The 537,593-nt window shown below is 62.8% G+C and overlaps 15 protein-coding genes and 4 long non-coding RNA genes across 36 annotated transcripts in view; 11 read left to right on the top strand and 8 right to left on the bottom strand.

Moving 5' to 3' along the window:
• The first annotated feature begins 6,761 nt into the window (after positions 1-6,761).
• PABPN1L (PABPN1 like, cytoplasmic) lies at positions 6,762-9,690 on the top strand. The gene is made up of 7 exons (XM_043600999.1): positions 6,762-7,235; positions 7,561-7,699; positions 7,968-8,035; positions 8,465-8,571; positions 8,707-8,794; positions 9,305-9,447; positions 9,651-9,690. The coding sequence occupies exons 1-7, from the start codon at positions 6,987-6,989 to the stop codon at positions 9,688-9,690; spliced, it is 834 nt and encodes a 277-aa protein (XP_043456934.1). The 5' UTR covers positions 6,762-6,986.
• Positions 9,691-13,376: 3,686 nt separating this feature from the next.
• Positions 13,377-34,913, bottom strand: TRAPPC2L (trafficking protein particle complex subunit 2L). Of its 4 annotated transcripts, none has more exons than XM_043599881.1 (6): positions 34,807-34,913; positions 15,684-15,856; positions 14,592-14,679; positions 14,376-14,455; positions 14,151-14,273; positions 13,377-13,580 (listed from the first exon to the last, which is right to left on the bottom strand). In XM_043599881.1, exons 1-6 carry the CDS (start codon positions 34,909-34,911, stop codon positions 13,535-13,537), a joined length of 615 nt encoding a protein of 204 aa, XP_043455816.1. In that variant the 5' UTR covers positions 34,912-34,913; the 3' UTR covers positions 13,377-13,534. The 4 variants fall into 4 exon arrangements, with proteins under 4 accessions (XP_043455816.1, XP_043455817.1, XP_043455819.1 ...); XM_043599882.1 differs by lacking the exon at positions 34,807-34,913 and adding an exon at positions 17,307-17,403; XM_043599884.1 differs by lacking the exon at positions 34,807-34,913 and adding an exon at positions 17,307-17,395 and having other exon boundaries at positions 15,684-15,833.
• On the top strand, positions 17,468-41,691 carry GALNS (galactosamine (N-acetyl)-6-sulfatase). 2 transcript variants are annotated; one of them, XR_006300215.1, is made up of 14 exons: positions 17,468-17,617; positions 21,169-21,292; positions 21,579-21,653; positions 22,501-22,603; positions 25,187-25,330; positions 26,230-26,296; positions 26,385-26,512; positions 26,842-26,981; positions 28,702-28,805; positions 31,827-31,963; positions 32,637-32,739; positions 36,791-36,912; positions 37,325-37,495; positions 38,610-38,721. XR_006300215.1 is itself a non-coding variant. In XM_043599880.1 (14 exons), the coding sequence occupies exons 1-14, from the start codon at positions 17,468-17,470 to the stop codon at positions 40,957-40,959; spliced, it is 1,602 nt and encodes a 533-aa protein (XP_043455815.1). In that variant the 3' UTR covers positions 40,960-41,691. The 2 variants fall into 2 exon arrangements, 1 of the variants encoding a protein (XP_043455815.1); XM_043599880.1 differs by lacking the exon at positions 37,325-37,495 and adding an exon at positions 40,873-41,691 and having other exon boundaries at positions 38,610-38,727.
• Positions 41,692-41,779: 88 nt separating this feature from the next.
• On the top strand, positions 41,780-44,684 carry APRT (adenine phosphoribosyltransferase). Its single transcript, XM_043599886.1, has 5 exons — positions 41,780-42,275; positions 42,401-42,507; positions 43,602-43,735; positions 43,966-44,044; positions 44,302-44,684. The coding sequence occupies exons 1-5, from the start codon at positions 42,196-42,198 to the stop codon at positions 44,442-44,444; spliced, it is 543 nt and encodes a 180-aa protein (XP_043455821.1). The 5' UTR covers positions 41,780-42,195; the 3' UTR covers positions 44,445-44,684.
• Positions 44,685-45,108: 424 nt separating this feature from the next.
• Positions 45,109-49,617, bottom strand: CDT1 (chromatin licensing and DNA replication factor 1). The gene is made up of 10 exons (XM_043599879.1): positions 49,254-49,617; positions 48,601-48,696; positions 48,373-48,527; positions 47,653-47,850; positions 47,413-47,558; positions 47,147-47,247; positions 46,513-46,701; positions 46,131-46,271; positions 45,857-46,058; positions 45,109-45,443 (listed from the first exon to the last, which is right to left on the bottom strand). The coding sequence occupies exons 1-10, from the start codon at positions 49,482-49,484 to the stop codon at positions 45,280-45,282; spliced, it is 1,623 nt and encodes a 540-aa protein (XP_043455814.1). The 5' UTR covers positions 49,485-49,617; the 3' UTR covers positions 45,109-45,279.
• Positions 49,618-64,452: 14,835 nt separating this feature from the next.
• On the top strand, positions 64,453-118,144 carry PIEZO1 (piezo type mechanosensitive ion channel component 1). Its single transcript, XM_043599878.1, is given in 50 exon segments — positions 64,453-64,797; positions 90,581-90,676; positions 95,111-95,233; positions 96,122-96,164; positions 96,305-96,443; positions 99,063-99,231; positions 99,364-99,577; positions 99,688-99,859; positions 99,961-100,074; positions 100,158-100,251; positions 100,969-101,069; positions 101,353-101,613; positions 102,114-102,225; positions 102,369-102,547; positions 102,628-102,776; positions 102,861-103,043; positions 103,419-103,525; positions 103,627-103,787; positions 103,932-104,108; positions 104,310-104,435; positions 104,535-104,735; positions 105,177-105,381; positions 107,510-107,614; positions 108,165-108,318; positions 108,541-108,784; positions 108,871-108,967; positions 109,069-109,240; positions 109,654-109,743; positions 109,818-109,912; positions 110,186-110,257; positions 110,730-110,830; positions 111,342-111,438; positions 111,518-111,574; positions 111,663-111,835; positions 111,920-112,026; positions 112,177-112,368; positions 112,453-112,711; positions 112,783-112,971; positions 113,107-113,756; positions 113,843-113,990; positions 114,093-114,307; positions 114,400-114,558; positions 114,637-114,784; positions 116,141-116,329; positions 116,467-116,559; positions 116,644-116,816; positions 116,890-117,012; positions 117,184-117,263; positions 117,355-117,544; positions 117,635-118,144. Coding segments are annotated over 50 exon segments (7,812 nt in total). The 5' UTR covers positions 64,453-64,733; the 3' UTR covers positions 117,885-118,144.
• On the bottom strand, positions 115,047-125,776 carry CTU2 (cytosolic thiouridylase subunit 2). Of its 3 annotated transcripts, XM_043599869.1 has the most exons (15): positions 125,641-125,745; positions 124,947-125,030; positions 122,574-122,652; positions 122,334-122,393; positions 121,225-121,285; positions 120,610-120,719; positions 120,191-120,486; positions 119,987-120,122; positions 119,700-119,831; positions 119,140-119,231; positions 118,943-119,037; positions 118,724-118,859; positions 118,535-118,601; positions 118,379-118,437; positions 115,047-118,245 (listed from the first exon to the last, which is right to left on the bottom strand). In XM_043599869.1, exons 1-15 carry the CDS (start codon positions 125,703-125,705, stop codon positions 118,176-118,178), a joined length of 1,542 nt encoding a protein of 513 aa, XP_043455804.1. In that variant the 5' UTR covers positions 125,706-125,745; the 3' UTR covers positions 115,047-118,175. The 3 variants fall into 3 exon arrangements, with proteins under 3 accessions (XP_043455804.1, XP_043455803.1, XP_043455805.1); XM_043599868.1 differs by having other exon boundaries at positions 118,113-118,245; positions 120,191-120,719; positions 125,641-125,776; XM_043599870.1 differs by lacking the exons at positions 121,225-121,285; positions 122,334-122,393; positions 122,574-122,652; positions 124,947-125,030; positions 125,641-125,745 and adding an exon at positions 121,095-121,216 and having other exon boundaries at positions 118,113-118,245.
• A 35-nt stretch (positions 125,777-125,811) lies between these two features.
• Positions 125,812-135,545, top strand: RNF166 (ring finger protein 166). Of its 6 annotated transcripts, none has more exons than XM_043599874.1 (6): positions 125,812-126,131; positions 131,146-131,302; positions 132,674-132,786; positions 133,116-133,230; positions 133,316-133,423; positions 134,514-135,545. In XM_043599874.1, the coding sequence occupies exons 1-6, from the start codon at positions 125,977-125,979 to the stop codon at positions 134,577-134,579; spliced, it is 714 nt and encodes a 237-aa protein (XP_043455809.1). In that variant the 5' UTR covers positions 125,812-125,976; the 3' UTR covers positions 134,580-135,545. The 6 variants fall into 6 exon arrangements, with proteins under 6 accessions (XP_043455809.1, XP_043455808.1, XP_043455806.1 ...); XM_043599872.1 differs by lacking the exon at positions 125,812-126,131 and adding an exon at positions 129,919-130,965; XM_043599873.1 differs by having other exon boundaries at positions 125,903-126,131; positions 133,116-133,423.
• Positions 135,546-140,895: 5,350 nt separating this feature from the next.
• Positions 140,896-150,993, top strand: SNAI3 (snail family transcriptional repressor 3). Its single transcript, XM_043599867.1, has 3 exons — positions 140,896-141,021; positions 144,262-144,819; positions 146,836-150,993. Exons 1-3 carry the CDS (start codon positions 140,946-140,948, stop codon positions 147,015-147,017), a joined length of 816 nt encoding a protein of 271 aa, XP_043455802.1. The 5' UTR covers positions 140,896-140,945; the 3' UTR covers positions 147,018-150,993.
• Positions 150,994-158,037: 7,044 nt separating this feature from the next.
• Positions 158,038-168,175, bottom strand: LOC122494598. The gene is made up of 3 exons (XR_006300214.1): positions 168,072-168,175; positions 159,934-160,019; positions 158,038-159,751 (listed from the first exon to the last, which is right to left on the bottom strand). It is a non-coding gene; the product is annotated as an uncharacterized LOC122494598 (long non-coding RNA).
• MVD (mevalonate diphosphate decarboxylase) lies at positions 167,097-175,968 on the top strand. Of its 6 annotated transcripts, none has more exons than XM_043599859.1 (10): positions 167,097-167,207; positions 167,497-167,596; positions 170,784-170,854; positions 171,218-171,809; positions 172,518-172,717; positions 172,978-173,052; positions 173,158-173,376; positions 173,629-173,744; positions 174,635-174,743; positions 175,302-175,968. In XM_043599859.1, the coding sequence occupies exons 2-10, from the start codon at positions 167,560-167,562 to the stop codon at positions 175,380-175,382; spliced, it is 1,500 nt and encodes a 499-aa protein (XP_043455794.1). In that variant the 5' UTR covers positions 167,097-167,207; positions 167,497-167,559; the 3' UTR covers positions 175,383-175,968. The 6 variants fall into 6 exon arrangements, with proteins under 6 accessions (XP_043455794.1, XP_043455795.1, XP_043455797.1 ...); XM_043599860.1 differs by having other exon boundaries at positions 167,193-167,207; positions 167,502-167,596; XM_043599862.1 differs by lacking the exons at positions 167,097-167,207; positions 167,497-167,596 and adding an exon at positions 168,411-168,517 and having other exon boundaries at positions 171,218-171,332; positions 171,663-171,809.
• A 1,358-nt stretch (positions 175,969-177,326) lies between these two features.
• On the top strand, positions 177,327-186,059 carry LOC122494596 (cytochrome b-245 light chain). Its single transcript, XM_043599864.1, has 6 exons — positions 177,327-177,459; positions 182,467-182,536; positions 183,098-183,172; positions 183,370-183,453; positions 183,941-184,022; positions 185,788-186,059. The coding sequence occupies exons 1-6, from the start codon at positions 177,402-177,404 to the stop codon at positions 186,001-186,003; spliced, it is 585 nt and encodes a 194-aa protein (XP_043455799.1). The 5' UTR covers positions 177,327-177,401; the 3' UTR covers positions 186,004-186,059.
• A 1,314-nt stretch (positions 186,060-187,373) lies between these two features.
• On the bottom strand, positions 187,374-188,720 carry IL17C (interleukin 17C). Its single transcript, XM_043599865.1, has 2 exons — positions 188,300-188,720; positions 187,374-187,973 (listed from the first exon to the last, which is right to left on the bottom strand). The coding sequence occupies exons 1-2, from the start codon at positions 188,641-188,643 to the stop codon at positions 187,712-187,714; spliced, it is 606 nt and encodes a 201-aa protein (XP_043455800.1). The 5' UTR covers positions 188,644-188,720; the 3' UTR covers positions 187,374-187,711.
• A 4,694-nt stretch (positions 188,721-193,414) lies between these two features.
• ZC3H18 (zinc finger CCCH-type containing 18) lies at positions 193,415-253,238 on the bottom strand. 2 transcript variants are annotated; one of them, XM_043599855.1, is made up of 19 exons: positions 253,033-253,210; positions 244,790-245,349; positions 233,874-233,958; positions 233,121-233,192; positions 223,071-223,219; positions 222,655-222,747; positions 221,762-221,919; positions 216,963-217,080; positions 215,819-216,087; positions 203,334-203,525; positions 202,609-202,734; positions 200,039-200,143; positions 198,656-198,799; positions 198,235-198,294; positions 197,097-197,257; positions 196,657-196,853; positions 195,998-196,094; positions 194,957-195,053; positions 193,415-194,338 (listed from the first exon to the last, which is right to left on the bottom strand). In XM_043599855.1, the coding sequence occupies exons 2-19, from the start codon at positions 245,333-245,335 to the stop codon at positions 194,125-194,127; spliced, it is 2,883 nt and encodes a 960-aa protein (XP_043455790.1). In that variant the 5' UTR covers positions 245,336-245,349; positions 253,033-253,210; the 3' UTR covers positions 193,415-194,124. The 2 variants fall into 2 exon arrangements, with proteins under 2 accessions (XP_043455790.1, XP_043455791.1); XM_043599856.1 differs by lacking the exon at positions 233,121-233,192 and having other exon boundaries at positions 253,033-253,238.
• A 209-nt stretch (positions 253,239-253,447) lies between these two features.
• Positions 253,448-264,015, top strand: LOC122494593. Its single transcript, XR_006300213.1, has 2 exons — positions 253,448-253,665; positions 263,631-264,015. It is a non-coding gene; the product is annotated as an uncharacterized LOC122494593 (long non-coding RNA).
• Positions 264,016-292,453: 28,438 nt separating this feature from the next.
• ZFPM1 (zinc finger protein, FOG family member 1) lies at positions 292,454-358,275 on the bottom strand. Its single transcript, XM_043599854.1, is given in 11 exon segments — positions 292,454-294,189; positions 294,191-294,366; positions 294,563-294,709; positions 294,780-294,875; positions 295,167-295,397; positions 298,221-298,433; positions 300,016-300,118; positions 306,984-307,117; positions 328,485-328,607; positions 330,890-331,006; positions 357,861-358,275. Coding segments are annotated over 11 exon segments (2,988 nt in total). The 5' UTR covers positions 357,901-358,275; the 3' UTR covers positions 292,454-292,581.
• Positions 358,276-366,115: 7,840 nt separating this feature from the next.
• On the bottom strand, positions 366,116-412,354 carry ZNF469 (zinc finger protein 469). The gene is made up of 3 exons (XM_043599853.1): positions 412,014-412,354; positions 381,520-381,586; positions 366,116-378,935 (listed from the first exon to the last, which is right to left on the bottom strand). The coding sequence occupies exon 3, from the start codon at positions 378,850-378,852 to the stop codon at positions 367,498-367,500; it is 11,355 nt and encodes a 3,784-aa protein (XP_043455788.1). The 5' UTR covers positions 378,853-378,935; positions 381,520-381,586; positions 412,014-412,354; the 3' UTR covers positions 366,116-367,497.
• An 83,942-nt stretch (positions 412,355-496,296) lies between these two features.
• LOC122494589 lies at positions 496,297-500,069 on the top strand. The gene is made up of 3 exons (XR_006300212.1): positions 496,297-498,249; positions 499,551-499,823; positions 499,909-500,069. It is a non-coding gene; the product is annotated as an uncharacterized LOC122494589 (long non-coding RNA).
• A 30,594-nt stretch (positions 500,070-530,663) lies between these two features.
• LOC122494588 overlaps positions 530,664-537,593 on the top strand; it is an 11,851-nt gene continuing 4,921 nt past the window's right edge. Inside the window, exons 1-2 of the long non-coding RNA XR_006300211.1 lie at positions 530,664-534,032; positions 534,252-537,593. The exon at positions 534,252-537,593 is cut by the window's right edge and continues 4,921 nt beyond it. This is a non-coding gene — a long non-coding RNA (uncharacterized LOC122494588). The remainder of the gene's footprint in view (positions 534,033-534,251) is intronic.

Below are 537,593 nucleotides of genomic sequence, written 5' to 3'. Positions count from 1 at the left end.
GAAATCCAAAAAGGTTTTTGAAAAACAGGGAGGGAAGCGCACCTGTCAACTACCTTGCCAGCTAGCCAGCCAAGGACGCCGGACACACCTCTGCTCCAAAGGAAACCCAAAAAGCAAACACGAGACGTCAAAATCCAAAATGTTTTCGTCACTGCCAAAGTACCTTTCCCACGGTTTTACCCCACTCCTGGATTTGTTCATCTGTCGTCCCGTTCTCTCGCTCTGATTCCGTGTTTGGGGTGCGGGCACTCGGAGTCTGGAGGGCGTCGCCCGGCAAGAAGCAACGTGTCTCTTTTCCACGACGGCAGGGCCTCGGCTGGGCGCGCCGGCCCCGCGTGGCCACGCGGGCGGGGGACGCCCCCGTCTGTCCTCGCGCCCTCTGTGAATCTTCATCACGTTGCGTGTTTCCCACTTGTGAGAAAGCGCTCACGTGTCCTTCCCAGGAGAGAAGAGTTCCGAGACGAAACCGTGACAATCTCTCGGGTTGATTCTTGACTGCTTTTCGAAGCACCAGGAGACAGCGACTGGGCCTTCAGACTCCTGCTTCTCCGCGTCTCCTCCTCTACCTCTCCTCCCGCCCCACGAGGCCGTCGCCCCCACCCCGGCCCCGCCCCGGCCCCGCAGCCGCCGCACCTGCTCCCCTCTGTTCACACTGTCGCAGAAACAGGAGAAAAGCCGCAGACAGGAACGGTCTGCCCTCACCGCGCCTGCCGGACTCTCGGTCAGCTGTATATACCCCCGCGTCCCTGTCCAGCTGCTCCTTGGGGAGGTGGTCTCTCGGACCCCCCGGCCCTGCCCCCTCCCCCCACTCAGCCGCCCCGATGATCTCAAGGAGACAACGAAGGAGTGAGGAGAGCCTCACGTGTACTCCCCGGGAGTGAGAGAGCAGACGCGGCCCACGATCCGGCCTGCGTCGCCGTGAGGAATTCCCGGGACTGGAGGGCAGTGCGGGGCGTGAGCAGCTGCTGAAGCGGGGGTTCCTGGGCGCCCCGCCCAGAGGCAAGTCAGTGGTATGATGCGTTAATGTGAATGTACATAGTCCCCGCAGAGGTCCCGATGATGATGTTCGTGGCGACGGTAATTAAAAAGGGATGTTTGCCAAATAAAAAAGAGAAACCACGGAAGCATGTGAGGTTTAGGAAGTAGATTCTCAAAGAAACCGGAACCGTGTTCCTGCGGGGAGCAGTGGGCTTGTTCGCTGTTGTTTTTTTCAGAGTTGTAAGAATCCCTCGTGCGGTGCGCAGAGAAGGGGTTCCGCGCGGCTGCCTCGGACCGGGCGCCGCCCCAAGCCCCGCCTCACAGCGGAACCCAATTCTGAAAGTCGCGATAGACCCATCTCATCCTCCGGAAATTTCCCCAGGCTCCAGCCACGGGTCTGCGAACCTCTCAGAGGTTTGCTTTCGTGGGTTCCAGAAAAGCAAGGACCAGTTTAGGATTGGGGCTCTGGATGAGCCGGTGGAAGCCTGCCGTGGTGTTTCCAGGCCTCTGTCTCTCGCGCGCGGGTGTCGGACCTATTAAAATGGTGGTTTCGGCTGTGCCCCTTGGAGGACCGAGGTTGGGCTGGTGAGTGGCTGTGTCAGAAGCGCATCGGTCCCGGGTACGTGGGGGGTCTGGGTGGGCAGATCTAAGGCCCCGTTGACGCATGTCCCTGACATCAGGACTGGGGTGAGGTATGGAGGAGCCAGCCTGTTCCCCTTCCCCTCACGAGGTCGCCCTTTGGGGATCCGCAGACACATCAGAGAAAGTAGCATGTTGGCAGCCGGTGGTGTCCCAGCCACACCACAGGCTTGAGGGTCCGAGACGGGACTGCCCCTCCCACCCTCTCTGCTCTGGGAGCTGGTGTTCCTGTGGGTCACTGTGCTCAGGCCGCGTTCAGCCGAAGACCTCGTCGCGGAACCAAACACGGATGGCTGGCTTTGGGGAGGAGGAGGGCAGGCGGAGTTTCTGCATCGGGGGCCGGACTGGGACCAGGGCACGGCTGTGCCCCTGCCTCTCTTATGCCAAGAGGGGACCCGCACACGAGCAGGTCTAGCCTCCTGCTCTCTGCTCAGCGGCTGTCCTGCCCTGCCGCTTCCTGAGCTTACAAACCACGGGCCCGCAGCGCAGCGTGCGAGGGGCTCCTTCCCGCCAGCCACCGCCAGGGTTAGACACGACACGCGGGTGACCCAGAAGCTCAGGGAGATGCCGCTTCTCAAACAGCCTCCTTCCACCCAAATCAAACCAAAACGGCACCTCTGCTGTTCTGAGACCAAAGCTGCCACAGGAAGGCGGACTGAGGCGGGCGGGCAAGGTGGCAGCCAGGACTCCAGGCCATAGCACCGAGCCCCGTACGATAGACGGATGGGGGGGGGGGGGACAACAGAGTGGATGCTGGCACCCTAGACCCTCTCTGCCACCCCCCAGCGTGACCCCCCGACCTTTCCCACCCCCTCCTCCGTCTCCTTGTTTCCCATCCTAGGACATGTCACCGTCCCCAGGTGATGTCTGGGGGGTGACAGTGCCTCCTATCCCACGTGTAAGCGGGTGGGCACCCCTCCCCCAGGCTCCATCTGAATAGAGGGTCTGCATCCCCACAGCTCACCAGGACCGAAGGGAAGCCTCGGGGGTCCAGGAGGGTCAGGGCCGTAGGACAAGAGGAGCTAGACGCCCAGGCAAGGGGCTTCCCCGGGGCCCCCCAGGCGGGGCCCCTCGTCAGAGCCCCTAGAGGTTCAGTGGCAGAAGGAGACAAACAGGAGAGGGGCCGGGAGGGTTAGGGTTTGGTTTCATCCCAGTGACAGTGGTGGAAAGGGATCAGGACAGGCCCCGCCCTGCTCCTGTTCGCCAGCTTTCCCAGACGCATCCTCAAAATGACACCAAAGCTCCTTCACCGTTCCAGCCTGCTCTAGCCGGCATGTCTGGCCATCATTCCTCCCGTCCCCGCAGCCAACCATTCTTTTCTTTCCCCAGCTCGCTCTTCTGACCAATCCAGCCATCTGGCCCTCCGCCAACCCATCCATCCATCCATCCATCACCTATCCCTCTGCCCACCCCGCCACCCACCTCTCCGTCCACCCACCTATCCATCCTCCCTCCCTCCCTCCCTCCCTTCCATCCATCACCTCTCCCTCTGCCCACCCACCCGCCCACCTACCCGCCCATTCGCCTATCCATCCTTCCTCCCTTCATCTATCCATCCACCCACCCACCCACCCACCCATCTACCTGCCCATACACCTATCAAGCCATCCATCCATCCGTCCATCTCCCAACCCACGCGTCCACCCACCTACTCACCCGTTCAGCCAAATACCCGCCCATCCACGTGTCCATCCATTGCTGTGTCCCAGCTGTCACCCGATTCCACCCTCCCCCATTCCTACTTCCACCCGATCACCACCTGCCTCTCCACCAGTCCCCCCTATACACACCACACACGTCATCTGTCCGTTCTCCGATCTAACCCACACAGCCGTGCCTCAGTCCATCCGCCCTGTTCACCTCTCCATCCGCCGAACCCAGAGTAGCATCACCAAGTCCCTCGGTGTTCCAAAGCTACGAGGGCATTTTGGATTTCCCGTGACCTTAACTGCCCTGCAGGAATCTGCCCGTGGGCACGGCCGGCCTCCCCCAGCACCTCAACCATTGGTCCCGGCCTGCTGCAGCGACAGATAAGGCGGTACTGCGAGCATTGTGAGGAGATCGGACCAATGTCCCAGCGGTAGCTTTGGCCGGTCTGGGCCCGCCTGGCAAGTGTGGTGGCCGTGGGCCAGGAGTGCTCATTGGGAGGTGGCCCACACACCTGCTCAGGGGCCCTGTGACCAGGGCCACCGGTCAGGGTGAGCACATTCCCTGGCAGGACCCCGACATTGTGGGGCAGGCCGCCCTCTCCTGTCCTTGTCTCCGGGGGTCACTGCCTAGAGGAGGTGGCCTCAGGAAAGGAGAGGGTGGGGGAAGAGAGTGCCCAGCGCCCCTGCAGCTCTTCCCCTCCCCAGGTGCTCGAGGCTGGCTCTGCCCACGTCTCACTCCCGCCTCCCATCCCGGGGTGGCAGACTCTGCAGATTGGCCATTTAGAGCTCCGGGGAGATGGAGGAACAGACCCTGCCCAAGCTGAACTTGGCCGATGGCGGGGGGGGGGGGGGGGGGGGGGCGGGATTCTCCCGGACACTAGAGGCCCCCGTGCCACAAGGGGCGTTTTCCCAAACGGGGCTGGGACCGCAGGTGGTCCTGCTAGCAACTCTGCTGGAGAAGGAGCCAGGGAGCCAGGCCGGGGCACATCTACCCCTCCGCCCGTCCGGAGGAGGCCCGGGGAGGCCCGGGGAGGCCCGGCGTCTGCAACGGCACCTGTCTGCTCCCACGGTTCTGGAAGACTCCATCTTGCATGCTTTCTATTCCTTCTTCCGCTCGGCCGGCCCCTGGAGTACCACCCCAAGGACCCCCTTGTGGCAGCAAGGCAACATCTGGACTCAAAGTGGAGCCTGTTGTTTGCACGTCGCAACGGAGGCGGGGGCGCCTGTCCACCTGGACAGAGGAGCCCAGCCGGGCTGGTCTTCACGGGCCAGGGCAGGCCACCCACAGCCTCAGGGGGACTGGATGGATTTTCCTCTTCTTTTTCCAACTCCCCAAAAGGAGTTGGACCGAGCGTCGGTTCGTTTCCCTGTAGCGGGTTTTCCCCAGCACCGCAGGACCCGTGGCATGCCGTCCCCGTCGCGTGTCCCCTGACGTGCTTTGTCTGACCTGGGTGCTGTAAGACGTCACGATTCAGGTCACGTCCGTTATCCGTGTCTGTAATAAAGCCAACGTTTGCCATCACGGGCTGTGCCTCTCCTCGGTTCCAGGTGTTTATTCACCGGAGACGTCCTGGGGGCTCCCTGGGAGCCGTGTGCGAGCGGCAAGGCCCTGCCCTCTGGGGGTGGGCAAATGGGTGACCTGAGTTGGGGCTGAATGGGAATGGGCCTCCTGGCTGGGTTCACCCACAGCCTCCCGTGTGTTTGCACGTGGGGTGAACTTTCAAAGGCTGTGTCCGCTAGGTGATCTGGATGACCTTGGGCCCTCCCCCCCCCCCAAAGACCCTCAGGGTGGACACCGAGGAGAGGGACACCTTGACCCCGAGGAGCCAGGGTGTCACAGCCATGGTGTCCTGGCTCCCAGGTCAGGTCCTCACCAGAGTCGGATGCCCAGGACTCGGCACTCCCGGTTTGCTGGCAGCTTCTGGAAGGAAGGGGTGTTATTAATACTTGGGCCCAGGCTTGGAACATGATGTATTCTGAAAGGCGTCATTGGAAAGGCCAGCCTGGGGGCAAGCCTGTCTCCACGCCAGGCGGCTGGCGGGAACCCCAGCTGGGCCTGGTGTGTCAGCAACTTCAGCCGAGAGCAGGGTGACAGCGTTTTTTCCATTGCAGAGACCTGAGCTCAGAGGGAGGCTGGCCGGGGGCCCGGCCTGAGCCCAGCCGGCTCTTGGCTTGCACACGGCCACTGTGGTGTTCTGCCTCCCACGTGGAGGTGGAGGGACGGGCCCAGGCCAGAGGCCCTCCCCGGGGCCCCGGACCCGCAAGGAGGGAGAGGACCCGACTGCCTCGAGTTACGGGAGAGAGGCGGGCAGTGCCCACCCTTCCGTCCTCACCCAGCCGGCTTTGGGCGGAGGCCCCGTCCTCGGCACAGACATGGATACTGCCCTTCAGGCACTGTGGCCTGCCGGGGGAGACCCGGGGGTGTGTGACGTACAGACCGAGGGGGAGGCCTGGTGCCATGGCCGAGAGAGAAAGGAGGAATCAGGAAGGCTTCCTGGAAACAGCCGTGCAGTAGCGATGGGGCCCCCTGGAGTCTTGCCCCTGTAAGTGCATGTGGCTGTGTGCAGCCGGAAACAGAGGGGGTGTGGCGGGCAAGGTGCCCCCCGTGCATGCAGGACCACAGCAGGTCTCACGTGCCCCGGGCCTACAGACCCTACCCCGGAAGTGAGAGAGCAGAGTCAGGCGAGCGAGGGAAGGGGGCTGGGGCCCGGGAGGCGGGGGCCTGCTGCTTCCGAGGGCTACAGCCGCAGCCACCAGCGCTCCCACACCCCCGCCCAGCTGGGCAGAGAGGCCGTCCCGGCTCCGGGGCCGCACAGACCCGCTCCGTGTAAGCTGCGCCTCTCCCCCGGTTCCCACCTCCCCCGGGAAGAGACCCCAGTTTGCCCCGCGTGGACCTCCCAGCTAAGGCCTGGAGGGGGGCTCTGGGCTGGGCAAACGTGGCCAGAGGAGCCCCCCACAAACACGACACGAAGCTGGAAAACACGAACCAGGAGCTCCACAGGGCTGAGCCAGGCTGAGGCCAGAGGGGCCGCTCAGCGAGGACAGATGGAGAGCGGGGCACTTGGGGACAAAGGCCCACGGCCGCCCTCCAGGGGCGAGAACTGAGAAGCAGAAGCCTCACAGAAGGAAGACAAGCAGCCTTCGGGCCTCCAGCGTCCACCCCAGATCTGCCCAGGGTTCAGCCCTCCGGCCCTGTGGCCAGGACGGGACTCCGGCCTCCTGTGAGCGGCTCCCACCCACAAGCTGGCCCAGAGAGGGGTGCGAGAGGGGAGCGTCCGCGGGGAGTCGATGGAGGGTCAAGAGGAGGGGCCGGGCCCTGCCCTGTGGCACACACCCTGCCCTCCCTGCTCCAGGTCTTTGCTCACGCCGGGCCCCGCCCCACCATTCCCCTAGGCCGGCCCAAACACCGTCTCCTCCTCCCCTTCTCCTACGTGCCATCCTCCCTGTGGCCTGCTAGCCTGAGCAGGTGCAGTGAGCCTGGCAAGCCCTTGCAGGCGGAGCCCTCTTCTCTCCCCAGCGGGGGGCATCGGCCCGGGTGAGGGAGAAGGGGCTGGCCCAGAAGCGGGGGCTGGAAGTTCAGCCCTGCGGGAAGCCTTTTAAGCACTCTAGTGGAAGCAGCTGGCCTGGTGAGGGGCTTAAAACCCTGGGAGGGTGAGGGCAGGTGCTAGCGTGGAGGTGAGCGGCCAGGGAGGCCTCGTCCGCCTGCCCCTCGGCCCGCCCATGTGGCCCTTCGTCAGCCACGCTCTCTTCCCACCCCCGACCCAGGCCTGGCTGCAAAGGGCTTCCTCGGACCCTGAGGCCCAGGGCTGGGGGGCCTGGGGCAGGGCCGAGAAGCCCCCTCTGGAGCCAGGGAGTGGGGACAGGAAGGAGGGGGAGCCAGGGGAAGCGGAGAATGACCCCGAAGATGCAGGCTTCCCCCTGTCTCTCTTGGAGGGGGAGGAGCTGGCCGAGTACCCGGAACCTGACCAGGTAACACCCACGTGGAGCCCAGCGGAGGCTGGCCAGGACCTGGATTCAAGGGGACCCACGGCTGCAGCTCGGACCTTTCCCGGGCCACTGTCCCCCTGCCTAGAAGAGGGTAGGGGGGCTGCCCACCCCTGCAAGGCTGGGTAGGATGGCAGGGCCCGAGTCCACATGGCCTTCCCCCTCCCGTTCCAGGACTCCTCCCCCCCAGCCTGTCCCTGAGTAGCCAGGGACCCTGAGGACGGGCACGGTCAGGCCTGCTCCCCCCTCCCCCCAAGAGGAGCCCAGGGGCCACCCTGCCTCTGGGCTCAGTGTGGGGTCCTGCTGGCAGGAGCTGGAGGCCATCAAAGTGAAGCTGTGGGCCATGGAACAGGCCCAAGCACCGGAGCCGCCTGGGGCGCAGGGCCAGGCGGGACGGGAGGAGGGCGCTGGGGCCACACCGGCCAGGCAGCTGCTGAGCCCCGAGGCAGGTAGGAGCCAGGGGGCCGGGCCAGCCCCTCCCCTGGCGGTGGGCCACCAGTCATCGGGCACGCGGCTCTGAGCCCCTAGTGCCAGCTCACGGCGAGGGTCTGAGGGTCTCTGCGTCGGGCCGGGCAGCGGCCCTGCCGGAACGGTCCCAAGGGGTGACCCTCTTCCCACAAGCAGTGAGGAATGAGCCACAAATGTGAGGCGCCTGCCGGGAGCGCCCCCCTCTTGCCGGCAGGGAGACCCGCTGTCCTGAGGCCCCCCTCTCTGTAGGTTGCACCTGCCCTGGGCCCCCCACGGAGCAGCTGGAGTCCGACCACAGATCCGTCTATGTGGGGAATGTGAGTCAGGGACGGGGCAAGATGGGGCCTCTCGGGGTTTGCCACCTCCTCCTGGCCGTGGGGTTAAAGGAAGGGACACAGGTCCAGGAGGAGAGAAGCCAGAGGGCTGCCCCCCAGAGGGAACCTGGGCCCCGTGTCCTCACATCCTGCTTTCCCAGCATGACCTGGGAGTCAGGGTTTCCACCTGAAATCTCCACTCGGCCAATCATTGGCAACAGATTCCACTTTTAAAAGCCACGTGCTCTCTGGACAGGCCAAATAAACCTGGGGGTTCACGCAACACACGGGGGGGGGGGGGGCGTACGTCTTTGTCTCCGGTCCATCCCCAACAGGGGTGGGGGACAGAGACCTCTGCTACCAAGAAAACGTGCTGTGGGAGACCCCAGGAGGGTGAGGCCTCCCCACACCAGGGGCCCGTACCTGTGGCAGGTGGACTATGGGGGCACAGCTGAGGAGCTGGAAGCCTACTTCAGCTCCTGCGGGGAGGTTCACCGGGTCACCATCCTATGCGACAAGTTCTCTGGACATCCCAAGGGGTCAGTGCCAGGCAGGTCATGGGGGTGGGGGAGGGGGCTCAGGGAGGAGGCCCCCGGAGGGGCCGGGCGCCCTGGGGTCCTGGGGAGCCTGGGTACCTCGGGGTGGCCCTCACCCGCCATGCCCACCCACCCCAGCTACGCCTACGTAGAGTTTGCTGCCGAGAGCTCAGCCCAGGCCGCGGTGGCGTTGGACAAGAGCATCTTCCGAGGCCGAGTCATCAAGGTGCGTCCCCGAAAACTCTGCTGTGAGCTTCTTCACTTTAACCCGTTAATCCCCGAGGAACCAGGAAAACGCAAGCACAGGGAAGCCAAGACGACCCTTCTCCAACCCCCAAGTGTCTCTGGGCACATCGGCCGGGCCGCAGGGGCGGCGGTTGCCTCCGGACTGGATGTGGCATTGGGAGGCCCCCTTCCCCAGCTGGACCTCTTTGCGAGATGCTGGGCTGACAGGGGCACGTCACCTGACCACGTCTGCGGCTGGACAGTTGAGGCCTAAGTGGTGATTTTGAGAAGGTTGGCAGGGAACAGGTTAGCTGTGGGTTTGTAATTACCGCCGCAAGGGCTGGCGGGCGCTGGGGCCTGTGCACACCTGCCTGTGAGCCTCCAGCAGCGAAATCCGGGCTTTCCTGGAGGCAGCGTCAGCCCCGGGCTCTGGCCTGGGCTGGATTCAGGCTGCGCGGCGGAGAAGGGTCCAAGGACAGGGGTCTCAGAGGGACTCAGACTTTGGTTTCAGGTGCTGCCCAAAAGGACCAACTTGCCGGGGATCAGCTCTACCGACCGCGGGGGCTTCCGAGGACAGCCAGGCGCCAGAGGAGGACCGTTCCCCCGCAGCAGCCTCCAGGGCGGGGCCCGCTTCAGACCTCGGGGGCGGAACCGGTGGGCGGGGGCCGCGGGCGGGGGGCGGGGCCCGGGAGGGGCCCGTGGGCGAGGCGCGGCCGGCGGGCGGGGCCCGGGGAAGGGGACCTGTGGGCCGGACCGGGATGTGGTCAGTGGGCGGGGCCGAGAGGAGCCGGCGGGCGGGGCCTGGGAGGAGAAGCCGTGGCGGGGGGCCGAGCTCACCTCCGCTTCTCTCTATGCAGGGGCCGTGGACGGTTTTCACCTTGGTATTCACCGTATTGAAGGGAGGATCCGATTTTGAGAGTGGGGCTGGGGTGGGTCGAGAGTAAAGGGCCGTGCTCTGGGCGGGGCCGTTTATTCAGCGCAGAGTAACTGCTCTGTCCCCTTCACGGTCCACGGCCTCCCACCGCGGCCCAGACCCCGCAGCCGGAGCCAAAAACGTCTCTCGCATGAAGCAGGGCACGGGGGTGGGGGCTGCGGCTGGCGCGGAGGGCTACTCGGGGCTTTGGAAGGCGCTGGGCAAAGCCTCCGGCAGGCGGCGCTGAGTCAGCTCGGGGCTAAGTCGTTTTAAAGAAAAGTAGAAACGTGTCTTAATGGCAAAGAGTAAATTAAATTTGAATAATTTTTAAAAGCACACGACAGGCCTTGCCTTTATTCGCCTCCTCGGGCGCAGGTGCAGGTCTGACAGCCAAAGGCGGGGGATGGGTCCGAGGCCGGGCTCTATCCCACTTCACAGCCCCGTACCCAGCCCCGTGCCACCCGGGAGCTGGAGCCGGAGCCACCAGGCCCGGTGGCCTGCAGGGCGCGCCCCCCGCAGTAGGTGGCAGGCATCCGTAAGGCGCGGAGGGCGGGCGCGCACGTTGGATGCCGGGCACAGGCCCGGCCCTGGTCAGAGGCCGGGGAAGCCGAAGGGGTTTCCCACGCGGGGCGCTCTGACTGTGGCCCCTCTGTGCAGACACACCCCGCCCGCTCGGGAGGGCGCCGCATATTCTCTCTCCCTTTGCGGGGCTGGGAGACCAAACACACTTGGTTCTGCCGCTGCCAAAGAACCCCTCCCTGGGCTTTTCTAAAGGGACTCGGCCCCTTGCCGTGCTTGACCTATCAATCCCTTAGGCCAGGAACAGAGCTGCTCGGTGCTCGGCCCACAGTTGGGGGCGGGGCAGGCCCCCTCTCGGCTCTGCACCCACATTTGTCTCTGGCTGCCTTAGGCCAGGTTCGCACTACCCCTGTGATCTGGAGTCAAATCTGACCTTGAGTGGGGTGAATAACGTGCCCCTAAAAAAACGTGTCCACATCCTAATTTCCAGAACCTATGAACGTGGCCTCATTTGGAAAAAGGGTCATTGCAGGTGTGATTAAGTGAAAGCTGCCCGCGTCATTCTAGATCACCGGGGTGGGCCCTCGGTCCAAGGAGCCACACACAGACCCGGTGTGGAGACAGCGCAGAGGTTGGAGTGTGGTGCTGTACAAGCTGAGGACCCCCAGGAATCGCTGGTGGCCATCAGAAGCTGGAGGCATGGGCCAGACCCTCCCTCAGAACCTCCGGGAGGAATCGGCCCTGATGACACCAGATCGGACCCTGGCCTCTGGAACTGGGAGGGGGTACATTTCTCTGTTCTCTACCCCACCCCCACCCCCACCCCCACCCCCCGGCCCCTCCCCCATGAGAAGGTAGGTAGGAGGGGCTGAATGTCAGGCCAGGGCCACACTGGCCCTGGAGTCTGTGCGGCCTGGGCCACTTGCGGTCAGGAGGCATGCCCCCCCCCCCCCCGGTGCCCTGGGCAGAGAAGTTTACGTAGCAAGGGCAGATGACACCAGCCCCCACCTGCTGGGCACCCAGGGGCCGCCCCTCTCCTCGGCCAGGGGCATCTGCCGCCGTCCTGACGCGCTCCATCATGCACGCGGCGGTCTTCTAGCCACAGCTGATCCCTTCTGTGTGGCCACTCTGAGGAGAGAGCGGGCCTCAGAGCCCCTCGTTTCCCATGGGTTTTAGACCCAAGCAGACCATGGTGGAAGGAGGCGAGAGCACTCCTGTCGTGGCGGCGTAGGCAGCGAGGGCTCCAAGCAGTGAGCCACTGAGCAGACTTGCGTGGCTGTGCCCGGAGGACGCGGAGAGGCACAGGCTCCCTCTGCCCCCGTCTGGTCTGGGGCAGAAGGAAGGACAGAGACCAATCACCTGAACGGTGGCTACGGGCCGACTGGGAGCTGCACCTGATGGGGCCCAGCTCTAGGGCAGCGGGACAGGCAGGCAGGTGGCCCACAGGGAGGCTAGCCTCAAGGCACAGAGATGCAGAAGGACGGTATGAAACCGCCCCAGGACCGTTCTATTGGCAGCACAAGGGCTAACACGTTACTTCTGACCCTTGCTTTCCTCAGACTTCAAGGGGGGATGCTGCCTAACAACGTGCACAAAAACTCCTGAATGTAAAGTGGGTACAGGGGTTGGTCTGGCTGCACCTACCAAAAAACTCAAATAGCAGTAGCTTCAACAAGATCGTTTATTTTCCTCTACGAAATGCTGACTATAAGTAATCCAGGGCCATGTCAATACAGACCATGTTCCTTCTAGCTTTCTGCTCTCCATCTTTAGGAAATGCATCTTTTCTTCATGCTCTCAAGATGGCTGCCTTAGCTCCAGCCATCACATCCGAGTTCCAGGCAGGAAGAAGGGAAAGGATGAAGGAAGGGTACTCCATCTGCTAGCTGAATCCCCCTTCAAAGTATCCTTCCTGCAAGTCCCTCCCAACACCACCCACTCACATTCCACAACTACCTGTCCTGGAGTGCTACAGACAGTAGGAAATCTCTTCTGTCCGGTCAACTGTACCCAATAACACTGGGGCTTGGTTAGTAAGGAGGCAAGCCAGCTACCTGCAGGCTCTACCACAGCCGCTATGCAGGCACGAGCAATTACCTCCATAAGCTCAGCCAGCGGCTGCTTGTGGCTGCTTCTCCGGCCTCCTCCCCATCCCCTGGTTCCACCTGCAGCGGACGGTGCTGGCCTGGCACTTGTGTTTTCAATACGTACGCGTTGACTTTTTTCCCTCTACTTCTGTAATTTGAAAAACGAGTCCCGCGTTCCTCAGAAGGGAAGGCTCACCTCCGGGTCCCATCCCGGTGCTAACGGCCTCCACCATTCCCCAGGGGGTCTGGGTGGCCCTGCTCCCCGTCAGACCCCTTCTCCGGAGCGACTGAGGAGGGAGGGAGGAAGGGATCACGGCTGGCCCGGGGCACCCGGCTGGAAGCCAGGGCACTGACGACAGCACAGAGCAGACCGTGCGGTGGGGCTCAGACCCCGTGGGTCCTTGTTGCCAGATGACGAAGGGTGCCAGGGCCGGGGCCACCTGATCCCGGATGGCAATGTCCCCTCAGTCACAGTCAACTAGTGAGGACTGCCATCTGGACTTGACAGAGCAGGCTTCTGGGGGAGCACGTGGCAGAAATCCGATCACATCGGTTGCTCCTCAAGCATACCCCCTCCCCCCGGCTTGCTCAGGGGCCTGCGGAGGCAGCAGGAGACCAGGGGCTCCGCCAACCGTTAGGGACGGCCACACGCTCCCCCAGGGGGAGGCTCACGGACTCGCTCACTCGGTGCTCAGAAAGCAGGCGGCAGTTGACGAGCTGAGAGCAGCTCCCTCCTGAGGCCAGGCACGAGTCCAGAAAGATGAAGGCAGGGGAGGGTGTGTGGGCTCTCCGGGAGCCCCTCTAGAGCTGGCCCTGGGCACAGGAGGGCTGCCCCCACAGACCACCCCACCCGGTCAGCCACCGGAGGCCGGCCACGAGTCGCTCCCGTCTCTGCTGCCCCACAGCTGCAGCCCCCGCAGGGCCCCAAGGTCCGTGGGCTCCCTCACCCGCTCTCCCTGCCCCTTGTCCCGGCTCTGGTCCCTGACCTCTGCGCCAGCCTCAAAAGTGCCGCGCGACACGCTCTTCCGTCCGAGCCTCTGCTGACACAAGGAAAACACCAAACGTGATCTCAGAAGACCTTTAGTCTCCACGCACCGTGCCCGAGGCCTTGCCCCCAGCAGCAGGGACGCTCAGGAACAGGCACGGGATAATAAACATCCATCTGGACGACGGGCTTATATACACAGTGCTTGTCTTCAAGCAACGGCCGCTGAGTTCTGGCTCAACACACTTGTATCATCATAGACGTCACCATGCTGTCAAAGGCCCTGCAAAGAAACATAGACCGATTCGGAGAAGCGGACCGGGCTCTGCACCCCCGGACCGGAGGAGTCCTCCAAAGTCCAGGGAACGCGGCCTCGAGGCCAGGCGAGGAGAACCGAAGTCTCCCACCTCCTCCTGCCTCACGGCCCTGCCCTGGCTGGGGCTCCAGGAAGGGGTGCGGGGCTGCGGTGTGGGTTCACAGGGCCACGGTACAGCAAGGACAGCTAACGGCGGTCCCTGTCCCGCACAGCCCGCGAGACACAGTGTCGGGGCTGAGGGGAGGCACCACGGGAAGGGCCCGGCTTGGGTCTCTGCAGGGTCCTCTCGCCTCACGGCTACGAGGAGCCCCCCTAGGAACCGTGTCTAGGAACGCGGGGAATTCCCGGGGGCGGATCTGGAACGTGTGCGTGTGAATGCTTCTTTATAAAGCATCTTTGTGACGTGCTAATGTCGCATCTGCATCGACTTGAGACCTGTGTGGATCATACCTGCGACCCCATCTCCTAACCGTCCCAGTTTGACATCGAAGACCAAGTCTTTGGGTGTGGGTTCCGCAGAGGTGCCCCAGGGCTTACTGGGCATACTCGGGAAACCAAGAGGGCAGGGTCCGTGCCCTGGCCTGCTCCCCCATCCGCTTCTCACATGTCGGAATCCACGTGGTGATTACCGGAAAACCAGGTTCTGCTGCGTCAGAACCACTCCTCGGAGGAACAAGGCCCGTGGCTCAAATCGACCTTCCCTCCCTCACGTTCAGAATCGCAGCTTTTCGCAAGGCAGGGTCCACACGGCAGTCAGCTCACCTGGACTGAATGCGGTCCCCAGGGTTGTAGAAAGGGTTGCACATCACATCTGTATAGGAATTGTGCAGCTTCCGGAACATCTGAGAAGGAATCAGTGGTGTTAATTCACGTGCACACGCCGCGGCTGCCGAAATTCTGGCTTCTCGGCATTTGAAAACAAAGCGAAAGAGAGAAAACGCACGAGCCCAGGAACATCCTGAGACGCCGCGCACTTACACTGCGGATCTCGTTGTCTCGAAGCGCCGTGTTGGAGGAGTCCACCACCATGACGAACTTCACCTTGGAGTTGGTCACGTAGCCGTATCTGCACGGCGGGTTAGGGAACACTCTTTCAAGACAGAGACTCTGTGACGGCACGAAAGACGGCACCACCGTGGACGGCGTGTGAGCAGAGGGCCAGCTGTGCGCGTCCCTCGGCTCCGAAGCCACTTTGGCAAAATATCACAACCTTGCATCAAGAAGGACCCCGGACCGGACCTGCCCCACAACAGCGGGAAAGGACCACACGGACCATGCCGGGGGGACTGCACACTTCCCTGGGGCAGCTTCTGGTGTTTACAGGAGAAGGACGGGCAGCTAAGTCTTCTCCCGATCGGAGCTCCCGGGGGGGGGCCCCCTGCCCACACCCTGGGGCACCTCAACTTCGTTCTCCATCACTTCCTGGCCCAGCAGTGCTAACTGCCAGTGCAGAAGCCCAAGAACCAGGCAGACCCTGCCTAAGGCACCCTCACCGCGACGGGCCACTTCCCCTGGTGGGACGGTGGCTCCCGGGCAGATGTCACCGAGGGCAAGCTACAGCACTGCTCGTGGAACGACCTCTGAACTCCACGGATGTCATGCCGTTTGTCCCCAGGGACTGGTCAAAACTTTACGGTGACTCGTGGGGCTGGGCCTGGTGACAAGTCTAGAATTGCTGTCCTTGCTCAGGAGCACTGGCCCCACTGAGACGGCACGGGAGGCAGTCGTCACAGGCGCTAAGTAAGAGGGCTCCTGCTGCTTCTGCAAACCGGACAAAGGGCAGGTGCAGACTGCCACACAGTTCCAGGGAATCCATGCCCAGCTCTTCCCACGTTACGTGACCCTCCTAATTAACGTAAAAAAGGGTGTGAAGTCCCAATTAGCCTCAAGCTGCCCTAATTCTCTGCCGGTTGAGAGTTCTCGCTTTCTTTCCCAGCGATATTCCAAGATGCCTTTCGAGATCACCTGATCCCACAGTTACACCTGGAAGCCGGAGGCGGGATCTCTGGATGCGAAGCCCCCGTAGGGAGACCGCCCACGGGACCAGCCCCCGCCAGGTGTGAAGGATACACCTTGTAGTCCTCCGTGGGGTACAGCAGGCCCAGGTAGAGCTCCCTCTGGTCCACCAAGGCCTTCCCCATCGCGGAGATCTTCTCATCCACCACGTCCAGGGACGTGTGCACCATGTAGTGGAACTTCAGCTCATTCTCTGTGGGGGCGCTGCGGATGTAAAGAGGGTAATTCTGCAAGAAAGGATGTCGGCAACTGAGGTGACGAGGGTCCCCCCCGTGTGCACAGACGACGAGGACACGGCCACGGAGCACACGGACGACAAGAACCAAGGAGTCACAGGAACATACTCTCATTCTCTAAAACCCATCGCGCAACCCTCCAAGCTGCTGTGGGCACTGCCTTCAGGGAACCTGGGCTAATCTGAGGTTTCCCTGCTGCCTGCATGGGGCATCATCAGCGGGGGGCAGGGGCAGAAGAACTGGGTTTGAGCACAGCCCGACTACAAGCCCTGGCACCTGGAGAAGTCTCTGGCCTTCTGCGTGGGGCCCCGTCCTGGAGTGTGCTGTCCTCCCAGCCCACAATACTAGCTGTTTCCCGATTCGTCCTCACTGCTACCTCTCCACCTGGGCAGAGGCACTCAGACGCCCTCTTGCTAAACGCTGTCGAGGCTCAGCTCAAACCTCCCTTCATCTCTGCACGGCCAACTCTTACCATTCCAACCCCGGGGGTTAATCGGGTCTTCCACGGGCTCCCACGTGCCACAATTCACGGATTCTGTCCTGCTCTTGGTGCCGCACCGATAGAATAAACACGATGCTCTCTCTACCCTAACGGGACTAACATCTAGCGAGAAACAGTCAACAAACCCACCAGCAAATAACACGCTATGTGCTAAGACAAGGCTGCCCTTGAAAAGCTTCCCTAAGGATCACCTCCTAAGCCTGGTCTTCTGGAAACACAGAAGAATACAATATAAAACCACGTGGACGGCCGTTCAGCCGTCTGAGGATTCAGAAACAGCCTTCTGGAGGACAGCAGATCTAAGGTGACCAATGTACAAAGATGGCAGTGGGACAGAGGGAGGAGCGTTCCAAGTGCAAAGGCCCAGAGGTGAGAAAGCTGCAGGTGATTCCGTTGGGTCGGAGTGGTTCGGGGAGAGGGGCATGAGGCGACTAGATTATTCTGACGTTCTCGGAAGGCAACAAGCCGCCACTGGCGAGATTTCCGGCAGGGGCGTGACACGGTCCGGTTAGCTTTAAAACAGCACCGTGGCTGCAGTGTGGAGAGAAGGCTGCTGGCGGGCGGGCGGGCGAAGATGCGGCCGAGCGCGAGCGCCCCGCGCAGCAGGATGTGCAAGATGGGCAGCTAGGCTCGGGAGCGAGAGTCAACGGAGCCCGCGGACTGACGGGCGGACGGAAGCGGGGGTCCGGGGCCGCGCCCGCCCCGGGGCTGACACTCCAGCCGCCGCGGACGCGGGTCTGGGCGGCGCCTGTCCCCGCACCGCCCCCACCACACCGGGGCGCGGCGGAGCCCCCAGGCCCGTGCTCGCGGAGCCCTCTGGGCAGGGAGGGGGCGAGGGCGGGGGCCCGGGCAGGGGTCCCGCAGCCGCGTTCCCGCAGGCAGCCTGTCGGCGGGCGCCCGCCCGGGGCAGGAGCGGGACAGGCCCGCCCGCATACGCACCTCCTTGGCGATCACCGCCACGCACACCGCCATCTTGGAGGCCCGGTCGGGCGCGTCACGTGACCCGGCCGCCAGTCACGCGCTCTCCCTGGCCCCGCCCCGCCGCCCGGCCGGAAAAGCTGCCCGCGCGCCGGTCGGTTCCTGCCGCTGGCCCGGGCTCGATGGCGCCGGGCGCGGTTGCTATGGCGTCGGTTGCCGCGGCGACGACCTGGCGGCTGGTGCTGCTGCTGCTGCTGCTGCTGAGCATCGCGGGGCTCGGGGCCGCGGACGGCCCGCGGCCCCCCAACATCCTGCTCCTGCTTATGGACGACGTGAGTGCACCCGCCGATCAGGCTGCTCCGGGGGAGGACCCGGAGTGGGAGGGGCCGTGGGGGAGTTGGGGGGAGGGCCGTGGTGGCGAGAGACCGTGCGAGTGTCGTGGGGGAGGTGATGGGGGGGCCCTGAGGGAGAGAAGGGCCTTGGGGGAAAGGCCCGTGGGCTGGGGAGGGCCATAGGTGGGGGAGACCGAGGGGGAGTGTGGGGGGCCGGCCCTGCAGGGGTTCGCAGGATTTTTGGCAGCAGGCTGAGCTGTCGGTGCGTCCCCTTGTGACTTTGTCACCTTGCTCTATCTGCAGAAGCTGGGAGTGGAGACTCTGAACTTAGAGTGGGTTGTCAGGGAAAAGCGGGAGCACAGAGGGCAGGCCCAGGGTGCTCGACAGCGCTCAGGCCCCGTCCCTCTTGTGACTTGCGCTCCTCAAACCCTCGGAAGGACTCCGCTTCGGTGTGAGTCGGCCGGCAGCTGCGGCCCTTGGAGAGCTTCAGGATGGCCGCGGAGAGGCTGGTGAGGGGAGCGTTCAGCCTGTCCCTGACCTCCAGGGAAGGCCAGGGGGTGGAGCTTGAGTTCCATCCCTGACGACAGTGACTTAATCGGTCACGGCCTGTAGCGAACCCTCCGTGAAAACCCCGAGCAGCGGCAGCTGAGGGGTTCCAGGCGGGTACCTCCATGGAGGTGCCGGGAGGGTGGCCTGACCAGGGGGCAAGCAGGCTTCGGCCCACCCAGGCTCCCCTTGGGCTGTTCCGTCTGTCCCATCTGGTGTTCCCGAGTCACACCCTTTAGGACAAACTGGTGTCGGGAAATACGACGCGTTCCTGGGCTCTGTGAGACGTGGCAGCCGGTCCTCGGGTTCCGTCAGAAGTACAGAGGCCTGGAACACGCAGCTGGTGTCTGCGGTGGGGCCAGCCTGTGGCACTGAGCCCCTCACCTGTGGGGTCTGATGCCAGCTCCTGGGAGGTGGGGCAGAACTGGGTGGTTGGCACCCAGGAGCTGAAGAAGCAGTTGGTGTGGAGAACCCCCAGAGTTAGTGTCAGAAGTGTTGGAGTAGGGGCGCCCGGGGGGCTCAGTCGGTTGAGTGTCCAACTGGTGGTTTCGGCTCAGGTCATGATCTCAGTTCGTGAGTTTGAGCCCCGCGTCGGGCTCTGTGCTGACAGTGCAGAGCCTGCTTGGGATTCTCTCTCTCTGCCCCTCCCCTGTGCGTGCGTGCACCTTTTCTCTCTCTCTCGCTCTTTCTTTCAAATAAAATTGAAAAATAAAAAAGTTTTTCGAGTAAAAATTGGAGTTTCCCCAAAAGGCAGACAGAGACCCTCACGGGACCTTTGGACCAGGGCCACGGGCCTCACGCAGCTGCCAGGAAACATTCAGGTTTCAGAGATTTAGCTCAAGAAAATGAACGTAAAGTCTCTCAAAACTTTTCCTTATTAAAATCGTGATTTCTTTTTATATATTAAAAAAAAAAAAAAAGAGTTCTTCAGCAGTCCTGAAGAAAGATCCCAGACACTTCTGTGGTTCTGCTCTCCGGGGGACATTGAACGTGCTGGTCTTTAGTGTGTGAACTTGCTCAGGGGACGGCTGCTCCCGAAGCAGGTTGTGGCCTCACGGGAGACCCGGTCCCGATGGCTGTGACAGAAACTCCGCTTCCTGGGGAACAACAAGTCTTGCACACGCTCCCTCTGTGTCTCCCTGCGTGTGCCAGCCGCTCAGAGCTGGGCCCGCCGGAGGCTGGTGTGAGCAGGCCCCTTGGGCTGGCCACACTCTCCTGAAGGCTCACCCTTTCGGATTTCTGCCCTCCCCTTCTGTCCCCGGGCAGTACCCGCTCTCCTCGCCAGTGCCCGTAGCGTTTTATGTTGTAGTGTTTTGAAATGATCGTGTTTTGGGGACGCTGGGTCGAAATCCATTAACTTCTGTTTTGTCCTGCCTTTTCGAGGGGCTGCTGGAGGGCCCAGACGTGCACGGGTGACTGTGTTTTGTCGAAAGCGTGGCTTCAGGCCCAAGAGGTCCCAAATGGTGGTGCGTGACCGGCACCGCGGTGCTTTGGCTTGAGGGGACTACGTGGGGAGCCCCCCACCCCCCGGACACCCGCCATGGGGCAACAGGAAACCGTCACAGCCGGCCGGGAGAGTCAGGGCTGGGCCTCTCTCGTGCAGGTTCCTCCTTGTGGCCTTGGGGTTGCTTGGCAGCCAGAAGTCCTCCAGACTTCTGGTCCGCCAACGTGGGTTACTTGGGACCTGCTGATGATAATGACATGACACGCACTCAGAGTGACTCAGGCGACGATAGCAATTCCGTTTCTCCCAACCGGATAGGCCCAGCCGCTGTGGCTTCAGGCCAGCAGGACCCAGAAGCACGCCCCGTCCCCCCCCAGCCGCGTCCCCAGGCTGGGTTGCAGGGTGCGCTGCCTTGATGGCTCAGGTGGCTTGCCTGAGTCAGCCTCGCTGGGGAGGCCCAGTGCAGGGAGCGGGATGGGGGCAGGCGTGACGGGGCCTCCTCGGCTCTCCCGGGTGGCGCCCGGCAAGGACCACGGGGCCAGGACCACGGACGGACGGCTGTGTCGGTGTCCCTCAGCGTGTGCCTGCAAGCGGGCAGGTCCCGGGCGGGCGCGTGCCCCAGGAGTTTAGAAGATGTTGGGAACGACCACAGGGTCGGAGAGATCGAGCCCCGCGTGGGGCTCCATGCAAACACCGTGGAGCCTGCTCGGGAGCCTCTCTCTCCCCGTCGCTGTTCCTGCCCCAGTAGTGCCCATGTTTACGCGTGCGCACTCTTTCTCCCTCTGTGTCTCTAAGTAAGTAAATAAATAAAAAGAGTTATTCTTTCTGTCCGAGTCCTGGAGGCCAGAGGGAAATCGGGGTGGCGGCAGGACTGGCTCCCCCGAGCCTCGGGAGGAGCCTCTCCTGCCTGTCCTCTGGCTCCGGTGGCCCCTGGCCTTCCCGGCTTGTGGCCTCGGCCCTCAGTCTCTCTCCTCCCACGGCTTCCCCGTGTCTGCATCTCCTGCCTGGACAGGAGTCGTTGAGTTTGGGGCCCGTCTCCCCCCAGCGACCCCACATCTTAGCGGACGACACCCGCGTTTCCAAATAGGAGGCGTGCGCGGGGTCCCAGTGGACCTGACGTTCGACCCGGGACCGTGGGGGTGGGCCGCGTTCTGTACGTGCACCCGGCACGTGATAGGCTCTGGGGCCGTCGTGAATCGCGCCGCCGTGGCCGTTCGCGTCATTCGTGTGGTTGCGCGTGGCGCCGGCTGGCCGTTCCCCGGGTAGACCGGGAGTGGAACCGTGCGGGCGTGGGGCCACGCCGTGGCGGGCTTGGTGGGGAGCCTGGCCGCTTCCTCCTCGGCCTGGCTTTGCGCAGTAGGCTCGGGAGCTCTCGTTTCTCATTGCGCGTAGATGTGTGTTTCGAGCCGCTGGCCCCGCGAGCGGGAGGCCGCCGGGCGCTGGGGTGTGGTCGGTGAGCTCTGCGGCTCGTGGGGCGCTGCGACGGTGGCTCCGGCTTTCCCGTCGCGACTCCCCCGAGACGGAAGGAGGTGGTTCCACCTCTCCGTGCCGTCTCCTGCAGATGGGGTGGGGCGACCTGGGCGTGAACGGAGAACCTTCCAGAGAGACCCCAAATTTGGACCGGATGGCCGCAGAGGGGACGCTTTTCCCAAACTTCTACTCAGCCAACCCGCTGTGCTCGCCGTGTAAGTTGGGGCTGGGCTGCGGGCATGAGGAGGGGACGGGCACCCGGGCGGCCCTGACTCCGCCGCTCCCGCCTTTCTTCCGAGCGGAGCGCCACAAGGGCTGGCCCGGGCCCCGTGCCGTCACGGGGTTGGGAGGTAGAAGCCGCCCGTGGCCTCCTGGGACGGCCACTCGGGCTGCAGAGACGGCCTAACGTGCGGCCCCGGGAGGAGCAGGAGGGCCGGAGGGGCCGGCCGTGGGGCTCGCGTGGGACTCGGGCTCGCCACGGTTTCTGTTCTCCCCGCGCAGCCAGGGCGGCTCTGCTCACCGGACGCCTGCCCATCCGCAGCGGCTTCTACACCACCAACGGGAGGGCCAGAAACGGTACGCTACCCACCGACGGCGTCTGCGGGCGCGGGGGGCCCGGGGAGGAGGGCTGGGGCTGGTCACCGTGGTCACATGTGACCTTGCGTCTGCGGAGTGGTGCCCGTCACCTGGGCTCGGAGGTGCTGTTCAGGTTGTAGCACGTCGTTTGAAACAGACCGTTGTGGTGCTTCCGCTCAGGATAGTGCATTGGGGGCGCCTGGGGGACTCGGGCGGTTGAGCGTCCGACTTAGGCTCAGGTCACAGTCTCACAGTCCGTGAGTTCGGGCCCCACGTTGCGCTCTGTGCCGACAGATCGGAGCCTGGAGCCTGCTTCGGATTCTGTGTCTCCCTCTCTCTCTGCCCCTCCTTCGCTCTCTCTCTCTCAAAAATAAACACTAGCAAGAGAAATTTAAGACTGCATTTTTTTTGAGTTTACCTATTCATTCTGAGAGAGAGGGGGCGCACGCACATGCAAGTGGGGGAGGGGCAGAGAGGGAGGATCCCAAGCCGGCTCCGTGCTGTCAGCGCAGAGCCCAGCGCAGGGTTTGAACCCCCAAGCTGTGAGATCGTGACCTGAGCCGAAACCAAAAGTCGGATGCTTAACCGACTTGAGCCCCCCAGGCGCCCCCAAAACAGTGCGTTTGAAGAGGAAGGTGGGGGTCGGTGGGCGGTCTTCTCGGGGACTGGGTGGAGGGCCTGCCCGGTCTCCTTCCAGCGGCGGCTGTGATGGGGACGGCCGGGCCCAGCACCCCTCCCTGCTCTTGTACCCGGGCAACTTGGACGGTCGTGCTGCGGGGATCTCGGGGGGCCCTGGGGGAACAGGGGCATAGAGAGCCCGGGGAGCACACGCCGTATTGCCCTGCAGCCTACACGCCCCAGGAGATCGTGGGCGGCATCCCGGACGACGAGCTCCTCCTGCCCGAGCTGCTGAAGGGGGCCGGCTACGTCAGCAAGATTGTGGGCAAGTGGTGAGTCCTGACCCTGCTCTGGAGCGTGCCCCGCGCCAGGGATGCTGGCGAGACGCTTCCGGGAGGCGGGTCCTCGGGTGGGAGCGGGAGTCCGCCGTCCTGCTGCCGCGTCACCTTCCCGGCCGCACACCCTGCCCCCTGCTCGTCTCCCCGGGGTGCCTGTCAGTGCGGCTCGTCCGGCACGGGCGACACCGTGTCAGCAAGCACAGGTGCTCTGTGTGTGGGCAGCGTGAAGAGGCAGCGGGAGGTGCCGGGCAGCCCCTCGGTGTGGGATCGCCGGGACCCGGCGATGGGACCCCGGAGGCTCGCGTGGCTGTGCGTGTTCGTGCCAGAAGCAGGGTAAACGGCTTCTGACTGCCCGGGGTGCCCGGGCGCGCAGCCCTGGAGGGTAGGTGTGGAGGCCAGTTGTTCTCTCCTTCCTTTCCCGAGTTGCGGGGCTCTTGGAAAAGAGCAGGCCCGCTTCCTACCGGGAGCCTCTCCGGTTTTCCAGCCCTCGTGCCCCCCGCCCCCCGCCACTGCACCGGGGCCCCTCTGGCACTTGCTGGCACTGCTCTGCCCGGGACGGGCGCCTCGTCTGTGCCCCTCGGGGAGGGGGGTGCCGGGTGCACAACACGGTGGTCACGTCGACGGGGGGTCCACGGAAACCGGAAGAGTAAGGGTCAGAAACGCAGGAGCTCCAGAAGCTGCCTAACGAACGCGTTTTCGCTCCCGTGTCCGGCCGGGAGCAGAGCTCCCAGCAGGTGGCGGCGGCGGGGCAGAGCCGGTGGGGCCCCCGGTCGCCCACACCGCCCCTGGTGGTGCCCGGGGAGACTGGCAGAGGGCGGGAGCGAGGCCTGCGGGACCGAGTCTGGGCGGCGCCCGGCCCGGCAGCTCTACCCCGCGTCCCGCAGGCCTCCCGGGCGGGGGCCCGTCACAGGGCCATACTGGGTATTGGCGGTCGTGGCCGGACTTCCCTGACCTTCCTCCCGGCGCCCCTCGTCCAGAATTCCTCGGCTTGACCAAGTGCAGGGGTGGGTGCGGCCAGGACTGGAGCGAGAGGCTGCTTGGGCCGCCCTGGGCCCAGGGGGCCGTGAGCGCTGCCACTGCAGGCTGAGCGTGGTCGCCGGACGGCTCCGCGTCGGCAGGACCTCGGGCGGGTGTTGCCGTCAGGCAGAGGCCGCGCGAGCCGGCGCAGGCGGGCAGGCAGGGGTGTCGTGGGCGGCCGCTGTGGCCTCCTCCCCGCTGGGGCTGGAGGCCGCTGTTAAGTAACGGGGCGCTGTAGCGGTGCGCCCCGGGAGGACGGGAGGCGCCGGGAGGGAGCACGGAGACGGTGCTTAGGTTTCTGCCAACAGAGAGGTCCCGGCAGAGAGGCATGAGGTCGGCACCCGCCGTGTGGCGTTCCGGAGGCAGAGCGTTTTAGAGCTAGCCGTGGGAGCCGGGCCCCGAGACCCACGTTTCCTGGCATCTTCTTAGACTCCATTGCCGGGCACCTCGGCTCTGGCCCTGTGTGGCTGCCCTCCCCCAGCGCACCGCACCCTCCTCGAGCAGGTGACCGAGTCGTGTAGCGAGCTCACGGTGCCCTGGCATCCGCACGAGGCACCGCGGCCCTTCGGAGCAGGGGGAGGGCTCCCCGGGGGCAGCAGAGGAAGGACCCTCTGTTGTAGGGACGCTGTGCGCGAGCTCGCGTGGTCACGAGAGCATGTGTGACCCCCTTCCCCGGTGGGGTCGCCTTGCTCCCCAAGAGCACGGGGCCAGGGTGCACCACACGCGTCTAGCCGTGCTCAGGCACTGCCGGCCCCTCCGATGGGCACCTCCCGTTGGCAGGAGAGCCTCACATTCGGTGCCCCAAGAGGGAGGGTTGTCAGGGATGAGCGTGTGGGGCGGGGTCGCCTCCTCCTGATGCCTACAGTCCGGAGCCTGGTCTGGGGAGAAGCTCGGGCGTTGTCCCCCTGTGGGCACACCCACCCGCATTTGGGGCCAGGGCTCTGGCTCGGTGAGCAGCCCCGGCGGGTCCTGGCACTGCCCCAGTGTGTGATGAGGCCAGGTCCCAGCAGTCAGTTCACCCAGGGCCTGCCGGGCCACCTTTGGGGGCGTGATTATCGGTAATCGGGAGAAGAGGCTCTCGATCGATGACCGCATCCCGAGAGGTTGGTGATTACCTCACTGGGACACTGCCTTCCTCACACTCTCGGGGAGGCTGAACCTACAGACCTGTCCCGACAAGTAGGAAAAGGCTGGAAGAAGCTGGAGTGTGGAGGCGGGGCTGCGGTCGGAGTTCTGGGTGGTTCCGGGTGGATGTGAGGTATCCCACCCTGCGTCCTCCCAGAGCCCTTCCTGGCATCCTGGAGCCACGCGTGGGCACGCTGCTGTGCCTGGCACCCTCTGTGGCCAGTGCCTTCTGCCGTTGCCTGTTGTGGGGGGTGGGCCTGGCGCCCTCCTGGAGGAAGAGGTCCTGGTGTGTCTGGGGCTTAGCGCACATTGGGCACGGGAGCCGAACTTGTTTCCTGAAGTGTTCCGTGAAGGCAAGGAGTTGTCGTCGGTGGTCAGAACTCTGGGGCACCGCTGAGCAGGGGTCCCTGAAGCGTCCTGGGTTCCTGTTTCTAGGCATCTGGGCCACAGGCCTCAGTTCCACCCCCTGAAGCACGGATTCGACGAATGGTTTGGATCCCCCAACTGTCACTTTGGACCTTATGACAACAGGGCCAGGCCCAACATCCCTGTGTACAGGGACTGGGAGATGGTCGGCAGGTAACGAGTCCCTCCCCCCCGACCCTGAGGACGGTGGCGCCCGGCCCCTGCCCACCCCCCATGCTGCCATGGGGGCAGGACGGAGGTTCTGGGACCGGCCGCTTGCCAGCGTGCCCGGGCTCTGCTTTGTCAGCTGGTGGTTCTGCCCGGGGCTGAGGGACTCGGGGCCTGGGGTTGCTGCCTGAGCCACACCTGCAGGGGCTTAACCTGGAAAAGGTTAGAACCGTGACGGCGGCCGGAGCGCCTCCCCCCAGCAGGTGTGTTCGCACCGCAGCCGCATCGGTATCCGAGGCTTGGTTCGAGCCTGTCGGCCGCGCTGTTTGCCTGCCCCGGATTGGCCCGCGGCCGCGCGCCAGGGCACCGTGGGGCTCGGCCCTTCCCTGTGAGCCTGCCGGGGGCGCTCTGCTCCAGGAACCCCCGGTCTGGCCTGTCAGGCCCTGGTCTGTCTTGGGTTTCACGTGGCTTCATGTTCCTTCCTTTCTTATTCTGTCGTGTTTTGGGTGGAAATTCTCATTGCGTATCCTGGGCCAGAAAGCTAGGTCACGTCCTTGCCTCTTTAGTGGCCGTGTATCGAGACAGTCGCGTGGCTCAGAGCGCACAGCCCGGCGGTTTCCGGCACATTCTTGGTGTCGTGTAGACATGGCCCCCGTGAGCTGCCAGCGGCCCCGGGTGACCATTGACCCTCCTCTGCTGTCCTCTCCCCCTCCGACCTTCTCTCAGATGGGGGCTGCCAGGAGCCTCGTCCTCGAGCCGCCGTGGCCTCAGGAGCAGTGCCAGAATCCGCTCTCGTTAAACGCATCTTTGTTTTGAATGAGGCCCGTGACCACCCGTGAGGTCGTGGAGGAGGAGGCTTCCCTGGGCTGAAGTCTGGTTCTCGTCTGGGTCTGTGTCCTTGTCAGATACTATGAGGAGTTTCCAATTGACGTGAAGACCGGAGAAGCCAACCTCACCCAGGTGTATTTGCAGGTAATAAAAGCCCGGGCTGGGCAGGCTCCGGGGTTGGGGGCGGGCAGGCCGGCCTCCAGGGCACAGGAAGGTGGTGTGTTTTCCTCAGGAAGCCCTGGATTTCATCAAGAGGCAGCAGGCAGCTCAACGCCCCTTCTTCCTCTACTGGGCCATCGACGCCACTCACGCGCCCGTTTACGCTTCTAGGCCTTTCTTGGGCACCAGCCAGCGAGGGCGGTGAGTCCTTGGTCATAGAGACACAGACCCCCCCCCCCCCCCCGGCTGGAGGGTTCGTCTGTGCTTGATTACCTCCAGGGACGGGGCACCCGGTACCGTTGCATCTTTAATTAGCGTTCACAGAGACTGAAGCCCTGTGCTGCTTTGACGCTGTCCCTCGGCCCGGGTTTCGTGGAAGGAGGGTGGCACTGGTCTGGTTGGCTCTATCCTGGGCTGCCTCTGAGATCTGGGGTTCTCCTCACCCTCTTCTCTGAATTCCGCCAGGCTGTTGTGTTGTCCGTCCCGGAAGTCAGTGCCTCACTGCTTGCTGATGCCCTCTTTCTCCGTAGGTACGGGGATGCTGTCCGGGAGATCGACGACAGTGTCGGGAAAATCCTGGGGCTTCTCCAGAACCTGAGGATCGCGGAAAACACGTTTGTCTTCTTCACATCTGACAACGGTGCCGCCCTCATTTCCGCTCCTAAACAAGGTCAGTGTTCTCACACCGTCTCCCGCACGGCATGTCTGAGACTCTGTCAGGGACCCCTCCTGGGGGCCCTCGTCCAGTGGGAACCGACGGGACGAGGCCCGAGAGCCACACTTGGCCTGGGCCTAGTCACACAGGAGACCGGCAGGGGCCACCCGCCACGTCTCACGGCGCCCCCTCCGCCCCTGAAAGGCCGGGGCATCTCCAGGCCTCAGGGGAGGTGGTGTCTAGGAGGGCAGGGGTGACCCCCTGCCCCGGAGTGCAGGCTTGGCTCCGTGAGGGGGCCTCCTCAGGGCTGTGGCCCCTGGGGCTGCTCAGCGAGCTCTCGGCCTGCTCCGTCTCGTAGAGCAAGGATGTTCCACCCCGGTGTCCTGTAAGAGTCTCACCCCCCCCCCCCGCCCCCCATCGTGGCACGTCTCTTCGTCCCATTTTCCTTTAAAATACCGGAGCCTCAGCAGGGCCCTGAGTCACTCAGAGGGCTCTGGAAGGAAGGCTGCGGGGATCGGGAAGCCCTCCGCGGACAGGCCTGGGTGGGGAGGTGCTGAGGGACCCTGTAGCTGGTGTCCGTGGGGCGGACAGGTGCAGGCTGAGAAGGAATCGTGTTTCGGTGACGGCAGCGGTTGAGGGTCCGGCCTGGCCGGTCTGATGTGGTGTCCTCCGTGGCCCCTGCGGGGGCTGCATCCGTGGGCAGGCTCCCCTCGTACAACCGATGGTCCCAGAGGTGGGGGCGGGGTGCCAGCCCCCACCCGGCTCGGCACCCCGGAGAGCCTCCCTGCCGGCCGCCCTCGCCGTGACCACCAGCCTCCCGGGCCCATCTTTGTGCCTGACTTACGGAATGGTTCACGTGCACGCGATCCACGCGTGTATTCACACGAGCGCAAATCTTTGCTCCTCGCACAGCTTGAGGAGCAGGACTGGGTGAGCCGTGGACCCTCGTCGGCACTCTGAGCCCCGTGAGCCCCCCAGACACAGCACATCCCGTCTTCCTCGCCGTCCCGGGATTCGCACGCCTGTGCGCGCAGTGCCTGCCTTCCCTCCACAGCTCCTCTCCCCAGACCTGCCTGCACCGGCGGGGTGGGGTTCGGGTCCGGCGTAGGAGCAAGCCCCAGGGGTTACTGCCCCGTCTTACTTTCCCCCATCTCAGGGGGGACCAGGGTTGAGGGAGCCCCGGGCAGCTCGTGCTGGCAGCCGCGGTCCACCACGTGTCCTGCTGGGTCCTTCCTTTGTGCTCTGGGGCTGGCCGGCCGCTGACGCTTCCCACAGGTGCAATTCAGGGACCACCTGCTCGGAGGGGGACTTCTCAGATAAACACCCCACGGGACTCGGGGTGATGCGTCTTAACTAGACCCCAGCCCCACACACAGGGGTGCTAAGAAGCCCCACGCCTGGCAGGTGACCGTAAACCCCAGCACCCTGCTCTCGGGGAACACGTTTCGTGGCCCTTGCTCACAACACTGCTCACGTTCCGAATCCGAGCGGTCGCTCAGCACCGGGGACACGATGTTCCGCTTTGAGGCGTTCTGACCTCGAACTTGAGCTGTGAACCCTGCGCCGGTCCCTTGTGGAGGTGCCTGCGTGTTTCGGCAGCATCGCCCCGAGGGGCCGGGAGGATGGGGGAGGGGGCCGTGGCAAAGAGACGCCGCCTGAAGGCGAGCACCCAGCAGGCCGTGTGCCACCCTGGGTACCTGGGTGGCGTCTGACGGGCGACCCCCTGTCTCCCTAGGTGGTAGCAACGGCCCTTTCCTGTGCGGGAAGCAGACCACGTTTGAAGGTGGGGTGAGGGAGCCTGCGATCGCGTGGTGGCCCGGGCGGATCCCTGCCGGCCAGGTGAGTCAGAGCGGCCACCCCCCAGGCCTCCGCGGCAGTGAGACTCCGGCGCCTCCCAAGGCTGAGGTGGCTGGAGGAGGGCGGGCGGGGCGGGCGGGGCGGGCGGCGGCCGTCAGGTGCAGTGCGTGGCCAGCCTGAGTTACACCGAGCGAAGCAGACTTTATCAGAGCCTTAGCGTGCTAATGGGTGTCGCGCACACCTGGAGGGCTCAGGGCACACCGAGTTTCTAAGACCCTCATCTGGCCGCGGAAGCTTCTCCCCAGAGCGTGTCTCCCGGGCCACTGGTTCCGCAGGCCCTCCGAGAGACGGCAGCTACTGGGCAGTGTGTGCGGCGTGCAAGGGCAGACCGCAGCCTGGTGGCCCCTCGTGGCCGGGCCGGTGTGCGTCCTGCCGTCCCCGCTGGCAGCCTTTTATCCTCGGAGCACCCGCTCTGTTCCTTCTTCAGCTGAGAACCACGCGCAGCGTCCTCTGTCCCTGGGCGTTTCAGTTCAGACTCCTGGTCCCGGGGGCGTCCAGGCTGACCTGTGAAAGCACGCACGTCGCCCTGTCTTACCTGGCCTTCCTCCTCTTTTGACGAGCCCCATGCTGGTTTCGGGTCCGCCCTCACAGCAACACCACGAGGCCTCCCGTGACACCTGTGGCTTCTGTCACACCTGCCAGGCTTAGTGGCCTACACAACAGCCTCGTCCCTCGGGCGGGGGGTCGGGAGACCAGCACGGGCCTCGCAGGCTGGCATCGGTGTCGCGGGCCCCGTTTCCTTCTGGAGGCTCCCGGGAGGATCCGTTTCCTCAACTTTCCCGGCTTCTAGAGGCATCCACGGCCCCTCCCTCCGTCGCCCAAGCCAACAACGGCCCGTCGAGTGTCACCTCGTCACGTTGACTCTGGCCCTCCCGCCCCCGTCCACCGTTAGGACCCTGTGGTGACACTGGCCTTCCCTGGGGATCCAAGGTCAGCCCCTGTTTTCAGGTCGGCTGCTTGGCAGCCTTGGTTCCCCTCTGCCCCGTAAGGAAGCGTGTTCACAGGGTCCGGGGATTGGGGTGTGGACGTGGCGGGGGGTGAGTGGTGTCCTGCCTGTTCTCATCACCACCACTGCCACCGTCGTCGCCATCACCATCATCGTTACTGTCACCGTCGTCCTCATCACCACCACTCCCGTGCCACACCTTAGCACACCGTGGCCGAGAAGAGGAAGTCACTTGTCAGGATCTCCCGGCTAGGAGGTGGCAGGCAGAACTGGGAGCAGAGCCCTGGTGTGGGGCACGAAGCCCACCCTCCGTGGCTCCCCACAGCCACTCCTCCCTGGGACAGTGTCCACGGGGATCCCTGTCCCAAGGGGAGGCTCCAGCCTTTGGGATCACCCTCCACCCCTCGCGGGCCTGGCTTCTCACCCGTCTGGGCCCTGCTCCCGGAGAAGAGTGTACCTAACAGAGCCGTGTGGCCCTCCCTGCACTGGCCCGTGGCACGTGTTGGAATTGAACCGGACAGCTTGCGGGGACACCCTGTCATTTGTGCCCGCGGTTGCGGATGCTCGGCCCCCCTTTCGCATCTGGTAGCACGACTTGACGACTTACAGCCTTTTTTTCCGGAGTGAAGTCTCGGGAGTGCTGGGAGAAGCGTCCGTGACTTCCTGCCACGTGCCCGCAACAGACCTTCTGCGTTTTCCAGAGACGTTCTGTGCACTTGAGAGTTTCTGTTTTTCAAAAGAGCTTCTCTGTGTGCTCCCGGCTGTCCTGTGCTCCTGAGGACGTCAGACACCCCGTCTTTCCCATCGTGCCACCTGCACGGCACCCTCCTCCCCGTTTTCCGCAGACGGTTAAGAGATCTGGGTTTCTCTCTTTTCCTTTGTTGGGTCCTAAAAGAAGCGGCCAAGGAGAGAAGCCACGGGAACGAGATAAGGCCGGCGGCCGTCTCCTCCCTTCTGCAGGGAGGCTCACGGGCCACACACCAGACCTTCACAGGCTCGCGCCAAACGCTGACCGTCCTGCTCCCCCCGCACTGGGCAGCGGCGCCAGGGACGCGAGCAGCCGTGGCCTGTGTGCTCAGTTTCCACACGGAGTTGCTCGTGGCAATGTCACGTGATAGCCCTGAGGTGACAGTCCCCCGGGGCGTGGGAAGCGGTGGCTAAAGCCCCGCCAACAGCGTGTGCACGGGGGATGCCTGCCTCGCCAGACCTGCCAGCAGACCCCCCGGGTCTCCCCACGGACCCGGCCGTCACCCCCAGATCGGACTTGAGGAGACCAGGGGCCACCGATGGGAAAACCCCGGGAGACTCCAGAAGAGGCAGAGCCGCGTCCGTGGAGACCAGCAGGTGCCCCGACTCCGAGGCCGCACCTCTCCTCAGGCCCGTTCTGCTGCTTGTGTGGAGTTAGGCCGTTGGTTCAGGGCCAACGTAGTCTCTGCAAGAAAAGTCGCCGTCCTGTCCGCTCGCCCTCCTGTCAGCCCCGGCCAGGCGCCCTCCTCCCTGCTGCTCTGGGCCTCGGGGGTCTCTTTTCCACTTGTGCTCAGACCTGGTCTGGGAGGTTCCCAGGGGTTCAGTGTTGAGATAACGGTGATGGCCTCGAGAGGGCAGACGTCACCCTGCTGGACCTGCCGGCCTCTCCCCAGACCGTCTTTTCACTTCTGTCTGGTTCTCGTTCGAAGCTGCTGCAGCTGTGAGGGCTCGGGATGGGCCTGGAACAGGGCCGAGGCCCGCTCCAGGGTCACGTGGGCCAGCTTGAGCCCCCGTTGGGGCCTAATCTCCCAAAGCCACTCTCCCAACGAGAGGGCTCCTCCCTCCTTTGCAGGGTCCCCAGGGGCGAGAGTGTGGCAGCCACGCGTGAGCCCGCCCGACCCCCAAGGACGTGAGGGGTCCCGGGGGGGGCTGAAAAGGCGGGACCCGCGGCGAGGTGCTGGGCCGGGGCGTGTGGCCGTGCGAGTGCGCACCAGGCGTGGAAGGCCGCTGTCCGCGTGCCCCTTGCTGCCCCTGGCGCCGTCTGGTCGGGGCAGGGCATCCTGAGCACGCCTCCGCCACGTCCCTTTCAGGTGAGCCACCAGCTGGGCAGCGTCATGGACCTCTTCACCACCGGCCTGTCCCTCGCAGGCCTGGCACCGCCCAGCGACAGGGCGATCGACGGCCTGGACCTCCTCCCTGCCGTGCTGCGGGGCCGGCTCACAGACAGGTGGGTTCCAGCCGGGCGCTGCCCCCCAGCTCCAGGTGACGCACAAAGCAGGACTCCGTGCCTCGCTGGCTCTCAGCAGAGGGAGGATGTGAGGGTACCGGTGGGACTTCCTGTCTGGTGGACGGGATGCGTCCTGGCACGGGAGCCCCGGTCCTCCTGAGACTGTTCCTAGCACCCAGGGCCCCGCCCGGGGCATTTCCACGTCGGCTCTCGGGGCGGAGGGCCCTCGTTCCTGCCTGTGATGGCTGGCACTTGTGCCTCAGTCCGTGGGAGGGAGGAGAGACTGTTCTCCCCAAGTCTCCGGGCACCCGGACCCCTGGAGCCCGGTCCCGTCCTGCGCCCCACCTCTGTCGGGTCCTTCGTGTCCAGGCTCAGCTTCTCTGCAACGTGACACTGGCCCTAGAGCTCGCGTCTTGCTGGGGAGGGGGCCCCAGACGTCCTGGTCCCAGCAGGCTGTCAGCCCCAAGATGCGGGCCAGAGCCTCTCCCAGGGCCTGGAACGGAGGCGGCCGCCCTTGGGGGCTCACCCCCAGCAGCCTTGTGGACCTGCTCCCCCGCGTGCCCGGTTTGAGCTCAGCACGGTGGTTTCTGTAGAATTTCGATATAACTGCACACCCGCAAGTTTCTCGTGTCACCTGACCTCCTGTCCCCACCCCACCCCCCTCGCCAAACAGGCCGATATTCTATTACCGTGGCGACACGCTGATGGCGGTCACCCTCGGCCAGTACAAGGCCCACTTCTGGACCTGGACCAATTCCTGGGAGGAGTTCAGACAGGTGAGGGGGCTTAGGGCGGCCGTGGGCTCCGCTTCCCACACCGCCTTGTCCTTGGGAGGACTCCTCGGGACCAAGCGGGCCGGCTGGTGGCTGGCCCCAGAGGCCTCACCGTGGGCCCGCCGTTAGCAGGGCTGGTAGTGACACGGCGTAGCAACAAGGACAGCTCCTCGGGAGCCTGGACTCCCCTCCTTGGCCACCCTACCCTCTCTGAGGCCTCCCAGAGCCCGGGGGAAAGAGCCCTCAGAACAGGCTAAGGAAGCCTCAGGTCGGAGGGCTCGGACCCAGGTGAACCGGGTTGACTTCCCCCGGCACCCCCCCCAGCACTTCCTGTCTTGTCCCCTCCCCCCGCCTGTCCAGGGGCTCGGCGGCCCCCCTGAACGGGCCGCTGTAGCGTCTGTGTCCCCGCGTCTGCCCGGTCCTGCCCCTCCTGGGCCTCAGCCCCCACCTCTTCCAGGCATCACTCAGGGTGGTGCCCCCGCCCCCCGCTGAGCGTCTGGATCGCAGGCACAAGAGCGGCTCTCCTTTCGGAAGGAAAAGCCGCACGAGTTAGCGCCACACCCGAATACGAGGGCGCTGTGTGCGAGTCAGGGTGCGGCGGACGTAAGGGCTCTGGTGCCCGGCTGATGAGGCAGACGGCCGTGGCCGTGGGGCCGCCACGCGCAGCCAGACAGCCAGAGCCCAGGGCAGCGTGTGTCTCCTCCCGGGTGGCCCAGGGCCTGGCCAGAGTCCCTGACTGGCCTTCAGAAGCGAGGATCGGCACCAGGTGAGCTCAGCTGGACCGAGTGAGCCAGGGCTTCTCTTCTGGACTCTGACCCCGGGGGTGAGCCCAGAGGAGTGTCCTGCGGGCCTCTGGACTCACCGTGGTAGCAGAACGCTGTTGGCACAGGGCATGACAGAGCCCTGTGCCCTGGCTCGTGCTTTCAGCACCAGCTCCCCCAGCACGGGATCTCAGCACTGAGCCATTCAGCTCTCCCAGCTTGTGGCCGCCTCTCACCTCCTCTCCGTTCATCCAGGGTGCCTGCCCCTACTCTCCCTGCCCCCAGCTGAGCACCTGGCACCCTCCCCCCGCCGTCAGGCAGGGCTGTGTGTGGTTCACCCCTTAGCTGCTCAGAGTCTCAAAGGCCACAGGAGCACCCGAAAACCCAGAGCCTGGCCTCGTGGGGACCTTTGGGGTTAGCTGTGTGCTCTAACTTCTCCCTGCCCCCACCCCCGTGGCACACGTTGGCTTCCCAGGGCTTTCTAGGGCCCTGTTGCTGGTTGCTGGAGAGTCCAGGCGGTCCGGGAAACTGCCCCTCGGGCCTCCCTGTGGCTTCCTCCCTGGCCCTGCAGGCTCGGGGCACCTCTCGGGGCAGGGTCCAGTCCGCTCTGGCCCAAGTGAGACACGTTCCAGCTCCCGCCCAGGCCCAAACCCAGAAGGGCCGGGAGCTTCTTTCAGAAAGGGTGTTGGAAAAGTCCAGAAGGTCCTACAGGCAGAGCAGCCTGGGTGGCCTGTCCTGATTTGACCCCATTTACAGCGGGGTCAAAAGTGTCAGGAGAGGCCGCTTCGGCATAACCAGGTGGGGGCCCACCCTGCCGCTGTGTGAGTCACACGCCCCTCCCCCGTCCACAGTGTTCTGAGGGTTTTTGTAGAAGCTCCCGGTTGGTTTGGTTTGCACGGCTTCACGTTCTTTGGGAGACCAGGCTCACAAAATCCTCTTCCCCCTCCCTGTGCTGCACAGGGTAGTGGCAGTGGGTTCACCCATCGGGGCTGCCCAATGGCTGTTCTGATGGCCCTTGTCCCCGCAAGGGTCAGTGTGGCCCAGGGAGCGTGTGAGGGTGGAAAGGGCCCAAGAGGAAGGGGCCCCCTGCTGCCACCGGCTGCCCTCCCCGCTCCCCCCAGCACCAGGGGGACTTCAGCGGCCCACGCAGTAGGACAGCTTTGTTCAGAGGCCACGTGCCCGCCCTGCTGGGGCCGCACAGCCGGGCCTGGGCTCCCGGCCCGAGGGAGAGAGAGGCCTGGGGTAGCAGCCCAGCTGGGGCCTGCGGGTCTGTGGTCCCTGGGTTTGGGGGTCACGTGCATCCACTTACTGGCTTCCCAGCTGTACGCCCGGTCCTGGGGCTCGCGGCAGGCTTGGGGGGAGAAGGGTGGAGGTCTAGAGGGGGGCGGGGAGGAGAGGGAGAGGTGGGGAGCATCTTCCTAGTGCCAGACCAGGTGCCACTGTCCCTACAAGTGTATGACCTCCCCAGCATAGAGGTTGGCTGAGGCCCTGGGAAGAGCTGTGTGCAGGGAGGGCGCATGTGTGCACGTGACCTTCTGCACTTGCGGACTGCATCGCACACGGCTAGCCGAAGTGCACGGTTCCAAAGGGCAGGCCTGTAGAGGAGCGCGCCCTGCTCCCCGCTCTCTGCGCTGCGCTGGGCTCTGAGGAGGGAAGGGGCCCCCGGCTGCAGTGCCCCAAGGGGAAGGCCTCCCTCACGGAACAACTGTCACGAGAGAGATCCTATACTAATTAACGGGATCTTAATTAAATAGCTTATTTGATTTGCATCCAAATGATAAAGGGTGTTCTGTCTAGACTCGGTGCTTCCCCGACAGCTGCCCTGCATTTTCGAGCTGAGGGTGGCCCGTGGTTAAATCCGTGTCTGTTCCCCGTTACTTGTCCCAGAATCCAGAAGGCCAAGGAGCCACCCGCTCTGGAACCCACTTGGGTATCCGTGGATCCGTAATCGGTTGCCCTCGGCAACTTAGATTGCCCTTACTTTGCCAGCCACTGACTCAGGAGTCAGCTCGGTGCAGATGAGTGGAATTTCACGGGCTCCTGGCCTCTCTGCTTTATTGAAAAGCAGAGTGTTAAGGGCTCCACTGACAGCTGCCCGTTCCGGACACGGGCTCAGAGTGTGTGCCCGTCCACCGCGCTGGCGCCTGCAGAAAGCCTTCCGGCGGCTCACGGTTGAGAAGCGAGCTCACGTGTCTGTCCCCCAGCCCCTGGTTGTGGGGTTAGCGTGCACAGGTCATGGCCACGTCACGGCCACCTCTCCAGACCCTGTAAAACCGGTCCTGTGTTGGCCGAAGACCAGTGTCGAGCTACCTGCAGGACCCTGAGGTCACCAGTGCGTCAGGACGGTACAGCCGACATTTCCCGTCCCCAAGTCCAGGAGTCCCGAGAGGCAGCCTGTAAGCCTTGGGGACAGAGCTGCAGACTGGGCTGCAGCTTCTCAGGGGGGGCCCCAGGGCCATCCCAGGACGTGGACAGACTCCCATCACCCTGTGACATCCCCTTTCAGATGCACATCAGAAGCTGCCCCTGAGAAGGAGCTGTGAGGGCAGAGGTGGCCTAGGGAGGGTGTGGGGCCGGGCCCGTCTGGGGGGCCGTGGGCCACACGCCCGAGCTTTGACATACGCTGGCGGCCTTTTCCGGTGTGCTCGCGCGTGTCCGCTGTGGTCTGTTTCGGTCCCTGCCTGTCACCTGGGCATCTGGGCCACCACGGGCCTCGCGAGCGTTTCCTCCTGGCTTCTCCTGACGCTGACGAGGCAAAGGAATCTTGCAGGTGCTGAGTGCCGGGCACGGTGTCTGCCAGGCAGACAGGGTGGGGGAGCTTTGCCCCGGGAACCCGTGCCAGTCAAGATACGAGCCGGGCTGAAGTATTTTGTGTGTTTTTTAAGTGATAACGCTTTTTTTTTTTCCAAGATTTTGTTTTTTAACTAATCTCTAGACCCAACGTGGGGCTCAGACTCACGACCCCAATTTCAAGAGTCTCGTGTGCTACCAGTTGAGCGAGGCAGGAGCCCCTAAAGAGATTCACCTCCCGCCAGAAACGGGCCTGATTGCTCAGCAGCCCTGAGGCCCAGCGACGGGTGGAAAGGTGCCCCTACAGGACGGCCACCCTCCCGCGTGCTCGTCCCCTCAGCATCCCCTCGTGGGGCGTCCCGGGGTGCAGCACGCGGGTCACGGCTGCTGCCAGAGTGGGATGGACCGGCGGCCTTGGGCAGCTCGCGGCCACTGCCTTCCGGGCCCCCAGCGCGCGTGCAGGCGCACACAGCACTCCCCGCCCTCCCCGCCTCTCGTTTCAGGGCGTTGATTTCTGCCCCGGGCAGAACGTGTCAGGAGTCACCACCCACACGCAGGAGGAGCACACGAAGCTGCCCCTGATTTTCCACCTGGGACGAGACCCGGGGGAGAGGTACCCCCTCAGGTGAGCCAGGGGCAGAGGCCTTCGGGCTGCCGGGGCCCCGGGCCGGCAGGTGTAGGCACTGACCGGTGGGCCGCGCGCTCTGAGCTCTGCTCTTCCCCCCCCCCCCCGTGCTCCCATCCCCCTGCTGTCTGGCTCCCGCCCCCATGGTCCGCGTGGCCCCGTCACGGGACCCCCAACCCGAGCTGCCTTTGGGATGGCAACAGTGGGGGGCTGGGGGCCCGGGCACGGGAGGCGCCGGCCTGGGAAGATCCACCCCGGGCCCCTTCACCCTCCGGGCCGGGACCGCGCTCCTCCCAGTGAGACTCCAGGATGAGATGCTTCTTGGGACCTGGGTCCGGCTTAGAGGCCCGGGATCACGGGAAGGAAACAGATAGGCCGTGGGTGAAACCACGTGCCCCACGTCTACCTGCAGCAGAACCTCCTGCGTGGTCTTATTGGCAAGAGGGACTCTACAGAGGTGATCGTGGTGAGGGTCAAAATGAGATCACCCTGGATTAGGATGGCCCTAAATCCAGGGAGAGTATCCCTGGGAGACAGAACAGGATAGGGACACGGGAGAGGCCACGTGGAGATGAAAGCAGAGGTGAGGGGATACGGCCACAGCCAAGGGACACCCGGAGCCCCCGGGAGCTGGACGAGGCAGGAAGGGCCCTCCCCTGGAGCCTCCGAGGGGGCACGTCCCGCCTGTATCTCGGCCTCCAGCCCCCAGAACCGGGCGGGAAGAGATTTCTGTCGTCAAGCCCCCTTCCGCGGCCACCGGTTACTGTAGCTCCAGGACACTCACTGGTGGGAGCTGGGAGCCCCTCACGGCTGTCACACGCCAGGGAGGTCAGGAGCCCAGGGCCGTGTGCAGGTGGGGTCGAGGATCAGGCTCAACCAGGGGGAGGCTCGGAGCAAGCAGTCTGAGCCCCGCTCCTGACCCCGGAAGTAACTTCAGAGCCAAGACGCAGCAGGACCACGGGAGCAGGTGGCAGGGCCCAGCGTCGGGAAGAGCCGCCCACCGCACCTCTGCTCCGCCTGCAGCGGCCTTGACCGGCTCCCGGTCACCCGGAAGTTACGTGCGCCAGTGTGCACCATCCCCTCGGGCCCTTGTGCCCGTGCTCCCGACAAGGAGACCCAGACCCAGGGTGGGACACAGTTCTGGGAAGAAGAGCCTGGAGCCACCGCCCGGCCCAGAAGGGCTCACGGGCAGACTGAGGGGCCTCCCGGGCTTCCTGCGTGCGCTGGCACCACGGTGCCGAGTAACCTGACTAGTGAGCCTGCCGAACGTGGTTTAAGCCTATCCTTCTCAGTGCGTCTGGCCAGAATCGCGGAGACCTGCTTTGAGAAGCTTGTGGGTCTGCCCCCGCTACACGGATCTGGGCCAAAGGGACCAAGAAGGTGGGGAAGGTGCCAGGAGCCTGCCAGATCTGGGTCTGCTCGGAGGTGCCCGTGACCCTGGCGGTGCCCTCGGTGGTGCCGGCCAAGGCTCAGGCCCGGCGGAGTGGGGCAGGAGGCCTGGCTGCTGTACTGTCACCTGGCTGTGCCTGCGGCCTCGTTTGTAGGGAAGGTTCCCCGAGGTGCACGCCTGCCGCGGGCCAGTGGCTCCAGCAGGGACGGCTCCTTCAGTCCCCAGGCCCGTTCCTGGCCTACTTGGGTGGCCCGCCTCGGCCTGCCCGGGCCTCCCTGCTTCTGTGACCTGGCGCTCTCACCTCTAGCTTTGCCAGCGCGGAGTACCTGGATGCGCTTCGCGGGATCACCCCGGTCGTCCAGCAGCACCAGAAGGCCTTGGTCCCCGGACAGCCTCAGCTCAACGTGTGCAACCAGGCGGTCATGGTAAGTGGCTGGCAGGCCACGGGCCGCCGGTGCCGGGGGTGTCCCGAGGGCCCCGTGAGGTCTGCACCCCCCCAGGGCATCACCGTCCTCCCCCCACGGAGCCGTCTGGGGCCGCCGTGAGTTCCAGCAGCCGGGGTGACCCCTGGGCAGCGTGGCAGGACCCCGGCAGACCGCACGTCTCCAGAGGCTGCCGGAGCCCCCCTGTGGCTCCCGCTCAGGCCTCACAGGTGTGACCGTTGTGCACGACAGAGACGCCAGACCCGTGTGGGGCAGGGACATGCCGGGCTGATGACCTGGAGGTCCTGTCGGGGACAGACCTTGGCTCCTGCGGGACCCGCCTGCAAGTCCTGTCCCTGTGACGGAACGTGTCTGTGCGTGCCCTGCTCCACACAGATGGGCGATTCAAGTGTCCCAGTGTCGGCAGCACCCCGAAACCCACAGAGCACCGTCGGGGTGGCTTAGCCTGGCTTCCCAGGCTGTCAGCCCCTCCTCCCAAGCACCCCATTCCCCAGACCTACCACGTGATTTTGAGGAAGCTGTGGCCTGGAGCCCAGCAGGCTTGGGGGAGTCAAAGTGCAGGGTGGGGCCGACAGGGACAAAGCGTGCCGACCTTTCCTGGCGGCGAGAATGATCATAGTGCGGACAAGGCTGCCTCATCACCCGGGGTCAGTGCAGGGGTGGTTTTGTCGCTGTTGTCCCCGTCTGGGGCTGTGTGTCCTGAGGCTCCCCAAGGAAAGACACTCGGGGCAGGAGCCAGCAGGGCCGCCTCCTTCCCTCGAGGGCGCCAGGGGCTGTCCAGCTTCTGAAGTCACGGCAGTGGGGCAGGAAGGTCCCCGTCTCAGGACCACCACGGAGCCTTGGGTCCCAGGAGCCTGAGAGCCCCCCTCACGCCCCGCCCACGGAGGAGCCACGGTGCCCACTCCAAGCCCCGGCTTTAATCTTTCTGTGCAAGCCAGCTGCCCCCACCCACGACATGCTGTCCACTGGGGAATGCTGTGCAGACGCACACTGGGTCTTAGGGTGGCAGCGTCCTCTCCCACCGCCTGGGGGTGGAGGGACCCGGCTGGGGCACTGTCGCAGCTGGCCGCCCCTGCACTGGGGTGAGGGTGACCCTCTCAGCCCCACACACCCCACGAGTGAACCGAAGACAGACTGGAGCAGTGTGCAGTGGCCCCCAGACACCCAAGGGAGCACTGCTCCTGGAACACGGCACGGATCTACACGCCTGTGCAAAGCCCTCGGCCCTCGCCACACCCTGGACGGAGGGGAGGTCCTGCCTTCTGCCCTCAACCCCCAGCTCAGCCCTGCCTCCACTCTGTCAGGCCAGTGGGGACGAAGATTCGATGTGGTGTCCTTTGACAGGATCAGTCCTGTGCAGTCTATCACAGCCCTTGAGTAGAGCCTGCTGTCGTGGTACACATGAGACACCAAGGTGCCTTTAAGAATCATGGGTGCTGGCTCCTCCTGGCGCCCCAGACTGGCAGTCTGCACCCAGATTTTCCATTCTGCACACCCTGTCACTTTGCTCTGCCTCAAAGGTTGAGAAGAGCTGCTTTCTCCAAAGCTTGCCCTGTCCTGGTGGCTGGCCGCACCTGCATGGGCAACCAGGGGCCATGTGATGCCATCTGGGGCAGGAGGGGACTTCCCTGGGGTTCTCCCTGCCATCGAATCTCTGATTCAGTAACACCCTCTGGGGCCCCCTCTCAGAAGAGTGCCCCCAGCATGATTCTGAGTCTCCCTACCAAGGCACAGGAGCATCCCATGGGCAGTGGGAGGACACAGAAAAACAAGGGAGCCTCCCTCTCTGGCGGGTGTCTCTTGCTGGAGAACTATGGCCATAAAGAGAAAGTCTGGACGTGAATATGCATGGCCAAGTTGCCACATTGAGTCGTTGTGCTGAGACAGGCCAGCTCTTCCCCAGGTGACGGCTTTCTGTAGAAAACCTTAAGGCTGTAAGGAGTCTCCTCTGTTCCCCCTTCCTGAAATGTGGCGCTACGGCGGGGACAGGCGGCAACCTGGTCCGTGGCCACCCGTACCCTGGACCCTGAGGCCAAGGAGGAGATGGGGCAGGGCAGGAGTCTGGACACTACTGAGCCTAGAAGTGTTAAGAGTAACTCAATGTTCTCTCTTAATTCTCCTTGCCAGAATTGGGCGCCCCCAGGCTGTGAAAAGTTAGGGAAGTGCCTGACACCCCCGGAGTCCATCCCGGAGAAGTGCTTCTGGCCCCACTAGCACCTGCTCGTGTTCCAGCCAGGCCTGGGCTCTCCTACTGGCCCTGCAAATGCCTGCGGGGAGGAAGGCTCTGGCCTCAGGGCTCCTGAGCTGGAAGAGCCCCAACTGTTCTCTTCCCTGCCTGCGCCAGACAGACATTACCTACAGGTGACAGCAGGACCTGCACGTGCCCGCAGTCTCCCAGCCCTCCTCCTGGCCCACCCCAACTTGCCACGGCAGCCCACAGCCTTGGCCCAGCCCCAAAGCTGAATGCACTTGCTCAGGGCCCTGCCTCCATCCCGGGACCCAAAGGCGGAGCTGTCCCCTCCCATGTGTGAGTCCCACTGTCAAAGTTGGCCATGCCAATCCTGCTTGAGCCCTTGGCACCATCCTACTAGGAGGGAGTTGTGAATGTGGAAGGGGGTTTGGCAGCAGCCAAGGAAGGCCTCCCTGGTCCGGTGAGGACAGAGGGATGCTAGCACCTTCGTTTTAACACCTACCTTAGGGATGCTGTCCTGGTGCCCTGCATGGCGAGCGGGTGCCTCCCTTCCAGCCGCCCCGTTACCTGGTGTGGCACGGTGCGGAGAGACAGCGAGCGGGTGTGGACGCCAACCTTACCCGCCCCGAAGGCGTGTGGAGCCGCCTCCTAGTGGGGTTTTCACGTCTCTGCCGTTGTGATGCCCGAGCTGTACCGTTCTAAGACTTGGGAAATGATGGTGAAAAGTTCTAGAATAAAGTTAACAGGCCTTTTTCCTTTTTTTTTTTTTTTTTTTTTAATAAGGATTTGACCCTTTGCGGAAGTGGGCGGGGTGGGTTTCCCTCTGCCCCGCCCCGTCGCTGATGCCGGGGCTGGACTCTCGGGTGGCCCCGGCACTCCCAACTCCCGCGCGCTCCCGGAGGGTCTGGCGGAGCCGGCCCGTCCCCTCCAGGGCTCGGCACCCCCGCTGCCGTCCCCGTCCACCGGCGTACTCCTGCAGGGGACGCTCGGGCTGGGCACCGCGTGTTGGTGGCCGCGCGCGTCCGCCCCTCGTACCGCGCGGTAGGAGAGCGAGCGCGGCGGCGGCGGACGCGCCTGTTCAGGGCGCTAGAGCAACAACGCGGTACCCAAGATTCGGTGGAATACGGTAGTCCCTGCGGGCGACGGCGGCCCCGCCCACTGGCGCCTAGCGTAGGCGCCCCGCCCGCTCGCGCAGGCGCAGAGCCGCCGGGGCGCCCCTGCCGCTCGCGGACACGCGCTCACCCCGCGCTCACCCCGCGATGGCGGACTCCGACCTGCAGCTGGTGGCGCGGCGCATCCGTAGCTTCCCGGACTTCCCCGTGCCCGGCGTGCTGTTCAGGTGCGGGGGCGGGCGCGGGGCGGGGCGGGGGGGCGACCGCGCGGGGCCAGGCCAGCGAGCCCGCCGTCCCCGTGCGGGGCCCGGACCCGACCCCGGGGGTCACCAGGCCTGGCCTCGCGTGCCAGGGATATCTCGCCCGTCCTGAAGGACCCCGACTCCTTCCGCGCGTCCATCCGCCTCCTGACGAATCACCTGAAAGAGACCCACGGCGGCAAGATCGACTACATCGTGGGTAAGTGGAGGGGGCAGGGGCGGGTCCTCGAATCCCAGGTGGACCCTCCCCGGGCCTCCTGCCTGCCCCCGGCGCCGATGCTGTGCCCTGGGGTGTCTCGAGAGGCCCGGAGAGGTCTCCGGGTCTGTGCCAGGCTCCGCGAGGGTACCGTGGGCGTTCCTCCCCCCTGAGCCCTGAGCCGTGCGGACGGAGGGGCGACCCACGTTAGCTTAGGAGAGGCTTGGGGGGCGGCCGTCGGGGACACGCTGAACGTCGCACCGTGCTTGGCTGCCGACCCTCGAGTAGGCTGTAAGGATGAACCTGCTGAGCGGCACTTGGCCGCCTGAGGGTGGGCGCGTCTTTGCAGTGGCCGGCTGAGGGCAAGGTCACCCCATCGCCGTGCCCCTCCCTCTCGCCGACTTCCTGGTCCTCCGTTCTGGACTGGTGAGGCTACGGGCTGAGTATCCCCAGGGGTGTCTGACCAGAGTCCACTGGGCCAAGAACACTCTTGTTGCCCGTCTGTGTGTTGAGCTGTGGGCCAGGCCCTCTGCCCAGCACGGGGCTTCAGGGAGGACCCCAGCAGGCCAGGTCTCCGTGACAGCGCCATGCCCCGGCCCTCCCATGGCTCCCCGCTGCCCTGCGGGACCATGGCTTTTCACTTGACTGTGTCCTTCAGAGGGTTCCTTCCTCTGGAAGCCCTCCCTCGCGGCACCCCTAGGGGGTGGGGCCTGCGCTTCCCCGTGAGTGACCGCGGGAGATAGCAGGAGATAGCTCAGGGCCAGCCCCTCCAGGGCAGATGCTGTTGCAAGAATGACAGGAGCCGTCTGAGTCCGCTCCTTAGTTATCAGCAGCCCAGTGACAGGCTGGCGGCAGGGCTGTGGGGAGAAGGCAGGTAACTTCCCTGAGGCCACACAGTTATTTCCGCTTCTGGGTCCCCGGCTCCTGCCCTGCAGCACCCAGCAGGCTCTGTGCACAGAGGTGGGTGCTCAGTCAAGGACTTTTAGCTGGAGCCAACAAAGCCAGGGGCTTCTTGCCACTGTCCGGCACTGGCCCCTGGGGACCCTCGTGCTCCCGTGCCACACAGCCACCCCTGACACCCCACCTCTGACCAACAGGCCTAGACTCCCGAGGCTTTCTGTTCGGCCCCTCCCTGGCCCAGGAGCTTGGCTTGGGCTGCGTGCTCATCCGAAAGCGAGGGAAGCTGCCCGGCCCCACGGTGTCTGCCTCATACACGTTGGAATATGGGAAGGTGAGTGGGCTGGGCACCGCCACCCGTGACCCTTGGGCTTCCTGAGGATATCTCCTGGGTCGGGTGTAGCTGCCGTGGCTGATGCCAACTCTGCCCGAGATGCCAGCCGAGCTCACGCAGCCAGGTGGCAGCTGGGTGGGTTGGGCTCTCGTCGGCACCACCTCCCAGGCTCTGCACACCAGGGCCGCGTCTGGAGACGTGCAGACCGAGTGCCTGCTTCCCATCCGCAGGCTGAGTTGGAAATCCAGAGAGACGCCTTGGAGCCAGGGCAGAAGGTGGTTGTCGTGGACGATCTGCTGGCCACTGGGGGTGAGTGTCTCCCCCCCCCCCCCCCCCCCCCCCTCCCCCCGGCAAACAGGGCCTGGCGCTAGGACTGCTGGGGGTGCAGGAAAGTGGCTCAGCCCACGTGTGAGACCTGGGTTGGGGCCTCAGCACTGTACAGTTTACGCGTGAGCGGCAAGACCCTGTGTGGGCAGGTGGGAGCCTCGTCCCCACGCCACCTCCTCCCCCTCCCCGCCCCCCGGCTGGGTGGGGCCTCATTGCGTGCCCTCTGCCCACCCACTCAGGAACCATGCACGCGGCCTGTGAACTGCTGGGCCAGCTGCGGGCGGAGGTGCTGGAGTGCGTGAGCCTGGTGGAGCTGACCTCGCTGAAGGGCAGGGAGAAGCTGGGGGCCGTGCCGGTCTTCTCTCTTCTGCAGTACGACTGACCCACCCTCCCCGCTCTGGCGGAGAGTTCCTGCCTCGTGGCTGGCCGATGGCCGCCAGGGGGCGCTGGCCACCCGTCTGGACTTTCAACTTTTTTGCAGTTGCCTTTTTTTACCGCCTGGGGCCCTTCCTGCAGGTTCTGGAGGTGCCGAGGCCTGGAGCCGGTAGCTCAGGCCGGAGCCCCGGCCACTGCAGGGCCACCTAGAAACACTGAAAAGAGGTGAATAAAGTGCCTTGCTAGAGTGGCTGTTCTTTATCCGGGGCCAAGAGGTGCGGGAATCCCACTTGGCGGGTTGGGCGGGCCTGTGTCTGGCATTCTGTGGCTCTCTGCTCCCAGCTGCCTTTCAGGAGCCAGGTGCTGCCCAGACGGCCTCTCAGTTGCTGTGGTCAGTCACACCAGCAGGGTGGCTCACGACACTGTCAGTGGAGTGGGGCTGGCTCCTGAAGGTTCCAGGAAAAATCGGGCTCTGGGCCCCCCCTGCATCCCCCAGTCCTGCAGTCCGCCTCCCTCTTGTACGGGTCCAGCGGTGACACCGAGCTTACTGGGTCACCAGGGATTCCCATGTGGACATATCGGGGGCATTGTGCCAACCGCCTCACCCAAGCTTGCACAGGCTGCAAAGCCACCCCACTCTGCTATGCCCCCAAAGACACCAACGATGACAGTCACCAACAGAAAGCAGTTTAATGACAATATTCTGCAAGAGGGTGGGCCCACCACCCGCACTGGCCAGGGACCCTGGTGGGGAGTTAGGAGGGGAAGAAAAGTGCATTGTGTTCCTAAAGGGAATAAAAGAGACACGGCGGGCCAAGGACCTAAGCCCAGGCCCGCGAGGCTCACAGTGCCGCCTCGGCACGGGCAAGGTGGGCCAGCCGGGCGAGGACACCTGCCAGGTCAGCAGCCTTGTCCAGCTTGACATAGGTGTCGGTGCGGACGTGGTGGAGGCTGAGCCAGTCGGGAAGCAGCTCAGAGAGCAGCTGTACGTGCTTCTCCATCTCTCCTGCAGACAGACAGGATGTGAGCAGGGCCGTGCGCCTGGGAGGGGGTACTGACCCCTTATGGGGGGGTCCAGACCAGTCAGCGGGCCTGCCTTAGGACCAGTCCCCCCCCCCGCCCCGCCCCACAGGCCTGTCCAAGCCTCCAAGCAGCAGACCCAACGGTGGGAAGGTGGAAGGGCTCGGGCCAGGGCAGTGACAGACTGGCCTTGCTGAGGAGCTGACCCTCCCACTGAGCCCAACACCGGGCCTGGAGGGGGGAGGGCGGAGGTCGCCCTGCAGCCTGGAGGGAACCCACAGTCCCGTGGGGCCCGGCGCTGTCTGAGGGGATCTGAGGGGGTCTGGGGGCCGGGTGGGGGCTCGAGGACACCGTGCCCAGCCTCATCCTGAGCGGGGAACACAGGGAGGGGGCACACACCAGGGCTCAGGGCCGCGCGGTAGCTGCCCGCCATCCTGGCGCAGGCCACCTCCATGGTGAGGGCGGGCTTGCGCTCCGACACGAAGATGCCACGCAGCACGCGGGCCAGCTCGGGCAGCCGCTCCAGCCGCTGCAGCCGCCGCTCCTGCTCCGGCTGCCGCGTCATCTGCGCCAGCTGCTTCTGCGCCTGCTTGCAGCGGATCTGCGGTAGGCCCCGAGAACGGTCAGCGGAGAGCCGGTCCCACGGGCCCCTGCCAGGACCCCGGACACTCACCCGCTCCAGCAGGTCCTGAGACACCCCCTTCAGGGCGGCAGGCGGGGTGGCCGGCGGGGTGGCTGGCAGGGCAGGGCCGGGGGACCCGGGGCTGCCGGACTTGGCCGTACGCAGAGCCAGGTCGCTCAGGGCCTTTTGCATCTGAGGCAGTTCAGAGGGGAGAATCAGAAGGCGCCCCCACCCGGCCCGGCCACAGGGAGGTCGCGGTCTGCCGGCCTAGGCTCACCCTGAGCGTCACGGCAGGTGGCTGGTGCCCAGGGCGCAGCCTGCCAAGCAGGCAGCGCTCCGTAAGGGGGGAGGGCACATCCCACCACCCCGGAGGCGCATGGCCAAGGATGGAGCCTGTCGGGTGCCCGCCCCGCAAGCCCTAAGGCGGCCTCACCCTGGGTGACATCAGGCTGCGGGCACGGGCCAGCACCTCCTGGGCGGTGGCCAGCTTCTCCGTGGTGGGGGGCTGGGGCAGCTCAGCCGGCTCGATGTCAGGCACTTCGTCCACATTGAAGTGGGGGTGCCAACGTGTCAGCTGGTCCTCAGGCACCACCATGGGCGGGTTCAGGGAGGCGAGGAAGGCCTGTGTGAGGAGATGCGAGTGCCAGGTGAGCCCAGGCACATCTGCATTGGGCGGGGCCGGGGGGGGGGGGGGGGCAGGGCTGCTGTGTTCCTAGCCCGCCCAGTCGGGCCATCTTGGGCTCAGGTACTCAGCTGGGCCAAAGGGCACGACACCCGGCACAGAGCAGCACTGAGCCCATCACGCGCCCCCAGGGCCTGAGGCTGCAGCCCTGAGCTCCCGGCCCTCCACTGGGGAACCAGGAGCGGGGCTCTCGCCCAGCCCTGCACCCACCCCACGAGGCAGCCACGGAGACGGGTGAAGAGAACTCGAAGAGTCAGCCTCTCACGAGGGCCTGTCTCCTGCGGGGTAAGACGGAGCTATGACAGGGACGGTTTCGGGGCCCAGCCCAGGGCCTGCCGGGGAGGTGCTTCCTCCGAGGACGGAGCCGGTCACCCCCATCACTCACCCTGTGGTGCTCCCGGACGCGCTCCACCAGATTCTGGCCGAAGACCTGTCTGCGCCGCAGGAGGTGCGAGGCCGTGAGCTGGGGAGCCTTGCTGCCGGCCTCTGTGGGAAGACTTCAGGCCTGAGCCCCCCGCCCGGGCCCGCCCCGTCACCCAGGCCCCCAGACTGCTGGTCTCCGACGCCTCACGCCACGCCCAAAATCACGCAGTGTCACTGGCAGGGAGACCGAGGCTCGGACACGCGTGACCTCAGTCAGAGCGCGCTCACCCTGGTCTAGCAGCGGCTCAATGGTAAGCTGGTAATCGGACCTCTTGACGCCGTCCTTGAAGGTGGGGACGTTGCGCTCCTGGCGGAAGCGGTAAGAAGCGGGGTACACGGTTCTGATCTGGCCCACGTTGCGCTCCTCAAAGCGCCTGCGGGACAAGGTGCTGGGTCAGAGCGCGCCGGGAAGGGCACACTCAGACCGTACGGGCAGGGTGAGGCCCCCACCCTCTGCGGGCCACTCACTTGCGCATCATGTCCTGGACGCCCTGCTTAACCTTGGCAAAGGTCGCGGTCTCGGAGCGGTTGTAGAGCATGCCCACGATGGTGTCCATGCTGCGGAACATCTCGGCCAGCACCTGGTACTTGTAGGGCAGCACAAGCCCCGGGGGCCCCGGCTGGGCCAAGGCGTGGAAGCGCTGGTAGGCGGGTGCCTTCTGTCCGCTGCCAGGAGGGGAGCGAGGCCTCAGGAGAAGCACCAGACCCACACCCTCCAACACTGACGGCAGGCAGGCCAAATGGCCAGGGAGACCCCGGAGCCGGGGCCTGAAAAGCGTCCCTGTTCCCGTGACACACCACACACCAGTCCCAGAACCCCGGCGCTCCCAGTCTCCCGTCACCAGCACTAGGGCTGGAACCAGAAAAGCGTGGCCTCACATCTCGCCCGGTCACCTAGGGAAGTCCTGGCTCCTTATCTCTACAAGGCACATATGACCTCAGGAGCTGGGGAGGACAGACATGGGCGCAGGAGACAAATACCCAAGAAATGGCAGCTGTAGACGGCATTCCAAAGTCACAAGGGCCACTGAGGCAAGAACGGGCACCCTCTTATGGATGGAGACTGAGGTGCAGAGCAAGTGAGTGGCAGGGAGCGGAAGGGGAGCAGCCCCCCAGCCTTGTCCCGCCTGCCATCTTCCCACCAGCCTAGCCTTTCCCTGGGTGCCTGTCTGCCCACCCAGGACTCACCATGGCCCTGCTGGCTGCCCCTGGTCCTCCAGCACGCAGGGTTCCCCAGCATCCTTCCTCTGGGCACTTGCTTTCAGCTCCTGGGCCCGGGCCCCTAGCTCCCGTGCCCGCTGTAGGCACGACTTGAGTTCAGAAAGTGTGACTTTTGAGGAGGCCTGTGGACACAAGATGCCATCAGCTGGCCCGTCACCCCCACACCACTCTCCCTCCCCCCGGGGCCAGCCTCACCTTGTCCTCCTGGGCTGCCAAGCAGGGCAGCTGACCTGCTGAGAGAGTGGCCTCCTCTGGGGAGCCTGGGGCAGCCGGGGCACTGGGGCTCGAGACCTGGTGGACAGGACCGCAAAGGAGAACGAGTGAGGACACCCTGCGGTAAGAGAGGGTTTCCTACTTCCCTCAGCTGGCTACACACCAGCTGCTGGGGGCACCAATGACAGTTTCTGCTGGAGTCAAGTCAGAAGGGCCAGGCCTGACCCCTTGCCCAGCCTTGCTGGCAAGCTAGACACGCAGCCGCCACTGCGCTCGGGCCCTCCGGCCCTGCTAACTCCAGTGCCTTCTGTCCCCACCCCCACTGACGTGCTCTCCAGCAGGCCGGCCCACCTGCCGGGTCTCCAGTGACCCGGCCCCGCGCTTTCTCCACTGTCTCCCACAGCGGCTCCAGGCCCATTCTCCGAATGGTCGAGTTCTCCCTCTCGAGGCTGCGGTTTACCGTGTGCATGCAACCCCCTGGTCTGCGCCCTCCCTCCAGGGCAAGTCTTTTGGGGGGCCACAGCGCCCTGTTTCCCGGCTCTCCCCTACAAGTGTTTTCTCCCGTCGGTGCCCATCCACTCACCCCGCCCCCCGCCCCGGCCTCAGTTTCCCCCCTCTCCCCGCCGCGGCCTCACCGTGTCGGCCGGTAGCCGCAGCCGCCTGCGCGCGGGCGGCGCGGGGTGGTCGCGCGTGGGCTCGGCGGGCGGGCGGGCGCGCTTGCGGCTGCCTCCCGGGGTCCGGGCCGGGGTGGGGGGTGCCGGCTTGGCGGGGCTCGGGGTGCGCCAGGCCGGCTTGGCCCGCGGCGGCGCGGCGCGGGGCCCGGGGCGGCGGCGCGCGAAGAAGTCGGTGAGACGGGGCTGTGCCATGGCGGGACCCAGGGCCGGGGGCCGGGGACCCGGCGGGACCGAGACCGAGCTGAGTACAGTCCGGGGCCGGAAGTGGGGCCGCGCTCCGCGCCGATTTTCCCGCCGCGCGTGGCCCCGCCCCTCCGCGGGCGGAACCTTCGGCGCCAGGGCGGGATGCAGGGGAGGCCGGGAAATGGACTCGCCGGGGCGCATGCGCACTGGTGCTCTTTTGCCGGGCCGCAGCGCGCATGCGCCTTAGAGCCGGCCGCCTCCGCAGGGCTTGGGGATTTGACGACCCTCCCCGGCTGGCGGCGGTCGTCGAGCCAGTGCGGTCCCGGAGCAGAGAGACATGCTACGTACTTCCTGCTTGAATTGCAAGCGGTGCGCGTTGGACGACACTGGCCCTCCGCGGCGAGGCGCCTCGGGGCAGCCAGACCCCCGCACGAAGACCCCTGCGTCGGCTCTGGGTGCGAATCGTATGTCAGTCCCGCTGCCATGTTTGTAAAAGGAAGAGTGGCTTTCAGAACGGGATCAGTGGCAAGAAAAGGGGTGTTAGTCCCCAGAGCCTACGGCCGAGGTCGTCTGGAGTCCTGGAGACCCCGCTGCCCGGGAGGCGCGAGGGCGCAGCCGGCGGGGTGTCCTCCGAAGGCCTAGCGCGGCTTGGGGGCTTTGTTCCTCCGTCTTCTCCAGGCTTTCCGTAAGGAGCCGAGCGTTGGGAAAACAGAAACGACCGTTTCCTGTATGTCCCAGGTTCATACTTTGTGAACGGCCTGTAGCAAGTTATCGGCCACCCAGGGATCCGCGGACAGGGTTGCAACCAGCTTTTTTAAGGCTAAGTGCTGTTCCATTTCCGTTTTGCTATTTGTGCTCTAGGCCACCACCTAAAATATGTGTTGTTTTGTTTTGTTTTGTTTTGTTTTGTTTTGTTTGTTTTGTTTTTAAGACTATTTATTTTGAGAGAGAGAGAGAGCACCGAGCAGAGGAGAGGCAGGGGGAGAGAGAGTCCCAAGTGGATGCTAGGCTTGAATCCACAAAACCGAAACCGCGAGATCATGATCTGAGCCGAAACCATGAATTAGACGCTCAACTAACTGAGCCAGCCCGGTGGTCCTGTAAAATAGATTTCTTTTTTTTATTATTATTAAAAAAAATTTTTTTAAATGTTTATCTATTTTTGAGAGAGACAGACAGAGCTTGAGCAGGGGAGGGGCAGAGAGAGAGGGAGACACAGAATCCGAAGCAGGTGCCAGGCTCTGAGCTGTCAGCACAGAGCCGGATGTGGGGCTGGAACCCACGAACCACCAGATCATGACCTGAACCGAAGTTGGATGCTTAACCCACTGAGCCACCCAGGCGCCCTGGTGAAATAGATTTTGTAATCAAAACAGTGGTTGGGGGTTAGAGGTAAGAACTGACCTCAGTTGAGGGGCGCCTGGGTGGCTCAGTCAGTCAAGCATCCAACTCTTGGTATCGGCTCAGGTCACGATCTCAGGGTTTTGTGAGTTTGAGCCCCATGTCAGGCCCTGTGCTGACAGTGTGGAGCCTGCTTGGGATGCTGTGTCTCTGTCTCTCTGCCCCTCCCCGCTCACGCAGTCTCTCTGAAAATAAATAAACTTAAAAAAAAAAAAAAAAAAGAATTCAGTCAGAAGGGAACACTCCAAATGTAAGCTTGCTATGCGTTATAGAGGGAGAGCGTAGGATTCTGGGACTGTAATGGCATCACGAATTCTAGGCACAGCCTCTTCTTCAGACCAATGGTGATAAGGGGACTTTGTAAATATTTCTGCTCATAGCTGCTCATCAAGAGGGAGGGAGCTGTCTTCTCTCCCAGATACACTGTGGTTCTCTATGCTCTGTTTCACGTTTAGAAGATAAACAATCCTGGTCTTGGAGAGGTACAGGCAGCTGAATCTAACCGCAGTGACTCCGATATCTGGCTCCCAGCCAGCGGTTTGGCCCAGTCCCTGCCCTCCGTAGATAAGCTGAGAAGCAGGAGCCTTCCCAGAGCCTCCAAAATGCTTAGGAATTTCTGCCAGCATTTCATTTGTCTTGCACCTGCCTACCCACCGGCCTGGAACCACAGCGTGCTGGCTAGGCTCGTGCTTCCCAAGAGAGCTGTGTGAGGGGATGGGAGGCAGACCCTAGGGTCGCGACAAATCCGGGAACCCCCCCCCCCCCCATAAGAGAGCACTCCCTGCCTGCCTGGCCACCACATGGCTGCGTGACTCGGCCACGCACTCCCAGGCACATTCTCCTCAGGGGGACACTCCTGGGAGGGACATGCGTGGCCTTGCTGTGCTCTGGCCGGCTCCCTGGGGCACAAGCAGAGGCAGAAGCAGGCCGTGGGAGGCCTGAATGGCTCTGGGGATAGCTGCGTCCTAAAGGACCCTTCACAGGCTCTTGTGGGATCAGGAACGTGAATCTAAAATGTGTCTGCCCGTGTGAGGGGGGAGTCTGGGGACTGAACAGTGCTGTCTGCATGCACTGCCAGCAGCAAAGGGACACATGGTCTCCAAAGGCCAGCCAGCAGCCGGAGGGACACATGCCATACAGCAGGGGCCCGGGGACCACCTCCAGTGCTGTGGCCAGTGTCCATGCCATGGCGCTGCGTATGGCTATGCCTCTGTTACTTTTAATGTCATTACTGGAGACTAGGCCTTTTGGGGTGACTTAAGGCTCGGGGCAGCTCCTTCTTAAGAAATTGCCCACCCACCTACAATAATGGAGTCCACGGCCACCTCTGCCAGGTATGACCCCTACCTTTCGGTCACAGCTGATTGGACGAGAGGTGCACAGCTGAACCAATCAGATCCTCTCCTGGGACCCAAGACGCTGCGGGGAGAGCTCACCTTCTGTCCCCTCTGGTTGTGGGAAGTGAGATGGAGTAGGACGGCCACCGCCACCATGTGTGTGGTGACAGAGTGAGCAAGGGACCGTGTGGCCCAGGGACAGGCAGCCACACACAGCTAAATCAGATGGTTTGTAATGGTTTCCAATGTGCTCTCTTGGGAGACCCACTGCCCTTCGCGATGGCCCAGGTTTTTATGAAGCAGCCTGTAGCCCTTCCCGAACCTTTGCCTCTTTTGCTTAAAGTGCCTCTGCGTGGATTTCTGTTTCTTCCAACCCAAGGAGGCTTGACTAAAGCCTGGTCAAAAAGTTGATCCATATGAGGCTACGTTAATAAAAGCATAGAGTCTAGAATAAGGGAAGCGAAGGGCACGTGGGTGGCTCAGTCAAGTGTCTGACTCTTGATTTCAGCTCAGGTCGTGATCTCATGGTTTGTGAGATCGAGCCCCGCGTCGGGCTCTGCTGATGGTGCGGGGCCTGCTTGGGATTCTCTTTCTCCTCCTCTCTCTACCCCTCCCCTGCTGGCATTCTGTGTCTCAAAATAAATATTATTTAAAAAATAAAAGAAAAATAGAATAAGGGTAGTGAAAGCCCTTCTCTGCTGAGTTCTGCCCAGGCTCCACCTGAAATGTCACGTTGGTCTATAGGTATGGAATGCTAAGAGGTTATAGCCTGGCTAGAATGCCAAGAGACAGACCAGATAACAAGGGACTAGAACCCTTGTTTGTGGATGTTTACCCTGGAGAAACTGGGACATTGGCGCTATGCCTTCATTCATGCGATGAGCCAGTTTTTACTGAGTGCCGTCTGGGAGCCTGGCTGCTGAAAGCCCATTACAGGCTGGGCCGTGAGGGTCCACTATGTGCCAGGCTGAGACCAAGACTGATGAGGCCCCTGCTCTCAAGGAGCTCACATTCTAGTGGACAGAGACTAGTAGAGAAATTAGTCTTGTTAAAATAATTTCAGAGCCGCCTGGGTGGCTCAGTCGGTTGAGTGTCCAACTCTTGGTTTCAGCTCAGGCAGGTCATGATCTCACTGTTCGGTTCGTGAGTTCGAGCCCCACATCGGGCTCCCCACTGACTGTGGAGCCTGCTTGGGATTCTCCCGCGCGCGTTCTCTCTCTGTCTCTATCTCTATCTCTCTGTCCCTCTTCTGCTTGTGCTCTCTCTTTCTCTCTCAAATAAATAATAGTAGTTTCAGGTAAAGAATTTAAAACCCAGTCATGAGATTGAGTGGGGAGCCTCTTTAGATCTGAGGGTTTAGGGAAGCCTCTTGGAGATGACACCTGAATGGCAAGGAGTGACCACAGGAATATCTGATAAGAGAACAGAATTGAGAAGAGAGTCCAGAGGGCCACCACCGTCATCATTTTAACCACACTCCAAAAAATGATCAGAGTTGCGCTAAGTTCTGAGTTTGAGTTACAGCCACGGCTGACCACCTTTAACTTCCCTAGAGCCCATCCCACCCCCTGGTCTGTCACCACATCACACGCATGGCATGAATGGTGTCACCTCCGCTGCTCTGCCCCGGAGCCATTTGCACATTACAGCCACCACCAGGGGTGTGTGGTGCCTGACAGTTTTCAAAGCAGTGTCACCAAACAGGGAGAGCTGGACTCTGCTGTGTGCGGCGTGCAGGCCTTGTTCCCCATACCTGGAATAACCTATCTGTCTCACCCTCACGGCGAACCTACGAGCCACACCCCATCTTTGGGTGAAGAAACAGACTTTCAGGGCATAAAGCTGGGGCACCAAGGAGCCAGCTGCCCACGTCCTCCTCCGCCTCTCAACCGCCACTCCTCCCCAGGAGACCAGACGGGGCTGGAGAGTAATGGTGGAATTCAGGCTTTCGGTGATCCCCTGGACCCTGCAGAAAACCCTGCAAGGTTTTCATGGTCTTGGCTTATAATGCATCGTCCTTGACCAAGTCTGGAGGCAACTTCACCTTCCTTGAAGGCATTTGGGTCTCAGCCAGGATCAGCCTGCACTTGGCTCACTGTCCACCAGACAGCCAGCCTTGGAATCCGTGACGTGATCGGGCAAAGGGGACTGCTGCCCACTGGTCGAGTGACCTGGGAGGTCTCTGTCTCCCCTCCTCCCTGAGCCTCGCATGCCTCATCCTTATGCGGGGGACCTTATACAGAACGTGCTCTCGGCAGAGCCCTGGGAAAGCACACGTAGCTTCAAGCCCCCGTATGATAGTGACAGACACCAGCAACAGCACACCTGCTTTCAGAGGATGTCAGGGTGGGGATAGGGCACACTGTGTCCCGGTCCACATGTGAGCGTCCAGAGCAGCACGGCAAGCCGGAAAGGTAGCGGGAGGGGCGCCTGGGTGGCCCCGTGGGTTGAGCTTCCGACTCTTGATTTTGGCTGGGGTCGTGGCCCCAGGGTTGCGGGATCGAGCCCCATACTGGGCTCTGCACTGGGCAGGGAGCCTGCTTGGATTCTCTCCCCGCCCTTCCTCTCTCTCTCCGCTGCCCCTCGCTGGCACACGTGCTCGCTCTCTCTCCTCTCTCTAATAAAGAAATGTAGCAGGAGCCACAGGTGTCATTTTACATTTTCTAGTAGCTACGTGAAGAAAATAAAAAATCGGGTGACAGTAATTTAAAATTTTTGTGAATATATATTTTTTTGTTTTATCCATTATATCTCAAATGTTATCATTTTGACAGGTAACCAATGTAAACTTTTTCAAGGGGCTGGTTCTCAGTGTTCGCCACCATCAACATCGCAGTCAGCACTAAGTCCTAGTACTAAGCATACTAAGTGCAGTCCGTGTTTTACAGCTTACAGCACATCTCAACTTGGAACGCGCTCAATTTTCGTGGAAATACTTGATCTTTATTTAGATTTCATGAAATTCAGAGTTGGAAATGGGTTCACGTGCCCAAGTTGTTCTAAATAGACTCCAGTTTTCCAATTAGCGACCGGAGCGTCTGAAATTAACCAACAGCGAGGGCAGGGGGGAAGCTCAGGTCCCAGCGGCCCTGTCCCAATCCTCAGGGCAGCAGCGGCGAGCGGCGCGGGCAGGAGGCCGCAGGGCAGGGCAGAGCCGGTGCGTAGCCCCGCAGGGCGGGAAAGCGCGGAGCGGGACGCGGCGGAAGACCCCGGGCCCCCAGCCCCAGGCGGCGCGAGAACGCGCAACCGCGAGACTGGCCCGCAGGTGCAGCCCTGCGCTGTCAATCACGCGAGGGCGGGAGGCGGAGGTACGGGGCGGGGCCTCGCGCCAGAAGGGGCGGGGCTGGATGAAGGGGCGGGGCCGGAGGCGAGTCGGCCGGTGGCGCGTTTCCGGGGACCAGGTTAGGGGCGGGGCTCCAGAGCTGGGTGGGGCCGGGAGGGCAATTTGACAGCGGCGACGAGACTTCGGGACGTGGCTCACGGATGGGGCGTGGCCGGGAGGGAGTGGCGGGGCGGTGCCATCGGTGGGGCGGGGCTGGGTGGGGGCGGGGCCAGGACCGGGGCGCGCATAGCGATTTCCCACTCCACCGGCACGGGGCGGGGGGCTGGCCCCGCTGCGGCGCGGGCCCCTGGAGGCCGCCGGGGTCGCGTGGGTCACCTCAGCCCGAGGGTTCGGCAGGTCCCGTCCCTCCTGCCCTGAGCTGTGCTGCCCTGCCCTCCGTGGGAAGGCGACCCTCGTGAATAGAAGAGCCCCGGGGAGAATGCCTGGAACCGCACGAGGACCCTGCGGGACCGTCACAGGCCGCGCCTGAACCCTGGGGGGGTGGGGGGCTCGCTCCGCGGGGAAGGCCAGGCCCGCCCCCAGCAGGTGCCCACCTGGCCGAGCTCGCCGCGCCTCCCTGCTCCGGTGCAGAGACTGCCCTCGAGGGGCCTGTGTCACCTAACGATTTTGGGGGGCCCTGCCACAAGCCACTCCCGACCCAGGTGAGTTCCGTGTGTCCTGCGGGGAGCGCACAGCCCGGCCCCGACTAGGTGACCTCACGGGGGCCGGGGGGGGGGGCGGTGCACGGCCAGTGTCCACTGGGAAACCTCACAAGGGGAGTCGGGAGGTGGGCAGGGGGCGCTCTCACGGCCTGCCACCTGCAGACCCAACAGGAAGAGAGGGGCTCGCCCAGCACTTGGACGCTCCTCTGCTGCCCCAGCCTGAGGAAGGACCTTTCCCCACCCCTCCGGACAGCCGCGCCAGGGAGAAGCCGCACGTCCACCCCCAGCTTACCGCCACACATTTAGCTCGTCACAGCCCTTCCAGCTTACCCTTTTCTCTTTGAAACCGCCTGCCTTTCCTTTGTCCCCACACCTGCCTATGGTTTGGCCGCAGCATGTTTGTCCCGGACTGCAGTTCTACTTTATTCCTTGATGTGTCCATCTTTTGCTGGTGACATAGCTGGCACGCTCTGTTTCTAAGGTGAACATCCCACACTTCACCAGGTCTACAGACAGGTGTTGTCAACCACCTTCCCCTGCACCAGCCTCAGCTGGCAGAAGCCCCCTGGGGGGGGGGGGGTCGCTTCCTCTGGGACCTGAACTTGCACGGCAGCTCTCCTGGGCCGGTTCCGGCAGCCTGGCCGTGAGGGGGCGCCTGCAAGGTGGTTCTGGCCGCAGAGAGCACTTTGGGATTCTCTTAGGGCTACGGAAGTCTGCGCTCAGGAGAAGCAAGACCAGGTTTTGTATTTTGAAAGACTGTCCCAGGGGAGCCTTGGGTGGCTCAGTTGGTTAAGTGTCTGACTCTTGATTTCAGCTCAGGTCATGGGTTCAAGCCCTGAGTCCAGCTCTGCACTGACAGCACGGAGCCTGCTTAGGATTCCCTTTCTCTCTCTCTCTCTGTCTCCCTCTCTCTCTCTGCTCCTCCCCTGCTCTGCTCTCTCTCCCTCTCTCAAAATAAATAAGTAAAAATTGTTTTTAAAACATAAAAAACAAAGACTGTCCTAGCCGAGGCCGAAGCCTGAGAGGTGGGAAGCAGCCAGAGGCTGAGGCCATTACCTGGGCAGAGCCTATGACTCTGGGGGCGCCCAGCTGGCTCATTCGGCGAAGCGTGCAACTCTTGATCTCGGGGTAGTAAGTTCGAGCCCCACATTGGGTGCAGACATTACTTAAAAATAAAATCTTAAAAAAAAAAAGCCTATGACTTTGGATTGAAGGGGTGGACTCAGGCTCAGGTCAGATGCTGGCTTGTCCCCCGACCTGTGTGTGTGTGGCTGTGGGCACGTGGCCGCACTTGGCCGCCAGGGTCAGTGGCGCCTGTGCCTGCCTGGAGGGCCGCCCTCAAGGAGCAAGAACTGAATGGTCACAAGTAACAGCCACAGAGCAGGATGGACCCAAGCATGGAAGGCCCAGACCCGGGGCTTTGGGCCTTGATCAGAGGGTGGACAGGAGCACCGTGCGGCCAGACAGGAATGGTCAGCAGACCACCAAGGGGTTGTAATACCCCAGAGCGGGTTGAGCTTCCTCCTGAGGCTCACAGGAAGGGAAGCGGTGAGCACATCTGTGTTAACGGCCGTGGAGGACAGATGTGGGGCCAGAGGCCTGGAGGAGGCTGTGGTCTCTGCTGAGCGGAGAAAGAAGTGGGCAGGGAGGAAGGGCTGAGTGCAGCCCAGTGGGGCCGCCAGATGACCACGTGGGGCCTTGAGCAGCTCTGGCCTGGGGTGAGGGGACCCGATAGGACCCGATAGGACGGAAGGTCCTGAGCATTCAGACCCAAGAGGCAGGCTCGGGGAGCCTCCCCTCAGGGGCTTGGGTCACCCACAGGGTTTTTGGCACCCTGTCCCAGTGCCCCACTGCCTGTCCACCTGTGTGAAGCACACAGGCCTGCTCGGGTCCCCCAGATGCCTTGCTCTCTGTCACATCTCTGCTGGGAAGGCCATCTCCCCCACCCTGGCAAACCTCCCCTCGATCTTGTGGGACACCTGAGCAGCCCCCTCGCCTGCCAGCCCTTCCTGGCCGCCCAGGCGGTTAGCAAACTTGCTCCCGCTGCACCGGCCCCCCTGGGATGTAACTGCCTGTGACCACGAGCCTGGGGTCCCCAGGGCTCTGGCTCAGGTGACTCTGCACCCCCGAGATCGACACGTCGCCCGCACGTGGAGGGCCACAGAGCCCTCCGGACCGGGTGCAAGGTCGGTGCCTTTTTCGGATGCCGTTTTAAGGCGCTGACCACCAACCGTGGCCGCTGGCAGCCGGCTCGGTGTGGCCACAGACGACAGAATCACACAGGCCCCCAACCTTGATGGTGCCCCTCCCATGCCCACCCTCCACCCGGAGCTCTGACCCCTGACCCTGACCGTGTGCGCAATGCAGAAGGGGAGTGTAGCTGGCCTTTGACCCGTGGGTCTGAGTCCTCAGGACCTCCCGTCTCCTTTCTCTGGGCCCGCCAGAGCCCCGGGGTGGGAGAGGACACCATTGTGCCCGTTCTTCTTTGGTCATGCTCTGCTCTCAAACGCTGGGGCCCTGCTGCCCACCGTCTACTTGCTGGAGGCACGCGGAAGTTTCCTCCCTTCCCTGCACCTGAGCGAGCTGGCGGGTGACTTCCACCAGCAGGACCACAGCTGGGGGCCATAGGTCAATGCCAAACCAGTGACATTAAGGAAACCCAGTCACGCCGAAGGGCCAGCAGGCACCTGCAGGAGCCTGGAAAGCACTCAGGACGGACAGAGCGGGGCCTCCGTCAGTTAACCCTGCACCGGGGAGCTTCCTGCAAGCGAGGGAGGTGTGGCCTTGCCCCGCACCTGCTCCCCCCTCAGGCGGGCCCTGCCGTCCCCAGCCCAGAAGTGTAGGCAGGGAAAGGGCCCGGTCCAGGGCCAGCCAAGTCTGCGCACGGGCCAGGCACCCCTCCCCCACGCTCCTGGGAGAGCCAGGGGGCCCACGGGCGCAGGCGCGTGAGTCAGCAGGCCTGGAGGAGGCCGCGGAGCACCCAGGAGGGCTGGGGAACCGCGCCTTTGACTGGGGCCAGGACCTCCCCCTGCTCACGCAGCGAAACCCACCTTGGCCCGGCTTGGAAGGCGGACTGCTGAGCCTGCCCTGTCCGGACCGCCTGGGTTTTCTGTCCCTGGATTCCTTCAGGGTGTTGCTAGGGGCAAAGGTCTCAGAATCTCCCCCAGTGACCAGAGGGAAGCGGGGCACTTAGACGTGGGCCGGCCTCTTGGCCGTGAAGAAATACTTCCTCTCCTCTGTGCCTTGGCACCTGGCCGGTGCTCCCCTCGAAGGAACCACGCCCCTGCACAGAGCCACCCCGAGTCCTGGCAGCCACCCGGCCTCCCTGCCGCAGGGGCCCCCCCCGGGGACCCGCCAAGGGCGCGCCCTCGGCCGCGGGGTCCGGTACCACTCTCCGGGCTCCGTCCCCTAAAGTGTTAGAAACCCTCCAGTCTTAGTGCTTTTCTTGAAAACCATTGGTGCAGCGTCGATCCCCGGCCTCAGATCCCAGCCGACGAATGTGATGACCCGTCTCACCCAGTCTTCGCGGCCCCTCACGGCGCGTGCTGGGCACGGGCTCGGGCCGCGGGGTGGTCAGAGCCCGCCCGCCGTGCGGACGGCCCCGGGGGGGGCCTCTTGCTCTCGCCAGACAAGGGGTCTGTCCACGTTTGACCTGTTCCCTCTTCTCTCGTTCACCTGCTTTGTGCAGGTTTTGATTTTCCACAGCTCCCCCTCTCACCCCAAAAACTGGATGCTGGAAATGACCCCATTTCCCAGGGGGAGCCGTGCTCCCCGAGGTCAGGCGCCCTCTGCGACGCAGCCACCGGCCTCTGCTGCTCTGTGCCAGCCTCTCTCCCTCACCCTGTCCCCGCGGCTGCCGGGCACCCTCATCCTTCCTGCCTTCGTGGGCAGAGCGGGAAGGGCAGCAGGCACCGATGTGGGGCCGGCTGTGGAGGCCTGGCCAGAGCCCTCAGCCCCTTCCCTGGAGCCTCTCACCCCTGCTTGCCCCGTGGGCCTGTCAGCCGCGGGGACACCGGACACTGGTCCCACTCATTGCTGCGGGTCTGGGGAGTCCGCGGCTCGGGTCCGGGCCACCTGCTCCTCGCTCATCTCAGTCCCTCCCGCCGGCCCCCGCAGCTGCAGTCGCCTTTACTGCTGAGGTGGGGGGAGGGCGGGCGGGTGGGAAACGGCTGACAGACCGCTAAAAGCTGGGTTCACGTGGAAAATGCCGATTCCTCATCCGGTGACCTTCTCCACCAGCAGGTGTGGGTTTCGGGCCCCACTGGATTCCCGGTAGAAACGCACAAAGGGCCCCCGGCCACAGGCACCTGTGGGCACATTTGTGCGTCGTGTGCCCCGACTCCCACCCTTCCGACGCAGCCCGGGGGGCCAGCAGCCAGGTCCAGACCCGACTCGGTGCCGCCGCTGACTCTGGGCCAGTCACGTCCCCGGCCAGGACAAAGAGCCGCTCCTCCCCTGGATCGGCCCCTGTTCTCTGTTTCCAGGAAGCGGGAAACTGAATGGGGATGTTCTCAGAGAAACAAAAAGAAATCATAACTCCCCCAAAGTTCATCAAGTCCTTGGCCGGGAGTCAGGAAAACAATATTCAGAAGGAGGAGGGAAGGTGGCTGGCGCTGCTGGGGAGGCTCCCGGGGGGAGGACTTGGGGTGGGCTGCCCGGAAAGCATCCCGCCCCTGCCTGTGTTTCTTCGGTTGTTGATGGTGGTCAACACCCGTGAGATGAGACTCCTCACTGCAGCCCTTTTTAAAAAAATGTTTATTTATTTTTGAGACAGAGAGAGACAGAGCATGAGCAGGGAAGGGGCAGAGAGAGAGGGAGACACAGGAGAAACAGGTTCCAGGCTCCGACCTGTCAGCACAGAGCCCGACGCAGGGCTCGAACTCACGGACCGCGAGATCGTGACCTGAGCCGAAGTCGGACGCCCAACCCACCGAGCCACCCAGGCGCCCCTCACTGCAGCCCTTTGAAGTGGACGGATCCGGGGCAGCGAGTACATTCGCGGTGTTGTGCAATCGCCACAACTGTTTCCTGAACTTTCCCATCTTCCCAGACGGAAACTCTGTCCCCGTTAAATACCCACTGCCCGCTCCCTCCCTCCCTCGGCCCCCGGGAACCTCTCGTCTAGTTTCTGTGCCTACGAACTGGCCTCCTCTGGGTGTTTTACGCAAGTGGGATCGCGCAGTACGTCGCCCGTGTCTGACTTGTGTCCTGGGCACGCCGTGTGCATGGTGCGTCCGCACGGCCGCGCGCGGGGCTTCGTTCCTCCTCGCGGCTGGAAGGCGTCGGGTGTGCGGGCGGGCCGCCTGTGTTTATCCATTCATCTATCAAGGGACACTGGGGTTGTTTCCTCTTGAGATGAAATCTTTAGAGGCGCCTGGGTGGTTCAGTGGGTTGAGCGTCTAACTCTTGATTTCTGCTCAGGTCATGATCCCAGGGCCGTGTGACTGAGCCCTGTAGGGGGCTCTGCACTGATCATGGAGACTGCTTGGGATTCTCTCCCTCTTTCTCTCTCTCTCTCTCTCTCTGCCCCTCTCTCCCACTCGTGCACGGTCTCAACAGTGAGGGTAGCAGAGCTCTGAGCTGTGGGGTGGTAGGACCAAAATGGCTTTGGACTTGGAATGAGAAAGCTGGAATCAAGGCCCGGCTTGTTCGGTGGCAAATGGCCCTCCCACCCACACCCACGTGTCCTCAGCGGCAGAGGATGGGGACGCGTGTTCCCGAGACGCTCCCCTGCCGGCAAGCAGGCGGGCCGGGAAGCTCTTTTTCTGAGAATCTGTCCCCGCTGTGTTCAATTTAAATTTCTTTTGTGAAATGTGATACTGTATGTATACAGTAAGAAGTCTAAACGGCCCACAAGAGTATTTCAGTGGCCATTCTGTTTCCTTCCCGCCCTGATAGCGTGGCCTCGCCCCTATGCTCTCTCTGTGTGTCTCTGCATCTCTGTCTCGGTGAGTCTCTGGGCCTGGCTCCTCCTTGCGCCTTGCGTGCTCTCCAGGGATACAGTGTAGCCTGGGCTCCCCACCGCCGCCCCCCCCCCCCCCCCCCCCCCCCCCCCCCCCCCCCCCGCCGCCTTCCTCGGCTGTCACATTGTATCTGAGAGACGGGCCTGCGGAGGCAGAGGGGCTACTCTCCTGCAGGATACGCTGTAACCTACGGAGCGGAGCGTCTCCCGAGGGCGGATAGTTAGGTTCGGTCCAGTCTTTTGCAACCCGCCAGTCTGGCGCGCAGGCATTCTGTTCCATGCGGGGCACACCTGTCCCGCCAGTTCTGAGGCTTCCCCTTCTCCTCGGCGCTGCTGTTTCGGGAGCCAGCCGGGAGGGTCAGCGCTGGGAGCCAAGTCCCCCAAGCTGTGCGGGGGCTGTGGCCCTGCCCGCTCTGGGACCCCCCCCCCATCCTCGGTGTTCTCCTCACCCCACCTCACACCCTGCTCTTGCGGAAGGGTCTTAAAGCCCCGTATCCTAAGCCTTAGGAGGACTTACTGTAAAGGAGTAAACTTATTTCCCCTTGCGTTTAAACCCTTTATACAAACGAGGTTCCACTGACCCAACATACGAAACTGTGGGCTCCCACTGAAGCCCTGGGGTGGGGGTGGGGGCACGCTGGTCTTTCTACCCACGCACAGATTTCAAACCCACTGGTTTAAAGGGTTCCTTAGAGGGGCGCCTGGGTGACCCAGTCGGTGAAGCGTCCGACTTCAGCTCAGGTCACGATCTCGCGGTTCGGGGGTTCGAGCCCCGCGTCGGGCTCTGGGCTTAGAACCCTCTCGTGCCAGAGGAGAGAACCCTCAGATTATTGACCTCACTGCCTTTATTTGACTCTTGCGGGCAGAGCCCGGAGAAAGGCAGTGGTGGGCCAGGACTCACACGAGGCCGGGGCGCCTGCCCTCTGTGCTGCTACTTTCCGACACGTGGACACTTCACTAGAAGGGGGCACACTGGGGCAGGAATCCTCCCCGAGAAGGTGGGCGGAGCTCGGAGGCTGGGGCCGTGGCCAGTGGCCGTGGAGGCCATCCCTTCCACTGATGGAGGACATCAGTGTCCTCAGCGTGGAGCCCCGCCCCCATCTGCCCCCATCTGCCCCCGTGATCTCCCCAAGTGCTGGCCAGGCTGAGGAAAGGGCGAGGGAAGGTGTCACCCGCCCTTTGATTCTGCCCATTTGTCACTGCTGTCCATCTGCCCTCCCGTCCCCCGTCCACGACCCGGTGTAGGATGCCCGTGTGGGCTAGCCTTTTGGTCATCTCTATTGATCTCGATGCCTGCTCAGAGACCTTGGCCACACCCCCCATCATGGGGTGAGCCGAGGTGGCCAGATTCTGGCTGCCCTTGAAGGTGGCTCCAGCTGTCTCCACTAGAGGCTGGGACTAGCCAGCATCTGCAGGCCGGGCCTGGGACTCCCAAAGAGCTGGGCCCTATACCCCATACCTCCCCAGCCTCCTTGGGGCTCTGGCCTTGGGCAGGAACCCCAGGGCTCCAAATCTCACAGGGTTCTAGAAAAAGGCCAGGGTCAGACTCGAGGCCAGCAGGAATTGGGGCAGGAACAAGCGGGCAGAAGCGAGGCGGGGGACAAAACCAGGCAGCGATAAACAGCGGCCTTCCCAAAGTCGGGCTCCCTGGCTTTGGCAGAGTCGGAGCGGGCCAGTGCTGGCTGCAGGCTGTCTGGCTCCCGACCACACGCACGGGTCCCGCTCCCTCCGCCCACTCTGGGACTCAGGACCCGGGTCCAGCCACACTCATGTGGGCCCTTCTCCGCTCTCCTTTCCGAGCTCACCTCAGCGGCGGCAAAGGCCAAACTGACGTGGCCTGGCCGACGTGCCCCGCACGCCCTGGACTCAGACCCCGGCTTCTCCACCCGCGGGGGCCGCGGGACCAGGCGGCCGTCCCTGCGCCTTAGCACAGCGACCCGGTGGCGGCCCCGAGCCACCCCGCGGTCCCCAGGGGGCGCTGCGCGCTCCCGTCCCCGGGAGCAAAGCGAAAGTCGCTCCGGCCACGCGGGGCCCGGTGGCGCGTGGGGCGCCGCCCGGGGAGCCGCGCGCTGGGGGGCCCTTTCCCCCGCGCACCCCCCCCCCCCGCCCCGAGAGGCGACGCCGCGCTCTCGGGGCGCGGGCTCTTCCCGGGGCGCCTGCCCACGGGGGCGTCCGGGCCGCAGGGCTGGCGCGGCGCGCGGGCCGTCGGGGAAGCGCGGGGGCGGGCACGCCGCGGAGGGCGGGCGGCGGGCGGGGGCCGAGCTTATAAAGGCCCGGGGCGGGGAGGGAGCGCGCCGCCAAGCCGCCGTCCGGCCCTGCTCGGCCTCCGCCCGCCACCGCCGAGAGCCGCGCGCTGCGCTCCTCCGCGGGGCAGGGCTGGCACCGGAGCGGGCGCCGCGGGCCGCGGGCCGAGGACGCGGAGGAGGCGGAGGAGGCGGCGCTCGGGTCGCCCCCCCGGGGGTCCTGGCCGCGGCGCGCGGCACGTGCGCCTCCCCGCCCTGCGCGCCATGTCCCCCGCCTAGCGCCGCGGCGGCGGAGCGACCACCCCCGACCGGCCCCGCGGGCCCCCCGGGCATGGGGCGGCACGTGCTCGGCCCGGTCCTTTACTGGCTGCTGCTGCCCTTCGCGCTCCTGGCCGGTGAGTGCGCGCGGGGCGCGGGGGCTCCGGGCCGGACGAGGGCGCCGCGGGCCCGCTCCCCCTTCCCGGCGCGGACGCCCAGCGAGGAGATTCCCCGGGACGCGCGGCCCGCGGCGCCCGCATTCCAGACGCATGAGAGCGCCGGGGAGGGAGGGCGGCGGCGGGGTGGGGGGGGGTGGCACCCGGGAGCCGGGGGGGGGGTGGAGGGGAGGTGGCACCGGGGGGTCGGGGTAGGGGTGTGGGGGGGAGGTGGCACCGGGCGCCCGGGGTCGGCGGGTGGGGGCGGAGGTGGCGCCCGGGGGAGCCGGCCGGCGAGCGCGCGGGGGGCGGCTGGTGCCACCGCCGCGATGTGGGGAAGTTCCGGGCACCGGGGCGAGGGCGTGCTCACGAGGGAGGGCCGCAGCGCTGAGGAGGGGGCACCGATCTCTTTCCCTGTTTCGCGTTAAAAAAAAAAAAAACCAAAAAAAAAAACAAAAAACGCGCAAACTTGCATCACGACTTCCTGACCAATCTGGGAGAAGGCGGGCTTCCTGCCTGGAGCTGTTTAATCTGGAGGCTCCCGGAGCCCAGCTAACCTCCCGACGGTTCCCATCGCTCAGATCGGCTCCCTTTCCCCTTCCCGGCCCCACCCCCGCGGCCTGGGGCAGGCCTCTGCTTTGGGAAAGATAGTTTAAGTTTCTCCCTGCCCTTCCCGGCGCCCTGGCTTACTCTCCAGGGTCTGTCTAGGGCCGGAGGGGGAACACCCCCCCAGAAGGCTCCGGCCTTAGTATTAGAGCTGAGGGTCCCCCACCCTGGCGTCCGTGTCCCTTCCGGAAAGGTCACTGGGTTCTTGGTGCCCCTAAGGCCCCCCCTGCCTTCTCTGTGCCCAGGGCAGAGTGCCCAGGAACTGATTCCACCCTTCACTGGCCCGAGGCCCCTCCACATGAGGCCATCTTCACGGGTGTAAGCTGGAAAGCAGTCTGATTAAATTCGTTCTCGGAAACATGGAATGATGTGCATTGTGAAAGTCTGTCTGTTGGGTGGAAATCTGTCCGACCGTGGTGGGTGGGGTGTTTTGATTCTGAAAGTCCTTCCAGGGCCTCTTAAATCGCTCCAGGTAGGCCCCTGCCAACTTTTGTTCTAGGTAGGGGCGCGGATCCCCCGGGGCCGGGAATGTGCGGGAACTAGAGCCCGGCCGCCTGCACTGCACTCGGCCTCCCAAACAGACCGTGTTTTGATTTGTCGCAGAGGGAGACCGTGAAACAGGGGAATTTTGAGGACAGGAATCAATGGAAACCATTGAGGTCGGAGAGGAGAGCTTGAGTCAGCCCTGTGTGGACAGGGCAGCTCGGGGTCTGCTCAGGGGAGAGTTCAGGGTCACCTGGCCTATACACCATACTGGCTGGCTTCCCTCCTCTGCCTCTGGAAAGCCGGACGCACAAACAAACAGACCAGACCTAGCTAGAAGGGGTGAGGGGTGGGGTTGGGGGGGGGGGGGACAGGTAAGCTTCTCCGAGGACGGGTTTATCTCTGATCGCCCTGCAGCGCACCTGTGTCGTCCTCCGTCTGGCCTTGCCAGCTGGGAAAGGAACCCGTTAGGCCTGGGGGGGGGGGGGGCACTGTGGAGGTGGGGCCCCTTCCTGAAGGACACACCTCCCCCCAGCTGGTGAGCGTTCTGGTGCACGGTGGCAGACTGGTCCGGGAATGGGCCACAGAGTAAATATTTTCACATCATGAACTCTTCTGATATTTTTTCCACCCATTGAAACCTGTAAAAACCATTCCCAGGAGCCCGATTTCGGCCCACGGCCAGAGCCTGCTGGCCTGATAGTCAGGGCTCCCGGGTTGCCTGGCTCCTGGCTGTTCCCCGTGTGGGTGATGGATGCTGGCTGTGGCTCAGGGTTCCCACCTGGGCCGTACTGGAGTCACCTGGGGAGCTTGTCAACTACTGATGGTGAATTCACGGTGCCCTTTGCTCAGTTTCAAATAAAGTCTATTTAAGAAAAAAACCCTGACGCCCAAGCCGTGCCCCACGCCGATTCTGTGCCTGGGTGTAGGGCTTGGGCCTCAGTATTTTTTCTTGAGCTCTGGGGGAGGGTGTTGTGGAACCGACTGAGAGCCCTGCGGATGATACCTGAGACTCTGGAGGCTGGTCTCCTGTCCTGGGCGTGGGCAGCTCCCCGGGGACCCTCCTGCTGTCCCTCTGATGGCAAGACCGGCTGCCATTGGCTCTCCTGCTTTTCTGTGTGCCTCCTCGTCCTCTGCCAGGCTTTGGCTGGAAATGGTTGGTTCCGCGGTGTTCTGGAAGTGTGTGTGTGCGCGGATGCCGGGTGAGGCGTTTGGATGTTGGTCACGTGTGCCCCGTGCCGGCTCGGGCAACGGCCACGGTGAGGGCTCGGGCCATGCTGGGGTGCCCCTCCGTTACCCCACGCCACTCCCTGGACAGCCTGACTCTGCCCCTGCACCATGGCAGACGCTCCCCGGCTCTCAGCTCCTCTGCTGGCCCTGAAACCCTGGGGGGGGCGGGGAGGTCCCAGAGCTGGAAGCTTCTAGAGAGATGTCCGGGCAGGACATTTTGTGATTCCCGTAGGATAGGCCACGCCTTCTGGCCCGGGCCTACCGGGACAGCCAGAAACACACTTGGCCGTCTGCAGGGAAGGTGGCTACACCATGGTAACTCTTCACCAACTACGGGAAACCCACGTGGCACGGCAGCCTGGCCTTGCCTGTCGGCCTCCCCCTGCACCCGGCGTCACCTGCGCCACCCGGTCCCTGAGAAGCATTGCCGTTCAGAATGGGGACACTTCCTTCTTCTCACCGTCACTGTCCCGACACTCTCGTGACCAGGCAGGCAGGGACAGGGGTGGATTCGCAGTGAGTCATTGTGCTCAGAACCAGTGTGGAGCCTGGGGCCGTCCCGCTCCCAGGCCCGTGCTCCCTGCGGGTCCCGCTAGGGAGGGAAGCACCCGGAGCCGGGTGGCCGCGGAGCTGGGGTGGCCCTGGGAAGACTGAGTGAGTCAGCAGGATGGAGGAGGCTGGGTGACAGGACCCCGGGTGTGTGTGCGCACACGTGTTGGGGGAGCTGACCAGGGGTCACCTGCGCTCGTCCCCCTGGCGGCGGGATGCGGAGAGCCCCCCGCCGGCCAGGAAGGGTCCTGCAGAGGAAGTGTGTGCGCTGGGGGTGGGAGGAGTCCCCGGTCTCAGATCCCGGCCCCAGGGCTGCTTCCTGGGCGGTGTCTGCTCTTCTGACCCAGCACTAAATTTGCTTCTGGGGCTCGGAAGATGGAGGGGAGGAAGAGTGGGCCTTGGGGACTCTGCCCTGATGGGCCCCGGGGGCTCCGAGCGCAGCTGCGGGGGACTGCCCTCCGTGGTGCGGTGCTGACACAGGGCCAGCCCACCAGAGGGCCGGAGACACCCCTGCTGCCGCCGCCATCTTCGGGGCCCGGCGTGAGCTTCCTCTTACAGGAAGCCACCCTTGACCACTCTGGGCCTCAGGAGTCTCCTCTGACTTAGCAGTCAGCAGAACGCGGCGTTTTTCTTTGCTGCCTGTTTTATTTATTTATTTTTAAAATGTTTTTAATGTTTATTTATTTTTGAGACAGAGGCAGAGCATGAATGGGGGAGGGTCACAGAGAGAGGGAGACACAGAATGCAAAGCAGGCTCCAGGCTCCCAGCTGTCAGCACAGAGCCCGACGCGGGGCCTGAACCCATGGACCATGAGATCATGGCCTGAGCTGGAGTCGGCCGCTTAACCGGCTGGGCCACCCAGGCGCCCCTCTTTGCTACCTGTTTTAGAGACGCGTAGGCGTTGCTTACGTAGGGTTCTTCCGTAACGGAGACCTTTTTCCTTCTGGTTCCCAGGGCCCTTTCGTGCCTCCGCGTGGCGAGGGGCTCGAGCCCTACGCGAGCAGCTGGTAGGGCCGCACACGCCCGCCGTGCGGACCCACGCAGAATGTCTGCCTCCTGCCCCTGGAGGGGAGCAGCCGCGTGGCTGGAGCCTCCGGGAGAGGTGGGGCGGGGCGGGACCAGCTTCTCTCCCCTGAGCTCTGTCCCTACCCTCACCTTTGCCCTTCTCTGAGTTTTGGGTGGTTTCCGGATGAGGAACCTCAGGGTTGGGGAGCCTGATTTACTCACCTGAGGTCACGCAGGTAGGATGAAGCTTCTCCTGTCCTGGCCTGATGTTACCTGCCTGCAGGGGAACCAGGACGGAAAGTCTCTGGGACCGGGAGGGGAGGCCTGGCTGACTTCGCTGGGGCGGGGTGGGGCGGGGGGGCGGGAGGGGGCTATGTCCTGCTCTGAACTTGCCAGGCCCTCACCACTCTCTGGGCCTCAGTTTCCTCGCTTGTAAACCGGCTAATAAAAGTTGAAAGGCGGCACCCAGGTCTCTGGTCTCGGTGGTGTCTAGGAGCAGGGGCGGGGCAGGCCTCCCACACGGTCCTGGTGGGCCGGGAGCCCCAGAGCGCTTTTCCAGATGTGCGGCTCGCAGGCTGAGTGCTGGCGGTCAGCGGCCAGGTCGGGTGTCCGGGGAGCTGGGTGGGAGGGGCCACCGCCACTAGGGTCCCGTGCGCTCCAGGCTGCCGGCCAGCCACAGGCGGTGTCCGGGGAGGGGGCGGTGTGGTGTCCTGGGCGGGCTGAGGGACGGAGGGTGTCTGCAGCCTGGCCCCCGGCCACCGCGCACGACGCCCACCCGCGCAGATTCCGGAGTCTTTCCCAAATTCATTCAAACTTTCCCTCATCCAGCTCTCGTGGGACAGAGCTCTGGGCAGGAGCCTAAGTTCTGTTTTTGGGGCCAGTGGTGGGTGTGTGTGTGTGGGGGGGTTCGTTCTTCTCCCTTTCTGACCAGGCTTGCTTTCCTTGGCCGTGAAGGTCACCTGGGGCCCCCCCAGCGCCTGGCACTCTGGTCCGTAAGTGCCTTTGCTGGCTTTGTTCCTGTGGTGCCGGGCCGATCACAGATGGGGGGGAAATACAGTGCAACGGAGCCCCCAAATAACGCCTGTAGGACGCACCCCCCAGCAACACGGCACAGAGCCGAGGCTGGGCTGGGGGCTGAGCACCTGCTGGGGAGAGAAGTTGGCGGCCAGGCTGGGGAGGGGGCACCTGTCTGGAAGGAGCTGAGCCGCGGCCTGGAGGACGGGGGGGGGGGGGGGGGGGGGGGGGCGGGGGGCGGGGGGCGGGGGGGCGTCTTTTCTAGGCTCTAATCCCTTGATGGCGGCTGGTAGGAGGTGGGGGTGGAAACTGCGGAGTGCACGGTTGAGGTGGAGCCTCCCCGTTTTGATTTCCTGCTTCGTTTTCATTACACAAGTAATAGATGAATGCTTTCCCTGAAACGGTGAAATTTCAGTCAGATGAGGTAAAGTGCCCTTGGCGTCTGAGCCTGGGAAGCCACCAGGCAGTGTGCTGTCTGCTCTCATCCAAGCACGAGCAGATCCGCCGCGGGGGCCGCGCAGCACTGTGACTCAGTCTCCCCTTCCGTCCTTCCCCGTCAGGGAGTCCCTCAGTTACTGTGGCCCCTGCTCTGGGAGTCCGGGCTGCTCCCAGGTCTCCGGGACCACATCGGTGCTGTCCTCAGGTGTGAGGACAGAGGAGGGGATGGGGACCCAGGGGCTTCTGTTCGTCCCCCGGCAGATGAGGCCGAGGCCAGCCGCCCTGCGCCGTGGGGCAGCGCCCGGGCCAGCCCAGCCCGGCCCCTGGGTGACGCCAGGCCGGCCTCAGGCCGACGTGCATGGCCTCCTGCCTCCGTGCAGCCGTCTCGCGGGGACTCTGCTGAGTGGGGTGGGTCGATTTTTCTGGTGTGTTTTAATAACATAATTATAGGGAGTATTTTTAGGTTCCCTCCAACGGGCTAGCTGTTTACCAGGCTCGACCTGCACACTGGTTTTCTCCCCGAGTATATATAGCCAGGCCACTGCTCCTTCCTCGGGCTCAGGCTAAAGAGGGACCAGGCCGCCTCAGCCGCCTCCTGTGGTTTCCTCTGCCAGCGGAGCGGCGGCTGAGATGGCCCTAGAGCCAGCCGGCTCCGCAGGAGGGACAGGGGCCTCGTGGACGGCGGCGGGGGGGGGGGTGGGTGGGTGGGTACAGAGGGGCAGGGCAAGGGAGGGCCAGGCGGGGGGTCCCCAGTGGCCCCTGAGGAGGAGTCTTGATCTGTCATCCGCTGGAATCAGCAGGGCCCGTGACTGTCGGCTGAGCCCAGGGTCCAGTCCTGCCTCTGTGAGGGCGTTTCCACCCCCGCCCCGCTCACTGATTTCTGTTCATGGTTGAAACAGCGTCTAAAGCAACACCTCACCGGGTGCCTGCGGGGCTCAGTTGGCTGAGTGTCCGACTCTTGATTTCAGCTCAGGTCAGGATCTCACAGTTTGTGGGTTTGAGCCCCATCCCTGCTTGGGATTCTCTCTCTCTCTCTCCCTCCCTCTGCCCCCCCCCCCCGCTCTTCCTCTTTCAAAATAAATAAAGGAACGAGAAAGAATTCACCACTGTAACACCCTTAAAGGGGGTTTTAAGGGGAAACCACACGGTCCATCCCGGGGCCCCGCCGAGCTGGTCTCTGTCTCTCTCTGTTCTCCTTTCCTGCGTGCGGTGGCCGGGGGGGGGAGGGCACAACTCCCGAGGGCCGGTCTGTGGACCGAGGCAGGTCTGTCTCCCTTGGATGGGGGTGGGGGGGTCTTCTCACACTCCCCAAAGGAGCACGTTGCCCAGGCTGGCCGCGGTCACCCGCGCTGAGGTGCTGGGCTCCTCCTGGCAGGCTGGCACGTGTGGCCTTGTGACTTCCAGTCTAGGTGCAGCTGGGACGTGGCCTACAAGCCGCCCTCACGGGTGCAGACGTCACGGCCGGCAGCCCCGCCCCCTCCTGAACTGCCCCCTGGGCTGCAGACCTTGTTCCTTGGCCCCGACCCTGAGGCTGTGTGGCCGCCCCTCCCGCTGACCGGTCACTTGGGCACGGACCTCTGTGTCATCTCTCCGACTTCGGTGTTCACTCGTGACATGGGGCCCTGGGGGTGCCGCCGTGGAGGGAGAGTGGCCGTTGGCACAGGTCGGCCCGCCCTGGAGCCGCGACCCTCGGGCCCGTGCCTTCGGCCTGTTAGTGCATCACGCGTGTCTCCCCCGTTCCTGGGGCGGATCTCGCCCCAGGCCCCGCCCGTCCTTTCCTTTGGCCCCCACGTGCCTGTGGCTGCCCTTCCCCAGGGGCTTGGTCACTGCCACCATCTTTCGGTCTTTCACTCGGCAAGTATGTTTGGAGAGCCTGCTCCGTGGCCGGCTTCGCGGGTCCAGACGGGGCCCCAGCGGAGGACGGTCCTTGGTCCACGCCTGTGTTTTTCACTGAGGCGTCATGGGACCAAGGACGCGAGCTTAAGTGTCCGTCCGGTGCGTTTGACAGTTGAATACGGGTCACGCGAGCGCCCCCCCACCAAGCTGGTGCTTGTGCCAGAGGCACTTGGCGGTCACCCCCCACGACTGACCTCTGCCCCCCAGGTTACTTCTGCTTGCCTTCGGGGCTCACGTCGGCGGGACCGCCTGCGCTGTGCGAGTGCGGCCCGGCACCGGTCGTTGCTTCTGTCCGCTGGTCCCCGACGTGGACGCCCCCCACCCCACCGTCTTTCTGCTCCGGGTGGGTTACGGTCGCTCGCGCACACGGAGGTGGGATGGCGGGGCACGGGGCGGTGGGTGCCTCCGGGAAGCCGCCGCCGTCCCGGCGTTTCGTGGTGCCCATCCCGGGCCGGGCGCCCTCGCCAGCGCGTGCTGACCTCGGGCTGTCCCCGCTTCGAGGGCGTGACGTGGGTCCCGTGGCTTTGGACCGCGCCGCCCTGACACGACACGGTGCCCCTCACCTTCGAGGTCTCCGTTTGTGACGCGCGTCTGACAGTCACCTGCTTGAAAACGCTGGGTTGCGGGTCTTTTATGTTTGACTTGCGGCTGTTCTTTGCGGGCCTGGATTCTAAGGTCTTGGTCGGTTTCCCTGCCTCCGGTTGCCGACTCTAATCATGCCCCTGACGAGGTCTGTCGAAGAGCCGGCGTTTGTAATTCCAAGCCCTGGTAGCTCGCGCCGTGCTCTGTTTATGTGGTCAGCTTCCCACCTCCGTCGTGCGTGCTGTGGCCGCGGCCTGGGCGCCGGCCACGTGGCAGGCTTCTCGGCGTGTCCTGACCCGTGTCCTGACTCGTCTCCCGCTGCTCCTCGTGCACCTCCTGCTGTGCTCGCCCCTCGCGTGCCTGCCCAAGCCTCCCCCGGGGCCCCCGTGCCCGTCTCCAGGGGCCGCCTGCCGTGGCCGGGCCTCTCGCACTGCCCTGGCCGGCCTGTTGTGAAAGTGACGGTGAACGTGACTGTCCGGGCCTCCCGGCCCGCCGGCCCGTGTTCCCAGGATGCAGCGGACGCCTGCGTGCACTGCATGGTTTTCCTTCTCCCGACCGACTCCCCCCCCCAGGACGATCTCCCTGGCCTCACGGGTCGAGTCCGGGACAGGGCAGGAAGGCTCAGGGCCGTAAGTGTCGCACACAGCACGCCCTGTTTGGTCCTCCGGGGGCCCCGTGAGGTCCTCGCGCGTCTTCCCCGCAGACCGGCCACCCGGGAGTCCCTGCGGCCCCATGCCCTGGATCGACACGGTCCTGCGGGCAGACCTCACCAGCCCGGGGTGAGATGGTCAGGATGGTTAGGGGCAGGGGCTCGGGGTGGGGGGGGGGGCCCGTGGGCCCAGGACTGGCACCAGACGGGGTCCTCGGGACCGAACGGTTTCTTTCTTCGGCTGCGGGCCCTTGTTGCTCTGACCTCGGCAAGGACCCTCCTGCTCCAGGTCCCTTCCTGGCCGTGGACAGTGTGACCTCCCGTGGACAGAATGACTCCAGCCAGCACGGGAACAACGTGCAGGAGCCTCGTCTGGCTGGGGGCTGGCTCCACACAGAATCCTGGACGTTGGGGGCGGGGGGGGGGGTGAGCCACGGATCCCGTGTCTCTGTGTCCTGTGCCTGAGGAAACTGGGGGGACGCTGGGCCTTCCTCTTCCCGGCCCATCGGTCCTGCCCTCCGAGGCTGTGGGTGGAGACCCTACGGGGTAGGGGCTGTCCTCAGGCCTTCCAGAGTGAGGCCTCACGGGGAGGGGTCCGCACTCCATACACCAGACCCCTGCCACGCACTCCCCCCTCCCCGTCTCCCCCGAAATGGCCGGGCAGAGCGCTTGCCACATGGCTCCCTGCTCTCCGCTGTCAGAGGGCATGTTTGTCCACTCGGTCTGTACCCCTAGGTTCCCTGTGTGTCGAGCAAGGGACAAGAATTGGAAGCAGAGTCACGTGCATGTGCCAGAGGGGACGCGCTCCTCTGAAGGCTCGCTCTGAGTGGAGACCCCGGCCCCCCACGCGGATGGCGTGGAGATCGCTGTCTCCAGAGGAGGCCTGAGAAGCTTCTGGGCCAGGCCGGCCGCACCATGTTCTCCAGCCTGGGGGACACCCCAGGCGTCGCGAGGGTCAGGAGCCGCTGAGTCTCCCTTCGCGTCTCCAGGCGGTGTTGCCGGCACGTGGCAAGGCCCCGAGGTAGCGATGAGTCACCCTAGTGCAGGATTTTTTACCTCGGTCCCCGGGGTTCGTTGCCACCCGCCTCGAAGCATGAAGAGGTGGGCACAAGGTCAACGAGGCGCAGGCAGAATCAGGATGGAGGAACAGTGAGGAAGGGTCTCTACGGAGGGGGCGGTCGAAGGTGAGAGCCGGGACTGTAGGCGGGGGCCTTGACCTACAGGGTTCTGGTCGCCCCCCTCCCCTCGTTCCTTCTCGGGTCCCACCCCCATTGGCTCGATGGCCCGGATGCTGGGTTGTCCTCTCCGGTTGGCTCGATTCCATCGGGCGAGGGGCGGTCCGTGGCCACATCGTTCGTTCCCTGTGGGTCACACGTTTTACGTCCACTCCTTGTGCCTAGTCGGGTCTTTTGTCAGATTCCTGAGGGGACCTGAGGGGACTCCGTGCCGCCTGTCACATTCTTAAGAGGAACCCTACCCCCGAGGGGGTTTGCTGCGGTCAGACGCTCCCAGCAGTGTTCCAGGGTCTGCATTTTCGCCTCTCCCTCTCTGCCTGTTTTGTTTGGTCCTCTCTCTCCCTGTCACACTAGTGGCCGTGCGGGGACTGGGCCTCCCACCGGGACGACCCCGGGCAGCACCTGTTCGTACTTGCTCCTGGCACTTCCGTGAATCTGTGTCCTGTCTCCCCCCTGTTCTGTGTGCGGATGGAGAGCGGAGGGCCCCCTGGGGCTGCCTTGGGACCTCAGCTGCCCTCTGCCGGTCCTGAACACTGTCCCTGGGGCGCCCCCGGGTACAGCCGTGCTGGGGTTCAGGTCGAGTGTGTGTGTCCCGCAGCAAGAGTCCTCAGAACCACTGGTTTAGGGGCGCCCGGGGGGCTCAGTGGGTGAAGCGTCCGACTCTTGATTTCGGCTCAGGTCGGGGTCTCACGGCTCGTGGGATCGAGCCCCGCCTCGGGCTCTGTGCTGACAGCGTGGAGCCTGCTCGGGATTCTCTCTCCCCTCTTCCTTTCTCTGCCCGTCCCCCACTCGTGTGCGCACATGCTGTCTCCTCTCTCAAAAATAAATAAATATTAAGAAAGCCCCACTGGTTCATGAGGCCACACGTAGGTGCCTGTGGAACGGAGACCGTGGGAGGGGAAATGCCCGGCGAAGCTTCTCTGTGCTGGCCCCAAATCTGGCCCTGCTGCTGGGCGCCCTGGGACACGTCCCACAGCGTCTCTGAGCCTCAAGCTCCTCGCCTTGAGAAGCAGAGCAGACCTACCTGGTGTGTTGCAGGGAGGCCTTGTGGGGCTGCCCTGCCCTCCGGGGGCCTCCCTGTGCCCCAGTCGTAAGGTCAGCACCTGCCCGGCTCAGCCGGTGGCCCTTAGGGTGACTCACCGGGCGACGTGGGCCCCGGGACCTCGTTGAGCTGGCCGCCCCTCCCGAGCCCTCGCTGCCCCGGCACGGGTGGGGCGGGGCCTCTGAACCGCGGCTCCCTGAGCGGCCCACGCCCCACCACGTCCCGCGGGCCGTCCAGGGTGCAGCTGCGGGGGCCGAGCGCTCCGGCGAGGGACCTCTTCCCTGCAGCCCCGCAGGGCGCCTGTGCTCTCACCAGGGAGGAATGTGGGGCAGCTCGGGGACGTCCCGAAGCCGAGGCGGTGGCTGCTGGGGCTGCTGTCCCCTTGGGTGGGGACAGTGGAACCTGCTGGTCTGGCCGAGTCACGGGCTGGTGGGCGCTCCCCCAGGACAGCAGCGGGGACAACCTCGTGGCTGACTTCGTGGGCCGCCGGCAGGAGGGTCCTTCCCAGCTCGGGACGCGGCCCGGCCCGGGTCCGGGCAGGTGCGTCTCTGCCCCCGCGTGGAGCCCGTGCTGGGGGGCGGGGCGCCCATCCTGACAGTTCCTCCTCCGTCCCCTCAGAGCGCTGGCGGCCGGGGAGTTTTCTGGTGCCCTCCCAGAAGGAGGCTCCCTGGCCCCGGACGCTGGGGACCGGCACCAGCCTCGGCTGGAGCCCCGGGGCAGAGGGCCGGGCCCCCTGAGGCAGCTCCCCGCTCTGAGGGTGCGGTTCCAGGCTGGTGATGGACGAGCAAGTCGGCTGTGCCCTGCGTGGCCGCCGTGAACCCCAAGCCCCCCGTCCTCACGGACCCTCCGAGGCGTCAGCCAAAGAATCAGCCTGAAAGAGGATGAGCAGACTCCCGGTCCCACAGCTGGAAGCGATGGGAGCGGGAGGTCGGCTCTGGGGCCCTGTGGCCGGTCGGAGGGGCGCGGCGTGGGGCTGGCGTCAGGGCCCAGAGGACAGGTGTCAGGCTGGTCCCTGTGAGGGTGGAAATGTGTGCGCTTGGCTGGCGGTGGGAGCGGGGAGGGGCCCGGCCAGAGGAGATCATGTCTGCTTGTGAGCGGGGATGTCCTCGGCCTTGGGGACCTCCCCACGTGGTCCCCTCCCTGGATGAGGCGGGAAGAGTAGGTTTCCGCGGGCCTGCCGGGTGCCCCGTGAGTGCGGGAGGAGCCGGCAGGCCCGCCCGGCCCCGTATCGGGCTTCCCTGGGCCACCCGCTCGCTGGGCCTCCGAGGGGCAGTTGGGGGAGGCCCGCGGGGACGCACGTCCCTTCTGTGTGTGAGTGGGAACTCTGCGGCAGCCTGGGGTCGGGGCCGGCCCGTGCCCTGTAGACGTGTGCCTTCAGGCCCCCTGGAGCCAGCGTAGCCCAGAGGTTCAGCCCTGACCCTGAGGAGCTGGAGGGGCTTGGAAGGGCGGTCAGGTCGCTGTGGTGGGCAGCGGGAAGTAAGGCCCGGTCCCGGTTTTCGCGGCTTCGGGCAGGTGGCCGAGTCTCCCGTCAGTGTCCGGCTGGAGCCCGGGCCCCGATTGGGCGTCAGCAGGCACACGTCGTGTGAACCCAGCAGACGGTGCTAGTGAAGGGCCGGCCGCTTTACTCCGGGCGTCACGCAGGGCAGCCTCTCGTGGGTGGGGTTGGTGTCCCCCTCGAGCAGATGCGGACACTGAGGCTCAGGGGCCACACGGGCACAGACTTAGAGCCAAGGCTGTGGGGACTCCAAAGCCTCGGGCCCGAAGCCATCGGGCTGCCAGGTCGGGAGGAGGTCCCTGAAGGCTGTGGCATCTCTGGTACTGTCTGACCTGCGTGTCGTGGGCGGGAGCCCCACGGTGACATCTGTCTGCCCCAGGCAGCCTTCCTGCGACAGAGTCCGGCTGAGAAGGGGTGGAGGGGGGGGGGGGCGGGAGCCGGCCTGCTTCTTTCTCACTGCCAGGAAGGACCCGCCGTCCCCGGCCTCCCCCGGGGCGGGGGGATCTGACCCTCGGGAGTGGCGCTGGCAGAGGGCGGCCGTGCCCACCGCGCCGGGCCGCGGGCGCCCCTTCGCCGCGGCCTCCCGGGACCCCCTTGCATGTCCGCTGCCTGCTGCGCCGTTCGGAATTAGATTAGTTTCCATAAAAACAGGATGCCGTGGGTGAGCCGGCAGCGTGTCCCTCTTTTTCCAGGAACTGAACATATAGCTTCAGCCAGGCCTGCCCCGTCCCCACCCGCTGTGTCCCCCAGGGCATGGGGAGCTGCGCCGTCCGCTCTCAAAGTGGCCACTTAATCGTTTCTCCTCTCGTCTGGGGAGTGTACTCCGTCACCGGGAGTCGGTGCTGACCGCCATCCGAGGCTGGCGGGGCGGTGACACTGACCGGCCCCGGGCCCTGCCCCACGACCGCACGGAACTTCAGGCCTCGGTCTGGGGGCCCGTTGAACTGAGCTGGGGGCGGGGGGGCGGGAGCCGGGCCGGGGCTGAGGGCACAGCCGTCTCGTGTGTGGCGGGGGAGCTGGGCCCTGCCGGGCGGTCCGCAGCTAGGCCAGGAGGGCCCGGTCCCGCCTGCTGCTGTCACTCACTGTCTGAGGGGCCTTGGCTTGTGACTTCCCTCCCCCGGGAGCGGGCCGCAGTGGGGCCTCCCTCCACCAAGGGCTTGTGCGGGGAGGCCAGCCCTGCCTCGGCCGAGCTGCTGGCACACACCGTGCTTGGCGCTTGGCGGGGATCTGGCGTACGGATGGGGGAGGGGCAGGGGGTTCCAGGGACGCCCGTTGCTTTCCCCGGGGCCTCTGGCATCTGGCCCCTCGGGAGCTCGGGCCCCCGCCCCTCGGCCAGTGTGCTTTTGTTCTCTCCGGCCCCAGATGGCTGCAGGAATGTCCCCTTGGAAATGACCCTGATGGGATTCTGGAGCTCCAAAGTGGCTCTTTCTGGAAGGATATCCTGAATCCCAAGCGTGTTTTTGCTGGCGGAGGGAGAGGATCGCAGGGAAATGAGCCACGGGCCCCGTACTCCGCGCCGTCCACCCTGTGGACCCCGCGCTGGCGGGCGGCACGGACCTTGGGCGCTTCTCTGCGGACACACCTCACAATGCAGGCGACTCAAGGGAGTGTTTGCGGCCCGGGTTCCGGCCGGGGAGAGCCCCAGTGCTCGCGTCCTGTGCCTGGACGCTCGGGGCAGTGGGGGCTGGGTCCCTGCTCCGGAGGCTGGCTTCCTGGGGGTGGGGCCGGGCCGGTTGTTATGAGCGGACCGTGTTGATTTTTCCCTCGGTCATTTCACGAGCTTGTTGAATTTCCAGAGAGCTCCTGGGGCCCCGGCACCCTGTCCTCCCAAGCCTGCGGCCACCTGGGCCCGGACTGCAGAGACAGGTGCTGACCGTCAGTACCAGGTGGGTCCGTCAGAGGAACGGGACCAGTGGGACGCAGACGGATGCGACATCCCACAGGAGCACCGATGTGCCCGTGCGCAGACACGCGAGAGAGGAACCCGTTTGCTCCGGGAACTGGCTGGCGCGGCCGTGGGCACGCGGCCGGCTGGGACTTCGGGCAAGAGAGGAAGTGGCAATCCCCAGTCCGCGTTCCACAGGGCAGCCCTGGAGAGCGCCTTCTTTCCCAGGGGCCTGCTCTGTGCTCTTACGGCTTTCATCCGGTTGGCTCCAGTTGCCTCCCGGAGGGTCACCTGCTGCTCTTAGGGTTCAACGTGAGTCCTCAGAAGGCAAACCTTCCTGCAGCTTGGCCAGGCTGAGACGGAAACCCCCACACGCCCGGCCCCCAAGGCCCGGTCCCAACCCTCCCGACCGGGCACTCGACCGCGCAGGTGTGCTGCTTTGTGCACGGCGCGTGTGTGTCTCGTCACATCGCCAGGCGCCCTGACAGCTGGCACAGCCCCTGACCTCCCTGCCTGATCCAGGGCGCAGATAACATATCAGGGTCCCCGCGGGCCCGGCACTCGCTCACTAGGGTGGTGCCTTCTGGAGACGGGCCCCGAGCTGGGCAGGTGTCGGCTGGGGAGAAAGGTGGTCACGGCACAAATGCTCGTCGGTGCCCCATTTCACAAAGGGGACGCCGGGGGACAGAGCGGAGGGGGTGGAGCCAGGACCTGACACGGCCCCCTGCTGAAGTACACAGACGTGACAACAGCCCCCTTCCTCAGCCTCCGGTGCTGCTCCCTAAGTTCCCTCAGCCCCGGGGAGGGCCGGGCTCCGAAGGGCCTGCGTCCCCCGCCTCTCACCTGGCCAGCCACCCCGCCCCCCACCTGCCTGCCAACAGGAGGTGGCCAGAAGGCATTCCTCTCTCCTGCCGGGAAGGGCCCCCCTAGCAGGGCCAACCGGACTCTGCGGCCGTGCGCACGAGCCACGCCGGACAGGCTGAGACTCGGGGTGCCGTGGGCTGGCTGAGTCACGGGGTGGGGCTCTGAGTCAGTGCCCCAACCCTGGGTCCTGGGCCCAGAGCTGGGGAGGAGATGCGGGTACCTGGTCTGCCCAGGGTGGACCCCCACATCTGGAAAGGCTGGCGTGGCCTCCGGAAGGCGGTAAGCGGCCCAGAGACTCCTCCGAAGCCCGGGCTGTCCGTGGGCCTGGCTGCGGCGGCCGTCCGTGCAGTGGATGCCGTCCTGGGGTTTGTGGGGAGAAGGCACTCGCAGGAGAGAGGCCGGAGGCCAGAGGATAAGGGACCCCAGCATGCAGGGAGCAGAAGGTCATTGTCCTTGAAGGGTGGTCCCAGGTCACGCTGTGAGGTCGGGTGCTGCCTCAGAAGACAGGACGGCCGCCGGGTTGTGATGCAGTCACATTCCTGGGTTGGAGGAAGGACACCCTGGGTCCTTCAGTTCGCCAGGCAGTTTCTGGAGCGCGGGCCTTGGGTCTGCGGGGCGCGTCCCAGTCCCCAGAGACTCCGATCCAGCACCGACCGCGGGGCCTGGCCCCTCGTGACCTGGCGAGCTTGAGAACCTGCGCTGGGACCCCTACCTTAAGGACCCCCACTCTCTAGATGGGTTACGCTAAATGTTGGCCGGACAAGGACCTGATAGGAAAACACGGCCGCCTTGGTTGGGGCTGTGGGAGGACGCGGTCTCCTGGGGTGCTACGCTGCCCTCCTCTGGGTCTCCTGTGAGCGTGGTCACCTCAGGGCCTTTGCACTGGATCATCCTGTGTGGGATCTCCGGGCCCTGCCCCCAAGAGGAGGGCTTCCTGGAGGCCAGTCCCAGCAGCCCCTCCCTGCTGGCTCCCACCAGACTTGTTCTCATTGACTCATTCATTGTTCCTTTGTGTCCACCATTGTCCCCAGGAGACTGGGCCCCTGGAGGCGGCGCTCTGACCCCCGTGCCCTCCGCACGTCCCTGGGCTCATGACAGCCTGACACACGATGGGCCGGGTCGAGTGTATTTATTATTGGGGTCTGTGGCGGGTGTGGACCCTTGCCGCCCTGTCTCCTGGAGCTCCATGGTCCCCTCTGGCATCCGCACGGAGGACCGGACCTCAGCGGCTCCGGGGGGGGCTGTTGTCGAGACCGGGGGAGCGGCCCCCCATCTGGCAGTCTCTGCTGGGTGGTGAGTTCTGCCCGTGTGAGGCGCCGGGTGGCCCAGGGACAGGTGCACGGCTCGGGGTCCCCTGTGTGGTGTGGCCCTGGTGACGTCGGGCACTCCTGTAGGGGCAGGTCAGTCATCAACGAGCCCGGGATCCGGGGCGGTCGGGGGTGCGGCGCCCGCGGGGTCTCCGTTCGCCCGGAGCTCGCCATCAAACCCTGTCTGCCGTAGTCTGCTCAGCCCGAGAGGCCTCTGGACCCTGGGGTCAGCCAGCCGGAGGGCATCGGGACTTGTCCGAGACCCGGGGCCTCTCTGCGCACTCGGACAACCGGCGCCGCGACCGGGGGGCAGGACCCCCTCGGGTGTTAGGACTATGGTTCCTGCAGCCCCTCACCCTCAGGAGAGGTCCCACAGCTGACCCCCTCCCCCCACGCACCTCGTCAGACCCTCAGTCACGTGGAGGGCAGGGTCACAGCTGCGGCCCCCGCCCTCTGGGTGAAGTGCCAGCGGGTCACGGAGGAGCAGGTCCCGCCGGCCCGGGACCGCCCACCCCACGGGCCACATCCGCTCGGCACCCGAAGCCGGAGCTCCGGGTGTCACAGGTGTCACTCGCCCTGGCCTGAGCTGCCGGCCCGCTCTCTGCCCGGGTCCTGCGCCCGAGGGGCCGCCTGACCTGTGGGGTGTGAGTTGGCCGTCCAGGAAAGAGCCCGCGGGGCACAGGGAACCGCCAGGGCCGGGTCTCCACGTGGGCGCCGGGCGCAGGCCCCTGGCCACCTCGTCTGCCCTGCTCCGCGCAGAGCCCCTTTCCCTGTGGCTGGAGGATGTCCTGCTGGTCCCTGGGAAGTCTCGGCGGTGGGGACTCGGGAGGGTGGTGACCTGAGGACGTGCTGAGGGCCCTGGACGGGGCTGGCCCGTGCGGAGACCCACCCGGGGGGCTCTAGCCCGCCAGCCCCCACGCGTGCCAGCCGCCGGCTGGGGGACGTCGTGTTGTCAGCTCGCTCCTCCCTGGGGCCCCTTCCCGGGCCAGGCCCCTGAGCTCCGAGTGGCCCTGGTGGGGGTTGTTGCCAAACCCCGTCCTCGCAGAGGTGGGTGGGGGCGCCGCGTGGGGCCCGGTCCCTAAACTCCATTCCTGGGCGCCCCGCCCCCCGGCTGTTTACCTGCAGCCTGTGGCCTGTGCCTCCCGGGAGGTCCCTCCCTGTGGAATGCGGCCCCGCCCGTGCCTGGAGTCCGGCCTCCTCTCTGGAGGGTTCCTCTGGGCAGGGTGGCCGGCTGCTGACCCTTCACGGGAACAGAGCCCGCGACAAACACGACGTCTGAGGAAATGCAGGTCCTGCCCCTGGGTGGGGCCGCCTGAGTCTGACGTGAAGGGATGCTTTGCTGGTGGCAACGGGCACTCGGTGGGTGTCTGGGCAGCGTCCCGGGGAGAAGCACGGAAGAGCTGAGCCCCCTCCAGGCAGGGGAACGTGCTCCAGAGCTGGGGGCCAGGAGGTGGCCCCACTTGTGACACGTTGGGGTCAGAAGGCCTGTGAATGGTCGTAGAGGCCAGGCCACCCGCGCCGTGCACCCACCCCTGGCTTTGAGGTGCCTGCCGTGCACGGCGGGGGCTCTTGTGGTGTCTGTTGGGTCCCCAGGTCCCCGGACACCATGCAGGTCATACCCCCACCCATGCTGTCCCTCTGTGCCCTGCACTGTCCGCCTGGGGCTGCGTGTGGCTGGGAGGGCAGCTGGGCCGCGAGCCATCAGGCGCCCCCAACCTGAGGACTGTGTGTGAGGACGTGGCAGGTGTCCCTCCTGTGGGGTCCCTCTGTGTTTGGCTCTCAGTGGCCGCCAGGCCCTCCTCAGGCCAGCCTCACGGAGCTGGTGGTGGAGGGGGAGGGGCCTGGCCGTCAGGTGAGCCATAAAACCAGTGTCCGGACCCCACGCTAATTAAACCTCGGCCGGCGGCACGGGGCCCCGGGCTCTTGGCTGGGCTCCAAGTAGGTAACACGGCGTTCTTGGCCGTGGCCCGCGGGGACCCTCGCTGTGCCCTGTGTCTCCCCCCATGAGGCTGTGGGAGGCCCTCTGCGGACTTCAGGCCAGCCTTTTCCTGTGAGAGGAGAGGGTCCTCGGTGGGTCCCTGAGTTTCTTCACTTCGTAAACCATGAGGGGCTCCTGTGGCCGTTTCTCCCCCCACCCCACCCGTGGCTGGTGCCCCTGTCCCCGGGGCGGCGTCTGGCAGGTCCTACCCCAGGGCCGCGTGGCGCTCTGGGGGCCAGAGGCCCCAACGGCCGGCGTGTGGCCAGTGCTGGAGTTGCTAAGGGACAGAGTGCCAGGCCCCTCAGCAGAGCTCTCTGGGTGGGGTGCTGCGGGGCGTACTCTGGAAAGCATCTCTGGGGTGGCGGGGGGCAGGTGTTGGGGCGTCTGAGTGGAGCCTGGTCCCAGGAGGCCTGCGGGTGTGGCGGGCACAGCCCTCACTCCCCTCCCGCCCCTGTGCTCCGAGGTTCTGACCTCTAACCCTGCCTTCCTGGCCTTTCTGTGACCGCAGATCTTGTCTCTAGAGGGTACGGGATGCTTGGATGGGGCCAGCTCACTCCCGGGCCCTAGGCCCACCTCCCCACCTTCCTCTTCCAGAAAGATCCAAACCTTTGGTCACTTCGGGTCAGGGTCTGGTCCCAGCTTGGGGACATGCTGCAGCCGTGGAGGCCGGCGGGCCCTGCTACCCGGGCAGCTCCAGCAGAGGGCAAGGGACAGCCCTTATGCCACGTCTGTCCTCCTCCTCCTCCTCCTCCCCCCCCACCCGCCCGCCCCTGGCACAGGCCAGCAGGGTGTTACGGGCTTCTCCTCCAAGCCAAGTAAGGCAGGGTGAGCACAGCCTGGGGGACAGCAGGCAGGGGGAGGGTGGCGGGGCTGGGACCAGGACCCCCGCCCTGGGTTGGCGGCTGTCACCTGGGACTCTGACCTCCCGTCCCTGGGCTCCACCTGGCCTCCTAGGGGCTTGGCCCTGCTGGCCGCAGATGGCAGGCCTGGAGGTGTGGGCCCCGGGCCAGGAGCCCCGGGTCTAGTCCCGCCCGCTGCCACAGTGCCCTGGGGACTCAGGCGACTCAGGCCCTGCCCAGCGGCAGCCCCTGGCATGAAAGGAGAGCCCGGGTCACACGTCTGTCCCCTTCCACGCTGTTCCCGCCAGGCTTTTCTCTTTGGGGTCACTTCACTTGTGAGCAAGTCCAGGACATGTGAGAATGTTCTCCCTAAGAGGAGGGGGACTCCCAGGGCCAAGGACCCTCCTGCGCGGGCAAAGGCCAACAGCAACTGGGCATAGACCTTTCCGGGACTTTTTGTGCATCTACGAGCCCGAATCGGGTTTCTGTTTCTGTTTCTCTCAAGAGGAATCCTGTGCGTGGACGGCCGGCTGCCATGTCCCACGGTGCCCGGCCAGCCCCCTCCTGCCACGTGCTGGGCACCGTGCCCACTGCCTCGGTCCCCGGAGGGGCACAGCGGGATCCCTGCCACGTAGCAGCCGAGGACGCGGGCACAGGGAGGCCTGTCCCCCGTAGAGCTGGGCAGAGCCACCAGATTTCAGACCTGGCCCTTTGGGTCCCATTTTCACCAGGGGGGAGACCGAGGCCCAGAGTGGGGTGGGGACGAGTTTGCTTGTCCATGGCGCTCTTCCTCCCAGACCACTGGGCTGGCGGCCTCAGCCCTTCTCCCTGTGACCCAGCAGCCCAGCCGGGGTGCTCAGGGCCTCACCCCTGCAGGGCACAGCTCGCAGAGGAGGAAGTGCCCCTCCCTCTGCCGTCCCGGCCTCCCCTGCGCCCGCAGCTGCCCCCTCAGACCTGCTGGTCCCGCACTGGCCCCCACCCCCCACCCCCGGCCCTTCCTGACCTGCACCGAGGGTCACCTGGGCCTGCACCGTTTCCGAGTGGCAGGGTGTCAGCGCCGGTCCCCGGGAGCCCCTCAGCTTCCTCACCTGCAAAGTAGAGGCAGCCATCCTGCCCGTCGTAGGTGCCCGGGACAGTGCTGGCTGTGGCTCGTCCACCCCGCCCAGGCCCCTCGGCCTCTCCCTGGGACACTGTCCTTCCAGCTTGTGACACTGGTGTGGGCTGTGGCTGGAAGTCAGAGCCCCCGCCCCGTGTCAGCCGTGGCGCCCGTGAGCCCTGGTCCCCGTGCTCACGCCGGCCACCGCCTTCCCACCCTGCTCCGCTCTGCTTGTGTCGCCGGCCTGTGGCTCACTGCTCAGCCTGGCCATGTTTGTTTCCTCCCCGCCAGTGGTGCCGGCCACACCCCCCGCAGGGTCACTGAGGACCCTGCCGGCAGGTGAAGCGTCCGCCCGTCCCCCCGCCCCCACTTCGTGCAGACGTCTCGTCCACCCTGCTTTAGAGATGGGGAGGCTCGGAGCTCCGGCTCCCTCAGGAGGGAAGGGGTGGGGAAGGTCTGGGCAGTCTCCTGCCACCTGCCACCGGCCAGCCCCAGGGGACAAGGCCCAAGACCCGGGAGCCTGATCTGCAGCGTGGGCCCAGCGTGGGCCTCCAGGTGGCGTGAGCGGAGCAGTGTGTGATCGGCCCCGAACCTCCCCTCCCCTTCCTGACCTGCACCGGCCGAGACCCCACGTCCCTCATCCACAGGCCCAGCGTCTGGTGGACCGCTTGCTGGGTGGGACTTCAGGGCTGTGCGGGGCTGCGTGAGGGTCTGTAAAGGGTTAAGCATGCGCTGGCTCGTGGGTGAGGGGGCCTGGCAGGAGGGAGTCCTTTCCTGCCGGGCAGGGCTCTCTTCCCCCCACCCCCAACCTATTGTTCCTGGCTCAGGAAAAGGCATATTTCCCCCATGAGGTCACAGGCCAGCCAGAGCTGCTCTCTTGGGGAGGTGGGAGCTGCCTGGGCAGAGCGGGGGCCCTGTCCCTCCAGCCGGTTCTTCCTTCTCTGCTTCTCTGGGGCTGACGGGCACCTCCTCCACCCTTCCCCGAGTCTTGGCCGGCCTTCAAGGCCAAAAGAAATGCCACCTCCTCCAGGCCGCCTCCTCTGCGTGCACAGGCACAGTGAGGCCACGTTCACGGCACTCAGCCCGGCAGCCTCGATGGCCGCACGGAGGGGCCCAGAAGGCCCGGATGTGGAGCCAGGAGTCCAGAACTAAGCCCCGGTCGCCACCACCACGGAAGCCTTTCCTCTCTGAGGCCTGCGTCCTCCTCTGGACGGAGAGCATCGCGAGCGCTGGCCTGAGTTCCGCTGTCGAGGCCGGTTTGCCTGTGCTCCCTTGCTGGCCTCTTGCCCCGTCCCCGGTCCCCTGCTCCCAGGGGAGGGTGGCCGGCCCGGCCCGGACCCCGAGCCCCCTCTGCCACTCCGCCCACTGGAGGCAGCGGGCCCGGCTTTCCCCCGCTCACGTCCCCTGGGCCGGCGTCACCCGCCCGCCTGGTGCCAGCTTCGGCGGACGAGTGAGGGACGGCAGCCGGGCCTCTGCGAGCTGGCACCCTGCGGCGGGCGGCCGGCCGAGACCTCCCGGCACCCGGGAGCCTCGTCGGTGTGGCTGGAGACGCCGTCTCCCACCCGGCTGTCTGCGGAGCCCAGACCGGACCTTCTGCCGGGCAGATCGCGCGTGTTGAATTCCGGGGCCGCGGTGGGTCCCTCTCGGGGCCGGGCCACCCGGCAGTGCCCCACCGGCCGCGCCTCTGGCTCTCCATCTCCGATTTCCTGCTTCGGGCAGATAAGCTTCTCAGAGATTCTTTCCCTTCTGCTCAGCCTGGTGTGGGAGAGGCCGGGGCCGTTTCCCACACTCTCAGGCTCCGGCCCGCCTGGCCCTCAGGTTCTGGTTCCTGACATCCTTTGCTGAACTCAAATGTTTATTTTCTTATTTTGGTAAAAGACACAGAAGACAGGGGCGCCTGGCTGGTTCAGTCGGTAGAACATGCAACTTTTTTTTTTTTTTAAATGTTTATTTTTGAGAGAGAGAGAGAGAGACAGCACGAGCAGGGGAGGGGCAGAGAAAAAGGGAGACACAGAATCTGAAGCAGGCTCCACGTGAATTCAGGTCCCATGTCGGGTGTAGAGATGACTTAAAAAAAATTAGGGGTCCCTGGGGGGCTCAGTTGGCTCAGGTCACGGTCTCTCGGTTCATGGGTTCGAGCCCCATGTCGGGCTCTGCTGACAGCTGGGGGCCTGGAGCCTGTTGCGGATTCTGTGTCTCCCTCTCTCTGCCCCTCCCCCTCTTGTGCTCTCACTCACGCTCTCTTTCTCTCTCAAAAATAAATATTAAAAAAAAAAAAGACCCGGAACATGAAATTGATCATCTTAACTGTTTATTTTTTTTTTTTAACGTTTATTTATTATTGAGAGTGAGAGAGAGACACAGAGTATGAGCAGGGGAGGGGCAGAGAGAGGGGGAGACACAGAATCGGAAGCAGGCTCCAGGCTCTGAGCGGTCAGCACAGAGCCCGGCGCAGGGCTCGAACTCACAGACCGCGAGATCATGACCTGAGCTGAAGTCAGTCGCTCAACCCACTGAGCCACCCTGGCGCCCCTAACCGTTTTTAAGCGTGTGGTGCAGTGGTTCAGGTGCAGTCTCCGTGCTGTGCAGCCGTCCCCACCACCCAGCCTCAGAACTTTCCATCTTCCCCAAACTCCGCATCCAGGAAGCACCACCGTCGCCTCCGCCGTCCTGGCCTCAGGGTCCTGCTCCCCTAGAAACTGCTTCTGCCCCCGGGAGCCTCAACCCGCGGCCCCGTGCCCAGGGGCCGGAGCAGGGGAGCCTCTGGGAGGTCACGGGGCGCGTGGTGGGGGAGGGGCCGAGGACGGGTGCAGGTGGCCGGGGTGTCGGGACGACGGACGTGGCTTGGCTGGGACGAGGGAGTGCCACCCTCTCTGGGGAGCCGTGGCGGGTCGCCGTGGCTCAGAGAGAGAGAGAAACAACCTGGGGGCTGGGAAGTGCGGCCCTTGGGGCACAAAGAGGAACGTGAGGAGCCTTTGCCGTAAACGCAGTTCCCTCCTGCCTCTTGGGCCGGGTCGGATGGATTTTTTTTAACGAAAATGTGCGCTTGCTGTACAACGTCGTATTTCTGGTCGAGCCGGTGCCACGGCCAGTGTGTGATGGAGGGGGCGGTGCCCAGGCTTGGGGCGGCTCCGGGTGTGGAAGGTGACCTGGAGCGCCCCCCCCCGCCCGGGGTTCCTGGGGCCTCCGCGAGGCTGGGGTGATAGGAGGGGCTTAGTCAGCGGTGGGTGGGACAGACTCGAACCCCGGCCCTGCACCTGGTCCTCCGTTCAGTGTGGCCCTCGGATGACCCTTCAGGCAGGACGTGCGAACCCCGTCGCACAGACGTGGGAACAGAGGCCTGGAGCTGCCCACGGCTGCACGGTCAAGGGTCTGCCCCCCAGGCCGCGGCCCCTCCTGCCCTCCCCCGCAGCTTCTCTGCTTGCCCAAGGTCCTGGCCTGGGGACAAGGCGAGGACAGGGGACAGGCAGAGGTGTGCGCAGCCCCTGCTGGTGACCACAAGCCTGGGCGTGTCGGCAGGTTCCCCGGTGGCTGGCGTCTCAGCGGCCTGTGTTCTCTGGGAGCCCCTCCTTCGTCGCGGCCTCCAGGGGTAGGAGGAGGGGCTCCAGCTAAGGCCTGTCTGAACAGCAAGGGGGGCAGAACGGACCCCGGAGGAGACCTGTGCCCCCCCCCCCCCGCCCCTGCCCCAGGGAGGAGGGATCTCCGTCGCCACCTGGTGACCGGAAGGTGCAGACCTGGCCACGCCCCCAGGGGGCCCCCCTGCTCCAGACGAGGCTCAGGTCAGGTCAGTGGCCTCCCCCCCAGGCACTGTTATTCTAGCCTATCCTTTTCCCAGAGCAGATGCCACCCCTGCGCCCCCCCCCCCCGCCCTCCCCCAGGAGGCGGTCTATGCAGCCAGATGGGCAAGTTCAAGTCGGCTTGTTTGGGCTCTGGCTGTCCACACGGCTGCCACCTGGACGTCCGAGTCCTTGCGGGGTCGCGGCTCACGCTTGGGGGCCGGTGGGGGGGGGACAGAGAGTAGGTCCCGGGACAGCTTGTAAACTCTGCCTCTGGTGGGAAATAGAGCGGGCTCCGTCGGCTTAGCCACACGCGTCTGAGCCGCGAGGCCGGGTTGCTCAGGAGGGGACGGATTCGTGGTAGGTGCCAGTGCCCTCGCGGGCTGCGCTGTCCTCCCGAGCCGCTTGCCGCCGGAGGTGGTGGAGGAACGGGCGGCAGGGACGGCTCTGCCCCGGGGGCCCCTCCGGTGGTGCCCACCTGCCCTGCCAGCCCGCTCTCGGGCACCCCAGGAAAGGCTGAGTGGGCCCCCGATCCCTGGCGACGACACCCACATCAGGACGTCATCCCCTGACAGGCCTTGGTTCCCGGGGCCCGGCCCGGCCCCGGGTCCCCCGGCCCCCCGGCCGCCCTCGGTCAAGGTAGCGTCCAGCTGTGCCGGGTGGAGGGCGTGGGGTCGAGGGCAAAGGCGGGGACAGGCCGTGGGCACACGCGCGGCTCTCAGAGGCGGAGACAGGAGCCAGGCCGCCGGCTGGGAGCCCCACGATCCCGCTCACGGAGAAGTGGGGCCGAGAGGCCGTGGGGTGGCCGGCATGTCCCCGCGAGCACGCGAGTTAGGGCTCTGAGCGCTGACTGCGGAGGTCAGTTGTGCTGTGTGCACCTGAAACTGTGGAATTTGACAAAGGAACGAAAGTCAGCCACGTTGTCACTGTCCGCCCGTGGGGGGGAGGGCACCCCTCGGTGCCCCTGAGACACGGGCGGACAGGACGAGGCCCCAGCATCTGCGGGAGAGGATCGCAACGTGGGACGTTGGTAAAAAGAACTAGTTGTAGGAGGACACAGTGTGACATTGTGTGTGCTGAGTGACAGGTGACATGTGTGGGGACATGGCGTGACAGCGGACATGTGCTCTGACGGGTGACACGTGTGTTTGGGGACACAGCGTGACAGTGGACGTGTGCTCTGAGCGACAGGTGACGTGTGTGGTCTGGACACGGTGTGACAGCGTGAATCCTGAGCGATGGGTGACGTGCCACACGCTAAGTGAGGTTGCTCACACGTGGAAGGAGGCAGCCGGTCTCACACGGTGACAAGCAGGCAGCGTCTGGGGGGGATGCTCTGTGGGGGCCGTACCGAGGCCCGGGGTTAGAGCGATGCTTAATGGGGATGTCCAGTGGGCTGGGGGGGGGTGATGTTGGGGGCTTGATGTCGGGGGGATTATGTCCGGGTGATATTTAGGGGGTGAAGTTTGGGGTGACATCTGGGGGGCTGTGTCTGGGGGTGAAGTTTGGGGTGACATCTGGGGGGCTGTGTCTGGGGGTGAAGTTTGGGGTGACATCTGGGGGGCTGTGTCTGGGGGTGAAGTTTGGGGTGACATCTGGGGGGCTGTGTCTGGGGGTGAAGTTTGGGGTGACATCTGGGGGGCTGTGTCTGGGGGTGACGTCAAGGATGGTGTTTGAGGGGTGATGTTGGGAGGCACTCTACAGGGCGATCCTTGGGGGGCGGCGTCTGGGGGCGTCCGGGGCACGGGCTGGGCGCCCCGCGTGGCTGAGCTGACCGCCCTCTCCTCCCCTGCAGCCTGCCTGTGCCGTTTCAACGCCCTGTCTCTGGTCTACCTGCTGTTTCTGCTGCTGTTGCCCTGGTTCCCGGGCCCCTCTCCGCACAGCGTCCCAGGTAAGGGCTTGCAAAGTGGCTCCTGCTGGGGGGGGGTGTGGGGTGGGGGGACTCGTCCACAGGACCAGCCGGGCCTCCAGGGGCCGGGGTGCCGCGTGCTCCCCGGAGGCCCCGGGCAGTTCAACGGCCGGGTAAAGGAAGCGTGGTCCCAAGCTCCGTTGTTTTCCATTGTCGACCTTTGGCTAAGTTCACAGTCTTTTCTCTCGCTGTGTGTTCTGGGGTCTTGGACGAATCCCCCCTTGTCCCTGGGGCTTCCCGGGCACTGTGAGACGGGCCGTCTTCCTGCGGGCTCCCTCTCCTGTTCCCCGCGCCCCCCCCCCCTCCCCGAACCACTGTGCCCGTTGAGGCCGCGGCCAACCCCTTATATCCAGCCGCCCCTGCCCCCACCCCCCGAAGTCAGGCTCTTGCCATCTGCGCGAGCTCCGTGGGGTTCGGGTTATCACCAGGCACCCTGTCGTGTGGGTAGCTGGGCACTCGAGGCCCCGTCTGGGGTCCTGAGCCCCTGGAGGGTGGGCACGTAGTCTCCTGTGTCCACCAGGCACACAGACGTGGGGAACCCGGCAGGGGCTGTGCCCACAGGAGGGTCTGGAGGCGGGCTCACGGCGCGGAGCCATCCCAGAAGGCCGTCGCCCCGTCTCGGGAGCCCCGTGCGGGAGGGCAGGCAGGCCCGCTGTGAACAGGCGCGGACCTGCAGCCAGGTGACACGGGGACAGATGGAGTCCAAACTCTCACCCTGGGCTCCTGCCTCCTCTGTCCGCGTGCATCAGTGTCCATACCTGTCCCAGCTGTTCAGGGAGGGCAGCGCTCAGGGACCTGCCCCACAGGCTGCTCTGCCTCCCGTGGGTGGGAAGGTCCTCTCGGAGCTGGAGGGGGGACGGGCCCCCGGGCTTGAGTGAGGGTCCCCGGGAGAAGCGGGCTGTCAGCAGCATGATCGCCAGCGCCCGGCAGAGACGGGTGAAAAAGTAGCCCCAGCCGGGCCGAGGTCCGCGTTGGCCGTGACAGCTGAGGACCCGTGAAGGGAGGCAGGCCACAGGTGCCGCCTTCTGAGGCGCCGGGTGTAGCTGCTGGCTGCTTCCAGGCCTCGGAGGCGTCTGAGCCTCTTGTGGCCACTGGAGCACAGCCTTGTCCCTCAGGCGGGGGGTCGGGAGACCAGCACGGGCCTCGCGGGCCGGCATCAGTGTCACGGGCCCCGTTTCCTTCTGGAGGCTCCCGGGAGGATCCGTTTCCTCAACTTTCCCGGCTTCTAGAGGCATCCACGGCCCCTCCCTCCGTCGCCCAAGCCAGCAACGGCCCGTCGAGTGTCACCTCGTCACGTTGACTCTGGCCCTCCCGCCCCCCTCCACCGTTAGGACCCTGTGGTGACACTGGCCTTCCCTGGGGATCCAAGGTCAGCCCCTGTTTTCAGGTCGGCTGCTTGGCAGCCTTGGTTCCCCTCTGCCCCGTAAGGAAGCGTGTTCACAGGGTCCGGGGATTGGGGTGTGGACATCGAGGGAGGGGGCAGGTGTCATTCTGCCCCCTACAGGCTGGCTGGTCACCCCTCCCTAGCCTGTGACATCTGGTCCAGCTCAGGCCGCAGGGTCTATACCTCCCACAGGTCCTCCCCCGCCGGGCGCCCCCCTCTTCCTCCCATCCGTCCGTCAGGCCCACCATCCGTCCACCCGTGGAGCCAATGCCTGTATTCGCGGGCCGCCCGATGGGCAGTGGGGGGAGGGGTCCACTGGGGAAGGGGTAGGGAGCGCTGCGGAGACTTTCCTCCCTGACGTCCGTCTGTCCATCCGTCCACCCTCAGCGGCCCTTCAGGAGCAGGGAGGCTGCCTGGATTTTCCGAGTGGGAGAGAGGAAAGCAGGGAGGTGCCGGGGCGCCTGGCATCGGGTTAGGGCTGGCTCGGAGGCTGGACATCTGGCGGAAGGTCTGACGCCGCCTGGGCCCCGAGGGTGCTGACCCCTGGCCCCGTCCCCTGTCCCTGTGCCTGGGGGTCAGGGCCGGGCCATCTGCTTCACATTTAGGGACTTGACACCTGTCCCGCCTCAGGACAAAGCCCTCCCCGGGGCTGGCCCCGCCCTGCAGGTACTCCTGCCCTCTCCCTGGGGGTGGATGGCGGTGTGAGTCCCCAGGGACTCCTGTCACCCTCCTGCCGCCTCCTGTGAGAAGAACTTCCTTCCCAGGGCTCGGGGCTCAGGCTCGTGAGGTGCCCCCTGTCCTGTCTCCTTCCTACCCCCACCTCTCTGGAGCCTTCTGGGTGTGACTGCGGGCGCTCCTCCCCCAGCTTCTTAGCACACTTCCTGGAACATCCCCAGGAGCCGCTCCAAGGGTCCCCCCCCCACCCCAGCCCCGTGCACCCAGGGGCCGGGTCCCATCAGGAGAGGGGGCGTCTGCCAACAGCTGGCCCCAAGAGGGTGTGCGAGTGAGGCCTTTGGGGGTGCGGTCGGTGGGTGAGGAAGGAAGGCCCAGAGGGCTGAAGGGCGGCGGTCGACAAGGTACCCTCCCCGCTGAAGGCAGGGACGCCCCACAGTGTGGGGGATGGAGCCGCCGCTCTGAGGGCGGTTAGGGGGGCCGCCAGCCCGGGATTCATGCTGTGGGTCAGATTCTTTGTACAAACCCCCTCTGGGAAGCCCCTCCCGCTGCCTCTGCCCCCCGGGTCCACAGCCCGCCAGCCCCACTTCCTGGAGAGCCCGACCCCCTGGTCCTTTAGGGTGGGTGGTTTCTGCGCACCTCTCCCCTGCCGTGGACACGGTGGGGGTCGCGGCCTGTGTGTGCGGGCCTTGAATGGCCGGGCGAGTGGCGTTCGGGCCCCAGGACAGGAGCTGGCGGCCGGGCCCCCCGGCGCCCCTTCCCCGCCCGCTCCCAGCTCTCGGGGCCCAACCTCACAATCCTCAGGGGTTGTTCCTCTGCCCGCCCCACCCCCGGCGGGTTCAGGAGCCCCTCGCCCGCCCCCCACCCCTGCCCCGTCCTCCCGCCGCCCGAGCCGAGCTCAGGTGGGCAGTGTGGGAGATTGTCCAGGTTGGTCGGTGGTGTTGGCCGGATGCACCGGGCCTCCTGCCCCTCCCGCCCCTCCCCGCCCCTCCCACGTCTGGCTCAGCCAGCCCCCACCTGGCAGGGAGCTACAGCCCCACGGCCAGCGCCCTGGCCCCTTTGGCTTGGTGGTGGCCTGTGGTCTGGGACACGGCGCGCCCACCCGAGAAGTGAACTAGGTATGAGGCGGGGCGGATGACGAGGGGAGCGGTGACAGCTGGCGCTTTGCCAGAGGTCCAGGAGGGGCCGGACGGGACGACGGGCGGGGGCGGGGGCGCCCTCCCGCCCAGGGGTCTCGAGCCTTGGGCTCGCCCCTCTGTCGCCCGGGTTCTTGTGTGAGCGAGGAGCCCAGCAGCCTGGCTCTTGAGGCTTCGGCTCCCGTAGCGCCCGAGGCCAGCCTGGGCGTCCACGGGGGCGACCAGGTGCTCCCCCACTGCCTCCTGGTGGGACCTCCTAGGTGTGCAGGGGAGGGGCTGCCCGGGCGAGCGGGGCAGAGGGGAGTTGGCGTGCAGGGAAGCTCAGCCTTCTCAGCCCCTCGCCCCTGCAGGCTCCTGGCAGGGGGGCACAGCGGTGGCTCCCCGCAGGCTCCCGCACGGTGCCCACAGGTAGCCCGACCCCTCCTCCTGACGGGAGGCCCGTGGCCTCCCCCTGCTCTTGGCGGGGTGCTCTGAGCAGAGCCGGCCCGGCCAGGGCCGACCGCCAGACGTTCCGTTCATTTTCCATTTCTCCTTCCCAGTGCTCCGCGGCCCCACCCTGCCCTCCCCTCCGCTCACCCCTGCCCTACCGAGGGTCGGGGGCCGGGAGGGACCTAGAAACGAGTGTCAGCGAAGCTGTCCAAGTCCTGCCTGGGCCGCCCCCGGGAGCCCCTCGCGCCCTCTGAGTCTCAGCCAAGTGAGGTGGGGCAGAGCGTGGGCAAGGGCCGGCCCCGGCCTCCCCGGCGCGTGTGCTCACACGGGCACTCCAGGGGTCTCACCCGCTGGGCCACCCCTGGGCGAGGGGACACAATTGAGCAGGGGCTCCGAGCGTGCCAGCCTTGGGCAGGAGAGACGGACGCCTCTGTCCCCGAGCCAGGGGTCCGCTGGCGGCACAGTGAGGATCTGGGGCGAGCCGCGCACAGCCCGAGTCCTGAGACGGGGCTCGAGCTCCGCGTGTGGCCCTCACGGTCTCCGTTCCTTGCCCGGAGGGTGAGCTGCTCACCGCTCAGAGCAGGGTGACCCCAGGGCTCCACGAGTCCTCCCCGGGCGCAGGGTCCGGCCCCGGTCGTGGGGCCACGTCTCTCCACGGGGCGCTCGTGTGGGCCTGTCCCTGCCCGAGCTTGGGGTCTCCTGGCCCGGCTCCCAGACTCCGGTGGGATGTGGGTCCCCCAGGACGGGCGGAAGAAGGCCCTGTGCCAGCCTCGCCCCTGCCCTCTCTGCCCGCAGGTCACACTGGTCGCCTCCTCCGAGCCCTGCTGCTTTTCAGCCTCCTCTTCCTGGCAGCCCATCTGGCCTTCCAGATATGCCTGCACACCGTGCCCCGCCTGGACCAGCTCCTGGGGCCAAGCTGTGAGTTTCCACTGGGACCTGGGAAGGGGGTGCCCGGGACAGCTAGCTGGGGGCCAGGGGAGAGGGAGGGGATACCGCGGCCCCAGGAAAGGCCGGCCACCCCACCTCAGCAGGCTTTGCCTAATATGGGCCGGCCCCTGAGCCCATCCACGATTTCTGTTCAGCCCACGTGGCCCGTGTTAAGAGCCAGTGACACTTGGCCTGGGGCTGGGCCGAGTGAGGCATGGTGCTAATTCTGGACCCCGAAATCTGGCCCTCGGGGCAGCCTTGGCCTTCTAGATCCTTCTCTCTGTCAGCGTCTTCCTCTGGCACCTGGAAACGTGGCCGTGGGCACCAGGGGCCCTCACTGCCCTTCCCCACCTCCGCCCCTGACCCGGGCCCCTCATCCTGCGGGCAGTTTGCAGCCGACACCCACCCTCCTGGCTCCGGAAAGGAGTGGCCTCAGCGCCCTGGACTCCAGACATGTGAACCGCAGGCGCCCGGTCCCCACAGCTAGCGTTGCCTGGCTTGGCTCCCCCGCCCTGCCCGGGCTCCTGATTTCGGGCGACTGTGTCCACACCGCCGTCCAGAAGGGGGTGTGGAGCGGACTCCAGGGCCAGGTGGGCGCGCCGGTCCCGCTGCCTGGGAGACGGGCCTCCCACGCGGACCCCGAGGAGCCGTGGCCTCGGCTGGGCGTTTTGAGTGCCCAGCCTGGGCTCCTGGCTGCGAATCCCCACTCTGCAGACAGACCTCCGGGCCTTCGGCCCCCTGGCTTTGCCTGGCTGAGCCTCAGTTTCCCTGCTAGTAGAGGCAGCATTTTATGAGCAGCCCAGAGGCCAGGTGTTCGGTGATTCCTGGCAGGGCCGTGGGGCACCGCCTGACCCTGTCCCCCCGTGCCTCTCTCTGCAGGCAGCCCCTGGCAGATCCTGTCCCAGCACGTAGGGGTGACGAGGTAAGCCCTCTCCCTGCCTGGGGCCTCCAGGCCCTGGGGTCCCCCCTTCCCTTCCTGTCCCCACCCTCACCCCCCCACCCCCCCGCTGCCTGGCACCTGCCCTCCTGACCGATCGGTGGGCACTTCCTGCCCCTTCTCAGGCTGGACCTGAAGGACATCCCCAATGCCGTCCGGCTGGTGGCCCCTGACCTGGGTGTCCTGGTGGTCTCAGCCGTGTGCCTCGGCCTCTGTGGGCGCCTGGCACGGGAAGCCCGGCGGAGCCAGCCCGCCCAGGAGCAGGTGAGGGCCGTAGGTGGGCCGGGTGCCCACGTGCTGGGGGCGGGGCTTCTTGGTCCTTCCGGCCGTTTGAGGACTCTGCGACTGTTTCATTTTTATACAAACGTGCACTTTTTAGTTTAAGGGTCGGTGTGTCCATTGCGGAGAGCTGAGGCCTCAGGGGTGAGGGAAGGCGTGTGTCCCGTTCCCGGGCCGAGGGGCTACCCTGTGAGCCCCTCAGCCTGTGTGTTTGCCAGATCCGGTCCTAGGAGGGTTCCATCTCGGGGGAACTTGTGGGGATCCCACGCGTGTCTGTGCCTTAAGAAACCGTTCCTGGAGGCCACGGGGCAGTGGGGAGTCAGCAGTGCAGGGGGCCGACCTCCTGGCCGCCAGGGGGCACCGAGGGTGGGTGCCACTCCCGAGGGAGTGTCGATGGCCTCTAGGTGGGGGGTGGCGGAGGTCCTGATCTAGAGACTGTCCTTGGGGTGTCCTGCTCTGGGAGCTTTCCCTCAGCATCAGGCGTGAGGGTCAGGGCCCCTAATGTCCCCCACGGCTGAAGCCTGAGTGCCCTTCTGCCCCCCACGAGGGCTGTGGTCTCGAGCCCCACCTGGCCTCCCACACATGGCCTCAGCCTTGGAGCGGCAGGGCCCGGGCCCCGGGGCTCCGTGGGATCTGTGATTGTCCGGGACCCTGGCACAAGTGTCCCCTGCCAGGGAGGCCCCAGGGCCTGTAGGCTCCTCTCACCCACCTCTGCAGGTCAGGGGTGACCCAGGCTGCCCTGCCCCCACCCCACGGGGCCAGGCTAGGATCCCACTTTCAGAGGGTGTAACGGAAGCCTGGAGGTCAGGTCGCTTTTCCAGGCACTTGTGGCGGTCGAGCCAGGGTTGGGACCACCCTGCCGCCTGCCCTCGGGTCACCCTTCTCCTGGCGACCCCTCTCTACTCCCACAGGCACGTGGGCCCCAATGAGCCGCGGATGGGAGCCACTGTGTGGGCCCCAGGGACACTGTGTGGGCCCCAGGGAGCCACGGGTGGGAGCCACTGTGTGGGCCCCAGGGAGCCGTGGATGCCTCCGCTTTCCTCGTTGGCGGAGTCAGGGCTTCCTGGAGGGCTTCCTGGAGGCTTCAGACTCGATCCTGAAACCTGGGGTAGGACAGGAGGGGGCCAGCCACCCATGTTGCCTACACCCTCACAGCACAGCGCTGCCCTGGTCCCTCGGGGGGCCGGACTCCGGTCTGCCCAGCGACCGGGACAGGTCACCTTCCTGTGGGTGTCCTCGGTGGCACATGAGAGAGCCTGTGCCGTCTTGCTGGCCGGGATGGCCGGTGTAGACAGACCTCAGAGCGAGGGGCTGGGGGTACCCTCCGCAGGCGTGTCTTAAAGCCCAGAGCCACCCACACGTACGCGGGACAGCGTACGAGTGCGGCCGTGCATCCTGACACGATGTCACGTGCCTCTGCACGCACGCTCTGAGGGGGTGGCGCAGGGGGAGGGACAGAGAGAGGAAACTTGTGCTAAGCCTCCTGTGGCCGCCTGAGGGGCCTGCCGAGTCGGGGCTGGAGCCAGGGCTGGCCGGCTGGACGCCCCGAGCACCTGCCTGTCCCCCCAGCGGCTGCCGCCGTCCCCCCCTCGCAGATGTTGACTCCTCGGAGGCTGGCGGACACTTTCCCAGGGCCTCGGCCAGCTGTGCGCGGGTGGGAACGCAGGCCTGGCTGCTGTGCCTGCCCGCGAACGCCTCCCCCACCCCTCAGGGCCCTGCGCCCCCTGCTCTGAATTCTGGGGTCCCAGCTGTCCCGCGCCCCAGGTCCCCCTGGGATCACTGCTCAGGGACTCCTCCTTATGGCCTCCCCACTCCCTTCCTGCCCTGTAAGGGCAGCACCTATCTGATCCCACCCCCATCTGGCAGACGGGAAACAGACTCAGAGGTTAGGTGACTTACCCAAGGCCTCACAGCCAGGAGGCACGAGCTGGGACACGAGCAGGTCACCTGGCTCCTGTGTACTTAGTCTGGACGCCGAGGGCCACCCCCTGGGAGAGGCCCGGGCGTGGCATCCAACGTGCAGGTGGGACGTGGGGGGAGCGGGGCTGGGCGTCCAGGAAACGGCTCCGTTCTGGGAAACCTTTGAGTGGAACCGGGGATGGAGGCCCGGTCTCTGTGCGGCCTGGCGGTCCCGCCTGCCCCTGGCTCTCCAGGAGCCCCACAGGCAGCAGAAAGGGACCGGGGTCAAACCGGGTGCCCCTCACGGTCTCCTCCGTGCCCCCGTTTCTCTACCCACGAGGAAAGTGCTGCTTCAGCCACAGGACCACGAGGCACAGACGTGAAGGTGCTCCGTAAACTGTGAAGGGCGGTGACATGGTGTATTTTCCCTAAAAATCAGCAATCGGGCCTCTCAGGACCCAGGGGCTTCGAGGGCGTGTGCAGGAATCTGCGGGGCCTGCCCTGCCCTGGGGGTCCCCCTGATCTAGAAAGGGAGGTGAAGAGGCACTTGCGGGGTTCCGGAATAACCCGGGGCCAGCCGTCACCACGGGCCGGGCCCGGGCCCCACCTCCAGAAGAGCCTGTGAACTGGAGGGAGGCTTCCTCCCCGCTTGTGTGGCCCGAGTGCCGTGCACCTGACCTCTGCCCCTCCCCACAACCTCGGCAGGACGAGGAGAACAGGGAAGCGGACGCCGGCTCCCCGGCGGGGCCTCGCGGAGCCCCCGTGCCGGCCCCCAAGCAGAGGTCTCGGCTGGCCACCCGGTTCCAGGTCACGGCCCACTGGCTGCTGGTGGCCGCCGGACGGACGCTGGCCATCCTGCTGCTGGCGCTGGCAGGTACCCGCTGGGCAAGGGGCGGGGGCCCCGGCGCCAACCAGCACGCGGGGAGGGGTCTCGGCAGCCCGCCGGGCTCCCCACCGGCCGCCACGTGGCCCGGACCTGACGCCTCCGCCCCGTCCCGTCCCGCAGGCATCGCCCAGCCCTCGGCCTTCTCCGGCGTCTACTTCCTGGTCTTCCTGGCCACCTGCACCTGGTGGGCCTGCCACTTTCCCATCGGCCCCCTGGGTTCCAGCACGCTCTGCGTCATGGTGGGCTGCTTCAGCGCCGGCCACCTCATCTGCGTCTACTGCTACCAGACGCCCTTCGCCCAGGCCGTGCTGCCCCCAGCCGGCATCTGGGCCAGGTGAGGCCTGCCTGCGCCGGCCCCCTCCCCCCTGCCCTCCCCCCCTCCCCTCCCCTGGCCTGGCCCTGGCTTCCCGCGGCCCGGCTCAGCGGCTCGCCTTCTCTGGGCAGGGTGTTCGGCCTCAAGGCCTTGGTGGCCTACAGCAACTGCTCCGGTCCCAACGTGCTGGTCCTCGATACCAGCCACGACTGGCCCGTGTACGTGAGCCCCGGCGTCCTGCTGCTCCTCTACTACACCGTGACCTCACTCCTCAAGCTGTGCACACACCAGCCCCTGGACCAGGTGGGTTTCCTGGGCCAGCGCCCCCCCCCCCCCGGGTTCCCCCCCCCCGCTCCGGGCGGCTTGCTGGGGCCGGGGGCTGAGCTCCGTGCCGGTCCCCGCAGAGGAAGGAGGCGGCCGGGCGCGACGAGGAGCAGGAGGTGGAACTGACTCACGTGGATCAGTGGCCCCAGGGCCGGGCCGGGGCTGCGGCCACCAAGGAGGAGGGCGCCGCCCAGGTAAGGAGCCCGCGCCCAGCCGTGGTGCCGGAGCCTGCCCGCCCCCCGGGCTCGGCTCACCGGGGCTCGGCTTGCCTCTGCAGCGCGTGCCGCCCACGACCACGGGACCAGATTGGGAGACCGACAGCTGCACCGTGCACGACCTGACCGGCCACAGCCCCGTCCGGCAGCGCCCCCGTGAGTGCCACGCTGCCCGTGGCTGCCCGGGGACGCCACCTGCCGCAGGCACGCTGGTGCTGCCCCCTGGTGGCCGCCGGGTGGTCTTGCCCTGCTGACCTCTCCAGCAGTGCCGTCTGGGCCCCCCCGCCCCCGCCCGGGGCCAGGATGTGGGGTCAGGCCACTGTCTGAGACCTTGCCGGACCTCCTGGTGTCCCACCCCCTCCCCACTTGCCTCCCGGTTCCCAGAGGGCTGGACCGCGCCCCGTGTGCTGGCCCTGCGTCCAGGCGGCCAGCCGCCTCCTGGGTGGATGTGCCTTAGAGCCGTGTCCACAGCGGCCCCGTGGGGAGGGCGGGGCGCTTTTCTCTTTCTCCTGAGGCTCGATTTCCATTTTGCGCGAGGCAGGAGGCGAAATCGCCGGCCTCCACAGCTGGCTCCCCGGGGACTTGCCCCGCGCACAGAGCCGGACGGGAGTCGGGGCCATTTTGTCCGACCTGTCCTTTCACAGTCTTGGAAACAAGATGTGGAGTGGGGTGAGGACTGCCCCGGGTCCCGCGACACGCCGGGGACAGTGTCAGTCGGGAGTCCGGTCCTTTGCCGGCGTTTTCTGCCCCCGCTGGCCACCGGCAGAATTATTGGGCAGAGTCTCCTGTGGGTGAGGGGCTCCGGCCTGTTGATGTTGGAACTGCCCCGGCTGGGGTCTGGCCCTCTGGTGACCTCTGACCCCCACCCCTCAGTGCACCCCAGGCTGTCGGAGCCTAGAGACGTGTCTCCCCTGCACGGTCTGGGCCATCTCATCATGGACCAGAGCTATGTGTGTGCCCTCATCGCCATGATGGTAAGGAGCGGCTGGCCTGGGCAGGCCCGTCCGGGGGGGCCCTTGCTGCTGGTTCCCTCGTGATGTTCTGGGGGGGGCGGATGGCGGCCTGAGTTCCGCAGAACCTGGTGCCTTGTTGCCAGAAACGGAGCCGTGGCCTGCTGGGCCCAGAGCCACGCCATGGGTGCGTGTGTGAGCGTGCATATGGGTAGCGGGTGGGAACGTGCGCCCCGTCCCCGGGCCGGCGGGCGAATGGGCTGGGTGCTTGCCCCCGGCCCACCGGCCCCCCGGCCCCGCCGTCCAGGTGTGGAGTATCACCTACCACAGCTGGCTGACCTTCGTGCTGCTGCTCTGGGCCTGCCTCATCTGGACGGTGCGCAGTCGTCACCAGCTGGCCATGCTCTGTTCCCCCTTCATCCTGCTCTATGGGCTGGCGCTGTGCGGGCTCCGCTACGTGTGGGCCATGGACCTGCGTCCCGAGCTGCCCACCACCCTGGGCCCCGTCAGCCTGCGTCAGCTGGGGCTGGAGCACACCCGCTACCCTTGCCTGGACCTTGGCGCCATGGTGAGTGCGCGCGGGGCCTGCGCTTCCCGCACGAGCACCCGTGACGGCGCGGAGTCCGCTGTCCGGCTGTCAGCACGGGGTGCCCTCGGGCCGATCCATAGCGGTGACCAAACAAGTGTAGGGGGGACGAATGATGACCCTGTGTCATCGGGGGCGCTGTCCCTGGGTCCCTGACGCGGGTTCCCCTAATGTCATATGTCCCCCCGGCGTCTGGCCCCCGGTGCCCCGTCTGCGTCCCGCACACCAGAGTGTCACCGGGTCCGGACGTCTGTGCCGGGGCGTATGTCGTCCCGGGAGCTGTGTGCGTGCGCACGTACGCGTGCCCATGTCCACGCCCGTACGCGACAGGGTCCGACTGTGCCCCCGGGGAGGCAGGCACGGGCACCAAGGGGCTATCCCCTGGGCCTGGGTCTTCGCGGGCCGGCCCTTGGCTGCGGGCGGGGCGCCGGGCCGCCGGCCCTTGGTGACACCCCTGCCCCGCCCCGCCCCGCCCCGCCCAGCTGCTGTACAACCTGACCTTCTGGCTCCTGCTGCGCCAGTTCGTGAAGGAGAAGCTGCTAAGGAAGGCCAAGAGCGCTGCCGGCCTGCTGGGGGTCGCCGTGGCCGACCCAGGTGAGGGGCCGGCCGGGGGTCGCCGCGGGGGTCGCCGCGGCCCGCCGAGGTGAGGGGCGGGGGGCGGTCAGGGAACGGTGCCCCCCCCACCCGGCCCCGAAGCCATGCCCCGGCTGCCCCCCCACCCCCGGCCCGGCCCGCAGAGCCCACGCGGACACGGACGCTGCTCCGGAGCCTGGGCGAGCTGGTCACGGGCCTGTACGCCAAGTACTGGATCTACGTGTGCGCCGGCATGTTCGTCGTGGTCAGCTTTGCCGGCCGCCTCGTCGTCTACAAGATCGTGTACATGCTCCTCTTCCTGCTGTGCCTCACGCTCTTCCAGGTAGTGGGCGGGCGGGGCCGGGGGCGGCAGGGGCGGCGGGGGGCGCCCCAGGCCGGGCCTCACCGCACGCCGCCCGGCAGGTCTACTACAGCCTCTGGAGGAAGCTGCTCAAGGCGTTCTGGTGGCTCGTGGTGGCCTACACCATGCTGGTGCTCAGCGCCGTCTACACCTTCCAGTTCCAGGACTTCCCCACTTACTGGCGCAACCTGACCGGCCTCACGGACGAGCAGTGAGTCGGCGGGCGGGCGGGCGGGGGGCGCGTCCCGGCGTGGGGCCCTCCCCGGCCCCGTCTGACCGCCGCCCCTCGCGCCAGGCTGGCGGACCTGGGTCTGGAGCAGTTCAGCGTGTCCGAGCTCTTCTCCAGCATCCTGGTCCCCGGCTTCTTCCTGCTGGCCTGCATTCTGCAGCTGCATTATTTCCACCAGCCCTTCATGCGGCTCACCGACCTGGGGCGCGCGCCCCCCCCTGGCGCCCACCTCCCGCGCTGGGCTCGAAGGTGCGCCCGCCCTCCACGGCCGGCCCCTCTCCCTCCGCTGCCTCTGGGCGTGCGGACTCGGGTGCAGGCTCCCGGGGGCCCGGGGTCTGCAGCGTGAACCGCCCCCCCCCCCCCCCCACAGACACCCGCACAGGGAAGGGCCTCATCCCCCGGGAAGGGACGGAGGCTGCTGGGTTCGGACGGGAGGGCCCGGAGCAGGGCGACGGCCTCAGCAGCCCCCTCGGACACGGCAGGCCCACGGTGCCGGGTGTTCCTCCGGCCTTCGGGTCACGGGGGCAGCACATCGGCCGGGCCCCAGGGGAGGCCTTTGTCAGTCCCGGGGAGGGCGTGCCCCGGGGTCTGGGGCGAGGAGTGACGCCTTGGGGCCCACCCTAGGCAGGACGCGGTCAGCGGGACCCCGCTGCTGCAGGAGGAGGAGGAGGTGGCCAGGGAGGAGGGACTGAGCGAGGCCGGCCCCCAGCAGGCCGTGCAGGTCCCCGAAGGTGAGTCAGACCGGCAGGCGTGGGGTCCCTTCACCCAGACCCCTGCGAGCCCCAGGCCCGGGGACCCTGGTCCCCGAGCCCTCACGGCCCCTCTCCCACAGCCGCCGCCAGCAAGTGGGGCCTGGTGGCCGAGCGGCTGCTGGACCTGGCTGACCGCTTCTCCGAGGTCCTCACCCGCGTGCAGGTGTTGGTGCGACGCCTGCTGGAGCTGCACGTTCTCAAGCTGGTGGCCCTGTACACTGTGTGGGTGGCCCTGAAGGAGGTAAGGGAGGGACAGGGGCGTCTCCTTTTTCTGCAGTGGGGTCCCCTAGAGGCCGGGACCCTTGGGTGGCAGATCGCAGGGCCCCTGGGGAGGTGCCGCTCCATCTGCCCCCCCCCCCCCCCCCCCGGCCCCCCTGCCTTCCAGGTGTCGGTGATGAACCTGCTTCTGGTTGTGCTGTGGGCCTTCGCCCTGCCCTACCCCCGCTTCCGGCCCATGGCCTCTTGCCTGTCCACCGTGTGGACCTGTATCATCATCGTGTGCAAGATGCTGTATCAGCTGAAGGTCGTCAGCCCGCACGAATACTCCAGCAACTGCACCGAGGTGTGTGGGCGGCTGGGCCGCGTGGGGGAGCCCGCCAGGCCTCCTCTCTGTTCCCCTCCCCTCGCCCCTGCCCGTGGCCTCCTCGTCCCCTGACGCCCCGTCCCTGTCCCCACCAAGGTCGGTCAGAGCTGGTGCGGGAGGGTCCCTGGGGTGGGTGTCAGCTCCCAGGTGGGAACAGGTGCTGATTCTCCCCTCCCCCAGCCCCTCCCCAACAGCACCAACCTGCAGAAAACGGAGATCAAGCAGTCCCTGCTGTACCGGGGACCCGTCGACCCTGCCAACTGGTTTGGGGTCCGGAAGGGCTTCCCGAACCTGGGCTACATCCAGGTGAGTGCGGGGCTGCGGGGGGTGCGGCCTGCCCCAGGTGAGTGCGGGGCCGGGGGCCGCGGGGCGGGGGGTGCGGCCTGACCGTGCGCCCCTCCCCAGAACCACCTGCTGGTCCTGCTGCTGCTGGTGTTCGAGGCCATTGTTTACCGGCGCCAGGAGCACCACCGTCGGCAGCACCAGCCGGCCCCGCTGCCTGCCCAGGCCGTCTGTGCCGACGGCACCCGCCAGCGGCTGGACCAGGATCTTCTCAGCTGCGTCAAGTACTTTGTCAACTTCTTTTTCTACAAATTTGGGCTGGAGGTGAGGCCCGGCGTCAGCCCTCACCCCTTACCTGGGCAGGGCTGAGGGTCCGCGTCCCTCTCCGCGGGGCCTCTGCAACTCGCTGGCCCTCGGGGGCCACCCGGGGGGGCACAGAGCACACACCTCTGAGGGCCGGACCCCCCGGGCTCAGTTGGCGTGTCCTGGGAGAGTAAGCTCTGGGGCTGGTCCCTGACTGGAGACTGGGTCGGAGTCTCCACTGAGCCTTGGAACCTCCTGAGATGTGGTCCCCGCCCGCCCCCCCCCCCCCCCGTCCCCACACGGCGGACACGTGTCCAGCTCTCCCTGCCTCCACGACAGCAGTGTGGGCCGTGGTGAACTTGGGCTGCTGCCCCCACCGTGCTCTGGGCCCTCCAGGCTGGAGGTGGGACCCGGGAGGTCCCCCCAGCAGCTCACTGTGCACCCCGTCCCCGCCGCCCCCAGATCTGCTTCCTGATGGCCGTGAACGTGATCGGGCAGCGCATGAATTTCATGGTCATCCTGCACGGCTGCTGGCTGGTGGCCATTCTTACCCGCCGGCACCGCGGAGCCATCGCCCGCCTCTGGCCCAACTACTGTCTGTTCCTGGCACTGTTCTTCCTGTACCAGTACCTGCTGTGCCTGGGCATCCCCCCGGCCCTGTGCCTCGGTGAGCCGGCGGCCGTGGGCCAGCTGCGGGGGCGCTTCCCCCGCCCCCTGCCCAGGGCCTCCCCTGACCCCTTCCGCGGACCCCGACGGCTGCAGCATCCCTGGGGGGGGGGGGGCGCTGGTGGCTTTTGGGTCCGATACAGGACCCCACGTCCGCCCTCGGCTGGGCTGCGCTCTGCTCTCGCGCCCTCTGGTCTGGGCGAGGTTTCGGGAGGGGGGGCCGGTGGGCCGAAGCCGCGTTTGCCGGGCGGTGCCTGCTTTGGCAGGTGTGGCTGTGTCCTGTCCTGGGAGTGCACTTGTCCACGTGGCCCTTCCGTGTCTGCGGCCCACGTGCTGTCGCGTCCGCCCGCTCCGGAGTGCGCCGCGGGCGGGGCCCGTAGGACCGACGTTGTCGCTTGATCCCGGCGCGCTGGTCACGTGGCTTTCTCTCACGTGTTCCTCAGCCGACCGCGGGCCCCGGGACGTCTTCCACCGCCACGGCGGCTCCCAGTTGGCCCCCGGAGCCCCTGAAGCCGCTCTGAGGCTTGAGCCGTGGTTGTGTGGGTGGTAACGGTGGGGGAGGCCACAGGCCAAATCCTTGCCCTGCGCGGCCACCACCGACCTGACGGCTCCTGACTCTGGCTTTTCCAGAATGTCTTGGAAACCAACCACAGGGCGCGTTACCAAACGCATTCCAGGTTCTCGCCGTCCTCGTCTCCGCCTTGTCGCCTGTTTTGTGTGCTGGCTTCTGACTTTGGACGCAGACTTGCAAAAGTAGCTCCCTGACGTGAGCCTGACGCAACCCAGTGCGGGAGCTCAGGCGTGCGCGCTGGTGCGGCTCTGGCCGCGGCCCCGTGAGTGCGCCCGTGTGTCAGTGCCGGGCAGCTCCCCGCGTCTTCGCCTTTCAGCACCTTGGAACTTTTGAGGGGCGCTGGGCTGTGACCCTGTGGGGAGTCTGCTGTCCTTGTGAGACCAGGTGACGGGGCCCTCTGGCGGCTGGGACGTGTGGGTCTCTATGCCTCACACGGGGCCAGTGTCTCCTGTCCGGTGCCATTCTGTCACTCGGGTGCAGGGCTGGCTGTGGGGTGTCTCCCCCAAGACTCGGCACACGGCCTGTTTCTCCTGGACCTTTCCGGCTAACTGCAGCCTCCGCGGCAGGTCCTGCTGCGGGAATTTCTCTGGGTTTTCTAGTGGTGGCTTTCTGTGTCTCAGAGTTATGGGTGGACATCTTTCGTAAAGTTTTCCATCCCGCTGATTTGTTGAGCTGCGAATTTATATCCTTCTGGGCTCTGGACGCTGCTGTTTTCGGTTCCACTCGAGGCCTGGCGTCCTCTTCTCGCTGGTCCATGTGGGCACCGCATTGGCCCTGGGAGTCCCTGCCCCCAGCGTCCTCTCCCTGTTCCCGCCCCCCATCCTCTCCCCACCCTAGCTGTTCCCGCCCCCGGAGTCCTCTCCCCACCCCCAGCCTGTCCCCACCCCACAGAGTGCTCTCCCGGCGCCCCCCCCCCCCAGGCTTCTCCACCCTGCGGTCCTGCGGGCCCTTTGCAGTCCCGATGTCCGTCCCAATGCTGAACTAGGACCACACCCCATGTCGCCGGGGGCTGGCTTGTTTTGCTTGGCGAACGTGCTGGGTGTGGTGCTTCCTGGTCGTCTCTGCCCGCTGAGGACTGGCCGTGCCCTGCACGAGCCCATCTCCCCTCCAGCCCCTGGAAGGCAGCCGGTTTCTCACGTGGGGCTCTCTAGAGTAGCGGGGCCAGGAGCGGCAGGGTGCAGGGCTGTGTCTGGGCGTAGTTCTCACTTCGCGGAATTGACCGCACAGTGTGGTTCCGGTGTTCGTTCCCGCCGGTGATGCACGCGGGACCCCTTGTCGTCGCTGAGTTTGTCTGGGCCGTTCTGATAGGTGTGTGTGGGAGCCTCGCTCTGGGCCTTCTGGGTCTGCCGCCCCTGCAGGCCCGTTACTCCCGGGCTGGGGTTCACTTCTTCCCCTGGACCCGGGCCCGTCTGTGCCTGAGAAACGCATAGGTAGGAACACACTGGAATCTCGCTCCCGAGACTCCAAGAGACTGTGTGAACACGTGGGCGGGTGCAGGGATGAGGCCTGTGGGCGGGGATGGGACACCGGGGGCCTGATGTGCACCCTGCGCCCACAGACTACCCGTGGCGGTGGAGCCAGGCCATCCCCATGAACTCCGCGCTCATCAAGTGGCTGTACCTGCCCGACTTCTTCAGAACCCCCAACTCCACCAACCTCATCAGTGAGTGCCTGCGGCCGGGCCCCAGAGGGCGGGGAGGTTTTGCCGGGGGGACAGGCGCCGCTCAGGCGTAGGCCCGGCTCTGCCAGCGTGGGACAGGGTGTCCGGGCCTCACCGGCGGCCAGTCCCGTGGTTCCCCAGAGGGACCTGTCCCCACAGGGGCGCCCACTTCCCCAGGCCCGACTCTGTGCACACGCAGCCACGCAGACCTGCCTCTGCTCGCCGTGTGCGTGCAGGTGTGGGTGTGGGGGTGGAGGCAGGTGGGACACAGGTGGACAGAGGGATAGACATGGGCGTGCCTCCTGACATCTACGTGGTGTGTGGCTGGGTGCACATCGGCCACACTTCCTGACGTGTGAGGCACAGCTACACGCGGGCCTGTCTCCCGCTGCCCACGCTCGGCTGTGGCCCTTGGCCCGGTGCGGCCCCCGCAGGAGCACACTGGCGCTCCTCTGCGGCCTCGAGTACGGGACCGGTGCCGGGTGGGCCGCGCCCTGCACGGCTGGAAGCCCCCCGAGGCGCGGCGCAGCGGCCGACTCCCGTGTGCCCGCAGGTGACTTCCTCCTGCTGCTGTGCGCCTCCCAGCAGTGGCAGGTGTTCGCAGCTGAGCGCACGGAAGAGTGGCAGCACGTGGCCGGCACCAACACTGACCGCCTGGAGGTGCCGCAGGGCGAGCCCGACCCCGTGCCCAACTTCATTTACTGCAGGTGCGTCCCGGGCACGGCCGGCCCGCGGCCCGCTTGGGGCCGGGGCCGCACGGGCAGCGCGCCTGCAGGCCTGGCGGGCGCTGGCGGCGGGATCCCCTCTGCCGGGCCGAGGGGCGGGCGCCGACCTGGCAGCGGGGGCGCGCCTCACCGGCTCCCCTGGGCCGAGGCTGCCGGGAGGAGGTGGGGCCGCCCGGGCCCCGCAGTGACGCCCCCGTCTGGCAGGTCCTACCTCGACATGCTGAAGGTGGCCGTCTTCCGTTACCTCTTCTGGCTGGTGCTGGTGGTGGTGTTCGTCACGGGAGCCACCCGCATCAGTATCTTCGGGCTGGGCTACCTGCTGGCCTGCTTCTATCTGCTGCTCTTCGGCACCAGCCTGTTGCAGAAGCACACGCGTGCCCGCCTCCTGCTGTGGGACTGCCTCATTCTGTACAACGTCACCGTCATCATCTCCAAGAACATGCTTTCGGTGCGCCCGGCCGGCCTGGCCCCCCTCCCCCCCCCCCCCCGCCCTCCCCGGGCCCAGGCTGACCCTGACCCCCCTTCCTGCCCCAGCTCCTGTCCTGCGTTTTCGTGGAGCAAATGCAGAGCAGCTTCTGCTGGGTCATCCAGCTCTTCAGCCTCGTGTGCACTGTCAAAGGCTACTATGACCGTGAGTGAGCAGGGGACGCGCTGTGGGCGGGGCTCGGAGACACGCACCGCTTCCGGGGTTCCGCCCCCTGACCCTGACCCTGACCCTGCCGCGCACCGCAGCCAAGGAGATGCTGAGCCGGGACCGGGACTGCCTGCTGCCCGTGGAGGAGGCTGGCGTGCTCTGGGACAGCGTGTGCTTCCTGTTCCTGCTGCTCCAGCGCCGCGTGTTCCTCAGCCGCTACTTCCTGCACGTCAGTGCGGAGCTCCAGGCCACCGCCTTGCAGGCCTCCAGGTCAGGCCCCACCTCGGGTCCCCCGGGTGGCGCTGCACCGCCCGCCACGTTAACGTGTCACTCGGGCAACTTCCAAGGGCCTGACCCACCCCAGCTCTGCCCCTGGCCGGCAGTTCGGCCCGTTTTTGCCCCCACACTGGCCCGAGGGCGCACGGCCCCTGGGCGGCCTCCCTGCCTGGGCTGTCGAGCCGGGCATCTCCTGTCCCCCACGGATGGCTCTTTGGTGGCTTGTTTCCCGCCCCCCCCGCTGAGAGTCAGGAGGCAGCAGGAGGGGGCCCTCTCCCTCATCCCAGCTCACGACAAGGGGACAAGGGAGGCTGTGGAGCTGGAGGGACCTGGGTGGAGGCTGGGCCCGGGCCACAGGTCGGGGAGCCGTGCCCCTGGGGTGCCAGGGTGACGCCGCCTCCCCGCAGGGGCTTCGCGCTGTACAACGCGGCCAACCTCAAGAGCATCGAGCTCCATCGCAAGGCGGAGGAGAAATCCCTGGCCCAGCTGAAGAGACAGTAGGTGCCGTCTAGGTGGGGGGCCCCGGGCTCTCCTGCCCAGCTCGGTGCTCAGAGCCACCCCCACCCCCCAGGATGGAGCGCATCCGCGCCAAACAGGAGAAGCACAGGCAGAGCCGGGCCGGCCGCAGCCGCCCCCAGGAGCCCCAGGGCCCCCCCCAGGAGCCGGGTGAGTGTGAGGGGCTCGCAGGGCCCCGGGGTCCCGGCGTCCGTGTCGCTGGCGCCCGCTCCTGTCTGGTTTGTGCCGCGTGCGCCCGTCTGTCCTGTGCCATGTGCTCACCGTGTCCCTGTGGGCCGCGGGCCAGCCTGCCACCGTCCGCCTGCACTCGTGGACTGTCCTCTGCTCCCCACAGCACCGCGAGGCCCCCTCTGTCTGGGGGCGCTGCCCACGCCCTCCCCGCGCCTCGCCCCGCTGGCTCACGCTCGCCTCGCCCCTCCACAGGGCCTGGCAGTCCACGGGGCTCGTCCCCGCCACGGAGGCAGTGGTGGCGGCCCTGGCTGGACCACGCCACAGGTACCACCTCCTTGGGCCCACTGTGCCCGGGCCCCTCCTCTCTCAGCTGCTGTGCGCCCACCTGTGGCCATGCACCCCGGCCTTTCCCCGTGTGCCCTGTCAGCCGGCCCTCCGGCCCTACCCCGCCACGCAGTAATAACAGGCTGGGCCTCGGTTCAGCCAGGTCCCCACACAGGCTTTGTGCTCCCCTGTTGCTCAGACTCTCACGAGTCTGAGTGTTCATGCTGACGCCCGCCCTCGTGTTCTTCCTGTCCCGTCTGTGTCCCGTCACTGCTCTGACCTGGCCCCAGCCTCCAGCTCCCGTGGCTTTCCCCCGGGATGGTGGGAGGCCAAGGGAACCCATGCTGGGTGCCACGGCCCAGGGCATTCCTGGACCCGTCTGGCACTAGAGAGGACTTGAGTCTTGGGGAGGGGGGGTGTGGAGCCCGAGCCCCTGTCGGGGAGGACAGTTCTCAGCCCCACCTGCCTGCAGTTATCCACTCGGGGGACTACTTCCTGTTCGAGTCTGACAGTGAGGAGGAGGAGGAGACCCCACCCGAGGACCCCAGGCCTTCGGCACAGAGCGCTTTCCAGGTGAGGTGGGAGGGTCGCCTGCCTGCCTTCCCCTGTCCGTCGGGCGCGGGGGGAGGAGAGACTCTCTCTAGCCAGCCTGCCCCGATCCGTTCAGACCTCCAGAGCCCACAGGTCACAGGCACACACAGGCCGTGGGGCGCACAGGTCACAGGCGGCGGTTCCGTGGGCCTCCGTCCACGGTCTCCTGACGTCGCCGCTGAGCGTCCAGGACTTGAGAAGGGTTGTGCGTGTTTGCTGGAAAACGGTGGGGTCGCTCGCCTACCCCTGGGTCCTCAGTTTGCAGGAAGTGGCCCTGGCACCGAATGCCAACCACGCGTGCAGGGTGTGGCCACGTGCCCTGCCCCCACGGCACAGCCCCACGGGACCCGCTTCCCACCCACCCTGAAGCAGGGAGCTAGCCGAAGGCCCCCAGCCCGGCCTGGTCCCAAGCTCCCCGGGAGCTCTGAGGTGGGCTGAGCGGGACCCGACGTCCCGGGAGGCAGGGTGTTGACCCCGAGGACCCGGCCCACAGCTGGCGTACCAGGCATGGGTGACCAACGCGCAGACGGTGCTGAGGAAGCAGCGGGAGGAGCAGGCGAGGCAGGAGCAGGCAGGGCAGCCGCCCGCGGGTGAGTCTGGGGCGTGCGGGGCGGGCGCCGGGGGCCACGGGGCCGCAAGGCGCTGACCAGCACACACACCTGTGCCCAGGAGGCGGCCCGGGGGCGGAGGCGGAGCCGGCGGAGGGCCCAGACCAAGAGGCGGCTGGTGCGTGGGTGCGCCCAGAGACCGGGGGGGGCGGGGGGCCTCCCACCGGCAGCCTCTGCAGCGCCCCTCTCCCCTGCCCCCGCCGCAGGCCACAGCCACGTGATGCAGCGGGTGCTGAGCGCCGTGCAGTTTCTGTGGGTGCTGGGGCAGGCGCTGGTGGACGGGCTGACGGACTGGCTGCGCACCTTCACGCGGCACCACCGCGCCATGAGTGACGTGTTGCGCGCCGAGCGCTACCTGTACACGCAGGCGCTGCTCAGGGTGAGTGCGCGCGCCCACACCCCCGAGTCCCGGGCCGGCCCCTCGCTGGGGAACTGCCACCCTGAGCCTCTCGCTGCCCCGCAGGGCGAAGAGGTACACCGGGGCCTGCTGGACCAGCTGTATGCCAGGGGCGTGGAGGCCGCACCACCAGGCTCCTCGGGGGCCCGAGACGCACCCGGCGCGGCGGCAAGGTGGGTGTGGGCTGGCGGGGCTCAAGAGGCGGCCGGGACCCGGCGGACTCGGGCAGAGCCGCCCCGCTGTGGGCGCACGGACCAGGACCCAGAGCCAGGGCAGAGCAGAGGGCGGGGCTGCCTCTCTGTGACCGCCCTCGCCTCCCGTAGTGGGCCGGGGGCCCAGGAGCCACTGAGCGCCGCCACGGAGGCCACCGGCGGCCCCCTGAGCACGGGGTGCAACGCCCGCAGCAGCGGCGAGGATGTGACGGCCGAGCCCGGGGCTTCCCTGCACAGCTCCCGGGAGCTTTCCGCCGGTGCTTCCACCCGGACCCGCACCGCCAGCGAGCTGCTCCTCAACAGGTCGGTGCCCGGGGCGGCCGGTGGGGGGTGCCGGGGGGGCGACGGGCGCTGGTGCGAGAGGGCCTGGGCGCGGCCTCCCCGCAGGCACCTGCACATCCAGGAGCTGGAGGAGGCCCAGCAGTTCGAAGCGAGGCAGGGCCGGGCGCTGCGGCTGCTGCAGGCCGCCTACCAGTGCGTGGCCGCCCACTCGGAGCTGCTCTGCTATTTCGTCATCATCCTCAACCACATGGTCACCGCCTCGGCCACCTCCCTGGTGCTGCCCGTGCTCGTCTTCCTGTGGGCCATGCTGTCCATCCCGAGGCCCAGCAAGCGCTTCTGGATGACGGCCATCGTCTTCACCGAGGTGGGCCGCGGCCCAGGGGGGCGGGGGAGAGGGAGTTCTGGCCGTGCCATGCTGAGCCTCCTCCCCTGCAGGTGACCGTGGTCACCAAGTACCTGTTCCAGTTTGGCTTCTTCCCCTGGAACACCCACGCGGTGCTCCGGCGCTACGAGAACAAGCCGTACTTCCCGCCACGGATCCTGGGCCTGGAGAAGACCGACGGCTACGTCAAGTACGACCTAGTACAGCTCATGGCCCTGTTCTTCCACCGCTCCCAGCTGCTGGTGCGTCGCCGGGGGCGGCAGGCGGGCACCTCCCGGCGCACACCCCACCTGCCGGGAGGCAAGCCTGGATGTTGCGGGTCCCGGGGTACGGCCACGCCAGCCTCCTCACCTCTCTCCGCCCCCACCCCCCTGCAGTGCTACGGCCTCTGGGACCATGAAGGGGACCAACTCTCCAAGGACCACGACCGCGGCACTGGGAAGAAGGGGGTTGAGGAGGAGCCGACGTCACCAGGACCCCAGGGAGAACCAGGGGTGGCTGGGGCCCTCGCCCAGTACCACATGCAGGCGGAAGCAGGGGAGGGGCCCCCAGAGGCTCCCGTGGAGCCCAAGCCCCGAGACCCAAAGCCCATCAGCCTGCGTTTCAGGAAGAGGAGAAGGGAGAGCACAGAGCCTGTGGAGCCCACAGCCGTTGGTACGACGGCCCTGTCCCTCCACGGCCACTGTGGCCCAGCGGGTTCCCACCTGGAGCCGTGGCCCCCGCCGCGTTCCTGGCCTGCCCTGCGTGGCAGGTGACGCAGCCCCGGCTGGCCCACTGCCAGCGACCTGGGGACGTCTCTGTGTTCATCCCAGCCTGCTGGTCCGTCAAGCGGGGTGATCCAGCCCCCTGGGGGGTGGTCTCGGGGTGGCCGGGAGTCGGAGCTGGGCCCGGCACCCCCGGGGCTCCCGTCAGCAGTGGCTGCTCCCACAGAAGGCGTGGCGGCGGCCCCGGGGAGCGAGAGGTGGAGTCGCCCCCGGGAAAGGGCGAGAGCCCTGGGGCACCGACTGCAGAGCTGCTGCCTGGCCCTGTGAGTGACCGCGGCAGCCCCCGGGCCAGGGCGGGTGGGAGGGCGCAGCTGGGGGCGCCGCGCACTGAGCCCACCGCCGCCGGCAGGGCCCAGAGCGTGTACCGGCCCCTGCATTGCTTTTTCCACGACATCCTGCACACCCAGTACCGCGCGGCCACCGACGTCTACGCTCTCATGTTCCTGGCCGACGTCGTTGACTTCATCATCATCATCTTTGGCTTCTGGGCCTTTGGGGTGAGCACAGAGCCCAACCCCCACCCCCCTGCCACCACCCCACCCCTCCCGCCACCACCCCACTCCCCCCACCCCCCCCTGACCTCTGCTCTCCCGGCACAGAAACACTCGGCAGCCACAGACATCACGTCCTCACTGTCAGACGACCAGGTGCCCGAGGCCTTCCTGGTCATGCTGCTCATCCAGTTCAGCACCATGGTCATCGACCGCGCCCTCTACCTCCGCAAGACCGTGCTGGGCAAGCTGGCCTTCCAGGTGGTCCTGGTGCTGGCCATCCACCTCTGGATGTTCCTCATTCTGCCCGCGGTCACCGAGAGGTGGGTGTCTGGCCGGGCCGGCGCTGGGCCCGGAGACCTTGGGGCTCCGGCCTCGGGCAGGGCGCCCTGACCTGGCCTTCCTGCCCCTGCAGGATGTTCAGCCAGAACGCAGTGGCCCAGCTGTGGTACTTCGTCAAGTGCGTCTACTTCGCCCTGTCCGCCTACCAGATCCGCTGCGGCTACCCCACCCGCATCCTGGGCAACTTCCTCACCAAGAAGTACAACCACCTCAACCTCTTCCTCTTCCAGGGGTGAGTGTGGGCGGGCGCGGGGCGCCGGGAGCGGGGCGGTCTCCCGCGGGCTGTCCTGATGGTGCCCGCCCCCGGCAGTTTCCGGCTCGTGCCGTTCCTGGTGGAGTTGCGGGCCGTGATGGACTGGGTGTGGACGGACACCACGCTGTCCCTCTCCAGCTGGATGTGTGTGGAGGACATCTACGCCAACATTTTCATCATCAAGTGCAGCCGAGAGACCGAGAAGGTGCCCGGGCCTAAGGCGGGTAGTGAGGGACACTGGTCGCTCCCCACTGGGGCAGATGGGCCACACGACAACCAGGTGGTGCTGGTGGTCCCCCCCACCCCTCACCTGGGGGCTGCCAACCCACGACCACATGAGGCCAGAAGGTGCCTCTTACAGGGAATGGTGAACTTGACCCTGTTGGGAACAGGCAGCTGACCGCGGTCTGAGCAAATACCCAGAAGAGGCCTGGCCTCTGGTCTTGGGCACCAAGTATCAGCCGAGGTCCCGTTAGCAGCTTTACTGGGGGACAGTGGGCGCAGAACCTGCCCCATCCACCTGTACAACTCAGCGACGCATAGCACGGTCACCGAGCTGTGCCACTGTCCCCTCGGGTCTAAACCCGGCCCAGCGCTCCAGCAAGAACCCCTCGCTGCAGGGATTTGCCTGTTCCAGAAGGTTCGTGCACATGCAGTCACGTGCCCCATAGCCCGGTTCCGGCTTCTTTTGTTCTAGGGGGTTCAAAGCGCCGTCCACGTGGCCTGTGTCAGGACTTGGGGTTTTCGTGGCCGAGCAGCTTTTTATCACGTGACTGAGCCACCTTTCTTACGCCACCATTCCAAACTGTGAAGGAGGCTGGGCTTCTGTTTTGTTGATCGCAGCGAGTGTTGCTGTGGATGCCTCAGCCCCTCGGCCGCCCCGCTCCCCCCCTCTGCGGCGTGGGGGCTGCCGGTCTCCCCACGTCCTCGCCAGCACTTGTGACTGAGAGGTGACCGCCTCAGTGCAGTCTTGGTTCTGGTGGCCCTGATGGCTCGTGACGGTGACACTCTTCTCCCGTGCCTGTCGGTCGTCTGCTTTGCCCCTTGCGTCCCTGGGTTGTCTGTCGTCTTATCGTTGACTTACAAGAACTTCTGTTCTGGACGCTATAGCCCCTCTCAGGCAGGATTTGCCCCGAAGCCTCCCGTTCTGCGGGCTCTCTCTCCACGGTCTCTCCCCCTCCCCTGAAACACAGGAGTCTTTCTCTGACGTCCAGTTTTCTGCTGGTGCTCTTGTGAGGTCCGAGAATCTCTCACCAGATCCTGAGGAATGAAACTTTGCCCCTGGGAGTTTTACTGACCGTCCCATCTCTCTGGTGTGTCGGTGTCCGTTTGTCCCAGCACAACCGTTGACGAGCCTATCCTTTCCTCTGTCGGCGCGAGGGTCTGTTTCTGGGTTCTCGGCTGTACTTGGCCGGTGTCTGTGCACGCAGAGGCCACGCTAAGTGCTGTTCCAGGCTGTGGCCGCGTGAGGACGGCCCCCGGAGCAGCAGGGGGTGGGGGTCCGGGACGGGGCGGGGGGGGCAGGCAGAGCTGAGGCCCTGACCCACACCCCGCCCCCCAGAAATACCCGCAGCCCAAGGGGCAGAAGAAGAAGAAGGTGGTCAAGTACGGCATGGGCGGGCTCATCATCCTGTTCCTCGTGGCCATCATCTGGTTCCCTCTGCTCTTTATGTCCCTGGTGCGCTCCGTGGTCGGCGTCGTCAACCAGCCGATCGACGTCACCGTCACCCTCAAGCTGGGTGGCTACGAGGTGAGCCACCGGTCTGTCCCGGCCGGGGAGCAGGACGGTGGGCCAGTCCCACACCACTCGTCTTTAGAGTTCCACGCGGCGCTGGCGGCCGGGGGCCCAGGGGCTCCCTGCAGCGTCACACCGTCCCCCCACCGCAGCCCTTGTTCACCATGAGCGCGCAGCAGCCGTCCATCGTGCCCTTCACGCAACAGGCCTATGAGGAGCTGTCCCGACACTTCGACCCGAACCCTGTGAGTGGGCCCCGGGCTGCACCTGCGGGGGCGGGGGGCGGGGTGGAGGGGGCTGCCGCTCGCTCAAGTGCCCCCTGGGCCCAGCTGGCCATGCAGTTCATCAGCCAGTACAGCCCCGAGGACATCGTCACGGCGCAGATCGAGGGCAGCTCCGGGGCGCTGTGGCGCATCAGCCCACCCAGCCGGGCCCAGATGAAGCGGGAGCTGTACAACGGCACCGCCGACATCACCCTGCGCTTCACCTGGAACTTCCAGAGGTGCGGCCCGGGCTGGGGCAGGACCCGGGTGGGGTGCGGCCCGCCGTGGGTCACGCCGTGTCCTGGCCCGTAGGGACCTGGCCAAGGGCGGCACCGTGGAATACACCAACGAGAAGCACACCCTGGACCTGGCTGCCAATAGCAGCGAGCGGAGGCAGCTGGCCAGCCTGCTGGAGGGCACCTCGGACCAGTCGGTGTGAGTGGGGGAGAGCGCTGGGGGGCGGGGCCTGCCGGAGGGCACCTGGGACCTGTCGGTGTGAGTTGGGGAGGGGGCGCTGGGGGCCGGGCCTGCCCGAGGGCACCTGGTACCGTCGGTGTGAGTGGGGGAGGGGGCGCTGGGCCTGACTCCCGCCCCTTCTCCCCGCAGGGTCATCCCCAATCTCTTCCCAAAGTACATCCGTGCTCCCAACGGGCCCGAGGCCAACCCCGTGAAGCAGCTGCAGCCCAGTGAGTGTGTGACAGCGAGTGCATGCGAGTGGGGGGTTGGCGCCACCCCGGGCAAGGGTGGGGGCCCTGACGGAACCTGGCTCTGCCCCAGACGAGGAGACCGACTACCTCGGAGTGCGCATCCAGCTGCGGAGGGAGCGCGTGGGCTCGGGGGCCGCCGGCTTCCTGGAGTGGTGGGTCATCGAGCTGCAGGACTGCCAGGCTGAATGCAACCTGCTCCCCATGGTCATCTTCAGCGACAAGGTCAGCCCGCCCAGCCTCGGCTTCCTGGCCGGCTACGGGTGAGTGTGCTGCGCGCAAAGGCGGATGGGCGGCGGTGGCTGCAGCCTCCGTGGCCCAGGACTCAGCCCACCCCCGCCCCCGCCCGGCAGGATCATGGGGCTCTACGTGTCCATCGTGCTGGTCATCGGCAAGTTCGTGCGTGGCTTCTTCAGCGAGATCTCCCACTCCATCATGTTTGAGGAGCTGCCCTGCGTGGACCGCATCCTCAAGCTCTGCCAGGACATCTTCCTGGTGCGGGAGACGCGCGAGCTGGAGCTGGAGGAGGAGCTCTACGCCAAGCTCATCTTCCTGTACCGCTCGCCCGAGACCATGATCAAGTGGACCCGCGAGAAGGAGTAGGAGCCGGGGCCCCGCACCCAGGCAGGAAGGAGCCGCCCGGCAGACCGCCGGGCCCCGATGCTGCTGCCGGAACGAAGGAGAGAAGGAAGGAAGGAAGGAAGCTAGGAAGCTATGGCCCCTCCCCCGCCCGGCTCAGGGCGCCTCCTCCTCCCCGAGGGCCCCACGCGGCCGGCACGCTGGGCTGGGGCTGGAGCGTCCAGCCTTCCCCTCCCCACGAGTACTGTAGGGTTTTCTAATTAAAAGTATTTTTATTTATGCGATCCGCGCCCCCGGCTCTTGGCGGCCCCAGGCTCAGCTCTCGGCCGTGTGCGTCTCCCCAGCGCCGTTCTCCACCAGATACTCCTGGATCTCCTGCGAGGCCCTGGGGGAAGCCACACGCTGGGAACCTGCCGCCAGGTGCAGAGGCCCAGAAGGACCCTCCCCACCAGCCCCCCCGCAACACACACACACACACACACAAAGGGGGCTCCCCCAGCTGTGTGGCTAGCCAGTACCTTTGGCTGCGGAGCTGGGCCTCGGCCAAGATGTAGGGTGGCAGGAGGTCCAAGGAGGGCTGTGACAGAGAGCACCGCCGTGGGTGAGGGGCCGTGAGGCACAGAGCCCCGGGGGTGGACCTCTCCTGTCACCACCCGTGGGCGGGAACCACTCACCACATCCTTCATGTTCGCACGGCAGCCATAGCACAGCTGCTCGATGACGCGGGCTCGGGAGTCCTCCCTGCGGGAGCAGAGCTGTACGTGACCACCTCGCCCGGGCCCTGGAAGTGCCACCCCCCGCCCTGGACAGCTGCGTGGAGCTGCGTGGGGCCGGCCGTGGTGGCAGGACAGGGCGGGCCTTACCTCCCGCAGGGCCCAGCACCCTGGCAGCGGTTCTGGGCGCCGCCCACCTCTGTGGATGCTCCAGCCCCAGCCCGTGGGGTGGGGGGCTGCGTCTGGGAGAAACTGGAGGTCTGGGCCCCGAAAGCCGTGGCGCTGTCTGCAGGCAAAGAAAAGCTGAGAATCTGCTGGGGACCGGACCCCGCCTCCCACTTGCCGGGGCTCCTCCCCCTCCACACGGACCAGCAGCGTCGACGTCCAGCGTGCACATACAGAGCAGGCAGCGGGGGCCGGCGGCACAGCCATCGCGGGGGGCCTTGACCAGCTTCTCACTCGTCCTGAGGGTGTGGCAGACAGGGCGCGAGGCACCGTCAGGCTGGGGCTCCGCTCCCACAACCCGACCCCGGCACGGGGGTTCGTGCACACGCGCGCACACGCACCTGTACACGGTGCTGACGGTAGATGGGAACTGGGCTTGCAGCCGGAGCAGGAAGCCCTCCATCAGGCGGTGGACGCTGGCCTTTTCGGGGGCCTAAGGGGAATCAGATGAGGGCCGCAGGAGTGGCGCCCCAGGCCGGGCCGAGGGGCCACAGCTTCACGCTGGCAGCCCCCACGAGCGCCACGTCAGGGCTGGAGTCGGCCGGAGCACCCGCCTCTGAAGCGTCCCGGTTGCTGAACGCAGTGGCTCTCACAGATCGTGCCGTCAGATTTCTCCAAGATCAGTCCTGCCCGTCCTACACCTGCGAGCCCTTCCCAGAGACGCAGGCACCTGGGGGCCAGCCACCTACCGCCCCCCGGCACACCCCCTCTTCCTGGAGGACAGCAGTCCACCTCCGCACTGCGGGGGAGTGCCCTGCGTCTGCTCCCAGAATGCCGGGCACGCTGCTGTTAACACTGAGGTCTGAGAGCCAGTGTGGACACGGCTCAGGTCACCGAGGGGTGCCGGTGACCTCTGACCCCATGCCGAAGGGCGGGGGCCCGCCCAGGTCCCGCAGCTCACCTTGGTATCGATGGCGGGGGTGAAGACGGAGGGCACAGCAAACAGGCGGTTGTAGAAAGCGACCTCCTTCAGCGTGTGGTCGCGCATGGGCCGCACCACCACCACGTCACCGTGACGCTCATCTGAGAAGCCCTGCGGGGGGCGGGGGCACGTCCCTCACCACCCCCACCAGACGGGCTCGAGTCCCTCCTTCCCCGCTCCGCGAGGGAGACCCCGGGGCTGACTCTCGACACTACTTCCAAGTGACAGGGGCCAACAGGGTCCCTGAAAGGCCTGCACCCGCGTACCGTGTCCCAGGCGAGAAAGGCCCCTCTGCCCAGCGCCAGGCTGGTCATGAGCTTGATAGCCAAGCGGGTACAGCTGTCTCCTGTCATCACCTTGGAGTAGCCATGGGTCCGGGCCACGTGCAGGATCAGGTGCGTCCTGGAGAGCACAGGGTCTCAGGGTCCAGGTGAAGCCAGGCCGAGACCCCGGGCGGGCGGGGGGCTTACCGCAGGGTGTGCAGAAACTCTTCTTTGGCCGTCAGCGTCTTCACGGAGCCAAACAGTCGGGACAGAGCCTCGGTCTGGGCGGCTGGCGGTGGCCCCGCCGGGTCCTGGGACTCCTGGGTGCCAGGCGGGCTCAGCCGCTCCTCTCCCTGGGCGGGGCTGGGGCTGCCCCCTGCCCTCTCGGTCCCTAGCGTGTGCTGCTGCTGGAGGAAACTGTCCACAGCCACCTTGTAGGTCCCCACGGCCCCCACCGGCTCCTGGGCAGAGCAGCGCAGCACCGACGGCGACAGACCGAACACCTTCCGGGGCAGGGGGACAGCGTAAGGCCCAGCCCACCCCTGCGTGCCGCGACTCAACAGGCCCCTCGCGTACACCCCAGGAGCCCACCCTCCAGGGGCCTTATCAGACACAGGCCCGCCCACCTCCTCCAAGGCGACAAGGTGCCACGGGAAGCCGAGGGTCTGCAGGATCAGCTTCATTTCAGCCACAGTTTTCGCTCTGTCCTCCGGGCTCTGCCCACAAGCCGCTCCCTCTGAAAAACGGCAGGCGGGAAGGAGTCACGGCTACAGAAGAGCCGGAGACGGGACAGGGCCAATGCCGTGTGAGACATCCTATGCGGCTTTTCTGCAGGAACAACAGCCAACCTGTTCTCCTGGGGGAGCATTTTCAGAGCGGGCAGTGGGTTCACGGTCATGGCACAGGGAGGTGTGGGGAGGGGAGGCCTGACTGACCACAGTGCCAGAGATCCACCTGGGAGCCTATCTCAAGGGAGCAAGGCGGGGGGCAGGTTAGCGACTGGGCCCTGGGGAAGCGAACTCGCCCATCCCTCTCGGGGCCCCTCCGTCTCACTTGGGGCCCTTCCGGCCTGACTCTGATAAAGCGGATTGTGTTAAGACGACAACCGTGCCTTTCTGGCCGGACACGCGTGCTGTCTCCAAAAACTGCCCCCAGCAGGGCCTTGCTAAGGTCACAGCACCCGCTGTCTGAGTGGGGCTCATCCTGAGCAGCGGGGTAGGGGTGAGGGTGGCCACACGCACCATCCACGTAGATGACCCCCGGCACGAAACGCAGTCGTTTGGCAGAATCTCGACTCAGGCCCTGGAGAGAAAAGGGACAGGAGCTCAGCCCCCCAGTTAGAAAACACAGGACAGTTTCCCGGCACAGACCATTCTCTACCTCGACTGAAGCCCCCTGGGAAGTGGTGCTGACCCCCACGTGGGGTGGACAGGCCATTCAGAGGAGGTGCTGTCAGGCCCCACAGGGAGGCCACGTGGGTCAAGGTGGCCTGCCTGCGTATCTCACTGCCCCCGCACGACCTGCTCCTCACGAGTCAGTCCCTCCCTCCTGGCTACGCCCCGAGAAGTGGCCTACTCAAGCACCTCTGGCCACCGAGAGTGCGACGGAACAGCAGAAAATCCAGGCACTACCAGTCAGAGGGAAGGGGGCCACCAGGTGCCAGACAAAAGGCCAGGTTCAGTGGGCCGTGACGCGAGAGTGGAGCACCAACCAGACGCACCACACCGGGGGCCCTAGGACAGACCGCCCCCATGGCCGCAGCCCCTCTAGGGGAACGCACAGGGTCTGTGTGTCCCAGCCCCGGGCCAAGACCCCCGAGGCGGCCAGCATTCTGCGCAGGCCGCCGACCGCCTGGAGCCCAGCTCTGCACCCAGAGCACCTTCCTCACTCCGGCTCCCCACCCGACTTAGCCACCTGGGGGCCCCGCTGCTCACTCGGGTCTCTCCTTAAACTTCTCAAGGAGGCTGCCCATCCCCAGCCAGGCCGGACCCCTTTTGGGTTCCCCAAGGCACCTGCTCCTATGTCACAGTCTCGTCCTCCACCCAGGACCGGGGGGAAGCCCATGACCTGACAACACCCCAAGCGATGCTCCACCGTGCCGCGACACCGTTCTGGTGATAATGACTCTACACGGTCAGCAAAGTACTAAACCGAGGCAGAGCTGGGTCACTCCAGACGCAGCCCCAGCACGGGCACCTCTTGTACACACATCGAGGAACCCTCCGGTTGTCCCGGCTGCTGGCGGGCTGCTCCCACAAGCTCCAGGCAAGAGCCCCTCAGGGCAGGGCCCCCGACCCTGGAGCTTAGCCGGGCAGCAGCAAGGCCCCTGGAAGATGCTGGAGGGATGTACCTCAAGGACCTGCCAGACCATGGAGCTGGATGAAGGCCCCCCAGACCACGCCAGGAGCACCTAAGGGAGAAGGAACGTCGCTGGAGGGCACCGCGTCTCCAACAGGAGCGTGTCCACCGTCTCCCCCACCACCCGTGCACGACAGTAGGAAGGGACACGGGGATTGAGAGCCGGGGCCCAGGGGGGGGGGGCTGGGCTTTCCAACTGGGGACCCCACAGAGGGGTCACCCCACACGCTACCTTCTCTCCTGGAAAGATGAGCCGATTCTTCCCCAGCACGGCTCTGAACTTGTGGACGTAAAACGCCCTGAAGCAGTCCCTGCAACACAAGCAAGCAGCAGCTGCGGGGGCGCTGCCCGGGCGGCCCACCTCCTCGCCCAGACGGGGAGGCGGCCCGAGACTCTGCCTGGCGTGCCCCTTCTTTTACCAACTTCCGGCTTTGACCGGAAGCATCTTGACCAAGGCTCTGCCCAGCAACTGCCAAGGGAAGCCAAGCTTACGGGGCTCTCGCCAGCTGGGTCTGCCCCGCGATCAGCCCCACGCTGCGAGGGAGGCCTCCCTTGGTCCCCAGCAACCCTTACTCGTGTGAACTGATGCCCGAGGGGCTCGCAGCCCCGGTGCCACCCGCACCCCCAAACGCTCAGGAGGGCCCGGCTGGCAGAACAGACGGACACCGGAAAGTGCAGGGCAAGGCCAGCCCGACCCTCCCCTAAGCAGAGTTGAAGGTCCCTTCTGGGACCCCCATGGGGAGAAGTACTATCCCTCTGGGTGAAGGGGGAGCCCCGAACAGGCTGTGTGGTGGGGGCGTCCCAAAGCTCCACACTGGCCCAATGAGCTGATCCCACCTGGACCAGAAAGGCTGGGAAGCTCGTGCCAAGCGCACAGTCCTGGCTGCTTCTTCAAACCTACAGAATCAAAGCACTCAGAACCACAGGCCTTGGGAATCTGTGTTGATGATAAACCTCCCAGCTGGTTCTCATGTTCACTAGGTCAGAAGTGCTCAGCCTTGGCCACAGGTTAGAATCACTCAGGCCAAATACGGCAGAACGTGCCAGAGTGAGGCCCAGGCACTTGCATTTGAAAGCTCCCTGGCAAGCCCAGCAGGGAGTCAGGGTCAAAGACAGCACCCTGAAAAGAGGGAGCAAGGTGGCTCCGTTACAACCGCCCCACACCTGGGGCTGCACCCCTAAATCTACTTTCTTTTTCCCATTAAGACACATCAATGTCTACAGCAATCCCCACCCCCACCGCTGAACAGACACCACAAGGAGGGGTGACCCCGGGTCCTTTGTAACTCAACTCAGTGTTTAATAAAATGTTGGGACCCTAGGTGACCAGCCACGGGCAGTGACTCCCAAGAAAGTCACGCGTGGCAGACCCCCGAAACCAACAGATGCTTGACTCACTCCCCACTTCACGGGGCACAAAGAGAACCCTGTCGCTGCCCACAGGCAGGGGGAGCTCTCAGCCCAGAAGGAGCTGCTGTGGCCTCTTCTCTGTTTAGAACAATTATCACTTCTTAATATTTTTTCTTTTAAGAACTTATCTGAGAGAGAAGGACAGAACAAGCAGGGGAGGGGCAGAGAGAGAGGGGGGACGGAGGATCTAAAGCAGGCTCTGTGCTGACAGCAAAGAGCCCGATGTGAGGCTCAAACTCACAAACCGTGAGATCATGACCTGAGCTGAAGGTGAATGCTTAACCGACAGCCACCCAGGTGCCCTGGAACAATCGTCACTTTTTGATGTTCTAAGTGATCAAAGCTTGCCTTCTTTGCTTAAAATGTATATTCTAGTGGCACACACCAAGTCCACTGGGTTCCCAAAAGATGGCTGGGGAGGAGAAAGTTTTAGGGAAAAAAAGAAACAAAAAGCTCAGTCCCTTCAGTTTCCCTTTTGGAACATTCTGGAAAGTAGAGTCTAAGACTCTTGGAGACTAACTTTAAAAACATGAGCTGGTCACTCATTCAACAAAGGTTCGTCTCCCACCCAAAGCACGAAACGTCCGCAGCAATTAACACAGATAAACCAGGAGCCTGGTCCTGCCCTCATGGTGCTGTGAACCCAGGGGAAGCGAACAGGTGTTGGAGGAGCTCTGATTCACTGCTGACAAGTCAAGGGCCACAAGACGGCTTCAGAGAAAACAGAGCATGTTCATAACAAGGTCCTCTGGGAATCAGCCTCCTCTGCTCCCCTCCAAAGTCCCGCCCCCCCCCCCCCACCTCAGAGCTTGAAGAAAGCTGCAAACCTCCCTCCATCCCACACAAGTAAAGTGGCCCTCAGAGCAGCTGGCCAAGATCTCAGGATGCTCTAATCTGCCCCGAGATGCTCATCCTGCCCGTAACTCACCTCATCCTCACTGCCAACTGTCCCCTTAAGAGCCATCACATACCTTCCTGCCACTGAATCCAGAGCTGGATAATGGGAGAATTATGGGGTGCCCATGCAGCAAACCAATACCCCCACCCCCACTCACCAGAGTCACCGGGAGCGATGTTAGAAGTACAGTAAGGTGATTACATGCTCTTTAAAGCAAGAGGTCAAGACACAGAGATGGGGGCAATCCTGGCTGCCGAGTCACCCCGTGTCTGCCTCCCACCCACCTCCACGCCTCACCTGCAGAAGGCGTCTCCGGCTCGGATCACCACAACGGGTACGCCTTCCTTGCACTTCACACACTTCAGCTCGCGGCTTCGGAGGCTTGGGGGGAAGAAGGAGGCAAGAACACAGGTTGCAGACCTCCCTCCGGGCAGACTCTGAGGAGGCGGCGGCCCGTTTTCTCACCCCAACCTGGCGTATGAGGAGTTCTTCAGGGCAGCTGTACACACACCAGCCAAGGCTTGTGCCTTACCCTAACTACCAGTATGAAAAAAGACGACGGCCGTGGGGGTATCTTAGTCTGCTAAAGCCAGCTCAGGAAAGCACATAAAGGCCACCTGTCAATCTCGCCAAGGCAGGCATGACACACCACCGCTTGCCCCGTGTGGATCTGGAGGGGAGAAGTGGAACCAGTGCGTGGAAGCGACAGGGAGGCCGACCTCCTCTTCGACTACGGAAAGTTCGGTCAGCGCTGGAGCCGTCCGCACTGGCGGCCAGAATTACAAGTGCCAGCGGGCAGAGGGAGCCCCCTCCTGGGGTGTTCACCGCCGGCTACACGGGCACTCCCCGGGTGCCGCGGAACGAGGTGCAGCCCCCGCTTGGGACGCCAGGGCTTCCGGGCCCCCGGCCGTCTCCTGGCTTCCCGGAGCGCAGCTCCCCGGGCAGACGGCGCCGGGAAAGAGAGGGGCCGGTGCGGACGCCCGGCTCTCACCCAGGCCGCGGCGGCGGCGGTCCCTCGGGCGCCGGGTCCCCGTAGTCCTCGCCAACCTGGCACATGGCGGCGCTGGGTCCCACCGTAGTAAGCGGCGGCGACGAGGAGACGCGTCCTGATGACGTCACCGGGACGCCGTCCGGACTGCGCTCGGCCGGCTGGGGGCGGAGCGCGCGCTGACGGCGCCAGCACCGCGGCGCCGCGGTCTTGACGAGCGGGCCCGGGGCGGGGCGCTGCCCTGATGACGTCAGCGCGGCGCCGTCGCGGCCGTGACGCTCCGAGCTGGCCGGGCCGGGCCGGAACAGGGGCAGCGGCGGCGGCGGGCCTGGCCCCGGGATGGCGATGTTCCGCAGCCTGGTGGCTTCGGCTCAGCAGCGGCAGCCGCCGGGCGGGCCGGCGGGCGGTGACAGCGGCCTGGAGGCGCAGTACAGCTGCCCGATCTGCCTGGAGGTGTACCACCGGCCTGTGGCCATCGGCAGCTGCGGCCACACGTGAGTGCGCCGGCCTCCGGGAGGCCGCGGGGCCGGGACGCCGCTGCGGGGAGGGGATCCGCGCCCGCCCCGGAAGGGGCCCGAGGCCCGCGGCCGCCGGGCGCAGCCCGGGAGCCAGGCGCGCGGAGGGCTCGGGCGGGGGCGCGGGGCTCCCTGCGCAGCGCCGTCCGGGTTCGCCCCGGCCCAGCCTCCTGCTCGCCAGTCCCGGGCGACCCGACCATCCGGTCGGCGCGCTGGGCGACCTGCAGCCCTGCCCGGTCCCGGGGCCCCTGGGGTCTGCTGACGGCTCGCGCGGACCTATCTGGGTCCTCGGAGGACGGAGGGCGACCTCTGCGCCAGTCGCCTTCGATCCGGTCCACCGGAGACCGGGGTTGGCATTTGTAAATAAATGTCTTGTGGTTTCTGCTACCAACTCCTTTTCGGACCCGCTGTCTGCTTGTCTTGACTGCAGAGGACAGGACTCCCCTAAAGTTAGGAGAGGGGCTTGTTTGGACTCCTGCGATGTTTTCTTTTGTTTTGATGGAGAACTTGAATCTTAACCGTCATTGAGCAGCCAGGCCGTCCTGGGCGACCAGGGTTTCCGACTGCACCAGGGCCTACAGTGGCCTCCTGCAGGGTGTTTCAGCAACAGAAACCTGAGGAGGATGTGGCTCTCCTCCCAGCTGAGAGCTGCGCTCAAGTCTTCTCGGAGCTGCCAGCCTTGTTGGAAGGGAGCCGAGATCAGGGTCTACTCTGCGACTCTCTCCTGGCTGAATAGAACAGCTCTTGAGTGAAATTAGCAGGGCGGGGAGCGGGTCGGGAGGGCTTGGTTGGCAGCACTCGAGGCTACGGAGGAGGCGGGGCTTTCACCCCGGGGGGGTGCTGGGCGGAGGTGCACCGGGCTCGTAGGTTCCCCTGGAGTATTTTGTAACCAACGGTAGCCAACTTGGGAGGCTGCTGACACGAAGATGGAGCTGGAACTGCGGGGCACGTGTGTGCCTGCTCATCACCCTGGGACAGTGTGAGGATCCAGAAAGCCTTCACCATCCCCCCCCCCCCCCCCCCCCCCCCCCCCCCCCCCCCCCCCCCCCCCCCCCCCCGGCAGCATGGGCACCTGCCCGCACCAGGAGAGCACGGCCAACTTGGGGAGAAGGGCACCGGGCCTCACTTTCTCATGCCACTTGTGACATTTTGTCGGAGGCAGCCTCTGGACAGGACTCCTTTCTTGTAAGCACTGGTGGGTGTTTTAAGATGTGTTCTGCATTTTTTTAGTCCATGATTGAGAGAACGGTAAGGCTTCTCCTGGGACCAGCTTTAGAAAGCCTCTCCTGGTCTTTGGATTTCATCCCCCGGCACCAGCACTTACCCAGCCCTGGGCCACAGCATTCCAGTCTCCTGGTGGGCACAAATCTGTGTTCTCTCTCTTTTTGTCTAAGTAAGTCTTTTCTTAAAATGTGGTCTTTAGAATTCAGCCCTATACAGGATTGCTGTGGAAGCATCATCTCCTATAACCCCCTCCCCGACCCATGTTCTTCTTGGCAGAATCTGAGCTCTCTCTCCTATGTCTAAGGTGGTCCCGCCAGAGCCTCTTCTTACAGTTTCTTCGTAAAAGACTTCTTCCCTAGCTCTCCCCGCTGGCTTGTTTTCTTGGCTGTTCTGTCTCTGACTTTTCTTCAGCTGCTTCTCTGGTGTCGCGGAGGCACATGTGCAAATAAACCCAGGTTCAAAGGCTCACGCTTCACCTTAAAAAAGATCTGCTGGTCTGGTACAGTTAGCTACCTAACTGTAAACAGTCTGCCTCCGCAAAACAGGTTCTGATGGTGAGAGTGGCCGTGTGTGGGCAGCACCGGACAGAAGAGGAGAGGGCACGGTGGGGGGCTCATGGTCATGAGGCCCTCAGTGAGGCCTGTGGCAGAGCTCCCAAGAACTCCCCAGGAGCCCCAGAGGGAGCTGGTTATTTCTCATGCCCAGGGACATCCTGGGCAGTAAGTCACATCTGGAACCAGAAGCCTCGTGGCTGTTTATTACCCTCTGATGCCGTCCCCTGACAGCCTGTATCTGTTTGGGTAGCTCAGCCCCGGGCTCCCTCTGGCCTCTGGCCGCCTTTCATTCCCTTACCAGCGCTGTCCGTCGGTCCTTCCGCCTCAGTGTCCTCACCAGCAGCCCATGCGCACAGGTCTTAGAAAAAGCAAAACACTGACTCTTAAGGGTGGACACAGGGAATGATAGACTTGAGTACTCTGTGTGCCATGGCCTCTTGGGGTAGGTGCTGTCATTCTTTCTTTGGTACAAGAGACCGCGTTCCCAAGTGTCACGGCAAAGCCAGAGTTTGTGCCCAGGCGGTCAGGCCCAGGCTGGCCTCTTAGCCACGCCCCCTCCCCCAACCAGTGCTCTTACAGCAGTGACCTTAGAGACCCTGGGGACTGCTGAGCCTTACAGCCCCCTGCCCATCGGCACCCAGACCAGCGAGCAGGCTTCTCTGGGCAGAGTCCCGGAGTCCTTGCCTGGCTGTCAGCGAGCCTGCGCTTACCTGGGTCTGCACGTGGGGACCGCGACGTGAGCCATCGACACCATCCGAAAAGGCTGTGGAAGCTGGGCTCTGCCACTCAGGACAGCTCCGGGTGCCTGAGGGCCCGGCCTGCTTGCCTTCTTGGGCCCCTGAGACACTGGCCTATCCTGGCACACCAGTGCGTGCGGGAGGCTGGGGCGGAAGTGACACATCGCAGGTGCCGCTGGAGTCCATGTGCCGGCTGTGTGGCTTCTCCAGTTGGGCCCGCGGGTCTGGTGTGGGAGAGCAGACCCCTCGGCTGGCTCTGTCCGTGGACAAGCCCTTTGGCACCGGCCCCTTGGGCACGTGCGGGCAGAACCTCCTTGGAAGTGGCGGGCACTGCCTGTCGCCGCTCAGCACACCACAGTCAGTGTGGACACCTGGCCGCGGGCTGATCACAGAGAGCCGCCGGGTTCAGGCGGGGTCCACGTGCCTTCTCAAGACACCCGAGCTTCCCCGCCTCCTCCCGCTGGCAGAGGTGCCCTTCACACAGCCTGTGCATCTCTCGTCGGAGTCGTGGCCCTCAGGCCTGCCCTGGACCCTGCCTTCCGCTGACGACGTGGTCATGGCTCGTCCCGAGTGCTCCCGTGGCCTTGCCTTCTACGCGTGTTTTCACAGCTTTGTTGACATTCAGTCTCATGTGCACAGTTCAGGGCTGCCTGGAGTGTGCGGTGTTGAGCAGTCCTCCCCCGTCAGCCCTCGATCCCTGCTGTCTCCCCAGGAAGAAGCCTCACCCCTGTTAGCAACCAGACCCTGGTGCCCCCGCCCCAGAAACCACCAGTCTACCTTCTGCCTACGGGTGACGGGTGGGTCTGTTCTGGACTTTTCACGCAAACGGAATCATAGACCACACGTCCCGAGCGTGGTGATTCCGAGGCTCACCCCGGGGCGGCGTCCTCCAGTCCTTCACTCGTCCTGGGTTCCTTCGCCTTCACACGTCTGTGGTCTGTGTGTCCATCACCCACGGACAACATGGCTTGTTTCCACCTCGTGGCTCTCGTGGCGATGCTGCCATGGCCCCCACTGGGATGGGAGCTGGGCTCTCCTCCAGTGACTGGGTGGAGAGGGCGGCCTCCCTCGGCCATTAGGCTGAGCAGACCCTTGAGGCGGCGAGAGCGCCAGCTCTGGGCGGGTGGGTGCCTCGTTACACGCCTGCCAGGGGTGCCTGGGGAGCGCGCACCGGGTGAGGTAAGGGACGGGCGGGTGCTGTGGGGAAAAGGCTGCTGGGAATTTTCTTGGCCTCAGGCCGAGCCGGGCCTTCTCACGTACAGTGTGAGTGCAGATGCTGATGAGCTGGGGTGGGGGGTGGGGGGCGCCCCAGATGCCAGCGTGTGGGAGGATGGCCCAGCCCTGGGCAGCAGGAGTCCTCAGCTGCCTTTTCCTGGGAACGAGGTGGGAGAAGGCTGACCGCTTAGCTCGGCGGAGTGGTCTATACCCAGGGGAGCCCTCTCCTCCCGTGTCCCTCCCACCCCGCCTGCAGGGTGCACACAGGTGAGAGGACAGCTGGCCTCACCCTGATGCCCTGCAGTGTTTCTCGTGGGTATGGGCCTGGCCCCGTCTCGGGGCTGAGCGCTCACTCCCCTGGGGCTGTGGCGGCTCTGTGTCAGCATCTGCACATTCTAGGTCGGCATCACGGCTAAGCGGTCCCCATGGCGCTTCCTAAGAAGCTGGACTGACGTGGTCCTGGGATCGAGTTCCTTCTTGCTGCCCCCCTGGCTGTCTTCCAGCCCCGGCGTTCCCACTGCCTGGCTTTCCTCCTGCCTGAGTGACAGGCGGCACTGAGGGGGTGGGGGGCGCGAGGGCTTGCTGCCGTGGCCCAAGCACATCTGTGTCCCCTGGCTGTCCTCGTGATGTGGCATCTCCAGGACAGTGCCAGGAGCTCAGGGCTGCAAAGAGCCTCGGGTGCCTGAGTGCGAGCCCAGGGCCGTGAGGATCCCTGCTCAGCAGTCAAGAGCCTAAGCAAGGCCCCTCTGTCGCCACGCTCAGGCACCGTCCCACGGCTGGTGACACTCAACCTGGACAGCTTTGGCCCTGCCTCGTCCAATGAGTCTTGGCCCTTGGAGCCCTGCGGTTTCCTCTCCCAGAACTTTTCATGATCTCACTCTTGAGAATTTTGTGGGTGGAGTGTCTCCAGGGCCCTCTGCGCTGCCCCCGCGTCCCCAGAGCAGCTGAGGCGCTGTCACCACATGGCCGTGAGATGGGCAGGCTGAGCTCTCCCACCACGGCTGGGGCTTTTGCTGGGCGCGGTGCCGCGGGGGCCAGCACGGGTCCTGGGGAGCCACGGCCACTGCTGCACCGGCATCCTGGGTATGGCGGCGGGCCCCAGAAGCCCACAGCTGGGAGGGGACCTGGGCTCATTTTTTAGCCAGAGGGCAGCCGTCGGGTCAGTAGGATTTAGGAACAGAAGTGACCGCCGCCAGAAACGCGCCGCTGACGGCAGAGGGGAGCTGCCCTGCGCGCTCAGGCCGGTGTCCCCTGCCGCTGCAGGTTCTGCGGGGAGTGCCTCCAGCCTTGCCTGCAGGTCCCGTCCCCACTGTGCCCGCTGTGCCGCCTGCCGTTCGACCCCAAGAAGGTGGACAAGGCTGCCCACGTGGAGAAGCAGCTCTCATCCTACAAGGCGCCCTGCAGGGGCTGCAACAAGAAGGTACCCCCCTCCCAACCCCCCAGGGCCTTCCCGGGGCGATTGCGGGCTCTGGTTCCACTCTCCCACAGAGAGGAACTGGGCTGGACTGCTCCGCCCCTCCCCCACAGCACCACTCACTTCCGGCGGCCTGGCCACATTCCCCCCCCCCCCTCTCTCCCCACCCCCTGCTGCCTGGCCCCAGGTCTTCCGTGGTCGTGTGGCTGATTAGGGGAAGTGCAGGCCAGGGGGGCGGGGCCCCAGGCCTAATGGAAGGGAGCATCTCTAGTACTGAACGCCCCCAGCCCTTGGGGGCACTCGGTGGCCTTTGTCACCCACCCTGGCCTGCCTTTCCAGAGGCCCAACCCCAGGAACGGATTTTGACTTTAATCTCTCAGCTCGGCAGGTTGTACCAACTTACCACAACAAAAAGCAGCCCCTGGTTGCTTTGTTCTAAAGGTCAGGGTCTGGGCGCGCAGGGGCCACCCTGGGTTCTGCAGTGAGGCTCCTTGGCCTCTTCCCTGGCAGGTAGGCCTTCTCCCCCCCTCCGAGAGAGAGCAGGCAGGGCCCTCCCATCGTTTCCAGTGTGCAGTGGCCCTGCCCTTCGCCCCCGTGTTCTCAAATGTGTCCACACACGCAGGCCACGGTGGCGGCCCGAGCAGAGCTGGGAGCCAGGCTGCCTGCCGTTGGAGGCCCTTCTCCGGTTACCCTGGACAGCTGGGTGGGATGCTGGCCCAGGGGTGGGTGCTCACACCCTCCTCGCTGCTCCCTCGGTCCTGTGAGCGAGCTTTCCATTTGTGAAACCTTTCCTCCCGGCCTTTGGGCATTGACGACGGGTCACGATTGGCGGCTTTTACCGGCCGTGCTTATTCCTTTTCTGCGGTCATTCGCTCGATCCCCACCGAGGCCCCTTTTCCCTGCCCTGAGCCGGGTGTCCCCCATTGGCCAGAGTGTGTGACCTGGGCCTGGCTGAGGAGATTGTGCTGTGGCTGGGTTCGGTGCAGTCTGGTAAGGAGTTCTATCACATTTGTCTATGAGAGAACGCTGTTCATCAGTTTCCGTTATGAGGGCTGTTTTCCCCAAATAAATGCTCTTCCGGTTTCCTCAAGGACTGCCCCTGCCCCTCTGCAGCCCCCAAGGGATCCCAGCTGAGGTGTGTTCCTGACTGGTGGCTGGTGGCCGGATGGCTTGAAGCCGTGAGCGCCTGCTGGGGGGGTGTCCTGACTCTGTGTCTCTTCTCCAGCAGAGACACCAGGCCCCTAAATGAAGCCTCTCGCTGCTTACACAGCACTGCTGGGCCACGAGCATCGGGGGCAGGGACTGGCCTGCTTGCTCACTGTCCTCCCAGCCTCTGGAGCCTGACCCCGACCCTCTTCTCTGCCTCCCTCTTCCTAGGTGACGCTGGCCAAGATGAGGGTGCATGTTTCCTCCTGCATGAAGGTCCAGGAGCAAATGGCCAACTGCCCCAAATTCGTCCCCGTGGTGCCCACATCCCAGCCCATCCCCAGGTAAGCACCCTGCTCCAAGTGCTCAGAGCCCCTGTCCCTTGTGGGGGCAGCTCCCGGCCCATGTTGCTGTCCCTTGAGGAGGTAGAGGAGGCTGTTGTGTCCCCTCTGTGGAGGGGCCACGCAGGCTCACAAATCACCTCCCAGCAGGGGAATGCTGTCCCCAGAAAGGCCAGGGTTGGACAGATGCCCTCCCAGGGGCATAGCCACATTGAGCGAAGGGAGGGGACCCAGAGTCTGGGGAGGGGGGTGCCGGGTGAGGTGCCCAGGGGTGGGCAGGGCCCAGGAGGGCAGTGGGAGTGGCCCCCACTCACCTCCCCCCACCGCCCCAGCGCCGTCCCCAACAGGTCCACCTTCACTTGCCCCTACTGTGGCGCCCGAAACCTGGACCAGCAGGAGCTGCTGAAGCACTGTGTGGACAACCATCGCAGCGACCCCAACCGCGTGGTGGGTGGAACCCCGCCCCCACCCCGGACCCAGGGAGGGGGCTGCTCCCGCCCGAGCACTGCCTCAGTAGGGCCCTCTGTTCCAGGTGTGCCCCATCTGCTCGGCCATGCCCTGGGGGGACCCCAGCTACAAGAGCGCCAACTTCCTGCAGCACCTGCTACACCGGCACAAGTTCTCCTACGACACCTTTGTGGTAGGTGCCCAGCCCAGCTCTTGGCCCCTGCCCGCGGCCCCGCCCCATTCCAACCCAGCCCCGCCCCTGGCCCCTGCCCGCAGGCCCCCCCAGTTCTCACCCAGCTCCGCCCCTGGCCCCCTGCCCGCGGCCCCACCCCATTCTCACCCAGCCTCGCCCCTGGCCCCTGCCCGCGGCCCCGCCCCATTCTCACCCATCTCCGCCCCTAGCCCGCGACCCCGCCCCCTTCTCACCCAGCTCCGCCCCTGGCCCGCGACCCCGCCCCATTCGCACCCAGCCTTGCCCTGGCCCCTGCCCGCGGCCCCGCCCCATTCTCTCCCTGCCCCGCCCCGGCCCCCTGCCTGCATTCTTACCCAGCTCGCCGTGCCCCTGCCTGAGGCAGCAGCTTGAAGGAAGCTGGGCACGACTTCTGGGGGCGGGGGCCACCTATGTGTGGCCCCTGGAGGGCCTGGGAGCTCGAGCTGCATTGAGCAGTCCCGCCAGGGCCTCCTTTTGTTCTGCTTGGTCACCTCGCCCCCCACTGGGCCCATCAGCCCTCTTCTCAGGCTTTGCATGGTGGTGGGCTGGGGACTAAGAGTGCCTGTGGGAGGGGACAGGCTTCCCTTCTGGTGCCTGGAGAAGAGCTGCCGGGGGGAGGGGGGGGGCCTTGTCCCTCCCTCTCCCACCTGTGGCGTTTCAGAAACCTTGTCCCACTTCCCCCCCCAGCCCCCCCCCCCACGCGGCCTGCAGACCCTCCAGCACCCCAGCCGTTGGGGCTACTTGCTTTTAGCCCTGTCACCCCGTCCTAATTGCCAGGGGCCCCGGACATGCCCTGCCCCTCTGCTCAGTTCAGAACCCTGGTACCTGTGTCTGAGGAGGAGGAGCTCACACCTCCCACAGACCCGCCTGCGCCCAGTGTCCCAGCCAGGTGTCCGAGTCAGGTGTCCCTGTAAAGAACGTTGGGAAGCCAGATGTGGGTCCCATGCTGGGCAATACTTTGACATCCCTCGGGGCTGTCAGTAGAGTGACTCCGCGACTCTGGATGTGGCTGTCCCGTCTGGGGCCCCAAGAGGCCACTGCTGCACCCCCGTCTTCACTTCCTGTCTTGCAGGACTACAGCATCGATGAGGAAGCGGCCTTCCAGGCGGCCCTGGCCCTGTCTCTCTCCGAGAACTGAAGGCACAGCCCAGCCCCGGGACCTGAGCCCTCCCGCCTCGGGGGACGGGGCCGTGCGGGCTCCCTGAGGCCCAGCGCCTGCGTGAGAGTGGGAGTGCGCCTCGGGGACCAGGCGGGGCCTCCGTTGTCGCAGGAGGGGCGGCCCCCGAGCCCGCGGGCCCGCGTCCTCACGGGGCGGCCACCAGCGCTCCTGGCCGGGCATTGCTGGTTTCTTCGGTGCTTCGAGCTGAGCAGGTGGCCCTGGTAGGGCCGGCTCGTTGGGCCTGGGAGCAGTCGACTGTCTGTCTGTCTGTCTCAAAGCCATGATGCCCTCCCCGTACGCGCGGAGACCCGTCCTGCCCACGCCGCGTCCCGCAGGCCTGGCCGCCGCACGGGAAGCGCGGGAGGGGAGCCCTGGCCGGCATCTGGCAGTGCTTTCCCGCTGCGCGCACGGTACTGGCTTTTGTGATGCCTGGAGATTCTGGCCTTTTTCTACGTCACCCAGTGTGAGAACCTTTTCACATTTTATAGAACAGCTACTCTACAAACCACAATCCCGCGTTTGACCAGGGGCAATAGTATTTTTATGGAACATTTACAGAATTATATTTTTTAAAAAAAAGCAATCAAAAATAAACAGTGGTGGGGTCAGTGCAGGGGAGGGAAACAGGCGGGCAGACCTCGGAGCCCTGGCGCGGCCGCGGGGCTTTGCTGGGGTGCGCGCAGGACCGCGGTGGCCAGGGTCCCTTTCATAGTCGCCAGGAAGAAGCCCCCAGTGCCCCCCCCCCCGGCTGCTCACAGTGCAGGCCTCCTCCTGCCAGGGTCCTGGCCTCGGCCCCGCTGTCACCTTCCCAAGCGGACCACGGACCGTGTAGGCCACCCCGGGGGACGACAGGCGGGGCTGGAAGACGCCATCTCACTCTTTTCGGTTCACGGCATAAATTATTGCTCTTTTAAAAAAAAAACGTAAATAAAACGTTTCAAAGCATCTATAGCAACCTCGATCTGTGGGTTCATCTGGGAGCATTAACGGTGGGGTGGGGGCTGGTGTGCACCCTTGTTTAAGGTCTGCAGGGATGTGTGTGTCCCCACACAGCTCCGCTCAGGGCACCTGCTCCAGGCCCCTCCCCAGGCTTCCCTCACCCCAAGGCGCTCGCTCACCGGCCTGTCTCGGCCTGTCCCAGACACGTGCTCGTTCTTGAACCACGTCTGGTCCCCCGTGACAAACGTAGGCAACCCTGAGGCCGGCAGGCTGGTCTCATCGAGGCTATCTCTGAGGCCCGGACGTGGCCACAGCAGCCGGCACGGGGACTCTGGGAGGCCCTTGATCAGCAGCCACCGTCCCCACGGCTGGGTCCTGCCACTCGGTGGCTTCCCTGGTGTTGCCTGGTGCTCTCGGCCCCAGAGCTTCATTCGGTGACTAGAGGACAGAAGGAGCCGTTTAAATGTGAACCAGGGGTGCCTGGCTGGCTCGGTCAGTGGAGCACGTGACTCTTGATCTCAGGGTCATGAGTTCGAGCCCCATGTTGGGTGTAGAGATGATTTAAAAATAAAATCTTCAAATGTGAAATGTTCACCCAGAGACGGTGCTCAGGGCCACCATTGGTGCCACGGGCTCCTGCTGTCCCCCACGTCACTCGGGCCTTTGAAAGCCGACAAATATCACCTGCTGGCCAGTGTCCTGGCAGCTGGTGGTCGGTGTGCGGCCACACTCCTGCCTCCCTCTCCCTGGCTGTTTCCAGGCTGCCTCCCCAGGCAGGGCTGGGTTCTGGGTTGTTCTTCTAAGAAGGTGGGTCTCCCGAGCTTGGAGCCATAGCAGGGCCAGGCACACGAGCCTCCACAACGGTCACTCGGCAGGAGAGTGGTGACAGGCTGGCCACCCCCTAGCTCCTTTGTTAGGAGCCTCTAGCCCCACCCTTCCCTCTTTGACCCCGCTGGCCAAGGATGCCGGTTCCAGGGAGCAGGTGTGGTGACGAGTCCCTGCCTCCACCCGAGGACACCTGTGGAGCTGTGCCCCCTCCGCGCAGCCGCAGGAGCCACAGGACAGCGTCCACACGTGGCCTCTCAACCCCCTCCACCCCAGGCCCAGGCCACATGGGACCACAGAGAATACACCACCGACCAAGGGACTCATGTCCAGGATAGTCTGCCCAGGGGGGAGCATCAGAGTGAACCCTAACAGGGCACGCGGGACACAGGGACCCGTGTCAGCAGACCCCACGGTGTCGGGGAGGGGACGCTCCGGCTCAAGTCCACAGCACCATCGGCCTCCCTTGTACTTTGCGTGAATCCCACGTGCAGCGGGGCTGTCCCGCCAGGCCCCTGGGGCTTTCGCGCCACACACACGCTTCAGGCCGAGAGTTCCTGGAAGTCATGGTCTCCCTCCCACCCTGATCAGCGCAAGGGCCGACCGCCCCCGGAGTGTATCTCCACCACTGCCACACAGAGGGAGGCAGCCCCAGGCCCGGGGCGCCCCCGCGCCTTCATGGTGCACGTTCCCCAGTGCACCCCGTGGCCTAGAAAGCGTCTCTGGACCTACGACCTTCTCTGTCAGGAAGGCAGCCGGCGGGAAGGCACTCCCGGGAACTGGCGCACTTCTCATCCGGGCCTCGCGGGAGCCGATGGCCCAAGCACTGCGCCCACGGCGTCCGTCGGCCAGTCTCCAGTGCGGGCCCAGACAGGATGAGCACCGCCTGCACATGGCGGGGACTTGTAGCCCTGTCACTCTTCTCACGCCTGTCCTTGGCGGCCTCCCGGAGTTCCAGAAAGTGCCGTAGCCACCACCTGGTCCCAGGGTGCCGAGCACCCTGGAGAGCTGGGCCCCCTGCCCTGCCCTCGCCCAGAGAGGCGTCGTGCTGGACACAGCGGCCAGTGTGCGAGACCAGCAGAAGAAGGTGCTTCGGCCCCCAAAGACCCACTGCTGGCTCCTTCGGGCCGTGCCTGAAGTGACTCCAGGCCCTGCAGCTGTTGGCTTCCAGAAAGCCTGATCCAGGGAGCCTGGGACCTGGGACCCGGCAGGCTCCTCCGGACGCCCCCAGCATGTCCGGCCCGTGGGGCTTGGTGCCTTCGGTGCAAGTCGCAGTGAAGGTTTGAGCTGCCCGCAACGTCCCTCCTGAGGGCCTCCGAGGACAGGCCACCCTCACTGGCCTCTGCCCCTGGCAGCCTGCTGATGTGCGGATGCTTGGGGGGTGGGGGGCAGGGGTCCAGACCCTCCCTGCGACAGAGGACCGCCCGCGTCCCAACAACCTGCTGGAACGAGGGGCTGGATCCAGCCTGCGGACAGACAAGAACCTCAGAGAGGAGGTGGGGGGGGGGCAGAGCTGGGAACCCTGCTGAGGACCCCACGGACTGCTCCCCTTGAGGCTCTCGGCACCCTGCTGATGCCCGATGCCTGTGTCACACGGGAACAGCTCCTGGGGCCTCACAGACACGTGTGCACACACACGCATACACACGGGCTGTGAGGACACAGCCCAGCCCGCACGTGCACCCCTGCTCGGCCCCCCACTCATTTCCATCCTTCCGCCCCAGCCCCTAGGACCCCTCCCAGCACCCAATCCTCCGGCATGCCCCAAGGCGTCGAGGACTCTACTGCGTGTCCTATAAGCTGTGTGGGAAGGGACAGCATCCCCCCAGTGCCCTCATCTCACAGGGGATGTGTCCACTGGAACCCAGGTTAAGAACCACCACCAGCTTTCACAATCAGGCCTCAAAACTAGTTGTGAGTCCCCCTTCGCTGGTTCCATCGGTTGGTCACCGATCCAACCAGACGTTGGGATGTTGAGCGTTTGGTCTGAGTTTCCACAAGGCCATGAGCTTGGGTGGCTGTGAGGTTGCCCCAGGTCAGGATGTCCCAGCCACGCCCCCCCCCCCCCCCCCCCCCCCCGCAAAGAACGCTCCATGCACTGATGCAGGGGCTGGTGCTCCCAGGGCGAGGGGCCATCTGTCCCGAGCCCCAGCGGTGAGGTCCCGCCGCAAGCAGTGCTCCGAGAGTTTTGGTCCCTGGGGCTTGGGCTTCCTGCACCTGATGGCACCCGAGGGCACAGACGCTAACCCTCCTCCAACCCCCAGGGATGGGCGTGCCAGGGGCCGCACTGTTTGGGAGGTTCTCGGTTTTTTTCCATCTAGTCCAACAAGCGCCGCGGGACCCCACCGCGCACGTGCCACAGGCAGGCACTGTGCAGGAGCACGGGCTGGCTCCCACCTGGCCCCCCTCGCGGGGTGCGGTCTGACAGGGTGCGGGGCCCTCCGAACTGGGTCGTGAAACCAAATCAGCTACAACGTGGGCTCGCAATGGAGATACATACGTGGAGTCAAGCACTACTGAATTATTCTTTGGAAGGCAAAGAGTACAGAACACACGCATACAAGGACACTAAGTAGAATTATAAAATCTGTGGCCCTGGAAGTGCCTACCCTAATTGGAAGCTGCTGCTCAGGCAGGTGGGCGGGGCCGACAGCCTGGCTCTGGGCCAGCTGTCATCCCCAAGGTCCTAGGTGTCAAGGGAAGAGCACAGTGATTTCTTCAGGAAAGAGAGGGCTTTGGTCCTTGCAAGTCCTGCTCTGGTTGAAAGAGGGGCAGTTCTGGGAGGCCAGTGGGGAGTGCGTGGGTGGGTGGGCGGATGTGAGGCTTCCCTGGGAGGTAAGGCGGCCAGCATGAGGACAGAAGGACGGGAAGCAAGAATGGGTGGGGACAGCTGCGCCCCTCTCCAGCACTGCACAGGTGTGGACACTGAGGTCCTCCTCTGTGGGTCCTCCTCGGGTCCAGCCCAGACACAACACTGTGAGTCCCAGCCAGTGAGTGTGCATGACCCCAAGGAGGGCTGACAAGTGGGTGGGGTCACTTACTATTGCAACCCGTCCCCCAAAGCTGTTCCAAGGACCCTTGGGATCCCAGAGGCATTTCCGGGATGAGATTAGGAACACGCCAGTTTCCCTAAATAGTGTCAGTAGCTCTCTGGGGATGAGGGAGGGCATCTTGGCTGGTGGCCGCACAGTGGGTGACCCGGTGAGGAGGGACAGTGTGGGTGCAGGGCTGGCCCAGGTATCTGCAAGCCTTATCTATGCCTGGAAGGGGAAAGAAGGAAGAGAAGGTATAAATAGAAAGCTTGCGAGGCCACGGAACAGGTGAATAAGCAGAACGCAGCCACGTGTCCTCTGAAATCCACACACACAACAGCACGGTGCCAGGCTGTGGCCCACGGGAGAGACGCGTGCCTTCCGTCCGCACACCACCTGCCCTCCCATGCTCTCACCCCGCAGCAGACAGGGGGGCACACGTCTCGTGTGTGACTGGCAATGTGGGCCTGGGTCCCCATGCCCCCGCTTCCTAACTTCTCAGAGCCTCCATTTTCTCATCTGCAAAACTGTAGGGACCTAAGACACTGTGTGACACGGCCCTGTCCCCCCGCTTCTCCAGAGGTCCCCATCAACTTGACCTCGCCCAAGCCCACAGTCACAGGGCACCTGGACCTCAATGGCACTGCCAGGCAGGCAGGCCGGCCAGCACACAGCCATGGAAAGGCCCCGCAGCTGTCGGGGACAGGCTCGGTGCTGCATCCACTCGCCCAGGGAATGCCCTGTCTGACCCCTGAACTCCTGAAGCGTCCACACCGAAAGGGAGCGTACACTCGGACGTGGCTCGAACGCGTCATTGCCGCACAGGAGGGACATGGCTGCCCAGGGTCACAGACTGGGCAGAGCGCACGCACTTCCCCCTCTTTGACTAAACTTCCCATGACCGCGGGTCGGAACCCCTTGCAATCCCAGAATTCCACGCTGTGTCCTTTCTCCCCGCCAAATGAGCCTCCTGGAAGCTTGGGCCACCTCCTGGAGCGCTGTCCCGGGAGGGAAGGAGCCCTCCCCAGCCTTCTTCCCCTGGGAAAGGCCTCTCGCCCCCAGGCCGGCTGACCCCCGCCCCCGGCACCACTCTGGCCGGTCAGCTGGGTCGGCTGTGGAGTTCAGGGCTCGTGCTCACCAATCCTACCGTTGCGGGTTTGAGCAGGAGGTGGGGCGAGTGTAGCCAGCTGCGGCAAGGGCTCTGCGCGCGCCTCCACCGCCGTGTGGACTGGAGCCCGGCGCGGCTTCCACCCAGCCCTGACCTCCGCCCTTTAGTCCACGGCGAGTGGGTGCGCCAGGCCCCAGGGGTCGGTGTGACTCGCGGCGCGCGCCAGGGCAGTCCCGTGGGGAGGACACGGCGGCCACGCGCTCCCTCCCCCGCGGCCCGCGCACCTGTCCTGGGCGTGGCCCCGCAGCCCCGCCCCGCAGCCCCGCCCCGGCCGCGCCCCGCGCTGGTTGGCCCAGGCGGCGCGCTATGCTAATGAGCCAACCCTCCGGCCACCTGCCGGCTGCGCTGCCCGCGGGCGCCCGGCGGACGCGCAGGGGGACCATGCCGCGCTCCTTCCTGGTGAAAACGCACTCCAGCCACAGGGTCTCCAACTACAGGCAGCTGGAGACGCAGAGAGGTAGGGACTGCCGGGCTCCCCAGCCCCGCCCACGGCTCGCACTCCGGTCGCAGGCCGGGGGAGAGGAGTTACCTCGCCAGCCAGCGGAGCGGGGACGAGACCCCGGGTGGGTGGAGGCCTGCGAGCGCCTTGTCCACGTCGGGGGCCTCCGCCTCGCGTCGGGAAGAGCAGGCGGGGATTCCCTCCCCACTTAAGAGAAGTTTCCAGGCCCCCAGTCAGTCTGGGGGCTCTCCCCCTATGGCCTGGCGCACCCATCCCAGCTAAGGGAACCCTGGAGCCATCTTCCTGGTGCAGGAGGTGTGGGAGGGGTCCCAGGGATGGGTGGGGAGAGAGACGGAGGGAGGCTTGGGGCTGCTGTCCAACGGCTCCTCCAGAGCATCCAGAGGGAAACAGAAGAGACCCGCGGGCTGTGTGTGCCAAGGCCCAGCCCATGAGCCTTCCCCCAGGCCCCTCTGGTGCCTCCTCACCGCTCCGTCGGTCACCTTCCCCCCCTCACCCCTCACCCCAGTGGAGGTTGTTCAGGGCAGGCTGGGCTGAGGGGCTGCAATCCTCCCCCCTCCCCCCAGGTGGCCCAGGGAGACGCAGGTCCAGGGCTCAGGACTGCCCATGTCCTGGAGGCACGAGAAGGTCCCGGGACAAAGGCCTCTCGAGAGTGATCAGAGCCATCACCTCACAGCCCCTGAGATGAAGACCCCCCCCCCCCCCCCCGCGAACTGCTGGGTAGCTCAGGGGGAGAGGGGAGAAGGGACCCGGAGGAGGCCCAGGAGTGGAGGGCACCCCGCTGATCCTTTCCGAGGCCGCTGCCTCCAGGGGGTGCCTTCTAGGACTGGGGTCCCGAACTCTGCATTTTGAAAACAATTTCACAAAATGAAATAGAACGGAAGGCATCCGAATGCAGTGCTCGGGTAAAGGAAACTTTCATTTTAGACATATACGTGATGGGAAATGGGAGTTTATGTGAGCCTGGTTGTTAAAGCTTAACACCTGTTGTTTAGAGCCCAGTCACCGAGTGCACCCCCCACTTTACTCTCTGAACATGAGAGAGTGTCAGAGAGCAGCCCAGCCCTCCAGCACTCTCCGCTTCCTCCTCTCCTCTCCTCCCCCCTTCGGATGAGGGATGAGGCTTGAGGCTCCCGCTTGTTGAGGCTACCCAGGATGTTGCCCTAGGATAGACCCAGGTGCTGGGTCTGGGGCCCCTCCCTCTCCCTTTTCAAATAAGTGCCTTTTCAGGCCTCCCCCCAGGGAGCCCCTGAAGTGGAGGGGACTTGAAAGTCTCTTCTCCCAGGAATCTGAGTTACAACAGCCCCAGAGGGTGTGTGGACGCATCTGAAGGGCCAGCAGAAGCACTCGATCAGGGCCACAGGCACAGCCGGCCCTCCCCTGCCCTCCCTCTGGGGTGGCCCCCAGCCCCCAAGACCGGGTTTGGCTCTGGAGCCAGGGTGGTGGCTGAGTCTCAGAGACTTAAGAGAGGTGACTGTTTTTCCCAGTAGAAAGCCCCCAGTGAAGTGGGGTCCTAGGCTCTCTGGGTATCCCAAGCCTCTCTCTCCAGAACTTCCTTGGACTTTGTCTCTTAGCCTGACACTGCCCAGTCCCTCTTTCCAGGAGGACAGAAAGTTGGCATGCTGTTTTATAATTGGGGGGATTAGGTTAGGGGTGAGGTCAGGATAGAGCGGAAGGTGGGAAGTTTCCTTAAGTGTCCCCGCTCCTCTATATCGTCACCAACACTTGTAATTGGCTATTTGTAATTCTAGCCATCCTAGTGGGCACGAAGCAGTATCTCGCTATGGCTTTAATTGGCATTTCCTTGATGGTTAATGATGGCAAGCATCTTTTCTGTGCGTGTTGGCCATTTGTGTAGGTATATATATATATATATATATATATATATATATATATATATATTTTTTTTTTTTTTAAGTAATCTCTATGCCCAACGTGCGCTTGAACTTGAAACCCTGAGATCAAGAGTCACATGATCTACAGACTGAGCCAGCCAGGCATCCCGCCATTTGTAATTTGTATATCTTCTTTGGAGAAATGTGTATTCAGATACTTTGCCCATTTTAAAATTATATATACACACACACACACACATATGTATATGTATATATATATATATATATATATATATATATATGCATATACACATATATGTGTATATATATATACCGTTGAATTGCAAGAATTCTTTGTATATTCTGGATGCCATCGATTTAACAGATACATGATGTGCAAATATTTTCTCCCATTCTGTGGGTTCTTTCTTATCCAAAGCCTTGGCATGAAGGCAGAAATGGGACCAGAGATTTATTTCAACACATCTGGAGTAGGAAATGGGTTGGGGGCTGTTTGGAGATTTGGGGCTCGGGGAGAAGGCAGAGCGTAACTCCTACCTGCCAGACTGTTTACCCTGGGGCCCTGCCGCTCATCTGGTCAGGCACAGGCATGCTGGCCCACAAATCCGGGAGCCACAGCCTGGGGACAGGCTGCCTCTGGAGGCCGTGTGGCACCACCGGGGACAGCCATCCAGCCACCCGGGAGCGTTGGCACTCACATCACCATGGGCGGGGGGTGATGGGGGTGACTGGAGGCTAATCAGTTGTCTTCACGTGGCCCACCGCCAAATGTCTACTCTGAATTCGCGCCTGCGGGAGGCTGGTGAGGCTTTGCTGTGAGCTGGGCCTGAGGCGGGGCGGGGGTCAGGGAGGCCTGTCCTGCCGGGCCAATAGGGGGGCCTCCGTCAGCCGTGAGAGCTATTCGGGCCAATAGGGGGGCCTCCGTCAGCCGTGAGAGCTATTCTGGGATCCTGTAAGACATTTCCTTTGCTTTTAAAGAGGAACTGAGGGGGCGCCTGGGTGGCTCAGTTCGTTGGGCGTCCGACTCTTGATTTCGGCTCAGGGCAACTCAGGTTGCTGAGTTTGAGCCCCCCATCTGGCTCTCTGCTCTCAGCTTGGAGCCGCTTCAGATCCTCTGCCCCCCTCCCTCTGCCCCTCCCCCGCTTGCGCTGTCTCAAAAATAAACATTTAGAAACATCATAACAATAAAGAACTGAGGCCCCTCCTCTAGACCCTGTGGTCACTTCTCGCGCTGACACTGGCCTCGCCAGCCCTTCCCCTTCGTGCAGAACTGTTGATGACCTAGAACACAGGCTTGCGGCTGCACCAATAAGGGCAGGTCTGAGGACAGAGTGTGGGGGCTCATGTCCACTTTCACGCTCTCTCTCTCCCTCCTCCCTTCTAGAAATTAATGGCGCCTGTTCTGCCTGCAGGGGGCTGGCGGTGCCCCTCCTCCTCCCAGACAAGGCGGCCTCTTCCACCCCTGGTGACCCTCCCCTGCCGTGGGACCGCACCTCTGCCGTCTGCCCCATCTCCCTGCCCCTTCCGCGTACTGAGGAAGCTCGGGGGGCCTCCGGGCCAGACCCCCTGGAAGGCAGCCGGGCGGACCTCTGGACCGGCCGGGCCCCCAGCGAGCCCCTCAAAGACAGCCTGAACCACCTCAACCTGCCCCCGCTGCGGGTTCCGCCCACGCGGTGGCCCCCGATCGCGGGCCCGGACGGGGGCCAGGCTCCAGACAGACTCCAGGCGGCCCCGGGGGGCCTCGGGCGCCCGCACTGCCACAAGCCCTGCCACCTGCGGGCGCCCCGCTGCTTCACCTGCAGGTTCTGTGACAAGGAGTACGCCAGCCTGGGCGCCCTCAAGATGCACATCCGCACGCACACGCTGCCCTGCCTCTGCTCTGTGTGCGGCAAGGCCTTCTCCAGGCCCTGGCTGCTGCAGGGCCACATCCGGACCCACACAGGTGGGTCTGTGGGCAGGAGGGCCCCGGGCAGGGGTGAGGGCGGGACCTGGGGGTCAGGCAGGGAGGGAGGCCTTGTAAACAAGAGGAGGGACGGCCACACGGCTTCTGCTTCCCTGCGTGCTGGTTTCCAAAGTCCCACAAACCAGAGAGGCTCAAACATCAAAAATGCCCTCCGTCCCAGCTCCTGAGGCCGGAGTCTGAAATCCAGGTGTCGCAGGGCCACGCTCCCTCCAGAGGCGGCAGAGGACGGTCCTTCCTGCCCCGTCCACCTCCCGGGGGCTCCAGGCGTCCGTGCGCCTCTACCCCGTCCTCACACGGCCTCTCCTGTGTGTGTTTGTGTCCCAACCTCCCTCTGTTGTAAGGACACCAGTCCCACTGGACCGGGGCCCACGTGCTCCAGTGTGACCCCATCTTAACCTGATGACATGTAACCTTGATGACAAGACCCTATTTTCCAAGTGAGGTCACCCTCACAGGTACTGGGGATTAGGACGTGGACGGATCTTTTTTGAGAGACACAATTCAAGCCCCACCACCTGGCAAAGCGCAGGCTGCTCAGGGCCGCAGAGGGTCTGACTTCCCACATTGCGCGCCCTTCCTGAGCTCTGGAGCAGCAGGAGCGGCACAGGGAGAAAGGCCTGGCCTTTGGTGGCAACCACGGGGGTCACACGGACGAAGGGCACAGACGAGGACTGGGTCTTGACGGGGAGCTGGGACCCCAGGGGCAAACCCATCCCTGGTGAGAGCGCACCAGAGCCGTGAGCTCAGACCTGAAGGAGGCCTGGGGGCCTCAGCACGTGGTCCGTACATCAGCCACCGCTGCCCAAAGGAGCGGAGGGGGGCTGCCTGCCCCAGGGCAGCTGGGGGTTGAACCACACCTCGCCCCGGCCCGCCAGGAGAGGGACAGGTGGGCACAGAGAGGCCGAAGCCCAGGGATAAGGCTCACCGGGCTGAGGCCCACGGCTGAACACACGCCCCCGTCACTGGAGCCTCCCCAGCCCTGAGCCAGGGCTCTGTAAGTAGGACTGTTCTGAGTCACACCCGGGGGAGGCTGGAAAGAAGGGTTTTGCGGGAGCCTTTCTCCGGGCTGAAATTCCAGTCAGTTTTCCTCAGCTTCCCCCCCCCGCCCAGGGATGTCTCTGAGCATCCCACATCACACCGCCAGGGGCTCAGTGCTCCTGGTCTGGGGGCCCAGAGGGTGGGAGGCCCTGCAGGAGGCTGGCCGGGGGAGGGAATGTGCCTGGGCGTTGGGCAGCAGGGACGCTCTGGGCCCAGGGGGACTGCACGCTGGTGTTTCTCAGGATTCTATTGGGTGTACGACTGGAAGTCACTCCACGTGGGCGGAAGAGAACAGGTGACCTTTAAGGATCTTTTTACACTTGTTAAGGTTGTCCTGGGGGCCCAGCTCCCAACAGAAGGGCTTTGTCCAAATCCCTGGTCGCCCTGATTGGAGGTGGCCCAGAGGACACAAGGGTCTTAAGCTGTTCCGAAATGCCTGCCTCCATTCGTAAGGGCCGGGGCTCGCCTTCCCGGGAGAGTCTGCAGGGGCCCAGCCGCTTTCCACCACCGGCCTTCCGTGGGCAGGGACAGCTGAGGGCTCCCAGTGCTGCTCAGGACCAGATCTGGGCAAAGGGCCCCAGGAGGGCTCTGGCAGAAACAGAAAGATCTAGCAAAGACCCACGCTAGCTCTTTCCCCTTGGAGAGGGCTTTAGATGCTGCAGTCCTGCCCAGGGGTGACATCCCACCCTGTCCCCAGGCCGCTCTGAGCCTGACCGTGGATGTGGACCTCGTGGCCCTAGGGTTTCCTTCCTCCTGGGGCAGTGCCGGCCCCCTGGCACGCATCTCCTGGGGAAGGGTGAGGGAAGACCGAGGCGTCAGAACTGCCGTGAGCATGTGGAGGAGGCGGAGGGGCTTATACATCGATCAGCAGGGACGGCGGGGGGTTGGGGACGGGGGGCTCGGCCACCTCCTGGGGCGGACCAGACGGACACTCACCCGGCGCCCTCCCGCCCCCAGGTGAGAAGCCGTACACCTGCTCACACTGCGGCAGGGCCTTCGCCGACCGCTCCAATCTCCGGGCCCACCTGCAGACACACTCGGACACCAAGAAATACCAGTGCAACAGCTGCGCCAGGACCTTCTCCCGCATGTCGCTCCTGGCGCGGCACGAGGAGTCTGGCTGCCGCCGCGGCCCCTGACGGGTGCGGGCTCAGTGCCGGCGGGAGGGACAGGACCTCACCCCTCTCGGCACCTGTGATGCCCAGTGAGCCCGGCCCCACGCTCGCTCGGTTGGGTTCCTCCTCTCCCCGCCGGCCACCCACTTCCATCCAGGCCCAGAGCAGCCCGCAGTCTGTTAGGGCGACTGAGGGAAGACCGTCACGGCGGCATGAGCCACCATTCCCTGACTTGCCCTGGTTTCCGGTTCTCTTCTCCCAAGAGAAAAGGCGGCTGGGGGTGGCTGCCAGCTGGGCCAGCTCCTGCCACTCGGCCTTCGTGGGCACGGCCACCACAGGCTCACCTCCGCCTGCCTGCGCGCACGCACGCGGCACTGGGTGTCCCGACGCAGAGCCGGGGCCCCGTCCCCAAGCACAGGGCAGTGAGGAGCCTGGCACCCCTGCCTGTCACGTCCTCTGAGACCCCAGGTCCTGCCTGGTGCCCTGGGTCTGCGGAAGAGGCCGAGCCCGGAGTAATTACCCAGATTCCTGGGTAATTTGGGCCTCTGGCCACGGAGCAAGGGAGGCCAAGTGTAGGGACGGGGAGCAGGGAGGTGGGTGGCGACACTCCAAGCAGGTGAGCAGGGCCACCTTCTTTGGGAACAAGGAGACCGGAAATGGGGACAGCCTTATACGGGGAGGGAGAGCGGCCGTGGAGCGTAGATACGCTGGGGGTGAGGCTGTGAGGGCAGAGCTGGGGAGAGTGAGGCCCAGGGAAGAGGCCAGCCGGGGGCCGTGTGTGTCTGCGTCGGCAGGGTGCTCACAAGAGAACCCAGTCCTGGGTCTGCACACGTCTCCACCGAGACCACCGTGTCCACAACCGCCCGTGGCACCGTCGCCCCTTCTCTGCCTGCCCTCTCCCGAGGCCATAGGCGTCCACAGCGGAGGGAATGGGTGCTGCCTGAGACACATGCCTCCTGAACCGACTCAGATGCCAACAGGAGTCCCCTCCCCAGCATCCTGCCCCCGAGTGCGGCCTCTGCCCACCCCCAGACGCCCGGGATGTGACCTGCTGGGCTGGGCCTCGATCTTGCTAGCGTGTCTTAGCGTCTCCGGCCTGCCCCTGGAGGGCAGCCCGAGTCTAATGGGGACTGACTGAGTTCTTGATGCCCGGAGGGGACAGCCGCCCCACTTCTGGCCCAGGCTGAGGGACAAAATTAGGCTCCTGTTCCTGGCCCTGAGTGGGGGCCACAGGGCAAGCGGCAGAGGCCGCATGTCGGCCCTGGGCCTCGCAGACCCACTGAAGCACGTTCACCAGCCCACTGCTGGGCCACGCGGCACCTGTAGATCCTGCCCGAGGCTCCTCGGGGTGAAAGGGCCTGCGTGGCTGGTTTGATAATGGCCATCGGAGGGGTCTTGGGGACATCCCAGAGGAAACCTGACCGTGATGTGGGGCTTCTCTGGACCAAGGGTGACCTCGACGAAACTGGCCACCCAGGAGGGCCGCGGCTCCGGGATACAGCAGAACAGATCAGCGGGTGCAGTGAAGACATTTGCTGGGGAAGCCACGCTCACATTCCCAGGCCTGCACCTGGCCTCCCCTCCGCGGGGACCTGCCATCCCTCGAGGGACAGACAGTGTGAACCAGATGCTTAGCTGATAGGTCAGCGGGCTGTGACTCCCATAACAAAGCCCCATGCACCATGCGGCTTAAACCACAGAGATGTACTCCCACAGTCTGGGGGCCAGAAGTCAGGGCCCCAGGTGCCACAGGGCTGGTCCCCTTGGGGGCTGGCCTCTCTCTCTCTCTCTCTCTCTCTCTGTCTTGGCTCCTGCTGGTTTGTGGGCATCTTTGATGTTCCTTGGCTGGTGGACGCATCACACTTCTCTGCCTCCACCTCCCATGGCTTCTCCCTGCGTATGTGTCTGTCTCTGTGTCCAAATTTCCTCAGTTTGTGCGGACACCAGTCCTACGGGGTTAGGACCCCCCTTAATGGCCCCATCTTAACTCGACTACCTGAAAAAACCCTGATTCCAAATAGGGTCAGGATTTCAACATATGAACCCGCAGAGTGGAGGACACCACCCCCCCCCCCAACAGTTGATGTGAACACAGTTTGCCAAGAGATGCCCAGTGGGTCCCTGTGCTTGGGCTGAAGGATGAAGGACAGCAGAGTGGATTCCTCTGTCCCCTTGGTCCACAAAGGATCAAGGGGAGCGGTCAATTTTAACTGACGGGCCCACGGGCAAACACCTCCTGTGCCTGTTCCCACTTCCTGTCCATCATCCCAACCAGGGGCCCTGCCCTAGCAGGGTGGTCCTCCCTCCCATCAGTCTCCCAAAGAGCTGGGCTCCTCTGTTGAGTGGGTCAAGCCAGCATGCTGGCCCATATCCGGCCATCTCACAGGAGGGCTTTTTTTTTTTTTTTTTTTTTAAATAGCATCCAGATGCCCAAAGGAAGCTATATTGTAAATTGTGTTCTATTCCTGGGCCCTGATAGCTAAATGAGGCGATGCACCTGTTGGGTATGAAGGGAGGGAATTTCACGGCCCTAAAATAAAGTCAAATGCTTGCCCTTCTGTGCCGGCCCGTGGAAAATGCTCTTATATTTATATCTGGACTGGCAGAGGGCAGGGTGGTGGAGGCCAGGTTGGCAGAGAGGGCGAAGAAAGGCCGAGCACCTGCCAGGGAGCTGATGGAGAACGAATGGGGGAGACGGTCCACCAGGGGCGGGCGGCTGCAGTCAGACCCCAAGGAGGCCACCTGCCCAGCTGCCTGGCCGCTCGGGGCTCCCAGCTCCCCCCTCACCTTTTTCCATGCCATTTTGCCTGGTCATCAGAATTCACCGGGACGCCCATTTAGAAGCTGGCTTTCTGGAGCCCTCTCCCAACACCTACAGAACGGGAGTCGGCAGGAGGTCTATCCCTGGGTGAAGGCGGATGACTGGTTCTTTTCTCAGGGTGCTGCTATTTGGGTCCCTCCCACCTACAGGCCATCTTTTTTCCATCCAGACTGTACTGACCACATTTCTACTCTTCACCCTAAAGAAGGCCTTTCGGTCCTGGTCCAGCACATTGTTGGGTCCTCTCTCCAAGGTGGGAGGAGGGACCAGAGGTCCCGGGGCCCGAGGAGCTGGGAGCAGGTGCCACAGCTGCAGCCCGGTTATATCTAGTGAAGGCAGAAACCTAAGAGACGAGCGAGGACGCGGGACACGAGGAAAATCATGTAACCAGCCCTCCAAGGTTGAGGACCCCATCTTTTAGCACGACGGGTGCACCCGGATGGCGGTGTGAGGGCCACAGCAGGGTCAGCACCAGATACCCAGCAAGGAAAACCACCGTTTTCTGACTCAGATGCCAGCGCCCAGCCGCTGCGAGCTCAGGTCCTAGAAACAGGTGCAAGAGGGACGCTAGGTCTCCGGTGGCCCTGCCCTGGCCCCACTCCCAGCTGAAAGAAACCCCTCTCCTGAAAGCTACAGACACACTAAGGTTACACCCTCCCTTCCAAAAGCCCAGAGGGCTCCATAAATATCATTTTGGCGCAGAATATTCTGGGGAGGGGGGGGTTCTCTGGAAGTTTGAAAATAGCCCGCGTGTTACTATCTTTATTCAGAGAACCCACTCCTGGCCTCCACTCGGTGGCTAAGTATAGCTCCCTGGCAAAGTTCAATGGAACAAAAGTTTCCAGGCCTTCGTCACTTGCAGATGGCCTGACATTCAGGGACACAGCTCGGCCAAGACTCAGAGAGGCTCCGAGGAGGCTGGGAGGACGCCGGCTGCTGGCCGCACCTTCCTGCTCCCGAGTGGGGGAGTGTGCGGGACTCTCCAGCCATCGGGGCGGGGGGGGGGTCCTGGCCTGGTCCCGAAGGAGGGGTTCTGATCCCAGCTGAGTCAGTCCCACTAGAAAGCCTTGGCTTCCACTGCTTTAAAAAAAGGAATCCTGTTAAACTCTATTTCAGAATTCAGGGGAGTGCCAAATACACATTAAAAAAAAAAAAAGACACTTCGGATGCCTAAAATAAAATAGAATAGCTAACTTTAGAGAAACTCCCCACCTTTACCTCCTCTTAGAATCTGTGTGCACTTCCTGACCACCGAGTTCTGGCTCCAGTCTCCCCTCCCAGCTGCCCGCCCAGCCCACTGAGCCCCTGGGATCATCTCAGGGCCCAGGAGACGCTGGGCAGGGCTCAGGTACACAGTGGGGCCGAGGGCGGGAGGGCTGGGGGCAGAGGTTCAGGGTCCGTCTTGGCGGCTGGGTGCAGGTGTCTCTGGTATGTGCAAAACCTGGAGGCTGCCTTTCCACACGACCTCCGTCAGTGCTGCGCCCCCCACCCCCAGGCTGACTGGAGGGCATCCGTCCCCTCCCCCTCCCCACACCCCTGCCCCATGGGCCCCTCTTCCGTTCTCCTGCAAGGATGCACCCTCCCCGGGTCCTGAAGGAAGACGCGCAATCACTTGTTTTGCCTGCTGAGCTCACACACGCCAGCCCCTCTCCTTCCCTGGCCGTGGGCCTGGGCCCAGGACACATGTGACACACTGATTTCAGAAATGGGAGTCTCGGGGACCGCCTGGGGGGCTCAGTCGGTGGAGCGTCTGACTCTTGACTCCAGCTCAGGTCATGATCTCACAGTTCGTGGGTTTGAGCCCTACATCAGGCTCTGCGCGGACAGCTGGAACCCTACTTGGAACTGACTCTCTCTCTCTCTCTCTCTCTCTCTCTGTCTCTCCTCCACTCATAATCTCTCTCTCTCTCGAAAATAAGTAAATAAATATTTTTAAAAATTAACAAAAAAGAAATGAGAGTCTGTAAGGAGGGCGGTCCTGGAGCCACAGGTCCCTCTACCTGCACACGACCTTGGGAATGCCAGTGTCTTACGTCGGCCAAAGAGAGGCTGGGATCGAGGACTGTCCCAGGCCGGATCCCGCTGCCAGCCCCTTTGCTGGGTGTCGGATGAGCTGTGGCTCCCTGTCGCTATCTTGGTGACGGCTGTCTCCCTCCTGCTCTCGCAGAACATGCCCCTGTGCCAACAGTACATAAGTGCTCTGCAGACCTGCCCTCCGCGAGGCGCACGTGGGGCTGGCGTCACCGCCCCGGTGCCCGGGCACGTCACCTCCACCCGCTCACGGAAAACCCATACGGCTGAGCACCGGCCTGGGTCTTACTAAGTGCCAGCGTCCGGGTCCCTGTAACATTCTCAGTGAAGAAATGAGAAGTGTCCACAGAGCCCCTCGCTCCCACTGGGGCACGAAGGTCCCCTCTGGGGAGGGCGTGCTCACGGGACACCCACGGGGCCCCAGGCCAGGCACCTGCAGACGTCTTCTCCAAGCAGAACCTGGTGAGAGTGACGGTCCTTCTCGGCAATATTAACACGGTAATATTAACACTTTTAAGAGACGACGACAATTCTGGAAGCCTTTCATCTTTGGGCAGCTTTCCAAGATTGAAGCCTTTTCTGACGAGAACATCATTTTTTTACTTATACAATGAAACGCCAACATGTGGAAGTTCTGGATAAATCACCAAACCGGTATTTTCCCCATGACCTGTGAGGATGCTACACGGTCTGGCCTGGGCCGCAGGAGATGGTCTTGGTGGAACGGACGCGGGAAGCGTTCGCACGACGGTGGCCGTCACGTGCCAATCACAGCCACGCTGGAGGCAGAGCCATAGGCTGAGGTCTGGCGTGCCACCAGAGACGAGCCACGGGCGCTGTTCGGGCGCGTTTCCAGTGCTGTCCGGGGACGCGCACACCCCAAGCCACGCACCATGGCGGCGACAGGGACGGCCGGGAGACCAGACACCCAGATCTGCAAACACGCAGAGCAACACCACCCTCCCACAACTTTGTTTCAGGAGACAGTGGTTTTTCACCCAAATATGTTAGCACGTGACGGGCTTATCGACGATCTTAAATGAACGGACACCGCAAATCTTTAACGCACCACCAGTTTTAATCCCTAACATGCACCCCACACACGAACAGCCCGCGGGTGCTTTGCTGGTCTGGAGCGCAGAAGCGCTGGGACACGAGGCTGGAGAACACGCGCCGTGTGGCCTTCCGGGACAGACACAAACGGCCGGTGGCGCACACGCCCTGGACCGGGCGCGGTGAGAGCCTCTGCTCTGCTGCATGGGTAACATTCAGGGGCCATCTGGGGTAACTGAGACCACCTGTGTTTTCTGCCTTTGCCCACGGACTCCGGAAACAAATCCCTGCGGCCACGTGACTCCATCCCACGCGTGCAGAGTGAGAGATCGCCCCGGGTCCGCCCCGAGGGAGTCCTTGCTCCCTGGCCCCCTCCCCCACTCCCCTGCCACACCTTCCTCCAGCCTGGCCGGCTCCCACAACCTCAAGTTCAAGACCACGACCCTTGGCAGCGCGTGGGAAGCCACCTTCTCCCACAAGCGCCACCATGCGGGGGCGGCTCGGCGCCACGCATGGCTGGCCTGTATCTGATCACAACAGGTGCCTGACAATCTTCAAAGGAAGGAGGGGACAGACGGGGACAGCAGGGCGTGGCTCGTCTAAACCGGGCTTTGCTTCTTTTCATGAATTAATTTTTAATTTACATCCAAGCTAGTTAGCATATAGTGCGGTAATGATACAGGAGTAGAGCCAGTGATTCATCCCCTACGTGTGACGCCCAGTGCTCACCCCGAGCGCCCTCCTCAATGCCCCTTGCCCATTTAGCCCTCCCCCCTCCCCTCCAGCAACCCTGTCTGTTCTCCGTATTTAAGAGTCTCTGATGTTTCGTCCCCCTCCATTTTTATATTGTTTTTTTCTTCCCTTCCCTTATGTTCATCTGTTCTGTATCTTAAATTCCACGAGCGAAGTCATAGGATGTCTGTCTTTCTCTAATTTCGCTTAACATAGTACCCTCTAGGGGCGCCTGGGTGGCTCAGTCGGTTGGGCATCTGACTTCAGCTCAGGTCATGATCTCACAGGTCGTGGGTTCGAGACCCATGTCAGGCTCTGTGCTGTCGGCTCGGAGCCTGGAGCCTGCTTCTGATCCTGTGTCTCCCTGTTTCTCTGCCTCTACCCTGCTCACACTCTGTCACTGTCTCTCGAAATTAAATAAATGAAAAAAAAATAAAAAACAAAAACAAAACAAAAAAACATAGTACCCTCCAGTTCCACCCATGCAGTTGCAAACGGCAAGATTTCATTCTTTTCGATTGCCGAGTAATACTCCATTGTCTATATATACCACATGTCCTTTATCCATTCATCCATCGAGGGACATTTGGGCTCTTTTCATACTTTGGCTATTGTTGAAACTGCTGCTACAAACATGGGGGTGCACATGTCCCTTCGAAACAGCACACCTGTATCCCTTGGGTAAACGCCTAGTCGTGCAATTGCTGGGTCGTAGGGTAGTTCTATTTTTAATTTTTTGAGGAAACTCCACACTGTTTTCCAGAGCAGCTGCCCCAGTTTGCATTACCTCCAGCAGTGCAATAATCCAGGCTTTATTTACTGTTTTCTTCAGTCCATTTCTGGGGCTTATTTCACCATCGTGGCCTCTTCTCGACCCTGGAAAAGAACCCGCTGTCTTCAGCACAAACTTGACGACCGTGATCAGCCCCAGGCTGCTGTGCTCATCGGGCTGGCGGAGGCACAGGACAGTGCGGGAGGCTGGAAGCCAGGGAGGAGGCTGTGTGTCTCACTCACTGATTGAACCACGCAGACGCTTTCTTCTGAGCGGTGGCGGCACCCACATGAGCGGTTTGGGACTAATGATGACGACTGCTCACCGTGGACTGACATGGCCCTTCCAAGGGCTTTGTCCTCCACCAGGGAGCAGTCAGCTTACTCCTCTCCTACAAGCGAGGAAACGGAAGCCCAGAGAGGTTGCGCAGTGTGTCTCACGTCACACAGCATGTCGGTGGAAGGCTGGGATTTAAGTCCAGGCGCTCTGGCTTCACGGTCTGTGATCTTAAACCATATTGCTACTCAGTAAGAAATTCTGGGCTCTCCTCTCTTGGAAATCAGAAATAGGGTGGCAGATTAGGAGGGCAGAGGGTCTTTTACCCTGGGACACAGGCCTGGGTGAGATGGTCAGAGGGCCGGGAGGGTGTGCAGGAAGGGGAGCGCCTGGGGGTTCTGCGACCAGAGTGTGGGACCCCGGGTTCTCCTCACCCCTGCCGAGGGGAAGAGAAGGGGCGGCAAAGCCGTGTGAGGACAGCAGGACGCTCCGAATCTCAGCGGGCTGACCAGGCTTTGAGAAACAAGACGGAAAACACAGGAACAACACAGACGGGGGAAGCCGAAGGGCAGCGGCCGGGAAGTGACGAGTCCAAAGGCAGACTGGGAAAGGGTTTCTCCGGAGCCAGGTGTGACGTCGCCACCAACACTTGGACTTGGGGGCCGAACGGGTAGCAGGTAACCTGCCCAGCACGGCACCCAGGCCATGGCCCTCCACACTCTGGGGCTCACGGCTCTGGTCCTTCTGGTTTACGCTGAGAGACCTCACACTGTTCCGGCTGGAACCATAAACCTTTCAGGGAAAGACCGGCAGGCAGATGCCGGCAGGTGCGTGCAGGGGTGTGTGTGAGGTGGTGAGAGCCGTGACGGAGGCCCCTGCCAGAGCCTGCGGTGAAGGATGCGTGAATACCTGTGAGCGCCCCTTCCCGAGTATTTGGAGACTACAATGTGTCATAGCTCCTGAACAACTTGCTGGGGCCGCCATAACAAAGCCCCACAGGTGGGGGCTTAGAGCTCAGACACTTATTCTCTCCCAGTCCTGGGGCTACAGGCCCGCGATGAACATGTCCCTACTGAGGCCCCCGTGGCCTGCAGACAGGCATCGTCTCTCTGTGTCCTCATGTGGCCCTCCCTCAGAGCACATCTGTCCCTGATTTCCTTCTCTCCCTGAGTCAATGGATCAGGGTCCATCCTGCTGACCTCATTTTAACTGAATCGCCACTTCAAAGACCCTGTCTCCAAATAAAGTCACATCTCGAGGTCCTGGGAGTCAAGATGTCAACATACAAATTTTCAGAGGACAACTCAGCCCCCTTTTTAAAACGGTGTAATCTGATGTCAACAGTGGAACACAGATGTGGCCCCTTAGGTGCCCGTGTGCTGTGAGCGGCCTTCCCGGAGTCAGACCTTTGGGCTCTGAGGCTGGCGCTGTCCTAGCTCCGGTTCAGGGCAGGGGGCACAGGCACGGGAGGAGGACTCACCCGCTCGGGGGCCCCCGGCTGCAACACGGCGGGACCAGGACCTGAACCAGGCAGCCTCCCCCGGACCCCAGAACCCTCACGCTCCTATCTTGCTGGAGACCACAGCTCTCCTCGTGGGGATGGGTGGGGTACCGGTCGGGACAGCCCCTCAGTCTCCCCGACATCAGGACAGGCAGCCGCTGGCCTTCCCTGGACCGGGCTCAGAAATCCACGTCTGCCCCCTCCTCGTCCTCAGCACCACACCCCCGTCACCCTGCACCTCACGTAGCCCCAAGACAAACCTTAAGCAAAAACAAATAAAAAATGGATTAAAAGCCTGTAAATAGGGGCACCTGGATGACTCAGTCGGTTAAGCCTCTGACTCCCAGTTTTGGCTCAGGTCACGATCTCGTGGTTCGCGAGTTCGAGCCCTGTGTCGGGCTCTGTGCTGCCAGTGTGGAGCCTGCTTGGGATTCTCTCTCTCTCCTCTCTCTGCCCTCCCCGCCTCTCTCTCTCTCTCTCTCTCAAAATAAATACATAAACTTAAAAAGCCTGTAAGTAAAGTCCTGTTTTGTGCTCTCTCTGCTGACGGACGAGAGGAGACAGTAGGTACCTGCTCTGTGGCAGACACGGTGCCTCGAACAGGCCCCAAAGGAAGGGCCTGGTGGGAATGGAGCAGCCAGCGGCCAGGGGAGGGTGGAGATTCAAGCCTGATCTCTCTTCCTGTGTCGCGGCCGACACGGGTGTCTATGAGTGGGACCCCACGGTTCTGAGAAAACGCCGCTGATCTCAAGAGGAGGAGCTGGGACCACGCAGACGGGGCGGCGAAGGCGAAGGCGTGGGCAGAAGCCGTTCCCTCCCAGGTGCTCTGTTGGGGGGGCCGACCCCGTGGAAGGCCACGTGCACAGGGAGATGCCCTGCTGGGCTCGTCTCGAAATTCTGCCTACTTCTTGAACACGAGACCACACTTTCACCTTGCGTGCAGCCCCACAATGTCACTGCGGGTCCTGTGTCCGAGGAGAGGTAATAAGGACACAGGTAAACATAAGCCTCCGGACGGGCGGAGCCCGGCACCCACCGTTTCCATGGTGCATGTTCCTCCCTCCCCCAAAGTCACCTTCGCTGTGCCACCCTGTGCCGCCTTCGCCGGCATCTGACTCGGGGGTCAATGTGTCTAGGCCTGGTTCAAAGAGCGCATTTTGGTTCGGAAACCAAAGGGCGAATATTTTTAGATGAGCAGTTTGGCAAAGACAACATCCGACTGTCCTCTGACATCGGCAAGAACCCACTCAGGGCAGTAAGTCTACAGCAGACAGTGACCACACCCCTCAGTTCATAGCCCCCCACCTGGTGCTTCAGACGGAAAGCGGTGGTGTCACCAGGTGGCCGGACTGAGGCGTGACTGGCACACAGCCAACCGTCCAACGTTAAGTGCACGGGGAGATGTGCCGGGACACCTGTGCGCACCCGTGACACCATTGCCCACTCGAAGCAGCAGACATACGACCCGCCCAGCTTCCTCATGCCGCGGTCCGCCTACCCAGCCCTCGGCCTCATCCCAGGCAACCACGGGATGCCTTCTGTCAGACAGATCGGTTACTGGCACTTTCTAGAACGCTCAGGAGCGGAATTTGCCGTGATTGTTCACGTGTCTCGTCCCCCAGTCTCTACCTCCAGGCTTCAACACATGTCCTCTTTCTTCCTGCACACTTCCCAAGGCCTCAGATTCCTTTTACTGACCCTCCAATACTGGTCCAGAACTTCCATTATAGACACCATGGTCTGCGTCATAAGAGAAGACAGAAGTCACAGACCACACGGTATACAGACAGATGATACGAACTACTGCAGTCTACAGATGATACAACATCAGTCTACAGAGGACAGATGACACACTATATCACAGTCTACAATCTGATGACACAGACCATCACAGTTTGCCAATAAATGACAGATGATCCAGATGATCAGTCTATAGAGGATACAGACGATCACGTCTGCAGATAGTAGACGATACAGACTATCAGCGTCCACGGATGATACAAGCTCACGTTCAGTACGTGACAGATAGTACAGACTGTCATAGTCTGTAGCTGACAGATGGCATGGAATGTGGATGAACGTGGTATAGACCATCAGACTCTACACGTGACAGATGGTATATATTGTCATAGTCCACAGATGACAGATAGTGTAGACTATCATGGTGTATAGACGACAGATAGTATGGACTATCACACTCTGGAGATGACAGATGGTATCGACTGTCAGACTCTACATGTGACAGATGGTGTATATTGTCATAGTCCACAGATGACAGATAGTATAGACTATCATGGTCTACAGACGACAGACTGTATGGACTATCATACTCCATAGATGACAGATGGTGTGGACTCACATACTCTACACATGACAGATGGTCTAGACTGTCACACTCTGTAGATGGCAGATGGTAAAGACTATCATGGTCTATAGATGACAGATGGTATGGACTATCACACTATGTAGAAGACAGATGATATACTCTATCATACTCTGTAGATGACAGACGGTATACATTGTCATAGTCCATAGATGACAGACAGTATAGACTATCATGGTCTAGAGACGACAGATGGTATGGACTATCAGAGTCTCTAGATGACAGATGGTATAGTCTATCGTACTCTACAGTTGACTCTACAGATGATTAGACTATCCTACTCTATAGTTGACAGACGGTATCAACTATCACACTCCATAGATGACAGTCCGGAGTATCATACTCTACAGCTGACAGATGGTACAGACTATCATGGTCTATAGATGACAGACGGTACAGACTATGATACTCTATACATGATGGATGGTACCGACTATGAGACTCTATAGATGACAGTATGGACGATCAAACTCTATAGATGACAAATGGTATAGACTATTGTACTCTGTAGATGACAGATTATACGGACTATCGTACTCTACGGATGTACAGATTACCATACTCTATAGATGACGGACGGTACGGACTATCACACTCTGTATTTCACAGATGCTACGGACTATCACGGTCTACAGATGACAGTCAGCATGGACTATCATATCTGTAGATGGCAGACGGTACGGACTATCACCCTCCATAGATGACAGACGGTACGGGGTATCATAGTCTGTGGATATCAGGCAGTATGGACCATCATAGTGTACAGATGACAGACGGTATCGACTGTGACAGACTATAGACGACGGATGTCACAAACTACCACCGTGCAGGCTCAACAGACAAGAGTGGTCACAGACTACCATGATAACCTTAGGCGTCTCCCTGCTCCAATCCATCCATGTCAGCAAATATCTTTGCTCAAGATACAGTTACAACCATGTCATCTCCAGACCGAAAGCCGGACCTCTGTCCAGGTCTGTGGGACCTCGGTATTTACAGCATCTCCAGCAGCACGCCACTGTCTCTGCTGTGTCACTGTTTACTCGTTAGGAGTTACCTCATCTCCGCAGGTAGGCTGTCAATCTCCTGAGGATGGGGTCGCCTCCTACCTCCCCTGATAACTTAGAAGAAGATCCAATGGCTGTAGAGCCTCTGTTTTGTGATGATGAGAAGGTCACACAGCTACTTCCTGAGTGGGGACGGAACGAAAGGGTAACTTTGGAAGGTGTGAAAGTGTGGAGGCCGGGGGCACCCCTGTACCGGTCCTTAAGCCAAGGGTGGCCCAAGCCCCTTTCTCTGCCGGTCTGGAGCACGCCCACCCTTCAAACGCTCCTTTTCCCGTTTGTGCCCCCAACCCCGCTACCCTCTCACCTTCCTGGGATGTCAGCAGGTACTTGGCGGTTTCAGATGCTCAGCTGCAGCCAAGTTGGTGCTGGATCCGTGACACTGAATCTGTCCTGCAAGGAAGACAGTGCAGTCCTTAGAGACGGAAGCGTGTGTGCGAACAGCAAGGCTCAGAAGACCACAGCACCACAGGGACCGGGCCACAGGGACAGCAGGGCCACAGGGACAGGATCACTGGGACAGGGCCACAGGGACCGGGCCATATGACAGGGCCACAGGGACAAAAGGGCCACACGGACGGGGCCACAGGGCCAGGGCCACAGGGACCAGGACACAGGGACAGGGCCACAGGACAGGACTACAGGGAGAGGGCCACAGGGACAGAACCACAGGGACAGCAGGGCCACAGGGACCAGGCCATAGGACAGGACCACAGGGAGAGGACCACAGGGACAGGATCACAGGGACAGGGCCACAGGGACCGGGCCAGATGACAGGACCACAGGGACAGCAGGTCCACAGGGACTGGGCCACAGGGACAGGACCACAGGGACAGGATCACAGGGACTGGGCCACAGGACAGGACTACAGGGAGAGGGCCACAGGGACAGAACCACAGGGACAGCAGGGCCACAGGGACCGGGCCACAGGATAGGACCACAGGGAGGGGGCCACAGGGACCAGGCCACAGAGACAGCAGGGCCATAGGGACAGTGTCACAGGGACAGGGCCACAAGGACACCAGGGCCACAGGGACTGGGCCATGGATGACAGGGCCACCAGCGATAGGGACACAGGGACAGCACAGCCCACCCACCAACTGGCATTCTGGTGAGCAGACCCAGGAGGGATGGTGGTCAGAGGACTGGTTAGTGTCAAGTGAGTGGTGGTGGCTACGGGGCCATATTTTGATGCTTCAAATGACTGTATGATCTGTGTTCTTTATGTGCATCAAACATCTCTTAACAAACGGAAAAACTTTACAAAGAAACAGTGGCCCTGGGAGAAGAAAGAGACATCAGGAGGGGACGGGCAGTATCCCCCCCCGCAGTGATTACGGGGCGTGGTCCAGCTCTCCCTCCCCTCAGCAGGCAGCTCCCAAAGGTCCCGGGCCGGGAAACACTTGCCAGCCCCCAGCTCTGGGCCATCGGCCTCAGATCATTCTCTCCAGATGGGAATGCCTGGTGAGACTGGGCTGGTTCCCGGGGTAACTGAAGGACACCGAGCATGCCCCATTGAGCTGCCTTGGCAGCTGAAGACAGCGGTCTCTCGTGAGCATAAGTGAAATAATTCACAGAAGAACTTAGTCCCCGACACGCAGGCTGGGGCCACGTGGCCAGAGGTGGACGAGCTGGGCAGCTGAAGGCTCTGAGGATCACTGGGCGGGAGACCCGGGAACACCGAGCTCTGGTCCCGCTCTGGTCACTGGGCAGGAGGGAAAGGCAGCAGTGTCACAGCCCTGAGGCAAGGCCCCCCTTCCTGGGCCAGGACGTCGTCGCCTGCTTCAGCTCACCGCACTCCTGCACCTGCACTTTGCACACCATCGTGACACCGGGCGGGCCCGTGATCGGTGTTCACTGACCGGGCAGCGAGGCCCTTCTTGCTCTCCCGAAACTCCGAGGCACCAATGGCTGGAGGAAGGTCGGGCTCCAGAGCCTGCAGCCTGGAGGTGACCCGTGGTCCCTATGCCTCCATCTCGTCTACGTGCCTGATGACAGCACAGGGGGACGCCCCTCCTCCTTCTGCTTCAGGGATGGGCCAAGCAGCAGCTACTGAGGAAGGCTGTCATTTCTTCTGTGCTGGCGTCTGAGCCCTGCACTTGGCACTTCCAGGAGAGAGCAGGGCTCTCAGTTCACAGAGGAGGAGGCTGGGGTGGCTGCAGCTACATCCAGGTCTGCTTCACCCCGAGCCCACCTGCTTCCCCCCACCCATCTTTGCTGCTCACGGCATGGCCCTCGGCCAGCAGCTTCCACAATCGGCACGCCTGGTGCCTGCTGGAAACGCAGACTATCAGGACCCACCCCAGATCTCCTGAATCAGAATTCCCACACGCTGCCCTGGATGAATCATGTGCACACTCACACTACAGGAACACCACCCTGCACTCACTCTCGTCAGCACTGGGAGCTGATCTTAAAGGGAGACCTGGAACTTCACACCCATCAGGGTGGGTTGTTATTAAAACAAAGATGAAGGCGATCCCGATCAAAACAACACCAGCACTCTTCCCGGAGCTGGAACAGACAATCCTAAAATGTGTATGGAACCAGAAAAGACCCCGAATAGCCAAAGCGACCTTGAAAAAGAAAACCAAAGCAGGAGGCATCACAATCCCGGACTTCGAGCTGTATTACAAAGCTGTAATCAGCAAGACAATACGGTACTGGCACAAGCAGAGACACTCTGATCAACGGAGCAGAATAGAGAACCCAGAAATGGACCCACCAACGTATGGCCAACTAATCTTCGATGAAGCAGGAAAGAACATCCAATGGAATAAAGACAGTCTCTTCAGCAAGTGGTGCTGGGAAAACTGGACAGCGACATGCAGAAGAATGAATCTGGACCACTTTCTTACACCAGACACAAAAATAAACTCAAAACGGACGAAAGACCTCAATGTAAGACAGGAAGGCCATCACAATCCTCGAGGAGAAAACAGGCAAAAACCTCTTTGGCCTTGCCTGAAGCAACTTCTTGCTCAACACGCCTCCGGAGGCAAGAGAAACAAAAGCAGAAATGAACTACTGGGACCTCATCAAAATAAAAAGCTTCTGCACAGCGAAGGAAACAATCTGCAAAACTAAAAGGCAACCGACGGAATGGGAGAAGATATTTGCAAACGACCTATCAGATAAAGGGTTAGTATCCAAAATCTATAAAGAACTGATCAAGCTCAACACCCAAAAAACAAATAATCCGGTGAAGAAATGGGCAAAGACATGAATAGACACTTTTCCAAGAAAGACATCCAGATGGCCGACACATGAAAAAATGCTCAACCTCACTCATCATCAGGGAAATACAAATCGAAACCACAATGAGATATCCCCTCACCCCTGTCAGAATGGCTCACATTAACAACTCAGGCAACAACGGATGTTGGTGAGGATGCGGCGAAAGAGGAACTCTTTTGCATTGTTGGTGGGAATGCAAGCTGGTGCAGCCACTCTTGAAAACAGTATGGAGGTTCCTCAAAAAACTAAAACTAGAACTACCCTACCCCCCAGCAATTGCACGACTAGGCATTTATCCACGGGATACAGGTGTGCTGTTTCAAAGAGATATATACACCCCCGTGTTTATAGCAGCACTATCGACAATAGCCAAAGTATGGAAAGAGCCCAAATGTCCATTGATGGATGAATGGATAAAGATGTGGTATATACATACAAGGGAATATTAGTTGGTGATGAAAAAGAATGAAATCTTGCCATTTGCACGTACGTGGATGGAACTGGAGGGTATTATGCTAAGCAAAATAAGTCAGAGAAAGACAAATATATGATTTCACTCATCTGTGGAATGTAAGAAACAAAACAGAGGAACATAAGGTAAGGAAAGCAAAAATAAGATAAAAACAGAGAGGGAGACAAACCCTAGGAGACTCTTAAATACAGAGAAATGAGGGCTGCTGGAGGGGTTGTGGGTGGGGGGATGGGTAAAGGGTGAGACGCATTAAGGAGGACACTTGTTGGGGTGAGCACCGGGTGTTACAGGTAAGCGATGAGTCACTAAATTCTACTCCTGAAACTACTATTACACTCTATGTTAACTAACTTGGTTGTTTTTAATGTTTATTTCTGAGAGAGACAGAGAGAGACAGACAGACAGACAGAGTGAGAATGGGGGAGGGCAGAGAGAGAGGGAGACACAGAATCCGAAGCAGGCTCCAGGCTCTGAGCTGTCAGCACAGAGCCTGACATACGGCTCGAACCCATGAACCGAGGGATCACGACCTGAAGTCGGACACTCAACCGACTGAGCCACCCAGGCACCCCACGAACTTGGATTTAAATAAAAAAATAAATATTCCCTTTTAATATAAATACGTAAATAAATAACAAAGATGAGTTAGTAAGTGTTGGCGAGGACGTGGAGAAACGGGGACCCCGTGCACGGTCAGCGGGGGTGTGAAAGGTGCAGCTGCCGTGGAAAACGGCACGCCGGTTCCTCAAAGACTCAGCAATGGCCTCACCACGTGACCCAGCAACTCCATCCGGGGAGCAGACGCCCAAAAGAACTAAAAGGACGCGAACAGGTACGTGTGCACCTGTGCGCGCGGCAGCATCCCTCACAACAGCCGAGAGGTGGAAGCCAGCGAGGTGTCCCTCGGTGGATGAATCCACGAAACCGTGTGGGCCGTCCACGCGAGGGGGTGTTATTGAAGCTTAAGACGGGAAGGAAGTAGCGGCAGCTGGTGCCACACGGATGGACCCGGAGGACATCCTGCCAAGGGCAGGAAGCCGGTGACAACAGGACACTCTGAGGGTCCCACTCGTACGAGGTCCCCCGAAGAGTGGGATCCGTGGAGACGGGAGCCGGATGGGCGGTGCGGGCGCTCGGGCCAGGCCGGGGAGTTGGCTTCACGGGGACAAGGCTCTGGCTGGGGAAGGTGGCAGAGTTCGGTGAACGGCAGGGGGTGGTGACGTGTGCTTCCAGAGGGAACGGACCTAACATCCCTGCGCTGGCCAAAAAGTGGTGAAGGTGGTAAACTTTTGTTATGTATATTTTAGCACAATTTTTTTTTTAATTTTTTTAACGTTTATTTATTTTTGAGACAGAGAGAGACAGAGCACGACCGGGGGAGGGTCAGAGAGAGGGAGACACAGAATCTGAAACAGGCTCCAGGCTCTGAGCCGTCAGCCCAGAGCCCGACGCGGGGCTCGAACTCACGGACCGCGAGATCGTGACCTGAGCCGAAGTCGGCCGCCCAACCGACTGAGCCACAATTTTTAAACAATGCTTTAAAACAAAAAAGGAAACCTGAGGACCATCGTGGAAGATGCTTCCGGCTTGCAGGAGGGACCCCTACTCTTCACCCCTGCTAGTGAGCCTTGAGATGTCAAGCTTCGCTCCCTGTTCTGCACACACATCTTTGAAACACTTGAATGGAACAAATCAGAAAATCAGAATAACGTGACCTCTGGTTTACCATCCTCTCTGCGACCCAATAGGCATTAACCCCACAACTTACATGACAAACCCTGAGAGTAGGAGAAAAGCATTTATTTCATTCATTTGCCCAAGAGGCCCTACGATGAGTTAATTTCATGCATGTGGGTGGGTCCTGGGCTGAAGGTGCTGGTGTGGATGTGCATCCAGCCTGTGTACAGGCGTTGTTCATTCAAGGCTCTCCATTACATAAAGGGGCCTTTGCCCACGAGCACGCTGTCAGACGTTTGTGCCCACACAGGGAGCACGGGGCAGGAAGGGATGTGGTTGGAAGAGAATCCTTATTTCTATTCACTGGCAATCAATAGATTCTAAAACTGAAAAAAAAGAATAAAAAAAATCAGAAAAAGAAAGAGGGGCACCTGGGTGGCTCGGTCAGTTGAGCACCCCACTAGATTTTGGCTCAGGTTGTGATCTCATGGCTCCTGGGATACAGCCCCTCATTGGGCTCTGCACTGTCACTGCAGAGACTGCTTGGGATTCTCTCTCTCTGTCCCTCCCCTCCTCTCTCTCTCTCAAAATAAATACACTTAACAAAAAGAAAGAAATCAAGAAAGAAAGAATATAAGCAGGTTGTTTAGAAATACGGAAGAAAACAGGGGCGCCTGGGTGGCTCAGTTGAGCATCTCACTTAAAAAAATTTTTCTTAATGTTTACTTTTGAGACAGAGCCCAGACGGGGGAGGGGCAGAAAGAGAGGGAGACACAGAATCCGAAGTAGGCTCCAGGCTCTGAGCTGTCAGCACAGAGCCGGACACAGGGCTCGAACCCACAAACCTTGAGATCATGATCTGAGCTGAAGTCAGACGCTCAACCGACTGAGCCATCCAGGCGCCCTGAGCATCCAACTCTTGATTTCCACTCAGGTCATGATCCCTGGGTGGTGAGATTGAGCCCTGCGTTGGGCTCCTTGCTGAGTGTGGGGCCTGCTTGGGATTGTCTCTCTTGCCCTCTGGCCCTCTCCCTGATTCACGCTCTAAAATAAATAAATAAAATTATATATTAAAAAAAGAAATATGGAGGGAAATAAAGATTTGAAAGTGGTTGCCTTTGATGAACCAAACCTGGGGGTGGGTGAGTGGAGAAGTGGTCTGGTAACTGACTTTTAAAATCATGTATACACAGTACTATCTTAGTTCATCCAGGCTGCTAGGATGAAACCACCACAGGCTGGGGGGCTTACAAACACCCCCTGGTTTCTCACAGTCCTGGACGCTGGAGCTCCAAGACCAGGGCACAGACGGCCGTCTTCTTGCTGTGTCCCCGCGGGGCGCAAGGGGCAGGGGCGCCAATCCCATCACGAGGCTCCGCCCTCCTGACCTCATGGCCTCCCGACAGCATCACGCTGGGGGCTGGGTTCCACAGATGAATTTGGGGAAGGCGGTTCACTCTGTAGACTTAATAAATGTTGGTGCTGTCCTCTCCACCACTGCCTTGGCGAACAGAAGTCACCGAGACTCACAGGCACCCTCTCTTCAGAGAATATGCCAGGAACAAGCTACCACCAATCTTGTAAAACAAGTTTCAGCCGTTTTGCATGAAATGGAAACATGATTGCAAGAAAAACTAAAAAAAACAGCCATCTGGAATACAAATGCAAACAGCAGTAAGATTCGGTTTTTCACCTTAAGACCGATGGGCTGCGTGGAGAGGGTGAGCACGCTCCCACGCTTTGGGGACCGGCCTTCAACAACCGATTCAACTTCCTCCTGGGAACTTGCCAACAGCTACCTATACCTGACACGCTCTACTTGGCCAGGTGATTACAATTCCTGAAATTCCTCCTACAAGAATACTAACACTCACACAAAAAACAGCTTATACTATATAAAAAAAAAAAAATTGGTAACAACCTAATTGTGCACCAACATGGGGCGGGCTGGAAAGATTAAGGCACATGTGGACAGCAGAGCCAGGGAGCATTTTTGTTCGGAATTGGAATGATCTCCATAAAGCACCTAAGTGGAAAAAGGTCCCTGCATATCATCACACAGAAACTGTTCTCGGACAGACACTCAAGCACTGGGTCGCACTAACCCTTCTGGGAAGAGAGCCGGGTGGCTGGCCGAGGGTGGGACAGTTCACAGCACGTACTCAAACTCGACTGAAGAATGGGCCATTTTAAAGGTAAAAATGAACATTTATTGGGGGCGCCTGGGTGGTTCAGTCCGTTAAGCTTCTCACTTCAGCTCAGGTCATGATCTCACGATCCGTGAGTCCGAGCCCGGCGTCGGGCTCTGTGCTGACAGCTCGGAGTCTGGAGCCTGCTTCAGATTCTGTGCCTCCCTCTCTCTGCCCCAACCCACTCGCACTCTCTCTCTCAAAGATAAATAAAACATTAAAAAAACTTTTTAACTAAACATTTAGAAAGGGAAGAGGGAAACTGGGAGTTAGTGTTTAACGGCTGGACTTTCAGTTTAGGATAAAAAAGTTCTGCTGTTGTATGGTGGTGATGGCTGTAAACCGGGAATGTATTTAAATGCTACAGGACCGCACAACTGGGAATGGTTACAACGGTAAGTGTTACGTTATGAATATTTTACAATAGAAAAGTCCCTGTGCAGAGATCTGACAATCCGCCTTCACGGTGAAAAAAGGACCCCTGCTTATCTGGAGCTCAGAAAAAGGAGAGGTTTGAAGGAGCCTAGCTCTGAAGCAATTCATCCCTTAGCGCCCCCCAGCCCAGGGGCTCTGGCGAGTACCGGAGGTGGAGGGTGCGTCCCATGGGGACGCCAGATCTCGGGGACCTCGGGGGACGAGGCGTGGGGAGGACCTGTCCCGTGGCGCTGGGGACCCTGGGCGGGGAGGATCTGTCCTGGGAGCAGGGCGTGGGGAGGACTTGTCCCGGGGCGCCGGGGACTTGCCCTTCAGCCCCGGCGGCACCCCTGACGCCGTCACCCCGTCTTTCGTCTGGAGCTACTGAGGCGCCTGAGCCCCCGGACCCCCTGAGCCCAGCCTGGGCGGACAGTCCCTCAGGGTGCGGTCCCCTACCGCGTCCGCCCGCGGGAACTTTCCGGGTTCAGCTGGAGTCCAAGCCCGCTCTAGGGAAGTCCGACGCCACGCGCCTGCGCAGACCCCTGCGCCTGCGCAGTCCCAGCGCCTACGTAGACTGGGCGTCTGAGTGCACGGCGTCTGGGTTGATCCTTGCGCCTGCGCAAAGGAGGTGCGTGTCCGCCAGCCCACGGGGGCGGACCCAGAGTCAGCAGGCCATCGTCCGATTTCGCTCATTGGCTGAGAAGTGGAGCGGTGGCCGGGCCCACCGCTGATTGGACGGAGCGAGGACAGCTTCCCTGCCGGCGAATCGCGGGGCCGGTGAGGTGCCGGCCGGGCCGGCTGCAGGCTCAGCTCGCAGTGTTTCTGGGCCATGGCCTCCGAGGAGAAGCCGCTGGTGGTCGTGACCTGCACCGCGCCGGTCAACATCGCGGTCATCAAGTACTGTGAGTGCCTGGCCGAGGCGCGGGACACGGTCTACGGGGCCCGGACGGGGGACAGGGTCCACGCGGGAGGTCCACCCCTGGATGGAGGGACGGGGGACAGGATCCACGGGAGACGTCCACCTCTGGGATGGGGGACAGGGTCCACGAGGGACGTCCACCCCCGCGTGAAGAAGGGACGAGGGACAGGGCCCATGTGGGGGGGTTCACACCCCCCGGGGGGGGCGAGATGGGGGACAGGTGCACAAGGGAGGCCCACCTCCGGGACGGGGGACAGGGTCCACAGGGGACATCCGTCCCCCGGGGCTGGACGGGGTGGGGGGGGGCAGGGTCCACGGGGGATGTCCACTCCCCAGGGGGCCGGACGGGGGACAGGTCCACGCGGGAGGACCACCTCCAGGTGACGGAACAGGGGACAGGGTCCACGAGGGACGTCCACCCCCCCGGAGCAGGACGGGAGACAGTGTCCGAGGCAGTGGGGGCGTCCACTCCCCCGGGGGGCAGGATGGGGGACAGGTTCTGCTGGGGACATATCCCCCCAGGTGGAGGGACGAGGAACAGGGTCCACAGGGGGAGTTTTACCACCGCGGGGGCGGAGGACGTGTCCACTGGGACACCCACCCCCGGGGCTTGGCTCCCACAGTCCTGGAACCCGGCCACCTGGAGCCTGCTCTCCAAGTCCGTCATGTTCTCAAGACTGCTCAGTCCACGCGTTCCTTTCATGTGGAGCCTTGGGAGTGGCTCTCGTCCCTCGCCGTGAGTTGGAGATTCACCGGGGCGCTGGCTTGGGTCTTACTTGCTCCCTCAGCGCGGAGTCCTGTTCCCCGGCGGGGACACCCACGCTCTGCTTAGCCAGACACCCTTTGAAAGGTCGCTGTCCCAGCGTATCGTGGAGACAGCTGCTCTAAAGTTCGCGTGCAGGTGGCCGCGTGAACACAGGTTTTCATTCTTTGGGGATGAATGTCCAGGAGTGTCACTGCTGGGCCGTAGAGTAGTCGTGTTTCAGTTGTGTAAGGAAACTGTTGAACTTGACGTGCGGCTGCCACTTTCTGTTCCCACCAGCGACGCGTGGGCGACGCAGCTTTCTGGCCGCTGGTGTCCTCACTGGCTTTTGCTTCGGCCATTCTGATCGGTGGGTGACCTCTGACCGTGGGTTTGCTCCATGATTTTCTACCGGCCAGTGACACCGGACACCGTTTCCCGTGCTGTTTGTAACCTGTGCGTCCTCTTTGGTGAAACGCTTGCCCGCGTCTTATGTCCGTGTCCTAATTGGATTGTGTACTTTTTTACCGTCGAGTTTTGGGAGTTTGCTGTGTCCTCTGCGTCCTAATCCTTCGTCGGATGTTCGCAGATGTTTTCCGCCATCTGTGGCTTATCTTTCGACCGTCCTAACGGGGTCTTTCAAAGAGCCGTAGCGTTCAAAATCTGGGTGCGGCTCACGCGTTTGGGGTCAAGTCTGAGACTCACCTACCTGGCCCTCCAACCTGAAGATCTTCTGAAGGTTTTATGGTTTTCCATTTGAAGCTCAGGTCTCCGTTTTGAGTTGCTTTCTTGTGCAAGGTGTGAAACTTGGGTCCGTGCTTTGGGCCGTGGATGTGTAGTTGTTCTGGCGGCATTTGCCGGAAAGGCCGCACCTCTCTTTGCAACGGCTCTCGCGCCTTCGTCAAGTCCGTTGGGTGAATTGAAGTGGGTCTCTTTCTGGGCGCCCCGGGAGCCCCTGCCAGGGCTTGTCGTTAGCACCGCCGGTAACCGTCCGCTCTCCCGAGGCCCCACACAAGTGCAGCGCGACGTGGGTGCTTAACAGAGAGCCCTGCCACCGTCCACTCGTGGGAAGCTCCCTTTGCCGAGCCGGGGCGGGGGGAGGGGGCCGGTCTGAGCGTCTCCGGGGAGCAACAGCAGAGACTGGAACCAGGGCTCCCCTTGTTTGGGAGGCGAGAGCCTTACCCAGAGTGCTCGGGGCCTGGAAGGCCGCTCCGAGGGGCGGAAGATAAAACAAGCAATGAAACAGGGGATGGACCGGCCTCCAGCTCTGCTCTGGGACTGGGAGCCTGGTGAAGTGGGGAGAAATCCGGGAGGACTTCCTGAAGGCGAGGGCACAGGAGGAAGAGGACTTAACACTGTGCAGTGAGGCAGCAGGCTCTGGGCGGAGGGGAGAGAGCGGGCTGGCAGCGAGGGGAACTGGGGAGCACTGGTGGGGAGGAGCGAGGGCAGCGTGATGGTTTGCAGGGCTGGGCAATGGACCGGCCCGGCCTTGGGTTGTCTGTTCCAGGGGGGAAGCGCGATGAGGACCTGGTCCTGCCCATCAACTCCTCTCTGAGCGTCACCTTGCACCAAGACCAGGTTAGTACGAATGGGCACTGAACGCAACGTAAATATTTACCACGCTTTGGTTGAACTTTTGTTTAACAACTGTGGCAATAAACTCCCGGCCGGTGAACAGTTCCCCGGCCCCCTGTTAGGACTGCTCTTTGCACACAGGCCCCTGCTCCCAGCTCTCCTCCGGAGTCCAGGCCTGGTGCCAAGCCTGCCACCTGCCCTGGGGCCTCCTCACTGCCCGCCCGGCCTGCCTTGGCCTCAACGGCCCAGTTCTCTAGCAAGGCCGTCCCTACTCCTGAGCGGGAGACCCCGAAGGGCCATCCCCAGTGGAAAGGCGCGCTGACCCCTCACCCGTCCCTGCGGTGGCCCCTGTGTTTTCTCTCCCAGTTAAAAACCACCACCACGGCCGCCATCAGCAAGGATTTCACCGAGGACCGGATTTGGCTGAATGGCCGGGAGGAAGATGTGGGGCAGCCCCGCCTCCAGGCCTGCCTCAGGGAGAGTGAGTGGGATCCCGCGGGGGACGTGTGCGACACTGGGCCGAGCCCTTCCTTCCCCTCTGCCCCTTCTTCTGTCTGCAGGGTCAGAGTGCACAGAGGGTGCTGCTGGCTTCGCAGGCCCCCTGGGGAGGGGGCTGCCTGTGAGCACGGCCGGGGCCGGGGCCGGGGCGGGCACCGGGACCTTCCCTCCCCGAGAAGGGCGTCTGCAGGAGAAGCCGGGGGCAGAGGCCGGCTTTCGGCTGTGCCGCTCCCTCCTCCTGACTCACGGCGGGTGAGATGCCAGGAGCAGGTTGGGGCCACCTGCCCAGTGGCCGTGTCCCCTCCGCCTTCAGTCCGCCGCCTGGCCCGGAAGCGGAGGAGCACCGGCGACGAGGACCCGCCACCCCTCAGCCTCAGCTACAAGGTTCACGTCGCATCGGTGAACAACTTCCCCACGGCCGCGGGCCTGGCCTCCTCCGCAGCTGGTTATGCCTGCCTAGGTGGGTGCCCGCGGGGAGACCGAGGGCCTGTAGGGTGCTGTGCTGTGCATGCTGTGAATGCTGTCACATTCTTGCAACTTACGGGGAGTCCCCGCCACACGTCCGAACGATCCAGCTTCCTAGGGCTCTGTGTACAGGCCCTTCCAGGTTGTACGTGACAGAAACCCATCCGAAACGGGCTCAAGCCTAAGAGAAGGCCAGTATCTCCGCTTACCCGACACAATCCCAAGAGAGGCAGCTGGCCCCAGGTGCTCCGACAGGCCCACTGGGAGCCCGTCTGCCTCCTTCCGTCCAAACCCCTGCCCTGCTTCCCCCGTGCCGGCTCACTCTCCGGGACGCCCTCCCCACCCGCGCCAAGCTGGGCACCGCAGCGGCAGGCGGTGGGCTCACGATTTCTGACCTAGAAGGAACGCCGGGGGTGACGCTTACTTGCCCAGCCAGCTCGTGTGCTCTGCTTGAGCCGCCCTCGGTGCCTAGCGGGGCCGGGAGGGCGCCCGGGGCCGGGGGCAGAGAGCTTGCCCCCGGCTCTGTGTCCGGCCGTCGGGCCCCCGGCCAGACACAGCCCCACTCCGGCCCTGCCAGCTGTCTCGCTGATGCCGCTCTCCGGGTCCCTCTGCCTCGGTCTCTGCTCCCCGTGGTTTTCAAAGGCTCCCCCCACCCCCGGCCTGCCCATCTGAGCACCCTGTGTCCCGTACCCTGTGCCTGCAGCCTACGCCCTGGCCCGGGTCTATGGGGTTGACAGCGACCTCTCGGAAGTGGCCCGCCGGGGCTCGGGCAGCGCTTGTCGGAGCCTGTACGGCGGCTTCGTGGAGTGGCAGATGGGGGAGCGGGCCGACGGGAAGGACAGCGTCGCCCGGCAGGTGGCCCCCGAGTCACACTGGCCCGCACTCCGAGTCCTCATACTTGTGGTGAGTGAGGCTGGGAGGGGCGGCTGCCTCGGGAGGTGGAAGCGTCCCGTGGCTCCCGTGGCTCCCGTGGCTCCCTGCAGCTGCCGGGCTGCCGCTCCCAGGACTGCGCCGTGTCCGCCCGGGCGGGCGACCTCTGTGGTCGGGGGCACCGCTGTCCCGCTTCCCACACGAGCCCGGGGGGGGGGGGGGGGGTTGGGATGGGACACGTGTTCCGGGCCGGGGGCCGCAGGCTGGGGTCCAGGCGGTCTGTCTCGGTGCAGGTGAGCGCAGAGCGCAAGCTGATGGGCAGCACGGCGGGCATGCAGACCAGCGTGGAGACCAGCCCCCTGCTGAGGGTGAGGCTGGGGTGGGTGGGGGCGGGCGGCCGCCCGGGGCGCGTCCTGCGTCCCTCGGGGCCGGGCCGCTGTGCTCCGCTCAGCGGAATCTCCCGTGCCTCACAGTTCCGGGCCGAGGCGGTGGTGCCGGGGCGCATGGTGGAGATGGCCCACTGTGTCCGGGAGCGGGACTTCCAGGGTTTCGGCCGGCTGACCATGAAGGACAGCAACCAGTTCCACGCCACCTGCCTGGACACCTTCCCGCCCATCTCCTATCTCAGCGACATCTCCAGACGCATTATCCGCCTCGTGCACTGCTTCAACGCCCACCACGGGCAGACCAAGGCTAGCAGGGGCCCGGGGGGCAGCTGGGGGTGGAAGTCCTGCGGCGGGTTCCCGAGGCCGTGGCCCAGCACGGGCCTGCCCGCCACCAGGCTTCCCGGCACCTGCTTGACGTGGCTGCCGAGGGGCCGCGGCCCGCGCCGCCCCCCGGCCGGTCCTGAGTTAGGCGGGCGGCCACGGGTGTCCGTGGCGGGTGACAGGTGTGAGCCGGGCCGGCCTCTCCGCGGACACTCACGCTGACCACGCGGGTTCCAGGTGGCGTACACGTTTGACGCGGGCCCCAACGCTGTGGTCTTTACCCTGGACGACACCGTGCCCGAGTTCGTGGCTGCCGTGAGGCACTGCTTTCCCCCCGAGTCCAACGGAGACAAGTGAGTTGTGGGCCCCCGCGTTTGGGAGGCCGTCGGGGGAGGAGCAGGGTCTCCTGCTGAGGTTGGGGACAGTGGCACCTGAGGCCGTGGTGCTGAACGGGGGTCCCGTGGCAAGCGTCGATCTCTACAGGGACCGAGGGCACCTCCCTGTGACCGCAGGCGCTTCTCACACAGGTCACAGCCCTGGGGCCGCGTGCACGGGTGCGCAGCGTGATGGCTCCCGTGGGGCAGGGCCCCAGCCTCGAGGTGGCCACGGGGCCTTTGCGTTTCTCCCAGCGGTCCCTGTTCCCCGTGCAGGGAGATCGCCCTGCTAGGGCTGCGGGGAATACGCGGGGTTGTTTCTCTGTCACTGTAATTGGGGCAACACTGATGACTTCTAGTGGGGTGGGGCTGGAAGACTGACTTCCTTGCCCGATGGACAGAACGCACGACCAAGGACGATCCCCAAGGCAGCTGGTGTCCTCGTGGGAGGCTCTGAACTCACTGCCCTCGTCACCCCGTGGGTGGTTTGCAGGCTTTTGCTGTTCTGGGAACACGGCCACGGACTCACACTTGCACCGGGGTGTTTCCCTCGTAAGCTTCGTCCCCCCTTCCTGGCCACCGCGGCCAGGTTCTCGCGCACGCGCGCCCGGCTGCGTGTCTGCGTGTGTGAGGTCAAATACACGTCACACGTTACTCACCGCGTCAGCAGCCTCGAAGGGCACACAACCGGTGGCTTTACGCACTTCGTTGGGTTCCCGAGCCCGTGCACGTCGCCAGAGGAGACCTGCCCCTCCCCTCCGGCAGTGCCACCCCCGCCCCCGGCAGCCACTGCTGCTCTTCCTGTGTTGAGTCTGCTGTCTGCACACCTTCCGTCGGGAGCTCAGGACGTGCGGCCCGTCTTTCCCCAGGTTTCTGAAGGGGCTGCCCGTGAGGCCTGCCTCGCTCTCAGACGAGCTGAGGGCCGCGCTGGATGTGGATCCCACCCCCGGCGGCGTCAAGTACATCATCGCCACGCAGGTGAGGCCCAGAGGCCCGGCCCACTGAGGGCTCACGGCCAGCCTGCCGGCAGGTGAAGCGGCTCCCCGGCCCCGGTCTGTCCCCGGCAGGAAGCCGGCTTGCTGGTGGTAACAGTGACACCACCTTTCTGTTTTCAGAGCGTTTGGTACAGTGTGGTTTGTCCCGTCCACACACTCTCAAAGTGGATGTTTGGGGACCCTCCCACCCCCGCCGCCAAGCGAGGGGAGCACTTGGGAACACGCTGGGACCACCGGCGTCCCCAGTGCTGAGTGGGGAGACTTAGGGAGACTCACAAGTGCTGGGGACCCTTGGGGCTCGCCATGTGGGCACAGCTCAGAGTGCCCGAGCCGGCGTTCTGCTCGGATCTGCCCGAGTCTGAGTCCCGCGACCTGAGCACCGAGGCCACGGTCTCCACCTTCCACCTTGCACGTGCTATCCACCCTAGGTCTGGGTGACGGAGGCCCAGTGACCGGGTGCCTGCAGTGGCCCACGCGGGTTGTTAGCCTCTGTTAGTTTCTGACCTGCACTTCCCTTTCTCCCGTTGGCACGACCCGACAGGTGGGCCCCGGGCCTCAAACGCTGGACGACCCTCACGCCCACCTCCTGGGCCCCGACGGCCTGCCGAAGCCAGCTGCTTGACCACCTTCCCCAAGACGAGCCCCAGCCACCGCTGGGACAAGGGCCGCTTCGCCGGGACAGGGGTGCTGGGTGTGGCGGCCGCGAGTCTGTGCTCGCTGGGGGCTCGAGGGGTAGCCGCCGGGCTCCGGGCCAGGCCACTTGCTGTGGCCACATTGGGACACTTGGAGTGACCGTTGGCGCCACACGGGCAGTCGGGGGCACGCCCCCCAGCGGGTGCCGGGCTGGATGGCACGGGGCTCCCTGGCCTCGCCCGCTGGGGCCGCTGCCACCGCCCCAGACGGCAGCCGTGCCAGATATGACGGGGAGGTGGCGTCCCTCCTCAGAGCCGGGGGACAGGATGCCTCTGCAGACCTCAGGGACCCTCTGGAAGACTTGAAGCCTGAGAGCCGCCTACGGCTCCTCTGCCAGACGCAGGCCACGAGGCCACGAGGTGTGAATGGAACGTTTCTGTGTAAAATGACCACTGGGGGGCGCCTGGCGAGCTCAGTGGCGGAGCATGGGAGTCTTGGTCACAGGGTCGTGAGTTCAAACCCATGTTGGCAGCTGGAGAGTTTACTTTAAAAATAAATTAAAAAAAAAAAAAAAAAAAGACACCGGTGTGTCTCCTGCGGGAGGTGGGAGCGCGATGCCCGGAGCCCTGTGGGCTGCTGGGAAGAAAGACAGTGCTCCTGACTGGGGCCTTCTCGATTCCTCCACCAGGGCTCTGGGGTCCCTGCTCTGAGAGGCTGGAGGGTGTGGGCAGGATGGGCAGAGCTTGGAGCCAGCTTGCACCTGAAGAAGCTGCCCTCTGTCACCTGCTGGCCATGCACGTGGCCACGACTGTGGCCCACTTTCGGTGGCTGACACAATCCTTAAAGCCCTGACAGGCGTGGGGGTGTGGTTCGGGTCTTGCTTCAAGTTCCTGTCCACAAAAGAAGGCGGGAAGTGGGTTTTTTGGCCGCAGTGCTGGTTAGGGACATGATTCCCCTCAGCCCAGGAGTTTCTGGATCATGAAACCATAGGAATGCCACCCTTCCCCACTTCCAAAATGTCAGTGTAGTGCAGGCAGGCTTCTGGGAGGGGGTGGGCACCTGGGGGAACCCCTGCCCCTCTCCCACCAGGGACCGGGGCTGGGGCCGGGGCCGCCACTGCTGAAGTCACCCTCAAGGGGCAGTGTGGAGGGGATGACAAAGGGGCAGGCTCTGGCAATCTGGATTTTCTCGGAAGCTTGGCTTCTGTCCTCCAGTCAGCACTGTGAGCAGAGGGGTGCCTGGGCCGGATGAGGAAGTGGGGGCTGGGCCTGCCACCGTCCCTAGAGCAGGTACTGGCGTCCAAGAAGGCCTTGCTCCCTCGTGGGGCATCCATTGTGTGGGCGTGGTGAAGGTTCTGGGCCTTTAAACCCTTCTAGGAACGCAGCCTGCCCGCACCTCCCGGAGAGGCCCCTGTTGCCACCTGCGTGATCCTTGGTCTGGAAGCTCCAAGGAGAGGCGGAGCGTTCTGGGGTGCCTCTGCCTTCGTCCGCAGGTACACCCACCTCACAGCCTGCTCCCCCTGGCCCAGCCTGCCAGGCATCGCCCTGGTCATAAGCAGCCCACGTGATGCTCGGACATGGAGCTGGCGGGTTAAAGTGGTGGCCTCCCCCGCCCGCGCGCGCCCGGAAGGAGCTGGAAGGAGGAAGTGAGCCGGGAGGCCTGGGCCCGAAGGCGGGCTGGCTGGGCCTGCAGGGGACACCCCCCAGGGGGAAGGCCCGGGACAGGCAGGGCCCGCCTTTGCTCCGGTCCGGGCTGTCGCTGTCGGGGCGAGCGGTGGGAGGCCGGCGGGCCGCAGCGAAACTCCCACCTGCCTGGAGGGGCGGGGCCTGAGGCCGGGGGCGGGGAAGAGTCCGGCCCCAACCGGGCTCCCTTCTGCCCTAGGGGGCGGGGCCTGGGGCCGCCGGGGGCGGGGTCGGAGGCGGGGCCGGCCCTCGGGAGGGGCGGGCGGCGGGAGCGCGGGCCGCAGTGTTGCCGCGGAGTCCGCCGAGCTGTCGTCGCCTCCGCCGCTATGGGACAGATCGAGTGGGCCATGTGGGCCAACGAGCAGGCGCTGGCGTCCGGCCTGAGTGAGTGTGCGCCGGGACCTCGGACTGCGGGCCGGCCCCGCGGGGGCTCCGAGAGTGGGGACTGAAGCAGGGAAGGGGGTGGGGTACGTGCAGCGGCGGGGCGGGGCGGGGCGGGGCGGGCCAGGGGTGGGGGTAGGGTGCAGGCAGTCAGAGACTTCTGCCTGCGGAGGGGGTTCGGAGACCCCCGCCCCCTGCCCACCCCACCCCCCGAGCCGTACCCTCTTCAGTCCCCCATCCGCGTCTGGACCTCTACACTGAAAGAGGAAGTTGCAGCCAGGGGAAGAGGTCTTTCGTCCTTGGTAGTTTCCGGGGAGTCACTGTCCCCCAAGGGTTGGGAAAACCCGGCGTGTGGACGTCGGTGTCCGCCAAACCCCCCTCCCCCCACCGCTGCCCTGGGTGGGGGCTTTGGCCCAGCGATGGCGAGGGCTTCCCTCTCTTCGGCGTCCTGGGTGGCAGCCGCTCTCCATCTGGGGCCCAGCCCCCAGGTGCACAGAAGGGCATCTGGGATTTCATAAGGTGGCTGGAAACCCCCAGAGTGACCCCCTTTCAGCTCAACTCCCAGAGAGACCGGGGAAGGGGTCAGGGCCCCCAGTCACCCTGCCCAGCCCTGTACTCAAGAGCTCTGGTTAAGCAGCGGTGGGGTCTGCACCCCAGCCCTGTACCGAAAGCAGGAACTTCTCAGGACTGGGTGGGGTAAAGCTGAGTCCCAGACGGAGTCTGAGGCAAGAGTGGGCCCAGATGCTCTGGCCCTGCCTAGCCCCTCCCACCTGGCACCTGCCACTCCCAGGAAGGGCCTGTGCCCAGGGGGGGAACGTGCTCGCAAGGAGGGTCTCAGCCCACTACCATTCAGCTGGGACCGGCCGCGGAGGGAAGGGTCGGAGGTAGACTCCCCAGCCCCACACTGTAGGAGCACATGGGGGCCCGGGGCCTAGCAGTCTGTTCCCCGTCCACGCAGGTCACCCCTGCTTTTGGCCTCCAGAGTGGCTCAGTTAGATGGTGCTTCTTCCTGTCCCCAGGCAGTGGGGCAGGACGCCCTAGATAGACCACTGCAGACCACCCTCACCCGCTTCCTGCAACTCCCACCCTCCCAGGAAGTAGAGGGTTCTAGGCCCTGGGGCCCCATTCCCTGAAGGCCCACTGCGTGCAGGCTGGCCTGGCCTGGCCTTAGCTAACACCTGCCCACGGGGGCCACGGGGCCCACTCTGTTCACGTCCACTGTGCCGACTGTGAGGTCGAGGCCCGGGCTCCGCCTTCTTCGCCATCAAACAAGACGGTGTGTCAGAAGGTCCCCCGGGGCACTCCCGTCCCCCGGCTCCCCCTTTGTTGACTTCTCTTCTCGGCATAAACTTCAGCCCCCTGGGGCCCCTCGGGCCTGGCGAGACCCACCAGCAGACACACCCCACAGGTTTTTCTATTGTGGAAAGCCCCATCTGACCAGACCGTGTCACCTGCTGCTCCAAGCCCTCGGTACCTTTCGGGTACACACAACGGAAGCCACTTCTGGCCGCCCCCATCCCTGCCCCGCCAGCTCCCTCCCTGCCCCGGAGCTCCGAGGGCACCTGCTTCCTTTCTGTTCCCGGATCTCCTGAGCGGATCCAAGTGCCTTGCTGAAGAGGCATCTTCTGTCTGAAGCATCTGTGGGTGGCTGGCTTTTCCATTCATTTCTCGGCTCAAATTGCCGCGAGCCTGGAGGAGTCTTTGGGGAGCACCGGACGTAAAGTAGCCCCAGGCCTTGCGTCAGGCCTTCCAGTTCCAATGTGTATTTCTCTTCCCCCGACAAGACCGTAAGGCCCCCCGAGAGCCGAGGCCTCACCTTTCCTTGTTCCGGTGTGTCCTGTACTTACTAGGGTTCTGTCAGCCTTGGTGGGTGACGGAGCAGCCCTGCCGTCCTGGTGGGTCACCCGTGTCTTTGCTCCCCTCTTGCTGATGGCAGGCAGCGAAACTGCAGCTCGGGAGGGGGGACGAGGCACCCAAGACAAGCGTGCTGAGTGCCCTGTTCCAGCCCCCACCCCGCACGCTGCCGGGCAAGCACACGTGGTTAATGTGTAGCCAAGCTCAGCACAGGAGTAGGAAACCTGGAGAAGCAGAGTGAGGTTTCAAGGTGGTGTCCGGGGGCCGAAGGAGGGGGGCCCGGAGAACAGCGACACCGTCAGGGGCTTCGACTCTCACTCGGTGGGGTTTCAGGGCCTCTGCGTAGACACGGGCGGTTCTGGGCTACGTGACTGGACCCGGCTGGGGAGGCCCACCTGCACAAGAGACGGAGTAGGAAGTGGTCCCCTCCGAGGACGCTTGCCACCTGCAGCCAGGGCTGGAACAAGTCACCAACGAGGCAAAACCCCGGGACCCCAGGCCCGCGCTGTGTGTGGGAAGGGCTGCGTGCCCCCTACCCTGTGCTGGACCGGGACATTCCGATGAACCGGATCCAGGACTAGAGAGACCCGGAGGCCCCCAGCAGAGGCCAGCGTGTAACTTCCCTGCAAGGACGTCTGTCCCCGACCGCTGCAGGAAGGCAGGCCCCGCCAGCAGCCCGCACGCGCCCGCCGTGGGAGGAAGCACCGGCCCGGGGACAGGCAGCACACACACCTCCAGGGGCTGGGGCTGCGGTGCCTTCTGGAAGACACGCGAATGTGAGCGCGTGTTTACGCCCACGACTGCGGGCACAACTGTTCAAGGAGGGAAAGGAATAGAGAATTACACAGCAAAACCAGGACAGTGCAGAAAGTGAGCTAATGCAGAATGTCACGAAAGAAAGTCGCTACAGGTCAGTGGATGAATTGAACGCTATCTAAAGACGAGAGGGTTAGGGGCCCGTAAGACGGGGCTGGGGGACCCTCGCGCTCACAGCCCAGAGACACAGATGGGTTATTAAATAGAGGCCAGCCGTGCGCAGTGGTGCGGGGAGACCTGCCCTGTGGGCGGGGTGGGCGGGGCAGGGGACCCCCATGGGAAGCAGGTTGGGGGGAGGGGTCTGGTGGATGGGGGGAGACCCGCCCCGTGGGCGGCGGCAGGTCCCGGGGTGAGACAGTCATGCTCCGAAGGAAGGACACGGGGAGGCAATACCCAAGGGTAATGGGTGAGCGTTTTGCAGAAACGGAGAGTCTCAGATCGAAGGAGAAAGCAGAATGCAGAATAGCGGAAAACAGATCCCTTCTTGGACACGCTGTAATGAAAATACAGACCATTACAGAAAATCTTGCCATTTATCAGAGGAGAAAAGTACAGGCCGAGTCAGGCCGAGTACACACTCATCATCGAGAATCACCGCCAGAAGGCGGTGGAATAAAATCTGAGGGGCCCAGAGAAAGCCTGACTCCCGCGGGACCCCCCCCGCCCCGAGGGATGCCCGTCAGCAGGGCGGGGGGGTGTCGCTGAGCCCAGAACGCTGAACAGGCTGTGGCCGGTTGGAAGGGTGAATGATTTATCATTTATCACCACGGGAGGTCTGTGGGTGGGGCTGAGGTTAAGCTGGAATCCACACGAGACCCAGGAAGAGAAATTGTAAAATTTAAAGTTTGAGCAAGAGAGCTGGAGGCGGGAAACGTGACACGGGGCTTGTTAGACAGAAAGAGGAACTTCGAATCGGCCACGGCAAGTCCAGGACGGTCGGTTTGCTGTCGGCTTGAACTGGTGGAAACTGTTAAAACTCTTACAAACTATTAAAAACTATTAAACGCTGTGTCAGCTTATCCATAACGGGACAAAACTGGAAGCAAGCAAAATGTCCCAAAGGCGGGAGGGTGGAGAAATCCGTCGTGGTCGATACCTACGGCAGGAAGCCACCTGAACGGCCTCGACAAGCTGTTGAACGGAAGGAGCCGGACGCAGAGGCCGGCCCTGACTGGACGGGGCACGGGGGGCTTCTGGGGTGGGGTGGGGGGGCACGTCGATGTGGGTGCAGGGCACGTGGGGAGCGCCCGTAAAGTCGTCAGGACTATGCCCGCACACTGTCCTGCGTCGTACTGGTCCCTCGGCAAGCTGCTGGAGTTCTGCAGGTGGGCACGATAGTGTGCGTGGACTTAGGCCACCGAGCCGTGTACTTTGTTTTATTTTAGTGTTTATTTAAAATATTTTTCAGTCGGTTGGGCGTCCGACTTCGGCTCAGGTCACGATCTCGCGGTCCGTGGGTTCGAGCCCCGCGTCGGGGTCTGGGCTGATGGCCCGGAGGCTGGAGCCTGCTTCCGATTCTGTGTCTCCCTCTCTCTCTGCCCCTCCCCCGTTCACGCTCTGTCTCTCTCTGTCTCAAAAATAAATAAACGTTAACAAAAAATTAAAAAATATATATTTTTGAGGGAGACAGCGTGTGAGCGGGGGAGGGGCAGAGAGAAAGGGAGACAGAATCCGGAGCAGCCGGCGGGCTCTGAGCCGTCAGCACAGAGCCCGACACGGGGCTCGAACTCACAAACTGCGAGATGGAGACCTTGGCCGAAGTCGGACACTTAACCCGCAGAGCCACCCGGGTGCCCTGTCGAGCCGTGTACTTTAAAATGGCTGAAATGGAACCTTTCATGTTATGTGTATGTTATCACAATAGAAAAGGTGCCAAAAAGTAATTCCGGGGGAGAAAAGATCCAGGTCGTGCCTCCCAGAGCAGCCGGCGGGAAGCAGGACCGCAGAGAGGAAGACTGACGGATTCGGCCTGGGGGGGTGGGGGGGGGGTTGGGGGCAGGGTGCCCGGGTCCCGCAGCTGGAATCGAGGTGGAGAGCAGCCGGGCACGGCTGTCCACAGGAGCAGACGCTGGAGGTGGCAAGGGGGTGGCAGAGCCCCGGGGACTGGTATGGTCCGGACCCCACCCACCGGCTCCCGCTGCTCCGTCGCCCCTGCCCCCGCTCACATGTTGCTTCTAGGGGTCCGCGCCCGCCTGTGTCCCCTTCACGGGCAGACGTGTTGTCGCGGAGCAGGGCACCGGTGACGGACCAGTGGCCTCGCCGAGGGAGGGGACACAGGGAGAGGCGGCCGGAGCCCCTGCAGCCGCCAGCCCCACTGACCTGCCTCTCCTCTGCCCACAGTCCTTATCACGGGGGGCATCGTGGCCACTGCCGGCCAGTTCACCAGTTGGTGGTTCGGCGCGTACTCCATGTATCCTGCCTCCGCAGATGCCGGGACACAGCCGGGGCGGTGCTGCCGGGCTCGGGGTGGGGACGGTGCCGCGCCCGGGGGGGCACAGCACTTCTCGGTTGGCAGAATGCTGCCGCAGCCCTGCGGCCCTCAGCCCCTCAGCGGCGGCGGGGTCGGCAGGATCCTGCTCATGGCGGTTCGCGTGAGGCCAAGGCTCAGGTCAGGGAGGCAACTTGCCCGAGGCCCGAGGCCTGGTGAGGGCTGGCAGGTGCCAGCAGCCCCGAGGGCCGGCACTGAGGCCTCGGGGATCCCGGGGACCCCCTCTGCGTCCCCCTTTCTATCAGCTGTCCCCCTTGGCCAGCCCGGGGTCTGCCCGGCTGTGACCGGCCGGCCGAGGCAGACGCCAGGGGACCGAGGGCTCAGGACGGGCAGCAGAGTGGCCAGGCCTGTCCAAACCCTGCCCGGCTGTTTCCCAGCTGTGTGACCTCCAGGCAGCAGCTGCACCTCTCTGTTTTCTCGTCGGCACAGGGGGCTCACTCTGGCCCCCGGGCTGAGCTCGGCTGTTCCTTAACGGCACGTCAGCGTAGCGGGTGTCTTTATCTGCCTGCTGGAGTACCCCCGCGGGAAGAGGAGAAAGGGGTCCACCATGGAGAGATGGTGAGTGTGCCGCCCTGCTCTGGGGGCCGGGCCCGACCCACCAGGGGAGGCCGCTCCTCCTGGGCAGGCAGGCAGGAGCGCGCCCGGCTTCCGCGGCCCCTTGGTCCCTGGGGGGGGAGGAGCTGGGGTACGCTGGGGTGGGATGGGTGGGGGCTGCTGAGCAGGACACGGTCTGTCTTCTCTCCCCGTGTGCCCAGCGGACAGAAGTACCTGACCAAAGTGGTGAAGGTGTTGGGACCTCTCTCCAGGAACTACTACATCCGGGCCGTCCTGCACCTGGGGTGAGCAAGCTCCCACACCCACCTGGCTTCCACCGAGTCAGAGACTTTTCCAGACCAAAGCGCGGGTCCTGGGTCCTGCTAGAGGCTCCCCACACCTGTGTGTGTCATCTCATGCTGCGTAAGGACTTATTCTGCCCTCCGTAGCTTGAATCAAGAATAGGGTCCGAGCCGACCGGCTCTCCCGGGCGGCCCCGCTCACGGCCCCGCGCCAGTGTCTGGGGCTTAACCGCCGGGGAGGCTGCCAACACAGGCCCCCGCTGTTACACGGCTTCCTTCCGGCATGGTGGCGGGGGCCAAGCGCCAGCACCCCAAGAGTTGCTAAGGTACAAGCGGAAGCAGAGAGCAGGTTACGGGACCCAGCCTTGGGCAGGACTGGGTGTGTCCTCCGTGCAGGGTCCCGGGGGCCGCACACCTACAGTTGGCCCCGTCCTGAGGCCAAGGCCTGGGGCCGCAGACCCCCTCTGACCTCCCCGCCACCCCTCCCCAGGCTCTCGGTACCTGCCGGCTTCCTGCTTGCCACCATCCTGGGGACAGCCTGCCTGGCCATCGCGAGCAGCATCTATCTGCTGGTGAGTGGCATCCCCTGTGGTTCGCCCCCTGGCACGTGCCACCCCCGTCCCCAAAGCCAGCTGTGCAGGCAGAGCCAAGGCCGAGCCCGTGTCCTTGCTCGTGCCGGGGCGGGGTCGTGACGACCGTAGTCGCCACGTATGGCACGCATAAAGCGTGCTGGTTCCTTTGTCTACACCTCGGCCCTCCGAGGTGGGTGGCGAGGGCCCCGCTTTACAGATGAGGAAGTAGAAACTCAGAGAGGTGACGTGGCTGGCCCGGGTCACACGGCCAGCCAGGGCCCAACCGGATTGGCATCATCGTCACTCTTCTCTCGTCTAAACCGTCCTTGCTCCGACTTGGGGCGCCGTCAGGAGCGCTTCCTCGGAGCTCCTTAGGGGTGCCGAGGCCACGCGGACATTTTGCAGAGCTGCCCCATCGGGTTTGCCTGGTTGGGACGCGTGCGAAGGCCCCGTGGTCAGGCTGTCTTTGTAGAAGAGCGGTGGACGGTCCTCCCGCACAGGCTCCGGGGCGGGTGCTCCCGATCTCTCTGCTGGATGACTACGCTGGTGTTCGCACGTGTTCTTTGGGACCGGGCGGCGTGACGTCTGGGCTCTGACCGTTTTGTAGGCCGTTCCCGCCCGCCCCGTGCTCCCGCTAGAGAGCCCTTCCTGCCGGCCGGCCGCTCTCGCCACTGCGGTCGTGGGGTCGCCCGCATCCAGCCCCGGACCCTCCACACGCGGCCGGCCCCTCAAGGACCCGCAGCAGCGGAACTGCTGGGTCAGAGGTCACCCGCAGGACACGCCCACCCCGCCTGACCGCCGGTGCGCCGGGCCACGGCCGCTTTCGACTCCTGTCTGACCTTCCTTCCTCTCGGAATGGGCCTGTTCGTGTCATTTGCCCATTTTCCCATGGCTCTTTCGTCTGTTCCTTACTAATTTGGGGGAACCTTGTGTATGTTTTAATCGTGGAGGCTTTGGGAGGGAGCGTCTGACGCTGAATGCTCCCCCCGCCCCCCTTAAGGGTCTGTTAACTTTGTGAAATCCTTCCCTGGGCGGATGAGCAGAGGTTCACCTGCGTCCGCTTTCTGGTTTGTGCATTTTCCCCGCCCCCCCCCCCGCCCCGCCCCTGCCTCCCCCCCTCCCCCCTCCCCTGCAAACCACATTTGCCTGCACTCTCTCGTATCGGCAGTGTGGTTTACTTTTCAGGGGGGATGTGCTAGTTTTAAGTCCGGAGGTGGGACATTTATTCTTCTGCTTCATGAGTGATGTGATGCCACCCTTTATTATCCATCGAGGATTGTGGGGTACAGATGGAAAGCATACATTCCCAGGCCGTCCCGGCCTGCCGTAGGGCCCCGGGGCCCAGGAGTCTGCATTCAGCCAGAGTCTGGGGTCTTCACCGTGGCTGGTGCCCCTGGGGAGGCTCCAGGGCAGAAAGGGCCCCCCCCCGCCCCCCTCGGCTGCCCTCCTGGGCCCCTCACTCCTCGCAGACGCCCGGCCTGCCAGACATTGTGTGATACAAAGGCCTGCCTCCTGCCCTGCCCCAGCCTTGGTTGGGGCCAGCCCCGGCTTGGAGCCTGTGCCTAGGAGTGGCCTCCACTCGCCCTGCCCCGCTTTCAGGGTCCCCCACCCCATAACGAAGCAGCTGGAGTCCGGGGTCCTGGCTGTCACTCTGGACTTAGTGGGTTCACACGTGGGTCCTGCCCAGTTCCCGGGGGCGGGGCAGAGCTGGCCTCCGGGGGGCCAGGGCAGCCCATCTGTGACCCGGCTTCTCTGCGTCCTGCAGGCAGCCTTCCACGGAGAACAGTGGACCCCCATCGAGCCCAAGCCCAAGGAGCGGCCGCAGGTCGGGGGCACCATCAAGCAGCCGCCCAGCAACCCCCCGCCCCGGCCCCCGGCCGAGGCCCGAAAGAAGTCCGACGAGGAGGAGGCAGGGGCATCGGCAGGCGTTTCCGGCGGCCCTCAGGAGAACCCGGTCCCGGTGGTCGACGAGGTCGTGTGACGGGCGTCTCCGGCCGTCCCCCGCGTGGCTCCCAAAATAAACCATGGAGAGCAGGCTCCCTGACTCCCCGTGTGCACACCACACCCAATCCCAGCTCTGCCTTCTGCATAAATAAATCCAGGATGGGCGCTCCCCGCCCCCCTGCCTCCCCCACCCCCGCCTGTCTTCACTGAACCCACAGCCCAGGACGGATGCCGCCCCCCCCACCACCTCCTCCTGCCACTCCAGCCACAGGGATGACCCTTGCCCCCCAGACACAGGCTGTTCCCTCTATTGCAAGGCTGGTCCCTGCTCAGGTGGCCTCTGGGCCTCCTGGACCCTCAGTTTGGAAGCCCCTCCCCCCTCCCCCCTCCCCCCTCCCCGGGGCCTTCACTCCTTCACCAGCCAACAACCGGTGTGGCCACCCACGGGCAGAGTGTCCTTCAGACCCCACACAAAGATCACCTCGAACACCTCCCGCGGGCTTGTTTGAACACAGTGGACCTTGATCGGGGGTGAAAGTGGTCCATCCATCAGGGAGCTTCTGAAAAGAGCCCTGCAGCCCCTACGGCAGTCACCCCTTAGGCTGGGGAAACTGAGGCTCTGAGGGGGGTGTAGCCGAGCCAGAGCTGCCCGGGACCCCTCTCCACACCTGCTGAGGCCACACACCGAGCCCCCCCCGGCCGTGACCTGCATAGACACGCTGTGAGCCAGGACGCTCTGCAGGAGGCTGGGGTGCCTGGCCTCAGGGCTGCCGGGCTCTGCCAGGTCCCTGCTGGGGGGCCGAAGCCCCAGGGCCGTCCAGGCAGCGAGATCCACCTAGGATCTCTGGCCTTCGGATCCACCTAGGTCTCTGGCGGGGCTGGAGGGGACGTTCAGACGCCGGAGATGTGTCCCCCCTGAGTGGACTCCCCCAGGAGTTCCCTCAGACGCTGTCTGTGGGGCAGAGGGGGAGTCCCCTTGGTGGAGGAGGGCCTGGCCACAACACGGCCAGAATGGGAGCCCCTCAGGTGCCAAGGCCCTGCCAGGGCCAGCGGGGCACACCCGTGTCAAAGCACATCTCCCAAGTGGACGACCTTGGGACCTTCCTGGGAGGACACGAGAATCTAGGGCCGGCGGCTGCCCCCGCGGGACCAGCTGGGTGCCGAGGGCCAGGCAGGGGTGAGGGGTGGGGGGGGTGCCTCCAACCACCGCCCTCTGCCCTCCCACAGTGTGCTCTGGGGGACGTTTGTCAATTTAACGACACGTTGACACTTAAAATAGTTGTTTCGGAGATACAGGGGTACCTCTTCCTCTGGGGGGCTGGGGAGGGGTAGCTTGGGGGGCCGGGAGCAGCGTGAGGCCAGGGAGGGTGTGAGGGGAGCCCCGGGGGGAACACCGAGACGGAGGCGTCATCAGAACACCGTTCGTGTTGTTTAAGAAAGTTCTAGAAGAAGACAAAGAGTCCTTCCAGCCCAAGTGTTTTTGCAGAAAGGGTAAACCGAGTCTCGAGATGGGCCCGAGCAGCAGAGTCACCCTCCAGGCACGGGGGACACAACCGTTCGGGGTGTGGCGTCCGCCGTCGTTCCTCAGCCCCGAGGCCCGGAGCCTCGGTACCTGCCCGGGGACCCCGTGGGGCAAATAAATAAGCAATAAATACCCATAAATAGGGGGGCCCTGCCGAGAGAGCCCCCCGACTGTCCAGCGCGGGGTGGGGGGGGGCGCAGGCGACGCCGGCCGAGGCCAGGGCTCACCGAGCCGACCTGGGCAGGACACAGGTGCAGCCGACGGGCACGCGGATGAACTCCGCGTGGAAGGAGAAGGCCCCGGGCGTGGGCAGCCCCGTGGCCTCCCGCGAGCAGGGCTGGCGGCGCAGCACCAACAGGCTCTGCAGCAGCGGCACCGAGTTGAGCGCCGCCGTCTCGCGGCCCGTCCTGGCGCTGACGCAGCCCCTGCACAGGCACTGGGCGAAGGCCAGCTTCTGCGGGTAGCGGCTCTCGTCCGTGTCCACGCTGCGGGGACAGACGGGGCGGGGCCTCGGTGAGCGAGCCCCCTCCCCTCCCCCCCTCCCCGGCCCAGCGCCCCCCACCCGCCCACCCCTGCAGGGGCTCAGGCGCGGACCCCGGCATTCTCCCGGGCGTCCCTGGCCACCGAACCGGGCCGGACTCTTGCCCACCACAGCGGCAAGGAGGCGCCCCGCTGATGGGGCCCCACCCGCCCGGCCTGGGGGTGACCGTCCCATCTAACAGGCGGAGACGCTGAGGCTCAGAGCGGGGCGGGGATGGCCCGGCAGCACGGAGCGGGGACCCCAGCACGCAGGGCGTCCCCCGGCCCTCACCGGTATCTCCAGGGGGAGATGGAACGCTGGTGGATGCCGGCTTCCAGCACGTCCTCAGGACGCAGCACCGGGCACTGGGTCCCAGCGGGGGGGCCGTCGTGCCGCCTCCTGCGGCCCCCCGCCTCCAGGCTGGACACCAGGGCCACGGGCAAAGCCTGCTCCCACTTGGCGGCTCGAGCCAGCAGATGCGGCGGGGGCTGGCCCAGAGGCAGCTCCTCGGCCGAGTAGCAGCGTGGGGGCCCGTGGGCGTGGGGGCCCCCCCAGAGCTGGGGGCCGTGGCGGGCCAGGCTGGCAGGCATCCAGAACAGAAGCAAGAGGCCAGGGAGGAGCTGGCGGGTAGGCATTGGGGAGTCAGGTCAGGGGCCGCCCAGGGAAGGGGGCACTCACCGCCCCCCCCCTGCCCCGGCTTGCCCTATTTCCTGTGGAAAGACGGGGTACAGCCCTCTCTCCCAAGTCGGGGCTAGCCCTGCAGCCCGAGCTCCCCAGAGCACCAGAGCTCCTGGGGCCCGGCTGCCTCCTGTCCCCAGCCGTGGGGGGCTTCCTGGACCCCATCCCAACGTCCTCCGAGTGGGGGCGGGAAGCCACCAGCCCTTATGGGCCAGGTGGCCCCGCCCAGGTGGGGGCGTGGGGAGACGCGGCGGCTCACCATGGTGGCGGCGGCGCTGGGCTGCAAGAGGCAGGTGCACCGGCTGCGGTCCTGGAGCCTCCCGGCTCCCGGCGCCCTTTATACCTCCAGCCACACCTGGGGGAAATCCGGGCCGCTTCCTCCCGGGGAAGTGCCCGCTCGCTGAGCTTCCTCCTCCCCTCCCGGTGGGTGCCCCTGTCTCCTCCCCGCCCAGGGCGGGCCCGTGCCCACCCCCCTCCTCCTCTCCCTCCCCCGCCAGGAGGGACCCTGCCCCAGGCTGGCCACTGCCGGTGGACGGGCCGGGATGTTTTGGCCACGGGGAGCCGTGGGCCGGGCAGCCGGGGTGGCCTCCGTCACTCACAGTGCCGCACAGAGCTCCTCGGGGGCCGGTCCCCCAGGTTGTGGACGCGAGGTCGGTCCTGTTTGTAGCCAGCGTTCCAGGAGGGGCATCGGTGCCCGCCCCCTCCTGCACAGGTGGGAGACATTCCAGAAGGCGCTCCAGGAGCCGGGCCGTGGGGCTGTGGGGTGACAGCGCCGGGCGCCTTTGTTACCCTGGAAAGGACAGTGGGAGGTGGTCTGGTGAAGGTTGGAATGGCTGGGGTTTGGACACCACCCCCCGGGTCCCCTGGTCACCCACCAAGACCCAGGGCCCTGTGCGTCCTGGTCCCTCATATCAGAATCTGAAGCATCCCCCAGCAGAATAGGGTCTGAGGGTGGCAGGAGGGCATCACCTGCCGTCCCAGGACCCCGCCTGCCCACATGCGGGCAGTGGCCAGCATCCGCACCAGGCAGGCGGCACCCCGAGACTCCAGGGACGTGGAGACCCCTTGAGGGAGGAGGGCTCTCCTGGCGTCTGCATCTGTCAGTGGGCTTGCTGGGCCTGTGACCCGGGGAGCAGGACAGGGTTAAGGGAGACCCTTGTCCCTCGCCGGCCTGGAGGAAATGCTGCTTCCGATGGAGGGATAGATGCATTGAGTCCCCAGGGCTGGTCCTCCCTCCAGCGCCCCAGCCCTCTGCTTGCATACCTCCTACAATGGGGAGATCACCACCTGTATTAGTTTGCTAGAGCGGCTTCGACAAAGTAACCACACACTGAGGGCTTAAGGTAGCAGAAATTTGTTCCCCCAGTTTGGAGGCCGGGGTCTGAAATCATATTGTCGGCAGGGTAAGTGGCATCTGGGGTCTCCGAGGGAGGACCCGTCCCACCTCTTCTCGCTTCTCCTGGCTGCTGCTGATTCCCAGGGTCCCTTGGCTTGCGGCCACGTCACGGCCCCTCCCCTGTGCCCCCATCTCGCCTTCTGCGTGAGGACACTCACCTCAGTCAGAATGATCCCATCTCAAGGCCTTTACCATAGCTGCATCTGCCAGGACCCTTTTCCTGGATAAGGGCACGTTCTCCAAAGGCACCGGGGCCAGGACGTGGACATATTTTGGGGGGGGACACCGCTGAGCCCGTGACCGCCTCTGCAGGGCGGATGCTGGCTGCTGTGCTCTGTGTGTCAGCCCAGACCAGCTCTCCAGGAAGAGCCTCCTCGGGCCGAGCCGACGGCTGCCCCCTGCACCTGCAGGGGTGCTCGGGGGTCTCCTCCCTTGAGGGCAGGGACAGTGGGGTGGCGCACCTGCCACGGCCCCGGCACAGAGCTGCCCCTGGCGCCTCGGCATCCCGTAAGTGCCGCAGAATGGGGGGAAGGGGCTGAGCCCGGGTCCCCAGGGAGGAGAGTGGGGGGACGGCGCCCCAGTCGCGGGGCGCTGGCAGATTGACCCCGGCCTGGAGGCTGGGGGGGGGCAGGTGCAACGTGTGAGGGGCTCTCACTGCCCTTTGGCCAGGGGGGGTCTGGCCACACATGCACACGGGTCTTCTTTCTGAACTGGAGAATATGCCGTGGCTGCCAGGGGGTCCACACCCGCGAGGCCCCAGCCTTGCCCCCTGCCCACACCAGCCCCCCGCGAGATGCGTGTCAGCATCTTGTGTGTCTTTTCCGAACGGCCCGCTGGGTGGGCACCGCGTCCAGTGGAGGAACCGGGGGCCAGGCTGTGCACTCCCCCCGCTTTGTGACACCAGGGCCACGCAGCACTGTTCCCCGTGGTCCTGACAGCCAGTTCCGGGGGTAGACGCTGCTCAAGGGGACCAGGGGCAGGGGAAGGGCCCGGGGAGGCCGGGGGTCCTGGCCAGCCTGACATCAAGGTTGCAAGGATGCAGGGCGGGGGCCCAGGTGGCACCTCATTCCTGCGGGTGGCTGAGGCAAGCACAGAAGTCCTGGGTTGGGCAAGACTGGAAAGGCACCACCAGAGGAAGTCGGAGGGCATCCCGGAGGCGGTGTCCCAGAAGGCACCGCCCTCAAACCATGCCCCTTGGAACACAGGCCTCCTTCAGCTCTGAAACCCCTGAGCACCACAGGCTGAGCCCCTCCTGCTGAGCGAGGCCGCCTGTGGGCTGGTGGCAACGGTCACCGGGGGGAGGCTGGGCGTAGGGAGAGCAGGGGAGGGGTGGGAGCGGGAGGAGGTGGAGGCCCGGGGGAACTGGGTACAGGGGAGGGTGCAGGAGGCCATGTCCAGCCGAGACGTGATGACTGCAGGGGGGCTGCTGTGAACGACCAGCGGGAAACCCACAGAAACTGCATTTTCACCAGACCGAGCTGCCACGTTAGCCCGTTTTCCCTCATGACGTTGGAGATTGTATTTCACGTTTCAGTGACGAAAGTACAAATTAGAAAATAAAACCCTTCCGTCTTGCTTTCATCCATTTGAGAGAGAGGGGGAGAGAGGGCAGGGGGGCTTGGCGCAGGGGCAGGCTGGCTGGGGGAGGAAGGTGGGAGGGCCCACCGGGGTGCTGCGGGGGTGGCTGAGGGGACGGGGCAGGCCTGGTCTGAGTGGCCAGAGGAAGCGTGAGCGGTGAGGGAGGTCAGAGTTCCACGAACGGGAAGCGGCATGTGCAAAGGCCCTCGGGTGGGAGGAAAGGCAAGCAGGCATCGGAGGGGATAGGTCAGCACGTGTCACGTGGCGGGGCCCCCCCAGCTGTGAAGACTGTACCTGGACACGGGGGGCGGCCTAGGGGACAGACACGGAAGTGGAGGGACGACCCTTCATTATCCCCTCTGCTTTACACGTTAACCACCCGAGCCAGGATCTCAGCCATCGTGTTCCCTGGAGGCAAGGATGCCCGAGGACCCATTACATAACAGAGGCCTTCCTTTTCCCAGACGCCCGGCCCAGAATGTTCTTTCCACCAGACTGGGCGGGGGAGAGTTGGCTTGGGGTGCGGCTCTTACCCTTCCCCGGACAGGCACCTGCTAAGTCTAGCCAAGAGGAGCCACGAGCCCAGACGGCAAGTTCCCAACTGTCAGTTTCGACCAGGCTGGGGTGGAGCGGACCCAGGGCTCTGGCTCGAGCCGGGTCAGGGTGGCGGGGCAAGGAAGGGAGCGCACACGGCTGGGTGGTGGGCTCCCCCGGGGGCTCCCGGCTTTACAGTGGCTATCGCTGCCGGCCGGTTGCGGGGTCCGGCAGCCCAGGGGCACAGCGCACATCGGGACAGGCTGGCCCCCAAGCTGTCCCGGGTTCTGGCTTTGTGTCCCGGGAGGCCACCTACTCAGAGGATGGGCGTTCTCTTCGAACCTGGCTTTGACCCGATGGCAAACCAGATAAGCTTCGGAAAGTTGCCGCGACACGTAATCGAGGCCACCGTGTCGGGAGAGGAATCCCAATTCCCGCAGGATGTGGACGGAAACCGGAGCGCGACCTGCTCAGGACGCTCGGTGGGGCGGCCGGTCTGGCAGTACAACCCCCCACCGGGCCCCTCGCTCTGACAGCCAGCCAGCCCTGGGGCCGAGCACCCGAGCGCACTGGTGCTGGACCCAGCTCCCGACCCGGGCACCGTGAAGCGCCCCCCAGCAGCAGGACCGGGACGGCGGCACGGGCTCCAGGGCGTGTGCAGCACCTGAGACCTTGTTTCAAAGCAGCCTAGGGGCAGGAGGGCACGGCGACGTGGGGGCACCCCGAGGCCACGGCACTCCTCTGCGAGTTTAATCCACACCAGAAGGCGTCCGCGCTCCGTGGCCCTGGCCCCGACGGGGCTCTCCAGGGGAGAGCGTGAGCACAGCCGCGCTCAGACCTCACGGTCCGCCTGTGCTCTGTGCTCTGCGGCGGGACGACTCCCGCTCAGCTCAGCACACCCGGGGGCGCGGTCACTCCCCCGACTGCACAACAGCTTCCGGGCAGGGCCGGCCTAGCCTGACGGTTGTCCCTCCTGGCCTCTCCGCCCCGGGATCCACCTTGGGGAAAGGCAGCCACCGGCTGGCTGGAGTGTTCACGAAGCCCTGCCGGGGCCAGGTCCCCCCCCGGGGACACGAGGTGCCCCACCCAGGGGGGGGCCCCCGTGTCCCCAGCCTCCAGCAGCTGGAGGCCGCTAACCTGCCAGGTGGGCCCAGTGGGCGCCGTGGGGCGGGCAACAGTGGGGGCCCGGGTCCACGTAATCACCACCGGGGCGAGACGGCTGCTTATCAAAATACTTTATTTTAGGAGACCCCTCAAAAAAAGACCCTCCACATTAGACAGACGCCCAACAACACCCTCGGTCTTTTTTTTTTTTTTTTTTTGGTCTTTTCTATATTTTTTTTTCCTTTTTAAATCAACTAAAACAATCTGATGCTTAAAATAAAAGACAGGAAATATTTCCCAATCGGACTTCAGTCAAGAATATATATCTATTTTCTGACCCTGGGGGCGGCGGGGTGGGGAGGAGGCCGGTAAGGAGCAGGTGCTCCCGGGACCCTGGGGCAGGAAAGAGCGCGGGCAGAGGACCGGCCCAGGGCAGGCTGGCTGGCAGAGGGCAGGGAAGACCCGGGCAGGCGGAACTGGGCGCCTGGGACTTATAATTTACATAAAACTGATGCCTCGTCCTTGTTCCTGCCGCCGGCCGGCCGGCCGGCCTGCCCGCCCGTCTCTCGGGACTTCTGCTCTGGGCTGGGGCTGGTTCGGTCTGGTCTGCTGGGGAGGAGACCGGGATTCGGCATCATCTTCGTTACGTGTGTGTGGCTTCTTTTCCAGCTGAGAAACTTTTTTTTTCTTTTTTAATTTTTAAAAAGAATCACAGCCAAAATTAGACGTTAACTTCAAAATCCGAGAAGGCTGTGCTTACCCTATTTATAAAAACACGAGAGTCTCTAACTCTGGCGGGGGGCGGGGGGCCGAGCCCGCGGGGCCCCTACACCTTCCCGGGGATCTTGGCCCGCTTGCGAGCGATGGCGTCCTCCACGGCTTTGAGCTGTTTCAGGAGCTCCTCGCGCCGTGACAGCGTGCTGGCCTTCCCTGATTTGGTGCCGGCGGAGACAGCGGTGGCAGTGCCGGCGTCTGAGGCTTTGCCGGGCACGCTCGTGACCTTACTGGAGCTCTTGGACTGGGGTGACAGCTGGCGCTTCCTGCAGGGGGTGGGCGGGTTGGAGGGAGAGGCCGTCAGAGGGTCGGAGCGCCGTCCCCCCGCCCCCCACGCCGTGGGCCTCCCAAGGTGGATGGGGCCCGCTGGGCACTGGCGGCCGTGGAGACAGGTGGCCCTCCGGCCGGCAGTGCTCGCTCCAGCCTGGCCGCGGTGGGAGGGGCCCTGGGTCGTGGGGTGGAGGGGACACGGCGTCCGGGGCTCGCCCAGAACCTGCTGACCTGTCCCACCGCTGCCTCCTCGTGGTGGGGAGAAGCCCACACTGACTCGGGAGGAGCCCCGAGGGCCGGGGTGGGTGGGGGCTGTGCGGATAACCGAGTGTGCACCCATCCGGACCTCCGGCCTGAGGGTGTAGTGGGATGCGGGAAGGGCCTGGCGGCCGGTTTCCTGGCGGAAGCCAATCTCTGCTCCTGCTCGCGGGCCCGACGGGGAAGGCGGGAGGAGCTGGGGCGCCAGAAAGCCTGGTGCCCCGGGGCCCTCTCATTCTAGGACCCGCTGTGGGGTTGGCTCTGCCGGCCTCCACCTGGGCAGGGAAGCTCCGGCTAGCTGACCCTGCGGCGACAGCACCTACGTGGTGTGCCCAGGGCAGGAGTGGGGCACTCACCGGTCTGGGGGGGCCACGGGTGCCTTAGAATTCTGGCCTCTCTGCCGCTCTGGCTTCGGGGAGCCGAGTCTCCCACCTGACTTGCGGTCCCGAGAACCTGGACGACACGGGATGAGGCGAGACCTCAGTCTCGATTGTGCGTGAGCCAGCGGCGCGGGGTGGCGCATGCGGACGGGGCCGGTGGGCTTCCCGCACGCCGGCGGCCCCGTTCCAGAGCTGTGGCAGCTCACGGGGAAGAGGCGAGGGGCAGAGGAAGGGGACGGGGCAGCACGGGTGACGTCAGAGGTGAGACCCCGGGAACCCACGTGGGCTCCGTGCTTCCAGCGCCAGCGCCAGAGCAGGACACGGGGAAAACACAAGTGACACCACCAAGTCGGAGGCGTCCATCACACTGCTGTCCAATGAGAACGGAGGGCCCGCAAGAGGGTGCCAGGCGGGGGGTTCGGTGCCGGGCCGAGCACACAGGCTCTCAACGCCACTCGGTTCTCAGTCCGGGCGCGCACGTGCGGTGGGCGCCCCCCTCCTGCTCCTGGCGCCCCGGGGATCCCGCCGGCCCCCCTGCCCAGGTTAGCAGGGAGGAGACGCCCTGGCAGAGCTCCAGTCTGCACCGGTCTCCAGAGATCGCCTGAGTGCGGGCGGCTGGGTCAGACTGTTTCTACGGCAGCCCCGAGGCCCGCCTGCCCCCTGCGCTCGCTCGCGGACCAGGCTTCCCAGAGTCCGTGTGTCCCACGCCATCGCAAGAGAGGAGAACCAAGCCACCGCCTCTCATCCAGACAGTGAAGACGTTTTCGAAAAAGAAAACGATGATAAACCTACTAACTTCTGTTTATGGCAATTTAGTTATTTTTTCATAAAGAGTGGTATTTATGTTAAAACACAATAATCTACTGTTTTATTTTAACATAAACACACGTTGAAATCTCCTTCTTAGCTTTAACTCTAGTACGTCAGATACTGACAGATGTACCCACACGATCGGTTCCTGGGGGTATCTTTCAAGGCCCCTCGGCCTCACTGGACCCTGCAGGGCTTGGGGCTCACCTCGGTCTGGGGACAAGTTAGCACGCTTGGCCGGAGGAGGACTTTGCCTGTCTTTGTCCGAGGGTTCATACCGCTTCCGGCTCCCTTTGTCAGCCGCCTGAGACAGAGAAGGGCACGGTGAGGACCCCGGCCTGACCTGCTGGCCACCACGCGGAAGCAGCCCGGGCGGATGCAGGGTGCCCACAGGACCCCGAGAGAGGCAAGGCCCAGGGGTGCGGGCCTTCAACCTCTGCGGCGAAGGTGCCTGCACAGACACTGTGTTTCCTGGGGGCCACCTGCCCGGGAAGGCCTCTCGCCCTTCTAGTCCCATGCAGCCTTGGGGACGTCAGCTCACAGAGCCCGAGTCCCCTTTGCTCCCAGCCCCCGGGCTGCACTGTGGGAGTCGGCAGGGCCCGGGTGTTCGGGGAAGGGCCAGGGGGAGCACCCGCCGGCTCTGGGACGCTCGGATCTCCCAGGACGTGCCACCGGGCTTCATCCCCACACGCATCCCCCCGTCCCCGTGAGGCAGTTGGCCGGGGCAGGACGACGAGCTAGCTACGTGCGGCCACCACTCCAGGCCCTCGGTGGTCTAATCCTAGGAGTCAAGTGGCCCCAGCGAACAGGACGGCCCCACCGAGCGGGGCTCCCGGAAGCACCACCAGCAGCGCCCACGGCCTCACCTTGTTCAGCAGCGTCAGCTTGATCTCCTTGTGGGCGACGAATGAGCCCTGCTGGGGCTGCCCGGGGGGTGCCTGCTGGGGGGCCGCGGGCTGCGGGGGTTTCCCGCCTGCAGAAGGCTTCGAGGATTTGGGCAGCTGTGCTGACGAGTCCCTTTTCCGCTTGTCCTCTTTAACCCCGTCTTCTTTCTTAGACTTTCCTGCCAACGACAAACGCTAAGTCACGGTCGCCATCCTGGCACGGCGGTCTCCCGTGGGCCATGGAGGAGGGACGTGCTCTCAGCCAGGCAACACGCGTGCGCGTCGGAGCTGGGGCGGGGGGGGGGGGGGGGTCCCTGTGCTCTCCTGCTGAACCAAGCGAGGCCGGGCGCACACCCTCTTTCCACAAGGGGCCTGCCCGCCTCTGCAGCCACAATGCCCAGGACGCGAGGAGCCCCCTGTACCTTTCTCCTTCTTGGTCTGGGCTGGGGTGGGGGACCGCGAACTGGCTGAGGACACGGGGCTGGCCAGGTCTGCGTACATGTCGTCTGAGTCCACGCTGTGCACCGAGCTGCTACTCGACGTGGCGCTGGACACCGAGGAGACGCTGCTCACGCTCAGGGACCTGGACACACACAGGCACGTCTGCACCCCCGTGGCCGTGACCGCACGACGGCCGGGGGCGAGAGGCCACGGGGGGCCGGCGGCGGGTCTCCACGTCCACCTTCCCCAGTTTCTTTTTGAGGCACGTGTACCCACAAAACCTGAGACTTCAGGGGGTGCTCGGGTGGTTTAGAGGGGCCACACGGTGGAGGGACGCCCATGTCCCTGAGTCGAGGGCCCCTCGCACTAATGCTCAGCCGCCCTGTCTGCCGGGCAGGGTCGTCGAAGCAGGAGCCAGGCTGGCAACGGCGGAGCCGAGGGCCCAGGTACCGAGGCCCGAGGAAGGGGAGGGCTTTGACCCGCAGTCACACCGCGCACCGGAGCAGGGGCCACCCCGGCCCAGCACGGGACTCAGGGAAGCACGGGACCGGTGGCCCGTCTCGCAGGCGCCGCTGCCCCCACGGCTCCCGCCACGAGGACTCCCCACGTGGCAGGCCGCGGAGTCCTGTCACTGTCAGAAAACACCGACCACCGCTTCCTAGGTCCTCAGACCCCGAAACGATCAGGGGAGAAAGGGAGGACCCAGTTTTGCTTGAACACTGGGACTTTAAACCCATTTTAGGAAGATGTGGGCAAAAGGATAAACCACCTGCTGCCTAGAAACAAAGAGAAAGTTCGATCCAGGAACCCGAGCGCTGGTCTCACACGGTCTTCCCTCCAAACAGCTTAAGAGCAGAATTCTTTCCCACTCATGTTTTTCCCGGATTTGGTCACAGGCCGTCGGCCGGGCGCCTCAAGCACGGGGTGGCGGGGAGGGCTCCGTGCTGGCCTCAGGCCTGCTGAGCACCTCCGCAGGCGTGGGGCTGCCGGCCAAGGTCCCTTGTCTTCTCGGTCCGCGTGCTGCCCCACAGCACCTCGGGCGGGGGGGGGGGGGGGGGGGGGGGGGGGGGAGGGGGGGCGGGCGCGCGGGGCTGGGGCTGGGGCGGCGCGGACAATGACCTGGATCTGGAACTAGAGCCGCTGTAGCTGCTGCCGCTGCCGCTGCCGCTGATGGTCCGCCTGCAACACAGAGAGGTGGTGCCACGGCCGCCTGTCCCTCCGGTCCCCACCCCCCACCCCCCCCACCGGTCCCCGCAGCCACAGGCCCAGGCGCTGCTGCTCTCCCCTGAGTGGGCGGGGCTCTGCTCTTTCAAGGCTGTCTTCTCCACAAAACTAAGATGTCAGCCTCTGCTCGAGCCCCCGGGCAGCTTCTCTCCGGGGGACTCCTTGGTGTCGAGGGGGCGCCTGCGTCCCGCACGGCCACACCTTCCCTCTCAGGGGCTTGCGCCTCCCAGCGTGCTCACGGGGAAATCGAGGGCCGGCAAGCCCTCAGCTCTGGCACCAAATCTCCAGAAGGGTACCCAGAAGCCCGTTCGCTTACCTCCTGGGGGGGCTCCTAGCTGGCCGCTCTCTCCTCCTGGCTTCCCGAGGGTCTCCTGGCTTGGCGGGCTCGGGGGCCGGAGCAGTGGTCTTAGGGGCCTGTGGTGGGGCTGGAGGAGGGGCTGGCTTCTTCATGGACTTCTCTCTGTGACAGGAGACGGGGGGGGGAGGGGGGTCAGACCCGGCCTGACAGGCGGGGACGGGTCCTCGAGGAACCCTCGGGAACGACAGCTGGTGCCGTGCCTGCTGGGGATGCCCATCTCCGGGCTGTCCCCGGGCCCGGCCCGCTCAGGCGTGGGGCCCGCACTGCGGTAGGGGAAACGGTCCCAAGGGCTGGTCGCTCCCGTCAGTGTGGGGGAAATACTCTGCCAATCGTTTGGGTGGGGCGAACACTCAGTTCGGGAAACAAAGTCCGGGCAAAAAAGCATGCCGCTCGGCACAGCGTCGGGGGCGAGTCAGGTTCGGTGCGGGCCCGGCCGGGGATAGCCTCCCGCGGGCCGGCGTGTCTGGACTGCGGTGGGTGGCCTGCCACGTTTGTCAAGTACATCAGGTGGCACAATTTGGGCGGACGTGGTGCCGCTGACGTGAGTTATCCCTCGACGCCATTCGCGTTAACGCTTTAAAAGCAGGCTACTCAGGGGCGCCTGGGTGGCGCAGTCGGTTAAGCGTCCGACTTCAGCCAGGTCACGATCTCGCGGTCCGTGAGTTCGAGCCCCGCGTCGGGCTCTGGGCTGATGGCTCGGAGCCTGGAGCCTGTTTCCGATTCTGTGTCTCCCTCTCTCTCTGCCCCTCCCCCGTTCATGCTCTGTCTCTCTCTGTCCCAAAAATAAATAAACGTTGAAAAAAAAATTTTTTAAAAAATAAATAAATAAAATAAAAGCAGGCTACTCAGGACTCGCTCGCCAGGAGCGTGCGCGGCGTGGGACGGCCGGCCGGGCACCGAGGGGTCGGGCGGCGAGCAGGCGGGGCCCCTGTGCCCAGCCGCGCCCCGGCCTCACTCTGCCCGCGGGGCCGACCCCACCACTGGCCTCCCGGGCCCTGTGGCGCTCGGAGGGGAGCCCCCTGCGTTCGGCTAGGCGCCACCCGCCAGGTGCCGTGGTGCCTGTGGCGCTCCGCGGTGTCTCCCGTTTCCCACGCTAGTCCCACGCGCCGGGAGCGGCGAGAGTGAACGGCGAGCCCGGGGTGGCGGCCGCCCCCTTCCGCGTGTCCCGGACACAGCCCCGGGAGGGCGATAGAACCGCCTCCCCCATGGCCCGATCTCCTGGCGCCGCCGCCCCCCTTCTAGGGCCTCACTGGGGCCTCTTCACAGTGGGGGGGGGGGGGGTGGGGTGGGGAGAGAGGGAGGCAGGGAGAGCGTGGAGGGCCTGACCCCCGGGGCACTTACCCTGCTTTCCCGGGAGGCGGGGCCGGCTCCCCCTTGGTTCTGACGGAAGGTCTGTGTGGGGAAGGCGTTGGGGACGGGGACGGGGACGAGGAAAAGGACCGGGACCTAGAGAGCAAACGGACACGTGAGGAGGGAGCACTGCGGTGCCCTGGTCCCGACCAAGGCCAGGGACGCTGCCTGCCTTCGCAGAAGAGGTCACGGCAAGTCTCGGCCTCGGATTTAAAACGGCTTTCGGGTGTTCCCGGTCCTCTCCTCAAACAGCAGCGGGAAAAGGAGTCACCAGGCCGGGGGTCCCTGCCGCCCTGGGAGCCGCGTGGGGGGGACAGCAAGGACACACACAGCCCGACCTGGCCCGGTGACAGCGGTGGGACAGAGGGCTGCGCGAGGGAGCCGGGCACGGAGGCCCAGGGCGGGGGGCAGGGGTGGCTCCTGCTGGAGGACAGTCTGAGACAGTCTCCGACGTGAGCAGCAGGACGGGGGCGCTGGCCGGGAGGCTCTGAGGCCGGCCAGGCTGCCTCCTCCGTCCCGGGACCCAGCACACCCTCCCAGAGGAGGGAGCCTCCGAGAGGCTCCGGGTTTGCCGATTTCTCCCGACCCGGAGACTGTGGCGCAAAACGCGCGACGTTTTCGGCCAAACGAGCAGCAGCTAGACGCCTTGAGCCCCTGAGGTCACCGCGCGGAGGTTTTACAGACAGAGGCGCAGACACGCGCCGCACTCTCCTGTCCTCACGCTCGCTCGGCTGGGGCCGCCCGCCGTGGGAGTCCCGAGGGAAGGCCTTGCGAGGCCACACGGCCCCGCGCCTCCGCCTGGGGCGTCCTCAGAGGCGCTGCTACGGAGCCCCGGCCGCTAAGGGTGTGCACGGGGGAGGGGTCTGTGGGCAGGGGGCAGCAGGGGTGTCCGGGCAACCCGGGGAGGAAGGTCAGGTGGCCAAGGACGTGTGGCTGACGTTGTGAAAACGGCTGAGACGTCTACATTCGTGATGTGAGAAGGTCCCGAAGCCGACGGGGGAAACTGGGTCTGGGACACAGGGCTGGTCCCGGGGGTGGCTCTGCAGAGCTGGGTGACAAGGACGCCTCACTGCACCGCGGGCCTCCAGCCCTTCCCCCTCAGCGCCTTCGAGGCCCCGCAGAGGAGACACCACAGGTGACATCTCGCCCTCCGGGCACCACTAGCATTCCCCAAACTTCCCAATCTCTCAGCGGGGCCTCAGGCCCACAGCTCACCGTCCATGTATCCTAAACGAGGCCACACACACAGACTCTTGCCACTGATGCTCCGGTTGGTGTCCTTTCCGTCTTCTACCTCTCCTCCCACAGGTAGCCTTCCCTGATTGCCCCGTGACCTGCAGCCTTCCTCTGTACCCCTCGAGTATAGCTTAAAACCCCTGGCTACAAGGTTGTGAGGCCTCAGTGCCCACAGCTGACCCTCTAGACACCCTCAGAAACAGGCTGCCGTTCTTTCTCTTGGGCTGCACAAGATCCGACGTCCACAGAAAACAGGCCCCACGTAACCCACTCCACCTGTCCTGCACTCAGACTACCATCTCGACCATCGGGTCCGGTGGCTCCGGCGACCTCCTAATGCTGCTCTAATCATCTCTGTAAGTGCCCCGAAGCAACCGTTTGCCAGGAAGGGGCGCCACCGTGGGACCGACCAATCTATTCCAAGAACACATGGTGATACACTTCCCAAATGAGCGTGTGCATGCGTGCGGGCATGTGCGCGCGCATGTGCGTGTACACGCGTCCGGCCTGTGTGTGGTCCTGGTCGAGGACTGGGATGACTATGTCTCCGGCCGTGGCCGTCCAGGGGTGCCGGGCGCACCCCGGGTGCTGTGCAGGCCGCTGCACGGGTGGTCCTCCGCTCCCCACCGTCCTGTGGTCTTGGACCCCTCCTCTCCTAACTGAACCCCGAACGGGACTAAGGGAAAGAAAGGGAAAGAAAGGGAAATGCTTGGGCTTCCCCGCCAGGCGTCTCTGGCAGGCGGGATGAGGCAGAAAGGGCCTCAAGCAGCTGGCATCTGCCCACAGGCAGGAGAGGGGGGCGCGGCTGGAGCGCACACCATCTGCACTGGTTGGGAAAACGAGAGCAGCGAAACAGAGCCCCGGAACGGTCCCGAGTGTCATGCTGACCGACGACTCTGTTCCGACACAAATGACTGAAGAATTCCCTAAGACTCCAGAGCCTATTTTCAATGGGGAAGATACACCTCTTGTGTGATCTTCCCAGAAATGTCCAGCAGAACTTCCTGTGACGACGGAAAAGTTGTAACATCCCCAGACGGGGCTCACGCACAGCCCCACACGCCGTATCAGAGTGAGGATCGTCGCACGTGGCTGCGGGCCCAGCGGACAGACGGGGTGGTCGGGCCGTGGCCTTAGTTCCCACCAGGTCCGAGCCCGCAGCACCCACCCCGCCGTCGCCTTGCCTCGCGCCCTTCCTCAGAAGACGGCGCGAGACGCACAGCTTACGCCGTCCGAGAACAGCCGAGCAGCCCGGAAGGGCGCCGTCAGGCAGGGGCCGCGCCCTCGGGCGCCCGCACTGGCCGCGTGTGGCGGCCGGGACGTACCTGGAGCGGCTGCCTGAGAACGAGCTGTGTCTGGAAGACCGGCTGGAGTAGGAGCTGTAGGAGGAGGATCGGGAGCGCGAGCGGGACGACCCGGAGCCGGAGTAAGAGGACGACCGCGACGAGGACCTGCAGCGCCGAAGACAGCAACGCGAGTGGGGCCCGTCTGCCTCGGCCCGCGGCCCGCCCCCCGGTGCCGGCCCACTGGCCTCGCTATGGCCGGGTGACGGCTCGCGGGCCCCGGGTGGACGGAGCCGGCACAGGTGCGCCCACACGTGCGGGACAGCACGTCTGACCTGAGCACACGCGCGCGTGTACTTATCGGCCCCTGGCGCACGTCACGAGAACCCCGGATCCACCGGGACCTCTCCGGTCTCTGTCCACCACCGAGGGGCTGCACCCTCGTCTGTGTGTTCAGACCCGGTGGACACACAGAAGCCCCGACTCACAGAAAGAGAGGGGCTGACCCCTCTGCCCTCACCGGGTCGGTGCTCCCGGCTGGGTGGCCAACATCCTGGCCGGTCTCAAGTGTCTATTTTGGGGGGCGTGAAGCCTTTCTGAGGCTCCGAGCATCGGTTCTGTTTGCCGCTGACGCTCTAGCACCCCAGCCTCTCAATAATCTCGGAACAGACACCCCTGCAGTCCCACTGACTGTCCTCGGGTGGGGGCGGCGTGGCCGTCCGGTGGTGTGGATGAACCAGCTAACTCCGACCAGCCGGCCTCCTTACCTGGAGGAATTGGAGGCGGAGGCCGACGAGGCGGATGTTTTCCGACGCCTCCGTGCCCGGCTGGGGGAGACGGACACCCCGAGTTTCTTCTTGGGAGACTTGGACCGACGCCAAGGGTCCTTCCACTCGTCTGCTCGCTTCACCTGCGGGCCGGCAGCGGTGGCCTCCTTCTTTGGTGGCTCAGTTTGACGGCTAAAATCACAGAGATGTTAGCAACGCTGGGACCCCTTCCATGAAGGCGCCGCTGTTTGGTGAAGGGAACCTTATAAGAGGTGAGATCATGCTGTGAAGTGCCTTATCCAAGGGAAGCCTGACAAATAAAGGGTCGCCTATGGGGGCGGCAACAGCCCACCGACAGCGGAGCGCATCTCGAGCAAGACAGCAGAGCTCGCTCCGTGAACGGTCTCCGCGCGCACGCGTCCTTCCTGGGGACACACCCATCTTCCTCCCTCAGGACAGCTAACCGCATTGGTACTTACCTTTTTGGGTGTACCTGCTGGCTGACCTCCTATCTTCCCCACCCACGCTACAAACTCTGGGGAGGACAGGGACAGAGGTGGCCCATCCAACACGCTCTCTGTGGAGCTGGCACGCAGGTGCACAACAAATACTTAATTTAAGGCTAACGAAGCACTTTTCGTTTTCACGTGCATTAGAGATTTGACGCATCATGAAACTCAAGCCTTAAACGGTTCGTGTGTCGTCTGAGTTAGGTTTAAAGAGGCTGCTTTAATTCACCCAGAGAATATCCTGATCAAAGCCAGAGAGGCAGGGTGGCGGGAGGAGGCAGTGGCCCAGAGAGGGGTGCTCCTCCGTGACAGCCGTTGATGCGAGCGTCAGGACTGAGGGCTAGTGGGCCAGTATGAGGGACCCTGCCAGGCCCGATGAGCAACCTCCCCCAAATCTCAGCGGGGCTGCATCCGTGGTAACCACAAGTGGACAGAAGTCACCTGGAAGAGAATCGAGGCTGAAGTGTGAGAGCCACACTCTGTGGTGGACGGCGGGCTTCCGGCAGAAGAACCCGGGAGCCCTCCTTAAAGGCGGTGGGAGGTGCTGGGCGGCTGAGTCCTAGACGGGTGAGCCCGTCCACACCACCCAGAAGCTCATGGCAGAGACAAAGTGGGAGAAGGGACCTCAGCAGCCCAACTTGGGAGGAGGCCCAGCACTGGCCAGGGCGCCCTGTGCCCACAGACACACCCCACAAACCAAAACCTCCTCCCTTAATAAGGAGCCAAAGTATAGGATCCCAGACAACTAGCAGTCGTGTGCTGGTCCCGGGATATAGTTCTTTATTAATTAAATACTATAAAGTTCATTTAAAAAACACAGAAAGTACAAACAAGGAAACAAATAAAAATCCCGTCCTCCCATTTTCCAGAGACGGCCAGCATCTCTTTACGCCTCTGCGCTCCCTTCCCCCGCACTCGGTCGGCCACAATGAACACTCGCGCGTGCACTCACACCCAGCGTACACACGACCCGCCTGGTGAGCGCTCGGCTGCAACGGGGCGCCTCCCCGTGGCACCTGCTGTGCAAAAGGGGTCTTCCCGGACCGTGTGATGATCCACGCCACATGCCACGTGCCACAGAATTCCAACATTCCTACACCATCGGCTGTTTCTAACCTATAACGCTAAAATGACCCCTTCTACGTTCACGGACAACTTGTTTCTTCTAAGAGCAGACTCCTGAGAAGTCAAAACGGTGGGTCAAAGGAAATGAACGTTTTACAAGTCAAGTATCTTCCCCAAAGCGACACCAGCCTGCGCTCGCTCGGCAGCACGAAGGCGCCCACGTTACCTCGTTCTCACCGTGCGGGTTCCCGTGTTACCAGGGAAACACAAGATAAACCCTCAGCGTGGCAACTGCGTACGCGGAAAGGGCTCCTGGTGCCTGTGGCGGCAGCTGGGGCTGGAAGGCCGGCCCCCGCGCCTCCTGGCCACCCTGAACTCTGGTGGTCGGCCTCACTCTTGGCCACTTTTCTGCTAAGTTCTTTACGTGGGAGGGAGCCCTTCACGGTCCCGCGTCTGTCCCCGGCTACTGGCTCTCAACTCTGGTGGTGGCATCGAATGGGCTCCTCCTCTTTCTGGCACACGGGTCCCGCTCGCTTGTGGGGCCGCCCTCGCTTGTGTTTTTCTTCTGAGCGATCTTGAGTTCCTTCCTTTCTTTCTTGTGTTAACAGTCCACTCTTTGGTGTGCCCGGAGTTGTGGTTTCTGTCTGCGACGTGTAGGGCAGAGCACAAGGTGGCGTGAGGGGAGGGGGCCCACGGAGCTGGCCGGCTTCTCTGCCAGGGGCTCTGGGATGCGGGGCCACCTCTGGTGTGCGTGTCTCACTCTCGGGGGGCCGCTGTCTCATAACCCGGCTACTCCCCTCCCTCCAGGATCGTCCCCCCGGGAGGTGCACGGTCCAGAAGCCCCGACGCTCCGAGTTCCCCAAGGTGCTCGGCCTCGTGCCTGCAGACGCTGTCCCCCCACCGGGCCTCCCGCGGGCGTGTTCCTAAGCTAAGAGCATCTTGACATTCACCCAGGCCTTCCCTCGTGGGGGCCGTTTTCTTCCTAAGAAGTCCTGCCTTTTTTGGGGAGAGTTTTAGCTGCTGCGGATTCTCCACCACCAGCATCTGAGCCTCTCGGTTCCCCTTGGCTTTGCCGTGACCAGCATCCAGTATATCACATCTCGATACGTAAAAACCGTCACCTGCCGACGTCTGCAGAACCACCAGCGAGTTTCAGGTCTGCTACTTGCGAAGGATCCCGCAGCAGAAGCGAAAACCAACATTTAAAACTGCCCTAGGGACACACTAAATTGAAGCATAAGATCCCCGTTTTGTCGGCCCCAAGCCCCGAGAGACAATGCCACCTAAGCTCGTAAGCGTGTCCTCCGAGGAAAGTAATCCCGGGAGGAAGTAAAAACCTGTCGATTCCAGCCTGTCCCAGCTGTCCCAGCTGTCCCAGGCTGCCATCACCTTTCCACGTCCTGTGCTGCTCTCATTCTAAAAATGCAACAGGAAACAGAACACCTTGGTCACCGGGTTTCCATGAGTCATCGAACGGCCCAGCTTGGCCGGTTTGCGGCCCGTCTACCAGGGGCAGCAAAGCGGCCGAAAAAGGGACAGGCCTGTGACGCTGCCGTGACTGCACCGAGGGCCCCTGTTGCAGTGAGCAGAGAAAGGACAGAACACCGATCTGTCCCCATCACAGCACTGAGGTCACCGAGCGGAGGCCAAAGCAGGCTCCCGTCCTCTTTTAGAGTCAGTGTTTCTTGCCGGGGACACCCTTTCACTCACACTGGGGTGACACTATGGGCTTCACAATGAGCTGCCCCTTCAACAGTGCCGGAACGGGGCCTGGGGGCGCTGTGGGGGCCTTGCTTCTGAAGGGCTGGATGCCTGGTAGTGACCCCATGAAACCGGGGATCCCCAAACTGTGGCAAATGGGGGTCTTGGTTTTAATTAATTAGCACACAAACAACCATTTTTATTTCTGATTTATTTCTACAGTGACTCACTAGGACAAATGATCTGGCCTGCTTTACGGAAATGATGTAAAGTTTCCTTTTGAAACGTATTCAAGCTTAAAAAGTGAAGACATCAAAAAACGTAAGGAGCGCACGTGGGACCTGGACACAGAAAGCCGCGCAGGTGGCGCAAGAATGGAGCAGTTTGGGGAGCACGTTGAGCCAGGGGTCCCTTCTGCAGACCCCCCACGTCAGACACTGCCGAGAGGGGCCGCAGACTTGGGGACCCAGACCGGGAAGAAACCGTCTCAGGCCTCGACACAAACCTGGAACCATCAGTTTTGATGGCAAGTGTTTCTGGGAAAATGACTGAAGGAACACCCAATAAAGAGCTCACAGGAAGTCCCACTGGGAAATGTGCACAGGACGCTGGGGCCGCCGGCAGAGGGCAGACGAGGCATCCCCAGACTCCCAAGCGGGTGGGCACGTGTGGCTACGGGTGACAGCAGCCACCTGGTCCACTGTCTTTCCTTCTTCACCGTCTCCTCTATTCTTTGTAAGGTTTTCCAAACGTTCCTACGCCATAACGTTTCACATTTGTTCCAGAAAAACCCCAAGTACTAAAGATTTTTCCACTCCTGCAGAGGGAGCGGTCTGCTATACTGACCTGCACACACTCTCGGGGTCTTTATCAGTGCCCTGCTCTCACCTCTCATGGGGCCTCAGAGGAGGAAGGGGCCCCGAGCTCTGGGCTGCGGTGGGCAGCACAGGGCGGGCAGAGGAGTCCAACACAACCCAGTCAGCGAGGGGGCAGAGCCCGGGCGGCCGGCTCTGAAACCCTGGGCAGCAGCGCCCCTGACACGGGGCCCCATGGCGGCTCCTGTGCTCTCAGAGAGAGGCCAGGCCCCTGAGGATGAAGCCCCTTTCAGAGAGTGCCGACACCCCAGAAGAGAGAGCGCGCGTGGCCTGGAAAACCACGCAAAGTCGCCAAGTGACAAAGGACCTCGTGGAGACAGAAAGCAGCGGAACTGCCCCCCCCCCCCCCCCCCCCCCCGCCGCGACTCAGCCCAGGAACAGGAACAGCGAAGTCAGCAGGTGACCGGGGAGGCCAGGCCCAAGTCAGGAACGCACGTGGAATTTGCATAAAGCCTTCCCAAGGGAGAGGGGAAGCCAGGCTCCTGTCCCTCCGCCGAGGAAGCGGCCTTCCCAGCACAGCTACAACACAAGCTTATCTTCCGGGTACAGAGCCTTTGTTCAAGGCCTCCGGAGACACTCCAAGGAGCAAAGGTCAGCCGTAGCAGGACTGCCAAATGCCCACGTCAGAACACAACACGACACAGGGGCCCGGGTCGACTCCTGACACGCCTCGTGTCTCACACGGGCCACAGGGGTGTGAGGTGGCGGTGACGTAAGAGGGTGACGGAACGGTGTCTGGAAACTCCGAGCTGACCGGCTGCCAGGCGTGGGCTCCAAAGCGGAACGAGGTGAAAGCAGAAAGGAGTTCTTCTCAAATCAAAGGGCTAAGTCTCCAACAAGGATCCGGGAAAAGGGAACCGCAAGTCACCTAACTTGTTCACACTCCTGTCTGGGAAGGTCACGGTACCTTCCGTGGGAGATGCTCAGCACGCCTGTGCTCCCGGAGCCTCTGTGGGGCCTTTTGTGGAAGCCTGCGCCGCGATCACCCTCCTCAACACCGGGCAGAAGCCACCCTCCCTCCGGAACGCCCGCCTGCAAGGGAGCCTGCTCCCCGCCCCCCCCGCCCCGCCCGTGTCCCCAGCGCGGTGCCTGCACAGGACCTGCCGCATGCTGCAGCACAGGCCGCTGCACTCCCGGTCTTCCAGGGGAGGAGAGACGGAAGGGCCTACGGTGATGTCACGTTCACCCTGCACCTCTGAAAACACACTCGAACCTAATCAGGGACAAGTAAACCCAGGGACACACAAGCCCTGTGTGCCCCGACATGAACTTCTGGGGGAGCAGAGGACAAAGCGGGCACACAGCGATGCCCGAGGAGGCTCCCCAGCGCCTCTCCCGTGTCACGGCCGCACCCACGTCCATCCGTACCTCCCCAACTCCCACCCACGCCAGACATCCACACACACCTGAGAGCATGACATACGGCCATCATTTGCCTTTTTGTACTCAGCAAATAGCTGGGCAAGCTCTGGATGACTCGGGGGTAGGTAGTCAAGAAGCTAAAAACCAGGACACGCTTTTCCTCAAAGATACGCCAGGCGAGATCAGAACGGGGACATGAGGGTTAGGAAACCCCCAGGGGAGCGCCTTGCCCGGAGACAAGACCGGGGACAGTTTCGGAGCTGAGCCTAAGTGCCGGGGAACCAGCTCGGAGGAATCTGCGACGCGGGGCTGGTCGCGGAGCACGAAGCGTCACACGGCTGGGAGTGGAGCGGGAGGCCAGGTCGTCTGGGTGTGGTCGTCGGCACTCAGGCCACGACCTGTCACGTTCAAATTCACGAACCCGACAGAGTGTGCCACGGAGGCCGTGGAAGGTGGGGAGACACCGCAGCGGCCGAGGCCGGGCGGCGGGAGGCCGGGCAGATGGGCACGGGCGCTGGCCGGCCGGGAGCGGAGCGTCACCAAAAGCAGAGGGAAACCCAACGTGTGGTTTTTGCGAATAAAGGGCAGCATGAGCTGGTCAGACACACGCAGGGCGGGGGCCCAGCCGCAAGCCAGCTGCTCCGGGCCGGTGCGAGTCCAGAGCAGGCCTCTGTGGGGGGCTCACGGACACCCCGATGTGCCTCTGACCGGACACTGATGGGCCTTGCACAGGCCTCTCGTACCCCGAGACGCCAAGGACCCCCCTGAGGAGAGCGTGGGCTTCGGGTGACGTGGAGAGGCGGGCAGAGGTTCCCTCCCAGGAAACGAGGAGTCTGCCGTGTCACCCCAAGGGGCACCACACCTCAACCGTGCGCAGCTCTCACGGTAACAGGCGGTCTGGGCAATCCCTCCAGGAAGATGTCAGCTGCTATTTTTATCTGGGATGGCCTGAATCTGCCTGTGCCAAAGCACATCCTCATGACCCGCCTCAGCCCCGCCCAGAGCACACCCACTGGCTCGGCTGTAAAGATTAGAAGGTTTCACAAAAGGGGTTTCCCTCTATTTACATAGAGGCGTCCCATACGACTGCTTACGAGGTTCCAGTCTAGTCTATAAATAGCCCAGATGCAGGAGCGGCCAGGGACCCCAAAAGGCACAGTTACAGAAGGCCAAGCTAAATGGAGAGGGACACATCCGCGCACACGGCGACACCGTGTCTGGCCTACGAGGCCCAGAGGAAAGCTGGCAAGAAACCCCGACAGCTCACCAGGTGCCGTGTCAGAGCAGACCAGCTCGGGACCGGCGGGGGGAAGAAACCGGGAGCCCAGAGCGCCACTGCCAGCCCTCACCCACAGCTCGCTCCGCCGTGCTACGTGCCCGTGCCCTCTGCTGGGTAACGGGGGCTCTGGGTTTAAAGCGCCCGTGCCGGCTGACCGTGTCTGTCTCCTATTTCAGGCGAGGAGAACCCTTTCTGTCCAGCTGCTGCTGTAAAATCCCCAAGCTGTCCTGGGCTAAGTAAACAAACTCTTCGACGACAGGGAGATCGCACAAACATATGACCGCAGGGAAATTCAGCTTCCTCCTGAAGAAGCAGTCACACCGGCTCTGGCTGGTCACAGGAAAAGGAAATAGGAGGGCCGGGTTGGAAATTCTGCTCTGGTGAAACCCTAGCCCTTCGGGCTGGTCGCAGGGCCAGCAGGGTTCCAGCCAGAGTGATCAAAGACGGGGTGCAAGACTCCCCGGCACCAGTGAGACAGGCTGAATCCTGACCAAGGGACAGGGTGCACGTGTCCCTGCCGTCAGCAGAAGTCCTGTGGGGGACGGTCCGCAGGAGCGAAAGTGAGAGTCCAGGCAAGAAAAGGGGGGGGGGGGGGGGAACGTGAGCCCAACAGAAGGGAGCAAACCAGGCAGAAACAAGTAGAGGGCACGCCTGCCTGGTCTGGTGAGGAAGCCGCACTTCCTTTTAGGAAGAAGCCACTCAGTCAAGCCTCCTGAACCTGCCCTGCGGGCTCAGCCGTGTTCTCACTGACCCCGGCCCCCACCTGAAGATCCTGGGTTGTGCAAACGCAGGCTGTGTGTGAGGCTGTTCTGCACAGGCGTCTGGCGCCCGGGGGCCACGCCGACTCACGCCACTGCTGTTAGCGCAGTCTCGCTGGGCTCGCGTGGGCACCTCCTCTGCAGGGGTCGGGCAGCACCGGGACCGGGAATGAGTGGCAGGTGGGCGTTCTGTCCCAGGAGTCAGTCACGAGCACAGACAGACACAGCCGCCGGTGCAGCTGTTCTCCAACGGACTCTCTCTAAAAGGATGCTCTCAGGTATAAAAGGGTCCCTGTGCCGGAAGAACAGACCTCCAACTTGGAAGAGCTACCTGGCTTCCTGGAGACGAGCAGGACGTGTCAGTGGAGGGAGTGGAGGGAGGCGGTTGGTCGTCAGAGTAAACATGAGTGAATTCGCTCATAAACCAGCAAACCACGAGAACGGACTTGCTGATGTGATCTGGGAGTCCACACATCCTAGACATCACATCGTCTGTCCGTCTTTCTTGTGTTTCTCCTTCTAAGACCAGGGATGTGGATGTGCACGAAAACAGCCATTTCGTGAATCTGGAAAGCAGACTGAATCAGTCCTCTCTGCAGAACTCAGCCTACGATTTTGTCCACCTTACAACACTCACAGCGGCAGACGGGGCAAAATGCAGGCTGCTACCGAATCCAGAACAACTCCACAGCACCATCGAGGGTCTGTGGGCTCCAGCTCCGTGCCGGGCTTTGAGACGGGACCTGCTGCCACAGTGCCCCCTTGGGGATCCCACTTTAGAAGGCAGCACAGGCTGACAGACACGTGAACAGAACAATGTGACATCGGGGAGCGACGACAGCCGTGAGGATCTACCAAGCAGGGAGCGAAGACAGGGGTGGGTGGGGAGGCCCCTCTGAGCAGCCATGTCGGAGCAGAGTCCCAGAGACGCCGGGGGCCCAGCAGGGGCGGAGGGTGGCCAGGGCCCAGGCTGGACGAAGAGTGCAGCGGTGGTGTGGGCAGAGGGGTTTCCAGGGACCGAGAGCAGGAAGATCAAAATCAAGCTTTGCACTTCAAATGAAGTGATGAATTTCACGGTGAGGTAAACGGCGGTTTCGGCAACATAAAGATCCGTCAAAGCGGTCTTCCAGAGAATGAACTGTTTCTGCATCTAGGGTGTGTGATTCACTCTGAACGTTCTGTCGAAACATCGCTTTGCCCAATGTTAGGAAAGTATGAAAAAATACAGCAAATTTAGTGAGGGCAATTCATCACCATCTGGAGGATGATGGGAACAGTCAAGGCTGTGCTCACACGGACTGTTCTGCTGCGGCCAGAGTTGACCGTGAAACCAAAGACTACGGTCCCGATGCTCGTTGTCAGAAACACAGCTGTGCTGACACAGGGGACGAGATCCAAGAGAAGAGCTCAGCTTCCCCCACCAAGGAACTGTCACTAGTAAATGAATTCGGTACAAAGGACACAAATTCAACATACAAAAATCTGTTGCATTTTCGTATAGTAACAACGTGAACAACAACAACAACAACAACAACAACAAAGAAAATAATCCCATTTACAACTGCATCAAAAATAAAATACTTAGGAATAAATGTAGCCAAGGAGATAAAAGCACTGTATCCTGACAATTGTATGAAACCAATGAAAGAAATCGAAGACTCCACAATTAACGGAAATCTATTCCGCGTTCACGGATTGCGAGAGCTGATGCAGAAGAAATGTCCACACGACCCAAAGCCAAGTACAGACTGGAATCCCTATCAAAACTCCAAGGGCATTGTTCACCAGAAATAGAAAAAACAATTGTATGGAACCACAAAAGACCCCAAATAGCCAAAGCAATCTTGAACAAGAACAAAGCTGGATCAAGAATCTCGCTTCCTGATTTCAAACTGTATCACAAAGCTTTAGTAACCAAAACTGTATGGTATTGGCATAACAACAGACACATATCAGGGCCCCTGGCTGGCTCAGACGGTGGAGTGTGCAATCGGGGTCGTGAGTTCAAGCCCCACGATGGGCACAGAGACCACTTAAGGCAGACAAACAAACAAACAAACAAACAAACACCAAACACAGATCAATGGGACAGAATGGAGAGCCCAGAAGTCAATCCATGCATATATGGTCAATTACAACAAAGGAGGTAAGAACACACAAAAATAATTCCAAATGGATTAAAGACGCGAAATCCAGAAGCTCCCAGTTGGAAACACGACAATAAAGCTCCTCGATGCGAGTCTCACCCACACCACGGGCAACAAGACCAAATATAAACAATGGGACCACACCGGCTAAAAAGCTTCCACAAAGCGAAGTAAACCATCAACAAAGTGAAAGGACAGCCTACAAGAGCGCGAAAAGAATATTTGCAAGCCATTTATCAGGTGAGAGATTAAGATCCAAAATATGTAAAGAACTCCTACAACTCAATGGCAAAAACCAAAGAATCCAATTTAAAAATGGGCAACTGCCTGACTAGACATTCTCCAAAAGAAGACATCCAGATGGCCAACAGGAACGTGAGAAGGCGCTCAACGTCACTCATCACCAGGCAACGGCAAATCAAACCCAAAATGAGGTATCACGTCCCCCCTCTTAAAAGGCTGTCATCAAAAGCACAGCTGGTAACAGGTGTCAGTGAGGGTGGGGAAAGGGACCCCTCGTGCACTGTCGGTGGGAATGCAAACGGGTGTAGCCGCTGTGGAAAACAGTATGGAGGGTCCTCAAAAAACTGAACATAGAACTACCACACGATCCAGCAACCACTTCTGGGTAAACACCGAACGAAACGCAAACAGAAGAGACGTCCACACTCCCGTGTTCACCGCAGCTTCCTTCTCGAAGGGAGGACACGGAAACCAGCTGAGCGTCCACTGACGGATGAAGAAGGTGTGGTGGAGCCATGCCATGGACGGTTATTCAGCCGCGAGAAAGAGGGACATCCTGCCATTTGTGAGAACGTGGACGGACCCTGAGAAATTACGCTCGGTGAAGTCAGGCAAAAAAAGACTTCTTACTGTATATTCCTAACTTACACGGAGAATCGAAAAGAGACAAACATCTAGAAACAGACGGGAGAAGGGTGTGGAGGAAATGGCAAGATGTTGGTCACGTGGTACAAATTTCCAGTCGTGAGATGAGTCGGTGCTGGGGATTCTAGGGTACCGCGGTGGGCCCGCGGTTGAAATACCGTATCGTGTACCCGTGTACCTGAGATGCCGAGACAGTTCTGGGATGTTCTCACCACACACGGGAGGGAATTATGTGAAACGATATTGCTGTTAACCAGCTTCATTGTGGCAACAATTCTGCAACACGTGCATGTATCCGGTCATCACATTGTATACTTTAAGCGTATACAATGTTACATGTCAACTATAGTTCGGTAAAATTCGAAAAGATATAAAATAAAAGGCTCCCGCTAAAAAAATAAAATAAAATAAAATAAATTAAGAAAAAGGCTGATGTCATCAAGAAAGCAAAACCACCAACCGCAGAACGGGGGAGCACACGTGCAAGTCAGGTGTCTGACAAGGGGTCTGTACCTAGAACGTGAGGAACTCCTACAACTCAATAAGACGGCCTAATTAAAAGATGAGCAAAAGATCTGGATCGACATTTCTCCCGAGAGCATATACCAAGAAGCACATGAAACGAGGCCCAGCGTTTTCATGAATAAAATGGCTTTCAATGACTAAACAGGTCGTTAGTTACCAGAAGACCTAAACCAACCTGCGATGAGCTACCGTTTCACACCCAGTGGATGGCTACGATAAAAAAAAAAAAAAAAAAAAAAAAGGGCAAAAGCAGATAATGTGGAGACAAGTAGAACCCTCACACATTTCCGATGGGAATGTACCACGGTGCAGCCACTTTGGAAGATTCCAGAAACTCCCCAGAAGGCCGAACACAGCTATCACGTGACCCAGCAATTGCACTCCTAGGCGTATACTCGAGGGAAGTGAAAACCACCTCTGCAAAAACGCTTGGACACGATGCTCGTGTCCGTGACAGCCAAAGGGAGAAACGACCAAAAGGTGCGCTGACAGGACAGGACGGGTAAACGCAATGTTGTCCGTGTTCCCCACGACGGCATCGTCTTCAGCCGCAGAGGCACTGACACGACCACCCGACGGATGTGCTTCAGAGATCACGCTGGGCGGAAGGAGCCAGTCACAAAAGACCGCACGCTCCATGTCCAGAATAAGCACACCCGTGTCTGCCAGGAGCCGGGGGGCGTTTGGGGATAACGAGGGGTGACCGCTGATGGGCATGAGGTTTCTTTTTGGGGCACCAAGGGCCTTAAAGTTGTGGCGGGGCCACCGTTCTGAATACTCTGCCAGCTTACAATATTCTGTACACTTTAAGCAGAGGCACTGCAGGGTGTGTGGATTCCCTCCCGTTAGGCTGTCAACACGGACACAGACAAAGCCCCCTCCAGCTCCGGGATCTTCTCCTGGGGACCACGGGTCTGCCCTGGTCCTCAAAGACGCATGCGCGGACCCCGAACCGGGAGGGCACGTCCTCACCGCCCGCCCGCCCGGCCACCACCCCCGCGGCTCCCGCCACCGGCACAAAACCGCAGCCGCCACCCGGAAGATGGAGGACGAGTGAGGGGGAGGCCGGCCCTCCACGGTGGGGGGGCTCGAGGTCCGGCGCTCCGGCCGCCAGAGCGACCTCCCTGGCGCCGTGCCAAAGCGGCAAAGCGGCGGGACCGGGAATTCAGAGCTTTCCCGACACAGGGTGGCGGCGGGGTGCGCTGGGGTGCCATCCCACCGGGACACGCACGTTCCGGGACGGGACGGCCGACACGCCGACCTCTCTCCAGCGAGGATTCTGGCGCGCCTTTCTCCAGCCGGCGGGCGCGCCCCCTCCCCTCCGGGGACCCCGCCCGGGGGCCAGGCCTCCCAGAGCCCAGGGGCCCACGACCTACCTGGGCGGCTGCGGGGAGCGGGGCTTCGGCTTCTCCTTCTCCTTCTCGCGCTCCTTCTCGCGGTCGCGGTCGCGGTGCTGGCGGTCCTTCTCGTCGCGCTTGGCTCGCTCTCTCTCCCACTCCTCCTTCCTCCGCTGCCGCTCCTTGTCGCGCTCCCGCTCCCGCTCGCGCTCGCGCTCCCGCTGCCGGCGCTCCCGCTCGCGGTCCCGCTCGCGCTCGCGCTCGCGCTCCCGCTGCCGGTTCTCGCGCTCGCGCTCGCGCTCCCGGTCCTGAAGCCAAAGACACGCGCTGGGCGGTGGCCGGCAGAACGCGGGCGGCGGGGAGGCCGCGGGGGCCGCCTCCCGCGCCGGCTCGTTCCCCAGGTCGTCCTCCGGGCACCGCTACGCTACCCGGGCCGCCAGTCGCCGGGGGCGGGGACAGCGCGGGGCACGTGCCCCTGCTTTCCGAGGCCAAGGCCTCGAGCGCCTTCCGGAACTATCGCTCGGGTCTCCTCCATCCGTCCGCTCTAATGCTCAAAGTTAAAACGGGACAAATCCCAAATCACACAGCACGGACACGGGTTTCGGGTTTCAAGTGGCCTGTGAGGTAATGAGGTGCGCCCCTGCCCTGCCACTGGCCGCAGCCTTGGACGTGGTGGGGGACAGAGGCGGTGGAAAGCGGCTCCGACAAGTCACTTCTACCTTCAGGGAGACCCTGCCTGGCAGGCCGCACCTGTACCCCCACGGCCCGGGCCCACCCTCCAGGCCAGCAAGGCGCAGCTGGGGGCGGGGGGGGGGGGGGGGGTCACTAAAGTGGGTGAGGACATGGGTGAGGACAGCATAGTTATAAATGGTACCGCTAGGGAACCCGAGGGAGTAACACACTCAGGAGGGCAGAACACAGTCCCATGCAGAGCTGTATCAATAATCCAGTCGGCAAACCTAGTTTTTAACAAACCCAGAGCAAGGGCCCAGACCAACTAAAGGAAACCACCACCAACTTAACCTGTGGATCCGAACTGTTTCTCCACGAACAGTCAGTCTGGACTTGAAATTGGTACGCTCTGCCCGTGCTACTAAAACCATATGAAGTCCCATAGACGACAAAGGGGGCAATCTTAAGAAATGGACCAGCGCGGGGAGACGTGCACGACCGTCACACTCACCCGGTAATTGTGGTACGGCTCCGTCTCCGTGTACTGCACCCGGAAGTTCTCGTACTGCCCGCCACGCCAGAAGCGCTCGATTTCATAGTCGTAGTACGGATCCGCGTAAGGCTCCAGTCTGAAAAATGAGCGAGTAAGAGGCAAATCTTATCACTTACGAATATTAAGGCAAAAATATTACACAAAACGTTAGCAAACAGAATCCGACACCACATTAAGAAAATAAAATACGCTATGACTCAGTGGGATTTATTCCAGGAATCTGAGGATGAGTCACAAGGAGGAAATTCGTGAACACGCCACACATAATGGCAGACCTGAAGAGAAGAACCACAGAGGATCGCACCCACGATGACAAACGCCGCAGGGAGCTGGAGACAACGCTTCCTAACGAGACTTAACTCACACACGTACGTTGGAACTCAAGCCAACCTCTTACTAATGGGAACAGGGGCATTTCCGTAAGACCGGGCAAAGGCAAGGTGGCCACGGCCTCCGTGGCCATCCACTGGCGTGGCAGAGGCTGGCTGCTGCCATCAGACGAATGAAGCTGCGGAGGCTGGGCGAGGAGGAAAAGGACCCACACCCGCAAATGAAATGGCACCAGACTCGGAACCTGAGGCACGGTAAAGGCGATCCAGGCAGCCAGAGGGCCCAGGGAAGCATGCGACCGATGCCTCCACGCACACAGATGACCACTCCGGACAAGGAGCAGAGAAACCCTCTTTTACAGCAGCAAGAAAGAAGAAACACCGAGGAACAAAGTGCGTTTAACCAGAACTGAGCAGAACCTATCTGAGAAAAGCTTTAATGTGCTCCTCAAAGACAAGGAGGACATGTGAACACACGAGACCATGTTTCTGGTCTTCAACCAGGACTGGACGCTGCCCAGAAGTCAGCTCTCTCCATCAATTTGCAAATGGAGGGCAATCCCAGTAAAAACACCGGTGGGCTTCCATATGGAGCTCGACAACCGGTCCCCGAATGCACAGGCAGGCAGAGATGTGCAATCCCAGCCAAGAAAGACACACCCTGAGACAACACGACACTGCAGGCCTGCCTTTCTCACGAAGAAACAAATGGTCCAGGGACAGACCCCCGCACGTGGGATAAAGGAGCCTCCCGAGGGGCCAAGGCAGACTTGTACTCAATGGGGAAGGGACAGCCACTGACCGTGGGGAGGAAGGTAAGGAGATCCCACCTTATCCACTGACCCAGAGGACCTGCCCTGGGGGTGTCCTGGGCCCTGACGTAAGTCTGGCAACAGACAGGCATTCTTTCAGGGATTTCCTGGCTCCAGACCAACTCTCCCCTGTGAGTAAGCTGGTGGGGGAAACCAACGTGCCGACAACCTCAAGAGGCTGCCAGGCCGAGCTTCTGGGTCGCCCGATGGCCTCCAGCGGGCTGCCTTCTGGGAGGCGTCTGCCCTGCCTGGGCCAGGACCCCGGCAGACTGACTCACCCGAGGCCGGCTCTGCTGGAGGACACAGCTCTCTTTCACTCCAAGTGGCCAGACATCTTCCAAAGCGCGTAAGTGCCCACCACTCAGGTCGCGTGTAAGACTGCAGTCAGCAGCTGCGCAGGCCTGCCGCGGCCCAGCCCGCTGCTCGACAGCAAGAGAGAACGTGGCCCCCCAGGCCCCAGCACCATTCCCGGCCAACCCAGGCCCTGGGAGAAACACCTTCCCAAACGGATGTGAGGGTGCGTGTTCTCTCAACGGAGGGCCGTGCCGACAAATTCGTTTCTGGAAAACCGGGTAAGCAACGTGTAACGGCCTCTCTCCCGTGGGACGGCCTGGAGTCTTAGGACACCGCCACCAGGGTCCCTACGTGAAGGAGGGAACGGTCAGGGCGCCTTTGTGGGCTCAGTGCATGTTCTTGCATTAACCGCACCCCAGCCTCCTGCACAGAGATGACATCAAAGTCACGGGACTTGAACTCGTGGCCCTGAGGTCAGGAGTCGCACTCGCACTGACTGAGCTGGCTGGAAACCCCAGGGTGACATTTCTTTCTTTTTTTTAATCATTTTTTTGTTTTCCAGCGGGGAAGAGGGGCAGAGAGAGAGGGAGACACAGACTCTGAGGCAGGCTCCAGGCTCTGAGCTGTCAGCACAGAGCCCGACGCGGGGCTCGAACTCAGGAACGGAGAGATCATGACCTGAGCCGCAGTCGGACACGTAACCAACTGACCCCCCAACGCCCCACCCCCCAGGGTGACATTTCTTAATACCTTGTGCGCATGAGGTCCCACAAGGTGGCTGGCATCTGAAAAGCACTACCTTTACTAAATGATCCTGCTAAACAAGTTAATTCCCAAAAATGGCATAAAGAAAACACCGGTTTTCCTGTGCTTCATACGGTCTCAGGCTACCTCCTCAGGAGCTCCTGAGCAGGCACCCTTCCCCACTGGTTCCACAACAGAGCACCCAGCTCCACGGTGCCAGAGCCTGACCACGCCGCCCCTGACGTCAGGTGGGGGCCCAGGCCCCCGAACTGAAGTCCACGGCTCTCAAACCTCAGTGGGTGGGCACGAGGATCGCCCAGAAGGCTTGTTAGTTAGCCAGCGGGGCCCCACCTTCCCTGGACACCCTGGCCGGCCCCTGGTGGTGCTGCCGGTCCCTCACGCCCTTCCCCACCTTCCCTCTTCCCTCTTCCCCACCTTCCCTCACCTGGCGCACGTGGGGACCCGGCGCACAGGCCTGCCGCGTCGCCGGGTGGAGAGCACCTGGGCACAGAGTTTGTTGTGCCCCGGGGTCCCGGGCAGGGAACACCAGCACGGCTGGTGGTTCTGAGTTTTACATCAACGGCCCTGAACTGCTTTTAAGCTGTCCGCTTGGTATCTGACTGAGCCCCCCACACCCTCTGCCGAGAGCACCCTGTTCTCCCGACTGCCCCGCGCGAGGCTGGCCCACGACAGGTGCCGCAGGGGCTGGCCGGGCCCCGGGGGCAGAAGGGTCTCTCTGTCCTGGCCTCTGCCCGTTGCCGCCCGCCGGACTCTGGCACCCCGGCCTCCTCGCCCACCACAGGGGAGCCGGCACAGCCGGCCAGCACTCCCCTCCTCAGCGGCCTGAGTCCCTGCCCGGCCTCCAGCTTCTCGGTGTGAACTTCCAACTGCGCACCCCCCCCCCACCGCTTCCTACAGCTGCCGCTGCCTTCTGTTTGCACAGTCTTTACATGAAGTGAAAATAGCCAGGGGGTCTCCTGTGTTTAGCGGACCCTGACTGACAGGGCAGAGGTGCCTTCTCACCCACACTCGCCACAGGGGCCCTGTTCCCAGAGGCCCTGACTGATGAGGTCCGGTGGGGCCCGACACAGGGGTGTCACAGAAGCCCCCGGTTAATTCTAGGGCAGTGACGTTGAAAAACCAAACGTGAGTGAAAACTTGGCTCTGAGGGCCGTCCTCAGAGGCTTTAGAGGCGCAAGGTCCCGCACCACGGACCCTCCGCAGAGGGAGCATGGCACCCGCCGGCACCACACGCGGGGCAGGCCCAGGGCACAGCCGCCGGTTCGGCCGAGGCCCGCGTGCGCCCTGCAGAGCTGCACTCGCCGGCCGGCTCCCCTGAGGGCACACGCTCCAGGCCCCCCTGCTCCAGCAGCGGCCGGGAGGCCGAGTGTCGAGGTTCGGAGCCTCTTCGCCCAGCGTTCAGAGTGAGCATGCTCAGAGAGCACACCCTCTGTGCCGGTCACCCCGGCCCCTGGGACTGTCCGCCTGCCCCTTGAGCCCGGCGGGACGGGAGCCTCACCTGCGCTTTCCCCAAGAAAAGCGTGAGGCCTCGGGACCCGAGGGAGCTGGCAGACAGAGTCCCGACTGCCACGCTCCCGTCCGGGATCTGACAGGCCTCCACACCCAGAATCAGAAAACACACAAGTCTGAACCACGGCTTTAAATCTCTACGCTGCAAACTCTGAGCTGTCCCCCGACACAAGCGTGGAGCACAGGCCCCCCCCCCCCCCCACCGTCCTCCTCTGCAGGCAGAGAGCCGGGGGCAGGGTGCACGATGCGGGACACGAGCCTCGAGCTTCGAGTAACAGCCTGGCCGGCGGAACCCTGAAAGGCAAGCCCCGTCCGCGAACCCCTTCTCTGCGCCCACCGCCACCGCCACCGCGGCCAGACCCCGGCGAGCACGCTCTCCCACGGCAGGTGTGGCCGAGCGGAGCGCTGCTATGACGCTGCCTGGGCGCCAGAGCCGGCTCTGATCGCGGTGACCCGAGCCCACGCTGCGGTGGCTGCTCAGGAGAGAGCTGCCTGCGTCTGCCCCTCCAAGGGGAGCGCGACAAAGCCGACCGTCCCCCGGGAAGACGTGCGGGGGGATGTTGTGAGAGCCCCGAAGCCTTTCAACCGCATGCACTTCTCTACCAGACCAGTAACAGGACGTGTCGGAGAAGGAACAAGGCCATTTACGATGAAAAGTGTCACACCTGCCGAGTTCCTGGACTCTGGTGACAATTTCATGGGTTTTCCTAGCCGCTGGGAGACCAGGAGGAGGGTGGAAAGAGGCAGACCGCTGGGGCCCCAGGGGTTCGGAGCAGAGCTCTAGAAATGCAGAGCTCAGAGGAAGCCACACAGAGGTGAGCCCTCCCCGGGCACCCGGCCCTGCCAGAGCCGGGGCGTTTCCTTCACGGCGCAGAAAACCCAGGAAAGCCCCTGCAGAGCTTCTGACACGATCTCGGGAAGGCCGTTCTGAGCCGAGGACGGGGAGAGGGAGGCACGGCCCCCCGAGGCCTGAGGGAAGAGCGCGAGGCTCCCGCGGCTGGGGACAGCTTCACTGTCCCTCAGAAGGGAAGGAGGGAGGGCTCCTTACGCTGTCTCTCGGACATCCCTCGTGATGCGGTAATTCCAATCCCGGAAAACTTCATTTTCCTTGTCAAACTCCCGTTCGTCTTCGCCGATGGTCACCGTAAACCTTTTCTCTTCAAAATCGGGCTCCTGTTCTTTTCGAATGGTTGCTTTTTTTAAAACCTACCGTCGTAAGAAGGAAGAAGTCAACGCTAGTCACTGTCAGGAAAGGCGGCCCCACGGCGCCCCAGCCAGGGCAGCGGGAGCGGCCGAGGGACTCCAGGCCCAGGCACACCATCTCTGCACCAGCAGGATGGGCTCGCCAGGCGGTGCCACGGAGCTGGCTTGCCTTCTGGAAAGGGGTAACAGAGCCGGCCACCTCCTGAGCCAGGGAGCCCCAGATACTCGCTCATGACGGGGCCCAAGCATGGAGAGAAAGCGGTTCCAGGGCTGGGGGGGGGGGGGGGGGGTGGGGAGTGGGGGGCTGGCTCCGTGCTGAGCCAGGCAGGGGAATGGTTTCGTTTTTATCCTGTCACCTCACTGGAGAGAAAGTGAAGTGAGGGCCTGGAAAGCAGGTCTGGTGGCGACAGACCACAAGCCTGACGGCCAGGGCCACGGGACAGCCTGGAGGGAGGGTGCTGGCGGGGACAGCGGCCGTCTCGGGAAGGGACGGGCCTGCACACGCACGGGCCACGGCTCCAGGAGGCCGGGGGCCGCAGCACCAGCCGGGGTGCGGTGTGACGCCACCCGAGCCACGGGAAGACAGCGCGCCTGGGCCTTGGACAGAGCGACGGAGCTCTCTTAACTCTTAGGAAACCGCTCCCTCACTTCAGAGACTTCGCTGAGTTTCCAGTCACTGTCTCTGAATCAAAGCAACGCTATTCGTGCTCAAGAATTTTCCTCAGGCCCTCCAGTTACCTCCTTTGCGTGCCGGAGTCCTCGTTCCCAGGCACTCTCCGTGGGGGGCTCTGGAGGGGGTGGAGGCAAAATTTCATCAACTACGGGCCCACCCTATTAAGAAACAAGAAGAGAAAAGTTGAGAAAGCAAGCAAAACTTCAAAATCTACAAAGAGACGGGAGCAAGAACACCAGCTAGAAGGTTATCGGCCGCACGCCCCTGGTACTCCAAGCCTCAGTGTGGCCCCTGACCTGCTGCCCTGAGCCTAGGGTTGCCTCCTCACAGAGACACAGAAGCATCTGGAAGGCGACCCAGTGACCGTGACGTCACGGAGGTGCCTTTTACACAAGGTGTACCGATGGGCTGTAAGCAGAAGGTTCGGAGAGCTTAGCTGTCCCGTCCGTTAGCAATGAAAGAAAGAGAGGGGTTCACGCACCCAGGGGTTGGCAGGCATCAGCGGGTGAGGTCCAAGAGGTGGGGCACCATTAGGCGGGAAAGGTTCGGCTTTGGTGATTAAGGAATAGTTGCCCTTGTCGTTGACTCCGGGGTGTATAAACCTACAGTTCATTCCCCACGTGCAGTTCCCTGTGGAGACAAAAGCCAGGTCAGAAAGGGGAGCCAATCGGAGCACACGAGGTCAGCTTCCTGCCCGCTTTGCCCACAGCGGCTCCAGGAGCGGCAGCTTCGCCGGGGGCCCGTGCGGTGCCACGCAGGGCGCCCTCGCCACCCCACAGGCTGTGTGAACCCGAGTCCGAACGGGCCCGGAGTCAGGCAGCGGTGGTGGCGGGGTCGGGCTCAGAGTTGGGCTGCCTGGGCTCACCCTTCACGCCTGAACCGAGCACAGCAAAGACCCCCCGCCCCGTGCCTCCACCTTCACACACACACACACACACACACACACACACACACGCACGTGCGCATGTGCGTGGTTCCTGGCAGGCAGGCCCGGACCGGGCCCCGGGCTAAGGAGCTTCCTGAGAGCAGCACTTCCTGAGTGCTCCCGAAAGGGACTGAGGTTATGCGGTGGAGGAAACGTGGCCCCTGTTCCTAAGTGACTCTGTGAGTAGTTCATTTCCCCCTAAAAATAGAAAAAGTCCGGGAGCTTCCCAATCACAGGCGGCCCTGGGTTTCCTGCTCGGACGACACTGCACCCCCAGAAAGGCTCAGAGGTATGCAAGGAGGACACTGATTTATTCGGACTCAAAAAACCACGCATACTGAAACAGCCATCACAGAGAAGCATCGAAGGATGCTTCCAGAATTCCACCAGTCAGTCTCCGGGTGTCTGTACCAGCTCTGGACGTCTGTGTTTCTCCCACCAAAGCCTCACATACCATTTCAGGACATTTCTGGACTTAAAAAATGTATTAATGAGAACACACATAGACAACCCTAATAATCTGGGTGCTTATAAAAAATATCTTTTAGAATTACTTGGTGACAGAACACCAATATCGTTCAAGGAAACTGCCTGATTTTCCAGAGCAGAAGGCAAGAAGCCCACGTTTCAATTTAACCAGTAAGTGAATCAGTTTTTAAAATATTAATTTTGGGGGGCACCTGGCTGGCTCAGTTAGCGGAGCATGCAACTCTTGATCTCAGGGTCATGAGTTCGAGCCCCATGTTGGGTATAAAGAAGATGTTGAAAAATTAAAAAAATAAAATAAAAATGTAATTTTTTGAACGGGTAGTATCTACACAAGCTCAAAAATAAATATAGCATATGATATCTAAATGATTTAAAAATGTTTTCAACAGGTTAACACGTAGTTAAAATTTAAACCATCTTTTAATATATATTCACTTTTTAAAAATGTTTACTTATTTTGAGAGAGAGAGAGAGAGGGAGGGAGAGAATCCCAAGCAGAGTTCCACACTGTCAGCACAGAGCGGGACATGGGGCTCGATCCCACAGACCGTGAGATCATGACCTGAGCGGAACTCAAGAATCAGATGCTTAACTGACAGAGCCACCCAGGCGCCCCCCGTATATTCACTCCTAAATGTGATACTCCATTTCAATGTTTCTGTTGACAAAACATAGTTTTCCTCGTACAAATTACAGAGAACTAATTGTTTGGTATTCAGAAAAAAGCTAAATTTACCTTTTAAACATCATGAATATTTTAACTTGCATTAAAACTTACTAACAAATTGATCTGAGTTAAATGCGAAATAAAGTATGCTTAAAATTCCTTCTCTGGAAATGTGAAAATGACTTTTAAAATTGTTTTTTAAAGTATTTTTGAGAGAGAGCGAGCGAGCATGCATGTGTGAGCAAGCATGAGTGGGGGGAGGGGCAGAGAGAGGAGGACAGAGGGTCTGAAGCAGGCTCTTCACTGACAGCACAGAGCCTGAGGTGGACCCTGAACTCACGAACCTCGAGACCACGACATGAGCCAAAGTCAGACGTTTAACCGACCGAGCCGCCCGGGCTGCCCATTTAAAATTCTTAATTTTTTTTTTTTAATGTTTATTTTTATTTCTGAGAGAGACAGAGACAGAATGCGAGTGGGTTAGGGGCAGAGAAAGAGGGAGACACGGGATCGGAAGCAGGCTCCGGGCTCCGAGCTGTCAGCACAGAGCCCGACATGGGCTTCAACTCACGAACCGTGAGATCGCGACCTGAGCCGAAGTCGGACGCTCAACTGACTGAGCCAGCCACCCAGGCGCCCCTAAAATTCACGCAGAAGTCAGAGTTTGGGAAACATTATAGTACAGGGGGCTCAAAATCCCAGAGTCTCAGAGAGGTTTAAAGAAAACAGACTATGCAGTCCTGTATCTAAATAAAGAATTCCAAATGCTATCAAGTGCTCTGCCTTTTAAGCCTGTGAGAACTCACACGGCATCCTCGCTGCCGTGTAGTTAGACTAACGGATCACACAGGCTTACTGCAGAAACTTTCCGAGCGCAGAAAAGTATGAATATAGGTGCCAGCTTTTCTATGACTTTTTAAACCTAAAATATGTAACTGGGTGGCGGATAAATAGGTTTGTTAATCTGGGTTTTTTTTTTTTCTTTCTTTCTTTTTTTTTGTATTTAAAATATTTCCAAAAGAAAATCAAAAACGTCTCCCATGAGCCTACTGACAAAAAAGACCTTTTACTACTGCCACAGGCAGGGAGAAGAGATCAGACGGGAGCACGAGGGAGAAGAGCAGCAGCGGTGGCCCCCCGAGTCTCCGGCAGGTGACAGGAGCCCGTCCTCCTGGACCCTCTGCTCCGGGGTGGGCGGAGACCCTTGCCGGCCACCAGAGGCGAAGAGAAGGCTGCTCCGGGCGGAGGCAGGGGAGGCCTACCCGCACCGCCGGGACGGGTGCCCACGGAGGGTGGTATGGGTCGGCACGCCCACGGAAGAGGGCGGCAGAAGCTGTGTGCTCCCGCCGGCCTTTTTACTCTAAGATTCTATCTTCAAGTCGCCTCGATACCCAACATGGGACTCGAACACAAGACCCCAAGATCAAGAGTCGTACGTTCCACCGACGGAGCCAACCACTCACTGGCCTTTTTAAGAGTGAATTTTTGTGTAGAAAAAAGCCTGGAACGAAGCACCCGAATTGTCGCATGGTAGGAAGACTTCTATCTTTTACTGTCCTGACTCTGTCAGTATGCAACGCTTTCGTAATTTAAAAACGTATTTTGTAGGGGCGAGCCCCGCAAGAGACTCCGCACAGGCGGCGTGGCACCTGCCTGGGACTCTCTCCCTACCCTTCTCCCACTTGCGCTCTCAAAATAAAGAAATGAACTTAAAAAAAACCCCAGCATTTTGTTTGGGCGAAAGTACTCTCTAGAAACTGGAAGAACAAATCTTGTTTTAACCCCCCACGGCCTTCTACTTCTAAAAGAAACTTCACAAACACAGAGTTCGTGTGGACTGTGACTCTGGACAAATACACGGCTGACGATTATGGGAGGACCCTGGCCAGAAAGAAACAAGGAAAGTGGAAGCCGGGTCACGCCGTCAGGACGAGGGCGTGAGTTTCTTCATGATGGTTTACACAGGGCTTTGAAGGCACCGACGACGTTTTAGTTCGTAACTGAAAAGCACATGTATGAAATCAAAGTAACATATACACAAAACATATGCAAACACTCTGAAAGTTAGCGCCACCTCCAGGCCTCCAGGGCCTCCTACCAGAGCCAGTCACCAATTTACTGGGGGAGGATCGACCAACCAATCAATCCACGGTGGAGCCGTCCCCACTTTTTCCTGGTCATTTATACACTTGGGGTTGAGCCTTGCTTTTTTTTCCCCCGAATAACAGATCTACAAAGAAGGAACCTGCGTGTTCAATCCCACCAAACCCACGATCGGCGAAACAGACACAAATCTGCAGAAATCAAAGAAACTAAACCCCGAGACGAGAGGAAACCAAAGCCTCGTCTCCCAGGCCAGGGCCCTGCTGGCCACAACCACACACCTGACCAAGGAGGAATCCACTTCTCCCGCAGCGTGAAATGTCCGAAGACAGCATCGTGTCTGTGGGCACACGTGTGAGCGTGTATGTGTGGTGGGCCCAGAAACACAAGCAGATTTTTAAATTTCTGACCGTCAGTCTGACCGGTGTCAGTACAAGGCAGTGCTGGTATCATTTCTAGAGGCCGCGCTCACTGCAAAGTGTATCTGCAAAGTGTCCTGCTACTTTGTTATTTCTAAGTAAGACAGCGGCCTTAGTCACTGGTCCCATTTCCTGTTAGCCTGAATAACTCAGAATAGAAAATAAACACAGGGATCACAAGGACAGAGAAGTTTAAAGTGCTTCATGGTTTTAAAAAAATGCCACTGAAAGGGGCGCCTGGGTGGCTCGGTCAGTTGAGTGTGCGACTTCAGCTCAGGTCATGATCTCATACTCTGTGAGTTTGAGCCCCGCGTCAGGCTCTGTGCTGACAGCTCAGTCAGAGCTTGGAGCCTGCTTCAGATTCTGTATCTCCCCCTCTCTCTGCCCCTCCCCTGCTCATGCTCTGTCTCTCTCTGTCTCAAAAATAAATAAAAAACATTAAAAAAAAAAAACCTCTATTTCAAAAACACTACTATGAGTGTTACTTTTCTTTCTGCAAACCTCTTTTTTATGTTTGTTTATTTTGAGAGAGACAGAGAGAGAGACAGGGGAAGGGAGGGAGGAAGGGACGGAAGAGGGGTGGAGGGAAGGGAGACAGAGGATCCCCAACAGGCTTCATGCCGTCAGCATACAGTCCGACTCGGGGCGCTGACTCCGAGCTGTGAGATCCCAACGGGAGCTGAAATCAGGAGTCGGAAGCCTGACCGACAGAGCCTCTCAGGCGCCCTCCTTTTCACAGACCGCTTGAATCCTGCCGTTAAACGGAAGGCAGCCTGTCCCCCGTCGGCTTCTGTGTTCACCCTGCCATGCGGTGTCGCTGCCGTGGGAGCAAGAGAAGAAAACGCAGCCTCGGGGGGCGATGCAGCCGGATGAGGGAGGGGACTCAGCAGGCTTTGAAGAACCCCTCGCGCCCTCGACACTACACCGACCCGGTCCGGCGAAGGCTTCTCGCCGCCAGCCGCCGTGCGGGGGTCCGTCACCCTCTCGCCGAGCACTTCCAACCGTTGTACTCGCACCCACCGGTCTATCTCGACCCGTGAGCGGACCTTCTGCCCAGAAGGGAGTCGGAGACATCGCGCGACGGTCGCTAAACGCCGTGGCTGGAGGTTCGGGCTCTCCCAAACTCTGATCTCCACTTGAGAGCCCGGGAGCCCAAACCTCATCATTAGCGACGCACGCCGTCAGCCGCTGTCCGGGGAGTGGCAGGCTCTGCTCATTTCCGGGCCACCGTGGCCGGTCCCCGTGGGGACACCGACTGGCCCAGCCCACGGCGCGAACCTCGCGCGCCCTCCCTGGGGATGACGTCCGCGCCTCACTGCGGCAGAGGGGCTCTGTGAGTACTTCCCAGATCGTCTCGCCGAATGTGAGAAAGACCAGCGCTGAGGGCTGCGGGTCTTCCACGGTGATGGAGACGTTCCCAGACTGGACTGTGTGACAGCCACACAACTTGGTAAATTAAAAAAAAAAAAAAAAAAAACCACTGAATTGCATGCTTAGAACAGGCAAATTTTCTGGCACGGAAATTAAGGTGTTTTTTGTTTTGTTTTGTTTTAAAGACCTGTACTTGAGCGTAAAAGGATTCTCACTGCTCTATCACAGACACCATTAAATGAAATTGCTATTGTCACTCTGAGTGCACGGGGCCAGCACCTGACTGCTAGTAATCTCAGCATCACAAAAGTCGTTTTGACCTGGAAGAGACTCTGAAGAAATGCTAGGGGTTCACAGGCCGCAGTTTAAGACCTGCTGCTTTAAACATAACGGAGAGGGGTGCCTGGGTGGCTCGGTTGGTTAAGCATTTGACTTTGGCTCAGGTCATGATCTCGCAGTCCGTGGGTCGGACTCTGTGTCGGGCTCTGTGCTGACAGCTGGGAGCCTGGAGCCTGCTTCGGATTCGGTGTCTCCCTCTCTCTCTGCCCCTCCCCGGCTCATGCTCTGTCTCACTCTCTCAAGAATAACTAACATTAAAAAAAATAAAATTAAACATAAAGGAGAATGCAGAGATTCCAAAGTGGGCAACAGACACCTCTCCCAGGAGGGGATCCTCTTTGAACGGCCAATAAGCACACGAAGAGATGCTCACGTCACCCGGGACCGTGGGAATGGAAATCAGAAGCACACCCACTGGGATGCTCTCTCTCAAAAAGTCAGAAAACACCAAGCGTAGGGGAGGAGGACGTGGCTGTCGGGAGCACAATGTGGAGGGGCTGCCCCAAAACACAGCGAGGAGGCACCTCAAGAAACGGAAACTAAAGCCACCGCACGACCCAGCAAGTCTACCATACACACCCCCAGAATTTCAAAGCGGGGTCTCGAAGAAACATCTGCACCGTTCACAGCAGCCGGAAGATGAAAGAACCCCGGTCCGCTGTTGGACGAGTAGGTGCACACGCAGCGGAGGACGAAACTTGGGAAGAAAGGAGATTCTGACACGCGCTAAAACACAGGGGGGCCTCGAGGACGCTGCCACGTGAGATAAGACAGTCACATAAAGACAACTATCGCACCGTTCTACTGATATGGGGCACCGGAAGGAGTCACGTTCACAGACAGTAGGAGGGTGGTCGCCAGGGCTGGGGGAGGGAGGAATGGGAGGTTATTGTTTAATGGCTACACAGTTTCCCTCGTACAAGATGAAGAATTTCAGAGATGATGGTGGCGATGGCCCCGATGTGAATGTACTCAACACCACAGAACCCTACACTTAAAAAGAGTTACGATGGGGGGCCCCTGGGGGGCTCTGTCGGCTGAGCGTCTGACTTCGCCTCAGGTCGTGATCTCACGGTTCATGAGTTCGAGCCCCGATTCACGAGTTCGAGCCCCGTATCGGGCTCTGTGCTGACAGCTTGGAGCCTGGGGCCTGCTTCGGATTCTGTGTCTCCCTCTCTCTGCCCCTCCCCCACTCAGGCTCTGTCTCTGTCTTTCTCAAAAAAAAAATTTTAAAAGTTTAAATAGTTACAGGGGCGCCTGGGTGGTTCAGTCAGTTGAGCACCCGACTTCACCTCAGGTCATGATCTCATACTCTGTGGGTTCGAGCTCCACATCGGGCTCCGTGCTGACAGCTCACAGCCTGGAGCCCGCTTCAGATTCTGTGCCTCCCCCTCTCTCTGCCCCTCCCCTGCTCATGCTTTGTCTCAAAAATAAATAAATAAATAAAAATAAGAATAAAAGTAAGAATAAAAATAAAAATAGTTACAATGGTAAATTTCACGAGGTGCATTTTATCAAATTGTGGGGGGGCGGGGGGAGGCGGGCAGGGAAGAAAGGGAGAGGGAGAAAGAACAGGAAGGAGCAGAGACCAGGAGGCCTGTCCCACAGAATGGGCTGGGCGCTATTGATAGCTGGCCCAATCAGAAACCCAACGTAGGACATAGTTTCAAGAAAACGTTATTTCCATCACTGTAGGGGGAGCTTCCCATCTCGATGACTTAACATAAATACACCAGAGGTAAAAACATATCGTAAACAAAGTAGTGGTGCTTAAAGACGTTTCAACCTATGTTCCTGTTTTCTTGCCAATGGTCACAAATATCAATGTACCCATTTGGGCAACGAATGATTAATCTGGGGGTATCTTTTAATAGAACTATAACTAACAAACTTTCTCAGGAAGAAACCTCAAATTAAGACATAACTTACATGCCGTGTAATGTCCCAATCTAAAGCGAACAATTTTGCGGGTTTCAGCACATACGCGCAAGGTTGTCCAACCATCATCCTAGAAGGAAACCCTGCACTCATTAGCCATCACCCCCACTGCCCGTAGCCACTCCCCCTCCCTCCAGGCTCCTCCGTTTAGACAACGGCTAATCCAGTTCCTGCCTCTGTGGATTATCCTGGACAGTTTGCACACGAGGAGGCCTTTTGCGTCTGGCATCTTTCGCTCGGCATGACGTCCTCACAGTTCATCCGTGCTGTGGTCCCAGTGCTCCACTCTTCTTGTGGCCGAGTAATATTCCACCGTACAGACGGACCACGCTGTCTGACCATTTATGAGCTGACAGACACGGGCGCTGTGTGCACTCGTGGGCTGTTTCGAACACTGCTATTACGACCATTTGTGCACAAGTTTTTGGGTGGACGTACGTTTTCATCTCTCTCGGGTGGAGATCTAGAAGCAGAATCGACGGGGTCACGTATGGTCCTACACGCTCGTGTCCTCAGGAGCCGCCAGACTGTCTTCCAGCAGCTGCACCAGGTCACGTCCCCACCAGCAGGGTGTGAAGGTCCCCTTTCTCCCCATCTTCGTCAAACGCGACAAACTCGGTTTTATTTCTAAAGTGACTTCTCCTGCTCCTGAAGGGAACTTACACGATTTGTCTCAATGGAACACCAAGCTTATAAAATTGCAGGTAAGCAAAAACATTTTCACCCAAAAACTTGCTCAAAAAAAAAAAAAAAACAAAAAAAACCGAGAGATGTGTTTCGGCACGCCCAAAGAATCAACCGTTTCTTCCTATGCTGTATCCCACTACTCCGCAGAGTCACTCAACAATCCAGGGGGAAAGGTAAATGTATACTCAAAAACCGAGGCTGAGACAAGTTACTGACTCTGCCCAGCCAAGTTGCCGAGAAGGCCGGGTGCCACTGGCCTCAGATTTCTCTGCAGAGAGCCCTGCCACTGGCCTTGGGCTCTGAAACCCAAGCTGAGCATTCGCATTCTGGAGGGACCTCCCTCCCACTGACATGTGGCCTTGGAGTCATCTGCGGAGACAGTGCCCTGTGCGTGCCACGAGGTACCTCCGAGGATGCTCATCCGCGGTCCCAACACGGGACCAACTCCGTCGGTCCGTGTGCTTCTGTCGCTAAACTCCGGAAACGACCTCAGGGCTGTGACCCCCGGGAGCACCTGGACCGGAGCCTCTGCGGCGCGGACGGACGGTGCCGCCTCCTGCCGTGGAAGCCCGCGGCTAGTCCCGACGGGCCGGCCAGGCTTCTGAACGATTCCACAGCGGTGCCAACCGGAAATGACTGCGTTCGCATCTACGTACGTGTGTAAGTGCATCTCCCCGTGAGGAGTTTCGGCGGGCTGACACCATTTACTCCCACCTAATTATGGAAAAGAGGTCTTCTGCTCAAAATTTTCTGAAATATTGATATTTCAAATACTAAAGCTTGTAAAGAACTGTTAAGAATTTACTTTCTAAAACATACCACACACTCATCTGTGTCCTTAGGGTGACTATGCTGTCCACGAGACAACCGCCAGCCACCCTCCTGAGGACAGAGCACGTGCTGTGCAAAGGACCCATCACGGGCATGTCTAACTCACGAGTCCAAGTATCTCCACTTGGCAGAAACAACACGCACGTGGGGCGCCTGGGGGGCTCAGTCGGTTAAACGTCTGACTCGACTTCGGCTCAGGTCATAATCTCGCGGTTCGTGAGTCTGAGCCCTGAGTGCCGCGTTGGGCTCCGTGCTGACAGTTCAGAGCCTGCTTGGGCTTCTCTCTCTCCCCCTCGGTCTGCCCCTCCCCGACCTGCTCGCGCTCTCTCTCTCTCTCTCTCTCTCTCTCTCTCTCTCTCTCAAAATCAAGAAACTTAAACAAAACAAAACTGTGCAGGTAAACGACACAGGCTAGGAGCCCACACCCTGAGGAGTGAGCTGACCCAGGCCCCAAGCACCCTCTGCGTCACGTCACTGAGGTCTAGGCAGAGGGTCCTCCGAGGACCAGTCAAGTGCAGAGCCTGTCCTCTCGGCAAGATGGGACGCCACCGTGCCCCTCCTGTCCCACCCCCCACCACTGCCCCCCGCGGTCCGCAAAGGTCCCGGGAGCCTCATCGAGCGCCACTAAGAACTGGGATCCACAAGCGCCCTCTGCCCCTCAGAGCCTCCCCCTTCCTTCTTCTGGCTTCACATCAGTATTCTGGATCCAGGAGAAGGAAGTCTGGCCTCTGGAGCAGAGAGGGAAAAGCGTATACTCTGTACCTTTAACCTGGCCTCTGAGTGGTATGGGATGTGATATTGGTGGGAGAGGAGTGGACAGTGCTGTCCCAACATCTGGAAAAGAAGTACAGGAAGCTCTTGTGAAATTCGGAGCAGACGCGCGGGCCGGGCCAGGGAGCGGGGCGCCCAGGGCCAGCGAGGCTGAGACAAAGACAGACGCCTTCCCACCTGTCCAAGGAGAAGGCGGAGTGACCAGGAATAGGCCCCAACTACCGCCGCGTGGCCGCGAGACCCTTACGGACTGGGGTTCTCGCCGCCGTTCCAGGTCACCCGTGGCGTTAGTCTGCGACCTGTCACAGCCACGTGGCTGGCACCACTCACCTTCCAGGAGGGAGCGACCTTGCTGCACTCAGAGGCTATCTCTTTGCTATTTGGACATCCATTCCAAATGAAGGATGTACTTGGATACGTTTACAAACAAGCAGCAACTGTCCGTACAGAGGTAGGGCCCCTGGTGCCCGGGGCGTCTGCCTTAGGACAAGGACTACTCATAAACAGGGCGGTCACAGCTCTGCTGTCACAGAGGGCCTGGAGCCACAAAGTGGAAACGGCCAGGCTGGCCCCTCCAAGTCAGTCAAAGGAGGCAAGGACCAGCAAAGGACGGTGCCACCCTGCCACGGTCACGGTCTGGCCCCAAGAATAGCCCTGCACAGGCTTCCGGGCACTGGGCGGGGCTGAGCCACCACCACAGTCCCAGGAAAAGCCAAGACCACACAAGGCCCCACAGACAATTACCTTTCATGAAGAATCGGCAGGTGGGACGCGGCCTCACCTTCCTGTCACTGGGGTCCTTTACTTCGCCCTCCTCCAGATCGTCATCCTGAAACAGAGGACAACGGGACTTAAAAGGCAATCACCTTAACGAGAGGGGAGGTGGAGGGCGTCCACCAACAGGCACGGCTTCCCCAGACCAGAAAGGGTATTTTCACGAGACTGGTGTCTCGGCCACTTGGCAATTCAGGTCAGTTTTCCAAACCTCGATAGGGATACGCCAGAGCTCGTCTACAAGGTCGAGGCGTGACACAAAACACCAAGTAAAAACGCTCCGTGAAGTACGTAATGCTCAGTACAAAGCAGGCTTCTCTGTTTTCCCTCCGGCAGCAATGCTGGGCAGCAAACGGTGACACTTCACACTTTTAGAACTTTGTGCATTTAAACGGTATTTGTAAGCCAAAATATTTTGTTCTTAAAACTCAAAACCAACGTCCTCTAGTTTAAGAGTCTAGGGGTGGGGAGGAGGGAGGTCAGGCTCAGACCCAGAACCTTGCCTTCTCAGGCCAGAGCTCCTAACCTTGGCTGCCAAGCTTTGGTGTAATGTGGGAGCTTTACAAACACCAAAGCCTGGGTGGGTTTCACCCCCAGGAATTCCAAAGAACAGCCATGACCCGGACTACTGCTCTGAGCCCTGTCCAGCCACCGCTATCCCAGGGCCTCGGTCACCACGGACCTGCAGACACTCCCCTGTGCCCCTCAGTTGAGACGCCATCCCCAGGGGTCACCCCCAGCCCCAAAGCGGGTATGCAGGTGCCCTGCTGACATCTTTGCTGGGAGGTCCAGGACGGAGCTCCTCACTGCCCCCCTGTCCTGGCCTGTCCTAGCCTGTCCTGGCCCGTCCTACCTGTCCTGGCCCAACCTAGCCAATCCTAGCCTGTCTTGGCCCATCCTGGCCCGTCCTAGCCTGTCCTACCTGTCCTGGCCTGTCCTAGCCCACCCTACCCTGTCCTGGCCCGTCCTACCCTGTCCTGGCCCATCCCAGCCAGTCCTAACCTGTCCTAGCCCGACCTAGCCAGTTCTACCCTGTCCTGGCCCGTCCTAGCCCTTCCTACCCTGTCCAGGATGCTCTAGGACAGTCAACCCAAGGGGTCACACAGGGCAGGGCATTGGGATCACCAAAGCGTCTCCCCCCTCGTCCAAAGTGCCGCCTGGTCTGGGAGCCACTTCCCCACTGGTGCCCCGCTCCCTCCCAACTCCCCACGGGCCCTCCTGGCAGTGACCTTTCAGAAGCCAGCCCACATTCTTCTTCCTTCTCCACCGACACTAACACGCGACTCACCTCATTTTCAGACGGTGGATGAGTCTCCTGCCTCAGGACCTCCCCACCCCGGCTCCTTTCACCACAGGTCCTCACAGCATGGGTCACGGCCGCCACGGTCCCGCCTGACTGAACAGGGGTTCAGACCAGGCAGGACTGTGACACCGGTCCAAGCACAGTGTTGGGCTTATAGCAAATAGTCAGCAAACATTTGTTGAATGAAAAATACTAAGGTTTCAAACCCTGGATTTAGGGTGGCTTATCTTTTTTTTTTTTTAATTTTTTTTTTTTTAATATTTATTTTTGAGACAGGGAGAGACAGAGCATGAATGGGGGAGGGTCAGAGAGAGAGGGAGACACAGAATCCAAAACAGGCTCCAGGCTCTGAGCGGTCAGCACAGAGCCCGACGTGGGGCTCGAACTCACGGGCCGCGAGATCATGACCTGAGCCGAAGTCGGATGCTTAACCGACTGAGCCACCCAGGTGCCCCTAGGGTGGCTTATCTTTAAAGTGTAAATATTTGTATAACTTCTGCCTGAAAAATATTTACTTATTAAAAAAGCATTTCATGGGGCACCTGGTGGCTCAGTCGGTTATGCATCTGACCGTTGATGTTGGCTCAGGCTGCGATCTCACGGTCGTGGGATCAAGCCCTGCATTGGGCTCTGTGCGGACGGTGCAGAGCCTGCTTGGGATTCTCTCTCTCTGCCCCTCCCCCACTCACTCAAAACAAATAAACGTTAAAAACAGTAAAAATAAAAAAGCATTTTATAGTGAAAAGAACAAATGCCTGAAAGTTATATCCCTTAAGAGCCAACAGAATAATTTCTTTCTTTTAAAAGGTTAAATAATTGGGGCGCCTGGGTGGCGCAGTCGGTTAAGCAGCCGACTTCGGCTCAGGTCATGATCTCTCGGTCCGTGAGTTTGAGACCCGCGTCGGGCTCTGGGCTGACAGCTCGGAGCCTGGAGCCTGCTTCGGATTCTTTGTGTCCCTCTCTCTGCCCCTCCCCTGCTCGCGACCTGTCTTTCTCCGTCTCTCTCTCTCAAAAATAAATGTTTAAAAATTAGATAAATAAAAGATTAAATAATTTATTCAAGAATTTTTTTAGATCTCCAGAACATATTCACATTCTAAGTGGAAGTTCATACCCTTTAAGCACCACCTCCCCACATCCAACCGCAGGAGGATTTCCTAGGTCTCAGAGATGTGTTTGCTTCCTGCGGCATGATGGGACACCTCTCTCCTCTGGTCCTTTAGAATCTTTTTTTTTTTTTTTTTAAGATGATTCCCCATTTATTTTTGAGGAGGCGGGGCAGAGAAGGGGAGAAAGAAAGGGTATCCCAAGCGGGCTCCACACGGTCAGCACGGAGCCCAACGCGGGGCTTGATCCCACGAAGCACGAACCTCGAGATCACCACCTGAGTGGAAATCAAGTCAGGTGCTCAAGGACTGAGCCCCCTGGTGCCCCGGGCACCTTCTCTTTACAACTGCTCTCACGCCGATGGCTGCTAGACTAACACCTCAGGTGCTATTTGCTCAAATCGAGGGCAGATTCTTCTTTCTCATTAGGAAGACAAAACTCTTCTGAAAGGTTACACCCCATTCAAGTCCTCCTGCTTTACTTGGAAATCGAGGCCCAGGGGTTGAGCTGAGGAGCCCAGGAGGTGGCCCTGCATGGGTCAGGGCTCCCAGTAAGCGCACTGGATCAGATTTAAAGAGGTATTTCTGCAAAGCTGCTTTCAATACTTGCCAGAGCAGGGAGGAGACCGGCCCGCCCATCTTAAGACTGGCGAGCGGTCACGTGAGCTGTGTTCCGTGCGGCTGCCAAGAAGGCTCAGGGCTAAGAACGCTCGAACCACACGTGAGGCGCGCACGACGCAACGTCGACCCAAAGAACACAAGACGGCATCTACCTACTGGCTGCCGCCGTCTAGTCCCCACTCCTACTAGGAAGGAGACAGAGGGCTTCCCTGTCATGTGCCGGACGTATGGTCTCTTCTCTAATCATAAAACAAACAAGAATGATGAATAGACCACTCAGCGATATAATACCGTGAATTTTTTTCTTTTTTAAGTTTATTTACTTATTTTGAGAGAGAAAGAGTGGGCGAGGGGCAGAGAAAGAGAGAGAGAGAGAGAGAGAGAGAGAGAGAAAGAAAATATCCCAAGCAGGCTCCAAGCTGTCAGCACAGAGCCTGACGTAGGGCCCGAACTCACAAACTGTGAGATCATGACCTGTGCTGAAATCAAGAGCCAGATGCTCAACCAATGGAGCCACCCAGGCACCCCAACAGCTGAAATGTCAACTAACCATTCGTTTATTCAGTACGATGGCTTTTCAAGTGATGGTTAATTAAAATGACTTCAACTGTGCAGTCTCATGCAAACACAGGTCAAGAACGACGTCTCTACAGCCAAATCCACACCACTCAGTCGTCTGCGGCTGTCACATCACGTGTGTCTTTCAGACCTCCTGGTCACAGGGCCACAAGCTGACACAGCGGAGAGCAGAGGACAAGGAGAGGTCCTAGGGGTCCGGGGTGCACCTGCTGGGTGCACACCTGGGACACCACCCGTGAGGCTCTCGGCGACCCCTGCCCGGGACAGACTAACAGCCCCACGTGGAACTCAGGGGGTGGGCAAGGTTCTCTGGAGTTTTCAGAACTGAGGGACACCAGGCTGCTCGTGTTTCCTTACCAGTGCCCACTCAGGGAAACACGCACACACACAGGGCACACCGCACTTTACCGGCGTTACAAAATAGGACTGCGGGGGGAGACTGGACTTGAATCCTGGCAGTGTGACCACGGACACAGGCCCCACTCGAGCCAGACTGCCTGTCCTCCAGCAGAACAGGCTGCTCCGTGCCAGGCGCTGCGCTCACGGTGCTCCATGTGGTGCCTCACAGAAAACCTGAGCAGTGAGCGCTCAACGAGTGGTCATGATTTTAGCGGAAAACTACCTCGGAGGCGATATGCCAAATATGACCACGTACGGGGCCGCCTGGGGGGCTCAGGTGGGTAAGTACGCGACTTCGGCGCAGGTCATGATCTCTGGTTCATGAGCCCAAGCCCCGCGTCGGGCTCTGTGCTGACAGCTGGGAGCCCGGAGCCTGCTTTGGATTCTGTGTCTCCTTCTCTCTCTGCCCCTCCCCCACTTGTACTCTGTCTCTCTCTCAAAAATAAACATTAAAAAAATTTAAAGAAAAGACTTTCATCTAAGAAAAAGAATAAACATCAAAAAAACCCCTGACCGTGTCGACAACGGTAGCATAGTTTGACATCCCTGTGCAGGTCTTTATCCTGCTTTAATAAAAACAAAACAGAACAACAAACCAATGCCTGCATATTATCTACACAAGAAGCCACTTCCGCCCCAGCGGCCCCAGCACTAAGGCAGGTGAGTGGGCACCACGTGACGGCACCATGGCACCATGGGGGGGGGGGGGCGGGTGGGCACGGACACCGTGCCAGAGGTGCTGCATCTGAAAATGGGGGTGACAATCCTGGTCTATGACCCCTTACCCAACACCCCTGGGGCCAGATGTGGTCTAGGAATTCAGAAGCGTTTTGGTTTTAGAAGGCGATATAGCAGCGGTCAGAACAGCAGCCCGGAATGGATGCAGTCATCCTTCTGGGGGGGGGGGGGGTGCACGACCAGCCACACAAGGAGTAAACACAGGATCACAAACAGCCTCGCATCGTGTCGGGCAAGGTCTGCCACCAGATGAGCGAGGAAACCTATCCACTGTCAGAGCTCCCGGACTCCCCGGCTCAGGGTAAGGACTGTGGCCCGCACTCTCTATGTGCCTGATCTGGTGTGGACTCTCCTCAAATGCGGGGCAGGCAGCTGCTTCCTGGGCTTTGCGAGGCCACGCAGCAGAGGAGAGCGGGGCCCCTGCAGAGTGAAAACCCTAAGCCACCAGAGGGAGACCTTTCGTAGGAGATACTATGTATCTAGATATAAAAGGAACATGTAGATTTAAATGGGAGAAAATATAAAATACCACCTGCCAAGAAAACATTTCAAAGGATTTTTGTACGTGTGGGGGCCCGAGAGGAGCGCCGTGGACTGTCCACTGGGGACGGGACGTGGCTGCTGTCCCGCGGTCGGAAAGGCCACACTGCCAATGTGAGAGCGATCGACAAAAGCAGGTTTGAACAAAACACATAGCCCACCCTTTTCCACATGGATGACACCAAATTCTATTAACCAAATGGCAGGTAAGATACAAACCCAGAACCAAATACATGAGCAGAAGAAAGGACGGACACACCCAAGAGGGGAGGACTTGCCGGGAAAGGCAAATCGAAGACCCACAAATCTGAGTGCTCCTCGAACCCTGATGGAAGGAATGGTCACGGCCAGACTCGGCAGGTGCAGGAAGAAGGAACCTCACACAGAGGGGTCCATTTCTGCGGGCTCCACCCACTCTTTTGAGAGACGCCCAGGCAGAGACAGAGCCACAGGTAGGGCCGGGGTTAAGTGTGGCTTCCGGAGCAAGTAAGAGACTGCTGATTCAATACGAAATAAGGCTCCCCAGGGACTGGCCATCGGGGACCCTCAGCCTCCACTCCACAAACAAGCCAGGGTGCCCGTGTGCAAAATCCCACCCCTACCACAGGAGCAAAGCAGCATTTCCAGAAACATATCTGCATCTGAAAGGTATTTTGGGAGCACACCAAACACATATAAAGGTAATTCAAGATATTGGGCACAAATTGTGTGGTTTAGGCAAAAGAAGTTTAAGGGCTTACTCCTCCGCATATCAAGTCACGAGTCCCAGTGACTGGACATCTGAGAGGAGAAAAGGCAGGACAAGGCATCAGGAAGACGAGAAAAGCACTTGGCTTGTAGACTCTCCCACTCAGCTGTTCTGGCAATTCAAGGCCAGGAGGGCTGCAGGGAGGAGGTGGCAGGTGTGCGGGAGGGGCCTCTGGACAGGGAGCCTGCTGGGTACGGGGACCCTTAGGGGTGATGGCGAATGCAGATTCTCGAGGTAGAAGCCAAACCATGCATCTCCTGCTCACAAAACATCCAGGTGGTTCACTTGTGATATGACAGGGCTTGTAAGCAGTGGGGAAAAATACCCCTCTGGGATGGACGCTTTCCGTGAGGCCAGAGGCGACTTTGCAAGGGTCGACTAAAGGGGACCAAGCCAAAAGACCAGCGAAGGCAGGCTGTTTCCAGACCCAAGTGCGTACCTCTGGTTCCCCCTCCATCAGAGACCAGGGCCTGGGAGAGGGAGGGGATATGGCACAGGAACGCCAGTGCGGCATCTTGGTGGGGACAACGCTGCAGCGGGGAGCCAGCGGGGAGTGACGGAGGGCTGGGACCGGGACAAGAGCAGGAGGAGGCGGCCAGGAGCAGCTGCTCCCAGACAGGCCGACGCTCGTCCACACCGGGTCCTACCAACTGGGCTCAGGCAGGGCTGGTCGCCGACACCCAGTACAGGAGCCGCCCCGTGCCAACGGCTCTCCAGGGCAGACCTTCCTTCTGCCCGCTGCCACTATACATTTCAATGGCACGTACCCCAAAGTAACGGGGGTTTCACCTCTCTGCTCAGAAGGCAGTTAGGGGCTGCCCACAACAGGCCAGTTCTGGCGAGACACAGACGAGCCGGCCAGGCAGCTTCTGGACTCAGGGGACGTGTATTTCCAGAGGCGGGGGAGGGGGAATGACCCTGTAAATTCAGACTGTGCAAATACAACGAAGTCCTCAGCCAGGGATAACGGTCGGGGGAGGAGGCAGAGCCCACGGAGAGGAAGCGACACTTAAGCTGCCAGTTACAGGGCGGGGCGCAGCCGGACACGGACAAGGGCAGGAACCCAGCAGAGGCGCTCGAAGAGGCCGCGTGTGCTCCTGTCACCATTCACTGGGCCTGCCCTCCGCTTGCGGAGGTCTGTCTCCAAGCGGGGCACGAGTCCTGCTCTGCCCCGTCACGTCCCTGCGGCGCGGTGACCCAGAGGCACCGTCCGTGGTGTGGGAAGGAGACGGCTTCCGCGTGGCCGAACAAAGCCATCGCCCGGTCTCCTCATCGCGCTGTTTCCACCTAGGCTGGGGCCCCTCATGGGAGGGTGTGTGGAGGGCAAGCCAGCCAGCCGGCCAACCTCAGGATCTCCAGGGGCAAGAAAGCCAAACTGGGCTTCTATTCCACGTGCTTTTTCTAGGGCAACCAGCCAACCTCCAGACGACGGGCATTTTCCAGGGCTGCCTCGGTTCAACCCAAGGTCCCGCACCACCACATCTAAGGGCAGCCGGCAAGCCCACTGGTGCGATGACACCACGGTTGTCCGGGACCCGCAGGGAGACACTTGGCCTATACGATCATGGAAAGGTAGGAAAGGAGCTGAACTTCCCCCTAAGACTCGTTCAACAGTTGAGGCAGGAAGAACTCGCAACTGGCCCTCTCTGAGTGGGGAATGGGCCGCCGAGGACCCCTGGGCCACGCCTGGTGATCAGCCCCTGCCTCGTCATCTTCTCAGGACAGAACAAAGACGGGGCTTTTCGCTCTGCAACACTGACAACCACACCCACAGGTGCCTCGGCCAAGAACTTCATCTTCTGCCTAAAATTTCACCCAAATGGATTAACTCGGGTTTCAAGACCTCTCTTCCCTTGGACAGGCCTGTGGCAGAGGTACGTTTTCCAAAACCAGAAAGGCAGCATGGCTGGGAAACCCAAGGACGCCTGCATAATCATACCCTGACAATACCCTTTAAGCAAAGCAAAGGTTATTAGCAGAGCTGCAAGAAAAGAGCTAAAACTCGGAGCTTGTAACCACATACATCGCGTCCCCACCAAGTTCTGTTCCTACGAGCCTTAGATAAGCAATGTTTAAAACCAGGCACGACCACGGCCTACCAGCACAGGTGAAGACGGAATGGGCACCTGAGGAGGTGTGGTGCTTACCGCGGACTACGGTTAGGTATTTAAGCAGCAACCTTTTCCCTCCTCCAACCCAGAACATTTCTGACAGATTCCACACACCTTCCACTGTAATGACTCCCAGACAAGCAGCATCGCCTCCCCTGGGGTACCCCCCCCCCCGTTATTTCAATGTGCTCTGTGCCTCTCTCGACTCCTTTGAGTAAAAGCATTACTCGGTAGGACTTCAGGCTTTCTCCCCAAAACTCAACTTTTTAAAGATCATGATTACAAAAGACACAAGAACATGCTGTGGGAAAAAGAAAGTCTCTTCAACAAATGGTGATGGGAAAACTGGACAGTGACATGCAAAGGGAAACAGGGCCACTTTCTTACACCACAGACCAAACAACCTCAAAACAGATGAAAGACCTAAATGTGAGACCTGAACCCATAGAAACCCTAGAAGAGAGCACAGGCAGCAATTTCTGTGACATTGGCCATAGGACCATTTTTCTAGATGTGTCTTCTAAGGGAAACAAAAGCAAAAATAAACTATTGGGACGACATCAAAATAAAAAGCTTCTGCACACCAAAGAGAACAATCAACAAAACTAAAAGGCACCCTACGCAATGGGAAAAGACATTTGCAAATGACGTACTGGATAAAGGGCTGGTATCCAAAATCTATAAAGAACTCACAGGGATGTCTGTCCTAGTAGGAAGAGGGTGTGTGACTCTTGATCTCAGGGCCGTGAGCTCAAGCCCCACACGGGGTGTGCAGATTACTTAAATAAATAAAATTTATGGGGCGCCTGGGTGGCTCAGTCGGTTGAGCGTCCATCTCTTGGTTTTGGCTCAGGTCGTGATCTCACGGTCACAGAGATGGGCTCCGCACCAGGCATGGTGCCCGCCTGGGATTCTCCCTTGCTGGCACGCGCACACACACTCTCTCTCTCTCAAAACACAAATAAAGCAAAACAACTTAAAAAACTCAACACCAAGAAAATAATCCATTGAAGAAATGGGCAGAAGACAGGAACAGACACTTCTCCAAAGAAGACATCCAGGTGGCTCACAGACACATGAAAAGATGCTCAACATCACTCACGTCAAGGAAATACAAATCAAAACCACACTGAGATACCACCTCACACCTGTCAGGATGGCTAACATCAACAACACAAGAAACAACAGGTGTGGGCGAGGATGTGGAGAAATGGGAACCCTCTTGCTCAGATGGTGGGAACGTAAACTGGTGCAGCCGCTCTGGAGAACAGTGTGGAGTTTCCTCAAACAGTTAAAAACAGGTCTAACTAAGGGCGCCCGGGTGGCTCAGTCGGTTGAGCGTCTGACTTCGGCTCAGGTCATGATCTCGCAGTCCGTGAGTTTGAGCACCGCATCGGGCTCTCTGCTGACAGCTCAGAGCCTGGAACCTGCCTCGGATTCTGTGTTTCCCTCTCTCTCTGACCCTCCCCCATTCATGCTCTGTCTCTCTCTGTCTCAAAAATAAATAAACATTAAAAAAAAAAAAACAGGTCTAACTACCCTACAGCCCAGTAATCCCACTAGTAAGTACCTACCCTCAAAATACAAAAACACTCATTCAAAAGGGTACACGCACCCCATGTTTATTGCAGCATATTTACGATACACTGTGTAGGCAGCTCTAGTGCCCATCGACTGATGAATGGATAAAGGAGATGGGGTGTAATACACGATGGAATACCATTCAGCCATCAAAGAGTGAAACCTTGCCATTTGCAACAATGTGGATGGAACTAGAGTGTATTATGCTGAGTGAGAGAAGTCAGAGAAAGACAAATACCATATGATCTCACTCGTATGTGGAATTTAAGAAACAAAACAAGAGAGCAAAGGGACGGGGATGCTGACGGTTCCCGGGGGGAAGGGGGCTGGAGATGGGGGAAACGGGCGATGGGGATCAAGGAGGCGCATGGCGTGCTGAGCACCGGGTGATGTAGGGAAATGCTGAGCACCAGGTGATGACTGTACCGAACACTGAAACTAACACCACGCTGCACGTTCACCAACTGGAACTTAAAGAAAAAACTTAAAGAGAGAGATAGATCACGATTAAAGTCCTTTCAGCAGGATTATGCATCATGAAAACCCAGCCTATCCGTGTCTGAGATAGTATGTCAGCAATACCTTCTCCATAACCTGAAAGTCAAATTATTTAAATAAATTGTAACCAAGTGTGATGGCTTGATCAAAAGCTGGCGTGTTCGGATGCACCTGTTATCCATTCCTAAGAGCCCCTTCAGGGACACTTCCAGCCGGGACCCTCAGAGGATGGGCTGGGGGGCAAAGATAAAAAGGCCTGAAAGAACAGACAAAACTGGAAGGAAGCTTCTGGAGCCCACCAGTCTCAAGAACCTAACAGGAACTGAAAATCCACAATGGTTTTAGTTGAATGTGAACTCAAATATTATTTGAAGATAGCAGAGAGAGAAACGATGTCTTGTCACACAAACCTAGAACTCAAGGAAAAAATCGGGGTCGGGCGTCTGTCCGCCCTCCCACCAAAGCAGCAGACCGGGGGGGGGGGGGGGGGGGCCGTCCACAGGACTTGTGCCAGCTGCTGACCGGCAGGCCCAAGCTCTCTGGGCCTAGCCTGGTCCTCTTCGGGTCTGGCACTCCCGGGTTACCACGGTGACGGCTCCCAGAGTGGTCATGACTTCCCCGCACCCCGCCTCCTCCCTCTGCCCGCCAGCCCCGCCACTCACATCCAGCTCCCCGTCGTCCAGCTCCCCGTCATCGTCCTCCTTGCTCTTCTCCTTGGCGGTCTCCAGGGGCTCCTTGTCTTCCAGGCCGTGAGCACCCGCGGCCCCCTCATCCCCGGGAGCCCCGTCCCCCTTCTCCTCGTCATCCTCGGCGCCAGCCTTCTCGGCCTCGTCCTCCTGCCCGGCAGGGGCCGGCTCCTCGGGGACCTCCTCATCGTAGTCTAACTCATGCTCGTCCAGGTCCCTGGTGACCGACGAGGCCTCGTCCCTCAGGTCGCTCGCGCGCTCTTCCTCCCCGCGAGGGGGGCTCGCGGGGCCTCTGCTTGGGTCCTGGTCCTCCTCGTCAGAGTGACTCTCCTCCTCCTCCTGGCTCAGTCCCGGGGCGGCGTGGTCTTCATCCTCCAGATCGGAAGCCCTCCCCCCAGCTCCGCCAAAGTCCTGATCAGACCCGCTCTCCCTCAGAATGTCATCGTCCGAGAGCCTCTGCTGTTCCTCCTCTTCGTCCTCTGGAGAGCGAGGGTCCCGTTCAGGGCTCTCAGCCACATCCATCGGTACCCACAATTCTGCAAAAGAAAAAGATCGCAGGTGCACAGCACTTAGCAAAACGGAAAGCAAATCTGCCCTGGTTTTCCCGGGCCCACGCTCGGTCCTGACCGCGAGGAGGGCCCGGGACCCGCACTTGGCCCGGCACTTGGCTCCTCCAGACCCCAGGCCCCCGTTCACAGACCACTGCTGCTGGCTGCGCCGGCAGGCCAGCACCACCCACGGGGTCTCCACCAGGCTGCACGTACTGACTAAGCTGGGGGGTGAGCGCCTCACATCTGCAGCGATCTGGCAGAGACCTGGTGTTCTTGTCACAAGTGCAACCCGGTAAACAAAGTAATAAGATAGCTGTTGCAAGGGACAGCTTTTTCAATTCTTAGAGTAAGAACTGAAATTCAAGGGGCGCCGGGGTGGCTCAGTCGGTTAAGCGTCCGACTTTGGCTCAGGTCATGATCTCATGGTCCGTGAGTTCAAGCCCCGCATCGGGCTCTGTGCTGACAGCTCAGAGCCCGGAGCCCGTTTCAGATTCTGTGTCTCCCTCTCTCTCTGCCCCTGTTCATGCTGTCGCTGTCTCAAAAATAAATGTTAAAAAAAATCATAATTTATATTAAAAAAAAAAAAAAAGAACTGAAATTCAAGAAAAGTTGCACGACTGAATGAGACAGCAGAACCGAAGGCACCCCTCAAGGGTCTGAAGCAGAAACCTTGGCCGGCCTTGGGAGTCCCCAGGTCATGGGCTAGCTCCTGTTCCCAAACGTGCTTCTGTAAGCATGGCCCTGACTGTCCCAAAGGATCACTCAGGACAAGCTTTAAAAATGCAGACCTGGGGGCGCCTGGGTGGCTGTCGGTTGAGTGTCCAGCTTCAGCTCAGGTCATGATCTCACGGTCTGTGAGTTTGAGCCCTGCGTCGGGCTCCGTGCTGACAGCTTGGAGCCTGGAGCCTGCTTCGGATTCTGTGTCTCCCTCTTTCTCTCTCTGTCCCTCCCCTGCTCACGCTCTGTCTCTCTCACTCTCAAAAATGAATAAATGTTAAAAAAATAAAATTAAAAAAAAATGCAGACCCGGGGCCTACTCAGAGTCACCACCAGATGCTCCAAAGGTGGCACTCACTCATGCACCCTGTGATTTCCTCACAGCAAAGTGGAGAATCACTGCCCTAACACAGGTATATCACGGAAAAGGACTCTTGCAGAAAATCTGACATGTTTGAGTAGTTTCACGTGTAAAAAGACTGTCATTTCAGAAGATCTCACTTTTATTTTTACCAATCTGGATTTAATAATAAAGTGTATGTTTTTTGGTTTTCCAACCTTGATGCCCATAGACAGTATACTGTTCCATTTCTTCCTTTAAAAAAATTTTTTATCGTTTGTTTATTTTTGAGAGAGACAGAGCATGAGCAGGGGAGGGGCAGAGAGAGAGAGAGGGAGGGAGACACAGAATCCGAAGCAGGCTCCAGGCTCTGAGCTCCAGAGCCCGACGCGGGGCTCGAACCCACAGACCGTGAGATCATGACCCGAGCCGAAGTCGGATGCTCAACCGACTGAGCCCTCAGGTGTCCCTGTTCCATTTTGGAGACTGCACACAGTGGGACCGGAGTATATGTGCAGGAAACCAACACCACTCACCAGCGCAACCTGGAGTGAGTCACTGTTGCAACAGCAGGAATGGCGAAGGGCTCAACGTTCACCTGAGTCTTCAAAGTTATTATTTAAGATGATGTATGTCACAATCATGCTACTTGGTATTTGGTACTGGAAGCACACACATATGACTGCATACTTCAATAAACACAGAAAATTATTGGGGCGCCTGGGTGGCTCAGTCAGTTAAGTGTCTGACTTCGGCTCAGGTCGTGATCTCACGGTTCACGGGTTTGAGCCCCTGCATCAGCCTGCCGGCTGTCAGCACAGAGCCTGCTTTGGATCCTCTGTCCCCCACTCTCTCAGCCCCTCCTCCACTCGTGCTCTAGTGCGCTCTCTCTCAAAAACAAGATATATAAAATTATCGTATGCATTTATATAACTAAAAATTAAACACGTATCTTTCAAATTTATACTTTTTTTAATTTTTTTTTTCAACGTTTATTTATTTTTGGGACAGAGAGAGACAGAGCATGAACGGGGGAGGGGCAGAGAGAGAGGGAGACACAGAATCGGAAACAGGCTCCGGGCTCCGAGCCATCAGCCCAGAGCCCGACGCGGGGCTCGAACTCACGGACCGCGAGATCGTGACCTGGCTGAAGTCGGACGCTTAACCGACTGCGCCACCCAGGCGCCCCTCAAATTTATACTTTTGAAAGGAGAACCTGTGTTTAAAGATGCATACCAAGAGCTGGTACCCTAATTGATAGTGAGAAACACTGTTTTTGCAGTTAATGGAAATTATTATAATCGAGCACACGTTAGGACAAATCACCTAAAATTTGTCACTTTATAAATCAACCAAATGACCACCGGTAATAGAAATTTACAAACCTGATCATCCATTCATAGCCACAGTTTTGAGCATGATTCACTTTTCAGTCTTCCTAACTGTACTATCCAGAGGTATGACTGGGGACTATTGGGGAGAATTTTTTAGAAGTCAGTCCTCAAATGGTGGACCCTGCTGAATATCAAGTAGGCCCCCCTGCCCCAGAGAGCACGCCTACTGCCCCCCGTGAGATAAGCGAGGTGCCTGACGCTCAGCGGTCAGACAGGGCCAGGTTGCAACAAGCACTCGGGGCCCCTTCCCCTTTCTTGGTGGACAGTAAGCTTTTCCTTTGTGCAGGAGTCCTATGCCCGTCTCCGCACAGATCTTCTTACGCTACATACAAGACACCTCTCCACACGGGGCAGCTGCTGAGTCTAGACCTGTGCCCTGTGGGCAGCCGGTCACACGGAGCTGGTTACTGAGCCTCAGACGCCCCTACCGGAAACCTGACAAATTCTGATTTTCACATTTTATAGTGCGATGGCAACCCCAGAAAACAAAATGACCTCCCACTTAAATCAATCGACTGTTATCTAAAATTGAATGTCCCCTCAAACTAGATTAAAAATCACACAACTGACAGGCTGCAGAAAATACCTTCCAAGCCCTCCACTGGCCTCGCAACATACTATCCTGTTCACAGCCACGAACTCTCCTAACCTGGTAACAGCTCTTTCTGGGGCTCATATGCAAACCGGTTTGCACTTTGGTCTCGCTGTCATGATTAGATCCAATCAGACTGCCTTTTATACTCTGGGAAATTGAAATCAAATCCTAGAGTAATAAATGGAAGAAACACAGTACCTAACTTCAAATACCCGAACTAATGCAAAAAGTGGGCAGTTTACCCGCTGGGGGGCTGCATCTTAATGGGACACCCAGTGCAACAGTGTGGCCTCTGTGTTAGACCTGGACCCCAGCTTCCTAGAGTCGGGACCTTGGGCACACCTCGGGCCACACCTCGGTATGTCTCTTCACCTGAAATATAGGGACGAGAGTATCTATTTTGCAAGATTGTAACAATTAGATGAGCTAAAGCCTGATCATGTGCCTGACAGAGGCTCCACACATTTGAATCTGAACTGAACTGGTGAGAAGGTACTCCCCAACTTCTAAGAACCAGACTCCTATCACCCGTCAGACACACTTCCAGTCTCTGCGAGCACTTAGGAGTTAATTCATTCATGGTTTCATCCAACAAACAGCTGTCCACTCGATTCAAGACTGTATCACTGAAACAACTTTGCAATGAAGCTGACAGCCACCACCGCCTGCTGAGAGATGACCCCCCCTTCCCCCCGTGTCAGGCACCTGACCAATCCTGTCAGCCTTCCAAATAAACCACGTTCCCTGTCACAGATAAGGAGACCTAGGCCGCATGGCCACCGAGTGGGTACCTAGGGACCGCAAGTCAGAACTGCACCCGGAGCGTGTGGTCAATTACAGAGCCCCGTACTCTGCGTGAGCGCGTGCTACTCGCCGAGGAACCCACCCCTACGTTTTGCCACTGTTTCTATAGGAAATGGGACCTGAGTTCCAAACTGATTTTATAAACTCTTTTTTGCGGGAACAGAACCTACACATAAACTGGGGCCTGCTACTGAACCAGTAGAGTCTGCCTGTTTTTATTTTCTCCCTTTTAAGGCTTTGTGCTGATCCATCTATAACTTCTAAGCCCTTCTACAAAACCACATTTTCATATATGTGGAAAAGTTAACATACCACTTACATAGTCCATTAGTTAAAAACCAGTTATGAACATATGAAGATCCAACTTGTGACACCAGCCATTTTAAGCTCGTCTGCAGTTTGAATCTTAGGCACATAAGCTAAACAAAAATCCAAGAAAAGAACCCCCAAAGGTGCACACCGTTATACTGGCCCCATGAGCAATGCAGACTCAGATTACCATCTGGAGATGCTGGAGAACTGTGGCAGGAAAGTCACTTTAAGAACTCCTTATTGGGGCGCCTGGGTGGCGCAGTCGGTTAAGCGTCCGACTTCAGCCAGGTCACGATCTCGCGGTCCGTGAGTTCGAGCCCCGCGTCGGGCTCTGGGCTGATGGCTCAGAGCCTGGAGCCTGTTTCTGATTCTGTGTCTCCCTCTCTCTCTGCCCCTCCCCCGTTCATGCTCTGTCTCTCTCTGTCCCAAAAATAAATAAACGTTGAAAAAAAAAATTAAAAAAAAAAAAAAAGAAGTCCTTATTGAGTGCACACCCCACACGGTGTAAATTATGGAAATCAATTCAACATTCCAAGGACACAAAGCTAACTTCCTGACTCTCAAAGGCAGTTTTCAGAGCTGACCAGAAGGCAGCAGGGCTACCTAAGGCCCTGTGCACCCGCCACTAGGGGTTCAGTCCAGTGCACCTGCCACTCTGGACAAGTGCACCATCTTGGGAGTCAAAGGTTCTAAACTTTGCCAAGAATCCTCAGTAACAGGTGACCGTGCGAGAAGAGCGGAGTAAAAAGTCCGCCCCTTTGGGGGCAGCCCAGTGTTCTCTGGTAGTGGTGCTTGGCCTTTAGGAGAGCAGGGAGGGCTCGTGTCCCTAGAAAAACGAGACTATGTGCAACGTACCTTCCACTTTAGGGAGTTCAAGACCCCCTGGGGTCCACCCGCTGTCCCCAGATTAAGAGCTGTTGCCTTAAGTATACTGTAGGTTACCGGGTTCCAAATCCATACTTACCACGCCGTCCACAACTGTTGGTCTGCAAAGTCTGTCGGCGGGCCCCGCCCCCACCCTACATGGAGTACCTGAGGAGACGGGTTCAGACTCACCTCTCTACTCCCCAAGCTCAGCAGACAGCTGGCACCGAGTAGGACGGCTCCACATACTTTACTGTCTAAACGGGGTCACGGTTGAGACTGAAGGGGGGGAGCACTATGAACAATTGCAACAGCCATTAGGAGGTGCTGTCCTAGGCACACTGGGACGTACGATCCCCCTTAGAAGGCCCTGATAATTTCCTGAGGAGTCGCCTCTCATCTTTACCTGGGGAACCCCTTGGGATTTTACGGTATGAGGCTGCTCACAGGTGAACACGCTGCACAGAAACACACGCCAAAGAACCTGCCTGTTAGAAACAACCTGAGTCACACGCTGCTGCCCGGAAGAGAAGTGTCACCGGGGGTCAGAAGAAGGCTTGCCTTCCAGGCCCCGTGCTGGGCAGGCTCACTGTCTCTCGGGGCACCTATGTCCTGTTTGGAGACGAACTCGGCGTGGCAGCCATGTGAGTGCACACCCCGGGCCACATGCCAGGAAGAACACGCAGCCTACGGATGCAGACAGTGACACAGGGCGTCCTCTTGCCACGTCTTCACCAACTCCTGGGCTCGGAGTTTTTACTCGGCTCTTCTCACACAACCACTCTGTCACCGAGGATTCTTGGCAAAGTTTAGAACCTTTGACTCCCAAGGCGGTGCACTTGCCCAGAGAACCGAATGACAAGTGTCCATCCATCACCGTGTTTCCACTGCAGGCTGCTTTGGGCAGATGACACTTGATAAATGCTTGTTGGCTAAAAGACAACATCTTGTTACTTGATAAACTACCTGTCGCATACCAGAAACTAGAAACAAGCGCTCATTTTTAGAAGACGATGCCAGAACTCAGACGTGCAGCGAGTGGTGTCTCGTCACCCAGCAGCCACTCTGGAGGGCTGCACACGGATTCCAACAGCAAGGCTAAAGTGCAGAACGTTTTGGGAACTTCTCTTTTTGAGCGACGTTTGGGACCTTTTCTTCTCAGGCTCTAGTGGCCGCAGACACTCGTGCTCTCAAGGTAGGTCACTCGAGAGATCGCAGGAAACCCAGGAGAGGATTGACTAAGCCACGTAAGAGGACTTCTGGTTAAATGCAGGGTACGACTATCGAATGGGACTGGTTTTCTCACCCGACGCAGGTACTTACGGCCAAAACAAGAGTTCTCAGGAGGCTGTGGCAAAGGAGCACCCGTGAAATACAAGCGTAACCTTTCAGGAAGGTAACTTTTAATAGAGCAATCCCTATTTGAAGGTCTAAGTTCTGGTAGATCCAGTTACAATCCTGATTCAAAACGTCACAGGTTCACAACATCTAAAGGGAGGATGTCAAGACTGGTGACAGACACCGCCCCCAAACGGACTAAGCCTGACCACCAAAAACTCCTCAGGAAAGAAGCACTCACCTTGAGATGATCTGTAGCTGTGAAAAAGTAAAAAACCTTCTTAAACACGAGCAAGGCCACAGCTTACCTGTTTGCTCTCTGAAAGGATCCCACCGAGCTTTCTTACAACATGTGAGCGTTTCCCACCCCAAACCAGGGAGGAGTTCCAGCCTTTGGGACACAGAGCTGGCTGCGCTCCACACCCGTGCTCAGGCTGTAAAATTCTCGGGCCAAGACTCCCATCCACAGGCAACAGGGGAGGTGAGTCTCAAAGAAGAAATGATGAGCCGCTGCTCTGCCCCCAGACAGTACTACAGAGGCCAAGCACTCCCTTCCTCCATTTTCCCCAAACGGATCAGAAGACTGCCCCACTCCTGCCAAAGACCTTGTTGAACAGCGCTCTCTTAAAAGGATCGGCCACACTACTCGACAAATTAGCTGTCACAAAGTATTCGACAAAACTTAACTTTCAGCAGAGGCAAGGCTGGAAGTGAGTTTTTCCAAAGGACTCGGCATCCTCCGGCCTCCTAACTTAAGGAGTTAAGTTTGTTCCTAAGAGGGGCGCGCGCGTTGGGGCACAGCCAAAACATCCAACCTGTGCACCGTGAAGCTGAGGGAGCAAGTTCCGGGAGGCTCCAGAGAGCTCAAAGTTCCCGAAGAGCCCATCCCCGGTCTTGGCTGGCCTCCTCCGCTGGGCGAACCTGCGTGCCTCCCCCCGCTACTCCTGCTGTGGGCGGCAAACATGTGCCACGCGAATGTCCCGGAAGAGAAATGACAGCTTCGGGAGTATCAACTCCACCGCTGGGCGCAGAGGCGGCCGCGGGGAGTTCGGGGTCTGAGTGGGTTCCAGGGCCCCGTGGGCCGGCTCGCAGCGGACTGAACGCGGGATCGTGTGTGTTTCAGGGACCCCTTCCCAGGGCCCGAGAGCCACGCTCGCCCGGGGACGCAGCCCGGAGCGCTCCCCGGAGGCGGCGGCGCCGGAGCTCCCGGGCCTCTGCTCCGCGCCGCCGCCACGCTCCCCGCCCGGCCGCCTCGGCCTCCTCCCCGCCGGCCCGGCCTCCCCGCCGCCGCCGCCGACACTTACCTCAGCGCGAGGGCGGGGAGGGGGCCACGGCTCCGCTGGCGTCGGGGCGGCGCGGGGAAGACGTCCCTCGGCCCTTCCGCTCCTCACAGGCTCCGGCTTGAGGCGCGACGCGGGCGGAACAAACGGGCTCCACTACCCGCGGGGGCCGGCCATTGTGCGACGTCATCAGGCCGCGACGGTCGTCCTGCGGGCCGGCGGGCTTCCCTCCCTCGCCCCGCCCTCCGCCCGCTTCCTTCCGGCCTCCGCGCGGCCGCCTCCGCGCGGCCCCACCCCCGCGGCGCGCGCCTGCCTGAGCCTGCCACGGCGCAGGCGCCGCCCAAGCCCCCGCCCTGGGGCGTGTCTCCGAGTCCACGCGCGGCCGGCCGCCGGACCACGCCTGCGAGGGGCGGGGCGAGCTGGCCGCGCCGCGCGGTCACGTGACGCCCCGCGCCGCTGGTTCCCGCCCGGCGGCCTCGCCCTCTTCCCGCGGACCCGTGAGCTCCCGCCACGCGGGTGTGCGCGCCCAGCGCAAAGTTACTCGCGTTTCCCGCACTGAGCTGAAACGGCAGAGCCCCGACAGTTGTCGCGGCTTCCGTCGGACTGCATCGCTTATGTTCATTGAGTGTAAGCGACTCAACACAGAATTGATCCTTTGTGAGTATTGAGTTTAAAAGTCAAAGCTTAAAAATTGTAACCGTTTCCGGTTTCGTAAAAATAATCAGCTCAACGCAGAGGTTAATCATTTCTCAGCTACTGAGATTAAGTATCAGAGCTTAACAACTTCATTTCCGTGGGAATAAACAGCTCTCCCTATTACTAGAATGATCAGTGTTTCAGAAGGACGTCACGTGGCCCCGGGAGCGTTTTGGCAGCTCACCAGCTGTGGGCACAGCCCCTCGGGGTGGGGCCACCCTGCAGAGGGCCAAACACAGCACTTTAAAAAAAAATTTTTTATTAATTTTTTTTGAAAGGGTGTGAACGGTGAAGGGGCAGAGGGAGAGGGAGACACAATCCAAAGCAGGATCCAGACCTTGAGCTGTGTCAGCACAGAGCCTGAGGAAGGGCTAGAACCCACGAACCACAAGATCGTGACCTGAGCTGAAGTTGGAAGCACAACTGACTGAACCTCCCAGGCGCCCCTAAGATTTTATTTTTAAGTGATCGCTACCCCCAAGGTGAGGTTCAAACTCAGGACCTCCAGAGCAAGAGTCCCATGCTCCCCCCTCTGAAGGCACTTTCCATTTTGGAGAGGAAGGTCCTGGGCTTGGTTGAATGCCCGGCTGTCTTGGCCTTAGAAGTTTTCATCGTTTGCCCACAAGGGAAGCAATTTTCCTTTTGCGCTGGGTCCTGCAGATTATGTAGTGGGTTCTGGGTGTAATTAAGGGTTTGGGGATGTGCTAAGCAGAGCAGGCCTTCATTCAGCCATCTTCCTCCTCCAGGAAATTTGCAACAAATACTAGGAGCTCCTCCTTGGTGCAGTCTGCCACTGTTCAGCCGCAAATAAGCCTGGCACGCCGTGAAGTTGCGTGAACTCATAGATGTTTGCCCCATGTCATCTGAACAAATGAGCCAGGGAAGAAACGAGTTACCATATCACCCAGCAATGCCACTCCCGGGTTGCTGAGCCAAGAGAAATGAAACCTGTGCACACAGACATCTGTACACGAATGGATGTTGGTAACAGCTTTATTCACAGCAGCCACGAGGGGAAACTACCTGCGTGTTCATCAAGTGATGATAGGTAGATATGGTCCATCCGTCCAGTAGAATATTACTGAGCCACATAAAGGAATGTAGCCTTTTTAAGAAGAGAGAGTAGGGGCGCCTGGGTGGCGCAGTCGGTTAAGCGTCCGACTTCAGCCAGGTCACGATCTCGCGGTCCGTGAGTTCGAGCCCCGCGTCAGGCTCTGGGCTGACGGCTCAGAGCCTGGAGCCTGTTTCCGATTCTGTGTCTCCCTCTCTCTCTGCCCCTCCCCCGTTCATGCTCTGTCTCTCTCTGTCCCAAAAATAAATAAACGTTGAAAAAAAAAAAAAACTTAAAGAAGAGAGAGCAAAGAGTTCTCTGTCTCCTCCTCCAGCCGCCACGGGAGGGCACAAGAAGGTGGCATCTGCAACCCTGGAAGAGGGCTTTCACTAGAACCTGACCACACCAGCTCCCTGTTCTTGGGCTGCCAGCCTCCAGAACCGTGGACTCTGTCCACGATTCTACCTCCTCAATGAATCTCCAACCACCGTCACCACCTGCCAGGATTAATGCTGCAGCTCCAGACCTGGTTCCCTGGTTGTCACTGTGCCCTGCCCCCATCCTCTCCTGGACACCAAGAGTCACCTGCCTGTAATCTCACTGCTCCAGCCTGAGGCCCCTCCGGCGGCTCCCCCTGTCCCCAGATCAGACCTGAACCCTTGGGCGTGCTGTCCCCACTCCGTGACCTGCCCAGCCTGTCCCACCAGCACGTGTGTTCCTTCTTTGCCCTCAATTTGCGGCACGCTTCCTGTGCCACCAGGTGTTTACACGTGTCATTCTTGCTGCCTGGGACGCTGCTCCTACGTCTCCCCACCTAGCGTTGATCGTTATTCAGGCCTCGTTGATGATGGACCTTCTCCCAGAACCTTGACTGTCTACGCAGCACAGCTATGAGCTCCTGGTCAGGCACCAGTCGCTAATCACAGCGTTTGCAGCATCTGGGGTGGGGGTGTGTGTTGGGGGAGCAGCATCTAGAAAGACAGAAAAAGGGGGCGCCTGGGTGGCGCAGTCGGTTTGAGCGTCCGACTTAAGCTCAGGTCACGATCTCGCGGTCCGCCAGTTCGAGCCCCGCGTCGGGCTCTGGGCTGACGACTCAGAGCCTGGAGCCTGCTTCGGATTCTGTGTCTCCCTCTCTCTCTGCCCCTCCCCCGTTCATGCTGTGTCTCTCTCTGTCCCAAAAATAAATAAACGTTGAAAAAAAAATTTTTTTTTTAAATTTTAAAAATTAAAAAAAAGAAAGAAAATGGCTGAGGTGGGATCAGAACCCGGGCGTCTCTGAATGTAAACACCACGGCGCACCTCTGTGCTTTGAGCCCGAGGCCCTGGGTGTCAGCATATGAACGGTGTCCCTGTGAGCCTCAGTTTCCCTGCTCTATAAAGTGGGGCTGTTCACACCAGCCGCCTCCTCCCGAGAGAAGGAAGAGGGAGTGCGGTGACGGGCACACACGGTTGTCGGTTCGCAGAGCTCTTCTCTCACGGCAGGCCTTGTGCTGGGCATTGTCGTGAGATCCTGGGGAGGCACCCCCCCCCGCCGCCCCCGTGATCTGTTTTTTATAGTTGAGGAGGTAGGAGGGGTAGGGCCGCACAGCTGGGGTTTCACCCCGGCAGGTGGACCGCAGATCCCAGGCATTCTGTGACATCACAAAGGAGGTGTCTCCAGGTGAAGTTACTCTGGGTGTGACTGTCCTGCAAGAGAAACACAAACATCTGTCTTATCCACCCGGGTCATTTGGAGTCAGCGTCACTAGCAGCCCCTCTGGCCCTGACTGGCAGGCACTCTCCCGCCACGTTCAGTGCGCCAACACACGTGATCCCATCTGGCCGGGGCCATCGGGTCAGTCAAAGCCAACGGGCTTGCATTAACACTACTTAACCGCATGAGAGCGCTGCCACCACCGAGCTGGGACAGTGCCCTGAGGTCACTGGGTCTGAACCTCTCAAGCGTGGTGGTCTCTATTGGGCTACAACCACTTTGGAGAACCGCAGGCATATTGGGAGCAGTGCTCTGTGGCCAAAAACACGACCCTAGGCGGGCGGCCCAAAGCGGAGTCACTGGGCGGCAGCAACACGGGACCTGTTAGGAACGCACGGTCTCGGCCAAAATCAACCACTCGGGAAACAACAGACGATGACGAGGATGTGGAGAAAGGGGAACCCTCTTGCACCGTTGGTGGGAATGCACACTGGTGCAGCCGCTCTGGGAAACAGCGTGGACGTTCCTCAAAACGTTAAAACTAGAACTACCCTCCGACCCAGCAATTGCACGACTAGGCATTTATCCAAGGGATACAGGTGTGCTGTTTCGAAGGGGCACACGCACCCCAGTGTTTATGGCAGCACTGTCGACAGCAAAGTATGGGAAGAGCCCAAGTGTCCACTGACTGATGAATAAAGATGTGGTATATATAGAATGGAAAACTACTCAGTGATCAAAAGGAATGAAATCTTGCCATTTGCAACAACGTGGATGGAACTAGAGTATATGATGCTAAAATAGAGAAAGGTAAATATGATTTCACACAGGTGGAATTTAAGAAACAGGAACACAAGGGAAGGGAAGCAAAAATAAGATAAAAAGAGAAGGAGGCAAACCACAGAAAACTCTTAAATACAGAGAACAAACAGGGTTGATGGGGGGGTGGGGGATGGGCTAGATGGGGGATGGGCATTAAGGAGGGCACTTGTTGGGATGAGCACTGGGTGTTACATGTAAGCGTTGAATCACTAAATTCTACTCCTGAAATTATTACGTTATATGTTAACTTACTTGGATTTAAATTTAAAAATGTTTTAAATGAGAAGCACTTGGGGCACCTGGGTGGCTCAGTCGGTTAAGCGTCCGACTTCGGCTCAGGTCATGATCTCACAGTCTGTGGGTTCGAGCCCCGCATCGGGCTCTGTGCTGACCGCTCAGAGCCCGGAGCCTGCTTTGGATTCTGTGTCTCCCTCTCTCTGCCGCTCCCCTGCTCATGCTCTGTCTCTCTCTGTCTCAAAAACATTTTTAAAAAAAATGAGAAGCACTCAAGACTAAGTGAGATGTGGGGCGCCGGTTGAGCATCTGACTTGGGCTCAGGTCACGATCTCACAGCTCGTGAGTTTGAGCCTCGCGTCGGGCTCTGTGCTGTCAGCTCGGAGCCTGGGTCCTGCTTCAGATTCTGTGTCTCCCTCTCTCTCTCTGCCCCTCCCCTGCTCTGTCGGGCTCTGTCTCTCTCCCCAAAATAAATAAACATTAAAAAAAGTCAGAGAAAGATGAATACCGTATTATTTCACTTACATGTGGAATTTAAGAAAGAAAGCAAAGGAAGAAAGGGGGGAAAAAGGGACAAACCAAGGAACAGACTCAACCATAGAGAACAAACTGATAGTTACCAGATGGTGGGGGGTGGGGGGGGGGGGGGGCGGGAGGGGGGGATGGGTGAAACAGGTGACGGGAATTAAAGAGTTCACTTATCATGATGCACTTATCATGAGCACTGTGTAATGTATGGGATTGTTGAATCAGTGTATTGTGCACCTGCAACTAATATGATGCTGTGTGTTAACTGTACTGGAATTAAAATTAAAAAGCTTGGAAAAAAAGCCTTCCCTGCTCCAAGGCTAATATTCTGCATCGTTATATTTTCATCATCGTTATCATCATGTTTTCTCTTTAAAAGAGAAATGCACGTTCTCAGGCCCTGCCCCGAGCTGCTGCATCAGGAACTCTGGCAGTGGGGCTGGCAGGCTGCCCTTCCACAGGCCTGGGGATCCGATGCCCCTGGAGGCCAAGAACCACGGGACTGTGGCGCTCTTGCCCGTGGCCTCTGGGGGACGCGAACAAGGATACAGAAGATTTCTCAGTAATCACCAAAAAAAAAAACAAAAAAAAAAAAACAAGGGAAAAAAACAGAAACAGAAAAAACAGTTTACAGCTGTTTGCAATAGTGTACAATATATATAATATCGTAATTGTTAAACATTGCAGTATGTGAACGTCAAGTGTATGCCTCTAATATCTGTGCAGGTGAAGCTGCTTCCACGAAGGGCATTGACTGCCCCTTTGAAGAGGGAGGAGGAAGCCACGTGCCCTCGTGAGCAGGGGGGCGACATGAAGAGAGCTTCACGTTGGTGATTTTAAATATTTATTTTTGAGAGAGAGAGAGAGAGCGCCAGGGAGCACAAGCAGGGGAAGGGTACAGAGGGAGAGGGGGACACAGACTCCGAAGCAGGCTCCAGGCTCTAAGCTGTCCGCACAGAACCTGACGCAGGGCTCGAACCCATGAACCATGAGATCATGACCCGAGGTGAAGTCGGACGCTTAACTGACTGAGCCACGCAGGTGCCGCATGTCAGTGATTTTAAAACCTCATCTGACGGCTCCTACACCTAGTCACCTGTGGGTGGCTCTGTTGCTTTTCCTCTTGATTTTCGGTGATCTGGTCCCCTTTTATAGCATGCCTTGTACTTTTTATTTGATGTTGGACACGGTGGATAAATTTTTGTGTGGTGCTGGGGCGGCCTTACGCGCTCCCAGGGAGGGTGAGGCCTCCCAGGGAGGGTGTGGGCGAGCGGGCTCAGCGGATCCCCGGGCCCTGTTAATTAAGCGTTGCTGCTGGGTTTCGCAAGGGCTGGTTTGTTTCCGGGAGTGTGGCTCGTACTCCTGAGTGGAGACCCTGCCCGCTCAGAGGACCGTCTGCTCCGTCTGCCCGACTCAGTGTCCATGGGCTTGATCTACAACCTGTCGCTCCCACTGCCACGCTGCTGCTGAACGCCCGCTCACTGCCCTTCTCTGCCGGTTGTCACACTCTCCCCCAGTCCAGACAGCCCAGGGGGCAGCCGTGGCCTGAGGGGGTTTGTGCTCAGAATTCTGGGCTCCTTCTCCAGGCTTTCCCCTCAAGCTCCAGATGGTTTAGACCCTGTCTCCTCAGCTCAGTAAGGCCGCGCTTGCTGCTGTCTGTCCCCCCCCCCACCCCGCCTCAGGGTGCACGCAGGGTTCACTTTGTTGTTTCTCTTTGCTCAAGGTCATAGCCCCATGGCTGCCAGCGTCGGCTGCCCTCCAAACGTATATATGCGCGCATATCAGTACGTGCATATGTACGTCCGGCTTTGACCGTTGTTGGCGGGCGGCGGGGGCGGGGAGCTGCAACACTGGACTTTCACACTTCAAGGTGGCAATGCCCGCATGAGCCTCTGCTGTTTTCTCAAGCTGCCACCAGAGGGCATGCCAACCCAGGTGTTCTGCACGCCTGGGGACGGGATGTGGGAAGGGAGGTGGGGGGGGGGTGCAGCTCCCCCTGCCAGAGCCCCTCAGCCCTTCTCATTCTTGGGCTGCCATGTGGATGATGCCGGAAGGCAGGACGGGCCTCAGGCTCCTGGATGTTCAAACGCTGTCTATTCCCACATGGGGAGGGGCGCTTGCACACTTGCACCCCCACACACATTCCCTTTCATCTTCGTTTAGAAGCTCTTCCTCTGGCTTCACTGGAACAATAATGGAGCACACAAATTTTGGGGGGCTTTTTTCTGTATTTGGAATTCACTTCTGCGAGACAACTGTGGACGCAGCTTGCAGGAAGGGCCGCTGGTTCTGGGTGGGGACCCCACCCTCCTGTCACAGCCCCTACACAGACCCAGTGTGGGAGTGAGAGAGATCAAGTCTCCGCTGCCGGGGGGCCTGACTCCTGGGGGACCCCTGTCCTCTCCAGGCTTTGTCCCAGACTCCCGAGGGGTGCCCGGCACTGACCCCACCCAGCTGTTTCCCTTTCCTCCCTTGAGACATCCTGGGACAACCTCAGACCCAGCTGAGCCTTGGCTGCAGCCCGCTCCTCCCTGGTGTGGCTGAACGAGTGAAGAAATGAACGAACGATTGCATGAACGGATGTCAGTTTGGTTCCCAACTCGAAGCCTTTACCAAGGGCCAGGACTTCTTCCCACAGTGGCGGTGTGGGCACGGCACCCTGGTTCCATGCCGGAAGCCAGCCAGTGGCTTTCCCCACCCCAGTTGTCAGTGAAACCCTTTCTGGAAAACAAGGGGGCTATGGTCGCCGGTCTCCAAGATGGCCCCAAGGAGCCCTGCCCGCTGGGACTCGCGCTCTGGAGCAGCCCCACCATCCGGGCTGGCCCACCACGGCTTGGGCTGGCGGGGGAGGGAAAGGCAAGGTGTGCTGGGAAGGCCTGGAGCCCCACGTCTGTGCTCTTGGGGGCCCTGAGCTATTGTAGGACGTCCGGCTTCGCTGCTGGAGTGGCCGCGTGCAGAGGCAGAGGCCTCGAGATGGCACGCAGGGCAGGGCTCTGCTGTCCCAGCCAACCCCGGCCTGCCAGTCCTCCTTGCGGGGCACCAGCCAGGAGACCAGACGACCGCTGTCCCACCGTCATCAGGCACAGAGGAACCACCCGGAGGAGCCCGGCGGGCCCTCAAGGGTGCACGATAATGAAGCGACTGTCTTCGCAGCCCAGTTCCAGAGAGCCAAGGCCACAGATGCTCCCTCGCACCTGGGACCTGGGGTCTGCACCCATGAGGCCCCCAGCCCTTGATGAGTGTACCACCTGAATGGGACTTCTCCTCCTCCTGGCACCAGCCTGCCTACGTCTCTATGCCAGCAGCCTTGTCCCATCTTCCGTTGCACAAACGTCGCCCCAGCTTCTATGAGCACCTCCTACCATCAGCAGAACCCACTGCCAAACACCCAGAATTAGCACCAGACAGCATGGCTTTCCACCGCCAGAAGGGTCACAGCTGTGGTGCCAGACATTAACCCTTTGGTTCCTGGGCCATGGAAGAGGTCCGGAAGTTTCCAAGGAGGGTCCGGTCGGCTGAGGTAGAGGGCCCTTGGTTATTGACATACTGACATTAGTATGGGGGTCACGTGGCAATTTAGTGGCCGAGGTAGCCGCACTGATGCATACCAGCTGAACACCTGTGTGTTTCTTTGGGGGCTCACTCAGACACACCTTCCCTCCTCAGGGCCCATGGGGCGTGCCCTGCGATGTGCCATCTGCAACTCACATTCGGAACCCCTCCTTCCCTGAGTCCCCACCCCCAGCTGGATGTTTTCACTGATTGCCAAGTCCCTAAGTCTGAGGACTTAGAGGTGACATTCTAGAAGTCTCACTGTGGCTCACCTCCAATCCCTGCAAAGTGGCCTTTCCTGCCCGCACCCTGCCCTGCTCCTCGGGACCAAATGTAGGAGGGTTGTCATGAAAAGGGCAAACATTTTTTTTGTCATTTTTTTTTCTAAATTACAGAACAAACCCACCTTTATAGATACAGACAGATAAATAAGGCGATTTGGGCCCTGGTATGTGACAGGATCGTGTCCAGAGCCTCGGGGATGGGAGTGGCCGCCCAGCGCTGTGGCTGAGGACACCTACTTTGTAGAGGGATGGGTTTGGGTTCATATGTCCACTCTGCCCTCCACTAGCTCGCCTTCTGACGCTCTGCTCTCTCTTCTGAAAAACGGTGACAATAACAGTTGTCACCATAGGGGGGTGCTTGTGACAGCTACAATGTGCCATGGGCTGTGCCCAGTGCCTGGCCCCTGGTATGCCCCCGGCAGATGGCTGCTGTTAGGTATGAACACATTTGAGAATAGGAGACGATGCTCGCTTGTTATTTACAGATGCTCTTCCGCTCACTCTGTTGTGAGCGCCTTTCCGTGCCAACTGGTACTTCCTACGACATCGGTCTTGACAGCCCGTTAGTCTGATGTGGGCACACAGCATCAAGTTCTTTCCAGTCTGAATGGATATTTAAGTTGTCAGCGAGTTGTCTTATTACAAACAAAAGCTATGTAACTGCTATGTGACCCCAGGAGATGCCCCTGGAGGCTTCTTTGCTGTGGGTGGTGGGAGGCTGCTGGCTGCCGACTTCCTGGGGCACACAGAGGGCGGAGATGCAAACGTCTGCAAATGTGGTCTGTCTACAGTGCGGGCGAGCTAGTGGTGGGAGAATTCAAGTCAGAGTGAAAGCACTCTCTGCACACGTTCTGGGTGTTGGAGCTGTTGCTGCTCTGGTGGTGTCTTTCCTATCCTAGACAGAGGGAGGACTCCCCGGGATCAGGGGCAAGGGGAGTGGAGTAGAGGAAAGGACCTGCGTGAGGCTGAAGATGTAGGTTCTTGTCCCAGTCTGCTGCTTCTCCGCTGTGAAGGGTGTCCTGCCCCATAGGGCCGACCGAGACACTCTGCACACAAACACTTAGCACAGCTCGTGGGGTGTGGTGAGTGGTCACGAGTCTTAGCTGTTTGCGCCGATTTCATTTACTAGTGTTAACTGCGTGATTTGGGCGAGCCGCTCTCCCTGTCTGGATGTCCGATTTCACTTCCACGGGCCTTGGTGTAGATGGGTGTGTTGCCGCCTTCCACGCCATTTGATTCCCTTCTCTCCTGAGGTCACCGTGCCTCTGGTTCCGTCTGGAAGGACGCAGGATAAGGCTGCAGGTGGTTTCAGCACCAGCAATGGAGGACAGCGCCTGGAGCTGTCCATGGGCTGAAATCTCGGGTGGGTCTCCCTGGAGGAGGGCAGGAGAGGTGTGGCCCGCCGCTGGAGGAGGCAGCAGCAGGGATGGCGGGAGACAGGGTCTGCGTCTGGGAACAATGAGCCTGCCATGCGACCGGGGCTCACGGGGTCAGAGCCTTCCCAGACGTTCCCGGCAGCCCCAGTGGGGAGCTGGGGTGCCATGCTTAGAAGCAGGAGGGACCAGGCCTGCCACGTATGGGTGTCTCCTGCCACCCTTTCCCCTCCCCGTCAGCCCTCTCCCCTCTCCACTCATCTCTGTGGTCCCGAGTTCAGCCAGGTCCTGGAAATCACAGTTTTGGAGCCATGTTGATGAAAATGCCACTCAGCCTGAGCTTGTGGGCAGAAGCGTCTAGCTGTGTCGTCTGTGATTCCCCCAAACAGGAAACCACCCAGAAGTCCATCGACAGCCTGTCACGCATGGACATATTGCAGAGAATCCTAGGGCAGAACATTACACAGCAGTGGAAATGGACGAGCCACAGTCACACTCGGCAGGGATGGATCTCTGAGCGTGATGCTGGGAAGAGGCAGCACACAAATAATTATGCGTGGTTTACTTCTGGTTATAGAAAGGTCCCAGGCAGGCAAGATGAAGGATGGCATTTGGGGCTGTAAGCCAGAGAAGTGGTGGCGATCTGCATGGGGAGGGCAGGGGTAGTGGTTACCTACACGATCATTTTATTGATCCAACCGGTAATTTATGTTTGGTGCACCTTTTCATGTGTATGTTATGTTTCAAAATGAAAAAATAAAAAAGAGAAAGTCACTAGGGGTCATCGGACTTTCTGGAGGAGTGGACTATTAAAACACACATTCAAGGGCACTGCTGCTGGTCATTCAATTCGGTGGCCAGGAATACACACACTAACAGGGTCCCTCCTTGGTTCTGGGGTGTGTGCCTGTGACCCCTACAACCCACGACCCCGAGATCAAGAGTCGCATGCTGTACCGACTAAGCCAGCCAGGTGTCCCCGGAAATCTGCATTTAAAATTAAAAAAAATTTTTAACATTTATTTTTGAGAGACAGAGTGAGAGCAGAGGAGGGACAGAGAGAGAGAGATACAGAATCTGAAGCAGGCTCCAGGCTCTGAGCTGTCGTCACAGAGCCTGATGCGGGGCCCAAACCCGTGAGATCGTGACCTGAACTGAAGTTGGTGCTAAACCGACTGAGCCACCCAGGTGCCTTTAAAATGTTTTTTAAATGTTTATTTAATTTTGAGAGAGAGAGACAGAGCATGAGCAGGGGAGGGGCAGAGAGAGAAGGAGACACAGAATCCGAAACAGGCTCCAGGCTCTGAGCTGTCAGCACGGAGCCCGACGTGGGGCTCGAACTCACGACCTGTGAGATTATGACCTGAGCTGGAGTCGGACAATCAACCAGCTGAGCCACCCAGGCGCCTCCGAAATCTGTATTTTAAATGTCTCAGAAAAGCCAGGCCCCTGGCCATGTGGGGGAAACAGTCTGGGAGCCCTGCTTCCTGGGCCAGCTGAGGGGTCCCTTTGGGCTCTCCTCCCGAGGGCTAGCCAAGAGGTGTGGCAGCCATGCCCCCCATGGGGCACACGGCAGCACCCCTGCCTCCCAGAGTCCCCAGACTTGGGCTCTAGTCCTGCCCCTGACCCGGCCATTCCCCCTCCCAAGCCACAGTCCCCGTTCTGAAATGAGCTGCAGGCGGCTCTCGCTGAGCACGTTGTTCCTTCCTCTCCACAGCCCTGTGAAGGGCCCCCGAGGGCTGGGGCGGGGGTGGACCCCACACCAGAGTCACCTGCACATTGTAGACACCTGAGGGTCCCCCAGTTACTCCCAGCCTGGCCGCGCAGGAAAAGGGGGCCCGTCCATGCCCTCCCCACCTCCTCCCTGGATTGGTACCTCCTCCTGTTAGGCCGCCAGTGGCTCAGCTGGCTAAGCAGGGTCCCTCTCGGCCTGATGAATTTGGGAGGGGAAGCGGGGGCTGTGCCTCGGGTCTCCTGCTGGGGAAGCTGCTGCGGGTTGGCAGTCAGCCCTGCAGGGGGAGGGCGGGGGGTGGGGGGGGGAGCGGGGAGAAGTTGGCAGGGCCGCGTGTGTCTGTGTGTGAGCACACACCAGAGGCTCGCCCGCGCACAGCTCTGCAGCCGCGGGATGAGACGCCTCCGTGCGCGGAATGGCTGGGGCACCGGGACTGTCTCTCCCTCCCTGTCCCTGGAAGGAGGAGGAAGGCTCCTCCTGGGGGGAGTTGCCTGAGCTTTCAAGTTTCTCCCGGGCTGGGCTGGGAGATGGCTGTCGCCCATCTGGTGGAACGTTTGGTGCAGAAAGGCTGGCGTGCAGGTGGGGTGGGACCTGGGGAGGTCCTCTGAGACCTGAGGAGGCAGGGACCGGGCCAGCTCACACTGCGGGGGGCCGCACACTGGAGGGGCAGCTGTGAGGACTGTGGGTGCAGTCCCGGGGCGGCCAGCCTCCACGGTAGAAGGCAGCTGAGGCCCTGGGGGTGGCAGCAGCTGTGCTGGGGTCCGGGCCTGACTATCTCTTCAGCCAAACAGAATGGGGGCTCATTTTCAGGAGAGCGATGGGCCTGGGGGCCCCTGTGGATCCAAGTGTGCAGGCGTCTATGAGTACAGGCGTGGGTGTGTGTTCCACGCACGTGTGCACCTGCCACGTGAGTGTGGGCAGTGTGTGTGTATTTACGGTGGCGGAGGGGTGAGTGAGCTTATGCTGTGATTCACCTACGTGCGTGTGCGTTTGGGTCTGTGTGTTTTGGGTGTTAGGGTGTGTGTGGGGGTCATTCACATGTGTGTGCAGGAAGATGTGTGTGCTGCATGTGGGTGTGTCAGGGTGTGTCGTGTCTGTGTGTGTGGCCGTGTGTGCCGGATCTGCTGAGGAGGGTCCGTGAGAGCTCGTGTGTGTGTGTGTGTGTGTGCATGTCTGCGTGTTTTGTGCGTGTGCAGGTGTGTGGGCAGCGTCCTAGGGCACACCCGGCCCTGCCCCAATTCTGTGCCTTGGTCCCTGCCCCGTGGGGGCTGCGGCGGGGGCTCTTGGCCACTTAGAGCCGGCAGAACTGGGCCAAGCCCCGGCCTGCTGGGTGTCTCAGCGCGTGGTCTGCCTCAGCTTCCCCTGCTGCTCACCTGTCCCCACTCCGGGCCCTAGAGGGGGCCGGCCTGGCTGACGGGGGAGCAGGGCGGGGCCGCCCGCGGAGGGGAGGAGTGACTCTGGGCCGTTTCCGGTGCAAGAGTGTGCCACAGCCCCGGCCCGGGGCTTGCTGGCAAGAGCCAGTCATTGGCTTCTGGCTCGGCTCCTGGGCGACCCAGGGTGGGCGTCACACGACCCCGGTGTGCTGATCAAGCTTGCTCCCTGCGTCACGAGAGGAGGGAGCTGCCGTCAGCCCCACTGACAGACGGGGCTGCCGAGGCTCAGGGAGATTGGAACCTTGATGCTAACGCTAAGCAGCAGACATCAAACCAGACTCTAGGTCCAGAAGTTTCCGTGCCCTGCTGTTTCTCCAGAATCTCACCGTGTCCCTGAGTCTCCCCACTTCACAGATGAGCTCACTGAGGCTGAGGTGCCGTGTGGCTTCCTTGCGACACAGGCCAGCTGACCTCTGAGCACTCAGGATGTGCTAGGCCCAGGGAGTGATTACCCAGACCGATCCCGCCCACGGTCCTGCGCGTGAGGCATGATTGTCAGCTGTCTACGTGCACCAGGAAACAGGCTTGCGGGTGGCTCAGACTGGCCGCGGAGACTCGGATGTGTATTCCCCGTTCTGTCCCCTCGTCTGGCCAGACAGCAGCCTCACAAGCACAGGGTCCCTGGTGTCCCTCGGGGCCTGGCTTATAGGACTGCAGGTGTCGGCTGGGCCTTGCGCGTGCACGGGCCCGGCCCCGCTGACCGGGGATGCCTCCTGGAGCTCCCCCTTCTCGCCCGCTCCGGCACCCGGTCGGCCACCACGACAATCCCTGCAACGCGTCCCCGGCCCTTGGAGAGGCTGACCCGGGCCCGACTGAGTACAGGTTGGTCCTCGTGTACGTGACTGGCATGTTGGGCAACGCTGTGGTGGTCCTGGTGACCGTCCGGGGCGTGCACGTCCCCAGCGGCTGCTACCTGGTCAGCCCGGTCCTGGCGGACCTCACCGTGCTGGCGGCCGGGGGGCTGCCCAATGTCACTGGCGGCCTGGCTGGGCAGTGGGTCTTCTGGGCTGCCCGGGCACCACCTACTTGCAGCTCCTGGGCATCGGCGTCTCCTCCCGCTCCGTCCTGGCATCTGCGGGGGAGAGAAGGCGCTCCCTGGCCCTCAGGCCTCTGCCTCCCACACAGCACTTCCCGCCCGGGATCCTTGGATGCTGAGCCTCGGCTGAGCGGGAAGGCCTGTTCCCCGTGTCCAGAGAGGGGGACAGGGGTGAGGCCCCGGGAGGCCCGGAGTCAGAGGGGCTCTTCCCTCAACTCCGCTGCTAACTTGCCACGAGACGCCAAGTGATCCTACATTCCTCTGGGCCTCGGTTTCCCCATCTGGGAAGTGGGCATTTGCACTGGACGTTCTCATGGGCTCCTTCCAGCTTTGATGTTAGCCCCGAGGGGCAAAGTAGCCCAGAGTTGAGCGTGTGGGCTCTGAAGCCTGCTGACTGGGTTCAAACCCGGCTCCGCCCCTTCCTAGCTGCGTGGTCTTGGGCAGGCTGGCTCAGAGGCTAGGTGGCTCGTCCAGGGCCACACAGAATGGGGGCACGATTGAGGCCTCCGACATCCAAATTCTGGCCCGGTCCTGACTTTCCTGGGCTGTCGCTGCCTGGAGTCCAGGGGCCTCCGCCACCGGCCCACGCTGGTTGATCCCGTAGCCTAGGCATGGCAGGCTGGGGACCCCGGTCTAGGCTCTGAGCCGGTGGACGAGGGGTGTGTGATGTCTTTGGCTGCCTCAGTTGGAGACCTTTGGGGGCTGGCAACTAAAAACTCACTGGAGCTCTTGCAGAGGTCGGAGGTCTGTGAAAGGACACTGGGGTCCCTGGGCCTGCGGCAGACGTGGCTGAGCCCGGTGGGCCTCAGGGGACACGGCCCTCGGGGCAGCCCCTCCCACACGTCCTCCCACCCTCCCCTCAGGACCGGCACCCTGCTCCTCCAGCCCTCGAGGTTGCCACCTAGCGCCCTACATCCCCGTGGCCCTCGACTTCTTCTGTGACAGGACCAGATGGGGAACCTGACGGGCCAAGCTGGTCATGCACACACACGTGCACGCACAGGGCTCACCTGATCCCGCGGCCCCAGGGCCCAACACGGCCGCCTTGTGGCTGCAGGCACGTCGCCATCTGCCACCCAACACGGGCGCAGACTGCGTGCACCGTGGCCCCGGGCCAAGTGGCTCATTGTGGGCATCTGGGGGGGCACGTGTGACCACTGCCTCTCTGGTTCTTCCTGGGGAACCCCAGCGTCCGTGAGAGGCGGGGCCTTCAGTACGTCTACAAGGAGTCCGGCAGCCTCTCCCTGCCCATCTGCCTGCTGGACTCCCCGTCTTCGCCCTCACTCCCCTGCTGGCGGCCATGGTCCTGTACGGGCTCATCGGGAGGACCTTGTTCCGGAGCGCACGGTCCCACCTGCCCCACCACAGGGGACGGTGAGGCCTGGCAGGAGGTGGGGACCCAGGAGAGGCGGCCCCAGGGGCCGGGTCTAAAGACTTCTGGTCTTCCAGGAAGCAGGTACATGAGGTCTCCAGTGGACCTGGCAGAGGGGGCCAGTGTGAAAGGAGGGGTTGGTAGGCAGAGGGGCGGGGAGATGGGGCAGAGGCAGAACTGGGCAGAGAGAGGATGCAGCCAGGCATGCGTCTGATCACTCACCAGGTGACTGCTCAGCCCGCACTCAGTTCTGGGCCCTGGCACTGGAGAGCACGGGGCACAGGGCACAGAGCTAGGGGCACAGGGCACGGGGCATGGGGCATGGAACACGGGGGCACAGGGCACAGGGCACGGGGCATAGAGCACGGGGCACGGGGGCACAGGGCACAGGGCACGGGGCACGGAGCATGGGGCACAGAGCACGAGAGCATGGGGCACGGGACATGAGGTATGGGGGCATGGGGCACAGGGCACAGGGCATGGGGCACAAAGCATGGTGCACAGAGCATGGGGCACAAGAGCACGGGGCACGGGGCACAGAGCTAGGGGGACAGGGCACGGGGCATGGAACACGGGGGCACAGGGCACAGGGCACGGGGCATAGAGCACGGGGCACGGGGGCACAGGGCACAGGGCACGGGGCACGGAGCACGGGGCACAGAGCATGAGAGCATGGGGCACGGGACATGGGGTATGGGGGCATGGGGCACAGGGCACAGGGCATGGGGCACAAAGCATGGTGCACAGAGCATGGGGCACAAGAGCACGGGCATGGGGCACAAGGCACGGAACACAGGAGCACAGGGCATAGAACACGGAGCATGGGGCATGGTGCACAGGGCACAGGAGCACAGGGCACGGGGCACAGGGCATGGGGCATGGGGCACGGAGCACAGGGCACAGGAGCATGGGGCACAGGGCACAGAGCATGAGGGCACGGGGCACGGAGCATGGGTCACAGAGCATGGGGCATGGGAGCACGGGACACAGGGCATAGGGCACGGAGCATGGGGCATGGAGCATGGGGTCACGGGGCACGGAGCACAGGAGCACGGGGCACAGGGCATGGAGCATGGGGCACAGAGCACGGGGCATAGGGCATGGAGCACGGGGCACGGGAGCACGGAGCATGGGGCACAGGCCACGGGGCACACAGCACGGGGCATGGAGCACAGGGCACAGGAGCACGGGGCACAGAAGCACGGGGCACGGGAGCACAGGCCACGGGGCACGGGAGCACAGGCCACGGGCATGGAGCACGGGGCATGGGGCACGGGGCACAAGAGCACGGGGCACAGAACACGGGGCATAGGGCATGGAGCACGGGGCACGGGAGCACGGAGCATGGGGCACAGGCCACGGGGCACACAGCACGGGGCATGGAGCACAGGGCACAGGAGCACGGGGCACAGAAGCACGGGGCACGGGAGCACAGGCCACGGGGCACGGGAGCACAGGCCACGGGCATGGAGCACGGGGCATGGGGCACGGGGCACAAGAGCACGGGGCACAGATCACAGGGCATGGAGCATGGGGCACAGAGCACAGGGCACGGGGCAGGCGCACACACACAGCCTGTGGGGGGCGGGGGGGAGGTGAGGCAGGACAGGGCTTAGGGGAGAGGCATGTACCAGAAAGCACTGGGGGGGTGGGGGGGCCCCTGAGCGGAAGCGGCCGGACGCACTGGCCTGGCGTGAATGGCGGGGTCGGGGGTGCTTGTGACTTCGACTGTAGGGAGCGAGGAAGCCATGGGGGTCTCTGAGACAGGCCGTGGGAGACAGCCCGAGACAGGTGTGCTCAGAAAGACGGAGGCAGGGGGAGGACTGAGCAGAGGGGACACCTGTGACCCAGCAAGAGAGATGTGAGAGGAAAGAGAGACAGAGGGAGATAGAGAGACGGAGACAGAGAGTAAGAGATCGAGAGATAGAGAGAGATAGGGAGGGACAGAGATAACAAGAGATATAGAAATAGAGACAAAGAGAGAGAGACAGAGAGAAAATAGATACAGAGAGACACACAGAGACAGAAAGAGATAGAGAGACAGAGAGATACAGAGAGACACAGAGACAGGGAGAGACAGAGCCAGGTGCACAGAGTGGCAAAGACGCGTGTCCACACTCAGGGCGCAGTGTGGCCCCGGACTCAGAGCTCTGGTCACACAGGTGGTCACACTTTCGGGGGCAAAAGACAGTGCCGACTGCATGGTCCCCCTTCTCGCCACAGTTCGGGAAGGAGTTTGCTGTCCTGACGCTGTGACTGGAGAGGGAGGCTCAGAGAGGCTCAGCGAGCAGGCGGCCCAGGTCACACAGCAGGAGCCCGGGAGCTGGGATGTCCCTTGGTCCTGCAAACCCAGCACCTACACCCTCACCAGCCGCCGCCTCTGGGCCCTGGAGACCGTGGCAGGGAGAGGCCGGCCCCAGAACGGATGAGGGGCCACCTGGAGACCTCCCCTCAGCCCTGAGCCCCCCCCCCCCGGAGGCTCCTTACCTGGGCCAGGCCAGTGGCTGTCCCCCAGAGGCCTGGACACGTGCCCCTTCCCCTCTCCGGTGACCCCAACTCCCTCAGACGCCGGACTGTCCTGGGCTGCATGGGGGTGGGCTTCGAACCCCCCTAGGTCTCTCTGGGTCTGGTGGCGCACTCCTGAACTGAAGGGGTGGGATGGGGTGTGGGCGGGGGTCCCTCCCAGAGGGGGGCAGCTGCACTGAAAGGGGCCGTCCAGACGGTCACGAGCGCGATGGGCTTTGGGGGAGGCGGGCTCGCGATGCCGTGCCGTGAGTTCTCTCAGCCCTCCAAGCTCTGCTTCCTGGTCCCCAAAGGGGAGACCGGGACGGCACCATCTCGAGGGAACCCGTCCAGTGCTCCTGGCTGCGTGGGGCCCCCAGGCCCCGTCCCAGGCATCAGCCTTTGCCAGCTGGGAATCTAAGCGGTCTGGGGGCAGGGTGCACCTGGGGACACAGGGCAGTGACCGGGTGCCCCCCGAGACGGAACTATTTCGTGATCTTATCCACCAGGCCAGCCGGGGACGTCACATGATGCCCAGCAGATATGCAGTAGGAGTTTAAGTCACTGTTTTCTTTTTTAATGTTTATCTACTTTTGAGAGACAGAGAGAGAGAGAGCACGATCAGGGGAGGGGCAGAGAGAGAGAGGGGGAGACCCAGAATCCGAAGCAGGCTCCAGGCTCTGAGCTGTCAGCACAGAGCCCGATGCGGGGCCCGAACCCACGCACCATGAAATCATGACCTGAGCCGAAGTCAGACACTTAACCGACTGAGCCCCCCAGGCGCCCCTGAGTCACTGTTTTAGGAATATTCTCATCACTACTCCGCAAACAGCTCCGAGGCGGGAGGTGTGGCCGCACCTTCCTGTGGCGTGTGCCCGGCCCCCAGCCTGAGCCCGTCTCCCACAGGTCACCAAGATGCCGCTCTCTGTCGTCCTGTGCGTGACCTACTGCACGCTGCTGCTGCTCAAGCCCCTTGTGGCCCGGCCCTTCCTGGACCCCCGGGTGCTTCCCTTGTGCCGCCCCTGCGTCCACACCAACAGTGCGGTCAGCCCCAGCGCCGACCACCTCAGGTCACAGAAGGTCCGGTCAGCCTTCCTGCACCTGTGCAGGTGTAAGGCAGGGGAGGGACAGCAGCGCACAGCCACCAGCTCCAGTGTGGTCCCAGCGACCCCTCCCAGAAGGTGCTGGCCGACGGGAGTGAGGGCTCGGGTCCTCAGGCAGCAGGGCCCCCGCCCCGGCCACAGGAACCTTCTTCCAGCAGCGTCTGAGGGCCGCCCTCCTTCTGCCCAGGGCCCTGCCTCTCTCTGCTCGTGAGCTGGGTCCTGCAGGTGTCGGCCCCGCCCACCTGTCCACCGGGACAGGACAGGGGCAGACACCCTCTTTGCCGATGGCTTCCCTCCCCATGAACTAGGACAGTCGGGTGTCCTGGGTCCAAATGCTGGATGTTCAAGTCTGCACTCCACGTGGGAATCGGAGGGCCGTTAGCCCCCGGGTGGGAGATCTGTACAGCTTGTAACGCTGAGCATCTCTTCATGGGGGGGGATGCCCCGAGGGTGTCACGGTACCTTGCTTCCGGTCCCTGTCAACATGGCCTTCAGTGGTGGGTGCAGCCGGCCCAGGGACTGTCTTCCAATGTGGATAGAGACTACCTGGGGCCACATCGAGAGGGGACCCAGCTTCCACCGCTGATACCCAGAGACGCTTCATGGGGTAGGGGAGCCCCCACCCCAGACCACCCCAATGCCCTGGTGCCCCAGCTGGAAGAGTGTGCCCCCTGAAGGGGCCAGCCCCGCTGCTAAGCAGAAGCTGGGGGGGCGGGGACTGGGGCGAGTGGGGAGCCACTGAGGAGGCAGGACCAGCCCTGTGTGGTGATCCTTAATGATGGGGGGCTCTGGGCTCCGGGCTCTGCCTGGCACTCTCACCCCTGTGTGTGTGAGGCCTGGACCCCTCTAGGCAGGCAGCCGCCTGTCTCCTGGAGGTGAGCCCTTGCTCTCCTGACCCCCGAGATGGGCTCGCATCCCCGACCCTGTCCCTGTTCCTTCTGAGGTCACTTTCCTCCTGGCCTCTGTGGTGTCCGTTAAAAGCAGAAAATTTTCTTTTTCTTTTTTAAAATTTATTTAAATTCAAGTTACTTAATATACAGTGCAGTATTGGTTTCGGAGTAGAAACCAGAGATTCATCCCTTACGTACAACACTCTTCTGTTTTGCCTCCCTGTTTTAATCGTCTTTTTCTTTCCCTTCCCCTATGTTAATGTTTCGCTTCTTAAATTCCACTTATGAGGAGCTGATTGGGAGGAGGCGTGAGTGTCGCCAGCTGGCCAAGCCCCTGAGGCCAGAGGATGACAGGACGGCGCCCACTAGGGGGCAAGCCCCCTGTTCAAGGCCACAGGGACCATGCACGACGCTCTGGATCTGTTTCCCAGCCCATGTGGCTAAAAGCGGAAAAGCTTTGGGTAACTGGTGGGCTCAGCTGGGCCGTGAAATCCGCACAGACGTGTTGAGTTCTGATTTCTGCACGAAGTTCACTCTGCTACGGCTCGGACGCGTGCTGTCCCGGTGAAAACCGCCAGAGGGGCTACTGGCCATGGGCGTGGGCGCGGCGGCCAGGGCCGCGCCACCCCGGGGGGCGAGTGTGTGTCCCTGGACCAGCCCAGAACCTGTGCCCAGAGAGCGCTGGTGGTGCCCCCCGGGGCAAGTGTGAGGCCCGGGGAAGCCCCGGGCCCGGCCTTGCGTTCATCCCCTTCAGGTGCGGACGCATTAAGCACCCTTAAGGGCGCCCGTCCTATCGCAGCGGCCTGAATGGAGCCCAGGTTCCGCTTCCGGTTCTGTCTCCGGCGTCCCGTGCGTAACCTTTGGCGTCTTTCCCAGCAGCCCCTGGTCCCGCACAGCCCGGCGCCCCCCACCCCCACCCTGTCTGCCCACGGAACGCGAGGCGCGGGCTCCCCCCGTGGCCCTTTCTCGCGGCCCTCCCCCGCGGTGGGCGGGGCTGGCAGGTGTGCCTCGTAAGGGTCCGCCCAGTCCCCCGCGTGACCCGCCGGCTCCGAGGCCTCCGTTTCGCCGTTTTCACTACAGCGTCTCGATGTCACAGGATCGGGCGGGGCCGCTGGCGGTTAGAGCCGCCTGAGGTCCCCCCGGGAGCACCGTGTGGCCCCTCGTGGAGGTAAGACACCTGTCTGTAGCTCCCTGTGCTCCCAGGGGGGGCCGGCCTGTGTGGCCGAGGGGACACTGCTCTTGGCTTTGGGGAGCTTTACAAGCGGCCACTGGGGGGTCGCCCCTGCCAGGAACCTCTTCCAGGAAGCCCCCGGGGCAGCCCCCGGCGTCATGACCTCTGTTCCCACCCCTCCTAAGACCCTAACACTTGCCGCCTTGTGCTCGGTTGTTGACTTAGGTGGCTTCTTTCTTGTTGGAGCCTGAAAATGCCGGAGGGTAGTGACCGGTTTGTGCTTTGGAATTCTTGGCGCTAGTGCTGGTGGCGTGAAGGTCCCCCACCTGTGGGTCCAGGGCTCACCCCGGGCCGTGTGTAGGTCGGGAGGGCTCGAGGAGGTCCCTCTCCTCGGGGCCCTGGTGAGGGCGGTGGGGGGAAGGCGGCTCCGTCCTCGAGGTGGGGCCGTGTTAGCAGCCAAAGCTCGTCTGGGTCAGGGGACTAGAGACCCCGGGCTGAACAGGCCTTAGGGTGTCCTCACTGCTCTGCGTCGTGAACGGGAGTGGTCCCGGAGGGTCACCAGGGCCTGGGGACACATGAACTAAAGAAATTGCAGGGAAAAACGCCGGGTAGAACCCTCAACCAGGAGACTGATTAACATGCAAACATATGCAGATGGCCCCTGATTGGCTCCCAGCCCCCTTGCTTTGCACACCTGTGGATTATCCCGTGTTGTCCTAGAAGCCAGGGAACCGCCTTGGGGGCAGGCTGGGGGCGGCCAGCCCACCTGCTGCCTCGCTGGGTTCCGGAACATTCTCAGGCCATCACTGGGTGACAGCACCCTCCCCTTCTCCTGTGGCAGAACAGGAGCCAAGCCAAGGTCGCTTCAGAACCGTGGCGTGGGCCGCTGTCCGTCCGAGGTGGTGCCGTTTTCTGAAGGCTCCTGTCCCCCTGAACCCATGTGGGCTTTTATGAGCGGGAGGGCATCTCCTTCCTCCTCCCTGCAAGGACTAGGTGCTGACTCGGGCTCCCCCCCCTGCCCCCGCCCCCCTGCACTGAGGAGCGTGGGGACACTGGCCCAGACCATACCTGTGGGCCGGCGGGAGCATCCGGGGAGGGAGGACCGAGAGGCCTCCACCCAGACTGGGCACAGAGCTCCCAGAGTTTATTCGGGAGGACACAGTTGCACGTGTCGGGCCCCCGAACTCCATCTGGTTTAAGCAGAGAGATTTGGTGACTGCATAGGAATTGTCCCGGAGGTGGGCGGTGATGCGGCTCCGTCACCCACGGAGAAGGCTCTGGGGACTCACCCCAACCTGAGCCTGTCCTGGGGTTGAGTGGGGCTGGCATGTGCTGGCTAGGGACTCGAGCTGGGGTGCCACTCCCGTCCCTCCTGACTCCCCAGTGGTGGCTCCCCAAGTTAGAGCTGTGCTAGGGGGCCAAGTTAGAGCTTGGGGGGGGGACAGAGGCTGGGGAGAAGCAGGGGGCAGTGGGGGGTTAGGGCTGTGCTAGGGGGCAAAGTGGCTGGGAGGTCACGCTGCCTCTGGAGCCTCAGCCTCTCCGGGGTCCAGGGGGGGGGGGGAGAGGAGAATTCCTGGGATGCCGTGACTGTCTTTCAGAGAGCTGGGGTGGGGACCTAGCTCAGGGGTGTCTCCTGCACACAGCCCTGCGCCTGCAGCCACCGCGCAGGTGTGGCTCCCAGCCTGCGGCTGAGGCCCCCAGGGCCCTGCCCAGAGGCTGAGGGCCACTAAGCAGAACAGAGTTCTCGTTTCACAGCAGGGAAACTGAGGCCCTAGGCGAGGAAGGAACTGGCCCCTGGCCGTCCTGGGGCTCAGGGGACAGCATCCGTCACAGCAAGGCCCCCCAAACCAGGATGCTGTCAGCGCCGTGTCTCCATAGCAACCGAGAGGCGCCTGCTGTGGGTTTTGTGGTCCCTGAGTGTAAGCAAGGGCTCCTGGTACCCCTGGTGTCAGCAAAGGGCAGCCGCCCCCGTCTGCCCGTCAGCCCGCCTGGCCCTGCGGTGTCCCTGGAGCTGGGCTTTGAAGCCAGGGTGGGGAGGGGTCTGGGGGCCCAGCGCCAGCTCCCGTCTCCGTGGGTGATCCCAGCTCAAGCTTAGTTAACGACAGTCAGAGTCCAAACTGGCCCCCGGAGCTGTTAGCACTTTCCGCCGACTTGGTTCCAGGCCTCGAAAACTTATTTTGTGGTAGGGCACCATGTGAGTGCCTCGGTCCCAGGGCCACGAGGACAAAGGACCATGAACTGGGGGCCTTGAAGCAACCGAAATGGAGAATTTCACCGTTCCGGAGGCCCGAGCTGACCTCGGTGTCACTAGGTTGAAACCCAGGTGTCACAGGGCCGAGCTCCCGCTGGGGAGGGTGGTCCTGCCCCTTCCAGCTCCTGGGCGCTCTGGGCGTCCCCTGGCACGTGGCCATTGTCAGACGGCCTCTTGGCTGCTGTGTGTGTCGTGTCTCCCCTGCTGCCTGTGACATGAGGTGACATCAGGTCCACCCAGAGGATCCAGGACGATTGCCACATCTCAAGGCCTCTGATTTCATCACATCTGCAGATTCTGGGAGTGAGAATCTATTTTATTTATGTATTTTATCTATCTACCTATTTATTTAAATGTTTATTTTGAGAGAGAGAGAGACAGAGAGAGAGAGCGTGAGCAAGCAAGCAAGCTGGGGAGGGACAGAGAGAGGGAGGGAGAGAATCCCAAGCAGGCTCCTGACCGTCAGTCAGTGTAGAGCCTGACGTGGGGCTCAGTCTCACAAACGGATCGTGACCTGAGCCGAAATCAAGAGCCAGACGCTTTACCGACCGAGCCCCCCGGGCGCCCCCTGTGAGGATCTACTTTAGGGGCTGCTATTCCACTGACCACGGCAAGTGTGAAATGACCAGGGAGATCCCGATCTGGGGCCACCCGTGGGCTGCGCTCCGCGTCACGAGATTATGAGGAAGGATGAGACGAGTTGCCCTCACCACGCGCGCAGGTGGCTGTGCTGGGTCTATGTGCCTCAATATCTCCTTCTCCAGCGGAGCGGTTAGCCCAGGCTGGGTGCCACATCTCCACGAGCCTGGTGACAAGCTACGTGAGCCCTGTGGGCTCTACTGTCCTTCCCCCGTGGCTAGGGCTAACAGCAGACGCTGACCTAGGTGCCCTTGAAACAGAGGCTGCACACACAGTGCTCCGTAGCAGCCTGGCCTGTGGTGAGCTCCTAAAAATGGGGAGCTTTGAACATAAAACGGGGATGAGAAGCCACGTGGAAATGAAGGCGTGGCCTCCTTGTGAGGTCAGAGGGGAAAATTCTGGTGTGAAGCGCTTTGTAAAACGTGGTGCTCTTGTCGGTGGGGCTGGGGGCTCCACGGTGGGGCCGCAGGGGCCCCTGGCGCCTCGGTAGTGACTGGGAAACCCGCTCGTCCCGAGCGAGCCCCCATCCCCCCGTGCTTAGCTGCACACAGGCCTGGCAGGTGCATCTACAGGGTCCAAGGCAGGCTTCCCGGGACCCGGTCCTCCGCCTGGAAAAGGAGGGACTCCTCACACCTGCTACAAGGTAGACGAGCCGGGAGGACACTGTGCTCGGTGAAGTCGGCCGTCACGTAGGACAGCCACGGTGGGGTCCCACTGACACGGGGTCCCTAGAGGAGTCAGGTTCAGACAAACAGGTGGGGGCACTGGGGGCGGGGCAGACGGAGTTTAATGGGGCAAGTTCGGGAAGAGGGGAAGGTCGTCGTGGGGACGGATGGTGGGGGCGGCAGCGGGACCACATGAGGGTGCGTCTGACGTTCCTCAACTGCACTCAGAAGTGGTTAAGACGGTCAGTTTTGTTCCGTGCATTTCACTACACTAAACGGTGTTTTCAAGAAGGGGGAGCCCAGTAGATGTGCCGTGCGGGGGCACCGGGTCACCTCCTGTGCTCTGGAGCTAGAGCCAGCTCCCCCACGGGCGTCGAGTGGCCCCGTGGGTCCCCTGTGCTGACGCAGCAGGTGTCCACGAACTCCGGTTTGAGCTCCGTGTGCCCCTCGTCCCGGGTCCGGGGAGACCGCACCATGCAGAAGACAGTGCGGGGCTCTCCCGGACCCCCCACCAGCAGGCGAGGCCAAGGGGCTAACGAGGGCACAGGGCACGGGGAGATGGGAGGCAGGGACGGAGAGAGCCACTGGACTAAGAAGGACAGGGGAAAGGTATTTAGATCTGGAACAGAAAGGTGGAAATTGGGACGACATTCTGCTTAGGGGCTACGTGCTCCATCCAGTCGTGGTTCCCTAGGACGGAAAAGGTCAGTGTTTGCAGAAGGAGTGGCGGAGGGAGGCTGTGGGGCATCTGACCGGCTGGGGGGTGAGGCTCACAGAGGGGGTGCAGGCGGTGGGGGCGGTCAGACAGGGGCCAGGAGGGAGGGGGGCCAGAGGCGGCAGGCGCCCGGGAGGGAGCCAGAGCCAGTTTGGGTGGACAGACCCAGCGGAAAGTGGGGGTCCTTCCCTCGTCACGACAGCGCCGTCTGTGAGGGGGCAGGCGCGCTTGCCCTGGTGGAGCCCGTGTGGTGGCGGGCGTGGGGACACCGGGCACCTTGTCACCTGCTTGAGATGAGCCTCTAGGGCGAGGGCTGACCCGATGGGGTGCAGGGGCTCCTGTGGGGTGGCGACGGCGGCCGGCCCCCGGGAGGCACAGCAGCCACGGAAACCCCTACAGGGACAGTGACCTGGCCTAACCAGGGGTCGTGACCGCTGCCTCCGAGTGGCGTTTAACTCGCCTTCCGTAGCACGTGTGGCTGTAAGGAAGCGCGGAGGGAAAACGATGATGCTCTGGGGAGCACGAGACTTCTGGTGTTGGGGTGGGGCGGGGGGGGGGGTGGGAGGCCCTAACACGGCGAGCCTCGCCCCCTGCCCCGTGGCCGCCTTCGTCCAGTGTAGGAGGTGAAACCCGCACATAAGTAGCAATGATGCACGGTCTACAGTGACAGGGCCCCGGGGTGAGTGTCCAGACGGGGCCACTCCATGGGGCCGCGTGACAGGGCAGGAGGTGTTCTCTCCCAGCGCCTGTGGGCGGGGCCGCCACCTGGGCCTCCCTTGTCCCTCGGAGCTCTGTGCAACTGTCTGTCCTCTTAGGAGGACACCCGTGATGGGACCAGGGCCTACCCTCCTCCTCTGGCATAATCTCATCTTAACCTGATCACCTCTGCAAAGACCCTGTTTCCAGACACAGTCACATTCACAGGTACCAGGGATTAGGACGTAGACATATCACTTTGGGGGACATAGTTCAAGCCCTCTGAGGTTTCAGAGGAACGGGCAGGATTTGGTGTGGAGAAGACCGGGGAGGGCACCCTGGACAGAGGGCACAGCACACGGGAAGGCGTGGGGGCTGCATGGTGGGGAGCAGGGCCTCGCTGGCAGGTGGGTGCGGGGAGGTGACGCTGAGCAGGTGTCGTGCGTCACGAGAGGAGCTAGACCCTGGGGGGGGGGGTGCTGTCGGCCGGGTGTCCCACCATAGAGCCCCTGCACACGTTTGCTGCTTCCTAGGGAGATGGCCCGGCCGTGGCTCCTGTCCCCAGGAATGATGACAGGAGCCAGGAGAGCCAGGGTTCAGGCTGGTGACAGCCAGGGGTGACAGGCTTCGGCTCTACCGACCGCGTGACTCCGGGTTGTCCCTGCCAGCTGCGCATGAGCACCCTTAAGACAGATGCCCGTCCTGGGCGCCTGGGCGGCTCCGTCGATTAAGTGTCCGACTTTGGCTCGGGTCACGACCTCACGGTTTGTGAGTTTGAGCCCCGTGTCGGACTCTGTGCTGAAAGCTGGGAGCCTGGAGCCTGCTTCGGATTCTGTGTCTCCCCGTCTCTCGGCCCCTCCCCTGCTCATGCTCTGTCTCTCAGTAATAAATAAATGTTAAAAAAAAAAAAAGATGCCTGTCCACTGATGGGGTCCATCCACACGACGGAGTAGCGCCTGGCCTGCAGCTGTGACATGCTGTGTCACCGATAAACCTGGAAACATGAGTGAAGGAAGCCGGGCACAAAGGTCCCCAGCTGCTTGATCTCACTTTCCTGAAACATCCAGAGCAGGCAAACCCGTGGGCCCGGGAAGTGGATGAACGGCGGCTGGGGGGTGGGGGATTTGGGGAGCAAGGGGAGTGGCTGCCAGTGGGTATGGGGTTTCTCTGGGGGCGATGGAACATTCTGGAATTGGAGGTGGCGTCGTGCGTCACTGCTAACGTGCTAAATGCTGGTGAATCGTGCACGTGAAGGGGGTTGACTTGATGTCATGACAGCTTTGTCTCAAAAAAAGACACTCCAAGGGGAGGCTGGGGTGGTGATGCTACCCAGGTGTCCCTGGGTGACCCGTGCCCCGCTGGGGTCGGTCGGAGCTGGCTGCGCTTGCCCTGTCGGGGTCAGAGCGGAGTTTGGAGGGCGCCAGCCCCGGGTGGGAGGGGGATAAAAAGGTCGTCATCCCTGAGGCACGCACAGTGCTGGCGCAGGGAGGCCACAATCCAGGACATACTCCATGGCAGAGACGGAAGGAGGTCCCTTGACTTTGAGTAGAGTTTGGGCGCATCTGGCTTTGAAGGAGCGAGCAGGTGTCGGGGGCGTTCGGGAAGGTCGCGCGTGGACAAGTGTTTCTGGGAACAGGGAAGGACGTGTTGGGGTTCAGTACACAAGCAAGTCCTTTGTCTTCTCAGACAGCGGGGTCCCAATCAGGCCCCGGAGCCAGCTGCAGCCTCAGGAGAGGACGGGACGGGGCGTCCGCAGGGGCGCACCCCAGCCCCCGTGGGCGCCCGAGCTGGACCGTGGGAAGCACCTCATCCCCCAGGCTGTCCCGGAAGTTCCCGCTGCCCTTTTGACGAGTATCCCCCCAAACTAAGTCAGTGACAACCCAACACGTGTTGAGTGCTTGACAAATCACAGCCGAGGCATTTTAGATACGACAGTTAAAGTAAGACCGCACGAGGACTCCTTTGTGCAATTGACTCTGACATGGCACCTGGATTTAGACGGACAAACTGACCCTGTTCTGCTCAGGTCGTTTTTAGCGTATTTTGAAACCCAAGCGGTGTCTGCTCTTTGTCGTGTGAGCAGTTGTGGCTTCCAGCTCAGAGCACCGGATCTGTCTGCCTGGTGGTGATACAGCTGGAAAGACAGAGGGCGCCCCGCCTGACGTTGCCGCTGACCGCGCCTTTAGCCACTTGGACCCTCTGTTTCCTCCTCTGTAAGACCAAGTGGGGCCGGAAGCGTTCACATGCGGCAGATGTTCCCAAACTCTGACCCGCGGACCTGTGTTTCCGTGGAACATTTCATCTGCAATGAAACGAGGAAGAGAAAGGTTGGGCACCTCACGAAGCCGAATTCTTATGGGAAGCCATCTTCTGTTCTGAGTTATGTCTTCCTAACGTTTTCAGTGTTAAAATGTGATCTTGGGAAGTCAACGTTCTGGAAAAACAGAAAAGCGATGGGTTAGGGCCCGTGTAAACCCGGGGTGGCTGCTGACCGTCCTCTGGGTTTTAAGTTCCATGAGTCTGAGGATCCTGCCTTGGGAGCCTCCCTTCCAGCGCCCAACTCTGAGACCCAGTGCCAACCCCTGCGGGTGGGCCGTGTGCCAGGCTGGAGGCCCCGGGGTCGGGCGGCCTGACCACGGGGCGGGGGGCAGGCAGGGCCCGCCCCCCCCCCCAACACCGGGGTCAGCCGAGCAGCAGTCCTGCTCTGAGCCGAGGTAAAGGAGGGTCCCAGGTTCCACAGATGACGCTGTGTGGGAGGAACGTGCCAGGTCCTGGGGCAGCCGCGGGGGCAGGAAGCGACGGGCGCTGTCCGGGGAGAGCGGCCTTTGAGGGTGACGGTGTGTCTGCCACTGGTCTGGGAGGGTGTGGTGGGAGCCAGCGTGCTGTGGCCCTCGTGGCAGTGCCTGTGGGGCCAGTGGGACCCTCCCACTTCGCAGACCAGGCAAGGGAGGCTCAGAGAGTCAGCCTTTGGACCGGAGCTTTCTCCCCTGGGCCATGGAGGCCCCGCCAAGGTCACCTGTCTGCCGTGACGACTTCCCTTTCCTGTCCCTCTGTGTGTGGGAACAAGCGTGTCCCCAGCTCTGCTCCTGTCGCCTTGGGAAAAGGGTGTTCATCCCTGTTGCTGAGTGGTCTCCACCTGCCGGCTTCAGGGGCCCGACTTCCCTTCTGACCGCAGACGTGGACAAGGTCACTCCTTCGTTACCTGTTGGGTGGCAGGGGCACAGAGGGTCCTGGAGATGTTCGCCTGAGGTCGGGCGGCTGGGAGGGGCCGCGATGGGAAGGCCAAGGGCGCCTGGAGCCGGGGTCATTTCCGGAACTTTTAGACGCAGATCATCTTTAGCGTCTGTTTTCTCACCTTCACGATGAACGTAAAATTGTAGGGGCGGGCAGAGGATCACGTGCTGACAGGTGCAGAAGATGGTCCCATCACGAGCCACCAGGGAAACACAAATCAAACCCCCGGCGAGACCGGCCTCGCGCCCCCGAGGGCAGCTGGAAGGAAGAGCCGGTGACAAGTGTGTTCGAGGACGTGCAGAAAAGAGAATGTCAGGCGCGGCTGCTGGGGACGTGAAAGGGGGCAGCCGCCGCACCTGGCCGCCCGCCGGCTCCTCAGAGGGTGACGCCCATCCCCACGTGGCCCAGCAGCCTCCCACCCCGCGTGTCTGCCAGGAGAGACCCGACGCGCGGCCCACAAGCGCTTGCACGTGGATGTTTGTGCCAGTGTTACTCCAACAGCTGAAGAGCGAGAGTGGCCTGAGTGTCAGCCGCTGGGATGACGACGTGTGTCCGTCCACACGTGGAGTCCGCGCTGAGGCGCAGCCGGGACGGCACGCCGAGGTCCAGACCGTGAAGCGCCCACGGACGGCAGCGACCGCCGTTCCGTGCACCCGACGTCGGCCGGCGAGCAGCCCGTCTGGTTCCCGCCTTGGTTAGCCGCGGGGCCCTCTCCTTAGGGGAAGCACGTGCCCCAAATTCACGGCCTCTGACGTGCCCTTATTTGGAATACAGCTTCACAGGTGTGGCTAAGGGAAGGATGTGGGTGAGGTCGTCCCCGATCAGGGTGGCCCCAAGTCCAGTGAGAACGTCCTCGTGAGAGACGGGTGAGACACGGAGGGGCCCAGAAGGAAACGCCCCTGAGACACGTGCACCCCCATGTTTATAGCAGCACCGTCGACAAGAGCCAGAGTGTGGAAAGAGCCCAAGTGTCCATCGAGGGATGAATGGATAAAGAAGATGTGGTTTACTTGTACAGTGGAGTATCACTCGGCCGTCAAAAGGAAGGAAATGTTACCATTTGCAACTACGTGGATGGAACTGGAGGGTATTGTGCTAAGAAATTAGAGAAAGACGCATATCCTAGGACTTCACTCATATGAGGACTTGAAGAGACAGAACGGACGAACATAAGGGAAGGGAAACAGGAATGATGGAGAAATAGGGAGGGGACAAAACACAAGAGACTCATAAATACGGAGAACAAACGGAGGGTTACGGGAGGGGTTGTGGGAGGGGGGATGAGCCGAAGGGGGGAGGGGCACTAAGGAATCTACGCCTGAAATCATTGTTGCCCTAGATGCTAATTTGGATGTAAATTAAAAAAATAAAAAATAAAACCAGTTTAAAAAAAAAAAAAGGAAAGAAAACGCCCTGAAGAGACAGGCAGAGAGCGAGTGATGCGTCTGCACACCAGGAGACACCAGGCATGACGGCCATCGGCCATCGGGAGGAGAGGCCTGGAGCAGACCCTCCCCTGCAGCCTTCGGCAGGAGACGGCCGTGCCCGCGCCTTGATTTCAGGCTCCGGCCCCCAGAACTGGGAGAAAATACACCTCTGTGGTTTTGGCCCCGTGACCGGCATCGGGGGAGGGGGCCTCGTGTGAAGGGGTTCGGCCTCAGGTGACGCAGAGTTCCTTGTCCGGGCTGACTTCGGGTCCCGTGTCCCCACTCCCAGCATCCCCGGGGGACCGTGCAGAATTTGGAGTTAGAGCCTTCCGTGGCTCCAGTCCCCGTGGCCCTCCCCTGCACGCCTGTCTGTCCCAGGGGAGCCGAGCGCCCAGACGGTCCCTCCCGCAGCCAGTGGTTTTTTCAAATGCCCGTCAGCCCTTTAGGGTTCCCACAATTTGGTGACTGAGGCGGTCACGCCAGACTGTCTACTTTTCTCTTTCATCGAGCGATCCGCCGAGCGTGTGATGTGGTAATCCTTCGCTCCCGGTTGCCTGTGGTCAGCTACCAATCCCCAGCCTTCCTCAGAGCCACCTCTGGGTACCACCACACCCGTTTTCCTTCGAGTGGGAAGGACGTTTATCTTCTTCCTGGGTGAGGGTCCCAGCATCCGGACGCTCACATGGTACGTGTTCACCTCCCTGAGCCCCAGTCTCCTGTCCGTGAGAGTGGAGTTACCCGGGAAGGGCGGGGACGGCTGCTCTGAGGCCCCGCGGACTGCAGGCGCACAGCCAGCATCTGCGGGAGGCGGTGATTCATACAAGGGGAGCATACAAAATTGGGGTGATTCATACAAGGGGGGCATGCAGTTCCCCCCCCCCCCCACGTACATTATACGCCCCGGCGTGTCACTGTCACTTTTGATTTCGGCATTTGACTTTCAGAAAGTCGAAGGCCAGGAGAGAATTGGATTTTATGTTCCCACGGGTTTCCCTTCCCTTCCACGGCCAACTTCACAAACGCTGCCGTCCCTCCATCTCCCGCGTCTGTCTGCTCCGGGCGGGTGACTCTCTTACCACGTGCAATTCTGTAGCGTCCTGCGTGTGGGGCCCCCTGGGCTCCCAGAGAGGAACGTCTCCATCTCACAACATAAAAACAGAAAAAATAGCATTTATTGGTGTTCCCACCCATCTTGTCAGAAGAGTCTCCACACATGAAGAAGCTGTTTGTGATTAGAAGCTCCCCCGACTCGGAGCTCTCCCTGGAAAGCTCCAGTCTCGACAGACACCCTCACCTGTTTTCATCAAAGGAGCGGCCTAGCCATTCACGTTCTAGGAAGTGTCTCCCTGCTCCCCACGTCTGGGTAAGTGCAGGCCTCTGTCCTGTCCCCCAGCTCAGGCAGTGACAGTCCCTGCACACATCAGGGACTCCGCGCTCCGCCGGTTCCCGGGGCTTTTCCCCCGAGGCCAGCGGCCGTGCACTTTCCGGTTCATCGCACGGAATGCTACAAAGCCTGTGCGCGACAGTTGGGATTTGATACGGTTTGTGATTTTTACTGCTTCGTCGAGGACATTTGCAACCCAAACCAGGTTCTGTCGTTTCAGCGCGAGCCGGGGGAGAAAGACGGACGGGCACCCCCACGGTCCGTGCTGCGGCCTTGATCTTTGCCGAGGTCCGCTCGCTACGCTCGCTGTTTCCGTGCAAATGTGGGTCAAGACAGAATCTCGCGGAGCCTCCGAAGGGGCTTGGGGGCCTCCCCTGGGTTCCCTGGAGCACACTCTGAGCACACTCCGATGTAAACGCACAGCAGAGATGGTGTTTCCTTGTTCCTTCCCACCCGGTCCTCTGTCGGGCAGCCGGAGTGTCCGGGTGGTCAGCTGGCCCCCTGCGGCTGAGACCCCCGCCCCCAGGGCTTCCGGTCCAAGCACAGAGCCTCTTGGGGGGGTGTTTCTGTCTGCCTCTCCTCCCCGCCCCCGCCCCACCTCTGCGGGGGGAGGCACCCTCCGTGTTCCCAGCTGAGGCGGATGAGGACTGGATGGCGGCCCTGGGGCTGCAAACACCTGCAGGGGGAGCTCACGCTCTGCTATGCAGGGGGGTGGGAAGGGGGGGGGGGGCAGGAGCCAGCTCTGTCCACTGTAGGATTTCAGATGGCTTCTAGCTCGCTGCTGCCTCAGGGAACCCCGGGGAGGGAACATTGAATTTGGGTGCTTCTGGGCTCAGATAGGGCACCCCGGTGCCTGGGTGGAAGAACGTGTGGCTGGCCTCTTCCCGTCCCGGCAGGGCCTGGGTCCCCCGGAGGCTCGCTCCTCAGTCTGCCCTGGACAGTCCGCCCGGGCCTTGCCCACTGCACGCGCTTGTCCCTCAGGGCTGGTCTCCCCATCTCAGGGCCGTCCGACCAGCAACCTTGATTCCCCCTTTCTGAGTAGGCAGCGTCCTCGGGCGGGTTAGGATGCCGACAGCTTGGGGTGGGCGCTCTGCCCCTCACGCGCTCTCCACATACTCGCGGCTCGTGCTTGAACCCACACCTCGCGTCTCCCCGCTGGCGGCCTTGCTGAGATCTCTGTGCGCTCGCTCCCAGAGCCAGCCCCGTTTTCCCTGGAGCTTACAGCCGCCTCCGTTTCAGGCCCCACCTAGCGAAGTGGGTGGTCTGGCTCTGGCTCGCATCTCCACGTGGTAAGTGGCACCCACGTCGTGCCCAGGGGGAGGCTGCGGGGCCGCAGGGACCTTTCGCTTTCTCCTTGTTAAGCGTTAGAAGCCTGCCTGCAAGGCCGTGTCGCTGCAGGGGCCCCTGGGGGAGCGTGAGGGGGACACTCAGGACGCCCAGAAAACACACGGACACGCAGCCCCAGCCCCAGCCCTAGCTCCAAGGAGCTCCTGCTATGGTGCTCCCTCCCCGAGAGTCCGCTCAAAGGAGCACGTCCTGCCTTAGGAGCGTGTTCTGCGCTCTGCCCGTGCCTGGGCCTCGCCTGTGTGGGTCTCGCTTCTGCCGGACTGGGGACAGGCTGGGGACGTCCGCTGCCTTTCTTGCCGAGGCTCTGACCAGAGAGCGGCTAATGATGGGATTCCAAGCATTGGACCGAGGGCTGCTGAGAATTTCTTGGAGTTGGGGTTGGCGGGGCCCCTCCGTACCGGGGAATGGGGTCGGGGTCGTCTGGGTTGCTACGGTCAAAGCAGTGACAGACCCGTGGGACCGCACCGACCTGGGGAGGGGCCAGTCTTCCTCCTGTGTCTTCCATTGGCTTCGAGCCCGTGTGGCCGACGCTGAGACGGGGTGGGTCTGGCATCGGCCACACACGTCCACGTAAGCAGGGGAAGGGGTTTTCCCTGTGCCTCGAGGGGGCTTGGCTCTCCCATGACCGTGTAGCCTCTGCTTTGAATCTGGTCGCCTTAGCGATATGGGTCCTGGGGCGGGCAGCCCCTGGCACGGGTCGTCGGGGTCACCTGTGTCTCTGAGAAATTTGGTCCTCAGATTCTGTGGCTGTAGAAGGTTATGTATTTGGAGCCCTCGGAAATATGGTGCATCGTGGCACTTCTGTGGGGTGAGTGACTGTTGCACACGCCCCTCTTGTCCCTCCTGCTGCACGAAGCTTTTGAAGTATTTTGGGTCTCGGGATGCATAAAGTTTCGAGTTTGGGTTTCTAGCTCTCTGTTAACCACCACTGATCTGACTTCTGACCTCGTGAAGGTGTGCGGTGGGCGTCCTGGTGGCGGACTCTCCACACCGTACGGGTCGGCCTCCCGTGGCACGGTGGCAGCAGGGCCACTGGGGCTGTGGCGCACTGACACGCGGGGGAGGTGCCCAGGCCGCTTCTGTGGCTGGTCTGCACCGAGGAGCTTGGTGGCCCCCCCGCCGGGGCAGGCTGGGTGGTGCCGGCACCAGGTGCTCAGGCCGTTGGGTCCATGTCACGATGCCCCATACGGCCGGGGGACGAGTGTGACAGCCCCAAGGTGGGCGGTGACAGGACGTGGGCGGTGGCCACACTTGTGTTTGCGGGAGCCACTCCGAGAGAGAGCGAGCCCCTGGCTGCCTCTGAGTCCCGGAGCTGGAGCCGCGGGCAAACCCAGCATCAGGGAGGGGAGGCTCCCTGTCCCCAACCCCCCCCCCCCAGTACGAGCGCCTTGATCCGCGAGCCCTCGGGCGGGCGGCGTGGCCACTGGCAGATCCCAGGCGTTGACACAGTGAGGGCCCGCAAAGGTCTTCGCTCCCCTGACAACCGGCAGCTGGGTCAGGGTCTCACACCCGCGGGGGGCGGGGGGCTCACCCCTGGGGCACTAGTGGGCAGGAAGCACCGTCCGGCACCTGGCACAGCTCCCAGAGCGATGCTTGGAGGCTTGGGAGGCTCTTTTCCGCGGAGATTGTACTTTGGGAGGGGAGGGGCGCAGCGCTCCGCCTCGGGTGTCCCTTCCTTCCAGGTTTGTGGGTGGAGACACCGTCCCCCCCCCCCCCCCCGCTCCCCCCATGCTGTTCACCGTGTTGTCCGGGCTTCCGGAGGCTCAGCCGCAGGATGGACGAATGGCAGAATAGTCGCGGGTGGGGGGGGGGTGCTGGGACGTGTGGGCGATCGGGCGTGGGTTCTGTGGGGTCGGGGTGGTCTTCATACCCCGCCCAGTTTCCGAGGGGCTGAGACCTGGGTCTGTCCCCTCCCCGCCACCTCCCTGCCTGCGTGACAAAGGCCCCCACCCCCACCCCCACCAGGCTGATAAGAAAGGTGCTAACCAGGTCTGATCACTTGCCATGTGGGCATTTCTCAGACTTGCAGAGAAGAATCTGCCGGGAGCTGATGAAACACAGACTCCCAGGCCCGGGCCCCCTTCAGCCTGGCGGGGAGGCCCCTGCAGTGTGTATTCTCCAGGCTCAGGGATGCTCTCCGGCCCCCAGGAGTGGTGGGGTGGCTGTCAGACGAGGGAGAGGCTGGCTCCGGCCGGACAGGGAGGGACACAGGGAAACCCCGGGCCGCTGTCTCCAGTGAGGGGCAGGCCCGCCAGCAGCGCTGGGGCCCTGGGTTCAGAGGCGCCCCTGGTGACAGATGGGAGTCTGGCCGGCCGAGGGTGTGTGTGCACTGTGCACAGTGGTTGCTCGTGTCACAGAAAGTCTCCCAGCCTCCCCCTGCCCATCAGAGGCCAATGATGCCATCCCCCTCCGCCCCCCCCCGCCAGGTTGCTCTGGAAGCATTTGTTGCTACCTGGCCCGCCTTCTCTGGTGCTCCCCTCACCTGAGCCCCTCCCGCGCTGGCAGCTTCTGCCTTTCTCCCGTGTTCCATCCCAGCTGGGACAGCACTGCTTCGCCCCTCTCTGCCTCCCTGGGAGCCCCTCTCTGCCCCTCCCTGCCCCTCCTGGGGAGACCAAGGGTAGGCCCACCGGGCCAGCCCGGAACACATGATACAGCCTCCTGTCACCCGACCTGCGGGCCCCTGGAAACCAGTCGCTGCTGACCCCTAGCGTCAGGAATGTCTGCCAGCAATTCCTAGAGCCGGGCTGTCCCCTCCCCCACACTGGGTGTGAGGGCAGCTGGGGATGGTCCGTGCGCCACGCAGGATGGTGGATAGCGACGGCCCGGGTGGATGGCTGGTTAGGAGGAGAATGGGGTCTGGTGGTGACCTTGAGTGTGGGCCGTGGGCCGCATGTGCCGAGGAGCCGTGGTGGGGCACCACCTGGTCAGAGCTGGCTCTGGGGAGACGCAGCTGGTGAGATGCGGAGGGCAGTGAAGGCGGGAGACCAGCGGAAGAATATGGGGTCAGGATCTGGGTGGCGTCCTGGGTGTGGACAGACGGGGCTTTGGGGCTTGCTCACTTGATTGCTGGCCTTTCATTCCCTTGTGACATTAGCGACCTGTGTGCCCTGCCAGCTCCAGGCTAGATAGCAGGTGCCCAGGAGGCAGTGGCCAAGGCAGGCCACGCCCATGGGGAAGGGTCAAGGGGCAGGGTCCCCAGAGTGACCACTGCTATGGGGGAGATGACAGGCTGTCAGGACGGAGGGTCAGGGCAGGTCCCCAAACTGAGAGGTGTGTGACGTGAAGGCCAGCCCTTCCCAGGGGCCAGACCCTGGAGGCGAGGTAGCAGCCAGAGTAGCGTTGTGGGGCGTGGTGGGGGACCAGGGCCTGGAGGCCACCTGTGCAGCAGGAGCTCCTGGGGGCCCGAAGCAGGGTGTGAGGCCATGTGGTCTCTCAGCCACCCCAGCACAGCAGCGGGAAGAGCCGTGGCAGCCAGGGCCGGGGCCAGTCCATTGGGCAGGGTGTGGCTGGGGCCGTGGGGGAAGCAGCCGTCCCCAGAGGGAGAGCCTGTCAGACTCCCCGATACGTTGGAGGTGGTGGGTGAGGGAGGAGGGAGGCAAAGTTGCAGACACGGAGCCAGATGCAGGGGCGCGTCACTGGCTTGAGGAGCCAAGGTTGATGGCAACGGCTGGCTGCTGCATCTGGGCAGAAGTGGGAGAAGATGGGGGTGGGGGCCTCGAGGGACGGGTAGGTCTGGCGCTCGGAAGAGACTGGGCTAGAGAGATTTAGGGGCACCGAGTCCGTGTGCCCGCCCAGGGAGGGCGTGTGCAGGGAGAGCTTCCCGGAGAGGGCTGGGTGGTCTCTGAGAACCTTGAACCAACCCCCAGTTGGAGAAGCAGCAGGTTTAGGGGGGTGTGGTTGGGGAGCAGGGAGCGCCAGGTTTCCTGGAGAGGGGCCTGAAGGTCTGAGCCATCCCTGGGCTGCAGCTGGGACAGTGTGGGGGGAGGGGAGCTGGAGGAGGCTCAAAGGGGAGGCATGGCCACCGGTGGTGTTTGTAGGGGGTGGGAAACCCAGGGTCTGAGGGGGAGTGGGGGGAGGAGTCTGGGACTGGGGACACCGAACCACACTGGCCCTGTGCTGGGGGCGCAGTGGGGGTGATATGACCCCGGACCCGTGTGCAGGACCCGAATGAGGTGCGTGTGGTGCTGCCTAGAGGCTCGAAGCCCGGCCTCGGGATGGTGGAGCGCACCTTCCCCCCCGGCCCGTCTACAGGAATAGACACTGAGGCCCTTTCTGCGTGGCCCCCCATTCAGACTTCTGCACGCCTGCCTCCCCATCTCGTCCAGTCCGTGCTGCCTTCCTCCCCTTTTAGCATCTGTGGTTCGTCAGAGGCCACATCCCTGATGTTCCCCGGCACCCCTCTACAAATTTTATTTTAAAATTCGTACACAGTAAAATTCATTCTGCATTAGGTTTAATTTTTTGACAATAGTAGGCGCGGACGTGGGTGATGTCTGCTTTCGCTTGGTGGTCTGACTCGGAGGCAAAGGCTCGGCGGCCCTCCGTGCAAGTTCGTGCGCAACAGTGCAAATGAGGAGCGGGGCTGGGGGGTCTCGGGCTTCCTCCGCCCCGACCCAGGATGGCAGGTGCTGGGGCGTCCTCGAGGGAGGCAGCTTGGCTCCCCTGGGACCCTCCCTCAACTGACTTCCCTAGTGCCAGCCCTGGGTGGGGGGACGGGGGCGGGAGCTCTGCAGGGCCCTGGGCTGAGCCGCCCTGTCCTGTCCAGCCCTGGTCCTCTGGGCCGACGGGAGGGGCCTGTGCACGCCGCTGCCCGGACACGGGCTCCCGGACCTCACAAGGGCTGGTTGGGAGAGAAACTTGCCTCGAGCAGGGAGAGTGAGCCTGGGTGGATGGCAGGAAGCACCTTGGAGACCGGAAGGTCAAAGGTCAGTTTGCTTCTGTCCACCACAGGCTGCTGGGTAAAACCGTATTTGGAAGAAACAGTGCTGCTTCGAGCAAAGTTGGGAAAGGACTGATGGGGGTTTTCCAGCAGGGACACCGGGCCGCAGGGTGCCCGCAGCCACCCAGCTGCAAACCGGCAAGACGTGGTTGGGCTCTGCTTGGGTTTGGCCAAGCATCTCGCGGTCCCATCTTAGTTGTGTGCTTCTCACGGTGCCGGCACGGCACACTGGGGTGGGGGCACCTCGGTAATGAGCGCTGTAGCGACCACAGGTACCATGCGACCCCCACTTCAGGATTTGGCCCCCTCCCCCTGGGTCACAGGGGTGGGTGTGGGCCTTGGTGCCCGCCCCCCCCCCCCCCATGCCTGTGGGCTGCATCACTGTCCCTTCTCTCCCCACCAGCCTTGGCGACCACAGGGCATCTTCCCCTTAGCATCCTGGAGGGCAGCGATTACCAGGGGGTGCTGCGGCACAGACTGGCCTGGGGTCAGGTCCAGCTTGGAGGCCCACGAACTCCGTGACTCTGGCTGGGGGCCTGGTCCCGGTGGGTTGGGTTGCAGGGGCGGATGCGTGCGCTCAGGGTGGCGTTCACCACCCCCACAGTGTTGGCCCCACCTGTTTCCTCCCACCCCCAAGGACCCTGTGCTCAGACAACTAGGCCGCTCTACTATCGTGCTCATCAAACTGAACTTCTTTATTAAGTGCCAATAGTCCAGGCAGGCGCGGTCCCCTGCAGCCCCCGGGCCTGGCCTGCGCCTGGACTGCGGCGGGGCGCGAAGCGGTCTCTGTAGTGTGGCGGCCGCTCACTTCACGTGCTCGGCCGCGTGCGAGGAGCAGTAATACTTCTTGTGGGCGATGAAAGTGGACAGGCTGCTGAACCTGATGTTGCACAGGCGGCAGTACCTGTGGCTGCCGGGGGGCGCGGGCGCCGGCGTCCCCTTGCTGGGGGTCTGGACGCCCTTGTCCGAGTGGGAAGGGGGCGTCGGCGGGGGCGGCGGGTGTGGCGGCACCGCCTCGGGGGACGGGGCCGGTGGCGGGCCGGGCCGGGGGCTGCCGTCGGGGGCGCCGGGGGCCGGCTCCCGCAGCTCCTGGCCGTTGAGGCCGTCTCGTGGGGCGGCGGGCGAGGGCGTCCGGGCGCCGGCGGGCGGCTGGCCCAGCAGCAGGCCGTGCGCCAGGCGGAAGTGCTCGATGAGGTCGCCGCGGACCACGCCGTTGGGCGGGCAGTAGGGACACACGACGGCGCTGGCGGCCGCGTCCTCAGGGGCGACGCGCAGGAGGCGCGGGGCGGCGGGGCACGAGAACTTCTTGTGCGCCAGGTAGGCCTCGAGGCTGTGGAAGCTCACGCGGCAGGCTGTGCACTCGTGGTAGTCGGCCAGGGCGGGCAGGCCGGGGGCGGGCACAGGCGCCTGGCGCCGCGGCTTCTTGCTCAGGTCGATGGGGCCGTCGGCGGCGTCTAGCCCGCTTCCGCTTCCCGGCCGGGGCGAGGGCGACGCAGGCGGCTCGGGGGCGGGGCCGAGGGGCGCGGGGGCGGGGCCAGAGGCGGGGGGCGGGGCGGCCGCGTGCAGCTCGTACAGCTTGCGGCGCCGGCGCGTGCGCACCGGCGGCGCGGCGGGCAAGGCGGGCGCGGGGGGCACGGGGGTCCCTGCGGGTGCGGGCCGGCGCGGCGGCGGGTCGTGGCGCGAAGCACAGTAGTAGCGCTTGTGCACGGTATAGGTCTCGTGGCGGCTGAAGCGGATGTTGCAGGCCTCGCACAGCGTCCGGCGGGGATCGTCGTCCTCGTCCGCCCCGCTGCCCGGGCTGGGGCTGCCCGGGCTGCCCTCCCTGCCCCGGCCGCCCCCCTCGGCCTCGGCCTCGGCCTCGGGTGTGGCCGCGCCCCCCGCCTCGTCCTCGCGCGCCCCGGAGCTCGGCGAGGCGCGCCCCGGGTCAGCCTCGGGGGGCGGTGGGCCGGGGGGTGCGCGGCCCGGGGCGGGGGGTGCCTTGGCCCTGCGCGCTGGGGGCGCGTCGTCAGGCGGGCGGCGGCCGGAGCAGTAGAGGCGCTTGTGCACGTAGAAGTTGTTGACGTTGTTGAAGGTGATGTCGCACTCGAAGCACGTGGCGCCCTTGGGAGCCCCCGCGAAGAGGCCGGCCTGGGTCCCCGCGCCCGCCTGCAGCCGGCTGTGTACCAGCTCCGACATCTTGGCCAGGATCTCTGAGGCCGGGGGCGCCGCGGGGAACTGCGGCAGGAAGAGCGTGCCGGCCGCCAGCCCCAGCTCGCCAGGGCCCGGACTGGAGCCGGGTGTGGGGCTGGACAGCTCGGCCTTCACCCTGGCAGGGGCAGGGCTGGGCGGTGAGGGTGTCCTCGATGCGGCGGCTGGGGGCCCTGGCTCCGCCTCGGGCTCCTCCGTCGCAGCCTCTGTCTTGATGGCCCGGGGGGGCCGCCGGGGGCTCGCTGCTGCCCCCGTTCTGGGGGGCCGCTCTGGCCTCTCCATTGGTGGCCTCAGCCAGAGCCTTCCTGTCCAGTCCTGGCGATGGGGTGGGCGCCAGGCCCAGGTCGGTGGAAGCCAGGGGGCCATGGGGGGCCGTGTGCTGCTGGAAGCTGGCCAGACTGTCTGCAGGGAGACCCCATGGGCCACACTTCAGGGCTGGAGCAGGACCTACCTGGGCCAGACCTGAGGAGGGGTAGGGTGGGAAGGGCAGAGCTGGGCTGGGTAGAGGTGGTGGAGGGCCAAGGATGAAACTGACCCCTGGTTGCCGTCAGTGCCAACCCATCCCTTCCCCGTCCCCGTGGGGAACCCAGGGCCTCACCTGGGGGGAGCTTGGCAGCGGGGTGTCCGGCCCCTGGGGAGTAGATCTCCGCCTTGGAGCCCGGCTGGCAGACCATGTGGTTGGTCACCAGGTGGCTGTAGAGGATGTCCCTTGTGGTGGAGATGAAGCCACAGCTGTGGCAGACACCTGCAGGCAGGCTGTGGTATCAGGGCCCTGGGGTGGGGGCCCCCCCTCTCCCCTTCCCAGCCCCACCTACCGCTCAGCGTGTCTGTGTGCACCTTGAGGTGCCGCTCGCAGTTGGCTTTGGTGGTGAAGGCCGACAGGCAGATGAGACATACAAAGGGCCGTTCTCCTGGAACACGAGGCTGAGTGAGGGGTGGGCTCCGGGAGCCCAGCTGGCCAAGGGCTTAGGACGTCGGGGAGGGGATGCTAAAGCCCGTCCTCCTCCGCCCCTGGTCTCCCAGGACTTTGGCAAGGGCCCAGCCCCGAGCTGACCATTCAGGTGATCACGGGGGGGCCGTGTGCTTTGGGAGTGCCCTGTGGTGCGGTAGGAGGAGCACATGGGCACACCTGTGGCGTGGCGGGCGCCCGGGCCGGAGGCAGCAGAGGAGAGCGGGGGACCCGGCGGGGGGTGGGGGCTCACCGCTGTGGCTGCGCATGTGGATCTCTAGGGAGCTGGCGCTGGGGCAGCTCTTGCGGCACTGGGGGAAGGGGCAGACGCGCTCGTTGGGGTAGGTCTCCTTGGGCTTCTCGTCGGCGGCCGCAGCGGGCGAGCCGGTGGTCTGGCGGCTGGCGCAGTAGTAGAGTAGGTGGGCCTGCAGGTTCCTCTCGCTCCGGTACCAGATGCCGCAGTCTTTGCAGGGGAAGACGTCTTCTGTGGGGGTGCGAGGGGGGCACAGCCTGAGGGGCCCCCCCGGCGGCAGAGGAGGGCCGCCTGCAGTCCAGGCAAGGCAGTGCACCTCCAGACCACGAGGGCTCTGCCCCGACTGCCGCCCCCCCCTCCCAACATCCCAAGGAGTGAGGTTTGTGCCTGGGACCTTCCCTCCTGTCACCGCTGCCCGTTCTCCTCTGTCCCTTTGGAAACCCGGGTTGTCTTTCTGTAGATGTCCAGGATGCCGTGGACCTCGTGGGCGGGGTCTCTAACCCCCCCAGGCTGGCGCCCATGCTGCCTCCCAACAGTGAGGCCCCTAAGAGACCCCGGAGCCTCATCGGGTGTCCACGGAAGGGGCGTGGCCATATGCTAGTGGACCCCTGAGGGAGTGAGGCATTGTTTCCGTGGAGGACTAGGTGGGGGCGGCCACGTGGAGGCAGGCAGGTGTGTGGGGCGTGAGGGGTGGTGTGGACCTGGGCGTCTGGAGTTCTCGCGTGTGTTCCCGTGGACAGGTAGGAGTGGCCAGGGGCACAGGGAGCCCCCGTGCGTGAATCTCGAAGTGCTTGGGCAGGAGGGCCACAGGTGAGCGGCAGCTCAGGGTGGCCTGGGGGCTGCAGAGGAAGAGCCCCCCCCCCCAGCCTCCCCCCCCCCAGGTGGTTTCACAGCAGTTACTAGTCAAAATTGCTTAATTGACAACATTTATCCCAGACAGAGGGCCTGTGACTTCTCCGTGTGTTGGAGTCTGGATCGCAGGCTGGTTTTGCGGCTCGGGAGGGTTTCCCTGACGGGTAGTTCTCAGTGTCTTTACGGCAGAATGTTGAGGAATGCCGCCTCTGCTCTGTGGCCACCTAACCCCTTGGCTCAAGACGGCTGGGGGAGGGCTCGTTCCAGGCTGGACTGCACACATCCCTCACCCCGGCTTCTCTGAGGCTTATCCTGGGCCCACAATTAGGGCAGAACGGGAGGGGGGGGGGTCCTCCTCCTCCCTCCCAAGTTCACTCTGATTTGGGGCCTTCAAGGCAGCTGTGTTAGCTGAGGCACTGGGCTGGTGGGTTTGTTCCTGCACCCGCAGGGCCGGGGTTGGGGAGAGGGGCCGGGGCCTCAGAGGCCTGCTCAGCCCTGGTTTAGCGGGGATGGTCACAGTCCCCCTGCCCCAGGGCTGCCCTGCACAGACGCCTGGTGTTTCCACCACCCTCGTTTCACAGGCGAGAACACAGGGGCCCAGAGGGGATGAGTGTGGAACATTAAACCGGGTCTCATGGACTGTGCATTAAGGCTTTCCTGGGCCACCGTGTGGGGGTGGGGGTGTAGATGAGGGGTCTAGCTCCTGGTGGCCATGCTCCTGCTGCTTCAGGGTGAGGCTCTGACACCCAGGCCACAGACCCAAGGGGAGGAAGCCCTCCCAGGGTCTGGGCCTCCCCTAGAGCCCATTGGAGCAGCCTGGACAGAGGAGAGGGGGGCTCACGCCTCAGTGCCGAGGACCCGACCGACCCTGTTGTGCCACCGTGGCCACCAAATGCCCTGGTGAGGTGGCCATCCTGCCCCCGAGGGCCCCTTCGAGCCTCCTTTCTCCCCCGAAAGCTCGGTGTCTGGAAGGGGTCCTGCTTGCTCGTGGCCACCCTCTCTGTCGCCTGCCCCCAGTCCTCCCTCCATGAGGGCTCTGGGGGCTCGCCCCCCACCTCCCCATCCTGGGTCATTTCCACCAGCGCGCAGATGTGCCGCGGGATTGCCTGAGTCCCAGCGACGCGAGCCACGTCCCTCCACACACTTCCTCACTCCCTGTTCGCTCAGCCCTGGCGGTTTTGGTCTGTGGCCACATCTCCATGGCCAGGATGCAGTGGACCCCCCCCTGCCCTCGGCTAGTGCCTCCTGCTCCCCACTTGTGTCCGCGGGTGCTGCCTATCGCTGGACCTCGTCCTGCCCTGCCCCCAGCCACCTCCCAGGCTCCACTTTAGCCTCGTGACCTCAGGGTCAGGACGCTCAGAGTGAGCTCTCCTCCGGGACTCCCCACCAGGGACCGCACCAAGCAGTGCGCAGCTGGCCGTGCAGTTGGTGGCTCCCCACCGCATCCCAAGCCGCGTGGCGGGCCCCTGCCAGCCCCAACGCCCCGGGCCGCTTCCACCCCTGCTTCGAGCCGTCATCACGTCGGACTTCCTCAACAAGGTCACTTTTTCCTCCAGTTTTGCAGCTCTGCGGCTCCCCCACCCCAGCAGCCAGGGTGATTTTAAAGCAGTCGGATCAGCCCCTTTGCCAAATAAAAGTTCTCTGGTGGAGATGCTTGCCTCCTGTAGGTGCTGTGCCCCAGACACGCGACGACCTTGCTGGGCTCAGCCCAAGCACCCCAATTAAGGCCGGCGCTGGCAGCCTGTGATCCTGTCCCCACTTGTGTCACAAGATGCGCCATGCTGGAGCCCACTCCCCTCCAACCCGGCCAGGCCACCTGTGCCTCCCCGGGACCACTCGCTTCTATGTGGCCGTTGACAAGCGTGTGGAGTAAATCCTATCTGATGCTCACAACACTGTGGCTCGGTGCGTCCTGGCTGGCACCAGCCTGTGAGCAGCCCCCCAGGTATTCGCACCGGGTGGTTCTGCCCCCAGGGGACACTTGGCCATGTCTGGGGGTGCACGGATCCCTGGCAACTGGCATCTGTGGGGCAGGGGCCAGACTACTGGCCGGGCCCGCCCCTGCCCCCGCTCCCCCACGCATGCCCGCCATGGCACACCTTCTGCTCAGATCACAGCGGGAGCCGATCTTTGCGGGTCTTGAGGTCCTGGGGGTTGTCCCCGCAGTGCCGTGGAGCTGGGGTGGCACGGTGGCATACTCACTGTTGATGACCGCCGTGGCCAGGATGGACGCCATGCCGGCCTGCTGGGGCAGGAGCTGGATGTCGGTGTGGGAGGGGGCTGGGCACTCGGGCTCGGCTGGCTCCTCCTTCACGGGGTGGCTGGGGGTGCCACGGGGCTCAGCCGCTGTGAGGAGCACACCCAGCAGTCTGCCCGCCGGCACCGGCTTGGTGACTCTGCACCACAGGGCTTCATCTGCAGGGGCAGAATCATCGGTGACGGGAGGGCCGCTGGCCACCCCTATGAGACGCCCCACCCTCCGGCCCCCTCCCGGAGACCAGGGCTTTGAGGTCGGCGGGGCTGGAGGGGGGAGTATGGATCCAAGGTTGGGGCGCGTGGCTGTGTGAGGCCAGTCTCTCTGTGATGGGGCAACTGGGCGGCTTCCTGGGCCTGCCCGCTCCGTTTTCCAGGGTGGGGGGTGGCCTGTGGGACAGGCAGCAGAGCGCCAGGGTGGCAGCCTAGCGGCAGAGGAGCCAGGAGCGGCTGTTCCCGCGGCAGCCGGCAGGGGGCAGCCTCTGCCAGCTTACCTGTGTCCAGCTTGAGGCCACCAGGAAACCTCCCGGAGGCGCAGCCCGCCCCCCACCCCCCAGGACAACCTTGCTCTCATCAGCACCGTGAGGATGTTGTCCTGCCTGGCAGGCAGTGGCCGCAGCCCTGCTGACCAGGCAGGCGGGGCAGGCTGAGTATACAAACCGGGGGCTGACAGCTGGCCGCCAACACCGGGCCTTCCGGTGCCTTCCGGCTGTGGTCTGGGGCCTTAGAGTATCCCTCGGCGGGAGCTGGGCTGAAGCGTGGCCCGGGTTCCCGGATGCGGCCTCGGCACCTGTGCTGTACCTCCCTCAGGCCGGGGAGGCGCCCAGGTGGGGACGGGAGTGAGGGGCTGCCCACAAGCTCAGCTGGGCTGGGGGTGTGTCCCTTGCCCTGCCCCTGACGGCCTCTGGCCCCCTCCTGAAATGAGAGCTGCCCCTGAGGACGGAGCATGGCCTCCACTGGGAATATTCAGCAGAATGTGCTGTGTGCAGGGAGGTGACGGGAGATGGCACCCTAGAACGTTCCAGCAAAGCGGAGACCCCGCAGGGGAATAAGGCCATTTCCTAAGGTCGGGCACGCACCCTTCCCGATTCTGTGCTTCCGTCACCCCCCGCGGCCCCCTGAGCCGCCTCGTCCGCAGCGCGGAGAGAGGGGTCCTCGCTGCCCTGGCAAGCGGACGACCCCATCACCCTTTGCTTAGGAGTCGAACCACCCAGGCGGCAGGAGATGGAAAAGCTCGTGTCACGTCTGAGTGGCCTGAGCCCTCTGAATCGAGGGTGGGGCGGGGTGGTGGTGGTGGTAAGGACCCTTTCCTGCTTCCCCTCCTCCCTCCTGGGCCACTCCTTCTAGAAGGTGCATGCAGGCAAGAGCAGAGGCCCCCAGACCCCACGTGGCTGGATTTGAATGTGGCCTTCCTGGCTTCCCCAGAGCGAGCTGGACTACACGGGGCCCTGGTCTAGTTGGCACCGTGGCCTGCCTGGCCTGGGATCCTCTGCTGACCCCGGCGGTCTCCAAGGGGCCCTGAGAGCAGTCACTGCCCGGGCTCAGGAAGAACGGCCGGTCCCCGAGACCCCAGGGCTGACCTCTTGCATCAGGGCACTGGAGGCGTAGGTGGCAGCGGTGGTCTGCCCCAAGGCCCGGCCCCGAGCGGCCCAAGGAGGCCGCTTTCCCTTTAAGGGCCAGCCCAGGGCCAGCCAAGTGCCCCCGCCCCAACCGGAAGGCCGCGGGGAAGAGCCAGGATACCAACCCTTCCTGTAGATCTCTGCGTTGGCTTCGGCCTCGGTCGGGGCCTGCGGCAGCATCCTCAACCAGCAGGGTTCATCCTCCAGCAGCAGGGTCAGGGCAGGGCCCTGGGGGGGGTGGGGGTGGGGGTGGGGAGGAGGCTCATCAGGGACAGCACAGGAAGGGCCTGGGTGGGGGTCCCGTGTGGCCCAGGGGGAAAAGCCTGAGACCAGCGGGGCGGCCAGGCCACAGCCTGCTGCTCCGTGGTCAGCACTGTGTTGCCAACAGACGCAGCAGGGAGCCGGCACTTTCCGTGCAGGGGCACTGGGTTCTCGGGAACCGAGGCCCAGAGAGGTCAGGCCACTTGCTCAAGGTCACACAGCCAGGGAGCTGCAGAATAGGAACTCACACCCAGATCTGTGTTCTCTCCCTGCCTCCCTACAGAGGCAGGCCGCTGAGGGCCAGGGGCAGTCCATGGGATGTGTGGGCCAGAACGGGCCCCCACGTGGCCTGTCAGCCCGGAAGCAGGCAGTTCCCTTCTCCCACCTCGAGAAGAGGGGCAAGGGGCAAGGAAAATGGGGCACGGCTCCTGCAAGTGCCACCTCGCCCGGCCATGCCCTCTCCCTGGCTCGGTCTGCGGGCCGGGCCGCTGCAGCACCTGGAAGGAAGGAGGGCTGTGGGCTCAGCCCGGGGGGCCGCCTCTGTGGGGCCGCCCCGCACCGTCCCGGCCCTGGAGCAGGTACACGGCCCGGGGCAGGGTGGGGGAAGGGGGCGGCCCCTGGTGCCAGGATGCAGAGGCCCGGCACGGATGGTGGGGGGCCGGTTCTGCCCTGCGAGGTTGGGGTGGCTGCTGCCACACCCAGGGCTTCAGCCCCAGGGCCGCACCCTGCCTCTGGGCTGCTCTGACCGGGGCCCCCCCACTCAACCAGCAGCACGGCGTGACGTTTGGGTATTTCTGTTGTATGCGAATAAGTGCCTTGCATTCAAAAATGGGTGCATCGGGACCTTTAACTGAAGAACCTGTATCACGTGCTGTCACCTGGAAATGTTGCCACCTAGACTAGGGTGGCCGTGGGCACCCCAGGCGGACACAGCAGGCAGCTGAGATGCTGCCTCTGTGTCGCGCTAGCAATGGCCTCGGAGGTATCTGGCAGACCGTGGGCCCCTCCCTGCCCGGGGACGACACGGGCTCCAGAGCCGAGTGTCGGGGTCCAGTCCGGGCCTCCCCCGCTGTGACCGTGGGCCTGGTAACACCCTGGAACCCGAGGAGGTCCCTCTGACCGCTCTGTCCTCTCATCCCCACCCTGTGGCAGGCTCAGGGACCCGGCGACATCAGGCCTATGAGCCAAGCACACCTGGGCACACCTCCCGAGGCCAGGCACCTTGGCCGGTGGAGTAGCTCGGTGGCTTGGCCACGGAAAGGGCCGGTGGAGACTAGTAGCCGGACCTGGCCTGCACCTTGCCCGCCCCCTCTGCCAACGGGTGATGTCCCTTCTGCTCGGAGCTGTGACTCAAACCACGTGCGTGCTCCAGACCCGGCCCGGTCCTGCCACCTGCTCTCGGGGTTGGGGGGCGGGTGGCCGAGTCTACCCTCCGAAGATCAGCCCCTCCAGGCCCTGGGAGGTGTCGACATGCATGAAACTGTCCCTTCCGGCAGTGCCCGCCTGGTACGAAAGCCAGGGGCCCCTGCCCCCACTGCTTTTGTCTTCCCTTTGGCCAGCAGGACACAGGAGGCAGGGGCCTTGCGTTTAGGCCCAGAGGGCAGGGGTCCACCGGGGGCCCCAGGCCAGCAATTGCCACCTGTCAACTTAGAGCATCTCACCCGGGGAGCCTGCTTCGGGCAGGCTGGGAGCACCCTGCTTTTAGCAGACACTCAGGGTCCCCCGGCTGCAGGACAGGACGCCGGCCAGGGGTGCCCGCTGGCTCCGAGGCTTCTGCCAGAGGTGGCGGGGGGGGGGGGGGGGCGGGGAGGGGAGGGGAAGGGCACTAGCGGCCAGGTGGGGCTGCCCCTGCGGCAGGTGACCGGCAGCGTCCCAGCTACCCTGACCTGGACAGCGGCTTGCAGCAAGGCGGGGCCGGGCCTCCTGAGTCTCTAATGAATATTAATGAGCCGAGGATGGTGAAAAAAATTAATCTGCCTGATCCTCCGATTGGCGCTGTGGTAACGATATGAAATCTAATTATTCGTCCCAATATTTCTAACCCTCAAACTGAGACTGACAGCCTCCCGGTAGGTTTAATGCTTATCGCTCGCAGGAGCAGCGTGCTCCCGGCATGATAAAAACACGCACGGCTTTGCTGACGCTGCAGAACCCTCGCTCTCCGTGTACTTCCCGGAACAGAGGCGGCCGTGCCCCGGTCCCACTGGGGCCGAGCGCCTGCGTGCTGCCGGCCGCCCCACACGACGGCACCACTGCCCTGCACCGACTCCCAAGACGGTCCAGGGCTGCCCGACCTGGCCCTGTGCTCCTCCGCACTTACATGGGGACGGCTGGGGACAAGACCTTCCCTGGCCTCCTGGGGCTGCAGGGCCGGCCCCCACCCTGCCCCGCCGGCGCCCCGTGGAGGGGCGGATACAGCACCCGGCTGCCCAGTTACTGGTTTTCCTCCTCCCGCTCCGAGCAGCCTTGGAACAGAAGCCCCTTTCTCTGGTGCCTGAAGGCACTGGTCTGAGGAGGGCCCTCTTCCTGACCGACCCTGCCCTGCCCTGCCCATGGGCAGTGAAATGGGGTGTAAGCCCGGCCGGCCGGCCTGGCCCTTCTGCCAAAACCATCGGCCTGTGTTCCCGGCTGCCTTCCCTGCACAGACGCCCCCGGGCTCGGCGCCCTGTGTCCAGCTCACCCTGGACAGGCCGTGTCCGGGTTCAGGAAGACGCCCCTCCACCCACCCTGCCTGCAGCCCCCTTGGGGTCCTGCCTGTCCCTCCCTCCTGGCTTCAGGACGGCCCCACCCAGCCCTGAGATAACGGGCAGCCTCTTGAAGTTCTCTGGGCGCATCTGGGACCACTCCTTGTCTCCCCCAACAAAGAGGTCAGCGTCTGGATTCTGTGCCTGCCGATAACCATCAGAAACTCTATCTCTGCCGCATCCGCTGAGGCTGTTCCCAAACCTCGCCGCGCATCTCAGGCAGCACCGTCAGGGGGAGGTGGGGGCCGTGCTCTGGCATGGGGAGGGGGCGGCCCCGCCCAGCGAGCCAGACCGCTCTGCACAAGGTCAGCGGGTTTGCCAGTCCCCCCGTCACTGTAGGGCAGGTCAGTGGGAGGTCAGGGCTGGGGCGGGCCTGGGCTGGGCTCTGACTCAGGCCCCCACCCACCTCCTTCCTTGAGCTCATCCTGACGAGTCCTGTCTCCATCCTGCTCACCCTCCCAGAGGCAACCGCCTTTCTGTCTTTGCCTCCCCCACACCCTGCGAAGAGCCCATTTCACAGATGAGGACTGAGGCGCACAGAGCTGAATGATGCCCAAGGCCATGGGAGGTGGCTGTGTGCACACAGGACTGACCCAGGGTCTGCATGATCTCTGCTTCCATCCATCCATCCACCCATCCATTCTGAACATTTTTCTGGTATCTGACTGCAAATTTTAGCACTGGCTGGGTTTCGAAGCCCTGGGATGTGGCAGCCACAGCTGGCTCAGGGAGGGACCTGCCCGAGGTCACACAGCAAACTAGTGCAGCAACCACTCTTGACCCGACCCCTGCCGAGATCTGTGCACTCACTCTGTGTACTTCCTGGGGTCCCATCCCCAAAGTCTTGTGAGTGTGGAGACTGCCAGGGGAGCCACCCTGGTCCCCCCTCCCACCTGCCAGTAGTCCTGGGCCTAAGAAAACCAGCGGGGAAGGGTCGTCACACCCCACTGGTGCCCCTCTCCCTCCTTCCTCTCCAAACAGCGGAGACAAACGGCCCGGCGGCTGATAGGACGATATGGGGTAGGAGGTGCGTGGGGGAGAGAACTGGGGCCCATCAGCTGAGCTCGATAAGGGGCCCGCTGAAATGTTAGCAAAAATATTTAGACAATAACTGGAGTATCGGAAAGGCGCGCGTATCTTTAAGAAATCAATCATCACGGACGGTGTGTCTGGACACTCGGCGCCAAGGCGCAGATAGCGCCTACTGGGGAGATAAGGGTTAATCAAGGATTTAATTCTGCAGGAGATAAAGCCCCAGCGAAAAGCAGACGAGGCTCCTTCCTCCCGCAGCTCCTCAGCAAGAGCCTCAAAGGCCCCTGGCTTCCCTGGCGTTGGTCCCTCGCTCCCCTCGGACATTATCTCTCCGCCTGGAGAGAGTCTCCAGCCTCGTGCCAAGTCTCCCCAGGCCGACCTGCGCCCTGGGCCCAAGGAGGACAAAACCCTCCGAGAGGAGGCTGCGGGAGGGAGGGGAGGGCCAGGCGGGGACGTGGCTGGGACCTGTCCCTACAGAGCCTGCAGGGGTCTGGGGTTGGGCAGACGTGGGGTGCGGTGCTCCCTCTGCTATCGGATCCCGGTCATTTTAGCGTCATTCAACCTATCGGAGCCTCAGTTTCCTCATCTGTAAAATGGGGGGCTGCCTCGTATGCTGTAGGGGAGGAAGACCAGGGCCTGTGCGTGAGGATGGGCACACCTCAATGTGTGTGTGTGGGGGGGGGCGGGTCTGGAGCATACACGTCCATCCTGGAAGGGACTGACTGTCCCCAGAGGAGGGACCAGAGGACAGAGGTGCAGACCACCCTCAGCCACACCCCTTTATTTTGTCATAGCTTATGAGAACTCAGAGCCCAGGATGGGGGGGCTCCCAGCCCACCTACTCCTCCTTCCAACCATTAACTGCCCCTCCGTAGCCTGTGCTCTGAAAAGTCAACTTCTGCTTGTATGCCTCCAGTGATCGGGAGCTCACTGCCTCAAGAGACTGCTCTGAACACCGTAGCTTCTGTCCACTTAGTGGAACCCAAGCCAGGCGCCTTTTACGGAGCCAACATCGACCTCGGAGCTTCCGCTGCATTCTCCCTGCCTGAGCCCTGGGACAAGAGGGTCATCCGTCCCGAGGGGCGGCTGGCCACACTGCCCGCCAAGCAAGCCATGCCCTGTGCTGGGCGCCACGTGCACATCGTCCCGTGGAATCTGCACGGCTGCCCCGGGAGCTTCACGGACAAGCTGTGGCTCTGCCCGCCCACCCTCTCCTCTGCGGGGGGTCGGAGGGTCTGCAGGCTCAGGCCTCCGGGACCCTTCAGGGCCTCCCTGTGTCCCCACCGAGGTCCCAAAGGCTGAGGAAACAGAAGCTCAAAGCGGACAGGAGCCTGCCCGGGAGCGAAACAGCTATGAGGAAGGAGACCTTGGGATGTGGACCCTACGCCACGGGGATGGTCTGGCCACGCAGCCGGGAGCCCTTGGTCCTGGGCCAACATCTGCTTCTCTGAGCACGGCCGCTGGGCTGTGCCGGGCTGTGTGGGTGGCCCAGGGGGCCTCAGCTTGGGGGAGCTGCTCCAACCTCCTGAGGCCAGGCCCCAGCTCAAGAGCCTGACTTGGGGGTGGGGTGGGGGCTGTGGACGGTGGTCTGAGGGTCTGCAGCTGGAAACTCTGCCTGCGGCCCCCCCGCCTGCCCGGTGGACACGCTGCAGGCCGAGTTCCCGGGGCCCGGGTTTCTGTGGCTGAGAAACAGGGGCTCTGACTCCCAGGCTGGAGCCGGACAGGGTAGTCAGGGCGGCGTTTGACCTCGCGGTATGGGGGTCCCCTCCCAGCCGTGCCGCGCTGCCTGCGGACAACACGGAGGCCAGCCAGAGGCCCACACTCGGGGCCTGGGGACCAGGAGGCCCAGCACTGCGGGGCACCTGCAGCCAGGGTGCGCCTGGATCAGATCACACCCGAATGCAGCTTCGGGAACCAAAAAGGGCAATGGTCGCACGTTGGGTTCCTTGAGACTGGGCTCGAGGGAACCGACCCAGGGCGCCTCCAGGCCTTTTAGACGAGTGGCAATAGGGCTCGGAGGTGTTGCTTGAGCAGTGGCACGGCCAGGCCCCTCCTGGTTCCCGTCACACCCATGCTGCCCATTCTGCTGCCCCCAACGTACTTAATCGGCCCGCACACCCGTGCCCTTTCCTAACCAAAACGTATATATCTATTTTTAAGTAGGCTCCATACCTAATTCAGGCCCGGACTCACGACCCTGAGATTAAGACCTGAGCTGAGAACGGGGCGCCTGGGTGGTTCAGTCTGTTAAGCATCTGGCTCTCGATTGTGGCTCAGAGCACCATATCACGGTTTGTGAGTTCGAGCCCCGCGTCGGGCTCTGCGCTGTGAGCGTGGGGCCTGCTTGGGATTCTCTCTCTCTCTCCCTCTCTCTGCCCCTCCCCTGCTCACTCTCTCTGTCTCCCAAAATAAATAAATACACTTAAAAAAAAAAAAAGACCTGAGCTGAGATCCAGAGTCGGATGGACACTTAACTGACCACGCCACCCGCTCCCCTGAAATGTATTTAAAGGGAGCCTTTGTGTCCCTGCAGGAAGACACGAGCGACAAGACCCAGGGGGGGCCACCTGGTTACAGACGGACGTCAGAGAGCGCGGGGAGGCAAGGACACCGGGGCACCAGAGGCACCCTCGGCTGTCGTGGGGAGGACCCAGGGGAAAACGTGCATCTCGGCCTCTGCCGCAGGGGTCCCCCGGCTGCGACAGACGCGTCTCACGTGCCCCGCCCACAAAGGCCAGGCCCGGATCCCCACTCGGTTCCTTGTTGCCTCCCCAAGTTCAAACACCAGCTTCTCCCTCCATTTTGCCAACCTCTACTCATCCATCAAGGGCCCACGTGAAGAACCCCTCCTCCAGGAAGCCCCCCCTGTGCTCCTTCCCGCCTTCCTGGTCCCAGTGTCTCAGGTCCCCATCTCCGACGCACGGCACACAGAGTGGCAGGTGTTCCCGGGCTGGAGTGTAGCCTGGACTCAGCTCCCGGGGCAGAAGGGCTCTGTGCCCCGGGCTGGGCTCTGCCCTGCGGCTGGTGGCTGGGCTGCTGGGGCCGGGGCTCCTTACCGGTTGCACCTGCCCAGGGGACGAGGCTTTGCTCTGGATGTTCCCGCGGAAGGGGCCCCAGGACAGCCCCTCGGCCAGGCTGCGTCGAGCCCGCACGCACCTCTGCCCGTCCTGTAGCACCGGCTCCAGCTCGTCTGTGGGGGAGAAACACGGGGCTGTGAGGCGGGCCCAGTGGAGGGGACCACCCGGCCCCGCCACCCAGCCAGGTGCAGTCCCATTCTGCAGCCCCCGAGTCCCCACGAGGACCGGCCACGGTGGCGGAGATGGGGGGGGGGGAGGCGGCCCTGGGGCCCGGGGCCTGAGCTCCCCGGGGGGCCGGCCAGCCTCTGCAGCAGGCCCTTGCCTGGGAGACAGCTAGGGGCAGGACGGGTTTCCTGAGCCGCACCGGAGCAGGGGACCAGGGCTGCTCTGTTAGGACACGTGTCTCACGCAGCCCAGGGCACTGCCGGCCAGCTTTCCCCGGGCCGGGGACGCGATCCCTGCTGCTTCCGCCGGAGACGGTGCAGAGCAGAGGACGTGACGTCCACGAGGCTTGTCCCCTGTCCCTCCGTACGGTCCTCCCAGCCCCGCCCCCATTGGATTGAGCCCCCCCAGATCCACAGAGCAAGCCTGAGCGGGCAGCTGTGGAAATGAGGGGCCTCGAATTCCACATCTCTGAGACGGGGACCCCAATACTTCCTTCTTCCTGGGGCTGCGCGAGGCTTGGCCGCGTGAGTCTAGCGACACCCTTAGCACAGGGTCCACAGAGGGGAAACCAAGTCAAAGCACCGAGCTCTCCCCCCAAAGGCTCAGCAAAGCCAGAATCTGCACTTGAGTGGCCCTGATGTTGTCTCCGCTCACTCCTTGCAGATCAGCAGGGACAGGGACGGGTGGGGACCCTCAAATGCTGATGCCCCTGTGCCCCAACTTCAAACACCGGTTTCTTCCTCTGCCAACTTCTCATTCATCAAGGGGCCACCTGCTTTCTGGAAAGGTCTAGGTGCTGAGTCTTGCTACCTCTCTGCATGGTCTCCCTGAGCTGAGGGTGTGGACGCTCAGGGGCTGATGCCGCCCATGCCACAGGGCTGGGGGTGCAAATGCTCCGGGCTCCCGCAGCTCCCGTGGCCCAGACGGTGGCTCCCGCGGCACTTGGTGCACGGCCCCCCGCCAGATTCTGTTACATTTATACAGACAGATGGGCCTCTGTTGTGAGCCCCTGAGACTGTCATTCCCACTCGGGCAGGACTGCGATTTGGCCCGGCCTCGCTGCACGGGCCACATGACTTTCCGTAGTGGCGAATGTCGGCCCCCAGAAGATACATCCACCAGGAACCTGTGCACGTGCCCTTATTTGGAAAAAGGGTCTGTGCAGATGTGATCAAGTCAGGAACTCAAGATGAGACCATCCTGGATTATCTGATGGGACCCTAAATCCTATGACAAATGTCCTTATAAATGACACAGAAGAGACAGGGAAGATGGCCCCACGAGGACAGGCACAGACCAGAGTGATGGGTCGGGAGGAAGCTGCACCTGGGGCCCCGGGAACTGTGAGGGGCAGAAGGACCCTCCCCTGGAGCCTCCGGAGGGAGCGTGGCCCAGGCACACCTTGGCTGGGGGCTTCTGGCCCCAGCGCCGGGAGAGAGCAGATGTCTGAAGTTTTAAGGCCCCAAGGTTGTACACAATTGTCAGGGCCGCCCTGGGAGACCCACGCCTGGCACGTTTCCTGCCCGCCCAGGGCCTCGGTGTCCTCCCAGGACAAGGGGCCGGGGGTGGGCGTGCCCTCGGAGTGCCGTCCCTTCCCAGATCCCACACACTCTGCCCAGGAAGGCCGGGCTGCCTTGTGCCTCGGATGCCGTCCGGGCTGCCTGGGCCCACAGAGGCTTCACGTGGCCTGGCCTGGTCCCCAAGCGAGCGCTGCGGCCGCGGCCCCACTTCCTGGAGCCCCGATCAGGCAGGCTGTGGCCTTAATGGGCCCGATTATCAGATAACTGCCAGCCTAATGGCAGAGATAACGTGTAAATACGCCAGGAGGCCCGGCTAAAACGTTCTAACTGGGTCCTTGTCTTCCCCGGGGCAGATACGATGGCAGGGGACCAGGATGAGGCCGAGGAGGCCGGCACCCCTTTACCAGCCCCCCCCAGAGAGGGGGGCAGAGGCTGGCACCGTCACTTTGCAGCTCACCCGTGAGGGGCCATGTCCCTTACAGACCCGCCCGGGACACCTGGGTCCCAGCCCAGGGCTCTGCCCGCAGCCCACCCCCTCCCTGGCCCCACGGGGCCTGTCCTCAGGGGCAGGGGTGTGTCTGGCCAGCACGAAGTCACCCACCCCTGCTCAAATGCGCCTACGAAGTCGGTTCTCTCCTAACATCCCCCACACGGACAAGGATGCCGGGGCCCCAAGAGGCCACATGGCTGGCAGGAGGATGCCCCCTGGATCCTGGGCATACTGGATCTCCGGTACCCCCTGCCGGCCAGCCCTCAGGGGACGGCATGTGTGAGGGAGGGATGGGGAGTACAAGGCCACCTGAAGGTGAGCTCGCCGGGTGCTCACTTTTCCATCCGCTCTTCTGTCAAGCCGTCCGATGGGTCAGAGCCCACGCGGCATGAGCCTGTGCCCCGCACCCCCGCTCCCCTACTCGTGGGAGCGGGTCAAGGGGGAACCGTCCAGAATCCCGACGCGGCCTGCCCGTATCCAGACAGCCAGAAACTGCTGGTCGGCCTGCGCGTGGGCTCTGAACAGGGATGCCCCCACGCCTCTCTGGACCTCCCTTCTGCCGGGACCACAGACAAGACAGGGATGGTGACCGTGACTCCTGTCTTCACCCACTTCCCCTGTCAGTGTCTAGGACATCTGAAACATCCTGGCCTTGTGGGGCACCGAGCTGCCCCCTCCCCCCGACGACGCCTTCCACCCGAGGCTGACGGCCCCCCTTCCCGTGGGAGGAAGAACTCAGGGTCCAGCGCGTGGGTGGCCCGCCTGGGGGTCCCCGAGGGCACAGGAGGCGTGGGGGCGGCCTGGCTTCCCCGGGCTGTCCCTGGCTGGTCACACCTGCACAGTCCTGAGGTTTCTCTCTCGGGGCCCCGAGCCCTGGCGGCGATGGAGGAAAGGAGCAGAGCCAGGGTGCCTCCGCACCCCGCCCACCGGGCACCCACAGGCAAACAGCCACGCTCCCTAATCGGAGCCTCAGGGCCGGCAGGCCGAGCCTCCCAGATAACAGCGTGGCTGGCGTTTCCCACGGCAGCCGGTCCATCTTTGGGTATCGTGCACCGCCAGAGGGTGGGCTGGCTCCCGATAAAGGCTGCCATTCTGCATGCCTGAGGGCAGAACCCACCACTCAGGGCTTGCTGGGGGCTGGTCAAGGCCTGGGAGAGGTGAGGCGGCCAGGGAATGGGGAAACCTGGGCTGGGGATAGGGCAACGGTCACCATAAAAACCCACCTCCCTGGTTCGGGGAGGCTGGTTCTGAGGGGCCGAGCATTTGCGGGGTGATGACGAAGTGCACAACCTGTGCAACTGTACACGGTGGCCCTGGTGATGTTCAACATCCATGTGCTCAGATAACTTATTTCCAGCAAACGGTTCCTGTCCAACCCCTTGCGTAGCTGAGAGAGGGCCAAGCGGTATCAGAGCCCAGTTAGCATCCGCCAGAGACCCTCTCTGAGCAGAAGTAAACCTGCATCAGAAAACGGAGGGGGGAAGGGTACCTATTCCTGGCCCAGAGTGAATAAAAGTATAAATGAGTGAGGGCAAGGGGCCTCAGGGGTGGGAGGCACTGAGCCGGGGGGAGGAGCTGGCAGGAAGACGGACAGGCAGGAAAACACGGTTATTTTTAAACAGCCTCTACGCCAGCCGGAGGACCCGTGGCAGCCACGGAGGCGGCTCCCAACCACACCCACAGGGACCTGGGGCCATGAGCACCCAAGCCGCACCGCAGGCTCTCGCTGCAGGGGGCACAGAACCCGGGTCTCCGGAATCCTGGCTCAGCGCTCAGTCACGCCCGGGGCAGGCACAGCCTCTGCCCTCTGGGTCTCTCGGGAGACGCGAGCGGTGACAGCCGTGAGGGTGGGCCAGCTGGAGCGGGCTTCCAGGTGGAGGTGTCCTCCTTCCCGGCAGCCTCCCGAGATCCCTGTTTCTTCCGGGCTCCGGAGCAGCGGGGGTGAGCGGGACAGAGACACCAGCTCCAGCTAGGTCCTGGCCATGACCTTCTGGCTCTCCGTGCCTTGGCTTCCATCCCCTCGGCTAGACACAAGGGTGATCCCAACACGGTTCCCGGCCCCCACTCAGCGGGCCTTAGCCAAGGGCTTGGGACAGTTGGCAGGCAGTCCTTCCCGCCACACTGGAGTTCCTCCCCCGTGTACAGAGGGGTAATCGAGGCGCAGAGGGGTTAAGCTACTGGCTCAAGGCACGGGACAGGGACGGGGGATGTGACCCGGAGCCCCAGCCGTGCTCACGGCCAGGGCCTTGACACCCTGCTCTGGCGGGATGCAGGCGGCGGGAGCTCGTGGCGGGCCAGCCCCTCCCTGTCCTGTCCTGTGGTCGACTCTTCCCGCCGTGTCCTCAGTTTCCCCTTCTGTCACGGTCTCCCCCCGTGGGGGTCAGGCTGTCACTACAGACACAGCATCAGGACAAAGACTAATTCATCCTGGCAAACAACCCACACACGTTATTTCCAGAACAAACACGCCGCACGGGGATTCAATCTCGCCCCCCAAGCGTCTGTGAGGAACCAGAGGAGAGGATCCAGCCTCTGCACACTTATATGATTTAAGCGTCTGCTTGGGTCTCAAAGCCCTCTGACGGCATCCCCAGGGGACAAAGGAGGCCGGCTCGGGATCCGCTTCTGGGGGCCTGGCGGAGGGGGTGGCCGGGTGACAGAACTGAGGTCTGGGCCCCAGCCCTGCCTCACGCCCCAGAGCCCTCGTGGTCAGCCTCAACGGCGTGCGCGGTGCACGAGGAGGCCCCGGTCTCTCCGCCCTGCGGAAGCAGCCCAGAGGGCGCAGCGTCCCACGGGGGCACAGCCACCCTGCCCGGACCGGACCCGACCTCCTTTCGGACGGGGGAGCCGGGGCTCCCGCCCAGACCGTGCGGCTTCAGGGCCTACCGGGTCTCAGCCCCCCGCCCCCCTCCACTCCAGGGGCTGGCTCGTGGCTCTGACTCGGGGCAGCCCTGCGGTGCGTGGGAGTATCCGAGCTTGGGGGCTGCCCCTGCACCCCGCCGGCTGGCTGTTCCTTCCAGGAGCCAAACCGGGCTCGTGCTGCCGGCTGGTGGCTTCCAGAGCGCAAAGTCCAGCGGCCCCGCGGGCCCCGCCCTGCACGGTGGGCCCGGGGGCCGCAGGAGGGCCCGGGGTCACCGATCTAACCCGCCCGTCGCCGGGCCCCGCCCTGTGGCTCCCACGGGCCAGCTGGCCCCAGCTTCATCGGGAGCGGCCCTATCTCAGGGATCGCGCTGTTTGCCTTTGATAAAAGTCAAAAAAAAGGGAGAGAAAAAGAGGGAGGGGGAGCGGAAGAAAGCTCCAGGGGCCGGCTGGCCCCACCCTGTGGGGTTCTAGAAGTCTCCGCGGGCGTGGGCCCAGAGCGGGGCAGCCTGGGAGGCTGTGTGTACCTCCAACACGTCCCGTACCGACATGGAAACCAGGCCCAGAGAGGGCGGGGGACTCTCTCAAGGTCACACGGCGGGCCGGGGCCGACGGGGGCGAGTGGGGCGGCCGGCCTCTGTCCCCCTGGGCCTGGGCCCGGCTGGCACAGGCTGTCCCCCAGCGAGGACCAGGCAGGCCCCCTGCTCGCACGCTCGCACAGACGTGCTCCCCGGACGCCCAGGGCCTGGAGCATCGGGCTAGCGGCCTGGGCCAAGGTCACTGGCTGTGAAGGCCAGTCCCCTTTCTGCCCCCGGCTGAACCCTCCTGACTGGGAAGGCCCTGAGCTCGGAGGCCGGTGAGGTGCTAGAAACACAGAGAGGCCGGGTGGCTCCCCCTCCTGCCTCACGCGGCCACCGCCGTCTAGGCTGTCCCCACGCGGCCACCGTCGCCCTCCAGGCTCTGTCCCCACACGGCCACCACCGCCTTCCAGGCTCTGCCCCACGTGGCCACCACCATCCAGACTGTCCCCACATGGCCACGGCCACCGCCACCATCCAGGCTGTCCCCATACGGCCACCACCGCCCTCCAGGCTCTGTCCTCACACGGCCACCACCGCCTTCCAGGCTTTGTCCCCACACGGCCACTATCACCGTCCAGGCTCTGCCCCACGCGGCCACCACCATCCAGACTGTCCCCACACGGCCACCCCCACCGTCCAGGCTGTCCCCACACGGCCACCGCCACCATCCAGACTGTCCCCACACGGCCACCACCATCCAGGCTCTGTCCCAAAATGGCCACTGCCACTGTCCGGGCTCTGTCCCCACACGGCCACCGCTGCCGTCCAGGCTCTGTCCCCACACGGCCACTGTCGCCATCCAGGCTCTGTCCCCACGCGGCCACTGCCGCCATCCAGGCCCTGTCCCCACACGGCCACTGCCGCCATCCAGGCCCTGTCCCCACATGGCCATCACCATCCAGGCTCTGTCCCAACATGGCCGCTGCCATCCAGGCTGTCCCCACGTGGCTACTACCATCCAGGCTCTGTCCCCATGCGGCCACCACCCTCCAGGCCCTGTCCCCACACAGCCACCACCACCTTCCAGGCTCTGCCCCACGTGGCCACCGCCATCCAGGCTCTGTCCCCACATGGCCACTACTGTCCAGGCTCTGTCCCCACGTGACCACTGCCACCGTCCAGGCTCTGTCCCCACGCAGCCACTGCCATCTAGGCTGTCCCCATGTGGCCACCGCCCTCCAGGCCCTGTCCCCCCCCGTGGCCACTGCCACCATCCAGGCTCTGCCCCACGTGGCCACTACTGTCCAGGCCCTGTTCCCACATGACCACTGCCACCATCCAGGCTCTGCCCCACGCGGCCACCACCATCCAGACTGTCCCCACACGGCCACCACCACCCTCCAGGCCCTGTCCCGACACGGCCACCACCATCCAGGCTCTGTCCCCACATGGCCACTGCCACCACCCAGGCTCTGTCCCCACGCAGCCACCACCATCCAGGCTCTGTCCCCACATGACCACTGCCGCCCTCCAGGCCCTGTCCCCATGCGGCCACCGCCCTCCAGGCTCTGTCCCCTCTGCAGCTTTAGCAGCTGACCATGGACCTGCCCTTCTAGAACAGAGCTGCCTTGGGCGGAGCAGGAGACTGACCCCTATTAACCCGGCTGAGCCCCGGGGGCTCCAGAGCCTGGTTTGTATCCCACCACGGCCCCCTCCCAGCTGGACGGGTCACTTCCCTCTCAGCCCTCGGCTATTCCTTACGCGAGACGGGGGTGGGGGGAAGAGTCCCCGCCTCACAGGTCAGCACAAGGCGAGGTGCATCCAGCCAGGCCGCCAGAGTCCCACATGATGCCGGCCGGGCTCTGCCCCTCCGGGGGTCGCCTCTCCTGAGACACACGCTACCAGCACCCGCTCTCAGCGCTGACGGAACCTCCAGCAGCACCACGGGGCCCCCAGTCCCTGCCTCCGAGTCCGCGTGCGACAGTGGGACCCAGCGGCAGCCACCGCCAGTGGCTCGCCGGGACACCCTCGGCCCCGGCGCGTTGGGAGATCTGGGGCCTGTTCCCGCCTGTTGGGAGGGCAGAGCCTGGTGACCCGGGAACACCAAGCAGGGGCCGCATGGAGGGCCCCCTCCTGGATGGCCCTGCTCGCGTGCAATCCTCCTGTGCTCCGGCTGGAGGAGGCCGGGTCCCCGTCGGCTTCTGGGAACATCTGTACCTGCTGGGGCCCACCCTGTCGGCCCGTTTTTGCTTCCTGTATACACATGGGGCCACAAGGCCAGAGGAGGGGGACTCGGGACAGGCTGAGCTGGAGGCGAGGAAGGCACGGGGCTGTGTTCCAGTGGGTCGGCGAGGTCAAAGTACATGGTGGGCGGCCAGGGGCTCCACGGGAGGCCTGTCCCGATGCTGCCTCTCCCCAAACCCGGACACCAGCCGGAGGTGCCCATTGTCCCCTGGGACAGTGCTAAGACGCCCCCCAGGCTGCTGTCCTTCACGCCATCCTACCCCACAGGCCCCGGGAAGCGTACGCATGCCTACAGAGACTGGGGCCCCAGGGCCAGGAGTCCCAGAGCCGTGGGACCAGCCAGCCGGCATGTGCCCTGGACCAAGCCATACCTGAATGCCACGTCGGGGAAAAAAGGAGAGAGCCTGATTCCAGCCCTCCCCGTCGCCAGTGGCCATGGCACCTTTGGGCAGACCCCACCCCATCTCGGGCCCCAGGATCCCATCTGTGAATTATGGGGACACGGTGTTGGGGAACAACGGTGGGGTCCGTCTCCTCTTGCCAGTTGACAAAAGCAAGACTTGGAAAAGCTGAGGGACTGTCTGAGGTCACAGAGCCCAGGTCCCTCGGACCTCAACCTAGGCCGCATGGCCTCACTCACAGCGGATCTGGAACGTCAGGTGGCCAGGACACCCCTGATGCGGGATGCCGGGATGCCCCGGCGGATCTGGAAGCACAGCCGTGGCCCCATTTCACAGGTGGGAGCAGCGAGGCTGAGCGGGGCAGAAGACGATCCCTGTGTCCAGGCAGTGGCCCCACGGCATTTAGTTCGGCCACGGTGGAAGGAATCATGTGACGTGTGCTGCTGTCTGCCAGGTACGACAGGGCGAGGGGGCCACGGACACACACGCGATCACCGCCTCCAAAGCAAAGTCGCTTGAGGCCTCAACGATCAGTGGCTCCTGGGGATCCGGGGTGAGGGTTTCCACCCTGCCTCCGGCCCCGGCGACCCCACAGGGCGTCCCCGGAAGGTGCAGACCGTTGTGGGAGGGCCAGGGTCTGGGGAGAGGCAGCCAGGGGGCCCAGGGCCTGTGAACTGAGGACGTGTCTGTCATCCTTCAGATTTCACCTACGCGCTGGGATTTCTGGCCTCACGGGGGCACCATGGCACAGCCGGACAGCCGGGCTCTGGCTCCCGCAGGGCTATGACCCCTGAGAGGGTGACCGCCTCTCCTCAGGACGACGCCCCACCCCTGTACCCGTTCCCAGGGCCCTCCCTGACCCACTGCACACGGGGGCCACTCCCGGCTGCCCCCACCCCAGACCCACCACCGCTCGAGAGGGTCTCCAGCTCCTCTGCCCACGGTGGCCCCACCGGCTTCTGGGCCTGGATGCAGGTGTCCAGCCTGCAGAGGCCCTTCCTTCTCTCCCCAGCCCGAGGTTTTCAAAGGGTCTCAAGCCCAGAACCTCCCTTCCTAAGGTGGTCGCAGGGGGCCAGGCTGGAGGGGGTGGGTTCCGGAGCTCAGACCCTGAGGCCTCTCTCTCCCCTTGGCACGGGGCCTACCTGCCAGGAGGCGACGGCGGCCCGCCCAGCCCACACCTGCCCGAGGTGCGTTTGCCACTGGACGTGGGCCTATGCCACTGGGCGTGGCGTCATTTGTCCCAACCCTCCTCTGGCCGCCAAGCACTGCTTAGCGGCTGAGTCACGTGGGGCTGGCCCGAGCCCTGGGGGAGCTGGCGGGCAGGCGGCGTCCCTGGGAGCCACACAGAGGGGGCTGGCGGGCCCACACCACGGCCAGCTGTGCCGTGGGCCAGTGGGTGCCAGCCACGGTGCCCACCACGGGGCATGGCCCCGGACGCCTGGCCGGGGACCTCCGTGTGCCTGTCCCCCATGCAGGTAGTGGGGGCGATGCCATCAGCTACCGGCCCCTCCCTGCCTCTTGGCCTTGTCACACATGGGCTCCCGTCACCTCTAGTGCTAGGGGTGCTGACGGTTGTGTCCTGGAGGCCCTGAGAGTGCCTGCGACCCAGTGGACACCCGTGTCTGGAGGACGGTGGCTGGAAGCAGGGCCAGCGGTGGATGACCCAGAGCAGCCGAGAAGCCACAGGCCGGGGAGAAGGGGCGCCGGTCCCCCGGGGAGACACAGGGAGGCCCAGAGTGGCTGCCCACACGCCCTGGGGAGGGCCCAGCCCATCCGCAAAGCTAGGGCATTGCCGGGGGGCGGGGGGGCAGGCAAGGAGAGGTGCTTGGGAGCTGCCCTGGGACCACCGTGGGTCTGCACCGCCAGCCAGCAGGGGGGCAGTGGCACGGAGGGCAGCCCTCAGATGCTGGAGCCCCTGCTCTGCCCCCGCCCCACCCACCAGCTGGTGCCTGTGAACCTCCCTCCCTATCGCCGAAACATCGCTGGAAATTATTGATTTTTTGACACAGAACAACAGCCCATCTTTATCGGGCTGAACCCTGGCCCCAGCTAATGGTGGAGCTGGGGCCTCCTGGGATGGCCAGCAGCCTAGGGTGGGGCCTGCAGGGGCCCTTCACCATTGGGGGGGGGGGGGACGGGCGGCAGGCTCAGGGAGAGGGGTCCGGGGGGCTGGGAGGGGCAGAGCGTCCGTGGCCATCCGGACCAGGCCCCGCATGGGTGGTAGGGGCCCCGCGGGCAGCTCAGAGCCAGGTCCTGGGGGGGCGGTCACAGTGGGGGCTGCCCTGAGCTCTGATCACCCCACCTGAACCCCCAACCCGGGGCTTCTTGGGGACCTGGTTGTGCCGTCAGACACTTCCCCCTCGGGCACGGCCAAGAGCAGCTCGCCTGGCAGGAGGAGACACAGGGCGGGTGGTGGGGCCTGAGACCCCTTAGCAGTGTGCGCACTGGGCCCGACGCACCCCAAGACGACCTCCGATGGACGAGGTCTCCCCTCAGCCCCGTGGGATCTGAGAACCGCGGTTTCCAGGAGCCTTGAAGTGGGAGAACTCATGGTGCCTCCAGCCTCCTTGAAAAGCCAACTGCCCTGGGTCTCTGGGCCTCAGTCTTCCCGGTTATGGAGTGGGGAGAGGCAGTCCCACCAGCTCCCGGACCCGGGTCCTCTGGCCTTGGGAGACCCTGAGGCCTGAGCGCTGGGGTGGGGGTCCCTGGCTCTCCCCTGCCCCGCCTCATCCTGGCAGCGGGCTGGAAGCAGGATGTGTGATAAGGTAAAGAAAATACCTCCTGTGCAAACAGCTTATCTGGCTCCTATCGGTGTCCTGGCCCCTGCCCCCTGTTTTTCCAGGGGCCGACGCCACCGGGGGCCCTTCCTTCCCGTCCAGCCTCCAGCTCACCACCTCCTGGCCTCTGGCCTGGCCACGCACCCCGTTCCCTGCCTAGGCTGGGGAGCGGCCAGGGGTCCGGGCCCGGCCTCTCCTCTGTGAACTGAAGGGTAGGCGGGTGGGCAAGTGAGGGTCTGGGCAGAGCCGGGGTGGTCGCAGGGGTGAAGGCCGACGGGACGGCCCTCCTACCGCTGCCACTGCTGGCGGCCTGGGTGCTGCCCCCAGCCTGGCAGGTGCCTACCTCCACCCCGGGGGCGTGGCAGCAGCAGGCATGGAGGTCAGAGGTCAGCCGGCACCATGGAGAATAAGACGCTGCCACCACCCGTGGCCCGGAGAGCCCTCAGGGGTTACAGAGATCCTTCCAGAAAAGGCAGGCAGCCCCCTGTCCACCCCGCCCACAAAGGAGGCACTCACAAGAGGAGGGCCTGGGCCTGCCCTGCGTGGAACCCCAGACACCTGCCTTCACAGCACTGATCGGCTGGCCCTCAACCCCGCCCCCCTGCAGCACAGGCGTGGTTATTCTCCTCCTCACAGACGAGACCAAGGGTCAGAGCGGACCCGGCCACACAGCGAGGCGGGTGACGGAGTTCAAACCCAGAGGTCCGACCCCATCCAGGCCTCCGTCCTTCAGGCCCCTTGAAGGGGAGGCAGGGGAGAAGGGGGCTGGGCTGGGGCAGGGGTCCAGGAAGCGGGGCGGGAGGCTCCGAGTACAGAGGGCACTGCCCCCCGCACGCAGCTCCATCCTACCTCGCCTCTGCTCCGGAGCCCTCGGGGCAGCTGACCGGGCCCCAGATGGGGGGCCGTGCCCGCAGCTGGGCTCCGTGGGGGTGCTCGTGCCCAGTTCCACACCTGGCACGGGGGTGGCATGTGCCCGCCCGCCAAGACCCAGCAAGGCCCCTGGGCCCTGGGGCGGGGCGGGGCAAGTCCCGCAGAACCGCCTCAGGCAGTGGCAAGGTGACGGGTGGCGGTGGGGCCACCCGACGTTACCCCCGATCGGCTGTGACTGCCGCGGCCTTCGGGGTCCGTTCAGCCCCACGGTGTGCGCAGGGAGACGCGTGCCGACAGAACGTTTAGGAATCCTCGGGGAATGTGCCTTCAGAAACGTTTCTCCCTCTTCCGGTAGAGATTTTGCGGGTCGGCGGGGCCACGACGACAGTCCTCGCCACCCTATGCCTGTCCGCACGGAGGTGACCGTGCGGGATAAATTCCTAGGAGGGGACTGCGGAGTCAGGGCCAGAGCTCGCGGCTGTGGCGTGGGGCGCAGCCAGGGGCACCCGGATGTCTGTGAGCTCTCGCCGGGAGGGCAGGGACGGGCCCGGGGCCTCAGGGAGGCCACGACACCCGATGGATGCCCACACATCCGGCCCACCTGCCCGAGGCGGCCTTGCCCTCGGGGGCCGGGCCGAGGGAGGGCCGACCCAGAGGCGGCTGCAGAGGGGCAAAGGCGGGTCCTGGGCGGGGGAGGGGACCTCCCCGCGACGACGACGACGACGACGACGACACACAAAAGCCGCAGCGATAGCATCACGCCGTGTTTCAGGCCCAGCTCGGCCCTTTCGGGCAGGATATGACCAGCCCTCGAACCAATGGCGGCCCCTTTGTCCCATCTCCGGGGACCGATCTTATCGGCCGCATCCACGGCCGCCGTAATGGAAAAACACGGTGAGGAAATCAAAAGTTAGGCACAGAGATAGAGGAATAATAAATAAATAAATAAATAAATAAATAAACATAAAGAGCCAGTGCTGGCTGCAGGGGAGGGGTCCCCAGGGGCGGGCGGGGGTGCTGCAGGTGGGGGCCTGGCTCCCATCCCGGGGGGGGGCCGACAGAGCCGCCGCACCTCCCCAAGCCTCGGTTTCCCTGCCTGTCAGGTGGGGCCGGGGGAGCCGGCTGGAGAAGGAACAGTCTGACGGGAGGCCCCAGGCGTGGCCGCACGGCCACAGGGAGGACCCACACGGTGCCCAGGGACCTCTGCGCCCTGCCCGGCCCCCGTCATGTCTCCCGACGGCCTGCCCCCGCCCCAGAGCGGCGGCCCCGGCCCACAGAAGGGGGCCGGCTGGAGGCCAGGTCCGCCCCGGTGCGAGCGGTGCCCCGCAGGCCCGGGGTAACGGGACGGGGACAGCGAGGCTGACGATGCCGGAGTCAGGGAACACTGACCGTGTCAGTGACAGCGACGGTGACAACGTGAGCAACAGCAGGAGTCCCTCTGTCGGCCCAGGGGCTGTGCCGGTGCTGGTCCTGGGAAGAGGGCCCTGCTGGCGTGGACGGCAGTGGCGGCTGTGGCGGGAACGGCCTGCTGTCACGCGCCAACCCCGCCAGCCCCCGGGTGTCTCCCAAGTGCGTCTGCGGCCACCTCCTCGTGGAGGCCCCAGGCCACGCGGCCAGGCTGTGCAGAGTCTGGGTTTGGGCCCCGGAGGAGGACAGCGAGGGGACCTTCTGGAAGGGGCCCCCCAGGTGCGGGCAGACCCAGACCTGCAGCCCACTGACATTTGGGAGGCGCTGGCAGAGCAAAGGCGGACAGACGGACGGACGCTCAGACACGGCCTGGGGCCAGGGGGCGGTCTGGCCGGGGCAGGAAGCCGGTGGGAGGGCGGAGGAGGAAGCCAGGCTCGATTAGCGCCCGCGGCCAAGATAGGCCACCCTGGCCACAGATAGCCGCTCCCGGAAGGCCGGTGAGGTCAGCGGGCGGCACGGGGCAGGCGGCCAGGCCTGGGCCCCCACCCGCCGCCGGGACGGCCGAGGACTCAGGCCCCGGCCATGCTCCCTGCCGGGTGCTGTGCCGCCCCCTCGCCCTCCGCCAGGCAGAGTCTACACCCCGGGAGGCGTCGGAAAGCCCCTGGGCACCACGTGTGACAAGGCCAAGAGGGGCTGGGTGAGGGGACCTTTCCCCGGGAACCAGGGCCGCGAACCCAGTCCACTCAAGCGCCCGGTGGTGGTGGCCAGAAACGGTCACTGAACCTCTCCGGGCCTCAGTTTCCACATCTGTAAAACGGGGAACACGGCACCTGCTGCCAAATTTCCGTCAGCTTGTCTCCCGAGTCCACCCCCTGCGGCCCCGCCACAGGGCCTTTGCTCGGCTGCGCCGTAAAGGCCGGCTTACCCAGGGTGTCTGCAGCTTGCTCCCCGGCCCAGGGTGCTGTCTGTGCACATCCCCGCGGGTCAGGGGCATCTCCTCGCCCAGCACCAGCTGCCACGCGCTCCCCTGCGTTTCTCTCGGTTAGTGTCCGAGCCCCTTGCAGCGCTCTCTGTCATGGGCTGTGGCTGCGGGAGAGCAGTGGCTGGTCTCTTTTGTTCCTGCGGTGTCCCCGGTGTCCGTTACAGGGGCCGGCACACGGGAGGTGCTCAATAGATAAGAGCGCAAACCAGGGGGCAGTGAGCTCTGGCGGGAGCCGCCCGGCGGACGGTGGTCCTCGCGTCCTGGTGCCACGCCCGCTGACCGCCTGCGCCTCTCACAGGTCGCGGCCCCCGGGTGGGGTGAGGCGGACGACGGAGCCAGCCGCGGCAGCGAGCCATCCGGCCAGGGCCCATCTGGGTGCCGGGTGGGGAGCCACTAACCGCGGGGAGGGGCTGCCCCGGGGGCGAGGGATCAGCAGCCCAGCCGTGGGGGACGCCACGCTGCCAGCTCCGTGCCTCAGTTTCCCCACAGAGACGGGCAGCAAGCTCTGACTGCGGATGCCCCCTCTCTGCGCACGGCCTTTCGGGGGTGCCGGGTGTGGCCTGGTGCCCCCCGAGCAGCGCAAGAGGTGGCATCCGTGTGGGACAGGCGGCCACGGAGGCCACGGCCCCTACCTCAGCCGTGTCCTGGGGGCCCTGTCTTCAGGGCCTTGCCCAGAGGGGTGGGCGGGCCTGAGCTGTGGCGGTGGATGCCAGCCAGGGGTTCAGGCCCCTTCTCTGGCCCAGGGACCAGCGGTCTGGGGAGAGTGTCCTGGCAAGAGCCCACGGGCGACCCTCAGCCTGTGACAGCTGAACCCCATTTCCTATGGGATGCCACCCCCTTGATCTGAGCTTGCCTCCTCCCTCCTCACCCCTGCGCCCGCCCCAGTCCCAGCGGGGCGCACTCTGGCCCCGGGGCTCTGGCCTTCCCTGTGCCCAGTGCACCGTCCCCAGCGGCTCCCCCCCTCTTCTGGCCCGTGGGCTCGGCCAGGCCTGTTCGGCATGGCTCCCTCTCTTTTTCCAGAGCCTCACCCCTCGGCCGCGTGACGTCGTCGCTTCTGGGTTATTCTGTCTCTGTCTCCCTAACTCGAACCTCAGTGCCCTGGCCACCTGGACGCTGCGGGCCCCAAGCAGGTGTTTAACATACAAGTGTTCGTGGAGTGAATGAACGACCTTCTCGTGCCGGCTCCTGGGCCGTATAGACCAGGATGTTTTGGCCCGAAGGCCTGTGTCAGCCCCACGACACAGCTCCAAGAGGGCAGGACCACCCCCCCTTGTTGCCGGGAGCAGCGGCATGGCTGGCCCCCTGCAGGTGTCTGTAAACAGCTGGGAAGGCGGGCAGGCTGGCTGACCACGGGGGCACACAGCCCCCCCACCCCGGGCCTTCCACCACCTCCTGGAATCTCCGTCTGCTCGGCCGGGAAAGGGGGTCTGGACAGGCACAGGGCCCAGCGGGCGGGTCTCAGGGCCCATGTCCCCCTGGGACACCCAGAAGAGGTGGCCGACTCTGGCCCCTGGAGCTGACCCCGGGCTGACCCTTGCCATCTACCATCACCCTCTCCTTCGCCCCTCCCCCATCTGTTAATCTAAGACAAATAGGCCTATCGGGTGGCAGTGCCGGGCCCCACGATAACGCAAAATAGCCGAAATGATTTTTTCCCACCCACGCAGGCCGCGCTGCTGGGAGGGGACGTGCGGCCAGGCCGTATCGGTCCATCTCCCGGGCTGTCCATCAGGACAGGCCGTCCTGCCTCGGCAGCCCGACCGCCCGCCGCCCGATAACAGACCTTGAGGTTTGCCTAGAAACTCCGGCAGTGAGATTAGTCAGCCGAGCACAGCCCAGATAGCCGGCCCGGCGCCCTTGCTCACGCTCCAGAGGTGAAGATTCCAGCAGGCTCCCCAGGACCCCCAGGGTGGGGGGATCGGGCTCCAGTGCTCAAGCAGGAGGCAGCTCCGCCTCTGGCCCCTCACGGCACCGTGCTCCCTGCGGGTGCTCCTTCAACCCAGCTGCTGCATGGCAGCTGACCGGACACCTCGCTTGAAATCCCCCAGCCCCTCCTTTTATGTCAAGACCGTAGAGGTGTCTCCCTACACCCCACAGCACGGAGCCCCAACCCTGACCCACCTGCGCCCATTCTGTCTCATGCTCCAGCCACACCCACCCACGCTGTTCAAACCTCAGGGCCTTTGCACTGCCCGGACACCCTCACCCCACTCCAGCTGGTCCTCTGGCCTCAGCTCAGGGATGTCTCTGCTGACCCGCAGTGCCGTGAGGACATGGCCAGCCTTCCCACCTCTGCCTCCAGGGCCCGAGATGGGGACATAAACGGTAACACCGGATGCCTGGCCAATTAGACTTTGTTTTGTGAACAGTGGTCACCAGGAAAGGGTTCCAGGCTCCGAGGCTCCTATGGGTGAAAGGAGGGCCACTCTTGGGGCCCTGATCACAAAGCCAGGCCACAGGCCGGGGCCCCCCACCCCCGGCCAAGCTGACCACCAAGTGTGCCCCTGGCCACCTCCCCCCTTCCTGGGCCCACGGAGCCCAGGCCACCCTCACGGCTACTTGACGCCCCCCTGCGGGCCCCCACCCGGCGTGGCACCTGCACTCAGCAGCGGTTGCACACTGGCCCCCATCCGGGGCATCCGGGCCTTGCCTGCCCTGTGCCAGGCTCACCAGGCAGCAAGGGAGGCCGGAGGAGGCGGCCCAGCCCCAGGCGGCCTGGCAGAGGGGCTGCTCAGGCGGGAGGGGGTCTCACACCATGAGGCTGGCTGCAGAGGAGGCTCCCGGACGCCCTGGGACTCCCCAGAGCCGTTCCCTTCATCCTGGTTCCTCATGACCCGGCCAGGCAGGCCGAGGGCACGCTGACGGCCACTGCACAGGGGCTCAGATGGGGCCCAGGAGGAGGGTGATGCGCCCAGGACCCCCACTCAGGATGGGACCCTCCAGGCTCAGTCCGAACGGAGGCCGGCCTTGCTGCCTGACCTGTTTCTTTTAGATGTTAGTGGGGAGACCGAGAGGGGGGAGAGGGGACGGATGAATGGCAGGAGGGCTGGGGGTCGTGGAGTGAGGGGCCGACCCCTTTCAGGCAGAAAGCTCGTGGCCAGCTGCCCTCCAGACATGCTTTGGGGATTACAGATTACAGCTCTCAGATATTTGCATATCAGAATTTTAAACAGCCAGCCCCTCCAGCAAACAAGGTCATTTCAAAGATAAAAATACTGAGCCTTCCCCCTTCCTGCCACCCACCGCCTTTCCCCTCAAAGCCCCCAACCCAGCATCCCCGTGTCCCTGAGCCCCAGAGGGTGCTTTCCCGACCACAGGCTGAAGCGCCCTCCCTACAGACCTGGGACCGGGCTCCAGGGCCTCCTGGCTAGGCCTCGGTCTCACCCCCAGGGCCTTTGCACGGGCTCTGCACTTCTGACCCGAGGACCTCCCTGCCCTATGGGGCCCGTCTGGGGGCCACCTTCCCCTTGGGGACTTCCACAGTCCCCTCACTGGTGTGGTCGGGGCTCCCAGCATGGAGGACATCCCAGCACACGGCTCCTTGGGATGTAGGGAGGATCCACCTAATTCTGGGGGGAGGGGGGGCTCTGCCCAGGCCCTCACCCGCCCCAGGGGGCAGCTGCGGTCCCGCTGTTCAGAGGAGAGAGGGGACATCTATCCCTGAGACTGCACCGTGGGGCCACCTCGGAGCCGGCCTCACCCTGGGCCACAAACCACTCGCAGGGACGCAGGAAGCGGAGGGCGGCCTCTCCCAGCCTCGGGCCCCCTGCTTGGCAGCTGAAGCGGGCAGTGCCTTTCTGCCCCGAGAGTGGCTTCTCCACATAACATCCCAGCCCAGGCCGCCGGCGAGGGGAGACAATACTGCGGCTCTCTGCGTGCTGTGGGCGTAGCCCCTTCACAGGCTCCTTAGCTCCATCGTACAGATGAGGAAACTGAGGCCCAGAGAGGTTGGCAAAGCTGGAGCCCCTCCGGGGCAGGCACGCTCGGGAGTCTGTGCCCTGACCTCCGCGCCACTGGCCATACTCCCGCCTGACCCACGACAGCTGAGGCCGCTGACGGAGCTCACAACTTCTCAAAGCGGAAACACATCCCTGAGGACCTCCCCAGCCTGGTGCTGGAGCTCTGGGGCCACCAGGTGTCGGGCGGGGGCGGGACCGGGCCCCTCACGGGTCCCGGATGCGCACTCCGGCGTCCACGAAGCCCTCGCACATCCACGACCTCGCTGGTGTCTGCAGTGTGTACCGAGGCCCTCCTGCCTGCTGCCCGGGGGTGCCTCCCGGGGGTGCTCGTGGCCGGCTGCTCTGGGCCTTGCCCCCGGGGCAGAGCGGCCCCCCCGTACCCGCTGTGCAGCTGCAGAGAGGCACCGAGGCCCAGTCTCTCCGCTGGGCTGTTGGCTGTTGTCACCGGCTCCTGGGCTCCCTGACCACGGGTCTGACCCGGGGGGGAGGTGCCTGGGAGACCCACGAGCCCTGGCCCTCGCTGGCAGATGGCAGCCAGGAAGGCGACCGGTGTGCACGGAGCTCTGTGCCTCGCGCAGGCCAGATGGGAAACTGAGGCTCGGGGCCAGGCCCTTCCCCAGAGCCAGACGGTGCAAGGTGCACGTGTGGTCCAAGCTGGTGGCCTTCATCCAGAGGGGAAAGGTAGCTGGTGTCCCCAAGCCAGGCGGTACAGCCAGGGCTATTTTCCAGGCTTGGGGACAGACTCAGAGACACAGGGGCGGGTAGATGCTCAACCGGGATGGGCAGAGTGACAAGAAGGGGGCAGACAAGGCGGGGGGGTGGGGCGCGGGACTCGTGGGCAGGGGCCACGGCCGCACACCCCCACCCTGGGCACTGCCCTCAGGGACGCCGGCCTGGTCAGGCCCTGGCAGAGCCCTGCTGCCCCATCGCTGGCACGGGCGGCCCCTCTCAGATAAGGGCCCACTGGGCCTCTCTGGCTTCCCTGGCGGGCGATAAGTGTGGCCTGCCCGGGGTCTGATAGGGGGCAGGCACCACGGCGGTTGGCCAGCGGCCGCTTATCGGCCCATCGCTGCCCACTGCACAGAAATTGCTATCTGCGGCGACGGACGGGGAGCCCCCGGCCCCAGGGATGCAAATAGCACAGGAAGCCCCCCGAGGCGCTCCGGCCCTAAACCACGGCCACCCTCGGGCCGGCCGGTGCCCCGGGGTCAGCTTCCCATCTCCAGGAGGCTCTGTTCCTCCGTCTATGAAATGGGGGTGATGATTGCACTGACGGGGGGATGGGCCCCACTGGGACAGTCACACAGTCGCGGCCCCGGCTCTGGAGCCGGGGATCGGTCTGGACCCTGCTCTGCCACTTTCCAGCTGGGTGACCCTGGACAAGTCCCTCTGTCACTCTGCGCCCGAGTCTCCTGCATAAACTGGGGGGGCTACCCCCGTGCCCGCCTCAGAGCCTGGGTGACGCTGCCTGGGGCTCTTCCTCCCCAGGGCCACTCTATCCAGTGGCCGGTCCGGGTCCCTCAGGCACATGGGTGGTCCCCACCCCCCCACCCCCACCCCCCCCCTGCAGCAGGAAGTTTCTTCATAAAGACTGGAACATGAGGTCCATGGGGCCTGGGGCAGTGCTGACCTGGCTGCTGTGGGCGCCTTGTTGTGACCTCATCTGCAGCTGGGGAAACTGAGGCAGGTAGCGCAGTCTGACCACGGGGTCCCCGCCCAGCCCGCGCAGCACCATCCTGTGGGCGGAAAGGCCCCCGTGTGGACCCCAGCACCCAGCAGACCGGCGTCTGGCTCAGCTCTGAGGGCCGTGAGGACCTCAAGGACATGTGGCCCTGTGGCCTGTCCCTTGCCAGGTGCTCCTTGGTGGGAACAGGCCACACGGCGGGCACATTTCTGCCAGGGCACCCGGGGCCCCTCCTCTGCCGTCAACAGGTCCCCAAGAGGGGGGGTGGCGGCCAAGTCTGTTTTGAAGGGAAGCAGTGTTGCTGAGCTGGGGGCAGCAGAGGGGACCCCTAGCACCGTCCTACCCAGGGTGCTCCACTCCTGGGCAACACGGTGGCCCATCCAGGTGGAAAGGGCAGAGAATGAGAAGGCACAGAGAATGTGGGGTTGCCATCTTGGTGCGACCGACAGGCCACCCCGTCCTTCCCACAGCCTCAGACTGCCCACACTGTCCCTGTGTGGGACGGGCTGCGTTAAATCACGAGGGGAACCGGGGGGCATACGTGTCCCCACATCTACGCCGGAGCCGGTGGCAGACATCACTAGTCAATCACGGCTCTCTTCTCCCGAGGCTTGGGGACACCCCCTCCCCTGCCCCCCAAGAGGTCCACATGGACTTTCAACCTGAGCCTAGAGGGAGACCATCTCTGACACCCTTCCTATCTTGGCCCCCGAGGGCCCTCAGAGGAGGGATTCGGGTCCCTTCTGCCCTGGCGGAGCCTGTCCCTGCCCCACCTGGGTGCTTCCTCTCCACCGGCCACAGCCTCCCCGGGCTGCTCGTGCACCCTCCCTGAGGACTCTTTGCTCACAGCTAGAAGACGGGTACTCAGCAAGCACTCAATGAATGCTTCCTGCATCCACGCACGCCTGGCCCGTGCACGGCGTCCCCTCACCGAGACCGTGCCCGCCGACCCTTGCTGACGCACAGACACGCGGCCCCACGACCCCGCCCCCGCCACCCTGCGTTCCCCGGAACAAACAGAAACAGCAGACACGCCCAGCTTTCCCTGCACTGCTAGGAGCACAGGGAGAACCATCTGGTAGGACCTCCAAAGTCAGAATTCGGGCAGGGGGATGGGCAGCACAAAAACTCCCTCAGACACTCCCCTGCTCCAGCACCGGGCAGTTGGGAGCCAACTCCTGCCCCCCGACCCTGCGGCTGCGGCCACCCGGGGGCCGGGGGGTGGTGGGCCCTCTCCCACCCTGCACAGGCCTGAACCCCCAGCCCAGCTGGGACGCAGAGGCATCCACCTCCGTGGCTCCCAATTCCTGCGATGCCTCTCGCTGGCCTCACCACCTGCTCCTCTCCCCCAGCCAGGCACACTGCCTCCTGGGAGCCCTCAGAGCGCGTGGGCAAGGGGTTTAGCTCTGGGCATCGGCAGGGCTTGGTGGCCTCCTCCCATGCTATCGCCGGCCCCACAGGCTGCCTGGACTTCGGAACGGGCATGGGCCCCGGCCCGGAGGGTCGCCACCAACCTCCTCGGCCGGAAGCCGAGGCCCGTCCCACCCCCCCTCCTCCCCCCCGCCGGCAGGACGGCAGCCCCCGGCCGTGGGTGTGGTTACCTGGCCCGCTCCAGGAGCTGCCCGGCTCCTCCTCCAGCCTGGCCTCTGGCTCCTGCCCCTCCATCTCAGGGCCTCCTGGGGATGTGGCGGGTGGTGGCGATGGTGGGGGCGGGGGATTGGCGTCTGCGGACAGGAAAACACGGTCAGGCCCCGCCACCTCCGGGCACCGCGTCGCCCACCTCCCCACCGCCCCCCCGTGGCCAGGAGGGACACCGAGACCCAGGCGGTGAGCACATGCCCGAGGTCCCCTCCACACCGGGCTTGCGCTAATGGGGGCACAGACACCTCAGTTTTCTCCTTGGCCTTCAGAGCCCCTCATCCCCTCATTAATTGCAGCAACAATTGCTCTTCCAGTGGCCGCTAATAATTAGAGGGCAGGGTGGCCTCACGGGCACACCCAGGCCAGCGGGCGGCCGTGCAGGCTCCCTGGTCTCCTCCACCGGCAGCTGGGGGCCCCTCCAGCCGGGCCCGGCACCCGGGTCCAGCCCAAAGGGCATATTTGCCTTCCCTGCTGAGCCTGATAACCACGCAGCCCCCAATCGATGAGCTCCCATAAAAGCCCCCCCTTGGTGACGTCACACGCCCGGCAGATTATTAATACCCAAGATAAGGGCTGTGATTAACATCAAATAAATCAATCACACAGTATAAAAGTCCTATTATTTTTGGCTATAAATCAACGCGGCTGGCATTCGAGCCCCAGCCATCGCGCGGGAGCCGCGCTGGGCCCGCCCGAGAGGCAGAGCTCGCTCCCCGCCGCCTTATCTCGCCCATCGCGGCGTTATCACCGCGGCCTGTGCCAGGTGCAACCCCGGCTGTTTTTTCCAGCTCTTTCCCCGGCCCCGCCCCCACCCACCCCGTGCAGCCCAGCGAGCAGATCAGATAAGGGGCCCGGCTCCCCTGGAAAGCCACCGGGGTCAAAGTCCACCAGTAACAGCCACTTGCCCTTTGGTAGATCGGGGCGCCCCCATTAGCACACAGCACCTAACAGCGGTGGTGATGGCGGTGGCGATAAGGGGGCCCCGGGCGCACTGCCACAGGCTCGGCCGCCCAGACCCAGCGACCGAGGCTCAGGCAGGGCAGGAGCACGGGCCCCGGGGACAGACATGATGCGGATGATGAGGGGGAGATAGTAATAATGAACGAGAGCCGGCACCGGAGGCCGGGCCCCTGACCCCGGCACCCGGCCACTGTCTCTGGGTGGGCCGAGGGGCCACCCCTGAGGGGCCTGCCACTGGGGAAAGGGACCGAGGGGCCACCAGGTCTCAGAGCATGAGGCTTGTTGGACTCCTGGCCTGTGGCCATCCCAGGGGGGACGATGATGCTCTGAGACTGGGAGATGCTGGGGGTCCCCGCGCTCTGCCTAAGGTCTCTGTGCCCCGGCCCCACCCCCACCCCGCAGAAGGCTGCTGCCCACTCGCCATATTCCACCTCAGGGCCTTTGCACGGGCAGGTGCTGCCACCCGGGGACACCCTTCTCTGCGCATCCTCCGTGTGCAAGGGCGTCGAGGCGCTGAATGGGGATAAGATCACGGGCCATGGGCAGCAGGGTGGGGGCGGGGAGAGGTGCACCAGACCACACCCCCACCAGTCTCGCAACCTGAGTGTTCTCCTCAGGAAAGCAGGCCGCCCTCAGGGCCTCAGCGAGCCCCCTCCCCCTGGGGGGCCCGGGGGTACAGCTCGCTAGGGAAGCCGCCCTCGCCCTGAGGCCAGAGCCGGCCTCCTGGTGGTTAGCGCGTGCCCAGGCACCCCACCCCCCAGCACTACCTCTGGCCCACGAAACTGCCACCAGGAGGGTCCAAAGAAAGGTTCCAGGTGCCTGGGGTGTGTGTGGGGGGGGGGGCAGGCATTGGGCACGAAGGGAAATCAACCTGAATCCAGACCTGGGGTCAGGTCGCTGCCTGGGTGCTTCCAGGCTGTGTGTCCAGGGGCAAGCCTCTTAACCTCTCTGGGCTCATTCCCGCGGGTGTAAAATGGGGTACCGTACCTCACCTTACAGCTGCTATGTACCGAGACCACGTGTGCTGAGGCCGTTGGCACAGCCAGGTAAGGACTCACTGTCCCCGTTCCACACAGGGCAAAGCGAGGCTGGAGAGGGCATGGCTTTCTCAAGTGGCCCACGACCTGGGCTAGACCTCCCCCGCGGGGCCGCCGTCTCCCCATCGGTACCAGAAGGGGCTGGACCCGTGCCCAGTGGCGTGTGTCCCCGGGGCGTCAGCGCCCTGGCGGGAAACCGCGGAGCAGTCGGCCCACAGACACCGCCAAGCTTAACGCCCACTTCATGGGTGAGGAAACCGAGTCCCAGAAGGACCTGGCTCTGTGAAGTCACAGGCAAGGACACTGGGGGGGGGGGGGTGCGACGCAGGGGTCAGACTCGGGCCCGTGGCACGCCCACCGCGACTCACCTGCACTGGCAGGGCTCAGGGGCTCGGGCTCTCCCGCGGCCTCGGGCCCCACGGCTCCAGCCTCCTGCTCCGGGAGGCCGGCGTCCTCTTCTGCGGTCTCCACGTCTCCGAGGGAACCTGCACAACAGCCCGAAGGGAATCCGTAAGGCTCCGTGGGGCGGCCTGACCCCCTCCCGGCACCGGCTCGGCCGCCCCGCAGGGTCAGAGGCCGTGGGGGGCGCCCCCAAGACTTGCGCACACTTCACCCTTGCGTCAGCCCCAGTCCCGCGACAGCCCCAGCACCTGGGGTCGTCCCCGCCGTCCCGTCAACCGCGGCCTGCCCACGGGCCCCTCTCACCAGGACGGTGGTCCCAGCCCCTCCTTGGTCTCCCCAGCACTGGGGGCAGCATGCTCTCCCCTGCACTCTGTTCCACACTGTGGGAGCAGCAGCGGTGCCCCCTCTGGCCCGGGGGGGGGCCCTCTGGGGGTTGCATGCATGAAGCACAGCCCTCGCCCGACCCATAGGTACACTCTTCCAGGGGTTCAGGGCCCCTGAGACGAGAGGGTAACCCTCTCCTGGGCCCAGGACACCTCCTCCGAGAAGCCCCCCACACTCAGGTACCAAGGTTCGGGAGCTTGAGGGTGGACCCCGCGTCCGGCGCACGGAAGTGCTCAGAAAACCTGGCTGAGCGAATAAGTGGTTGAGGGGGCACAGGTGGGGACACAGGTGTCTGCAGCCTCTGGGGGCGGAGAGCCGCAGGCCTGGGGCACCTGACTCCAATCCCACCTTCCCCGGGAGGCTCCTGCGGGGGGGGGTCCCACAGAGCCCCCCTTACAGCCGACAAGGTGGGCCCACAGCCCAGAGACCTCTCAGGAGAGTGGGGAAGCCAGAGCCACGAAGGTGCCCCCAGTCAGGGCAGCAACCGTGTCCCTGAGGTCAGACTAGTGGGTCCAGAGGGGCGGGCAGGGGGACAATGGGGAACAGGTGCCCATCCTTATTCCGCTCCCCGTCTCCCCAGGCCCCTTCCGGCTGACTCAGCCTGGGCCCCGAGGGCTGGAGACAGGTGCTGGGGCTGAGCTGCCTCCTGCCCCGCCCCCCCACCCTGTCAGTCACCGTAGAGATGACACCGGTCCTCGGGGTGTGGCGTGGGGGAGGGGCCTGACTCACAGACACCCCCCCCCCTCCTCCTACTCAGGATGGATGGAGGGGGTGCCCTTCTGGGCCCAGGCCACAGACCCCACAGCAGCCAGGCCCTCTTGCCGCTGAGGAAGAGGAAACCGAGCAGGAAGAAACATCTGGAAGCCATGAAGACAGCCGCAAATCCATGTGATGGGAGCGCACGACGGCGGGGGCAGAATGGGGCTTGCTTTTGCTGGCATTGGAGACAGAAGGCACCTGAGGCATGTGGAATGGAGCGTCCACCTCTCAGAGGCTGAGCTCCCCGTCCCTGGAGGCAAGCAAGCAGCAACAGATGGAGATTCTCCTGGGATTTGTGCCTCTGTGGCCGGTGGTTCCTGACCTTTTGTACATCATGACCCCCGTGGGGATGTGGTGAAAGCCAGTGCCTTCTCCCCAGAAAAACAGAGACCAAAATTTGCCATTTCAGGGGCTTCTCACCAAAGCCCTAGTGTTCTTCCTGCTGCCCTCACTCACTCCCCGCCTTTGCCATATTATCCCCGGGGTGAAACCTGGCACCAGCGTCCATCAGGGGCCACAGGAGCTGGCTCCTGGCAGCGGAGACGCGCGAGGCTACGACAGAACGAGCAGCACTGTGACCGAGGTTCCAGGCGGACTTTCCCCATCTGGCAATTTCCATGGAGCAGGGAGGTGGGCAAGCTGGTGGTCTGTCTGCGTTTCAGCTCACCTCCCTGGTCACAGGCAGATGGTGGCCCGTGACAGTGACGAACGCTAAGTGTTCCTGGTGTGGCGACAGGTGGGGCAGACACCGCTCTAGGAGGCCGCGGTGCCGGTGCCGGGCACACCTGGACTCTGCAGGGGACTTCCGGCCCCACTGGGCCCCAAACAGAAAACAACAGCAAATGATAAATGCCGTGAGGGAGGGAGGGAGGGAGGGAGGCAAGTGAAAGAGAAAGAGAGTGACAACAGGGGAGGCTCCTGCCAGCAGATCTCAGAGGGGACAGACAGCTGGGGGGCTGGACAGAGGGCCCGGGGGCTGGACAGAGGGCCTGGGGGATTGGACAGAGGGCCTGGGAGACTGGACAGAGGGCCTGGGGGCTGGACAGAGGGCCCGGGGACTGGACAGAGGGCCTGGGGGCTGGACAGAGGGCCCGGGGACTGGACAGAGGGCCTGGGGGACTGGACAGAGGGCCTGGGGGCTGGACAGAGGGCCTGGGGGCTGGACAGAGGGCCCGGGGACTGGACAGAGGGCCTGGGGGCTGGACAGAGCTGGGAGACTGGACAGAGGGCCTGGGGACTGGACAGAGGGCCTGGGGGACTGGACAGAGCTGGGAGACTGGACAGAGGGCCCAGGGGACTGGACAGAGGGCCCGGGGACTGGACAGAGGGCCTGGGGGACTGGACAGAGGGCCCGGGGGCTGGACAGAGGGCCTGGGGGACTGGACAGAGCTGGGAGACTGGACAGAGGGCCTGGGGGACTGGACAGAGGGCCCGGGGACTGGACAGAGGGCCTGGGGGACTGGACAGAGGGCCCGGGGGCTGGACAGAGGGCCTGGGGGACTGGACAGAGCTGGGAGACTGGACAGAGGGCCTGGGGGACTGGACAGAGGGCCTGGGGGACTGGACAGAGGGCCTGGGGGCTGGACACAGCTGGGAGACTGGACAGAGGGCCTGGGGGACTGGACAGAGGGCCTGCGGGCTGGACAGAGGGCCTGGGGGACTGGACAGAGGGCCTGGGGGCTGGACAGAGCTGAGAGACTGGACAGAGGGCCTGGGGGCTGGACAGAGCTGGGAGACTGGACAGAGGGCCCGGGGACTGGACAGACAGCTGGGGGACAGGATAGAGGGCCTGGGGGACTGGACAGAGCTGGGTGTGGGAAAGGAGGAAGAGCTTGGAGGCTGGAGAGAGGCCAGGGGAGGAGTGGATGCTAATCCCAGAGGCACTGGGGAGCCTTCGGCTCCGGCTCAATGGCCATCGCACTTCGGGGCCTCGGATGCCTGCTCCAGTGAGTGGGTATGAAGCCACCTGCTGCTCTCAAGAATGGCAGGGACCAGAGCCCTGGGGCCGATGCCGGGGCAGAGCCGGCACAGGCCTCCCCACACCTGCCCGACTCCGGGACAGCAGCCCCGACTCCCCGCTCTCCGGCTCGCTCAGGTGGGCCTCAGCCACCCAGGGAGGCTCCAAGCTCGCGGCGGGTCCGTTTATGGGAGAACAAAGGCTCCCGTCGCACAAAGGCGTGACGATGAGCGTAAAGAAAGAGGCTGCCGGGCTGCGGCAATTTATTCCAACGCCGCTAATTCAGTTCCGGCACAATTAAAGCCGCTCTGATAATGCGGGCGACGACCGCCAGCCAGCAAATCGCTCCGAGCCCGCAGACGGGACGTGTCTTGGGGAAGGCTGCCGTATGCCTGCTTCGGCACCCTGGGAGCGTGCCATCTCGCCCCCGGGGACAGCCCTGGGGTCATACGGGGGGGTCCCGGGTCCCGCTCCACCGGGGGCTTGGGAAGGAAGTTTCCTCCGCTGGCCAGACCTCAGGGAGGCACAGCTTCCTCCCCGGGTGCCCTGCGCTAGGGATGGCCCCCGCCTGGCCCCTGGGGGACACTCTCTGGCCAGAGGCCCCAGCAGGTAGGCCAGGCCTATCCACGGCAAGGCAGGGCAGGTGTCCGTGCTGTGTGGACCTCAGGCAAGTAGCTCTACCTCTCTGTGCTTGGGGAAACCAGCACAGCTCCTCTGTCACATGAAATGTGGTGCTCATCCACTCTGAGCTCAGCTCAGGGCCTGGCACGGAGTAAACACGCACCAAGTGTAGGCCGTCACCGTCATCAGTCACCATCGCTGGCTGCACAGCAGGGCCTGGGACGGGGGGAGGGGGGTGGCGTGGGGTGTGGGGCAGTCAGGACGGGCAGGTCTCCTCCTCCGACCCTCTTGACACTGCCCAGAGGTCACGCCCACTTTGCAGATGAATAAACTGAGGCTCAGCAAGGTGAACCGACTTGCCCATGCCCCCTACCCCCCCCCCCCCCGCCAGCCCCGAGGAAGCAGTGGTGGGGACAGGCAGGACAGGACCCTCCCCAAACATGCCACCCTTGCGGACGCTGGCTCAGGCATAGGCCTCCCCTGCACCAGGGCGGCCCCGCACCTGCCTCCACTGTCCCCAGGTCCAGAGACCAGGATGGAGGGTGACGCTGGCCGCAGGGCCCGGCAGGGCGGGGAGGCTGGCGCCCAAGGCTGAACACCTGTCCGGGGGCGTCCGCGGGTGATGACGGCGGTCCCAGCGCTGCCCCCGCGGCCCGGAGCCCCTCGGTTATCACGGCGAGCAGACACCCCGCGCCGATTCGGCTCCTGCTCATTAAGCCGGACGCCGGAATGGAAATGCAAACATAATAGCTATTTGATTGGGGTGAGATATTTTGCATATTGGCTCGGCACTGATAGCAGAATTTCATCAACTCCCTTTTTTCATGCTTTAAGACTGAATTACGGAGACAGGCTTGGTGCAGCGGGATGGTCCCCTCTCCCTTCCGAGTCCCCGAGCTGCACGATTAACAGCCCCTCCTGGCTTTGATGGCGAGGCAGCTGATGCGGGGGGGGGGGGGGGGGGCTTTTGAATGACCACCTCTAAGAAAGCCAGAGCTCATGTGCGTGAAGGGGACAAAACCCCCCCGGACTCTGGCCCCCAGGTGGACCTGCCAGGCGGGGTGCAGGTGACGGTGTCACGGAGCACTGGACGGGGAGTCCGGAGGTCCTAGGCAAAGTCCCTGCAGGCTGCACCCATATCAAACGGGGGTGATTGTGCCTGCACCCCGAGACCGCTGGAAACATGTGAAAGAACAGGGGGAGGAGTCCCCACGAGCCCCTCCCCTGACTCGGGGCCTGACTACGGGTGCGAGTGTTTTCCTGAGGCCCCACCACATGGGTCTGCCCATTACGTGGGTCCTTCTTATATTCCGTTTACAGAGGATAAAACAGAGGTGGGACACCTGCCCAGGAGCCCCTCCTGCCTGAAGGCAGGCCTCCGGGCCCGGGGGCGGGGTGGACACTGCCGGGCCACGTGGCCCTCCCCCTCCCCCGCCCCGTGTCCAGCCTCCCAGAGAGGGCAGCAGGCACAGCTGGAGTGCTGGCGGCCCTCGCCTCCCATGGCCTCGCTTACTCATTGACTCAGTCATTAACCTGTCAAACCTGGGTTCACTGACTGCCAGGCTTCGCACCAGGCCCCTGGAGACCCCACGGCAACCCAGACACCCCACCCCCGAGAAGGCAAAGCGAAAAATGCAAGCGGCCATTGCCCCGAAGGAGAGGTGCAGGTGCCAGTCAGGGAAGGCTTCCTGGAGGAGGCGACCAGTGAGTGGCGCTCTGGAAGGGGACGGGACTGCCTGCAGCTGGGCCAGGGAAAAGCATCCCAGGCAGGAGGCACAGCAGGAGGCTGAGGCCGGTGGCCTGGTGCAGGCCACACCTCCTCGAGCCTGGTTTCCGCATGGAAAGAAGGGATGTCACGTCACCGGCTGGGGTCAGGGTTCAGCAAGGTGGTGCCAGTGGGTGCTGAGCACAGACAGGTTATTATTACAAGTCTTGTTATTTGTTTCAACTCTCCAGGGGGCGCCACACCTGCCCTCTGGGGGGAGGGCGACTGGTGGACAGAGCTGGGGCCTGGCGGGGGGACAGTGCGGGCAGGAGGGAAGGACCTCCCCCCAGGCCGGCAGAAGGCCTGGCCTCCTGTCTCGCCAGCCCTGGGCAGCTGGTGGGCAGGCCCGAGGCACGGGGCGCTGGGCGGGCGGGGGCACGGTGCTGCCCGGAGAGGGACCCTGACCTCTGGGTGGCACACGGCGGCCAGATAAGGTCCCGATAACAGAAAATAGCAACAGATTCAGACTTTCCCACCGGGGGGCAGTGGGGTGGCTCAGGCCACGGAGGGGACAGCGCTGTTCCCCTCTGGGGGCCTTGCTGTGGGAGCTCTGGGCGACTGGGGGCCGTGGCTGGCGGTCCCAGGGGCCCAGGTCCCCCAGGCAGCCGGGGTTGGGTCTGAAGCCGGGGAAGTACTCCCTCCCCGGCCCTGGCAAGCAGGACTGGATGCTCTCAGTCCCCTCCCAGGAAGGAGGGTGTCTAATCCAGCTGGTGAGTGATGGAGGAGGCCACTGAGGCCCAGGACACAGGGGCCGTGGCTGCTCTGGCCTGTTAGCTGCACCCCCCACCTGCAGCCCCTCGGGGCCCGGTGACTCGTGCTTTACACACAATGCTGACAAGCAGCTGAGCCAATTCCCAGGCCCAGGTGGGTAGAGAGAAGCAAGTTGGAAGGGGGGGGGTGCTGAACAGGGCTCGGAGGGGGGCACGCCCCGGAGGAGCAGAGGGGAGCCCCATGCACAGGCGCTGCCGAAGGGCAAGTGTGTCCCCACAGCACAGAGCAGCCCCGGACAGTCCAGGGCCTGTGAGGCCGGGCTCGCACGGCTGATGGGCGGCGGGGCCACAGAGGGAGATGGGTGAGCACAGGGGGGTCAAGGGGCAGGCTCTAGGCCCCCAGAGAACACTGCCAAGGCTTGGGGGAAGCAGTTCATTCACTGGAGACCGTCCGCTTCTCTGACGTTTAGGATAGAGGCGGGTTCCCGGCCCACTGCCGCCTAGGAGCTCACAGCCCCGAAGGGGGAGGGGCTCCCAGGGAGGGACATGGAGTTCTGGGGGGGCCCGGCGCACACACTGCATGGAGCCTGGCTCTCCCCGCGGGTCCACCTCACCCCCAGTCCACACCCGCCGCCAGCCCACGTCTGCATGCCCCTGCCGGCCACGCCGCCCCTCCGCCCGGTCAAGGCCTCCTCAGCCCTCAGCCCCAGCTCTTCCCACGCAGGCCGGGCAGGCCCAGGGGCCACGAGGGGTTCAGGCTGGGAGGGGCCGTAGGCCCCCGCTGTGACCCGCCAGCGGCTTCTCTGACCCAGGGTCAGCCCGCTGACAGCTGGGGCGACCACAAGAGGATGTTGGTGAGATAATCTTGGCTTATTCGAGCGGGCGCCCTGGCCCACAGGGGGGCGAACAGGCATCCGAACCCTCTGCGCCCATGGCCGCCCCCCCGACACTGGTTCTGCTCCCCGACTCCCTGAGTGGGCCGCCTGCAGCAGGGCAGATGGGGCTGCGCAGCCTGACTCCGCTTCCCCACCAAGCGTCCATCTGATGGTGCTTGCATGCACCCTGCAACGGGAGGCTCACTACTCCTCTTCCAGACATCTGGGTCTTAGACTGTCTGCTTCTTAGGCCTTGCCACCCACACACCTTAGCGGGGGATGGGGGTGGGGGGCGGTTCAGGCCCTCCCTGTCATCCTGTGTATAAGTGACTGTCAATTCAGCTGCTTTGCTGCCCGGGGGTGAGCCATACCCCCACCCATGCCGCCTCCCAGCCCGGCCCGCAAGCACCGGGGTCACGCATGGGGGCTGGGTGGGGACACTGGTGCTGTCCAAGGTAGGCCAGGCTAGAGGAGCCCGGACGCACCCTGGGCCGTCTCAGGGCAAGGAGACGCCCTCGGCATGAAGAGAAACCTTGCCGTGTCAGGAGAGTGCCAGGCAGGGCCCTGCACGCTCTGGGAACAGAGGCCAGACTGACGGACCAGAGCTACTGGGATCTGAGCTTTTAACACCCTGAAACTTTACTGAGAGATAATTCACATACATCAAGATTCATCCTTTTAAGGGCGATTCAGCTTTCAAAGGAAGGTTTCTTGAAAGATGGCTGGGACGGTCCTGCGTAACCCAAATAAAAGCCAGGGCCCCCGTGGCCGGATCTCGTGCAGAAAAGCAGCCGCCGGCAAGAAGCCGCCTGCTTCTCCCCGCAAGCTCCCAGGGCCAGTCAGGGTCTGGGGCTCTTGATGGTACCCGCCACCTTTCCGCCCTCATCCCCAGCCAACCCACACCGCGTGTGGCTCGGTGCTCCCTTCCCAGCCTCCCCGGGCCCTTCTCCCCACACCCGTTCCTCCCTCACGGGCGGCCTGGCAACGGCCGGAACTCACTCTCAGGTACCCCTTGGCAGATGGCAGGTGGGAGAAGGGGTCAGGGCCAGCAAGGATGCTCATGTGGCCATCCTGTCCCTGTGTCCCCATAACCAACAGTGTCCTAGGCCCAGGGGCAGGAGGACCACCTCTGGGGCCTCACGCGCCCCTTACCCGGTGACTGCCCTCTCCTCCAGGCCTCATCCTTCCCTGGGTCCTTCCTTGGGGCCTTCAGTGTGGACTCCAAGGTCACACCCATCTCCCGAGTCACGCTTTCGCCCGACACCTGCCCTCCTCTGCTCATATGCCTCCCGGGCTGGCTCTCTCTCTCTCTCTCTCTCTCTCTCTCTCTCTCTCTCTGTGTGTGTGTGAAAGCCAAACCATAACTGGGGCTACAACCCATGCCAGCACCTGTCTGGCTCCGGGCGGTGGCCCTGCTGACCCCAGCCCTGCCCATGGGCTCACAGGGTGCTCACTTGATTAGCGGGCTCACTGGCTGTGCCCAGCAGCACCCCTGCTCTGGGGCAGTGCCTGGCACACAGTAAGTGCTCAGTGAGTACTGGTGACTGTGGGCCGGGGGAGGCGGAGGGCTTGGGCAGAGGGGAGCCTTGGAGTCTGAGTCCTCTTATTGGGGTTGGGGGACCGGGGCATGTCACCTGTCCCCACAGGCAGAATATAGGCTGGGCTGGCCCTGCCTCAGGTCCCTAGGGCCTGGGTGGGTGTGGGGACTCCAGGCAGGGGACAGGGTGCTGACGCCGGAGGGGTCCTGTATATCCCGGCCTCAGCCACTGCCACTTCCTCCCGTGGCCAGCCCCATAACTGACAGGCGGAACTTGGGGGGCTTAACTGCCCCGGTCCCACAGCCACGCCCAGTGGGGGCCCAAGGGTAAGCCTGGCACCCTGGAACACACGCCCTGAGAGGCCTCTCAGGGCACGAGAAACAGGCATGGTTGTGGGGACCTGACCACACGGGACTTCAAGGCTGCCCCATTACAGACGGGGAACAGGCACAGAGAGGTGACGACGTGCCCAAGGCCTCACAGCTAGGAGGGTGGCCAGGTGGCCCGCCTGCCCCCCTTCCTGGGCCCTGCCCTACACACGGTGTTTCCTGCTTCCCCTGGACGCTTCACTCGCCATCCCCTTGGGGGTCCCGACCCAGATCTATGTGGCTCTGGGGCCTGAGACCTTGTCTCTCCCCTCACCAGGCCACTGTTCCTCTTCCTGGCTCTGTAGCGCTGCGGCTCAGAGAAGACCTTTGTATTCCTACCCTGTCTGCTCCTTGGTTGCTGTGTGACCGCTGTCTGGCCCCTGTCTGTTCCCCAAGGCCAGGACCCAGGCTCCGCCAGCTTTTCACTCTGGGGCTCAGGCCAGAAGGCCCTCTCTGCCCGGGGGTGGCCATCTGCCTCCCCACTGTGGGGAAGGGACACCAGCAGGGGTGTGAAATGGGGCCCTGTCCCTTCAGGAGCTATGGCTCTCTCTGGCTCTGATCCGCGAGACACGGGTTCACAGCCCTCGGCAGCTCACGAAGCTCTACCGGGACCCCCATCAGCACCACCCCGTAGAGAAACCGGCTCCACTATACAGATGAGGAAACTGAGGCAGAGGACAGCCACGCCAGCCCCCACCCAGCCCCCTCACGGCCTCTGGGCACTGCTCGCGTGGCCGTTCAGAGCAAGGCAGATGGGAGGCCTCAGTGGCTCGGGGGCATGTGGCTCTGGGCCCGGGGCATCTGCCTGGGGCTCGGTGTTCGCATCCGGCAAATGGGCACTGATCCACCAACCTGGCAGCGCTGCCCTGCGGGTGGGCGGGGAGGGGCTCGTCCGCAGGAGCGCCCTGATTTCCTCCACCGGCGGGGCACCCGTGAGCAAGCGGGTGCACCAGGGTGGGACACACACCTCAGGTACCATGATGGGCAAGGATGGCTGCAGGATGGAGAGGGGCAAGGACGACGGGCCTGAGGGTGGGTGGTCGGCGAGGACTTCCCAGAGGAGGCGCTATTTAAGCTGTGCTTGTAAAGAATCGGGAGTGTTTGGTGGGGTAAGGATGGGTGGGTAAGAGGCAGACGGCTCTGATTCACGCCGTGGGGAGCAAGGGGGCCCTGGGGCTGTGGGAGACCGGGCCAGCCACCCCCTCGGGGCAGCCCCCAGCTCCATGCCATCTCCTGGGCCTCACTCGGGACCCTCCCCCGTCTCGAGCCTGCCCTCTCTCGGTCTCTCCCCAGGGCCGGTGGGCTGGCCCCCCGCCCCCGCCCGAGTCCCCAGGGGCAGGGGCCGGGCCAGGCAAGGCAGAGAGAAGGGGAGCGGGCCTGGGAAAGCCCGGCCCGGCTGATAGGGAGAGATTGGTTTCAGCCGGAGCTGCGGGCTGCCAAGTCCACATCCTATCCGCGGCCTGCGCTCACTCAGCATTCATCACCGCTGAACCCGGAGACTTTATCGACGCTGGGGGTTGGCGCCATCTCTGGGCCTGGCCGCTCCCGGCCCTCCGATGGGCCCGATAGCCGCTGATAGATTACCCGAGATTGCCGCAGCCAGAGCCGATCACTGACACTGCTGGGCGGGGCGCGCACCACGTGGCCGGGGCAGAGACCGGGCGCACCCGGGGGAGGCGGCGGGCCCGGCGGGCGGGAAGGCCGCCCCGGGGGCGGAGACAGGGAAGTAGGGCCCGAGAAAACGGGCGCCCAGGCCGGCTCCGCAGTGATTCTGCAGATGGGCCGATAAGGGCTGATGGATGGGAGCGGGGGCCGGGCTAATGGAGCCGTCGCCGGGCCCACGCGTCAGATGGATGGAGGCAGATTGCTTCCTGGAAGGGGACGGGGCTCCAGTGTGACAGGGCCCTGCCATGGGGGGGGGGGGGCGGGGGGAGCGACGGCCTGCTAGGCTCCACACCACCCCCCTCACCTAGGGGGCTGGCTCTCCCTCCTGCACCGGCCCGCGGGATGGCCACTGCATCCCCGAGAGGTGGGGACTCCCCAGAGCCGGCTCGGGGCCCTGGGTTCAGGATTTCATTCACACCGGGGCACCGGGGCCCCTCTTCCGGGCCAGGCTGTCCTGATGCTCTTTCTGGGTGAGGAGCAGAATGCACACCCAGGCCTGGGAGACTAGCGTCCAGACTTGTGAGCCCAGCACCCCAGGCTGTGTCTCCTGCCCCTGGGGGATGCCACGCAGGGTGGAAGAAGCCAGGGCCTCTGGGCTAGGCTTTTTCCCTGTTGGGTGTGGCCAGGTCCCAGGCAGCAAATCTACTCTGTCCCCACTGCACAGATGGGGAAACCGAGGCACCAAGAGAGTGGAGGGGGCTTCCCGGTCCCACAGGAAGTCAGTGGCTCTGCAGGGTTGAGCCCGAACCTCCCCGCCCAGGGGGCACCTCATCCCCATGGGGGCCAGAGCGAGCTGAAGAGTCCAGGAAGCTGGAGTGAGGCACATTGCAGCTCAAACCCTCCACCCACCCTAAGCTTCTTTCCTCAACGGAAAACTGGAGGCTGAAAATCAGCCTCAAATTTCTAGACAGAGTAGAACGGAGGCTGCCAGGGGCCCAGGAAGGAGATGGGGGGACAGCATGGCGGGTCAGTACTCAATGGGTACAGTTTCTATTGGGATCTTTCACTACAGTACAAAAAAATGAAAAGTCTGCTGTCCAGTGCTGTGGGGCATCCAGCAGGCGCCACATAAGTGCCTGTTCCCATCATCCTAGGGGATACAGACACATGCGTGCACAGCCCTCCACAGATACGCGACTTTCTGCCCCACTTGCTGGCCGTGGAGACTGAGGCCGGGGCCTGCAGGGGCCTGGTCCTGTATCGATGGACAGGGTGGGGGTGCTGGGGGCCGTGCTGAGGCTAGGAGGGGAGGCCAGACACGCTGACCTGTCCCATGAATGGTCCTGGCCAACCTTCGCTGCCTGTCAGGGCTCGGCCCTGTTGGTCTCTCACGGAAGGGCCGAGGCCTGAGGGTCTTATGTGACTGGCCCGGAAGGACCCAGTGAGTAGTGGGGCTGGGATCTGCACCCAGGCTGTGTGGCTCCAAAGCCCGTGGCCTTGACCTCTCTAGGGTGAACCATGGTGATGATGGCTGTCTAGCTGCTGACCTGAGGGTCAGGATAGAGTAAGTGGAGAGGAAAAGTCTGGTCCCTGAGGAGGAGAAGGGAGGGGAGGGGCTGTGCGTTCCCGTGTCCTACCCCACATTCGGGGCCTGCCCCGGGCTGCTAAGGGCACACAGGAAGGCGCTGCGTGTCCTGGGGGTGGCACTGGCATCTGAACCGAGCCCTGTGCAACGCACGGTGGGGGCGGTCACTTCTCCTCCCCACCACGGTAGCTCGTTCCCTGCTCGCGACTTTTGCCTCTGCCGTTCCTCTCCCTGGAATGCTCTTTTCAACACTTACCACCATCTGTCCCTCCTTAAAGTCGGCTTCAGAACGGCCACCTTGCCTGCCAGGACCCCAGTCCCCCAGCTACAGGGGGACCCTCCGTCCTTAGCGTTCATTCCTGGTATTCCTTCTCTATTCCCCCACCAGTCTGGGGCTCACCAGTCTGGGGCAGGGACTGAGCCCTGTGAGGGTCATGGGGATCCCCGACAAAGTCCCCCAAACACCAAGGACTCAGACAAGTTTGGAGGCCTGAACGCACAAGGATGTCCAGAAGTCAGCCTGCTGTCCCTGTTCCCCCACAGTCAGCCCCCCACAAAGCAAGCCTCGGCCCTGCTGCAGGGACGGGTCCTCACTGTCTGCTGGTTATGACCCCTACTCCCTGGGCTTTTGGGCTCTGTACACGACAATGGTCACTTGGAGGCACTGACTCTTCTTTCCTTTTTCCGTTGGTTTTGCTTTGCTTTCCTGGGCCGGGGCTGGGGGGTAGGGCACGGGGAGGTTGAAATCGATTGAGAGAGTTGATTGAGCACCTGCTGTATGCCCTGCACTGTCCTGGGGGAGAGAGAGCTGCTACAGAATGGGGGCCCCTTGTGGAGAGTCTGCGGTGGGTGCTGGGGTGCCCCTCTGGGGCGATGGTTCCTATGCACTGCCTTTTCACCCTTGAGTGCTGAGTCCCTCTGACTCCTGCCCTGGGAGGCTTTGTCGCCTGTCTTAAAGGGGGTGAAGGGGCTTGGCTGAGGTCACAGGGCAACAGCCTGGTTTGGGTCCGTCAGCCCCCTCCCTGTTTCCTCTCCTTAGATCTCAGCCCAAACCTGTTCCCTCCTTGCCCCTCTGCTATTTTCCACTTATGCATTTTTGAAAAACACCCACGCCTGTGACTGGGGTTTCAGGTCACGGAGTTCTGCAGGTGCCGTGGAAATGGGGGGGGGGGGGGAGGCGGCTCCAGCCAGGCTCTAGGCCAGCTGGGCCTATGCAGGCCCCGTCTTACCGACAAGACAAACTATGGGGTGCAAAGTGACTTTGAACACAGTGAGAACACCCAAAGTTTCTTGAGCACTTCCTGCAGACATCGTCTCCTGTCATGTAAATTTCTGAAGATGGAAAATCTGAAAGACCCCAAGTTTCTAGAATAAACTACAACCACAGATAGGCTAAAGAACCCCCTGAGAAAGTGTTGTCTCAGCCCTCATTGTCTGGATGGGGAAACTGAGGCCTAGGAAGCAGATGGTCCTTGTCAGAGGGCACAGAGACTGCCCTGAGAGGCAGGCAGATCAGACCCTCCCATTCTACTGATAGGAAAGCAGGTTTGGCAAATGGGTTGGGACTGTCACTCATTAAAATGGTACCATGGCCCCGTCGCAGCCTGGTGCTGCCGCGAGCCTGGCAGTGTGAGGTCCTGGACAAAAATCATAGCGGAGGGGAAGGCAGAGATGGGGGGAGGGGGGGGGGGGCGGCATTCACAGAGTCTGGAGGTGCCCCAGACACAGGCAGGCGGAGCTGGCCGGCCTGGAGCTGCCCTGCCCCGTTTTTGAACTCAGTGTTCCCATCTGAGAGTCAGAGTTGGCGGAGTGATCTTGGGAACGCCCAAGTCCTGGTCCCTTAATTGGGGCTGTGGGGATCTGGGCCCTGAGGGTCAGCAGGAAGTCATCCAAAGGCCAAACTGTCTATCCCCAAGCGCCTGGGCAAACGGATGGCCCCACTAGCAAGGCCCCGGAAAGGCTGGCCCTTCCAGAGCTGGGGGGATTTCCATCAGGGGGTCAAGGTCCGGGCAAGACAGTATCCCCTACTCCATAAATTAAGGGCTCCTCCTCGAGGAGCCACGCCCCCTCTGAGGTGGCCCCGCCTCACGCGTGGAGCTCAGCCAATCCCCAGGCCTCACAACCGCTCATTTGCATGTTCTCTCCCATTGGCTGCAGGGACACAGATCCTTGGTTCCCAGGCCGCGGGGGCGGGGCCTGGGGAGGAGTTGACTGGGGTTATGGCCTAGGGGTACGCTGGGCTCTGGGGGGCGGGACTAGGAGAGCCTGGGGGGGCGGGGAACCTGGGCTGGGGGGGCGGAGCTAGGGGAGCTCTGGGCTGGGGGGGCTGGGGGAGGCTGGGGGGTTCAGCGGGGTGCGGGGGTGGCACGCTGGGCTCTGGGAGCCAGGGGGCCAGGGGAGCTCGGGGAAGGGGGCTGGCCTGGGTGCTTGGAAGACGCTGGGCTCTGGGGGCTCGGGCTAGGGGTGCTGGAGGGGGTTGGACGGGACGCTGGGCGCTGGGGGGGGCTGGGCTCTGGCCTCTGAAGGAGCAGGTTCTGGGGCTGCCGAGCTCTGGATGACCTGCCCCAGACCCAAGTCTGGGACACAAAATGGCCACTTGCCACATGGGGAGGCCTTTGGTTATACAGTACCAGCTCTTCCTTTTCCTCTAAAGCTCCGTTAAATCCTCAAACTCCCCCCTACCCCGCCCATTATGAACGACTCAGAGGGGGAAAGAGACTGACCCAGGGTCACGTGGCCAGGACGCAGCCACACAGCTGGGACCTGGCCCCTCATCCCAAGGCTGGGTTCCCTTCCTCCAGGCAGGGCTTATAGGGGGAAACTTCTTTTCAGCTGCTTCTTCTCAGGGAGGGCTAAGTTTTGGCTTCCTCTGCAAACTACCGACGAGGACCCCGATGATTTTAAGAGGCCCCAAACCCCCTAGCAGATCTAGTGGCATCCTTTTTCGGGGCGCCAGGAACTGCGGGGCGGTGGGCTCGCGGTGGGAGTGTGAATGTGCACGCGCTTTTGTTCCTGGCATTTTGGTGGGTGAGATAAGGGAACAACAGCCAGGCTCAGAGAGAGCAGGCAGATAGATAAGGTGATAGGGTTCCTCCAGCACACACGCCTATCGCCTTTATCAGAGTTCCCTTTTCTTTCTTTCTTGGGTGGGGGGGCAGGGTGGAACACACCCCACCCCCACCCCCACCCCCCACGCCGGGGAACTGAGGGGTGGGGGCCTCCCTCGCTCAGGTTCCTCCCGCTGTGTCCAGCACGCGGAGCCCTGGCCTGGGCCCGGACCGGAAGGGTGGGGGGTCCGGGGACTGTGGTCACAGCAGGGACCAGCAGCAGCTGTGCCTCTGCCCTTGCAGCTCCACGGAAGGGCCTCGGATGGGGGCGGGGAGGCCCAGAGAGGGGACAGACAAGGGGGCGTGGGGGGGGGGGCCTGGAGGCCAGTGGTCTGGAGACTGGGTGCCGAGCCCTCTCTCCAGAAGGCCTGTGAGCCCCTGTGGGCGAGGCTGGGCAGGAACCGGAGGCCTCCCCCAACCAGGCCTACAGGGCGGACCTGAGCATCTTCAGCCCCATTTTACAGATGCAGAAACCGAGTCTCAAAACAGAGCCGTGCCTGTGAGCCACAGCAAAGGGGGGCAGCCCGGACCCCCACATCCCGTCTGTATTCCCTCTGGCTCTGGGAGCCAGACTCCCAAAGACCTAACCACACACAGCATGGTGTGACAGGGGCTCCGAGCTCTGTACCCAGTGCTATTCACCAAAAGCAGTCCAGGGAGAATTCTGGTAGGCTCCGCGTAGGGTGTATGGGCTTGGCAGCCCCAGGGACCTCAACCCTGCACATGTCCCTGGAGGGCACGCCCCCACCCTGCTACACATGGGCCTGGGACACTCTCCCACGTCCCTCCTGCCTTTGTCCTCAAAGGCTAAGGAGGCCAGAATTATGATTATGCCCATTGCACAGGCAAGGAAACTGAGGTCCAGGGACATGAAGTCACTTGCCCAGGCTACCGACCCAGGAGGCAGAATTTGAACCCTGGTCACTCACTGCACAGTACACTCATCCTCCTCCCCCACATATGCACCCAGTTTACTGGAAATAGCTGACTTCCTTTAGAATATTGAAACAAACCAAAACCCAAAAGACACCAAGAAACCAATTTTATCACCAAAGGAGCCTATTTTCTGGGGGCAGATGATATGACCCCCAGAGATAAGCAGGAGTAGAGGCACCTTGTCATCTGCTCATCTCAGGCAGGGCTGTGTGGTTCCAAGCACGCACTCACCCTCTCTGTGCCTGGGCCTTTCTCCCCTAAATGGAGGGAGCAGACCCTTTAGGGGAGGGGGGCGCTATGGCTACAAACACCCCCCAGATCCTCAGTTGTGATGGAGATCCAGACCTTGGCCAGGACGCTAAGTCAGTCTCTACCGCTCCCTACTGTGCTGTGTGACCGTGGATGAGTTGCTCAACCTTTCTGAGCCTTGAGTCCTCTTCAGAGAAGAAACGAAGTCAGAGGTAAACTTTCCAGGGCTGCTGGGATGCTACAGGGTAGCAGAGGTCAAGCCCAGGCCTGGCATACAGAAAGCACTCAGTAAAGGGAGCTGCTACCTAACAAAGACCACCATGAGGATTGTTATAACTGTGGGGTCCTAGAACCACTCAGAAATGTTGCTGACTGCCCACTCATGCCTGCTGTCTCTGGGATCACAGAGAATCTCATTTCTTGGGAGTTGCTTAAAAAACAAATACAGAGATGGGGGGGTGGTGGCCAGCAGCCCTGCACCTGCTGGGCGCCCCAGGCATGCCCCAGGGCCTTGGTGTCCCCACTCACACAGTGGGGGTGTGCACAGCTCCATGGGTGCCTGGCCCCCACGCGGCCGCCGCACCTGTCCCTCAGCGGGAGGATTAGCCACACGCGGGCCCTAATCGCTGCTAATCGCGCTACCATCATCGAAGGATCTCGGATCAGCTGAAGGAGGCGGCTTTATCCAGACAGACGCGGAGATGGCACCATAGTCCCATCTGGGCGCCGACCGTCACAAGTGGCAGGCGGGCTGGAGGGCTGAGGAAGGCAGGGTGGCTGAGGATGGTGGGGGGAGAGAGCCGGGAGCCCCCCACCTCCCCAGCTGCAAGAGAAGCTCGACTTGGTCCCTCAACATTTATTGGGCACCAGCTGTATGACCAGGTACTGGTCTGGGTGCTGGGAGTCAGCAGACGCCCAAACGGGCAAAATTCTTGCCCTTGGGTGCTGCGTCCTCTCGAGGAGTGCAGGCCCACTTGTCAGATGCTGAAACTAAGGCCAGCGTGTCCAGAGTTGAGCCCAGGCAGCAGGTCCGGACCCCTGCTCTGGCGGAGTGCCTTAAATCTCCCCTAAAAAGGCTCACGCCCCAGGCCGGGGGTGCCCTTCCGTCCCCCAGGACGACTCCTGCTGCTTTTGTGAGTGGAGGCCAGAGCCTTCCCCTCCCTGGCCGGGCCCCTGGACACTGTCGGTCCAGAGGCCTGGGGAGGCCTGGGAGGTGCAGGCGGGCCCCGGGGGCCGGGAGAGGCTGGGAGAGGCGGCCAAGGGCTCCCCTCCAGGGCCCCCACCATCCCCACCCTCCTCCCTACCTTCTTTTTCAAAAACATAATTTATCTGTGTATTATCAAGAAATCCAGACACTTTAATCAGTGAGCTATGAAGTCAGAATTTCCATTCTTATCTGCGGGAGGAGTGGAAACGGAGGAGATAGGCGGCAGGGACGGATCGCTGGTGGGGAATGTTAATGGGTGGGGAGGCTGGGCTATTGGCCACGGAGACGCCGTATCTCCCCCATTATCAAGGCCGTATCTCGCCAACCATCTCAGCGCAGTAATGGGGCCAGTTCAACTTTCCGAGTTATCACAGGAGCTGAAACCCGCGCCCGCCAGAGGCCCGGACGGGAGACAGTTCCGGGCGGACGGGGCTTCGGCCGGCACAGCCAGGAGGCAGAGGGGGACAGCTGGCCTGGCTGGGGCCCCCGGGGGCCTGGGCGCCCCTGCCCCTGCCCGTCAGGGCCGCCACAGTGAGCGTAGGGGTTCCCTCTGTGCTCTGGGAAAATGTCTGGTTTTGAAAGAGCCAGGCGTGAGCATACTGCACAGGAGGGGAAACCGAGGCAGGAAGCCATCTCAGGGTCACAGTGGTCCCAGGCCCGCCTGAGCTGTGCCAGGCCCCTGAAGTGAAAGAGGGCTGGGGGTGTGGAGGCACGGCAGGTGGGGGTAGGAGGTGAACCCCATGCCCTCCCACCTTGTGGCCTGCAGGGTCCCCCGACCTCCCTGGGGCCTTTTCCAGGCCCTAACCCCAGCGGCAAAATCAGCAGGCGGGGACATCCTGCTGGGCTCTGTCCCTGCAGGTCCTGACCTGAGGCTTGGCTCCACAGCCCCTCGGTGGCCTGGCATATACTCAACCCACCCCTCAAATGGTAAAGGGTCTCCCCGCTGCCCTCGGGCCTGCTGCAGGACAGACCCCAGGGGGCGGGGCACCCCTGGCCCCTGCGTGGAACACCCCTGTTCATCCAAAGGAAGGGACCCCAAACCCACTCATTCCCACCCCGCGAGGATTTAGTGATCCCACTTCACGAGAAGCGTCTGAGGGGTGGAGCAAGTCTCCCTGAGGACCGCCCACCACGTGGGGCCCCCATCTGACCCCCTGGGTCCCAGGAACTGCCCTACTGACTGGGTCCGTTGGGGCTCTGGTCCCTCTCCCACAGCTGGAGGGCAGGGCAGCAACCGCCTTGGCCCAGAGAGGGGAAGGGACTCGCCCAAGGTCACACAGCCAGTGAGAAACAGCCTGGTGACCACAGCTGGACACTGCCCGGAACCACAGGAAGGCCTCGGTTTCCTGGACCTGAGCACGGGTGCCGCCAGGCCGGCAGGGAAGCCAAGAGAGCTCAACTTGTGGAAACCCCCACTATAACCATCCTCTTCCTCCTCCCCCAGGGTGGGGAGCTCGAGCTGCAGCCCTGGGTCTGACCCGTAAACCCCCTAGGCCTCAGTGTCCCTCTGTGCACTGGGCTAGTCACTGAGCGTCCCTCAGAAGTTACCGGAGGAAAGGCAGGAGCCAGTGTCTTTAAGTTTTGGGCCCTCGGCAGGGGCTTCCTAAGCACTCAGGACGGCAGGATGAGCCGGCAGGGGGGTGGGAGGGTGCAGACAAGCTGGGTTTGGATGGCGGGAGGCCACTCGAGGTCCTGTGGCTGCCCAAAGCTCTGAGCTCTGAGCAGAGGCCTTGTCTTTGGTCTCAAGCGTCCAAGCACCCAATGCCAGACTCCCCCCACCGAGCCCTCCCTGGGGGCTAAGAATCTGCCACTGCCTGCCAGGCCCTGTCCCCAGTGGAGGGCTCACCGCAGGACAGAGGCATGACTTGCCCCGGGCCCCCTTTCCTGGGTCTTACTTGCAGCACAGAGGCTTGATGGAGAAAAGGGAAATTGAGGCAGGAGAATGTGACAGGTGCAAGCACCCAGGGCAGACGAGGAAAGCCTCAGGGCTTGAGTCAGACACCAAGAGGAACGGGCAGAAAGCAGGCCTAGGGCGACCGAGGAGGGGAGAGATGACCCTCTGTCCTCTTCACTTGCATTCTGTCACGCAACCCCAGTGACACCCCAGCTCTGGCCCAGGCCGCACCCGCTACGCCACCTGCCCCCACCCCGCCCGCACCGTAGGCATCACTGTTCCATTTTATGGGGGAAACCGAGGCTCAACAGCTTGCAGGAGGCCTGGGCGCCCTCAGAGCCCAGCCTGGTATCCCCATGACATCTCCATCTTGCAGAGGTGAGGACTGAGCCTCGGGAAGGCGGGTAACTTCTGTGCACCTGCAGAGTTTAGCCCTCCAGCCCAGGATTCTGGCTGCGGCAGCCCCCACGGTGGCCATCCCCTCCTTCCAGGAAGCGGTGTGCCTGCCACTTCCGGGGGTCTAGGACACAGCCCCCCCCCCCCCCGCCCCCCGCCTGGGAGCCCTGGCAGGCCTGCAGCAGACCGCCCTCTCGACCCCGTCTGTATCCTTCCTGCTCGTGCGCCGTGCACGGCCCTGCTGTAGCCACCCGCCCTTTCTGGTCCTGCATTTCTTTGTGTGTCAGATGGGTCGAGAACCCCAACCTTAGCAGGCATCGAGGAGAATCACATGTGAAACCCAGAGAAACCCAGGCTCTGAGCGTCCACACCCTCCGGTCCAGGGGAGGCAGAAAGGAGGGGGTGGAGGGGAGGGGCTTGCTTATCGGCCTAACCCAGCTCTGGCCCAAGGTCACATTCCTGACCCAGCGGGGACACTGCCTTCTCCCAAACAGGGGGCCTTGGAAGGTGGAGGAGGAGGGGGGGAGCCAGGCTGGAAGGGTCCTGGGACAGGTGGCCTGGGGGAGCGGAGCAGGCACTGTCCAGAGAAGCCTCTGCCCACCCCTGGGGTCCAAAGACCCAGCTCCTGTCGTGTGGCCTCGAGGGTGTCACAGTCTCCCAGGGCCTGTTTTCTCATCTGTAAGATCGGTGAATCGATAATGACAATGAGCCTAAGAGCAGGTAAGACGCTTGGGCAAGAGGAGGACTGAGGAGGGCCCGGGCCCCGCCCAGCCCAGGGTGTGACTGGGCCCCTCGCCCCCCACCCCCCTACCTCCCCTGTCCACAAGTCCCTTCAAAAACTCACACCCGAAGGCGCAGGGGGGCCGGACACAGGGCTCCGTGTGAAGCGTCCAGTCCCCCAGGCTTCTCGCAAAAGCTCAGTAATGCCACCAGCAGCTCCCAGGCCTGCCACATCCACTGAGGACATGACCTTGGGACAGCACTTTACAGTTTGCTTTTGAGACCTCACAGACCTCACGTAAAGGCCCGAGGAAGGAGGTACCGTTCTTGAGCTCTTGCTTCAAAAGTGGAAACTGAGGCTGACAGAAGTCATTTGCCCACAGGGTCACGGTGAGGCCAGGACTGAAGGCCAAGCAGTGGCCTCCCACTCGGGTGATGAGGGCTGGCCTTCTGCCCGGCGCCCTGAGGCCAGCCCAGGCCTAGAGCATAAAGCCTCTGCTCCTGGTGTGGGGACAGGGTGGGGACGGAAGCCCTGAGGTCCCGGAGGGAAGGGCCTCTCCACAGCCTTCCTAGTGGCCCCTGAGCAGCCAGGGGCCGGTGACGGCAACAGGTCATCCAGCAACAAACAGCCTAGGTGCCCCCGAGTGCCGCTGTCATCAAGCACCCACGGTAGCCCAGCCCTGCTTGAGCCCGGGCACAGCCACGAGAGCCGGGACGGCGTCAAGCCCATTCTACAGATGAGAATCGCAGGACTGGGAACGAGAGAGACACTCGCCTAGGCCACTCAGCGGGGAAGCTGTGCGGAGGTGACGCGACAGTGGCACCATCTCAGACGACACGAGTTTCCCCCGGATTCTCATGGCTGTGCTCGGGGGCCGGCAATGTCATCATCCCCGTTTTACAGATGGGTAAACCGAGGCTCACTCGGGCAGGCCTTGCTTACAGTCCCACTCCATTTCATGCCGTGTCTCCATTAGGTCATTTATCTGACAGAGTTCTGGAAAGCCCACTATGTGGGGACAGGACAGACCCAGTCCCTCCTCCTGGGCAGCAGAGATCTGAGCTGCCCGTGCAAAGGCACCGGGGCCAGAAGCGACTGAAAGAAGCCAGCCCCTCAGCTGACACACAGGCCCTGGTGAGGGGCTGCCTTGGGAGCTGCCACCCCCAGTCCCCACGCAGAGACTCTCCTTCTCATAGGAACACATGAAGTGCAACCTGACGGTAGCTAAGCCCTTACCTATAGGCCGGGTGCCTCCCTCTGTGACGGCTGAGGACACCGAGGCCACGGGTGGCCAGGAGGTACATGTGGAGGCCAACTCCCTCTGCAGGCACTGCCCCCCACCCCCGACCTGTTGAGTGGGGAGTGGTAGACAAGGCTCAGTGAGCACAGCTGGTTGTGGCCTCAGTTTCCCCCTCTGTGAAATGGGAGCGGAGGCCCTGGGGCAGCTCCAGGGGTACGGTGGCTTGGGGGGGGGGGCAGGAGCCCAGGCCCGGGTCTCTGGGCCTGGCGATACCAATCAGTGGGCACCAGCTGCCTCCAGGAGGAGGCCCGTCGATGGCAGATAGGCCGGCTGGGAGTATTATTCACGAGTCCGTCAAGCCCCAGGAACGTCTGGTTGGCATAGAAACAGGAGATAAGGGGTACAATTAATGGCATCACATTCCCTCCTCCTTTCTTCCCCAACTGACCCATTTAAATCCCTGGCGGGGCTGGTGCCACGCTGGGCTCCCAGTGACCTCCAGGGAGGGGCTGGCTGGGCAGGCAGGACTCGGCCAGAGCTCAGGCCCCCGGGCAGGGCTGGCTGAAGTCTCCCCAGGGGCCACCCCTGCGCAGTAGGGTCTCAGGAAGGAAGCCCCGGGAGATGTGGCAAGGGCTAGGCTGGCGAGGGACCCCGACGTGCCTCCCCTCCCAAAGGCCCATTTCGCAGGTGTGGAGACTGAACCCGGACAAGCCTGGGGACAGCAGCAAGAGGAAAGCAGCGTGATGCTCACAGGCAGGCTGGTTTGGAACTTGGGGCCAGGCTGCCTGCACTCCAACTCTGGCTCTGCCGTTGTTCTGGGCGAGAAACTTAAGCAATCTGTGCTCAGTGTCCTCAGATGTAAAGGTGATAAGAACAGGACTTCTTTTAAGGTAATGTGTGGACAGGCACCGAGTAAGCTAAGTATTAGCCATTGCTAATATGATTATCACCGTCCAATGCAGGAATGAACCGCTCGTTTTCCCTGAGGCCCAGGACAGCAGGAAAACTGAGCCATCTGGAGCCAGGGGGAACCCAACCTCAGGGGTGATGGCTGGCCCCCAGGGACCACCAGGCCCTTTCAAGTCTGGGTTCGGGGCTGGGGGCCCATGAGCAAAGCCCTCCTGGCCGTCTCAGCCCTTCATCCCCTCGGCTCACCACAGATGGGTCCCCGTGCCCCAGGGCTCTGAGGAGGGGGCCAAGGCCAGTGGAGGACAGGACTTACGTCCCTGTTGACAACTGGAGGGCAGGCACTGTCACACCTGTCTTTCAGAGAGGGGAAATGGAGGCCGTGGAAGTGAACTGCCCACGGTGGCCGTGCACCAGGACCAGCAGGTGCCCCGCCCCCGCCCACTTTCTTCATTTCGCCGCCGTCCCAGGGAGGTGCGGCCTTGCAGCGTGGCCCCTGCGAGCCGGGCAGACTCCCAGGGGCCTCCCGTAGCTGGGAGGACGGTGTGCGATGTTGTGTGTGCGTCATCCTCTCATGCCGACGGAAACTCCAGGGGAGACCACCCCCTCCCCCTACTGGGCCCGAGCCAGGCCCCCCCGGAACCGGCCCTCACCAGAAGGCACTGTCGGCCCCACAGGTGGGTGTCGAGCTGCTGGAGAGAGCGGAGGGTGAGTCTGAAGCACGGAGTGAATTAGTCATCCTGTGGCCACCAATAATTCCTTTAATCAAACTCCAAGCATGTGTGAAAACACCCTCACAGGAGACAGAGTGGCCGCTGGGGCCAGGGCAGACGGGGCAAGTCCCCAGCTTCTGCTGGAGGCCCCTCACCTGGCTGGCCTGGGTTTCCACTTGGTATCTAGGACCATGGTCCCTGAGGGCCCTCCCACTGCAGTGACATCACCAGTCGGACCTGGGGGCTTGTTCCTGTCTGTATTTTTCAAGAGAGGGGAAACTGAGGCCTGGCCCCACCCTTCTTATCCCATTCTCACCTCCTCACACAGGCATCCCTTCCCTGGGGTCCTGTGCCTCCGAGCCCTTCGCCCCCCCCCCCCCAACAACAGCCAGGAATCATCCCATTTTTCAGAGCTGGAAACTGAGGCCAGCCCACTGTCCCTTGGAGGCACCTCTGTGGCTGGCCTATTCCTGACCTCGATGAAGGTACCCCCTTCTGGAAAGTCTCTGACTGTACCAGTCACTTTACCCCCATCCCCCACCCACCACCCACACCGAAGACAGGGCTGGGACCCAGTGCACACATACAGCAAGGGCTCAATAAACCTGCTGAATCAAGGGGGGCCTGCTCAGAAAGACCGCCAGCGCACTGGCCTGCCTCCACCGCAAACAGCCTGGGCCATGGAAACCACCTCGGTGTTTTTCAATCAAACTCCAAGCAGGCGACATCTAAAACTTGCCAGGAACGCACAGCAACCCTAACACGGTGGAGAGGAAAACACGCTCCCTCCTGGAGGTGATAAACCCCACCTCTGGCTATCTCACACCATCTGATAGGAATCGGGCGGGTGCCCCCCCCCCCCCCCCCCCCCCCGCACCGGGCCCCGAAGCTCCGGGCCAGCGAGAGTCATTTTCCTTTCATTTTGACGGACTGTACCACCCGCAGGGGAGGATCGACTTCTTGGCAATTAAGTATGTTTGGGAAGAAAACTCGCCCAGACGACCCGCAGCAGACGCCCTCTCCCCCTGCCCCGGCTCTGGGCCGGGCCGCTCTCCCAGCCGAGACCCCCCCCCCCTCGCGCCGTGGTTGCCTCGAACCCGGCCGGGCCTGGTGGCCATAGATAAGGCCTCTTATCGCTCTTGGCGATCGCCATCCGGCCGACCGGCCCTGCGCTTATCGGAGCTCACATCGACCCGGGCGGGAGGACAGCTCGGCGGGCCGGGGGTCCCGAGCTGGGCTCTGCCCCTCGCTTCCAGCCAGCTCGGCCCCAGCCTATCGTCTCGGCCATCTGGCCGGCCAAGGCCGCGCTCCTGCCTCGCCCTCCCCCCGCTCCCACGTTTGAAGTTAATAACTGGAAGCGCCTATCACCGCGGCCATCGGTTGCGCGCCTTATCAGCGCGGCACATCTATCTCCTCGCGGAACAAAAGGCGCACAGAGGCGCGGGCAGCTGCGCCCCGGCTTGGTGAGGGCGCGGGGGGCGGTGGCGCGCAGCGCCCGGTCCCCTCCCCCTCTACACCCGCGGCCTGGTCTCAGGTGAGGCCAGCGCGGCGGGCGCACAGCTGCGAGGGCCGCACGCACAGCCGCGGGCAGAGGGCGGGCGGGCGCCGCCGCTTGGTGACAATCAGCGCTCGCATCTTAACTCTCCAAGATCTGCCAGAGGGAGGAGGCGCCCGGGGTGGGGCCTGCGGGGGGTCTGCAGGGAGGGTGCCCAGCCCGCCTGCTGCGCCCCCACTCCTGCCCGGATCCTGGCCGCGCGGAGGGTGAGCAGCGGACGGGGAGGGGGGGTGGCTCGCCTGCGCGCCCGATGCGGTCCCAGTCCCCAAGGCGCACCCTTGGCCGACCCAGCTGGGCCCCGGCGCTCGCCCTGCTCGAGGCCTTATCGGCGCTGTCGATCGGTTCCCAGCCTGAGATCTCCTGCCCGCGCTATCTGTATTTCTCATCACGCTGAAACACATACACACACGCACACACGAGAACAGACCCAACAGAGGCGCACAGGGGAGGAGGGGAAAAAGAAACCAGAGAATCAGCGCAGATCGGGGACCCGTGGGTGGTTTTAATACTTAAGTTGACTTGATAGAAGGCGACTTTCAGAAAACAGGTCCCGCTTGCACACTGGGGGAGTGGGTTACGGGAACCCAGATTTATGCTTGCGTGGCCCCTTTCTAGGACCTGAGGGGTGGACACTTCCCCAGGCGCGCGCACACGGGATCCGGGTGGCAGTGGTCATGTGGACAGAAGTGGCAGTGCCTGGGCGTCTGAGGCTGGGCAGAGGGCTGGGCCCCCCTCTTCGCTTCCCATCTGGCCTGGGAGACGCGACCCCCGGAAGAAATCTCGTGCCCAGGCCCTGGCAGCGAAGGCGCGAAGTTATTGGCGTGAGGTGGGGAGCGGCGCTTCCTGTGTGCTCACGCTCTCGCTCCTTGCGAGTGGCCCAGAGCGCGCCGCGCTGCTTTCATCACGGGGCTTTGGCAGTAAGGACTTAGACCGCGCCGTGCCCCTGGGGAGCGGACCGCGGGCAGGATGGGCAAGAAACATGGGACGCAAGCAGAGGCGATGGTGACCTGGGGCCTAGTCTCTGGAAGCCCCCCTTTCCTGACTTGGGGTAGTAGGATAGCCCCCTCGGATGAGCGGGGTGCGTGTATGTGTGTGTGTGGGGGGGGGGGGGGTGCCTGCTTGCTGCACGTGCGGCATTGGCCGGGACAGAGAGTAAGGTCGGACCTCCAGGAGACTGTCCCTGGGCAGGGAAGGGTCGAGTTGGAGACCCCAGCGACAGGGCGCGGGGGTCTGCGCGGCTGGAACCGAGCGCACGGGCTGCGGTGGCTGCACCGGCCCCCCATCCCCAGCCACGCGGCTCTAGGGCCAGCAGAAGAGGTGGTGGGAGCGGGCCGGTCTCCACCACTTAGCCATGCATTTCCACGCGGCCCGGGTGCCCCCTCTCCCTCCCAGGTCTCCCTGTTTCTCCCTCTAGATACAAAGCCTGGGAGAGTCAACCGCGCGGCGAGATAAGATCACAATTTCAGCCCGTCCCGACAGAGCGATCTTATCAGGATGGGACTTGCAGAATGGAATATTTTAAACTTTATCTGAGCCCAGATCGGGGCCGCCTTATCGCCGCACCATCTCAGGGATGCGGGGGAGGGGCAGGACGCGAGCTGGCCGCGCCCCCAGCCGCCCCGCTCGCGGCCCTCCGGGCGGACGCTCCTCCCGGCCCGACCCCTGGTCCCTGAAGCGAGACGCGGGGGCCCGGCCCGCCGGCGATTAGATTACCGCGCGCGGGGCGCACAGCGCGGGGGGGCGCGGCGCGGGGTGAAGGTCGCGGGGCAGAGCCGGGCCGGGCGTATGGGGGCGGGCCGGCGGGGGCCGGCGGGGGTCGGGGGCCGGCGGGCAAAGTTTGACTCACGCTTGATCTGCCGGGGGTTGCTCTGTTTCCTCCTGGACATGTCTCCGGCGCCGCGCGCCCTCCCGGCGGCCGCCTCTAGCCCCTGGCGGGCGGCGGCGGGCGGCGGGGGCGCGGCGGGGCCGCGGGGCGGCTCATGCCCCCGGCCCCCGGGCTCCTCGGCCGTCCCGGCCCGCGCCCCAGCCCGCCGCGCCCGGCCCGGAGCCGCTGCGGAGGCCGGAGGCAAGGCCCTGCGCTGCGGGCGCGCCGACCGCCGGGGGCGGCGGGCGGCGGACTGCTGCCAGCTCCTCGGCTCCCGCGCAGACGCCGCCGCCGCCGCCGCCGTCGCCGCCGCCGCTCGGCTTTTCTCAATGGAACCTGCGGGCAGCGCGCGGCGAACCGGGCGGCCTCGGCCGGGGCGCTCCCGGCGGGCTGGCGGGCGGGCCGGCGCGGCGGGGGCGGGGCCTGCGCGTCCCCGGCGCCTCGCCTCCGGCCCCGCCCCCGCCGCGCCGGCTCCGCCCCCCGCCGCGCCAGCCCCTTCCCCGGGCGGATCCAAATTCCCTGCAGCCCGGCCCCGCCCCCCCGCCACCACGGCCCCGCCTCCGCCGCCACGGCCCCGCCTCCGCGCCGGCCCCTCCCCCGGGCGGATCCTGGTTCCCTGCAGTCCAGCCGGCCCCGCCCCCGCCGCGCCGGCCCCGCCCCACCTGGCCCCGCCCCCGGGTGGACCTCTGGCTTCCTTAGCTCCTCCTCAGTCCCGCAGCTTTGTCCCCAGGACTGGCTCTGATTCAGCGACCTTTCGGTCCCGCAGCCCCGCGGCTCCGCGTCAGGCCGAGCTTCGGGCCTCTCTGGACACGCCCCTAGGGCCTAGCTCCTCCCCCCAAGCCCGGCCCGACCCGGCTCTGCTCGCCCCCTCGCTCCGCCCCAGGTTTCCCGTGGCTCCGCCCCCAGCCCCCCGGCCCCGCCCAGGACCCCTGGGCTCGACGACTCGCCCCGCCCCCCGCCTGAGGGGTGAGGGCAGCAAGGGCCCGGTCAGGAAGCCCTAGGCCTCGACGCCCCACTGTGTCTTGAGCCAGATTTGGGGTGTGGAGTCCGCTGTGGCCGGGTGGGGGCTTCCGTCTGAGTCTGCGGTGGAAGAAACATCCCTGGGGTCCGCCGTCCAAATGAAGTGTGGGGACCTCCGGGCCCTCCTCCCCTGGGCTCCGGTCTGATTGTAAATCCGGGAGGGTGTGGAAGCCGGCCGCCTGTCCCTGCTCCCCCTGCAGCAGCCCGTTCCTCCCCAGGGCGTCCCTGCTGAGGGGCCAGGGAGGAGGCCCCTCCGTGGGCTGGGCCGGCACCTGCGTCCCCTCCCCGCCTGGGACAGAGTCACTACTGTGTGTTCTAGCCCTGGAAATGGAGACCGACTCTCATGTCTTTGGGGATATGTTCATGGGATCCCAGAGCCCCCCCCCCCCACCCCCTTTTCCGGTGCAGCTCAAGTCCCAGAGCATTAAGAGCTGTGTCCCCAAGCTGAATTGTGTTCTTTTAATATTCTTGGCCTGCATTTGGTACCTGCTCCCTGGGCCCTTCATTCAGAAGAAATAGGGGGGAGAGCAGGGCCCAGGGGCAGACCAGAAGACCTTTGCAAAGAAGACACCTGGGTGCCTGTCCAGATGATTATCACAACGGTCACCTGCAGAGGCTGGCCTTGTGCCGTGTGCTCTGCCTGTGAGACACTCCTGTTATCTGTGCCCCTGGCCCATGGAAGAGAAGGGCTGCCCCTGGGGCCAGGGCACTCTCTCTGGCACCACCACTGCTCTCCAGGGGCCTCTGGGCAGGAGAGTGGCTGCTGGGCAGCCTCTCAGTCAGGAGGCTGAGGTCCCCCCGGGACCACATGTCCACCACTGGACAGATGGGCACACTGAGGCCAGAAGGCCAAGAGACACGGCTCACCAGCTCTTCCCACTCCCTGCCCTGGGCCAGTGGGTGCAGCCTTCCTGCAGCGGCCTGGTGCTTGGACCCTCTCTGTGGGGGGGAGTGGGGCCCACGGTTGGCTCGTTCGCTCAGGGCTCCCACCGGTGCGAGCTTTCCGTGGGCCTTGCCATCATCCCCAAAGGAGGGCCTCTTTCCAGGGTGGGGACCTGGGGGTGGGGCGGGAGGGGGCTTCCTAGAAGCGGGGCTGCGAGCTGGCACCATGGCTGGCCTTGAGGCCCCACGCCCCGGGCTGGCGCTGCTGCGATGGCCGGAGGTGTGTGTGGTGGAGGATTGTGAAGGTCAGCGGAAGAAAGAGGGTGGGACCGGTCAGTGGGATTTGGGGTGCAGGGAAGACAGGCATCGCATCGGCTACTTGTTTCTCATATACAGTTTAAAAACCCGAGGCCCCCGAGAGGAAGGACACGTCCGAATTTCCCAGTGACTTAGAGGCAGAGGTGGGTCAGAAACAGAGCCCGCTGACTAGGACCGACTACCATTTTGGGGTATGCGTGAACACGTAGAGCTTCTTGTGTAAAAGTTAGGAATTTCAGGGCAGCCAAATTAGAGCATTAAACCAAGCGCACACGCCCATGAGGCCATGACAGTCCTGCCCCTGGCCAGAGCTGTTTCCCCAACACCTTCCTTCTATACCTTGCTCCTTCCTGCTGTCCTGTGGGGGGAGGGGGAGGTCATTACGCCACCGTACGGAGACGGGGAGACAGTCTGCAGCCTGCGGGGACCAGTGGCGATGCCATAGGACCTCGCCTGCGCAGGTCCCACACCCTCAGGGGAAGTCTGTTGATAATGGCCACATGCTGAGGAAAGAGGAACCAGAAATGCTGTCAGAGGAAGGCCTGTGTGAGTTCACAGGAGAGGCCTGGGGAATCCAGGGTGGCTGTCTGGAGAAGGTGACATCTACGCGTGGCTTTGCAGGGGTCCCTGATCAGGTGAGAGAGGAGGAGCAGTGTGGGGTTGCTGAGGGTGTCCCGGCTAAGCCCACCCGGCCGCCTCCATTCCCCACGGACTGCCCCTTGTGCACCCGTCTCCACCTGCCCCTGCAAGTCCGCACGGATGGCCAGGGCTCACGTCGCCATTGGTGGAGAAGACAGGGCTGTGTTCAGCCGGAGTGCAGGGCTGTCGATGCCCGATGTGGAGCTGGGCTGCCTGGTTGTCCCGGCTCACTGGATCTGAGCTTTCTGGCAGCTGCCTGCTGGGGTCCCAAGACTCCCTGGAGGCCTCCTGGGCATGGCTTTGACCTGGGTGCCTGCTCTAAGGGCGATGTCATCACCACCGTCCGTCCCACCTTTGTGAGCCCTACTCTTGGCTGGTTTGTTTTCTCTCACGACACACTGGCGCTGTGCTCTGGAGGTTAGGACGTCAGAGTCGCCCTGGCAGAAACTGGCAGGGCTGGGCCTGGAATACATAAGACCTGCTTTCAAGCACCCGGTGGGCTGTCGTGGGGGTGAGGAAGACACTGAGGCTCCGAGCGGTCCTGCAGCTCAGATGATGTAACCCCAGGCAGCCGTACTCCAGAGCCCAAGTTCTTAACCCTGGCCTGGGAGCAGGGAGAACTGGGTCCAAGTCCCGCCTCTGCCATTTTGGAGGGTGTGACCCTGACCCGGTCCTTAATCAGTCGGGTCTTTGGTTTCCTCCTACATAGGTGGGGGTGGGGGTGTGACCCCTCGGGGCTCCTCTGGCCTTGATCGCACTGTGGGCTGGCTGTCTGTGGCCATGTTCCGTGCCGCCTCCCCACGAGGAGGGCTGCCCCAGGCTGGGCAGCTGCCGGGGGTGGGGAAGGAGCTTCCACGTGCCAGGCCCTGCACTGGTTTTCAGGCTATGACCAAGGGAGCCACAGAATATTCTAGAAACTTAAGGTGGTCCTTGAAGGAGGAAGAGGATGCTCAGGAAAGAGTGATGGGAAAAGGGCTTCCTCAGCTAAGGAAAGAACAGGTGTAGAGGTTGGGGCAAGCTCGGGGCTGGAGCAGACTGGGGGTGTGTCAGGAGGCCAGGCCAGAGGGGGCCCCCTTTCTGTGTTACTGCCTCCCAGTGTCTGGGATTTCACCTCCTTACAGCTCTGAGATGCACCCCGATACAGTGCCATCACCCCACCCTGCTTCGGGCCCCTACCACCCGTCACCACTGCCATCGCTACCCCGCTGGTCCCCACGGCCACCGCTGCCCCCCTGCAGACTGAAGCCAGCGGGACCTTCCCAGAAGCCATCTGTGATAATCTCAGGATCTGCCCTCGCCCCGTTCTACCTTCTTTTCTGAACCTCCTTGGTGGGGGTCCAGGTGTCCTGTGGCCCCGGGGCCCACGCACAAGCTGTTCCTGCTGCCGGGGACACCGTCCCTCAGGGAAGCCCCTAACTTCTCCCCGACAAGGTGACGCCCTCCTCTCTCTTCCAGCTGGCAGGGCCCGGCCTCTCTTCTGTGGCACCTGGAGCCCCATCGTCTGACACCAGCAGGGACAGGAGTGACACACGGGTCAGCGCACAGCCTGCTCGTGACAGCTTTCTGAAGGAGGGACCGTTAGAATTCCCATTTGCCAGAAGAGTAAACTGAGGCTCAGAGAAGTGAAGCCACTTGCCCGAGGCCGCGCAACAGGTAAGCGGCCGAGCCAGCTTCCTCCCGAGGGAACCCACACACGCTGTTCCAGAGTGGCCGCCGGTGGCTGCGTTGGAGGAAGGGGGACCCAGGCTCCATCTGTGGCCCCTGCCTGGGCCGGGCCTCGCTCCCCCCGCCGCGGGTCCGCCAGAGGTCCTGGAGCTGCCGGCAGCCGGCGGGGCCCACGCTGACATTCATCAACACCAGCTCTGTGAAGGGTTTAATTAACTTCCTGTTGCAATGGGGGGATAATGAGTTTTAAGCACCACGTGACTCTGTAAGGAGGTCAAACGGCTGCGAGGATGTCAAAATAAATTAAGTTAGGAGTCGGGAGGCCGCCCGGGGGAGGGGCGGGGGAGGGCCGGACGGCGCTGCCTGGGCCACCCTGGGGCAGGCCGCTGCCTCTGTTGCCCGCATCGTGGCAGGGTGGGGGGTGGCTCTGGCCTTGGAAACGGGACCCCATCTGATCTGCACTGCTCACCCCCTGGGATGTCTGGGGGAGAGAGAGCTGGCCGGGGTCCACGCCAGATGAGGTTCTCCTCCCGGCCTTGGTGGTCCTCTGTGAAACCAGCATCTCTGATGTCCCGGGACACGAAGGCTCTGGTCCGCCGAGGGTCCTCACGTGCTACTGAGGGCCGCCCTTTCACGCGGCTGCCCAAGTGTGGCCCCCTGACCCGGCCAGGCAGTGCTGGGCGCCGACAGGAGACATTATCTGGATATTTCCCAATCTCCGAGAGTTGGGGTCACGTGGTCATATCACCAGCTAGGAAACGCTCGTGTTCTCATCTGCCTCCTTCCTTCCTTTCTCCTTCTCCACTTCTTCCTCCCCTCCCTTCTGCCCTGCACCCTTCCTCCCTCCTTCCCGCCCCAAACACGTAGGGAGCCCCTACTTGAGGCACTGCAGTTGTAAGTGTGAACAACACATGCGTGGCTGGAGTCTGGCAGGAGGGCGACCGTGGCCACGCAGGGTCGGCTACCACGGTCCACGGATGGTGGACAAAGAGGAAGTGCTATGAGGGTAAAGGGCTGAGGGAGGGGAGGGGGCAGCCGGAGGAGGGTCCAGGCAGAGCCCGGGAGCCCCGGCTGCGTCCAGCAGGCCACAGTCCTGAGCCCTCGGAGGGGCCGGAGAAGCTTTTGGTGATTCTTGTGCCCATTTGATGGCCGGGAGAGCCAAGGTCTGGAGGGGATGGCGGCAAACCTGAGGTTTCCTGCTCCAGCCAGAGCCCTGCTGCCCCCTGGTGCTCACCCCACGTGGCAGAGCTCACTGCCCTCTTCCCCGGGGCCCCAAAACGGGGTGCAGCTTGTTCAAGCCTGGCCAAACCCTGGGCCTCGGGAAGGCCCGTCCTGCCCCCCTTCCCGCCTGGGGGCTCCAGGGAGGAGGCCAGTGGCCTTGAGCTGCTGCCCACAGGCCACACTGTGTGGTCAGTGAGGGAGGCGCTGCCCTGTGGGAAAGGGGTCGTGGCCTTGGGTGCCCAGGCCCAGAGTGGCCAGGAAGGAGAGAGAGCCCAGAGGGATTACCATCCCACAGCAGCAGGCCCTGGGGCCTACTGCCACACACTGCACTGGGCGGGGAGATGGGGGGCTGGAGGGATGCGGCCTCAGGGCTGGACCTCCACAGCCCACACGAGCACAATCGCAGGTGACAAGGCAGGGCCCAGGGGCCCCCATGTCCCATCCCGTATGGGGGTGCCTCAGGAGCCTCAGCGCTGGGGAGCACTCCAGGGTGTGAGGACTCAACTCTTCCCTGGTGGCTGTTTGCCCCTCTGAGACTGTCTCCGTGGGTCCCTCTTAATCCGGAGTCTTTCCACTGTGTGCACGTGGCCCTCTACACTTTCCCGGGGGATGGGACTCTCTCAAGCATCTGCGGCCCCGGGAGCTTAGGAAAGCCCACGTTAAATAATATTGTCCGGGGGTTCCCCTGAGCGGATGTGGGGAGCCTGGCCCTTTACGGGGGTCGCGGCCGGCATGCCTGCTCCCACCTCCTGCTTCCCTCCCTCCGGCTGTCCGCGTGCTTCCCGCCCCATCCCGCACCTGCACCCCTCACCCGGCCCCAGGAACCAGCAGTCCTGCCCTGTCCCTGGGCTGGTGGGGCTGAGGGGTCGGTGGGGTCAGGCTTTGGGCCCAGGGCAGAATGCAACTGAACAATGCAGCCACTTATGTGATCTTGCTGCTGACACGGGCTCTCCCAGCCGCCCACCCTGCCTGCCTTGGGGCGGCTCCCGGAGGGACCCTGAGGTCACGGGGTGAGCAGGCACGCTGGTTTCCCAGAAGGGACGAGCCAGGCCCTCGGGGCCCAGGGCCGAAGCGGCCACTTCCCCAGGGCCTCAGGGAGCTGTGGCCCCTGAGCGGGGCCTGTGCAGGGGCTGCTCCCGCCCCAACCCTCTCCTGTGTTTGTGCGGCCCGCTCCCAGGGCTCCCACGGCGCATCAGGGAGCCTGCCCAGAGGCGTCTTGAAGGCCAGGCCCCCCACACTGGACGCAGCTGGTCGGGGTGAGGTGGGAGCTGTGCAGTAAATGTGTGTCTCTGAGCCCCTCAGCGACGTCAGGGTGCTTTTTTTTTTGCGGGAGGAGGGCTGGTGGCTCATCCCCCCCGCCAGCAGCCCAGCTGGGCCGATGCTGCCACCTGCTGGCCAGCCGGCGGCGTGCGCATCTGACTTGGAATCGGGGTAGGGGCCTGTGCTGGGGCCTACGATTTCCCTCCGGGTTCCCAGCGAGCCTGCCGCTCCTGGTTCCCGGCTGTCCCAGGTGTGAGGAGTTGAACAGGGGCCCCAGGGGTCTGGATCCCCCAATCACCAGATAGCCGTTCTCAAACATAACTCAGACTGACTCCACCCCAACCCCGTGCCCCCTTGTGCCCCCCACCTGAGGCCCTGCTACAGAGATCCCCAAGGAGACCAAAGCCCCCGACTCATGACAGAATCTGTCTAGAGGCCCCCAAAGCAGGGGCTGCATGGGGCTCATTTCCCAGCACACAGTAGGCGTGTAAATGTGAGGGGCCCCTTCCCTGAGACCCTGGAGACAGCCCGCCCAGGGCTGGGGGTGCACGGACGGGAGGGGCTTGTCCTGAGGGGGAGCCCCTGGGAAGAGTGCTCCTGGCCGAGGAAGGTGAACGTGGGTGGGTGGGGGCCCCCGTGGGCTTGGGCAGAAGCGCGGAGACCCCACTTACGGCCTCAGGTGTGGGCCTCCCTCCCTGAGGCTCCCCCTCCTCTCCCTGCACACACTGTTGGGTGCTGCTCTGAGTGCCTCCTCGCGCCCCAGCCCAGACGGCCATCGGGGGCGGGACGAGGACGGGTGCTTGACTCTGGACGGCCCGGCCTGCTCTCCGGACACTTGTCCTGGACACTGGGGTCTTTGACGGTTGTCCTCGGGACATGGTGGGCCCCGGGGTCTGAGTCTGCGGTGGGCTGGTGTCTCCGGCTTTGACCCTTTGTACTACCTTTGCTACCTTCCCGGGTCCCCTAAACTGAGCTGTGCTAATTACTTCCCGACACTTTATCTCTCCCGCTCTGATCCCCGAGGCCCCCAGCAGTGAAGCTTCGGAAACGCTGCTAAATGCCATGTTAACAAGCCGGAGGAGCTGGTGGGATCGCTGAGCTGTGTGTGTGGGGGGGGGGCGGGGGGGGGAGGCGGCTCTGTAGGGCCACACAATCCTGGTGACAGGACAGAAGTGGCAGCTAAAGCCACCGAGGCAGGGGCTGGCGGGAGGACAGACAGCACAGCCAGAGGCTTTCCGTGAAAACAGTGAGGGTATATTTAACAGCATGAGTGCACAGGTCTGCACAGTACAACCTCAGAGTTGCCGTGTTATTCATCAGCACTAAAGGCATTCTGAGTGGCACACAGCACCTTCTAGAAAGGCAATGTGGGCCCAATTTGGTCTCTTTCAAAATATCAAAATAAAAACTTCGACACACATTGCACCCCAGGTAAAAAAAAGGAAAAACAGAACACAAACCACGAACCTCAGAGATGCCCAAGAACAGAAGGAGGCCTCTCCTGCCCTCCTGCCCCCTTTGAAGACACGATTCCATAAACGGGACATGCGCGCCGACCCCTGGGTCCTGTCAGTGCATGAGACGCCCCCCTGACCGGGCAGCGACACCACACCCCGGCCCTGAGCGTCCCACCCGGCTGCTCTCCGACCGTGACCGTGGGGCTGGAGCCTGCCGGCGGCCTGGGGAGCCAGTGAAAGACTTGCTGGGGCCGCTGGTGCTGGTGGGCCTTGGTGCAGTGCCCCGTGCCCCCCCCGCCCCCCGCCAGCCGGTGTCCCCGCCCATTCCCCCAGGTGAAACACACCAAGGAAGCCTGAATTCACATTACGACATGAAATAGCACCAGAAATTCCAAGTAAAATTGCTGATACTTGCAGCGGAGAGCTCCTTGTGGGAGGAAGGCTCTAGAAAGGGCAGCCGCAGAGGCAGGGCGTTTGGGGAGGGAGAGCCGGCGGGAACTGGCTGGTGAGCAGCTTTCTCCACCTTCCAGATGGGAACCCAGTCCCCAGGGGTCAAGGTGCAGTGGAGACAGTGGCCAGCACCACTCTGTGGTCAGAGAAACCCCGCGTGCTCCGGCAGCCTGCTGGCTCACGAACAGCTCTCCCAGGGGGGAGGGCCCTGCCCTGGAATGTGGCTTCTAAGCATTTCCAGCAACAGCAGCAATGAGACTGAGGAGAGCCACCTGACCCGAGGCTGCCTCAGCTCACTTCCCTGCTGGATGGCATGCGGGAGGACCCCGTGAAAACCTTCCGACGAAGCGTCTGCGGCGTGCTGTGCCTTGACAGTGGGACACACAGGACAGGGCACGGCTTTCTCTTCAAGTTCTTGGTGCCGAGAAAAGAGCTGTGTGGTCTCAAAGGGGCTGCAGCTGGCCCAGCCCTCACGCTCACCTTCTACCTAGAAAGGGACTGCTGTTCCCCCCACCCCAGGCCCTGCTCAGAGCATCACAGTCTCAGCCCTAATAGCAAACTCTGAGCATCTGCATAAGTCAGGTGGATTAACACGTGGCCACCCAGCCAACACCCCTCGAGCACTGAGGCTTGTCAGCATACACGGGAGCCCCCACTTGCTAGGTTGTTCCAAGCCCTGCTGCCAGGTACTCACTCGTGTCTATAAATTACTCTGAAGGGTCTTTCTTTAGAGGGATCTTGAAGCTGGTTAGTCTCTGCCCAAAGAGCTGGCTGAGGAGGTCATTCTGGGACTCGGCGGTCCGGCAGGCACGGGGGTTGGCAGGTTCAGCACCGTGGACAGCTCTGTCCCTCTTGGGGGGCCTGTGCAGGGGTCTCCCCTGGGCACAGGCCTTGCCCTGCCCCTCCTTGGGGCGCCTGCAGTCCCCGTGGGTGTGGCCGGGCCCCACCTGCCGCTGTTGCTCTGAGGGCTGGGGTGGCATCGTGCCCTTCTGGCTACCGGGCCTGGCCTTGGTGGGGAGCACACGGCTGGGTGTCGCCTGCTTCCGGGGGGCCCGCGGGGGCTTGTCAGGGACCAAGTGGGCTCTCCCCAGGCTCCTCACACTTTCACTCCTGGCTGGCCCTGGGGCCCGGCCCTTCCTCTTCTTCTCACTGACCGCCCCATCTTCCCTGGGGCCCAGGCTCCCCCGGGGCCCCTGGTCACCGGCCTCCTTTGGCCCCTTGGGAGAGCCCTTGGCTGGGGCTCGAGCGGGATGCTTGTCTGGGGCGGGGCCCTGGCCTGGGCAGTTGGGCTTGGCCGGGGTGGTGGCTGTCTCACTCTGGAGCTGCCCGCTGGCCGGCTGGGGCCGGCTGCCCCCTGCTGTCTTGGTGCTGTGCCGTGGGCTCCCCACTCCCTGGGAGCTGGGGCTCGACTTGGCTTTGGCGGCGGCGGGCTTCGGCCTGTCCTCAGTGCCATGGGCTAGCTCTCGGGCTGTCGGACTGGCCACAGCCTTCTTCGGTTGCCCCGGGAACCTGGGAGCTTTGCTGGGGGTGGGCAAAACCGATCTGTCCTTTGACAAACTCCGGCAGCCCAAAGCCTTGATGGCACTGCCTTTGTGGGAGGGGCTCCCTGGACCTGCCTCAGGCAGCATGGGGCTTGTGGGCGCCTGCTTCTCCTTCGGGAGCAGGGCGGGGGCTTCCAGGCCGTCTTCAGGGGCACATTTGCCGGAGGCACCGGGGGCCCGGCCTCTCCCTGAGAATGGGCCGGCAGCCCTCTTTTCCTCTCCATCTTGGCCTCTGGCCCCTGCCCGGGGCAAAGATCCCCCCAGAGGGAGAGCCTGCTGGAGCAGAGGCCCGGAGCCGCCTGGAGAAGCCTCATCCTCGGAGCTCTCCGCGGCTCCGTCCGGCTTGTGGCCATCTTTGCCATCTGCGGAGGCGGCCGGGAAAGGGGACAGGGCCGGGGGCAGGAGCTCCCGGAGGTCAGAGGGCAGATCGCCCCCTGTGACCGGGTGGCCCACAGGGTCTACAGGCCTCTCTGGGGTCCTGGGCTGCCCCCTGGTGGTGCCAGGAGCCGCCTCTGGGCAGGGCTGCGGCAGGGCTGGGAGCGACCCCTCGCTCCGGGTGGGGCGGCTGCCCCAGGACAGAGGCCTGTCGGCGCCGCCGGGCCCCGGAGGGCTGCTGGGCGGGGCCACCTTGCGCCGTTTGCTGGGCAGGGCGCCCTCGCGCGCCGGGGCCTTCTGCGTGGGGGCGCCGGGTCTCCGCACGCCGCGGAACGTAAAGGGCTGCTGCCCCTTCCGTAGGTGTTTGTCCATGTGCCGGTCGAACTGCTCCTTCTTGGCGAAGGTGTAGTTGCAGGAGCTGCAGACGAAGGACCGCTTGCTGATGTGCGTGACGTCGGCGCAGAGCTCGCAGGCGTAGAGCGGGGTGTGCTGCAGCTCCGGCTCCTCCCTCGCCCCGTGCGCCCCGGCCAGGTGCGCGCGCAGCTCGCGGGGCTCGGCGTAGACCCGCGGGCACTGGGGGCACAGGTAGACGCGCTGAGGGCTGTGCACCGCCAGGTGGCGCTGCAGCTTGAAGGGCTTGGGGAAGCGCTTCCCGCAGTGGTGGCAGTCTCGGGAGGGGTCTTTGCAGCCCTCGTGCACGTGCACGGACACGGCGCGGAGGAGGGGCTCGCTGTGGGGGCAGGGGGCAGGGGACAGGCCGGGGGACGTCTCGGCGGAGCCGCTCAGAGGGCCGCGGTCCGCCAAAGCCCCGGCTGGGGCCGCGGGGCCATCTTGGTCGGAATGGCTGGCGGGAGCCGTGGGTTTCGCCCTCTCCCTCCGGAATTCCTTCCCCGCCCCGGTCGGCTGCCCCGACGGCCCCGCGGGGTCGCCCCGTGCCTTGCCAACGGAGCGCTTGCCCCCGCCGGGCCCGGACGCCTGTCCCATGATGCTGCCCAGGAAGCGGGTGACGGTGCCGTCCCCCTCCCAGTCCCCCAGAGACCTCCGCGCCTGCCCCTTGCGGGCGAACCGCAGGGCGTGCTCCCGCAGGTGCTCGTTGTACATCCAGACGTCGGCGACCTCCCTCAGGCACATGCCGCAGGCCCAGCGCCCCGCCTTGCCCTGCACGTGCTTCTCCTGCAGGTGCTGGCGCAGCAGGTCGCGCGAGCGGAACCTGCGCTCCACGCACATGTAGCAGGTGGGCGGCGGCGAGGGGCTGTGGGCCAGCTTGTGCAGGTCCAGCCCGCCCAGGCCGCGGAAGCGCTGGAAACACACCTTGCACTTGTAGGACGCCCTCCTGGCCTTGGCGTGCCGCTCCCTGCCCGGCGCCCCTCCTGCCGCAGCCGCGCCCTCTGCCCTTTTGCTCTGCGGCCCCCGGGAGCCCGAGAAGCTGGTGCCGGGGTCGCCCGCGGGGTCTTCACGGGGCCCCAGGAGGCACAGATCTTGCACCTCCAGTTTGGCGCTGAGCATCTCAAGATCCACCGCGTTCCCGGGAAGCTCGCCGTCATAGTGTTCTCGCTCCAGGTCCGGGGGCTCCGGGCTCGCGTCGCCTAGAGAAGAGGCCATCTCTTCGGTGGGGCCCCGCAGCTCCAGGTCTCGCCAAGCCGCTGGGACCATGTGCAGCTCGGGAATGTTCTCCGATGGGTGGTCCTCGGCGCGGCCGTGGGGCACGCCCTCCGCCCGGTCCGCCTCGGGGTCAGGCTCCAGGGCCCACAGGCTGGGGCTGGGGGCCCAGGGGTCAATGCCAGGCACCTTGCTGCTCAGGAAGCCCTCCAGGAGGAAGGACTCCGGCAGACCCGTGGCCTCGTCACCCCACGGGTCCTCGTGTGACAGGCAGAGCGAGCCCGAGTCGCTGAGGTCTGTGGGCGGGTGGGCGGAGGCCAGCGGGACGCCACCCCCCGCCTCGCCGCGGGGCTCCAGCGCCGGCGGGGTCTTTGGCTGTCTACAGCGCTTCCCGTAGACGTGGGGGTTCTTCTTCCGAGTCAGGCGGCCGCCCAGAGGGAAGAGCCGAGAAAAGGAGGCCTCGTCATCAAACACGCTCAGAGGGTCCCCGAGGCCGGGGCTGGGGCCTGCAGGGGCAGCGCCCTCATGCTCCTGGAGCCTGGCCTGCGCTTTCGGGTTGAGCAAGGGGCCCTGGGGGCAGCTGCTGCTGGTGCCATCGGCAGGGATACAGGTCTCAGGACGGCCTGGGGGACTCGAGGGGGGCTCACGCCCCTCCCCAACGCCTTGCCTCGCCCCGCCCTCAGCTGCTCTGCTGTCCCCTGTGGGCTCAGACCTGGCTGCCCACGATGACTCTTTGTAGAGATCGGACGTCCTGGTCTCCCTGGGTCCCCAGCACCCCCTTGCCAAGGCCGTCCTCTGTCCCCCCGACCCGTTCCCAGGAGGCCCCCCCTCCATCCCCCCTGGGCGGGCCATGCAATCCTGGGGTGACTTCCGTGCTGGCGTCTCCTCCTCTGTGCCCTCCACGCTCTCCATCACCCGGGGCCAGGGGGCGTCGGTGTCAGGTTCTTGGCTGCCCGGAAGCCCCGGGAAACTGGCAACGGCAGCGGATGGGTCCCAGCAGAATTTGTCTGTTATGACACCAGGAGAGACTGGAGGACCACTCCCCTCCCGGAACCTTCTTGCTCTGGGCTTCCTCGCCTTTTCCTGCGATGTCTTCTCTGGCCTGCTGGGGACGTCCGTGGGCACTCTGCCCCGCCTTTGGCCTCCCCCTTTCTCTGTCTGCTTGGGACAGGGTTCGTCCTTTACCAGCTGGTCCTGTTTCCTGGGCTCTGTAGGCCTCATGTGCACTCCTGGCTCGTCCAGGCCTGGGGGGTGTGGTTCCCGGCTAGGGGTGCAGCCTGGTGCTCCCAGAACGCTGAACCCCTCCCCGCCAGGTCCCTGGGACATCTGGGGACCCGATGCCTCTGCACGAGCCTCGGCACCCTGGTCAGGAGGCGGCCCGAGAACGTGGCTGGGGCCGCTCAGTGCCTGCCTCAGTTTCTCCTTCCCAGGTGCCCTGCGGCTTTTCTTCCCGGGGGGCTGGCATGCCTGGGGCTGGGGAGCAGGTGGGGCCGGGGGGGCCACCTGGGAGGCAGCAGCCCTGCGCGGCCCGTGCTTCCTGGCTCTGTGGCGGCTCAGGCCTGGCCCGGAGCGGAAGGAGGCTGCACACACTTCACAGGTCACAGGCCGCTTGCCGGGGGCTCGGTCCTTCCAGTGGCCATTTTCTGTGGACACAGGCTTCTTTTTAAAGCCACGAGGCTTCGGTCTGGTGCCCTGGGGGCTGAGGGGGTCCCTCCGGGGTGTACGGTGAACATTTTTGAGGCTCTGGGGGGAGCTGGGTCTGGAGTCACTGGCTGTGCAGCCGGGAGATGGGATTCTGTCCTGGTGGAGCTCTGTGGAGGGGCGGGTCGCTGGGGGCCCCCCACTGCCAGCTCCAGATGCCGTCACAGCAGAACAGCTGGCCCCCGCCTCGCCTTCCTGGCAGGCACAGGAATCTGGCCCAGTGGCCCCCCATGTGGAATGGTCAGCGGGCAGAGAGGTGACACCCTGGCCTTTGCTGTCACCTGGGGGTTCCAAAGAGGGGGGTCCCGTGGGTATGCCATTGGGGCTGGTGTGGGGTGTGGTCCTCCTGCAGGGGCAGTCTGGCCAGTCATCTGGGGCGGGAATGTCGGGAAGGGCAGTGACTTTCATGGTCACTCTCGGGGACATGGCCCTCACTGGGGGGGGAGGGGTGGCCGAGGCAGGAGATCTCCTTGGCTTCTCTTTTCTGGAATCCTCTAGAGGTCCTGACGTGCTGCCTTCAGGGTGGTCCTCCCCCTGGGTGGGAGTGAAGATACTGATGAAGCCAGGCTGGTTCAAGGGAGGGTCTTCTGGGGGGCTCTGGTCCCCCAGGAGGGGCTGGTGAGCCAGGCTTTCCTTGAAGCCACAGGGGCTTGTCCTCAAAGACGGGGGCACTGCTGGTGCTCGCCTGGCCCCAGCATCTGTGGTGGCTGGGGTGCAGGCTGTCCTTCGTGGAGGTGCCCCGGCAGGAGAACAGACTGGTGGGGGCCGCAGGCTGGGGGGATCCCTGCAGGATGGACCTGCCAGGAGCAGCCCCCTCTGCTTACCTGAAGACGGGTCTTTCTGGGGCAGGTGCTCTGGGCCAGAGGGCATGGGGGTGGCTGCGGGAGTGGGCAAGGGCAACTGGTCCCCTACAGGGGGTGCTGGGCTGGCTGCCGCCTCTGAGGTCCCGGCCCCCGGCCCGGTTTGGGCGTGGGCTGCTACCAAAGACTCTGCATCAGAGGAGGCGGGGCTTGGGGTGGCCCATGCCTCTTTTCCAAGGCCCAAGACCGCCCCATTTCCCTGGAGCTGTCCCCCTAGCCGGTCTGCGCCCCTGGCCGGCCTGGCCAGGGCAGCTACAGGATTGGCGTTGACCGTGGAGAGGTTGTCCGGCCCCACCAGGCTCCCCCGGTTATGTGGCTGCAGTCTGCTGGTTCTGCCTTGGCCCTCGGGCTTCTCAGCCCGGCCGAGTGAGTCCGGATGCCCATCGGCCTCGGGCCCCAACTGACCTCCGGCCACTGCAGGGATGGCTGCCATCGGTACCTCCCCTGGCACATCCTGGGTGGGGCTGCAGGCCATGTTCCCCCCCTGCACACTGTCCCCTTCCAGATCTGAGGGGTCACTGCACTGAGGGCTCTGGGTGTCAGTGGATGGGGGCCCCTGTGAGCCCAGGGCATCCTCCTCCTTCCCAGCTGCTCTGGCCACCAGGAGCTGGAGTTGACGCAGGGGGCTTGTGGCTGGGTCCTGGGGCCTCCTGCCAGGGCTGGTGTTGGGCACACAGGCAGGACTTGGGGAGGCCCCCACGGGTACAAACTCCTCGTTAGCCTTAAGGCCTGGGTCCCCCACCCCAGGGAGGGGGAGGCCTGCTCCTTCTGGCCAGCCTGCTCTGCTTCCAGAGGATCCCTTGGGAGCGTCTCTGTGACTGTCACCACAGGATGGGGTGGCGCCCCAAAATGCTTCCAGCTTGGGGGGCTCTAGGCAGGGCCCTTGCACCTGTGTGCAGGGAAGGCACAGCAGGGTTTCGCTCTGGTGCATCCCGGTGGCCCTGTTATTTTTAGGAAGAAAAGGCTCACAGTCCGGGCTGCGCTTTGCTAGGCTCCTCCCGTCCAGTGGAGGTTTGAATGGCCCTCTAGGGCCGGACAGAGAGACTTCCGGGTGGAGCCCACAGTCCCCTTCTGCCGTTGGGGGGCCTGTGTCGGAGACTCTGGCTCTCTGCTCTGCTTGGAAGCTGTGGCCGGCCCCACTGAGGCTCACAGGAGCCCCGGATGCCACGTCCGCACGAGCAGCAGGGGAAAGGGCGGCTTCTCCCGTGCGGGATGAGGGCCACTCCTCACACTCGATCCTTAGCATCCTTTCCGTGGCGGCCGCTGCTGCTCCCACCCCTTCTGGGCCTGCACTCGATCCCCCAAGACCGGTGAGCTCGGCCTCGGGCTTGGAGAAGGTGTCCCTGGAGGGCGAGGCGGCCCGGTGGGAGGGCAGAGGGGCCCCCGTGCCCGCATGCGTCCTGCCCGAGTGCCCAGCCACACACAGCAGCTCGGGGGTCTCGTGTGCGCCTTTACTCTGTAGCTGACTTTCCAGCTCGGCGACCAGTCTTTTGATTTCAAGTTCATCTTCAGACAGGTTGCCCATAAAAGTGACACCACATTCACTGATCTTGCCGGGAAGAGGTGGGGGGCTGGCAGCCTCTGTCCCTTCACCGGGGCACTTCCTGCTGAATGCCTTCTCCCCCAAGAGGTCAGGAAGGTGACCCATATGGCTGGCCAGCACGGGGGTCTCCTCCAGCAGGGACCAGCCCTTGTCGGGCAGAAACGGGGAGTATGGCGGCTCTAACTGGGGTTTCCTTGGTGGAGGGGTGGCACACACCAGGGAGGGGCGTGTGAGTCCACTTCCGGACAGGCTGCTGTAGATTGGCGGCTCCAATCTGTCCACAGGCAGCCCCGAGAAGAGGGGTGTGGACTCCAAGGTCAACGGCGGCGAATCGGCCCTGCCCGGGCCCACTCGGATCGTGTAGGTTGGATTCCTGGGTGGTTCTGGCTCGAGGGAACCGGTGTCCACAGCCTCCTGAGGAAGGTGCATGTCGCTGGCAGGCAGAGCGCCTGAAGCTAAGGGCTTGGAGTACAGGTCTTCTTGGAAACAGCCAGGCAGGTCTTTGGGTCCAAGGAACAATTTGCCGGGGGGGCTGCCGTAGGGCTGGGGTCCCTTTTTGGCAAATGGAACCCCCACGGAGTCTCCGTTAAAAGGAGCGGAGTCGCAGCCAAGATCGGGGGTCTTCAAAAACAGGACTCCAGGTTCAAGGTAGGCGGGGTCGGTGGTGTTAGCGACAGGCACCAGCAGTGGTCCCGGGGGGTAGGCAGGGGCGTCCTCTCTGTCCCGGGAGACGGGTGGCTCCGTGCACCGGGCAGTGCCCGGCAGACCGCCCGCACCTGCTGCTGGCGAGCTCCCACGGCACGCCCGGGCGTCCTCTCTGCCGGGTTCCGGCCGCTCTGGGGCTGGGGGGCGGGGGCTTCCTCCCGCACAGGGGGCTGGAGACGAGCTTGCAACCTCCCCGGGACCTTTCGTGGCGTCCGGGGGCAGCCTCTCGGCGGTTTCAGGGCTCTTGGCGTCTTGGGGGATGTCCGGCGCTGGACGGGTCTCCTCTGGGGCCTTGGTGCCGGCGGGAGCCTGCGGTAGGTGCCCGGGGCCTCCCTGCTCGGGGCCTGGGCTCCGGCAGCCCCTGTCCTTTGCGGCTTCCTGCCTCGCCACCTTCCTGGGTTTCTGCCGCCCTGGATCCTCCTTGGGGCCCGGGGTCACAGCCACCTCCCTGGGCCTGGCGCCTCGGCGCCACCGCCGACAGCCGTGGCGGGGCCGGCCTCTGAAGCGGGAGCCCGGTGGCCGCGAGCCGTCCTCCTCCTCGGACTCCGAGGCGCACGCGAGCCCTTGGGGCCCGACGTGGGCGCTGCTGGGTGCCGGCCCCGAGGACCCCGGGGGGCAGCGCCCGCCCCGCCCCTGCCCCCTGGGGTGCTGGTTCTTCTGCAGGACGATCTTGTGGATGAGCTCCTTGCTCCAGGTACCGCCCCGCAGCCGCCTCCTCCTGCAGTCCTTCCCCGGGGAGCGCCGCAGGCGCTGGGAGCTCCTGGTCTCCACGGGCAGGGCCTGTCTGGCAGGGTGGCCCTGGCTCTCCGCGGCCTGGGTTCTGAGGTCCCGGAGGCGGGGCAGGGACGGTTCGGCCCCGTGGCCTCTCCTCCTCGGCCTCGGGCGGGTGGCTCTGGGGCCCTTGCGGCTCTTGGTGGTGCCTGATGTGTCCAGCTCTTTCTGGACCAACTTAAACCGCTTCCCTCTCCTGTGCCGGCCGGCCGGGCCAGCTCCTTCTGTGTCCGCAGGCGCTGGGCCCAGGGAGCGGGTTTGGGGCCTGCTGCGGGCCGCGTGGCTCCCGTTGCCTGGCCGGGGGCCCGGGGGCTCTGGTGGGCTGGCCCCAGCCGGGAGCGGGGTCTGGGCTTTACTCTCTGGCGTCGTCCCCCCCCTGGTCCTGGGGGGGTGCCCAGCCCCGGGACCTCTGGGGCCAGAAGGCTCCTCGTCAGCAAAGACGTCGATGAAGCTGCTGTCGATCTCGGGGTTGTCCGACTGGTATCCCAGGCCGTTGAGTGCCTCGGTGATGAGGCTGTCCAGCTTGGCATCGTCCTCCGGGTCCAGGCCCACCGCAGGGAGCGGGAAGGGGGCGGCGGCCAGGCCGGGCAGGAAGCTGGTCCTCAGGGGGTCATCTTTGCTGTCGGCCCGGACGTCCCCGCCGGCTAGGAAGGGGGCCGTCTTGGTGTGGCCGAGCAGGCCGGGGCTCCCGCTGGCTGGGGCTCTGGGGGTGGCGGGGGGCCCGGGGGGCCCCGGGGGCTGCTGGTGGCCGTCCTTGGCCCTGGCCAGGAGCACGCTGCAGAACTGCCGGTGCCCCAGGAAGGCGGCCAGGCTGCCGTAGTTCTGGTCACACTGCCTGCAGGTGAGCAGTACGTCCAGCTGGTCCAGGCTGGCGCTGCTGAGGGGGAAGTGGTGGGCGGGGTAGGGGGGTGGCTCCCGGGGGAAGCCCTCCAGCCCCCCGCCGCCCCCCTCGGGGCCCGCGCCGGGGAACGGAGCCTCCTCCAGGCATTTGAAGGAGCCCTCGGCCCCCAGCCCCTCTGTGGGGAAGGGGAAGGCTCGGAGGGGCTCCGGCTGGTAGTGAATGGGGACGGTGTGGGGGCTGCTGGTCTCCCGGGCACGAGGGGGCGGGTGGAAGAAGGTGGGGGGCCCGAGCGGGCCCGGGAGCTGGCTCTCCTCCGGGCTGGGGTTGGCCGGGCTGCTGGGCAGCGGGGACAGCGACGAACAGGAACTGCTGCTGGCCGTGTTGGTGGCAGGCGAGGGCAGCGGGGACTGGCAGGGAGAGGCGCCCACCGCCCGGGGAGGGGGCAGGCCGGGCGTCGTGCGGGCTGAGGCCTGGGCCTGGGCCACCCCGAAGAAGAGGGGCTGGGCTCCGGGCTCCTTCAGCCCGTTGTAGGCGAACAGTCCGGGGGAGCCGCCACCGTGCCGGCTCGGGCTGTTTCTCAGGACTGCCAAGTTCTCCCCCGGCCCGGGCGTCTTGCCCGCAGCGGCGCCCAGGGCTCCCTGGCCGCCCCCCTGCCACTCCGGGGCCCCTGGGGGGAAAGGCAGCCGGCTCAGCACCTCCACTCGGTGGGGGCTGGGCCCGGCGGTTGGGAGCACCTGGGGCCAGGGCAGAGGGGGACTCTGGGGGAGGCCGAGGCGCTGGCCTAGGCTGGGCTGGCCTTCAAAGAATGCATTCCTGGCCGAGGCTGGGGGGCCCAGGGGAGGTGCGGGGTAAGGGGCTGCAGCAGGGTCCCACAGCTGGGGCAGTCTGGTGGGCGGTGGCCCGGGGGCGGCCAGCTCCGCGTCCAGAGACCCCGGGCTGGAGCTCACTCCGCCGGCTCCGGGGCTCCCGTAGGCCTGCCCGGGAAAGTGCCTCTGTGGCAAAGAGTTCGGGGGCCCCCTGGGGCTCCCCAGCCCCTCGTGGGCCGAAGGCGGTCTCTCAGGGAGCGCTTTGGTCAGGCTCTTGTGCAAACTGTCCGGAAAGGTGGCTGTGCTCTCCGAGAAGGGGCCGGGGGCCGGGTGAGCAGCACCAGGTTGTGAGGGAGCACAGCCGAGGTCACCGGGGGCGTCGAGGCCGGGCTGGCCCGGGTAGCAGGGTGGGGGTTGGGGAGCGGGCTGGGTGGGCAGGGGGTAGGCCTTGCCCGTGCCCACTGCCTCCTCCGGCCATGCCCCCCGGGGCTGACGGAAGACGAACGCTAGCGCGCTCTCCGCGAACTCGGGCCGGGACGTGCCCTCGGGGAAGGGTTTTGGGCCGGCCCCACGCACAGCCGGGAAGGGGTACTGGAAGGAGGCCACCCCGGGGCCGTCCCCTTCAGGAAAAGGCTCTGGCTTGGCAGAAGGGACCCCGAATCTAGCACCTGGGAAGCTGTTGTCGACAGTGGGAGGCCAGGCGTCCGCCCCGCCGGCCGGGAGCTCCGAGTAGGAGGCTGGCCTGGGGGGGCTGGTGCCGCTGCCCGGGGGGGCCCTGAGGGGCGGGGGCCCGGAGGTGGCGTTCGGTGAGGTATAGTTGGTGGAGGTAAAGCTGGAGGGGGTCTCCTGGAAGCACCTTTGGGAACTCAGCTCTTTTGTAGCAGCTGGGGCCTCCGCCTCTGGGGCCCCGGGGTCCTTGCACAGCGGGCCCTCGGGAGTCTGGTCCAGGGTGGGTCTGGCCCGTGAGCCGGAGATGGTCCGCGTGTAGAGCTGCTGGGGGCTGCCGTCTGCCCTGCTGGCCTGTGCGCGGCTCCTCCCTGGAGGGGCCCGGGGGCCGCCGCCCTCCCCCGGGAGGCTGCCCAGGGACGGGGCTCTCGGGAGTGGGGCCTTGGGCTCCACCTCCCTGGCCTGCCACTTCTGGGTCTCTGGAGGCTCCCCAGCCTGGGCCCCGCAGCCTGTGGCCTTGGCGGTCCTGCTGGCTGGGACACCGTCCTCACCGGGGGGCCGGGAGGGGCCCTCCGTGCCACCGGCCACCGGGCAGGGCTGCAGGTCTCGGGTCATGGCTGCGGGCGGTGCTCTGCGGGGCTGCTCCCCCGGCATGGCCCCTCCGTCTGGGCACTGGGAGGACGTGGCGGTCCGAGGGGGGCCCTGGAGAAGACTGCTCTCATGGTCCTGAACGGGCCCTGCAAAGATAGCGCAGGGTGAGGGGGGTGCTTGGGGGCTCCACGGAGGCTGTGGCAGCTGGGGGGGCGCCCGGCAGCTGCACAGAAACCCCTGCCCTCGGTGGGGGGGGCTCCACTCCAACAGCCCCTTCACAGGGGAGGGAGCGTGTCCCTGCCAGACTGAGAGAGGGTCCCCTTTGTGGGGGAGAGGGTCTGAGAAGACCCTGGCCGCAGCGGGGGTGATGAGCACCCAGAGGCCTGAGATGAACCCAGCTGGGGGCAGGGGAGAGCCCAGGGAGGAGCGGGGGGGGGGGGTCACCCTCGCCTGCCCGGGGAGGGCCCTCGCAGCAGAAGCAGAGCGGCAGGAGACAGGAGGTGAGGCCCTGCTGGCCCAGGACAGCCTCAAGCCTCGTGCTCTGGGGACTCGCTGGTCTGTGTCCCGAGGGAGGGGCCCGCGTCCAGGCTCCGCTGGTACTCCTCCCCGGGACTACCCCACCAAGGAGGGGGTGCTGTGCCTGCCTGGTCTTCCGGGTGGGCGTGGCTCCCACGCCACACGTAGAGGGCCGCGCCCACACCCCATCCCCCGCTGGGCAGCCCGCTGGCCGGCTGTGTGACCTGGGCAAGTCCCTCGGCCTCTCTGCACCTGCCGGCTGGTGCTGCTGCAGAGACGACATGGGTCGCTGCTCACACGCTGCAGAACAGGCCCCTGGAGGAATGTGTGCTGTCGGTGTGGCCTGCTGGTCTGATTCTGCGGATCCTGGGCCCCGGGGGCAGGGAGCTAGACACTCAGCCCGGCCCAGGCCTCGCACACAGAGGCACTCCCGGCTGGGGAAAGGTCGGCCTCCACACCCTTGACCTTGCAGGGATGGTTACCGGTGCCTCCCTCACAGGGCCGCCCACAGGCTCCAGGGTCTACATGAGTTGGCACACGGGGGGCTCTCCCCGGTACCTGCACTTCCCTGGCCTCAGTGTCCCCCACCTCCCCTGCCCGCCCCCCGCCCCGTGCATGGGCTTCTGCGCTGCTCCCCCCCCGGCACTGCCTGAAGCCAGATGAGAACTGGGCTCGGTTGGCCCCTCCAGGCTGCAGCAGTACCTGGGGGCAGTGTTACCTGGGGATCCTGTGTGGGTTTTTAAGGGGGAGTGGAAGCCGCTGGCCCCCACAGCCCCACCTGCCCTCGGGGGCGCCACAGCCTCTGGGCATACTTGTGAGTCTCGACGTCAGCATCCCCCAGGTCTGTTCTGAGGGCTCCCTGTCGGGGCCTCTGGGGAGGTAGGTGGAATTATTACTCAAGATTCCACCATCCCCGTGGAGGGACTGTCCCTGACTGTCCCAGCCCGTCCCTCTGCCAGCAGGCTTGGCCGCACGGCTCGACGTGGTCGCTAGACGTGAGCAGCAGTGACTCTGTCCTGTCTCTGTGAGGGCCGAGGTCACGAGCTGTGGCCGGCTCCTTGGCCATCTTGTGGCCTCAAAGGAAGCCTTCCAGAGGGGGTGGCATTGGTTCCGGTGGCCTAGATGGCCAGCCTCGGGGCACCAGGATGGAGAGGGCACCCGGGAGAGGGACTGTGGGCACAGGCAGGTGCAGCGCAGCCTGGGGACCCTCGGAAGGGCTTCTGTGTCCTGGGAACAGACTGGGAGAGCTGGGTCAGTTCCCAGAGGACAGCGTGGCCCCTGCGGGCCGTGAAGAGGGGCCTGCGAGTGAGAAGATGGCAGGGCTGCGGCCAGGAGCTCCAGCGAGGGCGGCCCTGCCTCCCCGTGCACACTGCCCCGGGCCAGTGCACCCCTTCAGGTGCCCCCTTGCCATCGCCTACAGGGACGCCCGATAACCAGAGCCTGTCTGCCATTTCCAGTGTGGCGATTTAGTGTGAGTCGGGCGGCACTGAAACCATTGGGGGCTGGTGTCTGACCCCACTAAGAGCGAAGAGGGCTCTGGCCTGTGGGACCCCCCCTCCTGAACTTCGCAGGCAGCCTAAGGAGGCAGGGCCCAGGCCCACCCAGACCCAGGCGGGGCATAGATGGGCAAGGGCCCCCGACCTCTCCATGGCTTCCAGAACTTTCCGGCAGATGGCAGGTCAGGCCGGAGTGGCGTCGGACGCCACGAAGGCCCCACAGATCCGGGCTCCAAGCTGTACCCAGTGGGTGGGGTGAGCGGGCGGTGGGGGGTTGGGGCCAGTGGCCCTGGCCTAGACCCCCTGCCCCATGGTGACATGTCGTCCGGCCTTGGGCTCTCGACCTGTGACCTGGGAATAATACTGGCACCGGTGCATTTTCCTGCTCAAAACTGTGACTGCCCCATCACTGGCTCGAGGGAGACGCCGTGAGGAGATCACAGAAGGAGGGCCCTGGCGTGCTGGGTGCCGTGGAGGATGTCAATGACACCCTGCTGTCTGCACCCCACCCCTCCCGGGCCCGGGGCTGCGGTTCGAGGCCGTGGGCCAGCCCCTGACAGCAGGCTCCAGGAGCAAGTGTCCCGGGGAGGCAGCTGGCCGCCCCAGTGACCGCAGCGCGGGGGGCTGGAGACGCGGGGTGTGGGGGGTGGGCCGGGGCCGGAGACAGGGCACCTCCGGCCGCCTCTGGGACAGCCTCCAGCTGTCCTCAGCTACATACCTGGGGAGTGGGGCCCTCAGCTGGGTCGCCGCACAGGTCAATTTCCTGAGGAATGAGGATTTCTTGGCTGCGAGAGAAGGGAAAGAGGGTCAGAATCCGTGCGGTGCTTGGCTGGGGCCGAGAGCCCCCGGAGGAGCCGGCTGCAGGGAGCCGCTCCAGGTAGGGGCCCCCGGTGCCGCAGGGCGTCAGGAAGCTGCCCCGGGGCCCGCAGGGAGATGGGCTGAGCTTGAGGGGGCCGGTCGGCCCGGCCCGGGGGTCCCTGCAGCGCTGGGGGGGCGGGGGCGCGGGGAGTCGACTGCTTTCCCTACAGGTGGGATGATTATTTTACATTTCTTTCCGTTAGGAAACGTGTGCATAGCTGACGTGTTCATGTGGCTCCCAAACCCCAGGCAACGTGAGAAGCCTCGCGCCCTACCCTGGGCCCACGGACCGTCCGCCCCGGTCCTGCTGGGGTAGCACTCGGGGCAGATTCCGGTGTTTCTTTCCAGATGTGCTTGATGTAAATACCAGCAACTATGGGTAAGCGTCCACATCTCCCTCCATCCTTCAACACGAGATAGTCGGCCACCCTCACGGTTCCCTGCCTGCCTTCTGGCATTTCACAGCATCTCTTAGAGACCATCCCCAGGACTCCACAAAGAGATTCCTGTCTGTCTGTCTGCCGGCTCATCTCTCCACCACACTCGGCTACGGGACATTCCGCAGGATGGACGGACGGCCTCCACAAATAGCAGGGTGACACGGACACTTGCAGGTGAGGCCCGCAGGGTACTAAGAAGAGATGGGGGGGGGGGGCAGAGGGCAAGTGCATTTGTGATTTGGAGAGGGACTGTCAAGCCAGTCCCCATGGTGGTTACAGAATTTGGCCACAGATGCTTTGAGTTCCCTCCCTCCAAGCGGTGGAGCCCAATTCGCTCCCCGTCCACACGGGCTGGACTTGGTGGCTCCCTAATGGGCAGGATATGGGGGTAGGGAGGGTGTTTGGCTTTAGAAATAGGTCATACGAGGCACTGTGGCTTCTGCCTGCTCTGTCAGTCACCCACTTGGGGGCCACTGGCCGCCATGTTGCAGGAACTCAGGAGCCCTGTGGGCAGGCCCACGAGCGAGGCACCGAGGCCTCCCGTCTGCGGCTGTGGGAACAACCACCCTGGAGGTGGTTCCTCCAGCCCCAGTCGGGCCTCCAGATGAGCCGGCAGCCCCTGCTGACCTTCGGGGCCACCAGCCGGGGAGGCCCCAAGCCAGGCCGCCCGGCTGAGATGCGCCCACATGCCTGACCCCCAGAGGCTGTGACAGGTCCCTGGACGCTGTGACAGGTGACAGACTTTTTTCCTTTCAGCTGCCATTTGTCACACAGTAGCGGACAACTCATCTCCCCGCCTGCGAGTCTTGAATTCCTCCCAAGGTCCCAGGCTTTGATCGGAGCCCTGCGCCCACGCAGGGGTGCGCCCTTCCCCAGGGGCGGGCAGGCTGAGGCCCGCTGACTCCACCCGGAACTCCCGCTATGCCTTCCCGCTACGCCTACGTGAATCACCACGAGCTGATTCACGGCTCCGCCTCGCGGAGTTCAGCAGGAAAGTCAACAGGTAACTACAGCTGGGGAAACTGAGGCTCAGAAGGTGGTGGGACCTGTCCATCATGCAGTGAGGCATGGGGTTGAGAAGCAGGCCTGCTTGAGATCATGCTCCCGAGCTGGACACAGTGGCTCTGCCCCGTGGCCCAGCCACCCCTTCGCACCCCTGGGGATGCAGAGCCTGTGGGCAGAGCTCAGCCGCCCCAACACCCTGTTTGCTTGGCCCCGGGACGGTGGCTGTCTGCAGGACCCCAGGACACTCTATGCCCACTGCACCTCCAGGGGCTGGAGGACCCGTCTCCGGGGCTTAGACTGTGGGGTGGGGGCGGGGGCGGGGCAGCGTGTGCCCAGGGTCTCGGGTTCCCAGCCCTGCCCAGGCTCTTGGCAAAGCCCCCAGTGCGCATCGGTGTGGGTTTCAGAGGGCCTGGGGCCCCTTTGAAGTCGGGAGATGCAATCCCTCGGATCCCAGGCCACCCCAGGGAACCCCCAGGAGTGTGGGTAACTCCCTTCCCCTCAGAAACACTACCTGGCCGTTCTCGCCCCGGGTAACTCAAGACTGTGGTCATGCTGGCTGGCTCTGGCCGGGGTGTGGGACAGCAGCTCCCGGTGAGAGGTGGTCCCACCACAGGCCTGGACCCCTACCCTCCCGGTGCCCCCCATGACCCCTCGACCCCTGCACGGCGTCTGGCCTCTGCTCCTCCTCCTTCCCCTCCCCTTTCAACCTGCCCTGTTTCGCTGTGGCCTCTCTGATCCTGAGAATCCCCGCCTGGGAGGGCCCCTACTTCTCTCCCTTCTTCCTGATTCCCACCCACTTTCAGGGAGACAGCGCAGGATGGGGTCTGCCCGAGCCTGTAATTTAGGGACCGTCAGAGTCCTGACCTCCAGGGGTCGTTGTGGAGGAGCGAAGGGAGCAGGGCGCCCAGACCTTTCGAGCAGACCAGCACACGGCAAGCACCCGCTGGGTGTTTGCTCTTCCCGGGTCCTCCTGTCCACCTCTTCCCAGAAGCCCTCCTGGTGGCGTGTATCTCCCCCGTGAGATATGGCAGTTACTGTTGACCCTCTCAGCTGTCAGGGCGGGACGTGTGCTCCCACACTGGCCCCTCTGCTCACGGGATGCATGTGGGAGGGACTGTGCCCCCGACCTCCACGCGTGACCCTGGGCCTCCTGGCCTGTTTCGCCAGCTGTACACGCCCACCCCCCCTCCATCTTCCATGACTGATGACACGACACCCGGGGTCCTGAGCCGGCAGCGAGGCCCCGCCCCTCGCCCTGTGGCCCACACGTCAGTGGATTCAGCTTCTCGGAGAAAGACGGGAGACACCTGAAGAGACAGGGGAGAGATGCATCTGTCCTTTTGTCCCCTCGTCCTGGCTGTCAGGGGCAGCGCGGTGGCATGGGGGTGGGGGGGATTTGGGAGTGATGAGGGGGAGGGTGGGGCCGTGCCCTAGGGTGGGCCCCAAGCCCGGCCCCCACCCTGAACGTTCCAGAACCAACGCGGTGGCAGCTCAGGCAGCACGCGCCGCGCCCCGCGAGGGGGCAGCCACGGTTTCAGGGGCTGCTAGCTTTCCTTCCGGCTCCTGTCCTCCCCACGGAGCCCCGGGCGCATGAGACGCTGGCCCCGCTCCTTCCCTCACGTGGTCTCCCCGGCCGCCCTACCAGGCGGTCTCCTCCCCTTACAGAGGGGAAACTGAGGCACAAGAGGGGAGCGGGTGAGGGGGGCAGGCGCGGGGGGGACACGTGCGGCAACAGTGACAAGGGCAAGCGGCGGGGAGCCGGGTCTGGAGAGGGCGGCGACACCCATGGCCAAGCGTGGCCAGGCCTGGGGATCGGGGCTCCAGGCTGGGAGGCCCCTCCGACTGCGGGTTCCCTGCTCTGCGCCTGGCTGCCCGGCCCTGCCTCCCCGGGTGCGCAGCACTCCTGGCCTGTGGCCTGGCCCCCTCCTCTGGCCTGTCCCCCGCCGGGGCGTGCCGGGCGGGGCCAGGGGTTGCTGGGCGGGGCCAGAGGAGCAGGTGCCAGCTCTGCTGGGCGGGGCTTGCGGGCCCAGGTCCTCCCCTAGGAGCGCGGCTGGGCGAAGGGGGAGGAGCACAGCCCTGCCTGCGCCCACCAGCCCCCGCGCAGAGGCCCCTTCTGGCCAGACACTAGCGCCCCAGCGCCCTCCACGGCCACGGCGCCCCCCACGCCCATCCCAGCCCCCTTCCCCGCCCGCCGAGCAGCCAGGCGCGCCCCGAGGCCTGGGGGCAGCTCAGTAGAGCCGCCACAAGCCATACAGGGGCTTCCGGTCACCACCCGGGCTCTGGGCGCCGCAGTGTGGCTCCTTGTGACATTCCTTCTACAAATGCTCTCTTTTCCTTTTCCTTCAAACGCCGCCGCTTCGCTTAAAAAAACCCGTGCAGGTGGAATTATATCTGTGATATGGCCCGAGGGTACGTTTAAGAATACTGCGCCAATTATCAGCTGCATTTATCTTAATTACTTTGGGGAAAGTGGAGGCAGGCGTTGCGAGGGGCCGGGAAGCTGTTTGTCTGCCCTTATCGGGTGCATATTTGAGATCCTTTAACAGGAAGGAGATAAGAGGAGCTCGTGGGGAGAAGATGATGTCTTCGAAAATGACAGGGAGGGGGCTGGTGGGGACTCCTGCTTAAGGACAGGCCCGTCTCCCCCGTCCCTTTGTTCCGCACAGACCCTCGCTGGGGTGCGGAAACACTCCTGGAGGCAGCTCTCCACTTCCCAGACTGTGGGGGTCAGCGGCCGCAGGCCAGACCGAGCCGCCCTCCCCCACCCACCCCCAGCCGCCTGGAGGAGACAGCACACACCCGCCTCCGGCCAGGGCAGCAGACCTGATCCCCAGCGACGTGGGCGCTGGGGGTCCCAAGCAGGGGCTGGCAGGGTCCGACCGACGCGTCACAGGGTTGTGCCGGCCAGACGGGAGGAGACGTAGCCGGCTGTCGTGTCCAGCCCTGCCCCAGGGGACGCTCCCTGAGCCTGAGCGGCCTGGTCTGGCACATCCCGATGGTCCGCGCGGTCTGGAACACGCTTGCCGGCCCAGCTAACCGCCTGGCGTTAGGAAAGCCAGCAGAAATCAAAGGCGGGGGTCCTGGCCCGGTCACCACCCCTGCCGGGGGCTGTTCCCAGTGTGTGCACTGATTGGTGCCCTCCGGAACCCTGGGCACCAGCAGCCCGGGGCGGCACAAGCCTGGCTCTCTAGGGACCTCGGAGCCCTCCCCTGCAGGATGGGAGTGGCCACACCATCCCACACAGGCTGAGCGGGGAAGTGCCACGAAGGGAGGTCGGGGAATTGAAAGCAAGGGAGCTGCGAAGTCCTTTGGAGGACCCCAACATGCTGGGGACCCAGGCGGGAAACTCAGTGTGGCCAGGGGCTGCAGAGGATCCTGTGCCCTCATGCTCCCAGCTCTGGGTTCAGGGGACACTGCACCGCCTGGATCTTCCTGCCCCGCTGCCCTCTGCCCTCACCCCCCACCCTCCCTGGCACCTACTTGCCCTTTGCCAGCCTCCGCATCGCTGCACGTCGGGGAGCCCCTGCCTCGGTGCCCGCGTGGCCAATCCCTTCCCTTCTCTCCTCTCCGGGGTCTAGTTCCATTGCCGACTCCTCCAGGAAGTCCTCCCCGACCACCCAGCTAGCACGGCCACCATCCGAGGTCACTCTCTGGCCCTCTGGGGTTACTGCGGCACTGCCCCCACCTCCGCTCCAGGCAGCACGAGGGAGGGCCCAGCTGCCCTGCCCGGCCACGCTGGCTCAGGCCCCACTCTCCACTCCTTCCTGCCCAGGGTCCAGCACAGGCTGGAGAGGACCCGGCTGTGCCCAGCCCTGCTGCTAACCTCCCTGGGAGCCTCGGGCAAGCTCTGCAGTCCTCAGCTCATCCCTCTGTGAGATGGGCCAGATACCCCTCTCTGCACACACGCGCCCACATGCGTGCACACCCGTAAACATGCACACACGCCCACACCTGTGCACACTCACAAGCATGTACACACATACAGGCTTATGCAAACACGCACAAACGCCCACACGTGTGCACACTTACGAGCATGTACACGCTTACAGGTTTATGCAAACATGCACACACGAACCCATGCACACACACGTACCCGTATGCCCTCACCAAGGCTGTGGAGGGGCCGCAGGCTCTTAGACCCTGGACCCTGTTTCTCTGGGAGGAGCTGGCAGGCAGGAGGGGCCGCGCTGGGGGTGGGGGCGGCATCCGGGGCCTCTCCATCTCTGCCTTGGCACCTGAGTGCAGGAATGCCTGGTGGCAAGGCCAACACTCAGTGTCAGGAGCGTGTCCTACACTCTAAACGTGAACGCTGTGCCAAGCTCAGCCCCAGCACACGCTGGCTGCCCCCTGACCTATTCCTCGGGCAGTTCCCTGGCTAGGGACCTTTTGGGGCCCTCCCTGTCAGGGTCTGACATGCAGGGGTCACAGTGGGACTCAGCGGCCCCAGGAAACTCCCAGCCAAGTTGGGGGTGAATGAAGCAAGTGGCCACTGTCCCAAAGCAGAGAGGCAGCTCGGCCGGGGCAGGCTGGGCAGGATGTGGAGGGCGGTGGGTTTTTGGACATGCTAATGGCCAGCGTCAGAACTCCAGGGATCCAGGGAACCCACTTTTAAAACTAAAGCAGCGTCTTCAGATTGGCCTGGTGAGCAACTTGGTCTCGGAATTCTAGAACAAGGATGTTTGGGGGCACCTAGTTTAGTGTGCTCACTTCACAAATGGGAGCTGCAGCTCAGAGAGGGTGCTGGCTTGCTCAAGGCCACAGAGCAGCAGAGCCTGGGCTCCGGGAGCCAAGGGCTTCGAGCTCCGGGCAAGGGCAGCACTCCAGCGATGCTTGAGGCAGCTGTGGGCAGGAGCTGGGAGCTGGGGTCTCCACCCCTGGCCCTCCAGAGAAGGGAAGAGACACTGCTCTGAGTGCCGGTCCGGAGCAGCTGGTCTGGAGAAGGACTGGGGCCACCCAGCTTGATAAGCGTCATCCCCGCTGGCCAGGCGGGGAATAGCGAGCGGCGAGAGTGACGTGGGGCGGGACCTGGCAGGTGTAGGTGGCCGGCCTCGTCCTGGCGCCCCCAGTCCCCAGGGTGGACCCTGCCCCCAATATGCTTGCAGACGTGAGGTCTCCTTGGGCCCTGCTGGAGCGGACAGCCCCTCTCAGAGACCTGGCCCTCTGTCCTTCTCAAGACCCCCCATCACGGCATCGGCCGGCCTCGGTCCCCTGGGCTCAGGGTCCCACTGGGAAAGCCCCTGAGGCTTCAAGGCTTCCCATGGCTCTGATTTCTGGGGAAGGACTCTCATCATCCCTCCCCCCAGACGTCCCATTAACACGTGACCGTTCGCGATCAAAATCAGTTATTTGTCATTACTTTCGCTGCCCAGCACGAAGCCCCAAGTACACTCTGTCAGGACAGTGGTGGCCCTGTCCGCAAGGGCTCTTTCAGCCGCCCTCCACGCCCTCAGGGAGGGAGGTCTCCAGATCTTTGCCGCCAAAGGCTGGGCGGGGGGCCAGTGCCTGGAGGCAGAATCTGGGGCTCACCTAGACCCCCTGACGCTGCGGCCCAGGGCATGCTTCAGGAAACTTGCAAGCTGTCACCCTGTGACCCTGACCGTGGCACGTGTCGGTGCAGAGGTCAGGTCCCGGCAACAGGGAGGGCAGAGCCAGCCACGGACCCTGGAACGATGGCTGGGCCCGGGTTGGGCTCCTGCTACTCCAGACCTTGGGATGATGTGCCCGGGGCCAGTCTTCCCTGCCTCTGGGCGGCCTGGGGAAGCAGCTTTAGACCCATTTCCCAGGTAAGGAAGCTGAGAAGTGAGTTGGCAGACAGCTATAGGGCTCCCGCTCTGTGCCCCGAGACCCCCAGGGAAGGCCAGGAAACCTTCTGACTTTTGGAAACTGAGTTTATCTTGTGCTGAGCGAGGCCTCCACGTGAGTCCCCTTGCCCCCCTTGGTGGGGACGTGGGGACGGCAGGGTTTAATGAGCTGTCTCCTGAGTGACAAGATGAATGAGCTTCCTTGGAGACCCCGTGGCTGTGTTAATTACTCCTCCGTCAGGTTCAGGATCCTATCAGCCTCCTTTTTCAATTAAAAGTGATTATAACTTCACTTCCCAAGGATGGACAGATTAGTGCAACACTGGTGGGCAGCTGGGCGGGGGCGGGGTCCTCGGCGCTCAGGGCTCTGAGGAGTCAGGACGGGCCTGCGGGAGGAGGCGGGCACTAAGGGTGGCTGGCTGGCTGACGGGCCAGGCCATCCCCCCAGGGAGGCGCCTGTCGCATGCTGGGCTCAGGGGCCACACGTGCAGGAAGCAAGCACCCAATCCTGGTTTACAGACGAGGAAACCGAGGCTAGGAGTATAGGGGACGGGCTTGGGGTCACAGGGCTCCCGCGTGGTAGGCTGGGGCTGTATTACGCAGAGGGGCCTGACCGGCTGGAATTGTCACTGCAGGAGGGTCCTGGGGACGTGGCCCGGGGGGGGGGGGAAGGGGGGGAGAGGGGGTCATTTGGTTCCATACCTGCTGGACTCCCGCCTCTTCCCTGCTCCCCGCCTCTGGGGCCTGGCCTGGGGCGTGTCCTGCTGAGGTCTGTGGAGGGGGCAGGACTCTCTGGTGGTGGGTGGGCCTTGAAGGCCAAGGGCTGGGGTGGGTGGACCTGCCCTGTCTGGGCCCGGGGTGGGGGATGTGCCGAGGGGCTAACTGCCTTGTCAGCCCTCTCAGGCCTAGAGGTGGTCCTGTCATCCTCCCTGTGGCTCAGATGAGAAACAGAGGCCCTGAGAGGGAAAGTGACTGTTTCAAGGCCCCAGGGCTGGAAGCTACACGGGGGATGGGCACTTCCTTCCTCGTCAGCAGCTTGGGGCAGCGACTTTCCTGACCTTCCGGCTAGTGTTCCCTGCCAGGCTGCCTGGGGTCCTGGGCCAGCCCCCTTGCTGTCCTCTGGCCACATGGTCTCGGCCAGTCTCCAGGCAGCTACAGTCAGAGGGCCTGGCCACGCCCTGACTGGCCGACCACTCCGATCGGAGCAGCATTCCCGAGGGCGCCTTTCCCGTGGGCAGGTGACCCCCGCTCTGCGGGGGCTGAGCTGGGTGTCGGGTGAGCCTCTGGCTGCAACAGCCTGGCTCTCGTGAGCCCCAGGTCCCGGGAGTGCCCTCCCTCCATGGGCCTTGTCGCAAGTCCTTTGACCTGCCACAGGGCCTTTGACCCTGCCCCTGCCCCTGCCGTCTTCCGTCGGGCCGTCCCCTGCCAGCTGTCCGCTCTGCCGGCCCGTCCTCCCTCCTAGCACCTGATGCAGAGTGGGCGCTTGCGTGTGGGGGCAACACCATCCTCCCGGGGACACGTGGCCTCTCAGCCTCCGGGTGGGTTTCCGTGACCCCCGGAGGCAGCTTGCCTCCCCCAGCCACCCACGGCCCGCTCCAGCTGTGGCGAGGCCTCTTCCCCCCCAGCACTCCCCACCTCCGCTCCGAACACACAGGCAGGGAGGGGGCAGGGCGGGCTCTGCCCGGGGGCCACGGGTCACGTGAGCCGCTAAGGCTTCTCTCCTGTCACGGCCACGGCCAAGGCCACGGCCCTGTTCTCAGGGCGGGAAGGGGTTCCCCAGGCGGTGTGTGTTGCCCCCTGCCCTGTCTTCATGAAGGCCACCTGGGGGGGGGTGGCCTCTTGTCCAAAGCCTCCCGGTCCCCTGCTGGCTGGGTTCAGCCAGGCCGCACCCTCTCACACAAGCCCTGTTTGACTCCCCTTCCCCCCACCCCCCGCCAGGACTGAGCTTCTGAGTAGTTGTGCTGAGTCCCCAGGGCCAGGCGCTCCGCCTGGATAAGGAGGTTCAGGAGAAGTGTGGAGGCCATAACGCTGGAGCCCACGGGCGACGCAGGTTCGTGACTGCGTGGGCACCGGCCGCCTGCCTGTGGCCCCCGGGAAACCCCGGGCTCTCGGCCGTTTCTGGAAAAGCCAGAAATCCAGGCGTTAGGGTGAAGTCTGCCCATTTTCAAACTTGGACTACAAATTCACATAAAACAAAATACCGTTTGAACTGAAACTGCGGGGGCTGAAATTGAGCCTGTGGTTGGTCCCCTGTGACCTTTTTGTGGGCAGTTCACACTCCAGGCTGTCCCCGCCCCGGGAGCCCTCACCCACCCTCCCGCTCACTCCCTGCCTCCTGCACGCAGTCCTTCAGCCCCCTGACCGACTGACTCATTCGTTCATCCCCTCCCTCCCTCATTCCCTTCGCGAATCCCAGCCAAGCACCTCTGATGCTCCAGGCTCCCTGCCAGGAGCTGGGACGTGACTCTGGATGGGGACACAGGTGCCACCGCACAGGGCTGATATCCCAGTGGGTCCAATTTAGGGCAATCAGGACTCCAGAACACAGGTCTCCTGATCCCACGGCTGGCGAGAGATGCTGTGCCCTGGGAAGTTCTCAGGATTTCCAGGAGCCCCACTGCAGAAGGAAAATCCTTCGCTGGCACAGGGGCTTGTGGGTCCCTCCACAGCAGGGCTCAGGGGGCTTACGTCACACAGGGGGCTGTGGAGATGAGCTCAGGGAGGTCTGAGGCTGGGGGCAGAGGGCTGCAAGGCCACGTGGGGCTGTGCAGACAGGAGGGGCGAGTGTGGGCCTGAGGCGGGAGCCCGGCAGGCTCCGCTGGAGGGGAGGGTGTGCTGGGCCACCTAAGCGGGCCCCTCCATGTGAAGACAAACACAGGGACGGAGCCATGTGGCCACAGCCAAGGGACACGGGAGTCCCCAGGAGCTGGAAGAGGTGGGAAGGACCCTCCTTGGCACCTCTCAGGGGTGGCCCCACCCGCTCCTCCACACATGGCCCACTATTCCCCAGCCCTGCTCTGGCCTAAATCCTGGGACTCACTCCTGCCAACCCCATCCCCCACCCCCCACCCCAACCGCTAGCCCCGCCTGCTCGTGCACCTGCTCCTCCCCCATCCTGTTGGCCACCCAGCCGCCAGAGCCAGCCTCGCAGACACAGATGCCCAGGGACCCTCATGCCCACACACCTGCCTGGCCCTTCCCTCTGCCGGGAGCCCTGCTCCCAGATAGCTAGGGCCTGGGCTCATGTGACCGCCACTCCACGGTCTCGGGACCCCCACCCTGTTTGCCAGCGTTGCCGAGGGAAGCACAGAGCTGTGTCCCACCATTTCTCGGCTGGCTCTGTGGTGTCCCCTGAGGCCCTGACACTGACATCATCCCTGCTTTGCAAGTGAGGAAACGGTCATAGTTGGGTGGGGGGGGATCTCCTTGGGTAGGAGCCACTCGCTGGGGGTTCTGGCTGCATGGCCCGTGGTGTGGCCTTCACAGGCCCCGCCCAGCCCCGTCCCCAGCAGCAGAGGAGCCGGCGGCCCGCAGGGGCACGGCTACATGACGCGATATTCACTCATCCCAGACAAGGCCTGACTCTGACCGCAGAGGGTGCACGGGCCGAGGCCCTGCAGGGTCCTCCCTCCCTGCTCTCTGCTGCTTTGCTGTCAGAGGCAGAGGAGGAAGAAAGCGGGATGTTTTGCCAGGGGTTGAAAGAGGCACTGGGACCGTGATTTCCTTTGACGGCGTGTGGGGTGTGGGCACAGGCACCCCGCGCTCTGGCCTTTGAGGTGGAGGGGAGGAGAGAGGGGACCAGCTGGGGGCCAGAGAGGGTCTGTGCAAGGATGGGGCCCACTCAGCACTGCCACTAGCCTGAGAGGCGCATGTGGCTCAAGTCACCCAGCCCAGGCCCCCCCTGAATCAAGTGGGGTGCTCGTGGGGCTGTGGGCATGGGGACCTGCCCCACGAGGTCCTGCGACCCCAGACCGCTGCGGGCCCCTGGGACCTCTAGAGACCTAGATTATTACAGGCTCTCGAGTGGGGACAGCGTCAGGTAGGGAAGGACGGGGCGGGGCACAGCTTTCTGCAGGCCGGCGACCCTCCGGGCGTCTCGGCCCCAGCCAAGGGTGACTCCGAACTTTGGGGTGACGCTGCCCGGAGCCAAGCCCGCACATCCTGCTGCTCTGGGATGGGAGCATCAGGGCCCGTTGGGGCTGCAGGAGGGGCGCCAGCCAGACGGAGAGGAAGCGGAGGTGATGTGCTCGTCCACTCTCCCTTCCCCCTGCATTGGGTCCCCAGGGTCCCCTCTCTTCCGGGACAGCAGGAGTGAACCCCACTCCATACACTAGAAAGTCAGACTCTGCCCTGCCCCTCCCTGTCAGCAGGAGCAGGGTGGCGTGAACCCCGTGAGGCAGGTCGACCTGGAGAGAGGGGTCCTGGCCCCGCTCACCTGCTGGGGGCCACGGGCCAGTCTGCCCATCTCAAAGTCCAGGCGCCACCATTTCCTGGCTGTGTGACCTCAGGCAGCTGATTGGGCCTCTCTGAGCCTCGTCTGCCCACCTGTAAACGGGTCTGATGGTCACCTCATGGGGTCCATGGGGCCACATCACACGGCGTATGTAAAGCATTTAGCTCGCGATACACTCCAGCGAATGTTAGCTATTATTTGCCTACTATCGTTTTGATAACAATCCATTTCCTACTGCCCTCCGCGTGCACCACAGGCCTAGAAACAAGGCAGCGATTTGGATATTTAAAAGGCGCTGCTATAGAAACCTCTCTCTGGGACTCCTTTTTCCCATCAGAAGAAATGTCCCCCAGCCCTGCCCACACCCGGGACTCTGGCTGGGATGGCGGGGCCTCGGCTGAGCAGGTTCTCCGGGGCGGGGGGCGGGGAGGAGGGGGGACCTGGGGTCTCAGCCAGGCTGTGGGGGCCCCCGCGGCTGCAGGACGCCTGTCCCCTCAACTGTCCAGCAGGTGGCGCCCGTTACACGGTTCCTGCGAGGGAGGCCGGAGTCAGGGCGGTTTGTGTGTGCGCGCGCACGCGTCTGTACGTGCGCGTGTGTGCACGCGTGCGTGTGCCTGCGCCTGTGTGCGTGCACGCGCGCGTGTGTGGGCGCGCGCGTGTGTGCGCGCGGGTGTGCGTGTGCATCTGTGTGTGTGCGGATGCGCCTGTGTGTGCGCGTGCGCGCGCCTGGGTGTGTGGGTGCGCGTGTGCGTGCACGTGTGTATGCGTGTGCATGCACACGCACGTGGGAGACTCTGACGTGCGTGTGCACGCTCAGGCTGTGTATGTGCACGTGGTGGTCCCTCTGTCCTATCACCGATGACGTCCTGTCACCGTGCACAACCCTGGGCTCTGAGCTCGGGGATGGTGACGCCACCACCGCCTCTGGCTCCTTTCAGATCTGGGGTCTATGGGTGGGGCTGGGGATGGGCTGGGAACATTCTCAAAGCATATGTAGTACTTCAGGTGTAAGTGTGGAATCCAGGCATGCGGGCAAATGACACTTCTGTCCACACCTCAGGGACCCCTTGCACACATTGGGGACGACGGCGGCAGGGTCACGTGGTGGTTAAAGGAGATACCGCACGTCAAGTACCTGGCTCAGGGCCAGATACCTGGTGGGTCCTGCAAGGACACAAATTCATGCAGCACCAGGAACACTGGGAGGGGTCGGCAATGAGGTCAAGGGCGTAACTGCCACCCCGTGCCCCTCCTTTGTGTGCCGCCGAGCAGAGACCACCGCCCACGGCCGCGACACCCTGCTCCCGGCACAGACCCGCGCACCGGCGGTCTCCGGGCGTGGCCGCCCCACGGATGGGGCGCAAGCGCCCGCGGTGAACACGAGGCCCAAGGTAGCGCCGGGCCAGCCAAGCCCCCGCGGTCTCGGCGCCGCGCCCACCTCCCGCTTCCGGCTGCCGGCGCTGGGGCTCCGGGCCCAGCTGCGGTCCCGCAGGAGAGGACGGCCCAGCGCCGCCCGCGGGCTGGCCTCGGGGGTGTCTGGAGGGGCTGGCGGGCAGACGCCGCCACCTCCCGTGTTGTAGGTACATCTTGGTCCTTTTCCCCCAGATAAAATGTTTACACTCATTTTTAAGTAAGAACTTGGTCGGAAATAAAAGCAACCGGGCACCCCTGTAAATGGCACGGATGGGACCCGGTTGGTCACGGTGGCGCACCAGGCGTTAGCGGAGCAACAGCCCACGCGATAAAGGCCGAGGCACACAGGAGGATCCGGAAGCTTCCAGACGGCACGGCGCCTCCCCTTGCCCCCCAAAGGTCGGAGTCCGGCTTTCTGACCCAGCGGGGGCCGCTTTCCCAATGGGAGAACCTGATCGTGGGTCTCCTGCCGACCTCGCTGTCCTGGATCATGAAGCCCCCTCCCCGGACCCTGGCCGAGGGCGGCTGTCCAGGGCACCAGGCTTGGGGGACGGCCACTCTAGGAGCCACAGCAAGTGACCCCCGCCCCCAGCACCGGCCCAGCAAGCCCCGCTGCCCGCCTGCCTGTCCCCACGGCCACCACCACGTACTCGCTCCCGCCCCTCGGCCCGCGGAGGCCTGGCTGGACGCGGTGGCTCATGGCGGGGGTGGCGGCGGCTAGGCGGCTCGCTCCTGAGCCCTGTGGAAAGTTGTCCCTGGCTCCTGCCACCTTCCAGCTTTTCACATCTCAGCTGCTTTTAATTAGTTTCCTTCAAAGTCCCCCAAAGCAATGGAGCCACGTTAGCGCTAGCCAGCTGCCAAGACACTCCCGTGTGTGTGTGTGTGTGTGTGTGTGTGTGTGTGTTTGGGGGGCGGAGGGATGCGGAAGCCAGCTTGCCGTCGCTGAACTACAGGGGCTTTTCCACCTCTGGGGCCAAGAGCTGCAGGGCTGAGGGCACTTCTGACCTCGGCCCCTGGGTGGGCCGGGCAGGACTTGCTGGGCCGGCAGTGACCCCACGGGGGCGGCTGGGAGGGGCTGGTCTTGACTGCGGGAGACTCCCAACCTCGCCTGCACTTCCTCGGGGGCCTCTGAACCCGCAGGGCCCGCAGGACCCACCTAGACGCTGCTCCGCAGGGTCTTAGCCGTGCCAGCCGTGCAGGGGACCTGCGCCCAGCCTCGCCCCGCCACAGTGCCCTGCGGGCCACGAGGGGCCGGGCGGGAACAAGAGAGGCAGGAGCTGGGTGGCTGTAGGGGGTGTTCACGCCCTTTTCCTGGGGGCCTCGGCTGCTCCGCCCCACCCACCGTGTCCCGGTGGCATCGCAGCCCCAGCAGGGACATCTCTCTCAGGTCCCCAGCAGAAGCGTGGGTATTCCCGTGGACTTCTGTGATTTTAAAACAGCCCGTGGCCAAGCCAAACACACACGCTGGGTGGATTTGACCCGGGAGCTGCCAGCTCGCGATCCCCATCCTGCACGCGGCTGTGTCCCGAGGTTCAGGGCTGGGATCTTCTTGCTTCGCCCCATTTCTACCCCCGGGCCATCCTTGCAGCCACAGAAGTTCCCTCGGTGGGGACATCTGTTTCTTGCCTGCCCAGCACCCATCTTCCTGTTTCTGGCAACGGTACCTTGGGTTTCCTTTGGGGAACCACCCTCCTCTCCACTCTGTCCACGTGGTTCTGCTGGGGCTAACCCTTCCCTTTCCATTAGACTGGACGCTGATGCCACTATTTGAACATCTGGATCCGGCTATGCCTGAAGCACGCCCCGTGGAGCCCAGTTTTGTGAGCTAACGGTCTCCTCTTTGCTTAACCCATTTTGAGTTACGTTCTATTCTTCTGTGGCTGGAAAGTGTCCTCACCCATACAGCCTCACGTGGGGGCCCACAGGTGACTTTGTTGGGCATTGGTCTTGTCATGGGCCGGCCACTGGCTGTCCTGAGGGGCCTGCCCTGCCCTGTGACTTGCTTTTTACCTTTCTCCTCATGTAGTCGCTTGGACTCACCTCTCTCCCAGTGGTCCATGCTTCCTGCCCGCGGCTCCCCTCTGTCCCCCACCCGGCCGCATGGACAGACCACCTGTGAGCACGTTCATTTGTGCCCGTGGCATGAACCCCGTGCCTGCTGTGGGCCTCGAAGCAACCATTCTGCACCAGAGGTTTCCAGATTGTTCTAAGGCCTCCGGGTCTTCCTGAGGGATCTGGCATGGTTGACGTCCACACTCCAGGGACTACCGCTTCCAGGAGCTCAGCTATGACGCCGTCCCTTCCTCTCCATGCCAAGAGGGCCCCGCAGAATGTGGCTGAAAAGGGATATGGCCACAGGGAAGGCCTCAAATTCACTCTAGTTTAAATGAAAAAAGCCAACGACTCATTCACACCGGTAACGCATTAATACACTCTTTGAAACACCCAACTGCTGACCACCGGTTTGTCCCCAAGGGCCAACTGCTTTTCTTGAAGTCTTTACAGGCAAAGTGATCTGGCATCTGGGATTCGCTTTGAAAAATGCAGCCGGAATAAGAATGGGGGCGGGGCTACCAAACCCACTCACAGTGGTCTGCACAACTATGAGGGCTCCTGTGTCAAGAAAAGAAACACCTAGGGTTGTAGGACAGCAGGCGCAAGTCTGGCAAACTGGGACACGTGGTCGCCAGGCTGAATGGGCGCACCCGCTCACGCCACCGCCCCGGCCTTGGGACTTGGGGTCCTGGGCTCTGCACTTCTCTCCTCCTCCCCCTCCAAGGGTCTGGACCTTGTAAAAGTTGAAAGTGCCCTGATCTATACACATCTCCCACATATTTGACCTCTGGTATGTGCGGCTGGGTGTTGGCATTTAGAGTTTTATCTTTCTAGGGCTGACCGGCCTTTTTATGGGGTCTTTCTGTTCTGCGCAGGCCGGTCGGATGAGAGTCAGCAGAGACCCCCCGGAAAGCCTGACTGGCTGCATGACCCTGGGTTAGCCCCCAGCCACCCTCCCCGGCTTGTTTCCTGACCGGGGGATGAACTGGGTGAGGAAGACAAGTGGGGATGCACAGAGCCTGGCCCCTCTCTGTACCCCCAGGAGAGCAGCCATCGTGAGGCCCCAGGAAAGTGGGTAACGTGGAGGCCTGGGACACAGGTGTTGGCTCAGGGGAAACTGAGGTTCTCTTGGGATGTACGATCTCTGTCTCCAGAGCGCCCTCAAACTGGACACACCCACAGAGTGTCCCCTTCCCACTGCAGTGTCCCTAGACTGTCTCCTTGTCATCTTCCCTCATCACATTTCTGTGACTTCATCATCCAGCAACAAGTGCAGTGCCTGTTCATGACCTCCATCCACCTGTTCACCTGGATTAATTGGCTTCCTGTGTAAGATGGGAAGCTCCTGGGGGACAGGGCCTAGTTTGGCAGGTTCACAATGCCTGGAAAACACAGTCATCCATCCATCCTTCCACATATCCATCTACCCACCATCCACCAATCCATCTACCTATCCATCCATCCATCCATCCATCCACCCACCCATCCATCCATCCTTCCATCCATCCATCCATCCATCCATCCATCCATCCACTCACCTATCTATCCATCCATCTGTCCATCTTTCCATCCATCCTTCCACAATCCATCCATCCATGTACCCATCCATCTATCCATCCAACCATCCATCCATCCATCCTTCCACATATCTATCTACCCACCATCCACCAATCCATCTACCTATCCATCCATCCATCCATCCATCCATCCATCCATCCATTTGTCCATCCATTCATCCATCCATCCACCTATCCACCCACCCATCCACCTATCCATCCATCCATCCATCCATCCATCCATCCATCCAACCATCCATCCATCTGTCCATCCATCCATCTGTCCATTTGTCCATCCATCCATCCATCCATCCACCCACCCACCTATCCATCCACCCATCCATCCTTCCACATATCCATCTACCCACCATCCACCAATCCATCTACCTACCCATCCATCCATCCATCCATCCATCCATCCATCCATCCACCCATCCACCTACCCATCCATCTATCCATCCATCTATCCATCCATCCATCCATCCATCCATCCATCCATCCTTCCACATATCCATCTACCCACCCATCCACCAATCCATCCACCTATACTTCCATCCATTCACCCACACACCCATTTATCATCCATCCATCCATCCATCCACCCATTCATCTGCCCTCCCACCTCACTCACCTACTCAGCCATCTATTCATTGTCAGGACTAGAATTCAGGTCTGTGGTCTCAAGTGTTGGACTTTAGCCTTGGCTCACTGTAGGGCTGACGGAGCAAAATCTTGGGAGTAAGCAAGTGCCCCATCATGTAACCCTTAATACCCTGAAAGAAAACCTGACATGACTGGAGCTGGGTGGCCTGGGTGCCCATAGAACTACCACCAACAGCCTCTGTCCCATGGCTGGGAGAAGGGACAAGCTGTCCCCTCCCATAGGCTCACTCCTGCTCAGCCTGGGGTCCTGTGGGAGGAGGGACCTTATGTGGTCTTTCTGCTTGAGCCTGCGGAGGATCTCCGGGCCTTGTAGGCCAGAGCTGAGGCTAGGGGTTGGGGAGCCAGACTTGACCCATGACGTGGCCTGTCCTTCCCCTGGAGTAGATGCTCCTGCATCCCCTAGAAGGGGACAGTGGCCTGCTGTCTCTAGGCCCCTTCCTATCCCCTGTGCCGTCCCTGGTTGCCCTCTCTGGGCCTGCTCGAACGTGCCAGGGTCCATGAAGACACTCCCATGCTACCCTGGTAGCAAGGCTGACTGCCGATGTCCCAAACAGGCAAAGCGACCTGCCTAGGACACCAAGAGGCACGGATGGAGTGGGGTGCAATCCCGTGTCCTGAGTCTCGGACTAGAGGTCCCACGCTGTGGCCACCAGCCAGCGCATGGCTGAGCCCACCCAAGGCCTCCTGTCTCTGCCGCTGTTCTCACAGCCGGGTTGATCTGGAGAGACTGATCCCTCTGAGGAGGCTGCTGGGCTTGGAGGGTCTCCAAAGCAGGCACACCTGGGAGAGAGGGCTGGCTGCCTGGGGTGCTCTCGGAGTGGCCCAGCTGGCCTCTGCTCAAACTTGAGGGTTACATGCCCACGTGCCAACCAAATGCAGCCCCTGAGTGGCCTGGGCAGGGCCAGCAGCAGCACCACCACCAGCCTGCGGAGCCATGAAGTGATACATTGTCGTCCAAAGACTCGGGGCTTGGGGCTGTTTGTTACACAGCAGTAGACAGCTGTGGTACTCGGGGGCCCTCGGCTCTAGTGTCCTCATCTGTTAACGGGGATAACATAGCCCCATGGGGTGGCTGCTCACTAAATGAGACGGCACGGGTCAGGCCGTCAGCACGGTGAGTGCTGCCCGGGGACCACTGGCTGCAATGCCATCACCTGCTTTGTCCCCAGACCCATGAAAATGGTCCCTCTGCTGGAGGGAAGGGATGTGGATCTGATCTGGCCGCGTGGTCACAGGTCCCACCCTAGATGCTCAGGCTGAGTGAGATCTAAGTTCCTGCCTGGAAGTCCTGTCTCCCTCCTGGGGTGCCGGCCGCACTCCTGCCCCACAGCTCCCCGGACTTCGCGTCCGTGCCCTGCGTGCGGGGCCAGCATGGGACGTGAGGGGCAGGAAGACCGGACCCCCGGGCCCCCCGCCGGTCACCGTGAAGAGGCAGACGGCACAGAGGGATCCTTCCGACTGCACGGCCAGGGGGCTGGGATCAAAGGCCCCAGCCGGGGAAGCGGACGGATCGCTTCTTCCGGCATTTTCTTTATTTGCCCATAGAGAGCATTTTCTGAGCATTTTGTTTTGTCTTCTCCGACCGGGCTCTGTCCAGCATGTCGACGAGGCCTTGCACTGCCAGCCTGGTGGGGCGGCACCCTCTCCCACGCGTGGCCCTGCACGGCAACAGAGGTGCCTGACCTGTGCCTCAGGGTCTGGCCCCAGCGGCAGGCTGGAGGCTGGGTTCCTGTCTGTCGTCACTCCCACACACCCAGGCCCAGCCCGTCTGGGACAGGAGGGGCCCGAGGTCATCCCAGGCTGGGAATGCCAACGTTTGCGGCCACTGAGACCTCGATTCAAATGTCCAAAAGAAATCTTGCAGGGGAGAATCTATCCATCTATCATCTATCTAGCTATGTTTATATCCATTTATACCTCTATCTGTGTATTGACCTATCATCTACTGATCTATCAATCAATCATCTATCAATCAATCATCTATCGACCTATCACCTATCACTCTATTATCTCTGTCTCTATCCCTTCACTGACTACCTACATAACTACCCACCACTCTCCTCCATCTCACATATACGTACATAATACTTACATAAATGTTTGGATTCGTATTTATTTGCTGGGCAAAGATCCCGAACGTAGGAAGGTGCACAGCCCGGCGTTCCCAGACCTATGGGAAAATCCTGAAACTTTCCAGCTCAATATCCCTCCTTCTTTAGCCTGACCTTCCCCAGTAGCTGGGAGGGAGCCAGCAGACCCACAGGACAAAGGGCCGAAGACTGGGGGAGAAGGAAAGAAAGGTTAGCCCACGTGACCCAGACCCGTCCCAGGGCCCTGCATCTGTCCCTGGGTCATGCAGACGGAGTGGACAGTGGGCGTAGATTTCACCAACGAGAGGCTTCCCTGGGACCTCTTGCTGGGGTGGTGGCAGGCAGGACAGGGCCTGAGCCGTGGGGGCCTTTTTGTCACCCTCCGGAGGGTCTCCCGAGAGTGGGGTCAACACAGAGGAAGGCAGAGCCGTGAGACGAAGAGAGGCTGACTCCTGAGGCGCTGTCTGGGAACCTGGATCCAACAGTGCCTGAAGCCCACTTGTCATTCCAAGTTATTTTCAGTCCCACCAGCCAGTAGGTCCCTTTCACGCTGTGTGACTTGTGTTTCTGTCACTTGGCAGTCACCCAAAGCACCAGGATGTGAACATACGGCTGGTGGCCAAGCTACAAGTAGGGTTACAAGGAGAAGTGACCGAGTGGCAGTGGAAGGCAGGTCGTGGAGGTGCTGAAGGGGTGCAGGGCATCCCCGTGGGTGTCTGCCCGGTGCAGGCCTGACCCCTCCTAAGCCCCCCAGGAGCCGCACGTACCCGCAGGGGGGGTGACCAGCCAGGGAAGGTGAGGCAGAGCTCACCTCGGATAGCTCAGGGTCGTGACCTTCAGGGACACGTGTCTAGAGGGGCGGCCGGGGGCCGTCTGAAGGCAGCGAGTGCTCTGACCGACCGGGGCCACTGGGCGGGACCTACCTACAACGACCTCCCGGGGCTGGGGGCACATGTTCCGGAAGGTCGCCGGCCCCGGGCTGCAGGACGACCAAACGCGGGTGCCAGGGGACTTTAGATTCGCGTGTCTGGGTTCAAGCCCTTCTCCTTGCTGGGCGTGCAGCTCGAGCCTCCAATCCCAGGGCGCTCCCGTGACCCAGCCAGGGGGGTCCGTGAGAACAGCAGCCATCTGGGCGTGGTCCTAGCACGGTGCCGGGAATGTGGTGCCCAGGACGGCACACACAGGCCAGGTGCGCGGTTTGCACACACGCAGCCACGGTCGTACGTTTAACACCGAGTCGCGCAACATGACATGTGTGTGGCACACAGTATCATGCGCAACTCGCCCGGGGCCGTGTTCATATACACAAACCACCCGCGGTAACACAGGCCTGCTTGCACCTACATCGCCCTGTTTCCCGAGCTTCCCAACTGGCCGTCTGTGATTGAAGAGAAACTTGCCCCTGAGGCCCCGCCTACACGGTCTGCCGCCAGGTAGAGGGGTGCGGGGCCATTTCACCCCCGGGGGCCACCTGAGCCAGCAGTGAGGCAGTGTGGCCCAGGTCCCAGGGCAGGGAGGCCAGTGGGTGCAAAGCCACCACAGGGGAGCCGGGAGGGGGCACAGGGGAGCAGGAAGGGGGAGCAGGGAGTTGGGGGGGAGCACAGGGGAGTCGGGAGGGGGTACTGGGGAGCTTGGAGGGGATATAGGGGACCTGGGAGGGGGAAGAGAGGAGTTGGGGGGCACAGGGGAGCAAGGAGGGGGCACAGGGGAGCAGGGAGCGGGGACAGGGGAGTTGGGAGGGGGCTCAGGGGAGCAGGAAGGGGGCACAGGGGAGTCAGGGGGGCACAGGGGAGTCGGGAGGGGGCACGGGGGAGCAGGAAGGGGGCACAGGGGAGTCAGGGGGGCACAGGGGAGTCGGGAGGGGCCACGGGGGAGCAGGGAGGGGGCACAGGGGAGTCAGGGGGGCACAGGGGAGCAGGGAGGGGGTACGGGACAGGTTGAGAGGTCTGGGCGCTCTGGGATGGGCCAGGTGCCTGTGGGGACCCCGAGGACAGAGACCACACGCAAATGACCGTGCACAATCCTGCGGCCCGAGTTTCCGTGGACACCGCTGCACGTCCCCTGCCTTCCAGGGCCATGAAACGACCAGGCCCGGCTGGTTCTAGATGCTCGCCGGCCGGCGGGGGAGATGCCCACGTGGCCCGAGGGAGCGAGGGGCAGGAGCCGGCTGGTGCACCTGCTGGTGGGGCGTCCGGGCATCCTGCGGGCTGCCCCGGGTGCTTGCCACGCCGTGGCGCCCCGCACGTGTGCGCGTGCCCGGCCTTCCACCCTGGGGACCCCTGACAACTCTCACAAACGCAGACTACACGTTGGGATGAGGGTATTTTGTTACGTCGGTTAAAGAAAATCTTCACGAAATTCGCGACCCCTCTTTCTTTTCCACACGAAGCCACTGAGGGATCTGAAGCGACCGGCTACCTCGCACCCTGCTTCTCTGGACGGCGCCGGGAACAGACGGCGAACCCCTTCCTGCCGAGGCCCCACGGCTGCCCCACACCCGGCGGCCTTGCCACTGTCCCTGATGGCACGGGCCTGAGACACCCGGTGGCCAGAAAGCTGGGCAAGGGGCGTTCACGCCGCCTTCTGCGGGAACGAGGCCAGTTGCCAGACAGCGGTCCTGCCCCACGGCTGCAAAGCACTTCCTGGGGGGGCAGGACTTGTGAGGCCCAGGGACGGGTGGGGGGACCGAGGCTGGAGGAGGCGAAATGCTGGGACGAAGGCCCACGCCTGCCCGGCTGACCCTCACCCTGAGCCCCTCCTCCAGCCCCTCCGCGATGGGGTCTCCTGGTCCCCGTGGGGCTCAGCTCAGAGCAGCCTGGGGAAAGTCCGGGTTCGCTCTTTACTTGCTCTGGGGGGCCAGGCACAGGAGGTCCTCAGGCCTAAACGCACAGACCCAGGTGCCCAGTGCTCAACGGCGGGCCCCTCCGGGAGCTTCTGAGACGTTAATTATTCCCCAGGCACCGGCCCGGCATAAATACAGCCTAGACATCCAAGAAAAGCACACTGCTGGGATGGGGAGTCTTTCCCAGTGCTAAATGCAGCCTCGGCAACGGGCACGTCGGCGAGCGCGCTCAGATAACAATCGGATTCCGCAGGCCCCGAGCTGACCCTGCGGCGGGCACGCTCCCACTCACCGGGAGTGACCGCCGTGGCCGGGCGCAGAGGGCCGCCGGCTGTCTTTCTTCCGCTGGGAGGGCACTCCAGGGCGGGGAGCAGGAATGCACGTGGGCCGGTCCGCGTTTAGCGTGTATTTATAAATGGGGCACAGCTGCCAGCCGAGTGGTACCCGCGAGGTCAGCTTCCTGCCAGGTCCCGCGGCCAGATGTTTACTGAGATTGCAGAGAGACCGTCCCGCCCACGCGCGCCCAGATTCATTCCGCATCTACGCTCCGAGGCTGCTCCGTGCCTGGGCCTGGCCGGGCTCCAGGCGCTCAGAGAGGAGAGGCACCCCGGGGACTTGAGACGTGGGACCGGCACACACAGGGTGGATTTAGAAGGGAGGAAGGAGGGAAGGGGACTTGTGCCGCCTCGGGGGGGGGGGGGACCTTCTCAGAGAGGAGGCGGGTTTTGAAGGATGGATAAGAGTTTTCTGGACATCACGAGAAGGGAAAAATAGCACGGAGCCACGGTTTGGCGGTGAGCAAGGGGCGTGGTGCCACCCCGGGTGTCAGGAACACGGCATCCAGGGAAGAAAAGGTGAGAGTTTCAGCGGGTCCTGAGCCGCACGTGGGCGCGGTTTCCAGGGGAGCTTGTTAAGAGGCAGGTCCCAGGGCCACCCCATCGCACAGCTGGGCGAGGCCGGGCGTCTGATCTGGGGCCACTGACCCCAGTCTGAGAAACCGAGGCTCAGAGAAGGAACGGAAGTCTGGAGGGGCTTCCTGGAGGCCGTGGGGGAAGAGGTGTGGGGGGATGGGCATCCAGGGGCTCCGCGGTTGAGGGACACCCGGACGCCGAGGTGCGCGGCGGCCACAGGCACACTGAGAGCCCGTGAGGGGCTGGTCGGAGCGAAGACTCCGATTAGACATAAAACACGCACGGGACTCTGCCTTGGTTTTACCCTGAGCGCCGCGATGATGCGATTTCGGGTGTCACGTGTTACAGAAAACGAACTGCATCCGTTGGCTTCACGTCCTTAGATGCGGCTCCCATCACTTTCAAAACTGCCCGTGCACCTTGGTCCCTGGCTCGCGCAGAACTGCAGACGTGCCCGCTCTCAGACACAGTGATGCTCTCACGCACACACACGCACGTGCTCACGGCACACTCACACGTGAACATGCAGGCACACACGTGTGCACACAGGTGCAGGCTCACACCCCCGATGCACACATGTTGAGTGGGGACTGGTGGTGACTGTCCCAGAGCTGGCCAAGGACCCCGCGGGGGTGTCTTCCTCTCCTCGGCTGCCCCCTCATGGGCCCCTCGTGGCCTGGGGCAAAGGGGCCACGGGCTTGTGCTGTGGTATGGGAGCCCTGTCAGAGCGGCGGCTGGAGGGCTCTCTCCCAAAGTGGGGCCGGCCCCCCTCGGTCCTGCCCTCCTCTTTCTAGAGTCGGTGGCCCCCCACTTCCTGTGTCTCATCCACCAGAGGCCCCCGTCAGGCACCTGCTGACTTTCCTCCGGGTGCTAAGCGCAAAGCCACTGCCCGCATCCCCGACGGCCCCGGCCAGACTGTGAACTGTCGCAGTGGGGGCGGGGGGCACCGGAGCACAGCCTGGCCCCCGAGCGGCCGTGTGCCGGTGGCCGCTAGATACATGCGGGACGCACAGAGGGCGCCCAGCACTGTGGTTGTCCTGGGGGGACTCTGAGCACCGGTTACGTATGGCTGAGGAGAAGTCAGACGGCCCAGGGGGACGCCGAGCCCCCAGCACCTCTGACCCTGCTGCCGTTGTGTCCCTGCGAGATACCGCTCAGCAAGGGCCAGCCTGGCGGTGCCCCGGAGCGCCTGTCAGCCATTGCCCGCGAGAGCCGGGGAAGGCGGGCGCCCCTTGCCCTGTGTGCCCGGCGTCAGGTTAGGTGGCCTGGCCTCTGACAGCTCCCTGCTGGGTGGGTTTCGGGCAGATGTCTTCACCTCTCTGGGGTAAGAGTGGTGGATTCTGGTACTTACTGGGTATGTCCATTCGGATCGTGCATTCTGGAACTCTGAAAAGAGCCACAGGACAGGCTCGGGGGTCCCTGGGTCCGGGTTGGGGCAGGCCAGAGCTAAAGCCCCGTTGATCACCAGACCTCGGTGAGTGATGTTTGGGTCTCCTGGGGTCAGTGCCCCATAATTATGCAATTATTCCCTCTCTGCAGTGTGCGGGGAAGGCTGGGAGAAGGAAGAGCGGTAGAAGTTTCCGGCACTGTAGCAGGTCCCTCCCTGAGGGTCTGGGCCCTTCCCTCCAGGGACGCTGTGAGGAAGAGAACAGGAAACGTGTGTGGACAGCGGGTGCCCAGGAGAAGCCTCAGGCTGGGGCAGGGGCCAGAGGGCAGAGCGTCCTGCAGGACAGTCCCTGAGGCCGTGACTGCCACTCTCTCTGCCTCGACTTCCCCTTCTGTGTGCCGCCGCGGACCCCGGGGTCCCGCTCCCGGACCCCGTCCTGGAGAAGTACAGAGACACGCCCCACAAAGACGCGCTCACACATGCCCCCCGGCGGCAGCCGAGAGCCGCCGGTGGATGTGATGCACACGACGGGGTCCGGCCGCACAGCGGAGTATTACTCAGCCACAAAAAGGGACGAGGCACCGAAGCGTCCACAACGCGGACGCCCCGTGATGACGTCACGACCAGAAAACGTCAGGCGGTCGCAGAAAGAAAAACACTGTGATTTCATTCATGTGAAATGTCCTGAGCAGGCACATCCAGAGAGGCCGAAAGTGGAGGCGTGGTTTCCAGGGCCGACGGGGGCGGGGGGGGGGGGGCGGGGGGTGACCGCCACAGGGTGCACGGTTTTTTTCCGGGGGGATGAAAGTGTTCTAGAAGGAGGCAGTGGTCGTGGTTGCACAGCCTCGTGAAGGCACTAAAGCCACAGCACTTGCCCTTTGAGAGGGTGAGCCGGGTGCCCTGCGAGGTGTCCCCACCGTGTCGGGCTGACCGAGGACATGGGATGGTCCACCAGCAGCTGGCACACCGCCCCTGCCGAGGGGACACGTCCCCCAGCACCTGGCCCCGGCCCTGGGCCCCCTCCGCCCCGTCCAGTCAGGGGTCTCGGCACCAACACCCCCGCCCCCCCACCGCCCCAGCACGAGCCCAGAGAAGCCCCGCTCCGCAGGGTCCCCAGGGGGCGGCTCCCGGCCAGCCACACGGGGGCCGGGGGGGCGGGCGCTGTTTGCACACGGACACCTTGGCCCAGCGGCCCTGGAGGAATGTGGAAAATGCAGCGGCCGCATCTGCAGGCGGCATCTGTACCCAGGCTGTCGGAAAGCCTCAGTGGCCGCTCATGAATGTGGATTTTGTTTGGCCTGTTTGCCTGGGACACGGGCCCTGTGAGGAGCCCTGAGTCAGGACACAGGCTGGGAGCAGGCGGCCAGGGATGGAATGTCCCCGTCCTGGCCTGTCCCGCCCGCCCCGCAGCAGGGCCCGAGGGGTGAGGAGGGGGCCGCTGTCGGGGGCGCCCCCTCACGGCCCCGCGGCCTCCGCCCCGCGCCGGCCGCCGTCCCTGGGGTCCAGCTGTGCCCGGAAGGCGGCTTCACCCGGCCCCCATGGGGCATTGCTGCCTAGTCCTGGCCTCGCAGCCAGAGCGCGGGCGCTGGCCGGGAGCTCTGAGGGGTCCCCGCGCCCACGCTGCTCCCCCTCCAGGCCCCCCGCGAGAGGAGGCCGCCCTGGGGGAGGGGGCACGGCTCTGCGGCGGCTCCCAGAGGCTTCGAGCACTGGGTGATGGGAAACAGGGTGGCAAGGCGGCCTGGGGCCACCATCAGGGTTGGACGGCAAAGCCCGGGGCCCCGGACGAGCCCTGCCATCCCCCACCCCCACCCCCCACCCCATGGTCATACACGGAGCTCCTATTTGGGACGCCCCTTCCCAAAGCTTGATCTGTGTGAACAGGGGTGTCATCCTCAGAGACCCTCTCAATCCCGACAAGGGCTGGGTGACTAGTGAGCAGAAAACCTATAGCTTGACGCCGGGGTCACGGCCCCCAAACGGCCAATGGAGTCGCTGACCTCACTCTCCGGTGGCTGGGAAGTGGGACGGGGGGGTCCCCTGCCTGGCCTGCCACCCCGCTTCCTAGCCCTCCCCAGAGCTGCCCTGACGTGCCCGGGCCAAGGGAGCATCTACAAGAGAGGGACGTTGACCCACAATACTGAGGGTCCCGGACGCTCTGCAGCACCGACGGGGGAGGAGGGAAGCCTAGGCCAGCGGTGATAGAGGTCTGCCTCTCCGGCCCCCAGAAGGGGCGGCTTCCCGCGCCCGTACGTGATAGGATGAGAGTGACGTCCTCAGGAGCAAGGACAGCGGTCTAAAGTGTGACCGCCACTCCCACTCTGGGTACCTTTGGGTGGCTCCCTGGGTGGACACGGCCCCACAGCGTGCAGACGCCTCCTGAGCAGAGTCTGGGCTGGGTGTCCTTGTGCAGTGAACGACCTGCTCAACTGTACAGGCCCACTCTTCCTTCTACCCAGGGAAACGGTGGGTCCTCAGCTGACCTCACGGTGGGACTAAAGTGTAAGATTGCAATCGGTCCCTGAGGACAGTATCTGTCACCCCAGCCACGGCTACGGAGACACAGTGAGGATAAACCAGCAAGGGACAGGCCAAAGAAACAGGACCTTGGCACCTGCGAGGCTGTCCGTCTCTATCCTACATCCTCCACCACGCTCCGTTCAGCCTCCAACACACAGTCAGCGGGTTCTACCAGAGAATTTGGTTGGCAACAGGACCCCAGGCTCCCCCGGCCAGTGTGGGCTGAGAGCCCCTCCGTCGGGCTCGGCAGGGACAGGGCTTTGAAAGGCGGACATGTGACTGCCCACCCCCGACGAAGGGTGGGATGCCGGAAGGGTTGAGGGCGGAGCAGAGGGCAGTTCTGATGGGGCAGGGGACCACACGCCATGGCAAGGAGGCGGCTGGCAGGTGGAGAAGGGAAACAGGATGCTGGGTGTCGGCGGGGGGGCGGGGGGTGAGGTCACAGGCAGGAGGTGGAAAGGGGGAGCAGCGTCCCGAGAACGGGCCCCGGGGACCGCGGTCAGGGAGGAGAACGGGGTGGGACGGCGGCCAGCCTGGAATGCAGGTTTCCAGCTTTAGCTGTCGGCAGCGGTGGGACGGGGAGCTGGCCACACCCTTCCCGGTCTCGTCCCTTCTGCACCCATGTACAATGAACCAAAGTGGAGGTGGGCCAGCCGGCTGGGGTGGGCCGGGGAGAAGTGGGGAAGGAGCCCCCGGCAGGGCCCCGGCTGCGCCTGCAGGGTCCTTCCCACGGGCCCCGCGGGTCTCCACGGCCACTGTGGGGGGGGGGGGGACCACCAGAGGTAGCATCTGCTGTGCTCGCAGCGTGTCAGGCCCGTGCTGTGGGTGCCCGGTACCTCGGCCCGCCCCTGGGCCCGGGCAGGTCTCCCCACTCTCTTGATGGAGACGTCGAGCTCAGGGACGCTGGGGGCTTGCCCACACAGCCCCGGGCAGCTGCTCCTGGAGCCTGCACCCTTCCCCACTGCACCACCTCCCCTGAACTCTGAGCCCCTCATCTCGGAGAGAAAGCAGACGGGTAACCGAATCTCAGTAAGAGTCAAAGCCAGGAGGAAGGTGGGGGTGGGGCTTGGCTAGGAAGTCTCCGGGCTCCGGAGGAATCCACAGTGTGAACTGATGTCTCTTTGGCACCATCAAAGGTGGCGGGGTTCCAGAGGCAAGGAGGTGGGAACAGGTCTCTGCTTCCAGGCCACCCCGGTGTTGAGCGGACGTGAAGTCGGGGAGGAGACCCGCTGACTTTCTCCCAGGGAGGGAGGCAGGATGATGCCTGACCCGGAATGTCAAGTCCGAAAAGGCGCAGGACCCGACACGATTAGGCTTCAAGGGGACATAATCTCTCTATTAACATTCTCCAAAGGCAACCGTGTGTAAGACTTAACCTGATGTGCCGTGTGCTCCTCAGGATGACAGGACCGGAGTCGACAGAAACCACAGGTAGGAGGCTTTTCCCTCAATCTGCAGTACAGCCTTCTCATAACCTCCGGCACATTGTAGGGGTGGGACCATGGGATGGGTGGCTGTGACAGGCAGTGAGGTCCCCGTCGATGGGGGCATTCAAGCAGAGGCAGCAACCTGGAGGCAGGGTCTGGGGGAAACTGGGGCAGTGATGAGGGAGTTGTCTCTAAGTTGATCTCTAAGTTGTCTTTGACCCTGAACTCCCGGGACTTGCCGGCTCCCACGCTGCCCCTGGCTGCAGCCAACCCGGGCTATAGGCAGAGGGGCCACTCACCCTTCGACGGTGCCTCCGCCCCCCCCCCCCAGCCCAGATGCTGTGGGGGCCGCGCGCTCCCCTCGAGGTGCCCCAGCCTCCTTTCTGCCTCACACACTCCTCCCCGGGTGAGGCTCTCGACAAGCTCTGCCCTGTGCTTCTGGAAGCTGCCAGGCCGGGCACATGGCACACGAGGGCACGCCCTCCTTCCTGGGCACCTCAGGGGCTGCCCTGGCTGCCCTTCCTTCCTAAGACTGTAATCTGTCCCAGCTTCCCGCCAGCCTCCCCCCTCCCCCGCCCCAGTCTGATACCAAGCTGGCATTTTACCTGCTTGTCTGGTTTGTTATCGGGGAGGCAGGGGCTTGCTGGGTTGGGGGCTCCTGGGGTGGCGTGGGGCACAGAGAGGGCTCCGTCTGCATTTGCTCAACCGACAGGCAGTAGTGAGGGCACGGCGAGAGGCACCAGCCCCTGCCGCTCTCTGGCTGTGCGGCATCGGCCGGGTTACCTAACCTCTCTGATCCTCGGTTTCCTCACCGACACTAGGGGTACCACGGACCAGGACAGAAGCCTTCCACACAGTAACACGTGGCACAGTCCCTACCCGGTCCCGAGCCAGCGGCCGAAGAGCGGTCTGCAAGGAGTTAAGGGCCTCAGCCACCGCCAGAGCGCAGGAGGCCAGCCCAAGCGAAGCCCCGTCTGTCCCTCCGACCCCGCTGCCTCCGTGGCCCAGGGTGCGGGGGCAGGGTCTGGGTGACCTCGCTGGGAAGCGAGCCCCGGCTGGCCTTCCCTTCCGGCCGCCGCCGCGCGGCGCCGCGTCCCCACGGGTCCCTCCGGCCCGACTCCCTAGGCGCGCCCGGTCGGCCAGGGGCGCGGGCCGGGTGTGGGCGCCGCGTGGCCTCCCCGCAAGAGCGCAGCGGCGGGGAGCCCCGGGCGCCCGAAAGACCCGCCCGGGCCCGCGCGCTGCCCCCGCTGCCGCCCTGGCCAGCTCGCGCCCGGCCGAGCGCGGGGGCGGCACGCCCCGGGGGCAGCCCGGAGGAGGCGGCAGCCGGGCTCCGGGGGTGGGGGTGGGGGTGGGGGCAGCCGCTCCGGCCCGCAATGAATGAGCCGGCCCGCGGCCGCGCGCGCGCCCCCGCCCCGGCCCCGCTCCCCGGAGGCCCGGCTTTCCGGAGGCCCCGCTCTGCGGCCCCGGCGGGCACGCAGCGGCGGGCGCTGGGCTGCACTTTGCGAAGTGCCCCGCGGGGCCGGCCCGGGCTCCGCGAGCGGCGCCGGGCAGGGCGGAGGCCGGCCTCGAAGCGCCGCGGCCCCCGCCGAGCCCCCGGCGCGCCCTGGCGTTCGCGGCGCGGCGCGTCCCGGGCCGGGCGAGCGGGGTCGGGGGGCCGCGGGGAGGGTCGCCCGGCCCCGCCGGAGCGCGCCGCCGAGGGCGCCCGGGACGTGGCGGGTCGTGGGCGGCCAGGTGACCCGCCGCGCAAACCCCCGGTCCCCGCGCACTGCCCAGGCGCCGCGCGGCCACACTCACCTCCCGCTCCAAGGGCCCCGCTCCGTTCGCCGCGCTGGCGGACACGATCGAGCTCCCGGCACGGCCGCGGCGGCCCCGGCGCTCTGGGCGCGGAGGGCAGTCCTCATCCCGACCGCAGGCCGCCCGGGCCGCGCAGACGGGCCGCCCGCCCGCCGGGCACCGAGCCGCCCCGCCGCCGCTGCTGCTGCGCCGCGCTCTGCCCCTGCGGGCGGGGTGGGGAGAGGAGGGGAGCGGCCTCCACCCGCTTCCCAGGTCGGGCCGCGCGCGCGGGGCCAATCCTCGCGAACAAGCTCCCGGCAGCGGCTGGGTGCTCCGGGGGGCCCTCCGCCCAGCCCTGGGCAGCGCGCGCGGTCGGCCCCCAGGCACAGCCGGCTTCGGTTACAAACTTCAAACCCTGCGTCCCCCCACCCCCACCCCCCCCACCCCCCCAGCTATTTTTAGCAGCACTCTTCCTAGGTGTCTGTTTCATGGGACGCGCTCTGGCGATCGGGGTCCCTGATGGGAAAGGTATGGAGCCACCAAGCCCGGGCCCGCGCCCCTCACCAGCCCACCCCGGCCTGGCAGCGCTGAGCCGCTCGGAGGCGCCCGATGCACTCCGCACTATTTTCAAAACCGGGGGCCTAAGTCTGTCCGTGTGGTTTCCGGTGGCTCCTCCACCCCCACCCCCTCCCGGCCCCCTGTCTGCACAGGTTCGGACACCTCACATACTTGCCCCTTCCGCTTCTGCAGGGAGGATGGGGCGGGGGGTGGTCATGCCACCTGCCACCTGCCTGGAGACCTTTTGAAGTCCTCCAGGTTGGCACCTGGAAGGCACCCTGGGAGGAGGTGCTCAGGCCTCAAAGGTGGGGGTTGAGGTTCCCTGAATCCTCAGTGCCCTCACTTTGGGTGCCCTGGCCCAGCCTCAGGCCTGGTGGATTCTGGAACGCAGATGGTGGGAGCTGGAGCCACGCGGGCCCTCGAGCGGGAGGGCCCTCACGTGCCATCTGTTCAGAGGTGTCCTTCACAGATGAGGGCATCCAGGTCCAGAGAAGGCAAAGGCACCCACCCTGGGCCACACGGCCCAGGGCGTGGGACACCGGCTGGTCCCCGGTGTGCCCGCGGGGGTCCCCTGCAAGGCCCTGGAGGCGACCACGGACAGGGGCCGCCCTCCTTCCCCCACTTGAGACAGCCCCAGGGCAGGGACTCACAGAGCCTCCGAGAAGTGAAATTGTGTTGGGGTGGGGGGTGGGGTCTTCACTTTGTAGAAAGGCATACTTTCAGAATTGGTCCTTTGAACAATGTCCCCCTGAGAGCCTGCAAGCTTGCTTTAACTTGCCCAAGTTCAAATTTCACACCCCCTTAGGAACACCTTTATCATGTAAAGCAAGGTATAGGTGACACACAGGGCCTTTGGCCCAGAGTCCCGCTCACTGGCTTGGGAAGGAGTGAACGGTCTGGCCCCTGGCCCCACCTGCGGTCTGCAGCAGTTGGTGGGGCCCTTAGCTGTCCACGTACAATTTACAGTAAGCTAAAACGGGCTGCACAGCAAAGTCAATTTTCCCGTGGCTGTTTGTGACCGCGTCTGAAGGAGCTTCCAGAAATCCCTGTCAGTGGACTTGAAAACCTGAACTGAACGAGGGGTCAGAGAGTACGCGGCCCTGCCGCCCGGTCCTGCCCGGTGCTCAGAAAACCCAAGCCCCAGCTCACATTTCCGGGGCGTCGTCCCGGGCCTCTGGGTCCTGGGATCTCCCTCGCCATGGAAATCGGCACAGGAAGGGGCTGAGAACCGCCGCCACCCCCCCCCCCCCAAGGTAATCGGTATTTCAATCCAGTTGGTTTCCTAAAGTTTCTAGTGCAGGGTCCCCGGCTCAGACAGAGTTCCCAGATGGAGCTTGCTTCCTCACCCTTCCCACTGGGTCTCTTCTTGCTTCTTAGGGAGCCCACAGTGTGTGTGTGTGTGTGTGTGTGTGTGTGTGTGTGTGTGTGTGTTTGTCCAGCCTGTGATGCACCGGAGCACCCCTGGGGTGTGACAGGAGAGACCTCACTTAGCACTGCACCCTTGACCACAGTGTGGAGAGCGGATCGGCTCTGCCCACCTGGGCCAGGTGCTCAGCGTGTGAACCTGACGGCCTAGGAGGTGGGTCTCTACACTTCCTCCTTCCCAGGGAGGCTCAGAAGGTGCCTCTCCTGCCCGGGGCCTCGGTCCCACAGAGCTGGGAGCTTAGCCCTCCCGCTCGCAACCTGGACAGGCCCTAAGCTCCCGCCCCGACCCTCCCGGCCCACCTACTTTGTATAACCCAGCAAGGTTCAACTGGGGGCGACTACGCCCTCCAGGGGACATTTGGCAACATCTGGGGACATTTTTGGGCCAGCTATAAGGCTGCCACGGCATCTACCGGGCGGAGGCCACAGAGGCCACTAGACCTCCTACGATGTACGGGAGGGCCTCACAAGAGAGAGGAATCTGGCCCCAAATGTCAGCAGTTCCCCAGTGTCAATGGTCTCCTGGGGGTGGACCCCAGCACCCCACCCCCTGGCCTAGTGCAGGCAACACGTCCCCTCCTCCACAGTCCCCAAAGCCTGGCAGTAACTCCTCCACCTCTCCCAGGAGGAAGCGCCCAGTCCCCGCACGGGGTGCCGTGGACAGGGGGTGGGCTGGCAGGGTCTCGACGATGGGGAGTCCCTGCTCCTTTGCTCTGAGAACAGAACTGGAAACTGCCCGGCTGTGCTGGGCCTCCCTCTGCATCAGGACACGGCCCGGCCAGGGCGCCGACTCAACTTGCCCAAAGTCACGGACATCAAGCCCCGCTCTCCCTCCCCAGCCGAGCCCCCGTGCCGCCCGGGGCCCGAGACCCACCGCTGGCCGCCCTCAAGGGGCAGAGGCTGCCTGGGCCCCCACGCGTGCTGGGAAAGCCAGTCAGGGTTCCTGAGTCATCCCCTTGAATTTTGCCTGATGTCAAAATGAAACCGCGTACCCAGAGCCAGAGCTGGGGTGGGAGGAGTGAGAAGCGTCCGGCAAATTCCAGGGACATAGTGTCACATGGCCGCTCCAGCTTGACACTCACAGGGCCTTGGCATTGGCCACCCATCCGTCCAGACGGCCTCGCACCTTGAAAGCAGCGTCCTGCCCCCGCCCCGTGTGCAGTCCACACCAGACCCCGTGGGACCCCCGAGGCCAAGCCCCTCATCCTTGGGAGAACAGACATCCGACCTGGGACCAGGCCCGGGGCTGTGATGTGGCATGTTGGATGTTTATACCCTCCCGGAGTTTCGGTGGCAAGTCTGACCTGTGACCTTGTGGGCTCCCTCAGGCCCCTTACCTCCACTTGCCAGATGGGGAAACTGAGGCTGGAGGGCCCCATCCCAAGGACCCAGGAGTTAGTAGCACAGCCCACCTGGGACCTTTGACTACCTCCTCCTATGCCTGTCGACTCCCTGCCAAACCCAGGGGGAGGGCACAGCCACGAGGGACGTGGGGCCACTGACCTTGGGGGCACGCCTCCGCCTCACGGAGACGCCTCCCTGTGGCCCCTCGCTTCTCCCCGGGTGTCTTGGTGGGAGTGTGGGGACTTGGTGGCTCTTGTGCCTCGTCACATTAAGTGGCACTTCAGCAAACACGGAAGCACGGAACCCAAGCCCTTTCCGGGAATGAGCGACCCGGCCCTTCCAGAGGAATTACCTGTGCACCTGTACCCGCTTACTGAAAAGCGGGCTCCAGGACCCCGCGTTGGTAACACAACCAGTGCTGGCAGAAGTCGCGGAGGAGCCCAACAACTCGGAGGGCCTGGCCTCCGCCCCCCCCCCGCTCTCTGCTAGCTGAGAGTCCTTGGGTAAGTCAGCGACCTCTCTGAGTTTCTGCCCGCCCGCCAGGAGTTGGCGTTTTTGGCGCCCGCGGCTCAGGGAGGAATTGAGAGGCCAGGAGGGCGCTGCCAGCCCCCCGAGGCAAGGTGGGGTTCCTCCTGACAGCGGCCGGGGGTCCCTGGTGCTTGTCCCACAGCGGATGCTGTCTGGCCCTCATACGCCCCCCACCCCTGCCCCGTGCCCCCAGGCACCCAGCCCGGGGCCAGGGCGTCAGAAAGAAAACTACAGGTTCGAGAACACAGAAAGGAACACACAAATGGAGACGAGCAAACCTTTACCTCACTCGTCAGCGGCAACTCAGCTCCTACGTGGCCACGTGTAAAAACCCTGTGCATTTTCGGGGGTCTGCTGTGAGGGGGGTGGGCGGACGGAGGGAGGGAGGGAGGGAGGGAGGAGGCGAGCGGGCGGGAGGGAGGCTGGGCGAGTGGCGGGCGGGTGGGGCCAGAGCCCAGCGAACCCTTCCAAGGAGACATTCCAGACTGAGGGTGGCGCATGACTCAGAGCCCAGCGCTGGTTTCTGTCCTGTCTTCCTGTCTTCCAAATGGTCCCACTTGTGAGCAGAAAGGGACAGGGAAGGGGTGTCTTTCCTGAGGAGGGTCTCACACGCAGACACCGGCATGCCCCCCCCCCCCCCGCCAACACGTGCTTTCACACGAGCGGGCCAGCGCCAGCCACGGGCACCCAAGGTCCGGCGGAGGGTCTGGGCGTGTAGAGCTTCCCGGGGCCCAAGGCCCACCTCGCCCCCCTCTCCCAGCATCGGCTCCTCCGCCTCCAGGAAGCCCTCCCTGCCCTCCGTGCTGGCCCGGGACGCCGGTGTTTCCTGAGCTCCTCCCAGCGGGGCCATCCGGCAGCCGGCGGCCCCGGGCCAGTCCCCAACTCTGCCATCTGGCAGCCACGTGACCTGAGCCTCAGTCTCCCCATCCGCCCCGGTAAGTCACACTCATGCGTGAGTGTGCCGGGACCCGTGGGCCGCTGTGAGCCTTCCGACGCTCAGCCGAGCATCCCGGGCTCAGCCTCTTGCGGGCCTTCGAGATGGGAATCCTTCTAATGAAAAGAAAACAGAGGCAGCGGGGGCCGGCCCGGCCGCGGGAACCCGAGCCAGCGGCCTGGCGCATGAATGGGCCCTTTCACGGGGCGGCTGCGGCGCGAGGGCCCGGGGTGGAGACATCCGAGCGCGGCCCGAGGAGCTGGCAGTGCCCGGGGCCTGCCCGGGGCAGGGAGGAGGAGGACGGCGGCCTTCAGCCCCAGCCTCCGGCCTCAGGGCCTCCTCCCGCTCACCCCGCGTCCCGGCCCGGCTGCAGGAGACGAGCCAGCTGTCCTGGTCCGCGTGCCACTGTCCCTGTTTTTTTCTCCCATAATTACGTCTCCGAGGGACAGCTACAAATTTACATTTTGCTCAGCTTGGTCACCGATCCGGAGCCCGTGAGGAAGGCCGCGCTGTCAAAGGCGCATTGATGTGTGTTTTCGTGTTGCTCGGGGTGACTGGCTGAGGCGTGCGGACACAACTGGCCCTTGTGGCCGGGCCGGCTCCGCGAACAGCGGGGCCCCCGGCACCTGGGCCTGTGTAAACGCCTCGCTCCCCTCGCCGTGAATGACTTCAGTGTACCCAGGGTTTCTTTTTCCGTACCTGGCCACCAAAACTTCCAACATTCTTCTAGAAAAAATGTGGCAAGCTTCCCCGGGATCGTTTTCTCTCCAAATGGCTTATCCATCCCGCTCTGGCCCCAGACTCAAGCCAGGTCTTCTTCCAGTTAGTGACATTAAAGAAACCTCGCGCCTCTGCCACCTGCCGCACTGGCCCCAGGGACGCTCCCTGCGGCTCCGTGGAGACAAAGGCTGGCGGTCAGACGGCTTCGAGTCTCCGAAGGGACATCGATAGGCCGACGGCCTCGGGGGGGTCCAGCCGGCGGAGGCGAGCGGGGCCCCCGTCTGGGAGCACAGACGCCGGGAGACGCTCGGGCAGCCCCGGGCCTGAGCGCGGGCTGTCCTCGGTGTCCCCACCTGTCCTGGCCGGGCACCACAGACTGATGCCGCCTCCCCCGGGGGGCGGGGCCCGTCAGAACCCTCCTCCAGGAGGACACCAATGCCAGGACGCGAGGGGACGACGATGGGCAGGTGTGCGCGTGTGCACGTGTGTGTGTTCGCATGCAGCTCCTCCGGGACGCGGGGGTGTGAGCCCTGCCCTGCTCACCCAGCACCCTCAGTGCCTACAACAAGGCTGGACACAGAACAAGTCCTGTTTGTTGAACGAATGAACGGACGGAGAGCTCGGGGACGGCTGAAAGGGAGCCTTTGGGCGAGGGTGAAGCCGGGCTGTCGCCGCTGTCTCTCCTGTGGTGACGGCCCTGGCAGCCGGCAGAGGTTTGTGGCCGCAGCCCCGCAAGCCCCCCTGCTGTGCCTCCGTTCCCCAGTCCCTGTCCCTGGAGGCCCGTTGGGTGCCCGACGGTCGGCATCATGCACTCAGAGTCTAATGGATGTCAGTTCTGACCGTTACCCCTACCTTTCCCGGGCCACTGCCTTCTCCGTCACACGTCCCCACATCTCTCCGGCAACTGTGGCTCACAGTTCGTAATCAGAATCGTCCCCGGGAGAGACAACCTCTGCCCGCCCCCACGGTCTGGGCCCGTCCTTGCCAGGACGGGCACGGACGGCGTCCCCTGGCCGGGTCCCTCCTCCTGCCCCTGCCCTCACGGGCACGCGATGTGCGGTGGAACGCGGGGTCCCCGCCCCACAGACCCGTCACAACAGCCGGAGAAGAGCAGTTGGCCTCCTGCATCACCCCGATCCCTCTCTGCTGGCTCAGCCCTCGGTCGCCCAGGGTCCTGGGGCCACCTGGGCAGATGCGCGCTCGCACGTGGGGTTAGACTGCCTCCCCGACGCCTGTTTTCCTCTGTGACGTCAGCAAGAAGACAGACACACGCCTTCAAAATCTCTATACTTTCCTAAAAGAAATGGCACTTGTCCCCTTAGCTCCCCTGTCCCCGTCCCCCCCCCCCCCCGACTCCGGAATATTCAGTGAGCAGAATGGCACTCAGGCCCCCTCCATCCCAGCACTCGGGGCAGATGTTACCAACCAGCCAGGGCGCTCAGCCCTCCCGCCTCGCGGTGCTCGCCGGGCAGCCCCTCCCCCAGATGGGAGCCGGTCACACCCCGGCCTCCTCGTACCCCCACGACGGCCCTTCCCCACCAGGCCCCAAGCTACCTTCCCGGCCTCGGGGCCCGTCCCTCCTCTGCTGTGTCCTCCCCGCCTCGACTCAGGCCTCGCTGGGTGGCCCCACGTCACCCCGGAGGCCCCTCGGTCTCTCCTCAGTCTCACTAACCCTGCACTCGTCTCTCGCCTCCTGGAAAGTTCCCGTCCCTCCCGCCCGCTTTGCCAACTCATCTTCGAGGACACGCTCAGAAGTCACCTCTTCTACGAAGCGGTCTCGCAGACACCGGGATTGTGGCACACGCACGTCACCCTGCGCCCTACACCCGTCTGTGTGGCCGTCCCACACGTCGGATGGTGCCCGAGCCCGCTCAGCGCTCTCTGCGTCTCTGACGGTCTCACTCTGTCCTCTCAGCTGCTCACCACGGAGGCGCCTCCTCTTGGGACACAGGAGGCCCTCTGTCCCTTTTAAATCTGCTCAAGACGTCCGACCTCCAAGAAGCACTGACCATGGGACGCAGGCCCTTCTCAGCACCTGAGAATGTTAGCGCAGAAAGACTCTTGGGGGCAGTCCGGTCCAGACTCTTCACTCTGCAGATGAAGAAACTGAGGCCCAGAGAGGGAGAGAGAGCTTGGGGCACAACCAGGGTAGGACCGGCTCTTCTGAGGGGGCTTGGTGTTCTGCCCTGAGGCCCAGGAGCCAAGAAAACCCTGCAGCACGACCCTCTCGTCCTGCCGACCGGTCTGACCACCACCCCCGCCCCATCCCACCCTGCTTGCTCTCCAGAGGTCCTTGCTTGCTTCCGCTCCCCCCAAAACCCCCTGACACATCCCCAGGGCCACAGTGAGACCCCCCCCCCCAAGCTGCGCAAAAGACAGCCTCTGCGCTCGGCAACGTGCGGCCGTGGTCTGCGCCTGGCAGCCGTGTGACTTTGGGCAAATCGCATTTCTGGTCTGAGCTCCAACTTGCTCCTGGGAAGCCCGGGGGTGACATATAGAAACTGCCTCACGGGGTCGTGATGAGTCACTAGAATGATGTGTGTAAAGTGTTGAAAGGGGTGTCTGACACAGAGCCAGTGGACTTGCCACCGTGCGTGCTATGTGGTGAAGGTTATGGTGACGGTGACGGTGGTGGTGATGGTGGTGGTGATGATGGAGATGATGATGGTGATGGTGAGGATGGTGGTGAGGATGATGATGGTGGTGATGACAGTGATGGTGGTGGCGATGGTGGAGGCGGTGGAGACGATGGTGTTGATGGTGATGCCGATGATGATGGTGGTGATGGATGATGGTGATAGTGATGGTGATGATGGTGTGGTGGTGATGGTGGTGGTGGTGGTGGTGATGGTGATGATGGTGGTGGAGATGATGGTGATAGTGATGGCGATGGTGATGGTGATGGTTGAAGGTGGTGATGATGGTGATGGTGGTGATGACGGTGAATGTGATGGTGATGGTAATTAATGGTGGTGGAGATGATGGTGATGGTGATGTTTGATGATGGTGGCAATGATGGTGATAGTGGTGATGGTGATAATGGTGATGGTGATGGTGGTTGAGATGATGGTGATGATGATGGTGATGGTGGCGATGACGGTGATGATGATGGTGATGGTGGCGATGACGGTGATAGTGGTGATGGTGATAATGGTGATGGTGATGGTGGTTGAGATGATGGTGATGATGATGGTGATGGTGGCGATGACGGTGATGATGATGGTGATGGTGGCGATGACGGTGATAGTGATGGTGATAGTGATGGTGATGATGGTAATGATGGTGGTGATGGTTGATGGTGGCGATGATGGTGAATGTGATGGTGATGGTAATTAATGGTGGTGAAGATGATGGTGATGGTGATGTTTGATGATGGTGGCGATGATGGTGATGGTAGTGATGGTGATAATGGTGATGGTGATGGCAATAATGGTGGTGGAGATGATGGTGATAGTGATGGTGGTGATGGTGGTGATGGTGATGGTTGATGGTGGTGATGATGGTGATGGTGGCAATGATGGTGAATGTGATGGTGATGGTAATTAATGGTGGTGAAGATGATGGTGATGGTGATGTTTGATGATGGTGGCGATGGTGGTGATGGTGGTGATGGTGGTTGAGATGATGGTGATGTGATGGTGGCAATGATAATGATGATGATGACGATGATGATGATGGTGATGGTAATTAATGGTGGTGGAGATGATGGTGATGGTGATGATGGTGATGGTTGATGGTGGCAATGATGGTGATGGTGATGGTGATGGTGATCATGGTGATGGTGATCATGGTGATGGTGATGGTGATCATGGTGATAGTGATGGTGATGTGATGGTGGCAATGATGGTGATGGTGATGATGGTGATGGTGATGATGGTGATGGTGGCAATGATGGTGATGGTGATGGTGATGGTGATGATGGTGATGGTGGCAATGATGGTGATGGTGATGGTGATGGTGATGGTGATGGTGATGATGGTGATGGTTGATGGTGGTGATGATGGTGATGGTGATGATGGTGATGGTGGTGATGGTGATGGTGGCAATGATGGTGATGGTGATGGTGATGGTGATGATGGCGATGGTTGATGGTGGTGATGATGGTGATGGTGATGGTGATGGTGGTGGTGATGATGGTGATAGTGATGGTGATGGTGGCGATGATGGTGAATGTGATGGTGATGGTAATTAATGGTGGTGGAGATGATGGTGATGGTGATGGTGGTGGTGATGATGTTTTCACTATTCCCAAATTCTCCCCTTCCAAGAATGCTTCTGTTTCCTGCCTTCCTTGCTTAAGACATAGAACTTCATAGGGGTGCTAAGCTCTGGGCGGGTGGCAGGCACGGGAATGTGCATCAGGGCAGAGAGCTCAACAGCGGGAACAGGCTGGGCACCTGTGCTCTGAGTGACACTGGCTCCATTGCCTCCCCTCCTGGGGTCTGGCTTCCCCGTCTGTGAAATTACAGGATTGACCCGAGTAATCCCTAAAGGGTTCTTCTGGGGTGAAGGGTTTCTGACTCTCAGCTTTTCTATAACACCGAGCGGTTTTGCAGAAACCCTGCTCTCTCCTTCAGATATTTGCATTTTTTGCCTTTGTTTCAGCACAGCCTTTCCTGGTCATGCCTTCGCCCAGACCAGCAAGAGATCGGATGTGACGTGTGCAGAGACACACATACAAGCAGAACGGGAGCCGGGAGCACCCAATGCCCCCCAAGCCAAGCCTCCTCCAAGGGGGACGAGACTGCCCGGCAGCCAGGGCACAGCTTTCCACCACAGGGGAAGACACGGATTTGCCTTCTCCTCTGGCAGCATGAGTGGACGCTGAGCAAATCACCCCACCCCTGGGTGCTCAGGTTTCCTCACCTGTCCCGCGGGGATGCCCGGGGCTGCTGGCCTGGTTATTATGAGGGGCAGACCACCGGATGTGCGGCAAGCCCCCCACGAACTGGACATGCGTGCGGCTGCCCGCGGATTTCAGGGTACATCAACGTGTCTAGTCGGGGACCTTCTGCGCAAGGCCTGTTAGGCTGGACGAGACACAGTGGTGCCCACGCTGCCCACAGCACGAGCTTCATGAATTCTCCCTCCTCTTCCTCTCCTCCTTCTCATTACTATTGTTATTCTACAAGAGCCAAGAACACGCTGCTTAGAAAGGTAGGAAGGGGCCAGTGAGGTCTTCGAATGGACGTAAGCAGCTTCTGGCTCACTCTGGAGCAGATGCTCTAGAACGTTCCCTAGGCGGCGGGGGACAGAAGCCCCCACAAGCGCTGCTCTCCGTGTGAGAGTCAGGTGAGGGCTGGAAGCACGGTGTGGCTGCCCCCCAGGGACGTTTGTCTTGCTGTGGCCGACGCCCCAGCTAAGCCGGCCCCGCTGCAGGGTGCGTCGGCCAGAACGAGCCGCGTCCAGGTGCCCGAGATCACGCAGAGCGCATGCCAGGGCAGGACACAGGGGGCATCACTGCTGACCTGGTGACCTGGTGACCGGGCTCCAGCCCCAGCGGGTGGCATTTGTTTTGAAGCAGGGACTAGATCTCTGAATGTGAGCCGACACACATGATTGGCGGGGCCCCAGAAGCTGGGGGACCAGGCAGGCACGCAGCTTCCTGGCTGGGCCGAGTTACACCCGGGGGACACGGGCAAGCCTTGGGTGCTCGGCGCCCCGCCGAATGCTTGCAGGGAGGGTGTGTCTCCAGTTGGAGGCAAGTGAGTTCCCGTGGGGGCTGATGTCCGGGGACGGGTTGGAGTCTTGGCTTGGAGGCTTCGTAGCTGTGTGCCTCTGGACGAGCCACTCCATCTCTAGAGAGGAGGCCCGGGCTCGGGGCTCCGGTGGGTCCTGTGGAACTGACAATCTGGCCCTGGTGACCTGGGCATGCTTTGAATTCCCTGAACCTGGTTTCTTCCTCAGGGTGACCGTCCTCGCCTCTCAAGGAGGGCTGAGGACGTGTGGGACGAGGCAGGGGAGGGCTGGGCACAGGGCCTGTGGCTCCGCAGACAGCTGGGGACACTGTTCCAGGCGCTGGGACACGGCCACGAAGGGGCAGAGGCCACCACCCCTGTCCCCATGGGCTGCTCCCTCCCGGTGTCCACTACCTTCTATCCTGGAGGGAGGTGGAGACCCGGGAGGGGTGGTTCCTGGGGTCCTCAGCCTGTGGTCACCTGAGAGCTGGGGTCCCCTATTTCCTCTCTGTGCCCCTCTCAGACCCAGCAGAGCCCGGCACTGAGCAACTCTCAAGAGATGTGTCACCTCTATGAGGAGCCTTCTCTTCCCACCCACCAGGAGACAGACACGGCATCGTGGCTGAGCTGTGTCCCCTCTGAGACACGGTCCTAACCCCTGTACCTGTGGATGTAGCCTTATTTGAGAATAGGGTCTTTGCAGTTGTCATCAGCTTCAATGAAGTCACAGAGGACTAGGGTGGGGTCCAGGCGGAGAGGGGTGTGGACAAAGACTCAGGCAGAAAGGCCGTGGGACGTGGAGGCAGAGACGGGAACGCAGACTGGGGCCCCCAGAGGCGGGAGGGGGAGGAAGGGGCCTCCCCAGAGCCTTCGGAGGGAGTGCGGTCCTGTGACGCCTTAATTTTGGGCTTCTGCGTTCCAGACTGGCAGAGGATGAATTTCTACTTTTCTTGACCCGCCCCGCCTGTGGTCCTTTGTTCGGCCGCCCCGGGAAACCGAGGCGCCCAGGGGTGAGAAGTGGGCACTGGAGGCAGCAGCGGGAGGCAGACCAGCGGCGCCCACATCCAGAGCACCCTCTTCGTCAAGAATTGAGGCGTCTCGGTCACATGACACGCTACCACTTTCGTGAGCGAACCGTCGAGAATTTAAAACACCCAGATGCTCAGGGCTGGCCAGGATGCGGGACATGGAGAGCTCACATCCTGCTATTTTCTGGAACATTCTTCCGTTTGGTGAATTCATCCCAAGGAACAATCAGATCCGGGGAGAGGCGGCGTTCCTGCTGTGCTCCGTGGTACCCACGGCGGGAGCGGCCTGAGTGGACGCCCACTGTGGGAGTGGTGTGGCCGGGTCTGCGGGAGCCGGGGAGCACCAGGGAGGTCCCGCCGCTGCTGTCCTAGGAGATAACTCCTCATGCGCAGAGTGCAAAAAGCCAGTTACAAGAGACATCTGTCCTAACAAGAAGGACACAAAATGCACAGTCCTGGGGACCAGGTGCCCACAGGAGCATCAGTAGCCGGGAGGGGTCTCCGGGCCCTAAAATCAAGGGCAATTTGAAATTTCCCTGTTTGGCGTTGCTGTAGTTTCCAAACTTTGCATAAAGAACTGGTATTGTTTTTGAAACAGGGAGACAATGCAATGACAAACAGCAGCTTTAGCCCAAGTGCACAGTCTCGATGCCCAGACGGGCTGCACCTGGGGAGGTGGGGTCCTGGGTCGGGGCAGGGCAGGCAGTGTGGTCTCTGCGGGCCGGTGGGAGCAGGTTGTGGGGACCGGGTCCAAGCCTCCGGAAGCCGGACCGAGGCTCAGGCAGCCGCTTCTGTGGCTGGGCTTTACCGTGCCTCCTGCTGTCGTCGGAGACAGGGCGGGGGGGGTGGGGGGAATGCGTCGACCTGCGGAGTTGCCGTGAGAATACCCACATGCTTGGGGAGAGCTGTGAACCCGAGCTGGGACATCAGCATGCCACAAGCAGAAGAGGGGCAGGGCTCAGAGAGGCCAAGGGATTTGCCCGAGTCACACAGCGGCTGGCACGGACTGTCTGACTTCGGCTCCCAGACTCCTCCTGTGGGGCTGCTTCTGGAAGCCCCCACTGGAGCCCCCGGGCCAGCGCCGCGCTGGCTGGAGAGCCACCGGAACAGACTCAGTGTCGCCGACCTGCCAAGAGAGGCCGAGGGGCCCTGGGCAGAGACAACAGGCCTTGGTCCAAACGGGTTTGCGTGTCATTCGTCACTCACACGCCAGGCAAGGACATGATCCCCCTGACGCGTGGGTGCACAGCACGGCCTGGCAGGCGGGTCTGGTACGATGCAGCCAGGGAGGGGTCCCTGGGGTCAGCTGACCCGTGTGCGGGACTCATGTCACAGGCCCTGCGTGTGTTCCCGGGTCCCCGACGCCAGCCTGGAGCCGGCCCGGATGCGGCACTGTCTGGTGGAGGTGCTAAGCAGGCTCAGAAGGTCGGGCGACGTGTCTGCAGGCACCCCCGCGAGGGACGCCTGTGCTGGGCGTCCGCCTACCTGGGGGAAAGGCTCATCCCAGGTGGGGCTGGAGGTCAGCAGTTCACTCCCTCCCTGGAGCCGGGCCAGCCCCCACATTGTCCCCCGAGAACACTGATCCTGAAGGTGTGCAAGGGCCATGCTGTCCCCTGGCCTCACTCGCTAGGCCGTGCGCGCCCCACCCCCCCCTCCCGCCGCCCCCAGTGGAGCTCTGTCTCTCAGAGAAACACCAAGCTGTCCTGCCTTCTGTCTGGGGTGGGGGCGGGGGCCGTGTCCAGTGTCCAGGAGGGCCCTCTGAGCCTCCCACGCTGGGTCTCTGGTCTCCTCCTCTGGCTCCCGTCTGTGGTCCCATCGAGGCTGTGACTGGCTCTGTCCAGAAAGGCCCAGGACCTCGATGCCAAATCCCCCTCCTGGGGCGGAGGCTGGGCGAGCAGAGCAGGCTTGTTTGTGTTTGATATAAGTGTTGGATTGTTCTCTCTGCCCTCCTCGGCTATTATGCGGAGGCAAGTCCTAAAATAATATTGCATTTCCTCCCTCATAATTTGGAGGGAGGATGCTCATCCGGAATTGAGCCGGATGGGGGTGCTTTCGTGCGCGGGCACCGGGGACTGCTGCTCACCGCGCTCCCCAAGTCTGCCAGTGTGGGGGCTGCTCTGGGAGAGGGGCGCTTTTGTTCTTTGACAAGCGAGTCTTTCGGAGAGCTGGTTTCTTCATCGGATTGTTCAGTGTTCTGAATGGGGCCGTGAACCCTGGACCCCAGAGACTGGAGCCAGTGACTGGCTGGTGACCAAGCGTGAGTCTGGCTCGTGAAGGCGCCCCTGGGAGACAGTGGTGCCTGGCGCATAGTGGGTGGTCAGCACACGCTCAGGGCCGATTCCTGCACAAAGAACACTCACACAGCGATCTCTTCTGTGGCCACAGGTCGCCTGCTTTGATTTCTAAATGCCTGCTCTGCTCTATCAGAGCGGCCGGGGTGCACGCTTCCTTCGGAAGTCCTCAAAGCCCTTCTGTATCTGCTGTCCTGGCAGGTGTTCCCGTGCCCTGAGCGTGAGGGGAGGGGGCGGAGGCCGTCCTTCATGGGCTTCCTGGCGGAGACGAAGCACTCAGTCCGTGCCACTGAGACAGTGTTCAAATCTCAGCTCCCCACCACTCTTCTGGAAACTTGGGCTTAGCTTGTCCTGTGCCTTGATTCCTCACCTGTAATATGGACTCAAAATACTGACTGTCACGAGGACTGAGATGAGGGAGCATAGATCCCAGCACCTAACTCAGTACGCGATGCTACTGTTATTCAAAGGAAGACCGTGGTATACAGCTGGAGCTTAATATGTTAATTTCTTTCATTTACCCTACGGACGTTTGCTGAGCCCTGACGAGAAGTCAGGCCCTACGGTCGGGCCCAAGGGCACACAGGGAAGACACGGAACTTGTCTTCCAGCGAAACAAGATGACGACGGTGATGGTGATGATGGTGAATCATACCTCTCCCCCCCAACACACATCTCCCGGGAACGTGTGAATGTGACCTCATCTGCAAAGGGGTCTTTGCAGATGGAATTAAGTTATAGGATCTCTAGTGGGGACAACCGTGGCTATTTGTACGGGAGCCACGGGACACTCGTATGCTGGGTGAGGTGGTACAATGATACTGACTTGGCTTGCCATTATCTGTCATTACCTGTGCCGGGCTGTTGTGCTGCACGTGTTGTGGAACTCTGCTCCCTGACAAGGATGCTGAGGGGGGCAGTTACCCCTGCCCCACAGATACAGCAGCCCAGGGACAGTGAAGTCAGTTGCGCACAGTGATGATATGGATACAGAGCAGCTGGGATCTGAACCCAGCAGCCCAACTCCGCCCTCCTTGTGATGGCTTGCGTGGTGGCATCCCTTCTGCCATGAAGGCTAAATGGGACCCCCAGTTCCCCTCACTTGCCCCAATCGCTGATCGTATTTGTCAAGAATTGCAAGGAGAGCGGAGGACATTCACAACCAAGCTCAGCCCTGAAGCCAAACCAGTCCCTTGGGGTTGACCGCTCATGGCCGGGAGCCTCTGGGGACAAGAGGCACAAAACCCAGGCCAAACGGACCAAAGCTAGAAAGGGAATTTGGCTCATGTAATCGGAAAGCCCAGCGGCAAGCACGGCCTCTTGCTGGCTGCTTCCTCCCCTGGTGGTGGCAAGACGGGCACCACAACGTTTGTGCCAAGCCCTCCTGGCTCTGTTCCGGTGGAGAACGGTGGTCCGATTCCCCTCCGAGCCCTGGAGTACATGGTCGCTACCTCCAAGTCGGTCACCTGCCAATGGTGGCCAGGGGGACCGATGCTCGGACTGGATGGCCTGAGCTGTAGGCCCACCCCTGGAGCTGTGGGTGCGGCCAACACCATGCTGACCTCCAGAACCTAAGTGGGGCAACATACACCAACACAGAAGGGAGGCTGGATGCTGAGGGTTAAAAAAATCAACAAATACCCAGTACACAGGCACAGCTTCCTGTGCACTCTGCAGATAAGAAAATGCAAGTCTGGAGATCTGCCCAAGATTACTCAGCTAACACTCAGCAGGGCTGGGGCTTGAGTCAGAGATTCCCCAAGCAGTGCTATTTCACTGTCTCCAAAAAACAATTGGAACATGAAATTTAAGGATCAGTGCCATTTGAAACATCAGAAAACATCAGATATATAGGAATAAACTCATAAAAGACGGGCATGACCTTTACACAGAAAACCGCGGAACACCACTGACAGAACTTAAGATCCTAATAAATGCTGGGATCTACAACATCCGTGGATTGAGGGCCACCTGCATAAAGATGTCAGTTCTTCCCACACTGAGCTATGGATCCAATGCAATTCCAGTCGAAACTCTAGCAGGTGTTTTGAAATCAACAAGCTGATTCTATGATTTATGTGGAAGTGGAAAGGACCAAATATAATGGAATCTTGAGTTTCTAAAACAGGTCACTGATAATATCCAAGACACAATCCAAAATTACATGACACATGAAACACACGACCCCTTCTCCGGAGAAAAGACAACCAACAGAGACCAACCCTGATGTGACACAGGTGTTTGGAGTCCATAGACAAGGGTTTCGAAGCAGGTATTTTGCTATGCTCAAGGATGCTGAATAAATTAGGTCTGTAATAAGTGAATGGACAGAAAATCTCAACAGAGAAATAAGAAGCTATAAAAAGAAGGCAGAAAAAGATTCTACAACTAAAAAATGTGATGCCTGAAATTAAAAAATTCACTAGATTTTCACGTGAATTCACAGAATGGAAATGACGGAGAAAAATCGATGAACTTAGACATAAACCACCAGAAACTATTTAATCTGAAAGCAGAGAGGTAGAGATTGAGATTAAAATGAACAGAGCCACAGGGACCTACAAGACCATATCAAAAGGTCTGTGACATGTGCATTCGGGGCCATAGGGGAGAGGAAGGTAAGAACAGGGCAAACAAACTATTTGGGCAAACAGCTGAAGATTTCTCCACTTTGCTCAAAGCTATAGGTTTATAGATTTAAGACATTCATTGGATTCCAAGCAAGAGGAATACAATGGAAACTACACTTTAGTACATCATGGTGAAACTTCTGAAAACCAAGGACAAGGGGACAATCTTGAAAGCAACCACAAGTAAATGGCATCAAAAATCTAGAAAATAGGGGCGCCTGGGTGGCGCAGTCGGTTAAGCGTCCGACCTCAGCCAGGTCACGATCTTGCGGTCCGTCAGTTCGAGCCCCGCGTCAGGCTCTGGGCTGATGGCTCAGAGCCTGGAGCCTGTTTCCGATTCTGTGTCTCCCTCTCTCTCTGCCCCTGCCCCGTTCATGCTCTGTCTCTCTCTGTCCCAAAAATAAATAAACGTTCAAAAAAAGAAAATAAAAAAAAATCTAGAAAATAATGATCCAAATTACCACTGAATTTTCATGTAACACAATAAATCCAGAAGACAGTAGAACATCTTCAAAGCACTAAAATGTAGATTAAAAACTTTCAACCCCCAATTTTATACCCAGCAAAAATATCCTTCGAGATTGAAGGTAAAACAAAGACAGTTTCACTGAAGAATTCATCAGCAGCTCACCTGTGTTAGGAGAAATACTGATACGGTTCTTGAGGTTGAAAGGAAACGGATATGTGGAAATCCAGATCTTCTGGAAGGAAGGAAGAGCCTCAGAAATGGTAGATGTGTGGTGGGTCACTGTGAGGGTGGGGGCACAGCTCCCCCACAGTTCTGTGTCCTGTGGACGAGCCAGGAGCCTTAAACTGGTCCTTCCATGTACACAGTTCCGTGGACGATCCTACCAGGATGTTTTGTCATTAGAAACCAACAAGCTGATTCTAAAATTGATTTGAGAATGTGAAGAACCAAAAATATCCAAAGCAACACTGAAATGTAAGAGCAAAGTTGAAGAACCAGTGAATTCAGGACATAGCACCCTGAGCTCCAGAAGCCAGGCGGCAGGGTCCCGACAGAGCCGTCAGTAGGCAGACAGACATAACAGAACCCACACTTCAGAGACAGACCCACACCAATGTGGTTATGTGATTTGCAACAGGTGGTGTGGGCACAGCTGGGCGTCTACACACCCCAAATTAATCCAGGACAGACTACAGGCCTGGAGGCAAGAGCCAAATGCTTTTAAAATAAAATTTAGATGAATGTCTTCACAACTTGGGGAACTGGCGAAAGTTTCCTAGGACACAGAAAGCAATACAATATGCAAAAAGTATTTATAAATTAGGTTTCAGCAAAATCAAAACCAGAAGCCATCATTAGGAAAATGAACAGGCAAGCTGCAGGCTGGGAGAAAATATTTGCAAACCGTGTATCTGACGGAGGATTGGTATCCAGGATATGCAAAGACGGAGAACACACTTTTAAGAAAAGGGGCACTTGGAGCAGATCTCACAAAGGACCATATACTCACGGCCAATAAGCACACGAAAAGGTGGCCACCTCAGCTGCCAACAGGTAAATGCAAAATCACTCTGATTCACCATTCTGATCTCTCCCACCAGAGATGAGTTTTGCTTGTTAGATCTTCGTGTAAGTGGAATCCTGCGGGACGCCGTCCCCCTGGATTGCCTGGGACGGCCATGGGGGCACTGCCTGGGGTTCCCTATCTTGACAGGTTTCAGCTCACGTTTGTTGGAACTCGTTAGATGGCAGCCTTGAGATCTGTGCATTTCATCGCGTGTAAAGTTTGCCTGAAGAGGGAATTAAGAGCCGTAAACAAACACTGGCCTCTAGGTAATGATGCACACGTGAAGTGTCTTGGGCAACGTGCACCTATCTCTGCGCCTTATTTCAAAATGCATCGACAAAAATACGACGGACTGATGGGTTTACAGATGGAGAGAGGTATAATGAAGCAAGTATGCTCGATGTTCATTGTAGGGCCTGGTGGAGGTATATGGGCGGTCACTACAGAATTCTGTGAAGCTTGCTGTAGGTTTGGACGTTTGCATAATCAAATGTTGGGAGGAGAAAAAAGAAACGATGCAAACCACGGAGTTCGACAATATACTTGCAATGCTTTTTTTTCCAACAGAGAGCTGGTATCCAGAGAACATTTTTAAATACCTCTGAAATCAGTAAGAAAAGACAAGGGCATCTGAGCTAACAAGGCAACATCAAGCAGGTGCTTCACAGAAGAGGAAATCTCCATGGCGGACAAGGTCCAAGAATCTTCAGTGTCCTTAGTCGGCAGGGAGTGCCAAGGAAAACACGACGTGTCCCTTCTCACGCAAACCAGAGGAACTACAAACAAAGATCAACGAGACAAAACATAAGGACGGATGACACCAAATGCTGTCCGGGGACAGAGCCACGGGAATGCCTGGGATCCGTGGTGTACGTGTAACTCGCTGCAAATACTCCAAACGCCCACGTGGGGGCACGTCTGCAGGCTGCGCGTCGGTCGCCCCACGACCGCGGGACCCCTTGCGGGACAGTCCCTGCGGATGTGCCTGCGCGCTCACGGATACGCGCAAGGATGTTCACAGCAGCGCAAGTCATAGGAGCCGGAGGCCGGGAACAACCTGACCCGCCACCAACCGCAGGACGGATAGTAAGATGCGGTACGTTTGCACAACGGGATACGACACACCCCAAGATGCGGGTGAGTCTCAGACACATAAGAAAAGCCAGACACAAAAGAGGACGTTCTTCGCTTCTTAAGTTTACTTGTTTATTTTGAGCGAGAGGGAGAGAGAATCCCAGGCAGGCAGGGATTCGCACCGTCAGGGCAGAGCCCAACTCCGGGCATGAACTCACGAGCAGTGACATCGTGACCTGGGCTGCAATCAAGGGTCAGGCGCTCGGCCGACTGAGCCACCCGGGCGCCCCCGAAATGGAACATTCTGAATGACCTTACGTATATAAAATTCAAAATTATGAGCCTGCCCCCCGTGATGGAGGGCAGACGGTGGGTACTGGTGGGCAAATGTGGGGAGTGTCCTGGCCGGGAGGGGCCGCGGGGATTGTCACGTGGATGGGTGGGTTCACCCCACAAACGTTCGGGTCCTGCAGTTTTCCATATAGAAAGGATTCCACGATAGTCCTATCCGCATGCGTGCAGCATGCTCAATTTGGGGTGCACTGCCTGGGAGGCCGGCGGAAGGCCAGCTTGCGCTGGTGCGTGGACCCTTCAGCTGGGGGGGCCCCGGGGGTCAGAGGTCTGAGCCCCCGGGCACTGGGGAGTCCAGGCTGGGCCGGCACCGGGCGGGGGGCAGGACGGAAACCCGAGAGGATCCCGCCCTGGGTGCCCGTGCACGTGCCCCCCACCCCGGGTCCCCGTATGTGTGACATCCCATCCCCCTGCCCTGGGTCCCCGTGCACGTGCCCCCTGCCCCGGGTGTCCGTACGTATGACTTCCCATCCCCCTGCCCTGGGTCCCCGTGAGTGTGTCCTCCGCCCTGAGTCCCTGTACGTGTGACATCCCATCCCCTCGCCGTGATTCAGTCCCCTCTGGGCAAAGGCTGCTGCCCCAGGGTGAGGAAGACCACGGAAGGGAGAGGTTTCTTGTCTCCACCCCCCCCCCCCCCCCGCCCCAATCTGCTCCGACAGACTCTGGGTCTGCAGTTCCCGCTCCTGCCTCCCTGTCTACACCTCGCGCCTGAGTCACTCACTTAATAACTAACACAGTTTGGGAAACATTTAAAGCACGTTGCACATTTTTTCACTGCACGAGCAACAAAAGCATTAATTGAATCATGATCTCCCGCAAGTGCGGGCGGGAAGTTAAGGAACTCCGCACGGCCTCAAAATAGACTTGGCGATGCTTTTCCGCTGCCTTGCAGCTAACTCAGACCAAAGCCGCCGTCCCCTTACCTTCTCGGCTACTGCCTCGGCCCGAGCCGCCCCGCGCACGCCTCAGACGGGGCTCAAAGTCTCGGGTCCACCCGCACCCTCCTGCTAACGCTGCCGGGGCGCCCACGGAGCTCCTGAGCTCAGGGCTGGGCTGAGAATAACCTCAGTCCGTCGTTTCCAGGCTCAGGGACTGTGCCCTGCAGGTGAGGGAGGGGGTGTGTCTGCACCAGTGCAGGCGGTAGGGACAGCAGGTCCTCCCTGGTGGCGGGGAGAGCTCCTTATGACAGCCCCTGAGAAGGCCCCCCTGTGTCTCTCCCTGACACCCCAGGGGGAGCACAGGGCTGGTGCCCGGGGGGACCCGCCCGGCCGTCCCCACCCCCACCTGCCAGGACAGCACAGCCCCGGGAGCGCTCATCCGACCGGGAGCGGCCCAGCCCCAGGCTCCCAGGGGCTCCGTGGGGAAGGCCGGGCGTCCACCGTGTGCGGGAGGCCACCCCCATTTCACGCTGGAGCACACGGAGCTTCCAGAAGGCTCTCTGGTACCTGCCCAAGCCTGCACAGCTACTAGCAAAACAGTGGGATTCAGCAAGTCCCTGTCCCCCGGCCTGACGTTTCTGTCCCCATCTCCCCCATGAGCGGGACGGGGCTCCTGCCCGGAGGAGTCCCCGGCTGACAGCAGAGATGGGGAGACTGCCCGGCTGTCTCAGGACCGGCCCCTCACCGCACGTGGCTGGCCAGGGCCACCAGGCAGGGCCACCGGGCAGGAGGGCGGGGCTCCCTTCCTCCAAGTTGCCTTCGTCATTTGCCTGGCCGCTCTGCGACTTGGCCCTCCCCCGTGGCCGCTGGCGGAAAATGACAATGGCGGTGGCTGCAAGAAAAAATACCTGTATATACACACACGTACATCCACGCAGGTGCACACACACATCAACACAGGTACACACACCCACGCGGAACCAAGAGCAGCTTGTTTGTGGGCAGACATTCATGGATGAACCCTGACACTGGGTTCAAATAGTAAGTAAGTCAGTAAATCGTAAGTAAATGGGTTCTCTACTTATTTCCTCTTCCTTGGAAGCCCACTGAGGCTCAGAGACCCTAGTTGCATGAGGCCACACAGAGCCGAGGGGTCTGCCCCGGGAGCCTCTGACCCCAAGCACCGCACCCCAACTTCCGACCCACTGCTCCCACATCAGCCCCCCTGCAGACGGGCAGGGTAGAGCACGGGTCCTCGGGGCGTGGGGGCCCCTGGGCCTCGGGCAGAAGCCCCCGCCTGGGGGACCCGGGCATGAGGCATGCGTGTGAGGGAATCAAGCATGCGAATCTGGTTTTCGTGAAAACACGCAGATCTACAAATGGGGCAGCGGGGGGCTTCCGGTGAAGAGGGCCGGTCCCGGCCTGCGGGGGGCTGTCTCTCAGAGAGACGTTCGGGAGACGTGGCCATGCCTGGAAGGGCCGCCAGAGACCTCACAGGGCCAAAGGGTTTTCCTGGGCCCCTACTTTGCCAGCCTTTGCGGAGGACCCATGTCGCCCATGGTGACCAGGGCCCGGAGGCCGAGCCGCCAGGAAGCGGCTGGGGAGGGCATGAGCCCTGTTGTCGCCCTCCCCGGGGGATTTTCTGCTCGCCCTACAGGTCCAGGAACACCTCCTCTGTCATCCCCCCACCTGTCCCCACGGCACCTGCTCGTGTGCAGAGCCGTCATCACGCTGCAGGGGGTGTGACCCAGGGACCTCTCTCCTCTGCCCTTTAGCCCCTCGAGGGCGGGCCCGTCCTGGTCCTCGGCGGGGCCTCCCCCGTCCCGCTCAGGGGAGACTCCTGCCTGTCCCGGCGGCTGGGGCCAGCTGAGGCTCCCCCGCCTGCCGAGTGGATTTTGCAGCCGCCCCGCCTTGCAGGCCGAGTGCAGGCTGGGCAGGCTCGGTGGCAGCTACACTGGGGATGCAGGGCCCCGAGTTGCTGGCACTGTTTTCGCCCGTCGGCTCAGTCCCTCAGGCTGGGCACGGGGAGCGAGCGGTGCTGTGGAGGTCAGAGCAGGACGTGACGTAAGGACCTCCCCTATCTCACTTTCCCTGTGGTGTGGCAGGGGAGACCGAGGCCCGCAAGGCCAGGGGGTTACTCAGGAGCACACTGCCGGAGCTGGAGGGAGAGGCCAGACCGCCCAGCTCTTGAGAGCTACGGGCCGCGGGCTGGTCGGGGTTTGCACCGTGGGTCCCACGGAGGCGGAGAGACGCTCCCATGGCACAGGCAGGAACTCAGGCTCACGGTGGGGGGCGGGGGGATGGTCCACGGGGAGTCAGCATCCAGCTCCATTCAGCACCCCGTGCCCTGCGCCCACCCTCACGCACCTGTTCCGGGCGAACACAGGGCCCGGGGGAGGTAAGCCGGGCTGGGGCTCGGACGGCAGTCTTAAAGCCCCCAGCTGCCCTCACTCGGGTCCCCGGACTTGACTCATCTCCAACTCTCAGCTGCCCATCCAATCCGGGGACAGTGGAGCTAAGAGGCCCGCTCTGGCGCCGGCAAGGTGGTTGCAGGACCCCGAAGCCCGGCTGCGGGGAGACTGCAAATAGAGATCGGATTCACGGGGTCGGAGGCGTAGTGCTCGCTTCGCCTGTGCCGACGAGCCCGGACGTACAATCCTCTAATTTCACCCTCGAAGCGTCGCTCTCAAGGACACTTGTCACCCCGCTCTGCAAGGGACACTGCGGCTGGTAAGGAACACAACGAGGACTTGATCCGGCTCCGTGGGGTTCCAGAGATGCGGTCGTGACCACCGTCACGCCCCCGGCCCACGTTCGCACCTGCCCCACCGGTTCAGACTCTCGTCCTGGGCTCCAGAGGACCCCAGAGAGCTGCCGGGGGGCCAGGATGAGAAGTACTGCCCCTCCCCCCCACCTTGTCTCCCTTCCTGTCCTCCCAGGGGAGCTGTGGGCACGAACCTGGATGTGAGCAGGCCCTTCGGTCCTCAAGGGTTCCGGATTTCCACCTGCCCGGCCCCCGGGGCTGAGTTCCTTCTGCAGAGGAGAGCTCTCTGGGGTCGGGGCTGCCCCGGCTTCCCAGGCTTTCCTTCCTTCCTTCGACAACGGAAACCCCAAGCACTTATGGAGTGCCTACTGTGTGCTAAGCCCTGTCCTAGACGCGCTCAGAAGGGGGAAGGGGACAACAGAGATCAGAGCCGAAACAAATGAAACGAGAAAGTCAACAGAAGAGACCAACTAAACTCACAGCTGTGTTTTGGCAAAGATAAAACAACAACCTTAAGCTAGACTAAGAAAGAGAAGAGAGAAAACCCAAATAAATAAAAGCGGGAGTTACAACAGACACCAGGCGTACAGGGGACGGAAGATGACATGCCTACAACGTGGACAGGCTGGAGCGAGTGGATAAATCCCCGGAAACACACAGAATACCAAGGCCGACGCGTGAGGAAACGGAAGGTCTAAGCAGACCAGCAGCCAAGTGTGAAGGTGAAACAGCAGTGGAAAACCTCTCGACACAGAAGCGCCAGACAGATGGCTCCAGCGGCGGACTCTGGCCAACACAGAAAGTAAAATTTGATACCAGGCCTTCGCGGCTCTCCCAAAACACCGAAGAGGAGGGGACACTCCCCAACTCGTGTCACCAGGCCAGCATTACATGGCCCTCGTTCCCAAGCCAGACAAGGGCTCCACAAGAAGAGAGAACTATAGACCGATATCCCCGATGAGGCCAGACACAAGAATTCCCAGCCGAACAGCAGCAGACCGAACGCGACAGCACAGGGGGAGGATTCCGCACCGTGGCCAAGAGGGATCCGTCTCTGGGATGCAAGGAGGGCTCAGTGTATACAAGTCAATCACCGTGGCACAGCATACGAACAGCACGGAGAAGGAAAGTATATGATCCTCTCAGTAAGTGTGGGAAAAGCACTTGACAAAATGCAGCGTTCTTTTCTTTTTTTTAAAACAATTGTAATTGTTTTAACGTGTATTTATTTGTGAGAGAGACAGAGACAGAATGCGAGTGGGTTGGGGCAGAGAGAGAGAGGGAGGCACAGAATCCGAAGCAGGCTCCAGGCTCCGAGCCGTCGGCACAGAGCCCGACGCGGGGCTTGAACCCACGAACCGCGAGATCGTGACCCGAGCCGAAGTCGGACGCTCCGCCGACTGAGCCACCCAGGCTCCCCTCAATGTTCTTTTCTAAAAACACTCAACGGACTACAGGATCGTAGCTCAGTGTAACAAAGCACAGGTATGACAAGGCCATGGCTAACATGACAGTCGACCAAGGAAGACTCTAAGATTGGGAACAAGCCAGCGGGGCCTGCTCTCACCACGTGTATGCCTCAGGGCCCCGGAGGTCCTGGCCTTAGCAACTAGGCAAGAAAAATAAATGAAAATCACCAGTATTGGAAAGGAAGAAGTGAAGTTGCTCTGTGCACAGACGACATGATCTTATATGTGGACAAAATCCCAAAGACTCCACCAAATAGCTCCCAGAACTAATAAATACATGAGTAAGGTTGCAGGATACAATTTCCACACACAAATATCCATTGCATTTCTGTTTACTAATGATGAACTCCCTGAAAAAGATACTATGGAAACATTCCCATTTATAACTGCATGACAATGAATGAAAATAGTGAGGAATGAACTTAAACAAGGAGGCAGAAAGATACAATGAAGGCTATAAAACACGGATGACGGAAATTGAGTAAGACACAAATAAATGGAAAGATAGCCTGTGTACGTGGACGGGAAGAATTAAAGCGTCTATTTACTATGTTAAAATGTCTACACTACCCCATCTGCAGATTCAATGCAATCCCTAGAAAAATTCCAAAGGCGTTTTTCACAGAAATAGAAAAAAAAAATCCCCAAATTCGTATGGAACCACAAAAGACCCCAAATCCAAAGCAACCTTGAGAGAGAAGAAGAAAGCTGCAGGCATCGCATTTCCTGATTTCAAACCATATCCCAGAGTTTTAGTAATCAAAACAGTGTGGTTCTGGCATGCCACAGACTTCTGGAACAGAGTAGAGAGCCCGGAAATAAACCCACACATATACACTCAACTAGTTTTCAACAAAGGAGCCAAGAATCACAATGGAGAAAAGACAGTCTCTTCAATAAATGGTGTTGGGAGAACGGAACAGCCACACGCACACGAATAAACCTGGGTCCTTATCTGATGCCAGCCACAAAAATCAAGTCAAAATGGACGAAAGACTTAAACGTAAGATACGAAATCAGAAGAATTCTAGAAGGAAACAGGGGAAAAGCTCCTCGACGATGGTCTTGGCGATGACTTTCTTTGGATCTGACATCAAAAGCACAGCCAACGAGAGCAAAAATAAACTATTGGGACTGCGTCCAGCTAAAAGGCTTCTGCACGGCTAAGGAAACAACCAACAGCATGAAAAGGCCACGCTCAGAAAGGGAGAAGATACGTACAAGCCGTCTCTCTGACAAGGGACTAGTATACAAAATATACAAGGAATTCATACAGCCCAAGAGGAAAAAAACCCAAACCACAAAACCCCAAAAACAATCCAATTAAAAAGCGACCAGAGGACCTGGGACCTGAACAGACGTTTTCCCAGTGACATATGATCATCCACAGGCACACGGGAAGGTGCCCAACATCACTGCTCATGGGGAAGACGTAGGTCAGAACCACAGGTCCCTCCTCCCACCTGCTAGAACGGCCGTTATCGAAGACTAGAGACGACAGGTGCCGGTGAGGGTGTGGAGACCCCGTGCGCCGTTGGTGGTGAGGTCACATGCCACGCACGTATCAGGTGCAACCACCGTGGAAAACAGGAAGAGACTCAACACAGAACTGCCCTATGATCCGGCGACCCCTCCTGTAGGCGTGTATTTGTGGAAATGAAAACAGGATCCCGAAGAGGCATCTGTGCCCCACGCTCACCGCAGCACTGTCCACGGCAGCCGAGACGTGGGCCCTCGCCGCATGCCCACCGGCTGGGCGTGTGGGTAAGTAAGACGTGGTATTTACACAAGGGAATACTCCTCGGCCATAGAGAGGAAGGAAACCACGTGTCGGACATTTGTGGCCATCATACCTCGATGATCCCAGAGGGCGCCGCGCTGAGTGAAATAAGCCAGACACAGAAGGACAAATGTTGCGTGATTCCACTTATCTGTGAAATCGAAGAAGGTCAAACTCCCAGAAGCAGAAAAATGATCCTTAACTGATCCTACTGCAAACACCCCATTTCCAAATAAGTGACGTTCACAGGTTCTGGGGGGACGTGAATTTTCGAAGGGCACTGTTCAACCCGCTACAGGCGGAAAGTGAGACGGACTGGGGAGGCCCTGCTTTTAGACCAGCGGCAGTCCAAGAGGACCAGAAGGCCGCTGAGGCCCGAAAGGAGAGGGAGTCCCGTGGAGGGTCCGGCCCGTGCAAAGGGCCTGAGGCAGGAATCTACTATGGGCTCTCAGCCACATGCAGCAGGCCACTGGGGGCTGCAGGGGAGGTCAGTGGGGCTGACTCACTGACTTCCTGGCCAGGACCTCCGTGGTCACGGTCACAGAGGAACAGCATCGGTCTGTAGCCCGAGCAAGGCAGGAAGATGGGAATACCTGTGGCTTCCGAGCAGAGTAGAACCCAGCAAACTTGGGTTTCAAAAGGTCAGGGTCCCCGTGGCTGCTTGTAGAGCTACTGGGAGGGTGGCACCCTGAACGAGGGGACCGAGGCCCCGGAAAACTCTCTGTGCCGTCAGTCCTGGGACCTCGAGCGTGTACACGGCCGGCCTACTGCTCGGACGCCCTGGCAGTTCCCAGCCACCCCGTCATCTCCCCGGACCTCCGGCCGGCCCGGCAGGGCTCCCTCCTGCCCGGCTCAGTCTCAGGTCGCCTGGCCCGGAGCCTGGTGTCTGTCTCACCAGCTCCTTCGGGCCTCCTCCTTGCCAAGCCCCCGCCTGGGCAGCCCGCAGACCCTGGGGCCTAAACACCAGCATTAGTCTAGCTTCCCAGGCTGGGCCGGCCCCCCACCCCTACGGGAGCCTGCGGTGGGCAAGAGCCAGAGGGCCCGACGCCCTTGGAAGTACCCACGGGTCAGCTCCACACTGTGCAGCCGGTCATCAGAGCCGGAAGCCAGGGAGGCCAGATAGGGATGTCTTCCTGTGACACCAAGCTGCTAAGGAGGGGGGAAGAAGGGGGGGAAAGGCCCTCAGGGACCCTCAGGGACATGGCTGCTGCCGGGGAGGCCAGGGGCTCGTGCCCAGGGTGGGCTACGCTCGGGGCAGCTGATAATCAACATGCTGATCACACAACCCTTCTGACGGCCCCTGACGGTGGCTCTGTGGTCGTCCCTACGTCCTGGCACAACTCAGCCCTGCCATGCACATTTGTGTCCTGGGGGAGCCACGCCTGGCCCTTGGGAGATGCTGAGGACATGTCTCCGCTTCTGTCGTGCTCTCCAAGTGATGGCAAACCTTCTGGGTTAAAAAAATTTTTTTTTTTTTTAAATATTTTTGAGAGGCAGAGGGAGACACAGAATCCAAAGCAGCTCCAGGCTCCGAGCTGTCAGCACAGAGCCCGACGCGGGGCTCGAACCCACGGACCGAGAGATCATGACCTGAGCCGAAGTCGGCCGCTCAACTGACTGAGCCCCCCAGGCGCCCCTCTTTTTTTAAAATTAAAAATGGACTTTGTAAATTGTTCCCAGAGCTACAGAACCGTAATCTGTCACTGCTCTCTGCTTGCGCCAGCTGTCTCCTGGCTGGAAAACGCACACGCACGAACCCCCCTACCGTCGCCGGCCGTGAAGGAGCTGCGAGGCCCGTCGGCGTCAGGTTCACGTACAGGTCGTGTGACCTCACGTCCACCCAGTTCCCGAACTCTGTCTCGTCACCACAAGCAAACCCCGGCCCGGTAGCCATCACCCCTAACCTCTGCGCCTCCCGCCCTGTGCCCCACGTACTCCCCGCGGGTCTGTCTGCTCCGGGCATCCCGTGAGTGGAGCCGCACGGCGCTCGGCCTCTTGCCAGGGGCTGTCCCTCCTCGTGCGGGTTGTGAGGCTCGTCCGGGCCGCGGCCCCCGTCACGGCTGCGCTGCCCCACGACCCAGGTCCGAAGCCCGCTTTCGGGTGTCACAATAGGATGCCAGAGCGAGCACCCGCACGCGGCAGGTGATGTGCCCGGGGCAGGATCCAGGCCCCTGGGCGCGGAAGGCCCCTGACAGCCCCCCCGTGTCCGGGCAGCCCGCTTGCATGGGGGTGGACCCCCTCCCCCGCCGAGCGCTGTCTCCAGCACAGAGACTCTGTAAGCGCGACCCAGCATCCTCGTGCGCCCTTGACCTCCGAGGGGAAACCAGAACATCACGGTCACCGTCTGCGTGCACGCGCCCGAAGGCTCAGGGCCTTCCTGAGGCCTCGTCCTTTGATTTCAGTGTTTTTGACAACCAACCCGCAGACCAGGGTCCACGGGGGGCGACGGAGGCCCGGGGCAGGGAGGGACGGCGGTCTTTGCTCCCCCTTCTGTGGTGTTCTCTGGGCCCCACCAGATGGCCTGGTGTGAGGTCAGGGGTCACCTGTGAGGGCAAATGTCATCCTCTGAGTGCCCGGAGCGGCGGCCTCGCTGCACCCCCCACCGGTGACCAGGAAACCTGGGCCCAGCAAGGTCGCGACACTCGTCCCAGGTCACGCGGCCGGGGCAGGGGTGCTGGGGTTTCCCGTGGAGCCACGGCCGATCACCACACGGGCAGATAAAAGCATCCCGCGTGGTTCTCCGACGGTTCTGGAAGCCGGAAGTCCAAACTCAGCCTCACGGGCTTGCCCGAAGTCAGGCGAGGGTGGGAGGGGTTCTGCCTGGAGGCTCCGGGCAGAGCCACTCCTTGGCCTCTTCCAGCACCTACAGGCGCCACATCCTTGGCTCGTGGCCTCGTGTCACTCCGCCTCCGGCCTCATCCCTCCTTCTCTCTGGCCCTGGCCTTCCTGCCTCCCCCATAAGGGCCCTGTGACGACATCGTGCCCAGCCGGTCCTCCGGGGCCACCTCAACATCGTCACTCAACTCAAGCCCCTCTGCCGCGAGAGCTCGCACATCCACAGGCCCCTGAGCGGCCATCCAACAGAGAGGGAAACTGAGGCTCGGAGGGGCCAGGCGAGCTGCCCAGGACAGCTGGTGAGTGGCTCGCCCGGGGTCTGAGTGGAGGTGGGCTGCCTGGCCCCCGGGGCAAGGCCATGTTGGCTCTACCCCCAGACCCTGCGGTGCCCGGCGAGGGGGCGGCAGGGGAGATCTGGGGGAGGCGGGCAGGGCCGGGCCGCCCTCGGGTTGGGGGCAGGGAGCTGGCAGGGAGGCCGCCGTGGGCCGCGATAGTTGTGCACTCGGACTTAGAGGGGCCGATGCTGGCTGTGTTCTCTTTAAATGTGGAAAGTATTTTTCCTTCAGTAACTAAAGCAGCTCTGTGTTTATACCATCAGCCCCTAAGGTGGGGGCGATGGGAGGGAACCATCTGGAAGACGGGGTTTGCTGTGGAGAGGCTGGCTTCTGTGATGGGGGGGTCTCCCTGGGGCGTGGGGGGGAGGGGTGTGCGTGCATGCAGCCGTGTGGCCAGCGCGTGTGCCGCCGTTTCGAAAAGCTCGCGGGCCCGGCCCCTGCGTGGCTGTTTCTCTGTAGAACGCGGGCCCCGCCTCTCTCAGCCTCAGTTTCCTGATCTGCGCAGTGGGGGCGTGCACCGCTGCCTGGCTGCGTATCTGGAATCGAGATGCTGGCGAGAGTGGCTGCCCTGCTTCTTTTTCCAGATTTTGCTGGAAGCTTCCTCTGCCTTCTGGCCGGAGCCGCGCTGGCCCACAGCATCTGGGTGCCTTCAGCTCTTTCCAAGTGAGGTGATGGAAACCGGGGTCAGGGCTGACGGTCTGCCCGGGGCCCACAGCTGGGAGGCAGGACGAGGTGGGCTCACACCCTGGGCTCCACTCCGGGAGACCCCGTCCCCTGCTGAAGGCCCATGGACACACACACACACACGTGCCCATTGTGATGCCCTGAGGTGTCCCGTGTCACCTGCCCCATGGATCCGAGGGTCTGCTGGGAGGAAGGGGTCCTCGGCAGCTCCTCACCTGGAGGCTTGGGGTCCCAGGTCAGGTAGGACAGCTTACAAGGCTCCCCCACGTCTGCCCCAGGTCTTGAACCCCAAAAGGTGCCATCAGCCCGGGGCTGTCCCTCCCCACTCTGACCTGGTCCTTTCGGACAGGATTTGCTCCTCACTCACTACCCGCTCCCCTCCAGGGCACCAAATCCGTGTTGCCTCTTCACCAGGCCAGGCTGCCCCAGCGGTGACCGCGCACGGCAGGCGAGTGCGGAGGGTCCACTCGGGCCTCGGGATCGGCTGCGATGTCGCCGGATCTCTCTGGGAAGCGCAAGGGGGCGTCTGAGGCCCTCCACCTGCTGCCCTGCCCTTCCTTCCAGGCTCTTCAGGGGGACAAACCTGCTGGTCCCCAGAGCCCAGGGGGCGGCTGCTGTGTCCTGGGCTTCTGCAGACGGCCCTTGACGTGGGGGAGCGTGAACTCAGGCTGGAGGTCAAGAAGGGGGAGGAACGGGGGGCGTGGAGCCCCAGCGGCGAGTCAGGGTGGGCGAGCCGGCCCTCGTTTCTTCTGGAAAGTAGAGAGCCTGGGCCCTGCCTCGGGGGTTCGTCCCGGCCGTGAGGTGACACTGTGGAGGGCCCAGGTCGGGTCCGGCTGGGGAGGTCCTGGCAAGCGGCCAGGGCCGGAAGCCTGTGGTCTGGAGGCCAGCAGACAGGGCAGCTGACCCCAGAGCCCCACCCGGGGTGGGGACATCATCTGGAAAAGTGCTCCTGGGACAGGGCCAAGAATCCGTCCCCAGAGACGTCAGCTGGGCACCGGCAAAGGAAGAGTAGAAATGGAATAAAAATCCCTTTTTAATGCTCTCGGCTGCTAAGTTCAGCACTTTAGCCAGAAATCGGAGCAGAGCGCTCACACTGGCTCCTTCCACACCCCACCTTTCACGCCCCCGCCGCGCCCCGAAGCCCTGGTGGGGGAGGGTGCCATCTGCCTCCGCGTGGCCGGGGGTCCCTTCCGCGTGGCCGGGCCGTCGGGTGACGCTGGATCAGGGGCAGAGCGAGGCCGCGGTGGCGAGGGAAGGTGGGCCGGGCCGGGGGACGGAGGCACAGTCAGGAGGGGCGCGCCAGGCCTGCGGGGCGGGGGGTGGGCGTGCCAGCAGCGGCCGCCGGAGAGCTCGCTCGCAGAATCCGCCTTCCTTCCAGGCCCCGGGAGTTGGGTCAGCACGCGAGGAACTCCAGCCAAGTCCCAGCGAGGCTCCTGGAAAATGACCCTTCGGTGCGTGGCAGCCCCGGGGTTCTCTGTGAATCTGCATAAAACAGACGATGCGGGGGTCCCCGCGGGCCCGCGAACTGAGCTTGAGTTTCGAAATGTGCGTCCGGAGGGGCCTTAGGACCGCTGTCCCAGCAGCCCCTCATTACGGGGGGCTTGGGACCACCAGGGGAGTCACGTGCCCTAGTCACTGCTATGCACCCAGCTCAGGGCTCCTCGCTCCTCAGCCCCCCAAACTAGTGCCAACCTTGGAACGAAAGAGTGGAGCCCGTGACCGCAGCAGCGTTCGCCGGGCCGGGGGATTAGATTTCAGCAAAGATGCACTGTTTCCCCCACCAGCCTCCAGGACAGGACAGGGTGCTGTCCTTGGCCACTCAAAGGCGGGCGGGTGGAATGATGCGTGACTTCTGAGCCCAGGACTCTAAGAAGCAGCTGTATATCCACTGGCCCTGGGCGCTTCTGACCTCGGCCGGGACAGCAGCAAGTCCCGTGCAGTCCACGGGCCACGAAGACCATGGGCGCACCGGAAGTGACCCACAGCCCAGAGCCACGTTCAGCTGAGCACAGTCTAGGTCGGACGTGTTTCAACAGACCCGAAGTTGAGCGAGCGAGAAAAAATGATCGCTGCCGTATGTCACTGAGACTTTGTGGTTACTTGTTACACAGCCACAGCTGACTGATACAGCCTGGAATCTGGTAAAGACAGAGGGCACAGGAGGGCAGTTAAAATCTGCAGACTGCTTCCTGAATACCAGGCTCTCACAAGGGCAATTTTAGTTTATCTCCTCTTGAAAATTAAATTTATTTAAATTTATTTATCTTTTAAGAAACAGTTTGCCCACTGCCTTATGTCAGTACAGCTATTCCCCTGTATTGAGGCTGGGAGGCTTAGCTCAGGTTGGGGAAGTGGCTTGTTCAAGGCCACACAGCCCGAAAGTGCAGAGCTGGGATCTGTCCCCAAAGTGCACGAGCTCAACCACCAAACGGCACCATCCAATACAGGAGCCACAAGGCACCTGTGGCCATTTGGATTTAATTTACTAAATTAGATAAAACTACACATTTTGTTCTTCTCTCCCACCAGGCACCTTTCAAGCGCTCAGAGGTGGCCTGTGGCTGGTGGCTGCGTATCTCTCTCTCTCTCTCTCTCTCTCTCTCTCTCTCTCTATCTCTATCTCTCTCTCTCTCTCTCACACACACACACACACACACACACACACACACACACACGGGACCGTCCCGGGGCCCCAGGGAGTTCAGCTGCAGGTGCCGTGTGTGCGTGGATTTGGGAGCGCCCGCTGGCCAGCTGGCCCTGAGCCACCGTGTGCTCGCATCACCCCACAGCCCACCTGCAGGACAGGTGATGAGGAAGATGGGCGTCCTCTCAGGCTCTTCCAGAACCTTGCCGGGGACCCTGGGCCAGTTCTGACGGACACGGCTGTCCCCTCGGGAATGTCGGGCGCAAAGTGTGGACTGTTCCAGGAAATCCCAGGTCCTGGGGCTGAGGTGTGGGCCCAAGGAGAGCCGGTTTGGGAGGGAGCCCCTCCCCGGAGCCCACATGCTTTGGGGGGAACGTCTGGCTGCATCCAGGATCCATCACGGCCTGTGGAGAGCTGTCCCCACGTTCCTCGCGCACGGTGATCACAGGGGCCCAGAGAGGGCGCGGCAACGCCGGAGGGCACACAGCAGCAAGAGGCAGAGCCTACCCGTGGTGCACGTCCTGTGGAGACGCCGCTCTCGTCTCGCAGGTTAGCACCTCCCCAGGGCACGGAGCCCGCCTTGGAAGCCGGGGACCGAGGCCTTCCTTCCCCGGGAGGAGCTGCTCTCCCGCGTCAGGCCTGAGCCCACAGGAAGTGGACAGTGCTGGCTGGCTCCGCGTGCCCACGGCCGGGCCACCTGACCCGCCACTGGGCAGCGGGGACCCGGGGCAGCCGCCCGCGGGGCTTGTCGGGGGCTGGGCGCTCGGGCTGCAGCCCTGCCCGTCCCTCCGCCTCCCCGGGTACGGCGGGGAGGGCCCCTGCCAGGGTCCCCACCCAGCACGTGTCGCCCCGGAACTGCATGGACGGAGGCGGGCAGGGCTGGCCGCACCCGGCAGCTTCTTGCACGCAGGGTAGTGCAAAGAGGGGTCCCGGTTGGGGGCCCGCCCTCGCGGCCCCCGGCGGCCCCCCCCCCCCGTCCTTCCTCTCTCCTGGGCCCGGTCTCATCTCGGTGTGGGGGCTCTCTGAGGGCAGCACCGGCCATGGCCCGAGGCCCTCTGTCCTCTGTCCTCCACAGCCCCCTCCCCGCCCGTCTCGCCCCTCCAGCAGGCCGTCCCTCGTGTCTCCACGTCCACGTGTCAACACTGGGCCAGCCCAACGCCACTCCTGCCCCCAGCACTGCCACGTCCTTGGTCCGCGAGTCCCCCCGACTCCCCGTCGGCTCTCACGCCCCTGTGCCGATGCGGGCCGGCCTCTCGCACCCCTGTGTTGGCCGTGTGGCTCCCCCGCCCCAGCACAGGGCAGAGTCCATTCCCAGACGTGCCGCCCGCCGGCCTGCCACCGTTTCGACCCCAAATCCCCCCATTCTGGCTGTGCGGCGTCCGTCCACAGGAGCAGAGAACACGCTGGAATACCGGGCCGGGGGTGTGAGTTTGTGCGAACGGGAGCCGCTTACGCCAGAGCCCCGAGCGCGGCTCGGTTTGAGGAAGCGGAAGGGGCCCAGGGTAGAGCCCACCCCCGCCAAACGAGTCAGCAGAGCAGCCCCCCTGCGCCCCTGCCAAGCGTGTTGGGAAAAACGCGGCTCCCCCGTAAGCACACGGCCTCCCAGGCTTCGGGTCCCCCGCGCTTCCTTGTGTGCGGCAGCAGGAAAGAAATGTGACTCTCTGGCTGACTGGGTCTCCCGCTGTGTCTTCCCCAGGGTCCCGCTGCTGGGGACGGTGGGGGTGGCGAGGGCCGGCCCAGGTGTGACCAGGATGGGGACAGGCACGTCCAAGTCTCCCCAGCGCCCTGGCTGAGGGGCCCTGGAACTGGCCCTCACCCCCGGGGCAGGGCGGGCTCCGCGAGGCACCAGCAGCCCCTTGCCTGGAACCCGGAATCCCAGCCCCGGCTCTGCCGTGACCTTCCCGGTGGCCCAGGTGAGTCACTGTCCCTTCTTAGGCCTCAGGGGCCCCGAGGTGGGCAGCAGAGGCCTAGAATGTTCTGCAGACAGGCGCTAGAGGTGGAAGGCTCGCAGGGGTTACCTGGAGCCCCCGTGCCCCCCTGGAACCGAGAAGGAGCAACGAACTGGGGCTCTATTTGCCGGTCCTTGTCCCCTCACCCCTTCTTACAGGAAGCCTTCCTGGCCGGGCCGCCTGCAGGCTCCCATTGCCACGAGCACACACACACACACACACACACACGCGCGCGCGCGCGCGTCATCTCAGGCACGTGACCTGTGTCACGCCACTGCCCGGCACAGGGCCCCCCGACGCCTGCTGAGAGAACACGCTTCCTGGGTGGGTGGCGGGGGCAGCCGGTGTATCCGCACTAGCGTGCAGAGCGCGGCCGAGATGCCGCCTCGCGCCGGCCCCCTCTCGGCTCCGCAGACTTCGCGTGGGGCTGGGGGCGGCCATCCCGCTCTCGGGGAAGGAAAGTCCCAGGTCCTTGTCACCTCCCGGGGTTGAATTTGAGGCGGGAAAGGGCTCATTTTAACCGGTGACTCTGGCCTCTGGCCACCAGGCCTGGGTCCCTGCCCGGGGCGGGTGGGGGGTGGGGTGGGGCGCTGGGCGCTGGGAGGGCCACTTCGGCGTGGGGTCGCTGACGGCAGTGAGCACTGAGAGCAGCTCGCTGTCCTTCAGGCGGGAGGTCAGGGGTGTGGGCTCCGCACCGGCCCCGGCCGGGCAGTGAGCGCTAGGGGGCCGGCGTGCAGACATCTACACGAATAGCCCGGAGCCTGTTTTGTAAGGCCTGTGAGCTAGGAGCGGTTTTCACATTTTTAAAGGATTGTAAAAAAAAAAAAAAAAAAAAAAAGTGACAGAGGCCATATGTGGCCCGCAAAGCCTGAAAGATTTATCACTCTTTGGCCTTTTACAGGAAAAGTTTGCAACCTTTAGGGTGGAGGAAGGGACTGGGCAGTCAGGCCAGGGGGGAGGGGGTCTTGGGTGGAGGCCAGCAGCCCTGCAGCTGTGGTCCCTGGCCTGGACCCCAGCCCCCACCCCACCCAGGCCCTGGTGCCTCTGGAGGGTCCCACCTCCCCTCCCCAGCCCCCTCCCCCAGGCCCTGGTCCCTCTGGAAGGTCCCGGCCCCCTCCCCCTCCCTCTCCCCATGGCTTCTCGGCAGAGGCATGCAGACAAGCCCCTTAGCCAGCTCTCCCCCAGGCCACGGCGGCAGATTCTGTTCCGGGGGCTCTTCCTACAAGGCCCCCCACCACCTGGGGCCCTGAGTCAGAAGCTCCTCCCTTCGGGCCTCAGTTTCTCATGTGCTTGGCAAGTGGGCTGGCCTCACCCTCCCCGGGGGCCTGTCCAGCTCCAAATGCCCACAGTCTCCCATCCCCAAAGCTTAAGGAGCACCCGAGATTCGTGAGCAGGAAGGGTGCCCGCGGGACCTCAAGCTCGTGGCTCTGACGCCAGGGTCACGACTCCCGGCCCTTCCCGAGAGAGCCCCATGTGTCTTTTCACAAGCGGGGGAGTCCTCTCGACTCGTCATCCAGGCGTCTCCAGGGCCCCACGGGCGGGTGCGGATCCACGCAAACCCTCCTGCCATCTATCTGACCCCCTCCGAGTCGCGTGCCTGACCTGTGGGGTGTGGGAAGGTGGAACCAGGAGGGGCCACGGGAAGGGACCCTGGGAGGCTCGCTGTGGGAGCCCGAGAGCCCTGCCGAGACAAGAAGGCGTTGCTAAGAGGGGGTCAGGAGGGTCCTGAGGAGGCAGGGCCCCGACCACCTTCCGGAACACGTCCCTCCATCCCCTGCCGGGGCTCAACTGAGCAGCCGAGCGACTGTCAGATGGTGACTGATGCTGACGCCGGGAGCTGTGATCCAACCCCCTGGAAACAAGCCACGGAGCCTCATGGGTGTCGCCTTTACGAGCCTGCTCTCTCCGCTTGCAATCCAGAACACGCTTTCCATTTGGGTCCACGCTGCGTCTCCCGGATCGTAACCCCTAGCATCCAGACACACGCTTCTGCTTTACAGCCTGTTCTTCCTGTAAGAGTTAGAGCTCTGACCACTCGAGACCCCCGTGCTGGGGCCCCCGTGGACAGTGCAGCCACGGCCCCAATTGGTGCCTGTCCTGGCAGTGAAGCCGTCTCGGAGCCTCTAGGCCAGCCCGTCTGCCCCTGACCCCCTCAGAGTGACCTTCATCAACACCACCTGAAGAACCACCGGTCCATCCTGACCCGCGCGGTGGGTCGGGGGATGCGAGAACACAGGCTGTCACGAGTGCTGAGTTTTGGGGGCGGCTGTTACGGGCAGCGGACCCAACCTGCACTTGACTGCTGCCCACCTTCCTCTCCTGAACGTGGAGCTGACAGGCAGACCGACCCAGCCCCGCCACCGACCTGAAACCAAAGCCACGCCGCATGCAACACTGAACGTTGTGGCTTTTCCAGGGCGCCCGGGGGGCTCAGTCGGTGAAGTGTCCGACTTGGGCTCAGGTCCCGACCTCGAAGTTCGGGTTCGAGCCCCGCGTCGGGCTCTGTGCCGACAGCCCGGAGCCTGGAGCCTGCCTCGGATTCTGCGTCTCCCTCTCTGTCTGCCCCTCCCCTGCTCACGCTCTGTCTCTCTCTCAAAAATAAACATTAAAAAAAATACGGAAAAACACAGTCGTGGCTCTTCCAGGAGCGGCTCCGACGTGCCATCTCCCGCAGGTGGAATGACGCCGTCTGCAACCCCGAGGGGACAGCAAGCGCCCCTGTGATCGGGCTTCGCGGCTCCGCTGGGCACTCGGTCCTCCAGGGTTTCCCTAGAAGTCGCAGCTGCCTCCAGCCCCCACCCGGGGGCCCCGATGATCGTCCACGTGAGCCGGGGCTGGGGGTGAGGCCCGGGCTGCGGAGGCAGCGAGGGACACAGGGAGGGGCTGAGGGCCGCGCGGACAGGGCCGCGGGAGCGCTTTGTGGAGCGACTGGCCGCTACCAGGCATCATCGTTAGCGGTGGCGGCCCAGCCCGAGCTGATGACTTTGCCAGGACGGAGCTGAGTGCAGCCACAGACGGACCGGGGAGGCCCAGAGGCCCTGGAGAGGCCGGGAGGCTGATGGCCAGCAAAAGCTTCACTCCCACTGCAGGACGCGCCCCCGCCCAAGCGAGCGAGCACAGAGGCGGGCGGAAGCACGTCCGTGTCCCTGCACCTGGGCCGCCACGCCGGCAGGCCGCAGAGGTCTCGGGCTCGGGGCCAGAGTCCCCGGCTCCGGCCTCACCTGGGCCCAGCTTGCCCGGGGGCCTCAGGCCTTGGCACCCGGGCGGATCATTCTTCGTGTCTCTAGGGTTCACGTCCACCCAGGGCCTGTGGGCGTGGCCTTCCTTACAAATGAGGTCTTTGCGGATGAAATGGAATTAGGGGGAGGGCACTGGGGTGGGGCGGCCTCATCCAAAGACTGGTGTCCTCACAACAGGGGACACACAGGGGCGAGGCCGCGGGAGGATGGGTGCAGACACTGGCCATGGCCATGGCGTCCGAGGACCGCGGGCCGTGCCAGGAGCTGGAAGGACTCCCGTGGTGGCCTCCAGAAGTGGCGAGAACACAGCATGTGTGTGTGTGGGGGGGGGGGGTCTGTGCTCTGAGACAAAGAGGAACGAGGGGGGGCTCGGAGACCCCACCGCCACGGGCAGCGCGGCCGCGCTCCTGGAGGGAGACCACTGCAGTCCCAGGCAGTCCCAGGAGGCCGCTGCAGATGACCAGTCACGGCTCCAAGGGCACACAGGTGCCACGGGAGGGAGCCGGTGGCTGGGTTCCGTTTCCTAGGACCGTGGGCCCCTCCCCTGGTTATGCTGAGGCGGCCCCGGCCCCTTGCCTGCTGTGTGGAGGCCACGGCGGGACCACGGGCCACGGAACGCAGACCCTGGTGGGGGCTGGCTGAAGAGGGACACTCATGACATGGGGTGAGGGGAGCCAAGAAGCAGGATGACATCCAGAGCGGGCGAGGCCGCGAGCGGGGAAGAGCTATCCTGAGATCGTGACCTGAGCCAAAGTCGGACGCCCAACCCACTGAGCCGCCCAGGCGCTCCTGGGTCGGCGGGTATTTAAACGCCTTGACCCGGAATCCCACCCAGAGAAGTGGGTCGGGAATGGGGAACCCCAAGCACACGCGGGGTGCCGCAGCGCCCTTCACGACACGCCCAGGGGCTCCGCACCTGGACGAGGCTGAGCCAAGTAACCCGACAGGCTCTTCAGAAACCCACTACGTCTCGACGGCCTTTCACGACCCGGCAGACGAGTGCGTGTGCATGTGGGAGAGAGCAGGGCGCCCTGGGACGTCCAAGGGACCCAGTCCTGCTTCACCCGTACCTGACGGCGTCTCAAGTCTTCATTCTCCCAGGAAGGGGGGGAGAAGTTTGAGACGCGGAGCAAAGCTTTGCAAACGTCCTGCCTGCCTTCCCTTCACACACTCGCCCGTCTCCAGAGTCACGCTGACCTTGGAGTCACTCAGCTCCTCCCCCTGCTCCCGGGCCCACAGTGTTGGACGAACAGAAGCTTCTTCCTCCCGGAAGGTGGGCTGATGCAGCTGAAGGGTCGTGCAGAAATGCCCGTTCCCGGCACGTTTCCATCCCTGGGTCCGTCCGACCGGAAGGAAATACCCCAGGTCCTTAGCTGTCGCCCTGAGTCACCAGGCAACCCCTCTTCCATGACCAGCAAATTGAGAACCCTCTCTGAGCCGGCTGCACCCACTGGTCCCCACGACTGGGCAATGAAGTCACATCCCAGGTGGACCTGAGGACGCCCGTTTTGCCCTGAAGGCCACAGTGCGGCCGGCTGTGTGACCCAGGCCCCGCCTGGCTCCTTCCACTGAGGCTCGCGGCCGAGTCGCCAAAGGGCGGCGGCAGAGGCGGGTGATGACAGCTCGCACGGGGGATGGCCACACCTGCCGGGAGCAGAGCCCAGTGGCTCCGAGGGCGTGGGAAGGGCTACGGGCTGGGAGGCGGGACTCCGGGGCCTCGGGTGCCCAGACTGAAGAGGCAACCCGAGGCCTTAGTCTTCTTGTCTGCGGAATGGGATAACAGTGCCCACGTCAAAGTGCGGATCCCCCGTGGGAGAACGTTCCTGGAGTGACGGTCCCGGGCACCGGTATTGGAGAGGATCCTGCCATCCCTCCCTCCGGCCGGCCGCTTCGTAAGGCACAAGCCGCAGGGTTCGGTGCCGAGGTCTTACCTCATCACTGAGGCGGTGCCTTCCCATCGCCACCCCCTACGCGCACCCCTGGTGGCCGCCTGCAGGAGGCGCACGGAAGGGTTCGTGCTACTAATGGCCCCTCGGGCAACCGGACTCAGCAGGACCCGGCGCCAGCCCCAGCGAGGCTTTGTCAGGCCGGGCCCGGCGTGCAGGCGTCCGTGCGGCCGAGAGAGCCGCCAGGGGCTGGGTGCCGATGCCGTGCCGATGGCTGTGCCAAGGGTCCCCACGGATGCTTGTGGGCCCCAGGCACGGCGGCCAGCCCCCCACATGGACGGCGTCACCCTCCCGCAACGATCCGCAGCATTCTTGGACACCACACGGAAACCCGACCCCCTAACGCCTCCTGGGACGGCGCATGTGGAATGCTGTTCTCTATGACTCATTTTCCATCCCTCATCTGTCAGAAAAGGCAGTTGTTTGTTTCCGAAATATTCTCTCCGTGGCCCTGCTGATGACACTCCAACACGAAAGAAGGGGTGGCGGGAGCCCCGTGCCCTGTGCCGGTTCCCAAAGCCGTGACTCCTCCCCCCGCTCTAAGGGGCTCGGGAGCCCCAAATGCCCGCGCCAAGGGGGGGCCGTGGCCACGGGGGCAGGGCTAGGGCCAGCTGCAGTGACCAAGGCGCCTCCACTCTGGACCTCAGCCTTCCTGTGGCCAAAGAGGGACCGTCCCCAAATCCTGTGACCTGAGGTTCCAGGACTCACGGGTATGTCCACGAGGCAAATGCGAATGATGTGATGGTGGTCATGGCCGGGGCTCCCTCAGGTTGGGCCTGTTGGGCAGGGACGGAGCCTTACCTGCGTGCCCAAGCGTGGTGCCCAATAGAGGCAGGTGCAGGGGTGTAGGTGCCACATTTAGCAGGGATGAATCGCCTGCCGAGTGAGCACAGCACGTACGGCCTGGGGCCTTGGTGGAGGGGCTGGCACTCAGCCTCAGTTTACCCCTCTAGCAAACGGGCACGAAGAGCCCCTATTTCATAGGATTCCTGTGGGGGGGGGGTGGAGCCAGACAATGGGGGTGTGGGGCCGCCATCCCCATGCTTCTCCCTGGTTTTGCCAACTCTTCTTAATTCGGGGGTGGTGAGTGAAAAATGATGGTGGAAAACAATGGAAAATGGCCCCAAATAAGGGCAAAGGCCCCACAGGTTGGCCTTGCCGACGCCCACTCCCAGAAGCCAGTGCGAAATTCCTAAGCAGGAATGTCGGCCCCTCTCCCCTGCCCCACCCCCCTAGCCGAAGTGCCAACCCCGGGGAGAGGTTCAGGGAGAGCTACGGGCATGTGGCAGTTAGGACAGGCCAGGACTCTGCTGGGACACAGACGGTGGGGCCTGAGGCCTGGTGTCGGGTCAAGGAGCAGGAGGCCTTCCTGGCTTCAGGCAACTCGGAGAGGAGTCTGGACATCAGGCTCTGGGCGACCACCTGCCCCAGTCTGCCTGGAACGAAGGGCTCCCGGGACACCAGTTTTCAGCGTTAAAGCCGGGCTGGCCGGTCACCCTCAGGCTGTGGTCTCGCTCCGGCAGCTCCATTTGGGCATCTCATACCCTCCTGAGGCCACCCGTTGGCTGAAGGGACAAGATCAGACCGCAGATGGCACCTGGGCCTCGTCCCAGCCCTGCGTTGGCCGGGCCGCAGGGGATCCTGGGAGAGGAGGATGCTCAGCCCCCGGCCCAGGTGCAGCCACTCCCCGGACGCGGAACCGTCCACGGTGACGTCCGCGATTAGGTGGCTGTAAGATGCTGTCTGGCTCTCTGTACGCCTCTCGGGAAAACTCAAGGGGCTCCGGTGACGGTGGTTTCATGGGAGGCTCGAGGATGCCTCACCGGAACCCTCTGGGCGACTCTGCCCCCACGGCCCTGGGCGCCGCAGCGGGAGGGCGCCGCGAGGATCTCTGAGGGTCCCGAGAGCCCTCGGCTCTGGTCCGCTCCTCAGCCGGGCTGCTGGCCCAGGGTCCCCACCCGGACAGCTGTCACTTGTGCACTGCCTGCGTGGGGCAGGGGGATGGAGAAGCCCCCCACCCCATCTTCGAGGGGGCCGGCCTCCTGCCGACCTTGTGCATGTGTCTCCGCACCCCGGTGGCCCCGGGGGCCCCTCTGTATCCGGCCCATCGCCCAGGTCTTGGAATTTCCTCGTCAGTGTGTAAGCAGCCACGGTCCCTTGGAAAAGGCAAGGCCCACTAACATCCCACACGACAGCCCCTCCTGGGACGAGGAGTTTCCTCCCACAAGCCAGGAGTCTCCTCAGACATGTCTGCACTCGCGGAGCAGGGTCGGGGTTGCGGCTCACGGACACTGGCAGGGTCCGCTGTCCTGAAGCAGCCAACAGAGCCCACGGAGGGCTGCCCGGAGGCGGTGCCAGGGGTAAGGGGAGGGGAACCCGGGTGGCCTGGGAAGAAGGCAGGTCCAGCCCGCGGCGTGGACGCCGTCCCGCCAACAAGCACCCGGCCGCCTGCTCCGGGGAGACCGCGGCCAGACAGGATGGGCTTCCTGGGGGAGAGCCCCGGGTCGGGCCGGGGTGGCGGGTGCCCCTCATGCAACAGGTCTGAGCAGCCGGGCCCCGGGCCTCCGGTCAGTGGGCAAAGTGCCGGGCACGGTGCAGGGGCTGGACGCGTGCTGGGTGAAGGCAAGAAGGCAGAACCGACTTGGTCTCCGAGAACGAGGCCCCTGGAGGGAAACCGCGGCCTGGAGTCTCCGGGGCCAGAGGCCCTCTGGTGGCAGGAGGCACCCAGGGCCTCGGGGCAGGGGGGGGGCACACCCCCGTGATGAGGGCCACACAGAAACCGCCCTGTGTGGGCTCCGACCCCTCGGAGACCTGGCCACACAGACCTGGGCGCAGCCGGCCTCCGAGGACACGGGGGTAACTCCGGCCACTCGCCTCCCCGGACTCGGGGTTGCAGCCGGTCCCTCCCCGCGCCCATGCCCCGCGCTCAGGACCCGCTTCTGCACTGGGGTCTCTGCCGCAGGCAGGTCTCTGCCCGGGCCATCCGCCCACCCGGGAAAGTGAGAGGCTGATCCCGGCTAGCAACTCCTAAATTCTTTGAATTCCCTCCTTCCGGCAGAATTCCCAGTTACTTTGCCAAAGCGAAGAGCGGAGGGGAGGCTGTGACCTCCCCGTCACCTGGCCCGGCCGCCCCTGTGCTGGACGCCTGGCGCCCACCCCCCAGCTCAGCTCCCGGGAGGCACACGTGCCAGCGGCCATATTCCTTCGCTTGGGACTCTCACGCTTCCTTTTGTGACGTGAAGACAGCCGGGGCAACATGCGGCGGGAGGAGGAGTCGAGCTTCCGTCCGACCACGTGGAACACTGTCGACAGCTTAGGGCTTATTATCACTCTCTTAGTTTGTATATTCTTCGGGACCTGGGATGCGTGCTGATGGCACGTGAGAACATTCTGGAAGGCGGGGGCTGCCTGGGGCCTCCCCGCCCAGCGGGGGCGTGCCCCCGGCCCGCGCCTTCCAGGGGAGGCGGGAGACGAGGCCTGGTGGTGCTCACCTGCTGTCCTTCCAGGGGGTCTGGGGAGACAGCCCCGAGACCTGCCAGAGGTGAACGACTTTTTATTGAGATATAATTCACAGACCGTCCAAATACCCCTTTTGAAGCGCGCAACTCGGTGGTTTTTAGTACGCTCGTGATGTGCAGCCCTCACTGCTGTCAAATTCCAGAACGCTTCCATCATCCAGAAGAACCCCACACCCCTTTGCCGTCGGTCCCGTTCCCTGCCCCAGCCCCTGCGGATCCTTGTCCTGCTTTGCGTCTCTGCAGATTTGCCTCTCTGACACCGTGCAGGAATGGAATCCGACAGCGTGTGGTCCTCTGCGTCTGGATTCTGCCACGTGGCACCGTGTGTCTGAGCTTCATCTGTGCCGTAGCCCCATCAGGCTCCATTCCTCTTCGTGGCTGAGTCATGTGCCCTCACGTGGACATGATTCGTGGCTGAGTTGTGTGTCACCACGTGGACATTCTTCGTGGCTGACTCATGTCCCACCCTGTGGATGTGCTTCGTGGCTAAGTTGTGTGTCACCGTGTGGACATGCTTCGTGGCTGAGTCGTGTCCACTGTGAGGATGTGCTGCATTTGGTTTATGATCAGTTGATGGACATCCTGATGGTTTCTGGTTCTCGGCTTGTGACACACTCTCAGAGCATGCTGGGTAAGTTCTGAACCCCCCCGTGGCCTTGGGTGCGCTCTCCCGCTTTGGACCCATGAAATTTTAAACCCAAATGCTGTCTAAGAATTTTTTCCTCGACTCCGTGGAATAGCTGAGAGACTGGTTATTTCCAATGAGAACCAATTTCCAGCCGGAGTGACCAGCCTGCCATGTTGTCTGGGACTGAGGGGTTCCCAGGACGCAGGTGCACTTGGGAACCCCATCCTGGGGCACGTGAACGCTCACTTCCGAGCCAGGACCTCTGAGGACCACGGGGACAGGCCCCCGGCCCGCTCCTCCCTGAGGACCCGGCGTTCAGCCGGGGGACTCAGTCTCCCCCACGCGTCCCAGCCGCCCACACTGCCTGCTCTGCTCCAGCTCTGCCGTGCCGGGGCTCCTCGAGGGTGACCCCACGGGGTCTCAACAAGCGATTACTGCTGGGATTAAATTGCATCCTCCCTATCTGCCAGCTGTCTCCACATTTGGACCCATGCTCCCCAGACCTTCCCTCTTGTGGCTCTGACACGAGCTCTGCAGAGCTGAGGGAGCAGAGCCCCGTGGAGAGTCCAGGCCCCCAGCACCACCCTGCCACCCCCACCCCCGGCGCGCCCAGGTCACAGCCGCGCGGATGCATCTTCGGTGGCCCCCTGCTACTGGAATTGACGGTTAACATGCGGAGCCTGGACCCCAGCTCCAGGTTTCCGATCGGGGGTCGGGGGCAGGGCCGGGACACTCGCACGTTAACAAAACACAGGAAGTTTGGAGGCGGGCGGTCTGCTCCAAAAGGCCCAGCTACGGCCGAACCCCGGGGTGCGTGGAGGGCCTGTCTGCCGTCGGCCCCCCCGCCCTTCGCGGCTGTGATGCTCTGGCCGGGTGCACGTCGTCTGCACCCACCTCCCCGTCTGGGCTGCTCCGAGCCTCTGGAAGCCTTCCGTCTCCTCCGCACGTCTAAGTTCCAGCCGAAACGCACGAGTGCTCGCTCTGGCTGGAAGCGAGCCCTCCCTGGGTGCGTGCCAGTGCCCGCGGGCCCCGGCTCCCGAGGTACGTCCAATTCCTTTTTATTTCTCTCATCTGGCGCCCACCACCTGGCAGTTGTCGTAGGAGTAACTGCGGCTGTCCCTGAGGGAGTGTGGTACAGCTGCTGCCCATGCTCTTCTTCTGGAACTTTCCGTGGGCCCTGGCCCAGAGGAAGACTCCATCTCCCAGTTTCCCTAGCGACCTGATGGGGGCGTGTCTGGTTCTGACCAGCGTGTGGAAGTGACGTGTGTGACGCCAGGTGCTGCCCTCCTTTGCCTGCCCCTGGGTGTGGGGGAGCAGAGAAGAGCTGTGATGGCAGGAGCTGAGGCAGCTATCTTATGCCACGAGGTAAAGCTGGGGGTTGAAGAAACAAGAGCGTCAGGGAGGACCAGGGTCCAGGACACCTTGGATGTGCTGTGTCGGCCCTAGGCGGTATCTGCTCGGACTGCTCAGCAGAACAAGTCCCCTGCCGCCGTTGCGTGGGGCCCCGGACGTACTCATGTCAGCGGCAGAACCTTCACGTTAACCGACACGGCCAGGCCCCGGGCAGGGGGGGCCCAGCGACATTCTCTAGGGGCTTCGCAGGAGGCACGATTATTCCCATCATCCCAGGCCGAGTGGCACCGAGGAGCCTGACCCAGCCAGGCAGCCTCGGTGTCTCCAGCTCAGTCTCAGTCCCGGCACTGCTGGGCACCCCCCGCAGCCCACCGTCTCTCCTAGTGGAGGAACCTCCGCTCCACCCGGGGTCCAACCCCCGCACGGCCCAGGCTAGGGGATGGGCCCAGCGCTCCAGGCCAGGCACGGTGTGAGAAGGGGCACCCCTTCCCTGTGCACGGCCGAGAAGGAGAACCCCGACCACAGCAATCCTGTCTCCACAAACCTACCCTGGGGATCGCGAGCTGCCTGCTCGGGAGGCCTTGCCCTGTGTGGGCTCCAGGCCCCCCCGTGATGGGATGGACACGGTGCCCGTGAGGAGCCCACTGCAGGGGGAGGAGACACAGGTGTCCCTGTGGGGCCTTGGCGCCCGCCATGGGGACACGGAGGGAGGGAGGTGGAGGGGTGGGGACAGAGCGGGGACAGAGCTCCAGCTGGGGGGATGACGGGATCTGGAGACAGACGGTGCACAACGGTGCGGGTGGACGCGATGCCCCTGAGCCGTGCGCTCACAAATCACCGAGATGGTTCGTTCTGTGTTACGCGTGCTTCACCACAGAAAATCAACCCCAGACGCTGCCCAGCGGGGCTCGGTTTCCAACGCTCTCCGTGAGCCACGGTTCTAGTTTGTGAGACTGTGCGCTGCCCTGGGAAAGGGTGGGTCGCGGGCAGGAGGGTCCTGTCCCCTGGGGCCCCGGCACGAGCCGGGCGCACAGGGGCCCGGAGAGCGTCTGCCGCTAACACGGAGGAGCTGACTCGACCCGGGTTCCGTGTCAGACTCAGCCGTGGCCGCGCCTTCGGGTGGGAGGCGGTGGGACCCTGAGTCACCGCCCCACATCGGCGTCCCTGCCCCCCGCTCCTGTTGGCATCATCGGGGCACGAGGTCACGGCCTGGCTGGACTGGGCTGTGTTTTGGGGGGGAGGCGTGGGGCCGGGGGAGGGAAGCAAGGGTGGTGGGGGGAGCGCCTGAGGGGTGGTCTCCTGTCACGGCGGGAGAGGCTCGCCTGCGCCCCGATGCTGAGACCCCCAGGCACAGGACACTCATCTCAATCCCCGTGACCCCAGATGCTCTGTGGCCCTGATGCCTCTGGGGGAGGGGGCCGTGATGTCGGGAGCAACGGCCACCACGGGCAGACGAGGCTCACGGGTGCCACCGCTGCGGGCACGACTGCTGGGTGCCGCCTGCAGCCAAGGTGCCGAGGCCCGAGGGGTCTAGGAGGGCACAGGGCTCCACCCTCTCCTCTGTGGGCCCGCCTGCGAGGGGGCGGGGGAGGGCACTAGGGTAGGTAGGGTTCCATCAAGGAAGGACGTGTGCGGGGCCCGGGGGACCTGGGTGGCCTGGCTCCCTGTGGGTGTGCGGGGCGGCCCTGGGGAAGGAAGGCCTTGCTGCATCAGGACCAGCAGCCTTTGAGTCCCCTCCTGGCTCAGGCCCCGGGGACCGGGGCCACTGACCATCGTGCCCCCTGGTGGCCGGCGGTGGGGCCTCACCTTCTCCTGGACCCCGGGGCTCCCCGGCCCTCGCGCCTGACTGGAGAAGCGTGTCCACTGCCATTTGGGCATAAAATGAGAATAGATGTTTTAAGAGAAGCCGCGAGACTCCCTCGTGGTCCCAACAGCCACCTCCGCGGGGTCTGGCGGGACATCCCGGGTCCGAGCCCAGTGCCTGATTCCCGGAGGGGCGAGCAGGGCCTGCTCGTAGGGACTGTGGTCACAGATGGGACTCGGTCACGCGAGGCAGAGGACGTGGGGCCGCGGAACGGCCGTCTCTCAGCCAAGACGCAGCAGTTTCTGTGAGGGTGGAAATTTCTAGGTCTGCACCAGCCACGTGCGGCAGCTCAGGACACAGTCGGTGCGGCACGACAATATTATCAGGTTCTGGGGAACTGAAGCACAAGGAGCCCCATGTGGCCACGGTTGGTGGCCAGCGCCGGGCGTGGTTTCTCACTCGTCCGTAGACAGCGGCTCTGGGCAAGCGGCTCTGAAACTCAGTCTCGTGTCTGTCCACCCGGCCCGGACAGATGCCCAGAGTCCCGGCAGGGGTGGGCGTCAGGCAGCCGGGCGCCGAGCGTCTACGGTCAGCACTGCCCGCACCTGGGGAGCTGCTCCCGGCGTGCCGTGACCGTCCCGTGGCTGCCTGTGGCCGTGGCACCACGCCTTCCGCTAACGCCATTTCCCATTTACGCTGTGACAAATGACTTAACCGAGCCGGGAGCTGACACGTGTCCCAGGCAATCGCTGTCGGGCCCGGGCCAGCCGGGCAGAGGGGCCGCTCTTGGGGGGGGGCAGCAGGTGCCGTGGGGGCTGGGGCCGGGGCCTCACACGGGCCCAAGGGGCGCCGCGGTGCGCCCCCTGCTCTCATCCCCTCCCGTACCCTGCGGGGCCACCGGCTGGTCCCGGGGCGGAGACAAGCCCTGGAAACGGACCCACGGGCACATCGCCCACTCGAGACCGTTTCTGACTTTTGCACGTGGCATTTTGCTGAGACTCCAAGTTCTCCCGGCTGCCGGAGAGCCAGGCAGGAAGACACATTCCTGCGGAGGGTTAGCGGCTTGGAGACAGAGGGCCATGGGGTGCCAGGTCTAGCCGTCTGCCTGTCACCTTGCAGGTGAGGACGCTGCAGCTTGGGGAGGGAGCGGGGCCGGGGCTGACCCAGGACAGACGTGCCAGGCCTCCCCTCTGCCGCGTGCAGAGCTCTGGGCGGGTCAGCGGCCAGACGATGGAGCCCCACGTTCTCTCGCGGTCCCCCACTGAGGGTCGTGGGCGCGTCCGTCTGCCTGTCCGTCTTCCGCCGGGACTTCCGGCTCTGACCAAAACGGGAGGCAGAAGTGACCTCGGGAAACGTCCAGGCCCAGGCCTCGAGAAACTGGGGGCTCCCTGTTCCCGCCTCCTGGGGTCCCGCTGCACCCCGGAGGAAGGCCCGCACGGAGGCCCCGACAGCCAACACCACGCACCTGCCCGCCTTGGGGGGCGCCGTCTTGCAGGTGGACCCTGCGACCCCCGTCCAGCTGCCCGCTGCCCCCGTCCCCCCCAGGCCCTGCCCAGGTGCAGATCTGTGAGCACAGGGAGGAGTCTTGCCGTCGTGAGCCACCAAATCTCAGGGCAGTTCATCGGGCGGGTCTACACACGCTGCAGATCGAAGCGGGCATAGGCCCCAGGGCCAAGAACGCGGGACCCACCGCGGTTCCATCACGGCAGCTGTGTGACCTGGGACAGTCTGCAGCCCTCTCTGTGCCTCACCGTCCCCACTGGTACCCTTTGCAGGCGGGTGGGGGATTGAGCGGGGGGGAGCACGGGCAGGGGTCTGGCGTGTGCCCGGGACGGAGAGGCCCCGTCCTCGCGTGTGACCATTACTGCCACGGTCAGGGGCTGGCCCGGGGAGCCCTGCCTCTCGCTCCCGCCCTCTGCCCTTGACAACATCCCCAGGACGGTGAGGGGCGGGGAGACCCCTGCTCAGGAGCAGGGGAGCAGCTGCCGATCCCCCCGCAGGCCCCAGGCGCTGCAGGCACCCTGTTCCCGTGTTCTTAGGGCCGCGTGTGCCGACAGCGGCCTCCTGACCGCGAGGGCTCGGCCGCGGCTGTCCCGGCACCTCGTGCGGCTGCGGGACACGGAAGTCCCCCAGCACAGCTGTAGAGCAGGTGGCGAGGGAGGCGGTCGCTACCCTTTCACGTTCACTGGTTAAGCAGCGACCATTTCAGGTCACGCCCGGGCCCCGCTGACCCACCGCGGGGCTGGGGCACAGGGCCGATTACGGCGCTGGCGGGTTGTAGGAGTCGACGGCACAGCTGTGGCAGCAGAGGACGTGGCCTGGGCCTCCCGTCGCTTGGCACCTCGCTGTTCACTAGGACTCGGGGGTCGTCCCCACTGAGCCCCGCAGAGGGGCTGGGGGTGGAGTCAGCGGCGGCAGGCGATCCCTCAGCCGGGCGCCCAAGGGAGGCAGCTGATCGAGTCTGTCCCCGCTTCACGGATGGGGCGAGCGGAACCCCCGCTCGCCCCAACAAACACAGCGGCTCACCGCTGAGGGCCGCGGCCAGGCGGCGTGTCCCGTTTTCCGATCCCCAGGGACCCCCAGCCCTGACAGCTGACCTCTCCGTCAGTGGGTGCGGGGACGGACAGAGGGCCCGTGGCTCCCGGGCTCTAGGCTCGATCCCGGCTCCCAGGGTGCAAAGGTCGGGGTTACGCCAGCCTGACCAGCTTGTCATCCCCAGTGATTCAGTCAGACACGCATCTGGGTGTTGCTGTGGAGTATTTGGGAGTGTGGATAACCATCAGTCGACCCTGAGAAATGGCTCTCCGTAGCGCGGGTGGGCCTCGCCCCATCAGGCGAACGCCTTGAGACTACACACTGAGACTTCCCCGAGGTGAAGCAATCCAGGCTCGAGACCGCAGCGTCAGCTCCTGTCAGTGGGTCCCGCCTGCCCTGTGGATCCGGGACTTGCAGGGACACAAGCCTGGTCCCTGTGACTTCCCGAGGCGCCGGCTTCGTCCCGGGGCTGCTTGGATCAGCCCGCCTCTTTCCCTGACCTCTGCCCGTCGGGGATCAGGTCTGCCAGACACGTCTGATGTTGGAAGATCAGGTCGCCCCTTCAGCCCTTGCCGGAGTGCCTCCTTCCGTCGGTCTGCGCGGGACAGGTCCCAGCCCGTCTATCCTCCCTGGGGGCCTCCTCTCCCCACGGCCCACGCTCCCTCACAAGCAGGGCCGAGAGGGGGGCCCCGCTCTGCAGCCCGGTCGGTCCGGGGCAAAGTGAGAGGCCCCCGCGCCCAGCACTGCAGAGCGGCCTCCAACGGCAGCCGTGGCACGCCTGCCCCCTTCCGCTCACACGCCCGGCCGTCCCTGCACACGCGTCCCCCTCCATCCGGACGCTCTGCCACTTGCAAAGCCCTGGGGCCCGATCATACCCTCTGTTGACCCATGTTGGGCACAGCCACCCGCGAAATCAAAGATGAGTCGGGCCAGCACCCTCAGGTGACACCCGAGGCCATCTGGCCACGTCTCCAGGCCGTTCGTGGGTGAAAGGGTAGACCAGCTGGAGAGTCATTTTATCGTTGTTTTGTTGTTTTCCCAAAAACACCAGAGGTGGGACTAGCCACCCTCTGCCCCCCATCACTGTCTTCCCACGAGGAGGTTGCCAGCCAGCCTGAGGCTAGGGACGTCCGCTCACTAAACGTGGACAGAAAGGCATGTGGCCAAGAAGCCAACATCAAATTCAAGGCCCCCGTGTCCCTGCGCAGAAACTCACGGTCATTGTGCGTTAAAAACGATCGTGAAAGCAGACGGCATCACCATCAACGATAATTATCACCGTTAAATACGTGCTTTCCATCAGGAGGGCGAGGCGACAGCAGAAACATTTTGCAAACGACATTGAAACCCTTAATCTCCCCTGGGGTGTATGAAACGGATCCGCTAACACTCTTAGTAAGCGTGGATTACGCCCCCACGGCCTTTTGACTTAAGACACCTGCAACGTTTCGCATCGTGCTGCACACGCCCCGTGGCTCGGAGTGAGGGGTCCGCCCCGTGGACGGGGCGCTCTGTGCTGTGCCGGGTGTCCTGCTGGGCGTGGAGGGGGCTCCCCTCCTTCACTATAAATAACACTGCTTGGAACGTCTTCTAGCACATTCTTTTCCCTCCTATGTACAATTAGGACTTTTTAGCGATAAAGATAAGCGATGACGATACTATCTGTCTTGAAAGGATTTTTTGTTTCTTTGTGTCTCGAGCAGAAGCCTTGGGAAGGACAGTCTCAGAGGAGCGTTCTGCCTCTGGTCCTTGACCCGCTGCACAAATTCTGGCTTGTGGGACGTCGGTGTCCCCCTGTGCAGGGTGGAAATGGTCCCGCGCCCCGTTGGTGTTGCCGGAAAGCTCCCAGCCAGCCAGCGTCCACACGGGCGCAGGGTGCCGAGGCTTCCCCGGGGCAGTGCTCCTGAGGAGGGACAGTGGGCGGAGGGGAGGAGGGGCGGGGGCTCGTGAGAGGGAGGCGGCACTGAGACAAGACCTTCTCGCCTCTGACCAGCGCGGAAGTTTTTGCGAAAGGAAGCGGGATTGTTGGCAACACCCAGGGGCCACGGGTGTGGTTGGCACTCTCCCAGCTGGTCGCCTCCCCCGGGGAGGCCTCAGAAGGCCCGCCTTCCTCCCCGGGCTCGGCTCGGCCGGAAAGGACTCCCAGCCCCTGCGGGGAAAGCCCCTCCGGCCCCACAGGTCCCATTTGGGGAACACTGGGCTCCGGTCCCGCCGTCTCGAAGGCCCCCCACCCGACTTGGGGCCCCCAGTGTGGGCAGGAAGACGGGGTCCCGTGCTCACCCTGCCTGGATGCCCCGCATCCTTTATCCCTGTGCCTCCCAGCAGCCAGAACCCCAAATCCAGCACGCTGGTGCCCAAGGACGCACACAGTGTGCGTCCCTGCAAGAACCCCAGAGGCCAAGACTCACAGCCCCCCCATGAGAGCCGGGCCACAGACAACGGGGGCCTGCCGTGAGGCCCACCCAAAGCACCGGCCGCCGGGCCGCCTGGCGCCCTCACGCGGGCACGTCCCGTTTCCCCATAAGCCCGGACTCCCTCCCTACAGCCGTCAGCTCATCCCTGGGTCTGCTCGGCTGATGGCCGCAGGACCATCGCGGCCTGGGTGGGATGACCGCGTGAGCGCGTGACCGCTCCGCGACCTGCGGGGCTCCCCCTTTGGCGCCGGCCCCTCCCGAGGGGCCCCCTGGACGCTTCTACGCAGACGTTTCCCTTCCTTTTCCAAACACGGTCCCGTCAGACACTCCCCTCTGGCACAGCAGCGGCTAAACTCCGGGGTGCTGGTCTCGCCCCGTCGGTCACACAGCCGGGGAGAGCCGTGTGCGTGGCCGCCCCTCAGGCCCAGGCGGGTCATCTGTGGGAACGGAGATGCCTCCCGGACGCCCCCGCCATCGGCCAAGCCTGCCTTTCTGACGGGCCGGGCGGGGTGGGCGGGGGAGGTCACCGGGTCCCATGATGCAATCTCTAGTCCCGAAGCCGGGGGGGGGGGGGGGGGGGGGGGAAGGGCTGCCGCCCGGGAGGCCCTCACTGCCCACCCGGCTGCCGGAGGAGCACCGGGCAGAGGAGAGGGGCCTGGCCCTCGACGGGGATCAGCTCCAACCCCGTGGAACGTCCCCCGGCTCGGCCCAGCGCCTCTGGGGTGGACAGGGAGCCTGCTCAGATGCACGCGGCTGCCAGCCAGCCGCCCAGACCCGCTGTGGCCGCGACTCTGGGGGATGAAGGTCGCTCTCGTCACATGTGGGTTGGATGCCGGAGTCCACGGCCATAAATAATTCCCGGGGAAGGGACTGCACGCTGGGCCCAGGCCGGGCTGGCGACGGGATCGGGCGGGGAAGGAGAAGCCTTGCCCGCCAGCCTCGAGGTGGCCCCGCCACGTGTGCAGGTGCAGGGAGCCCCCCACGGCAGCTCCCGAAATCGGGGCTCCTCACCGCCCCGGGCAGAGGCGGCTGAGCTCGGAGACAGGCCGGGCGCAGCGGCTCAGAAAACAGGAGGAAATATGGTGAATCCTTAAACGGAACCAGATGGGCTTTGGGAGATAAAGGGAGATTTCTGGAAGGTTCCTGTGAGTTCCTGGGGACTGGGGTAACGGTCAGTGAGGACAAGTTGGGAAAACATTCGCATGGACTTCCTGAGGTTGGAAAGACTTGCGGTGGGGAGTCAGTGGGAAAAACAGAGCTGCGCAGGGCGGGGGCCGGGGAGGGGACACGGGCGCAGCCGTCTCCACTGCGCACGCCTGAAATCAGAGGAGGGCGTTGTCTGCACCGGGACGGGGGTGTGCGGGGGAGACCCCGGGACGGTCTCCGCACACCGCAGGCTCGTGCTCCTCCCGATTTAAGGGGTGCAGATCCCCTCCAGCAATTCACCAGCCAACGCCTCCTGAGCGCCCCACACTGTGTCGGCCGGCCGGCGTGCAAAGGGGGCACAGAAAAACACACGGACCCCCTAACGCCACACTTCACGCACGGGGGAAGGGAACGACAGGCCAGGGGTTGTGGGTGCTCTGCTCTGGGGAGAAGGGAGAAGGCGGCTCTCTGCAGAAAGGGTGATGACGGGCTTGGGCTTTGACGTGTGAGTAGGAGTCTGTCAGGTTGGAGGGACAGATGGGGAACTGCCCCTCGATTCTCTGCTCCTGCTGACCAAAGAGGTGACGTTCTGTTGACGCCTCCTGCCTGACCGGGAAAAAGCCGGGGCAGCCTCGAGCACATTCAGGCCTGTGATTGATTTGATCCGATCAGACTGTGAGTGGGGGGCTGTTCCCGTGTTCCGAGCAAGGGGAAGTCTATGCAGCCTCTCTCCTAAATTCTCTGTCCCACTAGCCCATTACTCTGCCTAAATCCAGTCATTCAAAGCCTACTTATTTGGGTTTTTGGGAGAGGAGAGCTCAGGCTGGGGGCTCTGAGTTTGGGGCTCGGAAGCGTGAGGGGTCTGGGGTTTTACGTGTGTGGACGCCTTCCATGGAGAGGGTTCAGCTTCCAGTAGATGTGAGGGATACCGCGAGAGAACGAGGCGTGGTGTTCAGGCGTGGGTTCTGTGCTCGCTGGGTGAGGCCACCGCGCTCAGGCCTGCTCTCGGGGGTGTTCCGTGTCTCTGTCCACGTGGCCCTTGTGAACAACAGCCCCTGAAATAGCGGCTTGCCTGTTTCCTGGGTGAGGAAAGATGGGGGCAGAGAACGGAAGGGCCACCAAGGAGAGCTGGGGAGGACATCACTTTGGCCCAAGGTTTAAAGGTAGCCGGCTTGCTGGGCCCACCCTGCCTGCTCTGATTCAGGATGGAGGAGCTATAATCAGACAGGACGAAACCGCCCTGGAGATCTGGCGGGAAGGACAGACGGGCGTTTTAGGTTGGTGGTGGTGGGGGTTCCTGGGTGTCGTCTCTGCCTTCTGTGGCCACCGGCAATCTGCCTCCTTTTTCTTCTCTAGAGTCGCTTGGTCACTCTCTTGGTCACAGGAATACATGAAGCTTCTGTCTCCTGGATGAGGGGCGGGCACCACACTGCAGAGTCCGGCCGGGAGCCAGGCACACGTGTGGCTGAGACGGTGGGATGGCGGTGGCCACTGCCAGCTGGGTCCGTGGCCGTGGGCCGCTAACTGCCCCCAGTGGTGCTGTCACCTTGCACCTGTGGGCCACGTGCACCTGACTTGGCCTCTCGGGGCCTCGGGTTTTCTCTCCTCTGAGACGGCCCAGCAGCACCCACCCCACGGGGCTGGGAGGGTGAAAGGAAAGGTGCGTTTTGGGAGATGAAAAGAACTGACCTTTCAGTTTTAACTCATTACCGGAGAAAGTTTCTCCAGGTTCCCCCAAATCTCCCAAAGGATCATACGGCTCTGAAGTCCCATTTCCAATCCAATCCAATCCCTATCACAATGCAGATGTCTTTTTTTGCCAAAATTGCCGAGTTGACCCTCAATCTCATATGGAAATGTGAGGGACCCAGAATAGCCAAAGCTATCTTGAAAGAAGGACAAAGTTGGGAGACTCACACGTCCCGTAACTACATTCTGCGGTCACCGCGACTGTGCGCTGGGTGAGAATGGCTACACGGACGAATAGGATAGAACGGACTGGAATAGAGCCCAGAAATAAATGCTCACGTTTGTAGTCAAGGGATGTTTGACAAGGGGGTCAGGCTACTCCGTGGGGCGACAACAATCTGTACAACCAATGCTGCTGGGCCATGGTTCATCCACACACGAGAATGAAGTTGGATCCCTACCTCACACCACACACAAACAGCAGATCAGGAGCCTAAATGTAAGAGACGAAAGCGTGAGACTTGCGGGAAAGCAGTAATAAATCCTCGTGACCTCGAGTTAGACAAGGATTTCTTGGCTCTGACACCAAAAGCACCAACGACAAAAGAAAAAAATAGATGAACAGGATGTCATCCAAACGAAAACTTGTGTGTTGCAAATGAAGTCACCCAGAAAGTAAAAAGGCAACCCACAGACTGTCTATCCGGTAAGGGACTGGGATCCAGAATATGTAACAAGCTCTTACAACTCAACGATAAAAAGCAAGGTATCCAAAGAAAAACTGGGCAAGTGACCCGAACAGGCATTTTTCCAAAGAAAATGCGCAAATGGCCAAGTGGCACGGGAAAAGATGCTCAGCACCCCCAGTCATGGGGAAATGCAAATCGAAACCACGCTGAGACCCACGTCACGCCCACCAGCATGGCTAGAGTCAAAATAACAGGGAGCAAGTGTGGGTGAGGGGCTCCTGTCCCGCAGATGGGTGGGAGGGGACGCAGCCACCTTGGCGAACAGTCTGCCTGTTCCTCACAGTATTAGAGTGCTAAGAGATGGTCCGTCCCTAGGTGTGTGTGCCTCTGAGTGATGAAGACTGTCTACATCCGTGAAAATGTGCATACGTGCACATTCAGAGGCGTTACTCATGACAGCCAGCCGGACGTCTGTCAGTGCACAAAGGGGTAAACTCCCCACGGTGTATCCACACAAGGAAGTCGTATTTAGTTTCCACATGGTGCTAACATGCGCCACGACACGGAAGAGCCTGGAATGCATTATGCTAAGGGACAGAAGCCACCGATTACCGGCCACATTTCTGTAAATGCTGAAGCCCAGGGAACCCCAGGGTGGAGCAGAGGTTGCTGGGGCCCGGGGAGGGGGCGTGATGGGGGCGTGTTTTTGGAGTGACAGACGTGTTCTGGACTTCGTGCTGGTGGCTGCACAGCTCCGTGAGCACACGGAAACCCGCTGACCTGCACGCCATGAAAGGGCAAATTTTATGGTGTGTGAGTTATACCTAAATAAAGCCGTGTGGAAAAAAAATGTCACTTCTTCTCCCCTCTCCCTACCGTCTGGTTGCAGCAGAGACGGAGTGAAGATAGGAGCCAGAGACCCCTCAGACCCGTTTCCGGCGTGAAGATCCTGATGCTGGCTGGGGTCCCGGGGTCACGCCATCGGTGCCCGGCCGGGAAGCAGCCGAGTGACGGAGGGCAGGTTAGGGGCCCTCAGGCTGTTGGTGCCGGCCGGGGCTCGCAGGGCTGTGGGGGCCGAGCCCCGCCAGGCTCTGGGGTGTGTGCGGAGGGGGGGTGCCCTCCTGAGTGCACCTGTGCCACGACCTGCCGTGCGCCTCTGCCTTACCGCGCCCCCTTCACTTAGCTCCTGGCTCTGACCTCCCAGAGCGCCCTGGGGACCAAATGCGAGCTGAAGAGTCACACCCTCCACCAAATGAGCCAGCCGGGCGCCCCGACGACGTGAAGTCTTAACTTTATTTCACTGTAATTCACTCACGTGGCAGTGGCCACACCGGCCAATGGCAGCTCTGAACCACTCTGGCTGCGGCCTGTAGACACCAAGTCTGAGGACAGAGTTTCAGGCTTGTTATCGGGCCCAGAGCTCGCGGGGACTAAAGTGTTGGCTCTACGGGCAGAGACCAAGGGAACACGGCGGCCGCGCCCTCAGGCTCCAGCGGGACGAACGGTGTGGAGGCTGGCGTCCGAGCCGTGCCGGGGCTGGGGCACTCGGGGCCGGGGGCCGCCCGCCCTGCTGGGCTCTGAACGCTTCTCACACCGCCCGCTCTGGGAGGATCGCCGCGCCTCCCCCTTCGTGGCAGCCCGGTGGCCAATTCTGGGCCGAGGCCGTGGGGCGGACTCACGTGGCACAGAGCCGAACCGTGAGGGTGGAGGCGGGGGTCTCCGCGAGGTGGGCCGATCGGGAGCCCGAGAAGCAGGGCCAGGGCTCTCGCCGTCCAGACAGAGAGCCTGAGCCGGGAAAGAGAGGACGCGGCCCGCCTCCCCTCGTCCTGACGTGCGTTCTCTCTCAGCCGGCGAGCATCTATGAGCACCTTCTGTACGCACGGCCCTGACCCAGCGCCTTCCCAGCTGGGGACCCCAGGGGCACACGCGGCCATGAGCAGGGGGAGGCGGCAGATGCGGGGTCCTCCTGATGGGAGGAAGCCGGAAGCAGGGGTGCTGGGAAGCCGGCAGGGTGGGCCGTGCTCACTCGGCCAAGGGAAGCAACCACTGAAACCGATTGTTAGCACACACGAAGCACCACATTTAAATAGATTCACTCTCGGAAAAACAAAAGAGGAATGAACTTTATCTTGAGAGACCCGGCCAGACTCAGAGATGAAATATTTTTACCATTAATACCGTCTGGGCGCATATGTAATTGTTTCATAAGAGCTCGGGGCCTCCCCGGCCAGCAGCAAGGACAGAGGGTCAGACGGCAGATGGCCAGACCTCTGTCCCGCCTTTTCCGATGTCCGCCCTGGTGTCAGTGACATCCTGGGTCTCGGGCCACCAGGAAGACCCGGACCCTCCTGGTCAAGGTCGCCAGGGACATCTGTTTCTCACGGGCCCCACAGGGAAAGGCCGTGTTTGAGCTGCGCTTGGCCACACCAAAGTGGGGCCGTGAGCTTCTCTGAGCCTCAGTTTCCTTGTCTTCATTTTGTATTTATTTTTTTACTGTAATGCTTATTTTTGAGGGAGAGACAGAGAGACAGGGCACGAGCAGGGGAGGGGCAGACAGAGAGAGGGGGAGACACAGAATCCGAAGGAGGCTCCAGGTTCCAAGCTCTCGGCACAGAGCCCGACGCGGGGCTCGAACCCACGGACTGTGAGATCGCGACCTGAGCTGAAGTTGGACGCTTCACCGACTGAGTCCCGCTGAGTCCCACCCAGGCGCCCTTCAGTGTCCGTGTCTTTAAAATGGGCGCAATTATGTCCTCAGCACAAACGCTGTCGTGAAGGTGAGGGCCTGGAAGCAGCTGGGACTAGAACTGTCACCCTGACAACAGTCGGCCACCGTCCCGGCCTGGGACGCGGAGCCCTGAGCGGGGGGGGGGGGGGGGGGGGGGGGGGGGGGGGGGGGCCTGCTGGGCCAGGGGGGCATGTGTGACAGCGTTTCCCAACAGCTCACAAGAAGGGCGTGCACAGACGGAGGTGACAGACGAGAGGGCAGAAACAAAGCCATCCTCCCCAGGGACACCTGAGGGGAGGCCACCCTGACCAGCAGCCGGTGCCCCGAGAGTTTCCTCCAGTGGTTCCTGGGGCTTCCTGCCCCGCAGGCCCTCCCTGTGCCCCACGCGGGCGTGTTTGGGACTAACGACCTGGCCCAGACACGGGCAAACGCCTGCGTCCCCTACCCCAGCTGAGTCTCTCGTGAGGCGTGCTTGCAATGGCTTTGTTCCAGTGAGAGCTCTTGGGTCCCTGCGGAGGCCCCCAGGGGGCTGGGACTCTAAAATGCCACTGATGCTTGCCTGTTCGGTGTTCCAAGGAACACCGGTCCTCCCTGCCACGGGCACATCCAACTGTGGCCAACCGCCAAAGCGCCTGTGTGTGCAAGGCCCAGGGGCGCCACCAAGCGCTGTCGAGATTCGCCGGGGGACGTGCACCCTGTGCGTGGGGTCCAGCTCCACCGGAGAAGAGAAGGTGTTGCGTCCGGCACGACCTGGGCCACAGCTGGTGAGGCCACTGGCTCGTGCGGGGACCGGGCTCCGTCCGTGGACGCCGTCCACCCACCAGCGTTGCTGAAATCAGAGGCCTCGGGGCCGAGAGAAGTCACCAACAGCAGGGTAGAGACATCCTGGTTCTTTATCCCTTCGAACAACGCAGGTCGGACGGTATGAGCCAAACGCACAGAGCTGGGCCCTCCTGGCCTGGCTCCGAGGCGTCTAGGACCCCGGGACGGTCCTCATCGGCAGGGGCGCACCGTCTCCGTCACAGCAGCCAGCAAAGAGACCGCACACGAGCCGCCGTATAAAGACACGATCCCCTCCGACAAATATCCCGCCAGCCCGCAGCTCCCCCTGGGCAGTGCTAGCCTCATAAATCCAGAGCGGGAAGCTCAGGGCAGACGCCGCCACCCTGGGCATCTCTCTCGCGCGAGGGCCCCTGCAGAGGGAAAGCCCTCTGGCCTCCAGCGGCCGCGTCCGGAGGGGTGGCTCCTATAGGGTCTGACCCACAGCCACTGCCCCAGAAGAGACAGGCTGCTGTGCCTGAGACCCCAGGCTCCGACGCCCACTGTGGACGGCCAGCGGCGGGTCTCCGCCGGGTCCAGCCTGTGGCCCCAGAAAGCTGGAGCCTCGAGACGAGCCCCCTCAGATCATCAAAGATGCTGTCCTTGCCACGCGTCCACGGAAGCTAGAGCTGCAGGTGGGCTCCTTGTGGCTCCCGCTCCAAAGGGCAACCTGCACGCACCTGGAGCACCCACCTTCTGTCCTGTCTGACCCTGCTCTGTCCCCCTCGGCCCTGGCACGCCGGCCGTCCCTCTGCAGCCCGGAGACTCTGGCAGGACAGGCCCGGACTCTGCGTGCTCAGCAAACACCTGCTCTGTGTCCGTGGCCTCCCGGCTGTGGCCTCCCAGCTGCACCACCTGGGCTGGAGAAGCTCACGGTCAAAGCCCGAAGTCAGGAGGGCCGCCCCGAAGCCGGAGAGGGGCCGCTCCTCAAGCGGGAGGTGTGGGCCCTGTGGGGCGTGGGGCTTGGCTTCCGAGCCGAGAGGAATTTCCCACAGACCCGTCCATTAACGGGATGCCCTCCCGCCTGCACTTAGGGGCTCTCTGTCTCCGGAGGAACCCACTCGGGAGGGCGGGTTCCGCTCGGATGGCTGCCTCCATCGGAGGCCCTGGGCCGAGTCCCCTTGGCGCGTGACGGCAGCTCCGAACACGAGTCTGAAGTCACGAGAGCCTTAAGTGCCTCCGTGTCGTGTGCCCCAGTGTGAACTGTGGGAGCAGCTGGGGACGCGTCTGGGTCTCGCCCCCCATGGCTTCCGTCTGGGTCGCCGTGGACCTGTGGTGGCCTCCAGCCTTGCTCCGGACGGAGCTTCCCGGGTGGGTCCGGGCGGTGGAGGGCTCCTCTGGGGACAGGGTGGTCGTGGGACATGGTGACACCCGGCCTGGCGAGCTATGGTGGGGGGTCCACCCCGGGAGGAAGGGCCCTCCGGTGGCTGCCGCTCAGGGACTGGGAGCCATGGCCCACAGGCCCTCCCTCAAAGCCGAGGAAGTGAGGCGGGGCCACGTGGGGAGCCCGCGGTTCGGGGCCCAGGGCCGCGGTCCCCACCCTGGGCGCTGCAGCAGGCCGGCGGTGGGCCAGATGACGGGGGACTCCTGTCTGCAGGTGCGGTTTTAAAGGATTTGGCCCATTTGCAAATCTGAAAAGACAGGAAGGATCTGCCTTCTGGGCAGCAGGCCCCGTGTGCTCCCACAGCCCAGGGTCCACCCCACTCCCTCTCCTTCCTCCCTCCCTCCCGGCGGCCAAGTCGAAGGACAGGTGCGGACAGGGGGTCAGGGGCGGGGGTCTGTCCCAGCTGTGTGCTGTCGGTGGTGTCCCGGGCCCAAGGCCCGAGCCCCCAGGCCACACGGGGAGGCACGCGGTAAGGGTACCACGACAGCGCTCGGGAAACGTGCTCAGGAGAAGAGGGGAAAGCGGGTGCGGACAGCAGGCGGGCCTGTCACACGGGGGCCGGCACCCCGTCGGGTCTTGATGGTGCACCGTGCGCTCGCAGGTGTCACCAAGACCCAGGGGACACGCCCGCTGGCCGCCAGCACCAACCCGTCACTGGCCCCTGCTCGGCCAGCTGGTCTGCACCCACGCTGACTGCAGGTCACAGGGTCCCGCGGGGCACGGCGCCCACGCGTGAGACGGCATCTGGCGCTCTGGGCCAGTGGGCGGGAGACACGAGAACCCGAGTTTGGGAGGCACGCTGGTTCCACAGCCGTGTGTGTGCCTCTGACCCAACCGGCACCAAATGTCCCCGCCTCCAAACAGCGGCACAGCCGAGCCCCCTCGCCGCCCCTGGGCCCCGGGATCAGCCAGCAGATGTCCTACTCTGTGGCCTCAGGGTTGTCGCGACACATCAGGGTCTCCGACGCCAGGCGGGGCCGCTTCCCGCCCTTGAGAGGCGATATCCTCTGCAGAGCAGGCCCCAGGTGACAACCAGGCCGCCGGACGCATGCCAGATGGAACCTGTGCCTCGACGGGCAGAATCACGTCTGCTGTGACGTCCAGCGTGCAGGAGGCACGGGCAGTCCTGGCCACGTGTTCACCAGCTCCCTCCTGGAGAAATGACTCTCCTGGCATGAGCCCTCCCAGCGCCACAGGGTGCAGCGGTGGAGGAAGCTGACCCCCGGGCATCGTCCGGACCCCTCCCCACGTGTGTCTCGCGTGTGCAGGGGGCACGGTGTTCGTGGGCACAGCCAAGCTGTGCATCGCAGGCCAGAGCTCTCAGCGGCTCTAACCAAAGCCCGCACACCATAGACCGTCACAGCCGACCCGTCAGCAGAGGGGCGTCAAAGGCCACTGGCACCCGCCATGTACCTCGACCCTGCTGGTCCCGGGGCTGGAGGGGCGTGTGCTGCCTGGGGGCCGGCGGTGACCCTGCCAGGGTGGGCTGGAACCAGTCTTCAGTCATTCCAAGAACCTGCTGTCTACCCTTCCGGAATAACCCCCAGCCTTGTCTGTGACGCCCCCAGAGGTGAGGGGCCTGCACAAATGTTCTTGGTGTCAACCTACTCAATCATCTCCTGCCCCAAGTACTGGTCTGCAGGGATGGCCAGGGCCCAGGTTGAGGGGCTTCAGGGTCTCTGAGAGGGAGCAGGCGTTTGTTTTTAGCCCCCGGACCTCAGGTTCCCTGAGGAAAGGGAGTCAGGTCACCAGGAAAGGCTTCATGGATGGGTGGCCCCTCCCTTCAAAGAACATGCCACCCAGTAACGTGAGTTTGTATGTCTTGCCCGTGTCCTTGACCAGACTGGGAGCTCTGGAGGCAGAGACCACGGACCCACGCATTTAATGGGCACTGAATGAGTAGGTTTGCAATATAGCGCTGAAGGCTGAGTTTACATGCCCTAAGCCACAGGGGAATAGGGAGACAGCACTAGGCAAGGGTTGCACCTACTTGGAGGGAAGGAGGGAAGGAGGGAAGGAGGGAAGGGGAGAAGGAAGGAAGGACGGAAGACTACATCCACTGACTCGTCCACCCATCCACACATCCATCCATCCATCCATCCACCCACCCACCCACCCACCCACCCACAGGCCTCCATCAACGCAGGAGAGCGGGGGGAAGTGGGTTCACGTTTCTGGCTGCCAGGAGGGCCCCTACCATTGTTCTCCATCATTCTGTAGGAAGGATGAAGAAGACCCCGGGGCCACCCCCGGGGCACTGGGCTCGAACCGTCAGGATTGCTCCTCAGAAGGACTGTGTCTCGCGGACCGGTGTTGGATAAATGATCCAAGACCAGGGAATTAAAGTTCGAAAAAGCTTGGGTGCAAATCACATTTAGCTAGAAAAAAAAAACGTTCCATCACAGGCTGGCAGTGCTGATGTGTGGGAAAACGGTTTAGGGTAGTGACTGGAGAGCACCGGTCGCTTCCCTGGCAGGTGTGGACACCGTGGCCAGTCTGCAGCGGGTCTGGCCTCTCACCCAGCTGCACGAGGTCTCCGGGCTCCCGCCTGCCTCCACGTCAGCCCCCACGTCCAGCATCCCCTCTCTCCCTTTCCCTGTTTTCCAGCGCCCGGCCCGTCACCGTGGCTCGCCTGCGGCTCGGCACCTTCCAGATGGGCGCCGCCACACGCGGGACTCGTGGATTCCCCACCGCAGCCCTGGTGACACGGCTCCACCAGCCCCGTGCGTCTCCTGCCTCGTCACCTGCGCCCGACCAGCTGCTACTTCATTCATTCACTCATTCACTCATTCACTCTTTCATTCCGCAGACGTGTGTCGAAGAGCCACGGGACGCCACGCTTTGATGACCACAAAACTGTGCAAAACCCGACCTGGCAGAGCTGCCTTGTGGCTCCGCCTGGGGGTGGGCCTGGGGCTGGAGACACAGGAACCCAAGCCACACCTATTTACCGCCCGCGCCTCAGAGCCAGGATGGTTTACGTGCCCAACGTTCACTACGGTGAGATCACGTGGGAAAGGTGAGGGCCCTAACGTCTTTAAGAATCCCTTAGGAGGAGGGGCGCCTTGGTGGCTCAGTGGGTTAAGCGTCCAGCTCTTGGTTTCCGCTCAGGTCACGACCCCACGGTTCATGAGTTCGAGCCCCGCGTGGGGCCCCGCGCTGACAGTGTGGAGCCTGCTTGGGATCCTGTCTCCCTCTCTCTCTGCCCCTCCCTCGCTTGCTCGCTCGCTCGCTCTCTCTCTCAAAAATAAATAAACATTAAAACAAAAAAAAGGAATCCCTTAGGAAGAGCATGACTCAGTCTCAAACGTGCTGCTGTTTGGGGCTCTTTGAACGGAGCCCCCACTAGCTCATCGTGTGAAGGCGTGCACAGACCCAGGCACCGTGCGGGGTGACAAGTCGCTTGGCGAAGGGGCGTCGTCTGCCACGCTGGAAGAACTTCCAAAACCCACCCCTTCTCCGCAAAAAAATGCATCTTTATCCCTCCCCGTGGGCTCAGCTCAAGACGAAGCGGGAAGTAGCCAAGAGACAACCACGAGATCAAGAGCACAGGAAATTTTGCCTTTCATCTGAAAATCCGTCCGTCAGCTGCAGAGGAAATGCAAAGCCGGGTGGATGCCTCGGTGGCGGCTCGGACCGCATATTAGTTCCTGCTGGTGTGAAGGAGCCTGTGGCCGCGGCCCCGTGTGCGCTGACCGCCTCGTCTCTCTGGGACGGGGTCACCCCACCCACGCCGTCCGCCGCTGCCGTGGGAGCCCCAGGGGAGCGCCTGGTGGCTGCGACTTGGGAACGCACGGTGCCCAGCCGGGGGTGCCCCCCCTCCCCCGGGCTCTGAGATGGCCCCGGGCTCCGGACACTCAGGAATGCCCGTGGCCTTAAACGACGCAATGAGTTTTCTTGGCCAGAGAAAGCTATTTCCGGGTAGGCAGTGTTGCAAGGGATCCCCTCCCCCACCACATAAGACACGCGACGGGCCTGCGGTTGGAAGGTTGCGCACTTGGTCCCACAGATCCTAACGGGAAGTGCGCTGGCTGGGGCACGACTGGCGTCTGTTGTCAGGATCTCGCGGACCGAGAGAGGGCGCAGGCACACGCGGCCCGCGCACGCCTCTCCGTGGAGTCTGACCCCGCAGGGAGGTCCCAGCGCCATCCCTCACAAGCCAGGCTGTCCTGTCTGCCTCGGTTTCTTCGCTTGTAAGATGGCGAAAGTAATACGGATCCCTTATGGCACGAGGGTGGGTGTTTCGGTGTATCTGTCCCGTCGGTGTGCCAAGGCTCCCTGTCCTAATCACTACAGGAAGGCAGGATGCCCGGGCTGGGTCCTTCCTGGCCAGGCTGTCCCTGAACTCTGTGGGTCTCTGTCACTCCCTGTACGTGGCAAGCGGTGGTGTGGCTGGCGTCACAGGGCCCTCCCGTATCGTGGAGTCGTCCTCCGACACACGTAACAGGTGCTCAAGAAATGTGTGCTGAGCTCACGACTACAGAGGAGTGTGCCTGCCAAAGGAGTACTGGAGGAAGGAAGCATCATGAGGGCCACAAGGAAGAAGCAAGCCCTCAGGACTGAGGAGGTGGGGGAGGCTTCCCGGAGGAGGTGGCCATGAAGACGGAAAGATTCGGGTGGGTGTAGGGGCAGCAGATAACGTTCCAGGCCAGAGAAGTGAAACAAAGATACACACGAGGAATCAAAAACGGGCCCTGCCGCCACGGGGCCCGGGTGACAGAGCAGAACAAACACGTCGGAAGACACACAACTCCTCGACGGGGCGCCTCCCGGTCACCCTCCCCGGGAGCTCCTGCGGGTACGCCAGGGAAACAGGGGGTAAAGCACCAAAGTGAAAAGATGGGTCTCGGGACGGGGGGACGGAGCGGAAAGCTCCGGAAGAGGTTTCTTCATGGAGACGAGACGGAAGACGGTCTGATGTGTGTGACGGTACCGGGAGGGGACTCCCGCGACTGGGAGGGAGCCGGGTTCGAGCTGGCGGTTGGTGCACAGGAGGCCGAGCTGGGCCACCTCAGCCAGCCATCAGAGACCCCAGACCCTCGTGACCAGGGCGCGACAAAGGAAAGGAAGTCGTGGTCCACGACAAGACTCAGCCGGAAGCGGGGCTGTGTGAGGGGCCCCCGGTCAGCGCTGCCACGGACCTAAGCTAGGGGGCCAGGAGGTGGGGAATGAACACGCTGCCCGAATCGGGACACGGGGGCAAAGGCCACGAGAATCCGCTGCGTGAAGTGAGCGGGAATCGGTGCCGAGGGGAGGACCTGCAGGGCGTGGTTTCTCCCCAAGCCTCGCAGAGCTCGCGGTCCTAAACGGCGAGTGCTCGTAACCGCGGGGAAAGGGGAAGGGAAGGGAAGGGAAGGGAGCTGTGCCGCCACTTGGTTGAAGACGAAAAGGAGGGCCGGGGGCAGACACCGCACTCCCTCCCGTACCTGCTGGAGACAAAGCACCGGCAGGGGCGCGGCTCAGGTCGGGGACCGCTGTCTGCAGCCCCCACATGCCCAGCTGCCCCGGAAAGTGTGGGGCCTGGCTCCCGGGGGAGGTCGCAGCGAACAGGCAGGTGCACGAAGCACCTGGGGGTCGAGACCCGCGAAAACGTCAGATTTTGGCAGTAAGGACAGCTAGCCTGGTGCCCTGGGACTCAAGGCCCACGTCCCCAGCGCCACGCGGGGAGGAACCCTGGAAAGGGCTCTGTGGGAAGGACAGGGGCTTCTTGGGGGAGCAACTGGGGACCCGTGGCTTGGAGGGGTTCATCCACCTCAGGAGGGACAGGAGGAGCGAAACCCCCAAGGGCCAAAGGCCATCTCAGGGTAGGAATCACATCCCCGGCCCGCTGACCGGGACCACCGGGCGTTCACGTGTGTAGGCGGCTCAGAAACAGACAGAATGCTGGCCTCCTAGACTTGGTGCCCGCCGTGGGCCGAGCCACCGCCAAGGGACGCGGGGCCTGACTGTGAGTCGGCAGGAAGCCCGCACCTGTCGGATCAGCTGTCTCCACCACGTATACCCGCGTCGGTCCCCGCCCGCGCCCAGTCCCCCTCCCCGCCCAGCGGGTGACGTGGACCCGCCCGCACGCGGGAGAGGCGCCTGGCCTCGGCTCAGACTGGCAGGGTCCTCTACCCCCGGGGGCCGTGACTCGAGGGAGCCCCGCAAAGCTCGGGGGCGGGTGAGAGAGAAGGGCCAGACCCCGGGGGCATCATTCACCCCTGCGGCTCACCCTGCCTTGTTACCGGCTCGTCCGCCCAGCCTCCCCTCTGTCTGCCCCTCGATGGTTTTTGTCTCTGACACATTCCAGAGCGGAAGGGCAGACAGCCACACACAGCATCCCTGGACACTCCGGCTCGCAGACGTCACCTACGGGTCGGTATCTGCCTATGCGGTTTATCTTCAGGGAAGATGTACAAACGGAAAGTGCGCACGTTGTGAGCGTGCTAACCACGGCCGGCGTGGCCCAAACCCTGCCGAGATACGGACCGTCTCTATCGCCCCGGAAAGGCGCCTGTGGCCCCCGCCAGCGCCCCGCACGGCCAGCCGCTTACACTCGCCGCTGGCTCCCATGAATGCCAAAGGCTAAAACAGACCGTTCGTGCGGCAGCGTCTCGCATCCTCAGACATGAGAGAAGAGAACGGGCTGGCAGATGGGACGTAACACGCTGGCCCCGTTCCTGACGCCCTCGCGCGGGCCCCGCTGGTTCCCGTTAAGCTGAATGCCAAGGCGCTTTGGAGCCCGTGCGCCGGCCGGAAAGTAGTGCCCCCCCCCCGGTCACCCTGCACCCCCCCCCCCCAAACCTTATCAGAAAGAAGCCTGGGAGGCCAGGAAGCCACTTCCGGGGGGGCGGGGTTCTACAAGGTGCAGGAACCAGCAGCTGGTCTCCGCGGGGTTCGTGAGACGCGGCGGCCGCCTGCCACGGGCCTCCCACCGCCGCGGGCCAGCCGGCCTCACGAGGTCATGCGCCCAGGTGCCTTCTCGGGCGGGCACTTGGACCAGCTGGCGGGTGAGGGTGTCGGGTCACAAGGGGGCGTCTGGACACGCGCCGGCTGCGTGCTCTGTGAAGCCCCCGGCCGCACCCCACCTGTCGCACACGTTGGCTCCAGATGTTGCCACAGCCTCGTCGGCAGGGTGGACGTCCGGAGACCGCTCCCTTCCCGGCGGAAGTCGGAAAGGCGGAGGCCGAGGCAACACAAGCACCTCCGTCCCCTCCAGGCCCAGCGACGACCCCGGGTGCTTCTCAACAGGGCACCGGGGGGCCGCTACCCAGCGCTCAGGTCCCGCCTTTGACGTGGCCCCCGTGGCTCAGGCCAGAAACGCAGGCCCAGAGGCGCTATTCCTGACCCGTCTGTAGCCCGCGGCCCCCACCCGGGGCTCCCCCCGCCCTCCCGCCCTCCCGAGCCAGCACGGCCGCCGAGCCGTCCCCATCAATCGCCCGGGATGGGGCCGAAGACGGTTTCCACCCTCGGTGCCTCCCGAGAACCACTCAGAGCCCGGGTCACGTCTCTTTGTCCACGGTCACCCCGACCCTCGCGCCAACGTCCGCTCAACACCGACCACGCACCAGCGTCAACACACGTGCAACGCGACCCGCGACGACAGCGTCAGTGAAATAAGGCGGGAGGTGGGGCCGAATGAAACGGCGGAGAGGAGAGCACACTCCTTACCTTTGCGATCCGCGGTCACAGCCGCTACTTCCGCTGGTCACCGTCTACACAGCTGCCTCTCAGCCACCAGCAGACTCTGTGGATTACAAGCGAGTGTTTAGACGGACAGCCCCAAGCCGCAGAACCAGGGCCTGCCGGCCTCACGACTGCCACACTCCAGTCCCAGGCGCACAGGGACAGGACCCTAGCTAAAGGCTCTCCCCACGGTCACCCTCCCTGTCCCCACCCAGATCCACGTCAGCGATTCAGTGGCGCTCGGCTTTCCCTGCACGCTGCCATGGCCACATGTGGACGCCCACGGACACAAGGGGTCGCCTGCAGGCACAGTCTGATCAAGCTTCTCGGCACTGCTCCCTGCACAATGTCCTTCTTTTCCTCACCCAACTACCTGGGCAGAAATCGAACATGCTCTTGCGGTCCCCGTGTGGCGTCCCTGCGAGGAGGGGTATCCCGCTCGGCCCCCCCCTCACCACGGGTGTCTGCTTGCTGCCCTGAGCAGGGGCTCCTGCCCAGGAAGGGGACCTTATGCAGGCTTCGCGAGCGGACCCTCGCCCACGTGGGTCTCTGCTGCTCGGCCAGCCCTCTTGTCGTCCTCCTCCAGGACTCCATGTGTCAGTCCGGACCTCCCGGCCAGCAGCTGTGCCTGGGAACCTCCCAGGGTCCCCCGCCCTCTTGGTCGGTCCTCTGTGAGCTTGCTCATGTCTTGCCAAGAAGTTGGACGCCGACCAGACACTTCTTCCCGGTCCACGGTCCCAGGTGGCTTCGGGGGAGGGGCGAGTCAACACTGTGACACACACACACACACTCAGAAGCCGCGAGGAATTCAGAGTCGACCGTGTTCTGGCACAGCCTCTGGGCGGACCTGAAGGGAGCCGGCGCCCGCTGTCTTTCAGAGCCTCAGGCCGCGCACTTTAGGCAGGAACGCTAGAGTCACGCTGGCCTCCCTCCCGGGAGGGGGATGAGGCTGTGGGGATGTGTGAAGCTCTGCGGCGGTCGGTCTGGGGGCTGCGGGGGCACCTTCTGTGCCTCCCCAGCACCCGCCCCTCGAACCGACTCTCTCCGATCTGAAGTGGTCCCCGGAGACGTGGTCTCCTCCCCTCCGGTGACATTTCACATCAGTAAGGAACCTTCAGTCTCAGCCGCGTCCTCGCGAAGCCGGCGGGCTCCTTCCCCCCCGCCCCCTGCCCCCCCCCGCCCCCCCCGGCTTTATCTGGAATCAGTCGGACTGTCAGCAAAACGTAAAAAATAGTTGTTTCCCGAGCCCAAATACAGAGCGGGCTTCTAACTCATCTGCCGTCTAATTAACAGTTCCCAGGCCGCCCTGGCCCGTGGGAACATCTGGGCCCCATCCCTCCAGGCCCCAGACCTCGAGGGAGGGGCGCGCGGCTCTCGGAGACCCTCTGCCTCGGTCTTCCTTTGAAATCTCTAAGTGGGAGGACGCTGGTGTGCGTGCGTGTGCACGCGTTTGTGAAATAGCTGTTTGCACGGTGCCTGGCGGTGCCCCGTGAGCCAGCGTCCTGCAGGCCCCGTCGGGGCCAAGACGACCTGCTCTGGGTCCGCGGCGGCGAGGGAAAAGCAAAGGCGTGTGCTGAGGCCCCCGCGAAGCTGCTGCCTGATTTCCAGGGCCCTTCCGTGCCGTTGAGACTTTCCCTGGGTGTGACGGGCTCGCGGACAGGTGGACACACGGCCCGTGGGGAAAGCCGCGTGGAGGCGGAGGCCCTGGTGGGGGGCCAGCCTGACGGACGCGGCGTGGGGCGCTCAGCTGGGCGGCTTTTCTTGGTGGAACCAGCCTGGCTTCCCTCATTCAACTGTGTGCTTACGAGCGTCACGGGGTCGAACGCACACGGCGTCACGTCCACCGTCCTGGCCCCTTTTAGGGGTGGAGGTCGTGGCCTGACGCTTGTTCACGATGCCGAGCGGCTGTCCCCGCGGCCTGACCGTTCGGCTTGTAGAGCAGAAGCTCGGTCCCCGTCACAGACTCGCCGCCTGCCCTTCGCACCCCTGCTCCCGCATCTACTCTCTGTGTCTGTGAATCTGACGCCCGCCCCCGGCCTCGTGTCCATGGATCCCACCAGGGCTCGCCCTGCAGGGGTGTCCTCAGGTCCACCCACGAGGTGCGGCTGGCGTCGGGCTTCCCTTTCCCTGCAAGGCGGGGTGCCGCCCCGTCGTGTCACGCACACCGTGCTGACCGTCGCGTCCGCCGCTGGCTGCTGTGAACGCGTGTGCCAACGGGGGACCCGCTCTCACGTCTCGTGGGCGCGTGAGCGCGGGGAGCAGCGCGGGTCATCGTTAACGTTCTCCAACAGTGGTGGCACCAACGGGTGTGAGCGGCGCCTCTCTCTGCTTCTCATCTGCACGTCCCCGACGACGACAGACGGGGGGGCTGCGTCTTGACAGGTGCAGGACTTACCCACGTTTTCCCGCACATTCTACCGGGCTGATGAGCACGTCGGTGTTCCCAGCCTGGGGCCACTTGGGGCGGCGCCACTAGCCCACCCGCCCCCACCCGGGAGCGGGGGCTCGGCTGTGCGCGAGGACGGCCCGCGGTTTCCCGGCTCACGTCCCCCGGGGGTGCACACACCTTCCAGTTCTCCCAGTCACCCAGACCTTCTGGCGAACGGACGGCGGCGTTTCTCATGGGTCTTTAACTACGTTCCCCGACGGCGGATAAATTACCTGGGCGCCTTTTTCTACGTTTGCTATTCACTTGGGTTTCTTCTCTGTGAGACGGACGGTCAACGCTTTTGTCCATTTTTCTCCGGGGTGTCTGCCTTTTCCTACAAAGCATGTGTTGTGCATACTGGTCCCTTGCTGGACGAACATGACCCCGGGGAGATGCTGTCGGGGCAGGGCCACCACTGTCCCCCTCCGAAGGCCGTTCTTTCCCTAACACGCCCCCTCGCCGGCACAGGAAGCGGCTTCCACCACCAACTTCATTCACGCATTCATTCATTCATTCACTTGCAATCGAGAACATGTGCCACAGCCCCGGCCGCCCCCCACGCCCCTCCCCCGCTCTGGTCTCAGACACGGTCCCCCCGGGGCAGGCGGCTTCCCTCTTCCGAGCTGCACAAGCCTCCCTCCCGCTTCCGAGGCCGCTCCCCTGCCCACCCCTCCCCAGGCGCTGGAGCACCGGGCCGCGCACCTCTGGGCCGTGGCGCCTTCCCCGGGAACCCACCCTCCACAGCCCCTGAAGCCTCCCGAGCCCCTGCCCACCCCTCCCCGGTGACCGCCACGCCTGTCCCTGCATTCCCGTGTGGTCCCTCAAAGCTGTGACAGCAGCGTTACCACAGGACGGTTATCGTTAGCAAGGACCAAGGTGACAGCGACTCACGCCGCCGAGTTCTGCCGCGAGCCCGCCCTGGAGCAGGACGTTCCCCGCCACGTGTCACCGGCTCCCTGCAACCCCGTAAGGCGGGTCCTGTTATTCCCACCATCTTACAGACGAGGACCCTCAGGCTCAGAGAGGCCAAGCAACTGGCCGGAAGCCACACAGCGAGCCAGCACAGCGCTAAGTCACGGTGCACAGGGACCCCACCTGAGCGGTCTTCACGCCCCGGAGCAGGAAGCCAGGATGTGCGAGCCAGGGAAGGAGCGAAGGCTCAGGCAATCGGCACCCATCGCAGAGACAGAGGGCCCGGCAGTCAGCCTCTGCCTGGAGCATCGCAACGCGAGCCGGCCCGCCCAGCGACCGGCCCTGCTTTCTGGAAGGGACGGAGAAGAAGCAGGAGGGAAAAGCCGAGAGAGAAGTAACAAGCAGAGACAAGCCGCCTCGCAGAGCTGCCCCAAATCCTCGGGTTCCTGGACCCTGCGCGCTCTCGGGGAAACAGCGGGCCACCCTGAGTGTCTCATTTCAGTGGGCGCAGGCGGTGCGGCAGCGACCAAGCGAGGACCGGAGGGAGCCACGGTGACGCACCGGCCGCTCCGGGAGCTGCGTGGACGTCTGGCCGCGCCCAGCGAGCGCGCTCTGCAGGCACGAGGGTGCCGCCATCTCCCCTCACCCCGGGGCGGCGCGGGCCGTCAGCCGCAGAGCACATCGGTGCCAGAAGGGGCCGCGGGCAGGGCTGGGAGGCCAGGAGGTCGGGGTGTGAGCCCCGCTCCCCCCACGGGGCCTCGGTCTCTGTTGGGGGGGAGGACGGGGGCTGCGGGCAGCCTCACCCTCGGGGTACAGCTGTGCACAGTCACCACGAGGTGTGCGGGGCAACAGGAGAACCCACATAACGCACCGGGTTCCCCGCGCTTCTCTGGGGAACCGGCTGTGGCACCGCAGGCAGGAGAACGGGAGGTCAAGGGCCGTGGAGCGCTGATCTGAGGGCGGGAGGCGGGAGGCGGGAGGGAGGGGGCACGCAGGTGGGCTCTCGGTCCCCTGCTCCCCCAGGCAGCCCCCCACCCCCACCCTAGGCAGCCCGCCTGCTGCCCGGCCAGCCTCCCTGGGCTCTCTGATGGAGGGATGCGCGCTCCAGCCTGTGTGCTCCCTCGAGCGGTCCTGGGGGGTGGGTGGGCCCTCCCTCTCTCCTCGGGGGCTCCCTGAGCGGCCAAACCGGGGTAACCAGGTAACCGCCTGGCTCTGGGGCCCCCGTGAAGGAGACGTCCCCTCGCACTGTTGGCATCTCCTCCCCAGATGAAAGCGGGAGCCCGTGACCTTCGCCTCAGCTCAGCCTTCCGGAGCAGCGGCCACGGCGGCCGGAGGCCACGGGCCCAGAGCCACAGATCTCTGCCGCGGGGTGCCCGACCGGGGCCAGACAGGGGGAAACAGAGGCAGACACAGGCCGTGGGTGGGTGCGGGGCAGAGCTCTCGCAGAGACTTGAGGGTCCTGTCAGGAGGAGCCGCCCGCTAACAGAGACCTTCCTTGCCTCGTGTGTCCCCTGGACCCAGAAACGCCTCAGATAAAGGGAGGAGCAAGGGATTTGAGAAGCGGAGAGGTAGCTCCAGCCTCCAGGGCGCTGCGCTTCCGTTGTCGATTCAAGGCACGACCCGGCCCTTCGGGGGAAGCCCGGCCCCCCCAGGGCTGCGACCCGCAAACCTCCGCTCGGGGCCACCGCCCGCCCGGAACTGGGGGTCAGACGCGCCCCCACGGCTCCGCCAGGGTGGGACGTGCGGCGTTATTTTCTGTCATCTCTAGAGCAACCTAGACGCGGGCGTCCTCACCCCACTCGTCTCGACACAGACGAGACCGTGAGAGGGAACCGCCCGCGAGGTCGTCGCACAGCAGAGGCCACGCTGTCTCCTGCGCCGGATGCCTGATCCGCCCAGCTCCGTCCAGACAGGCGCCCGGGCGGCGAGACAGGCAGATGGGAAAGCGCCTCCTGGTCTGGCACAGGGACCGGGGGCCCAAACCCACAGGGCGAAGCGGGACCTCAGGCTCCCCCTGACACCTCGCCCCGGCGGCCTTGGTGGCCTGAGCGCGGCACTGCTGACCCTCCCGACACCCACGCGGGGGAGATCCTTGCTGACCAACACGCGCACGAACGTCCGTGTGCCCACATGTACGCGTGCACCTTGTGTCTCGGGCATGCTGTCCCCGTGGGAGAGGCAGCTTGCGGGCAGCAGGCCCTCCCCCACCACCCACCCGTGAAGGGAGCTCCCCAGGGTGGCGCGGGGGCAGGGAGAGAGCAGGGAGCCCGGCGCGGTGGGCTCGGAGGGTGGGCTCTCCTCTCACTAGGGTCAGGGTCCCTCTGGGCAGGAACTGTGTATTTAGAGCCACGGTTCTCCAGATGGGGTCCCTGCGCCCTGGGAACTCATTGGAAATGGGACCATGTCCCAGAGCCGTCCCCAAGGCAGGGGCTCGGGGCCAGCCACGGTCTGTGTGTCCTCGGGCGCTGACCGAGCTGGAGTCTCTGGACGTGTGTGTCATGGCACAGGGAAGAGGGATGTCCCGGGGCCCCCGGCCTCGAGCCCCAGCCAGCTTCGTCCTGGGGCGTGGGCCTCTGTCTCGATGGGGGCTGGCTGGACGCACTTGTCTGAACCTATCCAACAGGACCGTTAAGATGTGGGGTTTCACTTTTTTCAGTATAATTTCCTGTCACGTTGGCTAACATACAGTGCGCTCTTGGCCTCGGGGGCAGGTTCCCGTGATCCGTCGCTTACGTACAATGGCCAGTGCTCATCCAGACAAGTGCCCTCCTCGATGACCACCACCCATTCCCCCGCCCACCCCCCCACAACCCTCTGTATTTAAGAGTCTCCGTACATTCACTTTGCCGTCAAAGAACAGAAAGAACCACTAACAGAGGCCGAACCTGGTCGATGATCTTCCCGCTGAAAAACTCGGGGAGAAAGGTACGGACGTCTGCAACCAAATGCTCTGAACGTTGAGAAAAGATAAGGTTGAGGATTGGGAAGAAGAAACGAACCACAGTTGAAACCCGGTGGGGGCGGGGGCCGGGGGCCGTCGGTGCGACCCTCGTCTCCCGCAGGTCCCTGCAGCTCGGCCCCCAGCACAGACCCTCACCCTCACCGGACCTCGCCAGGCCGAGCGGACCCGACGGGCCCTTGGAGAGTCAGCACGACCCCTGCTCGGGAGGCGGCTGGTGGCTGCGCACGGAACGCACCACGCAGACAAACCACGACAGAGCCGCAACAGCTACAGCCGGAGACTCAGAAAATTCAGACCAACTGTCCTCGGGGCGAGGCGCTGGGTCCACGCAAGGGACGGAGGGCAGGCTGGCCGGGCAGCAGGTGGCGAAGGTCCCCCTCTCCCGGAGCCGTGCACGCGCTCCCTCCTGAGACCCCTGAAGACCCCACCTCTGTAGGAGGCCCCGTGACCTGTGCCGCCGCTGAGACCCGGCCAGGCCACCCCGTGTCCAGCACGTGGCCACTCCCGTGTCCCCATCCGCAGCTGGAGCCCAGGACTTCCTCCCAGAGGCAGAGCTGCCCACACCTCCCCTTCTGTGTGGGGGCCCAGGCCCAGAACCCCCGGAAGCCGAGGTGTGGGGCCCACCACAAGCCCACGGCCCTGGGGGAGGGAGGCGCCTCCGGACCTGCGCCCCGACCGTTTCTCTCCCCCCTCTTGCCCCGGGCCGGGCGGACCGGAAGCCAGCGGTCAGTTCGGCTCACGGAACAACTGGGAAGACAAGTTGTTCCCTCCTCCCCTGGCTTTCCCTAATTAGTCTGGACGGTCCCGTGGCACTGGTGTGCCCAAGAGCCACAGGCGGCCCAGGACAAGATGCTCAACGTCACCCGTCCGGAGGGAGACGCCAGCTAACACACGCAGGTGCCGGTCTACACCCACCAGAGCGGCTGGAACCCAGGACCCTGGCCGCACCGGGCGCTGGCGGGGCGTCGCGGCATCAGGAGCCCCCGCTCGCGGCCGGAGGGACGGCGCCCGCGGTGGCCCCTCGCAAGGCAGTCTGGCGGCACAGGCCATACGGCCCAGCACGTGCACTTGCAAGGGTTTAACCCGATGCACGGAAAACGCACGCTCCCAGAAACACACGTACGCGAGCCGTACCCTCGCCACACACCAGGGGTAACCGACGTGCCCTTCGCCAGGCTCGTGGGGGGGTCCGGCTTGGTGCCACCGCACCACGGGACGGCCTCCCGCGATGCTCAGCATGGGGGAACCTGAGGCGCACTTTGCCAAGCGGAAGAAGCCAGAAGCAGAGCCCAGCAGCAGTGGATCGCACGATTCAGTTCCTGTGACGTGGGGACACACAGCTGCAGGGAGGGAGACAGGCTGGTGACTGCGCGGGGCCGGCGGGGGCACGGGGGTCGCTTACGGAGACGGGCAGGGGGTGTTCAGGGGGGTGCAACGATCCTAGGCCGGGGGATACACGACCCCAAGAATCTGCCGCCCGGAGAACCGGGCTTCACTCGAGAGTGAACGGAAAGTCTGCGAATTGAAAATCAACCAACCGGGAGATGGGAAACCCCAGGACGGGACGCAGCGGTGCCCCGAGCCCCTGACCGGATCACGCATGCAGACACACCCTCCCTGTGGGGGGGAGGGGGGAGTGACCCAGGTAACCACGGAAACGGACGCCGAAGGCTGGACCCGGCTGCGCATCCAGACCACGGCCGGTAGAGTTGTTTCTCGTGCGACACCGCTTGACTCTCACGCTGTCCCGCGTGGACGTGGGCTCGGACAGGAAGTCGGTGGGGCTGGGCGGGTGAGGGCGCCACGGGTCTGCCCGTCGGAGCCGGAGGCCGAGGTCACCTGCCCGCACACGGAGCCGTGAGCCAGGCCGGGCCGGTCTGCTGGCCCCACTGCACCAACGGGAGCCCGGCTCAGCGACACTCTCGCTGCCCTGGGCCGTGAGGCTGGGGCTCCGCGGGCGGCCGGGCCGTGTCGGGGCCGCTTCCCCAGGACACTGGCTCGCGGGGCTCCCGGGGTGTGCCCGGTGCGCTCCCTGAGTCCTCGGAGCCTCTTCCTCGGGCCCTTTTCTCTTTCTTGGGAGGATGTTGGGTCTCAGAGCCAAGCCGGTGAAGTCACACATGGGGGTTGTTGGAGGACAGGGCTGGTGACTCAGCTGCACCAGAGGGACGGGGACGGGGTGCTTCCAGACCGGGCGGGGGAAGGCCCACGGGGCACATCTCCTCAGCGCCTCGGTGTCCCGCGTGGGGACACAGGCCGCTCGAAGGTCTCTCCTCACCCCTCCCCTGCCTCCAGCCTTGGGCTACGTCTCGGCGAGCAGATGAGGACGGAAAACCCGGGAGGCCGTGGCTCGTGAAACTTCGTGGAGGACACGCTTGCCACGAGCCACCAGGAACGCCGCCCAGCAGCCCCGAGGAGGCAGCGATGTGTGCGGCCTGGGGGCAGGAGTGAGGCCAGGCTTGGTGCGGGGCCTGGGCCGTGAGCTCCTTCTCGGGAGACAGGGACCCCCGAGCTCCTCACATGACTGACCACGCGTTCCTGGGCGAAGCCGTGAGGACGGACTTCTGGAGAAGCTGCTGTGCGTGGCCCGGCTTCCCCGGTCAACCAGAGTCCAGACCCCCCCCAGGTGCCCCCCACCCCCCGCCCAGGTCTCGCGCAGGGCACTGGGGTCCTGCCAGAGGCCAGGAGGCCTGCTGTCTGAGCTCCGCCAGGCTCCCTGCAGAAGGTGCTTTCCCTGCGGCCTGGGCTCCCCCGCTGATCCAGCCTCCCCGTGTAGGATGGCACGTTGTGCACCTGCTGACGGTGTTCAGGCCACACGATGGACGCCACGGGGCTCCTGGGAGGGAACTCTGAAGCTGTCCGCTTCCCCGCCCCGTGAGCCCCGAAGCAGCTCCCAGCCGCCGTCCGCACGGAAGCCGAGCTCCTGAGGAGGCCGGGGCCTCCGACCCGACAGGCGCTCGCCCCCCTGCCCAGCGGGCCCGCTCCTCCCCAGCCTCGCCATCCTCAAACGTCCCTTTGCTCAGACAGGCTCTCGGCGAGTGGGACCCGGCCGCGTGCCGCCCCCACGGGAAGGCGGGGGAGCAGCGGTCCCTACTTTTCCACGGGACCCCCACGACGCTCGGCTCTGGCAGGGCCCGGCCAGCGACAGGTTGGGCCAGAGCCGATGCTGGATGACCCAGTGAGTCCACGGGCAGTGGGAAGACTGAGCCAAGAACCCCAAATCTCCATGCCTCGGGGGGAAAACGGGGCAGGCAGCCCCCCACTCGCAGGAGCTCTGACACGAGTCCTTCGCGGACGCTGGCCCTCACACGCTCCCGGTTGTTTTCTCCATCTTGGAAGACCGGGTCCTCTCAGAGGCCACACCTATGTTTTCGTGGACAGCAGCCACAAAACGCGCTGTCTCTAAGGAAACGCACGCTCCTCCACCAAGAAACCCAGCCTGGTTACGTGGGTCGGAGCCTGGCTGCGCGGGGCCCGTGACAGTCGTGCCACCGTGTGGCGCGTGTCTCGTCAGCCAGAAGCCTCTGTTTTATTGCGCTTTGAATAATTCCCCAAGATAAACCACTGAGAGTTTCTTTGTAAGCACTTAGGCCTTTGTTTATGAGAATCTTTGATCCGCTAAGAGTGTTTAGAACCCCCTGAAGCTTCCTCCTGCCATCAGCACCCAGTGGCCGGGGCTCGGCCGGGCAGTGAGGTCGTCGGCCTGTACTCGGTCCCCGAGAGAGAACCTCCCTAAGGAGGGGCCCCTAAGGGACCCCACAGGCTCGCGGCTGTCTTTCCAGAGCAGAAGCCTGCCCCGGGCCCCGCACGGCTATGTTGTCCACACGGTACATTTCACAACCACGCCTGGCCTCCAGCTGCGGCTCAGGGCGAGGGTCTGCTGCCCCCGCCCCCCACTCCCCCTACCCCAGCCGCTTGAGTTTGGGGCACCTGCTCTCTCAGCCCCTTACCCGTGGGACTGGCTCCCAGATGCCCTCGACTCCTCTCGGTGACCAGCTGCCCTTCCCATTTGGGGTAACGTTTTCTCCAAAAGCCTTTGGAGAAGGCCCAGTTCCTGTGTTATTTCAGGTTGTTTTATTTCCAGCACAGATTTCCATTCCGTTACCACCGGGGTGGTAAAGGCCTTCCCCATCGGATGCCCACAATCCCAAGATTCCCGCTCCTTAAATACAGCCGAGTGCGGTCTGGGGCAGAAATAGCCTATGTGATCCAGAAGAGTGTGGGGGCGGGCGGTTGTGGGTGGCGGGAAGTGCTGGCTCGGAGCTGAGGTTGCCCAGCCCGGGGGTGGGGGGTGAGGGGGGGGCGGTGAGCCCTGGAATCTGCACACCAGCCCTGGGCACGCGGGAAGCTCGCTGGGGAAGGGGGTGGCTCCACCCGGAGCCTGCATCCGGCTTCTGCTCTGTGGTTCTCCTGGGTGTGAGGGCTTCCCCGGCTCAGGGAGCAGACAGTCCCCACGTCCCGAGGCACCAAGTGCCTTCAGGGCCCCTTTCCAGCCAGTAGGGAGCCTCCGAGGAAGGGCTGTCATCCCTCCGGCGGCCCAGGGAAAGGCATGGTCCCCGGCGGCCCCCACCGCACGCACAGCAAGGGGTTTCCCAGCCGCAGGACGCAGGGAGGGCCGGGAAGGGGCGGCCTACGGGGCCTCTGTGCTCTCCACCCTGTCGAAATCAGTTTCGGGGCCAGGACGGCGGCGCGGGGCTGTGCCTCGCTTCCACGTACAGGTTCACGGCTCCAAGAGGTCGAGATTCCGGGGCAACCTGGAGGCAGGTCCTTTGCGGGAGGGACGGGGCCTCTCCAAACAGCCGTAACTCACACAGGAGGTGAGGGGTCAGCCCTGGAGCCTGGAGGCCGTGAGGAAGCCCGGGTTCTGGGTGGGATCAGCATTCCCTCGCGTGGCCACGCTCCAAGGTGGGGTGAAGGGCCACCTGACCCTCTGCACGCGGGCCCAAGACCCCCGTCTTCAGCTGAGCCCTCACAGAGACCTCGTCTTCCAGCTTCGGGAGGCCGACGGCAACGCCTGCTGTGGGTGTGTCCCTCCAATTTGCCTCTGTCTACACAGCCTTCTCATGACACGGTCCCCCTCTGCATCACTCAGCGGGCCCTGCAGCCCATCCAGGGAAGACATCTGGGGGGTCCTTCAGGCGGGAAGGGGACCCTGGGGACCCTGGAGACTTCAGTTTGAGAAGGTGCAAGCCGGCAAGCTGGGGGAAGCCGGGGATGGGAGACAGGACAGGAGCCGCCTGAGAAAACGCAGGAGCTGGACTGGGGGTGTGGCTGTCACCCTGGGGATCACGGGGACCTCGGGGGTCACAGAGATCCTGGGGGTCGGGGGGACCCTGGAGGTCTCAGAGAACAAGAAGCATGGGGTCATCGCGGGGGCTCGGGGAGCCGGGCTGTTTGCTGTGGCATGGGGGCAGTTTCGGGGCCGCAGAGCCCTGTTGTTCCAAGTTCCAAGAGTATTTCCTCACCAGCTGAACAGAAGACCACAACTTGCAGCCTGTGGAGGAGAAAGCACGCAGCGTATCTCCATCTAGAAAGGCTCCAAAGTGGAAAAACCTGTTGTTTTTCCTGAAAGCAGCTTGGATGGAAACAATGGCGGTTTTGTTTCGCAGACTCTCGGAGAAATCCGGCTGTTTACTCGCCTTGGCTGGCTTCCTGGTGGGAGAGGGCCTGCGCGCGCGGGCAGGAGGCGGGGAGACCGCGAGCCGGACAGTGGTCCCCGCGTCGCATCCCGCGCCCGCACACCTCCTCGGCGGCCTCCTCCGGAGAGGCCCAGAGTCCCTCCCGCCTCCCCCGGTGGGGCGGGTGGCCACAAGGCCCGAAACCAAACAGCTCTATTCCCAAGACTTTCTTCTCCTTTGTGGGCATGACTTTTTTTTTTTTTTTTTTTTTTTTTTTTTTTTTTTAAGTCTGCTTAAAGAGGAAGAAACAAATGTGCTGTTCTTTGGTCCTTCAAAGGGCTACGTTGGGTGGGGGAAGAAATGGCTCAATCATTCCAGAGAGCAGGTGCTCCAGGAACCGGCACGGGGCAGGTACGTGTGCTCAGCCCGGGTCTGTGCACACCCTGCACCGGGGGGGCTTCGAATCCAGCCCCGCAGGGCCCTGCTGTGTAATTCGGGCGCGTTCTGACGCATCTGAGGCTCGGCCCCTGGGTGTGACAGGCTGTGAGAATAACCCCTGTGTCCAGGACTAGAGAGGAATGCGGTTTGCGTGCACATCCCCCTCGGCTGGGATCCGAGCTCCGTGAGGCTGGGGCACCTCTTCCGTTCTCTGCTGCAAGCTGGCCGGTGGCAACCGTTTCCCACGGTGCCGGTTATCATCACTGTTGACCCAAACCCTTCCATTTCCAAGTTTCTAAAAGAAGCAGAGGGCTCATGCCAAACGGCACACTGCTCAGCATCCCTAAAGCTAGCTCTAGCCCTAAGGAAATCTGCCCTCCCACAAGACTGAAATTTCAAGCCCAGAACCTCGAATGAACTCGGACCCCTTCTGGGCTGGACCTCCTCCAGCCCACGGCTCCAGGGTCCTGGCCGTGACCGCGAAAGCCGATCAGTGATGAAGGATGGAGCCCCCAGGCAGCGAGGGGAGGCGTTCTGCCCTGCTGAACTACGCCATCACGTGGGAGCCATCCCTTTCCGGCCAGGAAGCCTTCCTTGAACAAAATAACTAAACATCATCCGCATGGCCTTGAACTCCTTCCTCTGTGACCCCATGATTCAGATCCTGATGATGTGCCCCCAAAGGTAAAACGGTGGCTGTTCTTTAACACGTGCACACACACACACACACGCACGTGCGCGCGCACATTCACGTGCACACGCCCGCACATGCACGCACACACTCTGTGTCTATTGTTTGTCCCCCCACAATTGTCAACGCCTCTTTCCATTGGTCTGAACGAGGTTCTCTGGAAATAACCGCTGGTTGGGTCAACCGCACATCTGGTAATCTTATGAGTTTCCTTATGCTCACAGAGAGCACCAGAGCCCTTGTGGCATTTGTCAATGTGATCAGAGAATGGAGAATGTGAGATGGAAGCTTCTGGGCCACCCAGTCTGTTATTCTGGACTCAAGGAAGGGTGGGTGTTCAAAATGGGAACGGACTCCAGAGCCTTCCCTGGCATCTTGCACAACATTCAGTTTCCATGAAGCCATGCCCGGCTTGGCCCTGTGGGCAAGAGCGAGGCCTGGGGTCCCTTTCCCGATCAGCTGGGGGACTTTGTCCAAGTTACTTAACTGCCCAACACATTATCTGCTATAAAAAAAAAATAGCACTTCTTTATGGCATTGTGGAGATGAACTGAGAGAACACAAGGGAGGTGTGTAGACAATGCCGGGTCCATAAGGAGTGTCAGACAGTATTTAATAATGATCACTATTGCGTTATAGGACTGCACCTGGTTAGCACCATATTCTCAGCGTTCGGACACATAGGTGGTGCCTGACAAGTATTTGAAGACCGAATAGGGCAACGTGTATGGCCTGTATCTACGCGTCGGCAAGAGCAACCCACAACCCGGCTGTGAATGACAACTTGTCTTAGATTGCTTGGGGCTGATGTCCCAGTGTTGGGCTTGTCTCTGCTACCAGTCCCTAACAACCTGAGAACAGGACCTGTATCTTCTGTGTCTGTGTCTCAAGGAGATGATGAAGAATTCCACATGGAAACTACAAAACACTACTGAAAGGGATTAAAGAAAACCTGAATAAATGGAGAGATATACCATGTTCATGGATCCAAATACTCAATGCCATCATGATGTCAATCTTGCTCCAAATTTATCTATAGATTCAAAGCAGCCTGATCAAAATCCTTTTTTTTTTTTTTGTAGAATTGATGAGCTGCTCCTAACTGTTATATGGAAACACAAAGGATCTAGAATTACCAAAGGATCTTTACAAAGAACAACTCGGAGGAGCTACACTATCTGACTTTAAGTCTCACTATAAATCTATAGGGACCGACAAATTATCATACTGGAGTATGGATAGGTGAGCAGTTCAACAAAACCACAATAAAGAACCCAGAAATAAAACACACATATGTAATTAATTGAGTTTTTAAAAAGGTGTCATGGCAACTGAATGGAAAAAAGCAAAGTCTTTTCAACACATGGTGCTGGCACAACTGGACATCCAGGTGAAAGAAAGTGAACCTTTACCTCACTCTGCACACAAACCTTAATTTGCAAGGTACTGAAGACCTAACAGAAAGAGAGAGAGAGAGAGAGAGAGAGAGAGAGAGAGAGACAGAGGGAAATAGGGCTGGGTGTGGATGGGCCCTTGGCAAGATCATGGGGGTGGGGAGGAGAAGGAAACCACCTCAAGGCACGGTAACGTGGAGAGAAGGGCATGGTCCTAGCCCAGCTGCTTTGCTTACACAGGTAGCTGTGCCTCTGGGCACCTGTTTCCTTGTGCGTAACACACAGGAGCTGAGACCAGTGAGGTTGCTAGCTCCCAGGTTCTGCTACGCTGAGAGCACCCACGTGCTCCTACAACACCCTCCCTGTCATGCCATGTCACAAGGAGCCCGCCCTCATAGTCTAGCATACATTCAGTTTTATAAATTCTACATAAATAAAACTAACTGGAGAGAATTTTAAGATGATTATGACCCTGAGAGAGAAACCGGGCCAGTCCCGGGGTGCCGGAAGATTCAAGAACATCTGCTCAAAGCTGCCATCAGACGCAGACGCCCTCAACCCACTTTCTCACATTTGCCCCTATCTGCCCCGATTCATCCATGCAACTTTTTTCTTGGTAATTTCCACAGTGCCTCCTCAATGCCTCTCCACATCTCGGTGAAATTCACTCACGCTGAAAGTTCTTTCTCTGCCCTAAGATGTGGACAATTATATTTCTCTTCTGTGCATCCCAATGGCCCATGAGCGCCCGGGGTCTGACACTGATGACGGCCAACTATCCACATGGCAGCTGTTATTCTGGGGACACAAGTGGGTAGTGCCCCAAACACAGACATTTAAAAAAAAGTTCTGGTACATTCTCCTGCCTTGGGCTTTCCAAACGAGTATTTATTCTAGGTCAGTACAGACTTTACCATTGGAAATGCAGCTTAATCTCCAATCTTGTGGAGTGGTTTGATTAGAAACTTGTGGAACACGCCTGGTGAAGTCATGTAACAGTTCATGAATTTGGACTTTGGTGGACAAGCTGCTCCCAGGGCACGTGCATTACCTTGAATTGACTTGCCTGGGCCAGGACAGGGGTCCCTAACCACTGGTTTCCCCAGCGCCTCTCCGCCTTCAACAGTTCCTCTCTTAGGTCAAGAGGCTGCTGATTTCTCTGGGAAGCAACACAGCCCTCCTGTTCTTGGTGACAATGTTGCTTGAAGCCGGTCTTGCAGGTCAATAAACACGGGCAGGGATGGCGTTTGATGAACAAGCAGGGGTGAGAGTCGGCTAAAGGTCGCCAGCCTCAGGCCTGTACACACGACTTTGTCCCTTGGACATGAGACAGGAAGCTACATCAAGAGACAAGCAACTCCAAGCACATTCACTCATTCACTCACTCACTCATTCATTCAGCCACTCATTCACTGACTCACTGACTCGCTCACATTGTCACCTCCAGCCTCGAACGTGCTGCTCTCTCTCCCTACAACGGTGGTTCTCAAAGTGAGGCTCTGGACCCACAGCATCAGCACAACTGGAAACTCATTAGAAACGTGACTCACACACTTAGGGGCTGAGGCCCAACCATCTGTGTTTTGACGAGCCCTCTGGCAGCCTTGGATGAACTGCCTGCTTCACCAGGGCTCTCCTCCTGGATCTGGCCAGGACGGCCCCCGTGCTCCTTTGCCATGACACCGGTTACTCCCGTGCCTGCTTGTCTCCCAAGGTAAGTGGCGAGGAAGGAGCCCACACCCAGCACGGCAGGAGCACAACAAACGTGGAATGGAGGAAGATACGCATGGGCGAAAGGGTGAGAGAATCCGGGCTGTGCTGAGCCTTTCCCGGGGTCAGAGCCAGGGTTTTGAATGCAAACAAGGTGGAGTTCATACCGTCAGGCTGCTCTCCGTCCGCTGCGGGAGGCAGAGAAGGATTGGATGGGGCCCTCGTGGAACACGGGGCCAAGGCCGACGGCTGTGGGAGCACCAGCTGACCCTTCCGTGTCCAGTGATGTGTGCGCGGTGCCCAGACAGGCACTTCTAACCGCTTTCGTTGGGTGAGCCAAAACAACCATTCTGGCTGCTGGAAGGTGTCCAGTGACATAAGGTTGCTCCAGCCCCGGCCTCTGTGGTCATGCCGGGCTGCCATTGTCACCAGGGCACATGGCTTCTGTCCGTCCTCACTGCTCTTTGTTTTGAAGTCCATGCTCGGATGGATGATTCCCAGAGCAGCTCCGATCCAGTGTAAACAGGCCTTGTCTGCCATGACAATCTGGAGAAACGGCCTAAAAATAGGCCAGGAGGCTTGACTCATGGAGGGGGGGAGCTCTTGGGGTCCAGAATTCCCCTCTCTGGAGATGACTTATTTGGGCTGGTGGAAGATGAGGAAGGTGACTGTCATGCAGTGACTCATCTGGGAACTCTTGGAGGCCTTTGATTCCTCCCGGGCAGCTGACCTCCTGGCCTCGGGACACATCTCCAGACCCACAGAGGGGACGGTAGCAGGAGCCGTGGGAGGACACAATCCAGGGTGGGAAAGGCCAGGCGCTGACACATCGTCTCCCCTACTCTTCTGGGCCATGAGAAACGGTCCTGCCTCCACAGCCAGAGACCATCACGGTCTGGCCAGTACTTACTCAGCCTCCTCACATCCCGGAGTCCGTGCTTGTGTCTGTCCCAAGCTGCTGAGGCTGCAGTGAGCCTGTGCTCACCCCAGAGGGACAACCTCATCCGAACACACCCTTCTCCCTTTGCTCCTTCATGAAATGAGACTCTCGATGAAGCCAGTGACATCACATGGAGACCATATGTGTGGGAATCGAGGGCAAAGTCTAGTCTTCTGGTAAGTCCTTTGACTGGTTCATGGTCTTCCCTTCAGCAGTGATGTGTTGGTGAGGATATCTTCTTGTCACTGGCAGTGAATTCCAGGTCTTTTGGGGACAGCCGGTTTCTCTGCCTTCCCAGATCATGGACTTTCTTACCCACGCTACTGGGCACCTAACATGGCCTGGGTGTCACAGTTAGGTGACTGCTTTATATTCATCCACCCAACCACCACTCATCCATCCATCCATCCATCCATCCATCCATCCATCCATCCACACACTCATTCACCTACCAAACCATCCATCCATCCATCCATCCACCCACCCACCCGTCTACACATCCATTCACCCACCAAACCATCCAACCACCCACCCACCTATCTATCCATCCATCCATCCATCCATCCATCCACCTGTCTATACACGCATCCGCCCATTCACCCACCCATCCACTCATCCATCCATCCATCCAACCAAAAACACACACAAGGTAGCTCTTTTTCTCTACTTCTCTACACCTGCACTGGGAACACAGGGTTGAATGAGATACTCAATTCCCTGTGCTCTCCTGGAACACAGGTTGGATGAGATGCGTCTCTCTATCCTTGACAAGTGCAGTCCTTGGGTGGTCCATCAGCAAACAGCTGCAGAGCAGGAGACCAGGGCCAAGTGAGAACACAACTGAAGGGCACTCGCTCTTCCTGGGGGAACTTAGGGAAACGGGGTTACATATGTCTTGCATCCCAAAGTCAGAAGCCACTTGCAGACAGGCCCTGGACTCCGTCTGTGTGGGCGCAGGACAGCTCAGCAGGACAGGCTCACAGACGAGCGTTCGCAGGCTGTGAACAGACCTGCTCAGCCCCCGTGTCCACGGTGCGGCACAAAGTGCCTCAGGTAGGTGCCCTGGGAAGGAGCTTCCGTGTGGAGCCAATGAGTCAGCAGGCGGCCAAGGACACTCCACTGTTTTTCCAGACTCTGAGAGCCACCTCCTGACATTTTGTGCCATTATAAGCAGTGACTTAAGCATCTGGATAGAGGATACAGGGGAATGCAGACAGCCAGCGCCGGGACAGGGCAGCAAGCTGGGGGCGGGGAGGATGGTAAACGTTCCCAGCCCCAGTCAGCGTCTCCCCGCGGGGGGCTGGGGGGGGCTCAGTGAGCAAGTCAAATGGCTTTTGTTCCTTTTGTTTTGTTCATTCCATAAAGGATTTCACTTGACTCATGATTTCCCAACCAGCTCCTTCTGTAGCTTAAGAAAGCAAGAGTGAATAATTGCTCTGGTTTTTTGCTAGTTGGGCTTTTTTTTCCTTCATTACAGGAATGTGTAAATACCCTGGGTTTTTAAGGATGAGCTGCCAGACCCCGTGTGTCGGAGGCTCCTGCTTTCGGGCAATGGCTGGCGTCCTGGCCGGGGAAACCAGGCTGACCCTTTTGGCAAGATCCGACCATCACTACGCTGCTGGGGACCCTGGCCTCGGTGCCACTGGCCACACTCGAAGTTCAGATCCATCTGTTATGAACCGAGCCATGGCCCCCCAAAATGTGTCAAAATCCTAATTTCTAGAACCCCAGAATGTGACCACATTTGGAGGTAAGGTCTTTAAAGGGGTAACTAAGTTAAAATGGAGTCACCAGGGTGGTCCCTGACCCAACGTAACAGGAAGTGTCCTTTTAAGTGACATCGGGACACAGACACGCACAGAAGGATGACCACGGGAGGACATGGGGAGAAGTGGCCATCGGCAAGCCAAGGAGACAGGCCTGGGGAGGAACCAGCCCTGTCCACACCTTGATCCCAGCTTTCAGGACTGGGAGAGAATAAACATCTGTGGTTTAAGTTCCTGGTCTGTGGTGCTTTGTTACGCAGCCTGAACTGACTAACACACCGTCCTTCCCTCCTCTGCACCCATGACCTGGGCCTTCCCTGCCCCCACCGGCCCCGTCCTGGGCAGTAAGTCCCCTCCCGGGTGTGACGGATGGGCCCCCACCCAGCCCTGCTCCAGCCCAGGGAGATGGCGGCTCAGAGAGGCCCACGTGGGGGGTGAGGCCCACGCAGAGAACGAGGCCAGGAGGAGCTGTGCCAGCCTGGCCCTGGTTCCGGAAGGACTCACACCACCCCCCCTCCCCCAACGGCCCCGGCCTATCCCCACCATTGCCTTGGGAAGGCGCACCTGGCAGTCTGCCAGGCGTGCTCCCCCTGAAGTGGCATTGCACGGGGTGGGAACAGGGCTGGGAGTGGAGGGAGAAGCGTCTGCCCTTTCTGGGAGGTGCACGCACACCACAGAGCTGGGCGTTCCGGGAAGAGAACCCTGGCCCACCTCCTTCTGCACCAGACGCTCCGGGCCGCGAAGACGACCCTGCGCCCCGATCCTCTCCAGTCACCCCTGCCGTGGGGCCGCAGATAGGGGACGCACGGGTCTCCCGTATAGTCTCAGCGGCAGGCGGGGGCGGCACGGACTCGGGTGGGGCGGCGCGGGGGGGCGGCTCCCGGTCCCTCGCACGGGCAGCCCCCGCGAGAGAGACGGGGCACGCGCGAGGTTCTTTGTGGACGGCAACCTTCTCAGCCTCAGCCCTTTTGACGTTTGGGGCCTGTTATGAGTTGAAAGGTGTCCCCCAGACGGTATGTCCAAGTCCCAACCCCCAGAGCCCGAGGACGTGGCCTTCTGGAACCAGGGGCTTTGCAGATGCGATTCAGAGGTCATAGTGAATTAAGTGCGTCCTCCACCCCAAGACTGGCGTCCTTATTCCAGGCGGGGAGCTGGCCAGATGCACGCCGAGAAGAGGCTGAGGGACGCCTGGGTCCCCCGGGAGCTGGAAGGGGCAGGAGGGACCCTCCCGGAGCCTGTGCAGAGATGGGCTGGGGGAGAATGAAGTCCGCAGCGTCAGGCCCCGCCCTGGTCATTCGCTGCGGCGGCTGCAGGGACCTAAAAAAGGACACTGTCGTGTCTTCTGCGGAGGGCAGGGCCGTGGCGCAGGCAGGTGGGGAGGCAGCCTGTGGGGCAGCACGAGGTCCTATAATCGCAGTGGCCGTTTCCAGCAGGGGGTGGGGGCCGGGGTCCCTGCCACCAGGCGGCTGTTAGACGCCTTCACGACGGCGCTGTGTCCTGGGGAAGGTGCCTTTGTCCTGGTTCCCCAAAGCCTGCCGAGTGCCCCAAAGGCCCCCAGCAGCCACGACGGAGGGACCCCCGCCCCGAAGCAAGCGGCTCCAAGGATGGGCTCACTGCCCGCTGTCACGTCCCCCAGGCCCCTCGGAAACGGAGCCACCGCCTCCTGCATTTGGGGCGCCTCTGGAAACGCCTGCCTGATCTCCTGCGGGGTCTTTCTGGGGCAGACGGTCCATTCCCCCCAAGTGCACGTGGGTGCCGAGGGAGGGCCCGACCAGAACCGGGCAAGGGAGGCCCAGCTCCAGAGGGCACCCACGCCCTGCGTCCTGGCTTTGCTATGGCGGCCCCCCCCCCCCCACCTCGGTCAGGAAGCGTCGACCTCCAGGTGCTGGAGCGCGGCCCGGCCCCCTGCCTTCTCCACAGTTGGGCTGAGGGGGGGGCGATGAGGAGTTAGGCTTACGTCCCCAGGCGGGTGTGGGTGTGGGCTGGGACACAAAGAGGGATGCTCATGTCACCCCTCCCAGCCCTTGGGGCAGACGGTGGAGGCTCGCGGGGCAAGTGGGGACGCAGAGTCCCGGGACCCCAGCCAGCCGCCCAGGCTCCGGGGCGCAGGGGTGCAGGCTCGGGGAGGCCGTTCCTGAAGGCGTGTCCTCAGGACGGGACGGCTCCCAGCCTGCAAGCTCTCTGGGGCTCCTGGGCCGAGGCCCCCAGGCTCTGGGTCCAGCCCAGCTCTAGGAGCCCCAGGCTGCTCCGTCCAAAGTGCGGGAGTCCCAGGAATGGGCTTCCGTGAGCCTCTCATCCTTCCTCAGTGAGGGGGGTGGGGTGCAGCCTGCAGCCCGGGCACTCGGGTGCCTTCCCCAGCCCGCCTCCCGAGGGGCTGATGGGGGCAGACCGGGCCCAGCTGTGCTCTGTCACCTCCCCTCCACCTCCCTCCAGGTCTGCATGGTGGAGAACCCATGCGGTGTCCTGGCAGGACAGGTGGGACATCAGCCTCCAGATCAGAGGACGTCGGTGACCTGGTGTCATACTTCCCCGCCCGGGGGACTCAGGCACATTCCTGCGGTCACATATACGAGGGGAGAAACACCAATCTTACCGGCACGCCTGCCTTTTGGGCCGTGTCCCTGGTCCTCACCTGGGCCTTGAGAAGTCCCGAGTTCACCCCCCAACAACAGACAGTCGGCCCCAGGCAGGGGGGACGCGAGGTCTGGGGTCCGTCCCCCTGAGCCTCCCAGGTCCCAAGCAAACACACTTCTCCTGGGGCAACAGAAGTGCTCGGAGCCCCCGCCGCTGCCCCGCGAGGGAAGGCCCGCCAGCGGAGCGTGTGAGCGCACACGTGGCGTGCAGATGCGCACGTGAGCAGATGTGCCTGCGAGCGGGTGCACAACACGTGCACGAGGACTCGTGTGGGACGCGTGCAGACGTGCGCGTGAGCAGCTGTCCCCGGGCCATGAGCCACAGCGTCTGCGCCGGCCCCGGACAGAGCCCGGTGAAGGCGGCGGGGGTGTCTCCCTCCCACGCCACCGAGAGAGGGTCGGTGGCCAGGCCTCGGACGCCTTGGGGGCCCCTGGTGCAAACCGGGGAGGGGGCTTCACACAGCACCCCCCCCCCCGGCGCCCTTCTCTTCCTGACAGCCTGGCCCTGGCGACGGGAGGCCTCGGGGCCACGGGCGACAGCTGGATGACGCACCCCGTGTCCACAGTTCCGTCAGGATGGGCTCATCCGAGTCGCAGAGACCCCTCTGTGCTGCCTGGTTTCTCACGTGCTCGTCCGTCCCAGCTCGGGAGGAAACTCAGCTTCTCCAAAGGGTGTGGTCCACACCCCTACGTCCCCCCAGACCCCGAGGTCCGTGCTGTGCTGATCCCTACACCCCCCTCGGTTCCGACACAGGCCGGGCACAGGGGGGACGTTGAGGCCAAGTGGTCAGCACGTTCATCACAGCCGCCGCACAGGAAAGCCCGGCGGCCCCACCCCTGACGTGGCCCCGCCCGCCACGACTCCCCTCCCCCGCCCTCTCACTCCCACCCATCGTCACACAAGGACCTCTGCCCCGGTGTCCCTCCAGTGTGTCACTTCCACACGTCAGGAGTGGCCGTGGCTGGGGACAGGTGAGTGCACTCCTCCCCCGCCCCCGCCAACTGGGACAGGCTGGGGCAGCCGGTCAGGCTCGTGTCCCGGCTCTGGCCTCCAGTGCTAGAGACGATGGGGGTCCAGCCATCTCCAGTGAAGACAGGAAAGTACCACGGTCTCTTTGCGGCCTCGGGGTTTAAATGAAGTAGGGATTTGCAAACCTCGGTCCCCAACCCCAAGAAATCAGGAGGGAGGCACTGAGCCGGGAGAGGCTTCAGCAGTGGCTGAACCTACAACCACTCTAGAAAAGAAAGTCTATTAATTAAGGGAAAACATGAGAGGGGCGGGGATTTGTTCCCCCGGCGGAGAACAGTGCTTGGTGTCTCCCCTCAGATCCCAAGGTCATCTGAAGCTCCCGCCTCCGGACCGTAACTCGGGCAGCAGAGGTCAGCGACAGGGCCGGGGATCCTGTGGAGGTCCTGTCTCCCTCTAGTGAGACCCCCCCGGGGACAGCTGAAGGAGAGCGGGGGATGGGGCCCCACAGGTGGCTTCAAACCCAGCTTCCCGGTCTGGTCGGGGATGCACAGATTCCACCCCCTGAAAGGACCGGGCAATGCAGACTCTGAGTCCAGGCCGGGCTCCGGCGTGTGCGGTCGGGGCGGCTCACAGGCGGAACCGGGGACGCAAGCCTGTTCTGGGGCCGATCCCAGCAGAAGACAAACCCAAAGACACGGGTGACTACAAAGGAAGGACATGGGGACTCACCGCTAAGGCCACAGGCTGGAGGACAGGGACGGGGCCGGGATGGTGCCTCAGACCGTCACACAGGTGCGTGCTGCATCGGGGCCCTGCCCCTGGGGGCCTGAGAGCCCGGCTGAGGTTTCTGTCCTTCCGCACAGCCCTGGGCACGGGCAGCCTCCGTCTGCGGACACGTGGGAGTGCCGGGGGTGGGGAGGGCGGCCCCAGGAGTCCAGGGGGAAAGGCATGAGCGCTGCTGACCGGATGCCTGTTTTATACCCTGCTGATCTGACACGCACTCGGTCCAGACCGTCCGGCCGTCATGTGATGGGAACGAGGCTTTGCTGACAGCCAGGTGGGGACTGTCAGCGCTTCCAAACACACAGCAGGACCGAGAGGCTCCGAAACAGACCCGCCAACAACACGCCGGTCTCCCCTAGACAGGCGACTCCAGGGGCAGAGGCCCTTCCACCCCACACAAGCACGCCGGTCCCCACAGGCCGACCCGGCCAGTCCCTCCAGTGCCCTGGGCCACAGTCTGAGCCGTGACCTTCCTTGGGCTGGCTCCTTGTGCCCTCGGAGCAGGGGCCTCCCTGCCCCGGCCTCACGCTGCCTGCTGGCTTCTGTGGATGTTGAACCCCAGCCCGTTTGCATGTTTCAGCTGCTGGTTCTGAGACCCCCCCTCGGCTCACTGGGGGGGGAAGCTGATCTGAGCGCTGAGCGGTGAACTCAGGAGCCCACGGAGCTGCTGGGCAAGACTGTCACCGACCACGCGGGTTCAGAGTGCACCCCACCAACACCAGTGAGCTCGCTCCAACAGGAAAATGATCATTTCGCATTTACTTTCATGTTTCAGAAAAGCACTTAAATAGCACAAGGTCCTGTGGAAACCACAAGTGGGAGACCCACTCACAAATGGGCCAGACCTCCAAGCGGAGGCTCAAACCCACCGTGGGTTCTCGTGGTTCTGGGGTTGGGGGGGGGGCAGCAAGAGAATGGGGTTGAACCACAGAAGCTCACCCTTCACCACGTGGATGAGCTCACGGGCCCTTGCTGGCTTCCCATGTCCTGTATCCCATTAGGGACAGTTCCCGCCGCTGGGGAGGACGTGGGCCAGTCACAGGCTCAGGCAAGGGCTCCCGTTTTACGCCTGGCTGGCGGGTTTTGTAAGTTTTCAAACTGCGTGTGGTGCAGAAACCACCTGCTGGGCATCCAGGCACCTGTGTGCACCGGTCCCTCCTCGTCGTAGAAACCTCCGGAACGAGGCACTCAAGTTGCGCGAGGCCAGTGCCGCTGGACGCCGGCCGCCACGCCTCGGGGGTCATCTCGCAAACGGGACACGCGCTGCCTGAGCCTCCTCCTGCTTCCTCTGTGTCCTTCAGAGGCCGGCGGCTCCCCGACTTCCTCCCCGCGTCTGCCGGGCCCGGCGGGGACGCTGCGCAAACACGTCCGGGCCTTCGGCCGAGTCCGCAGCGATCTCTTCTCGCGGAAAAATACTGGAACGATGGTGAAAACGTCGACGTTGATTTTATCGCTTTAGCCCGGTTCTGACTTTTTAATTTTCCTCGGGTTGATTCGTCTGGTGAGATGCAAGGAAATCCCTTTATGTCTGAAGCCTCGGAGGGACGAACTCCTCAGGTTGCGTCTTCTCCGAAAACGAAGGCCGTTGCGGAGTCTGACCCGGCGGGCCTCCCCGGGGGCCGTGCGAGAACTGCTTTCCGGGTCCATCCCGACCGCGGAGACACTTCATGGGGGAAGAATGCTGGAAGCATGAAAAACGGCCTCCCTCGCGCGTCTGTTTGCCCTTTATCTACTTTTCTGTGTTTTCCAAATACTTTAGAGGGAGAACTTGTTACGAAAAAACAAGTCACGGGCTCAGAAAGTTCAGGGTCAGCCTCCAGCATGCGCTACCAACTGAACCATCTCACAGCAGAGCAAGAATCCAGGGGGCGCTGAGCCCCCGTCCCAGGGGACCGGCTGCGATGCAGGCGCTGAGACCCCCATGTCCAGACGGGGAAGACGAGGCCCAAAGACACACGGCCCGGGTCCCAGGTGGCTCACACGTGTGCCCCGCGCCGGGCCACCGGGCGACGCGGCCACCGGCCGGAGACCCTGCAGGAACCTCGAGTTTGGATTCTGCCCCCAGAATTTGGAGAGACGACATGGATGAGGTCGCAAGTCCCCCGCCAGTCGTCCTTTGTTACGTCGGCGGCAGGACACGACGCGCTCTCAGTCCGTGTGGGCATCGAGGGAGGGGTGAGGGCCCCTCAGGGACGCCGATATGGGGTCAGGGCAGGAGCGAGGGGACTGCAGGGCCCCGTGTGGGCCACCTGGGCCAGGTGAGGAGGGGTGGAGACAGCCCAGAGCAGGGCCCAGCTCAGCGCCACGGCTCCCCTCCCGCGCTCGGGCACGCGGCCCCGGCCCCTGGCGAGATCTCCACTCGCGACCCTGCGCTGTGATGATTTTCCAAATGTCTGTCGCTTTGGAATCCACGCTTCCGGACTCGCCGGTGAAGCGAGTGGGGGTGGAAACAAGGCTGTGAAATGGCCGAAGGGCCAAGGGGCAGAGGCAAACAAGCACGCGGACGGGGTGTGGGCCACGAGCTGCGGAGGGCACACGGGCCGTCTCAGCGCCAGCCCTCCTCCCAAGGACCCGCGACGGGCCCCACACTGGTGCCCCCCACCCTGGGGGAGATCTACTCCCCCCCGGGGGGCACCGGCAGGGCTGGCTGCCGCCTGGGTTCCGGGTGAAGAACCGCTCCTGGGGCCCCAGCTTCCGCGGCCTCTCCCCGCGGGTCTCTCCTCCTCTTAAAGGGACCCACCGGAATGACCCCATCTTCCTCCACCTGCGAAGACCCTATTTCCAAATGAGGCCGGGGGTTGGTAGGACCAGAATGCATCTCATCGGGGGACAGAGGTCAGCCCACGGCAACTGTGCAGAGAGCCAGGCCCCCGAAGACGTGGAAGGTGTTCAGATCCCTCCCCACACACACCTGGGGCAAGCCTCTGGCTGTGGCTTCCCGGCCTGAGCCCCAGGGAGACGGATGGAGGGACAGGAGCCCCGCAGGGGTGGGGACCGGGGAGGGAGCCTGCCCTGTGCCAGGAGCCCGGCGCACTTCGGGGACAGTGGCACCGCGGCTGCTCCCCAGACGGCAGTCACTCGCCCTCCCCTGGGGAATCTCCGTGGGCCCCTGACCCCATCTCCTTCTTTCCATTAAAAAGAGCCCCTTTATCTAAACCCTCCCTTGAAGGGCTCCGTACAAGATTTCAGGATAAGGATAAAGAATGTGTCTCCAGTTTAAGCCTTGGGGAAATCTGCATCGAGTAACAGCAGGCATTCAACGAGAAGGCGGCCAGCTGCGGAAGTCAGGAGCACAGTCCTACCAGGGTGCCGTCCGACAGGAGTTTTAAAATATTTAAGGAAACTTGAAGACCAGTCTGTGGGGCAAGGGGCCTGAGGACGCTGCGGGGAGCACGGGCACAGGCGGGGCCAGGCGGGCTCAGAGTCCGCAGAGTCGGGGCACCTGAGGCCCCGCGAAGAGACAGATGGGGACGGCCCCGATGGTGCGGCAGAGGCCGGGGGGGTGGGGGGTCAGTCCTGCCACCAAGGCCGAGGTGGCCTCCTGCTCCAGAGCGAGCACACACCTGTTCCAGCTCAGCTCCCACAAGTGACCAGACCACAGCGGGAGACACGCGCAAGGCTTCACGGAAAAGGAGCCGAGGGCCCAAGGCGCGCACACCCACGTGTACAGTCACACACGCACGCGCACGCTCTTCTCCGACCTCCTCCCGCCACCCGGTTTTCCCCAGAACTCGGCACGTTTTTCTGCCGTGCCCTCTGTTCCCGCTGCGGGCACGGCTGCAGACCCCACGCGGGTGCCGTAACCAGGCACACTTTTCGCACCGTCCGCAGGCTGATGGGTTTTTCCACACGGGCTGTGTCTCGAGGGGGCCGGCGGCACCAGGACCTTCATGCTCAGGACTCCCCTGCCATCCCCCCCACCCCCGCCCCCGGTCCACTCCTGGTGGGAATGTCGCGCCCTCCTCTGCTCTGCGGCACGTGGGAAGTGTGGCCTGTTTTCGAGTCTGCGGCGACCGCTGCTCCCGAGGCTCTGAGCCCAGCACTTGCGGTGTGGACCTCGAGGTCGGCCTGCAGTCACGACTGGGTGAATGAGTGAGGACGCCCCTCAGGGCTGAGCCTTCCGTGTGAGGCCTGGGGAAGCATTCCCGCGGGGAGCTGGGAAGGATGTGAGGGCCGTACCTGACCAGCTGACACGCCTGCCAGGGCCGGGCCCGGGGGTGTCCCGGACCTCGGGGTGAGGGGAGGGGGGGCATGGCCAGGGGGGCATCAAGCGGCCACCTCCCCAGCTGGGGCCCGTCAGGTGAGGCGCCGTGGGCCGCGACGTTAGAGCAGGAAGAAACGACTCCCCCAGGGGTTTGCCACCCTGGGTCCGGGCTCAGCGCGTGTCGCCTGCTAGCCCTGGGCCCGGATGCCACCGGCCCAGGGTCAGGGGAAGACGGGCCACCTTGCAGGGGAGGGATGAGCGGGCCTGGGCCGCGGGGCATTATTCCGCCACGTGGCCGGCGTGCTGACGGACCTGCTCCCCCCAGCCCCTCCTCGGGGCCTGCCTACAGGCCCGGTCTCCAGAAGGACTCAGCCCCGACGAAACCTGCGTTAACAGTTACCTGGCAAAAAGGGGAAACGCTAAAAACGCCCCAACTGTCACCCACCCGTCATTCCACAAACGCCCCCTGCCCCGGCGTAGGTCCGCACCCCCGCGCGGCCTGCACTTCGGGGGGCACGGCCGACAGGAGACGGACTGGCCCCGCTTGGAGACCGGCCTGGAGGGGGCCGGAAGGGGTTCCTGCGGCTCCCCTACGTCGCTCACAGACTCATTTGGCAAACACACACACACACACACACACACACACACGTCCGCCCGCACAGGCGCCGCTCTGGGCCCCGCGGCCACAGCACTGACCGCGTTCGCATCCTTCTTTGGAGCTCTTCGCCCACATTACGTCAGGAGCTGTTCTCCACGTTCTCGACGCGTTTCTAACCAGGCTCGTAGGGGCCGTGTGATACTCAGCAAGGCCTCCCCTGTGACCGGACACTTGGGTGGCCCCGTCTGTCCCCACTACGAGCACCACTGCCCTGAGCGCCTTCGGGCGGAAGGTTCCCACCCGCGAGAGTGAGGTTTCAGGCAACTGCTCGGACCCCCCTCCCCAGCGAGCCCCACCACCTCGGTGTGGAACCGGCAGGCCGGCGGCGACACAGAGGGTCCGCCCCTCCCGAGAGGAGCCTGTGATCCAGGCTGCAGGCCGCGAGGAGGTCGGGGGGGTCAAGTGAGCGAGTCTGCAACCGGACAGACGCGGGGAGAAGCAGCAGAACGGCAGATACTGCCGTTTGTCACAGAAAACCGGAGGGGAGCTGCACAAAACCTTCCATCTGTGGTTGGGAGTGCGTGTCGTTCACGGTCGAGGCGAAGAGATGTATTCCTTGCCGTGAACCTCGGTCAAGAAAGTGTGGAGGAGGGGCGCCTGGCTGGCTCCGTCGGGCGAGCGACCGACTTCGGCTCAGGGCGTGATGTCGCGGTCCGTGAGTTCGAGCCCCGCGTTGGGCTCTGTGCTGACGGCTCGGAGCCTGGAGCCCGCTTCGGATTCTGTGTCTCCCTCTCTCTCTCTGACCCTCCCCCGTTCATGCTCTGTCTCCCTCTGTCTCAAAAATAAATAACCATGAAAAACGTTGGTTTTTTTTTTTTAATGTTTATTTATTTTTGAGACAGAGAGAGACAGAGCATGAACGGGGGAGGGTCAGAGAGAGAGGGAGACACAGAATCCGAAGAGGGCTCCAGGCTCCGAGCCGTCAGCACAGAGCCCGACGCGGGGCTCGAACCCACAAACCGTGAGATCATGAGCTGAGCCGAAGGCGGACGCCCAACCGACTGAGCCACCCAGGCACCCCCATGAAAAAAGTTTTTAAAAAGTGTGAAAGTGAGAAATATTGGGTCGAATGGTGGCTCCGGAAGACGGTCTCCTGCCCCGAACGTGGAAGCTTGACTTCATCTGGGAAAAGGGTCTTTGCGGTTGATTAAGTAAAGGCTATTGTGATGGGGCCATCCTGGATTCAGGTGGGCCCCACATTCATCATCCTTAATGAGAAAGAGGAAAGGACACCGGAGGCCCGGGACAAACCAGGCCGAGCTGGGATGCGGCCGCCAGGGCGGCCTGGTGGCGCCTTGATTCCAGACTCCAGCCTCTACACCGAGGGAGCAGGTCTGCACTGCTCTTACCCTGGCACGTGGTCACCATGAGCCATGAATACCTGGGCCCCCGCTGGTCTCCGATGGCACGTGCTGGACACACAGCGGGACAGGGGCTCCCGCCTGGGGCCGAGGACCCCGCGCGAGGACCCCGTGCCCCGGTCTGGCAGGGGTGTGCAGGGGGCTTCCCCTGTCTTTGGACATGGCCACGTTCTGGCTACTTGGAAAAGCCTCGCTCCCTGGTCCTGAAACCCCTCTGGGAAAAACGCCCCCGTGACCAGGGAGCCTGGGCTGACCTGGAGGGAGGCCCAGCAGCCTCCACAGGGAGTAGCACACGGGGAGTTTACACGTGACAAAGCACTTCCTCTATGCCGTGGCCCGTGCGCCCTCACAACTGTGGGGAGCTGGTTTTGTGGGTTCCCGGACAAGAGAAGCAACGCCGGGAGGACCCGGCGTCCCGCGGCCAAGCCGACCCCAGTCCGGCCTCACCCCAAGTCCTGCTTTAACAGTGACACGTGAGACGGCTCTGGGCTCTGTGTCCGAGCATTCCCCCGGCCTCACCTGCGGCACCGAGCAGGCACTCGGCAGGCAGCGTGGACGGAACGGAGTCCCGGCCCAAGGCCTGCCCCAGTGTTCTGGCTGATCTCCCTCCCAGGGACCGGTACCTGGCACGGGCTGGGTGGTGGGAGGGCGGGGGCAGCGAGGCGTCTGGCCAAAGCGTGTGGAAATCTGCAGGCTCAAGGGAGCGAGCGGATTCAGCCAAGCCTTGGAGGCAGAAAGCAGGTGGGGCTGGTCTGGGAGGCCAGGTCCCGGGGAGTCCTCCGACCGTGCTCGCGGCCCACGGCCACCAGAGAGCCGTACGCGTCCGACCTCGGGCCCTGAAGCCAATACACCCAGGCTCCAATTCGGGCCCTGCCACTTAAAGTACCAGGCCCCCGGCAAGCAGTGCGGCCGGCTGCCCTGTCTGCGAAATAGGACAGCAAGAGTAATTGTCTCACAGCCGTTACAAGCATTAAATGAGATGAATCGCACGACTCGACGAGCTCCAGGGGCTCGTGAGCGTTGAATGACAACGCCCCATCACCCAGGCCCATCGTGGGCCAGGTGGTCAAACTCTCATCCGGTTGTCCCTTGCCTCCAGCACCCTTCTGCGGGACGAGGAGGGGGCTGGCATCGTTCTCTGGCTGCGGGGGAGCCTGGGGTTCAGCACACTCACTCCTCATTATGGAATCCCCCAGGCACCCGAGGGGAGCCGAGACCTGTTAGTGCTTCCACTTAGAAGCAGCACGCACGGTTTTGCAGCACAGCGGGCGGGCGTGAGATCTGGCTCTCGTCGTGGGCATTTCCCACCTCCCGAAGGATGCACCCATCCGAGAGCCTGTGGAGGCGCCCGCTTCAGAATCCCAGTAACAGGCTGTAGGCGGGAATGAGAGCTAGCGCGAGGCCATGATTCCCGCTGAGAACAACCAGAGAGCTCTCCAGGGCAAGGGGCCGCCTGCTGGAGGGCGTCAGGAGGATGGGCTTAGAGAATGGGGACCAGCGAGGAGAGCCACCTGCACCTGCTTGGGTTCTGGGGGCACCTGTCGCTTGTGGCACTGGCGGGAGGCTGAGAGCCATGTGGCGCTGCACCCAGAGGGTATCCCCACTAGGGACAGGCAATCAGTGGAACTTTTAGCGGCGACGTAGGGCGTTGAAAGGACTAGCCAGTTTTCCCCACAGGTGATGCGGTAAGTTCTGGGGTTAGGTGGAAATGGGTTGTGTGGAGGGCCCTGGAGAAGCAAAGTTTAGACTCTAGGACCCACCAGTGTGTGTGTGTGTGTGGGGTGCCTGGGGGGCTCAGTAGGTTGAGGGTCCCACTGTTGATTTCGACTCAGGTCATGATCCCAGGCTCATGGGATTGAGACCCGTGTTAGCCCCTATGCTGAGTGTGGAGCCTGCTTGGGATTCTCTCTCTCTCCCTCTGCCCCTCTCCCCCACCCACTCACACACTCTCTCTAAAATAATAACAATAATAAAATTACTTGTGACAGAAGACAGGACCACATGTCCAAAAACCAAGAGAAAACACAGATCTTAGAAACAGACCCAGAAGTGATCCAGATATCAGATTTAAAAGGCAGACTTTAAAAATGACCATGCTGAGTAAATTTAAGAAAAGGGAGGGAAAGATGGAGAAACTCAGCAGAGGGCATTCTAGAACCGAGGGGGAAAAATACGCTATCTGAAGAGGAAGAACACAGGTTAGACAGAGCCGAAGATAGAATTGGTAAAGTGGAAAACAGGCTGATAGAATCTAACCACGTTGAAACAGGAGGAAACAATTCACGACAACAACGTCGGAGACAGAGGGGACATGGTTAAGAGGTTAAACGTGCGGTAACTGGAGTCTTGGGAGAAGAGATCAAGAATGATAAAGAAGTAATACTTGAAAAGATAATAAAAGAAACCAACCCCTGAAACCCGCAGCATCAGAAGCGTGATAAATATGAAGAAAGCCACGCTGAAAGCACATCGTATTAAGACGTCTTAAAACCAAAGACAAATCATAGAAGCGGCAAGAAAAGACTCCTCGCCTTCAAAGGAACAGTAACGAGACTGACCACCAACCCCTCGGCAGAGACGCGGGCAGGTCCAGAGACAATAAGGTCCCGTCTTTGAGAATGCCGACGCAGCAGCGCTAGCCCGCTTACGTCACCCTCTAACGATAATGGTGTAATGGAGGCACGTCGGGCAAGTAAAAACCGAGCGGCTTTCCTGCCAGAAAAGCTGTTCCAAAGGAAGTCCTAAAGGTTCTTCCGACAAAAAGAAAATGACCCCAGAGGAAAAAGTGGAATTTCATGGAGGAACAAGGAAGCAACAGCAAAAGGGCGGATATGTAGACACATGTGAACGAACGCTTCCTGAGCGCCGGCTGCACGAACCCGCGATGAGGATGAGTCGTGGGGTCCAAAATACGTGGGGCGTTAGAAAGCATGGTCACAAAACCCAAGGAGCGGCTGGGTCTGAAGAGAGTAAACTTATTCCACGTTTCCAGCATGAAAGGGGAGTGGCTAAGTGTCTTAGATTGTTACAGATTAATGTGCCTCTAGAGTAACCACTAAAGGACCAGTAAAAGTTAACACAGGGAAACTGTGAAACATCTAGAATGTTTATTGATCCACAAAAGGCAAGACACGAGAGAAAAGAGCTTATAAAAGAGGTAAGTCAAATCGCAAAAAATATGGCCGGTATAAATCCAAACATCTCGGTAATTCACCATCTCCTGTGCTGATCACAACAGACAAACCTTCATTATAAGGCAGAAAGGCTGAAAGATAAGCACACGGAATGGAAAAACCACTCAAACGGGAACCGGAAGAAAGCTGGCGTAGCTCTACCAACGCGACGGAAGCGAAGCCTTCGGGAGGGAAGCGTTACCGGAGGCACAAAGGGACATCTCTCCTCGTGATAAAATGGCGAATCTGCCAGAAAAACATTAGAATCCGAAGTTTGTATTTGTTCACTAAAAAGCCAACAGAACTAAAAGCAGGGGCGGAAAGATCCACAGTCGCGGTGGGGATGTTAACACGGCTCTTTCGGGACACCAGGAGCGGCCCTGGTTCCTCTCACCTGGAAACTCTAGCTTCTCAAAAGGCCAAGCAGAAAGTGAATCGCGCCTTCACGGAGCGCGTCCTCTTTGTCGGAAATCTCTGCTTCGAGCCAACCACAGACGGGGCAGCGCGAGGAGCCCGGCTTGCACTTGTCAGGCGCTGACCGAGGAATCCTTCGGAGGGAACAAAGCCTCTTTAAGGAGCAGGCGGGCTTTGCGTGGACACACAGCCCCTTGGACTTACTTCCAAATTCTTTGCTCTTTTTAGTTGAAGGTAACCTCAGTCCCAAGGTTACGCGTTTCAAGATACGAACAGTTTCCTATCAAAAAGAGGTGGGGCAGGGGCTGGGGCTTCCTGGCGGGCAAGATAAGGGCGGCCACCTAAATCTGGATCTTTCCAAACACCCTCAAAAACTCACGCAGCTGAAGGGGAGCAAGGCCCACGCAAGTTCCACGCTGCCAGCACATCCACGTGACAACGAATACTAAAAACTTACAATTATCCTGTGGACAGAAAAATAAGCACTAACTTCAGAGCTGTTTCTTGTGTTCCCACCTCAGAAAGCTGGGTGGGGAGCGGCATGAGTTTGGGGAACAGAAGAGGACCGAGCCAGAAGCACCCCCAGGAAGAGGCGGCCCGTCACAACTGGGAAAGTGCCAGAAAGAGAGTTCTGAGAACCCGCAGCAGTGGCCACAGGAAAGGACCTCAGAAATGCATGCAGGGTTTGAGGACGCAGCCTCAGAAAGGCAATTCTTCAGCGGGGAGAGGGAGAGCTGCCCTTCCGAGATGGCAAGGCAGTGGGGAAAACCTGTAGGGAAATTTTGGGTCTCACAGCCAGACAGCCCAGGAGAGCACACACCCTGTCCGGGTGCACCGAGAGGCTCTGTGCTATCCGAAAACAAGGGAAATGCTGAATCTCATAAGCTGCCCCAACTTGACCACCACGTCCATAAAATGCAGATAGAATTCTTCACCTAGATAATGAAGAATTTGACACCTCTTAAGGGAGAGACAAAAACAGGCTAGAAGTCCAAACTTCTAGATTTTCCCTTCTCACCCTGGCTCAGGTACTTTCAGAGCCATCATAAACAGACTCTCTCTCTCTCTCTCTTCGTGTGTGCATGCACATGTGTGGATGTGTGTGGATGTGAAGAACAGAGATCTGGGGACACTGTTTAGCAATTTTTTAGAAAAAGTTAAAAGCTGTTATAAAAAGGAAACAGAGCATGGGGATCAAAACATTTCAGGTGGAAAAACTTACCATCCCCTCCAATCAAAACAGAACAGAAGAAAACAGTAATGTGACACTCCAAAGGAGACTAAATAGTCTCAAACAAGCACTTGAGTGTATGACAATCGCTTTGAGCCGTAAATTCAAAGACTAAGAACCAACATGGACACACACACACAGAGACACACGCATCCAGGAAGAAATGAAGTAAATATGGACAGAAAGAAAGAAAAACAGAAAGAAAGAAAGAAAGACAGAAAGAAAGAAAGAAAAAAGACAAAGTCACATATGCAATGAAGACTTCATTAAACATGCCCAAACAGGAGCAGAGTTGAGTAAAATTTAATGATACCATTGAAGGAGAGGAGAAAAATGGACCAAGGGAATGCAAATGAGATAAAGTCAAAAAGCAAAAAGCGTCAGAGAAAAGAGATTGGAAAAGAAGGCGGGAAGAGCCAGCACGTATAAACTGCAGAGGTAGACGATCTGACTCTACGTGCCCAGAGCCACCGGGCCCCTGGAAAATTCCCCTTGGAGTTCCGGCTCCGCCGTACCTCAGTGAAGCTATCAAAGTTAAAGACAAAGAAAAAGTTCCCAGGTCCTCTGGGCAAAAGTACCGAACAACCTGAAAAGGCTCAATAGGTAAATAGGACGAGCCCCAACCCCTGTACAAAGACGACCGAAATCCCGTATCAGAGAATGAGCCTCTGTAAGATTCTCTCTTTCCCACACAGCCGCCAACACCAGACAACGGAGGAAACACGGCCCCTGAAGGAAGTGGGGAGGACAGGCCAGTGGCAGAGGGCAGAAGCGTGTCTGCACGTGGATGAAGGGGGTGACGCTGGGTGAGTCCCATTTTATGATGTTTTTGCCTGAGGGCAAGACCCAGTCAGCACCACGCCGATGGCTGACATTCTAGTAAAAGGCACATAATCTCACTGGGTTGAAAAGCAAAGGGCAACATTTTTTAATTTTTTTTTATTTTTTATTTTTTTCAACGTTTATTTATTTTTGGGACAGAGAGAGGCAGAGCATGAACGGGGGAGGGGCAGAGAGAGAGGGAGACACAGAATCGGAAGCAGGCTCCAGGCTCCGAGCCGTCAGCCCAGAGCCCGACGCGGGGCTCGAACTCACGGGCCGCGAGATCGTGACCTGGCTGAAGTCGGACGCTTCACCGACTGCGCCACCCAGGCGCCCCACAAAGGGCAACATTTACAGAGATCGCAGAGCTGGAAAGTGATGGGAGAAATCTAGGAAAACACAAAAACAGAGAGAGAGAAAGAGAGAGAGAGAAAGAGAGAGAGGGGGAGGCACCAAAATGCGGTGTATAAACTCTGCCCAAATCCTTATCTGACACCTGAATTCTGCCTGCATCTGTTTCACGGTATGAACTGCCAGGTAAAACAGACCCACCTCAAAAACCCATGCACACCAGAAGAACTATCACGGTGTCCAAGAGCTAAATGGCATATTAGTTACATTTGAAATACTTGATTTTTTAAAGAACGCAAACCACAAGAAAACTAAACCAAAAATCAGTAACAGAGAGATAAGCTGAAAATCCCAAACTATGTGGAAATTAAACAACACACGTCTAAATAACAAACGGGTCAAGGGAGAAATCTCAAGAGAAATTTAAAAATATTTTGAACTAAAAGAAAATAAAAATACAACTTACTAAAATCTGTGGAATGCACCAAAAGCAGTGCTTAGAGGAAGGTTTATGGCATTGACTGCACATATTACAAAAAAAAAAAAAAAGGAGCTAAAATCAGTACTTTATGTTTCCATCTCAGGAAACCAGAAAAAAATAAGGGCGAATCAAATAGGAAATGAGCAGAGAAAAGGGTAAGAATTAGAGAAGTCAATGAAACTGACAACAGGAAGTCAATAGAGAAACCCAACAAACCACAAGCTGGTTCTTCGAAAAGATCAATAAAATCAGGGAGCCTTGGGCTAAGATGAGAGGGCATGAATTACTAATATCAGAAATGAATCATAAAAATATTAAAAAAGAAATGAATCACTGCAGATCCCACGGAATTAAAAGCGTAATGAAGGAATACTGTGAAGAACTCTGTGATTACAAACTTGGTGACCTAGACAACATGGACAAGTTCCTTGAAAGACATAATCTGCCAAAACTCACAGAAGAAATAGACAATCTGAATAGGTTTCACTTATTTAGAAAATTGAATCAATAATTAATAACCTTAAAAACCAGAAAGCACCAAGCCCAGAGGGGCTCACTGGTGAATTCTACCAAATATTTAAGGAAAAAAATCATCCTCTATAATCTCTTTCAGAGAAAACACTTCCTAACCCATTCTATGCGGCCGGCATTACCGTGATACCAAAACCAACGACATTACCGTTATCTCTCATGAATACAGATGCAAAAATCCTCAATAAAATATTAACGAATTGAATCCAGCAATGTATACAAGAATTATACACCATGACCAAGTGGGATTTACCCAAGATAGGCAAGACTGATTCAAAATTAGAAATTAATGAAAGTATCAGTCACATCAATACACTAAGAAAGAAAAACAAATGGTCATAATAATAGATGCAGAAAACGCCTTTCACAAAACCCAACACCTATTCGTGATAAAACTCGCAGTGAAGTAAGAATAGAAGAATTTTTTTCGACTTGATTTTTTTCGACTATCTGCAAAAGCTACAGCTAACATTGTACTAGAAACCTTCCCACTAAGATCAAGTACAAAAATGTCCTCTCTTGGCACGCCTTTTCAACATCACACTGGAAGTTCTAGTTAATTCGACGAGACAAGAAAAGGTATACAGATTGGGAAGGAAGAAATAAAACCGTTCACCGATGACATGATTGTTTATGTAGAAAATCTGAAAGAACTGATAGAAAAAAAAAAATCCCTCCTGGAACTAATAAGTGATCACAACAAGGTTGAGGGATACAAGGTTAATACACAAGAGTCAATTGCACTGAACAAGTGGAATTTGAAATTAAAAAAAATACCATTTGCATTAGCATCTCAAAATAAGAAAGTTAGGTATGATTCTTTTAAAAAATTTTTTGTTGATGTTTATTTTTGAGAGAGAGAGAGAGAGAGCACATGTGCACGAACACGGGAGAGGGGAGGGGCAGAGAGAGAGGGAGACATAGAATCTAAAGCAGGCTCCAGGCTCCGAGCCGTCAGCACAGAGCCCGACTCGGGGCTCAAACTCATGAACCGTGAGATCATGACCTGAGCCAAAGTTGGATGCTTAACCGACTGAGCCACCCAGGCGCCCCTCTAACAAAATATGTACAAGATCCACATGAAAAACCGCAAAACTCTGAGGAACACAATCAAAGAACTAAATAACAGTTATACCATTTAGATATTCCATGTTCATGGATAGGAAGACCTCAGTACCGTCAAGATGTTAGCTCTTTCCAAGTTGATCTATGGATTGAAAGTAGTGCCAATCAATATCCCAGCAAGTTATTTTGTGGATACGGACACACTGATTCTAAAGTTTACACGGAGAGGTGAAAGACCAGAATAGCCAAGTCAATACTGAACGGGACAAACAAAGTCAAGGGCTACTACGACACTGCTAGACTCACAACGCAGCGTGCAGCTACAGCACTCAGCGACGTGTTGGTACGAATTCAAACAACAACGGGAACACCACCACACACCCATCGGAACGGCCCAAATCCACAACACGGGGGGCTCTCGTTAACGCAAAATGGGGCAGCCACTCTGGAAGAACTGGGTGATCTCTTACAAAGCTAAACATACTCTTGCCATGAGATCCAGCAGTGTCACCCCTTGGTCATTCATCCAAAGGCACAGAAGGCTACAGCCACACAAACACCTGCACAGGGATGTTTCGAGCAGCTTCATTCCTAATGGTCAAAACTCGGAAGCCACCAAGTCAAACTCGCAATGCCATCCATCAGTCAATGCCAATGGTCAAGACTCGCAAGCCATCCATCAGTAGGTGATGGATGAATACGCTGTGGTCCATCCAGACAGCGGGGTCTTGCTCAGTGCCACAACGAAATGAGCTGCCACGCCATGAAAAGACACGGAGGAAAGCTGCATGTGTCTTACTAAGAAGACGTGCGAGAAGCCGGTGCGTGTGGTATGATTCCGACTGTGACATTCTGGAAGAGGCACAACTCTGGAGACAGTAAAAAGATCAGTGCTTGCCAGGGGCTGGAGAAGGAGGAGAGGACAGACTGCAGAGGAAATACTCTGTGTGATGCTGTACAGGTGGACACGCTCATTATACACCCGTCCAAACCCACACAACGTACGACACCACGCGTGAATCTTCGGGTCGTAACTATGGACCGCGCGTGATCAGCACGAGTCAGGGTGGGTTCATGCTTGTAACGAACGCGCCACTCTGGTGGGGGCACTGATAGTGGGGGAGGCTGTGTGTGGAGGGGGAGGAGGTATATGGGAAATCCTGGTACGGCCCCCTCTAGTTTTCTGGGGGATCTTAAAGTGCTCTAAAAAAATAAAGTCTTGGGGCGCCTGGGTGGCTCAGTCGGTTAAGCGTCTGACTTCGGCTCAGGTCATGATCTCACGGCCTGTGAGTTCGAGCCCCGCATCAGGCTCTGTGCTGACAGCTCAGAGCCTGGAGCCTGCTTCGGATTCTGTGTCTCCCTCTCTCTCTGACCCTCCCCCATTCATGCTCTGTCTCTCTCTGTCTCAAAAATAAATAAACATTAAAAAAAAATTAAAAAAAAATAGTCTAAACAAAAAATCTCTATGAGCCAAGAATTCAACAAAAGTAATAATACTTTTAAAAGCGCATTATTTCCATGGTTTAAAAAATGCACCCTAAGGAAATTCAAAGGGCAAATGACAAACTGGGAAAATACAGAAATATACACAAAAAATATACGCAAAATATACAGGGATATATACGCAAAAATATACAAAAAAAATACAGGGATAATATCCTTCTATAGGGGGAGCTACTAAAAATTGAGGTGGAAGGGCAGACCCAATAGAAAAGTGAGCAAAGACGCACAGACATAATTCACGAAAAATACATAAAAATGGCCACTATCCACATAGCGTTGTTCAACGTCGCTCACAACAGAGGTGCAAGTTGAACTACCCTGTGATATCGGGGCTCACCTCTCGGGCTGCAGCTATTTAAAAGCGTCACTGCCGACCCTCCCAGGTTTGCTGGGAGGAACACAAACCCCCCGGGGTCCCCGTGCAGGGAACGCGGCCCGTCACCTGCGCTCCGGCAAGCTCCCTGCTAGGATGCGCTCCGTAGCCGCACCGACGACAGCACCAGAGCACGCGTGCGTGAGGTGATCTGGGGCAATGCTGAGCCTGCAAGATCCTGGAAAGAAGCTGAGCGCCTATGGGCACGGCGGGGGCTGAACGAGCTTGACACGTCCACGCAGGGCCCCACGAGGCTGTGAGAAGGAGCAAGGCTGTCCTCCGGGAGCAAATATAGAGTGGCTTCCAGGATGCGCTCTCATGCCAAAAAAAGTGCAAAAGACTACCCATAGTATGACGTCTTCTGGGTGAAAGGAAGGGGAAACAAGGAAGCAGAGCATGCTTTTTCTTTTTTTGGCCGACAAGTCCAGCTTGTGGTCCTTTACTTAGTTTTTAGAGAGAGACAGAGCGTGAGCGGGGAAGGGCCAGGGAGCGAGGGAGACACAGAATCGGAAGCAGGCTCCAGACTCCGAGCCGTCGGCATGGAGCCCGACGCGGGGCTCGAACCCACGAACCGTGAGATCATGACCTGAGCCGAAGTCGGACGCTCCACCGACAGAGCCACCCAGGCGCCCCAGACCATGACTATTTTTGCAAAGAGAATCTCAGGAGGAATCAGCCAGAAACTCACGAGACGGTGTATGTGCAGAGGGGAGGGACAACGAGCTGGGAGCGGTGCAGGACCTCCGAGGGTGCTCGCATGTCATCTGGGGGAGCCGTGACAGCAGTTTACACACTCGAAGACGAAAAACATGGGGAGGGGGCTCCTCAGGATCGCAGAGACAAAAGGGCCTAAGTGTATCTCCAGGGAATAACGTGTGGGGAGGCAGGAACTCACCGGAGTCAATTCTGAACAGCATTTTCTTCAAGACAAAAAAAGTGTAAGAAATAGTAAACTCTGGGTAATAGCCTTGGTTTTCTCGGGGGGGTGGGGTGGGGTGCTGGGCACTTCTGAAACTATCTTGTCTGCTCCGGGACCAAGCAAGTAAGTCCGAGGACAGTGGGTGCCAGGCGCCTCCCTGGCGGAGAAGGGAGGGAACAGGAATGGCCCCGGGGTCTGGGGTCAGGCGCTGGGATTGGGGGTGTGGGTGTGAACTCGCAGTCTCCCACACGCGTGTGAGCCACACCGGGGAGGGGCTGCGGATGCAGGCGTGTTCCCGGCACCTGTCCTCACGAAGCCGAGTGCCAGGGGCAGCAGAGCCCCGAGCCCAGATCTGGGTTTCTGAAGTCCACGTGCCCGGGAAAAAGGATTTTGGGGAAAATGCCACACGGCAGGGCTGTGGCGGAGGAAGCGCAAGGTGAGCCGGGATATCTGTTTTTACGCGAAAGTAAGGAATTGGCTCAAAGAAGGACGGACGTGTCAAAGGACACAGAAATCTGGGACGATTTCGGCGCCAAAACACAGAATAATGGCCATGGGTTGTGACCCGTAAAACGAAACGAAACCCATGAGTCCGTACTGATACGAATGCATAAGCAGAGGAGAAGGACAGAGATGGAAAATCGTCATTTAGCAACGGTGACATTTATCGAGGTCTGACGAAGGACACTTACACGTGCCCAAGGCACCCCACGAAACCCTTGTAGCTTCCGTGGTCGGTGACCGTGGGCCCCGACGCCCAGAGCCTGGGAATGGGGCCACACGTGGCCCCCGGATGCATCCACCTGAGGCGGCACAGGAGGATTTCAGACGGGGGGGGGGGGAGGCCACGTGAAGCCAGGACAGAGACTGGAGGACGGGGCCACAGCCCAGGGATGCCCGGGCCCCGGGGAGCGGGACCCGGCAGGAAGGACCCTCCCCCGCGGTCCCTAGAGGGGGCGGGGCCCCTGCCACACCTCCGGCCTCCAGGACTGTGGGGGAAGAGACACCTGCCGTTTTAAGCCGCCCAGGCTGTGGTCCTTTGTTGTGGTGGTGCCAGAACCTATGACAAGCAGTCCCTTCCCAGGGCAGGAGCCCAGGGGACACCCTAACCGGGTGGGGGCCCCCGGCGTCAGGCACCTCCAGACAGGACGCACAAAGGAGGAGCTCGGCCGGCACCTCGGCCTCTGGGGGGCGTCCCACAGACAGCAGGCCTGCGCCCGCCCACTGGCCCCCGGTATCAGCGACCCTGCCGGGACACTGGGCCGGGTCTGAACAAGGTCTGTGGACAGTGTGACCGAGCGCTCGTGGAATTTTCCAATCTCACAGTTGAGCTGTGCTTACGGAGGGGACACGCACCCCTGAAGTATTTCTAGGTGAAACTAAGTGAGATGTCGGAGGGGGGCACCCCTACCGGCCGCCCGGCCCGCTTCATCTGGTCCCATGGCTGTCAGTCAGGTGCAGGGCGCGGAGGAACCCGCAACCCCGCCCGTGCCCCTTCCGCGGGGCGGCAGACGTCCGCAGCCCACACCGCCCCCGAGGCCCAGGTCAAGGCCGGCGGGAGCCCTCCTGCAGGGAGGTGCTGGCTTTCACGCTCCTCCCGCGGCTGCGCTCACACGCTCGACGCGGCGCAGACCACGCTGCGGTCACAGAGCCCACACGGCCGAGGCGGGCAGGCCCCGTGTCCACGGCCCTTCTGCGTCCTGCGCGGGGTCTCTCCCCGGGGCCTCCTTCTGGACCTGCAGCCTGGGGGTGAGGCCGCGCCCTGCCCTAACCCGCACGGCACCCGCCCCTCGGCTGGGAACCCAGCGCCCCTGGGCCGCCCCACCCTCACCCCTAATCCCTGGCCGCCCTCCCGCCATCTGGGACCCTCCTCGGCCACAGTGCTCCTTCCTTCTCGGAACATTCCCGAGGCTTGGCGTCCCTGCTGACTTTCCTTGGTTTTCAGGACTTCTTTCCAGATCCATGTTAAACCCATCATTTGTTCTGGCCTGTGTGTGTCCTGAGACACATCATTCTTCCTCGCGACGGCTCAGAAAACGTCTCAGGAGACAGCGCTTCCCTGACAGCTCACGGCCCGCACTATCTGTGGGTGGTTCCTCTGCCCGGGAAGGGGCAGCTTCCGTGGAGAAGACGTGACCCTCCGCTCACCGTCAGGGTCGGGATCGCTGCTGTTCATGGCGTTTGCACACGGACGGAACCCTGAAGAACAAAGCCCTTTGAAAACGCAGCCAAAGCGGGGCAGTCCGCCTGGAACGGAGTTTCCGGGCACGGAGCCGTCCTCCCTTCGCAGAAAGCACCGGGCACCCCGATCTGGGGTGGGGGGGGCGGGGGGGGGGCGCGCCCAAACCTCCTGGAGCAAGCAGGAAAGTAATCAGGGGTCACGAGAGGCTGACTTTCGATCGGGAAACCTCTCCATCGTGGTCTGAGGTTATGTATTCGGATATTACTTTCCTCATTCACCATTTACTTTCCTAAAATAATGAGCTCCTTCAGATTCTTGTGGCAAAGAGCTTCCAGTAACGTCTGGGGTGAAATCGGGGTGCTGGGGGGGGGTCGTGTGCTGCCAGAAAGGATGCCTCATGACGGAAAGCCATGACGCTCCAGGGACACGCGTAGGTCTCCGCTCCCTCACCCACACCTCGCGCCCCGCTGCTTTTCACATCATACGCGCAGGGCTGGCACACGCACGGGGTGCCGCTCGCCAACTTCCTAGATGCCTGCAGTCAGGCTGCTAGCGTTAGCTTCACAGCAAACCGCTCCATTTTCCGTGTCGGGCCGGATCCAGGTCTCTGGAATGATAGTGAAAAGCTGCAGGCTTCTCGGGGGGGGAAAATGCAGCCGACGCCCCTACGACCTTCAGCCTTCGAGAGGCCAAGTTAAATCCGCGGGAACAGAAGGAGGCCGCCCCACCGCCCTCCCTCCGCCTGCACCTCGCGCGTGACTTCCTCGCGGAAGGGCGATCCCGTGTCTGGCCAGTAAGGTTTTCAACCTTTCCTGGGAGCGTCTCTTTTGTCCGTGCGGGAAAACCCTGCAAGACCTCGAGGCCGAGGGTCTCCTCTCCGCGCGCCCGTCTGGACAGTTTTCCACGAGGTGGGAAGAGGGCTCGACATCACCGGACGGGCAGAGGGCTTCGTGGGACGGCGCCCAGCACTTCTACCCACTCCTCGGGGCTTATGATGCACTTCCTAAGAAATTCTTACCTTCAGAATCTGTCCTTGTTAGGGGGTGAATGCGGCCCGCCCAGAAGACACGGGGAAGCCCTAACCCCCAGTACCTGTGAATGGGGGCCTCATTCGGAAACAGGGTCTCTGAGGATGTGTTTAAGTCAAGATGAGGCCATTAGGGTGGGCCCTCACCCAGAGACTGGTGTCCCCGGGAGAAAGCCAGACGGAGACGCAGAAACGTATAGGGGAGAGGCCACGTGAAGACAGAGGCAGGGGTGGAGGGTACGGCCGCAGCCAGGGGTCACCTGGAGCCCCCAGCAGCCGCAAGAGGCAGGAAGGACCCTCCCCGGAGCCTCTGAAGGGGCACTGACAACCTGCCAGGCATAGAGCCCTCTGGGGCTCAAAGCCCACCCTGGGCCCTTCTGAACCCCACACCGCTGCCCCTCACGCACCTCCACGCCCCCCCCCCCCGGACTGTCCCCGACAGACGCCCCACCCCCATGCTGTCCTCAGTCTCGGGGACCCGAGAAGCCTGCACAGAAGGACGATGAGGCATCGAGTGAAAAGTGTTGCAGGAACGACCCGGGCATCGGAGGCGGGCGCTAGGAGCCGCGTGGGGCATCACCTTGGACTCCGCCCAGGGAGAAAGCTCTGGGGCCCCCAGCGCCGGGAACCTTGCCGCAGGCCCCTTACCCAGAGATGTGCGCTCAGACAGCTTGCTGGCCGGTGGGGAGCAAGCGTGCGTTCCGCCCCCGCCCCCCGCCCTCTGCCGTCCCCGGTGGGCAGCTCAGTGCTCCTCACCACCCCCGGAGAGAGCAGCGGAGGGTCTGCGAGACCCCACGGGGGCGCGCTGTCCCTCCCGTCCACACCTTGCTTGGGGGCACCGTCCCCTCCCACACCCCCAGAACAAATGCGCCGTGGAAAGCAGGAGCCCCGAAACGAGATCTTGCTTTGCCGCAAAAGCCTGCGGGTGGTCCGGGCCGGCTGGATCCTCGGGAAGACGGGCCGCTCACCAAGGAATGTCCGCGGGGAGAGGCGGGGGCGAGGGGGCCTTTACCCGAACAACAGTTGGCACGCAGGCCGGAGCCGGCCCCTCACACCCACCTGCTCTCGGCACGCCTGGAGGCCCGAATGCCTTCCCGCTGGCACGCTCCCACCATGGAGACAAGGGCACCGAGGGGCCGTGTGGACCCTGCTCTGGTTTACCAGCCACTCACCGCTCTCGGCTGCCTTTTTCCTCTGAAAACACCCTTTTTATAACTAAAAGTTCTCATCTTTCTCTGGCAAACTCCGCCGGGCTGTGGGATGCTCAGAGGCGGGGGAAGCCCTGGGGACAAGCTCACGAGCACAGAGCTTCTCCCGTAGGCTGGGCTGGTGCCCCTCGAGCCTCCAGGGCTGGGAGAGGGACTCGGAACCCATGGGGGCGGGTGACCCAGGACTTGGCCGTGGGCCCGGGCTGGCTGTGACGTGCAGAACATCCGTGCGTGTGACCAGCAGGTGCGCACGGGGGCTGACAGGTGTCCCTGAACAACGTCCATGAACGCCTCAGAGAGCCCGCGGAGCCTTGTGAGCGTCCTCTGCAGCCTCCCCCTGGTGACATCAGAGCGGGAATGTGGGAGGCATTTCGGGGGGTGTGTGCAGACCAGAGCTGGGGCATTAAGCCACGCCCCCCCCCCCGGTTCCTGGTGAGTCCCCGACTGCTCCAAGTGGGGCCCTGGCAGAACCCAGGCCAACACGGGTCACCGAGAGGACACTAGGAGGCGGCGATGCCCCTCGATGTGGAGGAAGAGTGCCATAAGGATGGGGCCGGCCAGCCACCGCTCGCTGAATCCGAGCCACGTGGACTTGTCACTATCGCGTTTGTTATTTGGCTGAGACGGAGCCGCCTAGGAACAAGGCCGGAGTTCAACCCCTGACGCCACAGTCCCGAGGCCTGGGCACCTGCCCCCGGCCCCGCCCTCTAGGTGCTCCCAGCCCCCGCCACTCCCTACCCCCTTGGCTGGCTGCCACGTGAGCCCGAGCCACTGCTCTCTGACCCGCACTGTCCCCGGTGGTCACCGCTCGTCACGGCGGCTACTTAACTCGTTCAGAATGAGTCAGAATTTGATAAAACCGAACATTCAGTGCTTTGGTTCCCGGACACACATTTCGAGCGATCAGCAGCCACGTGTGACTAAGGGCAACCGTGTGGATTGGGTGTAGAGGGTTTCCGTCTCGGCAGAAGGTTCTGGGGGCAGGAGCAGGGGCGGCCCCGCTGCACCAGCCCCTCACCGCCTCACCCCACTGCCGGGCCCTCAGGGATGCGCTCCGAGCCGGCCCTGCCCTCTCTCCAAAACAGGCGGCTCCCCGCAGCACTGACCCCCGGCACGGGGAGAGGAGCACATCCAACCACTGCCTACCTCGCCCGCCGCACCGTCGGCTTTAAGTACTTTCTGAATAGACGGATGGTTAGCTCCATCCGGCTGCGATGGGCGTGGTGGCTCTAAAACACTCCTGCAAATACTTAGACGCCCCTGCTCTCAGCGGTGGAGACGAAGTCCCTTCCCCTTGAGTGTGGGCTAGGCTTCGTGGTTGGCTCTTGATGCACGGCAGGCCATGGACGTGATGGTGCGTGACGTACAAGACGAGATCATCCCGCCCACTGCCCCCCCCCCCCCCGATGGCTTGCCCGTTGGGGGTCTGTGTGGCCTGTGACTGAGGCCTCCAGGCGCGAGCTTGGAGATGGATGCCCCGGGGGCCCAGGCGACCTCCAGATGCCTGCAGCCAAGCTGACAGGCTGGGTGAGACACTGTGAGGCCGGCACCATGCCGCCAAGCCGCTGCCAGGCCCCTGGCCCACAGAAACGGGGAGACGGTAAATGCTGACTGCATTCAGCTGCTGTGGCTCGGGGATGTTTGTTACATGGTAGTGCGTAACTACCACCACGGACGAGGGTTTTCTCCAGAATGCAGACCAGCTCATGTCGTCCCCAAACTCTGGCCCCCACGTCCTCGGGAAAGACCTCTGCTCTCCACTGAGCGTTTAATGCCACGTGACCCCACACGCTGTGCCGCTGGTGTGCACCCAGTACCGAGGACGCAGAGGTTAGAAATCCGGTCTGATGGGTGGCTTGGTGTGAACGGCCTGCTGTTCCGAGGGCCGGACAGCCCCCTCCCTGCCGCTGCACGAGGGGGCGGGACGCCCACGGCAAAGGCTGGCCTGGCCTGCTATCCTCGCCCCTCTACCCGTGTGTTCTTCCTGATGGTTCTGCTCCACCGTCAAAGCCAAAAGGGCAGCTCTCCTGACAGGTGCGGTTTCTCCAACAGCCTCCGGAGCAGAGACGGCCAGCTTCCTAGACGTGTCGTTCTCTGCAGCGCGGACCAAGCCCGGTAAATCACGGGGAAGTGGGCGGCTGCCACAGATGCACATTACGACCGGCTGGGCAAGACGTCCCCGCTCTGGGCAGCCCAGGTGGAACGTGACCCAGAGGAGGAGAAAACGGCTGTTCAAGAGCGAGCTGTCCATCAGAGGCCCGCCACCCCCGACGAGCAGGGAGAAGCTGGCCACGGACGCCACGTGGTCCGCGGGATCGAGCTCTGGCAGGAACGGACCACGCACAGCCCCTGTTCTCTCCAGCCACGGGGCCTCGTGCAACGGGCTGTTCTCTCTGAGCACCCCCCTTCCTGCCCACGCGGGGGTGACATCACGTTAGAAAGGGACATCGTGCGGACCGCGGAGGAGAGCAAGGGTGAGACGCTCCTTGTGGATGTTTTCCGTCCCCTTAGCATCTTTCCAGTGACCTGCAGTGATTAATTCTCAGGGGATCCCCTTCTCCTGTGCTCGGGCCCTTGCGGGCGGGTCCAAGGAGAGCTGCTGCAGGCTGAGCCCCTCCCTCGCCAGAATCTCGAACGCTGCCCCGTTGGGGGCCAGTGTCTGACCTGCCTCAGCAGCCTCCCTCCTGCCCCAGTGCCAGCTGTCACCGGCGGCAAATTTAACCCGGGCCGGCCGGCGAGGCTCGGTGCCATCCAGACAATTAAGGCTGGGGCTTGGACACACAGCTCCTGATCGCCCCTTCGCATCGTCGCTGTCCCTCCTGGGCCTCAGTTTTCCCCGCCTGCAAACGGAAAGCGTAAGACTGGCCGCCGGATGCAGCGGGGCCGACGGAGGTGAGTCAGAGCACCAGTCTCCGGCAAGAATAGAGCGCTGCTGATTTGGGAGACGTCCGTGTGCAGTGCTGCTCTCTCCTCTGGGCAGGACGCTCCCGGCTTCCCAAGTCAGGCACCGTGGGCCTGGCTATCTGGCCCTCAGTCGCCCTCAGTGCTCTCTCTGGAGCTCTGTCCTGTCTCCCCAAACCCACAGAGCACGGCCTCGACCAGTTTACACAAAACATGAATTCCTCCGGAAGAGATTTCTGTTTAGATAGCTCGGACTACAGAAACTGGCAAAAGAGCCACGGGGCTTCTTCCCGATGTCCTCGCTCTGTTCGTGTTTGTGCCTCCGTGACAGCCCAAGGCCCCCCGGGGCACTCGCACTGCCCTTTTTAATGGAATTCTGTGTGCCATGGTGCGTGGACTCGTCCCTTCCGCGAGGGCCGTCACCACCTGTGTGCCAGGCCTTCCCGAGCAGGGCGGCGGGGTGGGGGGTGAGGCCCGGCCGACAGCGGCGGCCTCCAAAGTCCTCGTGCCGCCCCGGAAAATCCTAGGCCTCAGCAGCCTCATTTCAAACCATCAGTGGGAGCCGAATCGTGGATTTTCAAAGCCACTACCCAAGGCCCCCAGACTGGCTGTCTTCAGGGGCACAGCACTGGTGCAGACGCTGGCTGAGCCCAGAAAGGCAGGGCCCTCACCCTCTTGGCCTCCTTGTGGTTTTCGAAAGCGGGAGGCCTTGTTTGTACACGCTGCAAAATCCATGCTGCTCCGAAAGCACATTCTGTGCACACGTTATCGAGGTCATGTGGTTACAACCGCGCCCAGCTGTATCTGAGAGCAGGTGGTTTGCAGGGAGGCGCAGAGAGGAGCAAGAAGGTGTAGGGAGGGGTGGAGAGGGGCGGGGAGGGGCGGGGAGGGGCAGGGAGGGGCAGGGAGGTGCGGGGAGGTGGGGCCGGGGCTCTGCAGGGCTCCCATTTCTTTTCCTCTGGCCCCGCAGCTCTTGGTAAATAGGGATGGCTGTCAGCAGCTGGCTCTTCGTGGAGAAAGGTGATGAGCTACAGGAAGGCACCCAGCCCCTCCTCCGGAGGCCACCTGCTCCCCACCGCCCCCCCCACCCCCACACTGTCACCTGCACTGTCGCTGACCCGCTGACGTGCTGAGGAAGAGTGCCCACCAGCCCCAGACGCAGGGCAGGCTCGCAGGCCTGGCCGCCTCCTGCTGTGGTCAGGAAAGGTCCCCGGCAAGTGGCAGAGCAGGGCGGCCTCCATGGCCTGCGGCTCCGTCCCAACCCGGTGCTTCCTTTGGTTTCCATGCCGGGTCGGCTTGTGATCCTCGAGTGCAGTTGTACTCCTGAGGCTCCTTCTCATACGAGTTCCTAGATGGCAGAGGCCAGGGGACAGATAGTGTCCGCATGCCAAGAGGAGGGGACATCTTAACATTTCTGCCACATGTCGCCTGAGTTAGAGAGCAGCCACTTCCTGTCCACACTGGCTGCTGGGCCAGCCCCGGGTCAATGGCTACGGTCCTCCCTGCCCGGCAGTTCAGTGAGCCCACCTCTGTGGGCCCACAGCCCTGCCCACCCTAGCACTTGAGGCTCTCAGATCTGCCCCTTTCTATCAGGATCAGCACTGGCCACCTCCACGGGAGGTCACGGCCCTGGGATCCTAGCTAGTGTTGTTGCTGCTGCTGCTGCACAGGCTCTGAGGCACCATCCAGCTGACTTTGAGAAAATCATTTAACCTATGCGAGGATTAACATGACAATGGCTCCTGCCTCTTGAGGCTATGTGGGGACAGGCAAGGTAAGGAGGGTTTGCTTTCAGGAGCCCTCATGGAGATGAGGACAGGAGCCCTCAGGGAGATGAGGACAGGAGTCCTCAGAGAGATCAGGACAAGAGCCTTCAGGGAGATGAGGACAGGAGCCCTCAGGGAGATGAGGACAGGAGCCCTCAGGGTATCAGGACAGGAGCCCTCAGGGAGATGAGGACAAGAGCCCTCAGGGAGGTGAGGACAGGAGCCCTCACAGAGATGAGGACAGGAGCCCTCAGGGAAATGAGGACAGGAGCCCTCAGGGAGATCAGGACAGGAGCCCTCAGGGATATCAGGACAAGAGCCCTCAGGGAGATGAGGACAAGAGCCCTCAGGGAGATGAGGACAGGAGCCCTCAGGGAGATGAGGACAGGAGCCCTCAGGGAGATGAGGACAGGAGCCCTCAGGGTATCAGGACAGGAGCCCTCAGGGAGATGAGGACAAGAGCCCTCAGGGAGATGAGGACAGGAACCCTCAGGGAGATGAGGACAGGAGCCCTCAGGGTGATCAGGACAGGGGCCCTCAGGGAGATCAGGACAGGGGCCCTCAGGAGCATTGAGCTATTAGGTAGAGAGAAAGACCCAGAGAAAGCAAGTGCCCTTTCAGTAGCTGGGCAGGAGACTCGCTCACTGCTCCCCATCCGTGCAATGTGCTTTCCAACAGCTGACATGGTTGCCGGTCACGAAAGTGTCTCCGTACCCTGAGGCCGAGCCACCAGCCACGGCGGCCTGACCACTCCCCCTCGGCAACACCAGAGGCCCCCACATCACCTCCCAGGCCCTGACGCCCTCTTGGACACACACGACTTGGCCATCCTCAGAGGCTCTCGTACTTGGCAGAAAAGCACCAGCAACACCCTGCGCTCGGCCCAGGGGCCCTGACGCGATGAAGGATGGGCTGGACAACCACGGAGGCGCTGAGGCCAAAGCAACTGGTTTCACAAGCTAGAGGGCGACCTGCCAGAGGGCCCCCGGCCCAAGGAGCGAGGGTGCCAGCCAGTTCTCCCCGCAGGGAGGGCAGGGCGGGGAAGGGCAGAGGAGGGAGGGGAGGGGACTTGCTTGAGTCCACGCCTGTTCTCAGTGATAACACACCCCTGTCTAGCGGTTAGAATGCGAACCATCCTTCGTCTCTGGGGCCTCGCGCAGCCGCCGGGCCAGGCGCAGGCTCCGGGGCGGAAAGAGGCCCCGGGCGCCCCAGGGGTGTCACCTGCGGAGCGAGAATGAGGTGAGCCTCACAGGGCTGTGGGCGGAGGGACCGTGTGACAGGAGGGCCGTCCGGAGCCAGCAGAGCCGCTGAGTGCTGGCCCTGCTGTGCCCGGCACTCGTCAGCGGGGAGGAAACAAAATCTCTGGATAAGACGATGGAGCAAAGCGAGAAGGCGTCACGCAACCGACCACGACTCAGCAAGTTTATTTTGTGGAGCTGCGACCCGCAGGGACGCTGGGGTGTTCCGAAAAGCAGCGCGCACGCGGTCTGCAGAGCCTGTGAGCCCCGGGCCCGGGGTCGCCATCTGGGAGGTGGAGACCCTGGCACCCGCCTCGCCCCCCGCCCTGCTGGCCCCCCGTCCCCTGCTTAAGGAAACGGGGCCACAGCAGCCAAGCAGGGTGGGCGGGAGGGTGGGGACCCGCCCCGCCTTCGACGAGGCCTTGGCCCTGGGCACGGCTCGACTGAGGGCTGAGACGATCCCCCACAGACAGCGTCCGCCCCCAGACTCTCCCGAAGTATCCAGACCCCGCTCCCCCGGGAGAACCCCTTAAAGGCAGTGCCTGCGCTAAGCCCCACGGAGCCCTCTCCCCAGACGGCTTCCACCAGCACCCGAGGGCCACAGAGGCTCTCGAGCCCCGCCTGGCTCCCGTGCTGGGCAGGGACAGCATCGGAGAGATTGTCTAGGAGGTGACCACGTCCTCACCTGGCAGCGCACGAGGACACGCAGACATTCTGACAAAAGGCACCTGACAGGCTCGCACGGGTTCCTGGGGCTCAATCCTGGTCTAGGACCTGCCGCTGGCCGTCCTCACCGGGGCCTGGGGATGACTACGCCCTCCTCTCAAGGTCGCCGAGGATTAAGCGAGATTTCCGTCCGGGACATGGCGCCTCCCACGCGGTACGTGCCCAGGGACACTCCCTCCCCTCCCCCTTCCCCCGGACGCGTGTGATTCTACGAATTCATTTCGCGTGAAACTGGAGGACTTGCCCCGTGCACGCTGGACGTGGTTGCCGTGGCCGTAGATGCCAGCAGCCGTCTGCAAGTGGCATGCTGGTCAGACGGCGGTGGCCCTGCTGGGCACCCCCACGTGGCCCGGCCGCCCGTGCCGGCTCCTCGGGTGTCCTCCCCGCTCCCCTCCTCAGGTCGGGCGGATCGGGGCAGCTCCGAGAACAGCCGCGGGGCCCAGCCCATCAGAGCATCCATCACCTGGTCTCAGGGGCCGTGGCCCAAGTTAGGCCCACGAGATGAGGTGTCGGGGCGTGGCTGGGGACCTCTGAGGAAGCGGCTCACGCCCCTGGGGCTCGGACCGGAAGCTTCCAGAGGCCATGCTGCCGCCGCGAGGCCAGGGCCCTCTCGAGAAGGAAGCGGGGCTGGAAACACTCCACCACGCGTGCCCCCTGAGCTCGGAAGCAGACACCCCGTCAGCGTTTCCGTTTGTGCTCGAGGCCCAGATTCTCTGCCGGCCCCCCTCCCCAGCCAAGGGGTAGCCCGGCTTCTCTGCAACCGCCCCTCCCGGCAGCCCCGTCTCCCCGCTGCCCTGCCCGTGAGCCCCGGGCCTCGCTCCGCCCCCGGCCCGCTCACAGCGTGGACGCGCCTCTGGCTGGGCGACGTGGGGCGGCGAGTGGGCCCCCCCGGAGCCTGTCCCGCCGCTGCCCGCTCAGGGGTGCAGCTGCCCGGCCCTTCATCGGGCTGCTGAGAGGATCAGAGGCGTGGGCCCCGACGGGCTCCCGGGGCCAGGTCCCGCTGAGTCACCGACCGTGGAAGCCGCTTCCAGCTGCCGGTGAGCCGGCACACGGACGGAGTACCGGCCGCGTGAGCCCAGCTGAGCCACAGCCCCAGAGATACCCCATCCCAACCCGCACCCCAGAGGGGCTGCCGACGTGGCCAAGGCTCTGCCCGGCGGGTCCCGGGAGCTGAGATTACCCGGCGGCGGGGTGGGCCCTCACTGTGACCACAAGTGTGCTTGAGGGACGGAGGCAGACGCTGGAGGGACGCGAGGGACGCGGCCACCAGCCAGGAGGTGCGGGGAGCCCCCAGGAGCTGGGAGACCCCACACCTTGATTTGGGGCTGCTGGCATCCGGGCTACAAGAGGATAAACTTCCACCTGGTTTGTGGTCCTTTGTTACAGAGGCAACAAGAAGCCAACACGACCACTGCGACAACGGGAAACGTGACTTTGTAGCAATTAGCGATCATCCTGTGTGTGCATTTAGACCCACGCTTCCCCAGTTCAAGCCAGCGGCGCCCCTCCCCCGGGTTCTGCACCCGCCTCACCTCAGCCTCCAGCTCAGCCCCACCACATCCGACAGGGATGCTCCTAACACACAGTTGTGCTTGGGTTGCTCCCAGCCTAGAGTCTCTAATGGCTCCCTACTGCCCTCGGGCCAAGCACTAATCTCAGAAGCACGTTATGGGGTATGTGTGATCTCACCCCAGTTTACTTCTCTAGCTCAGTGTCTGCACCCCCTCCTTCCCGCCTTCCTTCGTCCAGCGAGCTGCCGCTAATGTCACAAAGCGCGTGACGAAGGGGGTGAGGCCTGGCGCGGTGCCAGGTGCGCAGGGGCCGAGGTGGGAGAGCGGAAGGCACTGGGCCTGGCGTGGCCGGTGCTCATGGGCTCCTCCTTTCTTCTCCAGAAAACGTCGATCGGAAATTAGCCTTCAAACGTTTTCCCTGTTCCCATGAGTCTACGATGCTCAGAATGTTCCAGAACACACGAAAATACATGCCCGGAAAACCGGGAAGGTTTGGGCCTGATTTATCCAGATTAGCTGTTTATATCGATTGGGACCCACCCGCCCACTGCTCCCAAGCCCGCAGTCCCACGTATGAGAACCTACTTCCCAGCACAAAGAATCAGAGGGGGAGACGAGATAGAAAGGGAGGGGCAGCCACGGGGTGCAGATGGGGCTCTCGAACGTCCCATCCTGGCTGGCTAATATTCCTGTGGCTTTTTCCACAGTGGCAAGTAGCACGGGGAGCAATGCCTTCTGTGAAGGGCAGGTCCCCTGAACCCCGGCCAGGGCCCCGTACACAGCAGGAGCACGATCAACGCACGTTGCATGCATAAACATACCCAGTGCTTTCCAGAGAGGGGTTCCCAGAGCCGTGCGGGCATCGCGGCCACAGGTCCCAACATCCCTCCCTGACGGCGGCCAGGTGGCGCCACGAGAGACTCAACCGGAAAGAAACACCGTGGCGTCCGAGGCCTCTGCGCCCCTCTGCTGCTGGGTCCGGGCCCCCAAACGTGGCCGAGTTTATCTTTCTAGCTCTTCCCTCTGGCACTAGCTGGGGAAGGGCATTCAGATTTTTGTTGTCCTCAGAAATGACGGTGGCCGAGCCGCCCTCGGGAAGGCCCGAGAAAGGCCTGCGTGTGTTTGCTGAAGCTACGTGTCCTTGAACACGCGCAAGCCGTAAGCAGTGTCCTTCCAGTATCTCTGACAGAGCGTCTTCCCCGCGGCGGGGACACTTCATACACAACTTGGGAACGAAGGGAAAGTCGGGGGACACCCGGCTTACCGAGCATTCAGTCGACACGTGTGTGTGAGGGGCCTCCGCGTGCAGAGGGCACAGGATGAACAGTATGTGATTCCCGCACCAGGGAGCTCAGGGTCGAAACCAGTGTTTCCTCACCTCTGACACACACAGCAGCCCCCCGAGGGGTCTCTAAAATCAGATTCGTATGCAGGGTGAGGCTCTGCCTTTCTAGCAGGGCCCCAGGGGACGCTGAGGCGGCCGGCCTGGGACGCAGGTCAGTGCCCCCCAGCCTGGGGACCAGCAGGACCGACAACCCCTGGGATCCCAGCCAGAACTCTGGAAGCAGAAGCTTGGGGAGAGGGGCCGCCAGTCCAGGCTCAACGAGCCCTCCAGCGGGTTCGGATGCTCTAGCGACTTTGAGCATCGCAGGGTCTGGACTATGTCCTCTTCCCTTGCACACGATGACATCATTAAACAAGAATGTCCTGTCCTGCTGAGTCACACGCTCCGTGAATCCTCAACACGGCAGCTCAGGCGCCCCCGGGAGCCGGCCCTCAGGACGACAGCTGTGGCGTCCCAGGTCCACGCTAGACAGACAACAGACGGCCACCCGCGATGTGGATGCTACAATCACAGGATGTGCAAAGTGTCACGGGAGCTCGGGGGAGGGAGCGGCTCGGGGTGGGGGAGGATGAGTGGGAGCCCCCAGGGCAGGAAGGGAGGGCGCTCCGGGCAGGGTGGACAGCAGGCTTTGCTTGGAAAGAGGGAGCATGAATCCGCTTAGGGCCAGACCAGATTCCCCAGTGGGCCAGGTCCCGGAAGGAAGAAGGGCGAGCCCAGGAGCCAGGGGCCTGTGTGAGAGAGGCCGCGGGGGGCGGGTGCAGGGTGGAGGCCGTGATCTCTGCAGGGGGGTCAGGGTCAGGCCCCCTCCCCGCTTGCCTGCCAGGCCCCTCCCCAGACCCCGCCGGGGAGAAAGGGCTGGGCAGTGGCTCTGGAGGAGGAGGAAGGATCCATCACGGGACTCGAGACCCTCCAAGATAAACACGCAGAGAAACAAAAAAGTGGGGGCCGATTATATTCGCCATGGGAAAAAAATAGCACCGAGCACTGCATTCTAATAAAGCATTCTGTCTGGTTTTGATTTCACAGATGTAAGAAAATGCAGGCAGTCTGGCATTGAGTTGGACCACTTCAGCCTGTTTCTATAAACCACATTTGGGATGCTCTCAGCATTTCTGAGATTCAGTTTACAGAGCCTTCTCCGGGTCCCAAATCCCCTAAATGAACGCGGGGCGGGGGACGGCGTGGCCGGTTCCTTGGTGGGAAGACGTTACCGCAGACAGCGTCGTCCCACAGAGTGAGGCATCACCCGGCACTGTCCTCATCACAGAGACACGGTGGTGCTGCACCAAGGAGACCCGGGGATCGTCCTTCCTGCGCTGACATGCGCGTTCCCAGGCTGAACACAAGACCGCAGCCACGCGTCGGGGCAGGCTCGGCGTCCCCCCAGGGCGCGGGCGCGGAGGCCGCTGCCGGGCTTCCGGGAACCCCGCCGAGAGCCGAGGCTCCCGGCTCGGAGGGCCCGTCTGGGCCAAGCCCACCTGGCCCTCCCAGCGATCGCATCCTGGGTCCGCACGGGCTCCCGCCTCTGGCCGGGGCACCTCCACACCCCACCGCCCCCAGAACCCCCCCCCCCCCCCCCCCCCGCCCCTGCAGCGGGGAGTCGAGCCGAGTGTCCGGAGTCCGGCGTCTCCCCGAGGGTCTGTCTTGCAGCGGCCGGTCTGGGACCCACCCCGACTCAATCACAGGCGGCAGCCCCCAGCCCAACCGCAGCTCTGTTTATGTTACTTTGCATACACTTTTCCCACACAAAGAGGCTTGAGCACATGCGGCAGGGCCCCGGCTGGCACATTCCGGCAGCAGCCGGTGCCTCTTGGGCGGAGCTGACTTCTGTGAGGAGGAAGGGGGCCCCTGCGGCCTTCTGGGGGGACCGCGGCTGGCACTTATCTTTAGGGATGTCTTCTGACTCCTCGCCCCAGCTGGTCTCTCGGAGAAAAGGCTAAATGCTTCGCGAGGACGCTGAGCCAAAGACAACTCTCCGGCTACAAGTCTGGCTCACCTTCCCCTGAACACATCACCGCGAGGGAGCCTGCAGGGGTAGCCGGCCCAGATCCTCCGGCTCGGGGGGGAGCAGCTCTGGTGTCCAGAGGCTTCTGGCTACGGGGATGGCCTCCCGTTACCGGCCGACTTATAAGGGGGGAAAAAGGCCAACCGTGGACACCCATCGGCAGGACCTGATCTAGACCCTCTAACAAATCCAGCGTCCCACCGGAAAAAGACACGCTTGAACGCTGCGGCCTGGGGTTGGGAGCCCGTCCCAGAAGGAAGGCCACTGGGCCAGGCCGCACCCCCTTCTCGAATCCGGTTTTATGAGGAATACGCAGAAACGATTACCAACGGCATCCACTGGTGGAGGGCGATGGCTAATCCGAGCGTTTAGG

This window comes from Prionailurus bengalensis, chromosome E2 (assembly GCF_016509475.1).
Source record: "Prionailurus bengalensis isolate Pbe53 chromosome E2, Fcat_Pben_1.1_paternal_pri, whole genome shotgun sequence".
Taxonomy (NCBI): domain Eukaryota; kingdom Metazoa; phylum Chordata; class Mammalia; order Carnivora; family Felidae; genus Prionailurus; species Prionailurus bengalensis.
The sequence above is the reverse complement of the archived record's forward strand: the minus strand, read 5'-3'. Positions and strand labels throughout refer to the sequence as shown.

Coding starts and splice junctions, on each gene's coding strand:
- PABPN1L (XM_043600999.1), top strand. CDS start 6,987: ATGTGGCCCTTCGTCAGCCACGCTCTCTTCCCACCCCCGACCCAGGCC. Junction 7,700..7,967: donor GCTGCTGAGCCCCGAGGCAG/GTAGGAGCCAGG, acceptor CCCTCTCTGTAG/GTTGCACCTGCCCTGGGCCC. Junction 8,572..8,706: donor TTCTCTGGACATCCCAAGGG/GTCAGTGCCAGG, acceptor CACCCACCCCAG/CTACGCCTACGTAGAGTTTG.
- GALNS (XM_043599880.1), top strand. CDS start 17,468: ATGGCGCCGGGCGCGGTTGCTATGGCGTCGGTTGCCGCGGCGACGACC. Junction 25,331..26,229: donor GACTGGGAGATGGTCGGCAG/GTAACGAGTCCC, acceptor TGTCCTTGTCAG/ATACTATGAGGAGTTTCCAA. Junction 36,913..38,609: donor GGGGAGAGGTACCCCCTCAG/GTGAGCCAGGGG, acceptor TCTCACCTCTAG/CTTTGCCAGCGCGGAGTACC.
- TRAPPC2L (XM_043599881.1), bottom strand. CDS start 34,911: ATGCTCCCCACCTCTCCCTCTCCTCCCCGCCCCCCTCTAGACCTCCAC. Junction 15,857..34,806: donor GGCGTACAGCTGGGAAGCCA/GTAAGTGGATGC, acceptor CCTTTCTTGCAG/AATTACCCTCTTTACATCCG. Junction 14,456..14,591: donor GAGACAACGAGATCCGCAGT/GTAAGTGCGCGG, acceptor ATTCCTTCTCAG/ATGTTCCGGAAGCTGCACAA.
- APRT (XM_043599886.1), top strand. CDS start 42,196: ATGGCGGACTCCGACCTGCAGCTGGTGGCGCGGCGCATCCGTAGCTTC. Junction 42,508..43,601: donor CAAGATCGACTACATCGTGG/GTAAGTGGAGGG, acceptor TCTGACCAACAG/GCCTAGACTCCCGAGGCTTT. Junction 43,736..43,965: donor ACACGTTGGAATATGGGAAG/GTGAGTGGGCTG, acceptor TCCCATCCGCAG/GCTGAGTTGGAAATCCAGAG.
- CDT1 (XM_043599879.1), bottom strand. CDS start 49,484: ATGGCACAGCCCCGTCTCACCGACTTCTTCGCGCGCCGCCGCCCCGGG. Junction 46,272..46,512: donor GCAGCCTGATGTCACCCAGG/GTGAGGCCGCCT, acceptor GAACTGCCTCAG/ATGCAAAAGGCCCTGAGCGA. Junction 45,444..45,856: donor CCGCGCGGCCCTGAGCCCTG/GTGTGTGCCCCC, acceptor GTCTGTCTGCAG/GAGAGATGGAGAAGCACGTA.
- CTU2 (XM_043599868.1), bottom strand. CDS start 125,705: ATGTGCCAGGTTGGCGAGGACTACGGGGACCCGGCGCCCGAGGGACCG. Junction 120,123..120,190: donor GAGTTTCTGCACACCCTGCG/GTAAGCCCCCCG, acceptor TGTGCTCTCCAG/GACGCACCTGATCCTGCACG. Junction 118,602..118,723: donor GGTGCTGGGCCCTGCGGGAG/GTAAGGCCCGCC, acceptor CTGCTCCCGCAG/GGAGGACTCCCGAGCCCGCG.
- RNF166 (XM_043599871.1), top strand. CDS start 130,751: ATGATCTCACTCTTGAGAATTTTGTGGGTGGAGTGTCTCCAGGGCCCT. Junction 131,303..132,673: donor GCAGGGGCTGCAACAAGAAG/GTACCCCCCTCC, acceptor CCCTCTTCCTAG/GTGACGCTGGCCAAGATGAG. Junction 132,787..133,115: donor ACATCCCAGCCCATCCCCAG/GTAAGCACCCTG, acceptor CCACCGCCCCAG/CGCCGTCCCCAACAGGTCCA.
- SNAI3 (XM_043599867.1), top strand. CDS start 140,946: ATGCCGCGCTCCTTCCTGGTGAAAACGCACTCCAGCCACAGGGTCTCC. Junction 141,022..144,261: donor GCAGCTGGAGACGCAGAGAG/GTAGGGACTGCC, acceptor CCTCCCTTCTAG/AAATTAATGGCGCCTGTTCT. Junction 144,820..146,835: donor CCACATCCGGACCCACACAG/GTGGGTCTGTGG, acceptor TCCCGCCCCCAG/GTGAGAAGCCGTACACCTGC.
- MVD (XM_043599858.1), top strand. CDS start 168,445: ATGGCCTCCGAGGAGAAGCCGCTGGTGGTCGTGACCTGCACCGCGCCG. Junction 171,810..172,517: donor AGCTGGTTATGCCTGCCTAG/GTGGGTGCCCGC, acceptor CTGTGCCTGCAG/CCTACGCCCTGGCCCGGGTC. Junction 173,377..173,628: donor CCCACCACGGGCAGACCAAG/GCTAGCAGGGGC, acceptor CGCGGGTTCCAG/GTGGCGTACACGTTTGACGC.
- LOC122494596 (XM_043599864.1), top strand. CDS start 177,402: ATGGGACAGATCGAGTGGGCCATGTGGGCCAACGAGCAGGCGCTGGCG. Junction 177,460..182,466: donor GGCGCTGGCGTCCGGCCTGA/GTGAGTGTGCGC, acceptor CTCTGCCCACAG/TCCTTATCACGGGGGGCATC. Junction 182,537..183,097: donor TGGTTCGGCGCGTACTCCAT/GTATCCTGCCTC, acceptor ACGGCACGTCAG/CGTAGCGGGTGTCTTTATCT.
- IL17C (XM_043599865.1), bottom strand. CDS start 188,643: ATGCCTACCCGCCAGCTCCTCCCTGGCCTCTTGCTTCTGTTCTGGATG. Junction 187,974..188,299: donor ATCTCCCCCTGGAGATACCG/GTGAGGGCCGGG, acceptor CTGTCCCCGCAG/CGTGGACACGGACGAGAGCC.
- ZC3H18 (XM_043599855.1), bottom strand. CDS start 245,335: ATGGATGTGGCTGAGAGCCCTGAACGGGACCCTCGCTCTCCAGAGGAC. Junction 216,088..216,962: donor AGCCGTACCACAATTACCGG/GTGAGTGTGACG, acceptor CTTTGGCTTCAG/GACCGGGAGCGCGAGCGCGA. Junction 198,800..200,038: donor CCGCCTCCCGGGAAAGCAGG/GTAAGTGCCCCG, acceptor CTCCTGTCACAG/AGAGAAGTCCATGAAGAAGC.
- ZNF469 (XM_043599853.1), bottom strand. CDS start 378,852: ATGCCGGGGGAGCAGCCCCGCAGAGCACCGCCCGCAGCCATGACCCGA.